This window comes from Hesperophylax consimilis, chromosome 1 (genome assembly GCF_061612785.1).
Source record: "Hesperophylax consimilis isolate HC1 chromosome 1, BYU_Hcon_1.0, whole genome shotgun sequence".
In the NCBI taxonomy this organism is placed as follows: Eukaryota; Metazoa; Arthropoda; class Insecta; order Trichoptera; family Limnephilidae; genus Hesperophylax; species Hesperophylax consimilis.
The window spans coordinates 30615496-31046357 of record NC_142836.1 but is presented as its reverse complement, the minus strand read 5'-3'; the positions used below and the strand labels follow the sequence as shown (position 1 = coordinate 31046357).

The window sequence follows — 430862 nt, the reverse complement described above, 5'->3', positions numbered from 1 at the left end:
CTCACCTTGGATTTGGCTTCCATGTCGCTCGTACAGAATCGCAATTATGCTTTGTCCAGGGTAGTATAAGTTCATGTTCACAAATTGAGGCATGGCGGCACGAGGCACCTAGAAGCAAAAATCGAGCGAAAACAACCCGAAACCAACAAAATTTTGATTAATCTTGTCGATTTCTGCAGCACGCCCAATTACCATTAATAATAATTATTATGTTGCTTTTTTTCATTATTGAAATATCCCCAGTGATATAGTTACAGTATTATCGTAGTAGTGATATTGTATCTACCAGTATATAATAATCTGTTATTATTTTTTTGTTTGTTTATTATTTGTGTTTTTTACAATAAATATACAATGTTTACAAGTCATAGTGTATTAATTTATACTACACTTCCATTAAAAGCATTTGTATGTGGATGGAAGAGGAGTGTACATTTGCGAAAAAATAATATAACTAGGTTACAAAGTAAAAAAATTCAAACAAATTATTGTATTTGGAAGGAAGAAAAATATATATTATGGAAGATAAATTGAGTATAGTAAGATAATTTGTGAGATTTTCAAGTGAAACTAGGGGAATCAGTTTTTTTGTTGACGATTTCCCTAAAATATTTTTTTTATAGTTCAATATTTGTTTTTTATCATTAATGCTTTTAATTTATTTTGGTAATTTATTGAAGAAATGTTTTCCTTGGTGGGTATAATGGTACTGGGCAAAAGAAGTGTGTAGTTTAGGGCATGTCAATATATATAAGTCTGGTTCGATTTTCAGCTATGAATGAGTATTTATCTTTTCATAAATAAGTGTTAAAATGTAGGAACTTTGAATTCTTCGAATACGTATTCAGTGGGGAAGTCTGGAGGTTTTTTTGGGGTTATTTTCATTTTGACTTTTTGAACAATTTCTATGGGGGTCAGGCTAGTTTTGTAAGCTGCTCCCCAACTGATAATGGCATATTGCAGAACAGACTGCACTAATGCATAATATATTACAGATTATAGACTTTTCATTGATAAGAAATTTCTGATTCGTAAGAATATATAAATTAATTTCCTAATTTTTTTTAGTGTATGACAGATGTGATCTTTCCATTTTAGGTTTTTATCAATTCCTATATATGTAATTTTATCAGCTGTTTTCAGAAATGAGCATGTTTGTCAACAGAGGTTAGCATCGTTTTGTGTGAGAGAATGATCATGTAGGATTATTTGAAGATTTGGAGGTATACTGTTGGTATTTATTTCAAAGGGGATGATATATATTTTTTTCACTATATAACGACAGAAGGTTATCGTCAAACCATATTTTTAGATTATTTATAGCTTCTGTGGCTTTTAAATTAATATTTTCTCATGTTTTTTCTTTAACTATAAGGACTATCATCAGCATAAGAGACAATTTTTCCATTTTATGTCATGACAAATTTGACAAATATACGAACAAATATGTCATTTACATATAAAATGAAAAGTACCGGTTCCAGAACTTTGCCTTTTGTGATACCACAATTTGACGTTTCTTGGTCGCTAGTCGTGTCATTAGTTTTAACGTATTGTGTTAAAATTAATGACAAATGTTATTATGTTGCAGCACATTCAAATGCTGCCGCCCCTGAGTTAAGTTTGCTAATCTGCCGCCGTAGGCGCTACTCTTACCTCTTTCGACCAAGTAGTGATCTTGGAATAGCATTATTCCAACATTATTTTTTAAATAATTTGGTCATACATCTTATAAAAATCTTAGGAGAGGATAAAAATTTCTAAGAGAACAAACGAAATTTTGCCATGCAGAATCTTATAAGAACTATCTATATGTATCCCTTTGAAGGACATACGTAATTTTTACGCAAAAGTACTAGAAACTACTCACAGTTATAAAAGTAATTTACCCAGTGGATAAAATTAATTGTCAAGTGGGTCAAACCTCAACAAATGATTTTCGAATTTGGACGAAACAATATATATAAATTTTTTAAAAAGACAAACATTCCCGGGTTACGAATAATCTGACAATAATTGAAAATCTCCTACTACCACCACAGTAAGCGGAAAATGTTGCTTGTGTTGTGATGGGGGACTTAGCCAGCCGATAAAATGAACAGACTACGCCTGGGTGAGACCCAAACGTGATGTCAACTCAACCACCGACCGGACAAAAGAAAAAAATCAAAAATTTGAACATATAAACTATTATAATTATAAGATCTTTGTTTTTTTTTAATAACCTAACGAGTAAAACCTCAAATTTAAATATTTAATTATTGAAGATAATATTAGCGATTCCTAAAAGAAAATGTGAAACAAAAAAATATAAAAGATAATAAATAACGCGAAATGCGCATTTTTCACTCGATATTCTGGTTTTATAAGAAAGTAGGGTTGTCCTAAATTTTCTTGTCTATGGTTTTGACAAGCTTTAAAAGCCATAAAATTTAAGGTAAGTTCTGTTGGTAACAGTGAATCTGCAAAAAGTGTGCCCAAGTGTGCTTATGGTGTGCCTTATGGTGTGCCTAATCCCATGTAATGAAAATGTACTATTGTTTTGTTTGTATTTTTTTGAATCTGTGATATGATGAGGTAGAAATTGTAAAAAACAAGGAATAATAATCAAAATTAAGAAACAAAGCAAAAGTGTTGATAAACTAACAACAAACGTAGAAACACGACACCTGACGACGCCGCGCTTTTTAAACGTATTTATTTAGTGATTTGACATTTGACCATAAATAAAACACTCTCGATTTGACGATAAATGACAGTTGCTTTAGGGCTGCCATTGTGCTATATTTATAATTCCCTTCTATATTATCGGGAAAACAATATTTGGTAAACTTGTCGACAAGTGGCTGGTTTATTTGGGGGTAAAATTCGGTTTATGGGAGTCACTCGAATAACCGAAATTGAACTTGATTTAGAATAATTTAGGGCTGGGGAATCCGAATCTGTAAGAATTAGGTGGGGGTCGGCACTATTAATTGAGTTATAGGGTTTTGAAATTTCGTACGCGATACATAGAAACCATGTTTTATTTATCAATTATGACATAAGAAAATCAAACTAATGACTATTTAATAGTCTCACATTTCAGAAGTGCCAACCAAAAAATAAAAAGTGTTGCCATATAATAATAATAGCAATGCATGGAAAATTCAGAAAATTAAGTATCATTTGCCAGATTTGTAGTTTATTATTTAAAATCTTGTAAATATTAAATTTATATATATATAACCTAACCTAACTGTGATTTTCTATAACAAAAAATTGCCCCTTTAATAACCCCTGCTCGCGTCCCCTTTAGAGTTATATTCCAGTTTTCAAGTAGTTTGTGGGCTACGCTAGGTTTGTATAGACTGGTTTGTGATTTCATTCTAATACCTTTTTTCCATGTTATTTCCTGTTACAAAAAATTGCCCCTTTAATAACGCCCACTTACGTCCCCTTTAGAGTTTTATCCCAGTTTTCAAGTAGTTTGTGGGCTACGCTAGGTTTGTATAGACTGGTTTGTGATTTAATTCTAATACCTTTTTTCCATGTTATTTCCTGTTACAAAAAATTGCCCCTTTAATAACGCCTGCTCGCGTCCCCTTTAGAGTTATATCCCAGTTTTCAAGTAGTTTGTGGGCTACGCTAGGTTTGTATAGACTGGTTTGTGATTTAATTCTAATACATTTTTCCCATGTTCTTCTGCCTACTCTAACCTAAACTAAAAACCTAACCTATTTTGTAAAAAAATATTATTATTATATGACAACACTTTTCTTTTTTTGGTTGGCACTACTGAAATTTCAAAAGCATATAGTCATTAATTTGATTTTCTTATGTCATAATTGATAAATAAAACATGGTTTCTATGTATCGCGTACGAAATTTCAAAACCCTATAACTCAGTTAATAGTGCCGACCCCCACCTAATTCTTACAGATTCGGATTCCCCAGCCCTAAATTAGTCTAAATCAAGTTCAATTTCGGTTATTCGAGTGACTCCCATAAACCGAATTTTACCCCCAAATAAACCAGCCACTTGTCGACAAGTTTACCAAATATTGTTTTCCCGATAATATAGAAGGGAATTATAAATATAGCACAATGGCAGCCCTAAAGCAACTGTCATTTATCGTCAAATCGAGAGTGTTTTATTTATGGTCAAATGTCAAATCACTAAATAAATACGTTTAAAAAGCGCGGCGTCGTCAGGTGTCGTGTTTCTACGTTTGTTGTTAGTTTATCAACACTTTTGCTTTGTTTCTTAATTTTGATTATTATTCCTTGTTTTTTACAATTTCAAATACTTTTATTGATTAAGTGCTTCGAATATTTATATTGAAATATTGTTTTAAAAAGCGAATTTTCATTTTACGTAATTCAAAATTAAAATGCTAAAATTAAAAAATTTCCAAATGCAGTCATTTTCCTTTTATAGTAATCAAGGTAAATCAAAAGGTTTTTATGATACATGCATGCATATATTTATGTTTAATTGCAGAATACTGCAGTTATATCTTGGCACGCAGATATCCCGGAGAGTATATAATGTGAAGGAGCTGAAATGAGATACCTTGTCTGCTGCAAGAGGTCACTTTATGTTAACCCTTCATTAAATATTACACTGTTACATTCCAATCTCTTGTACAAGCACCTATTTTTACTTTCACGTTTATTTACAGAAAATTGTACCGGTACCTTGGGAAATAGACAACTCTGGGTGTACAGGAAGTGCTACTAATGGGACCATCCTGACTTACTATGTATTCCGTACGTCAGAGTAAGAGGTCAGTACACTATGATACTTTACACATACAGTAGTGAGGCATTATTAATCATAATATGTCCTACTTACAACTATTCAAGAGATATTTTTTATTCCAGAATACAGCAAATGTATCATGGAAATAGACAACTCTCAGCGAATGAGTCTTGCAGGAAAGACTGTTGATTTGAACAATCTGGGTACAGAATATGTAGGAAGTCAGACGCTTTGTCTGCTGGAGGCTAGTATACATCCTTCATTTTACAGTAAAATTTTGTGTGGCATATGTTTTTTCAGAAGTATGTACATGCGCATTCTAACTTATATTTATTTATATTCCAGAATACTGACACTGTAACGATGGATAACCCACCATAGTAACTGTGTGGTGTGTGTGTGAGTGTAAAAGGAAATTCGCCAATAAAATGTCCACAGCACACAAAAGAGGGTTTTTTTTACAAATTGTTGTCAACTGGCACGCTATAATGCTCAAAACACTTATATAGCCAATGTATCAAAAAAGCCCTTCGCCATGCAATATCAAATTAACAGTTATATGTGTTACGTATGTCATGAAACATTCCAAATTTCTACTAAAAGAGTAAACACCGCCTTAATCGAAATCAGGAGTACTACCATAATAGATCTACGGGGTAAACCAGCAGGGAGCCTAACCGCTTGAGTGACGAGACAATGATAGAGCTGGTAAATTACATCAATCGGATTACCAAATACCAATCACACTATTCGAGGCAGCAAAGTAATGTTAGAAAGGAAAAGAAGAAATATGAACAATCTCTAAAGTCTGGGGCATCTGCTGATGATATGTACTGTAGTAAATTGTGGTACAACGATTTATTTAATTTCGTTCATGATCAATGCACTTCCAGGGAATCTTCATCCAACTTGGATAGTGATGACGAAAGTAGTTGTGAGGTAAGTAAAACATTAGCCGTTTTCAGCAATTTCTCAATTCAAAAGTTATAAAAATGCCCTTCATTGGCGCGTTTAATCACACACATGTAATAACAACATCCATGCTTTTATAATTAGTATAAATACATTATAGTTGAATAAACATTATTATTTACATTTTAAATTACACGAAAACTTATAACTATTTAGAACTACTTCACTCGTTTTAGCCTAATTTACATGATCATCTTGCCATGGTACTCTTGCTTCCCTCCTGATTAAAATAATTCATAAAGTTTTCTCGAACTATCTTCGCGGTGTTCAAAGTATTTTTCAAAAAATACAGTATTTTGTAGAACTCCTCCATCAGATATCCTACCATTCATACCAACATCTATGTGTACAAATTGGTATTTTGCATTAACAATTGCCATAAGAATCATACTATGATGTCCTTTATAATTATAAAAATACGATCCACTATTAGCCGGTGGAACAATTGTAATGTGCTTCCCAACAATGGCATCGAGACAATGGGGAAAGTCCCATCGTTCTTCAAACATCTTTGCTATTTCTTTCCATTCTTCTTCAGATGTAGGAAACTGAAATATAAAATTTAGCATTATAATAATAAATAAATAATAATACTTGGATGACTTGTATAGCGCCGTTTTTGTGCAAAAACACCTCAAGGGCGCACGAAAAAACCAGTTAGGAACTTATCACAGTTATTTGTTTTCAGAGAGACAACTCTCAAGATTCTTCAACTTCCAATCAACAATATTCATCTAATAATAGTGAATCATCGGACAATAACGAGACCCAATCAACATCGTCAAATAATAATTTATCTCGCCCACCAAAACCGGGTAAAGCAAAAAGGAAAGAAGAAACCATAGCTAATGAAGTATTGGAATCAGTAAGAGATCATTTTAAACGTCCTCATCCAATCTTAATAGAAGACCACTGTGACATTATTGGCAAAAATGTGGCCATGAAACTGAGGACTTTAGATAGGAAACAAATATCTATTGCAGAAGAACTTATTAACGATTTACTTTTTGAAGCAGAAATGGGACACCTCACTCTCGAGCACGCCTACATAAACATGAGAGATATTTTGAGTCGAAATCAACTTAATGTTCCTGTTCAGCAATATCGACAACAGGTTTATCAATCCTCTCCTGCTAGGACATATACCCCTGTAAGTTTTGTTTCTTCAGGAAGTCCTAGCCCACCTTACCTTCTCTTTCCCTCCAGCCAACATTCAGAGCATCTTACTCAATCATTTCAAACTAGCCATCCACTTAACAGTCCCCAAGCCAATTCATACTCTGCACAAATGCAAACACCTACAATTCAGGGAAACTAGCACGCTGAAGCGGAAGTACTTGTGTCGATTCCAGATTCTGCATCAACATTCCCCAATAATTTCAGTGTTGATAATATATAATTTGTAGGCGACAGTCACACTTTTGTAGTTTTTCAATTAAAGTTGTAATTTTCTAAATAAATACTATCCGTAACAGTGTTTTAATAACTCACCTTCAAATAATCTCTTCTCAGAATTTTATACAAGACCTCACATGTTTCAGGAATAATTTTTCCAAGCGCTTGAAGTGAAATAATTGCAGAAAATTTTAGATCCTCATAACTTCTTCCAGTTGCGAGAAATCTCAAAGTAACTGATAATCTTTCGTGCGCGGATATACTATTTCTCATAACTGTATCTTTTTTTGTATCAGTGGTGTAACCATTGCAAGTAATTTTAGGTATGTGTTCTCGTGCATTCTGAGATAGTTTTTAAAATCTTCAGGTTCAAATTTTAATTCATTTAATAAGTTTACATGACTATAAGTTTTCCTTTTTCAAATTAACGCAAGGCCTATCAACGCCAACTCGTCATCGTCTGCAATCGATGCCATCGCAAAGAGAACTGAAGACCGCTCCGGTACACCGGAATATCCCCATACACGCTACCGATGTACGGTTGACCTGCGCAGGCAGACCTTCGAAGGTAACCTCTCCGGTAGACCGTAGCGTGTATGGCTTACTTAACGCATGACATTTGATAAAATGTATAAAAGCTGATATACCAGTGACATTGGCATACTACAAGTAATTTTTTTATTAAAAAATAACTTAAGAAGGAAACCCGTACAAAAGGATTTATACAATAAATGTGATGCATTTGTTGCAAAATTGAAGTGTGCCGTAGATCTTGAAAAATAAGTTGTAAAAAATTATCATGACGATCATCTTAATTTTCAACAAATGGCATGCTATAAAATGAAATGGGACATCAATCGCGCAAAAACTGAGAACCAAATTGAAACTATATTGTAAAAGCAACAACCAACCCCGGACACACTGGGAAGATTCATTAATATGCTGCGGGTGGCCACACTGGACCGGCTGGAAGGGTAGCTAGGTTCTCTACCCTTGGTTGGCGGTCTCTTCTCGACGCAATCTCTGACGAATACGGATCTCTTGATATCACCCGCCATTTTCAAAGTGTAAAACATAAATAATACACGAACTTCCAAAAGTGTCCAAGACTTTAATTTATCGCTTTATAATATCTTTTGATGTGGAAAAGACGCTACCTCTCCCATGGATTCCATTTAACATCATTTTCTATAAAAGATAACAGGTTCTATAACATCGGCCAAAACTATTGCTGGATTCTGTTTCGATTGGCTGGAGAGAGACACTGGCAGAGGGCACGGGAGATAGGATCACGCCTTTATAAATATGTGACAATATTACACAATTATTATTGTATTCACACTCTTATGGCGGTCATAACCGTAATGTTAAATTAGTTTTAATATTTAAAGCACCAGTACAGAAAAATCCGTTTCATCAATGCATTTTTTAATTCCTGGGCATTCCTTTTTTATGAACGTCACTGATTCCAGAGATATCGAATCAGCTCTCAAAGCTCATCAGAGATTGTATATAGCTGAAGACTATATAGAAGTTATAAAAAATTGATGAGAGAAAAAAAATTTAAATTGGAAATTGGAAAATTGACAAGAAAAAAACAAAAGAGGTAGATAGCCATGTTCAAGAATGATCCAAAAAAACTCTTCTTCATCTATTAAAATACTCAGATATTTGACTAATTCCACCTTTTCAAGGTCTTGGCATTTGCATGTGTCAGGTATTTGTGTTCCAGGGGTACACGGTACACATGTCATTTAAATTAACTTTTATATTTATGTTACTGTTAGGTTTGCCTCTTTTGTTCATAGAAAAAAACACTGAATGTTTTTTGGCATTTAATATCAAGGTGTTGCATTCTAGCCATTTTGATGCTTTTACTAGACCTGTTTCAGATCCTTTGAAAAGTAAAACTGTATCATCAGCAAATGACATAATTTTCCCATTTCCTAGGTCCATTTTGCATAGTTCGTTTATATACGCAAGAAAAAGTATTGGTCTAAGGCAGGGGTGCTCAAACGGTCGATCGCGATCGACCGGTCGATCGCGAGTGCTTTTTGAGTCGATCTCGAGAAAAATTTCCCATTTTTCATGCCTTCTTTTTTATTATTTATTTGTAAATGTAGCGGACTGAGTTACTGAACGGAGTGTTCTGGAACATTGCAGATAATATCAGATATACATCTTATAGCCACAGCATCTGACACAAAATTCTGGTATTTTATATCTGAAGATAAATATCCGAATCTAAGGCAAATCGCCCTTCAGTTGACGACAATGTTTGGGTCATCTTACTTGTGCGAGTCTGCATTTTCTGAAATGAAGATAATTATGTCAAAATATCGCAATCGACTAACTGACGAACATATGTCATCGTGCTGGCGATTAGCACTCGGTAATTACGTACCATCGTATGAAAAGTATGCTGAGGACATGCAGTGCCACGCTTCAACATCCAAAGTCATTATTTAGTTAAGTTTAGAAACTAGAACTCGTTTGTTTTTTTTAAGAACCAATAAACTTGCAATTTCGAATAATTAATATAAGTTTTTTTATTGACTTTTTAGTGCAGACCTCCACCTTACTTGACTAAAAAAAATGCATAATGCGAACTAATTTCTGTCGTTCTTCCAAATTCTATGTGGATTCGTGGCCATGCAATTATGCAACGTCCCTATATATACACGTATACCTGCGCTACGATACACCCTACCTACATAGACGACAATCCTGCATCACACATACTTGCAGCTTCTCAGAGTCGATCGATCGGAATCTAATAATATTGAGGTAGATCGCCAGCAGTTCAAGTTTGAGCACCCCTGGTCTAAGGGTACTGCCCTGGGGTACTCCAAACAATTTTTTTTCTGTGTTACTTAATTTACTATTGTTCTTTACCAATTGAGTTCTTTCCGAGAGGTAGTCATCAAACCATGAAGAGATGTGCAAAATGGGTACCCAAAACCATTTGAAATGCAAAATGGAAATGGGTCAAAACTTTTCCATTTGAAAATGCAAAATGGTTTTTGGAAAAGCATTTCAAATGCAAAATACCTGTTTTCAAAATGCATTAAAAATGCAAAATGGTTTCTCAGGTCAAACAATTAAAATAATTATAGAATTTTTAAACAATTTTGTCATTTAATAATGGACATCAATGTAGAACAAACATATTACATGATGGTAAATCCAAAAACACCACGACTACAGATTATGAAACCACAAAAAATTTGCGCGGGACTAATGTTGCCAACGTAAAAACATAGAAACTACTATCTAACATTTAATATTACAGCGTCGGCCATGTTCAGTGTTTGAATCAGTATTTTTTGTAATGGTATTACTCAATTGCCAGGCCTCCTACCAGGGAGCAACTTGACTAATGTAAATTATCTCTCATAGCGGACCGACTGATATTTGGGGCTTATGAAAAAAAGATGAGTGGAGAAAGTAGGAAGAATGTTGCAAAAAAGCATTTAAAATGGAAAATGCATTGAGAAAAACATTTAAAATGCAAAATGCAAAATGGTTTTTAAAAATGCATTTAAAATGCAAAATGTAAAATACCCATTTTGCATTTTGCATTTCCATTTGAAATGGATTTATTTGAAATAAAGCACATCTCTGAAACCATGCGAGTGGGATACCTCTCACACCCATCATTTATAATTTCCTTAAGGCGATGCCATACGTAGTAATGCAAAATCATGTGTTTTTGGTTTGAAAATTTGGTCGCCTAGAAATGTTTCAGATGCTTTAATTGAATACTGCGATTAGAATACATCTTGGCCTTTGAAATAATCGAGTATTTTTTAGATAAGTCTTTTTATAAGCCCAGAAAAAAATAGTGTAAAGGCCTATGAAAACTGCTTTAAAGTTCAAAATCTCCTACTTACGAACCCATTTTTGGTTATGATTTTATTGTATAATGTGGCAAATTAAGTTATTTATAAGATGATCGGAAAAAAAATTATATTTATGCCTGAACATCCACAAAATAAAATAAAAGGCACTTTTTGGCCATGTTTTTTTCTTGCATAAATCAAAACAGGCGGATGGTGTTAAGCGGGAATTTAAACCTTATCCTCATCTACGTAAGGGCTATTATTGATAGCGGCTCAATTTAAAATATTACACGACGTAGTGCATCGCCTTAATCGATTTTTTGTGAAATTGAGTCAAACGCTTTCTGTAAATCTATCATTTTTTACCTCCGTCTAAATTCTTTGCCAGATATTCTGCCATATCTGTTATCGCATTTTCAGTAGATTTTTTCTGTTGGAACCCAAATTGTTCTGGTGAAATTAGTTTGTGCTTATTTAAGAAATTCATTAATCTTACTTTGACGAGCTTTTCCAGAATTTTAGATAGAATGCTTAATATAGAGATCGGTCTGTAATTACTAGGAGAAGACGGATCTCTTTGAATATTGAACAGATTTTGAGTAGGAATTGTAGGTAACAGAATATAAAATGCATCTTTTACTTACTGACCTACTACAAACTAAAGAATTTGGGTACAAATGATTAAATATTTCGATGAAATAATGAAGATCTGTTATGTGGTTGAAATGGTATTTTTGCTCCCGTCTCAAAGCGTTTTATCTAATTATTTGTACGGGTGATGGGGCTTCAAACATTACCAGTCTAGCGCACTGTCTAATACAGTGGTTCCCAACATGGGCTATATAATATCGTCCACAAATGGGTGATTTAACTTGCTGGGCGATCAAGAGTTATAAGCGCCACGGCTGCTATTTTATACGATTTGGTGGGCGATGTGCATACTTTGTGCACTTAATTTTTATAAACATAAAGCCTGTGACAGACCACGCTATAAGCGCGCTATATTTTCGTGGCTTGGCCTATTTCGTCATATCGCTCGCCATACATTCCCATTGGTAATACCTATATGGCGAATGATATGATGAAATTGGCTAAGCCATGATGCGTGTAGCGTAATGTGTCGCCTACCTAAACGCTGTAGATAATTCAGCCCTTTCTTGTTGAGATCATAGTCATCCAAATCGACAGAATTTCCCTGTGAAATGAAATCTAAGCATCATTTCGACCTGCTTGAGGCTAACCGCGTGACCTTATTTTTGGCACCGGAAGGGTTAGAAAATGCTTGATGTCAGTTGTACACCGACCGCCGAAGAGCGCACATTGAAATAAACAGACCCTGCGCAGAAAAGCAAAGTAAGGCAAAGGTCTGTAGCGGATTACATTGTAGGACTTTTCTACGCAGGATATGAATGTTCGTTTTTAAACAAACCGCCTGGTGTAGCGACGCAAAAAATGAGCGAGCTGGTTAAATTATAACACATTTATAAACGTGTCTAACTAAATAGTTTTGCAAAATATTCAATTCTGGAAACAAGCCCGAACTTTTGTTTACCCGATTTGGGATTTCTAAGTAAATTTTTTTACAAGGCCAACAATTTGCGCGCCATTGTAAAAAGGACTAGTAATTCGTAACCAGATTTTATTTTCGAGGACTGAATGGTGATATTACAATGCGAGTTGCCTGTACACTGTCAGATTCATTTATTGATAAATCACAGAAAGGGAGACGGTCACGCCGCCTCCCGCGCTTCACGTCAACTCGGTGGTTTGTTCCCCTTTCCCTGATTAGCTGGTCTATCAATTTGTCTGTGGTTGAGATCTTTATTGGAAGGGGGGGGGGGGGTAGATGCTGAAAAAAATATATACCTACTTGGAAAGTGGGCAATGGACCCAAAAAGGTTGACAACCTCTGGTCTAATGTCTAATAGAACTGACCTACCCCAAGTCATTGGATCGGATCGGCCATTAGCTGCAGGATGCCATAGCCATAAAATGATCATTCAGTCGTATGTATTACAAGTTGGTAAATTACAGTTGTCAGGTCGTGACTTCTTAATAATAACAAGTCATTGCGATAGAACGATAGAACCCCGAATCCACTTTTTATGTGAATACCGCACAACAGTTGGGGTATGTTATGAGGCTGAAAGTGTTGTGAAGGGGGGTGAGGGGGGAGTACCCGGCTATTCAGATCTGTTCATCAAACACGGCTAAAGCCATTTCAAACAACGTTTCAATTCTGAATGGTGGTATTCCATCAAGGCGATACTGAGAGTATCTTACGCTCTGGAACGTGCCACAAATAAACTTCAAATTATTTTAAATTAATGAATTGTGTTATAACACAATTTTATCAAATAAAATTTTCTTGTGCACGCGTGGATGCGTATTTACAAAAAACTATAACGTTTTTTATAAATTCCGTTTCAGTTGCGGCTTGTAATGACGTATATGCATGAGACGATGTATGGATGTGATTGAAACAAACAGTGTGTGCCAAGAACGAGTTATTTGGCGGTCCATCCTCTCTGCCTACCCCTGTGAAGAAATGACCTGATTGTATTATAATCCGTTACCATGATTTGGATGCATGGCACGATGTATGGATGTGATTGCAGCGAGCAGTGTGTGCCAAGAACGAGGTGTTTGGCGATCCATCCTCTGCCTACCCCTGTGAAGAAACGGCCTGATGGTATTATAGTCTGTTACCAATACTGAAGTAGTAGGCATAGACGATAGATACAACATACAACAATACATAATCTACTACTGTCATCACCGTGATTGAAACGGTAGAGAGTGAAGATGATTTAGCGCAATAAACCCTAATAATAACGTTGGCGACTGAAATGGTATAGGGTTTCTAAATGGTTTTGGAAATACGCCGCCGAGATTTGAACCCGCGACCTCCGGATTGCTCGTCTTTTTTTAATACAACACAGGGCCTATGTCATCTTTGTGGATGCTGTGTGGAGGGTCTTCTAAAGGAATGGAAGGAGAGGAAGATTTGGGAAAGTAAAAGGTATTATTATATATTGTGAATTTAGGGCTCAGTGTGTCCAGGAGTGACGGACAATTGATCTATCCCTCCCGCTGCAGCGCAAGGCGATGGGTCAAGAGACACCAGTTGAAGAGGTAAAAGGGTCTCCCCAAACCAGCCTCTTCCCTCTTGGGCAGGCGCATCCTGAACACACCTCACCCGATGAACCCGGGCACCCCTGCTAAATACCAAACGTAGCGAACCACTTGGGTGACCAATGGCAGAGGTGTTAGTTATCCAATAAATGGTTCTGGGGCGGAGGTACCCAAACCCGCCTCACAAATTGAATCTAGAGCCTTACTCCTTGACCACGGAGACCGTCACAGATTTTATATCGTGGATACAAAAAGAATTTTTGCTAATTGAAAAAATATATCATCGTACAGTTAACATGTTTTACTCCAAATATGCTCAGGAATAATATGTTAAAATCTTTCGTGGAGGTAGCTGATACATCTGTATACACGTGCCCGCACTAGGTTTCAAGTTCGTGACCCCTGGGTCCGGAGTCAAGAAGCTTTTCACTCTGCTGCGGAGTACATTTTCAGCCAGTCAAGAAAAGAAAATAAGACAAGTCAATAATAAGTCAAGAAAATATTTGACAATTGGCGAGACCATTTAATTGTCTTCAGTGAGAGTTCATGTTGCCAAGTTGGCTATGACAATAAGCGAGATGTGCTTTATTTCAAATAAATCCATTTCAAATGGAAATGCAAAATGCAAAATGGGTATTTTCCATTTTGCATTTTAAATGCTTTTCTCAATGCATTTTCCATTTTAAATGCTTTTTTGCAACATTCTTCCTACTATCTCCACTCATCTTTTTTTCATAAGCCCCAAATATCAGTCGGTCCTCAACCTCGCTATGAGAGATAATTTACATTTGTCAAGTTGCTCCCTGGTAGGAGCCCTGGCAATTGAGTGATACCATTACAAAAAAATACTGATTCAAATACTGAACATGGGGTCATGACGCTGTAATATTAAATATTAAATAGCAGTTTCTATGTTTTTACGTTGGCAACATTAGACCCGCGCAAATTTTTTGTGGTTTCATAATCTGTAGTCGTGGTGTTTTTGGAAGTACCATCATGTAATATGTTTGTTCTACATTGATGTCCATTATTAAATGACAAAATTGTTTAAAAATTTCATAATTATTTTAATTGTTTGACCTGAGAAACCATTTTGCATTTTCAATGCATTTTGAAAATAGGTATTTTGCATTTTGCATTTGAAATGCTTTTCTAAAAACCATTTTGAATTTTCAAATGGAAAAGTTTTGACCCATTTCCATTTTGCATTTCAAATGGTTTTGGGTACCCATTTTGCACATCTCTGGTAACCTGTTACCCACTTAAATCATTTTTGGAATTTAATATACCACTTTCTTATTAACTTACGACAACAGCTGTTGAGTAATTTATGTGAGTTTTCGTCAAACTCGAGAATCGACTTAATCGAGCACTGAGACCTGAGACTGGCAATGTAGTAATGTAGCGCCCATAATTATTGATCTGCAATGAAAAAAAACCAAGCCTTCTACAAATTAATTCTACATGCAGTACCAATTATGATTGTTAAAAATCTTTTTCTTATCTGCAAGCTTTTTATCTCCGTGTTTAGTTATTTTTTTAGACATAAAACAAAAGGTATATTTTATTAAAAGCGAAATGAAGTCAACTTAGAAATCCCTAAATTTAAAATGAACGCTTCTCAACACCATTATATTTATCAAGGTATAAAAATTTTTTGTGCACTCCCATATAAAATCAAATCTGTAAAAAATTATAAAGCCTTTAAATTACAAATAAAACAACTTCTTGATCAACCAAATAATAATTACAAGTTTTAATTTGATTTTTTACGTATCTTTTGATAGATTTTACGTATCGTAGGTAGTAATTGATAAAATTCAAATTTTAATGGTACATATTTAGTATATAATTAACTATTCAATTTCATAATTAATTAACAAAAAAAATTTTTTTTTCTTCTTTTACCATATCCTCTATATATCAGCATTCGAGCCACCAACAGCTTATTGTCGCAATTTATTATGTACCTTCGCTTGCAATATTATCAACTCCGTTTACTCCAAATGAATAAAATAACTCCATGTACTTATACCACCGACTACCTACTTATTAATCGAAATGTAATAATATTATTTTTATTTTACTTTTATTCTTAAATTAATGTTAAATGTAAATAAATATATTTTTAAATTTATTTACATTTACTGTGTATCTAATTTAGTAACTGCTATTGTAGTCTATTTTCATTATCTATACTTTTGTTATCATGCTATATACATTTTGTTTATTTCTTACTTTATAAAAAAAAACTTTATTTCTTTTCTTTACCCAATATAATATATTGTAATGGCACTACTCTCAAACTCAAACACGAGAAACGTTTTTCCTCTATTGAATTGGGTAGTTACGTTAAAAAGAAAACATTTTTATTGTAATTAGTTTTTTTAGTATAACATATATGTGTTTTTATATAAAAGAAATATATTTATAAATAAAAAAAAATCAATTTTACATAGTTAAAGTACCTATTACGTATATGCATATAATACGCCTTAGAACTTCTTACTAATTTCGTCTGGTATGAGAATAGTGAAGGTATCAGAATTACATAAAAAATAATAAGGAGGGAAAAAGTGCGAGGAGAGATAGAGAGAAATTTTGAAATCAAGAATGACACGATTACGAACTGTAAAAGGCTAAACCTAACGTACGTTATAATCTACGCGTTCGTGGTGTTTTTAATTATTTCATTAAAATGCATATTTTGAAAGTTATACTTTGAAATATTAAGGCGAAGCTTAATGCTAAATCACTATTTTGATTAATCTTTATAACGAATTAGTGTACATTATGAATACCATAAAATACGCTTTAGATAAATTGAAGGTTTTCCTATCGTATTGCTTGAGTAGAATACAAATAAATTAAAAAAAATTACTCAATAAAAAATATAAATGTAAACTACTAATTTTTTTTTCAATAGAAATGTATGAACGCATAAAGGAAACAACTTTAAAAAAATACAGTATTATAGCTGAGATTATCTTGAAAGTTTCACTTGATTAACTTTTTGGCTTTCTTATAAAATTATTTACAAAATAAATAAAAACCAGTTTGTGTTTGAAATTGTTATATCTCTGCTTACTAGCAGATTTCTGTGTTGGAAACTCTTGTGAAGAAGTAAAATGTTATTTACTATAATTGCATTTTATTTACGTTACAATAACTAAGTCTGGATTTAGCTACACTGTTCATTACCCCAGGGTTGGTAATTCTCTGTTTCTAGAAGCTTGAAGTCTGACAAGGATAACCCACAGGCAATTGCTACACTCTAGCGACACCTGTCGGAATCTGGAGTAAGCTTTCTGACTAGTGCCATCTATCGCTTGAATACCCAACTTATTACCATACATCACAGAAATCGAACGTTTATAGACTCCGTTTGTCAAGCGATTTTAATGTTTATTACCTACATAAAAGGTATACCAAGAATATACACATTTTTGGCTTGTAGCTTCCTCTTAATGACGAATTATTTGTACAGAAGACAACACCACTAATGCAGCAAATAATTCATCAATTAATCGCGTGATCATAACATATAGCCACTAATTAATCAAAACATATATAATACACAAATCATACCCACTAATGAATTATTACAATAATTTTTGCTTACATACAAAAGTAATTTAGTAACTAATTGGAATAAAATAACTTTGTTTTTAATACCATTTTATTATATATATTTTTACTATATAAAACCAAGCGGTTTCGGTTCACCCTGAACCTTTATTAAGGTTATATTAAAAAATATTGCTTATATAAAAACACAATATATTTTTATGTAACCCAGGTTCAGAACGAACCGAAACAGGTTGGTTTTATATATTAAAATACATACAATAAAGTGGTATATAAAACAAAGTGTTTGCTACATGTGAACATTTAATTTAGTAAATGTTTTAAAGTTATATAAATTATTTTTAAACTTTCATGGTTGTAATCTTCGGGTGCCCCGCATTTCGAATTTTTACTGATTCAAAACACATTTCTCTTTAACACATTAAGTTTTTTAGTTAAAAAAAAAAAGAATTCACTTTTAAAGATAATATCTATATCTACATTTGTACAGCCGAAACGGAAATTACATGAAATTCTCTCCATGGAAAAAAAAAATCGCAAAGTATGATCCGAAAATTATTAAAAACACAAATTGTTCTGTTATTTAATATGTCATAGGTATGAAAAAATTCACAGTGTATCTTTAAATGAAACATAAGCATTTATCGAGAGATTTTTGCTCTATTTCAAACGAGTCGTGTTTTATTAAACATTTTCACCATTTTCGCTAAATAATTACATATATTTTTTAGTATTAATATCTCCCTTTTAAACCACTTTGAACGCTTACTACGGGAGCTTAAATTAATTTTTAATTTTTTTTTGTTTTTGAATTATTTGTTTGCTCATGTACATAAGCAATTTGAATATGAATAAATAGTTTTTTACGTATAAAAACTCAATTCTTTCATGATACAAATACAGTATTGCATCGGTTATTCAATCCAATATTTCTTCTCTCTTGAAAGAATAAAATAAAATATGATAAAATTTGTCCAAATAAAAACTCAATTATTTCAAAAAAGGCATACACAGTTAATATTGTATCAGTGATGCAATCCAATATTGTATTTATATGCCTCTCTTATAATAAACTAGCTGACGTGAACCCGGCGTTGCTCGACTTTTCTGTACTTTCAATAAATATAATATCCACCACAGACATAGGAATTAATAGACGAGAAGATAATGGCGAGGGGTAAAATCAACTGTTGAAGAACGAAGGGCGTAAGGCTGACTGTGATTCGTCAATAAATCAATCTGAGAGTAAATAGGCATCTCGCATTATAATATCACCATTTACTTCTTAAAAGTAAAATCTGCTTTTGAATGAATAGACATTTTTACATGGGAGCGCAAATTACTCGCCACATCATGAACTAATTTGCGAAGTCCAAATTCGGCAAAGTAAATTTCTTCTGTTTGCAGAGTCGTAGTTAGTTTCAGAGTATTTAGTTAAGACACTTTTACAAATGTTTCATAATTTACTTACCCCAGTAAACAACGATGAGCACACTTGAGAATCGCTACATTGTTATGTGATAGTATATGTTTATAAAACTGATCCATATAATACGGTGTGAATAAGCTTAAAATAAAGTAAAATAATGCTTACTTATGGAATGTAATACGACAATTGGGTTTATTCTCTTTTTCACATCTATTTTTACAAGTTTTCATATCACAAGTCGACATTTTGCCGTGTTATTTCGTAAAATGAACCGATGATGCCTCGATCTTAGTTCGCACAAGAATGATGACGTCACGTTTTCAAATTTCACTTGAGGCCATACGCGAGCCCAGCCGGCTCCAATGGAACCGGTATGGGGAGTGGGGATAATACGCTTTTAATCACTTAGGGCAGGTCTACTAATATTCATATGTCTATGATATCCACGTATTATACATAAACCTTCCGGAAGAAATTCTCTAAATGATAGTGAAAACCCTATCAAACTCCGTTGCATAGTTTAGAAGAACTAAGCCCACAAACAGACAGACGCGGATAGTGACTTTCTTATATACTATTTAGAGATAAGAAATAATTGAGTTTGTATACGGTAAAAACTATTTATTCAAATTGCCTATGTGCGGGCAAATAATTTGTCTTTATATTTCATAGCATAACTTGCACAAAGTGACTAACTAACTAACTAACTAACCATCACGCCGTTTCCCGCAGGGGTAGGCAGAGAGGACGGACCGCCAAACAACTCGGTCTTGGCACACACTCCTTGCCTAATTCACATTCATACATCGTCTCACACATACTTTTCTATTATTCTGACTCTTGACATGGCCCGATTCAAGTATCTGATTCACTTGATCTTGCCCTGTCTTCCTCGCGCGTCCCCGACTGCTGCTACCATTCAGATTTGCATCGTATATTCTCCTTACACTCCTTTCTTCGCTCATTCGCTCTACATGCCTGTCATGCATGCATGCCCAAACCATCTAAGCATCCCTTTCTTAATTATTAATAGTTATCTTAATCATTACGCTTACACCAGCCTTGCACTCTTTGCGGATCTCCACATTCCTCATACGATCATACATGGTTTTACCGCACATACGCCTCAGGGATCTCATTTCAACAGCATTCAATCTACTTTCATCCTTTCTTTGCCAGTTCCATGCCTCACTTCCATACATCAGAGTAGGTACCAGCACTCCATTGTGGACTGCTAACTTCGCTTTTTATAAATAGATTAGAACGTCAGTTGCTTTTAACATTTCTTGAAAAATTGAGTGTAAGTACTTTAAACATGATTTATATTACTCTAAATGTTTACTAAATTTGTTTTGTGTGTTGGCAAAGAATAATTGTAATAATAAGTGTAATAGTTTTTCGTAGTGGATATATGTTTTGATTAATTGATAAGTTCTTTGCTGCATTAGTGTGTGAAGAAGCGTAGTGTGCCTGGTTTGTGCTGAAATTGAGCGACAAGCAATCCGAGCCCTTTTCTGACATCTTCGAAATGCTTCAGCCGCTCCATTGCCATTTTGGTTCACACATTGGTGTCATCCATCTTTATTGGTGTCCAAAAATGGTAGTCTTGCCTTACGATGGATTTTATAAACAAGGGATGTGATGACATGTTCTATCATTCTATCCAAAGCGGATGAAAACACTTTGTTTCTGATCTTATGAACTACTGCAAAAGAATAACCTTAGATAAATACTTTACGTTAGTAAAAGCTAAAAACCGTGCATATTGCACGTTCATCCGAGTAGGTACAATCATTGGTGATTTGATTGGTATCTGTGACTAATCTCAGTTAAGTAGGTACTACAGCACATGTTGTTCCTCGCAAGTGAGTCAAACATCCTTGAAGTTTGACATGCCGATGCAGCGAATGTTGTAACAGATAGACTTGTCTCACTCAACATTATAATAAATTACTTTTGACACTTTTTCAGAGTCAGTTGGATGTTTAACGGATGGACAAGTTGTTATAATTTTTGAAAATCCATTTTTGAATGTGATACCGCACAAGAAGGATAGAAGCAGTCTCGGAAGGTGACTCTCCTGGCCCTCCGAGCTTACAGCAGACTAACTCACATACAGAAAATCTAGATTCCGTGGAAACCATAGGTAAAGACTTGCGGGTGAAATTTTCACGCATAAAATGTCAGTATTTGTTCTAAATTTATGAATATATTGGTGAATAACTGTTTTATGGAGACCATGAAAAATAAATAAGAATCATTAGTTCATTACTGATAGTGGCTGGTGGAATTATTTCTTATTTTGGAATTTTGCGACGCTGAGCAAACGCCCATGGGGTAGAGAAAGTCGAGCTATTTCAAGTCTCTCACTAGGGCGATACTGAGATTTCTCCATCTCTAAAACAAGGCCATGAAGTGGGTGCAATTGTAGGTCTAAACTGATCCAGTAAAATAATGTTTACCTGCGCTAAAATGATTTTAGCTCTGTAGTTAAAATTGTGAATCACTCGGAAATAAAGATTGTCTATCGATCTCTAGGCAAAAAAACTCTCCCAATGCTGTGGGGTGGGAGAGCAAGGTGCAGGGCCATTTTGAGAGGGGCCCTGAGCTCATTTGGTTTGGGGGCTCTTCACTAAGCGGGCCCCCTTTGAAAGCAAGAAACACACAGGGAAACAACAAAAACACTATATATTGTTACTGTACTATGAGCTACGGGCCCCCCTCAGGCCAGGGGCCTTTGGGCTCGTGCCTCACGTGCACTTAAGGTAAATACGAAACTATGTAGAAAGGAGAAACTTGAGGAGTATCTGGTTGTTCAGATATACTCGTAGTTAGTGAACATTGAACATGGTTAACACAATTTAGTTTAAAAAAATCTGAATACAATATGGAAAGATAATTTTGAACCAATCAACCTAAATTTATAAAAATGGTAAAAATCTAATTGGATATTCTTTATTTTTTTTTCTCTTAGCTTTGGCCTTCGTGGCATTTATACACTGTTGCCAGATGTTGACAACTTGTGACAGCTGTCTGAGTTACGTAAGTATACATTATGATTATAGTGGACTTTTGCCAGGGCGATACTAAAAGCACCTTCCACTCTGGAATGAACCGCAAATATGACATTGGCAATCTAATTTGTAAAATAAAATAATATTTGCACTTCACCAAGTTTTGATTCTGCAACCTAACAATATTATTTTATATCTCGAGGATTGTGTATGTGTTTAGATAATAATATAATGGAGCATTTTCATTGGGATGTCAAAGGGTAAAAACAATTTTAATGCTAGCAAGATAATATTTGGTAGACGATCCATAGTGGAAAGTACTGCCCTGGTGAAAGACAACTACTGATAATCAAAGCGTTGCTTAATATGCGTTTAGCCGTACTTGGTGATTAGATATGAATAGCAGGTAAATCCCAACCAGCCTCTTCTCCATCTCCTTTCATCATAATTTAAAGGGGTAGGCTTGACGTGATGTGTAACGCAGGTAGGTACCACACGTAACTGCGCAATTGCATCCGAATTTTTCTCGAAACATCGCATCTACACCTACCTACGGGGTATAAAATTAATCCGCAATAGGAACCTTGAAAATAATAATAGATTCATTTTCCAGGAAAATCGGTATTGCTGGAAACTGGAAGTATGCTATTGCGATGTCCATTTACATTCATTCATTCCATCTTCATTGTTGAGCGCGTAGTTCATCTAAATGGGGAACAATAAACACTGTACCGGGCTTTGAAGTAATCTATTTAAGTGGGTGGGTTGAATTATCAAACAATAAACACGACAATGTGGATGAGAAACTTTACGGTGAAGTGATTTTCCAAATACAGCATTTGATCAAGACAATTATCATAATGATAAAATAATTCCTCTGCTCGTGCTGTTCTATTTGAGCTCTCGGCTCCCTGATAAATGATTGCCTAATAATTGAGCCTCGGATAGACGAAGTCGGCTCTCACTGGAATAAGTATGCTAATTTGTAAAGATCACAGTCACGTAGCGTAGAATCCTAAATCCCAGCGTGACGGGGAGGCGCCCTCTGAGCCAAGGAACTGGCAGGCGAAGAGGCAAGTCAAACGAAAACGACAAACAGTCCGGCCGTAATGCCCGAGCGTGACGGACGGCCGCGCGCTCCGCTCCCGCCAACAGAAACGTTCGCGTCACAAAACGCGGAAAATCGTGCTATTCGAATTCGGAATGTGAATGGACATCCCGCGGGATGCGACGATCCAACATGGCGGTCAGCTGTCAAAAGCTAAAGAACTGTCAAAGTTTAGTTCAAGTGTTATTTTTCCCGGTGTGCTCTCCGACTAGAGGTGTTTAGTGGTGACATTAGGTGAGTTGTGCCGGCAATAATACGCGAGATAACTTTCCGCCGAGGTGAGATGTCGGGAGGAATGCGATAAGCCCACAGACCACTGCTTGTTGGTGGCTGCCCCGCGCTCCTCCCCACCTCGGCCGTTAGCGATAATGTATAAAATAAAGCTACGTTTGTGTATGCCGCGCGATCTAAAAATAGATCCGCCTGCGTGTAGATAGCTACACGTTTATGGGCCTTGCTGCTTACTGCTTATATTATAATTATATACTCGATGCTTGCTGTGTCCGCTGATACACTGACTTTTGCCTCTGAATAATATTATCAAGTGAAATGACAAAACGCTGAATAGGCGCTAACCAGCGTGAATCTGCCTAGAACACTGCAGAACTCCTTCATTCGTTTACTAGTCATTATTTCTTCACTAACAATAACAACCTATGATTATAAATACATCCTATTAGGTAATGTTTATTTAAAGACTATGTTTTACTTATAACATGTTGGTGGAGGAATCCCCTTCACTTCACTTTTAAGTGCTTCAATTTTATAATAAGAATCCAATATCATTTTTAGTTTTTCTTTTTCCCGCGCAGATTTTTACAGGTGTAACAAAACCGATAAAAATATGACTTTTAATTTTTAATCTGTCTGCATATTTTCGCTTCAAATAAATTTATTATTATTTTGAGCCTCGATAATTTGTATTATTATTTATTGATACAAAATATCCCGGAGAAACTGGCGTTAAAACAATTTGTTACATGATTTTGTTTATTAAATTCATAACCTGTTTATTGTTGTGGTGATGATTGATGATAAGCGTGACCTTAAACTGAAATAATATTCCGTCAGTGTTTCGGATAACATCCCGGTGAAATGAAACGAAGCACACACACTTTGTTGAGCACACACACTTTGTTGAGCACACGTACTATAAATAAATAATAATTTTCTAAACACTATTTGATCTTGCAATACATTTGACAGAATTACATATTGATAGTTAAATTCATTACAATAAACCATAGGGTATTGTTTATATACCGATGTTACAATTTGAATTTGAAATTCGAATATAATTTGCAATCATATTTAAAGCCCCGGTGTTGCAAGTTGCAAGGTTGTTATTTATTATATTTGCACGTCTAAGGGCGGGAGTTATGCATCGTCGAGTTCTATTTAGATATTCAGTGGGAGTTCTAATGAAAACAAAGAAAAGTGTCATGATTTTCATTAACACAGTAAACACACGCGCTCTTTGGCTCTATGCATTGCGTAGTGCAGATGCCTCTCTATGTAAATAATAATTATTGTAAACAAAGCAGGTACCTCTCATCTAGCCTCGCAGCGGAGAGTACTTGCCCACATAATAAAATTATGCAGGTTTTTCTGGCGCACATTCACCGATTCCTTTTCGATCTATTTCTTACTAATTTTGATGTTAAAATTTATAATATATAATATATATTATACATTAGTTATAAATATTAGTTATTAGTTATATATACCTATATACATTAGTGCTATAATGATGCTCATTTTAATGACAAAATAAATATAATACCATTCCAAAGCCATGGAGGGGAAATTCTCACATAGAAAATGTTATCGTAGGTATCGGATTGGTCTTCTGAAATTTGTAAATTAATTCCACCAACTTTAATGCTTTTAATTTCTATTAAACAGTGTTTTGATTACTTCTTCTGACCACAAAAACATGTTATGTGTCTTTCAGTCCTAGGCGGCTATATATAAAATACATACAAGTATAGTTATAAATTAGCTAATTGTAAAATCTAATTTATATGTATTTAACTTATATGTATCAATAAAATATATAAATATGGAAATTGTATATCCAAGAACCAAATTGCTCATTAGCATTTTACTTAAAAGTGCGGGTTGTAGTTTAAAAAAAAAAAAAACTTCTCAGTGCATTTTGTTTTCATGCGAAATACGTAATCGTTTTTTTGGAAAATGTAGCAGGATGAAAAGATACCAAACCTTGATTCAGGATGAAGCTCTAAGATTTTTCATTTAAAATAATTAAACTATCAACTCCGTTAATATAATGTAGGAATAAGGAACATTTTAAAAGTTTTTCCACTGTATCTTGTATCTTCCCAATACATACAGAAATTTTTGAGACGCCAATACTTATTACGTTAACGTTTTGTTGTTTCATTTCATTTTCTCGATTTAGAAAAAGGTCTACGGTATACCTGCCGAACCGACCGAGAGTTCGGTTTCGGCCAGATTCGGCCAATAAACGATTTCGGTCGCGGTTTCGGTTACTGCCAAAAATTATCCGGAAATTCGGCTCAGCTGAAACCTGCGTTCGTGAACTGTCGGTTCACGTTCTGCTTTACTAGGGCGCTGGTAGGTATTATTTTAAAAGAAGTTTTAAATAAAAGTTGTCTTTAAGTTCAACTTTATTATATTATTTATTAGTTTCAAAGATTATCGTTTAAATAATAATTAGTTTTTGTATTGCTGTTGTCAAACAAAATCATTAAAGATGCATGGTTGTGCAATGCAATGTAGACAGTATTAATATAGCATACAAAATAAAATATGCAAAATAAGAAATGAAGGAAATCAACATTACACAAATAAAATTAAAAGAAAAAAATCAATAAATATCAAAAAAAGTTTATAAGAGGAATGATAAAAAAAAATATCATAAGTTCCTCTTATGGAGGTTTTTGACGCTTCCATTTTTTGTATTGGGGCTTTTAACCAACCGATTGCAACTTTCGACATTACAACGAACCAAAAAGCGCTAAAATAAACCAATTTAATCATTAAATTGATGTCTTATTTCACTATGCAATTTGTGAATATTTTAAAAATCAATTACCCATCACTCGTAGAATCAATTCTACGATATGAAATAGCCACTAACATTCTTGCAAAACTGATTTAAATTACCTACAATTAGTACAAAATTCTATGTTTAAATTACTAGTTTCAAAAAATATTTTTTCACGGAGACTTAACATTTCATTGTTGTATCGAAACTTAAATATCTTGACAAAATATTGATCAGCATATATCTGACTCTGAATATAAAAATAGTTAGAACATGAACACAACACTAGGTTCACAAAGAATGAAGGCATGCTTGTTTCAAAATATAACAAAAAATATGGACAGCGAACCCTAGAATATAACGTGCCCAAAATGTTCAATATGTTGCCAAGGAACATAAAAAATTGTAAATTCCCAAATAGATTAAAATATATACTGGAAATGCTCATAAATAGAAATACTTTATACTAATCATTATTACATTACATCACTATCTATCAATAGTAGTTATTTATCAGCATGTAGATTTAGTGTTATTTTAGATTATGTGTGCCAATAATAATAATCTGAATATCTTATAAGTAGTAACAATATGATGTATATTTATAATTAGTAATAATATTACGTATACATATTGCCATTGTAATTGAATATGTACATCCTCTTGACAAACTCGTTATTTGTAGTTTAACGGGATAATAATAAAAAAAAAAAATTATTGAAAAAAAAAAAAATTACCTATATTATATGATTTGTGCTTGGTAGATATATCGATAAGTACTTGCCTAATATAATTTATTGTCTAGGTGAACTACGATTATGTTTCAAAATGTTAAATTCTGCAGATCGTGTTAGTAAAGAAGAATAGTACCTTAGTTATTGTTATTAACTAACTAACCATCACGCCGTTTCCCCGCAGGGACGGACCGCCAAACAACTCGGTCTTGGTACACTCTCCTTGCCTCATTCGCATTCATATGTCGTCTCATACATACTCTTCTATTATTCTGACTCTTTACATGGCCCGACTCAAGTATCTGATTCCCCTGGTCGTGCCATGTCTTCCTCGGGCGTCCCCGACTTCTGTTATAATTGTTACATAAACAGCATTATAATATTTACCGCAGGAAACAATAAACCTTAACCATAATGGTTCTTCCTTCTTGCGCGTGGAATTTGAAATGTTAAATCCGTCTTAGAATAAATTAGACCTCATTGAAATTAAATTCAAAATATGGTAAAATAAATAGGTACTAGGTTATCGAAGAGAGCAATCACATTATGTCGGTAAAGCCCACTCATGCGTGGCAAGATGGGACGACGTCCTTGAAAGGAACGACGCTTCATTCGGCCAGCATGTGACTCGCCAATCTTTCCGACCGCCAAAACTCTGTGCGGTATATTTGCTTCTATTCTCACCAAAATTGGCAATTATTCTAAAAGAGAATGAATTTTTAATTTGTATATCTTTTGTGTATATTTTAATAATACTAAAATAATATTTTTATTATCAGAATATATAAAGACCTGTTTACTTATTTTTCACTTCCTTCGATAAAAATCAATTTCGATGTTTCACAGGCGTTTCTGCCAGGCGTCCCGTGACGGCAATTTTTTCGTTATGGTACTCTATACAGTGTGTTCAGTCAAGAGACATTAAAACATAAGCCCACGTCTAGAACTGTCAAATTACTTAATTGAGATCGAGTAAAATATTACTATTAAGATGTGCATAGTTCATTATTTATTTATACTGGTTTTCAACAGATGATCTCACTTACGTGAGAACAATCCAGTTATAAAAACTCAGTTAATATACAAATAGGTGCATCCAATTACAAAAATCTACTCGGACATGGGATGAATTAATTTGCGTACATCTAAATAAAGATTAAAAAACATAAACAAAACAAATAAAAATACTAAAAGCTCACTCAAATGACAAATAATACAAGGAGAGGCAAGAGACAAAAATACACAAACAGAGACACAATAGAGACTAATAGACGCAAGTAATTCATGATATAATTAGCATAATTTATTTTTAGCGACGAAAATGTCTACTTCAGCACACTCTTTCTTATTATATAGTTGACACATTTGGGTCTGAGGGCTAAAATACGCGATATTATTTTTAAATGCATTGAGGTGAAACGTGCTATGGCGTCTTATACAATGGGAATTGGAAACATTTATTTCAAAATCGCTAAGATCGTAGAAATAAATCAATTTTTCCCATATTTTTGGCTGCTATCTTTTTGAATGATTACAAAGTTATAAATAGTTTATTTGTAACCTAGATAGTGTCTCGGATAAGCATGTCGAACTTTTATTTATATGGGTTTTTTAATTTTAAAAGAAAGACAAACATTCTCGGGTTACAAATAGTCTGACAATATTACTAACAGTCTCTCGTGTCTAGGATGAACGAAGTATATATAAATAATGAGTTAATGATGAATGTAATCAAGTCTAAAGTAATGGTGTTTGAAAGAGAGAATGCGAAAACAGTGTGCAATATAGTTGTGAATGAGGAATACTTGGAGCAGGTGGATGAGTCTGTGTATTTAGGAAGCATGTTTACGAGAGATGGGAAGGCTGACAGAGATATTGAAAGAAGGGTTAATGCAGGTAACTCCATTAATGGAGGACTGAACGCAGTTGGCGCTAACATAAAATTGTCCAAAGAAGCGATGTTAACAGTCCACAATGGAGTGCTGGTACCTACCCTGATGTATGGAAGTTAGGCATAGAACTATCAGAGAAAGGATGAAAGTAGATTGAATGCTGTTGAAATGAGATCCCTGAGGCTTATGTGTGGTAAAACCATTTATGATCGTGTGAGAAATGTGGAGATCCGCAAAGAGTGCAAGGCTGATGTAAGCGTAATGAGTTAGTAAGAAGATTAAGAAAGGGATGCTTAGATGGTTTGGGCATGTAGAGCGAATGAGCGAAGAAAGGAGTGTAAGGAGGATATATTATGCAAATACGAATGGTAGCAGAAGTCGGGGACGCCCGAGGAAGACATGGCACGATCAAGTAAATCAGATACTCGAGTCGGGCCATGTCGAGAGTCAGAATAATAAAAGAGTATTTATGAGACGATGTATAAATGTGAATGAGGCAAGAAGTGTGTGCCAAGACCAAAACTCTCTGCCTAACCCTGCGGGGAAACGGCGTGATGGTTAGTTAGTTAGTTAGTTAGTTAGTTGTAGCTGAAAACGATTTATATATATTTTTTAATTTTCGATTTTTTGTATGAAAAATTTCAGGAAATCCGTGCGGCGCACGTCCAAACTGAAATTTCCTGAAAATCATCATACAAAAAATTTTCGAAAAAAAATAAAAAATCGTTTTCAGCTACAACGACATCAATTACGCCATTTTTATAATATTAACACTCTAGTACACCCAAAACTCACGAGCCGCCACTGCCTAAAGCCACCCCTCAATTTAATTTTTTTTTTTTGTTTTTTAATGAGTTTTATTATTCACAATGTACATTTGTTACTTATAAATTTTATTAATTAGCGACCGGTTTCGACACGTTCGTGTCATTAACTAGCTATTTTAAAACTAATTTTTTTAGTGCACAAAATATGGGGTTTTATTTAGTTTGATTCTTTGGTGGGAGGGGATTTGAGGGAGGGGGAGGGGTTGAGAAAGAAACGGAGGGAGGAGTCAACATAACGGGGAACACTGTCAATAGAGGTGATTTGCAAGGTGCGATTATTTTATTAACTATATTAATGTTTGAATGAATTTTTTTGTTGATTTCTAATATTTCTAATGCGCACAAATTAAAATATTTATTAATGTTAGAATGTTTAAACTTACTTTTATCCCGGTTGAAGCTATGGCCTGTCTCTATCAAATGATTAGCGAACTCGGAGAAATTATTATTTTTTAAGCATAGTTCGTGTTCCCTAATTCTGGTTTTGAAATTTTAAGAATTAAAATTTAAAATAATAATTTCTCCGAGTTCGCTAATCATTTGATAGAGACAGGCCATAGCTTCAACCGGGATAAAACTAAGTTTAAACATTCTAACATTATTAAATATTTTAATTTGTGCGCATTAGAAACATTAAAAATCAACAAAAAAAATAATTCAAACAAACTAAATAAAACCCCATATTTCTGCACTTAAAAATTTAGTTTTAAAATAGCTAGTTAATGACACGAGCGTGTCGAAACCGGTCGCTAATTAATAAAATTTATAAGTACATTGTGAATAATAAAACTCATTAAAAAACAAAAAAATGTCTAGAAATTGTTACATAGTGAATGCCAAAGAAATACAAAAAAAAAATTGTTTTAAAGTCATGGAGCCATTTTCGACCACCATGTTAGGCACATGCCCGTGTTGTGATGGTCGATATCGAGATTGTAATGTAACTAATGTGCAATGGCGACGTGAATGCAATTTACGCCACCATTTTCAGCTCACAATGTTATTTTCATAGTCAGCTAAAGAAAGATCGGTAAACCTAATAGAATTAGATTGTGGAGAGAGTAAGACAAGGTGCTATATATACTTATCCTTTATTAAAGTTGTTAAAAAAAGTGGGTGTGTCAAGCCTACGCAAGACAGAAGTGAAACTTCTAGTATTCCTCTCTCTCTATTTTCATTTCATCATCTCTATTTTCTCTCTTAGGTTAGTTTGAAAATTAGAGGTTAAATAATTCAACGACGAAGCATGGATTTGCTTTTTCTAATATTTTCTTATAGATGAATGACGTTCGATTAATGTATAGTTCCAAAAATTTTCAATTTATTCACAAGTATACAATATTACATAAATAACAATATTACAATTAAAAATTACAAAGAAATTACAATGACAATTTACCAATCATGTGCCATTTTCATTGTCAATTTCATGAATATCATTTCCTAATGTCGTGATAATTGGGTTATGGTAACTAAAGTGCGAGATATATACATGAGCACTTAAATCCTTAATGAATCGTGCAAAAACTGCATCGATTGTTGTCCCGTGTCGGGAGAGAACGTTCGTGAGCGGCTCCCCCACCTCAACAAGCGCATATGGTGAGAGAGGGACAGTGAACGGTGAGCGGTGGTGGGGGTACCCGCATTTTCGTGTCGATCCTGACTCGGTTTTACTCCGTCCCCGAATTACGCGCCTAAAGAAGTTTCACTTCAAAAACGCGATTACAATTGTCATTTTCTTTATTTTTTATTTGCACTAATTACAAAACGTTTAATTTTCTTCCGCTGTAGGTAATACTTCGCAAATGCCACTTTTTAGTGTTCTAATTGAACAGATATAAATTTTCTCAAAACGGCTTAGAATTGTAATAAAAAAAATTAAGAATGCGTACTCAGTTGCCCTTTAAACAATTCTGGATGTAAAAATTAATCAAAATTTAAAATAAACTGAACATATTAACTATTTAAATAATAAAATTTTAAAATCTAACTTATTTCTTCAAAGCGGTAATTATCGGATGAGGCAGTGCAAATGACAATATCCTAAAATCACTCATTAAAACTCAAAAAGCCTGAAAATTATTTATTATTGCTTCAACTCATAAATAACCACAATCGTGAGATTTAAAAAAAAAATGTAATTTTACCTCTGAATTAAAATTATTTTGATTGTATTGTGTGTGTTTAGCGTATTTTAGATGTATCATGTAATGTAGGTACTTGTAAATACCACTAAATTTTAACATACACTTAAAAACATTCCACAATCACCTCAACTTGACACTGGCTAATACATTCCTTTGGGGTGAAAAGCAGTGACGGTTCGTGACTTTTGTGTGTAAAAGAGTGCTAGTGTGACAAAAAATGGGATTATTGATGTTGTTGTAGCTGAAAACGATATTTTTTTTTCGAATACAATTCGATATTTTGTATGAAGATTTTCAGGAAATCTGTGCGGCGCACGGCCATACTCAAATTTCCTGAAAATCTTCATATAAAAAATCGAATATTCGAAAAAAAATAAAATATCGTTTTCAGCTGCAACAATATCAATAATGCCATTTTTGTCATATTAGCACTCTATTACACACAAAAGTCACGAGCCGCCACTGGTGAAAAACCGTTAAAAAAATAACGCATTCCTCCCTTTTCCCTACCTAAACACGAGAATTTCTCAATTAGGGAGGTATTGTTACCACTAATATTATATATTATATATATTGTTAATTATGTATTATATGTATATTGGTTAATAAAACGAAAAAAAAAAAATGATATTAGGTATTTTGATGCTATTTATGAGCAACCAAACCAAACCAAATTAAACATACCCCCATACTAATAAATGTGTTTTATATTTTACACAACCATCAACACGGAGAAAAATGACTATTGCTAATTTACCAAGAATGTCTTCAAATAAAAAAACGGGATTGCAGGTCTTACGAATTAATTAACAGGTTTCCTGATAAACTTTTAGTAAATTACGAATATCATGATTTCGGAACACGTGTTCATGAAAATCTGAATATTTTTGCATTACTACGAAAATTCTTGTATCGTCATGATATATTTATAAATAAAATTATTGCAAATCGATAAAATATTCTTAAATTGATGTTTTATCAATAAGGCTATATTACTAAACTACATTTTTGAAAAAAAAAATAAATTTCAACATACACAAAATAACACTAACAGACCAGTTTAGACAAGCGTACAAAGAACACATAAAAACTCCGACAGTAAATTCAAGCTTTGGACAAAGACACTATCAATACCATGCTATAAAAGCTTTCAACAGTGTAAAACTTGAAATTAAAATTGAGGAAAATAAAAATAAATTCACACACAAAATGGATTAAAGAACAAAAGAGACAATTTTACCAAAATCTCATAGCATAAAATAAAAATAAAACCCACACGTAACACATAAAACCAATATAAACACACATCACTCACAAACACACAAGATTATATTTTAAATGTATTATTTTCTCTTTAAATGTATTATGTAGATTATATTTTCATATTATAAAATGAAGGCCTCAGCACGGGCAAGCCACCCAGTGAGGCCAACATTACTGGAAAATTTTGAAATGTAAAATATATTGTACCAAATTAAAAAAGCCTGTTAATTTATCATGGGCAAAATTAGATTTCTCTCCCTGTATGTATGGTAATGGTTCTCTGTTTTTAGGAGGTTTAAAAATTAAAAAAATACCTATCTTTATTTCTATTTTTATGATATTCTCTAAAAATATATGTTTAAGGCGATGCACTACGTCGTGTAATATTTTAAATTGAGCCGCTATCAATAACAACCCTTACGTAGATGGCGATAAAATTTAAATTCCCGCTGAACACCATCCGCCTGTTTTGATTTATACAAGAAAAAAACATGGCTTAAAAGTGCCTTTTATTTTATTTTGTGGATGTTCAGGCATAAATATTTAATAATTTTTCGGTCATTTTATAAATAACTTATTTTTCCACATTATACAATAAAATCATAACCGAAAGTGGGTTCGTAAGTAGGAGATTTTGAACTTTAAAGCAATTTTCATGGGCCTTTACATAATTTTTTTCAGGGCTTATAAAAGACTTATCTAAAAAATACTCGATTATTTCAAAGGCCAAGACGTATTCTACTCGCAGTATTTAATTAAAGCATCTGAAACATTTCTAGGCGACCAAATTTTCAAACCAAAAACACGTGATTTTGCATTACTACGTATGGCATCGCCTTAAGAATTTTCTTCTTACGGATAAAATATCCTTCTTGACTACGTACAATATCTTCTTATCGCGCAGTAATTTAAAAATAATGCTATTCACTGAATTATATTATTATTCCGATCTTTGCCTGTACGTATGTACCCAATGCAAATGAAATCATGAAAAATATAAATGTCAACATATTTTTCATGACGACGATGACCTTAGGTTATTTCCGTGCTGTAATTTAATTTCACTAAGTACCTACCTATTTGTCAATGATAATATCGGAAAGGTCATAAATTTGAATTTTAGAGCTTAAAACTAATTTATATATTATTAATTAATCGTAATATATAAAACGCTTACTACGGGGCCTCAATACGAGTACATCGAAAGAGTCTGGATGTTAAATATCACCCCACACCCTGCCACTAATACTAATCTATTATTGTAGAAGCTGGGCGTGGGTCCAACCTTCTCAATGTACCTGTACCTACTGCAAGCCAAAGCTAAATAATTAAAACTATTAATAATATCTCGTTTATTGTATTGTTATTTTTCTTTATCATATAAGTACTTCTGTCATTATCCATCTATGTATTTAAATTCTGTAAATAATTAATGATGTTTGTTTGGCAAGATAAAACTACATCGCGCAATTTAAATGAATTAATGATAATAAAATATATCATTATGGAATGAATGACGTACAAGAAAATGCATTAATTTACACTATAAATATTTCCTTACTATCGGAGGGTCGTAGAAGCAAATAATAAGCTTTCACGATCCCACGCCCGAAGAAGAACATGGCACGATCAAGTAAATCAAATACTTGAGTCGGACCAAGTCACAATAACCGACGTGTATGTGTGTGACGATGTATGCATGGGAATGAAGCAAGGCATTTGTGCCAAGACCGAGTTGTTTGGCGGTCCGTCCTCTGCCTACCCCTGCGGAGAACGGTCCTCATTATTGGTTGGTTAGTAAGTAACGTCTCCCCATCAAAACGATGCATGTTATAATGATTTCTCGGCAAGACCGTATATGGATAAGAGAGGAGCAAGTAGTCATAAAAATCACGATGTATTCTACCCCTTTGTCTACCAATCTCCGTATATATATATATATGAACAGAACCTTTCTCTTCTATTTTGAGCACGGAATTGAACAACTCTATTATTAAGTGTCCTTGAGAAAGAGTCAATTGTGATACCCAGCAGTGGATTGAGAGTGTTCAAGGCCAAACATCTTTATCCTTTCTGAGAACAGCTTTATTCTGTTTCAAAACTAACAACTGCCAATGTTTTTGATACCATAATTAAAAGCTTCACGCTCACTAAATCATGACTGTGAAAATAACTTCAACTACAGCAATCTATCCGTTTCTTCAATTCTTTGTTAACTTGATCAACGAATCTATTTTTGTTTTAAACGCCGCTGTGGGTGCTAGATTTACCTTGGATTGATTTATATCTCGACTTTTGATCGAGGTAGAACGTCTAACAAAAATCAAATCGATTGCGAATAATTCATTCAACATTCGTTCTTTATTCGGCACAACGCTTAACATCTGCCCGTTTAATATTCATGGATAAGTTTATCTAGCAATCGTATGGAATATCCGATGAACGTAGCTTTATTCATGTATTCAATTAGAGGTGTAAACTAATTCTAATGCAAAAATCAAATTAGGTATTGTACCTACTTATATGTATGCATTAAAAAAATCACATGTGTTTTAAGATGTTAACAGCCATAGATAATAATAGCAAATGGAGATATGGCGTGGAAGCGTGCCGACTCTCAAATGGCGGATTCAATTAAAGTTATACGTTTGAAGTGATTTTAGAAACAAAGTATGCGTGCGTAGAGGCGATTGCAGTAGTATGGGTGATCAATATTGGTGCGCGCGGTTTCATACTAATAATGGTTCATAGCCCATCTCCCTTGTTTTAGTTATCTGAGTTCATAGCCAATAATCTGATAGGTAATATTTCCCCTCGTTTAGTTAGTTAGTTTTCGAACAGCCTAGCAAATTCTACAATGGCTCAACACTAACATCAAATTTTAAAAGTCGTTCGTAACATTATAAAATAGATCAATGAGTAGAGAGTTTGACACATCGTTCGGCTGACATCATCGTAATTGTACGGCAATAAATCAAATCAATTTAATATCTTGCAAACATGGGCAATCAAATTTACTGTCAAACTTTATGATAATGCATAAAAGAACGTAAAGTTTTATGTGGCTCAACCTCATGAATAAAAAAGCAGCATTTAACGCTCTCCGCAAGGCCGCGGATAACTTAAATTAAGTTAATTTGAATAGTGTTACACTTTATTACCCGCATAAATAAACATTGTGAAACGGCAAATAGTTTAGCCGTGGTGGAATAATACTAATAATGCACTTACGACCTCGGGGTAAAGAGATTCGTGTGGACGTGTAGCGAGATTAATCCGGGTATCTTCCAACGTGGTATACGCGAGTCAGGTGCTCGAGCCATAAAACTACCCGAAGGGTATCCGAAAGAAAAATTATGTGGTACACAATAATATACGTTTGAGCGTGGCGTAACGGTTGTACGTACATTGTACATTGCCAAATGCACGGCGCCAAGCGAGTTTTCCTTACAGGTACACACATTGCGCTGGTGGATTGCACGAACGTGGTTAAAATTGTTTATTTATAAATCTTATTTACGAGTCATACGATGGCTATATAAAACCACTTTTGTAAGATCTATCAAGATTGACAAACAACACCATAATAATAAATTGGCAGCGCCCATTTTAAGATTAATTAAAATATCTAATTCGCTGTATTTTTCAACTGTACTGGACGCAACATGTCACTGGAGGTGGACACACCCTTTCCCAACGGCTTTGCGAGGAAACGTCAGGACTCTAAATTTATTTTTAAAACGATTCTATAACCTCCAATGTCCCTGCAACATGTCAGTAAAAATATAGTTATTGTACATTGTATGAATTGAAACATGTCAGTTTGGTGATTTGGTGATGCGAGAAGAATCGAAATCGAAAGCTCTCAAACTAAATTCAAGTGCGTTGACTTTTAAAATGACTTCTGGGTATAAAGTATAGATTTAAATTGACTACAACTGATCCTTTCTTTTGTGTGTTCGTCCATGATAGAAAAAATCCAATTCCAAATATGAAACATTTCAGTGGACTTATTCTACTAGTAGTACCTATGGTGCATATTAATTGTCATGTTCTTTTTAGGCTTTCATTTGTAATGCTGTGTGTTTTAAATTAGCCCTGGCCATCGGAAAAGCTTTTGTGCCAACACCTATTAAACGTCACAATACCTATAAAAGATTTCATCGTCGATTAAAGTTCTTCGTAAACATTTTATTACCCAGTTTTATGCACCTACCAACATGTGTTTTTAATGTTCACATTAGAAAATAATATATATTTATCTGTCTTTATATCATTGTCTATGTAATTTATTTAAGTCCATGAAGTTGACTAGGTTTAATATTATATTTCTTGATATTTCTGAGATTCTACTTCTGCTCCATCGCCCTTTTGGTGTCTTTGAACGTTGACCTTCGCAACCTTCCGACGTCTCTTAGATTGGGTTAGGTTAGTTTAGTTTAGTTTAGTTTAGGTCGTCAACCCACATCAGTTTCTCTCCCCTGCCAAGGACGCCAATGATTGATTCATTGTGATTGATTTGTCTTAATTTCACCTGTTATCCACCAGCCGTGCCATAAGCCCGAAAAGTCTAACGGGGTATTTTAACAAACTATGAATACCGTAAAAACTGTGTGGATGATTTAAAATGTATTTTTATGATTATGCACTATAAACCTGTATAATATTTTCAATCCTGATTTTTTTATTTAAAAAATGATCTAAAACCGCATATTCTGAAGCGGTTCCAACTGTCTACAACGTCCTTATGGCATAGAAACTGCCACCGGCTGGTATGACGGCTGTCACCGACGTCGCCCGGCGTGACCTCAACGTCGAATAAACGAATAAAACCGATCATATCATTTCGAGAATAAAAAAATAGTGAAAATACCCTATTGCGATTTTGACACTAATACATAATCTCTTAAAAATTTTGAAGCATGTATTTTAATTTTTCATTTTCAATTTTCATCTATCTGTCTGACGTAAGTGTTTTGGCTTAAAAAATTTTTTTCAATATCAGTTTGAGGCTATATAATATTTTAAATAGAAAGATTTTAAATTTAAATTGGGTATTTCTTAAAGACGACGCCGCGACGCCTGGTTGTTCTAGCAGAAGTATAAATCCGGCTTCACTCATAATTCTCGTCCTTCACTCATAATTGTCTCCTGTTTTTCAGGCAAATGTCACGAATTTTTCGATAATATCGAGTCGAGTTAATAGCTTTCCTCCTCATTTTCGAGGACTTTTTTTGACTAACTAAAGGTATTTTTTGATTACACAAAGTGTGAATTCTATTATTCACTTAATGTAGGCGTTTGCCTTGCCTTTAAACCAGACAAAATAAACATTTAGAGTTGACGGCCATTGTGCAATGATTTCATAGGTATGCTATAACTTTTGTGCTAACATGCAAACATCTTCCAATTTTATTAGACTGAAATGAGAATTGAACAATGTTGAGGTCACTGCCGCACGGCCAGTGGCCAGTGGCCAGTCAAACCGCGCGGTTCACTCTGAAATGGTAACGGAGAGTCTATTAATATTTCAAGGTTTTTTGTGAATATAATATATTATTGTGATTAGTTAAAGCACAAACATTTTGGGGTGTTTATAAATGAGCGGATTTGAAGCATAAATATTATTAATTCGTTAGCGAGAGAAGATTTTGTTGAAATGACTTGTTAATACAAATTCGTAATAGAAACATGACCTACTCATATTATGTAGATTGAAGCTTTGTGTCTTTGATGTTAAAAAAATATTCAATAGTCAATATTCTTTATTTTAGAGGAATGGGTTGTTTGTTGTTTTTTTAGTAGATCAATATAATATAGTCAGATTTATAAGTTCTCTTTATTATTGAAATAATAGCTATGCTATGATTAAAACTCTTTTCAATATAACAGTTTAATCGTGGAATGAATAACTATGATAATATTTATAAACGAATTTCACAAAATCTTAACTCTTAATTCCGTAGTAAAAGAAAACTTTTTATGTTTATTAATAATGATGCGAAAATTTCCGGAATGAAGAAATTTTACCAAACGAAAGCGATAATATAGTATAGATATTAAATGACCTCAACTTTCAGATATTTCGTCAATTAGATCAAGAACTTTTCTTTTGAAAGATCTCATTTGTGTTTCGGTGAATTCGTTCACTTCAGGCACCAAGCTGAGAAGAAACATCCTCCGAGGTTCATCTTCGTAACAACTACTAAAACTGGTATTTTGCGTTTTGGTTTGGCTAGTTCCAGGTACAGATTCTATTATTTGAGTTTTTGAAGACTTTTTTCGTCTTCTGCTCCACTTCAAAGCTGGGACGCTTTCAACTATTTCTTGTTTGATGTCTAAGTATTTATTGGCCAGGGGGTTTGTTTCACTATCGGTCCAATCGCCACCATCTTCTGCATCATCTTCTGCAGCATCATCAATGTCTATCTCTTCATTTACAACGAATTCGGTGTGAGGTGGTGAAGAACTGTCTCTTGTAGTTGTATCTTCCACGTTGTTTTCTTCTCTTTGTTTTGGATTAGCCGGTGAACCCTTCAAGAATGGTATGAGGTATTTCATGTATTCATTCAAGTAATACGGTTTGCCTCTGATGTTTGCTTTCATTCTTTGTTTTCTGACGAATACTGATCTCATGTTTCTCCATTTTGTTTTACAGCAACTTACTGAAACAATTTCAAAAATATTATTATGACTAAATTCTGGAATCTGAAAAGCGGAGGAAATCAGAATGACCTTTTATAATAAGATCTCCCGGTAATTTTGTTTCATATTGAATGCAAATAAAAAATGCGTTTATTTTTTAAAGTGAAACAAAACACAAGTAGATAGGTATAGGTCTACTACTTAAAATTAAAACCAAAAATACAAATAAAAAAACACATACTAAATATTTGGACCGAATGCTGAAACCTGAAAAGAACATAAGTAATTCTACGTATACATACGCGAGCCGAACTGCCATACTGAAACTCAAATTATGGGAAAGGAACGAAGCAACGACAAATTGCGCGAAACGCCGCTTGCGTTTCGGTTCGCAAATGTATACGTACTTATATTATATTAACATTATATTACGCAGAAATGGGACAAGAGATTCTGTAACCTTTCAAAAAACTCTCGCTTCACGAAATTATGTTCTACTCACACCTATAACCTATAAGACATTCTCAAAAGTAATTAGAAATGCGCACATATTACTTGTAGGTACATAAAAAAAGTTTTTTTGACATCACCCGATCTCACTATTTCAATAACAATCTATTTTCTTAAAATCAAATGATATTTTGCAAAAAATTTATATTAATTTGAGTAAATCTAACTAATCAACCATCACGCTGTTTTCCCGCAGGGATAGACAGAGAGGACGGATCACCAAACAACTCTTTTTTGGCTCACACTCCTGCCCTCATTGACGTTCATACATAATCGTCTCATAATGCTCTTCTATTATTCTGACTCTTGACATGGCCCGACTCAAGTATCTGATTCACTTGTTCGTATCAAAACTTCTTCAGGCGTCCCGGATTTCTTCATGCGTCCCACATATAATTATGTACGGCCTCACCCGAACTTTTCTACTTGTGCTGCGCAAACTTAATAATTCTCCATACGATTAGGTGATGTTCTGGGGCGGTCTGAGAAAGGGGCTGTGGGAAGAGATTTTGTAACACGGGACTAGAAATAAAAATGGATTGGTTTCCCTTAAACTTTCCTTATCTGTGGTGTGTATTTGCTTCTAATAACTAACTAATAAATATAATTAATTCTGGGTTCAGATTTTAGCTATTTCTCCATTATACATTTATGCACTGAATTAAAAAATAATATTTTACATAGTTTTCAAATGCAATTATAAATCAGAGATTTTTGTTAAAAATCGGAAACAAAATCACCAATACAATCAACCGTGTGATACTGCTACGTGAAGAGTGTGCGAGGAAATGACACGCTATTGATATCCCGCTTTAGTTTGCTAAGCGGGAATGTGAGAAATCCACACGTCCGCAGTATTTTGATTTAGACCATCGATACCTCCGACCACACAGCTGTGTGTGTGCCAGCCGCCAGCCGCCAGCCAGTCGGACGCGGAACGTCGTTAGATTTGGACCCCTCGCACGTTTTTTTAGCATCTGCCGATGGTTTTTTCATGTTTCAGAAATTAAATTACAATTATTATCACTTTTGATATAAAATATAATAAACATAAGCGATTAGCTATGAATATTCATATTTTTCACATATTAAATCGCTTATTTTGAGATGTGTATTGACTACACAGCACTGGAACGCGTGGATTGTTTTAGCACAGTAAGGAAAAGGTTAAATAACGCCCCACGTAATTTCACCACTCGTTTCCATTTCGACGTTTATCGGTAACGATGAATTTTATGTATTTATTGATGCTAAAAATGTTGACAGTGGCTTATAATTACGTGATAATCGTCTCCAAAACCGCCCAACCAATTTCAATGAAATTTTGTGAATGTGTATGGTGGCCCAACCAATTCCAATGAAATTTTGTGAATGTGTATGGTGGCCCAACCAATTTCAATGAAATTTTGTGAATGTGCATGGTGGCCCAACCAATTTCAATGAAATTTTGTGAATGTGTATGGTGGCCCAACCAATTTCAATGAAATTTGGTGGCGCTGTTGTCGATCAAAAAATTTTTTTTTCAGTATTCTCTTTCAAAAATACATGTAACCACAAACTTAAACTTCAACACACTGAAGGCGGTCTGTAACAGGACAACGTCTTATATTATAAAATGCATTCCAAATGGTTGAGTTAAATTGTAACTGGTAGTCGACTAATATTGCTGAAATTTTTTAAGTTTGTTGTTATTAGTGCCAGCCATAGACATATGAATATTAGTAGACCTGCCCTAAGTGATTAAAAGCGTATTATCTCCACTCCCCATACCGGTTCCATTGGAGCCGGCTGTGCTCGCGTTTGTCTCAAGTGAAATTTGAAAACGTGACGTCATCATTCTTGTGCGAACTATGGTCGAGGCATCATCGGTTCATTTTACGAAATAACTCTGCAAAATGTTGACTTGTGATATGAAAACTTGTAAAAATAGATGTGAAAAAGAGAATAAACCCAATTGTCGTATTACATTCCATAAGTAAGCATTATTTTACTTTATTTTAAGCTTATTCACACCGTATTATAAGGATCAGTTTTAGAAACATATACTATCACATCACAATGTAGCGATTCTCAAGTGTGCTCATCGTTGTTTACTGGGGTAAGTAAATTATGAAACATTTGTAAAAGTGTCTTAACTAAATACTCTGAAACTAACTACGACTCTGCAAACAGAAGAAATTTACTTTGCCGAATTTGGACTTCGCAAATTAGTTCATAACGTGGCGAGTAATTTGCGCTCCCATGTAAAAATGTTTATTCATTCAAAAGCAGATTTTACTTTTAACAACTAAATGGTGATATTATAATGCGAGATGCCTATTTACTGTCAGATTGATTTATTGACGAATCACAGTCAGCCTTACCCCCTTCGTTCTTCAACAGTTGATTTTACCCCTCGCCATTATCTTCTCGTCTATTAATTCCTATGTCTGTGGTGCCAGCAGTGTTAGAGATTTGTAAATGGTAGAAGAAGCCGGGGAAGCCCGAGGAATACATCTCTGCACCGTAAATTCGAAGTAATGTAGTTTTTTAACAGTAACATTGTGGTATAGGTACAGTAGGGAACGGTGGAAGTAATGGGAGGCAACCGAGAAAGACATTAGCAATAGCGTAGCATAGCGGGGAATCCAATAGTAATATTATATATTCTATTAATTTCTGGTTGTGTTTAAACAAATTTTAAACATTTTTTTTAAATGTGAATACTGCACAAGAGTCCCAACTGGTCCCAACCGTCTGGAGTCAGTGAGGTTATGGCATCCCCAATTGGGTATGTTGTGAGACTGAAGGTAGCGGGGAGAAGAAGGAGATGCGGACGAGGAAGGTGGCGGAGTACCTGGCTATTCAGATCTGGTCACCAAGCACGCCCAAAGCCATTTTTTTAAAATTTTTATTTTTATTTTCTATATAATATTTACAGTGTTCACATAATTATTTATATTTGTACATGATATATTTCAAACTATAAATATGTTGTGTGTAAGGTAGGTTTGAGAAGGTGAAACTGTATGTGAGTAATATTGTATGTTTCCTGAACACCTCACTAGGAGAACCTGTGCTGAGGTGTTTACGTGGTTATGTATAGGTGTGACAAGTATTTATGTGTTGTAGAAGAAAGTTTTTATTTTTTATAAGTCTTAATTTTTGTTTTTTTTTTTGGTTTTTGTAAATTGAATATTCATAAAATTTTAATGGTTTTTGTAAATTAAATATTCATAATAAATATGTTAAAAAAATATATTAATATATATTAACATATATGTAAGTGAATATATTTGTATTGTAAGTGTGAGTATAGTTGGTAAAATCTCGAAAAACGTGTTTATTTATTATACACTTTTTATGGTTTAGTTATGTTTGGTTTGGAGTTATTATGTTTTGAAAAAAAAAATATCTTGGTTTTTGATCCAGGCTGTGATATGTTTTTTGTGAATCTTTTCGGATGTATTTGCAGTTAGTAGTTGCTTCAGAGTAATGGGCATACAATTAAACAGTTTAGTAGTTTCAAGCAAAGTTTCAATTCTGAATGGTGGTCTTACAAAAGGGCGATACTGAGAGTATCTTCCACTATGAAAGGTGCCGCAAGTATACTGTATATATTTTTAATGAATAAATTGTGAAGTAACACAACGTAATTAAATAAAATTTACTTGCGCACGCAGGGATTTGAACCCTCAACCACGGAGACCGTCCAACATAATTTTATACTGCGTCCCACCAATCTATGCGCTTGTCCGTATTGTGATGGTCGAACTTTTTACGTACAATTGTATAATGCAACAAATTACAGTTAAAAATTAGATAAATAACAGCATTTAATTAATATTAATGTTTATTTTATATTAATTACGAGATTTTGCGCATTTTTTGTGAGAAAATCGTTTCAGGTTTCCACATTTTTTTTCTTTTGAGACCCTTTTTAAAATGTTACAATACTTACCTACTAAATAATTAAATGTTGTAAAAAACATCAAAAAATTACATTTAAATTAAAATAGCAGCATTTAATTATATTATCATTGTTATTTAATTATTTTTGACAAGTATGTAGTTACCTTAGGACTAGTTTAGGACTGAACTCAGTAGGCGCTAACAAAAAATTGTCCAAACCAGCGAAGTTAGCAGTCCAAAACAGAGTGCGGAGTGGCAGAAAAAGGATGAAAGTACCTGAGGTAAACCCATGTATCATCGTGTGAGAAATGTGGAGATCCGCAAAGAGTGAAAGGCTGATATAAGCGTAATGAGTAAGATTAAGAAAGGGACGCTCGGATGGTTTGGGCATGTAGATCGAATGAACTAAGAAAGGAGTGTAGGGAGAATATATGACGAAAATGCGAATGGTAGCAGAAATCGGGGACGCCCGAGGAAGACATGGCACGAGTGAATCAGATACTTGAGTTTGGCCATGTCAAGAGTCAGAATAATAGAAGAGTATGTATGATTGTGAATAAGGCAAAAAATGTGTGCAAGACCGAGTTGTTTGGCGGTCCGTCCTCTCTGCCTACCCCCGCAGATATATAAAAAAATATATATTATATTTTTTTAAAGCAATTTTTTGGGAGGAGATTGTTTCAGGGTTAATACCAACTACCAACCAAAAAATTTTCTATTGAGGTACTTTTGAAAATTTCATAATACCCCATAATGAAATAAATATGTTAATAATTACGTTAAAAAAAAAACATTTCATTAAAAAATATTATTACGAATGCGTGACGTATTATGTAAATTGTAAAATGCACGATGGCGTCACACTGCAACGTCATGCGTTCATGACGTGTCATGTTCGATCGCATGTCGCATCCCACGAGTTGAGAGTTCCGAGTAAAACAGACAAAAACTAACTAATAATGGCTGAATTGCAACTCACTCGTTTCCTTGACTTCGTTGGCGACTTGTAACCAAGCCTTCTCCGCGCTGACTTTGCTCGTGTACTCTGAGATAGTGTAGTCGTAGAGACAAGGATGTTTATATACAGATTTAGCTAGGAGAATGTTGAATCTGGGATCGTCGCGAAACAGAACCGCTTCCCTTTGGTCGGAGCTCATCGTATCGAGCAGCGCGCGACGTAGCGGTCTCTTCGGGGGGCGACTGGCGACTGAATTCCGTACTGCCGCAGTCGCCGGTCGTGACGACGATCGATTGCAAGTAGCGCAGCGATCGTGTCGCGGCAAGACCAACAACTAGCAAGTGCTAGTCAATAGTGTAACCAAACTAGTGTCTGGAATCGAATCATTTTTTAAAAAATTATTATATTTATTTATTATTTAATACCGTATTTCTTTTTATTCTTTGTTTATTGGTTTCATCTGTAAACTAATTATTTCAAAATCATACTTTAATAAGAATATTAAATGCTTTATTATTCTTAATTCCAGAATGTGGGGATGTTAGTGAAACACAACACAAAAAAACATTACGACCATCTCGACAAGAGCATTAGTATGGTGGTCGGGAGAATTCAAATATAATACAACATGTAAAAAGTTCAATTAAAAAAATCTTACATAAAAATTAGCGTGAACAAGATGTATTAAGTGTGAGCTATTCGCAAGGATAGTTCTGAAGTAAGGACATATACGAGTCTGAAAATTACTCAATAACCTAACAATGAAACAAGATTTTTTTCTTAAGGCGATGCCATACGTAGTAATGCAAAATCATGTGTTTTTGGTTTGAAAATTTGGTCGCCTAGAAATGTTTCAGATGCTTTAATTAAATACTGCGAGTAGAATACATCTTGGCCTTTGAAATAATCGAGTATTTATTAGATAAGTCTTTTTATAAGTCCAGAAAAAAATAATGTATAAGGCCTATGAAAACTGCTTTAAAGTTCAAAATCTCCTACTCACGAACCCATTTTTGGTTATGATTTTATTGTATAATGTGGCAAATTAAGTTATTTATAAAATGATTGAAAAAAAATTTAATATTTATGCCTGAACATCATGAATTTAAACCTTATCGCCATCTACGTAAGGGTTATTATTGATGGCGGCTCAATTTAAAATATTATACGACGTAGTGCATCGCCTTAAGTTTTTTTATTTATTTTCTACATAGTCTCCTTGTAACTCTACACACTTCTCCCAGCGATGCTTCCATCTCTCTAACCCGTCAAAATAGTATTCGGCGTTTTTCTCTGCAAAATAATTGTTCACAAAGGTGATTGCCTCCTCATTTGACGAAAATCTCTTTTCTCCGAGCGCAGTTTTTAGATTAGGGAACAAAAAGAAGTCGCTTGGGGCTAGATCTGGTGAGTAAGGCGGATGGTCAAGCAGTTTAAACCGTAATTCGTGGATTTTTGTCATGGAAACCGCTGAGGTGTGAGACGGCACGTTGTCTTGGTGAAACAGGATTTTCTTTTTCTGCAAATGTGGCCGTTTTTCCGCAATTTCTGCCTTCAGCTTGTCAAGTTATGATGCGTAGTATGCTCCTGTAATAGTTTTTCCTTTTTGAAGACAATCAATTAAGATAACACCATGACTATCCCAAATAAGTAATCTGTATATTCTTATATATTATGTAAACTCTTTACTGTTATTGTATTTAAAAAACATAATTGCATTGTATGTAAAAGCCCTATGGGCGTTTAAATGAAATAAATAAATAAATAAAAATATCCTCGTATATGTCAACAAAATTTTCCACAAAGTTTCACGGTTCTGAAGCCTTGTCGCAGGTTCGAAACCGGGCCTAAACAAATAAACTTAATTTAATTTATATTAGCCTCTTTTTATTTATTTATTTGACCTCCGTGGTCTTGGGGTGAAGCCCTCAACCATGAATCCGGAGGTTACGTTTTCAAAACCTGGCGTGCGCAAGAAAATTCTATTTATTTAATTTTTTTAACAATTAATTAATTTTTAAATAATATATATCGTGTATTTGCGGCAAGTTGCAGAATGGAAGCTATTCTCACTATCCAGACGGTTGGGAGCAGACTCAGATATGTGAAACCAAAATGTCTTATACATATTTTACTCCAAATAATCCCCCGAATCACTATTTTCATTAATCTTTATAACGAATTGGTGTACATTATGGATACCAAAAATATGCTTTAGATAATTTTAGAGTATTAAGATTTCCTATCGTTTCGCTGGAGTAGAATACAAATAAAATAAAAAATTACTCAATAAAAAATATAAATGTAAACTACTAAAAAAAATATTTCAAAAGAAATGTATGAACGTGTACAGGAACTACTTTTAAAAAAAATACAGTATTATAGCTAAGATTATCTGTAACAGTATCATTTGATTAACTTTTTTGCTTTCTTTTAAAATTATTTACAAAATAAATAAAAACCAGTTTTGTGCTTGAAATCGAACGTTTCTAGACTCCGTTTGTCAAGCGATTTTAATGCCTATTACCTACAATATAAGGTATACCAAGAATATACACATTTTTGGCTTGTAGCTTCCTCTTGAGAGGAACGGCTACGTGTCCTTTTTCATACTCTTTTATAATTTTAAATTCAAGTAAATAAATAATTACACGTGCGTATTCAGTTTATTTGGAATTTAAGTTTTGTATGAATAAGGCCGTTCAGCAGTTCCTCTTCAAATCCAATCGTATTATGGGGCACACGTGGCACAGAATTATATGACTTACGACCAATATGAATAAGTACTCAGTTCTCACTTTACACGACCCACACTTGTAATTACTTATAGACCCATTCATAGCAGATCGAACCAACGATACTCGTTTGACAACAAGTCATTTTGAAATAATGTTATTATATAATGTACCTACCTACTCGATTTTTAATAGTTATTATTATGTATATTTTATTGTATCGACTATTTTTATACCGGTTTTTAATTACTTTGGAAAGTACACTATTAATAACCAATCCTTATCGTGCCGATACAGAATTCATGTTATGTACAGGGTTTTCCAATAAGAGGTGTTATTTTGATATTCAATCGTAAAAGATGAATGGTTTCGTTGCTTGTGTGGCACGTAGCGCCGTCTTGTTGAAAGTAAACCTTGTCTATATCAATACCATCCAATTCCGGCCATAAAAAATCATTAATCATCTCTCGATAACGCAATCCATTCACCGTAACTGTTGCTCCAGCCTCATTTTCGAAAAAGTAAGGTCCAAAGACTCCGCCGGACCATAAACCGCACCAAACAGTCACACGTTGAAGATAGAGAGGCTTTTCAACAATAACTCTTGGGTTTTCCGAGCCCCAGATGCGACAATTTTGCTTGTTGACGAAGCCACCGAGGTGGAAATGGGCCTCATCACTCGAGATGATTTGCATTTGATTCACTCAAGTGAATTTTAATAATTTCAATGCGTTGTTGAAGCATTTATCGTTCCATTTTTATTAATGGCATAGTTTCTACTTGTCAAATGTCAAAAAATGACAGCTTCAAAAGTAACATCTACCGAAATAGCGGGCTATTCAAAATAACACCTATTATTGGAAAACCCTGTATATAAATTTCACGTTGAAGTTATGAGAAAAAAAATTATTATGATTAACAAAATTTTATGAAGGTATCTGTGCTCGTAATATTTACGTAAACTAATCATTAATTTAATACAGAAATATTTTTTCTCACAGTATCAACACGCCAGTTCATTTGAGTAAAAAAGCCAAAATAAATAATCTTTTGGGTGGCTGCCAAAATGTTGTCTATCCACGAGTCGCCCTTGAATATTGAAGTCAGGTATTGTAGAAGATCTTTGCAGAAGAGTAAACATTCGTGTTTATTCTCGTAGTTTTATAACTAGGAAAGTTTTTTTGTTTGTTTTTATTTATTTATTCAAAAAATAGTGTATTAATACAATAAAATCATGAGCGGCTCATCTCACTACGGCATTCCTGTGTCGTGATATTTAACTTTACAATTATACAAATAAAAAAGAATGCATGCAAACTTAATTTAATATGAAAAATATAAACACATAAAAATAAATACTAAATACAGTTATTCAAACTAAAATTACAGCTGGACAGAACATTTATAGTAGATAAGCAACAATAACATTCTACTGTAAACTAAATGAGTATTGCTAAGTACCTGTGGTGGCTTATCAGCCACAACTATAGGGTGACCATACTAACACTGACAAGAGGGATAGTAAGAACTATTATTAACAAAAAATAACAATACGATAAGTTACGTATAACGTTTTAGTTACTTTTTCGCCATGATTTTCATGATACACGAGTATCTCTCACGTATTGTTCCGGACGCTATTCCATTTGATAAAACGTAATAATATTAGTACAGTTTTTAAGATACATCATTAGATTATTTTTTTTCTTATTCTGTTGATATTTCTTATCGGAGGTTGGCTATCGTCATGGCAATGTTCAGTATTCTTGCCGTTCGGAACAACTGAAGAAGTGTGGTAGCAGTCACGTAGGTTTCGAATCCATGTTCCTCTAATCTTGGATTATCAGTTGGGTATAAACACACTGAATTAATTATTGAGTAAAATAGTATGAGGGTTGATTTTAAAAGAATCAATCAAACATTGATTTAAAGTCTGCGATTATCGTTACTAAACTTGATTCTATTGGTTCCACGATAACTCTATACAATGACAATTCAACACACCTTTAAAAACACATTTTTTTCTGAATCCGAATTAGTTACCATTGATTATTTTATTTGATGTGACATGCTTAGCTAATTGTGATTGTACAACTTTTTCAAATATTTTAGATATGTTTGATAAAATACATATGGGACGGTATTTTGAGATGTCGGTTGCAATTCCTGATTTGAATATCGGGGTTATATTGTATTTCTAAATATTTTAGGACAATTCCTTGCTGTATGCTTTTATTAATCTCGGTGGCCAGCAAGTTACTAACTAGTACTTGATGTGTGTAATTGGTTTCGATAGTAATTGTCTCATTTGTTTTAATACATTAACTGTGATGTGAGCGAAACCAGGGCTTGCGGATACTCGTAAGTTCATTATTATTTTATTTTTATTTCTACTTGTATTTTTCAAAGACATATGGGCAAGTTTGTCCGGATGTAATTGTAGTATTTTTAGGGTGGTAAGAGTCAATTGTTTTAGCTAGATTATCTCCGACTTTAACGAAGTAGTTGTTAAAAATGTTTGCAATTTTAGCTGGTTCTTCTGTCTCCATTATTTCGTTATTTTATGTTATTTGTTTATTTTTATTACCTTTGCCAATCTTGTTATTGCTGTAGCCCAGAATTTTTTTATTATCTTTACCACTTTCCTCAATTAAAATTCGACAACCTTGAAATCCGTCATGTTAATTTAAAGCTCTTACCGTTTTATAATTATAATTTCGGTGCAAAAATATTTATTGTGTTCTTGTTTTGTTGCTGTTAGTTTATTTACTGACGGCGCAGTTATTATTTATTTTTACCGAAGTTAAGAAAAAGATTTTATAAAGAAACATTTTTGTAATTTGTTAATAAGAAACAACTATTATGGCTTAAAAAAAGATTTTTTAATTTATTTAGCAACGCCTTTTTTAGGGACTTTTATGTAGGAAAAGTTCATAAAATTATATGCAAGTATATTACTATTACATAGTTTTTTCTTCTTTTATATAAATAACTGAACTGGCCCTTTTGTCTTTTTTAAGGAGATGCCATACGTAGTAATGCAAAATCATGTTTTTTTTTTTGAAAATTTGGTCGCCTAGAAATGTTTCAGATGCTTTAATTAAATACTTCGAGTAGAATACATCTTGGTTTTTGAAATAATCGAGTATTTTTTAGTTAAAAGCATATAATAGGCAAGGCAGATTTCCGAAACTGCCAAAATATGTTTATTATTAAATCGCTATGTGGCAGTAAGGGTTCCTTCACCAATGTAAAATATTCAACATTATACGTGAGTTATGAAGAGACATATAGATATTCAAGTAAAAAAACAAACCAATAACAAAATGTGGCTTGTTTATGGAACTTACTATTTTGGTAGAGTATTTAGTATGATCTTTTTTACAAATGTTTCATCATTTGCTTGTTATTGTAAATCATGTTAGGTTTGAAAAGCTGACAATAGGTTTTTAAGTTCGCGATATTATGTGAAAGGAGAAAAGCAACCGTAAGCGGCGTTTTGCACCGTTAGCGGTTGCTTGGTTCCTTTCGTGGTCGCGTTTCGTTAGGGACCGAAGTGTAGGTAGTTAGGTATGTAGGTGTTAGCGCTATTCCATTATAAACGGTGTTTGGTATCTCATGGTTCAAGTAATCCATAAAATTATTATCAATAAATTTTACATGTTATTTAATGTTATCATGTTATACATTTTATTGTTACTGTATTTGTAATGTTAAAGTGTTGCTTTGCTTTATTCTCCGTAATGGCAGAGATTTAAAAAATATTTAAAATTAAAAAATCTTGTATTATTCTTCTTATATATTGACCTCGAGAAATAAAATAAAGTTTTTTTTATTTTTTATTTTTTTTTATTTGTTAAATTTTTCTGTGTTATTTAGTACAACTAAACAACAATATTTTTTAACCATGGCAGTAGCTGTCGTAGCGGCCGCAGAAAACCATATCAAAACTGCAGCGACACTCACTCTTTATTTTAATAAAACAAATATAATAATGATAGTTTATTCCATAATGTACAAAAGTAGTACAAATATTGAGAAAATAACAATGCATTCATACATAGAATGGAACAGAAAAGAAACAAAAAATATAGTATATGATAATAAATGTTCATGGGGGATATTTGACAGGCTCCCGTTTCGTTTGAAGGCCATCAGGGGGGACTCCATCCAGGCAACCATGGCAGTGATGATGGTATTCTTCTACTGGCGTAGTCTGCGCCATAAGCTTCCCCTGCGGTGGAACAAAGGTTTATTTTAATATACACAGGATGTTAAGGGACGTACTTGACTTACTTTAACCAGTGATTCCTGACATTATTTAGAGAAAAATGTTAATAAAATGTTGTTCTCCTGTGACTTTTTCAAAATGTCGCCGGAAATGTCACATCGAACATCGAAAATGTCACCGGTGTCCGAAAATTCATTTACAGTTTTTACTGCAAATAATATCAGGATTTACTGGTTAAAGTAACTCAAGTACGTCCCTCAACAGCCTGTGTATATGTTTAATACATTAAATAAAAGGAACTTCAAGGAAGGGTTAAGTTAGAAATAATTCCACTGTGCCCGCTGATAGATGAGCTCTTCAGGAAGTTATCTTAAATCGTATCAGAATCTAAAATTTGAACAATATTTACATTAGTTTCAATAACACGTAACAGATTTTTCTTGCATTTTTTAAGTTTTTCTGTTCGAATTTGTGTCGCTGCTTTTCGTTTTTTCTCCAACGCGGATATAATATACTGTGGGTCACGAATGGGCATTAATCTTTTAAATCTAGGATCTATGATTTCTGGTAATAAACAATCCATAAAGAAAGGACGTTTAAAGTTTAAAATGTTTACCACATAACACACATTTTAAATTAGAAGTAGAGTTCAAACCATTTCTATTTTCTGAGGTAAATCGTAAATGCTTTAAATTGCAGTTAAAAAGGGAATCATGTTGACTAATACATTGGAGTTGTTCAAAAAAATAATCAAATTGTACTACTCTCCGCCCTTCTATGCAAATATCATCGCTTTCTTCTATCGCCTTTTCAATAACAAGCTCTTGCTCTGATTCTTCACAGCTCCATCCTTGGTCATTGGTCACAGGTAATTTCCCCAAAAAATTGCTGTCTTTTTGGTCCTGAAAATGAAATAAAATTTTAGTAAAATACAAACCTATTATCACGATGTTGGGAACACGCGTCACAGAAATCATAAAAATTCTCGCCTTTCGACAATATACTTGATGAGGGCTAAAGCAGGTGCATGTAACAAGTGTTCCGATATATCAGGAATATAGGTAAATAGGCTATAAGAAATCGTCTTTTCAAACTTTGACACCTCATATCTCAGAACAAGTTAAGTGAAGTTAGAACCCTATCCAAATGTGGTGACGAATAGTAAATGCGAGATAATTGAAGTCAATAAGTATAAAAGTACCTTTTCGACAGTAGTGGCTGATGAACCAATAAGAATATCCTCGTGGTCTAAATCTTCCAAGTTTGGTCCTTTGTGTGCAATATTTACAGTAGACTCATTTGGTTCTATCGTATATTGGTGTTTTTGCTGTATTTTTTCCTAAATAAAAAAAATAATATATTATGATGAAAAAGTCCAGAACCCCCCCCACCCCCGTGACTCCAACGCAGTCAAATTCATTTGTTGCTCGAAGCATACCTTGTTTGGAGTATTTTTTCCGGCTGCTATGGATAAATCATGTATTGATCTACAAAGAGAAAAATAATATAATTATTTGAAACTTTACAACACACACATAGATAGAATATCTTTGATTTGACAATGTGTGAATGGTTACGTGTTTATACGCGGAAAGGCGATATTATTGTTAATTTCCTTAAAAAGTTTATTTTGTCTGTTTAATCTAAAGATAAAAATAAAAAACGGTAATAAACTTGTTTACTCCTTATATTAATACTCCATGTAAGGTCGGAACAGTGAAAAACTTGAAAAACTGTCACTTAAAAAGGCTGATTTTACCAAACTAAAAATGATCCGGCGTGAGATGGTAATTTTTGGTTTAATTACCAAACGTGGCCATATGAAAAAACGTTACTCTCACAATTTAGTCAGAGTGTAAAGACAACGAATTCTCACACACACCTGCATAGGTCAGCGCGCCAGAACATCATGAAGTTCGTGCTAACGGTTAGGAATAGAAACGCATATTGAATGTTGGATTTTACACGTTTCAAAGAATTTGACACTTGAAAATATAAAATGCGACAAATTTATACGAAAAAAGAGAATTTGTGAGTACTCACTGTTTTTGTAGCTTCCTTAGATTATTGCAATGCTTCAAGTGAGTCGGTATTCTACTTTTAGACCCATTAATGAAACATTTTGATGGCATTTTCGAAATATATACGCCGTAAAACAGGGAGCATATAGTTTCACCGCCATCACCGGGGGCTTCCATCCCGGAATAAGTAAAAAACTGTGAAATGTGTTGAAAATTTGGTGCAAGATGAAGTATTTATTTAATTTTTAATATCCACAGATAGCATAACGATAATAAGAAGCCGTACTTCTACAGATGTGTGTATTATATACATATTTTAAATTAAAAATATTGTTTAAATATTGAAGACAATATTAGTGATTTTTAAACGCAAATCTGAAACAGAAAAATCAGAAAAGGAAACGGTCACATCTGGGACACGAACCCAGGACCCTTGTCTTTCCGGGACAATGCTCTACCAGATGTGACCGTTTCCTTTTCTGATTTTTCTGTTTCAGATTTGCGTTTAAAAATCACTAATATTGTCTTTTTTTTTTAAACTTCCGATTTAGTTGTCCGGGTTAAGTCTTCCCCAAAGGAAAAACTTAACCCTTCCACTCACTTTTCCACAAATGATCAGCTAGTCAATCAACACTATGTAAGTGCATTATATAAGTAAAATAAATACAAAACAATACAAGAACAACAACACGTCAAATCACCAGATATCAAATGGGAAAAAAAATTCACCGTCTCCAGATATTTTCATATCAGAGGGTTCGGCTCGGTAGAACTTCTAACAGGGCCTATAAATCCTACTGATCCCTCAACATAAATATTTAAAAAATCTTTTGTTATCCTACATGTATTCAAAATGACCGACTTTTGCATCTTTATATATAAATTTTTTGATAGATCTAATACGCCTAAATTTTTGATTAGAGAGCTAGGTATAATGCCAGTAGCCGAAATAACGAATGGTAATATTTTTATAGTCTGAGAATGCCAAATTCTTTTTTTTTTTTTTTTTTTTTTTTTTTTTAAATATTATAATTTGAGGTTTTACTCAATAAGTTATTCCGAAAAATAATAAAAATATTGTGTAAAACCGTTATTAATGTGATTATCATGGATCGAAGTTTTAAAAGTGGGTTGTATGGTGTATCAATGTTTTTATTTTTATAGTCGAATGCCTACAACAACTACAAAAAAAATATGCAGACTGAAAAATAATAGTCCATTGATTGGTATCAAAAAATATGAAGTCTGAGAATGACATACGAAAGGTAGTATTAAGCCGTTTTAGAGAGCCGTTTTCCAGCAAATCACCATTCTGCCCTATAACCCACTCTTAAGTCTTTTTTTAAGCCCAGAAAAAAATAATGTATAAGGCCTATGAAAACTGCTTTAAAGTTCAAAATCTCCTACTTACGAACCCATTTTCGGTTATGATTTTATTGCATAATGTGGAAAATTGAGTTATTTATAAAATGATCGAAAATTTTTTAAATATTTATGCCTGAACTTCCACAAAATTAAATAAAAGGCACTTTTTGGCTGTTTTTTTCTTGCATAATTCAAAACAGGCGGATGGTGTTAAGCGGGAATTTAAACCTTATCGCCATCTACGTAAGGGTTGTTATTGATAGCGGCTCAATTTAAAATATAACACGACGTAGTGAATCGCCTTAAGTGATAAATTGAAGTTGTTCAATGACTCGACATAATTATTACCCTCCATTAGTATTATGGGCAATGAGGAGTACATCATGGTAGTTAGTCCGAGAATTTCTGCACTGAATTAAATCCCGACTTCTAGTATTACGTAATGGAATCCGAAAGCTTATCAATGCAAGCAATTTTGTATCATTCAAATGCATCGTTATTAAGAATTTTGTATATACCAAGTCTTTGAATATCGTTCTGTCTGACAATTTAAGCATATTTAAAATATAGATAATTTAAAGTGTGTTATAGATCAACAACACTGCTGGAATGACCAATTTAAATCTAAAAAAAATATTTTGAACTATTTCAATAAATTGTACACGCGTAATATTGTAATGTAATCGAGGCAGAAAAATTGTGCTCAAGTTAATTTATAACAAATGCAAAATATTATACCAGTTTAGCTTGAAATTTCTAGATAACTTATTTATTTATTTGTATATATATACGCCTAAAAAGGCTACATAAAAGTGATACATGATGCAGTGTAAATATGAGAATATCTGTATTATACAGGAGATACTGAAAGTAAATAGATATAATCCATTGTAAATTAGGTACAAAATATACAGTTGTAAAATTGTGCTTTCAAGTATAATGAGAAAATATTAAGAAATGATTTAAAAAAAAAAGAAAACTAAATAAAAAAATAAAACTAAATATGAATCAATATTGGTAAAACGTAAGAGTAACATAAAGTAAAAAAGAAATTACAAAAACACTACATGTAAGACAAATAAATCAATTTAGTTATCAATCAACTTAGTTATAAATCCCAACATTTGTGAGCCCCTCTTAAAGATTTCCGTTATGTGGTTAAACAAATAAAAGATTTGGTTGAAAAGTGATGCCAAAGTCATTAATTTGTGTTAATGCCTCAATATTGTAATTAAAAGTCAATAGATTTTTTATTCCGAAAGATCCGATTTTCGGACATTTAAGTAAAATCTGTCTTCTTTGCACCAAATTAACAATTTGTTGATATTGTACTGTAGTCCAGTCAGTGGGGGATAAAAAAGGGCTCCACCTTGCAAAAGGTTAGGTAGTAGCGATTTTCACATATGTTGGGACTCTAAAGAAAAAAAAAAGTTTTCGACCTTGGGGGGGTCGAGCTCGATCCGCCATCTTGGATTGAAGGTGCCAAAATTTGTTTTTTTCAAAATAATTATGAAGTGGTTGATTTTACAACCAAATTGTTGAAGGCAAACTTAAAGACAACTAAATTACCTACATTTTTTGTCTAAAAATTTTTTTTGTAAGTCTAATAGGTAACGAGTTACAGCGGTTGAAAGAAGAAAATTTTTACAAAAAATTGTAAAACTCCAGTTTTCTTGAAAAATTTTGTACGAACATATTACACAATATCATTTTAACATATTTCTACGTTACAATATATAGCATCATCCGTGTACTCGATGACGTTGATTTGTTATAGTGGGATCCTAGTCTACAGCTGACTTGGCAACACTGATTGAGTCCTGGTTACAGGACGTTGCCTGGATGCTCATGTCTGCAGATGTTCTTTTCGATGAAACAATGCCAGTTCAAGTTTCACAAGAACGAAGCAATTTATACAGGATGATTTTACAGTTAAGCAGGCTGAAGAAGATGCTGATGAGTTGATTGTCAATACCTACTGCGATTTCCTTGTGTTCATCATATGACGCTGTTTTCATTATTGGCGAAGACGTTGATCTCCTAGTTCTGCTGACAGCATTAGCACCACCGAAAAGTAGTATATATCTTCGCAAACCCGGGAGAGGCAAAACTTTTGAAAGACTGTGTTCCGCGAATAGTGTGAAATACAAAGAGGCGGCTGAGAATATTCTGTTTCTTCATGCCTTTAGCGGCTGCGACACAACATCGTCCTTCTTCAACCAAGGAAAAACAAAATTTTGTTCGCTTGTGCAAAACGACACAAGACTCAATGCCATGATAGGAATCTTCAAACAACATGATGCAACACCAGAAGACATAGCAGTTGCAAGAACACGCTTTCTTGTTGCTTTGTACGGGGGTGACATGGATAAGGAAACCTTGGAAGAAGTCCGCTACAAGCGTTTCGCAAAGTCGACAACAAAAAGCAAATTCAATCTTGCCTCTTTGCCACCAACGAACGACGCTGCACGGTACCATGCATTTAGAACGTACCATCAAGTCCAAAAATGGTATGGAATCCAAAAAAATCCAGAAACTGGGGCTGGAAACGTGACACCAACGTGCTTGTTCCAGTAAGAATGACAAAGAAACCAGCACCCGAGACTTTATTAAAATTTATTTCATGCAATTGTAAAAAAGGATGCGGCGTTGCATGTAGCTGCACGAAAGCTGGATTGAAGTGTTCTATTGTATGTGGGTGCTGTAATGGTCAAACATGCTGAAATTCGCTAGAGGTTCACATCGATGTCGAGGACGAAGAAGAAGAGATTTTGTCAATGAAAGCCCAGAATCTCAGTATCACAGGCAATGAGTTAGATGATGACATTGGCGACGAAGACTGTTATTAAGTAACATAATTTATAGTAACATAATTCATAGTAATGTAACATAATTTCGAAATCTACCATCGCTGGTATATCTGTGGAGTAGACCTACTGGAGATGCCACAATAAAAAAATGCGCCATGTTCTATACCTCATGGTGGTGTGGAAATGAGTTTACAAAATTATTATAATTATGTAATGAATAACCCGAAAAAATTACAAAGTTGGGAATTTCATCATTTTTTAGAAAAATATTCACATTTCCGCCACTGTAACTCGTTACCTTTATACAAAATTTATCAAGAAAACTGGAGTTTTACAATTTTTTGTCAAAATTTTCTTCTTTCAACCGCTGTAACTCGTTACCTATTAGACTTACAAAAAAAAACTTTCTACAAAAAATGTAGGTAATTTAGTTGTCTTTAAGTTTGCTTTCAACAATTTGGTTGTAAAATCAACCACTTCATAATTATTTTGAAAAAATCAAATTTTGGCACCTTCAATCCAAGATGGCGGATCGAGCTCGACCCCCCCAAGGTCGAAAACTTTTTTTTTTCCTTAGAGTCCCAATCTTAACAACATATCGCTGCCTTAGTTCTTGTATGTTCAATAAACCATTTTGCAAATTTTACAGGAGACGTTTTTTTTGTTTTTACAGGCAAATTCTAAATAATTCTCGGCTTTGGTCATTTCATTTTATACATATGTATTACAGGAAATGTTGAAACGTCTAATTTCGAAGTTTGAAGCTATAATATGCCCATATTATGACTTTAAAGGTGGATATTGAACATTGGTTGAAAATAATGTTTAATTCTTTTGGATATTGAACACATTGTTAGAATATTGAACAATTCGGCGTGCAAAACTTTGAGATATTTTATGTTCAATAAGCCAAATAGTGGTAAATTGTACGTACAGGGTGATTTTCAGATTTCAAACAATTTAATTTTATTTTGTAAGTAGTTGTTGTCCTAAATTATTACTTTGAAATATGTACACAAACAGCGGTCTTCAGGTAATTGTCAACAAAGGCGACACTTTTTAAATCATTCAAATATTATGATTAAGGTTAAATAAGTTTGAAAGCGTAACTATGTACAAAGATACGTCTTAATGATGTTTCGTATGAGTAAGCTGTGCATTATTAAACATACTAATTTCGGTTGTCGGTGCATGCGTGATGTGAAATATTCATATGTGTAACAACATAGGTAAAATTATTCAATTTTTTGTATTTCTTGGGCATTAACTATGTAACAATTTCTAGACATTTTGTTTTGAAGAGTTTTATTTTAAATGTACATTTACATTTAAAATAAAACTCTTCAAAACAAAAAAATATTCAAGTTCAAATTTCATTTTAAAATTGGAACTGATAAATATTAAATCATATCAGACAAACGAAAATGTGGGTACCAAAATTATTTTATAAATTATATAGGTACATACATATATTTGGAGGTCTTTCGCTTTGTTTTTTTTTTAAATTATGTTTGTTATTTTTCAAGTTTACTTATTTTCGAATAGTATTTTTTTCCTTTTATATGACATTATATTATAACGTGAAGACATTTTTATTTTTTTTATAAATAATAAATAACCCGTGATTTGGGTCATGGGTCCGCGCCAGAATAGTAATAACTTGTTAGTTGTGTACCTAGTTAGTTTTATTGTAGTTATTTTATAAGATTGTATTTTGTAGTAAGCGCCCCATGGTTGAATTTGGCAGCCACCTCTGGTCAGGAGCTCCAATGTACCTAAAAAAACCCCTCGACTCTGTGCAGAAACGGGCGGTCCGCTTGATAGATTCTCCCGCCTTAACAAGTGGATTGCAATCTTTAGAGCACAGGCGTCGGGTGGGAATGCTATCCTTGTTCTATCGGTATTTCAATGGAAGATGCTCCGAGTAAATAGCGTCATTGATCCTCTCCGCACCAGCGCATAGTCGGGAAACCCGCCAAACGCGCGCCCAACATATGTACACAGTTGACATTTGTCACATGAGAACGGGTCGCTTCTACGACTCTTCGTGTGTTCAACAGCTCGGCTGTGGAACGAATTGCCGGCTTCTGTGTTTCCTCCTTCCTACAACATGGGTCTCTTCAAGACCCACTTTCACTCCTTCCTCTCCTCAAAAAGACCCTCCACAGAGCATCTTCACAGATGACAAAGGCCCTGAGAGAAATTATTTTCCTCAGGGCCTCCTGTGTGGAGTTAATGTAAAAAAAAAATATTTATATTTTTTTGGTTTTTTTATCTGACTCCTCACAAGAGTGTACGGTCTCTGTACGGTGCACACCTGGCTGGGCAACGTTGTGAGGCGGGTCACAGCCCTCCGTTGTGTTTTTTTTTATTTATTTTTATTTTTATAGTGAATACCTCACAAGAGTCCCAACTGCTCCCGTCTCCCGCTCCCGTATTAAAAGAAACGATAAAGAAAAAAAGGAATAAAAATTAAAGTGAACAAATATTTTAATTATATTTTTGTTAAAAGAAACGTTAAAAGTAAAAAAGGAATAAACATAAAAGTGTACAGATATTTTAATTATATTTTTATTAAAAGAAACGTTAAAAGTAAAAAAGGAATAAAATTAAAAGTGAACAGATATTTTAATTATATTTTTATTAAAAGAAACGTTTAAAGTAAAAAAGGAACAAACATAAAAGTGAACAGATATTTTAATTATATCATTATTCATTAAAAGAAACGTTGAAAGTAAAAAAGGAATAAACATAAAAGGAAACAGATATTTTAATTAAATCATTATTCATTAAAAGAAACGTTGAAAGTAAAAAAGGAATAAACATAAAAGTGAACAAACACTAACTTTTTTTTATTAGAAGTAACATAATTTAAGTGTACCTGGAAAAGTTGACTTTTTAAAATTGTTTACTTTTTATTCCGGGGTATTCTTTTTTTTCTTGGTTTTTTATTTTCTTTTGGCTCATTTTTTTTTTGTTTTGACACTTTTATTTGTTTTTTTACGTACTTTTGTCTGGGTCTTTATAAAGATGGTCCCTGGAAGTTTCGTGTTGAGATCTTCAATATTATGTTTCACTTTTGCTATTTTTTTATGAGAATTTATAGATGTTCCCGAAATATTTAATTTATTAAAACTTTCTTAATATTGCTTGAAAATATATTTTGTCAACTTCTGGCATATATTTGTACATGCTTTTTATATCATCTATTTTCCCTTCCGATTTTTCCCTTCACATCGATGTACTCTTTACCGCTTTCTCTTTGTTTTTTTCTGACGTTTTTCGGTCATGTTTCGGGATTTCTGAGTCGCTTTCTTGTTATGTTTTTTTTTGTTCTTGCGTGATTTCCTGGATTGCGATTTGTAAGTGTAAATCTTGGAACATTGCATCGATGGAAGTATCACTAGTTGGTATACGGATTATATCATCATCTATAATAATGAATTCATTTGGATATTGAAGCTCTTCCGGATTCATTATGACGACGTCATCATCGAAAGTAAGTTTTTTATTTTATTTCTTCAATTCTGAAAAAAAAGTATAATATTAAGATAAACTAGATATGTAGATATTAAGATAAACTAGGGGGAGCTCAAATTTCTAACATCCCGCGGGATTTTAGAAATTTGAGCTCCCGCGGACATGCGTGTATATTATGAGTAGATAAAATACGACAAACAAGTTTATGGAAAGGCGGAACAGACACTGAAATAAAAAAATAAAAAAATGTGCCGAAATTATAAGCTACAAAAATTACTAGTTTCGGTGGAGGGGCCTGAGGTCGTCAGTCGTTTGAAACATTTCACGGAAAACACATAACTGAACATTTTTTGTTCAACACAATTTATTTATTGACCACATATTTAACATAATACGTTTTTAATGATAAAGTCCACAAATTGGTTAATTTTATCTTTAGAATATTTAAAACGTATTAAAATAAACAAATTACGAATAAAAATAACTAATTTATTATGACTTGTTTTACGTAAAGAACGAAAGGTGTAAAAAATAGTTTAATTAATAAATAATAAATGGAGCATCCTTTGTATATGCCTAGCAAGTTCAAAAAGTACATGTAAAATATATTGGAAATGCGTATAAATAACATAATTTTAAGACTTACCTTTCTATTTGAGCCACTGATCTAAGGTTTGTTGATTCTGGAGTCGGTGAAGTCATTTTTCACTTCAATAACAGCAGTTTATTCACAATTAAACGTATTTTAATAGAACAATGCGCAGCTCTGATGGCAGTTCGAAAACAATAAAAAACCAAGATGACCGCTAACAATCCTAAAGCCGTAACAAGCCGACTCCTGATTGGTTGAAAGTGAATATTGAACATGCAAGAACTCAAATTGCGGCACGACTAGGCAGAACGTTGAACAAATATGTATGAACTTTTTTTAAAACTATTCTATGCATAACTTTGAGTGTTTGAACGTTCAATATACAGAATATTGAACATACAAGAACTAACACATTGTTCCGTGAGTGGATATTGCCACTCGAGAAATGCTGAAAATAGCAGTTAAAAACCGAAAAAATTGTTTTTTTTTAGCTACATTAATGCGTAATAGGCTAATGAACACAATGGCATTCATAACTCAGTTTTGCTAAAAAAGGCTTATTGAACATACAAGAACTAGGACAGCGATATATCAAAATCGCTACTACCTAACCTTTTGCAAGGTAAAACTCCCCACTGACTGGACTACTGAGTATCCACCAAACGACAATATTTATTCGCCATGACGTCACACCCGACATGCTTAAGGCCGACTAGAATATAGGCCTGGGCGCGCGTTGGATTTTGAAGTGTCACGTGATCAGGTCAGTGCCATCGAGCAACGACATTTTTGCAAATGTCGGTAATTATTGTTGATACTTCTTGTTACCACTGATTTGTGTTATTTTACCGCAAGCATATTAAATAGAGTGCTTAGACTTTTAAATAGTGAAGTTTACTTAGCGACAACATGAGGTAGCAATTTGGCGGTCGGGCGCCCAGGCTTGTACTCTAGTCGGCCTTGCGACATTTGGTGCATTTGGCGGGCGTTGAAAATTTAAAACTTGAATTATTTGTGTTTTTACAATAAATATATATGTTTACAAGTCATAGTGTTTTAATTTATACTACACTTCCTTGCTTGTTGATGGAAGAGGAGTGTACATTTGCGAAAAAATAATATAACTAGGTTACAATGTAAAAACAATTACAAAATTAAAATCCAAACAAATTTTTGTATTTAGAAGGAAGAAAAAATATATATTATGGAGGACAAGTAGAGTATAGATAGTAGGATAACTTGTGAGATTTTCAAGTGAAACTAGTGGAATCAGTTTTTTTGTTAACGATTTCCCCAAAATATTTTTTTATATAGTAAGTATTCAATATTTGTTTTTTATCAAAAAAAATTATTTGTTTTTTGTTGTTGTTGGAATTTTACCATACATTTTCATTTTCATAATGATTTAATAAATGTACTGCAAAAATCGTTGAAAATGTCTTACCCTTTGGCAGATTTAGGTGTTATAAATAAGTTTAAACATAAATTTGGTGTTTGGTAACCGCAAAACCACCGAGTGTAAAATAATTTATGATAACTTTTTGCCTTTATCAAATACATGCTAAATATAATTAATTATACCAGATTATGTTAGCAACGTTTGAATCTAAAGAAAATGTGAAATGTTTATCAACAATAATTGTGCTATTTTATTGTGCTATTTCGCATATCTTTGTGTATGGATTAATTATGTATGACTAAACTGAGAACTTTGCACTTGTACGTGAACAATGCAATACGTCATTTAATAATATTATTGTTGTATGTACGGACATACCTACGTTCATAATTATAATGGAAATGTGATGAAGATAGTAAAAAAAATAGTAACATAGTTGTTTTTTTTTTTAAATTTTAACCAATAAACCTACATACATGATAATGTGTAGGATAGTGCAAATAATATATGTTGTTTGTTTTGGCGTTATGCTGAGTTAGGTAAGTTTTTGATGGTGCTGTAAATGGTTATATATTTATTTATTTAGGCATATACAGTACACTGTATCACAAAGATATTAGAAGAACGAGATATGCTATGTTGGCCGCCGGACCGTAGCCGGAGTACTACCTAATTAGGGTACTTTGAACGGTATCGGGACGTGTACGCACAGAAATCTGTTCTATGTATTAGTGCGGATACCTTAGCGCAAGCGAAGGTGTGCCGTAGTATTGGTGAACAAAACCGGCGACACTCGGCAAAACAATTCCACTCAGTACGAACTGCGCATAGCACATCTCGTTCTTCTAATATCTTTGCTGTATCACAAATGATAAGGTAGATGTACATTAGCGTGGAGCGACATTGCAAAAATCAAATCTCGGTATTGTAATAGCTGCCAAAAGATGCTTCATGTCATTCATATTCTCGTAAAAATACTTAAAAAAATCTAAACTTATGTCTTCATTCAACAACCTAGCGATTTCGTAACGTAAAAAACGTAAATTCTGCCTTTTTTCCCCAAAATCTGAGTACAGTCTCAAAAATATAAAATAATATCCATTACTTTCAATTGAATTTACCTTATTGAACATTACATGTTTTATAAAAAAAAAAAACACTGCATAAATTGCTGTTAAACTAGTGAGTTTGTGAGCGCTGTGGAGGTGGGGGGGATAATTTCGCTCCTATTGTTTCGTCGCAGAAACTAGATGCGACTTGCATCTAGTTTCGTTTCGGCTACCGCTGACCGTAGACGTGTTAGAATCCTTGTCCGATTAAATTTTAACACATATAGTTGTTGTGAAAATGAATGCAAATTACACGAGAAGCAAAATTTTAAGTCCAATATTCGGGGCACCAACTGAAATGAACTCTCAAGTGTTACCTACTGTCTCAGAAGTGATTAAACATTATTTGTTCTTACGATATGAGCGTAATCTTAACTCTACAAAAAACCGTCAGCATTCGAAATAAAAAGTGTTATATCTGCAATTGTTGAAGGAATTTGGAAGCGCGCTTCTATTCCCATTGTTTCACACAATCGAGTGATGAAACTGATCCAAGTTCATTATATCGAATACTTAAAACTTAAAAATTAGCCAAAAAAAGGGTGCATTATTATGTTAAGTTAAATTCTTATAAAATCAAAATGAATAAACTTTTCGATATTGCTTCATGCAAATGTAACAGTCTGAATATGTGTTCCTGCGAAAAGACGCGCAAGGTACCCACCAAAGAACAAGCATTCCTTCAAGACCAAAGATCCTCGAGAAAAATGATGCTGGGAGCAATAGACACCGACATAACAAAAAAATTATATCGGAAAATGAGGATGCAAGCTCGTTTATCTGAACTTGCTTCGAAGGTCAGCTCATCTACATTCTACAGCATCAGCGACAAAACCACGTCAACCCTTTTTTGATGAAAACCAATCATTTTCTTCACATTCTTCGCAACCTCCAGAAAATTCCCGTATGATGTTAAAACTCCCCACTTTGGCCAGAATCTGCGATCAGTATGGTTTGTCAGACAGGTCGGCATCAGCTGTTGCAAGTGCTACATTACAAGATTTTGGCATAGTAACCGAAGACGACTCTAAAATGGTGATTGATAGGAGCAAACTCAGACGAGCTAGACAAACGTGTCGCACTTCTTTAATAAAAACATGGCAGATGTCGTCGGAGTCAACAAAAATTCGAGGTCTATATTTCGATGAAAGGAAGGATAAAACACTGTCTCAGGAAAAAATAGGGGATAGATATCATCGGAGAACGATTTCAGAAGAACATTATTCCATTTTATCTGAGCCGGGGTCTCAATATGTTGGACATGTTACACCATCATCAGGAACTGGCAAAAACATCGCAAAGAGCATGTTACACCATTTAAAAATGAACGGTTTTAATTTAAATGATTTATCAGCAATTGGATGTGATGGGATTGCTGTCAAAACAGGCAAAAAAATGGAACTATTGGATTCATGGAATTGGAATTAGGTCATCCGTTACAATGGTTTATCTGTCAGCTGCATGCAAACGAACTTCCCCTTCGCCACTTGTTTCAACACTTAGATGGTGCTACAACAGGACCTAAAGGGTTTTCAGGACCTATTAGAAAACTTCTTTCAAGCAACTCTAAAAACACCGTTATAAATTATTCACCAATACACTTTGAGATGCACAAACTCAACGCAGAGGAATTGAAAAATTTGAGCACGGACCAAAAATACTTGTACGAAATATGTTTTGCAGTTACAACAGGTCACTGCCCACCAAATTTAGCAAACCGTCATCCAGGTAGTATTTGTCACTCACGCTGGTTGACGACAGCAAACTCAATACTTCGATTATGTATAGGAACAACTAACCCTTCAGTGAACCTAAAAATTCTTGCTGAATATGTTGTTAAAGCAAATGCTCCGACATGGTTTGAGATAAAGAGGCACCCGTCGTGTAAAGATGGGGCATTACATGTTTTTACTATAATAAAACTCACCCGATATTTGAGCACCGATCTACGAGATATAATTAATCCAGTAATTCAAAGAAACGCCTATTTTTGCCACCCGGAAAATCTGCTACTATCCATGATAATGGATGACAACCTTATTGTAAGAGAATTGGGTTTGAGACGAATATTAAAGGCGCGAGATAGATGTCCGAGTCCATCTGTTGTTAGAGACTTTATTATTTCAACAATAAACTTTTCAGCAAGTAAATATTACGATATTATCAACTGGCAGGAATGCGAAGTTACACCGCCACTGATGCTATCCGAAATCAGTAATGACGACCTAGTCAAAATGATAAATAATTTTGGTGAAGAAAAGGACAGTATTGAATTTCCCAGATTTCCCTGCCACACTCAAGCAGTCGAGAGGGGCATCAAATTAGTTACCCAGGCATCGTTGTCTACAGTTGGACCTGAAGCAAGAGATGGATTCATTCGGGCGACAATTAAATCTAGGCATATAATGCCCGAATTTCACACCAAATCTCATTTCAAAACACGATAAATATTATAAAACTTCGATAATTTTAACAAAAATTCTCTTTGTTAAAGTATTTTATTTACTAAAAAAACATGTTTCTCAAAAACACGAAAAAAAACAATAAAAAATCAATAATCCTCTTCAAAAAACCAAAAATAGACCCCGCCTAGAAACTATGGTAATTTTATTTTTATTTTCACATGTGTTTTGCACCTTATTAGCTATAAAACCCCTAATGAAATTGTATTTTTGCTATGAATATCGCTTGTTTATAATGCTTGGCAGAGTTTTCAGCGACTTTTTTCATACAATTTTTTTCTAAATTTAAATGTGCTGGTTGTTGAATAAAGGAATGTTTCGATCGAGTTGATTTTTTTAGACGAAAGAGGTGTTATATAAAGGCAACTTTTTTTTGCTATTACAGTACTGGCATCATTAAAAAAAAAGTCCCATACAACGTCACTCCACCCTAATGTACATAGGTTACCGTACCTATTATGCATGTCAATATATATATATATAAATCTCTCTAAACACTCCTGACACTAATAAAAACATACTTTGAAATGTTCGGCGATATCGGTCTACTTCCTTTTTATTTTATGCAGGCTGATTTTTCATATATATATAAACATTGTTAAAAAATGAAAAACTCTAAAAGCACAGGTATTGACAATATAAGAATGTTTGATTTAAAAAGAAATATAAAAACTCTTGGGCCAATAATTACTCATTTAATCAATACGATAATAAAGCAAGCAAAAATTCCACAAGAATTTAAATGTAGCATCACTAGACCAATATTTAAAGGTGGAAAACACATTGAACTGGGAAATTATAGGCCTATTAGTATACTACCTGCGTTAGAAAAAAATCTCGAAAATTTTTTATCAAATAAATTAAATAATTACATTGAAAAATTCGCTATCATAGATCCAAATCAATATGGCTTTCAAAGAAAAAAAAATACTGAAAAATTACTGCAAGATTTTTCAAATTACATAAATAATCAATTAAATAATAAATTACATGTTATTGTGTTATTTATCGATAAGTCTTAAGCTTTTGACACAATTAACTCTAAAAAACTGCTAGAAACCTTAGAAAAAATTGGAATAAGAGGAAATGTGTAAAATTTATTTAAAGAATATCTTAGAAATAGAAAAATATGTACCAAAATAAATAATACTTTTAGTAAAACATAGAATGTATCTGCAGGAGTTCCACAAGGTTCCATATTGGGACCTACACTATATATAATTTATGTAACTATAATGAAAAAACTTTTCTCTTTTGTTAAACGTAACATATAAACATATAACACATAAATGTAACATATTAACCGTATGGGGAAATACTACTATAACCAATCTGAAACAAGTCCAAGTTGTACAAAACGCAATTATAAAATTACTAGTCGTCCCTAATATTTTAAACAGAGACATAATACACCGTTGCTGTTTCAGAGTGCCAAAATTTTACCTGTTAAGGCTGTTCTATCTCAAAAAATCATAATTCAGTATATATTTACCCCGCAGCATAAAGAAAAATTAGAACATAAATACAGTACTAGATTCACGCGCAATGACGGATTAATAGTTCCGAAATTTAATAATAAGCACGGACAGAGAACGTTTGAATACAACATACTGAAGATATTTAATTTATTACCTGACACTATAAAGCAATGTAAGTCTATGAATAAGGTTAAATATATGGTGAAAAATTGGCTATCGGAAAAAAAAATATTTATTTTAATATGTATGAAAAATTGTATGAAAAAATTGTTGATTCTGTAGATATAAGATGTAAATTATAACTTATAAAAATGTATATGTAACTAAACTTTTGACAAGCCAATTCAATTGGCTTAGCAGGACTTGATTGTTGATATGTATTAACTATTTATTCAATAAAAAAAAAAAAGGCGATGTCATACGTAGTAATGCAAAATCATGTGTTTTTGGTTTGAAAATTTGGTCGCCTAGAAATGTTTCAGATGCTTTAATTAAATACTGCGAGTAAAATACATCTTGGCCTTTGAAATAATCGAGTATTTTTTAGATAATTCTTTTTACAAGCCCAGAAAAAAATAGTGTAAAGGCCTATGAAAACTGCTTTAAAGTTCAAAATCTCCTACTTACGAACCCATTTTCGGTTATGATTTTATTGTTTTATGTGGCAAATTAAATTATTTATAAAAAGATCGAAAAAAAAATTATGCCTGAACATCCACAAAATAAAATAAAAGGCACTTTTTGGCCATGTTTTTTTCTTACATAAATCAAAACAGGCGGATGGTGTTAAGCGGGAATTAAAACCTTATCGCCATCTACGTAAGGGTTGTTATTGATAGCGGTTCAATTTAAAATATTACACGACGTAGTGCATCGCCTTGGTTAACATTTCATTATATTTACATAGTATAGCGATATTATTATTATTAATAATAATTATCAAACTTGCTTCTTAACCATGATAAATAGAATTCTATTTATCTAGACATGTTTTTAAATTTAAATTAAAAAAATAAACAAAATGCCACCAAAACACTAGCAGAACCCGTGTACATTGAACACATATAATATATACAGATTGTCCTGCGGTAAAGTGCGCTAACTTCGGGAGGTTCTACATGATGGTATAAGTAAAAAAGATGTTTATTTTCCCACGCAAAAATATTTTTCCATTGGAGAAAATTTGTTTTCCCATACAAGTAATTCAACTTTTTAACTTAAACCTTAAAACATTAGAGTTTCAAAAAAAATGTTTATCCGGACACCATGTATTATGTTAGATTAAAAATATACATATACGAATACCGCACAAGAGTCCTAACTGCTCCTAACCGTCTGGAGGGAGAGAGACTATAGCATCTCCAATTGTGTTATTTTGCGAGGCTGAAGATAGTGGAGAGGGTAAGGAGATGGGGAATAGGAAAGTAGCTATTCAGATCTAGTCATTAAACACGGCTAAAGCCATTTCAAGCAACGTCTCAATTCTGAATCGTGGTCTTAGACCAGGGTGATACTGAGAGTATATTCCACTCATTTAAATGAATAAATTGTAAAAAAACACAACTTAATTAAACAAGATTTACTTGCGCCCGCCTTACCACTCGACCACGGAGGCCGTCATTAAAAGTAATAATATTATAATGTGCCCTGAGGGCTTAGGTAAAACGCTACAAATATACAAATACGTTCGTGGTTGATGCTGTATTACGTTAAGTGCCCGTTTTATTTCAACGACATATTAATTGCATTCTACGAAAATTTCTTCATTTATAGGGCACCATACAGACTGATTAATTTCTGAGAACACGCTAACCCAATACATGTCAAGTATATAAATGCTATTTCAACCATCGATATAGACTTGGTCGATGATTTCAACACAATGAGGTAACCCCGACCTTTATTTCAATTACCTAAAACACGCGGCGTCCTCGAAGGCAGGTAAACACACGGACCTTACACCTGTGGGAGGGTGGGAGTGCCTAACTGACTTTACCTACGTATTACTAAACTTAGACCTTAACATTGTACTATGCTAACCGAACAGCTAAAGCACCCGCATTCTCAATTTTTACCGATTTATAACATGTTTTTCTCTCTTTAAATCTGTAAGTTTTTAAGCACAAAAAAAGATATGTTCTTTTCGAAGATAATATTTATAGATTTGTTATTCCGTTAACGTTTTGTTCCGTTATTTAATATGTTATAGGTATGAAAAAAATCACAGCGTATCTTTAAATGCAATTTAAGTATTTATCGAGAGATTTTTGCTCTATTTCAAACGAGTCGTGTTTTATTAAATATTTGCACCATATACGCATAATTATTATCGGTTTTAAATAGTAGCTCGCTCCCTCTAACATTTGTATTGACATATCTCCCTTTCAAACCATCTTTGAACGCTTACTACGGGGCCTTAAATCACGTAGATTATATTTCATTTTTAAATGTATGTTTTTTTATAACTTTTTATAATTGGTTTATTTATGATGGAGGGGTAAGGCGTTAAACTAACAATCCAGAGGACGCGGGCTCAAATCCCGGCGTGCGCAAGTACAGTTTATGTAATTGATTTGTTTTATTTCACAATTTAATACATTTGCGACACATTCCAAAGTGAAAGATACTTTCAGTATCACCATTGTGTAAGGCTCATCTCCTTCTTATCCCCACTACCTTCAGCCTCACAACATACCCCGATTGGGGATGATAATAAATAAAATAGTAGAGATAATAATATATCAATAAATTGTATTCTGAAAGTAGATTTCCGATTTTCAGAGGATGCCTCTTTTTTACTTTTATCTAAACGGGAAAAGATTGATGTAATTTCTCCATAGTTTATGTGTGTTAAATTAAATCATTATCTAAATCCCTGTCTGACTAATTAGATGTTTACACGCCTGTTCAACGTTGGTGTGGTAAAGCAGGCAATGAGCCTGTATTAAGATCGATTTAACCAAACAAACGCCATGGTAATAAGTTAAGTTTTTCACTGTTCTGACCCTACACGCCGCGTAAATGTTTGTACCGCGTTTAAACTAAGATTTAAAGTTAGGGGAAACTTTATTTGCATTTTAAAATGTTCAAATTTCGTTTATTTTTTTAGTTTAAGTTAGTTATTGGGTAATAATTTAATTTACCATTTTATAAATGATAATGATCTTGAACCGTGGTGTTTTTCAACATTGAGATGATTATAAATTTCTTTGCTTTTAATCATAGACTAAAAATACATCAATGCTTTTAATCCATTCCTACAGTATCCGGAGCATGATTTTTTGCCATGGATTATTCGTAGATTTTACGAATAGCATTTTTCTTAAATCATTTTGTAATAGAACGTTCATTAAATTGTCGATAAATTTCTACTAAGGGGAAGTCGTATGGTTTTTTTAGAATGTTTTTAATAAGTTTTTTTAAATATTTAAAGTATGGTTGTAGGTAGGCATAGAATAATGAAGAAAACTAGAAGTGCCTTCCATACTAATTTGAATGGAAACATTTAGCTCAGTAGCCCAGCGTTCTATCTCACATACACTCGCGTAATATCGTAGATCTTCATCCAATCCTTGGATCACATTTCTTGTATTCTTCTTTATCCACTCGAGTGCTCGCGTCAATAACTGGAATATGAGTTGAGTGATTAGTGTTCGAATTTTTCGCCCTCATTTAAAAAAATCATATCTCTGAATTTTAATACGGAGATATATATAAACTGATTATAGTGCTATATAGCTTATGAATTCGCCTATATTTGACCGTTTATCTTATATTTTTAGGGTTTGTAAAAAATCGCAATTGCGCGAATACAAAAATGGCATATTGTGGCGTGCGATCAGTCAAGATGTTCTGCAAACTCTGCATAATATGCCGAAAATCAGTCGAGTGATTATTCCACGTAGATAGGTTTTATATGCCTCTCTCGCCACCCAATAATCCCTTTATTATTATTGTTTTCTTATGAACTAAGAACGTTCCGTAAGTTGAAGAAAATTATAATATTGATATTCTTCATCATTTCGTTCGTCGAGCCGGGGAACCGATAAGGTGCAGGCGCCTCCAGTCGTCCCTGTACTGTAATAATTTGCGGTCGCTGTACGTCGCTGATTGCAGGCTTAGTCTCTTCTATTATTTATCCTTTCCCCAGCTTAGTCTGGGGCCCCAACAGGACGACCTCCCACTGGGATACTGAGATTATAGCCAGTATTTTGGGCGAAAGACGTTGACTCATCTATGACTTTTTATAGTTTTTGTGTTTAATTCGTAGAACTCCATTAAATTTTTTTTAAATTTAATTATAATCTATTATGTTTATATTAATTATATTAATCAAGAATATGAAATCTATTGTCACAATTATTTTTATCAGTAAATTGGTTTAACCGGTAATAAATCATTTTAAATTGGGAGGGGGTAAAATAGAATCATATTAATAAGTCGTCTAAACGTGGCTAAACCACAGTTTGAAAATGGCCTTGAAAGCCGAAACAGCTGTAACAATAACAAAAACCAAAAAATACTATGTCTTTTCTATAAAGAGTAGTAATAGTTCGATCCAAGCACACTTCGGATCGTCAAATTTTCCACTTGATCCTTCTTTGTGTCCCACTCCTCGACTCCTGGGAGTCCTCGCAAATCTCTGTTTGCCATCTCTCTCAAAAGTGTTGAATTTAACAATGAAATTGTTCATTTAAACGCCCAAAGGGCTTTTACATACAATGCAGTACATATCATTTGAAAAATTACGATGAACAATTTTTCCAAGATAACTCAACAATGAAAATTCAACACACCTTTAAAAAGTTATATACGCAGTTTAGTGTCATTTCACTTCAAGTGCGCTTAACTATAACAAACTTAAAAACGGTAATTCAGTATTTGTGGTCATGTTCTTAAAATTATTCCTACAGTGTGCCTTACGCAATACAGATCTAATATTATTACACTAAATACACTGTTTATACAAAGTGATGACAAAACTTAGAATAACAATAACAGCAGGACAGGACAAAACAAGAATGTTATTTATAACTAAAACATAATATAAAACAGGAGGCAGTATGTGCCTAGAAATCTGAATCTTCTGAGCGGACATTTTAAAAAGGTACAATAAGGAGGCAACCGTCATTAAAAGCGATGAAAAAACTAACCTACAAACCTAACCTATTTAACCTTTTGTTTATCACTTTTTACATGATTTCATATAACTTTTTATTGGTGTGTTTAATTGCTATTGAGTTTTACGGCTATCGTGAGATAGACAGAGCGCTTGTTAATTGGTCAAGAACCAAAATGTCCAACAAAAGTCAGTTGCGTCATTCGTTTCCATTCAAATCTACGTGCAAGCCATTTCTAGAGTGTATCATCTATTCATCATAATAGATAATACGGGGGATAAGAATGCAAATAAAATAAGGTTAGTAGAAAACGTTTTGCGTACTGCGTATATCGGCCGTAATATGGCAGTATTAGTAGCTAGCACATTTTTAAACTGCCCGCTCCCCCAGGTATAGGAAGTATTACGATTGTATTTGACAGATTTCGTTAACAATCTGGTTGATTTAACAAATATCGATCCGTCGCCTAATAAGAAGTTAAAAAAGCATTAATACTCATTTGCAGCACTATCGGAGGGATATTTTAAATCGAAATATCGATTTACCTAAGCAAATACCGGGAGGATAATCGAATCGGCCGGATTTCGACCCAATTAAAAACAGACCGGGTCAATGACATTGCAAATATTGTATAAGAAACGTGAAGTTAGCAACAAAACCCGAAATGGGAAAATGACCGTGTTTTTGAGGTTTGGAACTAAGTGGTGCCAGTGGTGCATCTATAATATCTTCTGGTGAAGTGCACGGTTTGCGTTTGAGCTTGTTCCTAATGCCACTGGTCCTAAATTCGATCGATGCACATTGAACATGATACACATTATTATATGATATAATATTTATATTATCCTCTTCAAACGACTTTGTTTTTATGAGAAATGCATTAGAAATGTCCACTTCCAGATACTGAAGTCGTGACTTGTGTTGATCGTTAATAGCGATTGTGTCAACATTATTACGAAAATATTCCATTTGCGCTTCCAATTCAACGCGTGATAATAATCAGTGGATGACTATACAAGGTTATTGACATAATCATATATATCTCTTGCACCGGTTTTCACACTAGATTTACAGAAAATTTGTGATGTCTTATTTATAAATTTTTAATAGCTTCAATCATTGACCATGAATAACAAATTTCTCAGGAACTTGAACGAAGCAAAGCAAGCATTTCTTGTTTTTGTTTGCGATTTCACACGAATTTGAGCATAATAGGTTAGCTATCTTGATTTTCTAGTTGAATAGTTAAAATTTGAGGTCAATAAAGATAACTTATCGCTCATGTAATTATTAGAAGACACATAAACCTTTGCAGCAAATTTATTTAAACTCATGACCATAAAAATATTGAATTGAATTACGTCTCATTTTAAATTCCTCGGGCAAATATAATAAATAAGTGTATGCGTATGTGTACTATGTTCGATGAATATAATCAGAAAAACTTCAATTTATTATAATAAACCTACCTTTGAAATATTTCAGCTGATAACAATACAAAAATAGCTTTTATGGCATTTTTTTATTAATAGCTTAAGTTTTCAGGGATTCTCAACATTGCAACGCTTTTACGAGATGAGGCAGCATAAATGAAAGTAGTTACATTGTCCTGTTTTAACTCGACCGCCTGCATTTCGTCCGTCTGTAAATTTGTTTGTACTTTCCGTTTTCGATTCGAGATGGTGGCCGTTTTAATGGTTCAGGAAAGATAATTTTTTCAAATGTGAATTCAGCAGAAGAGGACAAAACTGCTCTGAAAAATCGCCACGCTGCAAATCCCGTCAACCAAAGTCAGAGTTCATTTTTCCCCAATATTATGGTACTTACCTACATGAAAAAATTAGAAAAAGAATTGTCATCAAGATGGTGATGTTTCTTTGGACAAATCGTATAATTTCTGATTTCTGATGTCTTTTTTGTTTTACATATGTATAAATATATTTTTTTTCTTTGCTTGTACATTCTAACTTTTTACGTATATGTATGTTATTGTATAATATATGCTTTATGGGATGTAACGAGTTTTTGGTTTTGATATTTTTACTATTCACAGAACTACTAGTTTTATTTTTACCAAGCAATACTGTGCCCGAATTAATGTTACAATAATTTTGTAAGCACTACATTTAGCCAACAATGCGGGGAGTATAATATTGTATATCCGACGTATATCGGTAGAAATTCAATGGCTATGACTGTAATTGTACTCATTTCCAATGTCATCCCGGTGAAAATCCCACAAATCCCCTTGTTGACTCACAGACCGAAAATACCGTGAATAAAACATAAATATGGTACGTGTGTACACCAACGAAGTATGGTATTGACTGCATTAAAAATACGATTGAACCCGTTTGAGGCACACAAACACTTGTGGATTTTGATTAATTTATATATGCTTTCATGTAATACGTTGGATTGGATGACAATCAGTCTGGCAAGTATTAATTAGGTGGACTCAGTGCTCTGTGGTATCATCTGATATCCGTAATAACGGATTTCCAACAAAAATACCATTTACAAGTATACAGGGCTTATCGGCAAGTACCCGACAAACTTTAACCAGCTATTCCTCAACACATTTGGATTAAAAAATGTTATGGGCGCGAAAAACAAAAAAAAACAAAAAAATCCACACTCCGTCACTGTCATTTGCATTGTTTCTCGTGTTCAACAGCTGTTATTAGCAAGTGTGTCAAAAAGTGTCCTCGCTCTTTCGTACACACTAAATAATAATATTTAAAAATGAGACGAATGGTGCCGTGTCATTTCGTTGTGATTGTAAAAGCGCGCCAACGTAGGTACGTACGTACATTATTCAACGAAACTCGAACAAAATATTGCCAGATGGGTTTTCAAACTTTGACAAAGGATAAAACATTGGTGACATGTGGTGAAAATATGAATAATAATTTTTTTATTAAAAAGAAATGTTATGGGCACTTTGCTCTCCGGTTAAGAAAATGTTACCGGACAGCAAAGTGCCCATAACATTTTTTACTCCAAATGTGCTAAGGAATAGCTGGTTAAAGTTTGTCGGGTACGTGTTGATACACCCTGTATATGGACATGGATTTAGAATATATGTCAATCATTATTGCACAATGCATACTATTATAATATTTAAATATCTACGGAAACCTGATTTTTATGGACGATCGTCGATAAAGGTTCAAAAATACTCAAATAATAGTCCTCAAACTTCGATTGGTAGGACTATAAATTAAATGGCTATAGCACGAGTTACATCGGGGGTAATATATTTATAAACAAGTCACGTTAACTATGATAAATAGTTAGGAGTCAAGAAGATGCGGGCGATTTCTATAGTTTTTTTGTTTGTTTATAATGTAATTAAAATTACTGTCGAAAGTGAACGATAACAAAATATGACGTATCGTCAAGATGCAGATCCTCTGTTGATGTCCAATGTTTAAGTATACGTTTTTTAAACATTAATTTATCTTTTTTCATAAAATATTTTATTGGAAATAACTGAAAAATACGTTTGCGCGGCCTTTTTCATACAAAAATTTACTTGAGGCCAAAATCCCCAAATAATCTGGATTTTTTTTATTGAAAGATACGTCAAATATCGAGTTCCGATGTGTGCTATTTTATTTATTTTGTGTTTTTAATTTTGAGAAGTATAAAATTTTACACGATTTTAGAAGCAACTTTTTTGTGAATTAATCGTAATTATTAAATTAATAATATTACCTTACTTACTGTGTTAATATAAAGAGAAATAAAATAATACATCACTGAAAATACGTTTTTGGATAATTTTTTAAATTTAATATACGTCTAATTTTTGTTCCTACGTAAGTCGGTCGTTTGTAATTTAAATTTACACCTATCAAAATCCTCTTTTTTATTTATTGTTTAATTTAAAAAAATTTAAACTTCCGATTTTATGTCCGGGTTAAATCTTCCCCATAGGAAAAACTAAACCCTTCCACACACTTTTCCTCAAATGATCATCTAGTCAATCAACATTATGCAAGTGCATTATATAAGCAAAATAAACACAAAACAATACAAGAACAACACTTCAACTCACCAGAGATCAAATGGGAAAATAATTCACCGACTCCAAATATTTTCATATCTACCGATCCCTCAACATAAATATTTAAAAAATCTTTCGTTATCCTACATGTATTCAAAATGACCGACTTTTGCATCTTTATATATAAATTTTTTGATAGATCTAATACGCCTAATTTTTTAATGAGAGAGCTAGGTATAATGCCAGTGGCCGAAATAACGAATGGTAATATTTTTATAGTCTGAGAATGCCAAATTCTTTTTATTTCGTTTCCTAAATCTGTGTATTTTCTTATATTTTCATTAACAGATTTTTGAATGTTACAGGAATTTGGAATAGCGACATCAATGATATAAGTTATTTTTTTAAATTTTGTCATGTAAAACTATATCGGGTCTATTATGACTAATCGTTCGGTATGTTAGTATAGTTTTATCATAATATATTTTATAAAATTCGTTTTCTAAAAATGAATTTGGTTCGTATTCAATATATTTAAAAAAAAATTATTTATTAAATTGAATATAAATACATTTAATACAATATAAGATATGGGTAGTCCCACAAAGCTGTGACAATCAGCTTGTCTGTAGGTTCTACCATTTAATGTTATAACATAATACACATTAGCTTAAGTAAAAAAATATTTATACCAAATATAATGTTTAGGATAGATAAACGTTTTGTTCATTTATTAACCACTCTTTTGTCAGTTTAGTTTTTTGTATTCTTCCATTTATTTTTTATTATTAAGCCAGAACGAACAACATTTTAAATGCGACCCACAGTTTTCCATTTTGTCGGTAGCTGTTTACAGTATGATAACGAATTTATTCCGGTTTATTGCCGTATGAATGTTCGTTGACAGACCGCTTACTTGTCGATGGTCGATGTCGAGGTGTAATCGGCACTCAACACTGTAAATACGTGCATTCGGCAGAAAGTGAAGAGATAACGAGGCTTTTAATACGCAAATGCACAACAAGCAACAATGCTGATAATATTAATTCCAAAGAAAACATTTGGAAATCTAATAACATTTTTTAATTCTACTTTTTCCAACTTAGTTCCAGGAGTGGATGGGTAGATATCACCATGGCTCTTTGACTACCACCGGTTTTTAGTATTCATATTTTGAACTAAAAAACGTTCCGTCTAAAATATTTACATAATACATAAAAAAATATATTTTTAACCACTTTTATATGTGATGAACTGTGATGGTTGCGATTATCCGCATCGTGTAAAATAACACTTATGTATGTATTTATGTGTAGGAAAATTTAGTAATGACAGCTCTCAGAAGAGGAAAAAATGCTCTGAAAAATCGCGATGCTACAATTCCCGTATGTTGAACACTCAGAATTCGAATTAAATCACGATAGCAATATACATATATATTATAATATCGCTGATTAAAACTTCAGATATTCTAGATTGTTTCTGTCGTTCAGACTTTTAATTTATCGAGTGGTCCAGAATAAATTGCAAAAATATATCATGCGGACCCATTTATTGTTGGAGCATTGGTGGAGTATAATGGTATCATTCCATCGGCAACTGGGTTTTGAAGCTGTCACATTTTGCTAATTTCTATAAAATAATAACACCCAATTATTACTTCATATTAATTTCTGTAAATAAAAACACCAGTAATTAGTATTCTGTTTAAACCATATTAACGAAATATTATATATCATACGAACAGCAATCAATACAATATGTATGTAGGTAGTACGTAACAACAATGAAAGTTTTGTCAAAGCTTCAGATACTGTCCGCTGCATATCCGGGCGTCGTAGGCCCGGTGCTGCGTCGCGTCGGGTTTTGCGCTAATGATTCACAGATGTCGCTGTGTGACTAATTTCGAAATATATTTTCTTTCATGTACACAATTTGAAGTATAGTAATATGTGGTGACCGGATAAATCATCACAATGATAATTCATCACATCTTTAAAAAGTTATTAAGTCATGGAAAGTGATGAAACAAAAACTTTATTAACTGAGTTAAGTAGGTTAGGTTAGGTTAGGTTTAATTTTTTTTTCATCGTTTCTAATGACTTTATATCACTTTTTAAAAGTGTGTTGAATTGTCACTGTGTTGAGTTATCATGGAACCGTAATATGTGTAGGTACCTACCTATCTTACTGAATTCTAAAAAAACATTGTATGTTCCTTGGAAGTTAGAAATCTTTAGATCAAATTATCAAAGTTTGGAGATGGAAATTTAATACGTTTAAAATATCTATCTTCGCAGATTTATTTATTATTCTCAAATTTATTAAAAACCCATACATTCCTATCCCTTCATCTATTATCGTATCTATATTCCATCGTCTGCTATTTTTCTTTTTTTGCGCTTTTAAAATAGAACTCGTTCAATGTTGAGGAAAATCTACGAAAAGTAGGTAAGTAACTACCCCGATTTCATCATGAAATGATTATAATGCTCGGTATATCGGCTTGGTTGGAATGTGGAGCTTAGCGCGGCTTGGAACATAATCAGTATATATACGAGTAGGTCGGAAGCCTAAATATTATAAATATTACACGTATTGTCTATGATTTTATTAGAGAAAAGTACTTGATTTTATATGTTGCGTGAGTGGTATATCCCACGCCATCGGGAGATCGCCAGCTTTCAAAATGTCAAATATTTTAGGCGTGCTAATTTACGAGTTGATTTTTTGATAAAGTTCCCCACTTCAATTAGCATCGTGCCATACGCAAGGATACTAATTTTAAATAGTATTTGTTTTGCTGCATTCAATGAACTATTCGTGAAATTATGACAAACACACCCCAGAAAACACCGTTCTGACGTTGAAAAATTCGTCGTATAATACCTTACCAGACTGTTTGTCTATTTTAGATTGATTATCAATTAATAACACCGACATCCCCCATCGCTCGATGAATATAACATATACGAGTATCTATACTGATAAAATTATGCGATATACGCATTTTTTTAGTGAGATTGGAGTACGTAAATACTTACGTAAGCGTCATATTTGACATTAAATTTGTTACTGCTTGCGCCTCGGTGTTTAAAGAGGGTACTATTCTGTGGCTTACCAAGGCTTTTGCGGGAGGAATGTCGAACATAGCAAGCATACGGACTGACTGATATACCGGGCCTATGACGATAAGTAGATTTTAGATACGACCTGGTTTGACATATTAATCATTGCAGGTTTGCGATTTTTTTAAAATCCATAGTTTGTTTTTGTGTTGGGCATAGAAATATATTTTATATTTTCAGTGGTATCTAACGACTCTAATCTAAACCGTATCAAGCAATGTGTACTAAAATGTGTGATTTCACTTAATTGACAATATGTAACGTCGAAAAACAACAATATTAGGTATTTTTAACCCATTATAAATCAATTTATTTAAAAATAATATTATGGACGCTTGTTTTCAGGCACGTGCTTCAATAGTTTAGTTTAATCCCGTATCGTAACGCTCCAAACTCTGACTTATCTATGAACTGTCTTTCCGATAAATCACTTGTTTGTACTTTTTGTAATCTTAATGTGTTCTGCTGTTGATCACGAGAGGCAGATAAGTGTGTATCTTTCGTGGAAAGTTACGTAGTAGCAGTATAACGCAGATAACCGTAAGTTTAATTCTCAACTATTCTGTACACAATATCCACGATAATAAAATACATCCTTTTCAATTCATTCGTTATTTGCCTAACTCTAATTGGATTGGAATCCAGGAACGTGGGTACAGTAAAAATGCATTCGTATAATCAGAGACAATTCATTACTAGACTGGTATGAGTAGATACATATAGTTTTTTTTATAATAGTAGATATTCTCACAAGACCATTCAAAATCGGAACGTTGCTTAAAATGGCTTTAGCCGTGTTTCGTGGCCAAATCTATATCGCCAGGTATTTCACCACCTTACTCTCCACATCTCCCCCCCCCCGACTCCCTTCAGCCTCCGAATCATTGAAAATACCTAGGACTCTTGGAATCTTGTGCGGTATTTATTGGAAAAAAAAAAAAATTTGGGTTTGTATAGTTTTGGATTAACATTTTTTTCGTAACTATTCATACAAGGGTGTAATTTAGATTTCACAGATAAATAAAATATAATTACATTTTAAGTCTAATTATATGCAAATTTCATTAATGCGATTTATCTGCGAAGCATTCAACGTCCTTTGCGATGTAGACATTTTCAACTGTATCTTGAAAACATATAAAATCAAACTTGCTGAATTTAACGCAAATAATTTAGGTAGGTACTTGTTTGTTTTGATTTTTTCTTTTGTTTTTGTTTTCATTGTAGAACATTCACGAAATATCGATGAGTAATTAATTATATGTAATTATTTGTTTGTATGTTTAGATAAGTAGTGAAACTCAATTGGGCTATCATATATTGATTTTACATTGTAATTATCTTCCTAAACATAGTAAAATAAAATAGTTGTTACGTTCAAACTACTTGGGTACCTACTGACTTATAATAAATGTTGTCTAATGAAAACCATATTATATATCAATTTCTATTTGATGTGTGCTGTGTACTAATTACTATAAATTACTTAGGTACCTACTGACTTATAATTACTTTAGTCTAATGAAAACCATATAAAATATCAATTTCTATTTAATGTGTACTGTGTACTAATTACTATAAATTACTTAGGTACCTACTGACTTATAATTACTTTAGTCTAATGAAAACCATATAAAATATCAATTTCTATTTAATGTGTGCTGTGTACTAATTACTATAAATTACTTAGGTACCTACTGACTTATAATTACTTTAGTCTAATGAAAACCATATAAAATATCAATTTCTATTTAATGTGTACTGTGTACTAATTACTATAAATTACTTAGGTACCTACTGACTTATAATTACTTTAGTCTAATGAAAACCATATAATATATCAATTTCTATTTGATGTGTGCTGTGTATTAATTACTATAAATTACTTACTATTATAAGGTACCTACTGACTTATAATTATTGTTGTCTAATGAAAACCATATAATATATCAATTTCTACTTGATGTGGGCTGTGTACTACTAGACATTACTTAGGTACCTACTGACTTATAATTACTGTAGTCTAATGAAAACCATATAATATATCAATTTATATTTAATCTGTGCTGTGTACTAATTGCCAATTTTTATTTATTTATAACAGTTTCTGCGGTCTAGTCGTTAACAATAAATTATTAATGATACACTCATTATCATCACCAATTATTTATATGGATTAATATATTTTGCATATTCCCTTTGTTTTTTATTTATTTTTATCTGGCCCTTAGGACATAAGTGTTTATTGTTTTTATAATTTATTGCACTGTTTGATTAATGGTAATAGAGTAATAGCGTACTTGGGTATTTTGATGACGATTCTGTAAAATCTGTAATAACAATGCAAGATATCTAATTAACTCGAACATCTTGCAAATGACCGATTTGCTTTGAAACAAAAATTTATCGTATACAAATTTTAAATTTTCTATCCACATATCTATATATATTTATTTATCATCTATATTTACACAGTAGATTGGGCAGTATTATTTTGCCCAACCTACTATGCAACCCACAACAAAATGCCAAAGTTGTCTCTAAAATCATCAAAATTTAAATTCTTCAAAGACCTACAATTTATAATTTAAAACACAAATAAATAAAGTAGCATATTTGCTTTACTTACCTTTCAATCAACAATAATTTTTCAAATATGATTTAAGATTTTCACGGCCAAAAATATTTTTGCTATTTGTTTTTGGGGTGTTATGCCGTGTTGCGCTAACTCCTTCTTTAGCCAACGTTTCGGACAGCATTGCAGTGTCCATCATCGGGGCAGATGTGTTATTTGTCACAAATAACACATCTGCCCTGATGATGGACACTGCAATGCTGTCCTAAACGTTGACTAAAGAAGGAATTAGCGCAACACGGCATAACACCCCCAAAACAAATAGCAAAAATAATTTTTCAGCTTTGTCACGTATTTTGACCTGAAATCCAAATTTAAGTTTTGTATGAAAAGGGGCCGCCCAACCGTTCCTCATAAAATAACAATTAGCAACGACGATGGAAACTTCATTCTAGTAATTCTCGCAGACCTCTAAAAAAATCACCTACTCCAGATACCTACGTAATAAAGTTGCCTTTATTTAGATTGGTTTGCATGTAGGTCCGTCTAATATGTAGATTTAATTATACATTACATGTGACGTGATATTATCCAGATAACAAGGCCAAGGATTCATATTGACTGCAAATCAGCCGATCCGATTAAATTATGCGCTGCCAACAGTTAGTACACCATATATGCTTGTTGGTATATTGTATAGTTTATGTATGGCAGACACCCTGCAGTAGGTATTCACGCATGTCTGTGTGTCTGGCTATGAGCGAGTATAAGTTGTAATCTTGTAAGCAGCATACATGGGTGATCAATACTAATCAATGTCATGACAGGCTTATTTCTCATGCATAATCTATAAGCACGCGTTTATCTATTCTATATCATAATATGTAAATATTTTAAGTTACATGCTTTATGCCGACATAGAAGCGGGTAGGTACCTACTTAATTTATGAATTTATTTTGAAAAGTTTCGACCATTTCAGTTTATTTTGTAGGTAGCTACTTAAACATAATATGCGTCCCGCCCTTATAAAAAATTCAAAGACTCCCCCGAACTGAATGGTTCGTTAGAGCAGTGTTCCGCAAAGCGTGTGCCGCGGCACACTGGTGTACCGTGGTCATCAGTTGGTGTGCCGCGGAAAAATTCAAGGTATTGTGAAGATAATAAGAAAGCAAATAGGAGCAGATGAGAGATAATATCAGTCACTTCTGTTTCATACAGAAGTACGATGGCTTTATTGCGGAAAAGTGCTATTTCGGATTTACTAGCTAAAAAAATAGTCCCAGACGTTTTTAGAGGCCCAGGGTTCAGATTTTACTTTGTATTTAAAAAAGAAGATTGGGTAGTAAAACTTGCATATCTGGCGGACATATTCGCTCATTTAAATGAGCTCAACAGAAAAATGCAAGGCAGGAATTCATATATTTTAACGTCTTCGGACAAAATTGAGAGCTTTCGCGCTAAGTTGGTATTATGGATCAGCCACGCTGTCAATGGTAGTAATGAATTGTTTCCAAATGTCAGCATGGCTGCCGATTCTGAAACAAAGTGCAGGCTTTGATAGTGAAACACTTGGAGCTATTAGCCGAAAAAATGAACTGTTATTTTCCTAAAGTGTGACCTACAACCTATGGGCTGGGTACGAAATCCACTCTCAGATAACATTTCCCTTGGACACTTGCCGATAAACGAGCAGGAAGAATTCATAGTGTTAAAAACTGATCGGACATTAAAACTAAAATTTTCCAAAGTAGAGCTAGCACATTTTTGGCTTCATATAAAAAATGAGTATCCACTGCTTTCAAAGCATGCTGTTAAAATATAAATCCATTTGCCACAACCTAATTATGCGAATTGGGCTTTTCAACTCTCACTACTATTAAATCGAAAAAAAGAGAACGCCTGGGGACGATCAATGAAGAGCTGAGAGCAGCCTTATCAACGATTGCTCCAAATGTTGATCGCCTCAGATACAGGCTCACATTTCTCACTAAACATCTTTTCATAGTAGGTATATTGATTTTAGTAATAAATAAATATTACATAAACATTCCTATTTTCTTTGGTGTAACTCTAAAATTTCTTGATTTGATAGGTGTACCTTGAACACAAAAAATTTGCGGAACACTGCGTTAGAGGGTACTTTACCATTGTATCAATATAGGGACTAACGCTGAGTTAAATTCCGTCACTAATCGACTACATACTTCAGGAAATAAGTATTAGTTATTGGTATTGGAAAGCCTATCAACTTATAAAAATATGTATGTACAATGTATGCTGTTCTTGACAGTCTTTGATATAATTTCGGGGGTTTAGGATCACAGGGGCCTAACTACAAAAACTGTTTTTTTGAGTTAATCTGTTTATTAGTGACACGAAGCTCTATCTCGTACATAAACTATGTTTTTGAAGATCCTAAACCCTCAGTTTATTGCTTCACTTGTGTCTTATTGCTATTAAGTGCATGCTCCATATTATTATTTTAATCTTATTTCTTAAAATCAATATTTAATTATCTACTTACCATGCATATAATGTAAAAACCCAAATAGGGCATGAATAAATAAATTAATAAAAAAGGTACACGGAGTAAATTGGTGCCTATTCCTAATTTACTAAGAATTTCTTCAAATTATTGGTAATCTGGTTAAAAACATAATTGCAGGCCTTACGAATGAATCAACAGGTATCCTGGTAAACTTTTGATTAATTACGAATATATTATTACGACGTTGGAATACACTTAATTTACTCAGTTTATCAGGAAACCTATTAATTCATTCGTTAAGGCCTGCAATCCCGTTTTTAACCAGATTACTAATAATTTAACGATATTCTTAATATATTATTTAAGAAGAAGATAATACTAGTAAATCTAAACAAAACATGCGACAGAACAAGAAACAGAAAATAAACATATACTTAGAATCAAAGATCATCCTAAAACCTGTACAAATAAATAATACCTAGTGTCTCTGAATTCCGTCCATTTTGACAAAGATTCAATAACGTTTAAAAAAAATTAATTTAAAGAATTTTCAATTAATATGCATTGAAAGTTCCTCCTCTGTTCTGTCATAGTGTATCTCTGTCGTTCGTTCTCTTTACCAAGCTTTCTCTTTTCCTTTTATAAAAGCCAAGAGTTTTATTATTCATTGATGAACTAATTATATTGGTTATCTTTTAGCTATGACAACTATATTTAATATGCCTGATTATATTTGTTTCGTTTTTCTTTCAGTAGATCACAAAATACATGACAAAATTATCAGTATTTTCCTCCTTAATTTAACCCATGGATTGCATTGTTAATTGTTTAGTAATCAAATAATTATCTTTGATATTATTTCTGGCATTCAGGTTAATGGTTATTTTTATCTGCCTCATTTCCCTTCAAGGCTTCCGGCGATCATTACCCAAGTGCTTCTGACGTACTTTAGAAGGGAACTTACAGATAAGAGGGAAATTATTATTTTAGGTATTTTGTAAAGGAAAAAATCACTTTCAAATGACATTAAACGCTTTTATATATTTCTCTTACCAGTAAAGTATCTTGAATATGATTTCCCAGTATGTCATGGCACGCCCCTGATACAAATTACGTTTCCGAATTTCTATAACATATTTTTTTTAACATTTTAAGTTTCTAAAAACATAAATGTTATTTTTTTTAAATAATATCTATACATTTGTAATTTCGAAACAGTGGTTACATATATCATATTCCCTCGATAGAAAAAAAAATTGCAAAGTAAGCTCCGAAAATTATTAAAAACACGTTTTGTTCAGTTATTTAATATGTTGTAGGTATGAAAAAATTCACAGTGTATCTTTAAATGCAATTTAAGATTTTTGCTCTACTTCAAACGAGTCGTGTTTTATTAAATATTTTCACCATTTTGGCATAACTATTATCGTTTTTTAATATCAGCGCGCTCCCTCTTACATTCGTATTCGTACCTTTCAAAGCATCTTTGAACGTTTACTTCGGAGCCTTAATGTCATTCTTTTACATAACTGCCGTCATTGTCTTTCAAATGCAATTGAATTAAGTGCTTTGTAGAAAAGTGCTTAGACAAAACATGTTAAAAAATAAATATTCATTTTGGAAACATTTTAATACCTAATCTATATCTTTATATACCTATCTATATATTTAAAAACCTAATCTAAATATTTAAATACCTAATAAAAATATTTAAATACCTAATCTAAATATTTAAATACCTAATCTAAATATTTAAATACCTAATCTAAATATTTAAATAATCACTTTATTCGTTTTCGAAGCATTCAAATAAACACGTTATATGTATTTTTTCATTATGGAAATGTAAAACAAAGATTTACGAAAACAGCAATTAAATGGCGACGGTGAATTGTTAACTAAAAGAACAAGCACTTCGAAAGACGAAAACATCTATTTTTGTTAGACATCACACTGTCTTTACTTGTTTATCCGAATGAACTTTGAACGTTGGGTAACGTTCCGAAAATCTTCGATTAGATACCTAGTTAGATGATTACATTTTTGTTAACTTATTTTGAGAATCAGAACGATTCAATTCTTGAAATATTAGATCATTTCGAAACAGGTATCTCAGTTATGAACATCACTATGCCCTGTACGTAAGAGAACATCACTATGCCCTGTACATCAAACATCACACACTTTATTTTCTCACGGTAAAATGTCGTGATAGGCGCCGGCCGGTCCTTCACACAAGTAGGTACATAAAATATATCCGAAGGACCTAACGAATTCTTCTTTAACCGTTGCTTACTGATCAGTTTATTCCCAATATTGATATTTTTCTGCTCATTTCAATTTTTTTTATTTATTTCAACAGCTATTTTAATAATAGAGATAGATTTAAAATCTCCGTTTCAAAGCTCCCTGATTCATATCTCTAAAGATCGCCGGTTCAAATTCTGGCGTCAGCTAATAAAATTCAATTTAATCAAGGGTTTTTTTTTAACACAACATTGAAAAAAAAATACAGAATACTTGCTCATTCCAAATTAGAAGATAATCCCCATTCAGAATCGAACGATCGCGATGCTTTTAATGTCTTCAACCTACTAGTTAAAATGTTGTTAGACTAGATCTGAATTATTATGTTTCCCAATGTTCCACAAACTGGGGACCTACTCCAGACAGTTGCTATTTTATACAGTATAATAAATCGTGAAAATATCAGAATCTTGATTTTTATCATTTTAAACCTTAAATATTTCCAAAAGTAATAAATTGCTCCTGCATGAATATTGTTATCAGATATCCCAGATAAGCGATTGCCTATTACGATTACCTATTATAAACGCATGAATGCTTTCGTTGTATTATTTGCCTTGTAGGTAGCCAGTGTTGCCATTATTGAAGAAAACTTTTAAACTATAAAATATATGCAAATTGCACCCCACGCAACCTGCAACGGCGCACAGTGTTTACATTTGGACATAAATCTGATCTTTATTTTTTCGTTTTAAATAAAATAAATAACTTTGTAAACCCTGCTCCATCAAAAAGGATCAACAGGTTTCAAAATTAATGTTTTTTTCGTCAGGATAAACGTTTTATGAAAATTAATAGATTTAAAAATTAGACAAATATGTACCTGTACCTACATACAAAAATGTTTCATTATATGTGTTCAACAAATGTAATAAAATTAAAATTATGTAAATAAATGTGTTAGTTTATAAAAGTAAATTTTTGTTTGTTTTTTCCGTTCGTAGTCGGGATTTTTTTGATTTACAGTTTCTTAGTTTTCTAAATATTTCTGTGATTGGTTTTTGACTGGACAATAACTAATTCTCCCATAGAAAATGTTTCAAAAATACATTTATGAGTGGTGTAAATATGGGGAGGCAAACTAAACTTGTTCAAACATTAAAAAAATTGAACCGTCCATAAATATATCCGTTATATTTTCTCATATATATTTTCTCATATTGTCCCATGAAGCCCTTTTAATGCATCAATATTTTAACAATTTCAAAAATTAAGATTTTTATTTATAAGGGATACCTAAAGAGTCAAGTTTTTACTCGTTTAATAATTCTAAAAAAATATTAATTATTTAAGGGTAAACGTACGTATAATCTACGCGTGTATAAATTTTTTAATTTTTTTATTTCATGAAAATACACTTTTTGCAAGTTATGCTTTAAAATATTAAAAGGAATTATTTGTTTTAATATGAATATGAACATATAGTTTTGTCCGTATGCAAACTCAATTCTTTCTAGAAAGACGTACAAAATGATATTGGATTGAATCGCCGATACAACTGCATTGGATTGAATCAGCCAAGCCAAGCCACCTTTGGTGTCAAGTTTCCCCACACACGATTAGTTTTGGCTCGGCGCGGGGCTATTTGACTAGTTAGTTTAGCTTTCCGTGCCGATCCACACCCGAATTTTTGCAGACTACTACTTAAATGATTGATACATATTTTAAACTACATTAAAAACTGTTTTTCAAGCGTAACAAGCATTAATTGTTAATTTAAATAAATCGTTAAAATTCAAGATGTCCCATACATTGTGCCGGGTGAAACACCGTGCGGCGCGGAGGGATAATCGCGGGTACTAGGTAAGTACTCGAATGTGCACTGCAATTTATCGTCGATGGACGACTGCGGCAACTTTACTCTCCTGTCTCAACAGCCGCCATACTGGATATCTACCGCACCTTCATTCTCAACTTCACGCAACGGGATAAACCATACATTTAAATACTGCTGCATCTGTTTTGACTTGCAGCTGCAGAATGTGTCCTACAACCGACCTGTTGTTATGACTCACGACAGTGGAATGCGTTTTTTGTATCAATTAGTCTGATTATATGTTATTTTGCGAACTAATTTCAAAACAACGAAGGCAGGGGAGACATTTCTCAATTTTAGCGTTAATAAACTTCGGAACTATACGAATACTCCCTGATGTTGTGTTTTGCGACGTAACAAGAGGATGCTTTAACTGCATATAACATTAATATTTTTTCGTGATTTGGAATGGCAGCATTTTAATTTGCGTAGTATTTCTGAATGCCTCTCATAACGACTTGTTTGGGAAAACCATGATTGTTAAAAGTGGAGTGATATTTTAAGGCCGACTTTGCTTCTTCGCGCCTTGTTGAGAATCACGCAGCTGGCTCGCGTGTGTGTAGTGCGGGGAGATTGCCGGTTCTCGTTGCTTTATCTGCCAGTACTGTCTCACACATCCTACGTGACTGACAAGCGTGCCGCTCTCATCTCGTCAATACATAATACATGATATATAAATCGAATCGTAAAGCCGATCGACCAGAAAGATAATTCGAACCTAGATTTGACCTGTCAGCCGGGAAACTTTCGCGCGCCATTTTCCGGCGTTTCTTTTTTCGCGCGCAAGTGCAGCTTTTGTGTTTTACCAATCCAAAGCTTCAGTGCAGAAAGTTTGTGGATATATCGATGTTCTGTTTCTTATGTTGAAGTGCTTCGTCTAATGTTTTCGTCAGTAATCTGACGTTTTCGTGGTTCATCTGAAATTCTCGTGATTCATCTGATGTTTTCGTGGTTTGTCTGAAATTTTCGTAATTCATCTGATGTTTTAGTTATTGATCTGAAGTTTTTGTGGTACACCTGATTTTATAAAAATAAATTCAGTTCTCTCTCTCTCTATGAGTGTACGATACATAAAAATAGTATTATTTGTTAAAGATAATATTTTTTTGCAAAATTGAAGCGCTGCAACTGATATAACAGCCAGAGGCAAGTTCTCGTTATTTAAATTATAGTAATATGTACACATATGTTGTTTAATTATGATTCTGCCAATAATATATGATATAATATCAACAGCGCCATGAACTCGATATGTTTATATGATACAAATATGTATTTATTATGCGTTGCTTGAATTTATTTCTTCATTGAATTAAGTGTTACTAGAATAATAACGACTTGACTCAATTATGCATGAAACTTGGCGTTATTTTCTACTTTATAAACAAGGTGTTAATTTTTCAAAAATCAAAATATGCTCAAGTGGATATCTATTATTTATTTCAAAACGTATTAATTCTTAGCCAAAATATGAACGGATTAATGCTGTTTTGGTTTTAGTTAGTTAGAAGAATACTGTACAGGTACTTTAATTATTTCTCGTAGCCATTAGTACTAAAACGTGAGGCCAATTTGTTGGGTTTTAAACCGATAATTTCTTTCGTTGAATCCATTTTCAACAACACAGATTTTGTGTTGCACCTTTGACCCAATTCCAATTTAGGGTGTTGACGATCGCACGTAAAACATATCTTGTCTTTTTTTGTTTTTATTTTCGGGGTCTCGTATTTCACAATCAACCATTTAGATGGTGGTAAATATATATAAATATAATGGTAAGTTATTGACAATTTACAAACACATACAAATAATCGGTTCAGTTTTAATTGTTAACCTTATTTCGTTTAATTACGTCTTGTTAAATTTGTTGGTCACCCCAATCTTCAACTTTCTCCAGAAGCTGGCCACCACCAAATAATAAGTGGTAGGTACTGTATATACAGGCAAATCATTTTTAAAGAGGAAACTTTTGAATGTATTTGTGCACACCGATACTATCGTAAGTTTCACAAAAGTTTTTCCATCTAGTTTGGAACAACAGTCCTCTCTTAACCCGTAAGGCGCTAGTGCGTAGTGGCGTTTATAAATTCCGTTTAAATTTAAACTCAAAGTAAAAAAACAAAAACAAAACTATTATTAAATTAAATCATTTTTTTATCCATCTAATACACCAGAGATAGAAGAGTCTCTTTAGAAATGGTTTACCTCCACAATAAACTCTGTGATTATTGTTTTTTTTTATTATTTCGAGAGCAAGTAGCTACTAAATTTAAAAATAACGTACTAGGTACTCATATAATAATAATTGGTACGCACTTAGCTTGACCGTTGTATGGCAACACCGAGTTTATGTTTGTTGAGGAGATGCCCTGAGATTTGTTTGTGTACATATTTATAAATTAGGAGCTCACGTGATTACCAGTTAGTGTTGCTTTGTTAAAGTGTACTTCAAATATGTGTTGTAATTGAAGGGGCAAGTGCGGAAAGAGGACTTGTGATATTTGATTGTATTATTAATTTAAGTCAATATAAAATATATTATTAGAACTATAATCAATATTATGTTTGAATTAGTCAATACTATAGATGCGTCTATATTTATCTACCGATCTAAAACCAATCTAATTCTTATTGACTTTATCCAAATCCATTTTTATCTAGTTTCTCTTTATTTGGTGTTTGTTGGTTTGATACCAAAATTAATTTTGACGTGTGATATAAACAATTATTTATAAATTTGTTTACAACTTGAATGGCGTCAGCGTTTCGAATATGTTTTCTTTCTATTTACTTCCTAGGTAGTTATATCAGCTGCATACTTACGTATTAACTTTCATGCTGTGTATTTAAATAAACCTATGTACAAAAAGATGTGATAATAAATTGCTAGGAACCTATCGCGCTAATCAAATAACTCGATTACGATCGAATTCTTCACTTAAAAACACTTGAGATTAATAATGTGATTCCGAACTATGAATTAACACATAATAGCTTTTTGAAATTATTTATTTTATATACCAAAAAATGGAATCCATTAGTACTTACCAAAAGTTAATTCAATCATTTTCACTACGCCATCTCCTACTGGTGATCAACGACATCCATTTTCAAGGGGCATCCAGATCCAATTTCTAAAGTTGTTGGGCTATCACAATTATTGACGTCTTCATTTCCGCGTATCTCTCCATATTTTGTTTCGTGGTTATTTAAGGGAGACAGTATTTTTCATTTTTATGATATTTTTTGTTTAGTTAAAATTTGTACAATAATTTTTTAATAACATTAAAAATTCAGGTCTAGGTCGTTATAATTGTACCTTTTATGCAATGTATTTGCAGTGACAAAAACCTTTAATTGCGTTGTAGGACGTGAAAAACATATCGATATTTAAGAAGTTATTTTATTTTATTAATTTGTACATTTAAGTTCACAAATGACTAATTAATTTGTTACATATAAATATACTATAGGTATTTTTTCTTGCTTGATGTAGCTCCTACACAACATCTTGAACTTTCCAATTTTGGCAGACTTTAGGTTTTCCGGCAGCGCATTATGGTATTTCATCCCTTTATATAGTATACTATTCTGAGTATTCGCCTTGTCCTTTTTTGGTAGCCTGATTTCATTGCACGTCCTTGTTTTATGTTTGTGTATGTCCTTTTTATGTACAATTTTATTTGAAAAATATTTGGGTAGCTGGTTGTTTACTATTATATCTGTTTCACCGTTAGCCAATTTAGTTCCTTTAACATTTTATTTACTTTTGAATATCTATTTCGTCTGAGTATTGTTCTCATTGCCCTATTTTGGAGAATTTGAAATTTATTTTGTTCTCGGTCGTTACACAGGAAAAGGATAGTTGAGCAGTAGTTAAAATGTGGAGCAATAATGGAGTTATAAATGGTGATTGCAGTTTTTCCGGACAGTTCGTGGCTCTCCCCACGGGTGAGTTCATGAACAAATTGGTGCGGCTCTCTCTACAATAAAGGAGGTTATTGCGAAGTCATCGAGAGTGAGACCCTGGTACAAATAAATTTATTTGAGACAGAATCTTGTTGTGATATATGTAACCGTTTAGTAAAAGATAAAAGAGTTTGATCAGAGCAATATCTCCACTTGTCTCTAAGGAGGGGTAATTGGTCATGCCGCGGTCATGAATTCAAGCGAAGTGACATTACCTCGTTAGTTGTGTGTTTAGGATGCTGCCAAATGTTCACTTATTAAAGACCTCCAATCTTAAAATCATTGTAGAATTTAGTTTCCGAGCTACCATTCTAAACAGCTGTAAAGAGCACAAATAGCATTTCACTGTTATCCTTGTAGCGGAAGAAACTTTTCATTTTAATGAACGTCGTCCTCGATTATTATATCGCACTCGCATTTCTAAACCCGGATTCAACTCTTCCGTAGTTGATGTAAAACCCGAGTATTTATTTGTTTTTTGTTTTACATGCTTAAATGTACTGTTTACAATAATTATTCAATTTTTAACCTTACTAGCACTAAGTCTGTATCGAGGCTAACTATTTTATAAGTTGACAAAAATAACACACAAACAAAGGCTTATAAATTTGTTCCCAAATATTTCCACAAATTCGAACGTCTCGATCGGATTATTTTTGTTGTTGTTTAGAATACCGAATCCCAACTGCTACTAACCGTCTGGAGCCAGTGAGACTATGGCATCCCCAATTGGGGTATGTTGTGAGGTTTAAGGTAGTGTGGAGAGGTAGAAGATGGGGAAGAGGAAGGTGGGAAAGTACCTGGCTATTCAGATCTAGTCACCAAACACGGATAAAACCACACCAAGTTTCAATTCTGGATGGTGGTTTTACACAAGGGCGATACTGAGCGTATCTGTAATAATATTTGAAAAATTTTCAAACACAATTAGTTAAAGAGCGGTTCGCAGGTATGAGAAATCATTATAATCCTTTGATTTGTGCACACAGATTGAATTGATTGGAAATAGTTTAGGACATCCTCCCGTAGTTCCCTCTTACCCTGCAGTAGTCCTCGATACATTACGTTTATTCAATTTGTACAAAGAAGGGTTAATGCAGGTAACTCCATTAATGGAGGACTGAACGCAGTTGGCGCTAACAAAAAATTGTCCAAAGAAGTGAAGTTATCAGTCCACAATGGAGTGCTGGTACCTAACCTGATGTATGGAAGTGAGGCATGGAACTGGAAAAGAAAGGATGAAAGTAGATTAAATGCTGTTGAAATGAGATCCCTGAGGCGAAAGGTGTGGTAAAACCATGTATGATCGTGTGAGGTATGTGGAGATCCACAAATAGTGCAAGGCGGATGTAAGCGTAATGAGTAAGATTAAGAATGGGACGCAGAGCGAACGAGCGAAGAAAGGAGTGTAAGGAGGATATATGATGCAAATGCGAATGGTAGCAGAAGTCGGGGACGCCCGAGGAAGACATGGCACGATCGAGTGAATCAGATACTCGAGTCGGGCTATGTCAAGAGTCCGAACAAGAAGAGTATGTATGAGACGATGTATGAATGTGAATGAAGAATGTGAAGTCAACGAGTACACCCCTACACAACATTTCAATTCAAAACACGATGCTATTGTGTATATGTGTGTAAATGATTTATTTTTTATGCTCAGTAATTTCCCCGATTATTTTAATATAGGTTGCAGTTGTTACACTATTGTTTATCTTACAGATGACACTGAAGACCGTGCACTTGGCAGGCTTTTGTTTTAAATTACATCTAGAGTAATTATTACTAACGATCGGTCAGTAGTCCCTCGGCAGTTGGACTCCAGATGTCCCAGATTAATATAAGAAGCACATGAAACAATTTTTTTTGTTTTTATTTACTTATCAATAATTTTTATTTTTGCCAGTTTTTTAGTGACTAGGGAATGTTTGAAAACTTATATAAATATTTTGGGATGATATTTTTGCGCTTTGTAAGTTTTATTGCATAATCTAGGTGTAGATTGTACACACAATAAAAAAATGCTTTGTAGCTATTTAGGTTTTCTTGAATCGATCGCCTCAATTGGGAAGTAGTTCTCTCGGGCGCTTCATAAATTGATTTTACAATTTGACAGATCAGAGAACAGCCGGGACAAGTGCTGACAGAAGTGTGCATATGAATATATATGGCGGGTCGTGACCGACATTATCGTCTAAAAATAATTTTAAAAATTCCCTTTTAGATAGACATGCAAATGAAGACGAAACAAATAATAATGTGACCGTGTGACGTGTACAATAGTTACTTGTAGGTATTTCTTGTTGCCGGAGAGCACAATGCGATTTGTTGGTGTTTTTATTATCCTAACACGTGTGGTTCTCATTTGAATTTGTTATTTGAATACATCTACTTACACCCACCGCACTTGTTGATACACCTATTAAATTTCTATTTATATATTTGACTTGTTAAATAAATCGATTATTATGTACCTCAAAGCCACAGATGGTACCTACATAAATATTATATTTTTAAAACTATAAATCACTAAAGTCACAGATTTTTCGTAGGAATTATATTACATTGTCATAAAATTACCATTCAGCGTCAAGTGTTGAGGTTTGACAAGGTGTTGCGGGTCGGATCGGGAGAGACTGGTTGAGGGAGACCTTTTGACCTATCGAGCCGAACTTTGTCGACCCATCGCCTTGTACCGCAGTGGAAGGGATGGATTAATAGGTAGGTCTCTCACTCCTGCCACCAGTTTTTTTAAACATTTGTAAGGTTCCCGTCAAACGCCGATTCTAGGTTTCAGATTTCTATCAAACTGTAATAAGCTGACAATCTTAACAACATGATATTTGTCCTCTTCTGCTGATCACAATTTGTTCAAAAGCTGAAGCGAACTTTCAACTGCGAAAAAAACAAATGAAAATTTGATGACTTTGTCACTTTGTGAATTTCTGCAAAACGACTAGGGCAGTGTTTTGTCTCGTATACATATACAAAGACTGACTTTTTGAATATGGTAAACTATATTTTGAGGACAATTAATTACATCAAATATTACATATTCACTAGATTCGGCTTACTCCTCATCATTACGACAGATGTATTAGAAAAGAATATTTAAATATATGGCTTTAATTTCAAATCTTATAAAATCAACTGACATTGATTTTCCAATGACCTGCAATGTCATAACATGTTGCGTGACCTCTATTAATTAGCATGTGCATTCTACTTCTTGACGTGAATTGTAAAACAAACGATTTACCAGAATGAATTAACAATAAATGTTGTTTGTAGGTACCTACCTATTTATTTGACGGCGAAACATCTCAATATTAATTTAATGACCATTTTTCACTACTCTCTCAACTCTTTTCCAATCACAAACTTTCACCTTTAAGGCGATGCCATACGTAGTAATGCAAAATCATGTGATTTTGGTTTGAAAATTTGGTCCCCTAGAAATTTTTCAGATGCTTCAATTAAATACTGCTAGTAGAATACATCTTGGCCTTTGAAATAATCGAGTAATTTTTAGACAAGTCTTTTTATAAGCCCAGAAAAAAATAATGTATAAGGCCTATGAAAACTGCTTTAAAGTTAAAAATCTCCTACTTATGAACCCATTTTCGGTTATGATTTTTTTTGTATAATGTGGCAAATTAAGTTATTTATAAAATGATCGGAAAAAAATTCAATATTTATGCCTGAACATCCACAAAATAAAATAAAAGGCACTTTTTGGCCATGTTTTTTTCTTGCATAAATCAAAACAGGCGGATGGTGTTAAGCGGGAATTTAAACCTTATCGCCATTTACGTAAGGGTTGTTATTGATAGCAGCTCAATTTAAAATATTACATGATGTAGTGCATCACCTTAAATAAATGAGATTCCTTTAAATGTAATTTAAAAAAATATATGTCTGCAATATTCTTATATAATGTAGGCAAGTCATTCAAATATTTAGTTGTTCAATGATTATATTAATATTATACTAGCTGACGTGTACCAGGCGTTGCTGAGGATTGTCCTAGGAGACATATTCCGTTGTGCACTTTTCTGTAGGTCTTTTTAAGATATTCAATTCCTTAGTGCATTATTTTGATGTATCTCATAAGGTTTAGCCAGCGTTAACAATGTAAGTGCTTGAAAATATTTTGTTTACGACTTTATTATAAAACTTCGACTTCTCTCTACTTTCTATAAATATAATATGAATGCATTATATACAGGGTGTATCGGCACGTACCCGACAAACTTTAACCAGCTATTCCTTAGCAAATTTGAAGTAAACAATCTTATGTGCACTTTGCTGTCCGGTAACGTTTTTTTTAATAAAAAATTTATTATTCATATTTTCACTACATGTCACCACTGTTTTATCCTTTGACAAAGTTTGAAAACCCATCTGGCAAATATTTTATTCGAATTCCGTTGAATAATGCACGTGTGTACCTATATTGGCGCACGTTTACAGTCACAACGAAATAGCACGGCATCATTCGTCTCATTTTTAACTATTATTATTTAGTGTGTGCGAAAGAGCGAAGACGCTTTTTGACATACTTGCTTATAACAGCTGTTTAACACGAAACGCAATGCCAATGACAGTGATGTAGTGTGGAAATTTTAATTTTTTTTGTTTTTAATTGAAAAAAAAATGCTACCGGACAGCAAAGTGCCCATAACATTTTTACTCCAAATGTGCTAAGGAATAGCTGGTTAAAGTTTGTCGGGTTAGTGCCGATACACCCTGTGTATAAACCTTCCGAAAAAAAATCTCTAAATGATATTGAAAAACCTATCAAATTCCGTTGTGTAGTTTAGAAAAAACTAAGCGCACAAAAAGACACACACGGATAGCGACTTTGTTTTGTACTATTAAGAGATTTGTACGGGTCGGTAGGTTTTTGTGCAATGTAGACATACGAGCTGTCCTTGGGTGAAGTGTTTTTTTACGATATTCCTTTTTTAAATATGAAACATAATAATAATATAACACTTGAAAGTTAATTTTATACTCGTTCCATTATGTAGGCAGAATCACCTCCCGCAAATCAATGCTCTTTACCCCAGATCTGAAATGTAAACCCAGGAATACCATTGTTCATGTTGTCCAAAAATAAATTCCCTAGCAACTCCCTGCAATGATTCGCTACTCATGACTCATGAGAAAGTCAAATTGCTTTTGATTTGCTTAAGAATGGACGGTTCCACGACAACTCAGGGTAGTGACAAATCAACACATTGTTGAAAAGTGATATAAAGTCTTTTAAAACTAGCCTAATCTAACGTAACCTTTTTTAACATTAATTCCACACTGGAGGCCCAGAGTAGAGGGAATAATTTCCCTCAGGGCCTATGTTATCTTTGGGGATGCTGTGTGGAGATATCTTTTTAAGGAGAGAAACGAGTGAACATGGGTCTCTTCAAGTAGGAGGTAGGAATTACAGAGGCTGGCAAATCGGTCCACAGCCGAGCTCATGAACTCAAGAACGATTCGTAGAAGCGTCCCGTTCTCATGTGACAATTTTCAACCGTGTACATATGTTTGACGCGCGTTTGGCGCGTTTCCCGACTGGGCACCGTGCCGAAGGGGTCAATGACGCTACTTTCTCGGAGCATCTTCCATTGTAATACCGGTAGAGCAAGGACAGCATACCTGCCTGACGTCTGTGCTCCAAGCATTGCAATCCATTTGTTAAACAGAGGGGAATCTATCAATCTGCACATACTCGAGGGTTTTTTCAGGTATTTTTATTATACCTCCAGACCAGAGGTGGCTGCTAAATTCAACAGTGGAGCGCACTTGCGCACCTATTTAAAAATGGTACTTAAAAAAGATTTTCAAAAGTGTGTTGCTTTGTCACTGACCTTGGTTGTCCGGTTACCCTGAGGAGTCCTACCCATAAAAGTCAGGTTATTTGCATCACGATTGTCGTAGAAATATCACTTATGTCGTTAAGAATCACATTTTATTTTATAAATTTGATAGGGCAAATTCAACCGCAGGTCTGTCCAATACGCCAAGGCCGAGCGTCGTATATTTTTGTCCACGGCTGCTTCACTTACGTTTTTTTACGATTCTGGCTTTATTTTAGGTTACTGTCTCGTCTCAATGTTTGTCTTTTTTTCTCCAAAATTATGGCGACTCTGGAAACCTAATTTCTGTGTTCAATACGATGGAGAAAAATATATAAATACATTGGTAATACGCCATGTTTTGAAGCTGTAGAGCAGTTATGGGTATTTGCAATACCGAAATAACTTGGAATTATACAGCTATGAATCTCAGGCCATATGGAAAACATAACTCTAAATATCATTTGAGTGGTGTGATAGTATTCTGCGGTCGGTAAAACCAGATATGTATTTAACTAGAATAATATTGTCGCTCGTCTGATGTGTTCGTGTAATATATGTACAAGCATTTAGGAAAATCACTCAACACTACCGTCGTAAGGGCAGTTAGAGAAGAGTGAAACGTTGGGTACACCGAGAACGTAAATATTTTCTGGTTTGGTTTAGAAAGATTCTGTGAATAAATGAAAATTTGACACATTTTTAAGCGGTCGAAAATAAAAATCCCAATAAGGACTCGTTCGCGTTTTCTCATGCAAACCAAGATATCTTGTGCCAAATTGCCTCTTCTACTAATCCCTTCAATATGGTCCTGCCGCTGAAAGCTTTGTTATTACCTCCCTCTTTGACACGTGTTTTTTCAGAGAGAAACGAAAATTGGATCCATTATCTAGCTAACTGTCTAACTAACGACCACGCCGTTTCCCCGCAGAGGTTTACCGCCTAACAACTCGGTCTTGGTACACACTCCTTGCCTCATTCACGTTCATATATCGCCTCATACATACTCTTCTGTTATTTCGACTATTGACATGTCCCGACTCAAGTATCTGGTTTAGTTTTCCTCGGGTGTTTCCGACTTATTCTACCATTCGAATTCGCGTCATATATCTTCCTTACACTTCTTTCTCCGTTCTTTTGCACTATATGCCCAAACCATGTAAGCGTCCCTTTCTTTATCTTGAGTTTCTTTCTTTGGTCTCGAATTCTTTGCGGATCTCCACATTTCTCACACGATCATACATCATTTTACTACAAATAAGTCTGAGGGATCGCATTTCTACAGCATTCATTCTACTTTCATCCTTGCTCTGCCTGTTCCGTGACCAAACATCAGAGTAGGTACCAGCACTTCATTATGGGCTGCTAACTTCGCTTCTTTGGACAGTTTTTTTGCTAGCGCCAACCGCGTTTAGTCCTTCATAACGCAGTTACCTACATTTACCCTCGTTTCATTATCTCTATCAGCCTTCCCACCTCTCGTTAACAGTACGCACAGTAAGTACTTCACGAATACACTGGGATTTATTAGCGGTATCCCTGTATGTATAGCCATAACGTGCCTTTTGCAATGCATTAATTGAATACAACCGAAACTTTCTTCGGAAAATGATTACCATTACGGTATTGCCAAAGGCACTTCGGCGACCTCGTAAAAAATAAAATTTGTTTTCTTCGAACTAAGTCATACCTAATCATAATATTAAGGAACAGCTGTTTTGCTTCTTATAATGTAGCTGAGCCCCATTGCCATCAGTAATCCTTGAAGAAATCAGACCATATAAATTAATTTATCATTATTGAAGTTAATATGTTTTTCGTGGATATCTCACATGTATCAATCAGTATGACTTAATTAGAGTATCTCAACCTACTTACTAACCAATTATACATATTTGAGAAAACATTTTACATTATCACTCGAACCTGTGCTGATAGCTGATAATATGTGTGAGAGTGTGAGGCAACTAAATCGATTTAAATAGATTAATTAGAATATTGTATAACGTAAATAGATTATTTTTAACAATAAATTCTCGATGATGCATCGCTGTAATAAATAATTTTATGTAGTCACGGACCAGCTTTCCTATGCATAGACCAGGTCTCCAATACATATAATTGTTCTAGAAGATTTAGTAGCTGCCCATAAAAATCATAAACAATATCAATAACTAGTCTAAATTCAACAAGCGTGTTTTTCACTCTACTATAAAAAAATAATTCCAAAATATGTTGAAAATGATAATAATATATAAGGTACGAATAGCCCCGAAAATGAAGAAATCGAATAAATAAAATGAATGAACGATTATGTAAATTGAATTCATAGGGGAAAGAGTTTCATTCGTCATATTATGTTATACCTACACAATTGTAATATTAAAAATGTTAAGAATACTGCCACTACTATTTTCTAATACACATAAAATTCATATTTTTATGCTGTATGTATCTCTATATGGAATGTGTAGGACTGCACTAACCTCCCCACATACCGGAATAAACACTTATTAAATTTATTACTTTCCGACTTTATGTCCGGGTTAAATCTTACCCACAGGAAAAACTAAACCCTTCCACACACTTTTCCACAAATGATCATCTAGTCAATCCACATTATGCAAGTGCATTATATAAGCATAATAAATACAAGATCAACAACACTTCAACTCACCAGAGATCAAATGGAAAAATAATTCACCTACTCCAGATATTTTCATATCAGGAGGGTTCGACTCGGTAGAACTCCTAACTGGACCTATAAATCCTACTGATCCGTCGATATAAATATTTAAAAAATCTTTCGTAATCTTACATGTATTTAATATGACGGATTTTTTCATTTTTATATATAAATTCTTTGATAGATCTAATACGCCTAAATTTTGAAAAAGAGAGCTAGGTATAATGCCAGTAGCCGAAATAACAAATGGTAATAGTTTTATCGTCTGAGAATCCCAAATTCTTTTTATCTCATTTCCTAAATCTGTGTATTTTCTTATTTTTCACTAACAGATTTTTGAATATTATATTATTATTATAATTCTATTCTGTTTTATGTACAATTCGTCTGTTTCTTTGTTTTTTTTATCATATCTTTATACTGTATCTCTAAATGGAATGTGTGGGTCTGTACTAACCTCCCCCCATAACAATTATTATTATTATAGTTTTATATTATAATTGTTCCAACTTACATTTATAATATAAAACTCAATAACTAACTAACCTTATAATATGGTACTAAAATCTACAGCAAAATCCCATTTTCATAAAAAAATCACAATTTTATAATATTTGTTGCTGACGGTTTCACCTCTGCCTCGCATTCGATAAAAATGTTGGCGTCCCACAGGGATCGGTACATTCTCCGATTTTATTTTTGTTGCCTTTGTTGCTTGACCTTTTGACATTTGCACCAATTCATTGTTACGCGAATGACAGTACAGACTTTGTTTAACAAGTTCCCAAAGGGCACACAGAGATTGGATGGTTACCTCGAGAGGATTTTCACTCGGGGTAAGAATAACCTCGTCGAATTTACATACCCAATCATGTCTGATTACGCCTAAAAGGGACATGAAAATCTAGTCTCCATCAACGGAAGCAATCGTCCTAACAGGCCTTCCATTTTTATGTTTGGTGTAGCTCTACGTGCCAGCTCAGGAACGGGGGATCCATCGAAGCCAGAGAAAAGAAGCTGGGCGTGCTGTACACTACAGGATCCGTAGATTCTTTAATAGTGTACAAACTGCTAACCCTGTACAAATCGCAAGTGCGCCCTAAGTTTGAAGTTAGCAGCTACCTCTAATCCGGAGCCCCAAATTACATGGGAAAACCCTCAACCCTACGCAGAAACAAGCGTTCCGTTTGATAGATTACTAAACAAACGGATTGCAATATTTAGAGCACAATATTTTAGCAGAGTATTTTACTGCCACGAAGAAGCTACGGTTGAAGCGAAACCCGCTCAGCGTTAAGCATAAAAACTAAGTGGTGTTTACTAATTGTGTTATTTTAACATATATTATTATTGACAACCTAATAAACGTGTTTTATATTTTACACAACTGATAAACAACCAGTTACGATACATTAGCGGTTGTTTATCAGATGTATAAAATTAAAAATTCATTTATTTTTAGGTCATATTCTGTTAATATTCGTAATTATTCTTGGCTAGTAAAAAGTGGTAAATAGATCAAATTAAATTCCCCAACTCATTACGCTTTCAACTGTACTTTACCAATCAATTTAGATTTTAATTCATTAATTTATCCAGAATTATTTTCTAGAATATGGTAGCTCTTAAATAATACGTGGAACTGATGTTATTTCATTATTTCTATTTTTAAATGTACATATTACATTAACACGGTCATTATTAATTCTATATCGGCTACAAGACCCCGAATTTCTTATCTCAATAAATTGATTCATAGAATGTATCGGGCTCGTGACTCGAATATAGTACATGCAAATGAATTATTTAAACGCTAGGTTTATTCGTAAGCCATTAGCTCGATTATGAGATGAAATCTTCAGAGTATAATAATGTGATTATCATACATAGTTTCTCTTTGTCCGTGCGTAGTGTGCTTAAAAGCAATAATAATATAATATTATTTTTAGTTCTACCGAGCCGAACCCTCTGATATGAAAATATATACAGGGTGTATCGGCACGTACCCGACAAACTTTAACCAGCTATTCCTTAGCATATTTGGAGTAAAAAATCTTATGTGCACTTTGCTGTCCGGTAACGTTTTTTTTAATAAAAAAATTATTATTCATATTTTCACCACATGTCACCACTGTTTTATCCTTTGTCAAAGTTTGAAAACCCATCTGGCAATATTTTATTCGAATTCCGTTGAATAATGTACGTGTGTACCTATATTGGCGCGCTTTTACAATCACAACGAAATGGCACTGCACCATTCGTCTCATTTTTAACTATTATTATTTAGTGTATGCGAAAGAGCGAAGACGCTCTTCGACATACTTGCTTATAACAGCTGTTGAACACGAAAAGCAATGCCAATGACAGTGATGTAGTGTAGAAATTTTTAATTTTTTTGTTTTTAATTGAAAAAAAATGCTACCGGACAGCAAAGTGCCCATAACATTTTTTACTCCAAATGTGCTAAGGAATAGCTGGTTAAAGTTTGTCGGGTACGTGCCGATACACTATAGTCGGTGAATTATTTTCCCATTTGATCTCTGGTGATTTGACGTGTTGTCCTTGTATTATTTTGTATTTATAATGCTTAAATAATGCACTTGCATAATGTGGATTGACTAGATTATCATTTGTGGAAAAGTGTGTGGAAGGGTTTAGTTTCATAAAGTCGGAATGTTTTTTTTTTAAATAATTTATAAAAATATATATTATAAGCAATAATTGTTAGCCTGAAACACAAATATACATTGAACAAAAACTTCTGAGAAAAAATAAATGCAGCCGACGGGAATTGAAACCGCACCTTCTGATTGGCGGTCAGGTGCACGGAACCACTTGTTATCCTTTGTACTTTGCATAAAACCTTGTCTTGTAAAGATATGTTTTCATTTAATAAAAATAATATTTTTTTATCTACTTATGCATTTATCTAGTTTTATCTTATCAAATAATAACGGGTTTGTGATTTGGATTGATTTTTCTTACGCATAATTTTATGAATTTATAATGATATCTCCTAATAACACTAATAAATCGTGCAAACGATTACCTCTGAAATATGTTACGAGGCAAGAATAAATATGTATGAAAGAAAATAAGGTTTTTTAAACTAAATTGTAAGATTATGGGAATAACGTCAATTCAATTTGTGGAATTCCAATGTAAGAATACGTTACTAATTCATACGACGTTGTTAATAAATTATTGAAGTAGGTCCATAATAAAGTAAGGGACGATTTTGTAGAGACATCGTTTTGTTTCTATGCAGTAAATAATTTATATAGATCGAAAGCGATAAATTAATGCACAAATGAAATATGAATAATTTTCTTTTTTTTTCTTTTTAATTTTCTTCGTCAGTATTGGTATCGAAATCGATGTCATCACTATTTAATTATAAAAAAATCGACATGTATCGAAACCAATGGTTTCTTCGTTACGGTTGATTTCGAAACGTGTCGATTAATTTGATTAAATAGTTGTGTTTACAATTATTTTCATTAAATAAAAATGAAGTATAAAAAATGGATAAGAATAGAATAAAGGTTATTAATGGAGCTCATTTACACGAGTTGCATAGTATCTGTCCGCTAGTTGTAGTCATCTATGAATACGTCTCTTTCTATTTAAGTGTTTTGTTTGTCAGCTGTAGGCGTTTAGTTATAGTGATTAGAGGTAATTATTTTCAGAAACATTTCTCTCACTTGATAAGGTCTTGTGGCCTGATGGTAATGGGAATTTTAATGATATTTATCTGTTTTTTTAAAAATTTATTTTTATATGAATACCGCACAAGAGTCCCAACTTCTCTCAACCGTCTGGAGTCAGTGGAGCTGACTGAAGCCATTTCAAGCCACGTTCGAATGGTGGTATTACATCAGGCCTGCGATTCTGGAGTTAAACGATCAATCGTTTTCGTATGCGCCGTCTTCGAGTGAAAAACTACTAGTCGTCGCGACTAACTTTTTCGAATGTTTCAATTTTACGTATTCTTGAGCGTCGAACGGTCGAAGTTGGTAGAAGAGATGATTATATTGGCACCCCTGTGAATATTGTCTATGTTCCTGATGTTTTTGGGATTTCTATGGTGTGTCTGTCAAACAGACAACAGTTATTCGTTATTCAAAACAGAAATGGCTGCGGGACATAATACAAATTGCCAAAAGCAACTCTTAATTGAGCTTGTAAGCTCCGATAAAGACTTAGTAAGTGGGAAATTTTCACCCACTTTTACATTTGCGGAATCATCGCGGTAAAACAAAAATTGACAGCTAGACTAGATTTTGACAGCCAATTCCATAGAAACGCCAACAACCTACCACTCGCTGCCCTGTTTCTACTGGTTATACCCAGTAGTTGTTGTGTGGAATGACTTTTGACGTTTGGTGTCGAAGTATGTACCTTCGACCAATTTCGGGAATAGCAACGACGACCAACGTACGTACTTTCGACGGCGATTACGAGCGTCCTCGATTCAGGAATAGAGCCCCAGGTCGATACTGGGAGTATTTTCCACTCTGGAACGTGCCGCAAGTGTACTATACATTATTTTTAATGAGTACATTGTGAAATAACACAAATTAATCAAATAATATTTCTCGACCTTCGAATTGCTAGTGGAGAGCCTTACTCCTCGACCACGGGGGCCGTCAATAAACAATAATGTGCATAATCAAAGTGTAGCTGAAAATTTAAATGTAATGAAAGAAAAAAATATTTATTAAAACTAATCATGTTTTTAATACGTGAAACATTGTGGGCTTTCTTGGTTCTAATGGTGCTTTAGACAGCAATTCCTATTGTAACCTTGGATTGTAAATTGTGGATTTCATATAAACAAAAAAGTACATGAAGGTGCTTGTGGTTTTTTAAGGGTCATTGATCTCTTTGACACTGATTTACAGTCAGAATACTGGTACATGCCAAACTCGTACCCAACTTTTGTGCACGGTTAACTTTTCCGCTCTAGAATGGGAAGATTCAGGGCTTAGGTCGTTTTGTTGGTTTCTTGGCTGTCATCCTTAAAAATGAATTAGGTCCAGACGTAAGCCTCACGAAGCCTGAAGAAGAATATAATACTAATATATTTAAACGTAACATGAAACAGAATTAAATATTCATTTAGACTTTTGGAAAAAGGCAATAGGTATCTCATATAAATAAAAATCAGTTATGTTTATCCTAGACACTATCTAGGTTACAAACCAATTCATTAGAAATTTGTGATCATTCAGCAAGGTAACTGCCAAAAATATGCGAACAAAATTTTTGTAAAATAATATTGTTTCTTTTGAATTTGAAATATGATATCGACAAATAATAATAATAATATTTGGATGATTTGTATACCGCCGTTTTTGTGCAAAATCACCTCAAGGGCGATACGAAGATTAATGACTAGGTCCCCTTGGGCGAGTGGTTAAGAGGCAATCCCGGTAAGACAAGAGATCCTGGGTTCAATTCCTAGATGTGACCGTTAATTTTTTAAAATTTAATTTTCTGTGACTTGTTCTGTTTCATTTTTCTTTTAGATTTATTAGTATTATCTTCTTCTTCAATGATATATTACATTGTTGGGTATAACCTTCAAAAGAAGGTAAAAAGAAAAAGTTTCATTAGTCTAAATAAATAATTAGTATATATCTGAACACGTGCTGAACGCTGAACGTAGGTGGCCTTGTCCGAATATATACAGGGTGTCCGGAAACTCGTAGTACAAGCGGGAAACTGGTGAATCTACATCACATTTGGAGTCGATTTTGTAGTATATTTTTTTTTTATTTGAGCTTTCGTTATCGAGTAAATCGAGTTTGAATTGATTTTTTTTTTTATTTTTTTTTTTTTTTTTTTTTTTTTTTTTTTTTTTTTATCAAATTCTTATAAATTATTACTGAAGATCAAAGTACCCAACTAATTAAAACTATTTGAAAGTAAAACAAATGAAGAAACTCGGATTTGAAGCATTATTTTGAAATCACCCTTCATTTAACCCGGTGTAATCATAAAATATTTCTGCTCTGCAGGGTTAAAACATCTGTTATTCAACCCTAAACACCAGAAAAAACTTTAACCCTAAAATAGCCGAAAAATATTTTTTTTTTGTTTTTTTTTTTTTTTGTGAAAATGCTCAAATCAAAAAACTTTATGTTTTTTTGGGTTCCCCATGTGGGGTAGATTCTCCAGTTTCCCGCTTGTACTACGAGTTTCCGGACACCGTGTATAATATACGAGATGCGAAAATATTATTAATTTAAAGAACACTTGATCCGTGCTTATTCCTATTCGTGCTTTACTGGTAGTTTGTTATGAAATCTATCAAATCATTCGTTATAGACTTCTAGTTCCGTTTTTTTTAATAATTATAATCGTTTATAACCTTCAAAAGTTGAAGAAAAGTTTTTCAGTATAATTATCCACCATTTTAGCGTCCTCTTTGTTAGGGTGTCAAATTATCACAAAATCGTTTAAAAACCGACATCTGAAGACAATAAATTATTATGCTAACTAACAATTACACACTTAAATAATATTTTTGTTTTTGGTGCTGCAAAATCACACCGACTTCACACGCTCGATTTGAAAAGACCAGTTTTTTTGCTGTCAAAATAAAGACACCGTCAAGCAGTGAATAATAAATTGACAAGATACATTACCACACAGGTAACAGTAGCTACTTCTGAATGAAAAATTGGGTTAGACATAGATTTATGCATTTATGACTGCAAATTGTGATTTAAGACCCGGTGTTTGTTATAGACGATATGGTACTGAAACGCGAGCCAAGCCACGAATTACGGGAAAGCAACGAAGTAAATGCAAGCGGGGCTTCGCGCCATTTGCGGTTACTTCGTTCCTTTCCCATTCTGCTCGGCTGTTCGGTTCGTGTATGTATACGTAGCATTAGATGTGTACTTCTTGTAACTAGTGTTGCCGCTTGGACTCGGGTATTTTATCGTTCAGACTAATTAGTCGTCACGCTCTGCTTGCTGCAACAACTTAATCCGATTTGATCACCAAATCAAGCTGATTGATTCAATCAATCTTGAACGGTATCTAAATGTCGCTTCTGTATTATTTCACGGAGTAAAACCGTCTAAAGCCAGTTTAACAAGTTAGTTTATGGGGTTCCCTGTTCGTTTGGACCACAACATTTTTAATGCATATAGTAAAATTCCACTTCCCGGGGTCAATGATATGTATATTTAACACTTATTTTGTTCTAACTGACGCTATTATTGGGATTATAAGGATCAAATAAAAAGGAATACTCTGTTAAGCATCCTAGGGGCTATCTATAGTAAATTCTAAAAAAAAATTCTTTGGTCCTATTGGCTAAACGGTAATGGCGACAGAGGAAGACAAATTTAAAAGGCTAAACAACGGGGGTTTCAGCTGTACTCGTGAATGGTTAACAATCAAATAATCCACTTTGTGATTTGATGTCTTCCACAAGAGCGAAACAAATTTTAACCAACCATCACGCCGTTTACCCGCAGGGGTAGGCAGAGAAGACGGACCGTCGAACAACTCAGTCTTGGCACACACTCCTTGCCTCATTCACATTCATACATCGTATCATACATACTCTTCTATTATTCTGACTCTTGACATGGCCCGACTCAAGTATCTGATTCACTTAGTCGTGCCATGTCTTCCTCGGGCGTCCCCGGCTTCTGCTACCATTTACATTTTCATCATATACTCTCCTTACACTCCTTTCTTCGCTCATTCGCACTACGTGCCGAAATCATCTAAGCGTCCATTTCTTGATCTTTCTCTTACATCAGCCTTTCACTCTTTGCGGATCTCCACATTTCTCACACGATGATACATGGTTTTACCACACATACACCTCAGGTATCTTATTTCTACACCATTCATTCTGCTTTTATCCTTACTCTGCCAGTTCCATGCCTCACTTCCATACATCAGGGTAGGTACCAGCACTCGATTGTGAAAACTTCGGTTCTTTGGACAATTTTTGGTTAGCGCCAACTGCGTTCAGTCCTCAATTAATGGAGTTACCTGCATTTACCCTTCTTTCAATATCTCTGTCAGCCTTCCTATCTCTCGTAAACATACTTCCAAAATACACAAACTCATCCACCTGCTCCAAATATTCCTCAGTTACAACTATATTGCACACTGTTTTTGTACTCTCTCTTTCAAACACCATGACTTTAGACTTACTTACATTCATCATTAACTCATTCTTCATACATTTCGTTCACCCTACACACGAGAGATTGTAGATCTTCCATTCTGTTAGCAATCAGCACCGCATCATCAGCATACAGAATAAATTTAGAAACTAAGGACGGGTTGTTTCGGAGATCTGAACAATTCATCAAATTTCAACGTTCATTTTCAAGTTCTGTGAAAGATTTTTTCAAGTTCTGTTTTTATTTCAGTTTTGTCAAGCAACTAGCCTACAATGATATAAAAACAGAACTTGAATAAGTCTTTCACAGAACCCGAAAATTAACGTTGAAATTTGATGAATTGTTCAAATTCTCCGAAACAACCCGTCCTTAGTTAACTAAGTTAAGTCTTACCAGTCAAAGCTTTTATTCTCTGCCAAACATATTGGAAGTAAACATTGATGTAGACAGCCAATTTCATCAACAAGATAAATAATATTTTGCCATGCTGCGTGTCTATTAAATTAGTTTCTTGGAATTATAAGCCAACACGCCATTCATCGGTTTACCTGAGTATGTAAATAGTGATGCTATAACCTCCGTAATGGCGTATTTTATCCCTAGAAATATATTTGATCCGAGTTTTTTTTTAATTTCCTTGGCGTACCCAGGCTCATATTTGTTGACAGTATATGGAATATGCATCGCCTATTTGGAATGCACAATATAAACTTTACATAGATAGTATAGAACGTATCCAAAAAAAATTTATAAAATATATTACCTACAGATTCAACAATAATTTTGAGTGTACTGAACTTCTGTCCCTTATTAACTTTAACATACCTTTGAGACGTACATGACATTCAGTGCTATTCCACACGCTAAATTATAAAACAAATGCAGCATCTAATTCGACTATTAACCGAGCTCTTCATACTCTAATTAATATTTGTCTTAACTCTAACATTGACATTTTTTCGGATTCACTGCCCAAATTCAAACGTGGCATCATGTCAATAATTTAAAGTATTCAATGCGCATACGTACAGACACACACACACAAACACTCACACATACATTACACACGTCACACACACACCTATAAACCACACAAGTCACTTGGTAATTAAGGAATAAACATACCACTTAGCAGATATTACAAGGAAACATATCATAGGTACACAACATGAAGTATCTTATTCATGTATATTGTTTCATCTCTGTAAATCATGTACTGTTTGTCTCTATAATATAAAATAAAAAAATAATGAAAAAAATATATATTACACTTGATTTATGTGTTATGTACAGAACTTAAATTACTGATTGTAACATTGTCAAAAGACGGACTATAGTGCGAATGGGAATGTGCGTCTAGGAAAATGAATTTTTGATATTAATAATTAATAGATATTTTACTCACTCGATCGGGATAGCTATACAAATGTATTTTTTTAATAATAGAGTTTTAATTTCTCTCTGAGTAAACCGTTAAGTTTTTTTTTTAACTTTCATACCATATTTATTATGTTGGTCTATTCCAAGTATAAGCTTTAGGACCCGATACTTCGAAAGCGTGATATAAAAAAGTAGTATTTTCATAAACGTAATAAAATTCATATAACAATAATAATATAGTTTTAAATTATTTTATACGTGTTAGCTTCGGGCCAACTTTAAGAAGATAATAGTCTACCGCGCGATATTTGGTCTACTGATAGCGCAGTGCTTCCAACACGCTCACGGAGGGGCGGAGTTCCAGCTTTTGCAGCCCTCATAAGAACCCGGTGGCAGGTTGAGAACTCCTGAAATGTCCTTATCACGAATTCCGCCAGAAACCAGATTCTATTCCACATTGAAGAAAGTTGTAGGCCCCGTCAATCTCAAATGCAAAGATCATTAATGTATTTTTTCCATGTACTTACGTAGAAAACTTACCGATATGAAATACTGTTGAATTTATTAAAAATCTGTCAAATTATTCGTTTTCCTGTTAAAAATGAGACCGCGGGCGTATCACGAATGAATTAAAAAAGTTCATAACAAAGTATCAGTCAAAAGCAAATGTTTTATGCGGACGGCGGAACACGTGTTCATAAAAATACTGATATTCATACTGACATACTTGTATTGAAGCATTCCGTCTTGATATCTGTTCTCAAAAGAAAGAGAACACTCACTTTTTTTAACAAAATCGTTTTTCTCCGTGTATGTATGTACTTTGTGGGATGTGTGGGATTGCACTAACATCCCTACATTCTGAAATAAATAAATTAGTTTTATTAATACAGATATTTTGCTTTCTTTTACAAGCAACACATAGAAGCATTGTTAAATATAAAATGATGTAATAAATGCGCAAGTCCCTAACACACGTCCCTCAGGTACCAACTACCTAAATGGAAAACGTCCCTTTTTCATCCCGATTAGACAAACTGGATGAAAAAAGGTGTCATGTAAAACGACCATAAGTAAGGCTACTGTTGATCGATGCCTAGGTATAGTAGGTACCGCTCCATTTTCTCACGTTTTCTCCCGTGCATGAAATCGATTAAGCAACTTGATTTGCTACTGCCTAAGTTGTTAAATAAACCTGAATTATGTTATAGGGCTTGAGTGGCTACTTGCTAATTGAATAGTCAGTCGTTCTACGACATTGTCTGAGAATATGATGTATTGCTGACTTCACGGAAGCGCCCCATTACTCTTGCTCTCGCATTATCAATCATAAATTTATTATTATCGCTACCGAAGAAAAAATATGTAAATATAAATAGAATTCATCAAATAATTTTAAGTACCCATACAGAAATAAATAGATCATGTGTATTAACGATGTACAGAGTTACTTAAGTGTGAATTAATATAATATCATATTTGGTCAATGGTTGCAGTACATAGTTCATTGCCCTCGTTGCACCAAAAAATTAACCGTTGAAATTAATTTTAAATCTGTTGAAACTGCAGTTTTTTTATTAAAGTTTAACGTACATCCTTGAAATATCAGTCATCATGCTCTTAATATAAATTATTATTCTCTTAAATCTTTTTAATCATTTTACTGAGATGTATGAATTCACAACTCCGTAGTGAATAAACTTTTGTTTTTATATGTATATGTTCCTTAATACATATTTAGCTTTCCGTAATCCACACTATTAATTTGAATTTACCTTAATTTAATAAAAAATCATAATTTATTGTAAACTATGTAACACAACTGTTTTAATTGTTAACTACTTTTGTAAAAGCCCATTAGGGCGTAAATAAATAAATAAATACTTTCAGACCAGGAGGGTATAACTCCGATCGAAAATTTGAACCGAAATATTTTGAAGTCATGAAGTCAAGAGGTCTTGAAGTCCAGAAGTCTTGAAGTCAAGAAGTCTTGAAGTCAAGAAGTCTTGAAGTCAAGAAGTCAAGAAGTCAAGAAGTCTTGAAGTCTTGAAGTCTTGAAGTCAAGAAGTCTTGAAGTAAAGTTTTTTTTTTTAATTTTTTTATTTAATATTTGAAAGAAATATTTTTTTTACATAGATAAATACAGGATATTTACAAGATATAAAAACAATAGAAATTAAAGTAGCCTTTCCTCACCATAAAGAGACAATGCTCTTGTGTTTGGTGAGGGAATTCTAGTTCAAATTATGTACCTACATGTTAGTATTAAGGTAAATAAACAACACAAGATTTAAACAATATTACTTCTAGATGTAAGTAGTGAACGTATTTTGGACTTATAATAGTTTAAGGTAATTTTTTAATTTTTTTAGTTAACCTAACTATATCCACTAATGAAAAACTCTGAAAGTTTTTCATTGGTGTATAGTATAATGAGTATGCTCCGAATGAGAATTTTACTGTCTTATCTAGCTTATCTTACTAGCTTATCCTATTTATTTATAATTTTACTGTCTATATATGGTTTTTAGGTCCAATTTGTTTCATACAAAAAGCCCGAAGTTATCAATCTATGGAAGTTGATTTATGCTTCAGACGTCTCGACGTCGCGTCGGCTTGGGTTAATGTTAATCTTGCATTAAACACGTGCGGCGGCTGCGTTAAATCTGTCATGTTTCTGAGACATTCGCAATATTCCGTGCAGTCGTATAATTAAATGGGTCAGGAGAAAATTGCGGTGGACGATTTTTTTTATCACTCATGTGAAATGGCTATCCTTACCCTAATTAATGTTTTCTTGTTGCAGGTGACGATAAAAATCTTTGCAGTGAGAGTTTACGTGGAAACTATCATACTCACTGATAGTCTGCAAATATCAAAGAGCTCACCGTGCGTTGGGCCTTATTTATGTATTTACAAGTGAAACGATAATTAGTGTGTCACAGATACTTGTATAAACAACAACTCCTTTGTAACGTGTGGATTTTATTCTTTTGTGTTTTAAATTCAAGAAACCAACAAAAAGTGTCATTATTTCGTAGACAAAGTTATCATAAGTGTCAATCTGAAACCAAATCTTTATCGTGCCATATAGTTGAATTACACCAGTACCAATTAATAATCATAAAACATTTTTTTGTTATCATTTTGATTTGCCATAAAAACTCATTGTTTAATAATAGACCATTGTGATAAAACTTTATGTGATTTGGATTAACCTACATAACGAATTCTTGAAGTGATATTTTTTTGCGATAACAAGGAAAGGATAAGAAGAAAAGTGTTTAATTTATAAAAAAATAACAGAATAAGGGGTCTCTTTGCTTGGACTCGGTGTTGGGTGTTTGCTGTGTTGTGGGAAGATCACCGTTGGAGTCCAAGTGCTGGATTTTGGAGTTTGGAGTTCGAGGAAGCGGTTCCTCGCCCTGGTGTATCTCGGTAACGGGTATCACCGCCAGTCATCCGCCGCGGGTGAATGCGCGTCTGTTTCGACGGCCTATGCTTCGCGTCGCAGCGCCTAGCTGAAGACGATGAAGCAGGCATGATTTCCGTAGGGACTATCCAGAACGGCCACCCGGTGGTGGAGCAGGCGCCCAAGGAGGCCATGGCCGCTCCCCCGGACCTGCAAGCCCTACAGGCCCTGCTGCAGAGCAGGGACGACCGCATCGACGAGCTGGAGAAACAGCTCCGGCTGCGCGAGGAGGAGATCCTCCAGCTGCGCTCACACCTAGACAAGTTTAAAAGTGTTTTCCCGTACCACGTGGCCCAGAGTCCCAAGCACAACATTAGACCTCGCAAGCAAAGGAACCAGGGGATATCGGCTGAGCCGCAGAGTGAGTCCACTCTGCAGGAGTTGGCTCAGCAGACCTTCCCTACTTACGACAAAAATGAAAGGTAAGACACCATTCCACTATCTCTTCATTCTTCTTCTTCAATCAGATCCAACATTTCGAATAATCGTTTTATTTTGAAATGAGAGCAATGTTAAGTTACCTTTATTTACCTTATAAACATTTTATTTAGGTACCGATTTACTCAAATGAATCATTGCTAATTTATGGCTTTGTTAGATAACTAACATTATTACCGTTAAAATACACACATCAAACGACAACAATCGACAACATAGCAATAAAAAATAATATCTATTTGCTGAAAACCGTATCACGACAATATGTGAAATACGCCGTATGAAATAACAGAAAACGAAATGACTCGAAAAGCGGACTAATTGATGTTAAACATTTATCATTTAGGTTTGAAAATTAAATGATTCTGGTTTACGCACCGTTTCATAATGTCAGTCGGCGCTTTACACCGAAAGAACGCCATCTTGCTTCATATCATATGGTGTGTATAGAATGTTACACTTTTCTCAGAAATACTCAATGTTCCGTAAGGAGAATGTAGACTTTTAAATTATTTTTAGTACAATATTAGTCATTATTTTTCCTGCGTACTCATTCGTAACTCAACATTTGTTTGTTTCACTGTGGTCTCAGATGTTCCTCGAAATAATTTGGCGAGCTGCGAGTTCAACTTGTCAACACTAACATTTAATTACATGTCATTGCCATTTGTCTGATTGACGTTTTATTTTATATTGATTTGAGAGTTGAATACGTAATTTATTATTCTAGAATAGATAATTCACAGTTTGATTTTGGATTAATGTTATTGCATTTATACCTAATGTGATAAATGTATAGTAAAAAATGAGGAGTTTTAAATTGAAATTTTCCAAATATGTACTTTAAAAATACTTGCAACTGCAATAAGTCTAGCAATTTATCGTACTTGCGTTTTGTAAAATATATTTCTTATTACAGAAAGATTGCTTTGCAAACGAAGATCATTTAATTGATAGATACTATTATTAAATATTCAATGTTTGAGAATATTCTACTCCTTGATAAAATGAATCACGAATACGTTTTAAGAATTTTACGTCACTCTATTCTTTTCTGATTCTCTTCACTGCATTAATCAAATTGTATTATAAATCACCTCTGCAAGAGGTGATTTATAATACAATTCCTCTATTTGGTTTCCAATAATAATCATTATTATTATCATAGTAATAAAGCACATCAAATTAAAATTGAGAGAGTTCAACACAAATTTTTAAGGTTCATCAATTTCAAACTATCCATACCCATTGACCAAATTAATTGTGTTAATTTAATGAAAAGACTTGATTTTACCGACTTATCTTGCAGAAGTACCATGAGCGATTTGGTAATTTTATACAAATTAGGTAATGGCTTAATGGATGCAACTGACTTAACTAAGCCAAATAGGTAATGATTTTATTGATGCAACTGACTTAACTAAGCTAAATAGATAATGGCTTAATGGATGCAACTGACATAACTCAGCTAAATAGATAATGGCTTAATGGATGCAACTGACTTAACTAAGTTAAATAGATGTTGGCTTAATGGATGAAACTGACTTAACTAAGGTAAATATGCAATGGTTTAATGGATGCAACTGACTTAACTAAGCCAAATAGGTAATGGCTTTATTGATGCAACTAACTTAACTAAGCTAAATAGATAATGGCTTAATGGATGCAACCGACATAACTCCGCTAAATAGATAATGGCTTATGGATGCAACTGACTTAACTAAGTTAAATAGATATTGGCTTAATGGATGAAACTGACTTAACTAAGGTAAATATGTAATGGTTTAATGGATGCAACTGACTTAACTAAACTAAATAAAGTTTCGAGTTCTAAATTGTAACCCGGGACTTCATGAGTTGTTTATTTATCTAAAGAAACTATTTTATCATTTCCCATAAAGGCTACACAGGCTTGGGAATAAATTAATTTTAATTGATATTTTCATTCATTTATTCCGTACTTAAATTTAAATCAGAAATGACTAACGTTTTGTTTCGTTCACATTATTATATTATAAAATCTGTAACTTATTTTTTATGTAAATATTTACCTTATACCTTACTTTTTATTTAAATGTTGATTTTTGCTATTCACACCAGGCGGGTATCAATACCCTTTCTCTCCCTTCTCTCTTATTTGTATTAATTTTTTTTACTTACGTGTATTACGTTGATTCATTTTGTTCCTATCGTATTTTTTTTAAATATTCTATTGTTTCTATTCTGCCAATATGGATAAATTGAATTGCAAATTCCGTTCATGCAGCTGGGAATAAAAATATTATCATTTTTTTATTGTGATAATTTGAATGCACTGTGTAAATGTAAAAGCTCGAAGGGCGTAAATAAATAAATCATTCTGACCAAAAACGAAAGAAATTTCGTCACATGCACTGCAAGTTGCAAGTGCAGCAGAGAAAGAAATTTCGTGCAATGCACCCGACTATATTAAAATCAGGTTTTGGAGGGAACGTTCTTCGCAGTAGGTACCGTTATTTTGCAAAGACGTTAAACAAAAGCTCCTTTAAAACTTCCTCGCGAAGCAACAACGAATTCCTTTGTGCAGGAAAAATATCTCTGAATACATCTGATGATCATTGCAATAAAAAAATATTACATTTAGTCTAAGTTTAGTTTTAAACATTTTATTCTTTTGTGTAATTACTAATTGCTAATTTTAACGAATACTTGCTAATTTCCATATAGTGTAATTTCAGTGAAATTTCACAGTTATTAAAATGTAATACCAAATAAAACTAGAAATCAATATTTCCGATTATCATGAAAGCCGTTTTAAATGTTAACATTTCTTTATATACCTTTTGAAAATCGTTTCGCAAGATATATTTTTATTTCTTAATTTTCGTATTTAGTTTAAAACACGTCTCATTTAAATTCCTACAAATTATTTCTAAAACAATAACGCTAACAAGTCTTCAGTTAGATGCGCAGAGACAGAGATGAGAACGAGAGTTGGTGGGTTATTAATTCCAATTTATATTATTCGAGTGTGTTGTAACTTGTAACAGGGAACACTTAATGACAGAATGTATTGAATGGATTATTTATAGCCCAGAATCACGGAGTGTGTGGCATCTAGTAAATTGACGACTAATAAAAACTGACCTCAAAGAGAAGCGATCGCATTAAAGTAATTATGTAAATTGTTCTAGAAATAGCTCACTCCACAGCAGCTTCTGTAACCACCATCCACCATCTCACATAGTAGAGACCTTATCTAGATTCCCTTCATGAACCTGAGGATATCAGAAACCTGTATTGAATATCGGAACGGTTTTTAATTACCTAGCAACAATTTTCTAGAAACACCAACAGTATTACATCGCACGTAAATTGGAGTGGACAAGTAACTTATTATTAAATGGTTTCGTATCGTTCTCATTGTTAAGGCAAATTATTTTAATTGCATAACTGCTCCTTTTGAAAAGTAATTGCTTTGTTATCAGGAGTAGGTATAAAGACAGCTTTATTTAGTCGATAACGTTGTCGGTAAAGAAAAACCGTCTGGTAAAGTTTAAAATGTAGATATTTATACCGGCCCGATGTGTTGATAGAAAGCAAATAGGTAGGTTGCGATTTAATCGTCATGTGTACCGGTATGTTAATAAATAATACGGTGAGCTGGGTGTTATTATTTTCTGGAAGATAGCTAAATGTGACAGCTTTATAGAACCAGTTACTGATCGACTGATACTGAATTCGTGTATACTTCAGCAAACAATTCACAAAATATATTTCGCCAATTTATTCTGGTCTACTATAATTAAGTAATAAAGATATTTTAACACTTAAGATAATTTAAAGTCTGATGTAGGATCTGTGTATATCGCTATCGTGATTTTCTTTGAATTCGGACAGGAGTGTTCGTGTTCACACAGGAGTTGCACAGTTTTTTTCCCCTTCTGAGACCTGAGACTTTAAAAATATGCTGGGACCTTTTTTGGCTCATTATTATTGAACATCGCATGCTTGACTGATGATAATAATATTGATCACAGTTATAATCGTTGTTTTATTATCACAAAAATCAAATCAAACAGACTAATTTCGGTTATGTTTGTGTCCATGAAACTCTAATTTTCTTTTATTTAAATGGCATTTTCAAAATTGGAATCAGTTGTGAGAAGAATTCAGAAAAGCGATAAAGTACCTACCTATAATATTGTATTTGATTATTTAAAAAAAATGGAACTAAGTTGTCAAGAATCAAAGAGTTCAGACTATCCCGTAATTTTCCACGGGTCTGCTAGTTAGTCACAGAAACACAAATCAGACATGTACTTATGACGTCAATGGCGCTAGTGTATAATAAACACCAGAGATTCCCAAAGTGGTCTATATGGACCCCCAGGGGTCGATATCGGCTTGCTGGGGGTCCATGTCAGCGAGAAAAAAATTTAGGGGTCCACAAGATCCAAATGGGGGTACATACGAGCCGACCCCCATTTACCTCAAGTCAACATTTAGGAGTTACGTAAATGACACAATTCACCTAACACAAATAACACAGTTTACGTAATACTAATAATAGACTGAGAAATTTCTTATTAAATATTTGTATTTTTATATTTCGTAAAGTTGTTTATTGAGGTATATAAACAGAGAAATACGAGTACGTTCTTTTTCTCGTCAGAATTAATATTTTGAAGCAAAACATTGCACATCGGAACCGGCAAATTTTCCTAGATCCCCAACTTGTTTTTGAAAAACGTCCAGGGTAACGTTTATCAACATTTAAATGTACTTCACACAGACTTAAAAACTAAGTTTGAGGACATTTTGACTATGGAAATGGAACGTCGAAGAATCGGAAATCATGTGACAAGAAGAAATGACCGTAATAAGCACTGACAAAGAACTTAAGGGGCAGTTCTGTAGGGCTAACTACAGGAAGAAATTACCGTTGCTTACCCTGCTTCATTTTCATTTGGTGTAATACTTCACAAGGGCGCCAAACAAAAAAAAAGTGTATGTAAAACAAAATGTTAGAAATTTGTAATTTTGAACCACCTTTTGTATATTGTCTCTTTTTGTGATAATTATCCAAGATTTTGACCTTCTTAAAGCCTGGCTATGTGAGGAAGGGAAAATTGAAAGAATGGTGGAAGTTTAATAAAATTTGCTTCTCAGATCTGGTCAGTTAACATGGCTAAATTATTTTCAATTCTTTTACTACCCATCAAAATGATACACACTCACTTTACACGAACAACTAATTTATGTTATATTATTCGTCGCTCACTTCTTGTATTAGGCAAATATTATTTTTAATGTCTATCGTTTGTTATTTTATTATACACATAAAGCCCTGATAAAGTTTGTGTATGTTTATGATTAAACGCCAGGCGGCAAATAAGTACATCGATAAATAAGTTCTTAATACAAATTGTGTTTTTTCAAATACCCTATTATATTAATAATACGTCCAACTCCACTAAAAAATGGCTCCGCTTTAATATTTTTTACGCATGAGCAAAAAAAGATGTAAGTACGTAGGTTACGTATTTTTTTTTTAGATCTTTGATTTATTAAAGTAAAATAAAGAATTTATCATATAAACATAAAATCTATTAAAATGTATGAAAGAAAATCAAGGCACACAACTCACGCCTCTAGGAGGAGCTAATGTAACATTTTGCCATTAGAATTTATGGGAAATGTCAGAAGTTGGAGGTATTATTAATATTATAGGGTTATTTGGTTTTATAGATTGTTTTCTACGAAGCAAAGAGATTTTTCTGGTCTCGGTGTTTAGGAGTAACGCTTTCCGATCAAACAAAAACAAGTTTTTGTTCGATAAAACCACAATATTTTGGTTCAATTTACAGACGCCCAAAAATTTGTTTTTCTTTTAAAAGTTGGTATTTTGAGTCAAGGTAAACATTTATTTAACTAATTTAATGAACTCGTGTTTTTGACCTCGCCTTATTTTTTTTCGAGATCGTGATTGGTATCATTTACATAAAAAAACGAGCTGGTATCAGAAGATTTTTTACACTGTTAGTTTTTCTACATTGTGTATTTTAATTTCGTGTTTATTTTTTAACTCTAGGATGGAGCACTGCCTCCCAGGCACCGACATGATCAAACACAATGTTTTATAATTATTAATGTTTTAATATAGCCTCTAGATGTCCCTAGCCTAATAACTCATGTATGAGCTTATATGAGAAATCAAATTTACCAATATTATACGACCAATTTTTTTTATATCACATTTTGAGAAATTTATCATTATAAAATATTGTGTACCTATCAATATACAAAGGAAAGCATCAATATGCTTTCCTTCGCGTCATTGTTTACAGTTGTTATTTTTTCAAAATTACCACAAAAATATAGTTTTTGAAATTGAAATTTGTTATATAATAATCTTTTTTAAAGTTTGTAGAAAGCACAAAAATAAGTTAAATATTTTTTTATAAAATAAAAAAAAAAAACAGTTTCTTTATTAGGGTGTTTTAAAATAAAATAATTTTTTATTAGGGTATTTAGTTTTGTTGTTTTTGCATTTTTATGCAATAATAAATTTACGTTTTACTTTACTTTTTTTATTATTAATCAATAAACAAAAAAATATTTTTTCTACTATACGTACTGTTTTTTTTTTTAAATAATAGGGTTTTCGGATGGTTTTATCAAATTGCTTTAGAAATGAGTTCTTAGATCTCATGTACGCTTGCATAACTTTTAACACCAACTAAAATTCTCTTCAATAAGATTGTAAGCGTAATAAGTAAGATTTAGAAAGGGACGCTTCAATGGTTTGGGCATGTAGAGCGAATGAGCAAAGAGAGAGTAGTGTAAGGTGTAAGGAGAATATGTGACGTGAATTTGAACAATAGAAGAAGTCGAGGACGCCCGAGGAAGACATGGCACGAACAAGTTAACCAAATATTTGGGTAGAGCCATTTCACGAGTCAGAATAACAGAAGAATATATACGAGACGATGTATGAATAATGAAGACCGAGTTGTTTGGTGGTCATGGTTAGTTAGTTAGTCTGAAAAAATTATGCTGTGAATGGACTCCACATAAACACAGTAATATTACGAGGGAAACGAATTAACCCCATTTGAAATGTTTATCTCGTAAAACATATATTGATGAAGGTTTTATCAGATTAAGGACATTGTCCTTATCCAGCGGCATTATAGATTAGCTCATTGTCTGTTCCGATAATGGTTATTTATAGCGCGGAGCCAAAATCTATTGTCAAATAATATGATGTCACCTTCCTGGGCGGCTATATCAGCTGCAAGATCTTATCACGTAAAGAGAACCAATCCAGTATCATACTAATGATTCAATACTGTATACAACTCCATTATTGCTTCATATTTTAACTACTGCTCCTTCTGCGCATTCTTTTCGTATACAGGGTTTTCCATTAAGAGGTGTTATTTTGATTAGCCCGCTATTTCGGTAGATGTTACTTTTGAAGCTGTCATTTTTTGACATTTGACAAGTAGAAATTACGCCATTAATAAAAATGGAACGATACACGCTTCAACAACGCACTGAAATTATTAAAATTCACTTGAGTGAATCAAATGCAAATCATCTTGAGTGATGAGGCCCATTTCCACCTCGGTGGCTTCGTCAACAGGCAAAATTGTCGCATCTGGGGCTCGGAAAACCCAAGAGTTATTGTTGAAAAGCCTCTCTATCCTCAACATGTGACTGTTTGGTGCGGTTTATGATCCGGCGGAGTCATTGGACTTTACTTTTTCGAAAATGAGGCTGGAGCAACAGTTACGATGAATGGATTGCGCTATCAAGAGATGATTAATGATTTTTTATGGCCGGAATTGGATGGTATTGATCTGGACAACGTTTACTTTCAACAAGACGGCGCTACGTGCCACACAAGCAACGAAACCATTAATCTTTTACGATTGAATATCAAAATAATACCTCTTATTGGAAAACCTTGTATAATGACAGAGAATAAAACAAGTTGCAAATTCTCCAAAAATAGAGCAATGAGAATATTACTTGTGCTAAATTGATTTTTAAAAGTAACTAAAATGAGATCTAAATTGCAGTGGCGGCTCGAGCACATTTTCGGTGGTGGGGACCGTCATTTTTTATGTGTAGATACTGACATTTCATTGCCAGAAAATGGGAGTACGAGATCCAATATAAATATATACACGAATAGGTTTTTTACTGCAACAAAAACACTAGCACATAACCAAGATTTTTTAGAAAACCACTCTGGATTAAAATTTAACTTTTTACGAGTTTTAACAACATGAAACTCGATTACAATGTCTCTAGGTTGGTGAGTACCTAGGCGTTTCACTTCTACTTTTTCGTCAAATGTTAACGTACTGAATTTATTTTTCAGTAAAAAGTCGACTTCATTCATTTTTTCGAATAATTTCTAACAAAAATTATTATTAGATAAGAAGATAAGTCACGCACCTAACTAGAAACACCAAATATTCATAAATATTACGTTTAATAAAAAATAACACAAGTTAATCGTAGATACTTTAGTTTAAAGCGCTTTTACCACGAGAACGGCGCTATAGAAATAAGAAATGATCCGATCAATCGATATCAATACTATTATTTTACTTAAACGTCACAAACGATTATAACACGACTAACGCATATTCTGACCCGTGCATAACTGACCTACTTCAATAATTAGAACTAAAACAAACCATCACAAGGGGATTTTCAAGTCTGTCCCCTGAGATTTCGTTAGAAGATTCAAATACGCATGCGCAAATTCATAACATTTCATACAAGAGTATTCTGTCCAAGTAGAATAATCACTTTAGTGGGAATAAATCCCTGGGGTTGTCCCCCAACTGCGCAGAACGTTCTGCGCATAACTGGACGCTAGCTAGTTCGGGCCAGTGTTGCCAATTCAGCTCTTTTAGAGCTAGATCTGGCTCTAAATCGACGTCGTCAGCTCCAAAAAAAGTCATTTAGCTTCTTAGCTCGTTTTTCAGATTTTTCAGCTCTTATTCACGTGAAATAATATTAAAAAAAATTATATTTGCAATAATATTCCAAAATAAAGAGGACTTCCCAAAAAAAGAGATTCCCCGAACTCCTGCACAAGTAAACAGTTACTAAAAATAGCGCCGTTTACAAGCACACTTCGGAGCGACCGAGTCCCGCGACACTTCAGGCCGCCGCGCAAGTCTCACAGTGAACTGCGCTGTAAACCTATCGATCTTTACTTTTCTGCAGACATCATTGCAAAAGCCGAAGTCCAATGGTTCAAGATCTCTCTAATACCCTGGAGAAGTACATCAAGCACAGTCAAGTTTTGGGCTGAGGTTCTAAAGTATCGTGATGCCGCTGGTGAAAATCCTTTCCACGAAATCAGCTCTTTCGCAGTTTCGGTACTTGCTCTGCCGTGGTCAAACGGAGAAGTGGAACGAGTTTTTAGACAGTTAAATATAGTCAAAAATAAAACTAGAAATAGACTTGGCAATGACATGGTTAATTCGATTTTAACAATTCGATCGGGGCTCAGGCGACACAAAAAATGTTGCGAGGATTATGAACTTCCCCCAGAAGTTCAAAAAAAAATTGGAACAATGGCTGTATATGAAAAAAATCCTGCTGAAGCCGGTCCTAGCAGTGCGATGGTACAGGAACTGGAACTGGATGACTGCTTAGATTTTTTTAGGGGACTAGTCGCTGCCTAGCAAAAAAAAAATTATAAAAAAAACAATAAAAATATCCTGAAGACTTCAGATATTATCAAAAATAATTGTGTTTTGAAAATTATAAAAACAAACAAGTGTATTGTTGAGTGTTTGTTATGAGTTGTTCAAAAGCAGCCAACAAGAAGGACAAAAGGTAAGTTTTTTTTGTCAAAAATTGTGTCTGCAGTCCGCCCCCGAATTTTTCTTCTCTGAAATTCTCTAATAACCCCCCCCCCCCATGCTTTATGACACTTTCAAAATTTTAGCTCCTTTTTGGCTCTTTTTTGGGTTTCGCCTAGCTCTACTTTAAAATTCGAGTTGGCAACACTGGTTCGGGCTCGTCGGTCCCGTTGGTATTTAGTGGTATTTAGTATGCTGCAAGGAACGGAGGAGGCTAGTCGCACGTTCGTCGGAAGAAACTTTTCAAATTTCGAGCTTAAAAATTACCCTAATGAATTTTTAGTTGAAATTTCTGCAACTGTTAATTACTTTCATGTAAAGAATGCATTCATTATTTTTTGCGAACTGAAAGAATTGTCATTTTTTTCTTGGTAGATTTCTGGAATATCTGTAGTGGGGACTGACCCCACGGTCCCCTTGTGAAGAACCGCCACTGCTAAATTGGCTAACAGTAAAAAAGATTCTGACGTTGAACACGATGATATTTATACATAATATATAATAAAATAATAAATAACCTATTACCGAAATTCTTTTCAAGCAAAATTTTATACAACAAGGACTTTCTGAATATAATTTTTATATTGAAAAAAACAGTGGAATTTCGAATAAAGCTATTTTCATCTTTTTTACTTCTATTATCATGTAGAATCAGCTCTCGCAGTTAGTGCACTTTACCCCCGGACAACCTGTATACAGTAATGTATTGCATCTAGCCATTTTAATCCGATGTTCTGAAAGGATCAGTTAAAATAGAAACTTTTCCACACCTTCATGAATGGAAAACTCTTCGTCCCACGGTCCTACTAAGATATCTTTATTACTTATGACATGTTTGGTAGGTATTTACTTATTAAATTATAATCAGATAATTATACAATGGGACGAAATTTCGATATGCATAACGCCTCAAATACAAGTTGATCCATGCAGTAGAAGGGGTGAGGTGACTCTAATATTATGTTCCTCTGGGTAGGTAATATAAGTACCTGCATTATATCTATTATTGGTTGAGCTCTGTGAACTTTGTGAACTTTGCAGTTTCAGATAATACCACTGTGAAAAGCCTTTGTTGTATTTGAAAAGGAAGAGTAACACAATCATAATGGTGCCGACAGACGTAGCTATAAAAGATCAAAAGATATTTGGCTTGGCGTATTTCGGCATATCGCTCGCCGTACATTTCCAATTGAAATGTATGGCGAGCGATATGCCGAAATACGCCAAGCCAAATAACTTTTGATCTTTTATAGCTACGTCTGTCGGCCCCCTAATGAATAATTGTCTTCACAAGTATTGACGGGAAGATCTGTATTATGTTATGTTATTATGTATTATGTTGACGTATTTCTTACACCCAGTGGTGAAACTGAAAAATACACATACATATTACATATATAAAATTTGAAAAATCTCTGGAATCATTGACGAAACTCTGCTAAGATTGTTACGTTAGCTGGGAAATATGTGAGATCGCTCTATTAATATGGGAATGTTAAAGAAATTTATTAGTGCTGACTTTAAATTGGTATCGTATAAAAGTGCGAATATTTCGAAAACTGGCGACTTTTTACTGAAGTCGTATTTAGATATTCGTGATTGGCGTCGAATTTTGGGACACGTTGTGGATATATATTTTTATACATGTTATTTATTGTATATTCTCGGGTTACGAATAACTTGAGAATATTTGAAAATTTCCTACTGCCGTAAACGGAAAATGTTGCTTTCTTCGTTATGAAGAACTTATCCAGCTGAGGAATTGAACTCAAGATGCCTGGGTGGGAACCATACGCCATGCCAACTCAGCCACTTACCGATTAATTCTGTTAATGCATTATTAGTATTAGGTAGGCACCTTTTTACCGTAAAGTAACTTCCGCCTGAAAGGAATTGAGAATGAGAAAAATAGATAATCATTTACGGGTTGCGAATAACTTGACAAAACTTATTATAATCTCTTACCACCGTAAACGAAAAATGTTGCTTTCTTCGTGGTGGAGGACTTATCTTACTTTACTTTTGTAATTTCTGCCCCCGGTGCAAAATTTTGTAGGTCCGCCCCTGCATCCCCATGTTATTCATGATATTATGTCCTTGTCGCAAATTTTCGAAACATAAGCCTATGATAAAATAAATGTTTAGTCCTGGAGTGTGACATAAATAGCTCCATATGACACATGAGATAAAGCCAGTATCACAGGAAATTGCGGTGTTGTATCTATCTATTATTATCTATGCCGTATGTAGGACTTAGGGCCGGTATGTCAGTTGCCGTTAATGCTCGAGTAAGTGAATCCTTGCTCAAATTTAAACGAGCTAATTCGGCTCTTAATCCCTGCTAAGCTTGGAACTAGTTCCCCTTTTTAGGTAGTGACACTTGTCACATTTCTCATTTACGTAAATAATTGCATACTTTTGTCGTACCGAAATTAACATAGATTACTTATCAGATGGATGAGGAACGTCGATGATATTAATTGATGAATGATAATATCCAATCTCAATCTAATAAACTTTAATATACCATCCAGAACGACTAGGCTTAACGACTTATTCCATATTAGCTGGACGCGCACAAATTCTGGTGTCAGGGATCCAATCAGAAGAATGTGCGAATTGTATAATAAAAACCAAAACCTGAAGGATTCTGACATATTTTTTGATGAAAGATATGGTGCTTTTGGTAGGAAATTAGAAAAAATTGCATATATTTCATTATTTAAGTACTTTTTTTTAAACAAACTCCCTTTTTCCTTATTTACATGTAAAAAATATTATTATAATAACAGTCTAAGTCAGTCTGGCAGTATAAGAGAGATTTTAAAATTTCCAATGTGAAAACAGTTTGTTTTCAACGGTCAATACCACTGATTGCAGAAAAACAAATAATTACAATTTATAATCATTAGGTTCCTCGCATATGGCGGTATGCCGTCAGTGTGGGGGACTTTATCAAAAATAAACTTGTAAATTAAACTCGTGTGAAATAAACTTCGTGATTGCAGTTTTGTTTTGCGAAGAAACACGTTCCTCTATTAAAATCATAGATAACACGTGTACTATTGGTCAAATCTATCCTTAAGACTTATGTATATAATACACATTTATATATATATATATACGGATAACATCCAAGCGAGGATAAATAGAAGCTGACATACCGGCCCTTATATTAGAGGGGCCCTGTGTATTAGGTATCATCAAATCCAAGCGAGGATAAATAGAAGCTGACATGCCGGCCCTTATATTAGAGGGGCCCTGTGTATTAGGTAGCATCAAATCCAAGCGAGGATAAATAGAAGCTGACATACCGGCCCTTATATTAGAGGGGCCCTGTGTATTAGGTATCATCAAATCCAAGCGAGGATAATAGAAGCTTACATACCGGCCCTTATATTAGAGGGGCCCTGTGTATTAGGTAGCATCAAATCCAAGCGAGGATAAATAGAAGCTGACATACCGGCCCTTATATTAGAGGGGCCCTGTGTAGTAGGTATCATCAAATCCAAGCGAGGATAAATAGAAGCTGACATACCGGCCTTTATATTGGAGGGGCCCTGTGTATTAGGTGTCATCAAATCCAAGCGAGGATAATAGAAGCTTATATACCGGCCCTTATATTAGAGGGGCCCTGCGTATTAGGAAGCATCAAATCCAAGCGAGGATAAATAGAAGCTGACATACCGGCCCTTATATTAGAGGGGCCCTGTGTATTGGGTATCATCAAATCCAAGCGAGGATAAATAGAGGCTGATATAGCGGCCCTTATATTAGAGGGGCCCTGTGTATTACGTATCATCAAATCCAAGCGAGGATAAATAGAAGCTGACATACCGGCCCTTATATTAGAGGGGCCCTGTGTATTAGGTATCATCAAATGATATTCTCGAATTTTCATACAAAAAACTCGTGTATAGATAATGCATTGTGCAAGATCCACCGCACCATCATTTCCATATAAATTGATAATGATAAGTTAATAAGTGTTAATTTTCGCTGTAAAACGTTCTTTTTACGGTTCTATGATAACTCCTCAAAATTACAATTCAACACACCAATAAAAAGTGCTAAGTGATGAAAAGTGATGAAAAAAACACAAGGTTAAATAGTTACATATGTAACCTAACCTAACCTGTTTTTTTCATCACTTTTCATAACTTTATAATACTTTTTATAGGTGTGTGTCATTTGTCAATTGTCATAAATAGTTCCTCGCGAGGTTCACACATAGTTTCCAGATGCTGTATTTCAGATAGGATTTCCTTAGAATGTTTTCTTCTCTAAATAGTATAAAACAAAGTCACTATCCTCGTCTGTCTGTTTGTGCGCTTAGTTCTTACAAACTATGCAACGAAGTTTGATAAGGTTTTCACACAGACATAGGAATTAATAGACGAGAAGATAATGGCGAGGGGTAAAATCAACTGTTGAAGAACGAAGGGAGTGAAGCTGACTGTGATTCGTCAATAAATCAATCTGACAGTAAATAGGCATCTCGCATTATAATATCACCATTTACTTCTTAAAAGTAAAATCTGCTTTTGAATGAATAGACATTTTTACATGGGAGCGCAAATTACTCGCCACGTTATGAACAAATTTGCGAAGTCCAAATTCGGCAAAAAAATTCGGTTCTATTTTCAGAGTCGAATATTTCGTTTAAGTATTTAGTTAAGACACTTTTATAAATGTTCATAATTTACTTCCCAGCAACCAACCAGCTTTGTGTTTCGCGTCCAGACGTTTCTCGATGTGATAGTATATGTTTCTAAAACTGATCTATATTATACGATGTGAATATGCTTAAAATAAAGTAAAATAATGCTTATATATGGAATGTAATACGAAAATTGGGTTTATTCTCTTTTTCACATCTATTTTTACAAGTTTTCATAGTACAAGTCAACATTTTGCCGTGTTATTTCGTAAAATGAACCGATGATGCCTCGACCATAGTTCGCACAAGAATGATGACGTCACGTTTTCAAATTTCACTTGAGGCCATACGCGAGCCCAGCCGGCTCCAATGGAACCGGTATGGGGAGTGGGGATAATACGCTTTTAATCACTTAGGGCAGGTCTACTAATATTCATATGTCTATGGGTTTTCACTATAATTTAGAGAATTTCTTCCAGAAGGTTTATATATATATATATAATACACGGATATTATATTTATTGATAGGAAAGAAAAATTAAGCAACGCCGGGTAAATATCAGCTAGTTTAAATTAATTCGTTTTTCTTTCTGTACCTACTTACTTTTTGTTTTGAAATTTAATACAGTTCGGAGAAAATCACTATAACCACAGTAAACCGAGAAGGATTTTCGACCGGCGAGGTCCAAACGTTGCATTATTACAATCGTGCTTTAATTGCTCATCATAATATATAACACTTAAAACGGGTTGTTTCGCGGTTTTTTGAACAATTCATCAAATTTAAATGTTGATTTGCATGTTCTGTGAAGGTTCTATTCAAGTTCTATTATATTATATTTATCATTACTGGCCAGTTCCTTCACAAATATGAAATCACAACAGAACTTGAATAGAACCTTCACCGAACTTCATTCACCGAATCATCTTTGAAATTTGACGAATTGTTCAGATTCTGTGAAACAACCCGTCCTTACAAATCCAAACTTGAATTTTAAATCATCCTATTGTACTTTAAAATATAACCTGTGTACCTAACGCCAAAAGGGTTTATTTAGCTTATGTAATACCATTTTTCTTATTTTTGTCTATATGCCTTGAAAATCATCTTAAATTGATATAATTACTGAAGACAACTAAATTAAACTTGGTTAAAACTAAACCATTCGTATGTTTGCTATGCGTCAACCTGATAAATTATTCGCCAATATAATGCAATATTTACCGATAAGAAGTTATTTATTATTTTTTCTGGGTCAACGTTTATCGGAGCACGGAGTAAAACGATCAATGTTTTTTGAATACTTGATGTGATAATATATCTCTAAATAGTACAAAACAAAGTCGCTATCCGCGTTTGTCTGTTTGTGCGCTTAGTTCTTCTAAATTACGCAACGAATCATTTTGTTAATTTCTTCCGGAAGAATAAAGTCGTAAAAAAATATTTTCGGTCGCTACCATTGCTAACGTTTGCTCAACCTTATGAGATCATCACAACCAAAACTTTTCCTCAAACCATTCATAAGTCTCCGAGCAAAGCCGGGTTCACGTGAGCTAGTTTATAGTAAGTGGGACTTACCGGCTAGTTTTTCCACGTTGTTGCCTGCTAATACTTGATAATAATAATATATGTTGACTAACATCGATATTCATAATGAATTGGTTATAAAGTAATGAATAATAAATAACGTGTATAAAAACATCAGTAAACCTACCAGTTTGCCCGTTAAGTAACTTGGTTGACAAATGCGTGGGGTTCCCACCCAGGTGTCGTGTGTTCAATTAATTTGCTATCCAAGTCCTCAATTTTTCGAGTAAAGTGGTAGTTGTTCAGTGGAATATTTTTAATCGAAATATCGATTTACCAAAGCAAATACAGAACGCATAATCGAATTGAATGGATTTCGATGCAATTCAAAACAGACCGGGTCAATAACACTACAAATGTCATAAGAAGAAACGTGAAGTTAGAAATGACTAAAAAAAATTTGCATGAATATTATTTCTAGCAATGATTTTAATGGTGTAAAGATTCGGACGAATGATGTTTTAAGGATTGTAAAATCGTTAATGGTCCAAAGTGTCTTCTGCAGAGCTTTAAGTGTTCATTAATGTTTGAAGCCGAATGTAGCTAAGTGTCCGGGAAAATATTTTAGTCTACTTCACAATTAAAGCATGTCTGTTATTAGTTATTAGCCACCTACTTCGTAAACGATTCTTCTATATTTGGAGACGTGGAATTGTTTGATTTATCGCCGATAAATTGACTGGTGCTATTTATCAAGTCCATCGCGTGACGTGACATTATCGGAGCCGTGATATCTGCCACTAAACTATCCGTGGTCGTGATTGGCCAGTTCTATCTGAGGGGCGTGGCTTCTGACCGTTTTATGTTTACAAATTTGAATTTATTACATGTTCTAATCAATTTTCCAACATACCCGTCAATAGATTTTTCAATGGGACGAAGTAATGGATTCTAATTTTCGCTATTTAATTTGGGGTAAATCAAACTTCGTCACGTTTGAGTGACGGTCTATTTGAGAGTCAGAGTGGTAGATATTCTCAGCATCGCTCTGGTGAAAGAATACCATTAAGAATCGAAACGTTTCATCGAATTGCTTGGCTTTAGCCGTGTTTAGTGTCCACATTCATGTATCCTTGTAGGTAGATACTTTCCAAACTTCGACATACCCTAAATAATTGGAGATTTCCAGTCCAGAGAAGTCCAGCTTTCTCCGGACAGTTAGAGCAATTCAGACTGTTGTGCTGTATTCACGTTAAAAAGCATCAACAATCAACATCAAAATATTTATAAATTTCTATCAAGCTCCGATTCTCTGCCCTTTTGAGCTTTTGATCAATTATGTTAGCATAACGGTCATGCTGTTATATTGGACAATATGCAGGAATTTGAAAGAGCCCGTATTACTTGATGAGGGTAATCATTGATTGTATATTGTATTGCCTAATATCCTGTACTTCCATATATGGCCCATATAATTCAAAAGAAACACAACTACATTTCTCATGTTTTATAAAAACCAAAGATATTAGAAGAACGAGATGTGCTATGAGCAGTTCGTACTGAGTGGAATTGTTTTGCCGAGTGTCGCCGGTTTTGTTCACCAATACTACTGCACACCTTCGCTTGCGCTAAGGTATCCGCACTAATACATATAACAGATTTCTGTGCGTACACGTCCCGATACCGTTCAAAGTACCCTAATTAGGTAGTACTCCGGCTACGGTCCGGCGGCCAACATAGCATATCTCGTTCTTCTAATATCTTTGATAAAAACGGTGAATGGAGATTGTTAATCTGAAGTTTTTTTTAACAGGTTCGCTGCCGCCTATGCACAATATAACTGATCCTTGGTGCCAAGCGGCACCACGGTTGAAAATCACTTAGCAGGTGCCGGCGGTTTCGTCCGTTTAGTCGCACTCTTTTTACTCTCTTCTTATTATTTTGATAAAACAAAAATAGACAATTTTTTTTTGTCTTTTGTTCAAATAATAACTAAAATACAAGTAGCAAATCAAATAAGATAACGAAAGTAATACACATCTCATGAAGAAAAAATATTTATAAAATTTGGTGTTACTCATTGACGCACTCAAGTTCATTTTCTAACTCCCTCTCAATGTCTTCAACTTGCAGAGATTTACGTAAGGGACGAGACTTTTTAGGACGAGATGGTCCAGTATCATCACTCATTATGACAGTAAGAAGATTTTTACACAAAAAAATTAAAAAACACAAACTTATCGTTTACTTTTTTAAATGGCCCTTTACAACAATAACCTAATTTTTTCTTGAAAACCAATTGCTATAAAATGTTGGTACAATTGTCAACAACAACGCCAGCTACAGAAACAAATATTCGCCGCGAGTGCCGGCAGGAAAATGATGTTTGTGCAGAAATACTACTCATGGCTCCGGCCGGAGCCGCCGGCACCCAGTGCCAGACGCCGAATGGCTCCGACCGGAGTCGCCGGCAGCGAACCTGTTAAATATTTATCTAAATCAAACAACTGCAATATAGTATACAATTTATTTTTTTGTGATCAATATAAACAAGTTTGTTATTTTTATAAAAAATACGTTGAAAATAATTAAATTTGTTATAATTATTGCGAAAAAACATATTTAACAAAAACGGTGAAAATAGATAAATAGCAGACATTTTTTACACAACAAATTTGGTGAAGTCACAACATGTGCCATTAACATAAATATAAAGTTAAAAGGTATAAGATATAAAGTATTAAGTATAATATACGGTATAAAACTTAAAGTTAAATATAAAGTTAAGTATAAAGTGTGAAGTATAGAGTATAATATACGGTATAAAGTTTAAGGTTAAATATAAAGTTAAGTATAAAGTATAACACACGGTATAAAGTGTCAGGTTGAATATAAAGTTAAGTTAAGTATAAAGAATAATTTCTGCGTTTTTAACTCAAAATCGCCGATTTTCGCAGATGTGGTTCTTTTGCATTACGTGGCAGTGTGACAGTATGCTATGTGGTTATAATATACCGGTACTTGGCTCTTATCGACATTTAAAAATAATTAATATCCATCCAATTAACCGTATTTTTTGAGAAAATATATCAAGACCAATTAAGTGGGTAATGGTTATGTTATAAACCCAGATTACGTGATTGCCTATCTACTAAGCCTTGCAAAACCATGAATAAAAACAATTAAAATATGCTTAATATCCAGTTTCTTATATCACAACCAATTAAGTATAATAAAAGATTAATATTTTTAAACCCAGTCCGTGATTATTACCGTCCAGTATTACCGTTTGTGTTACGACATTTATAGTTAACTGATAATTACAACTTTTCTAAAATGAAAGAGAAGAAAGTGGAGAGATGAAGAGAAGAGATTGATCAAAGGATTAGTAATTGCCGTTTAATAATAATAATAATACTTGGATGACTTGTATAGCGCCGTTTTTGTGCAAAAACACCTCAAGGGCGCTGTACAAACTTATAATACATTTCTACAGTGATCTATGTTATTACTTAACTATTTATGGAGAAAATATACAGTACAATACTTACCTGGTAGGTCACTTGAGATTAACACTTAATTAACATTATCTAATTGTTTATTGGCGAAATTTAGATACAGGATTTAGGACTTAATTGAAAAATTGAATATAACTGGACTTTCTCTTAGGATTGGTATATTTAATTTAAGGGTACGACAGCTTAAAAAGTTTGTTACTTATTTATTTATTTATTTAGAATTTACGGCACAAGTGCCATTTACATACAAAGTTTTTATTTTATTTTTTTACATATACATAGTGTAGTATTAAATTTTGATGAGAAAAATTTAAGAATTAAATTAAGTTAAAACATAACAAATAAAATAACAGTAAAGAAAGAAGCAATGACAATAGCTTGTTATGTGGTGACCTCATTAAAATTAGTGGCGTTAAAATGTGTTATTAGTGCAGCTTTATACTTTACAAGGGGAATATTAAAAGTATCTGCGATTTTAGCATAAAAGTTCCCAAGTGTGTGGAATCTATTTATAACTGAGTTATATCCTGAGACTGTGGTAAAATTGTCACAATAATACATACTAGAGGACCTTGATCTAATGGTAGGTACTTGAAACTGAATCAACATTAATATGTCAGGGCTATCCAACTGATAATTTATAATTTTGTATAAAAATATAAGATCAAAAATTTTTCTTTAATCACTTAACTTAAGCAATTTCAATGAATGTAATAATAAATCATAATCTATTGTTTCTAAAGGAATTCCAAGCCTAAAATTAATACACCTCAAAATTTGACTCTGTTACTTATAAACTATAAACTGTTGTTAAAACTAAAATTCTTTTTTTAATCGTTATCAGATAATCTTTTTTTATATTTTTTGCTAGATTTATACAAATAAGGTAGGATATATAATTATTTTAATCTGTCAGGAAGCTTTAGGTGATCTCTCACAAAAAAAAAACTCTTAACTAAACTAAAATCTCTACAAAATAAAGTACACAATATTGTTAACTCAATAGTTTTCATGTAGGTCCTACCCAAGTTTCATTTCATTTGTCCATTTCCTCCGATGGTCAATGCAGACTCGTGAAGCAGTTCAATCGGTCTGTTGATTGGCGCTTTCTGATAGTCAGAAGTCCTTGCTTTCGTAGTATAAAAAGTATACTTTGACCTCTTTCAATAATAGTTGGATTAAGTTTAGTTGCAGAGGTTAGAGTTAACATAATGTTTTCCTAAAAATATTTAGGTGTAAAAATCAAGCATTCCTGGAACAAGGATGGTTTTTCTCATATATAGGTAACGCATAAATCACTTTTGTACTTTTATATTTCTAGGATATGGTTTTACATGTGATGTGTATGTTTGTAAGTGAATCAAATAGTGTGTGCCAAGTGCTAAGACAGAGTCGTGTGGTGGTTCATTCTCCTTGCCTATCCCCGCTCGGAGAAAAATGAGTACCTCCGTTTTTTTTTTTAATCAAGATACTGTTAAAAATGTGACTGCATGATCATTTCTAAATAAAATATTAGTCATTCAGAATATATCTGAACATGTGTTTACGTTTACGCAGGTGGCCTTGTCCGAATAAATATAATGGACGAGATGCCAAAATATTATTATTTTTAGACTTCCTCATAACATATTCGTGCTTTACTTATAGTTTGTTATGAAATTTGTCTAATCATTTGTTACAGGCCTCCTTTCCCGTTTTTAACAGGAAAACGAATAATTTGACCGGATTTTTAATAAATTAACAATATTTCATATCAGTAAGTTTTTTGTCCGTGCGCGAAGAAATGGCGTGAAAGTTATATTAAATGGACCACATTCATAATTATTACTATAGCTATTACTATGGAACGAGTACGTACGACAGACGTTAGTCTGTTAATACTATAGATTTGATGGGTAACCGGATAAAACAGAACAGTGACAAAAAAGAAGATGACAATATAAAAGGTTAGGTTAGACATATTTTTTCAAAATTTTCTTCAGTGTTCTGTTTAGTCGTGGAACCGATTCGATAACCGTGGAGAATATCTGCTGTTCGCGAACGCTTCTGTTTCTCCCACGAATCCCATCGAGACAAGTGAACTCCAGACTTGCGAGGGATGTACGCTGTACGGGAGCGAGTAGGCAGTCCGTACACTCATTGCTTTAATTCTGTGATCGCTCGCCTTTTATTCGCCATAAAATCACTGATAAATGACTCGACGAATTCAAATCATTTCTATAAATACACAGCAAATTCATATTAGTCCTTAGTATCTACGAACATTTTATATTATAATATAATTAATGTTTTTGATACAAATTTCTTAATTAGCGTGTTTATATTTTTTTCCGACAATTTTAACAGTCGGAAAAAAGATTAAGTATTTAGAAAGTCATTTTTGAAGTATTTTTTAGTTGTTTTCTAGTTTTACGAAGCCTTTGGTTATATTTAAAAAAAACGTTATAAAAAAGGTACCTTGCTATTATTATTGTTTTTTTTTATCAATAATTTTTCTGGTACATACATTGGTATAATTTTACAGTAAAGGAAACACTTTTTTTTATATAAACAGTTAAAAAGTAAAGAATAATACATTTAGCAGATTAACCAAAAAATCCCAAATAGCATCGCCAGTTCGTGGGTATACTTTTGTTAATTAACAGTTTAAATTTTACTCACATACATTATCTTTGTAGAAGATTAGAAAAAAAAATTGAAAAAAAAAATCAGTGTTTACTGAATTACAATTCAAAAGACATGATTGAAAAATATAAAAAAAAAATTAAAAATGTTAAGTTACATCAGGTCAGATGTTACAGCAAGCAAATGTTATTTATCCAAGACTCAACATGATTCAAAACAGTTAAAAGGTAAAGTAAAACTCATTTAACAAAATAAGCAAAAAACCAAAGAAAAAACAAAAAAACTCACCATGTAAATTGTTTTAAAGAGATCCTTGCCTATATAGTGGCGTAATAGATGGATAACAAAATAATTAAATTGAATAATAAATTTCGTTTATGTTAGGAAGCTGAAAAATGAATTCTATCGGTGCAAATAAGTTCATTAATTATCATAGAGCTTTTATGCTAAATACTGAAAGTATTTAATGTGGGCATGCGCACAATCAATTCGTAATCAAATAAAATACAGTTTTTTTGTATACACCATTATTTAAACTAAAAAACTAATTAAGTGTAATACGAATACAATATAAAGTAACATAAATAAATGTGTGAATCATTGATGTATCTGTGAGAATGTATTAATTTTGGAAAAGCTTTGATTTTTTTTTAAATAAAGTTTAAGGACGGACATAAGTATTTCATTTGGTATGTCATACTAATGTAAAACCTTACATTCATTGTCGTGCTCTACTTTTTGGTCGGAGGTGAAAATAACCGTTAAGAGGAAGCTACAAGTCAAAAATGTGTATTTTCTTGGTATATCTTATATCGTAGGTAATAGGCATCAAAATCGCTTGACAAACGGAATCTAGAAACGTTTGATTTCAATCAAATAACTGGTTTTTATTTATTTTGTAAATAATTTTATAAGAAAGCAAAAAGTTAATCAAGTGAAACTGTCACAGATAATCTTAGCTATAATACTGTACTTTTAAAAAGTTGTTTCCTTTATGCGTTCATACATTTCTATTGAAAAAAAATTTTTTTTAGTAGTTTGCATTTACATTTTTTATTGAGTAATTTATATATTTATTTGTATTCTACTCAAGCGAAGGGATAGGAAAACCTTCAATTTATCTAAATAATATTTTTTTGTATTCATAATGTCCACCAATTCGTTATAAAGATTAATGAAAATAGTGATTTACCACTAAGCTTCGCCTTAAGAGACGTACCTGACTTATAACCAGTGATTCGATGGATTATTTGGAGTAAAAAATGTATAAGACATTCCGAATCTTTGGTTTCACATATCTGAGTCTGCTCCCAACAGTCTAGATAATGAGAATAGCTTCCATTCTGCAACATACCGCAAATACACGATATATATAATTTCATAATTAATTAATTGTGAAAAAAATTAAAACAAATTAAATAAATAAAAATTTCTTGCGCACGCCAGGGTTTGAACACGTAAATAGTAATTTAGCATTAAGCTTCGCCTAGTAATATTTTTTATTATAATTTATTGACCGTTCATTATAAATTACACAAACTACACCATTTGTCCACAATTTATTGTATTGATACAAAAAATTGTACATAAATATAAATAGAAATAAACACTTGATAGTAAGGCTACCTTACGAATGCTACTGGTAATGTCATAATATGGTTACCGTATTTAATATTTAAACAGTTGTAGATGTGATAAAATTCCAAACATATTGATTTTGTGTCGCAAGATTTTTAGGTAAAAAATAAAAACCTTTTGTAACTTTCAATGAAAATTGCCCTCGTAATATATACTTAAATACTGTTTGGTATTTATTTATTTAAGTGCCTTTTTAAAATAATTAAAATAATAGACGGCTTAGACCTTTTTAAAGTGTCTGCTCAGAAAATTCTCATTTCTGAGCATAAACGGCCTCCTGTTTTATATTATGTTTTATTATGTTGTTGCTTTGATTTGTCCTGTCCTGTTGTTATTGTTATTCTAAGTTTTGTCATCACTTTGTATAAACAGTGTATTTAATGTTATAATATTAGATCTGTATTTGGGTAAGGCACACTTTAGGAATAATTTTAAGAACCACTAATACTGAATTACCATTTTTTAAAAGTTTATTATACGAGTAGTTAAGCGCACTTGAAGTGAAATAGCACTAAACTGCGCTATATAAATGCCATGTTATTATTATTATTATATCGTTGATGATAACAATGAATATTTCTCCTATATTAAGAATCAAAAGATATAATCGAACTTTAAACCATTTCTTGCATGTTTTGTAGATATTTTTTTACGTAATTGCTTTAAAAATTGTTACACATTTTAACTTCCCTAGGTAATTCTTTATTTAAAACCTAATTTTATATTGTGATAAAATATAATTTGTCTAAACATTGCAGCGAAAACAGCTGATTAGCGCCTCGCGCGGAATATTTATTTATGAAATATGGACCGGGCGTCCATCTTTTATAAAAGATTTTTTTTATCTTTTTTTTTCTATCATGCAGAAATACTTAATGTTTTTGACTTTAGAAGGAGAAATAATAATTCTTTTCAGGTTGCCTCAAATATTTACACTGGAGTCCATTAATAAAATCCTAAAAATAGCCAAAATTAATAATTCATATTTCGCGCTGCTATCGTAACAATCGATTTAACTTTAAAAAGTATTTCTTATTTTTTATTACATGAACGAGATAAAAGTAAAGGTACAGTTTTCTTACAAATTCCCCAAACAAAACGAGCGTGTTTGCGAAACATCGAGTTTTTTCTAGGAAACGTAAAAATGTGGTTAGCGTTTTTGACAACATTTTTCACACTTGATATTAAAATTTTATTATTGAGAAATAGTAATGTTCATTTTAAATGCATACTCCGGAAATATAATTTTTTGTTTTTACGGAAAATAAAAAAATAAGATGGATATAGCGCTTATAAAATACACAGAAAACATTACAAACTGAACAAAAGTGATGAAAGTACTGAGTGTTAACAAAAAATAAATTTCAAATATCAGTATATTTTTAGGCGCTGCTCAAATTAAATTGATGCGTTAGCCATTTTCATTGCATATAATAATGTAGGTACAATAGGGTTACAAAGTAAGTGCATTTTCATTTGAATTACTAATCGTCGTAAATACTGTAATTTAACTCATTTATTTCAGCGTCTACCTTCGCAAAACTATAATAATGGAGGCCGTTAATATTAATAATTAATAGTATCTATCTTAGTAATAAATAAACGGAAATGAATCTTTAAAAATATAATGAAATAATGTAATTATCTAAAGAGTATTCCTCTCTTATTTTCTGGCATTTCATAACCTTTTACTTAATATAGTGTAGTGTACAATCATCATAATAATGTGTATTACTCGTGTATTCAAACTAGCTGAAGCCCCCGGCGTTGCCTGGGTTTTACAGTTTTTCGAAATCAGATGTAGACAGCAATTTGTAAAGTGTGCAAAATTGCATCAATGTGTAACAAAATTCTGCTTTAAGTGGTGGCGAGGGGGGTGGTTTTCGACATCTCGTTTAAGCAGTGACCTTTCTAATGTTTTGAAGGTCAAGTGTGCAAAATTTTATCAATCTCGGAATAAAAGTGTTGCTTTATTGAAAAATCAAATCCACGCCGCTCTCCCGCCACAGACATAATATATATAAATACGAGTAGGTACTTCAACGAAAACAATTTGGCTGATATTTTCGCCGAACTTAAAAAAGCAAATAACGAAATTAAAATGATACCTTTTACCGAGTTCGAAAGTCGTAGATACTCACCTTATTTTGAATTGATCACCTGATTTCAGGATTAAGTATATATGAATTGAAACATTATTGCGCGACGTATCCAGACAGAAATGAATTTCGAAGATTATGAAATGCCCGTGCGATTAACCGAATTCTTCTCAGTGTTTACTTTCACGTTTTGCAAAAGTTTATGCTTGAACTTTCTCTGTAAAAGTTGCCTCAAAGAATTGAGTAATGTCATTCTCATGAATGTAAGCTTGTAGGCACCTACACACCTAGCCACAAGTGGTGAGTCTTTTACAGGCATTGAGGTATATGCATAAGTTAACAGTATGGGCCTCAAACATCGGTTAATTGTCCGCTGTGAGATACAGTCGGTTACAAGCGCTCGTGTTGTACAAGTCGTACTGAAAAAGATAGGGAAAACAATGGTACAAGGTTTTCCAATAAGAGGTGTTATTTTGATATTCAATCGTAAAAGATCAATGGTTTCGTTGCTTGTGTGACACGTAGCGTCGTCTTGTTGAAAGTAAACGTTGTCCAGATCAATACCATCCAATTCCGGCCATAAAAAAATCATTAATCATCCCTCGATAGCGCAATCCATTCACCGTAACTGTTGCTCCAGCCTCATTTACGAAAAAGTAAGGTTCAATGACTCCGCCGGACCATAAATCGCACCAAGCAGTCACACGTTGAGGATAGAAAGGCTTTTCAACAATAACTCTTGGGTTTTCCGAGCCCCAGATGCGACAATTTTGCTTGTTGACGAAGGCACCGTGGTGGAAATGGGCCTCGTCACTCAAGATGATTTGCATTTGATTCACTCAAGTGAATTTCTATAATTTCAATGCGTTGTTGAAGCGTGTATCGTTACATTTTTATTAAGGTTAAACGCAACGCTCGTTGTATTCTACGTGTTCACAGATGGCGTTAATTAATTAATTTTGTTTAAATACGCTTTTGCAAGGTATTGCTTTACAATATTAAGACAAATCATTTGTTTGCGCCTGTATATACGCAATATGAATATGAATCAATAGTTTTGTTCGTTTAAAGACTTAATTCTTTCGAGAAAGGCACACAAATACAATATTTTACCGATGATTCAATCCAATATTGTATTTGTATGCCTTTCTCGATAGAATTGAGTTTTTATATGGACAAAACTATTTATTCATATTCATATTGCGTATATGAGGGCGCAAACAAATAATTTGTCTTAATACTGTAAAGCAATACCTTGCAAAAGCGTATTTAAACAAAATTAATTAATTAACGCCATCTGTGAACACGTAGAATACAACGAGCGTTGCGTTTAACCTTAATGGCGTAGTTTCTACTTGTCAAATGTCAAAAAATGACAGCTTCAAAAGTAACATCTACCGAAATAGCGGGCTATTCAAAATAACACCTCTTATTGGAAAACCCTGTATAATCTTTCATCGGTAAATAGGGTTTACCATAATCCGTAGTCCTGTAAATTGGCTTTTTATTGTTAAAAAACTCAAGGAGCACTTGAAGTTGGCTGCTCCGGGCCGCAGCGCGCGTCTACCGGTCACCGGCGACTCATTTCGTTCGTTCGTCCGAGCCACGAATTACGTGAAAGGAACGAAGCAACTGCAAGCGGCGTTTCGCGCCATTTGCGGTTGCTTCGTTCCTTTCCCACAAGTTGAGGTTTAGCTCGGCAGTTCACCTCGCGTATGTATAGGTAGCATAAGGATTCGGGTAACATCGACAGCCGCTACACCACACTTCCTACTTCCAGCACGGGAACAATATTTTCACACTGATTTTGCAAGGAATGTAGGCTCTATTTATTTAACTGAATGTTTAAAGGGGTGTTTTATACTAATATCATGTTTGAATGATTGCTTGGTTAGCGAAAGACCCTTTTTACGTGATATTCTAACATCTTTATGGCATCTGGTTTTTCCCATTTGTTTTTTGGGAACCTTTCCAGTTTATGTACGTCACGCCTGCTATCCGGTATCCACTCAGTTGATTGATATCGTAACATCGTAATCTGTCACTATCGTAACGCGAGCTCAAATACTAACAATAATATTGACGCTGTTCCTTGTTTACTACTATCGATTACACTTGGAATGCGTCTTTAGACCAGTGCTATATAAATCTAAAAAGAGTACCTACTTAGATAATGTATATCGATACAGATATCTGATAAAAATTCTTTAAACTTTGCCTTCATTCCTAAAATTTAGTAAGCATGTTCTGCAGCATAAGCTTTTTTTTAAGTAATATAACAATCAACATTACTGTAAGCCTAATCGTAATTCCGTGCTGTAAACAGTAAACTAATAGGTATGCGAATGAATTGAAAATATTAACATTGTTATTGTCTGTCTGCGATGGCATCATTATGTAGATAGGTGCAGTATTTTTCCAGTGTGCATTTCTTTGATGATCTAATTATTCAATTCTTAGCAACTATACAGGGTGTCCGGGGGTAAAGTACACAAACTTCGGGAGGTGATTCTACATGATGAAGTAAAAAAGACAAATAACTTTTTTTCAAAATTCCGTTGTTTTTTTCTCTTACAAAAATATTTTTCCATGGAGAGTTGCATTAAAATTACATTTTATTCAATCAACGTTCAAAATTTCTCAAATAAAACGATCCATTTGCCGCCATGTTGGATTTTTAAAAACGCATACTTTACATAATTATCCCAAACTAAGAAACTAATAACCTATTTTGTGCATGTTGATAGTTGTTTCTTGTAGTAATTATTGAAACGAAATGTATTTTTCATAGTTTGTGCCTAAGGCCATACGTACATGGAGATACTTTCAAGCGACTCGACATTCGTGCGCGTAGCATACTACGGGTGCACAACTGACAAAAGGATGTTAGGTAAGTAACTACCGAAAATATCGATAATAATATTCGAAAGCGGAAGAAGATATAGAAAAAAAATTGCGACCGAGACTCGAACATGGAACCTCCGCTGAACTATCCTCTTCCCGGGAGTAACGCATATCTCTACTATGCAATCTAAACTCTCCTCTCTCTGGGAGTAACGCATCTCTCCACTATGCAATATAAACTCTCCTCTCTCTGGGAGTAACGCATCTCTCCACTATGCAATCTAAACTCTCCTCTCTCCGAGAGTAAAGCATCTCTCCACTATGCAATATAAACTCTCCTCTCTCTGGGAGTAACGCATCTCTCCACTATGCAATATAAACTCTCCTCTCTCTGGGAGTAACGCATCTCTCCACTATGCTATATAAACTCTTCTCTCTCTGGGAGTAACGCATCTCTCCACTATGCAATAAAAACTCTCCTCTCTCTGGAAGTAACGCATCTCTCCACTATGCAATCTAAACTCTCCACTCTCCGGGAGTGACGCATCTCACCAGTGTGCAATTTTTGTATTTTCTCAATATTAAATACGTAAATCATTTTCTTCGTTGTCATTTAAACCAGCTAAACAACTTTTGTAGTTTTTCAGGTACATGTTCATTAAATAAATTCGCCCATTCAATTTTTCAGAGTGGAAGATACTCCTTACAGCTTCACAAGATACCCCAATTGGGGATGTCTCACTGGCTCCAGACGGTTGGGAGTATTGTGCGGTTTTCACATAATTTTTGTGTTTTTTCACTATTCACTATTCTCATCATTCCAATCAATAAATAATCAATAATGAAAACTTGTGAATCTTGCTAATCTAACCCTAGACAATTTATAAATCATGATGTCTGATTAATACATTGATTAATAGTTATTTGCGTTGTGTGTGTAGTGTCTACGTCCTACGTTACACTGTACTGTATAGGTATACCCAATGCAGGTGAATGGTAATTGGCATTATGTCGTTATCTTCTATTGGAGTTCTATTGATTTACAATCAGGCATGTGGAATTATAGAAAACAATCATTTCTACTTGCGTAGTTCCAATGAGAACAAATAGAAAAGCGCGCATTCTGTTCGTATCTAAACACAAGAATTTATTAAACATGTTATTGTTTGTCAACCGATATCTATTTGCTTGTTTACGAGTTGAGTTAAATTATTTACACACTATTTGCCAGTATACTCGTAAAAATCAATAAAATAAGTGCATAAGAGAACTTGATAAATAATTACTCTACGTTTTGTAGGTATTATAAGTTTATTTACTTTCCGATATTACAAATAAAAAAACGAATATTATTTTGAGATAACTTTTTTCCGTTATTTCAATGAAAAGGTAATTCAATAAAACAAAGTTTAAAAACAGAAGAATTCGGGGACGCCAGAAGAAGACATGGCACGATCAAGTGAACCAATTAGTTGAGTTAGGCCATGTTATGAGTCGGATTAACAGAAGAGTACATATATGTACCTCAGATGTCAAAGGTCGGTTGTCCAGTTTATTGTGAAAATGATTTATGTACGAGACCTTTTTAGTTTTTTCAGTATCTACACAGAGATATAAAGACGGTTGTCCCACGACAATATGAAACTAAGTTAGGTCAACATAAAAGGTCTGATGTCCCTACAATGTCCAAAAGAAAATTTTTACTATTTCCTCTCTCCTGAACAATTTAAAAAATGTGACAACCTACCTCTAAAAGTTATAATAAAAAGTTGGTACCGAATCGGACATATCAGTCTACACATTATCGTATGATGGGGTTGATTTTTATTTTTTTCATTCTCCCTGAAAAGATTTGAATGTTTGACTTACGTACTTTTATAATACCGATTAGCCTCGAAAATTCGTCAATGGGGTGGACATTCTTTATTTGAATATTGAAGGTTGTGATCATTTATAAAATGTGGAAATTCTATTCTTTTTCATTTGACGTAAATTATTATCAGCGTGATCGATTTTCTTTGTACTATGTTATTTGCACTTGGGGGTAAACGTTATATTCTACGCATTCATAGATGAATTGAATTATTTTATGAAAATACACTTTTTACAAGTAATGCTTTCTTATTATAATAATAAATTTTAATTCATATTTTAAGATAAATCTTTATAAATAAGGAAGTACCTGCTTTAGGGATATTTCACCATCCTCTAGATAAGCTGACCCTTATAATAAACTAGCTATAAGTCCCCGACAGTGACCTTCGTCTTTTTTTTTTAAATTTATTTATTTCATCAAAAAATTACAGAATATATAATATATCATTAGTAAGTTGTATAATTATATGTCAGTTAGAAACAATGAAATTGTTGAAAGAATAATGTTACAATAATACAGAAGTTTCTAAAATAAGAAAAAAGTAGATATGAATGTAAGAGTGTTATATAGAAATGGCATAATATACTATATTTTAGGTGGTGCATAACCTGCCTCCCTAGGCGAACCTGTATTAAGGCAGAATTTTTAGCTAATTATTTCTCGCATTTAGTCTATGGTTTGCATATAAATGTTTAATATGGGTTCCCATACAGCAATCCATTATTTTAGGTTACATTATTGTTTACATATAGAAAATATAAAACAATACATAATATAATAACTTACAGTGACAAGGCATTTGGTTAGTTTTCATTATTGTTTGCATTTACACAATACAAGTTTTGAAGAGTTTACTATTCGGTACTTTAACCATTGAATAATGGCTATAATAATAAATACATATGGGATAAATTAGCCGAGGATTCTACCTATGCGATTAGAGGATGGTATATTAGGTATGATATATAACGCTTCGTTTTGTATAATATGCCTAATTGAACAAAAAATCTATTGTTTGAAGAATTGAACACGTGTTTTAGCCTTTTTTGCCCCTGATTCTCTATTTATAATGTTAGGGTCAGGTTGACTGATACGACCGATACCCATTTTGGTCGAAGCCGATACCCTATCCTTGTATCCTTGTCATTTATTCTGAAGATTTATTCCATGTCTTTTATCGCATGTGACCAAGTCATTGACAATGGTAAGCACTAGGTTATTCGAAAGTAAAAATATCTTTTTTATGATCTTATAACTGAAAAACATTTGTCTGGGAGCAATAAAGTCATTATATCTATAATTCTTGCTTCGTCTAACATACAAGCTTTTCGTTTTTTTTTTTTAATCGATTTTCAGAAAATTTTTAAAATAATTTGATTTTTAATTATTATTTTTAATGTTTAATATCATATTGTAAAGTTTTCTGTATTTTTATTACCTTTTCACGCCAGAATTAAAGTTTTGCTCCGCACCATTTGCGTTTTAACTTTCTTACAAAATAGTTTTGGCTACTCTCCACTAGATGTCTCTATGCTGATTCTCTCATTTAAATTATAATGATATTATTATTACGTGTATAACTAGGTCATAAAATTACATGGGCATGCTTGAACGATTTCCAAGCAGAGCCTTTTTTGTAATTACACAATGAAATTAAATTATATTTATTAAAATAAAAATATAAAAATATCGAGTTGGTGCCTACCTATCTGATTTGCAAAGTTTTTTTGAGAGAAGTTCATTACATATTCGAATGTTGTCTTGATTATTATTTTACATTGAAGTTCGTTTTTATAGAATTGTAAATATACTTATAGACTAAGCTAGTGACGTGATTGCACTTTTTCGTTTTACTGATATTCCAGAACAGGTTTTACAGCCAGGCTTAGTGTTTATTTACATAGCCAAAAATTTTTCATATGTCTAAAAAAGTATCTATATCCATCCTGAAAAATAATCCCAAATTTCTACGCCACTGGCTTAGTTAGTAGTCCATCATGAAAAATGCTCACAATGTAATAGGTATGTCTTTTCTTGTGTGTTGTTATAATTGTGATCAAGAATTTTCCGGCATAATAGGAAATTGAAACGCCGCCAAAAATAACGAGAATATTAAAGGAAACTATTGTGTTTCGGTAAAACCTATTTTTGTTTTTTTTATATTTATTTCTCACTAGTAAAAAAAAACGTTTGATTACTTTACCAAGCATTGTTCAATCCATTACGTATTTTGCCTCATTTTTATTATTTAACTAGATGAAGTCTCCTGCGCTACCCGGGCTTTATCCAGAGTTTTTCGAAATCAGATGTAAGCAGTGATCTACCTATTGTTTTGAAGGTCAGGTGTGCAAATTTTTTTCAATCTAGGAATAAAACTGAAGATTTGTATAAATATTAAATCACGGGTGGCGCACCACGCACAGACACTTTTCTTTATATAAATAGGTAGATATGTTTTATTTTATAAACAACACGGTACAGGTGAGAAAGTTTGTGGGTTCACTCCACTTTGCACAATTTTCTCCATCGCTTCGATAAGGTATCCCTATCGTTTTTCAAAGCATTATTTAAAGTGCCACTCCCAGGCAATAAAGGTGGGCATAATGTTAACTTTTTTGCAAGATTGCGTTATTATTTTACGGTATTTGATTACAATATGTTTCGACAAAAGGGTAAATAATTTATCATTTAAATAGAAATTGGTACTTACTTGATATCTTTTTAGATTAAATTAATGGCGAGTAATAAATTTCAGTGTCTTTTTAATGGTTTTTGTGTATAGCGCTAATCTTGAATTTCCGGTGCAGCGGCCTATATATAAATATATACTCGTAGAATTCTTAGCGGAAGTAATTTGTTTAATTAGGCGGATTTGGTTATCGAAGTATTAAATTCAGTATAGTGATAGACATAATCGAGCCACCAATGTCGATATTTTCTATTATTTCGACAATGGTAATATAAACTTTCATAATACAGGTGAATTCCTAGTGTGGGGGACAATAATACATCTATTTTTATTGGAATAACTATTCTCTTAACTTTTGAAGGTTATACTCATTATTATATTATATCATTGAACAAGAAGATAATACTAATACTATTCTGGGCTCGATTTATAATAAGAAATATTTACAATCTGGGTTGAGACGGTTACCTTTTTTTTTTCTGTGCCTTCTCTGTTTTATTTAGATTTATTAGTATTAGCTTCTTCTTCAATACATAATGTATGTATTTACGTTATAATCATAAAAATTTTCGTAGTTAAAATTTTTTAAAATAACCATGTTTATAATAGATTTTTTTTATCAATATTGTTTATAAATACGTTAATACCCATTCGTTCTAGGTATGTAATTGTATACAAATACCTATGTATCTGTTTAAGTGTGCTTATGCCTTCGTATTATAGTCACTTGAAATGTTATTCTTCTTTCTCTATTTTCTATATTGTTACTTCTCGTTATATGTGTGCTTTAGTTTTATAATTGATGTTGTGAAATTGACCTGTTGACAAACTGCGTTAGTAGTTTAGCGTGTTCTTGTAAAGAAGAATAAAAAATAAATATAAATAAAATTCTTCGTAAAGTAATCGATTAATTAATGTCCACCACACAACACAGGTGATCTCCCAGGGTGGAGAACATTATATACATTCTTATCGAAATATTTTGACTAAATAATCGATCCTAAAGCGATTAAGCGAATGATAATTCACTAGACCACAACACCTAAATGTCGGAATTATGGCATCATGTTTTCTATAAACTAGTTCATCTCGATGTTCTCGATTATCATTGTGTTCCTCACGATGTTTCTATCATCATTATTTTTAGACTGTTACTATTTCTAGAATATTATGATGTTTCGATTATGCCCATCGACGATGGTTGTATTTTTTTTAATTTTTTTTTTATTGAATAAATAGTTAATACATATCAACAAACAAGTCCTGCCAAGCCAATTGAATTGGCTTGTCAACAGGTGCTTAAAGTTTAGTTTCATATACATTTTTATAAGTTATAATTTACATATTATATCTACAGAATCAACAATTTTTTCATACAATTTTTCATACATATTAAAGTAAATATTTTTTTTCCGATAACCAATTTTTCACCATATATTTAACCTTATTCATAGATTTACATTGCTTTATAGTGTCAGGTAATAAATTAAATATCTTCGGTATGTTGTATTCAAACGTTCTCTGTCCGTATTTATTATTAAATTTCGGAACTATTAACCCGTAATTGCGCGTGAATCTAGTACTGTATTTATGTTCTTATTTATTTAATGTACAAAGTGTATATGAGGTTACAGAGTGTAGATAATTCGGCAATACCTACTCGTACCTAAAACCTGGTCATATCGCAAGCACTTAAGTAACGAATAACTTATTTTATGGCCAATAAAGTTTGTCGATATGCCCCAGATTGGGGTTGAGCTAGAATATATTTTTTTAATTGGGTTTATGGTTTGTGGTAAGGATGTCTTCAGAACTCACTTCTCGAATGAATATTTTTATAGTATGTACCTACCTATTTTAAATGTTTCTTGATGGCTGATCCGCTTTTAGGCCTGAGTCAAAATTCAAATCATTAGTACCTACCTAGTGAATTTTAAATAGGTATTGCAATTTTCAGCAGTCAAAATACTGTTATTGTGCACTATAATTTTGATGTGAAACATCTTTCAGCGCGTCAGTGGGGGTAACATCTCTTGTGTAGCAAGCGTGGCAAGACGGAACGACTCTTCATTCGGCCAGACTCTTCGCCAAGCCTCGGCGCTCTCCTTTCACCAACTGTATTGTCATTTCTTCTACTACACGATCCCGCTTCATTGTGTCTATCGGAGTGGATTTAAAAATATTATTACTGAAATAATGGAAGATACAATCGACGATACAACTTAACAACATTGTATAAATGTACAATGTATAATTGTTTTATCATCAAAAATATAAAGAATTGTTTACTTTCATTTTCACTTCCTTAAATAAAAAAATAATTTTGTGTTTCACATCTGCTATGCATATCGTTTTGTAATACAATTTTTTGTTCAAATAAGAACCAATAAAATTAATACCCAGGTCTAGCAGCGCCCATGTATTAAATTATTATTTTTTTCGGAAAAGTTATCGATTAATAATTTTAATCGAAGATCTTAAATTTTCCCAATTCTTAGAAACTGTTTTTTTTTAATCGTAAATCGTTGCGGTTGCTTTCTGTGAATGTTGGCAAAACCTTTTCAAAAACTCTCTTTTTATTTTCTACATTATTCTTGTGTAAAATTTTAACCGTTGGTATAAAATTCGTATTTTGACAAAAATTTACAATTTTCAATGACCAAAAATAACTTTAATACGCTTGCCCCGGGACTGGGAATTAGCTAAGTGCCACTGTATACTAACTTTCATCGGTTGGAATCGGGTCAAGATAGAATCCATCATCACCGTACATTAATTCCAGGTGTTTTTAAAGCGGGTATCGCTGACACAGATTGGCTCATATATTTGTTGTTTCGGACTTTTCTTCCAGACCATTTCTCATTCTTTGCGACCCACCCAATGTTTCCACAGAAACGTTTTATGTGGAGGTAGAAATTGCGGACTTGGGGGTGACCTAACGCTACGTTGTAATATCTCCCTATATATTGTAAACAAAAAATGTAACAGAAGACCGGCTACAATGGACCTCTCAGTTACAAATCCATCCCTTTATCGTTTTTAAATCCGCTTATTTTAAATATGGTTAGTCAAAAGCCATTTCATAATTTCCGAGTAAGATGTTTAGCCTAATTTGAAACCCGTGTCTGTTTTGTGCAAAGAATCTTATGTGTGGAATTGGACGTTATAAATCTGATTTTATTACGTGTTATTTTTATTGATCTTGTTAAACACGAAACAGAACCGTGTCGTTAGTAAGAAAAATAATAACATCAAGCTTATTTAAGAAATTATTTAATGAGTTCAGGAAACATGAAATGATTGATAGATTGAGAATGATGGTGAACAATTTTGCTGGCCTCTATATTATATATGATTTATGTATTTCTGGTAATCTTCAAAAAATTTATACGTACATATTAATATATACAGATCTTGTTATTACAACGAGTCTCTCAGCGCCAAGACCATATTATTGGAGAGCTTTTCCAGCCCTTGTTTAAATTTTCGTGCAAACTAAACATAATTAAAATTACAAGCTTTAACTATTGTATAATTCGTTAGCCCAATGACTCTATCTCGCTTACACTCGCTTGAAATTGTAGAGCTCCAACCCATTTAAATTCCGTAAACACAGTTTTGTATTGAAAATTTAATGCACGATTGGACAAATATTTGGATCACTTGGATTTATTCTGTGGTTGCCACTGACTTAATACATTTTGGTTCTATCCCCTCTAGTGCTCGCTCTGGTTCTTTTACACTTACCTGACATCATATATCGCCATCACATTTTAATGTCATAATGATCTTGTATTGTAAACTGCCCGACTTTTGGATCAGGAAACACTCACACACCCTTGTGTTCTTTATTCTATGACAGCATTAAAAAGGAGTGTCGGAAAATATAAGTTAACAAATATCTGAAGATTATATAGCGCTTATACCTATATGCAGTTAAATCATTCTATCATTATCTTCCAACTTTCGAAACATTACTAAATAATTTCAATTCCTGGGCTCACTCGCTATTGTCATTCATTTTGGCAACATTTCTAGAGCAAATTTACGTTTCCTACCTTTACACATGTAAGCCGAACGCGGGCACTAGATAAGCCATCCACCAAAACTTTTTGTTATTTCCACCGTAGATTTGTTTTATCTATGTTCTTTTCTACGTCGTGTCTCTCCCGGCGTGAACGCGTCACCCCGAGTCTTGTAAAAAGTCACGCCGTCTGCCGCCGGCCGCAGTTTATATCTGGCCGACTCGTGCGCCGGTTCTGTGCGCTGAAAAAATTGAGAAAATTTGAAAAAGGTTTCGTTCCGTGCCGGTCGCTTGGAAACGCGCGGGAAAATAGTGGAACGAAGTGTCAAACAAGGCTATTGTGAGAATAGTTGTGCTAAAACCGACTTATATTCGTATATATTTTGTTAATGTTCATTTATTATTTACATCTCTTATTTTTAATGTTGTATTAACTATGCGAAGCTAAATGGATTATTTCATAGAGTTTAAACAATTCATCAAATTTCAAAGTTCATTTTCAAGTTCTGTGAACTAACGGGTCCTTAATGATATATAAAAATAGGGTTTTCGTAATTAACTTTTAAATTGGATGAATTGTTCAAATTCTATGAAACAACCCGGCCTAAGTTAGTTAATTGATAAACAGTCTTTAAGGTGTTATTTATTCATAGTCTCAAGCACTTTAACATTGACTCTCTTAAGGGTACTTGTTATATATTTTTCATTGAAGTGTTATTGCTTATACAGGGTTTTCCAATAAGAGGTGTTATTTTGAATAGCCCGCTATTTCGGTAGATGTTACTTTTCAAGCTGTCATTTTTTGACATTTGACAAGTAGAAACTACGCCATTAATAAAAATGGAACGATACACGCTTCAACAACGCATTGAAATTATTAAAATTCACTTGAGTGAATCAAATGCAAATCATCTTGAGTGATGAGGCCCATTTCCACCTCGGTGGCGTCAACAAGCAAAATTGTCGCATCTAGGGATCGGAAAACCCAAGAGTTATTGTTGAAAAGCCTCTCTATCCTCAACGTGTGACTGTTTGGTGCGGTTTATGGTCATTGAACCTTACTTTTTCGAAAATGAGGCTGGAGCAACAGTTACTGTGAATAGATTGCGCTATCGAGAGGTGATTAATTATTTTTTATGGCCGGAATTGGATGGTATTGATCTGGACAACGTTTACTTTCAACAAAATGGCGCTACGTGCCACACAAGCAACGAAACCATTGATCTTTTACGATTAAATATCAAAATAACACCTCTTATTGGAAAACCCTGTACATTGAAAGGTATCGTGATTTTCTTGACAGAATATCAGTTTTAATACTAAATTAATGTTGAGGGAATACATTTTTCATAGAAGTGTTATTGCGTATATATTGTTAATTGTATCACAATTTTGTTATCATAAGATCAGCTTCGCAACGATAAATTTGCCAAGGAATTAATATTGAAGGCAAATCTCTAAAATCAAAACAAAAGTTTAAGAAAATATACAATTTACAACTCCAATTTTCCGGTTAGACTTACGCAACTATTTGTTGCAAATTTAGCAAAAATTATTAGACAGTCAATGGGAACGTTTTATTGATGACGCATCATTAACAACTCTTAGTTCAATGATTTTAATGAGCTAATTCGACCTCACATATATCCGTTCTTTGAATGATTATTTTTGTCCATCTGTGCTTAACGGCTTTCTAACCATGAATTAATTCAGTACGAAATAAAATCTATTTGTCTTGCGTTACCTTCTCCAACTACCAAACTTTTGAACATAACAAACTTTTCGATTTTTCATTCGTTGTTATGCCGTGCTTTTTCCTGGTTAATTTTTCAGTATAATTTACGACAAAACTTCCTAAATCACTATTTTGATTAATCTTTATAACGAATTGGTGTAAATTATGAATACCAAAAAATATGCCTTAGATAAATTGAAGGTTTTCCCATCGTTTCTCTTGAGTAGAATACAAATAAAAAAATAAATGACTGAATAAAAAATATAAATGTAAACTACTAAAATAAATATTTTTTCAATAGGAACTTCCTAAATCACTATTTTGATTAATCTTTATAACGAATTGGTGTAAATTATGAATACCAAAAAATATGCCTTAGATAAATTGAAGGTTTTCCTATCGTTTCTCTTGAGTAGAATACAAATAAAAAAATAAATGACTGAATAAAAAATATAAATGTAAACTACTAAAATAAATATTTTTTCAATAGGAATGTATGAACGCGTAAAGGAAACAACTTAAAAAATATATATTATATAGCTAAGTTTATCTGTGACAGTTTCCCTTGATTAACTTTTTTGCTTTCTTATTAAATTATTTACAAAATAAATAAAAACCACTTTTGTGTTTGAAATCGAACGTTTCTAGACGTCAAGCGATTTTAACGCCTATTACCTACATTCATGACAATATAAGGCATACCAAGAATATACACATTTTTGGACTATTAGCAAGGTTCTCTCCTCCAAATTTTCAGATTTGTTGGTTCATACGTATAAATATTTTATCCGCGTAAAGCGGAAGAAAATAAAATGTTTTATTACTAGCTGCTAATGGTAATAAGCTATGTAATTCAACATTTTCTTTGTTTTCACTGGAAACGGTTGAAAGCCCGTTGTTTTTCAAGCATACAAAAAATAATCAGGAAATCAACAAATGTTGGAGTGTTCTCAATTAGATATATGTATGTATAACAGGATCGTTTCTCATGATACGCTTGAATCAAAGATAATACATTTTATATACATGACGTATTTAGATTGTACATTTATCTGAAAGATCGGAATGAAGTTTTCTACCATACAAGCATTGAACTGATATAATTACGAGCAGTTAAACAAATAATAATAACAATATAATTAACGAGTATTATTACGTAGTGCTCAATGTATTACTTAAAAACAAAATGTTGTATGAAAAAAAATTGAACAAAATATAATATTAACAGCAAGACAAAAGTATTTTTTGTGTTGTTTCATCAAGTCATTAAAACCATTTCGACTTTAAATACAGGTAGGCATGCGTATATTTTTTTCTGCATCTATTTCTTATCTGTTTTTTTGGGAGATATTTCGTGTGGATAATTTCAGAACCGATTAACATAATATAATGTCTCCACACTCATTATTGAATATTGATTATTTTTTATCTCTTTTTGCTGATTCTATTTTAGTGTTCTGTTATTTTTTATCGCTTTTGATATTCATTAAAATTTCTTTCTTTTGAGTGGGTCAATTTTGTTTTCGGTGAGATCATTAAAAAATATGTTCATATATCTTTAGAAATACCGTCATTACATGTTTAGTATATTTTTTATAATTTGACAAGTGATTGGTCTAAGTAGGTCAGTTTAGCATTTTTTTATCTATTTCCTCTAAGCATGGGACTGCACGTTTTACAAAAAAACATGTAAACGAACAATTAAACGATTTAATTTTCCTGCTAGATTTTGGTATATAGCAGTATGGCGCTTTAGCCATTTATCCTTTCCATCGTCGATATAAATCATATGGAATACAGGAAATGTAAATCAGAATTTCAAGTATGTATGACTTGTAACTGGAAACGTCTTGCTTGTGCGTTCATAAGAATGTACATATAATTAGATAAATATTTTCTCGTCGATTTATTTTTATCGATTGTTTTTTAAAATTCCATATGTTGTTTGCATACTTAATGGACTTGATTTGGGGCTAAGAAGAGGTCATTGACACTAATTCTTCGCTCGCTCAACAATCATTGAAGAGGTGCGTTTTCTTCAAAGTCTATGGCGCAATCGGCACAATCGTAACTCATGACGTATGATTTAAATGCTACTAATCGGGGCCTTCTAATATCGCAGGGAAACCAAATAAGGAACCTCTTGCCTTGGACCTGCTGTACACTTGTTATTTTACCTGTGCAGGTACGGTGTCATCTGATTCAGCTTTAATTGACGTTTGATATCTAATTGCAATAATTATGGTTCTGCCGTTAAGAGTTCCGTTGAAACCTCTACATCTGTTACAAGCGTCGTTTGTGAAAAAGTCTTACAATGGAGCTATGATATGAACTCATTTACCTGCACTCACACACATTTACAATGGAATAAGTCCTGCAGACGTATGATTTCCTTGTGTGATTGGTTATTGCTGTCACCTCGGAAATGCCTTCGAGTGCGAATACGAACAGAACACTATCCCTGGCAATAAAGCAGGCTCATATTCCTAGCCTCAGGCCTTCGAGTGTGTTGCTCCGCCGTGGTCGTGATGATGTATGTTGTATGTAGTTGGCTGACTGTTGGACAAGTGGAGCTCGACTCGAAGCAGAATCTGTGTCAAGGATCAAACACCGGTCGGCCGTGTCTGTTGGATAATTTTTTCGCCAGTTTATTTCACACAACGAGATCATTACGACTTACGTCCCATTAATGGACATTTGTACCATTCGAATTTAGAGTCATTCGGTTGCAGGTTTGTCCGCCACCTTTATGATCATTTGTCGATCGTTGAAAGAGGTCGTGATAAATCGACAGTGTCAGGTTTTTATGGCCGGTAAGTTTTGACATCTTCATCGGCCGTTGTTGGGATCGTGGAGAAATGTCCAAGGTAATAATGCAAAAACGCCAGCGGGGTTCGAATCAATTATTGTGCGCGTTTAAATATTCACTATTAGTTTATGTGACTAATCATTCTGTCTGACGTGTAATTACCCGACAAATTTAATGATCCGCAAATTAGGCATCACATCCATGAAAAAATCAATGATCAGAATATATCGACTGAGGCACACCCTCTTCACCTGGGTGAAACTGGTTTCTTTTTTAGAAAAGTAATGATTATTGATCACTTTGCCTAGACATCATTCCATAATATTTGTGCACGTATCTACTACGATAATCAAGTATTGTATCGATACAAAACTTATTCATAATTTTACTAAAGTATTAGAAGAAATGTTTAAATCGTTCATTCAGATTTTCAGTGTGTAATAACATTAATAAAGTTAGCAATTAAACATTTAAGTAATGTTATATCAAATAACCAGTTCTGGTATAGGTTTATTTCTCAATTGGTTATAATTATCAAAAGCATAATGTGCATGTTTTATCTGCCGTTGTATAATTTATTAACCTAGATAGACATTATTTATTGGCTAATTAGTGGATATCTTGTGCAAATTTCACATTATCAGTGACGCATGTTTATGGGCTCAACCATAACAATTTTTCAGTCATGTGTGAATATGACAATAAAATAAACGTATTCCCGAATTATTCATTTATAATGTAATGTAATCTTCCCAAACAACGACACTTATTTCCTGCTTGATTATTAAGCATATTATTTTATTTTTTATTGTTGGAATAACATTTTGAGTAAATCCTGGAATTGTAATATTTAATCATTGAAGACAATATTAGCGACTCTCAAACGAAAATTTGAAACAAAAAATGATTCGGTTGCATCTAGGAATTGAACCCAGAATCTCAGTCTTGCCGTGGCTTTATTGTTATTTCTCTGGTCGCACTACGAAGTAGGTACCCATTTCCATCCATACCTAATATTACCTGTATCACAAAAGTTAATAAACCTATTAAACCATACACTTAAAAGGATTGATTAACGCCGACGGGATTTATTTTTACTCAGGAGATAGGTATTTTCAATTTATATGGATATTTCAGGCGAGTAATTATTGCTTATAATAATTTGTTATCATTTGTGCTATGCATAAAAAACCTTGTGTATAAACATTAGTTTATCATTAAAAAATAATACACTTCAAATGTTTGCAATGCTTTAACAATGAATGTACTGTTTAAAAATTATTCAAAACTAGCTACACCCGCCACGCGTTGCTGTGGCTCAGTCTATCTGTGCAGATAGACAAACAACAGCGCGTTTTGTTTTTACGTCCAACAGAGGATGTTTCTACTTGTCAAAGGTGATATCTACACAATACAGGTAGATAAAAACACACGCGTATTCGAATGCAAAATTGTGTCAAAATTTCAAAGCAATTAGTAAAGAACTTTCGGAGATTTAAGATTTCGAACAAACGAACATTTTATGTACATAGTTTTGAAATCAAAAAGGTTAGAATAAGAATAAATTTTAAGAAAATTTTTGCATTCCGTTATGTACTAATTATCATCTTGCGATTGAATTCCACCACGATTTAGCAGTTTCCAAAATAGAAAAATCAATTACACATTCAGCCAACGTTCATACCGTATCAATGCTGGTTGTACGTTTGACTTACGAGGTACAGTCAAAAAATCTACACACTAGGTGCAACAAATGTCTCATTACTGTCAACGTACAAACATGTTGTAAGAACTTTACATCTCAAATTCAATTCTTGAACTTTACTTAATATGTTGAGATACGACATCTGGTCCCTTGTGAATTATTAATAAGAATTCGTACACATGAATGGATAATAAGTTTGCCCTCATTATTATTCGTCAGTATGTGTTCACTCTTTCAAGGCATTTGCATGACGAATGGATGTTTATTTAACCAAAAACTACAAAAGATACTAAAATACTTTTCTTCTTACGTATGTGCCCGCCAATGGATTTGGCAATAAACACATATTCTGTTGACTGTGGAGTGCGTAATTGTGTACCACTGAATAAATAAATTCAAGTCCAATTAATTATGCGTTCTCGGTGATTGTACATCTGGCTGAAAACTGAAGACTTGGCATTATGAAAACTTAGTGACACGTCCTCGAGAAGGCGGGCCTTTCCTCGCTATATTTAAAAGTCATAACCAACGGCCTCTGTAGCGTAATGATATCTACTAAAGATAATAAATATAAAGATCTATTATTTGACTTTGAGTCTAAAGGTTGAGAGTTACCGAGTTTCGATTACCGTCGCACATACGTAGATTTTAATGATTTAGACGGCCAAAAGTATTTTTTTTTAAATCAATATAATGGTAAGGTATCTATTTAATTGGCGAGTCAACAGTTCTATGTACAATATAACATCCCCTCCCCCCTCCTTGGAAGCGCGGGAGTCGACTTTGATCAGTCGGAATTCGATAGTGAACAAGTGTGTACGTGTCGGCTCTCGGCGCTCTCCTAAACTTATTACTTTCCAAACGTGCATTATTCATTTCAAGCTAATATTTCCCTTTTAACTGTGATGGATTGCGATAATACAGGTAAGAACAATTTGTTTTCGTTACAGAAAAATTTAATTAACATTCTCGGTCATTCATTTTTAAAACGACAAACATCACTCTGTCAAATTTTTTTTTTTTTAATATATTTAAATTCGAGTGCCTTTTTAGTGTACTTATGAGTCCGTCCCTGTATTAATTTTCATTATACTATATAGTGCATATATGTAACTAACTAATTCCATAAGAAATAGCCGCGCAAAATCGCGCTTTTTTGAGCTAAGCCCTTTTGAAAGGCTCTTTGTCAAATATAGGAAATATTGAGTGTGCGATATTTTGTATTAAAATAGTTTTTTATTTGTTTCAGGTCTACCTACTACCTCGGGTACTAAAGTAGTGACTCGTCAATACATATTTGACCAACTACAGAGTCAAAATTTACCAACTTTAAATGAAAAACTTGACTATTATGAGAATTTTCTCCTTATGCGCTATGGGCACAACAAAGAGGCTAAAGAAGACTTTAAAAAAATATTTTCTTATGTAAAATCACAAATTAAGCAACGATGGGTAAAGGCAAATAAACACCAAGATGTTTTCCTGAAAATAAACCAATCATGGTTAGAGGGAACATTCGAGATTCCCATTGAATCAGCCTCCTCGCAAGGTCGACCACCCAAGTCTTTTGGAGAACTAAGTGAGCGTAGTAAAAGAAGAAAAACGGAAGAAATAAGGGCCTCCGCAGGTGATGAAGTTATTGTTCACGCTGCTACATCTGTGTTGCAGACAACGGGACATAGGACCGCCTCGAAAGTGCTTAAAGATATTACGAACTCCCCAACACGGGCTAATAAATATAGAAAAGCCTACAGTAGAGTTACCAACAACGATGAGGTACCTCAATTGACGCCTCTGCAAGCACTTAAGATGTTCGTTGAAGCTGATTCTTTGTGCCTTTGCGCATTGTTTGTGGAAAAGAAGGCAGTAAAATTGTTTGGCAGAATCCAACTCCTTCTTCGTCAAGGTTTTGCCGTCCGATTCGATTCCGATTTGTAAAAGAAACAACGGACATAACTAAAGAAGAGATAAAATATGTGCAGGAGTCCATTAAGCAACTAAACAAAACAGTTGTTACGTTGAATGAAGAGGAGTTTTCGTTCGGGCACCAACTCAAAATGACTTTGATTGACGGAAAGGTGTGTAACGCAGCCACAGACACAAAGTCAACATCCCAGTGCTACATCTGTGGAGCTACTTCGAAAACCTTAAATGATCTATCGAAGAAAAATAGTGTAAACCCTCAAGCTTTGGAATTCGGCTTGTCAGTATTACACGCCCGGATCCGCATTTTCGAAAGCATTATACACCTTTCGTATAAACTGCCAGTAAAAAAATACAGGGAAAGAAAAACCGAAGAAGACAAGGCATTAGAAGCCCAAAAGAAGTTGGAAATTCAGGAGAGGTTTCGAAATGAAACCGGCTTGCTTATTGACATGCCAAAGGCCAACTTTGGCAACACCAATGATGGCAACACAAGCCGGAGGTTTTTTGAAAACCCCGAATTGGCTTCAGCCATCACAGGTATTAACTTTGAACTGATTTACAGATTCAAGGTTATTTTAGAAACTATTTCTAGTGGCCATAAAATTGATGCTGAAAAATATGATAATTATGCGTACGACACAGCAAAATTGTACGTAGAACAGTATGGTTGGCACCCAATGACGCCAACTATGCACAAGATATTGGTACATGGAAGCCAAATCATAAAAAGTTCGGGGCTCCTTCCAATTGGACAGCTATCGGAAGAAGCTGCAGAAGCCCGGAACAAGCATTTCCGATCGTACCGGCTAAACTTTGCCAGAAAGTTTTCCAGGGAAGAATGTAACTTAGATGTATATTATAGGCTTTTGTTAAGTTCAGATCCCTTCATTAGTTGCTTGAGACAAATAAGAAAACCTTCACGTAACGCATTTCTACCTGAAACGGTTAAACTTTTATTACCTGGTGACCCAAACACAGAGTCAGTAGAGACATCTGGACCTGAAGATACCGATTTTTAATGTTATTTTATATTTAAAGAAAACTTGTTAAATTCTGTTTCCATTCATTTGTATTTTTTAGTGAATTTAGCTCTGTTATATATTACTGTTCTTTATAACCTGACAAATATATGTATGTTTTTATAAATATATACCTTTTCTTTATTTTAATTGAACTTAGAACTAAAATAACCCCAAAAATAATTTTGGCCGCCTAAATCATTAAAATCTATCTATGTGCGTCGCGGTCGTAGTGCCAAAAATATACGGTTTCATCTCATGTATGAATCTTACGGTTTGAATATTGGCTCCAACAATGTTATATCATCTTTTCGATGAAGTCTTGTCTGTCAGCAAGTATGAAAGCTGGTTAAAATGTGGGTTTTATTTCTTTCTTGATTGTAAGATGAAATTGTTAAAGCTCATGCTGGAATTGACATTGCGAGCTGATCATATTTGCGTTGACCCAGCACCTATAGAACTCGGAGAAACTTTAACAAAATTTATTACACCGGAGAGAGTTCGGAAGTCTTAATTTTTTCATGCAATCAGATTTCAATGATTCATGATATAATTGGGGGTAAAAAATGCAAATGAAATTGTTGTCTACGGTGACTTGGTTGATGTTTTTTTTTTCAAAACCAACCCACAAAAAAATTTCTTCCACTTGCCATCACCGGTCACTTAGGCGAGTAACCGGCTCACCTCTCACCCCGTCTCTAACTGTCCCACCTACTGATTTCTTATGTTTTAAGTTGAAAAAAAAACCATCAAAAATGTCACCAGATACAAATATTTCGTTTAATTTTTTTACTCTAAGTAATGTCAGGAATTACTGGTTAAAGTAAGTCAAGTACGTCCCTTAACACCCTGTATAAATATTTATATCGGTCAAATCGAATACCTCTAAAATAGGGCCGGCACCATTGACTAAATACATCGATAAGCGGCACATTATAGTAAGGCCTAATTGAAATGATTTAGGGATAAATACATAGTAAAACCTTGCGCAAAATTAGTTATATGCATATGAAGGTATATACACCGGGTAAAAGCATTTTCTACGAAAAAGGTGTATATTTTTTATCAAAAAAAAATCAACTCAAGGGCGCTGTACATTTTTTTCAGGACTCTGTCCTACTTCTAACCATAGATAATCTATTAGGTAACTATATCATCAGATTGCATCCAACAGCTCATCAGTCAATAACATAAAACTGTATTATTTACAATGCATGACCAATGAGTGTGATGGTCCATTATATAATTCATTTCTTCCAATTAACTGTGTTACCAATATCAAATTAAACACACCTCCAATCGATGCAATCGAGTGGATCTCGGTTTGATATCGAAAATTATTGATTGATTTTCCAACTCGATCGATATCTAAACTATTTTTCTTATTTCATTTAATGTAAGAAGCTTATTTTAGAGGTAATTTTTATGTTTATTGGGACAAAACTAAAATTTTATTTATAATTTTTTTGAAATATCTTTTTTCTATTTCTATCAAGAGGTCCGCACTCCATCCAAAGAGGCTCTAAATTTTAATTATATTTCGGAAAATAAACTTTTATTTCACGATTATTATTTTATTGTAAATAAATATGAGTTACATTTTACAAATATATTCAAATATTTTACATCGGGCGTTCTTGGTTTTATTTTGACATGTTTTGTTGAATGAATGCACACCCTGATTACTCGGTGGTACTGATTTATTTATTTATTTATATATACGCCTAAAAAGGCTTTTACATAAAAATAAAAGTGATACATGATGCAGTGCACATAGGAGAATATCTGTATTATACAGGAGATACTGACAGTAAATAGATGTAATCCATTGTAAAGTAGGCACAAAATACATAGTTATAAAATTGTGATTACAAGTATAATGAGAAAATATTAAGAAATGAATTAAAAAAAAAAAATATATAAGTAAAAAGCAATATTAGTAAAACGTAAAAGTAACATAAAGTAAAAAAGAAATTATAACAACACTACAAATAAGACAAATCATTAAAATTAATTTACCAACACTACTCTAATTTGTAGGATTCGACAAAGTGTTGGTATAGATTATGCTTAATTCTATAAATGGATTCAATAAATAAATCAATAGCACCCCCATACTTGTTGCCCAGATCGTGCATCCTATTGGTCAGTGAGTGTGTCTGATAGTTGGTCGTGTATGTATTGCAGAAGAATATTATATTTTGTCTTGTATTCCTAGTCGGCACATAGAATTTAATAGTGGCAACGATGGCAGGATTATCAATTAAGTTGTTAATGTCTCTGTGTAACACAACCAGGTCTGAAATAATTCTCCTGTCAAGACAGTGTTATTCGATGCAATTGATTCTTCAAACTGACATAATTAATGTAATCAATAGGTAATCTGAGCTTAAAATTTATGTACTTAAGAAATTTGTGCTGAACTCTGATGTTAGTCTTGTGACATAGTAAAACAAGTATCACAACTTTGTTGAACTTGTCATGCGCCTCGTGCCTAGGCTAGACTGTGGAAATATTATGGACAGTTTTATATTTCCTCCGATGGAAAATTCCTGTGACGCAATTAACTATTCCCGCTTCATGCCGATTTTATTCGAATTCGATCACCGGCCACTCAACCATAATATCCATGCATTTATTAAATTCCCCGAAACCAAAGTTTGCCAATCAAAACAGGCTGTCACGTGCAAATCCGCTTTTAGGACGGTTTTCTTACTAAAATAAATCTCTTTGACTTTGACCAGTGGGTCTCTGGTCTCTAGCAAAGATCAAGTTCAATATTATTCTAAATTAATGCAGGTTCCTACTTCTGCACCTAAAATTATTACAATATACAATATACCCCCTGATCATAGACTAAACATCAATGCCCCTGATATAATAGCTAATAGTAACTATACCAAAACATGATTAGTTAAACTAATTCCAAAGATTAAACCAAAACATGTTTTTTAAATACAGAATAACCATATAAACACCTGACGCATGTTTCAAGTTGGTATTTTAGTGATAAGCGTGTTTTACCATGCTTAAAATATATCAGTTCAACCTACTTTATGAGAATTTTTTATCAACGAATTTAGGTAATGTGTTGATTATATTCTGAAAATACTTTCCTTTTGTCATCAATCGAAATTATCACAAATAAATCACAATTATCTTATTTGCGTGAACTTATCTTGCTTGAAATCTGTATTAATATGATACAATTATGTTGATTCAAAATATACTCATTGTTCTGATTCATTCATAATTCATCTTTGAATTGAAATCAATAAAAGCGTTCCACAAAATAAATTTGTACTTTACATTTGACCCATTTTTCGCATTCAATTTACCTGTAATTCAATACACACCTTAAAATCTTGCAATGAATTCATTACTCATGGTACCAGTATATTTACAAGTAGATATCTACTTCGTGAATTGATTTACCTTTTGGAACCACGCACCACGCCTGGCGAGCAAGGGCCACAAGTGCTTGTCGGGAATAAATTTCTCCTTGCGAAATCTTATGCTGTCGAAGATCGGTGATCATATTACGAATTTCTTACGTGACCTCAGACACTCGACAGTTTTTGTCGGCTATTTTAACCCACCAGAAGACAATGGGCGATTAAAAATTATAACGCGACGATCCAATACTAGGATTGTTGTAATTCGTATGACTTTACAAGTTTTGAAACGCAATTATGTTGTTCAACGCTCTCGCATACATATAAATATACAATACTAGGATTGTTGTAATTCGTATGACTTTACAATTTTTGAAACGCAATTATGTTGTTCAACGCTCTAGCGTACATATAAATACCCAATACTAGGATTGTTGTGTTTCGGATGACTTTACAATTTTTGAAACGCAATTTAGTTGTTCAACGCTCTAGCGTACATATAAATATCCAATACTAGGATTGTTGTATTTCGGATGACTTTACGATTTTTGAAACGCAATTTAATTGTTCAACGCTCTCGCGTACATATAAATATCCAATACTAGGATTGTTGCAATTCGTATGACTTTACAATTTTTAAAACGCAATTAAGTTGTTCAGCGCTCTAGCGTACATATAAATATCCAATACTAGGATTGTTGTAATTCGTATGACAACGCAAAAATATATTGGATATTTGAAATCTTTGGGTCAAGGGTAACTGATATTTATTACCAAAGATCGAACGCATTTAATGGACAAAGTAAAAATAATACATTATTTATTATTTTTGAATGAGCAAACAATGGCATTAGTTATAAATTTTACGATCAGAATTGTTGCTGTGGGTATCGACCTACTTTAAAATTCAAGATATCCACTGAACAGGTGTATTTTTTATAAGTGAATACTGCACAAGAGTGTGGTATTCATATAGTACAAACTGCTCCCAACCATCTGGAGCCAGTGAGACTATGGCATCACCAATTGGGGTATGTTGTGTGGCTGAAGGTAGTGGGAGGGCAAGGTGATGGGGAAGAGGATGGTTGGGAAGAACCTGGCTATAAAGATTTGCTCACCAAACACAGTTAAAGCTATTTCAAGCAAAGTTTCAATTCTGAATGGTGGTCTTACACCAGGGCGATACTGACATTATCGTCCACTCTGGAACGTGCTGCAAATATACAATATATTATTTTAAATGATAAATTGTGAAATCAACTAACTAACTAACCATCACACCGTTTCCCCGCAGGGGTAGGTAGAGAGGACCTTACTCATTACGCTTACATCAGCCTTGCACTCTTTAGAGATCTCCACATTCCTCACACGATCATACATGGTTTTACCACACATACGCCTCAGGGATCTCATTTGAACAGCATTCAATCTACTAGCATGAAATCAATCAAATAAAATTTACTTGCACACGCTGTGACTTGAACCTGCGACCTTCATATTGCTAAAATTTATTAAAATTTATTGGTGCATAGCTATGAAGATATTTGACAAAATACCAAATCAAATTTAATTATCAGAACGAAATAAAGTGAAATTAAGAAAATGTGTCATGAATTCACGCTAAGGTTTTTTTTGTTTTTTTTTTGTTTTTTTAGAAAAAAAGTAAATATTCACAAGAGATAAAAATATATTACATTTCATATCAGACATCACTTTTTTTGTTTACCCAATTTGTAGAGAAATATTCTCGCGTCAAACTGGGGAGCTAGTCTATGTGCTTATATATATAGATAATAATATGTACAGTTACAAAAATGGAAAAAAATATTTTCAAAAATACTGTAAAATACTACAAAATATTGTACAATAAGAAAATTACAAATAATTATAGAAACAGAATATCAACAAAAATCAACGAAAAATCAACAAAAATATAAGCAACAGAATGTATCTGAAAATCATCGATAAAAGTAAGTCAATCTTCTGTAAAAATACAACGAAAGTTTTTTTTTAAATTTAAAATAAAAATAATAGGTATTTCATTAAGGGTTATAAAATTAAGACATAGGACATAAGAGAAAGAAACAATATTTTTTCTTGTCTGTGATCCCAGCAGACCACCATCGCTGTAAATTGAAGCTCTGTATTCTATACGCGTATAATTAATTTGAAGAAAATCCTTTTCCAAGCACAGTTGCTTGCGCGAAGACAAGATTTGCAATGTTCCATTGACGAGGTTTATTGGAGCATCTTCAGGAATAAGCCGTTGGGAACTATCATGTATGAAAATCTCTTTGAGCGGTGTTTATAATTCCGCGAGGAACATAAATTAGTTCTCTATATTCATTGATGTCTAAATCAGAAATATTTATGCTTGAATTCGTAATCTTTTTGATCCCTTTAATCACGTGGAGCTAATGATTTTTTAATTGAACTTCAAATAAAATCATTCGTAGTGCAGAGTTTGTAATCAGGGTAGACAGTAGGAAAAACAGCGAATTAATTGACAACAAATGAAATAAACCAACATATTATGATAAATTATTTCGAAAATAAGTTGTATTAATTGACGGAAGTATCAACAGATGGCACTGATTGCCACATTCGAAGTTTGTACCAAAAGGCACGCCCTTTTTCAACACTCACACAAACGAATCGTCTCTTGAATGAGAATCGTTCTCACTTCACATGTACATTTTTGTGTCCAATGAAGACCACATTTGAATATGAATATGCGTAATTTTGCATTCTTAGTTCCTGTCTTTGTTACATTATACATCTAGTTTGGTCAGAGCGGCTCCTATTTTTGAATATGTATAATGATTTCATGCAACAAATGTATACATTTTAATATTTTTATGCAAGTAATGTAAGGTAGGCAAAGCTTATGTGCCTATATGGACTGCACGCTTTTGTTCATACTGTTACCGTGAGAGTTATTTTTTTTTATTTCGTATCTTTGAACATTAAGTGTTTCTGCATTATCTACAATAATTATAATTCTCCACGTTTATTTATTGGTAATTCTGCAAGTACTATTTTAATATGGCGCATAACTCTATTGATATACTAATCTTCTTGGAATGCTATGACAACTTCAGTCGTAGTCATCACCACGACGTGTTCAAGATACCGCATTGCAAAACAGGTCTTCTAGTACATCGTAGCTTGACAAGAGGAATGGTGCTATGACATCCAATTTTTTTAACAATTAATGTTTACAATATAGTTTCTTTTATTTTGGTTAAATTTGTACATGATTATGACTTACATGGTAATAACAGTAACTTTCTTGTATAAAACATAGTATTAAAGAATGTGTAAAAGAACAATGCGGCAATTTCATTGTTTTTCTTACTACAATTTCCTGTTCTGAGGCGGCCTGTAATAATTTTTTTATTGAATTGATTATCCAGATATCTTTACATTGTCTTCATAATGTTACTTTTATTACTCTTTAAATAATTTTAAAACTTTTTGTATTCTTCTCAAATGTTAAAATAATAACATTTGTACTTTAAATCGATGTTTAAATCGATGTTTAATTTGTCTAATTTGTTGGATTAATAAATTAAATAAAAATAAATAAAAGTCTGGAGCCAACTAGGCCAGTATGTTGGGACTTGGCAATTTGAGAATAAATCTATAAACTCTTAGTACTTACCTCAAAAATATATCAGCCAAGTGACAAGGAAAATATTTTCTGTCTTATACCAACACTGTTCAATTTAATAATCATTACAGTTTAACCAATACCTCGTGCTCTTGTTTAATTTTAATGAAAACATGACACACGTCAAGCATTACATTTACAACCCCCTAAATATGTTATTTGAAAATCGGTACGGACATTTTTTTAATATAAGATTTACACATAATACATGTGTACACCGATCGCTATAAATAATACATGTGTACACCGATCGCTATAAATAATACATGTGTACACCGATCGCTATAAATAATACATGTGTACACCGATCGCTATGAATAATACATGTGTACACCGATCGCTATAAATAATTGTAGGGGAATGCTGGCATAAATAAATTAAATTCAAAGGAACAAAATGGCGATTTTCTTTCACAACCAATTAAGATTTCACGAAGGTATTTATTAACGTTTCTTTTCTTCTCGTAGATTGTGTATGTTATTGGAAATGCTTTATTGTGTTTAGCAATGTTAAATAAAATAAAAGTAAATATTTCCGTAATAAATCAGTAAAAAAATATTATTCGAAACTGCGGTTACTGTAGTTATACATATGTACGACAGAACACAAGCCTCAGTACGCAGTGATATTATCTTCACGCTAATTACGAGAGCCTAAACCATCAAGAAACCACTCATTCATTGGGACCTATTCAAGTTCTGTGAAAGATTTTTTAAGTTCTGTTTTTATTTCAGTTTTTTCAAACAACTGGCCTACAATGATATATTAACAGAACTTGAATAGGACTTTCACAGAACCCGAAAATGAACGTTGAAATTTGATGAATTGTTCAAATTCTCCGAAACAACCCGTCCTTAGCGTCATGTTTAAGACGCCTGTCCCGGAAAGGCAAGAGATGTTGGGTTCAATTTCTAGCTGTGACCGTTACCTTTTTTTATTTTTCTGTGTCTTGTTCTGTTTCATGTTTCCTTTAGATTTATTAGTATTATCTTATTCTTCAATGATATATTACATTGAGGTGTATAACTTTCAAAATAAGTTAAAAATAAAAAAGTTGTTCCAATATATTCGTCATTCAGAATATATCCGAATAAGTATAATAGACGAGATGCGAAAATATTATTAATTTTAAGAACACTTGATCGGACTTCCTCATAAAATATTCGTGCTTTACTAAGTTTTTTATGAAATTTGTCAAATCATTCATTATAGGCCTATAGTCCCATTTTTATCAAGAAAACGAATAATTTGTTCAGACGTTTAGTAAAGTTTAGTAAAGTAAATTAACAATATTTTATATCAGTAAGTTTTCTCTGTGCGCAAGACGCAACTTTTCCCGCTGTATTTTGCACTTCCACTTCAAGACCTTGACTATGCATAAAAAAATCTTTATTCGTATTAAAAAAAAATTACATGATTTTCGACAACCTTACTAGGCACATGTCCGTATTGCATTATCAGTTCACATATTGAAACGATTTCACGCCTGGCATAATTCAAATTAAGGTTATATTGTGCAATTTGGCGAAAGATTCGAGTTCATTGCAGCACACTATACCGATTTAGAACCAAATTAATCGGGAAACTCTAGAATTTACAGCATTCGTGAAAAACCTTTAGGTACCTTGTTTAAAATTATTTTTTTACATGCTTCTTACAAAACTGAGTAATATTCCATTTGATCCTAAGAAATTTCTCATTTTTTTATACATTGGATAGTATCAGTAAGTTTTGTTTCAATTTTACTTTGGTGAGTAACTGTCAAAAGATGCACAACCATATTCACTAGCTTTCATTGACGAGTACCGCCATCTTTGCGTTGAGGTCGGAAAATTTTCAGACCACCCTAGTATGTATTCCAGTATGAATTCAAATTAGGTTTATATCTGGCAACAAAATTTTTATTTGCTGCATATTGTAGTGTATTAAAATTAGGTTGTTCGGTATGTAGTTATGCATTTATATATATATATATATATATATATATGTATATGCATCATAGATAAAAATACCTGACTTTTCTTTTGACTTTCGAAATATATGTCCCCTTTTTTTATGTCTTCACGTAATGCGATAAACATTTCAGGAATATATGCCTCTTTATTCCATCTGCGTATACATATTGTGATTTATACATTTTTAAACAGGTTTTTTGAATTCTGTGTTCCAGAACTCATCCAGCTTGTGGGGAGCACATTACATAATGAAAATATTTTTTTATAATCGTTCTTACATATTTCAAAATTTAACACTTTTATTTAACACTTGGCCTGAATGTATGCCAAAGCTACGTACCTGCGTTTCTATTTGCGTTCTAAAATATAGTAATTTCCAAAATAAATAGGCAATAACAATTTTCTTGTGATTAGTATCTACTTAGATAAACCCATAAATGGAAAAGCAATCAGGTATGTTTTAATTAAATTTTCAATTTGGTTCAAAATTGAGTGGTCTGTTAAACTGATTATTAAATCCTAACGTTTTTCAAAATCAACCGTACGTGTAATAAATATTATTTCAAATTAGATTTCGCCAGGAGCAAAATTAAATGAGTGATTTGTCATTAAAAAAGCCCACGTTACATTATTTGTATGTTGATAATAATTATTGTGCTTTTGCAATTATTCTCATTTTAGAAAGTTAGAAGAAATCGGTGATCAAAGTGCGTTAAAAAACCTTGTTCCGTAACTTTGATCTATCCATTTTTGTGGGGGAGTAGAGATTGTATTGAATGAGTCTGTTATTAGTTAGTATGAATCAATCACACTTCGGAAGAAAGCGCTCTGAAATTCATATGAACTATTGAAAAAAAATCCACATTTGTTCAGCGGCATAACGTTGGTAAATCTTTTCCACAGGGTTTTCCAATAAGAGGTGTTATTTTGATATTCAATCGTAAAAGATCAATGGTTTCGTTGCTTGTGTGGCACGTAGCGACGTCTTGTTGAAAGTAAACGTTGTCCAGATCAATACCATCCAATTCCGGCCATAAAAAATCATAAATCATTCACCGTAACTGTTGCTCAAGCCTCATTTTCGAAAAAGTAAGGTCTAATGACTCCGCCGGACCATAAACCGCACCAAACAGTCACACGTTGAGGATAGAGAGGCTTTTCAACAATAACTCCTGGGTTTTCCGAGCCCCAGATGCGACAATTTTGCTTGTTGACGAAGCCACCGAGGTGGAAATGGGCCTCATCACTCTAGATGATTTGAATTTGATTCACTCAAGTGAATTTTAATAATTTCAATGCGTTGTTGAAGCGTGTATCGTTCCATTTTTATTAATGACGTAGTTTCTACTTGTCAAATGTCAAAAAATGACAGCTTCAAAAGTAACATCTACCGAAATAGCGGCCTATTCAAAATAACACCTCTTATTGAAAAACCCTGTACATTAGAACAACTACATAATATTATAGTGATTTATTTTTGGGGTATTATGCCGTCTTGCGCTACCTCCTAGTTTAGCCAACGCCTTCGACAGCATTACAGTATCCAAAACGTTGGCTAAAGAATGAGGTAGTAATAGCTCTTTATTTATGTTAAGAGGAAACGCGGGCGGAGTTTTGTCCAAACAAAGGTATTCCTCTTTGGATCTTGACACTTGTGCAAATATATTTTTACATAGTAATATAGACATCAACTGCTGGCGTTTCCCTGTATTTTGCTTTTGTTGATAAGTGACTTCTTTTGATAGGAGTTCAAAAATCCATATAATTTGTCAATTTTTTGCCTAGAAAAAATCTTTAAAATCCAGTTTTGTAAATGAAAACAGGGGAAAAAAAACCTCGATTTCGACAATTTTCTTAAGGTACAATCAGCCTGAGGGGCAGTTGTCCCTTTCGCTCAGTATTCTGGAGAGTAAAAGCGACAATGACAGCAATAGTTTAGTAAAATACCTATCCATATTTTTCAGCGCCCGCGTTATTGAGTTTTTGTCCCAAATTAACACTGTTTTCCGGTGAAAAATCAATGCTTTCTTTATGTTGTCCAATAATTTTATGTTAAATATTTAGAATTTAGAATATTTTTAATTTTATAAAATTAGTTATTATTTAAATAAAAATTAACAACATAAAAAAATACATTTTCACTTATTTAACTAGAATGGTTTCCTAAGTAATCACATCACTATACTTTAATCAATTTGTTTATTTATTTTCGGAAGGAATATATATATATATATATAAATATATACTTTATAATGTATATTTATTTTTATCTAAACATTTTTAATATATCTAAACTCGTAGCCAAAAGATTGCCTGCCATATCGTGTTTAATGTATGTTGTCGTTTAAAGTGTAGGTATGTGTATTTGTGAAGATTAATTATAATAATAAAGCATTAGTTTATAAGCAGAACGTAGTAATTTAGCTTTTATATGGTGTCATACAACGTTGATCAGGCCAAAGGATCAATTTCTCTTTATTCACTGAATATGCATGATTTGTGTCAGTAATGCTAGAGTTACTCTTAGGAGTCGCAAATATCAAAGTAAAATCATATTTGATTGACGGAACGGGGCACTTTTAGATTCGCAGAATTCGCACGGAGAAAACAATTGCCCACAATTTAGTGACAGTTCCTTCACTCTTGATTATCGTGTGGGCTTCCCGCTTATGTCATGTAATTTGACATGGAATAATCCACAAAGACATTTGTTCAGTAGGCCGGTGAAACTTAGATATAAGTCCTCGCTCGGAGTGTTAAAAGAAATTACGTTTGGAATTACATATTGCCAAATTGCAATTACGCTCTGCTCCTCAGTATTCCTAACAACGGCCCACTGCCGTCAAAACGCGGCCCACTCCCAAAACCAAATTGTATTCTGCCCACGGCGCGTGAAATGCTCGTTGTAATAATTAGAAAAACAGCTCGTGAAAAGGATCAGCAGAGGTTTTGCATCATACTTGTGATTTCGTTGCTTATTACCCGGTTCAACCACCGAATCATCGATGTATAAAGTACAGTACAATCCATAGATCAATAAATTTTCGCCAAGCTACGACCAAACTGCACGGATTACCAACACGGGGTAGCCAATGAAATTTACGCGTTTGGTGTGTGGGTAAAAAAAAAGGCGGGGCGCCGCTGTGCTTAGATGCGTTTGTAATAGTATCGGTGAAAGTAGTTGGCACTTAGCTTACTGTTTAGGTTCGTGGCCCATCTACCTTGTTACTCTATTAACTTCGCGCCGCGCTGATGTAAAACCAATTGCAGTTTACTTTGTTTGATCTTTCATATTTTTATAGGGCAATAGAATTTCTTCTTCATCCTTTGAAGCGATGATTTGAAGCTATTATTTGTATATGTTTACTTTTCTTGGTCAAATAAACTTGTTAGTTTTAAACACCTCGTTTCGTTGCAAAAATTATGGCAAACTCAAATTTGCTGAAATAAAATGAATCGTCTGTTAAAAGAAACAAATAATTCATTATGCGATCTTAGGGATCATACGATTTTAAGAGAAAACCATTTATTTATAGGAGGGTCATCGTGCAAATATATAAAAGAAGTAAATATATATTTTATGAAATTCAAAAAATTATAATTTTCAACTATTAAAACCCTTAGTTTTAATCCGCCATTTGAAGAACATTCTCAAGCAGTAAAAAGATTTTTTTTAAATTATACCATTAACTGCCAGATAATTTTGAATTTACTTATCTGTCAAAATTTAAAATCACCTGTCCAATTATTATTTCACATGTTAAAATATAGACCGTAGTCGGTATGTAGGTTATCTCAATTGCGATTTGGAACAAATTCGCATTCGAATTGTTGAATTAAATGATTAGGTATCATTATTGCCGCAATTTCGTGTCGCTTGCTCTCTATCAAAATGCTGTCTTTTTAAAATTAGATTACCCACTCCAATACGACTTTTCCCTACTTATACGTGTTGAATTTTCAGTATGTTTGCCAAAGAGTCATTATATTCGTTCTCACTTACATTTTTGATATCCATTAGGTATGTTGAATTGATTGGTTTATTGTATAAAGTCATTTGAAAATATTTGTAGTCACCTACAAGTATGTAGTTAAGTGGCTACGTATAAGTTAAAAGGTTAAAAAAGTTTAGGGTTCCACGACCATTCAGAACATATCATATTAAATGTAGTCATTAAAATTCATAAAAAAAACCATACTAAAAACCTAACATAACCTATCTTTTCTCATCACTTTTCATTACTTTATAGGCATCTTCAAACGTGTTCTGATATGTCATTGTTCTGTTTGTTCGGTTATCATGTACACCGTACGCTTTATGCTGACGTATTGCAGATAAATAAATCTATTGCTAGGTTTTTGTGAGGACGTATATCTCTCCAAAATATATTTTTATGTTGTGAATGAATGAAATCATGACACTTTATAACAGTTAAGTCAGTTGAACGCAATTAATAAATTTATGTTGTTATCAAGTCTCAAGAAAGCTCTACTATGTAGGTAGTTATTTATAATAATTTCAATTTCTTTAATATCTTTATAATTTGTACGTTTGTAGTGTGTTATGTCTCATATTTTCTTTGTTGATGAAAACATTTTTAGGTTATTATGCCGTGTTGTTCTTCCTTGCTTGACATATGCCCTGATGATGGACACATGGCCGAATAAGGAGAAAGCCCAAATACTGCGTAATAAACCAAAAAATAATCACGATAATACTTTCAGCCGTCAAAATCACAAATCATTTCATTTATCAATTTTATGAAAAGAATATTTCATGCATTAATATAATGCTCACGCTTCGAAGATAAATTCCACCCGCTCAGTCAGTATGTTCGTCATATTAAATAGAAGTCAATAAAAGTAACTCGTACATGGGTGGTAGGAGGCCGCTGATCAATCAACAATGATTGCCTTTGACGTAATTTATTGTCTTTAAATAGCCAATGAATAAATGGAGTTCATGATCCGAGCTCTTAAGTAGCGAGGCTTCTGTAGCAACTGTAGTTCAAATAAGTATATCAATAATATCGAGTCGGTAGCGAGATCTCCAACATAATATATTTCTTCTAGTATTAAAAATATATCTGATGACTGACTGTTTGTGAAAACCTTAAAACAAGTGAAATAAAAGTGACATAAAAAAATAATGGAAAAAAATGAAATAAAAACCGAAGGACCGACCTTTAAGTTGGACTCAAATTTTAAACTGGAAGAAAAGCTGCTCGATCTGAAAGAACAACTGATGGAGAAGTCAGAAGAACTCAAAAAGAGGGATCAAATAATAACCGCTCTGGAGAGAGACATCGACAACAGGGATACAACAATCAGATTCTTGAAGAATGAACTTGAGAAGTACAAACTGGTGGTGCAGCCCTTGACCCAAAGGCTTGTGGTGAAGAAGCGAGGAAGCAATGATGATGATGATCCCCTGATGATGAGTCTCCCTGGTCTCGAAAGAACCAGAGTCAAAGCAGTAGCGGAACCAAGGTTAAAGAGGACTGCAATATCGGCCGAGCCGCTGTCCGTGTTTTCTCAGTCTGGACACGACTTGGAAATAATCAAGATAAAGAAACCGAAAACGTAAGTAAAATATTGATGACTATTTAATGGGCACTTGCAACACTTTGCCAAGTGCTGCAAGCTGAAACCAAATCAATTGATCACAGTTTTAACGTGCTAATTCAAAAATGTTGTAAAACAATTGTAAATCTGTTTTTAGTGTTATCTTTTTATTCTTATGCAACATATCCAGGGGAGTAAGTTCGGGGGGTGATTGATTGATTGATACGTGATCAATTCAAATGATATTAAAGAAAATAGTTTAGGCAACATCACAAGTTGCTACATTTGCGCACTAAGAGGTAATATTATTTAAAAAATAACTTCTCTATGGGCAATGTTCTTTTGAAGAAAGATGTTGGAAGATTGCTTTTATCTTTAATGAGGATAATGATGGCATTGTAGTTTGTATCCACTAAAGTTTAGAAGTACTTCTTTATATTTTTGTCTCCTACCCACAATTGATGGCTTTTGCAAGAAAGTCAAGAGGCGTGGAGTTCACATCTCCGTCAGGTTATAAATAGATCACACAGTCACGCCTGTCAATCTCTTTTCCTCTCACATACCTATTCTGCTTATAATATACTCAGCACTGGCTCACCTCTTCCGGCACGACAGCACAAATATACGATTGAGCTTTTCTTTAAAGCGTCGGTACTGTTGTTCCTTTCTCACCTTTTAGAAAAATTTAAACGAAATTATTAAAAATTAAAGCATCATTTAGATTTAGAACAACTATTCAATTATAAGAAATCAACTCAAACTAATTATGCAAACTTCTCTCTTAGTATTCGAGATGTACCTATTTTTTTACTTTCAATTAGTAATTTTTATTAAAATTTACAAAAAAATTTTCAACTAAAATTGAGTTTAGTAATAGCTTTCATACTGTTTTGGTTGCGTTAGCCAAAAAAACATGTTTTTTAATAATCGTAATATTTTTTTGAAGATGGTACGTTTTTTATTTATTGTTTAGGAACATTTACAGACTATAATTAAACATGAAAAAAAAATTATTAGATAAGCGCTGCAAAAAAATGTATATGTCAACAGTCCACTTAAAAATGTTCACATCATGCACAGTTTAAGTGTCATTATAAACTATGTATTGACAAAAAAATATAAACAGCAAAACGTGAGCAAAGGCAAAAAAGAGAAGAGAAGATCAAAAACAAAACATACAGATAAATATATGATCCAAAAAACAAAAGCAACAAAAATAAAATCAGTACCTTATGATTTATTATTAGTTTCGGAGGCGGGTATGAGTACCGCCGCCCGGGAATCATTCATCGGATAATCACCTCTGCCATAGGTCACCCAAAGTTGTTCAATACATTTGGTGACTTAGCAGGGGTGCCCGGGTTCATGTGAGGCGGTTATGGGTACCGCTGCCCGGGAACCATTAATTGGATAACAAAGACCTCTGTATCAGGCCATCCTAAGTGGTTCGCTACGTTTGGTGAGGTGAGGTTTGTGAGGCCGTTTGATGGAGACTATTGCACCTCCTGGGAGGATGGATTCATGTCACTCCTGAACACACTGACCCAAAGATTCTTACCCACCCCTCGTACCCTTTTCCTTCCTAGAATCTTCTCTCCTTCATTTCCTTAAAATACCCTCCAAAAGGCCCTCGCAGAAATTATTTTTCTCAAAAATAACCTAATTAATTTAAAAAAAACCTTTATGAAAAGTTCTTATTCTACTGATCAAATTTGGGTTTAATAATGTGTCGTATTGTGTTGTATAGGTACCTAAACAAAATCGGAACAATCGCTTAAACATGAAATGTGTTTGAATTACTCTGCTTTGTCAATACTATAGTTTAGTAAATGCTATTATGTTTATGCCATTATGTTTTTATACAAAATTGAATTTGAATAACGCATTTCTTTCCATTTGAACCAAAATAACCCCATCATTATCTCGTGTCCATGTTTTTTATGATTATTGTGTGTTGTATTCAACTGACTTTGATTAATGATCTGGACTATTTTAAATTGTAGTGCATGAGTAATCCCATGATATTTTAATCCGTCAATTAAGTATGGTTTAGTTTCAACTAATGAGTAGGTGCGTATAACCATTAATAACGAGTCCATCTGACAGTAGACCGCCTGCTGCTGAGAGCTCCCTTATTACCTCTCTTTCGAAAGAAGTATCAGCGGTACGCCTATAAGATGACATCACTACGCAATGTATAGTGAATTCATTATCATTATCTAATCTTTAGTTTTTGTCATTAATATTGCCTAGATGTAGGCGCTACAGTAATAATACTTTATTGACTGACAAAAATTAATTATGGTTGAAACCTGTCACATGTTTTCATTATCTATAATTTATGAATATAAACACTATTAGTTTATGATTGTTGAAGTATAATGAGTTACGATATCTGACAAATTTGTTGCAAAATACAATTATAATTAACACAATACAATAATCTCAGTGAAATCGATTTTTTAATTAATTTATTTTCTCGCCTTATAATCGATTAAACTCTGGTTGTAACTATAAAAAATTATGTGGGTGTACACTATTTTTTGTAAATTCGTTGCAAATTACACAACACTACAATGTGCTGATTTTTATTATGAATATTACAGGTAAGTACTTAGTATGTGAATTTTTAATATTTTCCTTTCTTTCGACTTTCAAAGTGATGACATTAATTTTTGGAAATAAATGTCTCAACTCGAGACTCTCGAGTTCTCAATTCACAAAAAATGGCGACGTAATAAATATTATTGTCAAATAAAATAGCAATATTTTACAGCTTTTGGCATACACTTGTGTCACGATCTGCACAATGTATTATACTAACCGTGGCTCTATTCTGCCGACTTTCTTTTGGGTATGTTCGGAATGAAACCATTTACAAATTTGTGAGGTGGATTATACCATCGCCCGTAAACTATTTATTGGATAATCAAAACATCTGCCATAGGTCATCTCAAGTGGTTCGATACATTTAGTAACTTAGCAGGGTTGTCCGGGTTTATCTAGGTCTTGGCGGCCCTTGATGTGCCTGCCCACCTACTGCGTGGTGGCCGGTTGGGGGAGACCTGTTGACCTCTCCAGCAGGACTCTCTTGACACAATTAAAAAAAAAAAGATAAACATTCCCGGGTTACGAATAACCTGACAATATTTGAAAATCTCCTACTACCACCATAGTAAGCTGAAAATTTTGCTTGTGTTGTGATGGAGGACTTAGCCAGCCGAGGAATTGAACACACTACGCCTGAGTGGGACCCAAGCGCGATGTCAACTCGGCCACCGACCGGTGAAAATCCGGTCAAAAATTTATTTACGATTTTCGGTTAGTTTTTGTGTAGCATGGAAAGACTGAAAGAATCGATTCACAGAGGAAAATGAGTAGGCATTACTAATTTATCAAGAATCTCTTCAAATTATTGGTAATTCTGTTAAACACGGGATTACAGGCCGTTTCTTGATAAACTTTTGTTAAATTCGTAATAATGTCGGAACACGTGTTCATGCACCTGCGTTGTCTTGATAATATATAATGACGAAATGCAAAAATGTTAGGATTTTTATGAACACGTGTTCCGAAGTTTTGACAGTACATTGGTATTTTACTAAAAGCTTATCAGGAGACCTATCAATTCATTCGTTAGGGGCCAGAGACTCGATTCATTCGACGAAGTCATTCCACTCGAACAGCGAGTGGTTCGACCTACTCGTTGTTCGAGTGTAATGATTGTTTACGTTTGCCGTATATAAGTATGTACCTTCGACAAGACTCAAGAATAAGAATGTCGACCAATGTAGGTATGTACTTTTGACGGCGATTGCGAGCGACCTGGATTAGAGAATCGATACCCTGCATTCCCGTTTTTAATCGGATTATAAATAATTAAAAGAGATTCTTAATAAATTAGCAATATTTTTTCTTCGTGTATCAAACGACAACCACGATCATTTTGCTTACAATCATTTGATTACGATCAACACGTCGCATGTCGGTTACCCTCGTATAGTGGTGTACTGGATCGTATGGCTAATGCGGGGTAAATCAGTTTGACTTAAGGTTTGAATACTATCGGTGTGCACACATACATTTATACGTAAGCTCTTTAAAATGATTTGCCTGAATAATTTATTAAATTCAAGTTTAAATACAAAGAGAGCTTTATTCAAATATGGTTTGATGATGGAAAAATAAAGTTCTGCGGTTAATAATAATAATACAGCTCTAACATATTCGTCATTCAGACATACTCGTACTTACAAATCATCGTCCATGCTGGGACCTACAGCAATAATTATATCTTTTCGTATCTATAATTATTTTGCAAGCCTTCCTACTTATAATTGAATAATTATTATGCGATTAAGAGTTAGATAAATTCACACTACATACTTCCATTATTATGATTGTTTTCTCAATCTGAAAAGCACATATTCGAATACCGTATTATTAAACTCCCATAGAAATATTGCAGAGAGTGCTAGAACTAATGGCGAAATATTTAAACTTATTAGAAAAGAGATTTTATGTATTTAAGATTTTGAAATTCTCCAAAGCATCGAAGTTGGAGGTCATTTTTTACCTTCGCAATCAAATCGCAAAGACATAATCTGCATCTACACGGAGAAACATGAGTATTCCTAATTTATTAGGAATCTCTTCGGATTATTGGTAATCCGGTAAAAATCCTAATATTTTCGCATTTGGGTTTGAGTACCGCCGCCCTGGGAACCATATAACCAACACCTCTGCCATGGGTCACCCCAAATTTTTTTTTTAATTTTTTTTTTATTAATATCAATAGCAAAATTTGTACATTATGTAGGTTTAAAGTATAATATAAGTATATTTTTTGTATTTTTTTCACAGTCCTCCTCACTAGGGTTTCCTGTTCTGAGGCGGCCTGTAGTTTTTCTTAAATGTTTGTATTTAGTTTTGAATTGTCTTTACATTGTCTTCATAATGTTTGTAAGTTGATTATTACTTTGATCTCTAAGCCATGTTTTGACTTTTGTTTTAAATATACTCATTTCGTTTATTTTTTTGGTTTCATTTGGTAGAGCATTGAACAATTTTATAGCATGGAATGTTCGCTACGTTTGGTGACTTAGCCAGCTCGGGAGAGGCTTGTTTGGACAGACCCTTTGACCTCTTCAACTAGTCATTCATGACCCATCCCGACTATCCTGAGGGATAGATTCAAACGTCCTTCACTACTAGAAATACTGATTCCTAGATTCCTACCCACCCCTCATACCTTTTCCTTTAAAAACCCTCCACATAGCATCCCCGAAGATGACATAGGCCCTGAGGGAAATTATTTTGCTCTGGGCCGATATACTAGGAATTTACTAAAAGTTTATCAAGAAATGGCCTGCAATCCCGTTTTTAACCGGATTACTAATAATTTGAAGAGGTTCTTAATAAATTAGCAATACTCATTTTTCTCTGTGTACTTGATGACAATTCCGTGCGAAGAGAAAATATTCATTTCTCTTGTTATTAAAAATGCATAATTCAAATGCGCCAGAAAAAAAATATTCCCGCTACCTGAATCTAACGCCAGAACTTTTACCTTATACCTATACCAAAAATCAACCCTAAGAACTAAAAATGATATGTTTTCAGAAAGCATGAAAACGTGACAAAACAGATGTGAATTGATAACCGCTGTGAGATTCAAACTTAATTATTATTCAAACTTTTAACCGACCATATTATAATATTCTGAATTACTTAATTAATTAACCAATCTGTTAATCGATTTATTCATAACTCCATCACTACACGGTATAATTATTCAGTTTTTTTTCTACACTAGACTGAGCCATCAGGATTCATTCATAAATTCATGTGTTAATAAATAAGAAATATTCCATAGCCGATAAGAAGTGTAATTTTCGTTATAAAGTTGGAGCTACTAGTTGGGCGCACAAGTTCCACCCAGCAACGACAATGCCCTATTTGCAAGTCTCCAATATTTATTACAGGAAGCCTGACATCACTTGACTCCTGAAAGTTTGCCAATTATTTTCCTCGCGTCCGTAAAAAAACAACACGGAAGAGAGATAGATGTGTCGGGTTTATAAATGTAATTTTCATTTCATTTGGGCGTTTTTAGTGAGGCACAAGGCACGATATTCCGGGAGAGTAATGGATTCGTTTAATTCAGGGCATAACAAATCTTTTCTTGTAATATCTTGTAACGAAAACTTTTCGAAAAGCCTTGCGCGACTTGTCGCACTTTTCAATAAATTTACTAATTACCAATAGATTCATTAGTAAAATGGCGTAAGTTATGAAGAGGTATCACGACAGATATCGCGTGTGCAAAATCACCGGAAATTCTCGAAAAAAAAAACTGAAAGTATGGCTAATGAACCTGTTACGTTACACTGACATGTGTATCGTTACGACTAATGCCTTTGGGTATAAAAGTTTCGAAACCACGTCTTAACGACCTCTCTTTCCTTTCATTATTTCTTCCAATATACCTACTTAATTTCGCTAACGCTGGGATTGTTATAGAACCCTGTGGGACTCCTTTCTGCGTTGAACAAATTAATAAGCCCGAGAAAAACACATTATTTTGTAATTTCCATCAGACATAATAAATAATAACGGATCTGTATTTTTTAAGCCCTGTTAGATCAACCTAATGGCTACTTTGACATATTTTTAAACATGCTTCCCACGCAACGAACATCCATTAAATAGGTCTAAATCACACGATCTATACTTGTATATTCGTAGCCGCTCCATATTCCGACGACCTGCGTTTGTAGTTTTGTAATATGTGGTAGTTACCTACAATTTTACACCATAATGTACCTTATTAAATCTTTATATCATTCAAGAAATTTTCAATGAGAAGTAAGTTATTCGCGCTTTGCTCCCTAAAGCCAAATCCTTGTTTTTTCGACTTACAACAGCCATATTTTCAATTTTAAAATTCTTGAACATTGCCTGATTCAATTTGGGTTGCCTCAATTATTTGTTTTTACATGCAAGGAGGCTCATGAATGAAGAATTTGGTTTGTTACGTTTGTTTATTGGTACGTACAAGGAGGTTCTTAAATGAAGAATATGGTAAATACAATGCTGTTGTAGATATAGACTTGGGACATCGCAGCATCCTGCTTGACATGGAAAGTTTTCTTTCCCAAAAAAGACATATGCGTAGGCCTACCCAATTACCCAATCCACCCATGATCAATCATTTTAATTATCTTTATCGTGACAAATATGATGTTTTCAAATAATCACTACGCAACTAATGCTTGCTATTAAAAACTGAGTTCATTCCACTTATAAAAAAATTCAATTATAAGATGTACTCGTCGATTAATAGATACTCGAAACTTAAACATATATATTTCTGGAATACGTACTTCGTACACAATAATGCATTTTTTTGTAATTATTATAGGATCAAACTTTTATATAAATCTTACATGAGGTGCTTTTATTTTTCTCACTTACCTATTTTATTAAAAAAAATGCATTTATTATATTTTTATAGATCTCTAAAACTATAAAAAGATGTTTATGAAACTTTTTACGTCTTTAATGTTCTGGTCCGCGAGCTTTTTTAGAAGTTATAAAAAAGTGTTTATGCATTTCCTACCCATTTATTTATGATAAAAATCATTTTTTTAATCATTGCGATGTTTGAAAAAATAGCGATGGTACATATAAACAGTAAATATAGAAACCGTCTGTCGATTTCAGATTAAAAGACGAAAAGCGGCATCAACCTACTGTTGGAAATAGTGCCACGCGTACGACGTTCGCGTACGTCGCGCGTCGGTCGCTTGCGGTAATATGTAGGCGAATGAATGAAGAACTATAGTGTCACGCGCTGAGTACGAGGACCATCGGTCCAGCTCGTCAGCGCTACGTCGTCGGTCGACAGACGATACGCTTGGCACTATTTCCAGCCTAAGGCCGCAAACAACCGTTATGTTATATTTGATAGTACACCAAAGTTACAAATATTGTTTGTCGAAAATTATGCCAGTTTTGAAAGCCATTAAATTAACCTTTGAATGTTTGATTCACAGATCGCGCGACCTGATCAAGGCCGCCATCTTGGATAATGACTTCATGAAGAACCTGGAGCTGACGCAGATCCGCGAGATAGTGGACTGCATGTACCCGGTGGAGTACGCCGCTGAGAGTCTTATCATCAAGGAAGGGGATGTCGGCAGCATCGTCTACGTCATGGAAGGTAAGACAATCATTCTTTTAACTTATATTTTGTTCGTCAAATCGAAAATATCGGATGAAAGGGTTCAATCCTTTGGGATTGTTTGAGTCTACGGCGAGCTAATGCCGGGGCCCAACAAAACCGACGTGTTGTATGTCGGTTCCAATCGGCCCTTTTATAGACGACTGAAACTAATTGTCAACTTCGTTCTGCAAATATAGGCTTTTTTCGCCAACCCCAAATGCTGATGAAGGATTACTCCTACTCGAATTAATGGCACGTTTAAAAACACGTATATTTGCTAAATGTCCTAATATAATCTTCCAACATATACTTTATTAAAAAAAAATGGTATAAATCCATCACATAATTTCGTAAATTGTTCATATTTTCTTCTAATCATATTTCCTTTGGTAATTCGCCAAATATTGCTCAGTACAAAAAAAATTCTAATAATCACATAATATTATTTTCGGTCAATATTATTCGACGCCATGCACAGATTTCTTGTTATAAACTTACCCTACCGCTTAATAGATGTCGTGAATATTACACGTTGGTCGTACTATTGAAAAAAAACACTTTGGTAAATATCTTAGCTTAGTATTATATTATTTTCAAAAGAGTTTCTGTATCATTTCTATCATTGGCACTTATTATTGCCACTGACATTGGCATTTCTATTATTGGCACTTTCAACATCATTTACCGCGTTTTCCTAAAGTGAGACATCTATTAATGAGAAGGAAAAACAATCGCTAACTCGTTTTGCGCCATCTATCGGGCAGTAGCGTCAATTTATTCACAAATGGTTTAGTTCTTCGATTTTTAAGTCGCTCCACTTTTATGGATTGAAGCTTCGATAAGTTGGACTCTTTCCGCTGAATATTATTATCTCAATATTTCCACAATATTTTAAAAGCAGTGGTTTAGACAAATTTATGTTTAGCTTAAATTCGGTGGTCCGCAGTTAAATAGAACTACGTTTTGATATTAAATATAAAACGAAACTAAATTAAAATATAGGGCATACTTTATATGGTTTAAAAATAAATAAAGTTAAAATTGTATTTTTGAGAACTTACTAAAAAAAACTACCTTTTCCAATACCTATGTTCTATAATTGAACTACCTATATAAATATACATTATATTTTAAATGTTAATTTAAAATAATACCATAACCCAGTAAACAAGACTTTTATAAAATTGGTGTTAAAGAAATCGCGTTATTATTGACACTGCTATTTTCATGTCCACTTTTATAGGAAAGCACCGAACAGATAATACATTACACACAAGAAAATCCTTCCATGTAGTTTTGCATAGAAACCAATGTCGCCACTTTTCCCGCCATTACGCCCTTTAAGGTTAAACGCAACGCTCGTTGTATTCTACGTGTTCACAGATGGCGTTAATTAATTAATTTTGTTTAAATACGCTTTCGCAAGGTATTGCTTTACAATATTAAGACAAATCATTTGTTTGCGCCCGTATATACGCAATATGAATATGAATCAATAGTTTTGTTCGTTTAAAGTCTTAATTCTTTCGAGAAAGGCACACAAATACAATATTTTGCCGATGATTCAATCCAATATTGTATTTGTATGCCTTTCTCGATAGAATTGAGTTTTTATATGGACAAAACTATTTATTCATATTCATATTGCGTATATGAGGGCGCAAACAAATAATTTGTATTAATACTGTAAAGCAATACCTTGCAAAAGCGTATTTAAACAAAATTAATTAATTAACGCCATCTGTATCTGTATCATGTGTCGATGAGGCTCGCTATCCATCACATCGCCAACCCTTCGGTGGCGCAAAGAGGAGGAAGGAACTCGAACAATGTCGAATTGGTACGTGGAATATTAGAGGAGGTATGGAAAGAAAGATGAATGAATTGTGTGACACGATGGTTAGCAAATATTTGGACATACTTTGTGTAACAGAGAGTATGAAAAAAGGGAGCGGTACAATGCAGCATAATGATAGGCTCGTCATTTGGTCTGGGAGACCAGATACAGAGAGGGCTTGTCAAGGTGTTGCAGCGCTACTGTCTCCCAGAATGATTGAATGTATGTTGCAGTATGAATGTGTAAGTCCGAGAATAATGTGGATTAGGTTCAAAATCGGTTTGACAAGGGTGTTTCTTGTTGTTTGTTATGCCCCTGTCAATTCTGAGAGTGACGAAGAGAAAGATGATTTTTGGACTGGTGTGAATGATGTGATGAGACTGAAAAATATTAATGAAAGGATTATAATGGTAGGCGATTTGAATGGGTGGGTAGGAATTAGACGTGACGGATTTGAATCGGCCTTAGGTATGTTTGGGGATAAAAGAACGAATGACAACGGGAACAGAATACTTGAAGTATGTTTAGAGTGGAACCTGTTTGTGTCCAATACTTTTTTCAATCATAAAGGTATCCACCAATATACGTGGGAAAGAGGAAATGAGAGGTCAATTATCGATTTTGTAGTAATTGACTCTAGGTTGAGAGCCGTTACCGAGGACACGAGAGTTTTCAGAGGGGCAGAGGTTGAAACTGACCACTTTCTGGTGGTGTCGAGAATAAACCTCTTTCGCGGTTGGCGCTCTAAAGTGAAAACGGTACTAACTCCAACAAGAATCAAAATAGAAAAACTACAAAACGATAATGAGAGAAGTAAGTATGTGAATTGTGCAGAGATGAGATTGAATGAGAAAAAAATGGATGGTCTAAGCATAGACGAAACATGGAACCACATAAAAGTGAGTCTTTGTGAATCTGCTAGAGAGGTGTGTGGAATAAGTACGCAAGGTAGAAAGAAAGGTGATGCATGGTGGGATGATGATATTAAAGCACTGGTCTCAGAGAAGAAGAAAGCATGGTTATGTCTGATTGCGGCTGGCAGTGCTTCCAGCGAAGAGAAGGATCGAGCGAAAGAAGTATATAAGGAATGTAAGAAAAAAGTAAGAGTTGGAGTGAAAGAACGAAAGAAACGCCTGGAAGAGGAAGAAGGAATGAAAATGACAAACCATTTCCAAGAAAACATTAAGTTGTTTTGGAAGGAAGTCAAAAGGTCCCGGTGTGGCCCTGAAACCGGAAGCATGAAAGTAATAAAATCGAAAGATGGAAAAATGTTGACGAATGAGGAAAAAATAAAAGAGAGATGGATGAAGTATTTCGAGGAAGTCTTTGAAAGCGAAGTGAGTGACAGTGATTCTAGCGGCGAATCAGATATGAACGATGATGGACTGAATGTTACCGAAATTAGCATGGATGAGATAGAAAGATCAATTAAGTGTAAGAAGAATGGTAAGGCTGTCGGTTTCGACAATATTGCTGCTGAATATTTTAAAGGAGGTAGCCGTATAATTCTCACATGGTTGTGCAATCTTTTTAACCAATGTTTAAAGGAAGGTTACACGCCTTTAGATTGGAGAAGGGCAGTGATCATGCCATTATACAAAGGTAAAGGGTCACGTATGGAATGTGGGAATCATAGGGCTATTAGCCTGCTAAGTTCAGTTGGCAAGCTGTATGGTAGAATTTTGATTGAAAGGGTAAGAAAGGAAACAAAGGATAAAATATGGGATGTGCAAGGTGCTTTTATGAGTGGAAGGGGGTGCATGGACCAGATCTTCTCATTGCGTATGCTCACCGAGAAGTTTCTGGCAAAAAACCAGAAACTTTTCTGTGCCTTTGTAGATCTACAAAAAGCATACGACCGAGTCGACAGGAAAAAGCTATGGAAGGTGTTGTCCAAGTATGGAGTGAATGCGAATCTGACTCAGGCAATTGCGTCTCTATATGAGGGAAGCGTTGCATGTGTTAGGGTGAACGGTGGTTTTACGGGGTGGTTTGATATCACAAAAGGTGTTAAACAAGGCTGCGTAATGTCACCGTGGTTATTCAATCTATACATGGATAATTGTATGCAAGAATTGAAAGATGTGGGATTGGGCGCGAATTTGAGTAATCTGAAAGTATGTTGCCTGTTGTATGCTGATGATGCGGTGCTGATTGCTAATAGTATGGATGATCTGCAGTCTCTCGTGTCTAGGATGAACGAAGTATGCGTGAAGAATGAGTTAATGATGAATGTAAGTAAGTCTAAAGTAATGGTGTTTGAAAGAGAAAGTACGAAAACAGTGTGCAATATAGTTGTGAATGAGGAATACTTGGAGCAGGTGGATGAATTTGTGTATTTAGGAAGCATGTTTACGAGAGATGGGAAGGCTGACAGAGATATTGAAAGAAGAGTAAATGCAGGTAACTCCATTAATGGAGGACTGAACGCAGTTGGCGCTAACAAAAAATTGTCCAAAGAAGCGAAGTTAGCAGTCCACAATGGAGTGCTGGTACCTACCCTGATGTATGGAAGTGAGGCATGGAACTGGCAAAGAAAGGATGAAAGTAGATTGAATGCTGTTGAAATGAGATCCCTGAGGCGTATGTGTGGTAAAACCATGTATGATCGTGTGAGGAATGTGGATATCCGCAAAGAGTGCAAGGCTGATGTAAGCGTAATGAGTAAGATCAAGAAAGGGACGCTTAGATGGTTTGGGCATGTAGAGCGAATGAGCGAAGAAAGGAGTGTAAGGAGAATATACGATGCAAATGTGAATGGTAGCAGAAGTCGGGGACGCCCGAGGAAGACATGGCACGACCAAGTGAATCAGATACTTGAGTCGGGCCATGTCAAGAGTCAGAACAATAGAAGAGTATGTATGAGACGATGTATGAATGTGAATGAGGCAAGGAGTGTGTGCCAAGACCGAGTTGTTTGGCGGTCCGTCCTCTCTGCCTACCCCTGCGGGGAAACGGCGTGATGGTTAGTTAGTTAGTTAGTTATCTGTGAACACGTAGAATACAACGAGCGTTGCGTTTAACCTTAACACGTTTTGTTGTTCAAATATTTTAATTAACTAAGTTCCTACTCGCGCAGAAGTGTATGTAGTCCTTTTGTGTTTCAGTAATAAATCAGCGAATGACGTAGAGCTACAATTAGAGGCGCTACTGCATACTAATATCTCGTCGAAACTTGTTCCACTATTAGAACGCGATAACCGTTGCGGTTAGACCGGATTCGGTAGTTTTAGTTAGAGCGTTGGGATACTTGTAAAAAAGCGGAACCTATTTTTTCGCTTCATGTCTCATCTAAATATAATACATTAATGGTGAATGATACAAAATAAATATAACTTTTGTATCCTGCTACGATCTGATAGATGAAAATGGCGCTATCATTGTTTCTTTCATCTGAAATTTAACATTCTTCAAATAATTTATTGTATTGTTGAATGTTCGATGACAACGCTTTTATTATACAAAAGCGAAATTAGGTACCTAAATACGCTATATAAATCCTATAAAACATTATTTTTATGCAATTATTCCGACAACACCTCTTTCTTTATTCCTTATTAAAGAATAATATTTGTAACAATAATAATGTTTTCTGTTACTTTTCATTTTATTTTTGAATGTGGCGTAATTTGTGATGTAAATGACTTTTTGCTAGCTGATAATTTTCACGTTTACCTAAAAATTTCGGTTCCATGATAACTCAACACAGTGACAATTCAACACACTTTCAAAAAGTGATATAAAGTCATTAGAAACGATGAAAAAAAATTAAACCTAACCTAACCTAACCTACTTAACCCAGTTAATAAAGTTTTTGTTTCATCACTTTCCATGACTTTATATAACTTTTTAAAGATGTGATGAATTATCATTTTGATGATTTATCCGGTCACCAAAAATTTCACACATAAAAAATCTGTGCAAATTTCATAACGCCGGAGCTCAACGTTGGAGATTTTTTTTCTTCTCCAGCACACAATTTAATTTTTTATAGTTAATACAACACAATCTGTGTATTACCTAATAGCTCATATACATCAATATTCTACAATGGATTGTGGTTTATATTTTTATTTATGTCATAATTTTTATTACATTAAAATTAAGCATTTTGAGTGAGTTACCACTAAATTGCGCTATACAAATGTATACAATATTCTTCTATGTTGGCTAAGATCTAACACAACTGGCTAAACTTTTGGTAGAGAACGCCATTGCAAATTGAATGACCTCCAAGACTAAAGGTAATTGAATTCAGACCACTCTGAAATATCTAATTTCATTCTGTAGTCATTTCTTAATAAATTAATAAAAAACACTAACTACATAAAACGAGTTCTACGATGATTCAGCAACAAAATAGATTTGGGTACCTAGTAACCAAAAGAGTTTTTGTTTTTTTGCCCGATTAAAGATTTCACAGAGCCCAGCCAGTTACACTATGACACTCTTAATACTGGAGAATATTATGAGTTGGAAGATTAAAGAGGTGGAGTTGGGAAGTAACGTTGTCATTTTTCTGTCCGATAATATTTTTTTTCAATTAAAAAACCAAAAAAACTTACCGAGCTTAATTTTTGAGAGCAAATTTGGAAGCCTTTTGTGGGCTGGGGTCTTAACATATTTACAAACAATAATAAATTATTATAAGCAATAAATAGTCGCCTGTAATATCAATACAAATTGAAAATATCTCCCGAGTAAAAATAAATGCCACCGAAGGAAATTGAACCCGCACCTTCTAGTGTCCGGTCAGACACTCTGGACCACTGAGCCACGTCGGCTTATTTCCAACCCGCCAAATGATTCAATATATACTAGTACTTCAATCTACAATTACTGCTTATTATATTTTTTCCATGTGTAAACAACCAGCTTTATTTTTGTAGGAAAGGCTGCGTTAGTGCTAAATTTCCCACTAGATGGCGTCGAGACATATTATATCTACATTTGTTGGTGAAATATTTTGATTTGTCATATATCATTATTTTTTCAATGATAAACTGATGTTTTTTTATGCAAAGCACAAATGATAATAAATTATTATAAGCAATAATTAGTCGTATGTAATAATACATTATTAATGCTATTACAGGCGACTAATTATTGCTTATAATGATTTATTATCCTTTGTGCTATGCATAAAATAACTTGTATTACAAACATTAGTTTTTCATTAAAAAATAATAATGTTCAAACAAATTAGTTCATCGATCATAATTTTGTAAAATTCATGATTCTTCTTTCTTTGAATCTGTTTATACAGACCCTTTCTTAACCCGCCTCACAACCGGGGGAAGTGTTGTGAGATAGGTATCACTTAAAAATGTAATCCTTTCCAAGAAACTACAAGATTATCACTCAAGTTCTATTTCCAACCCAATCTATTTAGGATCGACAAAGTCAGCCTATTTTATAACAAATGTAAGCATTTTCTTGTTAGAATACAATAAGGGGGAATACTCAATATACTCATGCAGTCATTTATATCGGGAATGTTCTTTGACCATGGGAGCGGTCATTCCCGCCATCGTCACAGGCGTCATGTCCATTCCCGCATAGGAAATACGACTAAGTAGACTTAATTCAGTCATTCATTGAGTCTGGGACGAATTTAATGCTTCTTAATGCCCCATTTAATTTATATCACTCAGTGCAATCATTGCGACGTGCTGCATTATAAATATATATCACTCAATGCAATCATTGCGACGTGCTGCATTATAAATATATATCACTCAATGCAATCATTGCGACGTACTGCATTATAAATATATATCACTCAGTGCAATCATTGCGACGTGCTGCATTATAAATATATATCACTCAATGGAATCATTGCGACGTGCTGCATTATAAATATATATCACTCAATGCAATCATTGCGACGTTCTGCATTATAAATATATATCACTCAGTGCAATCATTGCAACGTGCTGCATTATAAATATATTTCACTCAGTGCAGTCATTGCAACGTGCTGAATTATAAATATATATCACTCAGTGCAATTATTGCAACGTGCTGCATTATAAATATATATCACTCAGTGCAATCATTGCAACGTGCTGCATTATAAATATATACCTCTCAGTGCAATCATTGCAACGTGCTGCATTATAAATATATATCACTCAGTGTAAGTAATCATTGCAACGTGCTGCTTCATAAATATCGAAGTATTAGCTACAACGATCGTTTTCTTTTAATTAGTCTGACTAAATCCTCGATCATTAGGTAAATGGCATGCAGATAAAATTCTTAGATAATTAGTGACTTAATTATTGTATCCTGTTGAAAACGTCATGACAAGCCATTTTCTAATAAAATATTAGTACATTCAGAATATATGCACTTATCCTGATAAGTAGAATGACAAATTCGTCAATATTATTATTTTTATGAACACGTTTTCGGACATCTTACACATTCGTGTTTTATTGATAGTTTGATAGAATATTTTGAATAAATTAACATTATTTTATATCAGTATCTATAATTTGCGAACTATGTATCAATCATTTTATATTTGACATTATCTTTGAAGTTATCGTAAACACCGGGCCGGTCCTGTGCAGGTGCAATTGGAGCAGTCCGCTCCGGGCGCCGACTTCCCAAGGAGCCAAGGCGCTGATGATACCTATATTACCTAACACTGCGTCCTTGAGGTTCTTACTAGCAGGGCTAGCCTAACGCATCCACAATAATTACATAATGATACTGAAGCAATTGATTGATGTTTAAATTAACCTCATTAATTTCTTATACCTACAAGAGCTACTCGTTCTAAAATCCTGTTTAAGGCGATGCCATACGTAGTAATGCAAAATCATGTGTTTTTGGATTGAAAATTTGGTCGCCTAGAAATGTTTCAGATGCTTTAATTAAATACTGCAAGTAGAATACATCTTGATCTTTGAAATAAATTGAAGTCTTTTTATAAGCCCAGAAAAAAATAATGTAAAGGCCTATGAAAACTGCTTTAAAGTTCAAAATCTCCTACTTACGAACCCATTTTCGGTTATGATTTTATTGTATAATGTGGCAAATTATTTTTTTTATAAAATGATCGAAATTTTTTTTTAATATTCATGCCTGAACATCCAAAAAATAAAATTAAAGGCACTTTTTGGCCATGTTTTTTCTTGCATAAATCAAAACAGGCGGATGGTGTTTAGCGGGAATTTAAAACTTATCGCCATCTACGTAAGGGTTGTTATTGATAGCGGCTCAATTTAAAATATTACACAACGTAGTGCATCGCTTTAAATGTAACCAATTCCAGGACTGAGCATTTCAAACACTCGCTTGTACCTAGATTACAAGGGTACACAGATGTAGCCGATCTATTTAACATCTGTTTAAGGTTAAACGCAACGCTCGTTGTATTCTACGTGTTTACAGATGGCGTTAATTAATTAATTTTGTTTAAATACGCTTTCGCAAGGTATTGCTTTACAATATTAAGACAAATCATTTGTTTGCGCCCGTATATACGCAATATGAATATGAATCAATAGTTTTGTTCGTTTAAAGACTTAATTCTTTCGAGAAAGGCACACAAATACAATATTTTGCCGATGATTCAATCCAATATTGTATTTGTATGCCTTTCTCGATAGAATTGAGTTTTTATATGGACAAAACTATTTATTCATATTCATATTGCGTATATGAGGGCGCAAACAAATAATTTGTCTTAATACTGTAAAGCAATACCTTGCAAAAGCGTATTTAAACCAAATTAATTAATTAACGCCATCTGTGAACACGTAGAATACAACGAGCGTTGCGTTTAACCTTAACTAGGTACAAAAAAGCTATATTATCATATCTTTTATATCATTAGTAATTAAACCTAAGTCTAGTCATACTTGTTTATAATATTTTATATGTACTTGTATATCCTTCTAGAGCTTGTACTAATTTTATACTTTCTGTCGTCATTTTATCATTAAATGCCACCGTTAATTGTTATTTTTGCTTAAATTATTACCAGTGTTTGATTATGCTTGTATTCTGTGACATTTAATTATTATTTGTGGTATATTTATATATTAAATAAATAAATATTTCGATAAATTTATACGACTACCTACTAAAATTAGGTACTAACTATTCACGCACTTACGTATTTATTATTCATTTTAACTTCTTCACCAAATTATATCGTTTAGTCGATTCATATTTCATTGGCAGGACTGTTGTGTAGGTAGGTACATAATACCTAGTACATAATACTTAGGTAGGTACATAATACCTAGGTAGGTACATAATGCCTAGGTAGGTACATAATACCTAGGTAGGTACATAATACCTAGGTAGGTATATAATACCTAGATTCATATTTCGTTGGCAGGACTGTTGTGTAGGTAGGTACATAATACTTAGTACAAAATACCTAGTACATAATACCTAGGTAGATACATAATACCTAGGTAGGTACATAATACCTAGATTCATATTTCGTTGGCAGGACTGTTGTGTAAGTAGGTAGTACCTAGTATTTGTTCCCACAAATCGCACTAAAGTGTAGTTGGTAAATATCATACTTATTACAATTTGTCTGAACAAAGCCCATTTTTAAAAATTTAAATGTTAATGTAGGTTTCAAAATGCCCATATAATGTAAAATGGCTTTGAATGTAAAAATAAATTCATTCCATTGTTGCCATTTCAATTAAAACTACGTGTCGATTATACTCATTTTTCCTATTATAATGACTCCATCGATTTCTCTTTCAGCCAAGGCATGTGGTGCTCGCCGAATGTAGCAAAAACTTAATGAACCATTAGGCCATTTATCTAATGGATTTCATATCGTCATCGCCGTATCGTTTTTTGTTTCGCAAGATGCTGATGTTTTGAAGTATTCGTAAACTTAATTTAAAGCCACTGTCGTCTTCCTGCCTCAGGTCACCAAGAAATATTAATTATATAATCTGTCAAGTATTTGCAGATAATCTATTTATTCACGCATTAAGCTCTATCTATAATAGTAGGTCGGTAGGTACTTATAAAGGAGATCATAACTAAACTTTATTTCCTAACTAGCTAAACGTATCTACCTAAATTATTTACTAGGCCTATTTCAGCATATCATTCGACAAAAATTCCAATTGGTAGTGTATAGTGTATGGCGAGCGATATGTTGAAACAGGCTAAGCCATGATGTGTATAGCGTTATGTGTCGCCTATCTTAATTGTGGAAATTTGTATATTTTCCGCTTTTTGTGTTGTTGTTGTTAGTTTCCCAAAAAGCTTTCTCTACATGTCTAAATATGTAAAATTATTTGATCTACGTAGGTACAATGGTTATATGTATATTACCTTCCTTGGCACAGTGGGCTTCAGATAGCATTTTACTAAAACTTGACTATTAAAATTATCCCTGTGTTATACAGGTTTTCCAATAAGAGGTATTATTTTGATATTCAATCGTAAAAGATCAATGGTTTCGTTGCTTGTGTGGCACGAAGCGCCGTCTTGTTGAAAGTAAACGTTGTCCAGATCAATACCATCCAATTCCGGCCATAAAAAATCATTAATCATCTCTCGATAGCGCAATCCATTCGCCGTAACTGTTGCTCCAGCCTCATTTTCGAAAAAGTAAGGTCCAATGACTCCGCCGGACCATAAACCGCACCAAACAGTCACACGTTGAGGATAGAGAGGCTTTTCAACAATAAATCTTGGGTTTTCCGAGCCCCAGATGCGACAATTTTGCTTGTTGACGAAGCCACCGAGGTGGAAATGGGCCGCATCACTCAAGATGATTTGCATTTGATTCACTCAAGTGAATTTTAATAATTTCAATGCGTTGTTGAAGCGTGTATCTTTCCATTTTTATTAATGGTGTAATTTCTGCTTGTCAAATGTCAAAAAATGATAGCTTCAAAAGTAACATCTACCGAAATAGCGGGCTATTCAAAATAACACCTCTTATTGGAAAACCCTGTAGATACGTTTATCATTTACGTCGTAATATTATCAAACTCAAATGGCGGGCGTTTAGGTAATCAACATGCACTAAAGTTACGAAACGGTGTTTTCCAGAAGCTATATGATGGATATCGTAATACGTGTTATCTTTTAATAGATCCCTAATAGGCAATAGCTTGCTTCACATAATAATTCATAATATACTGTGATAGAAAATATTAATAAGTTCAAAAATGAATTAAGAAAATATGTCTATCTCAATTATTAATGTTTCTTTTTTTGTGACTTTATTGAAATATTTAAAGAAAGATTATGTTTGCCAAACAATGTACATGTTTATATGTTTATAAAACTATTAGCACACACGAAGATGTGAGCTAACTTAAGATTAATAAATAAATAAATAATAAATAAATAAATAAATAATTATTGATTACTAGCTGATGTGTACCAGGCGTTATTCTCAGGGGATATACATATACCATCACGGACTTTTTTGTAGGCCTTTTTAAGAAGTACAATTCCGTAGTATGTTATTTTGATGCATTTCAAAGTTTAGCCAGCGTTAACAATGTAAGCGCCCGAAAATATTTTATTTACGACTTGATTAAAAAAGGTCTTTTTTTTTCTACTTTCAATAAACATAATATGCATGTAATATATATATAAACCTTCCGGAAGAAATTCACTAAGTGATAGTGAAAACCATATCAAAATCGTTTTATTGTTTAGAAGAACTACGCGCACAAACAGACAGGCGCGGATAGCGACTTTATTTTATACTATTTAATTATTAAAGATTATTCAAATCGATTGGAGCGTCTATTCTACTAGGCGATTATGGATCATGGTGCAAGTCATAGGTCTCAGAGTCGCTCAAGGTTGTTCAAGATCCGGTCTAGTCTTACCTAACTAAGAGCATCTAATCTGCTTATTACTTTGTTCTAATTGTGGTCCAATTTGTAATGCTGACCTCAGCCGTTTTGAGAACTTTTATCTGTATTTATCTCACGCGCGTCCTCGCGTTGCTCTCAACTTTGACAGACACCTTTAGCTTTATTTATGTATGTAGGTATCTATGTTCCGTATTTGAAAGGCCGTCGAACTTAACCCAGACCTGGCAGCCAGACTTTGGCCATGTGCCCAGAGATTATGAGTTTCAAAAAATGTTAATGAAATGTATTAAATAGTTTTTCAATGGTCGTGCTTCTCTACTTATGTAGTTCCAGAGTTGAAGAAACTGTCGTGTTTACAACGCGCGTTTTTTCCGCATCCATGAACTGCAAACCCCTGGTAGTTTGGATTAATTTGGATAGTGATTGATTCTTTATTAGTCGAAAGCTTTTCTGATAACCAGCATTCACGATGTGCAGATGGGATGCGCACTGCGCATTCTGTGATGTGCACCGTATATCATTCATGGTTAGTTTGTCCCTGAAAGGAATTGAAATTCATTTAGTAACTAGAATCTCCGCTCACACGAGCGTATCTGCCTAAGCCCGACTGCATCTTTTGTGAAACTCGAACGATGCATTTCTGGTACGAACGAACCGAGATGTGTGTCAATGAATATTGATTTACACAATATTGTGGGCCGATGCGAATGGCGTGGGGTGCAGTGACATTTTTTCCAAATAATATGAGTTGTTTTTTAAATAAAACATTAACGAAAAGACAAACTAATCTAAACACATATTTTAATCCTGACGTCTTGTTAACCTACTAGTACATACTTAGTAAGCTGTCTTGGTAAAAGTTTTAGTCGAGTTGTAATTATACCCAACTAATTCGCAGACAACATCGATTTGACTAATTAATTAGTGAGTGTGCTTCCTATTTACCTAATAATAATTATTATTCACTTTTTTACCTCGTTGAAATATTTCGTTGCTAATTTGAAGGTCACAAAAATAGGTAATAAACGAATGATGACATTCAAACTGTGCGAGTTTGGATTGCATTTTAATTGCTAATTTTATATCAACATAATGTACATGTTTACTCAATGTAGTTGCTAGTCGTTGAAGTCAGGGCAATATACATGTTTACAATATACATAATATACATGTTTACAATATACATAATATACATGTTTACTCAATGTAGTTGCTAGTCGTTGAAGTCAGGGCAATATATATGTTTACAATATACATAATATACATGTTTACTCAATGTAGTTGCTAGTCGTTGAAGTCAGGGCAATAGGCATGTTTACAATATACATAATATACATAATATACATGTTTACAATATACATGTTTACTCAATGTAGTTGCTAGTCGTTGAAGTCAGGGCAGTATATATGTTTACAATATACATAATATACATGTTTACTCAATGTAGTTGCTAGTCGTTGAAGTCAGGGCAATATGCATGTTTACAATATACATGTTTACTCAATGTAGTTGCTAGTCGTTGAAGTCAGGGCAATATGCATGTTTACAATATACATAATATACATGTTTACTCAATGTAGTTGCTAGTCGTTGAAGTCAGGGCAATATACATGTTTACAACATACATAATATACATGTTTACAATATAAATGTTTACAATATACATAATATACATGTTTACAATATACATAATATACTTGTTTACTCAATGTAGTTGCTAGTCGTTGAAGTCAGGGCAATATGCATGTTTACAATATACATAATATACATATTTACTCAATGTAGTTGCTAGTCGTTGAAGTCAGGGCAATATACATGTTTACAATATACATAATATACATGTTTACTCAATGTAGTTGCTAGTCGTTGAAGTCAGGGCAAGCTTTGTTGCTGCACGGAGAAAACTTACTGATGTGAAATATTGTTAATTTATTAAAAATCTGGTCAATTTATTCGTTTTCCTGTTTAAAACAGCACTAGAGGTCTATAACAAATGATTTGACAAATATCATAACAAACTAAACTATCGGTAAAGCACGAATATGTAACGAGAAAGTCGGAACACGTGTTCTTCAAAATAATAATTGTTTCGCTTCTCGTCCGTTACATTTATTCAGACAAGGGCATCTGCTTGAACACGTGTTCAGATATATTCTGAATTATTAATATTTTATTGGGAAATGATCAGGCAGTCAAATTTGTAACAGAATCTTGATAAAAAAAGCCTTACTCATGTTTCTCCATGTTGATGATTAAATAATTTTTACTTTGTGACGAGGCCAGCTCAAATCTTCAAATTTTATACAGTGCTGCTACAAGAGATCGATCATTTGAAACAACTTCAGGATTTTGTTCTGGCTTTCACACGGAGAACAATAAGTATTGCTAATTTATTAAGAATCTCTTCAAAATATTGGTAATCCAGTAAAAAACGCTATTACAGGCCTTTAACGAATGAATTAATAGGTTTCCTGATAATTTTTTAGTAAAATACGAATATATTTCCACGATGTCGGAACACGTGTCCATAAAAATCCTAATATTTTCGCATTTCGTCATTATTTATTAGCAAGCCAAATGCAGGTGCATGAACACGTGTTCCAATTTATTAGGAATTTATTAAAAGTTTATCAGGATAAGGCCTGCAATACCGTTTTTAACCGGATTGCCAATAATTTGAAGAGATTCTAAATAAATTGGCAATACCTACTCATTTTTCTCCGTACACAAAAAATAACCGAAAATCGTAAATACAGACCATGGTAAGATATTATGTCATTATTTACGTCTTTTTTTAAATAACCATTAGTTTCCAAAACCGTAAATAATTGAACAAATAATAAAATTCCGCTTAGGAATAGGCAAGTACCTAATGTCATCTGTCTATCGAATAATACAGATTATCGTCGGATATTTCTCGCTATTTGTCAGGTAATAAATACCAACTCAAATTGCTTTACCTGACTTTACTAAGATGCCAAAATTAGTGACGGTCTCTGTGAACAGTTTATACGTGAACATTTTAAATGTTGGTCTAATACCTACCTAAAGATGACTTAATTAAGGCGAAGCTTAATGCTTTAATGCTAAATCACTATTTTGTCTAATCTTTACAACGTATTGGTGTACATTATGAATACCAAAAAATATGCTTTAAATAAATTGAAGGTTTTCCTATCGTTTCGCTTACAGTAGAATACAAATAAAAAAATAAATTACTCAATAAAAAATATAAATGTAAACTACTATATTTTTTTCAATAGAAATGTATGAACGTGTAAAGGAAACAACTTTTAAAAAATACAGTATTATAGCTAAGATTATCTGTAACAGTTTCACTCGATTAACTTTTTTGCTTTCTTATAAAATTATTTACAAAATAAATAAAAACCAGTTTTGTGCTTGAAATCGAACGTTTCTAGACTCCGTTTGTCAACCGATTTAATGCCTATTACCTACATTCGTTACAATGTAAGGCATACCAAGAATATACTCATTTTTGGCTTGTAGCTTCCTTTTAACCATATCTTGCTTATGGCATTGGAAAAATAATTTGTTTATATGTTTACCATAAAATATGTATTTTGATAAAATCACATTGTTCTCGACTAGCAAGCTGGAGGTCGAGGGTTCCATTCCCGGCCTGCGAAAGTAAATTTTATATTGATTAATTGTTTCATTTCACAAATTACCAATTAAAAATAATATACAGGGTGTATCGGCACTAACCCGACAAACTTTAACCAGCTATTCCTCAGCACATTTGGAGTAAAAAATGTTATGGGCACTTTGCTGTCCGGTAGCATTTTTTTTTCAATTAAAAACAAAAAAAAATAAAATTTCCACACTACATCACTGTCATTGGCATTGCGTTTCGTGTTAAACAGCTGTTATAAGCAAGTGTGTCAAAAAGCGTCTTCGCTCTTTCGCACACACTAAACAATAATAGTTAAAAATGAGACGAATGGTGCCGTGCTATTTCGTTGTGACTGTAAACGTGCGCCAATATAGGTACACACGTGCATTATTCAACGGAATTCGAATAAAATATTTGCCAGATGGGTTTTCAAACTTTATCAAAGGATAAAACAGTGGTGACATGTGGTGAAAATATGAATAATAATTTTTTTATTAAAAAAAAACGTTACCGGACAGCAAAGTGCACATAAGATTTTTTACTCCAAATATGCTAAGGAATAGCTGGTTAAAGTTTGTCGGGTACGTGCCGATACACCCTGTATAGTATATTTGCGGCACTTTCCGAGTGAAGATACTCTCAATATCGCCCTTGTGTAATTTCAAATTTCAGAATTGAAACATTGTCTTTGGAAGTGTTTGGTGACCAGATCTGAATAGCCAGGGACTTCCCCACCTTCACCTTCCCCATCTCCTTCCCCTCCCCATTAACTTCAGCCTCACAACATAGTCTCCTGGCTCCCGACTGCTGCGAGCAGTTGGGACTCTTGTGCAGTTTCACAAAAAATAAACAATATTTAAAAAAAATTCATAACCCCACTCTTTCAAATAGTATTTTTTTTCTTGGGACTGCAATATCTTTTTACAAGCATTAAGAAAATGTATTACGTTATGTATTATTATGCAGAAAGGAATAAATTGTTATTTCCACCTCTGAACTTATTTTCTATAGTAAATTTTTCGAGATTCCTGAGTCTGCTCAATTTATTGTAAGCCTTCCCACAACGTATTTTATACTTGAGTCAATACAATACCCTAAAATAAAGCCAGAATCATAACGGCGTAAGTGAAGCAGCCGTGCACAAAAATATGCGACGCATGGCCCTGGTGTTGGACAGACCAGCGGTTGAATTTGCCCCGTCACTGTAACTGCCACTGTCAAATAAAGTGGGAAATTTAACGACATAAAATAAAATCGGGTGCTTACCGCTAAATTTTACAGTTGAAAACGTTTTATCAAATATTCAAACCGTTTTACATGAAATATTTCAATGGTAAGGTCTTGTTTTTATTGATCTTAAATATAAATAACTTACATCCGTAGGGATCCCTCTAGAAACATTTGAGATTTTAGTAATACGTTCATCAGAAATAATAAAAATGTGAGCCTCGAGCAAACCCCCTTTCTTAGAGTATTATGTCTCCTTAATACATGGTGGACTATTTTATTTATTTATTGTACAACAGAACATTCATTCCAGTTACAGTACAATTTTACATACAGTACAATTTTACATCATATCAGCATTTAGCTAAGTGACTCTACGATAATTGTTTAAGGTCATTTAGAGAACAGTCACTTACATCCAAATTCTTTGCTAGTTCGTTCAACAGCACCACCCCTTCGTCGTGGTATGCTTTGCCAGGACGTCGGTTTTGCCTTTTGGTACTCTGAATAGGTCATGGTATCGACTTCGGCTGTAGTGGTCTGGTACATATAAATCCTAGCATCCCAAGAGGAATGGGCTATCAATAAAATTGTTCCAAATTTTGAAAGACACAATAGCTAGACTGCTTTCCGCCTAGTTTCCAGACTCACAGAATTAGTTTCCTCAAGTAAGTCGATATGGTGCATGAACCTAGGATAGGTTCCATGCGTCCGCATATAGACATACTTGAGGAATTTCTTCTGGATTTGCTCTATCATATCAATGTACTTCTGGTGGTACGGTGCCCAAACATCGCTCGCATACTCCAGCTTGCTTCTCAGTATGCCATCGAACAATGCTAGAATGCAAGAAGTAATTATTATTACTAAATAACAATTAGTAAGTAACTATTATTATCTACCATTAGTTTTCTTCTCTTACTCGAGAAACTAGGTATACCTACCTACTTACCTCATAGTAATCATTACGTATTTTATTTATATTCTGACATATTTTCCAATTTGTCACAGCTTCTGTTCAATTATTGCTCGATTGGCATGATTATTAATACAATAATTGTTTCATTATTTAAATATAATTATTAGGTAGGTCAAGTCCACCACTGGTTTAAGGACGGCCCGATTGCCCAAGACTTTTCTTTGTTCGACAGAATAAAGCCTTTTGTATTTCGTTCTGCGGTTACCTTGTGTCGTAACTTTACGCGGTTGGAATCCACCCGAGAACAAAAAAAATGCGGTAATCGGTTTGTTTGGTATTCATATCCTTTTAAAAGCGATAAAAAAACAATGACCTAACCCCGTTGTATTCGATACGCATGTTTTAAATAGATTTCTATTCTTAAATAAGATTTCGAGACGTTGATTTCGATAAGGTGTTAGAAATATTTAAATAAATTTAGAAAATAGCCTGAGATAGGTAACTTTGTGAGCAACCTGAAGTGGTGATTTGAGATTTTCACGGTATTAAAGTGATTTATATTTGGGGTGTTATCATCATCACAGTTCACATCTACCCTAATGATGGACACTGTAATGCTGTCCGAAACGTTGGATAAAGGAGATAGCGCAACACGGCATAATACCCCAAAAAATACATCACTATAAGACCCGAAGAGGATCTAAAGACGTCAATTTTCTGTTATTCTAAATATTTTCATTTGTTTACCTCGAACGAAATTGTTTTTGATTTTATGATGTACCTACGTAAAATGATCCAAATGAGAAAACCTGTGGAAAGTGTTGCACGAAACAAAATTCTCCAGGTTTTATGTTTCGTGCAACACTTTACACAGGTTTTTGCACGAAACATAATACTCGGGATTTTGCATAATCCCCCGGGTTTTATGTTTCGTGCAACACTTTACACAGGTTTTGCAGGAAACATAATACTCGGGATTTTGCACGAAACGAAATTCCGAGAATTATGTTTCGTGCAAAACCTATGTAAAGTGTTGTACGAAACATAATTCTAGGTATTTTGGCATTCGGACATAAAAAATCCCCTACGAAAGTTCCGATAATTCACTGTTCCTAATAAAGTCTAGGGATTTATTTTGTTCTGCAATCCCCAATATTCATACTGGCTGCACCATCGTATGCAAAGTCATTCGTTTCGTGTCAAGCAGTAGGTACATAGTTTTTAACTTCACGTTTTTAACTTATATTATATGCATATTAATATAGCTGCTTGCTTAAATTTTAATTGCAAATTGTATTCCATTTTTGAATATTCATCAATAACAATATCCTTGACCTGTGATACCATGGTGTTTGTTTACCACGACGCCACCATTAGGAACCCATTGTTTCGTTAAAGCATTCAAGACAAGGTAGGTAACTTATTCTGGGCCTAATTTGAAACGCTGTTAATTATTATTTCGTTATCTTATTAGAAGAATAGAAGGAATTATGAAAATAATAAGTTTTCAAACTGTATGATTGTGTAGTGTCTAGCATTGATAAGAGTCCCAAAATTGGTATGTTGATATCGAGTGTCAGTATTGGTACGATCCTAGTAAGTAGAAATACCAGCAAAAATCGTATCTACTACGTAAAAAGTAGGTACCTACCTATATATCTACATAGGAATTTTCTATGAACTGCCTAAACAGTTTCACATTTTTAAGCAATTTTATGTGACCATGTTTAGGTCACTTGTAGTTCACAGTTTCTGTGAGAAGGTCAACACAATAGTATCGTAACAGAGTGCAAAAAGACATTCCCAAATTGTAGTCTTACGTTTTCACTAAACAATTTCACGTTTTAAAGCACTTTTATGTGATCATGGTAAGGTCACTTCTAGTTCACAGTTTCTGTGGGAAGGTCAACACAATAATATTGTAACAGAGGGTAAAAAAGACATTGCCAAATTGTAGTTTTACGTTTTCACTAGTTTTTATTCCAATTCATGATGGCGTGTGTAGTACAGAAATTATTAAATCATCGTGATGGTTTTTTGTCTAAATTGTTATAATTTTAAGCTTTGCTTTATTTTGTAGGTGCATAGTGTGATTTTACCTCAGGCCCATTCGGAGATTAGAAAGGGATATATGTGATGAAAAAATGCATAGGTATACATTCCTTTAGCTGTCTTAAAATGAATGTAGGTACCTACACAAAGTGCTTTCACATTGGCAAAAAAGCTTCTTTAACGACGTGATATTATGATTAACAAACAATTTGTTTTTTAAAAGTCTTTTAAAAGCACGCTATCAATTTTATGTGTTGAGTTTTTTTTGCTAAGATTAGTGGAGAGTATTGTATATTTAATTACCGGCTTCCGTATTTTTTATCTTTTACATACATATTTTATTGATGGTTAGTCAAGTTTTTATATTATTTAAAAGGTCGGATATCTACATATAAACATCACGATCTATAAATGAAGTTTTATTGTAATGTGATAATTATTTCAGTGTCAAAAGATTATAATAATGTGAAAAATGAATGTTGAAAGTCAGGAACGTCTTGGGATAGAAATTTACAACTAACTGTTGTAATTTTTTATAATGTCATCCAATTTCATAAAAAAACGTGTAAAAAATTGCATTGTCACCGACAGCGAGTCTACTGAGTTTCAGCTCGATTGGATGTCGAGCGGGGAGTGGGGTAATTTCAATTTCCAAGATTCCACTTAATTTATTTATTCAATCAAGAAAATAAAGTCTAAATTCAAGTAGATGTATTTCAAAAAATAAAGAGGACTGCAACCAGTTCCATATAATATGTATAGTTTATTCCATAACAGAGGCATGCATCGTTTCATCATCTATGTCCACTCTGATGAGAAATAAGGAGGATTGCAACCAGTTCCATTTTATATGTATAGTTTATTCCACAACAGAGAAATGTATCGTTCCATCCTCTATGAGATGAGAAATAAAGAGGATTGCAACCAGTTCTCTATAGAATGTATAGTTTATTCTGTAACAGAGGCCTGTATCGTTCCATCCTCTATGTCTACTCTGATGAGAAATAAAGAGGATTGCAACCAGTTCCATATAATGTCTATAGTTTATTCTGTAACATAGGCGTGTATCGTTCCATCCTCTATGAGATGAGAAATAAAGAGGATTGAAACCAGTTCTCTATAGTATGTATAGTTTATTCTGTAACAGAGGCGTGTATCGTTCCATCCTCTATGTCTACTCTGATGAGAAATAAAGAGGATTGCAACCAGTTCCATATAATATCTATAGTTTATTCTGTAACAGAGGCGTTTATCGTTCCATCGTCTATGTCTACTCTGATGAGAAATAAAAAGGATTGCAACCAGTTCCATATAATATCTATAGTTTATTCTGTAACAGAGACGTTTATCGTTCCATCGTCTATGTCTACTCTGATGAGAAATAAAAAGGATTGCAACCAGTTCCATATAATATGTATAGTTTATTCTGTAACAGAGGCGTGTATCGTTCCATCATCTATATCCACTCTGATGTGAAATGGCATGATAATCTACAGCATACCGCGAAAATCTTTGACTTATTAGTTAGTTTGTAGATAATTTGAATTTGAAATTATTATTTGTAGATGTAGAGATTGTAAATCATTAGATCAACTAATTATATTTTCAAATGTTCACATGAACACGTTTGAATGTTCGTTGTACGTTTAGTTCGTGTGAAAAGAGCATGTTTACTTTTAAAAGTGAAGATTTTCTCTTAGACTTAACGTTCATTCGTATAATGCACGCAACAAAACAACAGAGTTCGAGAGATATTGTATTAATATAATACCAGCGTAAGACTAAGCAAGACAATTCGCTTTATTTATTAGTTTTACTTTGTAAAATCGTTTTTGCATTAATTAATGGTATTTTCTGTGGAAGATTGCTCTTTTTAAGCATATGGTTCTAGGTATTTACAGTAAGTGAGAGGCGCAATATGATCGTGCTAGAGGTCATTAGGTTTTACATTTAAAACATAATTATTTTATCATTGCAGTGATGTGAATTTATCTGTGTTATCTCTTTTTGTTTTACCAGACTACATCTTACATCAATTAAACATAAAAATTCTATAGTCGAGACGTTTATAATTTATGTTTCAAAAGAACTGATCAATTTTATCGAACGTCTTGTGACCTTTTATTAATTTAATATTGTAATGAATTCCTTCATAAAGGCCACCGCAATGTCCGCCCCTTCGAATTCATGACATTATAATTATTATTCTGTTCATCAGATCCTAACCGCCAGCTGTCAATATAATATTTATAATGTTTTTAGAATTTTAATAAGGTTAATTATGTTAATCAAGAGTTAAAGCATGTTATATCGTAGTTTTTCATGCATACTGATAAGTTTTAATAAGAGAAGACGCGGAAATTAGATAGATCGCTCCGTTTCATATATCTACGTTCTCTTCAGCATTCAATTATAATATAATATTGTATTTAAGAAAGCAACCACAAACAAAACTTAAATAAAATTATATTTCTCTGTGTAATGCCTTCACATTTGACATTTACCAACCAAACCACAATAATTTAAAGTAATTTTTGTAATAATACGTAACTATTGTACATTTTTTCTGAAATGTTTCAAACAGATTAACATTCTAACAGCTGCTCTGTCGACCATACAAATAAATAAGCAAATGTTTTGTTTATTAAAAAAATGGTTATTCGCCTTTAAAAGACTTTCTTTATATTGCTGCAGTCATTTTACGGTAATACTATTACCAACGCATGTAAAATATGAGTGCTTGCATGTATAGAATGTTTTCATTGGTTGTTGTTTTTTTATAGCATTGGAAAAAAAAAATTAATGAAAAATACGTTAGCCATAATTGGCTTTAGCTACACAAGTTCTTACTAGTCATGTATTTCTCAACCCTTCCCTTCCATTCTTATTCCATTCCTTATCCTCGAAACATTGTCCAAATGAAGGTATTAAAGTTTCACTGTCTGTAGGTAGTTGGGACCCTTTGTGTAGTATCAGTATCGTTGATATAAAATAGTATATAAGTAATTATTTAGAAAGATATTTAAAATATTTTTTATGAGTTTCTTAACTCTTGGAAATACAATGCATATAGATGTAGGTGTAGGCATCTATTGTATAAAATTTTAAATAAAGAAATAAATTATTTTATTATTTGGAGGATTGTGATTATCGCCAATTTAAATGGGTTGTTGGAGATTCTCCAATCCGCAGAATCCAAGGTTGCGTGATTACTCTCGGTGTGTAATAATGAGAATTCGGATATTTCCAATTTAGTTTTATTTTAACAAAACTCACGTTACAATAATTTTATGAACAAAACAGATCGCGTACGCTAGAGGAGATTTAGGGCTAAATCGACGGCTAGACTGCTGGAGACAGAATAAATCATTTGCCGCGCGAGGTATCGCGCGCAGGCTTACAATGATACCAGCCTCACAAGAATGTGGGTAAAAATAATGTTGTCATTATTTTAGGAAGATGTAAACTCCCTATAATTTACCCTACAATAATTATTGATTTTTTCTTTTGATTGAAGGTTGACTAATTTTATTTTACTTGTAGTTTTTAGGTGCTATTGCCAATTATAAAAAATAGTTTTTATTAGGGAAATAAATATTATTAAGTTGTTCTTAGTCTTCAAAGAATTTTTAAAAACAATTAATATATAAAACTACTTTTAATTTCCATTTTTGTATAAATATACCATACATTGTTGCATTGGCCGAAGTCGAAGAGAGATTATGGTAAGTTATTGGTATTGTTTATTGAATAAGAAAGCGCATTAAAGGAAAGTGAAGCGTGCGGAGAGCGGCCAGTAGCCGCCGAGTTGAGTTGACCCCGGCAGGATGACGTCTGGGCGGGGGGAGGGGGGAGGGGGGAGGGGGGTCATGGCTCGGTACTGAACCAACCTCAAGGCTGTGGCGCGGGCGGATCCTCTGGGCGGCACTCCTCAAACTTGGATCGCGTTTTATTTTATTTTCATGCATTACAAGATTCATCTGCTCAGAACCAGTCGAGCTAGGGCATTCCAATTTATTTGAGAATGTTGGGAAGTTGAATGGAAGAAGAAAAGAAAGGGGAAGGTTAAAAAGTATCTAGACTAGTAAAGGTTTTTAAAATTTAGTCATTCAGTATAACTTAATCTTAACCCATTCAAAGATTTAATTCTGACGTATAATCTTATCACGGTGATATTAAGAATGGATTGTTTCAGAAAATTTGAACAATTAATCAATTTTCAAAGTTCTGTGAAGGTTCTATTTAAGATAAATTATTATATCACGATTGGCCAGGGGCTTCTTCCAGAGTCTTTTCCTGAATTTATTAATTTATTTTATTTAAAGTACACATTTTGACTTAAGTTTTTGTTTATTTATTGTTCGAAAGTAGTTATAGAATATGGAGCGCACTTAAAACTATGTAGTTTAGGTACCTATATGTATTTTTAAGGTGGTGCCCCTTGATGCGTGCGATTGATGTGAAACTTACTTCTCACAGATATAAAAATCAAAAACCCTTTTACGAATAATACGATAAATACTAACTTTCTCAAATTTTTGTAGGTATCTATTATACCTATATTTGATTACATACAATTTAAATAGTTATTACCCAAACAAAAATAAAAGAATCGTGACGTTTGAGAGCCATGCAATGTCATGCATCCTCCTATACAGAGAAAGTATTTTATTGAAAAGTGTCAGAAACTAAACCATCTTATTAAAAAGTTAATATCATTCAGTACATCTTCATCACTTTCAATGTAAATAATATAACCTCTCTACTCCAATGTCACTTTTCAAGGTGAGAGGCTGACCTGTGGTTGCGATGATAATTTAATAGTCACGGCCAGTTTTCGTCTCTGTTCGTTAGGGTGGGCCGTTTTTTAGATATCTTCCTTTCAGGGGTTTCAAAGCTTATGCAGATAATATATATTTTTTAAATTATTATCGTATTCAATAATGCATTTGGCCCTGTACCCAGGCAGGCTGTACCTGAGTGATTTCGCGGGAAAAAAACCTTTTTATACATTTAAATAAAAATGTAAACGTTCGTTTGTTCAAAATCTTGAAAATCTTGAAGTTCTTCACCGATTACTTTGAAATTTTGACACAGCGTTGCATTCAAATACGCGTATAACGTTTTTATATACCTATAAATGTCATCTATGGCAGGTAAAAACACGCTTTTTGAAAAACAGTGCCATCTGTTGGACTTAAAAGCAACACGCGCTATTTCTTCTCTATTTCCACAAAAGGACTGAGCCACAACAACGCGCGGCGGGATAATAGTTTTTTGATATTTACAAATAATAGGTTTTCCAAATATTTTCAAAATATCTGATCAAATCTCCACCCGCCGGCTGTTATTAAAAAGGCATTCTAATTTAACTCAAAAATACATTTAACAAATACATTTTCGGTATGTGCTGATTTCGGAAGATGTTATTATATGCGATGTAGAAGAAGATGAGGAAATCATGATGTATTACCAACACAACTACCAGCTGTCCGCTTCGGGACAGGAATCTCTAGTGAGGAGGACTGTAAATAAACGATTATTTAATAGTCATTAATTACTTGTATTTAAATAGTCATTAGATAATAATAAAAAAACATGTTTTTTTAAGCTTCTAAATAATAATTGACCTTGAAGCAGTCACGAGAAATAATTATTCATTTGAAAACACTGTGAGGGACAAAGGCAATATGGCAAATTAACAAATAAAATTATTACATCAATATTCGAATGCGCAACTTTTGATACCCCTAGAATAGAGAAATTCGAAAAAAAAAATTAGGGCCCATCCTACTGTACGTAGGTACAGCTGTTTTCACTTTTGTTGCTGAAATTACTATACTAATGGCAATGACCAATGGATAATGGTTATTCCTTTCGTCGTGCGTACATGCACTTTCTTTTTCAATTATTCCTGCTAAACTATCTTCCGTAAATTATGCTTGAAAGAGTATTGCCTAGTCACCATCCATCGTCTTTTGTCTGAAACGTTCAATAGAAGGAAGTTAATATTTTTAGTTTATAAACATTTAGTCACAATTTCCGTAACAAATCGGTGCCCGTTTATAATTTTTGGCTTTTCTCAGTAATAATTTTGAGGGAATGACATGGAAAAATAGATTGCTAAACAGTTAATTGTAGAAATTACACCCAAGCAGTGGTTATTTCGTTTTTTTACTATCTGCTGAATATATTACAAAGTATAAACATTAATATTTATAATAAATTATTCCAAATGTGTTTAGTAAACTCATTTCGGGAAAGGAAATATTATACAATTTAAAGTAAATTATTTATACATGAGAATACGAATTCAAAAAAAACATTGGAAAAAGCTCTTAAAAGCTATTTCCTCAGCAGTTTTATTAATGACTGACACATTCTTTCTTTGGAACTCCAAAATAACTTCTGCTTTATTTATTTTAATGTATTTATGTTGTCTCGTCTTTAATCTAATGTTGTCTTTCCCGAAATAATACATTATAAATTTGTTATCATTTTGTAATGTATTATCTTAACTAACTAACTAACTAACTAACTAACCATCACGCCGTTTCCCCGCAGGGGTAGGCAGAGAGGACGGACCGCCAAACAACTCGGTCTTGGCACACACTCCTTGCCTCATTCACATTCATACATCGTCTCATACATACTCTTCTATTATTCTGACTCTTGACATGGCCCGACCCGAGAATGTATTATCTTATAAAATACTAATAAAAAAGGGATTTCAAAGAAGAGTGAACATAGATTTTAAAACAGACTAGACAGCCTTAACACAGTTAATTGAAAAATATTTCATAAATACATTAAGAAAGATATAAAGAAATTATAGAGTTCAAGATAGATTGTGTCACTGGTTAATAAAGCTGATAAGGAATAAATTTGAAGAACTTTTGCCAATATGTTTTTGTTTGTTACTGGAAGTTTTAGGTTACCATGTTGCGTTGTATTGCGTGTATGCGATGTATTATAAGGTGTTAATTGCAAATTTTGTCGTGTGACTAGATGACGAAAAGTGTATTTTATTTTGTAATCCGTGTTTTGTGCTGGTGTAATAATTATTGAACACGGGTGTTTAAACTATTGCCCAATCTTGTTGACCAATATTTAGATTAATTCGTTTCTCAAATAAATAAATAACAGATTTATGAAATAATTTTCCCGATGTAATACATAATTCTTAATTGATATTAAATTCGTATTTATAAACAACGTGGTAAATTGCTAAATAATATTACAATATTTAATAACATAAGGAAATAAAGATCAAAGTTTATCTCATGTTTATCGAAACTTATCTCAATATGGAATTTGTATTATTTAGTAACATGAATCTAATATCTTGTTATATCGGTAGTAATATGCTTATAGTGCTTTCAATTCTGTCCATATTCGTCACACTAATTAAATATCATTTTCATATATTATTTTTTTCTAATCGGAACAAAAAATGAACCTGACGTATTTTCATACAAAACAACAAAATTATCATATTTGGCGACAGTTTTTGTATACTATCAGAGCTAGAAGATGTGTTTTTTTCCATGATTTATTTCTGAATACTAATATTAATAGACCAGTTAGACAAGCGTACATACAAAATGTAAAAACTCCGTCGATTAGCACAAGCTTTGGACAAAGACACCATAAATACCAAGCAATGAAAGCATTCGGCAATCTTACAATCGATACATAAAAAAACATTTTTCATGCAAAATCAAGAAATAAATAGATTAAAAAAAAACGATATTACAAAATTTTGTGTCTTTTACGTAGTACATATACTATAATACTATACACATTATATACAACCGTACTTACATAATAATAATATACAATAATAATTGTAAAATGGTGCCCTCAGTACGGTAAGCAGTGAGCACCAAGTGAGGACCACATTGACAAAAAAAATTTAACGTATGAATAAAAATAAAATAATAATATAACAGCGTGAACTCAATACAATAGTACTTGCAGTATGCTTTTCGCATATATTACAGCAAATGACATTCGATATGATTCAGAATTTGAAAAACAAAGACAAAAACAAAGTCACATACCTCTAATACTCATATCGTAAGAGCTTATTTTGACTCATCCTCTTATTCCTTTCGCGCACAGTATTGTTAGGTTTCTATTTATTAATTGCTTCTCACAGAACATAAAGCTTAATTTTTCGCATAACGATCAATCTCACTAGTACTAATGGCCTGTGTAGAGTTTTTTTTTACATAAACTCCATACAAGAGGCCCTGAGGAAAATAATTTCCCTCCGGGCCTGTCATCTTTGGGGACGCTCTGTGGAGAGTCTTTTTGAGGAGAGGAAGGAGTGGACATGGGTTTTGAAAAGATTCATGTTGTAGGAAGGAGGAAACACAGAGGCCGGCAAATCATTTCACAGCCTAGCTGTTGAACTCAAAAACGAGTCGTAAAAGTGACAAATGTCAACCGTGTAGGTTTTATGCATATTAAACATTGATTGTAGGTAATCTAAATTAACCAATTAAGTACATTGTTGCTTTAATTTCAAAAATATTATCGTCTATTTTTATTTGAACAACTTTTGAAGGTTGTAATATATCATTGAAGAAGATAATACTTACATATCTAAACGAAATGTGAAACAGAACAAGACACAGGAAATAAAAAAGACAACGGTCACAACTAGGAAATGAACCCAGGATCTCGGTCTTACCGGGACAGCGTCTTTAGCCACTTGACCATTAAGACCTTATTATTAAATGTCATATTTGTCCACATAATATTTCAAATTCAGAATTAACAATGCAACTACAAAGATGTGGGGTTCGTTTCCTAGTTGTTACCGTTATATTTTTATTTTATGTGTCTTGTTCTGTATCATGTTTTGTTTGTATTATCTTTTTCTTCAATGGTTTATTTTTCTTTTGAAACACTATGTTATTAATTGATTAAAACTATTAAGTTCCGGAGCGTAATCATCCATTATTACCACGTCAATCACATATGCAATAGAAAACTATTAGCTGATTTGCAGATTCTCAGAAAATATGATAAATACCTAAGTTGCATAAATGTACCATCCGCTAAGTTATGTAATCTCACAACTTTGTTTATGAATTGGATGTGACATCATCATACTTAATTTCAAAAAATGTCAAAAACATTTTATTTTATTTTATGGCCACACCTTTTCAGTGTGGACATATTTGAACAGGGATAAATATAGGTAGGTACATACTACTCTTGTAGCATTCTTTACTTAGAACCACCTTAGAACATATTATTTGCGGTAGGCCTTCACAGATATGGCGTCTTTCCTTGTAGATAACAGACAATGAACACTGACTAGTCACTGATGTAGACTTTTTTTAATGTTTTTATTTCGAAGCTTATAGATAATACCGTTAAAACCCACAATTACTTGAATTCATATTTAACTAACTTTTCATCAGACTTTGCCAGTAATTCATATTTAACTAACTTTTCACCGGATTTTGCCAGTAATTCTTATTTAACTAAATTTTCACCAGACTTTACCAGTAATTCATATTTAACTAAATTTTCACCAGACTTTGCCAGTTATTCATATTTAACTAAATTATCACCAGACTTTTCCAGTAATTCATATTTATCTAACTTTTCATCCACATTTTTTTATTTTAATATTTGAAATAATTAAAAATATACGATAAGGCGTTTGTCTCATTTTTGGCGGTTACGATGTTACTTAAAAGTTCCATAGCTCATGGTGGAAATTATGTTGTGAGATGTACCTGTTTCATGTATTATGTTGAAGTTACGATGACCTAATTTCAGACAGAAAAGTTGTTTGTTGGAGCCAATTTCATAACACCAGAGCTCACTGTTCAATTTTATTAGTGCCCCTCTGTGGGATCCCGTGTTCAACGTACGATGTGTATTTGAATAATGCATGTATTCTGATTATATCGCGTCGCGTCATTATTCTGTTTAACGGAAGCCATTTGCATGACGTCATAAAATTAGCACCTTAATTTTGTCTGAAGCCGGTTATAATTTTGCAACGATAAGTTAAAATTATTTATCATGAATCACAACCACACTACGTTACGCGAAACTGATAAAAGTTTTTGACGTCACAATTGCGTGAACAGGTTTATATTACACATTCCTGTGAAAACGATAACCATTTCGGAGTGTCAGGATCTAAGCCTAGAATGGACTGCCTCATGATTTAAGAATGATCACAGACTCGACAGAATTTAAAGCTAAACTTAAAACTTACATTTTCTGACGGTCATATCTATAAAGTCAGAAACCTTTCACCTCCACAACACAATACATTGTAAATAACTAAATTTATAAAAAATGTTAACAACTAAGAATTTGTAAGGACGGGTTGTTTCGGAGTATTTGAACAATTCATCAAATTTCAACGTTCATTTTCAGGTTCTGTGAAAGATTTTTTCAAGTTCTGTTTTTATTTCAGTTTTGTCAAGCAACTAGCCTATAATGATACAATAACAGAACTTGAATAGGACTTACACAGAACCCGTAAATGAACGTTGAAATTTGATGAATTTTTCAAATGTTCCGAAACAACCCTTCCTAAGTGTCTTAACTCTTGACAGGCCAAGATACCAAACAAAACGTCTGTAATCAAGTGGATCTTCCGACGACCCCATGCATTTTATGTCTTAGGGGCTATTAATTACTATAGAAATCCCAATTATTCAGTCAATTATTAATGGTATCTATATATTTGCGCAAAAATACGTAAAATACTAAAATGATATGTCAAGTATTTAAGCTAATATAAGGAGGATAGTAATTTTGGGTAGGTACCTACTACCTACTTCCCCACTTGGCTGCGGGATAGTTAGATAGATAGTAATGGGGGGTAAAATAGCAAACGTAAAATAATTAATTATGTAATTTCCAGTGTTTTTAATAGTGCCCTCTGATAAAGTGTGTTTATCTGAAGTGAACTCCCAGGTAAGTATGTTTTCTATCAGTTTGTAAATAATAAAATTAACCTGGGAACTGATAATAAATTGCACAGTGCCCTTGAGGCGATTTTTACAAACAGCACTATAGAAATTTTCAAATTATTATCATCATTGCCAAAAATTTTCTTTGACTTTAGTTTATGATGTCAACCCGCTCTCAATAGGACCCTAAATACACAATGAAATGTCACATGTTTCCATTATCTTGTATTTAAAAAAGGTACGGCTAGGTAGGCACAGTAATAAATCAAAAAAACCTTATTTATGACTTCTCTTTTCAACATCAAAAGCTCTCATTGAGTGTCAAGGTCTTAAATTCTTAAGTGTTAAGTATTGTCGGACAAAGAACAGAGTGTTTGTAAATTTTCTATTCGTGTTTACTTGTTATTGCTTTTCTTGGTGTTAATTCTATGTTGTAAAGGTAGACCACCTGTTTAACTGGAAATAAACCTTATGAATAATAATTATTATCAGGCAGGTACTATGCTGTTATTATTTAGATGAGAAAAGGTGAAGAAAACGGATTTGTGAGGCAGATTAAAGCCAGGTGTTGCCGTTATTGGTGGATGCCCCACGGTCTGACTGAACATGTGTAAATGAAAAATCAAAACTAAATAACTATTAGTGGAAGTTATCCTGTCTCGTTCATGTAACGTCTATTGAATCGCCTGTGTAGTAAGTTCCATTGTGCAATTATTGAGGGGTGGATCGGGAGGTTTATGTTATATTATTGTATTCTCAAAAATGTACTATTTTTTATCAAGGCATTGAGCATTGTGCAAACGCCGTTGTTGTGACGGATGACTATGGTAACATAAGTCCTAATAAATTCCGTCTAAGTTATTACAAGTTTGTTTATTTTTCCATGAAAGCAATAATTTTTTATGTTTACATAAATACAAAACATCCGAAATGAAATGTGCGCATTTTGCTTGTTTGAGCGTTGTATTATGTCACTTAAATGTTGCAGGTTGTTTGTTGGCTAGAATGACAAGCACAACACTAGTTTTTGAAGAACGGATTTCGCCCTATTTAAACAAAATCTAAATAATAATATGTAGGTTTATAGGATAAATATGATAAATTGGTATTAATATACAAATATATCAGTAAAATCAAGAAATTGAAATAATTTTTTTTTAAATTTTCATGCTTTAAATTTTTATATTGGTTTTAAAATCCATGTAATCTCGACCAGTCTGGACGTAAAACCAAATACAATAAAAGATTCCCGGCAGCAGAACATCATTCCCATTAATCTTAATCCTAAAGCAAACCATCTCTTCATCAGCAACAGCAAAAAATCTCGGATGACTAGCGTCATGAAATTTACACTTTTTTTTTCTATCTGGAATTTCCATGTCAACACAACTAACCCACAACGTTATTTCCACCATAAAGCTGTCAAAAATAAAGATTGAAGCCGCCATGTTATTTGATCCATAGTTTCTACTGGTTTCTACATAGTTTCCACTGAAAATTTTCATTTGCGGAATCTCCAAAGGTGAAAATCCCGGCGCCGGGCCTGCCTCTGCAGCGATCAGCTGTGATATACTGTCGAGCAGTGGGTCTGGTCTGCCAGTGCCTGCACTGTCTGCCGGTCAGAGTAGAAACCTTCGCAACTTGCGGCGAATTGCTCGCAACTCGCAACTCACCGCTCACATGGACTGAGGACCGAGGCAATGCAACTGGTCTCAGACTCAGATTTGACGCCGGTTTTCTCAGTACTGGTTCGGCCGCGGAACGCAGCGGTTGTTTGGAACACGATCGCGTATCATTCAAATAAAAAATAGTAGAAAGTCGCGCGCGTTCTCTTTGTTCCGCATTTTTTCCAAAAGTACCTTTTAGGTTATGTTGTGTTTTTGACATAAGTGGTGCGTTACCTTTGTGACTAATTTTTAAGTGACAGTTGCTGTTCTTTTTTGTGAATGAAACACGTTAGTTATTCGAGTGTTGCATACTATTATATTTTATTGTCAAACAGCTTTTTTTGTTTGAGATTGCTACGCGATGCGAGATGTTTGAGTTTAAATAAGTTGTTTACTTATTTGATAAGTGGTTGGGACCTTTTATATTTAAAGGGTCTCTAGGTTAATGCTTCTGTGACTGCACGTGCCTATCTTCGTTACGCTTATTTGAATTTATATATTAATGGTTAAATTGTGTTCGTTGAATGGAATATCAGAACGTTCATAACAATATCTTGAGCGTAACAAGTGCAGAATAATAATGATTTCACTTAAATCTATATAAATAAAATTTTAAATGTTCGTTTGTTCAAAATCTTAATCTCCGAAAGTTCAGAAAAACCGATTGCTTTGAAATTTTGACACAAAGTTGCATTCGATTACGCGTATGTTTTATACAAGATAGCACCTGTAAAAACAGCACCATTTGTTGGACGTAAAAGCAAAACGCGCTATTGTTTCTCTATCTGCACAGACAGACTGATCCACAGCAACGCGTGGCGGAGTACAACTAGAATATATCCATAACTAAAAGGCAATGCCCGTATGGGTGCACCCTGTTGACTTAAAACTACCGGACCTATTTAACTGAAATTTTCAAAGATTGTTCTTATTAGTGACAAGAGTTCTTAGAGAGTGGTATGAAATGTAGAAGAAGTCGGGGATGCCCCAGGAAGACATGGCACGATCAAGTGAAACAAATAATTTTAAAAAGTAAATTATAAATTCTTTACAATAATATTATTTCCACCTTAAAAATGCACTTAATTTCAGGTACACAAGAATTCATAACCTCAAAAATTTACTCCATAATCCCGAGCAACGCCGGGTAAAAGTCAGTTAGTTTATTATACAATAAGACTTTTATTTGATTTTAGGCCTAGCTGGGCTTTTACATAATCTATACGACTTAACAAAAACAACGTATGTATTACGATTATTAATGAGTAACTACTACATTAGCACAATTGCATCAAATATTACATTGAACGCTCGTTTTGAAGTAACTAAAACAATACATACCCCCTTACTAATAAACAACCATTTTAAATAAATAATATTGGTGGTTTATCAGTTGTGTAAAACTCAAAACACGTTTATTAGTAAGTAATGTTTTGCATTATTTATAAGGTGGGTAGGTACCTACTGTAAGTGCTGTTAAGTCATAGCTCTGTTTTGTCATAATGACCATATTTCAGCATTATGTAAAAAAACTTGTCGGTGTCCATTGCAATAAACTAGTTGCCAGGGTTTACTGAGCTCACTTATATTATTTTAACCTTGGCGTTCAGTAGCAATCTATTTTCTTGTATTCAAATAACTTTTACGATGTCAATCAAAAATATTTTCGTGGATATTTTGTTTTTATTAGCATAAAACTTTATTTTAAATGTATATCAAATAATTCCCTAATGGATGAACAGATTAGAAAAATCATTTGACGTCGTATAATATATATTATGTAATGGAAAAATAATATTTTAATGATTTGCACCATATGCATACACTGGAAGAAGTATTTTAGTTTGAAACTAAACATTATATTATTACATAAACCAACTTAATATTTCGAAAGAATTTTCAAATAAAAAGTATTTCTAGTTTTTAAAAGGTATCGTGTTAAGCATCTCTCGTGGTGCTCTATAGAAAAGTCAATTATTTTCACTAATAGTACCTACCCAAGCTACCGAGCCAACTACAGCAAAAATTAGCCTTAGTTACAAAATTCATAAGTAGGTATTTTTGTAAGTACTCTAGAGGAGAGAGAGGATTTGTGACACTTGAAAAAATTCAAAATTTAAGGCGATGCCATACGTAGTAATGCAAAATCATGTGTTTTTGGTTTGAAAATTTGGTCGCCTAGAAATTTTTCAGATGCTTTAATTAAATACTGCGAGTAGAATACATCTTGGCCTTTGAAATAATCGAGTATTTTTTAGATAAGTCTTTTTATAAGCCCAGAAAAAAATAATGTAAAGGCCTATGAAAACTGCTTTAAAGTTCAAAATCTCCTACTGACGAACCCATTTTCGGTTATGATTTTATTGTATAGTGTGGCAAATTAAGTTATTTATAAAATGATCAAAAAAAAATTAAATATTTATGCCTAAACATTCACAAAATAAAATAAAAGGCACTTTTTGGCCATGTTTTTTTCTTGCATAAATCAAAACAGGCGGATGGTGTTAAGCGGGAATTTGAACCTTATCGCCATCTACGTAAGGGTTGTTATTGATAGCTGCTCAATTTAAAATATTACACGACGTAGTGCATCGCCTTAAACAAATAATGATTATTTGAATAATTATTTTTTTCACCTTGTTTATCGTTCCCACAACATATTCCAATTTTGAAAATCAGCAAAAAATCATTGGAGTTCAATGAACCCGAGTTACACCTGCACACAGATACACCACTGAAGTTTTTTTTTATTTTAAAATATGTTAAAATACCGAATTTATACTAAATCAAAGCTCTGATAGTTCAGGTTGGATGATTTGCTCAACTCAAGCACTGATCTCGACAATAAAACCACATTGCAACTTTCGAAATACTATAGATACATGCATTGCACTTCTGGGAATGCATTTATATCTCTTGATCCAGTGATTGCAGTCTGCAACTGCTTTATCTTCCCGCAACCACTATTATTAACAATCGTAAAGTCACGTTTAGTCATTTTGTGTCGTAAAGTTTTTGTTTTGTTGTCGGTACTAAAACGAAACAATCAAAATGTCATTCAGCGGACGAACTCAAGGCTCTGCAATCATCACACTCGATTACTTTAAATTTGTCATATTTTCAATTAACTGCTCATTCGTATGCCAATTTAAATCATGCAATTCAACTAGACGTTGTGGACTGCTTTAATGCACAATAATGTAACTATAGGGTGTATCGGCACGTACCTGACAAACTTTAACCAGCTATTCCTTCGCATATTTGGAGTAAAAAATCTTATGTGCACTTTGCTGTCCGGTAACGTTTTTTTTTTAATAAAAAATTTATTATTCATATTTTCACCACATGTCACCACTTTTTTATCCTTCGTCAAAGTTTGAAAACCCATCTGGCAATATTTTATTCGAATTCCGTTGAATAATGTACGTGTGTACCTATATTGGCGCGCTTTTACAATCACAACGAAATGGCACGGCACCATTCGTCTCATTTTTAACTATTATTATTTAGATTTTTCACAAAAACGGCGCTATACAAATTATCCAATTATTATTATTATTATTATTAGTGTGTACGAAAGAGCGAAGACGCTTTTCGACATACTTGCTTATAACAGCTGTTGAACACGAAAAGCAATGCCAATGACAGTGATGTAGTGTGGAAATTTTTATTTTTAATTGAAAAATAATGCTACCGGACAGCAAAGTGCCCATAACATTTTTTACTCCAAATGTGCTAAGGAATAGCTGGTTAAAGTTTGTCGGGTTAGTGTCGATACACCCTGTATATCTGTCTATATCTTCTATATAAGTAAAAATGTAAATGTTCGTTTGTTCAAAAGCTTAAATCTCCGATAGTTCTTCACTGAAAGCTTAGAAATTTTGACACAATTCGTTGCATTCGAATAAGAGTGTGTTTTTATATACCTATATTATGCAGATGTCACATGTGAGAGGTTAAAACTTTTTTTTTGAAAAACACCGTCATCTGTTGGACATAAAAGCAAAATGCGCTATTGTTTCTCTATCTGCGCAGACAGACTGAGCCATAGCAACGCGAATATGCCAACCGGTTTCGGCGAAACCGTGCATTTGTCATGGAAGATTTTTTTTCTTTTTTAATATTTATTTAGATGCATGCATGATTTCTCTTGTCTCTAGTAGGAAAGAATACATGAAATACAAAATTAAAAAAATTAAATATATGTAAATTGGCGTCCTTGACGGTCTACTTGGTTGATGGATAAGACTCTCGACTAACAATCTAAAGGTCGCGGGTTCAAATCCCGGCGTGCGTAATAAACTGTATTTGATTGATTTAGATTTTAGATTAAAAATAATATAAGGTATATTTGTTTGCCGCACGTTTCAGAGTGGAAGATACTATCAGTATCGCCCTGGTGTAAGGCCACCATTAAAAACTGCCTGAAATGGCTTTAGCCATGTTCGATGACAAGATATGAATAGCTAGTTACTCCCCCACCATCCTTTTCCCTGTCTCCTTCCCATCCCCACTACCTCCAGCCTCACAACATACCCAATATGGGGATATCGTAATCTCTCTGGCCCCAGATGGTTGGTAACAGTTGGGACTCTTGTGTGGTATTCATGTAAAAAGGCTTTTGTTAAGTTCATAAAACACGCCGTTTTGTGTGATCGTGAGTTTAGTTTCGTGAAGCCTAAAATCTCGGCAACTTCTCGTAGGGTAATTGTGAACAATTTCATGGTATATAATATTAGTTAGCCGATATTTTGGGAGCGTTTACCGAATCATGTGCATAATCTGCCGAAACCAGTTGTGATGTTCATGAAGTTATTCAATTGGTTTATAGTTTTTTTCCAAGTGATTGACAAAAAAACATTATGATCGGTAACCTACCTCAATATTATGTATACGAATTAAAAACAAATGCAAAAGTTTAGTCCATTACAATACTAGATTCTAGGTAACTAGTTAGTATCGATAGTTGATTGTATAGAAAGTTGTCATATCGAACTAAAAATGATAATAATGAAGTAGCTACCTACGAGTATCAAGCAGTTACATTAGACAGAGATATACTTCAACAGTTTCTCTAGTATAGTCTAGTATAATAATATAACGGTAGCAGTATGAAGCAACCACGTATAGAATAGGAAGCCGGGACACCGGTTTTAATTTCCGGAAAATGATTTTCACATTTTTTCTAGTTGAATTGCGACTGCAATCTTGAATAATGTAGGTAGCTAGATACACATCGATGTGGAAACCAGTATGACCACCTCTCTACTGCACCACTGAAGAGAAGTTAAATAATGCACTTGAATATTCATTTTTAGTAAAAAAATCAAGTATTTTCATTGCTGAATAAATACGTGAACGCGAAGTTTTTGTGTTTGTTTTAGCATAATTTAAATAAAATGAAAGTAGTTAACTTTGTCTAAACCACTATTTTAATAATTCATACCTAACAACAAGTTTCGAAACCAATGCTTCCTTCGTCTGTATATAATGTATTTATTATATTATCACAGAATTTCAACAATTTGAGTTCTTTATTATATCATTATGGGTCAGTTGCCTTACAAAACTGAAATAATAACAGAACTTGAATGGAACTTTCACAAACCTTAAAAATAACTTCGGAAATCGATGATTTGTTCAAATTATGTGACACAACCCGTCCTTAATTAAAAAGGCGATACAAGTGATTAAAAAAAATCAAAGAAATAATTCAAATGTTTTGCCTTTGAAATGTGATTACTTCAAAGATAAAAAGAAGCCTTGGTTTTCATTATCAGTTGCGTAACATGTAAGTTCATATTTCGAAATTGTTTAATTTTATTACCCCTTTTTATACAGCACTGTGGGAAATGACGAGAACACTTTACAAAGAATATCATTTTTAGATATTTTTGCTGTTGGTTTTAAATGTGTGTTTTCCCACAAGCATTCTTTGTTCATATTAATGCTACAGACCATATTTACATGGCTACATTATAGGTATTACCAATTATGAATATTACTAACCATTTAGTCATACAGCTTTGAAAAAATTACTTTTTTAGAAAATTTCCCAATTAATTAATCAATTAGGTAGCCAAGACTTATCTCACATATTCGCCATATTATATATCGGTAGTTAATATATTTATAACAATAATTACTGTAAAAAGGACATTGAGTTAGCGCCCTTTGTGGCAGTTGGACGCGTCATGCCACTTCCAACCGCTTTGTGTTTTTTTTTTTAGTATTTTTAAGGGAAACGAGGCAACATCCCTTTGAAATTATTTTAAAAATCAGTCAATCAACATTTTAAATTAACTTACCAATTAGTAATCAGAACTTTATAGTAATGTGATTAGAGTGCAGTGTGTTAAAAATGAATAATCGAAAATTGTGCTAAAAAATATTCTAAATTCGATGAAGTTGAACTTGGGACGAGAATCGGTAACTGTAGGTACGCCAGATGTTTTCAATGGAATTCTTGGAAGCCCTAACAAGTGCCCAGGGTAATTTATTATGACAATGCACCACTAACATAATCACCAGGAACAAGTGTACAAGGAGATGGACTTGCCGAACGTCACAGCTGTGCGGCCAAGGTTTGTTATCTATGTGAGGATATTGTGTCAGCGCTCTATTAGCAGCAGACACATACCTGGACGGATGACGAACCTCGTGCTGGTACTGTTGGTGGGCACGGTGCACTCTTTCGCTGCAGCAGCTGGTCCAGTTTCCTCACCACCTAGGATTCTTGCTGCAGAGTCTCCATCCTCTACCTTCGTCGAATGTCACAGCGGTGCTGCCAAGGTCTGGAATCCATGAGAGGACATTGTGTCAGCGCTCTATTAGCAGCAGACACATACCTGGACAGATGACAAACCTCGTGCTGGCACTGGTGGTGGACGCGGTGCACTTTCTTGCTACAGCAGCTGGTCCAGTTTCCTCACCACATAGGATTCTTGCAGCAGATTCTCCATCTTCATGTCACCTGTTTCTGTACTTCATTTTATTTAACTTAATTTCAATTTCAATTTGTAATATTTTTTTTTTTTGTAATATCTGCATTAACTGTAAAGCGCCCCTGAGGTGATATCTCACAAAAGCGGCGCTATATAAATCATCCAATAAATAAATAAATAAATAAACCGTCAAATACCGTAAGCTCCATTTGTTATCGATGCTGTGGCGAGTGGGTAATTAGCATTCTGCCATGATTCTGTTTTTACGTTCGCGGTAAACGTATCGAAGAGCCGTCGGTCAGATGTCAGGTACCGCAACCACCTCTGTTAGATTATAACCGTACACATTACGTCAAATTATTATAAATCACTTCCAATCGACACGTCCAATCATTCTAAAGAGAAAGAGGTCACTTTGACCAGGAACTCTCTTCGCCAAATATTCAAAGTCACTTGCATACGTGAAAAATCACGTAAATATTCCGTTCACTGGAATTCGACAGTGAATTTATTAAATTAGTGATATTTTCATGAAATTGTATATATTGTGATATTATTTTTTCCTAAACTTGCCTACATCACATTCTTTTCGTGAAGAAAACTGACGGCATAATTTGATAGGTAGGTTAAAAACGTTACATGTTCCTGTCTTCATTATTGGCATTTGCCTGTATTAAATTACCCCAAGGCATATTACGTTCCTTCAATCTGTTCGTGTTGCAGTTGTCTGTATTACCTACTACAACCCACACATCACACCTGCTTTCCTTTTAGTCCTGTGAAAGATCAAACCTTTTTTTGCTCTTCCAGATTTCGCATACCACTCAAGAATTGTAGGTAAATTTAAAAGAGGCTTATACCTGTTCCTACCCCGTATGGTAAATAATCTGTTTTTATCTCGTAAGCCTCAACCAATATAAGTATATTTGAAGTCTGCCGAGTGAATTCGTTTTTTTTAAGCTACGTGGTCTGTATACTGTGTATTAGTTATTCCGTTTATTCATCCGAGCTGTCAAGATGTTTTTGTCATTAGCAAAACATCTGGAGTTTTTAGGTCGTCGGCCGTCTCAGTTAATTTGGGTTTAAGCTGAAAGTGGATTTTTCTGTCGCCAAATCAGTACGGTAGTTTGGAAACCGTTCTTGGCCGGTATTCGCATTGCCAACTCTGAGCGTGTTCTAAAAATAACTACGAAAGCGAATTACTCCCCTTTAATTTAATAAACTTCTCCAAAATGATACGCCCACTCGGTGTTACAGGCGACTTTATGCAAGCTGGTTTTGTCGCCCACCCTTTTGTTGAAGGACCGAGTGAGTCACGTGCTTTATGTCTAATGAATCACAACTTATCTCTAATACTTGCAAAGTTTTATGTATTACGGGCAAAATAAAATAATAAATAAGTGTAGTAGAATTTTAGCATTGCCGATGTAAATTATGTCTTTAATCTGGTTAAGAGGAAGCTACAAGCCAAAAATGTGTCTAGAAACGTTCGATTTCAAGCAAAAAACTGGTTTTTATTTATTTTGTAAATAATTTTATAAAAAAACAAAAAAGTTAATCAAGTGAAACTGTCGCAGATAATCTAAACTATAATACTATATTTTTTTAAATTGTTTCCTCTACGCATCCATCCATTTCTATTGAGAAAATATTTTTTAGTAGTTTATATTTATATTTTTTATGAAGTAATTTACTATTTAATTTGTATTCTACTCATGCGAAACGATAGGAAAACCTTCAATTTATCTAAACATATTTTTTGGTATTCTTAATGTACACCAATTCGTTATAAAGATTAATCAAAATAGTGATTTAGCATTAAGCTTCGCCTTAATAAAGGTTGGAATTTGAAAAATACCAATTCACTGTGCATTGTTATTTTTTGTTTGTTTCGTGCTTGCATACCAGTCAATTTATCTTCTGTTCTTCAGTTTCTCAGCGATACACAAGCCAATAATCCGTTTTATTCACGATTTATTCGACGTAGGTACTCAACCTTGAGTTAACTCTCCCATTCTCTCGTGAGAAAAGAGGAGAAGATCCAGTAAGGAGTTCTGTCCATATATAACGACGATGACGCGTTGTCCTTGCAGGTCTTATTCATTATCCTTTTCCTTGATTTTATCCTAAGGGAGTTGGCGTATTATGACTAATGGCGGGACGTTCCGGAAATAACTAATTGGAACAAAGCGTTGGCTTATCTTAAGTATGAATTGTAGAATCCTTTTGCTCCCACTACTAAATATCTCTTCTTAATTGTTTGATTACATGTTCTTAAGAATTTCTAAATCTATGAAACACGGCGTAAGCTTAAAAGAAAATCAGTGCGTTTTTTGTACATACACAGATGTGTATCAGTAATTACTTTCATTTATTCAGAAGTCGATTGAGTAGAAATTTCAAGATGATAAGTTCATTCATTAGTATTCATTAATTCAAAACACTTACCATTTTTAAACCCATCCATCAAGTTCGATATCTAATATGAGTCTCTAATTAAAACATGTGTTCCTACAACCATTCAGATAAAACTTTTAGCGAGATTTTAGTAGGTACTCGAGGGCCTCCGTGATCGAGGGGTAAGGTTCTCGAATAGCAACCCGGAGGTCGCGGGTTCAAATCCCGACTTGATTAATTTGTGTTACTTCACAAATTATTAAATCAAAATTTCTAAATAGTATAAAACAAAGTCACTATCCGCGTCTGTCTGTATGTGCGCTTAGTTCTTCATCATTTAGAATATTTCTTCCCGAAGGTTTATATATATAATGCATATTATATTTACATAAAAAACGTAAACAAAAGTCTCCGAGCAACACCGGCTACACGTTAGCTAGTAATATATATTATATTTGCGGCACATTCCAGAGTGGAAGATACTCTCAGTATCGCCCTGGTTTAATACGACCATTCAGAATTCAAAGGTTTCTTGAAATTGCTCTGGTTTGGTTTGGTGACGAGATTTGAATAGCCAGGTACTTCCCCACCTTCCTCCTTTCCCCCTCCACTACCCTCAGCCTCACAATATAGACGGTTGGGAGCAGTTTGAATTCTTGTACCGTTTCCCATAAAAAAATAATGAAATATAAAGCATGTATTTTATTTATTTATTTACTAGCTGTACCCCACCACGATTTGCTGTGGTTCAGACTGTCTGTTCAGATAGAGAAACAATGGCGCGTGTTGCTTTTACGTCCAATAGATGGCGCTGGTTTTCACAAAAAGCATGTTTTAATCTGTCTTGGGCGTTACCTATATAATATAAAAAACACACGCGTATTCGAATGCAACGTTGTTTTGAAATTTCGAAGCAATCGTTGAAAAACTTTCTTTGATTTAAGATTTTGAACAAACGAACATTTCCATAATTATTTATCATATTCTTGTAGGTAATTACTACACATTACGATTTTATTTGAAATGTGTAGAACCCTTGATATATGGTTCAGAAATTGTCATAATGAAATCGCGTCTGCATAGATCTTTTCAATTAGTAATCTTCAAATAATCACTGTGAATAGCACTTCCTGGTTCGTAGGTAAGTGCCCATAGTGCCACATCCGCATAACCGCTTAAATGTCTCAATTCACGTCACTTCAATTTTTAACGAAATGATTACTACACTTTGGGCATGTCGTCATTTTCTCGTGCGTTTCCCCAACATAAAACGTTCCTTATCCCGACAGACGCGGCACAATTTATGGTTATTAATTAGGCGTCGAGTGCAACGACTTGTTGCAGTTGTCGGACCTGTCCGGCGAAAGTGCACCCTACGCCAGAGGTCGGAGGGTACACACTCCCTTTCCCGGCTGCAATAATGGCATCGATGAACCCGCAAACTGACCCCCACGTCTTCTTGCTCAGCAGACAATACAGCATTTATTTATTTGTGTTCTTGTTTTATAAATAATTCAACAAGAATTGCAGCGAAATGATAATGATGTCATAAATGTAATTTTATACCCACGACGCAACAAATATTCTCCTAGTCAAAATGAAAAATGTAATTACACGTTTCCAAGTTATTTTCTTCCATTTATTTCATGGATATGAACCAACATCCTTAAATGAAACCACCTGAAAAATTTGGGCTATCTTACGTACACGATAATGTTTTCTCGTTTTTGGCCCAAAAGTAAGCTTCTTTGTTCTAAACACAGAAGTCGCGGGTTCAATACCCATATAAATTAAATCATCTAATTATTCCTCATCGCAACATTTCATAAATGGTTATATTATAGTTTTACTGGCTCCGCGCAGAGGATAAAACATAAAACCGACATTATTTCTTGCCTGGTGTAACTAGACTCGTGACGTCATCTTGTGTACGGGGAATATTTTCTACTGACTGTACTTATTTTAAGTGACGTCATTAGTCACAGTTCCCACTGACTTGTGAGTTGCACTACTACACACTGGTTATAATAATAATAATAATTGGATGACTTGTATAGCTCCGTTTTTGTGCAAAATCACCTCAAGGGCGCTGTACAAATTTATAATACATTTCTACAGTGATCTATGTTTTAACAACTATTTAGGAAGATAATATACAGTACAATACTTACCTGGTAGGTCACTTGAGATTAACACTTAATTAACATTATCTAATTGTTTATTAGCGTAATTTAGATGCAGGATTTAGGACATAGTTGGAAAATTGAATATAACTGGACTTTCTCTCAGGAATGGTATATTTAATTTAAGGGTATGACAGCTTAAAAAGGTAAGTTTTTAGTTTAGACCTGAATTCGGTTGGACTTGTTATGGATCTTAGTTCCGGAGAGAGTTTATCCCAAGCCTTCGGCCCAGATACTCCGAAAGCGCTATCACCAAACTTAGTATTTGGCTTTCGCTTAGGTTCTATCAGTCTGCCTACAGCTGATGATGTTGCTGATCTAAGAGTTGACTGCCTCAGACTAGTGTTTTCCGGGACGCATAGTTCAGAGATGTAGGGTGGGTTATCTGCAGTAATTAATTACCAGTGTTTTCTTTACCAGCACACGTATAGCTTTAGAGACTTAATTTTGCAGGCGGCCATGATTTTATTGTATCATAAAATCTACACTTTTAACTCTATCGACTTCTAAGTTAAGTGTGTCAAACTTTTTGATCAGGATAGTTTAGTTTATCTCTCCAGTATCGTGTGTACCGTTTAGCGCTAGCTGTAGTTTGTATTTCAGTCCAAAAGCAATTAAGATCGTTCTATTCGACCTGTTCATCGGAATGCGATGATCGCGTAATGTGCTATTACGACAATTCACTCCGCTGCGCTGCTCTGGATTAATTCTACCTACAAAAGAATTAAAATAAGAAAACACAATCTTACAAAGGCCACCTGAGATAACACCGGAATTGATTTATTTGAACAGTTCTCGAGAATGATAACAATTAATGCATATCAAAGCAATGGAAAATTATAATTTTCTAATGTTATTACATTTGTTATGTAAACGTGAGTTTAATAAATACAGGGTTTTCCAATAAGAGGTGTTATTTTGACATTCAATCGTAAAAGATCAATGATTTCGTTGCTTGTGTGGCACGTAGCGCCGTCTTGTTGAAATTAAATGTTGTCCAGATCAATACCATCCAATTCCAGCCATAAAAAATCATTAATCATCTCTCGATAGCGCAATCCATTCACCGTAACTGTTGCTCCAGCCTCATTTTCGAGAAAGTAAGGTCCAATGACTCAGCCGACCATAAACTGCACCAAACAGTCACACGTTGAGGATAGAGAGGCTTTTCAACAATAATTCTTGGGTTTTCCTAGCCCCAGATGCGACAATTTTGCTTGTTGACGAAGCCACCGAGGTGGAAATGGGCCTCATCACTCAAGATGATTTGCATTTGATTCACTCAAGTGAATTTTAATAATTTCAATGCGTTGTTGAAGCGTGTATTGTTCCATGTTTATTAATGGCGTAGTTTCTACTTGTCAAATGTCAAAAAATGACAGCTTCAAAAGTAACATATACCAAAATAGCGGGCTATTCAAAATAACACCTCTTATTGGAAAACCCTGTACAATTTCCTGACAAACTTACAGGTTCGCCTTCGGATCTAAATTCAGTTCTTTGTCAGCACGATTTAGTGTCAATACTTCTCGTTTTTTCCTTTTTTAAAATTAGTTTCAATGGCATAGTTTGTACGTGATGTAGGTATAACGTATAATACGAGTAAATTAAATTCACAATTTCGTTTGTTATCGTTGTATTGTGTAGTTGCAAAATAAAAATAACTTCGATCTATTTCGACACAGATGTGTAGATTAATTCAATAAAGTGCAAACACGAGACTTTTCTTGAAGGTACTGTTGGATTTACTTGTTTAGGTTTTGGCGAAGGAAGTCAAACTGATCCCACGAATTGATGTGAATTATAAATAACTATAATTGTATTATCTTATTTATCTGTATTTTTATTCCTTTATTCTATTCAATTCTTATGAACTCCTCCATTGTTTGAACTATGTTGGTGAGGACTTAATCATTCCATGATCACGTTTCATCTGATATTTCAATGCAATTTTCAATGCCACGGATAATGAAACAAACTTCATGTTCCCAATAATATGATAACATGAAAATAACCTTCCTCAAACTCAATCATATTATGAATCAAGGTTTATAACAGTCGTAGGTTATATCTGGTCTTAATATCTTGCTTTTTATGATGTATTAATTTTAATTTATGACATGTTCACGACGTCTTGCGTTAAATCGTAAATAACATTTACATTCCCATTGTAATTTAGTAGTTCTATGTTTGAACTTCATTTGCAAGCTAGCTCTGCAAATAGGTCGTCTTGATTTAACGCTATGGATACGAGTCCAATTTAAACGGGATTCTAAATGAACACCAGTGTAAAGTCATACCTCGCGCTCTTTTTCTGCATCTCAATGCGGCATCGTTCAATACTAATTGCTGGCCAGCTTTTCAGTTTGCTTCACGATTTCTGCGAACAAATTATAAAAAACCTTCTCAACTAGAAACTATATTCTTGATTGAACGTAATATACTCTCTTGTCCTTGGCAGGTTACCGATTTGAAATCATTGACTCCCGCTGGTTTTAAAAAGATCAAATTTTTAGATTAAAATTTATCCGTCAAATAGCTTTTGAAATCGGGTTGATATAGCACGCAATAGGAAATACCAAGAGAGACAGCCATGCTGATTTCGGATAGTTTGACTTGTGTAACTTCCTTTGTACATTTATTTACATTATCACAATTCTAAACTAAAAGCGAATACCCTTAACCAGACTTTTTAAAGAACTCCTGCAGTATCGATTGATCCGGTTCTCACGTGAGTTCTAAGAAACAGATTATGGAAAAACTGAAGAAATATAGTTTATGCTTCGAAGCGTAGAATAAGGTAGTACAATGGAAGGTAAATGTAGATAGCCGACGAATGTAATTCGTAGCTTCCATACATAAATTATTTTATCTGTGGTGAGTGTTCCACAAATTAGTTATGGGATACGAACAATACAATACAGCCCGAGAGCCGTGAGAGTATGTTAATAGTAAATCATTCGTAAAGTTTAATACTAATAGGAACGAGAAAGAATGGACGCTTGTGAATCAAAGGTATGTCATCATTTACCTGTTCATTGTTCTCTGCCGGACAACCCCACCCCTCCCCTGACTCCAGCTCTCCCAGGTGAGAAACACGTCAAATACCGGTCAAATAACTCACTCTTTGTCGGCAGTGCAGTCACATACTTGGCGTATATCCCTTTTCTATCTATCCATTCCCTATTAGTACCGAAGTCTACATAGAGTAAAGTAAAGACTTAACATCACTTGTTACAAAATAAAAACAAAAAATAAATATTTATGAAATACCACTCACTTCTTAAAAAATGTTAATTTTATGAATCATTTTGTACAAATCACGAATTTTTTGCGATTCTTAAGAAGTGAGTGTTTATTTTGAATATTGTGTCAAACCTCAAAGTTATTCCTTTCTACGGAATTAATTTCGCAATTATAATTTTTGTGGCGTATCTCTAGATTATTATAGAGTTCATAAATATGAAAGTGATTGTGCTTTAAATACTCTTTTCGTAAATAAATAATGCAGTACGAGTTGAAAAGACAGACATGTTAATTCATTAGGAGGAAAAACAATCATGAAGATTAAACAGTTCCCTGGAAAGGCGATCATGGACGATCCTTGGATGGCCATGGGAGATAGAACCATGGAGATGGTGTACGCCGCCAACTGGGTAGACACGCACCGCCACCTCGCGGGCAGCACGCCCCCCGGCTCCTGGGAGCCCGAGGACGACCACCTCCCTGTCACTCCTAATTACACCAAATCAGCTCGCAACAGTTCTATTGCGAGGAGCAAATCCTGTCGAGATGTAGCCAGACCTTCGTTGAAAGACTTTGAAGCTAATGAATCAGACTATGCGGGAGAAACTAGATTAAGCGGAGATTTCGATGATATGAAAATATCCCAACTAGCCAAATACCAAAATCACATAGAAGAACAAACCAGAGCAAGCAACGAAATTATCTCTAGTCAAAGGAAACTACAGCCTAGCTTCAGTTTTAAGGGCTTCAACGGATACAAACCCTCGACCCTTAGAAGAATTAAACGCAGGCAATATAAAGAGTGGGATGTTGATGAAAATAATGGGTCACCCCCTGAGGCTCCCGCAACCCCCCAGAGGAGAGATTCCAAAAAATACCTTCAAAGACAGAGAAAACATGACGCGTATGATACCCCTAACCCGCCCGACATGACTAAACATTTATACAGCGTTATCGAACCCGATCCCAATACGGAAAGCTATTACGACTACTATTCCAGACTGAGTCAACAGGAAGCGTCTCCGCCGAAGTACGGAGGGTTCTCGTATGGGAAGAAAAGCTTGCCCCTGATGAATCACAGTGACAGAAAGCCGCCCACCCCCGCGCCTAGAACCACCGCCCCCAGCAGGGAGTCCAGGAACGGCTTCCCTTCATCCTCCTCCAGCGGCCACTCGAGCGCCTCCTCGTCGCCCCCCCTCCCGCCGCCCCGCTCCACACACAGAGACGAGGTCGCCGAGCATCACAAGGCATACTCTCCCACGGACAATGACGTCGATTATCGAAAGTCGATCGTCAGTTACAATGCGGTTAAGTCGAATGGAAATTTGAATGGATTTCATAACATAACGCCGCGTTATGGCGGTCACTACGGAGACAACTCGGAGTCCGACGAACATTTACCTACCGCTTGTGATGATCCGCTCGATGCGTACGAGAGGCGTGTGCTCGCTGACAAAGCCGATAATGAACCGTTCTCTCGTGGGAAAAGTTATTTAGATACTAGATTGTTCGTGTCGGAGAAAAAGGTGAACGGGAACTTTGCGGGCAAACCGGCGAACCGTTCCAAGTCACTGCGACTGAAGAGCGACAGTAGGCCCCTAGCGTTCAGTGGCAACGGCGACGGACAATTCATCTACGATGACGTAGGCGGCCCCATGGCGCACGGAGTCACCGTGACTCAACCCAAAAGGACGATCTCTCCCATCGAGCAAGTGAACTTGATGCAGTCTCGATACTCTGCTGAGTCTACTGGCGACTACACGGAGATAAACGGGCTTCATCGGGATACGTTCAGTGACAAGTTAATCAACAGTTTCCACGCACCGCAGCGAACAAATGGAATAACGGAGAAAGTCGTTTCTGCTCTTCGGAAGAAAAGTAAGAATCCTGTTCTGCAGAAATACAACACCGTGCGAGTGAAAAGTTATATGGACGACCGGCCGAATGAACAGATAGGCAAATACGATTTCAACCCTCGGGGCAGTGAGAACGGCGTGGTTGTTAACGGGGACGCGGGGAAGCCGAGGAGCTCCTCGAGTGGAGGCGACTCGGACTCTGACTTCTCCATCCCCCGGCCCAAGCTGATAGTGCCGGTGCACACGTACGGCATCAGGAAGCGCCGGACGGGGAACTTGACGCAGGCCCCCGAGTCCCCCGCTCCGACGCTCCCCGCGCCGCCCCCGCCCCCACCCCAGCAGCCCGCGCCCAGAGTGCCCGACCACCACAACGGATATGCAGAGAACAAAACAGGTATTGGAAATGTCATGAAACTTTTATTTGTATCTTATCTTCCGAGGATATTTAAATGTTTCCAACGATTTCAGGATGTTTATTTTATAACTTTGATTATATTATCGAATCGTTGGTTTCGCAATCTTGTTGGTATTTTTAATCCTTTGCTAAAACAAGAATAACCCAATTTATGCAGAAACCGGAATATTGCTCTGAATCACTCAAGATTGAATTTTTCGTTGTATTGTGAATTTTTGATCCTCTTAAATTTTATTCTGCCCTGTATTTTTAGTATTAAAACAACATGCGGCTAAATAATGTTTACTTGATGATGGTTTTTATTAATATTGGTTATGCACATTTATTTATTGTTTAAAATATTTACGGATTGTTAACAATGATTAATTTAATGAAATTTCCATTCGGATGTGTATATGTATTAACATTCCGACTAAAACAGCATGAGTAAATCAAAGTTTAGTTCTTATTAGGTGGAGATTCTGCTAGTGAAATAACATAAATAAAAATTAGCATAATAAAACATAGTAAGTTTAAGTACAGAGAATGAGAAGAAAAAAAGAAAATAAAGCACAACAAATTTTTTAGTTCAAATACTTATTTTTACCATGACATCATATTAGCTTATAGCCAATAAAATAAGCAAAAGTTTTTAAAAATATACGAAGCTATTTATAAACATGTCTATATCGTTAAATTCTACGGCATTATACAAGGTACACATTCGAGACATTCGATTGAAATAGGCAATATTTTTATTAAATACTTAAGATGAAATGTTTTATGACTCCTCAAACAACGTCTATTAGGAAATTTAATGCGAATATTACTTCGACAATGAGTGGTTTCAAGCGTATTGTCAACAATTTTGTACAAACATATTTAGTCAGTAGATTCTCTTATTTTTTCTAATGTAAAAATTATGTAATGAAATTATGCACACCAATTACCGGCATTATTTGTAACGTCGAGGTCGTGCATTCGGTAGTTCCGAGTAGGTAGATATATGATCTCAACCTGAGCTGGTCGCTTAAGCGATTCGAATGGAGAAATCCTTGAAACTTTTGACTTCGTTGTGCATAAAGGAGTTACCAACTACCTCATTATGCATTAAGGAAGTAAAAGTAGAATGCCTGTTTGTTGCTTTGATTAATCTAAATATTACATTTTATTAATTTATTAACAAAAGAGAAATTAAATAACGAAGCAAGAAGCATGCGTATCTAAATGATTCATATTTTCACTCTAATGTATTCATGGAATCCAACGTTTACGTCATTTTCTATCGTGATATACATCTATCGCAGTACTCCATTTGTTTAATTACGTTTTTTCTTCGTCTTCATATTTTCTAATGATCAGTTATGTAGGTTCCTTGAGAATTTTAATTAATAATTTCTGGTCTATTGAATAAAACGTTGCTTCTTTAAATAGTATAAATCTTTGATTAGAATGTGTGGTTATTTATGTTCTATTAGCGGTAAGAGGAACGGCTTCCTTGACTTTTTCATACAAAACTTAAATTTTGATTTGTGGCCAAATTACTTAACCAAAACTGATAAATATTTTTTTCAATCAAAAGTATTGCAAATATCTAGTACGGATATATGGTACTTTATTTACGTGTATTACAAATTATGAAATAAAGGCCATTAAAGAATACGATTTATGTTTAGAGGTGTTGTGTTCGTACAAACAGGTCTCCAACTCGTCTTGGAAGAAGTTTATAAATAAATGGTTTTTTTAATATTAATCAGGGATTTATTAATACTCCGCGTAATATAATGGTGACTCGATAGTCGACCTAACTAGAAGCTGGCTAATTGGAATCTGAAATAGTAAGTTTCTCTGGGAGCCTTCCCACTGGCCCTGGCGACTACTAGCCACTGCCTCCATCTTGCGGACTTCCACGCAAGCTCTATGCACTGCCATCTGTGCGTGCATCTATGAAGCTCTTACTTCCCAACAAGAGGCAACTTAGTGTGCGCTAACGATAATTTAAAAAATGATCCTACCTTCTCTGTAAATATGATTAAATTTCTTAATTTAACATAAAAATTATTAAAAAAAGCATTTAGATGCGCTTAAATTCAACTAATACAAATGTCCGATTTACTTGGGAACACTAAATTTGTAGAATATGACTATAAAATTTTGACACAAAAACAACTTTTTCATAATTTTTTAAAAATTTTATATTTTATTTTATTAGTATAAAAGATTGGGCAAAATTACTTTTTAATAATAATTAATATAAACTCACAAAAAATTGGTAAAGTTGCCTCCAAAATCACGAAAAAATTAATTATTTAATAGTAATGTTTCATAATTTAAAACGCAAATAAATCAAGCAGCACATATCAGTTCTAAATATTTGCTACACCTTTTGAACATTTAGTTTGGTTAAGTATTTTAGCCTCAAATCCAAATTTAAGTTTCGTGTGAAAAAAGCCGTGCTACCGATCCTCTTAAGTAACTGTAGGAAAATTGCAAATTAATATGACAGCCTGCATGGAAACAGTCTTGGTAGCGAAATGGCTCAACATTTAGCTTGGAGTTGGGAGAGTCAATATATATATTTTTAATATGGCTTTAATTTTGCATTCCACTGCCAATCCTCTACAAAATTATCATTTTATGCAGTAATTGGCGCCTTTCTTCTGCTTTTGCATGTGTTTTTGTAATTAAAATCAATAGTCTTTATGGATATTACGTAGATACTAAATATCTAGTAGTTCTGTGAAAAGTAGACCTTGCTTCCAAAAAAGGTTGCTTCTAATTATTATTTTCTCTTATTCGAAACCAAAATTTCAGTTGAAATCATAAGATTTGTAAGTAGGTACTTAAATAACCTACCTACTTAATAACAAACCATGTATTTTGTTTAATGTAACTTAAAAAAATTCAAATAAATTATTATACAATTGTTTCAATGAAAATTCTTTTTTTAAACTTTCTTCGGGCAGGTAGGCACCATAATATTGAAAAGCTCAGACAAAGTTAGCCAGCTAGTCAAAGTTAGCCATCTACTCAAAAGTAAGGTTTGCTTGAATGATAATGTGGATGCAGCAGATTTACCAGATAGATGAAATACCAAACGGTCGAAATAAAAACAGGGCTTCGGCAGTAGATTATTAATCCAACAATCCTTAGGTAGGTAGGAAGGTAGGTGCTAGGTGCTTGGCTTATAGGCGCCGGTATAATTGGCTGCCTACAAACATTCTTGCAGCATTAGAGACCTCGTTTGAATGTGGCCCTGTACGTATCGGAAATATTTTTGTATAATTATTATTTGTGTTGTACCAATCATGTTTAATGATTATACAATTTTAATTTCCGGCATAGTTCGGCACCTTTGATGTAGCATTTAAGTATTTAGCAACGGGGTATTATCACAAACTATGAATACCGTTAAAAATGAGTGGAAGATCTAAATCTCACTTTTCTGTATCTGTTAATTGTTATAAAATGTGCAATCATTAATAATTATTGATTTTAAAAACCGCACATTCCGGAACTGTTCCAACTGGCTACAGTGTCATTATGGCATAAAAACTGTCACTGGCTGGTAAGACGGCTGTCACCAACGTTGCCCGGCGTGACGTCAATGGTAAAAAATAATGGTGAAAATACTTTATTGACTAGATATAGAAATGGTTTATAGTTTATAGACATAAAAACTAAGCTCCTGAGTAAAATATATCCTTTTAGCTTGCTCCTTAGTGAAACGTTTGTAATAGTCGGTAGTACAGCAGTGTTCAAATCCAATAATAAACACGGCAATGTCAGTATTAGTAGGTACAACCACACGTTGCAAAATAAAGCTTACCCGTTAGAATTACTCCGAAAGGTTAAAGTTGTTTCGTTAGGTTTTATAGACACAATAGTTCGCCGGGGCAAATTCAACAAATTAGTTTTGGATTAACCGCACACCCAATTTAATATGTTTGATTTTAAGCTGTTATAAAGTTAATAGAAAGTGGACTTTGCAAGCGACTATTGTTGCTCTACTAAATTATTATTCTACTTCTGCAGTATTAATATTTCAGGTCATGGTTGAGTTTCTCGCTTAGCCGCCCGTTGCTATCACACGACTTGAGTCTTCGTTACAGAAGGCTCGAAGTTAAAAGTACTAGATGGGGCAAAAGTAATGTAATAATGTGAAAGGACCATAATTTTTTCAATTGGCGTCAAATGTCATTGTGCTTTGACATTTATGCTGTAGACAGATAGAGAATTAGTTGACAACAAGCAATGAAGCGGTACACACCTAAAGAAAGCGGAATTATTGTTACTGCTTATTTGACCAATTTCCGGTCTGTTGTTTAAACGCAGTGTGAATTTCGTCGTACTGTACCATGTGATATCATTTTTTCAACTTAACTAATTTTACACCTTCAATTAAACGTGAAAACAGAGACCATTTTTTTAATTTCTAACAAAATGGTAGCCAATTCATATTATGACATTACTTTTGCCCCCAGATGTTGCGCGAGAAATAATTCAAAATGCCGTAAAACAAGCACAAATGTGCATCAATTCTGGAGGTGGGTCATTTGACCGATATCATTTTTTCAACTTAATGTCATCAATTTTACACTTTCAAATAAATAGAGCCCATTTTTTTATTCTTTAACAAAACTGCAGCCAATTCACATTATGACATTACTTTTGCCCCGCCTTGTATAAATAACAAAGTCTAGACTAAAAGCTTTTCCATTCTCTAGTAGAAGAATATCGGATATAAAAGGAAAGGTAACCATGGTAAATGAGAATATAAGCATAGCTGATAAAACGTTCGGTTGCAATCATATTATTTATTTCATACAATAATTTTACATATTTTAAAAGATTATTTGATAATGTGGGCCTCACTTGGTGATTTACAAGTGCTGAGGCCCCATTTTACAATACAATAAAAATAATAATAGAATAATAAATTGAAATAAAACTGAGAATAAATAAAAAAAGTGGGTGTGTCAAGCCTACGCAAGACAGAAGTGAAACTTCTAGTTTCAGCTGATGCTTGGCGTGGCGCAGTTCGCTGGTGTCTGAGAGAGAGGAAAGAAGAGAAGAGAGAGAACGTTCGTGAGCGGCTCCCCCACCTCAACAAGGTTTCACTTCAAAAATGCCACAGCCGAGAATCGAACCTCGCTTAACTGATTGAAAGCCAACCACGCTGAGCACCAACTGTAAGCAAAGCCGCATAAATTGATTATATTATGTAGGTTCTGAAAATATGAGAGCTTGTTATGTTTTATAATGTTACCTACATCACACCCAAAATATAATATATTTTTAAAAATAATGTACAATGTACAGAAATAGAATCCCACACAAGATCGCGTAGTGCGCTCTAGCGAACGGATATTTTATCAGAGGGAGATAGTTTTAATTTTTTTTTCTGTAAATTATTACATATTATCAAAATAAATAAATTAATTAAATAAATGTAATACAATTATCATAATATACGGATTAGATAATAATTTTAATCCAACACAATAACGCAAAGCGCGCTCTAGCGGAGTAATGTTTTATCACAGTGAGATAAGTGTTTTTATTATTTTGCAATATTATTTTCTTTTAAAAAATGTTCTGACCTACTAAAAAATAAGATATTGAATGAAAAAGGCGTTAAAAACAAAAAAATAATGTGCGATGGCCGAGAATCGAACTCGGATCAACTGCTTGGAAGGCAACTATGCTGACCATTACACCACCAACGCCAGTTGTCGGGATGAGCTAAGAAGCATTTATATGTTACTTCAAAACTTTGACTAGATCAAATGAACTTTAATCGGTGGTGGGGGTACCCGCATTTTCGTTTCGGTCATGAGTCGGTTTTACTCCGGTCCTCGAAATTGCATGACGCGCGTAAAGAAGTTTCACTTCAATAAAGGCGGTAATGAAAAAAAAACGGCAAACATGATGAGGTACGTATATGTAATATAATGAAGTATTGTAATGGTATTGTGTAGGTATTACGTATATATGTTTTATTATTTTACCTATTTGTTTGTTATATTGCTTTTTTTTAAATTCTTTAATCCAACTTTTCATTTTTTATCTGAAATGTTTTTTATTTCCCCCATTTTTCGTATAGAGTTAAAGGTTGTTATCATTAGATATGCACTTTAATTTTAATGCCTCTTTAATCAGTAGGTATATACAAGTTTAACCGTTAAAATTTTGTAATTGTACGTTTGGTGTTGACAATGCGTTAGCAAATTCCACAATGTATGCGAGCTGTTACCCCATTTAATAATTTCTTACATTTTACCTACATCAATGACAAAGTGCTGCCTAACCTATAAAAATATACGATAAAATAACCCATTAAAGTTTTTGATTTATATTCTAAGTGTATTTTCAAACTGAACTTTAGAATTCTTCATCAAACAAACAAATACTTTGCTTTCTCTACATCCATTAGAAAAGAATACCGTGTCCAATTCAAGTCTATTTTTAAGCCGTGAATCACCCACGATAGATTTAGCCAACCGCTGCGATCCTTCGTGATGTGTATAATATTATACGTCTGCTTCGAATGGCATTAGTAGTATGGGAGCTGCCCCAAACATTAGTGCAGGTAGATGTTCACCTGGTACCTGTATCAATACTGGATACAGTCGGACACGCTGTCTCAAGGTGAACAGCCTGCTTCTCGCTTAGACCTTTTTTCTAAGAACCGGCCCGGTCGAGGGCACCGGGTAACAGGGCGACTCATCCTTGCATCACTTAATGTCAAAGAATTAACACATAATCCTTTCAAATCTATCAGGATTCTGTTACACTGTGGTTTTTGTTTGAATGAAATCGTAAATCCTATGATTTAACCATGAACATTCTGCTTATGTTTAAACAAATATTTTTGTTGGAAATTCTCCCTCTTTCACGTAAATGGCAATGGCATAATACATTAAATATATATAATACATTCGACTACCATCATACGGACATGTGTCTAGTGTGGTAGTCGAAAAGCATGTAAAAAACCTGTATCCAAATATATTTTTATGAATAAAGAAAAAAAAAAAACATGGTGCAAAAATCATCACTCAATCGGAAGATGCTCTCATTTTTGCAAATATTAGTATTATGTCATCACGAGAGATTTGTGATGTAAACAGAAGCAGAATACGCGTTAACTAACCATGGGTCACTGTATTCCTTAAAAACGCGGAATAATTGTATTAAAATATTTTTTTTTTATTTACATAGTTACTCCCTTTGGAAATAGAGTGCCGATTTTTCGCCACCTTGCAGTATTATTCTTTTATTTATTTACTGTACTTACCTACCTATTTTTTTTTTAAATTTTGTTTAGTTCAGTTTACGAAGTAAAATGACTATTGATGATTTAAAAAAATCCCGTTAAAAACGTATGGCAGGCCATTTCCTAACAACATATTAAATAGTACATTCAAAATATATCGATGCAGCTACGCTTATTCTGCTACATATAATGACGAAATGCGAAAATATTAGAATTTTTATGAACACGTGTTCCGAAATCTTCATAACACATTCCTGTGTTACTGATTTGTTAAGAAATCTGTTCATTCATTCTTTAAAGGCCTGCAGTCCCGTTTTTAACAGGAATACGAATAATTGGACCAGATTTTTAATAAATTATCAGTAAGTTTTCTCAGTGTAGGTAGTTATTATGGCAATGTCCACCACATGTATTGTGCAGGACATACATTTTCACTTAGTCACCTTTTATGACTGTGTAAATCGATCTCGATAGATCCTTCCAACTACCATTCTAGCTTCCTACCCATGAAGATATCGATAACCTGTATAAATTTTCAAAATGAGCTTTGTCAATAATTTTAACTCAATTTTAAATTAATTATATTTTCAGCATTATAATCTCAGATATGAAATAATAATTATATATGTAGGTAGGCAGGTATATCTTCTATGTGAATTCTTCTCATTATGAAATTGTTTTTCAGCCACTTAACTAGGTATATAATTAGAGGGCTGGTATCCAAAATCAGCTAGTTGCTCTTCGTTCACATAGAAATAAAACAAGAAATATCAAACAATTGTTCGTTTCTATGTTATTATTACGAGTGGGTTTTCTTTACAAACTTACAGCCACTCGAGCGATTCCATACACATTTAACATATTATTTATTTAATACCGTTCTTCAAAATATTACTAAGGAAACATGAACGACTTACTGCGGTTTAAAGCCAATTAATCCACCTACATTTTGCTGTTTATTCCATATTTTTAACTAACTAACTAACCATCACGCCGTTTCTCCACAGGGGTAGGCAGAGAGGACGGACCGCCAAACAACTCGGTCTTGGCACACACTCCTTGCCTCATTCACATTCATACATCGTCTCATACATACTCTTCTATTGTTCTGACTATTGACATGGCCCGACTCAAGTATCTGATTCACTTGGTCATGCTATGTCTTCTTCTCATATTTTTACATTCTATAAATTTGGCGCATTATGACAAGCGATCGCTCAAAACATTTTTTTAAACTTGCCTTAAGGCAATGCACTACGTCGTGTAATATTTTAAATTGAGCCTCTATCATTAATAACCCTTACGCAGATGGCGATAAGGTTTAAATTTCCGCTTAGCCACCATCCGCCTGTTTTGATTTATGCAAGAAAAAAACATGGCCAAAAAGTGCCTTTTATTTTATTTTGCAGGCATAAATATTTAATTTTTTTCCGAATATTTTATAAATAACTTAATTTGCCACATTATACAATAAAATCATAACCGAAAATGGGTTCGTAAGTAGGAGATTTTGAACTTTAAAGCAGTTTTCATATGCCCATACATTATTTTTTTCTGGGCTTGTAAAAAGACTTATCTAAAAAATACTCGATTGTTTCAAAGGCCAAGATGTATTCTACTCGCAGTATTTAATTAAAGCATCTGAAACATTTCTAGGCGACCAAATTTTCAAACCAAAAACACAAGATTTTGCATCACTACGTATGGCATCGCTTTAATATGCCAAAAATCGCTCGAACTGTTCATAAATTCACACAAAGAAACAGCCTAAATATGCGAAGAATTCTCAGGTAAGAGCGTATCGGTAAAGACCGTTGAATTTTAACGAAATATTTCCTTTATGAGTTTGAAATTTCAATCCATTATTGGCTTATTTTATTACCAATAAAATTGTCTATTTGACTTAACTCTATAAATACAATTCGATACCATGTTTCTACCCACAAATAACGAAGCCAGCTCCATCTGAAAAATAATCCAACTTATCAATACATTTATGGATACTTATTTAATGTCTACGGATTTTATTGGCTTATGCGACATTTTATACACATAATGACGTCATAAAATGCCGTATTATATACATTCGAATACATTTTTGATAAAGGCTTATATTACTACATAATAATTATATGTAGGTATACCTGTACCTATATGCGACATTATACAGCCTTACTCTGAATAGGAGTATAATGGGTGTTATTGAAATGTTCATAATTAATTTTTGTCATCCTGATTACAATTTTATGGTAATGGTAGGAGTGTATACAACAACTGGAGGCTTAAGTTATTTAAGTAAATTTTCATTTTAAAAATAAGTACATATTTTTTATAACAAATAGTAATGCATTTTAACATCTTAGAAATTTCATGTGCTTGAAAATGAAGAGCCGTGTATTCTCCAAATATAAACGTCAAACTAAAATAGAGTTTTAAGAAAAAAGCGATTAAAAGCTTCGCTTCGGAACTTTTGACTAAGGTTCGAATGGGGCTTATTTACCTATATGACTATCTCGATGGCTTAGAGTTAAATTGTTGTATCTCCAATTTTGGACGAAAATGAGTTAAGTACTGAAATGTACCAAAGACGGCCTATATTTTAATGGGTTAAAATATTGCATCTACTAAATCTACCGTCCCCAAGATATAAATATTCAAATACAGGGTTTTCCAATAAGAGGTGTTATTTTGAATAGCCCGCTATTTCGGTAGATGTTACTTTTGAAGCTCTCATTTTTTGATATTTGACAAGTAGAAACTACGCCATTAATAAAAATGGAACGATACACGCTTCAACAACGCATTGAAATTATTAAAATTCACTTGAGTGAATCAAATGCAAATCATCTTGAGTGATGAGGCCCATTTCCACCTCGGTGGCTTCGTCAACATGCAAAATTGTCGCATCTGGGGCTCGGAAAACCCAAGAGTTATTGTTGAAAAGCCTCTCTATCCTCAACGTGTGACTGTTTGGAGCGGTTTATGGTCCGGCGGAGTCATTGAACCTTACTTTTTCGAAAATGAGGCTGGAGCAACAGTTACGGTGAATGGATTGCGCTATCGTGAGATGATTAATGATTTTTTATGGCCGGAATTGGATGGTATTGATCTGGACAACATTTACTTTCAACAAGACTGCGCGGGCGCTACGTGCTACACAAGCAACGAAACCATTGATATTTTATGATTGAATATCAAAATAACACCTCTTATTGGAAAACCCTGTAGTTGTGCCAAAAAAAATTCCATGCCAAAATATTGTATTTACGTAAGATATAGATACTGTAATATGTAACCAAAAAAATGTTTTTATATCAAAAATTTAATATTTCCAGGTTTACAGATCTTCAAACTCAGTTTTCTCATTATTATGTTTCATGGAGATAAAATATTTTAACTCTAAGCCATCGAATCTATGCAGTCTATTTTGTAAACATACTTTTTTTCATCGTAAACTCTAATGTTATCTATTGATGTTTTAATGACCGGTTGCAAAAAGTTTTTTTTTAATATTTTTCCATATTATTAATTGGATTAAATATGCTAGTGAATCCTGCTCATGGGTTGAAGTTTCAATTGATTATTAGAAAATAAATTTAATTTTAGATTTCATATGTTGTTAGTGACAACGTAGGTAGGTATACACGCCTAGGAAATGCACGGTTCTATATCCTTTATAAGTATAAGTCGGATGGCAATGTAATTTAATTGACATCTTTTGACCGTTAGAACTACGCTAGAAATATGTTGGTAACTCGTAGGTTGTAAACAAAAACATAGTGTGTGCTGGTTTTTAATTGCTTTCCTCTCCCAACTTGTCGCAGGAAACTGCGATGCCATAACACAGTTGTTTTTTTTTTACTAGTGGAATCATGAATTGGAATATTCACAAGTTATGTTTCCTCTTGCGGAGGCGATGTTTATTAGGTACCTGCTTACTAACACATGTACAAACAACATAATACAGAATACTTAAATAATTTACAAGAACGTTTTATTTTTACACTAAACCTGAGTATTCCGCGCAATATTATTTAGATAATTGAATTTCATGCGTTAGGCGTTGTATACATTGCCGAATGCTATCTTTGTTAATTCTTTTTCGGTTTTAACTTTTTACTGGTTTTTCCTAGGTAACGTAAGTATAATACGAACCGATTTCAATACTTTGCCAACTCGCGGGCAGATATTGTACATAACGTTGAAATGCAAAGAAGTATTTTTTTTTACTTTTTTGTTGACTTAGGCATTTTCTTGAATATCCGATTACATGCATTACCTGTTACCATTCGCTACGTTATCAAACAAATTAATATATTTAAAACAAAAGTAAAAACATGACAGAGAGAACACAGTGATATTCCACTTACAAACATTATAAAGACGATGTAAAGACAACTTGAAACTAAATACAAAAGTTTAAAAACTAAACTAGAGGACTGTGAAAAAAATTGAATTTATACTTATACTATAATACCTACACCATGTACAAACTTTGCAATTGAAACTATTACTATTATATGAAACTAAAATATTGTATTACTCTAGTAACATTTAAAACTTAAATAAACCTAGTCTACATGTGTGTATTCTAAGGTAATAAAGTGTTACAAAAATGGTGATCACGTCAACTCCTTTTTTGTACTAGGTTGTAAGATTAAGCTTTGTTCTATTATATTTGATACCAAGCCTTCAACCCAATTATCCATCACGACATATTGTTATTTTTATGCCACGAAATGAATACTTAAAGCCTTTATGACCTTACATTAATATCACTGACAATCTGTGACAATGGCGACGTGGGCGTAAGCAATAAGAGCATGTTGGTATTATGGCTATTGTTCATTGTAAAACAGTATGTCTGGTGTACTTAAGAAAGGGAGAGACTTATCGACAATAATGGCTGTGCCAATGTATAGATTATACGGACTGCCATATCGGGAACACCCAATTTGTATTATCTTTAACCTCAATTACTTATATTCATTTTTGGTTCAATATAATATACTTGTATCTAATAGTATTATAATGATTATCTGCGGTACAAATATTGATGTTTACATATTCGCTACACTTATTACTCATTCTCATTACAGTCATTACCCGAAAAACGACATCAAATAATTGTTATTATTACATTATAATGTTCCAATATTAACCTAGTTATTAACCATATAACTTTGGATATTTTTGGTATGTAATTTATGGTTATTATTTTCTAAATACCACAAACTAGGCAAATGCCCGTATCGTGGTGGTAACACAATACAAATAAAAACGTATAACATGCATAATAATACAACGATGTAGATACTAGATACATGTAGTAAATCTAATAATAATTATATAATAGCAATAGTATATTAAAAAAAAAAACAAAATAATATTAAAAAAATAAATAACGGATTTTGGTGCCTCGGGATTTTGGTAGGCAAATCTGGACTTAGACTCTAAAATCTACTTCTCCGGTCCTCAAGTCCTGTTCTGTCCAGTTCAGTCCAGTCATAATTATTACACAAATGCAATGATTAGGTTATAATAATGAACTAACGATAACATATATATGCCTAATATAATTTAGATAATTTATTACTTTAGGTTTAAAGCTTACTAGTTTTGAACACAACCTTACATTCTTCTGACAGTATTAAAACAAACAAAAATACGTATTCTAAATAATTTAAAAATTAAATTATTATTTCATATTTTATTATTTTTTTGCATTGTCATGTTATTTATTATTATGTAAGTACAAATTAAATCTGTCGTGTCAGGATTTCAGGTGAAAGAAAGTTGGGCAAAAGTAAAGAAAGAGATGTAGATAATTCATGAAGGAAAGGAGAACATAAATACTTAATTTTTTGCGGACTTGTCTCATTTGATTTTCGCAAGCGAAAAATTATTTTACGTGTAAAAAAATTACATGATGTGTAAACTTTCTCTTAAAATGACAATAATTACCGAAATATATTTGTCAGTTACAAGTTATAACAGAGCACACATTGTGGTAGGTAAGTACCTACAAATCTACTTTATATATTCTTATTTGGTTGTGTTATTATTTTTTCAAAGTTGTCATAGATTCTAGTAATTACAAGAATAGTAGACCTGGCGACTAAAATAGCAGGTTTCTAATTTTCTCTTATTCAGGTACCTACTTAATTATAAATCATATTATTATATGTAACTTCAAATTTAAATTAACAACAAAAATTCAAATTAGGAATTATACAATTTGTCCAAAGAAACGTCACCATCTCAGTGACAATTCTTTTTTTCAAACATTCTTCTAGCAGGTAGGTACCATAATATTGAGAAACTCAGTTAAAGTTAGCCATATAGTCAAAGTAAGGATTGCTTGAATAATAGAGTGAATGCAGTCCATTTTGCAAAACGAAAAAGGAACATACAAACAATAAGTTTTCTGACATGTGAAATGCCAAACGGTCGAGTTAAAACAGGATATCGATACGCTTAGTCAACGAGGCTCAAAGAGTAGGACACTCAAAAACCTATTCGTCTAAAAATATATTTTTTTTTATTTAGGTCAATACCACACGCTAAATAACTGCTTTCGATTTCGTGGTTCAAGAAGATTTATAGGTTCTTCTTTTAAATCTTCCTAATTAGATTGTCGTCAGCGTGCGCTTAGGCATTAAGTGAGAACTCCATATTTTATTATGCCTATCGATGGGATTTATATATCTGCTAGTAGGTTATCTTGATAAGCTGGTTCTCTATTGATAAGTCGTCTTACATTGACCAAATGCTCGCCATTAAATAGTTGCTTCTGAGTAACGACTTAGCTGGATACTAAATATAGGGAGATCTGAAATAGAAAATATACTGATATCAAACACAGACTAAAACCGAATCTACTAAACTGAACTATACAAAAAAACACTATCTTACTTATTTTAAAATTATTAAAAAAAAATATACTACATGATATATGTTTATAATTAAATTCATATGTTACTTTGTTGTAAAATTAATTTCTTATAATTAAATTATAATATGTAAATGAAATCCTCAGCACGGGAGATCCCAGTGAGGATATCATTATCTCTATATGTTACTAAGAAAAGAAGACAATAAATCATTATTAGGGGAGACCGAGGGGAGTTGAAACAATTTTCACATTTTGTTTCATACACCAAATACTATAGACAGAAATCGTATGATATTAGTACCAATCGATAGGACATTCTTTACCCTTGCGAATGACTAACATAAAGAAATTGTAAGCGTTAAATATTGTGGTTAAAAATCGACTTAACCGTAACAAGTCAACTTGTTTCAACTCCCCTCATACCGAGGTAAGATGAAACAGGGGTCGAGGAGAGTTGAAACAAATGATTTTTGAGAAGTATTAAGGGCTGTAAAATAAAAATGATGATATAATTTAAAGGTATTTATTAAAATTAAACTTTTCAAGTACAAAACAAACTAACAGAAATAAAAATATTATGAAAATAAAAAACGTCAGTCTGAAAAGCAGTTGTGGCAAACATAAGAAAGTTCCCCACTAGTGCAAGCTTCATGAGCCCAGTTGCTGCATTCCAGACATTACATCCACTTTTCTTTGGCTCTGCTATTTAAATATGGCTCTAAACAACAAAGGCAAAAGGATTCTTCTTCTTCTGCACTGTCTTCGTTTCTTGACAACCTTGACCTTTTCAATTTTAGTGCCTGGTTTTGATCTTTTTGTTTCTTTAAAGCTAGGTTTTTTCACCTTTTTCTTACCCGTTCTAGCTGCTTCGATTGCAAATAGTTCATCCTTTACGGAGGTATCAGTTAAGACAGCGGATTTCACTTTGCGTCTGTTTGTTTGATTTCCTTTCCTTGGTGGAGCTTTTGGCAAGGGTCTACGAGTTTCAGGTGAGAATGGAATTGCTGTCACAGTAACTGAAGTATCTCGTGATGTAGATGCTACAGGTATTATATCTTCAGTGGTTGAAGGCATCGTGATAGTATTAAGCATTACTTGAGATATCGCCAGATCAGGTGAATTCTTATCAGAGTTTTCTGCAGACTTGGGTACGTCTTTTGTTTTCTAGCTGTTTTGAGGAGGAGTAGCCGGTAAATTGAAGATTTAAAAAACGGTATTTTCGGGATATCCAACCGTTGGAGCAGTCGCCATTTCCTTAGCTTCATATGCAGTTTTTTTTTAATATACCTGTAGAGGGAGGTATGGTTCAGGTTGTAACTCGAAGCCGCGTCACGGAGACTTTTCTGTCGCAAAGTTAGTTCTTCTGCTGCGAGATCATATATTTCGAGACTCATCATACCTCTGTCAGTCTTTCTTTTATAAAAAGTAGGCATTCTGAAAAAAATTAAATCAACAAACAAAAACATTTTATTTTGTGCCCGTAAAATAATAAACAATTAAAATTGAAAACGAGGAGAGTTGAAACAGTCTGTTTCAACTCTCCTCAGTACGAAAAAACCTCCCATTTTTTAGTTAATCCACAATCAAGAAGCAAATACACAAAAATCAATTGTACCAAACATATGTAATAAATTGTTAGTTAATGAGCTTTCGAAACACATATAACTTAAACCAAAATACAAAACCATTATCAAAATATAGGCATCGTAAAAAAACGTTAAAAACTTACTTTTGACGATTTTTGAGACACGGCACGCACAACTCCACAACCGTTCGACTCGCGGCACCGAAGCGAACTGACGAGCCAGCAGACGGAGGTAAACGGTTGAAAAGCGACGTTGCCAATTTGCCAAAGGTTTTAAGTTCGAAGAAATCGGTACTGTTTCAACTCACCTTTGTTTCAAAACCCCTCGGTCTCCCCTATAATATTGCTAATGTTAAACGTGCGTCTAAACGTACCCTATCAAAGATAAGAGAAACAGAGGAGATGGGCCATGAACCATTATTAGTGTAAAACTGCGCGCATAAAAGTGTCGCCAACATTGCCCACCACTCTACTGTATATTGCCTATAGCGGCTCAACTCTACCTACAAGTCGAAAGCATAGCTTTGATAGTCCGTTTAGTTTGCCCGTAGCTCAGCGACAGTCGGAACGCTTCCACGCTAAATCCCCCTTTGTTTCTATTGTCTATGATCTAAACGTCTTAAGAGCCAGCCTTCCGTGTAAAGAATTTCGATTTGGGTAACACCCACAAAATAAACAATATTTAATTTTACCCTTAAATGCATGATTTATTAATTTTTCTGGAGAAAAATATATTTTGTAGATATTTACATGCATATGCAAGGAAATATAAAGAATTTATTTTTTTGGTAATTTTTTAATGATATTTGATTAAAAAAAATTGTTGCAGATTTACAACACCATGTATTTAATAAAAAATAATATGAACAATTTACGTATGAAAAAAAAAATAAAAAAACCAAATTTTTTTTCTCAAAACTAATAAGTGTACCGGAAAAATACGAGTTATTACATATAAGTATTGTATTATTGTATCTACATACCTAAGAAAATCAAAATAATAACATCAAAACCAAACTGTAATTCTAACCTCCAACCAATTTTCGAGAATCTTCACTTTGTTAAAGAAAAAGTGACATTTGACATTCGCGAAAGAAAAAAAAAGGTGATGCCACTCGATAAAATATATTACCGTGAACTTGATAATTCTAAAACGGCATGCATTAAGTATACACCAAAGAGTTAAAGGTGATTTGAACGGTATGTTGCCGTTTTGCAACAGTATGCATTTAAGGGTTAAAAAGAGTTGGCGAATGAAGTTTTTCAAAGAAAGATATGTTAATCTTCAAGTCGGAGCGAGCGTGCTATAATAAATATGATTTAAAAGCAATAGGCGTAAGCGACAGTTGTGAAAATATTTAATTAAACACGACTTATTTACACTAGAGCAAAAATTTCTTTAAAAACACCTTAAGTAGCATTTAAAGAAGCAATGTGAATTTTTTCATACATGTAACTTGTAATATAACAGAAACAAACGTGAAAATAATAATTTTTCTAGCATACTTTGCAATTTTTTTCTATCGAGGGAATTTTATGTAATTAACGTTTCGGCTCTAAAAGTCTTCAGATAATATCTTGAAAAATAGCATTTTTTTAAGAAGTTAGAATCTTAAAGTGTTCAAGGGAAATATGATATAAATCGGTAGAAAATCGGAATTCCGCCCCCTAACATACTGTGGTACACTAATTTCATTAAACTTGCTGAAATATCTCGGAGAAACCTTCATTTTGCACGATTAACTCAACAGATATGTTCGACGACCAGGAATGCATATATTTTGCTTATCTTCAGAACCGTGAAGTTCAGCGATTGAATGTATTTAGATAACAACATACTGTGGTACACTAATTTCATTAAACTTGCTGAAATATCTCGGAGAAACCTTCATTTTGCACGATTAACTCAACAGATATGTTCGACGACCAGGAATGCATATATTTTGCTTATCTTCAGAACCGTGAAGTTCAGCGATTGAATGTATTTAGATAACTTTAACAAATAGTTGTCATCCGTCACGTATCAGTGAAGATAAATTCCCTTTATACACGCGAATCTATTTATTATTTACCTCCTGACATACAACTATACATTACAAATATTGCTATCTCCGTGATATCGTTAATATCTAATAGCTTGTACAGAAAGGCCATAAGTTCTACCTGGTGTGGTCCAAATAAAATATTGTGTTTACTTTTTTTAAATTCATAGTTTTTTGTATACATAAAATCTACTCCAGCGACTGCAAATTTAACCCTTCAGTACATTCATTCACAGATTGCAATGTTTTCTGTGTATTTCAAAAGCGCTATATACAACTTTTTTTTTTTAATTTTCCGTAAAAACAAATACTGTTTAAACTAGATAAAATTGTCTTTCCTGTGTATGCATTTAAAATAAACATGACTATTTCTAAATAATAAAATTTTAGTGTCAAACGTGAAAAATTTTGTCAAAAACGCCAAACACATTTTTTACTCCAATCATAGAAAAATTGAGAAAACTCGATATTTCGAAAAAACTTTCGTTTTGTTTGGGGATTTAATAAGAAAAGTGTACCTTCACTTTTATCTCGTTCATATAATAAAATATAAGAAATATTTTTTTAAGTTAAACCGATTGTTACTATCGCGGCGCGAAATGTGAATTATTCATTTTGGATATTTTTATTATTTTTTTAATGGATTCAATTATAAATATTTGAGACAAACTGGAAAGAATTGTTATTTCTCTTTTTAACGTCAGCAAAAATATATATTTTCGCATGATAAAAAAAATAAATATACTTTTATAAAATGTGGACGCTCGGTTAAATATGACCCTCAAGCGCTGTACATCTGTAACATCGTGTTCTGTGAATAATACATACTTTGTCTGAAATGACCAGCCAAGTAAGTATGTTTTTTCTGTATCTGTTTGTAAATAATATGTACCTATGTTTTTTCTGAATATGTTTGTAAATAATAAAATTAGATAGAGACTAAGAATTTGTAACACATTGTACAGCGCCATTGAGGCGATTTTTCACAAAAACGGCGCTATCCTACAAGTTATCCAATTTTTATTATTTTATAATGGGGCAGTAGGTATAATATTTGCGATATTCGCTATTTGCGCGAGTTTTTCGCTGTTGCGGCAAAGTACTATTTACAAATGAATCTGTTTACAAACACAGCGCAGGAAATGATATACGTAATAGTTTTACTGCCTCACGATTCAGTCAGGGAATCGGGTTTTTACATTTCTCAGAGTTCAAATATGCCCCACCTGAGGCCCTGAGAACGGAAGCGGTATTTCCTTCCAAGTAAAAACATTCCTGTTTTCTTTAGAAGTAATCACCTAAAGGTATACCGCTGATAACTCTTTTGTAACCTATCCTTCTTTCTCGTAAATGGCGCATGCAACAGAAAGAGAGATCCCACCCAGCTCTCAGCAGCAGGTACCTACGTATTCTCGAAGTGCTAATTACTAGATACCTACTAGTACTTACTTAAAATGTTTCCCGCTCAAACTGATTGATTTTGCCGCTTCTAATAATGACAAGTAAATTTATGTATTAAAAGCTTCCATGAAAACTCGGCATAAATAAAATATAGGTTTAATTCTTCGTGGGAAACGTCAGGCGCATCATTTTAGTGGTAATGACTTATCTTTTATCTAGAGTAAATTATCTTTATTTTAACAGAAAGCACATATCACGGTCTGTATTTAATTTCACCGATCGCAATGTTAATCGTTAATTTGAGATATTGCTCACAGTAATTATCTTCCTGCTAATGTCACATGATCAGATTTGCACGCCATACCACCTGCCCATTAAAATGAAATCGAAAATTTAGAAAATTATGTTTGTTCCATTCACTTATTATTATTAATCCATTTGAAAAGAATCATCAAGTGTCTGATATAAATATAGATTTTTGGTAATACGGGGAATAACAATACGTAGGTTAGGTAAGTACCCGACAGCGATTCCTGAGCTTACCTTTAGTACAACATTTTTTTTAGTTAAAAACAAAGAAACCAAAAATCTTTCACATGTTGCACTGGTTAGAACTTTAGGCCAGCCCACTAATCGTCCTAATGGGAAATTCACACCCCCACCCCCACTCCAACCCTTACTGTTGGACTATAATGTCAGCGAATACCAGAATGACATATTATTTTTTTAAATACATTATTTGAATTTCAATTTTGCTTTCGGAGATGAATGAATGCAAATCTTGGAAGCGGAAAATAAACCCACTTCCCGACATCCGATCGAGCTGAAACTCGACATATAGACTCGTTGTCGATGACGATGCATTCTATTAACAACAATATTTGTTGGCGATCATGTACACGCCCGTGGTCATATACGCATTTCTCTGTAATCGGATGACATTACAGCAATTAACATACAAAAAAAATGTCGGTCCAACTCTGGACTGAACTGGAGTTCCTGTATAGGAAAGTACAATCCGAAGTCAAACCAAAAATATATTTATTTTTAAAGTTGTTTTAAAATTATATGTAGATATTATTGTAAAAAAACTTTGTTTTTTACTGGTTGATTTTTTCTTCCAAAAGCTGAAGAATATATGGTTAACATCTTGTATATACAGGGTTTTCCAATAAGAGGTGTTATTTTGATATTCAATCGTAAAAGATCAATGATTTTGTTACTTGTGTGGCACGTAGCGCCGTCTTGTTGAAAGTAAACGTTGTCCAGATCAATACCATCCAATTCCGGCCATAAAAAATCATTAATCATCTCTCGATAGCGCAATCCATTCACCGTAACTGTTGCTCCAGCCTCATTTTCGAAAAAGTAAGGTCTAATAAACCGCACCAAAAAGTCACTCGTTGAGGATAGAGAGGCTTTTCAACAATAACTCTTGGGTTTTCCGAGCCCCAGATGCGACAATATTGCTTGTTGACGAAGCCACCGAGGTGGAAATGGTTCTCATCACTCAAGATGATTTGCATTTGATTCACTCAAGTGAATTTTAATAATTTAAATGCGTTGTTGAAGCGTGTATCGTTCAATTTTTATTAATGGCGTAATTTCTACTTTTCAAATGTCAAAAAATAACAGCTTCAAAAGTAACATCTACCGAAATACCGGGTTATTCAAAATAACACCTCTTATTGGAAAACTCTGTATTATTCACTTTTGTAGGACAAAGTTAGGTAGCTTGCTACAGGTAATTGAACAAAACCATTTTTAACATGTTTTTTTCAACATGGGTAATGAGCCTCACAAGGCCTGTCTAACTTCTAATCTTTACGATTATTATTGCATGCATAACCTTACTTCTGTATTACTTACTGCCTTGCAGTATTATTTCACATTGCGGCTTACACGACTTCTTGCTAAACATCCGTCTAATGGCGTAACAATACAACACGTCTCAATAGTTTTATTAAGAGCTATTCTAGTTGAGAAATCGTTGCAATAAATTAATCAAGCGATAAAAATATAACAAAAACATTGACAATCGATGAATTGATACAATTATATGATTTAGACATCTTTTAAAAATAAAATAAAATATATAAAAAATTTATATCCGTTTTCAACTTCAATGCCAATTTAGGTCAAGCAGATGTTTAATATCTATCATTCTAAGTATAAAGAGTAAATGTCGAAAACACCAACTTTTCGAGAGAGCAAATTTAAAATTTATATTGTGATTACTTTTATTAAGTGATTAAATAAAACAAATTACTTCATTAGATTGTTGACTTGTACTTCTAATACCAATCGAAAAAATCTCTTTGTTACTATAAATTTTTTAATATTTTAAATTGAAATCCATTTTTTAAATTTTTTAATTTTGATACCACATGAAGATTTTGTCTCAGAGATTGAAAAAAAAGAAATAAACTGAAATGTATTTTTTTTTACTTATACTCAGTACTTAATACCATTAAAATTACGTAGACTTACACACATTACAACTAACGTCCGTCGAAAACTTATTTTGAAAAAATTACATGTTTTCTCGATCACAATCTAATACAGTATAGCATTATTGGATTTATTCTTTGTTGGAAGAAACAAACTTCTTGAGAATCTTGGAGTTCGCCTAGTTTTTGTTAGAAATGCTTTTCCCTTAGTTTTGAATCCAAACCAATATCGTCACTTACTTAGTACCTTCTGGTACTAAGTTTTCTCCTTAATTTAGCAAGCGATCTGTCTTTCTTACACTTTATTGACATCGTGTCGACATCCCATTTGATCGAAATGAAAATTTAAATACAGATTGGTCACACTTTTGGATCATGAAACACTCCCACATCGCTTCTCCTGTGTTTTTCTTTATTCTATGTTGGCAGAGTCAATTTTTCGATATTTTGTTGCTTTTACCTGACAAATAATCAGTTACGTTTGTACTTGTCATGTCTCCATCTGCTTGTCGTGTTGTCTTGTGTGCATGAATTCGTGCGTCACCTTGCTTCGGGTAATCGGGCAGACGTATCACAATTTCACCACTCTACGCCAACCAACAGGCTGGTAGACTTCCCGGCCTGTTCAGTGTTCGTGTCGTACTGCCCAACGTATCTGCAAGAACATGCAGCAACCATTATACATTATTTAGAAACCGATCGTGAAGTTAATCCATTATGTGATTACAAATCGTCAGCTTTCGAATGAGAAAGATAAAATCATTTTTAATATTGCACTGCTAACAAAAATTGTATATTTGCAAGTTTGTATTGTTTCCTGCCCAATGGTGTAGCGCTTGTTCAGGTAGTCAGGGCAGCTGCCTGGGGCCCAGTTTAACCCGCAACAGGACATCAAATTTCCATTTCCAGCTCTAGCATTATGTTTTTAATTCGTTTGATTTTTATAATACCTATGTTGAAAGAGTGGATTTACTTACTAGAATTAGGTTATAGATATCGGAACGTGACTTCTGCCTGCGATGCTAATTTTTGCTTACTTTTCATTTCACCTAGTCCCTATTAATAATGAACTAGCTAACTCACTCTGCTCTTTGACTGACTTGCATCATCTTTTTTAAAAATCTTTTTTTCTCCGTGTAATATGTTGTGTTTATACTTATGTGTATTAAAATCAAATGTGTAAAATGTTATCCTCAATACAGGCTATTAATAATAATAATATTTGGCTAATTTATATAGCGCCGTTTTCGTGAGAAATCACCTCAAGGGCAAAATATATAAATGTACAAATATATTTCTTAAATAGTTAACACTAGAACTACTGACTTAAAACTAGTGACTTACGTCTGAGACTTATATCTAGAGACTTACGACTAAGGCCTATAACTACTATCTAAAATATGTATTTACATAATATGTAGAAACTTATAACTAAAATTAACATTTACAATCTAATTTTACATGCGCCAGAAGGAGGAAGTTTTATTATATTGGGGTGTTTATAAAATTAGTTTTTATTATTAGCTGGAAATATATCTTAAATGGATGAATGAAATTAACCGTCGATCTTTAACGCATTTAAATGATTCATCTGCCAACAATTAAACCGATTGACGTATTATGTTACCGCTGATATTATCAATTGTCCATTGGTAGGCAAGTCAATAGCATTTTGACTTTATCATAAGTAGTTTATTAGTGCTAGTGTGGTCAATTATTATGTGAAATATTAGGTTTTGTGTTCTGTGAGAAGCAATAAATAAATAAATCAATCAAGGTTTCTTTTTCTTTCCACTTTTATTTTTGATTGTCTTCGTGTTAGGATTTGTCGCTACGCCACTGATCCTCCCGTTCGCTTACCCCCGAGGAACATTAATCATCCGAGTTGTTTGACAGATATTTTATCGCTTGTTTATGTTGCCTTTGAGCAGCTGCGGAGAATTAATTTTGATCAAAAGTATTGATTGCAAGCAATTGTTTTATATTATCTTGACACAGAATTAATGCAACGCTCTTCGACTTCGTAATATATATAATAATAGATAACTCAGTCGCTGCTCTCAAGTTCTTATTATTGTGTTACTTGTTATTCTTAGATAAAACCGTATAGAAAAGGTCTAGCCCCTTGACGTCCGAAAAAAATACCCCATGCATCACGTCGCTACGCAATTTTACCAAGTAGTGTAACAGCACGTCTCATTTTTAAAAGGTAATATGACACGGTTATAAATAATATAACGAGCAAAAATTGTAGTTAACAACAATCATAATCGTTTTATTATGCGTTTAGTACCGTAAGTTAATCCAATTCATACCGTTCGTAAACAATAATCCATAACGCACGCACACGCGTCTACATTATAATTGACGCTCGGCAATTGTTAGATATTGGCCTACCGCTGAAAGCTACGCTCTAACCTCTCTTTCTGAAGCACTAGTCGTTTATGAGAAGGATGGAGAGAATACAACGGGCCTTTCGGCAGTAGTTCCTATTGTGACCCGGATAGCTAAGTACTGTTTGGCTTGATGGGCTGTTGATTATAGCTAACTGTTACTTCCTAATCTGGGACCTTCCTGCAGAGAAATGGCTCTGCCCGCCTTGTTGGCCTGCTGACAGGCCACCTGACATCCGCTATCTTTTGGAGGTGGCCTATTTCTTCCTATTTACATTACATAAGTCAGCTGGCAATGTTTGTCAACTTCTTAATTTTTGGTTTTAAGGTATCTACCAACTTAGAAAGTGACCTACACGCAAGAAAAAATGAGTACGGATGATTTATTGACATTCTGTTAAAAATGTGATTGCAATCAATTTCCTAATAAAATATTAGTCTATTCAGAATATATCGGAACACTTGTTCATGCAGCTGTGCGTTTCCTAATAAATATAATGACGAAATGCGACAATATAAACATTTTTATAAACACGTGTTCCGACATCCCTATAAAATATATTTTGTTTTACCGACAGTTAGGAAACCTGTCAATTCATTCGTTAAATGCCTGCAGTCTCGTTTTTAACAGGAACTCGAATAATTTGAACATATTTTTAATAAATTAGCATATTTTATATCAGTAAGTTTTCTCGGTGAATTTTGGTAACATAATAATATCGATCGGATTTACGTTATTTTTGATGTATTAATAATAATAATAATTGGATGACTTGCATAGCGCCGTTTTTGTGCAAAATCACCTCAAGGGCGCTGTACAAACCTATAATACATCTCTACAGTGATCTATGTTATTACTTAACTATTTATGGAGATAATATACAGTAAAATACTTACCTGGTAGGTCACTTGAGATTAACATTATCTAATTGTTTATTAGCGAAATTTAGATACAGGATTTAGGACTTAATTGGAAAATTAAATATAACTGGACTTTCTCTTGAGAATGGTATATTTAATTTAAGGGTACGACAGCTTAAAAAGGTAAGTTTTTAGTTTAGACCTGAATTCTGTTGGACTTGTTAGGGATCTTAGTTCCGGAGGGAGTTTATTCGAAGCCTTCGGCCCAGATACTCCGAAAGCGCTATCACCAAACTTAGTATTTGGCTTGCGCTTAGGTTCCATCAGTCTGCCTACAGCTGATGATGTTGCTGATCTAAGAGTTGACTGCCTCAACCAGTGTTTTTTTTGTATGGACTCGTAGTTTCATTTAACCTTATCTATAATTTTTTTATTTCTTTTAAATGGTATTTTTTAGAAACTAGATGAACACTCAATATGTCGAATATCTAGAAGTTAACCACAGAAGAATTAAAATGTGCACCTTTAAGAAATCGATGGTTCTAAACGCAATAAAAAAAATTAACACTCGAGAATTTTTTATGAAACATCTAAAAATTGAGGCGCCGAGAATGTTTGTAATACACTTATCTAAAAATGCGTGTTTTTTAATACATTTTTTGGTTACCAGTAATTTTATAAATAAAATTTTGTAAAGTGAAATTTTTTAACATATATACGTAAGCGTATTTTATCACCTTTCAAAAGCAGTTTTTAGTTTTTTCGATACGTTTAGAAATATTCCATTCATTTGGATTATATTGCAAAGCCGAAATACTTCAACATGCCCGAAGAGTTAAATGTGCTTATTTTATTTTATTCACCTTTCTATCAGCTAACTTACTTGAGACTTATGAAAGCTGTCGGTAGGTAGGTATGTACAACCAGTACCTAAATCCATTCCAGATAATAATTGGTAGACTTCTTCCGCGAATAGCAATGCGCTCAACTTTGAACTGCAGATTACAACAATTAAATTGCATTTAGCAGTCAAAGAACCAGCGCATGAAATGAAGTTGGTATTTCACTGAGTGCATAGCGCTGTGGTAAGTGTGGGCAATAGAAAGTTAGTTAATAATCATGAATAATTATGATTATGCCGGTAACTACTTACGAGTATAACAACTGAGATTGTATGTCGATCGTTGTGGTTTTGCGCGTACGCTTGTCATCGATGATCCGACGAGTGTTCCTTGATCACTGGCCTGGATTCAATGATTTTCTACAATTATCTCAGTAAGGCGAGACACTGAAAACCAGACGATTTAGAAAATCGTGTTATACTTAGCAAGTTAACCTAATTTTATAGATCTTTTTGATTTGTCATATTTTACATACGTAAGTTAAGCAAATATAAAACAATACATAATAACGAACAGAAATAACAAGCACATTTTAAATATATATTTTAACGTTTATAACGTAATTAATTGTCTAGGTCTGATACAACACTTTATTTTAATATAATGGATTTGTTTTCAATTATCTTCTTATATTAATTTTGATATTGTTACAAAATTTATTTATTATATTTGAGATGCGTTATGAAGATTGTAGAAAGGGATCCGAAAATAAAATTGTATAAAATTTTTAAGCAACAGGTAATTTTATACTGAGAAATAACTATCCTCAAGATTTAATTTATCGTTAGAATTAAATAGCTGCTGATTTCCGAGACATAACTTTCTATTAAAGATAAAAAATCAGTCCATTATAAATCTTGTATAGCCAAAGTCATCAATGCGTCTAACGATTTTAGAAGCTAGTTTCTAGATACTAAAACAATATAAATCAACATGTGGAAATGCTGGAAGTCTGAGTCATTTGCTAATATAAAATGATGTGTATTCTTTCAACCCCAATTAACTTTTGATTGCCAAGACCTTGATGTTTATATAAGTGAAATCTATGGATTATTATATTACTTAACAAAATTTGTCAAAATAATAATTACTGCCTCATTCTTTACTAGTCAATAATTACATTTTATTGATCGAGATTACTGATTTGTAAATTAAATCTAAATTCGACAGATTTTCTCTTCTCTATTATACAAAAATAATGTCGCTATCAGCGTCTGTCTGTTTGTGCGCTTAGTTCTAAACTACGCAACGGATTTTGATAAGGTTTTCATTATCATTTAGAGAATTTCTTCCTGAAGGTTTATATATAAAATACTTGCATATTGTATTGATAGAAAACAGAGAAAAGTCTATCAACGCCGGGTAAACGTAAGCTAGTTAATTCTAAATAGGTTTGTAAAATAATTCAACAGTGGGCAACTATTACGAGACTTTATTAGTCATTTGTTGAAACCGCGGCTAGTGCAATGGAAGTGTCATGCTGTGGCTCACTTGGCCTTCGCGAGGCGGTTGGTACTCACTATGGGCGTTGGTGTTTGCTTTCACTCGTTCTTTGTGCTGTACAGGGTACACTGTAAACTATCGTTATTATTTGTGGCATGACAGAAGTCAAGGCTTTTATGGAGTGGAAATATTCCCCAGATACGGTCTCCACTCGAGCCGCATCGCGAATGCATTTAAAAACTGCATATTTTATCTTTGCGGCGTGCACTTAATGTACACTTGAACTCCACATTTTACTGCCCATAAGTTATGTTATGAGGTTGTAAGTTGCAAAAATTCCAACTTGCCTTGGAATGTTGTGAAATTAGATTTTTATGGTTTTCTACTCAGGGAATGCCACTTAATTGGAGCACTTAATACTAACTGTTACGTGAGTTCCTACATATTATGTTAATTTTTATTGAAACTCCAATATATAAGCGGTCACTGACACTTTTATTCATATCGTAATGTATTCATTATGTTAATGAAATATCATATATGTATACATAATCGATTGAATCATTCTGGTTTTAGTTGATAAGAATTAGGTAGCCTGGTTTATTTGATCGTTTTGGCTTACCCCTGTAAGTTTTAACGATAATGATTTCCTGAAAATTATAAAATTATCTTTAATTAACGTGGGAAAATTCTAAAAACGGAGGTTCGTTCTTAATTATAAATTGTTTTACTACCTGTTCTTTTTCATGGATAGACTGTAATTAATACTTCAGTCAAAGCAAGAATTAATTTGTAAAACCGTCTAACATTTGCCGTTTATCGCACAGGCACCAAATGCTGAGATTATGTCTCAAGGTCGTAGGTATGCACATTCTAAATCGCCCACACAACTGTCTGTTTATCCTTAGGTATTACTCATTGATTTATAGGTAACTACTATTAATTGTTGTATGCTTACAAACTAAAATAATACTTAAGATCTCACAACAATTATCATTGTGTGATGCATCGATGTATGTAGCCGAGCCACAATTATCATTGTGTGATGCATCGATGTACGTAGTCGAGCCACAATTATTGTTGTGTGATGCATCAATGTATGTAGCCGAGTCACAATTATTGTTGTGTGATGCATCAATGTATGTAGCCGAGTCACAATTATTGTTGTGTGATGCATCAATGTATGTAGCCGAGCCACAATTATCATTGTGTGATGCATCGATGTACGTAGTCGAGCCACAATTATTGTTGTGTGATGCATCAATGTATGTAGCCGAGCCACAATTATCATTGTGTGATGCATCGATGTACGTAGTCGAGCCACAATTATTGTTGTGTGATGCATCAATGTATGTAGCCGAGTCACAATTATCATTGTGTGATGCATCGATGTACGTAGTCGAGCCACAATTATTGTTGTGTGATGCATCAATGTATGTAGCCGAGCCACAATTATTGTTGTGTGATGCATCGATGTATGTAGCCGAGCCACAATTATTGTTGTGTGATGCATCGATGTACGTAGTCGAGCCACAATTATTGTTGTGTGATGCATCGATGTACGTAGTCGAGCCACAATTATTGTTGTGTGATGCATCAATGTATGTAGCCGAGCCACAATTATCATTGTTCGATGCATCGATGTATGAAGCCGAACCAAAATTCGGTAACTTTGAAGGACAAATCGGTTGTTTTTTCTAACAACCCTGAAATTCTCGCCAAAATAAAATTTTACGTACCGACTAGAAATACGAGGCAAAGTGCTACATTTTGATGTGACAATTTTAAAACCAACTATGAAGCTCATACACCGATAAATAGACTACAGTGAAACCTCTATCTATTGGTTTTAAAGGGACCTATTGAAATAAACGATGAATGCGGGAAAACAATGAATGCGGGATTAAGAGGACAAAACACAAGGAGATACGATCCAGTAAAGATACCGTCTTCCCAATCTGCATAACCGTTGGTAGATTAAAATTATAAGAAGAAAATAAGTTTTAGATGTAAATAAATGTATTTATTAAAAAAAATACAAAGCTAAACAGAACCAAATTTTTTAAAAGTTTATTGCATTGTAAATACATAATTTTTCATCGACATTTGTTTTTTTACAGTTTTATTTCCGCAAGTCAACAGTATATTTTCAGCTTTGCAAATGATATTATTTTCGGGATCAATTATTGAGTGTGGTAGTAGAAAGTTTTCAATCTTTCAAAGAGTGTTCATGCTTCTGAAAATGAAGGTACAGGCAGCGGCTCCTCTTCATCAATATCGACCTCTTTTGTTGTCTCCGTCAATCTTGCGTCACACAAGCTTTCGATAGTTTCTATCCCACAAGTTGGAATAATGTCGTCGAAAGTAACAAAATTGTTAAAATTTGTCAAATTTGGTACCAAGAGATAAGAATTTTCTCCAGTTCGCTAAACTTTGATTCTTTACTGGTTTTTCTAGTTTTCGAAGATTTTCCGCACTTTTGAATTTGCTCCCGAATTTCGTTTTTTTTTTCAAGAAAATAGAATTTAACGTGGATGCCGCGATTCCTAAACGCTTGGCTATATCGACGCGTTTTTCAGCGGCGTTTTTTTCCACCTCTTCGATAATTTTCAATCTTTCTTGAAGAGTACGTACTTTTTTCATCGAACGGCTCATTTCGAAGATAGTTTAAAAGCTCAAAAAATGGATAACTGTAAACACTCCACTAAGTTCGGGTATCTAGCGACAACTGACGACAACTGTTATTCTTTCTCTTTCTCTCTCAAAAGTTTCGCGCATCGTAACGAGTGCCGTCTGGCGCCGTTTTAACACAGACAAAATATATCAAATACATGACGTAATTCCTACGATGAATGCGGGAAAATGGTGGACATAGAAACGATCGATGCGATCTATTTTTGTATGAAGTGAATTCGGACTAGAAGAAATAAATGATACATCCGGGAAAACGATTATTCGAGGAACGATAGATAGAGGTTTCACTGTACATCATTTTGGCAATAAATTTGGGAATATTGTAGACATGCTTAAAGATTCCGTATTAGTTATAAAACGAAATCTTTTTAATCATTTTACTGAGATATATGAATTCACAACTCCGTAGTGAATACACTTTTGTTTTTATATTTATATATGTTCCTTAATACATATTTAGCTTTCCGTAATCCACACTATTCATTTGAATTTACCTTAATTTAATCAAAAATCATAATCCATTGTAAACTATGTAACACAACTGTATTACTTGTTAACTACTTTTGTAAAAACCCATTAGGGCGTAAATAAATAAATAAATAAATATCAGAACATCATTATGAATTTCTTTATACAAAAATGTAGTCAGTAAAGTTGTACCCATTACATTATTCATTAGGTTATTAAAGTTTGTATGGTTTTATTATTTATGTAAGCATTATTCGTTGTGAATTGAATTTTTTATTATCAAATACTGTAAATTGTCAACTTCCTGCGTCCTACTTAAATTTGTTTAATTTTATTACGTGTTTGGCAAAATTTTTAAAACACAAATTCCGTTAGTTACCCGCATCTTCACCGTCACTGTTTTATTTATTTAAATCACCTCTATTCTACCTACTACTAGAACACGCTTAAGAGTGGTCAAATTCTAATGAACTTTTTTTGTTGTTTTTCTCTTTTTTTCATTTTGTAATATAAATTATTGTGTTGTTAGGAAAGGGTTTTACTCCATGGACAAAACTTAATATTACTGGCCTTGTTCGAAGCAGCTTGAAATGTGGGAGGTTGCCTCCTATTGTTGGCTTCTGTGTATCTACATCTTCCGAGATGTCTAGTCTATTTAACACTCGGGAAATAAGTAAAGCGTAAAGTGGTATGCAATGCGTTAAGTGGAACAATCAGCTTGATTGAAACCATCTTGTTTGATGACAGCGCTATTTCAACAACGATATGCGCTAGATTTTAGTGATTTATCTCTAATTTTGGACTTAACGACGGTAACCAGTAAAAGGCGTTTTCATAAAATAATAAATTAATTGCAAAGAAAAAAAATTGCAACTTAAAAAGTTACATTTATGGTGCGTTCAACTGAAACGATCAATCATCATCGTTGAATCATCAAATCATGAATATTTTTGACGATGCTTGGTTGAATTTGGCGATCAGTTCAAATTATAGTAGACATCGTAAATTAGGTTATTCGTCATTTCAACTTTTCGAATTACTCATGACTCATTTTGAAGTTCAAGTTCAAGATGTCTAGAATTACGTCTAAAACGCTCTTAAAGTGATATTTCACAAGAATGAAAAAAAGTGATTAATATCTCCTGCTCCCTATTTTCAGTTTCGGGTTTGATTCTGTGCCACTTCATCCCAAACCAAATAACCATTAATGATTGTTATTTCAGGCTTGTTGAAAGACAAATATTTGAATCTTCATTGCTTATTTAATAAACTCTTTCCCGTGGTTTTTTTCCTGTAACATATCAAAAAAACTTAAAAAAAAAGATTTTTTCCAAGGTTTAATATTACTGTGTTTGTTTTAAATTTTAAGAAGGCACGAAAGAATCATATTTCAAAACCGGTAAGGTTGTTCGTTCCGAATGAAAATTGCAATAACGTTAATTTCTTAACATATTATTTTAGCACACTTGCGTTGTTTGGAACCTTTTTCTTCTTTTAAATTCGAACTTGCATAATTTTTATGTGTTTCAAAATTTTGTATTGTGTACCCGGACATACAATGCGTTCATTGTATCAACACAGCTGTCCAAAATAAAACAGTAATATTTCACGTATTCAATTCACATTTTCCATATTAAATGTTACGACATCTTGTATTATGTATTGCATGAACGTAAAATAAATCGCTTTAAGCTCTGCTGACCATCCTGCTTTCGAAATTCGCAAATCAGATTAAAAGAAAAAGTGCATTTTTTCATCATCATCTTACTTATTTATTTATTTATTCATTTTATTTATTTATTCATTTTTTGGGAAATCAACAGTTTATATTTTTACAGATTATACATAAGTGAAATAGCCAAAATAAAACCAATTACGGATTTCCTCCTTGTGACTTTACGTAAGACAGCATTAGAAGAAATAATTAAATTTATGAGAAATGTGAAGTTATAATTATATAAAATAAAAGAACTGTATAAAATAATAGAACAAAATAATACAACAAAAATAAAGGGGAAAAAAAAAAAAAAACTAAAATTTATATAAAATAAAGGATTATCGATACATTGGTAACCATAAGAATACAAACAATATTGTGCATATAAATCATATCATAACCATAACCATAAGAAGACAATGTTGTGCATATAAATTATACCATAACAGGATTATAAATATATAAATACTAGAAACATAAACATCAGAAACATCAATTCAAGAAATACTCTTTTAAGGTCATTTTATATTTAGTAAATTCGCAATTGAAGATGTCGATATTGAAAGTTAGTTGATGGAAATATTGTATGTTTTTAGTTTTTCTAGATCATTATAATTATTTATGCAATGGTGATTTGTGTTTTCATTAAGTCTTACATAAATTTTACAATTTTTGATCCAACAGAATTTGAATTTATTAATTTTGGTAAACTCTCTGACCTTTTTGTAGAGTACTTTGTTTTTATGAGTTAAATGTTCATTTATATAGATCCGTTGTTTTCCATTAAAGTTAATATCCTCTGCTGTTAGGCCCCTTCTTGTCCGGATTGCTGCTATGATTTCGTCTTTCTGATTCCTGCCCTTTAGTTTTACTATAATATTCCGCGGTCTTCCTTCAATCTTCTCCTTGGGGGTGACTCGGGTGGCGTATTCAATGTCGTCGCTTACTATATTTAATTCTGAATAGATCCTTTTGATAATCTCCGTCAGGTTCTCTTGTTTTTTTTCTGGTATCCCAATGATCTCTATGTTATTAATGCGTGCGTGTTGTTCGTTAGCATCCAATTGTTTTTGTAATTCTTTAAATTCACTTTGTATTACGGCGTTTTGTTCCAGAGTTTTTTCAAGGTTGTTGTTTTTTTTCGTATCAATTTTTTTTTCTAGAGTTAATATTTTATTTTTTAATTCCTCGATTTCTTCTTTATACTCGTTTCTGATGATTTCCAGAAATTGTACCTTAAATTCTTCAAACTTTTTGTCAAGAAGTTGGAGGAGTTGGGTGTCCGTAGTATTTAGTGTTTTTGCAGTTGCTCGTGTAGTCATTTTGGCACGAAATATTAATTAGTATAACTTCACTTCACTATTAAAGCTATTAAAATATAGATATTTAGATTTTAGCTAGAATTTTTTATTTTATTTTGAGATATTTCAAGAGTGAAATAAAAACAAGACAGCTGTCATTGAATGTTATTGTTGTATACTTACCAACAAACCATGGTGCTGTTTCAAACTGTTTAAATTCTACGCTTTTCTTTTCTGTGATTTTGTAAAAAGTGTTAAATATTTTGGTTACACTCTAAATTAGTTAGAATTAAACACTCTTTTGATACGCATTTGATTTTGTTTTTTCGACATAAATAATTGTTCTGTTCACAGAATCACGCATTTAGTTGCCGCTCCATTTGCTTTGACTTACAAGAGCAAAAAACCTCTCAAACCACGCGTGAAAATACAATTCCCCTTTCGCAGGGAGCTATGAAAAACCTGATTGAATGTACAGATTTCACATAGGTTTAACATATAATATTGCATTGTCCAATATAGTGTTTGCGCTCTCCATAGAGTTAATCTTAGTAATACAATATAGATTTTGAATACAAGTGTTACGCAAGCGTCTGGTTCTAGACGGGTCCCTGCCTGGGTAAAGTCCGGCGGACCGCGACGGAAAATGTCATTCGCCTTTTCATTTGCATTTGTACCAAATGATTACATAACCAAATAGTGAATGTATAAGTACTGCATCTTATGATGTATTGACCAAGAGCGTACACTCTGAAACAAATACCAAAATAAAAGTCTTATTGGGGATTACACCATATTATAATAATGCTATTTGAATTCCTTGGAATTCTTAATGAATATTTATTGGGCGAATATAAGAACGCTGATCATGTGTATCGTCTTTTATTCCATATCACAATAGATGCAGGTAATTTTTCAGATAATCAAAGATCAGATCATACACTTCCTGTGTCAGAGTAGTACAGGCTATCAGTCTCTCGACTGTTGGGTGAAGAACCGCTACTAAATCGTTATCAATCTTCTAAGATCTTACATTCACTTAGCGGTAATTTAAAAATATATTCAATTCAGTCAATTTACGATTTTCAATTTTTTTTAAATGTTTGCGGATGTAATAAGTGTCGGAACAAACCAAAAGCATATTTTCAATGACGAAAAGAACACGTTATTGTACATTGGTTCAAATATTGTTACAATATACTGTCAAATTACCCATCTGGTAACACATCTAATACTCATTTTTTCTTTAATTTTGAAATATTTTGTGTTTTTATGTAAAATTACTTTATGTTTGTGATACTCTTATGTTTGCTTCACTCATATGTAAATTGTTAACCTCGATACAGGCTTAGTCCTAGTGAGGTTGATTTTTATGTGAAAAAAAGTGTTTTATGTATAGTGAGATGCAATAAATAAATAAATAAATTGGGGATTAATTTAATATGCAGATGAAGTCTAGGTACGCTGAATCTATTTAATATGCAGATGAATTCTAGATATAGGTGAATATATTTAATGTGCAGATGAAGTCTAGGTACAAATGAATCTATTTAATATGCAGATGAAGTCTAGGTACAAGTAAATCTATTGACATAGAACCTACAGATTCAGATGGTTAAACTTTTAAATACATAAACATTTTTGCATTCCTTTACCACTACTGAGAAAATAGATATTAATTTTTCGAATGCTGCTTTAAAAATTGATAATGATGACATTCGTGCTAATGTGTCAACTTCTAAATCAAAACTTTTTCACGTTATTCTTAAACTAACCCAATATTATATAACCTTCAACGGCGTATCTTCTATTCTCTATTAGTCCATTGAAACAAGACTTGGCCTTTTCATTTGAAGTCCCACCATTCTCTTTTCCGAGCCTTGCATCATCCTCTACATCTTCCAATGATTTTTTTTTCATTTAATCATAAACGATCTTATGATTTATCGATTGTTAAAACAAATAAATAGCTGTCGGCTTGGCTTGATTTATCGAATACAAAACTAGGTTTTTTGAACGAGATCAAGTTTTGGTTTAGTTAATCTGGGCAGATCAGTTGAGTTATAATCTTTGATCACGGCATAGATAGTTGCGGTATTTTCAATAATAATAACATTTTAATAAGTATTTTTTTAATTTGTAAATACGTCTGTATTTCGATTTTTTTTCGTGAATGAATTAATACAATTATTGGAAGAGGAAATTAACCCACTTCCCGACAGCCGATCGAGCTGACACTAGGCAGATAGACTCGTTGTCGATGGCGATGCTTTCTATCAACTTTTGGTAACAAACATATGACATGACATAGGTATACGCATTTATCTGAAATATACGCTGAAATATGCAAAATAAATGTTCGGTACTACCCAATCGTCATTTGGCTCAGTTGTTAGCGCTGTTGACTCAAGTAAAAAGGTTCAATCCTCAGTCAAACCAATTATTGTCATTATTTATTAAAAGACATTTGAAAAGTTCACAGCGATTAAGAGCCAGTCCCTGTGGAGGAAGGTTCAATCATCTGCCGAATAAAAAAATGTAAAAATAAAAGTATTTTTGAATACATTTATCAAAAAAAATAGAAGTAAGTATTATAAATTTATAAAAAAATTTTAACGTGTTTATTTTTGTAATCGTTATATAATCTTTATCTATTTATTAACTATTTTATGAAGACGTTTAAATTCATACGTGATAGATATTTAGCCTTATGAAGGTATCATCAATATCAACGATTCGAATAAAATCTCTTTACGAACATTTAAATCAAAATACGCCGTTACATAATTTTGCTCTCGTGTCCTAATAACTAAGTTAACATTGATGGTAAATCAATTCGGTGTTCTTCTATATCAATCTCGTTGTTTTCAAACTAACTTATTTATATCTTCAATGTTTTTTTAATGGTAATTTACTCAGGTTATGATCAAAAAAGAGGTAGTCCAGCGAAACTATCAGACGGCTGCTTGTCTGCTGGTTCTACCTTAATATTTTGTCTAATGACTTGTTTTGTTGGTTACATGGTGACATGCATAGGTACGGAATGTGTCTGTTTTTAATACGAATACTACAGGGTTTTCCAATAAGAGGTGTTATTTTGAATACCCCGCTATTTCGGTAGATGTTACTTTTGAAGCTGTCATTTTTTGACATTTGACAAGTAAAAACTACGCCATTAATAAAAATGGAACGATACACGCTTCAACAACCCATTGAAATTATTAAAATTCACTTGAGTCAATCAAATGAAAATCATCTTGAGTGATGAGGCCCATTTCCAGCTCGGTGGCTTCGTCAACAAGCAAAATTGTCGCATCTGGGGCTCGGAAAACCCAAGAGTTATTGTTGAAAAGCCTTTCTATCCTCAACGTGTGACTGTTTGGTGCGGTTTATGGTCCGGCGGAGTCATTGGACCTTACTTTTTCGAAAATGAGGCTGGAGCAACAGTTACGGTGAATGGGTTGCGCTATCAAGAGATGATTAATGATTTTTTATGGCCAGAATTGGATGGCATTGGTCTGGACAACGTTTACTTTCAACAAGACGGCACTACGTGCCACACAAGCAACGAAACCATTGATCTTTTATGATTGAATATCAAAATAACACATCTTATTGGAAAACCCTGTATAATCACGTGTCAAATGGTAATATAAATAATACAATTTCACGCTGAATAATCGTTGCATTGCAAATATAATTTTATTTGGTTGATTGATTATTTGGTGGTTGCATTTTATAAGTTGTTATAAGCCATAATAACCAAAAATTTTAAAATATGTAATGTTCTATTTCTTGTAAAATATTATTATTATGGTTCTGCACATTTAAATAGCATTCATTGCAAACCGCCATCGAAGTGGTTTTCGCAAGAACGACCCTATAACATGTTAATTGTAATAATAAGATAATAATAATTGTATGACATCAGTTCAATATTTATTCAGATGATTAAATATCGGTGACACGTCAGAACTAAATGGCCTTGAAAACCTCGAATGACGGTTATGGCCTTCGGGGGTCTTTATAGAGCTGCTTCAGGTATTGTATCAGAATAAATAATAAAGAAACAGACATCCTGCATAAACGCCTAAACATACTAGAAAAAGTCCTATAACATATTTTGGACTGTATTATACACTTGCTAATTCCATAATAAGTACGCCACGTCAATAAATATTGTGCCCTATTTTATGCAGAAAACTTACTGATATAAAATATTTCTATTTTATTAAGCATCTTTTCATATTATTCGTATTCTTGTTAAAATATGGACTGCAGGCATTTAATTGACAGGTTTCCTAAAAAACTGTCGGTAAAACACGAATATGTTATTAGGGTGTCGGAACACGTGTTCATAATAATTCTAGTTTTGTAGCATTTCGTCATTATATTTATTAGGAAAAGCACACCGATATATTTCTGAATAGACTTATATTTTATTAGGAAATGTATTACAATCACGTATCACGATTTCAATAAATCAGCCATACTCATTTTTCTCCGTGTTCGTTTGATGCAACTTTATTTTATCTGTCATAATAACATAATAATTGGATTATTTGTATAGCGCCGTTTTTTGAAAAATCACCTCAAAGGCGCTGTACAAATACATAATATATTTCTATAATGCTCTGTATTTTTGCTAACTATAGACAGATTATTATAACAACTTTTAGCAATCGGATTGCATCCACCGGTTCGTCGATCACTAATACAAAACTGTATGCTATACAAAGCATTTGACCAATGGACGTGATGATGCGTTAATAATAATATAATAATAAGGTATTGGATATAATAATATAGGCAGATAATATATTGGACCATACTTCCAGGCAAGTCATTTGAAATTAACACTGTTTATTGCTTATTAAAGAAATTTAGATACATTTCGCACACAGTGGTCTACAAACCAAACAAACCAGTGAATATTTTCATTTTTATATCTACAGAAACTATTGAAAGTTTTAAACTGTTCTCCCAAGATATATATTTTTGTGTATCTATGTATATAAAACCCAGTGACATGCTATTGGTCCAAAAATATAGAGATGGCTCTAGAGAGGCGGATCGCCCAGATGTCATTATAAAAACCTGATCTATTTGATTTCAAAATGAAAATACAGTATTGCTCTCATTATTTTCACATTAGAGTATCTTATTCGACATGCTTCGTTTATTCTTGAGATTATTATGTCAATAACTATAATACTGAAATCAGTAATGTCGGCTACATCTTGAAATGACATTGCAGAAGGCACAAAGCGAAACTCTTTCAGTATCTCCGCCATTATGTTCACATTATCTTATTTTATTACGTTATTTAGTTATCTTATTTGACTAGATTACTTCCGTATTTTAAATAGCCTTACTTATTATTTTTATTGATAACGCGGGCTCAAAATGCTTTTCAAAAGCAGTATTTTCTTCCCAATGATGTGTTAAAATTCGATTTGAGGACTCATCTGTAGGCGCAATTCAAGGAAAACCACTCTCTTGTTCCAACTCATCCTCTTTATTAACTCTTTATTCCTAGATACAGTTTTTTTATTTGACTAGATTGCTTCTGTGTATCAGTTTCAAATATCCTTACTTATTATTCTTATTATCAAAGCGGGTACTATTGGAATATATTAATATTTCTAAGAACTAATGAGTTCATTGTTGTGTGTTACATACCAACATTTTTCGAGGGCTTACACAATTGAATTTCTTCAAAAATGAGATCATTAACTTATGAATTTAACAAATTGTTTTTGCTCAACGTCTTGTTTAAAAATTAGACCGCAATAATATAACTGTAATCACGAACTCTCGAACAGTGAGATCTGGCGTCATAAAATTAGTTTAGCATTTTCTATTTTGAATGTAAAAATCAAAGAAACTGTTTTCAGCCTGAAGAATCATTTCCATCACAAGCTATGGCTCAATATCAATTTTAGTAATTTTACAATATAAAATAAGACAAGGCGGTATATTATTTGTTCCATATTTTCGATTGCTTGTTACATAAAATGAAACTCGGGAGAACTGGTAGCAACTACTAATTGTTTATAACCTCACTTTTATATCAATTATTGTTTACGTAAAACCGAACCTAAATCAAAGTGATAATAACATAATGACCATCCATTGGCGTCCCTAGAGTTTATTTTTTCATTTACTAAAAATTTTCTGTTAGGTTTAGCCGTCAAGCCTTATTTTTAAAAGTGTACCAAGTTACTTCTAAACGTGTGTTTTTTTAGTTTTAACAACATCAATAACTTGCTCTGTAAAATTGCCACAAACTTTTTTTGAAGTCCCGAGACGTTTGTGAATGATAGTGGTTTTATTCACATATAATTTTATTCATGAGTAATTTATTTGAGCCGTACTAAATGTATGGCAAAGCCTATTGCCCAGATACAGTATCCATATATAATTAAACTTGATCTCTTATTATTTAAATTACGATGCGAGTATTATCGACAGGAAAAAGCACCAACCACTTTCTCCGGTGCTTGCTTGATAACGTCACTTCAGGAACTGGTTTGGAGAACAACATCGCCGCTCCGAGATCAAAAACACTTATTTATGTATTCATTGGATGCCGTGTGTTTTTTAGCAATTTTTTAAAGTGCCATTTTTGTGAAATTTCATCTCAATAGCTTACAAATACTTAGCTTTCAGCGGATTTAGGCGTTAAAAATATGTAAAAACTGTAATTTGAAGTTATTAAAAGGTGATGTGAAAGATTGCAGATTTGTTAGCTGCCAAGAATTAAAATGTGAAGATTAAAAGATTAAAAGATCGATATAAAATATGTATGTACAGTGAATTGATAAATGTGTGTAAATATCATACCAAATGCAGGTAGTACACTATCTCATCTAATTAGGACCCTACACCAAAAAGACACCCGCTGGTGTAACTTCATGGTAAGGTTAAAACAATTCATATCGCGTAGGAACTTAGTAAATACTCATATTTTTACCGATGTGAAAATGTTTGAAAAATAATATGTAGGTAGTTCTACATATTAATCACAAGCACAATAAATAAATCATACCTGCTGTCAACGTGTGCTCCTCCTCAATTTAATTGAATATTTATCATTTATAATACCTATCATCATTAATAATTAATTAAAATAAATTCATTAATAATACCTAATATCATTAACCTCGATACAGGCTTAGTCCTAGTGAGGTTATTTTTTGTGTGAAAAATACGTGTTTTATGTATAGTGAGATGCAATAAATAAATAAATAATAACAAAAATACTACAGCAAACATACATTTATGTAAAAAGAATTATTTAAGTACTAACTAACAACAACATTTATGTACACTCCCCTTCCATACACAAGCAAATGCTTTCAATGGAAGAGTAGTAAAAAAATACAAGATGTAAAATGAATTATGTACCATGTAAACTTATTATTAAAAATTAAAAATAATTACAAAAAAAAAAAAAAAAAAAAATGGAGAGGATACTAAAAAACTAATATATTTTCATTACCCAACAGTACAACTTATAGAGCATTCTCGTTGTGCCGTTAATGCGTTATGCAAATGACGATGCAGTGTTGCCATCATCAAAAAACCTTCGATAACTTTGTATCATAACGAACGGCACTTACAACTTTCTTAGGTCTACCTTCACTTTAACACCTCCTGCCTGAAGCTGTTGAGGAAAACGCCGCGGGTGCAATAATGAATATAATGGTTTAACTACCAAACCACACTAGCGCCACATTCGGGATGCTAATAAAGCGGTTCTACTGGAAATGACACTGACATTCAACAAGTGTGTAATCTCTTTTCGTTTCATATCAACTATGCAAGAATCGTTTGGCCAAAAGCTTTCTAGTCAGTCCAGTCTCAGTTGCTTTTAGAATGCTTATTATTTTTCAATAATGTATCACCAAGCGTATAGATTACTGCTGCTGCTACCAGAAAATCTATTTGCTTAAGTCAGCAAAAACTACCGAACGGTGCGCTCTGGTGTCTTGAAACTTGCACAGCCTTATCTGTGTGAAATTCCTAGGTCAACGCAACTAGTTACAGCTTGCCACGTCATTTACATCGCGTAATAACCATTTAATTATCCAAAAATAATATGAGCCACCATCTTCTTTTTTCCATATTTTTTAAATCTCTTGCGATTCCTTGTAGTAGAGCTGTATGTATTATTATAAAATCAAGTTTTGTATTATGTATACCCATCTTCAACCGGTACAAAATAATCCCATGATCTGAAGTGTAAATCCCTGGTGTTGCACATTTCCAGTCTCGTGTGTGCCCGGGGTCCCTGAGCTGTGGCACGGGTAAGGTTCTCCAATCCCGTGCCGCACCGGGTGTCGAGCAGTCAGGAACTGAAACGTGATGCCCCAGGCCCATGTCAGTGAACCTGGCACTAAACTCGCCGCTGGAGACTGCCGTTTGTTTAAACTTTTTGTTTTGAGCGCTTCTGGTTTTCTGGCCGCAGAGCGAGGGACGAGTTTTTCGTCCGACTGGCCAAGAAATAATGTGAGGTGCTCTTACGTATCTATCTACAATAATATGTATGCATCAGGGTGGGCCGTATGTATAGAGCTTATTATTAGATACCGTTCTCTTGGGGGTCTCCAAAGTTGCGCATGACTATTTCGATTATATCCTCATTTTTTTAATATTCAGATTCGATAATACCTAGGTACCTTCTTTTGATCCTATACCTAACCTTGAAATGTGATAATTACCTACAGTGATTTAGCAAAAAAATACGAATTAGTAACGTAATTTATTAACTGTTCAGCAACAGCAAATATGTGGAAAAGTTCGACACAACACACATTGTTGTTACGAATTTTTGCACATATTTTCCAAGGTTCCACCTAAAAGTCTGTATTTTTGCATTTTGCTATCAAAACACACTTAAAAATGCTTCCGAATGTACTGAAACATATTTAAAACAACTTAAATTGTAGGTGTTTGCTGTTTGTGGAGAATGTTAAATAAGTTACCTTGCACCTGACCGGCAATCAGAAGGTGCGGGTTCAATTCCCGTCGGCGGCATTTATTTTTTCTCGGAAGATTTTTTCAATTTATATTTGTGTTTGAGGCTAATAATTATTCCTTATAATAATTTGTTATCCTTTGTGATTTGCATAAAAACCTTGTCTACTTAAAAAAGTTTGTTTTGATAAGATTTTTGTTTAAGTTTACCTTTAATAATAAATAATAAAATTATTACTTTGAAAAGCATAGCCTTCGGCACAGAGTGGGAAGTAATATGGATCATTTAAAAAACTCTAACATTGTTAGAATTCGAATGCATAGTTATGAAAAGAGTTTGACGAACCACCCTTATATACACATCCATATATTACCTACAACCTAAAAATATGTTTTTCACCACGGTGGTGCGATTTGTACGAAGAGAGCTGCAGATCTTATAGACTGACAATTTATCACTTATAATGCCAGTAAATGCTAAAAGGAATAACTTATTATACATAACCACTCTGTCTCTGTCCGGGTATGAAAGTAAATTGCACAAAATAACACTATTATAATATTCCGTCTCGTCATGTTGAATAAATATTTTGGAGGGCTCAATAGTACGTACATAATATACAGGCTCTGCAAAACACTCTTTAAAATAGTACATACAGGCTTTGCAAAACACTCTGTTAAATAGTACCTACGTACATAATATACAGGCTCTGCAAAACACTCTGTTAAATAGTACGTACATAATATACAGGCTCTGCAAAACACTCTGTTAAATAGTACGTACATAATATACAGGCTCTGCAAAACACTTTGTTAAATAATACGTACATAATATACAGGCTCTGCAAAACACTGTTATCGGAACCTTTATTTCAGAGGTAGCAGTAACCAGAGCAAAATGAATTCTAATCAAATCGCCGCGCTGTGCTATACCGCCTATTATAATATTTTTCTTTCCTTGAAACAAACAAAAAAAATGTAAATAATTTAAATACCTGGATTTAAAACAAACATCTCCATTCTCCAATAACAAGCTCACCTCTTCGTTTAAAAGCTCTTCACAAACAGTTCACGAGTAGCGCAGAAAGCAAAAAAAAAAGTTTTCACTTCATTGTAACGAGTTTTCGTTTACAAAAGCTTCGCTAAGTTTAGCTAGTTAGCTTTTCCTGTATTTCGATAGGTACCTAGTCGATTATTATGTCCTTTATAAAGCTCACTCTTGTCTACCTAATCTATTATTATGTCCTTTTTAAAGCTCACTCTTGTCAAAAGCCTTGTGATAAATTGACTCCACTCCTCATCACGCATTCTGGAAATGCATATAATTTCCAATTGAATTACATTATGAACGTTATTTCAACAGTGGTATCTGATGTGTCCACGATCAATAATGGGCAAAGATCTCACTTTTATTTTAATGATCCATGTGATTTGCATTGTTCGCTGAAAGCGTGGCGAATAATGCATAGCATCTCGGCAAAACATACATTTTTTGTAATTATCCGTATAACAACAACAAAAAATAACAATTACACAAACTCGCTCTGTGGATGAGATGTCTCGGCGATAAGTCCGCCTGAATATATATTTTCTTGATTTAATAACCTTGCACAAAGAGTGTAAGTCATGAGCGCTTTCCCACATTTTATTTGTTTACGCTGCGATGTTTAATTTGCATTTTTATTACTTTCGAAACTCTCATCACACTTCATTACTATGTAATTATTCAATTTGAACTGACATGTAAGAACCAGATTTAATTTACTCTATTAACTTTCACGCTTATTAAAGCAATCTGTCATTTTTTACTAAGAAAGTGTCGCTGACGGTCAGGAGGTTCGTTCGTTTGCTAGGCCTGCTAATACGACAGGTGAACACTTGGAATTGTAATATTATTGACTAAATTAATTATTAATTACTAATAATATTGGTATACCGTCTACCTACGGTATAATTTGGTGCAAGTAAAAAAACTCGCACAGAAAGTATTTGAAACGTACCTACTTCCTACCTATTTGAGCAACTTTTAAACCTGAATTATTATTGAGCAGTTTTAAAATCACGTATCTGAATGATTTTTTTTTGTAAATAAATATTTTTTATAGATCTAGAATTTAGATTATACGTACTTTACAGACAAGCGGATGCAATTAACAATTATAATAACAGTTATTATTATTAATTACGACTACACTCAAAATTCACTTTCTTATCCGATCATTAGTTCCCTTAAGGTCCGTCTACACGCAGTTACTTGCACGCGTATTCAGTTTGTGTAAAATTTTGCCAATAAACACTGCGCACTTTGCGGTGTCTACACGACAGCGACTTGTATGCGCGAACAGTCTGTGCAAAGTCGCAATTATTTGAAGTGTGGAAGCCAATTGCGCAATATTCAGTTTCGCCGTCTTAAGGCGATGCCATACGTAGTAATGCAAAATCACGTGTTTTTGGTTTGAAAATTTGGTCGCCTAGAAATGTTTCCGATGCTTTAATTAAATTCTTCGAGTAGAATACATCTTAACCTTTGAGACAATCGCGTATTTTTTATATAAGTCTTTTTATAAGCCCAGAAAAAAAAAATTATAGGCCTATGAAAAGTGCTTTAAAGTTCAAAATCTCCTACTTGCGAACCCATTTTCGGTTATGATTTTATTGTATAATGTGGAAAATTAAGTTATTTATAAAATGATCGGAAAAAAATTAAATATTTATGCCTGAACATCCACTAAATAAAATAAAAGGCACTTTTTGGCCATGTTTTTTTCTTGCATAAATCAAAACAGGCGGATGGTGTTAAGCGAGAATTTAAACCTTATCGCCATCTACGTAAGGGTTGTTATTGATAGCGGCTCAATTTTAAATATTACACGACGTAGTGCATCGCCTTAACGTATTTTCTTACTTGTGCAAATTAGAGCAAATGAACGTTCGTGAAAGCCGTTTGCGCGGTATACCGTTTTGCCGTCTTGTCCAAATTAGATTTTGTGAACGTATAGACCAAGGCTACCCAACCTTTTTAACAGTTGGGCGAAATTGACGATTTTGAATCACTGGCGGGCCACTGATTACCTGACGGTTCCTATTTCCAAGGGGGGGGGGAGTTGTTAGAGAATTTCTATAAAAAATAATTCCCCACAAAAAAAATTCAAAATGAGTGCTCCCCACAAAATATTTGAAATCCATGGGGGGGGGGTTGTTACGGAACTTCGCTGAGAAAAAATTCCGCGCACCATAAACATCATATGTGATTCCCCACGACAATTTTTCGAATTCCATGGGGGGGGGGGGTGGCTACAAGATTCCATTTCGGACGCGGGCCCACGAAACTTTTTCAAATTGGTGGATTGGCGGGTTTTTTGAAAATGGTTCACGCGGGCCACTTATAATTCGTTCGCGGGCCACATTGTGGCCCGCGGGCCTGGGGTTGGGCAGCCTTGGTATAGACGGACCTTAATAAGGTTCAAATAAAAGAGAAATACTGGTTTTTAACTGGTGCTTCATTTTAAATATTATAATACCCGTATTGTAAGTTTACTTACTTTTAAAGTGTTTTTTTTATCATGATAATCGGTTCACAAGTTAAATTATTTTCAATAGACATACCAATACAAAGACGCGAATGAAACATTTAATCATTAATGTGCACATAATTTTCTATGAAAGAAATCAATAAATGCAAGAAAGAATATTCACGGTCGTTAAGATTACTACTATTGTTTTTTATTATAATATTAGTATTAGAGTTATAATACGTCGAGTTCCCATGAATATAATGCATTGTGTTCATCCATTTTATTTTTAAATTGCTGACTTGGAGGCACTGACTCGTCTCTAATATAGACGTTTTTATTTATGAGATCACTAACATTTTATCTGGGCACAGATAGGTAGGTAAACTTGTTAATTTGTTACTATGCGGGTACATTCAGATTTAGACTAGCCCTCATGTAATCCTGTACTCCGATCGTATTACATAATTCTATGCATCCAATCGAAGATTGAGCAGAAGAACCGATGCACCTAGATCCCGTTAAAATTGACATAACCTCATAATATTGAAAATTAAAATATAGCAACTGTTAACTTATACTTTTGTAGAAAGTATGTATGCTAATTCATTCAAATTTGACTGTCCTAAAACGGGAATTCTAAGTAGTTGGATAGTCAAAACATTTTACAATAAATATGCACCTACCGTGGGTCTCTTTAAATTTTGTCCCCAAACTATCTCCTTTCTTTCTCTTTGCTATACAGACGGAGTAGGTAAACACTATCATTTCTGACGTATGCTTAGTATCACTAGCTAAAAGTCTTGGTTGTAAATCACTAGACATTAATCTTAGTTATAAATCACTAGCTATTATACTTATTAATAAGCCACAAGTAATAAGTTATAAGTCTAAGTGATAGGAATAGATTAAATGAGTAAATTACGCTGTTAAGCGCCCTTGAGGTAATTTTCTCACGAAAACGGCGCTATACAAATAATCCAATCATTATTAATATCTATATCCTGTACTAAAAAAAAAAACAAAAAAATTATGTTATCTGAGTATTTTTTGTATTTATTGTTATCAAGAGTCTCTCGTGTCTAGGATAAACGAAGTATGCATGAAGAATGAGTTAATGATGAATGTAAGTAAGTCTAAAGTAATGGTGTTTGAAAGAGAGAGTACGAAAACAGTGTGCAATATAATTGTGAATGGGGAATACTTGGAGCAGGTGGATGAGTTTGTGTATTTAGGAAGTATGTTTACGAGAGATGGGAAGGCTGACAGAGATATCGAAAGAAGGGTAAATGCAGGTAATTCCGTTAATGGAGGACTAAACGCCGTAGGCGCTAACAAAAAATTGTCCAAAGAAGCGAAGTTAGCAGTCCACAACGGAGTGCTGGTACCTACCTTGATGTATGGAAGTGAGGCATGGAACTGGCAAAGAAAGGATGAAAGTAGATTAAATGCTGTTGAAATGAGATCCCTGAGGCGTATGTGTGGTAAAACCATGTTTGATCGTGTGAGGAATGTGGAGATCCGCAAAGAGTGCAAGGCTGATGTAAGCGTAATGAGTAAGATTAAGAAAGGGACGCTTAGATGGTTTGGGCATGTAGAGCGAATGAGCGAAGATAGGAGTGTAAGGAGGATATATGATGCAAATGTGAATGGTAGCAGAAGTCGGGGACGCCCGAGGAAGACATGGCACGATCAAGTGAATCAGATACTCGAGTCGGGCCATGTCAAGAGTCAGAATAATAGAAGAGTATGTATGAGACGATGTATGAATGTGAATGAGGCAAGGAGTGTGTGCCAAGACCGAGTTGTTTGGCGGTCCGTCCTCTCTGCCTACCCCTGCGGGGAAACGGCGTGATGGTTAGTTAGTTAGTTAGTTAAGATTCATTTTTAGAACTCCAAGTTTTTATTTTATATATTCAATAATTCATGAACAAGTTATTAAACATTATCAAACTGTTTGACTTATCAATGCCATTGACAAAACCATAGTTTGATAATTCCTTCAGAAGGCGAAATAGCTGTCGCGTATAGTGATAATAATGACATAGCAGAACTTTTTTTATTTAATTAAAAAAAAATACTTAATAATTTGACGTTGATACGGAATACAGTTTTGCATTAATGCGTTTAACAAACAAGTATAATATTATTTTTCTATAATATATGATTTGAAACCATTTCGGAGTTCTGAATTTAATGTGGTATAAAATACTTAGAACTTACAAAAATATTAATGGTAAGTACCTAATCAGAATTGTGTTTTCGTAATCATCTCTATGAGTCAATGAAGGCGTTGTTTACAAGTTTAGTAAGAATAGCCGCAGTTGATAAATAATACTGACCGCTTGCAGTTGGGCACTTGAATTCCCATTCTGTAATGGTGGAAAGTGAAAGGGGACACTGTCCGGTCACTTTTTATATGACGTAATTGGCCGGTCATATCACGAGACACTTCTCCCGGAGAATGTGGCCACTACTGTACAAGTACAGTCGCTTCTTGTAGGTAGGTACCCTGTATTCAAAGCTTACCTTTCATTACACTGGAATATGATAGTATAGAACGTATCCAAACAAATTTATAAAATATTTTACCTCCAAATTCAACAATAACTTCTAATGTATATTTCAAACTTTTCAGCAAAGACGAGTCAGCTGACTTACCGTATCGACTGTACCGAACTTCTGTTCCTTATTGATTTTAACACACCTTTGAGACGTACACGGCACACAGTGCTATTCCACACGCTTAATTATAAAACAAATGTAGCATCTAATTCGCCAATCAACCGAACTCTTCATACTCTAAAGAAAGGGTTGTTTTAGAGAATTTTAACAATTCTTCAAATTTCAAAGTTAATTTTTAAGTTCTGTGTAAGATTTGATGAATTTTTCAAATTCTGTGAAACAACCCGTCTTTAATGATATTTGTCTAAACTCAAACATTGACATTTTTTTCGGATCACTGCCCAAATTCAAGCGTGGCATCATGTCAATAATATAAACTGTTCAATCCTCATACATATACACACAGACACTCACACATACATTACACACAAAGACACCTATATACATCACCTTGAATGAAATATCTAATTCCTGTATACTGTTTCATCACTGTAACTCATGTACTGTTTGTTTCTATAATATCAAATAAATAAAAATAAAATAAATAAATTACCCGCATCATTGAATGTGGCCACTACTGTATAAGTATGGTCACTTCTTGTAGGTAGGTACCCTGTATTCATCGCTTACCTTTCATTACTCGCATTATTACATCAATGAAAGGCCATTCTTCTACTTCTACCCTTTTTCTTTTGCCTTTTTATCCGTCCGCTGCGGTCAGGAAGATGTAATTTAACCAATGTTTTTTATACTTTTTATTCAGACGTTGATGTTAAGAAATCAACACAGTCGAAAATTTCCTTTTGTGCAGGTTTAAATGGCCTACATTTTCTTGAAGATTTTTTGTATGTTTTATCAAAAAGCATTGTGATAATATTACACGAAATGAGGAGCTTTTTCACAAACAGAAATAACTACAAAAACTTTTTTTCATGGGACAGTTTTAAGTAAATACTCGGGGTCAATAGTTAACTGTTAGAAATGATGAATAATAAGAAAACTCAATTCTCGGGGTCAATAGTTAACTGTTAGACATGATGAATAATAAGAAAACTCAATTATCGGGCTCAATAGTTTATTGTTAAACATGATGAATAATAATAAAACTCAATTATTGGGGTCAATAGTTAACTATTAAACATGATGAATAATAAGAAAACTCAATTCGTTTGTGAAAAGCCATATTTATTTAAGAAAATTGCGAATTTCGACAAAAGAGAAAAATATCTACATGTTTGGAAAAAAAGGTTTCACAAACCGAAAATTACTGTTTTTTTATAAATATATTAAAAAAAGTTTGCTTTATCTTTCTAAATATCTACCTACACCTAAAAAAATAATTATAAAAGTTCCGAAAATAAATTTTTAAACATAATAGGTACGTCAAACAAATTGATAGGGAATAAGTTATTATTATATATTTTTTATGTATCTAGACTCGGATACATTGAAATAAGATAATAATGGATATTTAACTTTTTTACTTATCTAGTTTTTCTTTTGAATTTCTTAAATTTTATGAAATTACAATTTTGGTAATTTTTTCAACTACCATACTAGGTTCATGTAAGAATGACAAAATAATATTTTGTAGAACAAATAATAAAACATAAGGAAAAAGAATATGTTATTTCACTTTTACATGGAAAGCAGATAAATATGACAATCTGAATTCGTCACTTCGTAGACACCTGTATAGAATAATAATAACATGGCATTTATATAGCGCAGTTTAGTATCATTTCACTTCAAGTGCGCTTAACTACTCGTATAACTAACTTTAAAAAAAAATGGTAATTCAGTATATTAGTGGTTCTTAAAATTATTCCTACAGTGTGTCTTACCCAAATACAGATCTAATATTATAACATTAAATACACTGTTTATACAAAGTGATGACAAAACTTAGAATAACAATAACAGCAGGATAGGACAAAACACGAATATTAAAACTAAAACATAATATAAAACAGGAGGCAGTTTATGCTCAGAAATGAGAATTTTCTGAGCAGACACTTTAAAAAGGTACAATAAGAAGACAACAAAAACCAAACAATTACCGGAAGTTTTAGAATATGGCTTATTATAAAATATTGAATAGAGAATTAGAAACTAAAAAAAAAAGTTTTGGGTAGATATTTCTCACCGTGCTTCACTGAGACACTGTATTCTACACTATACGGCACCTTAACTAATTGCTCAAATTAGATAATATAAAAATATTCTGATGGATTTTCTGATTGAAACAAATTTATATTTTTTAGTACAAAACTCAATTTATATATCGATGGCTTAAAGTTAAAATACTGCATCTCTATAAAACATAATATTGATTAAATTCAGTTTGAAGATTTGCAAATATGAAAACATTAGATTTGTGATAAAAACAAGTTTTTAGTTACATCTTACAGTTTCCGTATCTTATATAGATACAATATTTTGGCATGGAATTTCGTTTATCATAAAAATAATTTTGTTTAGCCTATTCAATATACTCATAAACACGTTGCTTGGAGGATTTACAATATATTTTAATATGTTTATATCTTTTGGGCGGTAGGTTTAAGAGATGCAATATTTGAACCCATAAAAGTATAGGCTGCTCTTGGCTGTTTTTCAGTACTTAACTCATTTCAGATCAAAATCGAAGATACAATATTTTAACTCTAAGCCATAGATACTTTCAGTTAGGATGAATTAACTTATCGTGAAAACATTTAAATATTTTGTTACTAAATTATCATTATTAGAACCGTATTTTATATCTTTGACAAATTGGAAAATGGAGATAGGTAACCAATACAATTGTACATGTACTAATGTGTCTCTCTGTGTCTAATATCTCCGGTTTCTCCACATCAATTTGTTTGTGGTATTCCCATTTAAGATGCATGTCTCTTACATCAGGTCTTTGATAACCCCATTCCTCCGCCTTTTATGTCGCCTTCCAACACAATCACCCGAGACGTCTTTTGTATTGCCTACCACCCACCTGATTGTACTCTTTGTTAGTGACACTTTTCTCCTCAGAGCCGACGAAAAATACCGTCACCATTCAAGCTATTTTTAGAGGATTCTCCAAACCATCTCACTCCCATGGATTCATTGTAAATATTTTTTTCTCTTTTGAAAGTGAGGGATATTTTAAATCATTAGTTGATGCGAGTTGAGTGACATTTCAAATGATCACTCACTAAGCTGTCCATAAAAAGAATATCATTAACAGATATCCATTAGAAAGAATCATTATCTTGGAAGACGATCATTGCCTAGTGCCTAATGGCGGCAAATTAATACCAACTCACCTATGTTTGAAAAGATATTTAAAAGTATCATGTCCAATGTTGCCAAATGGAGGACACACATACGTGATGTATTTTTGTTTTTAAATTTACCTATGGCTACTGAATAGTTTAATGAAAATTAGATCGTCTAGTTTTTGTGGTTCAATCTTGACCATAAGTGTATTTTTCAAGTTATGTTTAGAAATTATCTCCCCTTTAGACTTGTACTTTCGATGGTGTGTTGATTATATGTTTTATGTATGAAGTGGACCACTATGGTTGATTCTTGAGGCGCATGTGTCTGTTTAATTTCACTTACAGAATCTGTTTTATCTATGTTGTATAAACACTCTGGTGGGTTATGGTATGGTAGTTATGTATACATTGATTGATATGTGTGTAATGCGTATGGTTACACAAGTGCTCTATTTATAGTCACAAAGATATCGTTGATGGGCGAAGTGTGGTTCTATCTCGAGGACTGACAGATTTCACATAGGCAGTAGACAAAATAGATAAGCATGAACTGTGTTAATATATGTTTTGATAAGTGCGTCATTCTTTCAAAGTAATGTATGTATTTAGATTTGGAATACCGATGAAGGATGATTATTTAAAAAACATTTTAAATGCATTAATATTTTTACCGTATGTCTGCAAAAACAAAGTATTTTGATTGTTTCGATGGGGGCAATTTGTACGCCACAGTGAACATCGTGAACGGAAATCTTCAATTTGTCCCGCCAGGTAAACATTGACCAATACCAATGTCTGCAATGTGCCTGCCCGTTGGATGTAATATATATGGCTGTACTCTCCTTAGTTTATGGGACGTGCATGTTGTTAGTGGGGTATCGGATATAATGTACTTTATATAATTAGAGGATACATTTACCATGTCTATGCAAAATTCCGCGTAGATAATGGATTTGAAAGGTATTCCAGCTTCCAGCCCTGCATGCTGAATAACTCGCATGTTACATGTTATACCGACTCGTATCTCTATCTAAATCTGTTCAATAATATCATACGCCATTAAAACATGTTTGCTTTATTACAGCAGGTGTGTGTTCAATGCGAGTCTGTTCACCGATTGCCATGACAATGTACGGATTCAATGTCAACCACCGGTTATAGTAATCAAATCACCCACCGCATCCAACAGGAACTAAAAACAACGAACCTTTTCAATTTCGTCGACAATTATTTGATGCATCTGATTGTGCCTCTCACGCTGCTACTGTCCGTGTCCATACATCAGCTCGTTTGCTCGTCATCGCTTTTATTGTTCGGATATTTGCAAGGCTACCCTCCGATGGTTTTGAATTACTTTGACCCGACCATATTGTTGAATAATGATCTCTGGGTTATGTACAGGTACACCATGCACCGAGTTGATTAAACAGCAGTTATTGCCGGTTGCTATGCAAATCTTTGTACACAGATAGATCAAGCATTGTACAAACTAATTTATTTACTTTATTCAGCTGTCTTTACTATCTGACGTCACACACACATACTCGTGCATCAATAATATCGGTATGCTGAAATAACAACGAACAAATAACAAATTTTCAATGAATATTTTCTTGGCATATAATTTTTGATTTTCACTGTCAATGTCGGATGGCAGATGTACAAACTCTAACAAAATAATATTGCTCTTATCTGCCGAGAGATATTCTGGTGAATTGGCGCTATTAATTCACCAGAAGAAGCAATCAACCAAAGAGCATTTGTTTGTCTCATAAAACAACAATATTATGTTTTTGTTTGGAATGAAACTGGCACACGTAATAAAATAATCTTTGTGTTTATTAAACTTCCGCGTCTTTTCAGCGATCAATTTATTCGGTCAATCGTTCGAAAGTTCAACGTTCGGTCTCCTCCGTTAACAGTGGAGATGAAGATACCGAGCTATTGGCCACACAGTATACTGGCTGGCTACGGTGGCCGTGGTACATTAGCCGGCCGGCTATATGCAATGAAGGCGATCTGTGTCAGCAGCGGTCGACCACTTTGTCTATTCGCCATGGGCTATTCCGTCTCCAGTTATGCTAGATCTCCACAACTTCCCAAATGCCAAATAAACGCCATAAACTTCGATAACTGAAGCGGATATTAAGGCTGGCCCACTTGCGTCGGGAATACTGTTGTTATAATAGCAAGGCTGCTATTATGTATATCAGCAATTACATAAGCGACCCACTATCAAAATAAACTGCCTTTATGCCACTAACTTATTATGATGAGCGAACCGATGGAACGAATCATCAACCATCATTCTATTTCTTAATCTTGGAATGTTTTTATTGGTATTTGGACAATTTGAAAAAAAAATCAAATACGTACGCATTATGAGTATTTTTCCTTTATTGAATGATAACGGCGATTTGAACCATTTCGTTGGCAATAATGTCATTGCCAGGCATTCCGATCGTTTCTTGCGTAGAGTGCTAATAATTAACAAACTATCTAACCATTTCTCCAAAGCGGTATGCAGATAGAATTCAACGCAATTCAACTCCGTCTTGGCACATACGCTTCTTTTACATATTATACCAACAGTCGACATGACCCGATCAAGCATTTGATTCAATTGATTGTGCCATGTTTTTCTAGGCATCCCCAACTTCTGCTGCCACCGTTTTCTCTGTACATCCGTTCCGCTTATCAAGCCATCTAAGCTTCCCTCTCTTCATGACATCTCATCTCATTTCTATTGAACTAATTCTTATTTCGTTCTTACTCTGTACAATCCCATGGCAAACTGCCATACCTTAAGTTTGGTATCGGGACTCCGCAGTGGAATGCTAGTACTGAATAGATAATACACACCTTCAAACAGAAATAGCTTCCATGTACATTTTAATGAAACCAATGTCGCCACTGACTTGCTTACTTTTTGATTTTAAATCGAGACAGCCAATCAACATTGCGTATTTTGTCTCTCTTAGACGAATTCGCCATTTCATTTGATTTGAAATTTGTACTGAGAGACAGTATTTCTGAATTTGAAATTTAAGCGAAAAAGTCAGACCTTTGAATCATGAAATACGCCCACTTTGCTTTTTTGAGTTCTTATGTATTCTATGGATGCTAGCCTAACTTCCTTTGACAACTTCCTCTCAGTGACTACTGCATAGTCCTCTGTGAATTGTATTCCCTGCATCCACCTTTGCCTCACTATCTTTATCAGCCTTCTCATCTTTCGCGAACATATCCCCTTAGTATACTTTATCTTTCACAGACCCCCAGGGATTTTATTTCTTCTGAACTTAGTCTTGTGACGCTATTTACCTAGCAGTTCCGCAGAACACGATATTAATGTATTTATCTCCTTCCTTCTTAGAGGGCCGAGTGGAGGTGTCCCGCGATGGCAAGTACCTCAGCACGATGGCGCCGAGGAAGGTGTTCGGCGAGCTGGCCATCCTGTACAACTGCAAGAGGACGGCCACCATCAAGGCGGCCACGGACTGCAAGCTGTGGGCCATCGAGCGCCAGTGCTTCCAGACCATCATGATGAGGACCGGTCTCATCAGGCAGGCCGAGTACACCGACTTCCTCAAGAGGTAAGAACTCAAACTATCCGTAAAGCGTACAGCTGATAACTTTGTTAACCTCTCGCTCTTCACATAAACGATACATGTAAGAGAAAAAGGATAACAGCGGAAAGATCATGGATGTCATTGATTTTCATTAACCCAATATTTTTAAACTTTTTTGCACATTCATAGTCAGATTCCTTAGCTTTAATTTCCTCTTGATACAGACTTGAAGTTTTAAGAATGCCTTCAAAATATAATATAAGATTCTGGTGAGATACTTGATTTGTATGAGAATTCAATTATAACCCCGAAATAAGAAATTTTCTTTGAGAGTGTAATCTGAATCATTGGTCGTCAACGACGTTACTAGATTGGGAAACTGGGACTTCACGCAAGAAGCCTTTAAGTTTCCCTATATCATATTTGGAGATTCTTTATATACGAGTATAAGAGTATTTGTATGAGTCGTAAAAATTAACCGCTATCAAAAACCATTTCAAACTTAACAGTGAGGAATTCTTGCGATTTGTACTGAGGGTCCGTACCTGATTTATTGTAAATACTCGATTGTTTGTATATAAGTACATTTACTATACTATTTAATTGATATCATTCCACAATATATTAATATGGAAACAAATGAACTGCTTACTGCGGTTTAAAGCCAATGAAGCCAGCCAAATTTCGCCGTTTATTCCATATGTTTAGGGTTTATAAATTTGATTGCTTAAAACTTTTTTAGACATCTCTCTAAAATTTAAACAAAAGAAATACGCATTTCAAATATACAATTATTATAACTGATAAAAATAAGTACCTACTTTATCGCTTGTCTGAACAAACGGTTCCAATTTTGAAAATTAAAATCGAGGCAAATCCCGTTTTATTTTATTCAACCAGAGTTACCGACAGCCAGACGGATTTACAACTGAAATAAGTATTTTTTACTATTTTGACGCAGTACCCTGTATAAAATTTCAAACCTTATTCATCAGGCAATACGGTTATGAGTGGATGCAGTGTACATTGTACAGGCATTGTAATGCCAACTGCCAGCATTCAATAAACCTGTAAGAAGATACCCATCAAGGACCATCCGTCTACCATTCACATTAACAGCTGCATCGTGTACATTTTATTTTCATTCATAACATCGGTTAGTGATAAATCGTAATAAATAACATGCTTCAGAATAGAACAGACGTTTGAATGGTTTGATAGCTGGATTCATATAAAGGATTCTTCACTTATTATTTGGCTTGCTTAAGTAAAGTGAATCTCATGAAGTGTGGAAATAAACAAGGATGCACTCATATATGGCTATCTCACTCCCGGTATGGGTATTTTTACTTGTTGACACCATCGTGGCTATTTTAAGTTTGGAGGCAGTAGGTATAAGTATAGAAAATGGAGTCAGAGTGGTACCTACTACAACAGCTGCAATAACTCCTGCTCCACACTCTCAGCGAGACTATCTGAGTGAGCCTCGCCATTATTCGCTTGTTTTTCGTTTGTCGTAGTACCTACTGATAATAGACTAACATCGCCTCAAACAGTCATTTATGATCAAAGTAACTACTGCGCGATACAAGAGTGAAGTTGTAGCACTTTGGCTCCCTCGTCTCGAAAAAAGTCTGGCTGAATGTCTCGACTTTTTTACCTATCGGTACTTCGCTTTCTTTAAATATTATCTTGAACAACTGTATTATGCATAGTTACTTAGATATCATTCTTCTTTATTTATGGTCAAAGTACATTTTATCGTTATTTATTTTATCAAAAACCATTTCGAACTTAATAGTGAGGAATTCTTGCGATTTGTATAGGATCCGTACCTGATTTATTGTAAATACTCGATTGGTTGTATATAATTACATTTACCATATACTATTTAACTGATATAATTCCTCAAAATATTAAAATGGAAACATATGAACTGCTTACTGCGATTTAAAGCCAATGAATCCATCCAGATTTCGCCGTGTATCCCATATTTTTAGGTTCTATAAATTTGGTACATTATGACAAGCGATGGCTCAAAACGTTTCTGCAAACTTGCCACAATATGCCAAAAATCGCTCGAGTGGATAGTATATTTACTACATAATAATGTATTATACTATATACTACAAATATTTAAAATATTATAATATGAATATAATCTTAGAATGTGAATATAATGTTTAAAATATTATAATATTTAAAATATTGTAATATTTTTTAAATAATATAATGTTAATATAACATTTAAAATATATCTATATAATTCTTCTTTATTTATGGTCAAAGTATATTTTATCGTTATTTATTTTATTTTATCGATTACTATCAATTTTAAAAGTGTTCGGAGAAATTCTCTTACATCACGGGTTTACGGTGTATCTGCATAATCTCCAAAAATACGACTCTTACTTATTACTTCTATGTAAACAAAAAAGTATTTAAGGCGTTGCACTACGTCGTGTAATATTTTGAATCTAGCCACATTATACAATAAAACCATAACCGAAAATGGGTTCGCAAATAGGAAATTTTTAACTTTAAAGCAGTTTTCATAGGCCTTTATATTATTTTTTTTCTGGGCTTATAAAAAGACTTATTTAAAAAATACTCAATTATTTCAAAGGCCAAGGTGTATTATACTCGCGGTATTTATTTAAAGCATCTGAAACATTTCTAGGCGACCAAATTTTCAAACCAAAAACACATGATTTTGCATTACTACGTAGTGCATCGCCTTAGGAGAACATTACCTGATCTCTGACTTAGATACGATGTTATGCACTAACAAATCTTCGGTAATCTTTCACATTTAACGTTTTGTGGGTTTAAGGCGGGAAAGGGAAAACCCATACATAAAAAAACCCACCGAGAGGAATCTAAGAATAAATTATTTTCGTAACGCTGATTTCGAATGTATGACCTTGTATATAAATTTGAGTAATAACGCCGGTTATAAATTAGTATGCACTCTCGTGAATCTAATTATTGCGACTCTCACTAATCGTCAATTCACAATACAAGGATGTTTCACTCGATTGCACTGTCCAGGAAACCAAATCGTATTAATAAATAATTATACTTAGCACTGACAACGGAAATATTAATAAATCCAATGTCCTTGGGTTTTTTTTGCTATTAAATGGGCATTGCTAAGTGCTGGGTAAAAAAATCCGATCTCACAAATAAAGTTGTTTGCGAAATTTTGCACGCATTGTTTACAACACGCGATGTTTTTCATTCTTGTTGAAAAGTTACATACGGCTATTATACTTTTTATTTACACATTTGTGTTTACTGTTTAGTTATCCATGCGGATTAGTTGATTAGTTAAGTGTGTAATTATCAATGTGTGTACAATGCTTATCATAGATTCACCTAAAATTCTAACTATCAGATACCAATTACAAATATCATTGATCAAATGGTCAATAAAGATTTTTACAAAAATCTGAATGTTATTTAGAATTTGTACACGGTTGGAATTTTGTTTATGAGAATGGTCGTTTTTACGACTCTGATATGCTCAGCTTAGCAATGTGGAATGATGGCCGACTCTTGTGTTTCATCCCTCGAACATTTCGAATGTTCACAACTTTCCTCAAAAAAGCCTCCCCTGAAGGTAAATACAAACAAGTAATAGTAACTAATGTTAAAATTCCTTTAAGAACTTGCGGCATTATATAAGTACTGAGATATTATCTAATCACAAGTTTATTCACATTTTAATAGGCAGATTAGGTTAGGTTAGGTTAGGTTAGGTTAGGTTAGGTTAGGTTAGGTTAGGTTAGGTTAGGTTAGGTTAGGTTAGGTTAGGTTAGGTTAGGTTAGGTTAGGTTAGGTTAGGTTAGGTTAGGTTAGGTTAGGTTAGGTTAGGTTAGGTTAGGTTAGGTTAGGTTAGGTTAGATTAGATTAGGTTAGGTTAGGTTAGGTTAGGTTAGGTTAGTTTAGTTTAGTTTAGTTTAGTTCAGTTCAGTTTAATTGTGCGATACCGAAATTATCTTTTGAACCGATAAATCTGCAATAATTAGTTTTTATGCGTTCCAACTGTGGAAGGTTAATTATCGTTAGAATGTTATGGCGCTCGTATAACTTTAATTTGCCAGACGGCTGTAAGAGGACAAAGCCAGCATTCCCGGTATGAACTTTCTGTGCCATCGAAACAAAGTGCAATTTGTTCCTTCATATTTCTGTGAAAGGCTCGCCCGTTATTCGGAGTAAAATGGCTTTGAACTGATCAATAAGGCATTCTTGGGTCACAATAATACCACGCAAAATGTGTCCAAGTCACACATTGGATGTAAGAACTTTCGAGGATACAAATACGTTTTTGTACATTACAAATTATGAAAAAACAATTATTGTTTAGTGAAGCAAAGTTTTTAACCCCTGTGGTATTGTGCTACAAAACAAATTCACTTGTTAACTAAAGTATTGCCTAACCATAGACATTCAATGACATAGATGCAAAATATTAAGATGGTCATTTCTCAAGTAGATTAAAATAATTGAAATATTTGAAACTGTGCCTTATTTCACCACGTATATAGGTAATAGGCATAAAAATCGCCTGGTAAACTTTCTAGAAACGGTCAATTTTAGGTTTTTATTTATTTGGTGATTAAAATAATCTTTCTTAATTCTTTCTTATAAAATATAAGAAAGAAAAAAATAATAATCAAGGGAAACTGCCACAGATAATCTTGGTCATAAAAAACTGTATTTAAAAAAGTTGTTTCTTATACCCGTTCATACATTTTCAATGAAAAACATTTATCAGTAGTTTAAAATAGAATACGCATATATTTTATAAAAAGAAATTAACATTTTTTTTAATTCTACTCAAGCGACACTTTAGGAAAAGCATCAATTTATTCAAAGCATATTTTTTAGTGTACAGATAATATAATGTAAACCGATTCGTAGCAAATATTAATTGAAAATAGTTGTCTTAGTATATCATCGTCCTTATCAGCGCTACAATCCTTGGAGATTCCTTTGTCGCTTCTAGAAAACGCCTCCATTCCTACCCCAATCCCCTGCTGTCCTCTAGTACATTAGGAAATGCCCCCGTTCCAACCGATCTCCTGCTGTCCTCTAGTCCTAGTCCATTAGGAAACGCCCCCGTTCCAACCGATCTCCTGCTGTCCTCTAGTCCTAGTCCATTAGGAAACGCCCCCGTTCCAACCGATCTCCTGCTGTCCTCTAGTCCTAGTCCATTAGGAAACGCCCCCGTTCCAACCGATCTCCTGCTGTCCTCTAGTCCTAGTCCATTAGGAAACGCCCCCGTTCCAACCGATCTCCTGCTGTCCTCTAGTCCTAGTCCATTAGGAAACGCCCCCGTTCCAACCGATCTCCTGCTGTCCTCTAGTCCTAGTCCATTAGGAAACGCCCCCGTTCCAACCGATCTCCTGCTGTCCTCTAGTCCTAGTCCATTAGGAAACGCCCCCGTTCCAACCGATCTCCTGCTGTCCTCTAGTCCTAGTCCATTAGGAAACGCCCCCGTTCCAACCGATCTCCTGCTGTCCTCTAGTCCTAGTCCATTAGGAAACGCCCCCGTTCCAACCGATCTCCTGCTGTCCTCTAGTCCTAGTCCATTAGGAAACGCCCCCGTTCCAACCGATCTCCTGCTGTCCTTTAGTCCATTTTCCTAAAGAAATATGGTGATCGCTTCCACATTAGTCAATGCTTCCACGCCAATTTATGGTCTCCCAACGCTCCTTACTGCAGGCCTATTATAAAGGATCGTCTTTGGTGGTCGACTATCTTGCACCCTTACCACGTGACCTTCCTATCAGACCTGTCCCAGTTTAATAAATATTACTTATGACGTCTTATCAAACATTATTTTGTAGAGCAAATAGGTAAACAAATCATGTGTTATAATTTTTTACATTTACAAGAGTTCAAAATACCAGCCTTTCCGAATTCCAGAGAATTCTGAAAAGGTAAATGTGTAGAGCCGCCATCTTGGATCAATAGATAGTTCTTATCCATATAATTTACCAGAGTTCAAAATACCAGCGTTTCCGTCTTCCAGAGAATTCTGAAAATTTAAATGTGTAGAGCCGCCATCTTGGATCAATAGATAGTTCTTATTCCACGCTTTCATCCAAATACTGCATAAGCTTCATTTGTATAATTCATGTCCAGGGAAGTATTCGCTCCGTGGCCTAGTTCCCCGCTAGACTATTGTCACGATGCTCGGTAGCCACGAGCCACGAGTGGAGCACGCGAACGTGAAATATGATAGCAATGGTGGCCGTTCGACAGTTTCTCGTGATCTACAATTACCACCTAGGATTTAGAACTATGTTAATGTCTACGGTTAATAGGTCTTCTAAGACCACATGCATTAACAATTTAACTCCTGCAAAAGATCGGTGAATTACCGTTTCGTATTGATAATTTACTCGTTGTTATTTTTTTACTATTCCTCTTTGGATATATTTAATCATTTTATATTGAGGTTTTTCATTTTATGCGGAAACTTTACTGGTTCATGCAACCACGCAACCATGGAACATGTAATTATTTCAATAAAAAATGTATAACTGTTTGTTTTCCTAACTAAAAGTAAAATTTAAAAAACTTTATAACTCGATTTGTTCATTGATTGTCATCATACCAAAAGAATATTTTAAAATAAAAAGAAAGTTCCAAACCATATTATAGGATTTAAACGTTTACTTTATTTTTTGCGCATTCTCTATCCAACAATATGTCTTATCATTGAGATATGCATAACAATAAAATTGAATTACTAATGCCAACATTTGTGTTATGTTTTCCAATTCTTTGATTTGTTACAATCGTTAAAAAGATTGTTTGCGACTCATATTTCTTCACATAAAATTTTAATAGGTTTCAATTAACCTGTAAACCTTTCAACAAAGGTTGCGTCATCGAATAAATCACGTGCACCTCATCTATGTTATTCCGCAAAAAATGCAGAATCTCTCTAATCCGTAATGGGTACCTAAGTCGTACACGGAACTTCCAATATGAAATCAACTGTTGTAGCCATTGCACCACGGAGCATAATCACTCCACCATGTCCGTTCTGTAGACATTGATTGGCATATTAATTCGCTACCAATATGCTACGAATGGATACCTATTTTAGACAATATGCTAAGAATACATACATTGAAGTAAATACGTACCAGTGGCGGTTGGGGCAGGAGAGGCTTTGCCTCACCTAAAAAAATAAAAGGTAAAAAATACCCATATCCATACATCCAAAATATTGTGAACTTTAATTTAAATTTTGCATTTTTAAAAATTATGTAAGGGGTAAAGGTACTTTAATTTAAATATTACCCACTAATATGTTCGTGTTTTCCTAGGACTGATTCTCTTTATATTATGTAAGTCATCACGCCAGTATAATGCGGCCGGTAATTCCGCTCTACACAATGCAGAACAATAATAAACTAGGGAGGCAGAGATATGGTCCGCCTCAGAGAGCCGCTGATTTCATGTGGGCGGAGAGGAGTGGGAAAGTCACATGGAATCGAAAAAACGGTATTCGACATAGTTGCGCGGTGTTTAGTTTGCGGCGCGCCTCAAAAAACGAACACTTCCGTAGTAGAACCGATCATTTACGACTAGCTCTAGCGCTTTAGGGACCCAATTATTGTTTGGTTTTGTGATTATTTACTACAGATATACCTAGATTACAGCTATTTGGATTATTTTTGCAGGGCGAATTTGCAGTTGACGGTTTGTCTTGTATTTATGTGTCTAGTAATTAACGTGATTATGTTTGCGCGTTATTATTATTACTATATTTTGACGTAGGTAATAATTACATTGTTAAGTATAGGTATACATAATATTACTTTAAAAATGATTGTGCCTCCCCATTTTTTAACTTTTCACACATTTATCAAACCCGGAACCTTAGATACAAACACACGTTTAGTAACAACTAAACTACGGAGTGTTACCACTTCACCATTTCATTGGTTGGCATATGAATCTACAACATATTGTATATTATGATACTATCACATACCTAAAGTGAACTTGGTACATAATTTTATTATACCTATGAAAATATTATAGTGAAACCCGGAACCTTCGATACCAAGACAAGTGATAACTAAGCCACTACGGAGAAACTCTACCATATCATTTGGTTTATAGGCATTGGTTGGCGTATGAATCCGCTACGCATATAATAATGCCACTAGCACATATGTATTATATATGATTTTGATATATCATCCATGATAGGTTGGTCACTCGACCTCTTTCCCAGTATTATTGCATAACGGAAGCGACGGCCATAAGACGAGCCGCATTGTTCCACGCATGACAATCGCTTGTGATATAATAACACCAAACAACACTCTTCCTTATGATCGCATCGTGACATTGCCAACGTACCGTTCCGCAATAAATCAGTCTTTAATTTATATATGTCCTACTATAAAAAAAAACAAATTTAATAAAGTTGGTGCTCCACAAAAACCAAACATCAGCAGTTTACCTAGGTAGGTGTATAGTGAATACCTATTCTAGTATGTGGGTACCCACTTAACCCGTTAGAAAGTCTCGAAAACCAAACTGAAATCTTTTATTTCTTTTGTAGAATATACGAATAAAATCGCTGATCCCAAGTTTGACCTAAAGATCCGCCTCGGTGAAAATCGTTGATAGGTTTCAACTTGCGATTGATTAGTAGGTATTTGTTTGTGCTATCATCAAATAATGATTAGAGATTACATTTACAATGTACAGGTAAACCATTTTAGAGAGACCCGTGTACTGATGTACTGGATGTAAAAAAAAATAATTATATTAATTTTGCGTTTTTTAGGAAGCTAAAGAATGTAACAAAAAAAACATAAAAAAAACATTTAAACGGAATTGATAAAAGTCGCTACACACCCAGTATATAGATAATAGGGGACTGCTGGTGGGTGTTACAGTTGGGTTTCCTCCATCACGACACAAGCCACATTTTCCGACTTACTGCGGTGCGCTAGTAGGAGATTTTTAAATTATTGTTAGGTTATTCGTAACGTTTGTCTTTCATTCTAGAAAAAAAGTTTGAAAACCTTAAAAACCTAACTTTCGATAGTATCGAAGTGAAAAAATACATTCAAACGTAGCAGTGGTTAGCAATCCATAAGGACTGAAAATCTATGCCTATAATGTTTCAACATCAACGAATCTGTATATGATAAACGAAAAAGTAAAAGGTTGAAAAAGGCTCGTGAAATGCAGAATTAACAATTTCCCGGTTTATGAATTGTTTGCATAGATAAACACTTATAAAATTTGTTGGAAGTGCGAGTCTGTTGACTCTTCGATTGTCCGAGCTCACACAGATGGCACGAATAACGTGAACATATCAAATATGTACGTGATTTATGCACAGCTGTGCAAACCAAAATATAAACACCTTTGACAGTTTCATTTTTATGACTGTAAATCTATGACGCAAATTAATTTTATGACGAAAGAGGTTCATATATCGATGAGGAGAAAATCATAGAAAAGAGCAATACTTTATAAAAATCACTTTTTTATATTAAAAATCAAAACTATCAAGGAAAAAAAATCAACCCGTAAAAAACAATTTTTTTTTACTAAAATAGATGTTTTTTTTGTTTGACTGAGGATTGAACCTTCCTCCCCAAGGAACCAAGTCAACCGCGCTACTAATGAAGCCAATTCCCGTTTTCGTAGGACCGACATTTGTTTCGTATATTAACTCATGTAATTTCATGTAATTTCATGCAATTTCAGAGAAATGCGTATAAGTCCGCGTGTGTATATGCGTGATTGCCACCAAAATTTGATAGAATGCATTGTCATCGACAACGAGTCTATCTGCTGAGTTTCAGCTCAAACGGAAGTCGGGAAGAGGATTAATAACCACTTCCAAGATTTGCAGTTATTAATTCATAAATACAAAATTGAAGTTTAAATAGATGTATGTAATAATATAAGTTTGATGGTAGGTATCCGGTTTTATTTTATAGGAAATCATTAATAACCGTTGTAGGAAAGATCTAATGAATATTAATGCATTAAACTCTAATATATTTGGCCGTTAGTTATTCATTCGTTAACATAATGTGTGCATATTAGAATAGTTAAATATAATTATATTATTGTACATTCTACATTTTTTGCATATTCACCGGCTTTTATACGAGTATTATCCGCATACAAACCGTTCGATAACGTTCGCAAGGCGCACTGCATTTTCAATGGTTTCAACCGAATTTGGTATTCAAAACACACTTTGACAGTTCAATAGACTATCCAAGTGTAAGAACAAGATAACGGAACACTCTTCGTGAGGAATAGAGAAAAATAAAGACACCATAAATCTATTCCTGAATTAGCATAAATCACAAAGAAGTGTTTGGAAGGTTCACGTTCATTAACGATGGGAATCTATTGACGATGCTACAACAGATAATGCAATAGGAACCTGACCTCTTCTGCATTTGGACCACAAAAGAGTTACTTGAAATGAAACGTACAAAATGTACACCATTTTCCAAAAGTAATAAATTTAGTAAAGATTTCAATCAGCTCAGGTACCTACTTCATAGAAATAAGAAAGATACTTCAAAGAAGAAAGAAATAACCTTTGAAATTTACTATGTGACCTAATAGAAATGGTAAACTTGCAAAATAAGCGTAATTTCAATAAAACTGTAGAATAATAATAATATTTGGATGATTTGTATAGTGCCATTGTGCAAAATGACCACAAGGGCGCTAAACAAATATATAATACATTTCTACAGTGATCTTTTTTATTACTAACCATACAGAGTGTCCGGAGGTAAAGTGCGTTAACTTCTAGAGGTGATTCTACAGGATTCTTTTTTCGAAATTCCGATGTTTATTTTCCCATAGAAGAATATTTATTTTCCCAGACAAAAAATTCAACTTTTTTACCTTAAAACGTTGGAATTTCGATAAAAGTTATTTATATTTTTTATTGTACTATCATGTAGAATCACCCCCCGAAGTTAGCGCACTTTACCCCTGGACACCCTGCATATAATGTATAGAAAAGCTTTGAGAATCAAAGACGAACGCAGTCCCAAAAACCGTGTAAGTTTCAGAAAGTAAAAACAGTCACATCATTGCAATAATTGGCCGATTTCTAAATTTGATTGATCCCACACCACATAAGAACAATGCTAGTTTTAATGTTCGATCATAATTTCATTTTCAATTAAAGATGTTACTAGCAGAACGATAGTTACTTTTCTCACGAGAGTGGTTTATGTTCTAACCGTTTTTTTTAGAATTGATCACTTATTTCATATATCATCTATTCGTCGATGGGTAAATATAAAATGTCTATGTTTCCCATCGTCAGGGAAGATGATATAAAAAAAAACAGGCATTTAGCGAAGTTTCTCTGCTCCATAATGCGAGTCGTGCATCTTCGGATTATCGCGTGGTTTTAAATTGTTCAAAAGCAATTTGTTCGCTAATTTATTTACCATTTCTCAGTAAGATCTTCTCAACTGGAAAGTTAATCACGTATCCATCATCTTCAAATCTTGAAGACTTTAAACTTCAATCTGAAATAGAAAAAAATCACTTTCTCTGTAGCTTTTGTTGTGGTTATAATTGTATTTGATTACTTTATTATGTCGAAGTACCCGTCGAAGCGTATATAGGAGTGTTAAAATACGTAAAAATTATAAGTATCTTTAGTTCCAATTCTGCTATAGAGAAAGGTTTTCTAACGATCTGTTTCTCCACTTATAGAAGACGTAATCATTACCAAATTTCCCGAACAGGTCATCACCATTAATATTCTAACACCTTTATAGAATTCGTATGAATGATGGCGTCAAATATCCCATAACCGTTACTTGCATGGGCATCTTCGTGGTTATTAATAAAATAAATTCATTATATCAACTAAATTGGGCTCTGATGAATATAAAAATAATGATTGTGAATTATATGACCAACCTTTCGTACGTAACTACATGAAATCATGTAGGCACTTACCTACATAAATATTAAGAATAATATACAGGGTGTCTGGGTAAAGTGCGCTGACTTCGGGATGTTATTCTACATTGAGGTGATTTTTCACAAAAACGGCGCTCTACAAATTATCCAATTATTATTATTATTATTATTATTATTACATGATAAAAACCATAAAAAACTTTTTTAGAAATACCAATGTTAATTTAAAATTGCTAATTTATCATTTTTCTAATTTCACTTGCGCGGCAACATTCCCTGATCCTTTTCCTCCCCCATCCCCCCACAACGCCAAAACCTGTTTCCCGCTCCCACATCCACCTGTATACTTAAAAACACATATATTCTTCTATAATGCGTTATATAGGTTTATTACATTTGTTCTACTTCAATTTTATACTTGTTGCTTAGTTTGTCTTTAAAATTTGTTACTTAGTCCTGCTTTTTATATTTTAGTCTACATGCACTAAATACTTAGTTTTATATTACCAAATCAACCATCTGTGAACATTTTTTTATTATTTTTTTTTTTATTTATTTTTTTTTTATTTATTTTTTTTTTTTAAAGAAAGACAAACATTCCCGGGTTACGAATAACCCAACAATGTTTGAAAATCTCCTACTACCACCACAGAAAACCGAAAATGTTGCTTGTGTTGTGATGGAGGACTTAGCCAGCCGAGGAATCGAACACGCGACGCTCGGGTGAGACCCAAGCGCTATGCCCACTCAACCATTGACCGGTTATCGTGATTTATAATTGGTTGGTTTCTTTTGCATCCTCCTTTGTATATTAAATTAATATTAAGACTGTTTATGTTCCTTAAAACAAATAAATAAATAAATAAATTAGAATTTTGAAAAATTATTTATATTTTTTTACTTCTAAAATTATATGGAATCATCCCCCGAAGTTAGCGCATTTTACCCCCGGATACCCTGTATATACATAAATAATAATTTTAGTACATTTTTTCACAATTCTGTACATTCTACGTTATCGTTATTAGTATCATTTGGCGTTGTTTGCAATCATTTCTATGTGGAGGTCTGTCGCCATATGATGTCGTATTAAAACATACAACAAAGTTAATTAGCAGCACTGTTTATTTTGAAATTTAATTATCATATTCACTTCTTTAAACGAAATATATCGTAATTTAACAGCTGTAAAACTTAAATGCTGAACAAATAATAAAAAATGTGAATTTGAAGTGAATTATTACCACTTTTGCAGTCGGAAACTTTCCCATATTAATGCACCCACTTCAGAGGAACGGCTGCGTGGCGTTTTTCATACGAAACATAAGTTTGGTTTTGAGGCCAAGTACTTGACGAAACGCAATAATATTTTTTTAACAAACAATTTCGGAAAATATCGACTGCGTTATGGTATAACCCTTCAAGCCACAAAATGAAATGAATGAACATTTTACTGGATTTTGGCTTTCACCCATTAAGGGTGATTTTTGCAATACAAAATAAACTTTTTTTTTAAAACTAGTTACATATTTTTTAAAACAAAACTATGAAATTGAGAAAAATTAATACGGAATATACATTTGTTTTTCAAAATTTGGGTGTAAAATATTGCAAATCTTTGTATAAATATTAGATATTTGAGGGTTACTTGATTTCATATACAATTTTTTTGAGTTAATTGTAATTATTAAAAAAATGATCTGGTCCAACATACTATTTAAATAGAATGAAATATAAAATGAAAAAATAAAACATCGTAAAAAAAAGCGTTTAAATGGTCAAATTTTTTATTTTATATGTGACAAATTGGTGCTCCAACGTACAAACGTTTTTTTTTAAATTTAAGCCCATCAAAATGCTTTTTTATATATATATTTTTTAAATTTTACATTTCATTATATATAGTAGTAGGTAAGATAAAATCTTTTTTTAATAAATAGGTACCATTAACGCACCAATAATTGCCAAAGTTGTCTTAAAAATCGTGAAAAATCGATTTCTTTACTAGCCTTTATTTTATTATTTGAAGCACATAATAAATAAAGTAGTATATATCCGTACTAGATATTGGCTACACTTTTTGATAAAAAATATTTATTCAGTTTGGTTGGGTAATTTGGACTCAAATCCAAATTTAAGTTTTTTATGAAAAAGACCGCGCAGCCGTTCCTCTTAATCACATTCTGTGCTTGTTTCTGCACACATAATTTGATTAATTATTAAAAAAATAATTATTGGGATGTTCGTACACTTGCAAGAATGGTTCCAATCGTTAAAAAATATACCCATATCGGCAAAGAACTATTTCACATTTTTAACAATGTAATGAATTGTGGTATATAATTTGACGATATGCATTCAAGTGTTAGCTCCTGATAATCGATAAGAAATATTCACCCTCCTTGCCCGATTGCCAAAATAACTTCATGTCGTCATCGCGTTATTTCGCTAGTTACCTGATAATGACACGGCTATAATGAGTGTTCAAAGGCTTCATTCTCTACCGACAAACCCAGTTCACTTTGTCGAAACCAGCTATTACAGAATTACTTCAAAATTATTACAATCTCTCATCGGATACCATGCCATGAAATTCATAGTCTATTTCGTGACGGTTGGTTTAAACGGAAACTCGCCGAGTACAGAAAAAATGCAAAGTCTATTATAGAAAAGTTGTGGCTGTAAATGAAAAATAGATTCGCTTCTTATTTTTGATGTAATATTATTGATAAATTTAACACAGTTTGTGTTGGTCGTGCAAATTGGACTTTCATCTTACCCGGAAATAATATTGGGTTTTTTTTTATTTTTTAGTGTGCCGATTTTCAAGAACCTCCCTGGAGACACCCTTTCCAAGATATCCGATGTCTTGGAGGAGACGTTCTACCAACAAGGAGACTACATCGTCCGGCAGGGGGCTAGGGGTGACACGTTCTTCATCATATCCAAGGGACAGGTTAGTAACAAGTTGTGATGCATTATGCTAGACTACATCGTCCGGCAGGGGGCTAGGGGTGACATTTCTTCATCATATCCAAGGGACATGTTAGTAGCAAGTTGTGATGCATTATGCTAGAGTACATCGTCCTGGTAGGGGACTAGGGGTAACACGTTCTTCATCATATCCAAGGGACAGGTTAGTAACAAGTTGTAATGCATTACGCTAGACTACATCGTCCGGCAGGGGGCTAGGGGTGACACGTTCTTCATCATATCCAATGGACAGGTTAATATTAAGTTGCAATGCATTATCCAGACCACATTCCTACCCCGACTTACGTTTCCCGGGGACTTCGTGATGCCGCTTGCCTATCTTCTTTCGCCCAGGGCACCTCGATTATGTTTGCATCAAACAAATCATCTAAACATGCTAAAATCGTTAAATTACTGTTATTTGTAGGCACAAATTATTTTGTTGATATTGATTTTACAATGGAACCTCGAAACCACAATTGGCCGCACTATTAATATGTCGTTTCTTTAACTTAAACAGTGCGATGATTAATATTGGGTTAAGGCCATCTTAAAGTAAAAAAGAAACGTATATACATACATATTTAATTAAAATCGCAAAAAAATTGTAGATTAGAACTAATTAAAAATATCGTAATATTTTTTGTGACCGACCGGACGAGAAGTTGTTCTGTCATTTCGCACATTCACCCGCTACAAAAAAGCGTGTCATGTTTTTATGTTCACAATATTAAAGGAGATTATTTTTTTGAAACTGTATAATTTATATTTTTAATGTAATAATTGTGTGAAAATAGGTATAATCTCGTCGATACTCGTAGTTGCGTGCTTCGAGCTATTTTCTTTGTAGGGCGATTGGCGAATTACCCAACAACATTCTTGTAATCATGCAAATATTTCTCTGCTGGGTGTTGAGGTAAAAACTTGATCGACCAAGGCTCTTGGATTAGTTTTCTTATGTTACTTTCGTGTTTCAAGGTTTTTCATTAACTGGTGAGTTAATGGTCAAAAACATTTACAGTGAACGAGCCGGAACTCTTGAGTGATATTATTTTATTTCACTTTTGAGGTTACTTGTTTTTTGTTTCGTGTAATAAAATGTATAATTTTTTTTTTTAAATTTGGGAAATCAGCAGTTGATATTTTTTTACATTATACTAAAATTAAAACCAATTATAGATTTCTTCATGGAGTTAATAAATGAACAGAATTATATAAAACAAGCATAGTAATGTTTTAATATAATAAAAAGACAGGGTGTACATAAATCAAATTAAAATCATAGCAGAATTATATAAACAACAACAGAAGAGTTTCCATGTCACGTCAGAAATAACACATTAATGAACTTTTTATTCAGCTCCCAATTAAAAATATCCAATATTTACTTTTTTTATTTTTTGGCCCGTTATTCTAGGGGTGTCCCTTGATTTGTATGTTGTTTTTTCTTACATCTCAGAATTTAAAAAGTTTATAAATAATAAGTTATAAGTTATGTCCCCTGATAACATTAATGAAAATCCCAAAATGATTACGCAGATTTGCCGTTCATTCATTCATTCAGGAATGTATTGCAAAAAAGCACAACAACTTTCAACAAGTAGGTAGGTACCTATTGGTGTTAAAAAATATCTGTCACTAGGTCGCTACGGAACATCACAAACCGGGTCTGTCTCTTGTCTTGTTTGCTAATTCATTAATTTGGTAGAGTGATTCTGATGATCAAATACATAAAAAATGTGACCAAATTAATCTGCGCGCTTTTCTCGATAAGTTTTGTACTCTGGTTTAATCTTAGCGACAACAATGCGTGTAAGTTTTTTTCATGTGCGTTTTATTAATTGCATATGATTTTGAGTCTAGAGTTTGATTTATAAATTGAGTTATGTTAAAGTATTATTTTATGTTGTCAATTCTGTAAATATTTATTCGTTTTTTCTTCCGCATGGAATTGAAGATTTATGATAAGATTATAAATATTTACTGTAATAATAATAATGTATGTTTAACATGTATTATATAAACGTACGTAGTCGTATAATATAACATTAGCAATACGGTAAAAATATAGTTTTTGTAGCCACACAGTTATTGGTAGTTTTTTTTGCCGGAATATTTTTTGTATAGCTTGTATAGCTAATTATTTTTTTGTATAGCTTCTTACAGCTATCTTATTAACATAAATGTTAATCAAAGCATGCCATGTATTATAATATTTTAAACATAGATGGATATAGAATAGTAAATTTAAAATTATTTTTAAAACTTAAAAAATTACACAATGATCGTGTAATTTTAAGTTCTCTATTATGTTTGTACGTTTAGCTAACGAATGTGCCTACTTATATTTTCGACATGTTATTATATTTGTTATTTTTTATTTTATTTAAAAAATTACACTATTATCGTGTAATTTTAAGTTCTCTGTTATATTTGTACGTTTAACTAACGAATGTGCCTACTTATATTTTCGACATGTTATCATTTTTGTTATTTTTTTCGTTTATTGAAATATAATTCTTACATTTTCATACAAAAAAGAGATTAACATGATTAGAAGTTACCATAAGTAATTATCAACGAATAGGTTATATAAAAAGAAATAAAATAATATAAAATAAAAATGCAAGATATATAAGCAATGTAAAAAAAAACAAGTTCTAAGCTGTTAATTTATTTAATTAACACCTCCCTAATTGGGAATAAGTCGTGTTTAGAGAGGGAAGATTGTAAAACATAATTAATTATGTTTATTTCAATAAAATATTTGACGTATTTGACTTACTTTAACCAGTGATTCCTGACATTGTTTGGAGTAAAAAATGTAAGTTAAATTTTGACTTTTGTTTTTTATTAAACTTCAAGTACTGGACAGTCAGGGGTTGGGTGGTTACTAGGCTGAATGACCGGTGATAACATGTAAAAGAATTGTTTTGTTTGTTTGGTTTTGAAGAAAAAAAACTTAGAAAAAAAAAACATCTAAAAGTCACCGGAGACCGAAATTTCATTTACATTTTTACTTCAAATAATATCGGGAATCAGTTGTTAAAGTCAAGTACGTCATTCAACGCCCTGTATATGTGAAATCAAAATCAATTCATCACACTTAAGCAGGTAATGATTCATTGATTGGATTTTTTACCCGCAATGATTTCAATCATAACATCTATTTGTTTAATATTGATGATTATTATTCTTAGTTTAAACAATGGAATGATATTTTAAAAATATTAATTATTTTTGTTTGTCGATTTATCATAATATTATGTTGCGTTAAAACTTGAATGCGAAATGCAACGCGTTACATCTCATAACTTTATTTAGCAGGGCTCCTCAAACTTTGGCAGAACTGTGACTTTTCAGAAAATCAAACTTTCGTAACCTACCTTGCTTTCAGTGAACATTGTAGATAATCTTGTTTTTTTAGTGTTTTGTCTAGTACATTTTTCTTCATTATGGTTTTCAATTTTGAAAAACAATCTGATTTGGAATGTATACAGAATTGGGAAGAACTCGCGAAAATTGTAAAAATCTCATCTTTTTTCTGTGATCTGCCTAAAATCGTTTTAAATCCACATTTGAGAAACTCTGCCCTTTATGTCAATCATTTTGTGTGTGTTAAATGGTTCTTTAAATAAATAAGGTGTTAAAAACACTTGTTTTTGATAGAATTGAAAATTTTCTTGAATCATCCTTATTTTGATAAGTAATTTATAACTGAGTTAACTAGGACAGAATTTAAATAATTTATTATAATGTATGCAAATAACAGTATGATTAGGTATAAAATAAAAATGCATCAAAAAGCCATTTAAAAACACATTTACAAACATAATTTATTTGTTATTCTGTGTATTCATTTTTAAAATATATTATTTCAATACCTACTTCACATTTTAATTGCAGTTAATCAAGTATTTTTTTCTATTTATAAAATTAAATAGAAAATATATCAACAATTTTGTAATGAGGTCAAGCTGTTATTTTTTTGTCTTATAATTAATTAATGTGAACATAACTTTTCAGGTGAAAGTGACGATCAAACAGCCCAACACGCATGATGAGAAATTCATACGGATTCTTGAGAAGGGAGACTTTTTCGGCGAAAAGGCGTTACAAGGGTGTGTACACTACATTTCTGATAAATATATTTATATTATTTTTTGAAATAACTTAGTGAGTAAAACCTCAAATTATAATATTTTAATTATTGAAGACAATACGAGAGATTTATAAAAGAAAATTTGAAACAGAAAAATTAGAAAAGGATACGGTCACATCTAGGACTCGAACCCAGAACCCTTGCCTTGCCGGGGCACCGCTCTACCCAAAGATATTAGAAGAACGAGATATGCTATGTTGGCCGCCGGACCGTAGGTGGAGTACTACCTAATTACGGTACTTTGAACGGTATCGGGACGTGTACGCACAGAAATCTGTTATATGTATTAGTGCGGATACCTTAGCGCAAGCGAAGGTGTGCAGTAGTATTGGTGAACAAAACCGGCGACACTCGGCAAAACAATTCCACACAGTATGAACTGCTCATAGCACATCTTGTTCTTCTAATATCTTTGGCTCTACCACTGAGCTAATGGGACCCTATCTCCTTCGGTCATATTTAACTGTATCATACTTCGAATAAGAACTATCAACATTGTCTTTATTTTCTCACCACACATCTTTATTGGCATCTATCTTTATGTATGATCGCTAGATTCAACCCGAACTAAGTACAATCTAGACCAAGGCTGCCCAACCTTTTTAACAGTTGGGCCAAATTGACGATTTTGAATCACTGGCGGGCCACTGAATACCTGACGGTTCCTATTTCCATGGGGGGGGGGGGGGGGGGTTGTTAGAGAATTTCTATAAAACATAATTCCTCACAAAAAAAAATCTAAATGAAATCCATGGGGTGGGGGGTTGTTACGGAACTGAGAAAAAATTCCGCGCACCCAAAAACATCATATGTGATTCCCCACAACAATTTTTTGAATTCCATGGGGGGGGGAGGGGGTGGCTACAAGATTCCATTTCGGACGCAAAAAATACTATATCAAAACCGGTGTATTTTTGTATAAAAAGTAAGTTCAACAGGTTAGATTTTTTCGTCGCTGATTCTCTAGCCCAAATAGCGATACTTTTTCAAATTGGCGGATTGGCGGGTTTTTTGAAAATGGTTCACGCGGGCCACTTATAATTCGTTCGCGGGCCTGGGGTTGGGCAGCCTTGATCTAGACAGTGTCTATTAGATAAACATATCTTCTTTTTTTTTAAAGTTTGAATAAAAGATGTGTTAAATAATGGGGTGAGAAAAATGAAGACAATGTTGGTAGTTCTTATTCGAAGTATGATACTGTTAAATATGACCGAAGGAGATAGGGTCCCATTAGCTCAGTGGTAGAGCAATGATGGCAAGGCAAGGGTCCTGGGTTCGAATCCTAGATGTGACCGCATCCTTTTCTAATTTTTCTGTTTCAGATTTTAGTTTAGGAATCGCTAATATTGTCTTCAATAACTAAAAAATATATTTATATTTTATCGTTTGTTTTAGTTCTCGTTGTTAGATTTGCCATCGTTCCACTAGCTCCGGGTAGTAATTTACCATTCACTCTGTATAATTTATTTATTTAATTAAAATAATATCCATTATTAAATCAATATTGATTGTTAATTTAATATTGATTATTAATTTAACATTGATCATTAATTTAATATTGATTATTAATTTCATATTGATTCTCCTCCCTCTCACTGCGGTGCAAGGTGTTGGGTCGAGAGAGTCCGGCTGGAGAGGTCAAAGGGTCTCCCTCAACTGATCTCTCCCGATCCAGCCCGCCACGCTGCTGTGAGCAGACGTATCCGTCACCAAGAACTAGACAAACCTCACACCTATGCAGGGAGACTATTCGTGAGCTAGGAGTGTAATATTGAAAAATACAACACTATTGCTGTTGTTGCTGAAAACATTTTTTTTTTCAAATTTAAAAATTTGAAATTTTGAAAAAAAAAAACGTTTTCAGCCACAACAATATCAATAATGTCATAGTTTTTAATCTTACCACTCTAGCTCACTGAAACGTCACGGACAGCCACTGCTGCCAAGTCACCAAACGTAGCAAACCACTTGGGGTGACCTGTGGCAGGGTGTTGATTATACGCGTCCCAAATTATTAGTTTAGTATTAATTATGAATTTAATATTTATTTATTTTATTTATTTATTTAACGCTCAGAGGGCTTTTACATGGTTGGTAGTATAATTTCAATTTGACAGATACTTTGAAACATAAAAAATAAGAATAAAATTACATTTGATAAAAGCTATGCAACAAGTCATACAAACACAAGAAAGAAAAACAGAAAATTACAGCTATTTGTAGGTTTACATGATGTGTTTAGGAGTATTGTTGAAATAAATGTTTTAAATGATCCACAAAACTTGCCAACTTCGTATTGAATATGTCAACATCACCCAAGTAATGATTTCCCATGGTGTGAAGTCGTTGTATCGGAGAGTGGGCAATGTAGTTACGCTTATGTGTGCTGCTATAGAATATTGTATTTTGTCGTGTTGTTACTGTGGGTGTATGTATGTTTATACAGGAGTTCACAACAGTCGAATTTAGAGTTAAGTATTTTGAATAAGAACGTTAAATCGTTTATTTTACGTCTATCTTCTACTGTATGTATTTTTAGAGTATTTAATAAGAAATTGTATTTTAAGTCTAAGTCTCTTTAATATTGTAATTATGTAATTTCCAGTGATGACCTGAGAACGGCCAACATAATCTGTGACTCTCCCGATGGAGTGACCTGCCTGGTCATCGACCGGGAGACCTTCAACCAGCTCATCTCCAACCTGGATGAAATCAGAACCAAGTACAAGGACGAAGGAGACACCAGAAGAAGGTATATTGATGAACGTTTACATTATTCATTCTACTCGCTACAGAAAGTCACTATTTTGTGTGCTTCAAAATTTATCTTGTTAATAATATCAATTGAGGACTAAGATATTATTCAAATTTCATTGATTACTAACCAACTTGTTTTCTTTTTTCTGCTTAATTCAAACGGAAAAGTTATCAGAGAAAAGGTAAATTAACCAATATTTATGTCATATTTTTATGTTGTAATTATTTATTATTCATGTATTAATAATAATTACTGTGCCTTGTTCAATTTCAAATATTTAGTAAGAACCAATTAGTAAGAGTGATGTAATTCTAATGAACTAGATTAAGAATGGAACAATGGCTTATACAGTTTTTAAACCATAATAATATTGTATTACGTGCGTAGATTACTATCTCAAATATGCGGCATAGGTGAATGAATATCTTTTGGACGTCTCAGGAAGACACGACACGACCAAGTGAACCAAATACTTGATTCGATATGTTGAAAACAGATGATATTTTGTTAAAATTTTGGTAAAATAGTTTAATTTTATAAGGATTTTGTTTCTGATAAAAATAATTATTAGTCACTTAAGAGTCACTTTAAAGATAAATAATTGGTGTCAAATTATCAATTCTACAAATATATTATGCTTGCATTGTGTCGAAACTCAATTGTGCTGACAATAGATTACATATTTACATCAATGTAAGTTGATCGATGGTTATTTAGAATTTAGGCATAGTGTTCTGGCTCATTTGAAAGATTTAAGTGAAGTGATTAACCTTCCTCTTACCATCTCCCTCTCCTCCCAACTACTGTCAACCTCACAGCAAACCCCAATTGGGATGCACATAGTTCTACTGGTTCCAGGAGGTTGGGAGTAGTTGGGACCAGTTGATACTCTGTGTAGTTGTACCTATATAATATAAGAGTTAAGAAAATGAATATGTAATTATTTTATTTATATTTCCAGGCTGAACGAAGAATTCGCCCACCTGAGATTGTCTGATCTCCGCATCATCGCCACGCTGGGCGTGGGCGGGTTCGGGCGAGTGGAGTTGGTGCAGCTGCAAGGCGAGCCCAGTCGCTCCTTCGCGCTGAAGCAGATGAAGAAGTCGCAGATCGTGGAGACACGCCAGCAGCAGCACATCATGAGCGAGAAGGAGATCATGGGCGAGGCCAATTGCGAGTTCATTGTGAAGCTCTACAAGACCTTCAAGGACAGGAAGTACCTGTATATGCTGATGGAGAGTTGCCTCGGAGGAGAGCTGTGGACTATACTGAGAGACAGAGGTGAGGAAAATATAGATATTGTTGTATTATTATCTACTATTCTACTTCACGGATATCAAGGTATTATTTTACACAGCAATGTCTTGCAATAACGGGCTTTACAAAGAGCTATTGAGTTCTTTAACGCATTAAATTACCGTGTTAGATGGAAACTTGTGACCCAAGGGGTCGTATTGTAAAGACTTTGGTATTTCTTTCTTCTTACCTCTACCAACCTGCATTATTGTAATGTGTATGTGATAGGAAGCATTGGATGACTCAAAATAAACTCTTACTAAATGTATGCTCTCAATATGTTGTCCATGCCATATTTTTCAGAATGTGAATCTTTTCATAATATAATTGTATTTTTTTTACTTCAACGAAAGCGTAAAATCATGTATATTTTGTAATTTTTTTCCATGTGAGATAACAGTGTCACCAAGAGGAGATTTTAAGTACCTATCTCAAAACTAGAGATTTTTACTTATCTCGTTTCTCTTTTTATTCGCAAATACGTTTTCGTATTTTTTTGAGACTTTGATATTTTTTATTTTATAACCATACTTTAATACAGATATTTTATTAAGTATCTGAATCATAAGCAAAAGGTTTAAATTATAGTCTTAATTTCTAAGACAGTGAGTTTTTGTGAAGTGTTTAAATGAGTGAGATTTTTTGACTTCAAAAATTTTACAATTGAATCCTATGTGCATTGAAACATTTAAGAAGTTTTCTAAGGGACCGGACAAATAAAATGTGCGATCCAAATTTGGCATTTAAAAAAATAAAGTTTATTCTAGAATTGTGCACCTAGTTATTTGTCCTATTACGTGAAATGTGTATTTAAAATCCACAAGTAAAATTAATTAAAAATATTTTATTGTTTCTGGCTATAACAACGAAGTAACGGTAGGTAAATATCGGTAATGAAAAATTCACGACGTTCGTATATTGTATAGCATTTTTGTATTCTCTTTATTTCGAAAATTGCCCAAAAATAGCTGTCCAATATCTCGATTTCGTGCGTAAAGTGACTTGAATGCACACTGGCTCATTCCGAAATTCGCATGGTTAATTACGCGACCTATAATTTTTTTATTTTAATTTCTTTATAGCAAGTATTGTCCAGTAAAAAAATCAACAAAAAAACTGGTGCTACAATAACAATTCCGAAATGAACAATTGCAATTCTGAATACCTAAATGATATATTATGTACAGTGTCTTTGTTTGAAAAAATCCCAAGGTAGGTAGGTACCTATGTTTCTTGCAATGTTTAGGATATCCACTGATGTCGTATACATGCCATTCAAATCGTAAATTATCAGGAGATCTAAAAGCATTCTACATTTTAACTTCTTTAAATCTGTTTTATTGTTAGTTTTTACACTTCTGATGGTATAAACGGTAATTAGTATAGAATAATATTATCAAGTTTTTATTTTTTTATTGTTTTAGATCTAATTTCAAGTACCTTCCATATTGTAGTAATTTTTAAAGTCTCAGATAATTTGCTTCAGTGAAGTCCTACATTTTACTTAGATAATTTGCTTCAGTGAAGTCCTACATTTTATGACTGTTGAAAAAAGGGTTCATTTCAGGTACCTAGATGTTTTGACACTGCTTTTGGTTTATGATAGTTTTACTGCCAAACTCGTAAAACCTCTTAAATGGGATGCAGATAATAATAACAAAGTCATAAATTTTATGACTTTGGGAAAAACAGCACATTTTCAAGTATATTTCACCACAACTTTTAGTTTGTGGTGGATTTACAACTATAAAAACTTCTTAAGTGAGAAGCATTTTTAGCTGCAAAAATTCTTATCTTAAAATCGTGTTTTTCGCAGTTTTTCGGCTGGAATTTTCAAGGGACTGAAAAACAAAACATCTTAAGCGTGAAAACTTCTTAAGCGGGAACTTCTTAATCATAAAAATCAAACTTTGTTAAAAAAATGTGTATTAAATATCAAAATAACTGAATTTTCAACTGTTAATAATAAAAAAAATACTTAATAGTAGTATTAAAAAGAAATATTATTAATATGAGGATTTCTACAAACACCGCCGTACGGTGAACGTCCCACTCCTTTATGCATATTTTTTTTGGACGTGTGCAGTACGGCCATACTTGCCTAAAGGTTAACAGCAGTAAAAAGCTCAAAAACAATCCTGTCTTATGTCACATATTGTTATCTGATTAATATCTAGTTTATTTGTACCTCTGTAAATAATTAACAGTGTTGCAAAGTTTTGATATTTTTGCTTGTTTTTATAGGAAACTTCGACGATTCTACAACGAGGTTCTACACAGCTTGTGTCGTCGAGGCCTTCGATTACCTGCATTCGAGAAATATTATTTACAGGTTTGTTTCTCACACATAACAATTTAAAAGTATTATTCAATATCCATAGGTACCTATTTATGTTTTAATATTTTGTGTATTTGATATTTTTATAAATTAAATGTGACATTTTCTGTTGTTGTTTTCAGAGATCTGAAGCCTGAAAATCTCCTATTAGATAGTCAGGGTTATGTAAAACTCGTTGATTTTGGCTTTGCTAAGAGACTGAATACTGGAAGAAAGACCTGGACCTTCTGTGGAACTCCTGAATATGTTGCTCCGGAGGTCATCCTCAACAGAGGTCATGACATTAGTGCAGATTACTGGTCGTTAGGTGTGTAAAATACCATTATTATTTGCTAAGAAAATCATTGCTCTAATTTTAAAGATATAGATACTGCGACATTGAACGAAAAACGAAAAACGACACTAAAGCAACATTTGTAGAATGAGTGATGAAATAAGGAATGGAAGTCAAATTTAATAAATATATATATATAGAGTTCACGTTCTAACTTATATCATATTCATGGTTAAAATTATTTTCAATGTTTGCATTTTTCAAAGCTCGCCAAAACGATTGACATCTAATGGAGTATGCGTGACATCATACGTACCTCGGTTTTGTTGGTTAACTGTAAGGTCAGTCCCACTGGGGTCGATATGAAATCAACAAATTCCAATTTGAATATTTAACAAGATTTCCAAAAAATATGACTTCTTTTGAAATAATTTGTATGCCACAGTGGTAACCCATGTGCCTGTATATGCAGTGCAACTTTGAACAAAATTGTGCGCGTTCTAATGCACGCGGCCGACCAACCCGTTAGTAGTGTATGATCTGTCACAACCCGCCGACCAATCACAGCGTGTTTATGTCTCTTATGGTTTTAATCGTTTTTAAATGACAATTTATTAATTGTATATAATAAAACTTAAATATTCAGAATCATCATTCGTTGATCTATTTGAATACATGTTTTGGTTGTTTGAGGTTGCTGTGTTCATGCTGATTCAAGGTAGTTTGTGTTTAGAAGACAATTACATAACCTAATTGCACTGAATTTGATTCCAGGAGTGTTAATGTTCGAGCTCCTCACCGGTACACCGCCGTTCACCGGAACCGACCCCATGAAGACGTACAACATAATTCTCAAGGGAATAGATGCCATAGAGTTCCCCAGGAACATCACCAGAAATGCTACAGCCCTCATCAAGAAACTGTGCAGGGACAATCCTGCTGAGCGACTAGGTTACCAGAAGGGAGGCATCTCTGAAATACAAAAGCACAAGTAAGATCCTTTTTTTATCCAACGTTACCGTGTTAATTTATCGATTCAACTATCTGTCAATTTTCAATTCCTTTCTCAATTTTCCCATCCATTCTTAGGCGAAGCTTAATGTTAAATCACTATATTGATTAATCTTTATAACGAATCGGTGTACATTATGAATACCAAAAATATGCTTTAGATAAATTCAACGTTTTCCTATCGTTTCGCTTGAATAGAATACAAATAAAAAAGTAAAATACTCAATAAAAAATATAAATGTAAACTACTAAAAAAAAAAAATTTTTCAATAGAAATGTATGAACGCGTAAGGAAACAACTTTTAAAAAATACAGTATTATAGCTCAGATTATCTGTGACACCTTCACTTGATTACATTTTTTGATTTCTTATAAAATTATTTACAAAACAAATAAAAACCAGTTTTGTGCTTGAAATTGAACGTTTCTAGACTCCGTTTGTCAAGCGATTTTAATGCCTATTACCTACAAGGTACCACGAATATACACATTTTTGGCTTGTAGCTTCCTCTTAACATTATCAAATCTTCTTCTTGTCTGCCTCTTTTTTTTACATTAGCTCCACACAGGAGGCCCTCAGGAAAATAATTTCCCTCCTTTTTCATTCAATCTTTCCTTCCAAGAGGATCCTGGCTAATATGTCCATATAGCAAATCTCTTATGTATTATGTTACCAAAAGTTGTCTGACCAAGATATTCTATTTTTCTTGGTTTGAATGGGTCACCATTTTCGCTTTGCTTCTTTTCATTTTCAACACTTTGTCACTTCTGGGGAACAAGTTTTCTTGTTCTTGGTAAATAATATACAAGTTATAACAAGACCTCGCCTTATCTTAAATATAAATTCTTTTGGCACATTTCGGTGTTGCACTTGTTTTGCTCATTATCTTATTCCTATGTATATTTTTATAGATGGTTTGACGGCTTCAACTGGGAAGGACTAACTCAGCGGACATTGTCTCCGCCCATTACTCCTGTCATCACCTCATCAGCCGATATGAGAAACTTCGATGAGTATCCTCCTGACACCGACGGACCACCTCCAGATGACCTGTCGGGCTGGGACAATGACTTCTAACCTGATATTGCCAACATTATTTTAACATATTAAAAATTAGGAGAATTATAACTGAATAACTTTATTTATATTAACAGAATATTATGTTAACGATAAACCTACACAAGTTTGACATTTGATTAATATTTGTGAATTAAATTAACTTTTGCATATTATGCCATTCAATGTTCACAAAGCGAGCAATTTTTTAAGCAAAACGCTACCTACCTGCTTGTTACTGCTGCAAACTTATGTAACTCATATCAGATGGTCCGTGCTAAGCTTATATGTTTATAATATTTCTTATTCAATAGAAATCATTGACAATTTTTCAAGATTGATAGTAATAATAAGAATATTGTTTACCTCAGAATTTTTCGAATGATTTTCAGTTGGTTGAATTATTTCCCCACACTCTTGACAATGTTACAAATATTTGTGAAATTACTAATATATTTGTGATTTTTTCCTGAGATAATTTTGAAGAATAATAAGGTTACAACTCTTTATCTGACTTCAATAAGTTTATAATTTTTTTCAAAAATTCATTTAATGTTTTCTTTTTTGCAAGTTTGATGAATAATCAAAAAATCATGTATTTATATCCCAATTTACTTGAATCCAGTTGATAATTTAAGTGGATTGCTACATATATGTTTTGTATTTAGTTATTGGTATACTCATGATTGATTTTATACCCAATAATCTATAGTCAAGCCTTAAAACATTGTAATATCTTATATGGACACAAAATACCATGTGAAGTTTATTAAATCTGAGGTATCAATAAGTTAAATGTATTTCATTTTTTCCTTATTGCCACGCTATATGTGTAATATACTATTTGCTTTGTTCGTAAGTAGTAACTCAAAAATAATTTTGATTTGTATGAATTTTTAGGTGCTATATGTATAATAAATAATTAAAGTGTATAATACGAGAGAATGTCAATAATAAATGCGTAAATTTATTATTTTATAATAAAACAGTCATAATCTCTAATAAGTACATTTAAATGTGAATGTATAAGAATAACATATAATTAGTTAGATAGGAACCATTAAGTTTTTAAAGTTGCTTTGCGTTGCTGCAATTTGTGAATTATTTCATTAGCCTGTAACTTTTAACAGACAACAGATATTATTTCTCTTACATTAACACGATTAAATCACATTAACTACCTTCTTGTAATGAATCAGTAATACATATCTAATCCTTTTCGTAAAATTGTTTAATTTCCAATGCCTTTAAAAGCATCTCTTGCCCAACAAAAAAATAACCTTGCCAGTTTAATGCTGATTATTATTAAATGATATATTTCACGTTATCCTCAAAAGGATATAATATTATATTCTTTAGGAAAGTTATCTTGCTTGTTACATTTATGTATATTTTCACCTTCATGCATTATATTTCATTTCCATCAGCTGTTCTTGAGGTTAGGTTTCAATCAACTCTTTTCGCTTTGTACATAAATATAGTTTATAAATAACGCAAGTACATTATATATATTCTCATTTTTTTGTGTACTCAAATATTAATTTCAATATTGTTATTAATTTCACTTCACTTAACTAGTAATGTGAGTTATTTTTAGTTTATTGTGCAATTTTTTTGTTTTGTTATTTGCTGTGAAAGACAATATACGTAATTTAGTCAACCAATTAAAGTGCCTACTTGAAAAGGGTACAGCAATTTTTATTTTATTATTATGTTATAATATTTTTATTAATATTTCTAACAAGTCAAGTAGCTTCACTATTTTTTAATTTTATTTTAGGAAAATTGTTTATATTTACCAGTTATAAACTGTAAATAAGGATAAAAATTATTTTATTTGCCTATTTACAAGAATCTATTTACACACAAGAATAATATTTTTATTACATATTGTCGCAAGAAAGCAATTCTAATGAATCCGCGAAAAAGACTTCACTGCTTTTATCTATGACATGGTTCTGTAAAGATTTTATTTAGAATTTTATTTTAAATTCTGATTAGTTTTTTGGCTAGTGTAAAATGACAGTTTTTGCTGATTCTTTTGCCGATATTGCTTTCCTCTGGCAATATTCTTTATGTAAAGTATTCATGTTTACCCTTCTAAATTAAAAGGAAGTAGGTAATGTGATATTTGATACAACTGGATTTCATGTTGATATTGTACATAACACATATTTTCATATATTGAATGAAAAATTAAAAAAAAAGATATACAAAAACACTAGTTTATTATTCTCCTTATACGTTAATAATGCTCCAAGCTACAAATTCATGGTATCCGGAAACTTGTGGTACACTCAGGAAACTGGTGAATCTACAACACATTTGAAGTCGATCTTATATGAAAGCACTTTGTGAGGTAAAGGACGCTCCAAGCTACAAATACTTGGTGTCCGGAAACTTGTGGTACAAGCAGGAAACTGGTGAATCTGCAACACATTTGAAGTCGATCTTATATGAAAGCACTTTGTGAGGTAAAGGACGCTCCAAGCTACAAATACTTGGTGTCCGGAAACTTGTGGTACAAGCAGGAAACTGGTGAATCTACAACACATTTGAAGTCGATCTTATATGAAAGCACTTTATGAGGTAAAGGACGCTCCAAGCTACAAATACTTGGTGTCCGGAAACTTGTGGTACAAGCAGAAACTGGTGAATCTGCAACACATTTGAAGTCGATCTTATATGAAAGCACTTTGTGAGGTAAAGGACGCTCCAAGCTACAAATACTTGGTGTCCGGAAATTTGTGGTACAAGCAGGAAACTGGTGAATCTACAATACATTTGAAGTCGATTTTGTGGCATAAATTTTTTTATTTTAAGCTTTTGTTTTCGATTAACCTTAAGTGTACCAGCTAAAATGCTGAGCGGTCCACCATTATTTTTGTAAAAGCTTGCTTATTTTTGCAAAATTATGTTTTGTAAAGTGTACTTACTGTCTTACCAGATATGTACTATGTTTACATATTATTTCCTCGTAAAGAGAATAAAATTTATATTGGTATGCTCGGAGCATTTTTTAAGGTTCAAAATACTAGAAAATCGAGGAAAGTGCGGCGAGTTAACAGCATATCGTTAGTAGTTTTCAATTGTGACTTTTGGAATCAGGCTGCTAACAATAACACTCCTTATGTAGATGGCGATAAGATTTAAATTTCTGCTTAGGAACAGCCGCCTCTTTTGGTTTATGCAAGAAAAAAGAGTTGCCAAAAAGTGTTTTAATTTGCTTATTTTTCTAAAGAACTTAATTTGGTGTACTATACAATAAAACCATAACCTAAAAATGGGATCGTAGTTGGAGATTTCGAACCTTAAAGAAGTTTTTATAGGCCTGATACGTTTTTTGGGCTCTAAAAAAGTCTCGTCAAAAAAAAACTTTATTTCAAAGGCCAAGATGTGTTCTACTCGCATATTTAATTAAAGCATCTTAAATATTTCTAGGCAATAACATTTTCTAATCAAAAACACATGATTTTGCTTTACTTTGCTTTAAACCGAGTTCGAAGAAGGAATTTTTTGGAGTCTATCAGCTGTTTATTGCCTTTTAAAATACATCTAAATATTGAACCTGTTAAGAAATAGAAAATGTGAACACATATTTTAAAGATAAATCTTTATTAATTATCGGAAATTTATACATTAGAACTTTTAGAATATTTAAAATAGATCGCATTAATTATATAAAAATAATTTTCATTGATAAATAAGGTAAGTAGTTGAATTTATAATAATATCAGATTTCTAGTAGTTATCCAATAATTGAACTATCAAAAAGATGAGGCGCAATGGTTGCAGGTTCCTGGACATGGTTATTCGTAAGAGCATGAACATGGGCAAGACGGAGGTGGCGGGAGTGGAGCACACGGTGGTGGAGACGGTGCGCAGGGACAAAGTGGAGCTGGTTCCTCACATTGTGGTTGCGGTGGTGAAGGGCAAGAGCATGGTGGTGGAGCAGGTCCCGCACATGGTGGTGGTGGAGGTGAAGGGCAAGGGCATGGTGGAGGAGCAGGCGCCTCACATGGTGGTGGCGGTGGTGGAGGGCAAGGACATGGTGGCGGTGCAGGCGCCTCACATGATGGTGGCGGTAGTGGAGGGCAAGGGCGTGGTGGCGGAGCAGGCGCCTTACATTGTGGTGGCGGTGGGGGAGGGCAAGGGCATGGTGGAGGAGCAGGCGCCTCACATGGTGGTGGCGGTGGTGGAGGGCAAGGGCGTGGTGGCGGAGCAGGCGCCTCACATGGTGGTGGCGGTGGTGGAGGGCAAGGGCGTGGTGACGGAGCAGGCACCTCACATGGTGGTGGCGGTGGTGGAGGGCAAGGGCATGGTGGAGGAGCAGGCGCCTCACATGGTGGTGGCGGTGGTGGAGGGCAAGGGCGTGGTGGCGGAGCAGGCGCCTCACATGGTGGTGGCGGTGGTGGAGGGCAAGGGCGTGGTGGCGGAGCAGGCGCCTCACACGGTGGTGGCGGTGGTGGAGGGCAAGGGCATGGTGGAGGAGCAGGCGCCTCACATGGTGGTGGCGGTGGGGGAGGGCAAGGGAATGGCGGAGGAGCAGGCGCCTCACATGGTGGTGGCGGTGGTGGAGAGCAAGGGCGTGGTGACGGAGCAGGCACCTCACATGGTGGTGGCGGTGGTGGAGGGCAAGGGCGTGGTGACGGAGCAGGCACCTCACATGGTGGTGGCGGTGGTGGAGGGCAAGGGCATGGTGGAGGAGCAGGGCGTGGTGGCGGAGCAGGCGCCTCACATGGTGGTGGCGGTGGTGGAGGGCAAGGGCGTGGTGACGGAGCAGGCACCTCACATGGTGGTGGCGGTGGTGGAGGGCAAGGGCATGGTGGAGGAGCAGGGCGTGGTGGCGGAGCAGGCGCCTCACATGGTGGTGGCGGTGGTGGAGGGCAAGGGCGTGGTGGCGGAGCAGGCGCCTCACACGGTGGTGGCGGTGGTGGAGGGCAAGGGCATGGTGGAGGAGCAGGCGCCTCACATGGTGGTGGCGGTGGTGGAGGGCAAGGGCGTGGTGGCGGAGCAGGCGCCTCACATGATGGTGGCGGTGGTGGAGGGCAAGGGCGTGGTGGCGGAGCAGGCGCCTCACACGGTGGTGGCGGAGGTGGATCGCACTGGCATGGTGGTGGAGCAGGCACCTCATATGATGGTGAAAGATGTGGCCAGATGTATTGCATTGCTGGTGATCGCTGGATGATATTGTGGCGATCAGGCGTGTAGCAACGTCTACATGGAGACGAATAGGCTCCCTAAAAATAGAAACAATACATTAGTAGGTATGAATAATTGATATTTTCCTAGTAAATATACGACCTGAGAGCTCAAAAGATTTTTGTTGTATTATATTTACCTGCACAGCCAAGAAGAAAATAACGCAAAATATCCCCAGATTTCTTTTGCAAGCCATCTTGTCTTGGAAACTTGATCACTTCAACTGAATACCAATCTCATTTTAACATCCCCTTTTATACAATAAGATTATGAATACATCGTGATAGATAAATATTAGAAAATTGCATGAAATAATACGTGATACATTGAAGAATTTCACTTGATCAAAATATCTAACATCGGCTTTTTTTTACCATGGATTTTCCTGAAATGTGTTAAAAGGGTGTTAAAAGAATCATATATTATTATCATCTACTACCAATCTTCTGAGCTCACGCAATTCAACCTGAGAATGATAACAATATGAATTATTACATGCTGACACGTTAGAAATAATGCGTGCTGAAAACAAGTTGATCGAAATAATAAAAAAACGTGTAATACGTGTTATAATAATAATAATAATTGGATGACTTGTATAGCGCCGTTTTTGTGCAAAATAACCTAAAAGGCGCTGTACAAACTTATAATACATTTCTACAGTGATCTATGTTATTACTTAACTATTTATGGAGAAAATATACAGTACAATACTTACCTGGTAGGTCACTTGAGATTAACACTTAATTAACATTATCTAATTGTTTATTGGCGAAATTTAGATACATGATTTAGGACTTAATTGAAAAATTGAATATAACTGGACTTTCTCTTAGGAATGGTATACCTATTTAATTTAAGGGTACGACAGTTTAAAAAGGTAAGTTTTTAGTTTGGACCTGAATTCTGTTGGACTTGTTATGGATCTTAGTTCCGGAGGGAGTTTATTCCAAGCCTTCGGCCCAGATACTCCGAAAGCGCTATCACCAAACTTAGTATTTGGCTTGCGCTTAGGTTCTATCAGTCTGCCTACAGCTGATGATGTTGCTGATCTAAGAGTTGACTGCCTCAGACCAGTGTTTTCCGGGACGCATAGTTCAGAGATGTAGGGTGGGGCCATTTCATTGATGAATTTAAACACCATCCAGCACAGTTTGTACTGGATTCTTTCAGGGCACTTGAGCCAATGAAGGTTACGAAGGTGTTCTGAAATGTGCGAATATTTTGAAACCCCGGTTATGAGCCGTGCTGCTGCATTAAACACTGATTGAAGTTTGTCAATTTGATATTTTGGAAGGCTGGCATAAATGCCGTTGCAGTAATCGAGACGTGAGACTACGTAAGAGTTGATAAGTAGTTTTGTTGATTCTGTAGGAAGGTTTCTTCGGACAGACTTGAGTTGTCTTAGGTGAAAAAACCGGTGCTTACAGTCCTATTTATTTGACTTTTAAACGAAAAGTCTGAATCTAAATTGACACCGAGAAGTTTGACTGTTGTTTTTGGGATGATATCGCTGCCGGAAATAGTAATAGGTGAATTGTCTATGAAATGTTGACGTTTGGTTGTGGCTGCCCAGAGAAACTCAGTCTTAGATGGATTGAGCTTCAGCTTGTTTGAAGAGATCCAACGAGTTATTGCTTCTAGACATTCAGTTATACGGATCTTGAGACTATTGATTTCATTTGGAGCGCAGTAAAAATAAACTTGCTGATCGGCAGCGTAGCAGTGAGACAAGAGATCAAATGACTCGATTATTTTGGCGACATCATTTGTAAAAAGGATGAAGAGAAGTGGACCCAAAACGGATCCCTGGGGTACCCCTGAAGAAAGTGTTACGAAGTTGGACAATTTATTTCCAACCCTCACGGCTTGTGAGCGATTGGATATATAGGATACCAGCCAATTTTTTATGTCGGAATTCAAACCAAATGTTTCCTCTAATCTCCTAATGAGGAATTCATGATCAATCGTGTCAAACGCTGCACTCATGTCTAGGAGTGAGATGAGTGATAACTTACCTGACTCTACGGCAAGAGTTATAGGTTAGGTATGTAAGAACTGCATGTCTGTCCTGCGAGTATTAATTACTTCCTTACAAACTTAACGCTCGTCGCGTGTTTCTCTATTAATTTCATTTTGATGTTTTGATTAATATTTACAATAAAGCAGAAAATCTGTGTTTTTGAAACTTAAAAAAATCGATTAATTACTACATCATTATAAAGTTATGGAGCTCATCAGCTAAACTCATAAAAAGTCATCAGTTATGGAGCTTCGGAATAATTTCGTTAGTTATTATTATTTTCATATTTCATTATTTTTCAGTTTGACCTCAAACGAATTAATTATTTTAAGAAAAAAAGATCATTAGAATGGTCAATAACTCTTAACATTGAAAATTATTGCAACAATAATTTGGAGCTGTCTAATATATTAGTGAATTTTTCACGAGATAATTTTGACGAATAATAAGGTTACATCTCTTTATCTGACTTCAATAAGTTTACGAAATTTATAAATTTTTTCAAAAATTCATTTAATGTTTTCTTCTTTGCAAGTTTGATGAATAATCAAAAAATCATGTATTTATATCCCAATTTACTTGAATCCAGTTGATAATTTAAGTGGATTGCTACATATATGTTTTGTATTTAGTTATTGGTATACTCATGATTGATTTTATACCCAATAATCAATCAATCAATCTTAAAACATTGTAATATCTTATATGGACACAAAATATCATGTGAAGTTTATTAAATCTGAGGTATCAATAAGTTAAATGTATTTCATTTTATCCTTATTGCCACGCTATATGTGTAATATACTATTTGCTTTGTTCGTAAGTAGTAACTCAAAAATAATTTTGATTTGTATGAATTTTTAGGTGCTATATGTATAATAAATAATTAAAGTGTATAATACGAGAGAATGTCAATAATAAATGCGTAAATTTATTATTTTATAATAAAACAGTCATAATCTCTAATAAGTCCATTTAAATGTGAATGTATAAGAATAACATATAATTAGTTAGATAGGAACCATTAAGTTTTTAAAGTTGCTTTGCGTTGCTGCAATTTGTGACTTATTTCATTAGCCTGTAACTTTTAACAGACAACAGATATTATTTATCTTACATTAACACGATTAAATCACATTAACTACCTTCTTGTAATGAATCAGTAATACATATCTAATCCTTTTCGTAAAATTGTTTAATTTCCAATGCCTTTAAAAGCATCTCTTGCCCAACAAAAAAATAACCTTGCCAGTTTAATGCTGATTATTATTAAATGATATATTTCACGTTATCCTCAAAAGGATATAATATTATATTCTTTAATAGGAAAGTTATCTTGCTTGTTACATTTATGTATATTTTCACCATCATTTCATTTCTATCATCTGTTCTCGAGGTTAGGTTTCTATCAACCCTTTTCGCTTTGTACATAAAATATAGTTTATAAATAACGCAAGTACATCATATATATTCTAATTTTTTTGTGTACTCAAATATTAATTTCAATATTGTTATTAATTTCACTTCACTTAACTAGTAATGTGAGTTATTTTTAGTTTATTGTGCAATTTTTTTTGTTTTGTTATTTGCTGTGAAAGACAATATACGTAATTTAGTCAACCAATTAAAGTGCCTACTTGAAAAGGGTACAGCAATTTTTATTTTATTATTATGTTATAATATTTTTATTAATATTTCTAACAAGTCAAGTAGCTTCACTATTTTTTAATTTTATTTTAGGAAAATTGTTTATATTTACCAGTTATAAACTAATGTAAATAAGGAAAAAAATTATTTTATTTGCCTATTTACAAGAATCTATTTACACACAAGAATAATATTTTTATTACATATTGTCGCAAGAAAGCAATTCTAATGAATCCGCGAAAAAGACTTCACTGCTTTTATCTATGAAATGGTTCTGTAAAGATTTTATTTAGAATTTTATTTTAAATTCTGATTAGTTTTTTGGCTAATGTAAAATGACAGTTTTTGCTGATTCTTTTGCTGATATTGCTTTCCTCTGGCAATATTCTTTATGTAAAGTATTCATGTTTACCCTTCTAAATTAAAAGGAAGTAGGTAATGTGATATTTGATACAACTGGATTTCATGTTGATATTGTACATAACACATATTTTCATATATTGAATGAAAAATAAAAAAAAAGATATACAAAAACACTAGTTTATTATTCTCCTTATACGTTAATAATGCTCCAAGCTACAAATTCATGGTATCCGGAAACTTGTGATACACTCAAGAAACTGGTGAATCTACAACACATTTGAAGTCGATCTTATATGAAAGCACTTTGTGAGGTTAAAGGACGCTCCAAGCTACAAATACTTGGTGTCCGGAAACTTGTGGTACAAGCAGGAAACTGGTGAATCTGCAACACATTTGAAGTCGATTTTGTGGTATAACTTTTTTTATTTTAAGCTTTTGTTTTCGATTAACCTTAAGTGTACCAGCTAAAATGCTGAGCGGTCCACCATTATTTTTGTAATAGCTTGCTTATTTTTGCAAAATTATGTTTTGTAAAGTGTACTTACTGTGTTACCAGATATGTACTATGTTTATATATTATTTCCTTGCCAAGCGAATAAAATTTATATTAGTATGCTCGGAGCATTTTTTAAGGTTCAAAATACTAGAAAATCGAGGAAAGTGCGGCGAGTTAACAGCATATCGTTAGTAGTTTTCAATTGTGACTTTTGGAATCAGGCTGCTAACAATAACACTCCTTATGTAGATGGCGATAAGATTTAAATTTCTGCTTAGCACCAGCCGCCTGTTTTGGTTTATGTAAGAAAAAAGCGTTGCCAAAAAGTGTTTAATTTTAATTTGCTTATTTTTCTAAAGAACTTAATTTGGCATACTATACAATAAAACCAAAACCTCAAAATGGGATCGTAAGTTGGAGATTTCGAACCTTAAAGCAGTTTTTATAGGCCTGATACTTTTTTTTGGGCGTTAACAAGACTCGTAAAAAGTGCTTGATTATTGCAAAGGCCAAGATGTGTTCTACTCGCATATTTAATTAAAGCATCTTAAATATATCTATGCGATAAAATTTTCTAATCAAAAACACATGATTTTGCTTTACTTTCCTTTAAACCGAGTTCGAAGAACGAATTTTTTAAGAACGTCTTTCAGCTGCTTATTGCCTTTTAAAATACATCTAAATATTGAACCTGTTAAGAAATAGAAAGAGTGAATACATATTTTGAAGATTAATCTTTATTAATTATCGGAAATTTATTTTATTTTTATTTTTTTTTTTAAAAGATAAACATTCCCGGGTTAATTATATAAAAATAATTTTCATTGATGAATGAGGTAATTTTTTATAATAATATTAGATTTCTGGTAGTTATCCACTAATTGAACTATCAAAAAGATGAGGCGCAATGGTTGCAGGTTCCTGGACATGGTTATTCGTAAGAGCATGAACATGGGCAAGACGGAGGTGGCGGGAGTGGAGCACACGGTGGTGGAGACGGTGCGCAGGGACAAAGTGGTGCAAGTGGAGCTGGTTCCTCACATTGTGGTTGCGGTGGTGAAGGGCAAGAGCATGGTGGTGGAGCAGGTGCCTCGCATGGTGGTGGCGGAGGTGGAGGGCAAGGGCATGGTAGTGGGGCAGGCGTTTCACATGGTGGTGGCGGTGGTGGAGCGCAAGGGCATGGTGGCGGAGCAGGCGCCTCACATGGTGGTGGCGGTGGTGGAGGGCAAGGGCGTGGTGGCGGAGCAGGCGCCTCACATGGTGGTGGCGGTGGTGGAGGGCAAGGGCATGGTGGCGGAGCAGGCGCTTCACATGGTGGTGGCGGAGGTGGAGAGCAAGGGCATGGAAGCGGAGCAGGCGCCTCACATGGTGGTGGCGGTGGTGGAGGGCAAGGGCATGGTGGCGGAGCAGGCGCTTCACATGGTGGTGGCGGAGGTGGAGAGCAAGGGCATGGAAGCGGAGCAGGCGCCTCACATGGTGGTGGCGGTGGTTGAGGGCAAGGGCATGGTGGCGGAGCAGGCGCTTCACATGGTGGTGGGGGAGGTGGAGAGCAAGGGCATGGTGGCGGAGCAGGCGCCTCACATGGTGGTGGCGGTGGTGGAGGAGGGCATGGTGGTGGCGGTGGTGGAGGACAAGGGCATGGTGGCGGAGCAGGCGCCTCACATGGTGGTGGCGGTGGTGGAGGGCAAGGGCATGGTGGTGGAGCAGGCGCCTCACATGGCGGCGGTGGTGGTGAAGGGCAAGGGCATGGTGGTGGAGCAGGCACCTCATTTGATGATGAAAGATGTGGCCAGATGTATTGCATTGCTGGTGATCGCTGGATGATATTGTGGCGATCAGGCGTGTAGCAACGTCTACATGGAGACGAATAGGCTCCCTAAAAATAGAAACAATACATTAGTAGGTATGAATAATTGATATTTTCCTAGTAAATATACGACCCGAGAGTTCAAAAGATTTTTTGTTGTATTATATTTACCTGCACAGCCAAGAAGAAAATAACGCAAAATATCCCCAGATTTCTCTTGCAAGCCATCTTGTCTTGGAAACTTGATCACTTCAACTGAATACCAATCTCATTTTAACATCCCCTTTTATACAATAAGATTATGAATACATCGTGATAGATAAATATTAGAAAATTGCATGAAATAATACGTGATACATTGAAGAATTTCACTTGATCAAAATATCTAACATCGGCATTTTTTTCACCATGGATTTTCCTGAAATGTGTTAAAAGGGTGTTAAATGAATCATATATTATTATCATCTACTATCGATCTTCGGAGCTCACGCAATTCAACCTGTGAAAGATAACAATATGAATTATTACATGCTGACATGTTAGAAATAATGCTTGCTGAAAACAAGCGAAGTTCATCGAAATAATAAAAAAAACGTGTAGTACGTGTCATAGGTTAGGTATGTAAGAACTGCATGTCTGTCCTGCGAGTATTAATTACTTCCTTACAAACTTAACGCTCGCCGCGTGTTTCTCTATTAATTTCATTGATGTTTTGATTAATATTTACAATAAAGCAGAAAATCTGTGTGTTTGAAACTTTAAAAAAAATCGAATAATTAATACATCATTATTAAGTTTGCACATCGTTTTTAGTTTAAAATTTCTAGCAACTCATCAGCTATGGAGCTTCGGAATAATTTTGTTTGTTCATTGTTTTTCAGTTTAACATCAAACGAATTAATTATTTTAAGAAAATAAGATCATTAGAATGGTTATTTACTCTTATCTTTGGAAATTATTGCAACAATAATTTGGAGCTGTCACCGCTTCATTTTCTTTATATTTGCTCATTAACTATACAGGGTGTCCGGGGGTAAAGTGCAGTAACTTCGTGGGGGGATTCTACATGATCGTAGGAGTAAAAAAGATAAATAACTTTTTCCGAAATTCCAATTTTTTATTTTTCATACAAAAAGACATACCTGTTAAAAAGCCATAGTGTAGGTGCAAACTTACTCGATAAATTCGCAAGTGTGAACGTGGCAACGTTGCATATTTGTGAGTGGCGCGTATCCATGGAAACCGCATGTGAATTGTAAACAATAACAACACAGAGTTCGCCGTATGTTTTGATATTTTACCAAATTCAAAAAGAGAACTGCACTAAAATCACGTTACACTTTTTATTATAAAAAATATTAATAACTCATTGAACACTAAGACTTAACTAATTTCATCGCTTTTTACTAATAGGCCACTTGCATCATATTTTTTCATTTTTTTTTCCGGTTAAGTAAAATATTCTAAGACATTCTGTATTATTATTATTTTTTTAATCGTATTTTTGAAACCCTGGGGATTTTTTGAAAATTTCAATCCGAAAAATCAGACCTTTTTTTATAAACCGGAAAGACGGGACATAATTTTTTAGGTGAGAAAAAACAATGATTACATAGCCGAAAATCATTTAAAAAAAAAGAACGTTTTCCACACGAATGACACAGCAGAATAACGAGGCATACCAAAAATATTACATCTCATAAATATTTTTTTCCTTGATCCATCTTATTGATCATAAATCATCATAATGTACAACGTCTATATTAATAAATCCAATGTAATATACTTGTACTTGTAAATTATAATAATAATAAGAATATTATAAAATTTGATTTTGATAAAATCAGCACCATAACCATTATACCTCTAAAACACGTACCGACATCTAAATTGTACGGGGTTCTCTTCACATCTGTCAAAAATTCAAACCAAATGAAAAGTTCGCAGAGAACAAACAATAAATCTAGTGAACGGATTCAAAAATTCTTAGATAAATTAAATTTTCCAAGTTGTTTACTCCGCCCGTCAAATTTTGTGACACATTACATTCAAAGCACGATTTACTAATAGCGGGGGGTGCAGGAGGGGGTGCGGGGGACAGTTTACCAGCTGACCGACTGAATTCGGGTGCTGGGGGTAGCGGGGATTAGTTACCGAGGGGGCGCGGGATGTAGATTTGGCAACGACGAAAAAAATAATGCCGTCTAGGCACGTCGGAGAAATTTTTCGTTATTAGCTTAAAAGTACATCTAAAAGTTGGAATTTCAGAAAAAGTTATTTATCTTTTTTACTCCTACGATCACGTAGAATAACCTCCCAAAGTTACTGCACTTTACCACCGGACACCCTGTATAGTTTAAATTAAGTAGGTACTTTCGGTGCTCAGAAATGTTAGTGTTTTGTGCTGTTTCAGGTTTGTTAGTGTTTCGTGCTTTTTCGTACTGTTTCAGGAATGTTGGTTTTTTGTGCTGTTTTGCACTGTTTCAGGAATCATCTCTGATATCTTGAGGCTGAACCAACAAATTAATATAATCTTTAATCTTATAACTCTGTTATTTATTATATTGGCGTGTCAGCACAACATTTTAAGAAAATGAACTGTCACCGGACCGGACCTTCCACTAACTTATCAGACCTTTCCCACTACCCCGATGAAATGATTAGTAGATTGATGATAGGATTAGAAAATGAAATATTGACATAAATAACTAACCATCACGCCGTTTCCCGCAAGGGTAGGCAGAGAGGACGGAGCGCCAAATAACTTGGACCTGGCACACACTCTTTGCCTCATTCACATTCATACATCGTCTCATACATACTTGTCTATTATTCTGACTCTTGAGATAGCCCGACTCAAGAATCTGATTCACTTGGTTGTGCCATGTGTTCCTCGGGCGTCCCCGACTTCTTCTACCATTAATATTTGCATCGTATATTCTCCTTACACACCTATCTTCGCTCATTCGTGTCCCTTTCTTGATCTTACTCATTACGCTTACATCAGCCTTGCACTCTTTGCGGATCTCCACATTTCTCACACGATCATACACGTTTTTACTACGCATACGCCTCAGGGATCTCATTTCTACAGAATTCAGTCTACTTTCATCCTTTCTCTGCTAGTTCCTTGCCTCACTTCCGTACATCAGGGTAGGTACAACACATTTGAAGTCGATCTTACATGAAAGCACTTTATGAGGTAAAGGACGCTCCAAGATACAAATAATACTTGGTGTCCGTAAACTTATGGTACAAGCAGGAAACTGGTGAATCTACAATACATTTAAAGTCGATTTTGAGGTATAACTTTTTTTATATTAAGCTATTGTTTTTTTTTTTTATTTCCTTTATTTATACATTTGACATTACAGTTTTATAATAATAAGAAAGGAAACCCACTAAGGCGCAGCCTGTGTGTGGGTAATATAAGTGTATAGATTATATTTTTGTACCTAAATTGTAAGCATATTAAGAAAAACGGTAGGATTATAATTAAAGTTAGTCTAAAAGATTGTGCAAGAGGTGCATATTAAAAATAAATCAAAGTAAAAATAAAGATTGTAAGATAATACATGTGAAGTAAGAGAACACAAAATAAAATAATAATAAATATACAGAAATAAATAGAAAAGGAGAAAAAAGTAAAAATTAAATGAATAATGCTTCAACGATTGCATTGTTCAGCCACAACTTTGATTCTTTTTGGTATTGCGCTAGTTTAGTTGTTACTTGAATTTTTTTTGGAGATAGATTAAAAGTGCGAGGTCCAATAAAGCTACTGTGAGTTTGCATTAGTTTGGTATTGGTTTGTGGGGTATAAAATACAAGATTTCTTCTAAAGTTGATTTTGGGTTCATATTTTTGAAATTTGTTTTGGTTTTTCAAGACATATTTCAGGCTTTGAAGCAAAAATAGTTTACGGAGATTGAATATAGTTGAGATTCCTTGTAAAATTGATCAGTCGGAAATGTCCTCTTTTTATTATACACGGTGTCCGGAAACTCGTAGTACAAGCGGGAAACTGGAGAATCTACACCACATGGGGAACCCAAAAAAACATAAAGTTTTTTTATTTGAGCATTTTCAAAAAAAAAAAAAAAAAACCAAAAAAAAATATTTTTCGACTATTTTAGGGTTAAAGTTTTTTCTGGTATTTAGGGTTGAATGACAGATGTTTTAACCCTGCAGAGCAGAAATATTTTATGATTACACCGGGTTAAATGAAGGGTGATTTCAAAATAATGCTTCAAATCCGAGTTTCTTCATTTGTTTTACCATCAAATAGTTTTATTTAGTTGGGTACTTTGATCTTCAGTAATAATTTATAAGAATTTGATTAAAAAAAAAAAAAAAAAATCAACTTCAAACTCGATTTACTCGATAACGAAGCTCAAATAAAAAAAATATATACTACAAAATCGACTCCAAATGTGACGTAGATTCACCAGTTTCCCGCTTGTACTACGAGTTTCCGGACACCCTGTATATAACCTTGATAATATGATTTTGTACTATTTGTAGTGGTTTTATAAATGTATCTAGTGCGCTACCCCATCCTAATATACCGTACATAATTGAGGATTGCACTAGAGAAAAATAAATCATTTTCAATTTGTCAACATTGAGTACTTCCTTAAGTCTATAAAATATGTACGTCAGATATCTTAATTTAGAAACGGCGTTATTGATTTGTGGTTGCTAGTTTAAATTTGTCAATATATATACCCAAATATTTGATCTTTTCAATTTTTCCAAGTTCAAAGCAAGAGGTGCATGTAACTTTATTACAGTTAGCATTATGTAATCTAATTTTAAGGTTATTAGGAGGTTTGTTTTTACTGTTTTTATGAAAAGTTAGGTAAAATGTTTTACTATAGTTTAAGAAAAGTCTATTACAAGTTAGCCATGATAAGACATATGAAATACATTTTGTTTCATTTAAAAAAGTTTCAGGCCAGGATTTTCCATTTACTATTATTGCTGTATCATCCTAAAATTTTACCAGGGATTACAACATTACATAAATCATTAATATATATTAGAAACAGAATTGGGCCAAGCACAGTCCCCTGTGGTACTCCATTTTTTATCACTGTTTCTGTGCTATAAAAATTCCTTATTTTTGTTTTTTGTAATCTGTCTTTGAGATGGTTAGTGAGAATTTTTAGTGTATCTTTTTTGAAACCTATTTGATTAATTTTGTTTATTTTAGATTGTGATTTACAGTATCAAACGTTTTTCTTGAGTCTAAAAATATAAGTAGACTTTTTTATTTTGATCAACAGATGTGTATAATTTTTTTGTCAGATCGAATATTGCATCTTCAGTGCTTAATTTACTTCTTAAGCCATATTGATTTTCGGACAGAATATTGTTTTGTTCTCGGTATTTCATTACTCTATTTTTGATACATTTTTCAAATATTGAAACTAAGGAGATAGGTCTGTAATTGTCTAATTTGTGCGTGTCACCCGATTTGTGAATTGGTATTACAGTGGAGATTTTAAATTGTTCTGGGAAATACCCCTCTTTTAGGGATATATTATAAATATGTCGCAAAGGAGTTAAAATATATTGTTTTATTTTTTTAGTGTATTACCTGATAAATTATCAATTCCTGAAGAATAAGTTGGTTTTAGGCTGTCAATGTGTTTTTCAATTTCATTTGTTGTGATAGGTGTAAAATATTCTAATGAGTTAATTGAATTGTTTGTTGGTACCAAAAGCAGAGATGAGTCAACGGTCGCTGTATTAGCAATCTTACTGGATGATTCAAGTACTTGGTCTACTACATTTGTGAAGAAGTTGTTAAAGTTATTTGCAATGTCAGATTTGTCAGTTATAGTATTGTTATTTATTTTAATCTCCTTCACTTCAGTTGATGCTATTCTTTTTTTATTCGTTATTTCGTTAAAAATATTCCACGTTTTCTTGGTATCATTATTTGCATTATCAATTTGTTCACCATTGTTTTTTCTTTTACAACTTCTTATTAACCTATTTAGTAAATTTTATACATAAATATTTTGTTCTCATGAAGGACATTGTTTTTTTGACAGGCTCTTTGATAATTTAGCATCTCTCTATATAGTTTCTCCTTTTGTTTAATGGAGACTATTATTCCTACAGTTATCCTAGGTTTAATTTTTTTATATTTTCTCTTAGATATAACAATTTTATTTGTACTTTTTGAAATATATTCTTGAAGAGTTTTATAAAACGATTCTAATGCTGAATGTGGGTTTGATATTGATAGAATTTGGTCCCAATTTTCCACAAGAAGTAGATTATTTAATGTAAGGTAATTAATATTATTTTTTTCAACTGTTTAAGAATTTTCTTTTAAATTTGCAGTTAAGATGTTGTGTCCGTAAAATGTTGGGTAATGATCAGTAACGTTTGTTATTAGAGTTGAAGATGTTGTTTTAACGTGTTTGTGTGATTTAACAAATATGTGATCTAGAGTCGTGGAGTTATTCAGATTTTCTCTAGTTGGTGAGGTTATGTATGACTGATATCCAGCACACGACAAACAATCTAAGTACTCATTTATACAGTTTGCAGCACACGACAAACAATCTAAGTATTTATTTATAAAGTTTTCGATTAACCTTAAGTGTAACAGCTAAAATGCTGAGCAGATCACCATTATTTTTGTAATAGCTTGCTTATTTTGCAAAATTATGTTTTGTAAAGTGTACTTACTGTGTTACCAGATATGTACTATGTTTATATATTATTTCCTTGCCAAGCGAATAAAATTTATATTAGTAAGCTAGGAGCATTTTTTAAGATTGAAAATTCTAGAAAATCGAGGAAAGGGCGGCGAGTTAATAGCATATCTATGGTAGTTTTCAATTGTGACATTTGGAATCGGACCGCTAACAATAACACTCCTTATGTAGATGGCGATAAGATTTAAATTTCTGCTTAGCACCAGCCGCCTGTTTTGGTTTATGCAAGTAAAAGGCGTTGCCAAAAAGTGTTCAATTTTAATTTGCTTATTTTTCTAAAGAACTTAATTTGGCATATTATACAATAAAACCATAACCTAAAAATGGGATCGTAAGTTGGAGATTTCCAATCTTAAAGCAGTTTTTATAGGCCTGATACTTTTTTTGGGCTGTTAAAAAGACTTGATTATGTCAGAAAATGCTTGATTATTTCAAAGGCCATGATGTGTTCTACTCGCATATTTAATTAAAGCATATTAAATATTTCTAGGCGATAAAATTTTCTATTGAACCTGTTAAGAAATAGAAAGAGTGAACATATATTTTAAAGATTAATCTTTATTAATTATCGGAAATTTATACATTAGATTTTTTAGAATATTAGAAATAGATCGCATCAATTATATAAAAATAATTTTCATTGATGAATGAGGTAATTTAATTTATAATAATATTAGATTTCTGGTAGTTATCCACTAATTGAACTATCAAAAAGATGAGGCGCAATGGTTGCAGGTTCCTGGACATGGTTATTGGTAAGAGCGTGAACATGGGCAAGACGGAGGTGGCGGGAGTGGAGCACACGGTGGTGGAGACGGTGCGCAGGGACAAAGTGGTGCAAGTGGAGCTGGTTCCTCACATTGTGGGTGCGGTGGTGAAGGGCAAGAGCATGGTGGTGGAGCAGGTCCCGCACATGGTGGTGGTGGAGGTGGAGGGCAAGGGCATGGTAGTGGGGCAGGCGCTTCACATGGTGGTGGCGGTGGTGGAGGGCAGGGGCATGGTGGCGGAGCAGGCGCCTCACATGGCGGCGGTGGTGGTGGAGGATAAGGGCATGGTAGCGGAGCAGGCGCTTCACATGGCGGCGGTGGTGGTGGAGGGCAAGGGCATGGTGGTGGAGCCGGCGCCTCACATGGCGGCGGTGGTGGTGGAGGGCAAGGGCATGGTGGTGGAGCAGGCGCCTCACATGGCGGCGGTGGTGGTGGAGGGCAAGGGCATGGTGGTGGAGCCGGCGCCTCACATGGCGGCGGTGGTGGTGGAGGGCAAGGGCATGGTGGTGGAGCCGGCGCCTCACATGGCGGCGGTGGTGGTGGAGGGCAATGGCATGGTGGTGGAGCAGGCGCCTCACATGGCGGCGGTGGTGGTGGAGGGCAAGGGCATGGTGGTGGAGCAGGCGCCTCACATGGCGGCGGTGGTGGTGGAGGGCAAGGGCATGGTGGTGGAGCCGGCGCCTCACATGGCGGCGGTGGTGGTGGAGGGCAAGGGCATGGTGGTGGAGCAGGCGCCTCACATGGCGGCGGTGGTGGTGGAGGGCAAGGGCATGGTGGTGGAGCCGGCGCCTCACATGGCGGCGGTGGTGGTGGAGGGCAAGGGCATGGTGGTGGAGCCGGCGCCTCACATGGCGGCGGTGGTGGTGGAGGGCAATGGCATGGTGGTGGAGCAGGCGCCTCACATGGCGGCGGTGGTGGTGGAGGGCAAGGGCATGGTGGTGGAGCAGGCGCCTCACATGGCGGCGGTGGTGGTGGAGGGCAAGGGCATGGTGGTGGAGCAGGCGCCTCACATGGCGGCGGTGGTGGTGGAGGACAAGGACATGGTGGCGGAGCAGGCGCCTCACATGGCGGCGGCGGTGGTGGAGGGCAAGGGCATGGTGGTGGAGCAGGCACCTCATATGATGGTGAAAGATGTGGCCAGATGTATTGCATTGCTGGTGATCGCTGGATGATATTGTGGCGATCAGGCGTGTAGCAACGTCTACATGGAGACGAATAGGCTCCCTAAAAATAGAAACAATAAATTAGTGGGTATGAATAATTGTTCATTTTCTAATAAATAAACGACGTGAGAGCTCAAAATATTTTTTCTTGTATTATATTTACCTGCACAGCCAAGAAGAAAATAACCCAAAACATCCCCAGATTTCTCTTGCAAGCCATCTTGTCTTGGAAACTTGATCACTTCAACTGAATACCAATCTCATTTTTCCATCCCCTTTTATACAATAAGATTATGAATACATCGTTATAGATAAACATTAGAAAATTGCAAGAAATAATACGTGACACATTGAAGAATTATAATTGATCAAAATATCTAACATCGACATTTTTTCAACCATGGATTTTCCTGAAATGTGTTAAAAGGGTGTTATAAGAATCATATAGTATATCATCTACTATCGATCTTCGGAGCTCACGCAATTCAAGCTGAGAATGATAACAACATGATTTATTACTTGCTGACACGTTAGAAATAATGCTTGCTGAAAACAAGTTGATCGAAATAATAATAAAAACGTGTAATACGTGTCATAGGCTAGGTATGTAAGAACTGCATGTCTGTCCTACGAGTATTAATTACATTAAAGTTTGAATCCAAGTCTGAAATTAGTACCCATAAAAAAAATGATTTTTCCAGAAATAAAACTTAATGCAGATTTTGTGACTGATTTCATTTTGGACCATTATTCTTATCACTATTCCAAAATTTTAGCCCGTTTGGTACCATAGAGCCTGCAAAAAAGGCTTCTCAAGTTCGAACCCAAGTCTGAAAATAAATGTCTAAAAATACTACTAAATGCAGATTTCTTGACTGATTTCGTTTTTGACTATGATTATTATCACTATTCCAAAATTTTAGCCCGATTGGTATCATAGAACCTGAAAAAATGACTTTTATAGTTCGAACCCAAGTCTGAAATTAGTGCCCATAGGAATGGTGATTTTTCTAAAAATACAATTTTATGCAAATTTTGTTACTGATTTCGTTTTGGACCATGATTCTTATAATCATTCCATAATTTTAGCCCGTTTGGAACCCTAGAACCCGATAAAATGAGTTTTATAGTTAGATGTAATATTGGGAAATATTGAAATTAAAGAATCCGTTATGGTACTTGGGGATACGACCATAAACTTATTAAATTATCAGGAACCAATTGTAATGCAATATGAAAACATTATGGCTAAATTTGGATTTTTAAAATGTATTAATGACGTGACCCGTGAAGCCATACTGACTAACTATGTAACGGCTACATGTCTAGATCATATCTATGTAAGAGAGAGAGAGAGACAAATGAAATCAGCTCATGTGTATGTGAAACTATAATAGCGGATCACTACCTTATTGCAACAACGATGCGTTTCTCTACCTATGAGGCAGGTACCACCAATAAATCGCACCATACGAAATATACTGTAAAATCGGAAAAAAAGTCGACCTACTTATTGAAATCACTGATTGGAATGAAATACTAAACATAACGGAACCTAACTTAATATATGAAGAAATTAAATCGAAATTCAAATATATTTACGGAAAAAGTACTGAAAAAAAATCAAATACAAATAAACAGCGTAATAACCAAAAGGGCTGGATAAATTAGAATCTCATTGAAAATATACAACTACGTGACACATTATGGAGAAAATGGAAAAACACGCCTAACAATAAAATATATGAAATCGAATTCAAGAAATACAGAAATAAACTAAATAAAAAAATATTAAACACAAAATATACTATAATAACAAATTTAAACACTGTTTAAAGGACATTAAAAAACATGGAATGAAGTAAATCAAGTATTGGGTAGGAAAATAAATCCGATTGTAATGAAATCATATCTAAATATTTCTTAAATTCCCAAACTGCGGATGTGGTGGCAGAAAACTTGTTAAGTAGGTTTTGGACTCAGAAGATCATACCAAAACAGAGGAGTATGTTCTCTACCATACTTCACTATTAGTTATACAAATATTTTGTTACATAAACTTTGTTCAATTAGAACGCGCCAATCTAGGTAGTATCAAATTTCTAGAATGTCTATGCACAAATAAACTCAGGGGTGAAAGTTCGCAACCAGGTCGCGTGTCAGTATCATGATAGTTTTTTTAGGATGGGTATCTCATTGTACATAAATAAAAGGCGGGGCATGGATTGATATTACATGTATTGGATACCTTTTGGACATTTTGCTGATGAGCCCTAGCTCGACAGATCAACAGTATTATACAATTTTGACTTACCCCAAAGACCGACCAGTTTTTTAGCTATCTGTATCTAAACTACGGGAGCCGAACATTGCGTTTTCTAGTGCCGAACACTGCTTTACTTGATGGGAGAAGCGACGGAACGTCCCGCACCCCCATTCGGCGGCTGACGTAACTCCATAGAAGCGTGATCCGTCTTCTGGAAAAGTGGATATACTTCTCCCGGCCGCATCCATAAACCGTAGCTATCTATAAGCGCCTAGCCGTTCCTGGGGATGCTGCAACCCATACAAAGGGCTCTTTCTCGGCCCGCCGAACACGTGCGATGTCGGGATTCAAACTCCAAAAATCAAGAAGAACGAGGTTCCCGCTTGACAGCCATGCGTGGCACGAAATATTAATTGTGTATGATCCAATCCTACGCAGGATTGACCGTTACTTTACGGATTCCCGTTCAATCGAATAACGCCGGTCGCGTGGTTCGTCCGTAACAACTTCCGTCCAGCGAAATCACTATTACCCACTTTGGGAATGGTTAATTTTCGGTCACAAAACGTTTCCCGCCGTGCCCGTAAGCAAACTCGCACTCATCGGCGACAAAAAAGGGAATTACATTCCGTACAATTAATTATTCAAAAACGAAAAGCACCGCGACCATCATCTGTACAGTCCACGAACCCACACGTTGACTGTCCAGACAAGAAGTGGTTTCTTATTTCCGCCCGGTTCAGATGTCGCTCTCAGCGACCATACGCGAAATTTAACCAAAACCAATACCAGCGACAATCGCCCAGTTTCTAACTAGGTTAGAGAATCGGCGGGGATAAATGTGATGATGCAGAACAAATTAATGAATAAAATATTAAAACAAAAGGAATCTAGCCCTGCATCATAACAAACTTTGCAAAATTCTTTGACGAGGGTGTAAATCAGTTATTGCACGAATGCAATGTTCGAGCGTCTGAGTTGAAGCAAGAACATTTGCAACATTCAATGTACCTACCAAGAGCTAATGCAGAACAAACTGAATGCATTATCGGAAGAATGAAAAATTCAAAGACACCGGGCGTGGATCTAATTCGCATGTATGATTTAAAAAACATGTTAAATTATTTGGTCCTATAATTACTCACCTAATTAACAGAATTATTGACACAAGTCACATTCCAGCTGAACTAAAATGCAGCATCATAAGGCCCATTTTTAAAAATGGAGATCACACCGTACTAAATAATTATATGCCTATTTCCTTATTACCCGCATTAGAAAAAATATTAAAAATATATATCTATAAATTTTGATAAATATTTAAATAATTTGGGCATTATTGATGAATGTCAATATGGCTTCCAAAAACAAAAAAGCTGTGATAATGATATTTTCCAACTATATAAATTCAGAGCTTAACTCAAAAAAACATCTACTAGTATTATTTCTTGATTTCTCAAAAGCTTTTGATACACTCAGCCATACACAATTAATCAAGGTACTCGAAATCATAGGAATCCGTGGTAAACATCTATCATTTTTCAAAAACTATTTAAAAAATAGAAAAATGAATGTAAAGATTTTTAATGTAATGAGTAATTTTAGATTTATTAAATCAGGAGTGCCACAAGGGTCAATTTTAGGACCAAAATTATACATTATATATGTAATTGCCATGTCTAAACTTTTTTAAATAGCCCGTAGATTCATTTTTGCTGATGATACTGCACTAGTTGTCTCTAATGAAAACCCTGAAATCAGAGGCGGATTTGCCCTTAGGCCTATGTAAGCCCGGGCCTAGGGCGGCCAGATATTAGGGGCGGCCAATCGTGACAAAAAGTCACAGATGATAACAAGAAATTACTTCCTAAGTACCTAAATATTCTACGTACGAAATAGCGATATGCAAGAGCGTGTTCACACACAGCACACAGCACGCCCCCACGCCCCGCAGCCGCTCTCGCCACACCTATCATGCTCCGTCGCTCGCCCGCTCGCGTATTTCCAATCCCTACCGTGATTCAGTTGCGCTAGTGACTGAACCGCGTTAGGTATTGTTATGCATAATAGCTAAAAGTTGTCAATAAAGTAAATTCATTATGTAGTCTATGGTCTATATCAGGGGTCTCCAAACAACGGCCCGCCAATGTCATCAATCCGGCCTTTTTTTAATATTAACTCCACACAGGAGGCCCTGAAGAAAATAATTTCCCTCAGGGCCTATGTCATCTTTGGGGATGCTGTGTGGAGGTCTTTTTGTGGAGAGGAAGGAGTGAACATGGGTCTTGAAGAGTCCCATGTTGTAGGAGGGAGGAAACACAGAGGCCGGCAGTTCGTTCCACAGCCGAGCTGTTGAACTTAAGAACGAATCGTAGAAGCGACCCGTTCTCATGTGACAAATGTCAACTGTGTACAAATGTTGGGCGCGCGTTTGGCGTGTATCCCGACTACGCACCGGTGCCGAAGGGATCAATGACGCTAGTTCCTCAGAGCATCTTCCATTGTAATACCGATAGAACAGGGAAAGCATACCTACCTGACGCCTGTGCTCTAAAGATTACAGTCCGTTTGTTAAGATTGGGGAATCCATCAAACGGACCGCCCGTTTCTGCACAGAGTCAAGGGTTTTTTTCAGGTATTTAGGGGCTCCGGACCAGAGATGGCTGCCAAATTCGACAGTAGGGCGCACTTGCGATTTGTACAGGGTCAGCAGTTGTGTACAGTTGTGTTACAGTTACAGTTGTGGCCTGCGACAATCGACAATAAGGAAGTTGAGTCCATTTTTTTTATTTTTTTTTATCAATGTTCGCATTCAAACTTAAATACTGGTATTTTTTTTTTTTTAAAGTTTGTTTTCATAATTAAATTAATTCTCAAAGTTTAAATTTTACTAAGCCCGCCAAAACGAGCGGAATCCGAGCGGTAAGAGGCGGGGTGTGGTGTGACGTCATTCGAACTGTGAAAACCACGTCGCTTAAGCATTTTGTATGGAAAATTTTTTAATTCTTCAACAAGGAATTCCAGTAATTTTTTTACCAATGTTAACCGTCTATTAGAATTGATGTTATAAAAAAAAAGAAAATTGATTAAGATTTCATAGTTAAATTAATATTTTAAGTTAGAATATTTGCTTTTCCCGCCCGGTACGGTACATGTACGGTATTGCCGTCGCTACTTGTTGACGTTCCCCGCGCGAATTCAGGACCACCGCGCAGAAAAGTAAAGACCAACAGTAAAATAACGGTTTACAGCCCAGTTCACTGTGAGACTTTTCTGGGCGGCCTGAAGTGTATCACATGCTATGTGACATGTATAATAATAAAAACTTCTAAGTTATGCAATAAACAACATATTATTATAAAGCACTATACGAATATGTATTTTTATCCATTTCATATAATAATAACAACAAATACGTACATATATTTGACAAACCCAAATAAACCTTTGGCCTATACACCTCTCTCATCTAAACCTCATTTTCTCTCTCTCATCTAAATCTCTTCATTTCTATTCCGGTAAGGTCTTTCAATCTCATCATATGTGCAGTATACATACCTCCTGCCTCACAACCTACGGTCTATGATACGTTCTCCGAAAACCTGGAATCTGTATATTCATCACAACCAAATAATACTTTTTGTGTACTAGGAGATATGAATCTACCAACTCTGACTTGGTCATTTTCCGAAGACAGCAGTCAAGGTCTCGCCTCCTCAAATACGGCTGCATCGAAAACTTTGCTTCAAGCAATGTCATTGATGGACTTACTCCAATATAACTGTATACCAAACCATAATGAAAAATACTTAGACCTCGTATTCTACAGTCGCGAAACAAATGTTAAACGTAGCAACAACCCTCTCCTCTCAGAGAATAGACACCACCCAGCCCTTGAATTTGATATATCCTTCGTAATTCAACCAAAAATCAAAAACAAAATACAGCGTAGGCGCAATTTCAGGAAAGCTAATTATGCTCAGATTAATGAGGACATTAATTGTATTGATTGGTTATCTGAAATCGCAAATTTACCAGCCGAAAAAGCAGTAGATCGATTCTATTTAAAAATAAACAGTGTAATTGATAAGCTTATTCCAGTATTGGCACGACGAAATGACAAATTCCCCATATGGTTTACTCCAGAACTTATTAGGTTATCAAGGAAAAAAGATAAAGTCTGGCTCAAATGGAAGACATATAAAGGTCTTTCTGACTATCGTGAATTTTCCTTCTTACGTGCTACATACAAAAAATTGACTTATGAAACCCGAAGGTTATTTTTTGACAACATCGAAAGTTCATTGCAAAATAATATCAAAAGCTTTTGGTCATACATATCCTCATTAAAATCGTCTGATGGATACCCTGCTGCAATGTCCTTCGAAGGGCGCAAATCTAACGATGCCCAGGAAATTTGTGATATGTTCTCTGAATTCTTTAAATCAACATTTGAACCTTCCTCTATCAATGACCCAATTATTAACATTGACCAACTCGAGGAAGTTCAGGACTCTGGACTTGCGCACATTCACACAATTAAACTAACGGAAAAAGAAGTGCAATCGAGTTTAAAATCGATAGACATAAACAAGGGTGCGGGTCACGGTGGAATACCGGCGTTTTTCCTTAGATCTGCTGCGTCGTCACTGTGTGTGCCGCTTACCATAATATTTAATAAATGCCTGAGTGATGGGGTTTTCCCTGATAGGTGGAAGTTGGCCTATATTATACCGGTCCACAAGGGTGACTCGCGTCAAAGAGTGGAAAACTATAGGCCAATATCCATTCTCTCGGCGATCCCTAAACTATTGGAAAGACTTGTCCACGACAATATATATCCCCAGCTTGCTGCCAAAATTACTGAACAACAACACGGGTTTGTAAAAGGCAAATCTACCACGAGTAATTTACTTATTTACTCAAATTTCTTATTTACTAGCATGGATCGAGGCCACCAGGTAGATGCAATATATTGCGATTTCAAAAAAGCTTTCGACAAGGTTGACCACCTTATTCTTATTAAAAAAATTATGTACAACGGAATTAGAGGAAATTTATTACGTTGGTTTATCTCATATTTAACAAAAAGACAACAAGCCGTATCATTACGAGGACAGACTTCTACATGGGAACCAGTTACTTCTGGCGTGCCACAGGGGTCAATCCTGGGTCCGCTGTTGTTTATTCTTTTTATTAACACTGTTACTAAATGTTTCATGCATTGTTTATATCTTTTGTACGCTGACGACATAAAAATATTTGCCATTGTTCGAAATTTAAACGATTGTCTTCTCATACAAAGCGACTTAGTAAGGTTCGAAACGTTTTGCAATGAAAACAAAATTTACCTAAGTTACAATAAATGTAAACAAATAAGTTTTACTAAAAATCACAACGCTATCAAACACAATTATTGTATTGGTAATTATTTACTCGAGCGCGTTTACTGTATAAGAGATCTAGGCGTACTTTTTGATTCCAAACTCCACTTCGATGCGCACATAGATAATATTGTGAATAAAGCTTACAGCATGCTAGGATTTGTCATCAGAAACAGCCGTAAATTTCGAAAACCTGAAACATATCTTCTTCTTTACCACACTCTGGTCCGTTCTCAACTTGAATACTGCACCTCCATATGGAATCCACTTTACGATATCTATAAAGAAAATATTGAAAATATTCAAAAGAAATTTCTGCGATGCCTCAATTACAGAATGAGCGCACCCAAACGTGGGTACATAAATATGCTCTCGAGTTATAACGTCTCCACTCTATCTAACCGGCGAACATACCTTGATCTCATGACTCTGTATAAAATCTGTAACAACGTTATTGACTGTCCCGACTTACTGAAATTGATAAAATTCAAAGTACCACCCAGAGTAACAAGGCTTAACGACTTATTCCACATTAGCAGGACGCGTACAAATGCTGGTGTCAGGGATCCAATCAGAAGAATGTGCGAATCACTTAATCAGAATCAAAACCTCAGGGACTCTGACTTATTTTTTGATACACGCACTACTTTTAGTAGAAAAATAAAGACTGTTTTCCTACAAAGTTCAAAGTAAACAACTTAGACATACTTCGTTTAAATATATTTATATATTTTTTACTTTCTGTTTAACATTGTTTATCTATTTATATATATATATTTTTTTGTTTTACCCTCTAAATTTTTTCAAAAATTATTTGTAAATTCTTAAAAGGATATTGCGCATTTCTTTCATATCTCTATTTGTAAAATAATATTCTTATGTATATATTTTTCCCCTATTTATAAGTGAAAATGTTTGTAAAAGTTTTCTGCTGTTTAAGTTAATTCGTGAGAAATAGTTTGGATGCAGGTGAATTCTCTAGTTGATGTTTCGTATATATTTTTGTCAATTGATATCTGTATCTGTTTTTTCTCCTTAATAAAAAAAAAAATAAAAAAAAATAAAAAAAATAAACCGACCATCTCTCATGTAATAGAAAGAGATGCACCATAGGTGATCCGTTGTACGTACAAGTCACGACACATGTGACGTCAGAATTCTTTCGACCAATCGTGGAGCGTATACAGTCTATTGCTATTGAATGCTTTTTCAAGAACGTTTAACTAATTCTAAGAATAATAATATAGAAATATATTTATATATTTAGAATCGATATTTTTTGATCTACATGAACATATTTTTTTTAAGTCAAAATATTTTTCACTCAACTTCCTTATTATACAGTAATTGAACTAGCGAATTTAGCAAGCGTATTTTTTGCATTAATTCCACACAGGAGGCTTTGAGGAAAATATTTTCCCTCACGACCTATGTCATCTTAGGTGATGCTGTGTGGAGGGTCTTTTTAAGGAAGGGAAGGATATGAAGTTCTGAAAAGGAAAATGTATGAGGGGTGGGTAGGAATCTGGGGATTAGTGTGTCCAGGAGTGACATACGTATGAATACATCCCTCCAACTGCGGTGCAAGGCGATGGGTCAAGATAGTCCGGCTGGAAAGGTCAAAAGGCCTCCCTCACCCAGTCTCTCTCGATCCGGCCCGCCACGCAGCAGGTGGGCAGACGTATCCGCCGCCAAGACCTGGACAAATCTCACCCCATGAACCATGAATGATAATGGCAAGAAAATTAAAACGGTTTTGACCCTAGGAACTTACTGAAAAGTTTGGATACTCCTGGTCAATATGATGGGTACTGAGAAAGGGGCGGTTACATGGTCTGGGGCCTAGGGCGGCCAAGACTGCAAATCCGCCTCTGCCTGAAATAGCTATTCAAGAATTACAAATTGACTTTAACGAGCTACTTAAATGGTCTCATAATGTAGGACTAATTATTAATGTCAAAAAAACTAAATGCATGTATATAAGATCACCGAGCTTGAAAATGTGGAACTTACCTAAAATAACTGCACATAATTTTGAATGTATACATAAAAAAATGGATAATATTTGCTGCTGTGAAAAAATTGATTTTACAAACGAATATACTTACCTTGGCATAATCGTAGACAATAACTTTAAATGGGACAAAAGTGTGACTAAAATTTGTAACCAGCTCCGATGTTTGGCGAGTAATTTTTATAAATTAAAATTTGTATTGCCTCGATGTACTCTCAAACTTATATATCATTCTATGGTCGAATCAATACTTAGATATGTAATTCGAACTTGGGGACACTCGAGTAATATTAATATTAAATACATTCAAAATCTACAAACTGCTACTATTAAAAAAATTGTTAAACCTAGCATTTACAAACAAAGAAACAACTTAAAATTACTGTATGGCTCTGAGGGCCTACTCCCAAAAAGGGCTTCTCTGGTTTATTATAATTATGGATAATGCGGGAGAAAATGCGTACAAAAAGTCATTGGTGCATAGTCACAAAACAACATTTACTGAAAAAAAGGCCTAAAAATTCCACTAATATCAAATATGTATGGTAGCAGAACACTTGACTATTTGATACCTGTGATTTATAACAAATTTAACGAAAACTTTAACTTAAAAAATAATGAGGAACCCTGCCCTAAGCTGACAAAAAAGTGGTTAATAAATGAACAAAACGTTTATCTATCCTAAACATTATATTTGGTATTAATATTTAAACTTAAGCTAATGTGTATTATGTTATAAGACAAGCTGATTGTCACAGCTTTGTGAGACTACCCATATCTTATATTGTATTAAATGTAATTATATTCAATTTAATATATAAATAAATAAAAACTCAAGTTTGAAATAAGTGCCCATAGGAATGATAATTTTCCAGAAATAAAACTTTATGCAGATTTTGTGACTGATTTCATTTTTAACCATTATTCTTATCACTATTCTAAAATTTTAGACCGTTTGGTGTCATACAACCTGAAAAAATGACTTTTATAGTTCGAACCCAAGTCTGAAATTAGTGCCCATAGGAATGGTGATATTTCTAAAAATACAAATTTATGAAGATTTTGTGACTGATTTTATTTTGGACCATGATTTTCATCACGATTCCAAAAATTCAGGCCGTTTGGTACCATAGAACCTGAAAAAATGAATTTAAAGTTCGAACCCATGTCTGAAATTAGTGCAGGAAAGGGACATTTCTAATCAATAAGATCTTCACTCAAGGTTGTTTTCCAAATGTATTAAAGCAAGGTATTATCAATCCAATTTTTAAAGGTGGAAAAAAACTGAAATTACCAATTTGTGTTCTAAGTGCACTCTCAAAAATTGTTGAAGGACTACTAAGAGATCAACTGACTCCTTACGTTGACTCTCGTAAAATATTATCAGCAAACCAGTTTGGTTTTCGCAAAAACTTATCAACCTCAGATGCCATCGCCAACGTTACAGACTTCATAATAAGTAATGTAGACAGAGGAAATAAATGTTTAGCAATTTTCCTAGATCTTGCAAAGGCGTTTGACACTGTTAATCATAAAATACTTTCAGATAAATTTAAGAGGATATGATAATCAGACTCAGCCCTGCAATTATTTTGTATTTATCTAACAGATCGAACGCATTGCGTTTAAATAAACAGTTCCCATAGTCGTCCTCAATAAACGGTCTGTGGCGTCCCAAATGGTTACATGTTAGGACCCTTATTATTCTTAGTATATATTTATGATCTACGCAACCTACAAATTTGTGGACAAATCACAACTTTTGCCGATGATACTGTTTTGCTATTTAACGCTAAATCTTGAGATGAAGTCTATAAAACGGCAGAAAATGGCCTTTGTATGTTAAAAATTGGCTTGATGCTCACAAATTAACCCTGAATACAGAACAAAACAAAAATTTCAACATTTCGAATATCAAATAATCTCTTTCCGTCTCAACAAAGCCTCAAACTGCAGTGCTGCAACTCCGTAATAACCCCATGTACTTGTCCTTCTATAAGTAGAGTTAATAGTATTAAATATCTTAGTATTAAAATAGACGATCTTCTTAAATGGAATGTACATGTTGCAAACCTAACGACAAAACTGAGGAAATTCATCTATTTCTTCAAAATGTTAGGGATATTTTAAATAGAAAACAACTGTAACAAGGTTACTGTGCTCTTGTACAATCGTCTCTTGAATGTGGTATTATCAGTTGGGGTAGTTCCACACATACTTGGCTGGAGCCTTTAGCAAAGATTAAAAAAATAATTCTGAAGGTTATTCTAAAAGTCCCGTTAAGAACGAGTAGTGATTTTATTTTTAAGACACTAAGGACGGGTTGTTTCGGAGAATTTGAACAATTCTTCAAATTTAAATGTTAATTTTCAAGTTCTGTGAAAGATTTTTTCAAGTTCTGTTGTTGTATCAGTTCTGTCATGCAACTTAGCCTATGGTGATATAATAACAAAACTTGAATATAACTTTCACAGAACCCGGAATTGAACATTGAAATTTGATAAATTGTTCGAATTCTCCGAAACAACCCGTCCTAAGTGTTCCTAACCTGAAAAAAATATAGGTATTAAAAAAATATCCTGCTTCATCAATTTAAAAATACCTATATGTATGAAGAACGAGTAAGCACTAGAGCCTTGAGACATTCACATGAAAAATCTTTTAATATTCCAGTTTGTAAAACCTCCTATGGACAAAAAAGTTTTAAATACAATGCTATTAAGCTATTCAACTCTCTACCTACTACATTATAAACACACAAACCACAACTTTCTTTAAAATAAAAAAAAATCGTTGATTACCTCCAATAAAAATAAACATTAGAAGTATTTCATAACATTTAAAAAAAATTGTGCCATCTGTGTATATATATGTATACTATGCATTTTGGTCAAACTGAAATTTTATTAATTAATTACTTAAAATTATTCTCGTTTCGTCTTCATTCTTGAATTGTATAATTTAAAAATAAAATAAAATACTGATTTTATTTTATCTGGCTATTTCATAATATTGTGTAAACAAAAACCTAGTTAACAACCACTCTGTAAGTGTATGAAGCCGGGAAATAGGTACATGTATCTTGTTTACACTATTTTTCCAAAACCTATTTACTCCAAACCAAACATAATAATTAATTTAGTATTTAAAGTTTTCAATTAATTGTAACATAACTTCTGTATTGCTTTTTTTCCCTTTTCAGCTTAACTGCTCACTGCTCATTAATTTCACTTCATGTATATTTCTAACTTTTCTTTTCATTACTCATATATAATATTATGAAGTTTAAATCATATTCTACATTTGTACAATGTATCTGTACTCTTAAACTACAGTGTATCTACAACATTTTAATATGTGACTTACCTCAAATTACTACATTGTGTCTATATAATATTATGATGAACATGTTAATACAGAGTCTAACTTCTAACCTAATAATGTAAAATACTGCCACCATGGGTGGAACTACGGTGGAGACTCCCAATGAGGATATTGTGTTTCCACCTATAAATACAGAATAGCACCTTTGCAAACACCTCGGCACAGGTTCTCCTAGTGAGGTGTTCACAGAACATTACTACCTAAGCTATAATCATGTATATACAGTTGCATATCATATTTCGTTGTACTACAATGTTTTATACATGGGACATCTATCTGTATTACTTGCACCCAATGTCAATATACCTATAAACTGTATGTATAAGTGAAAAGATAAATAAATAAAGTTGGTCCCAAAATTATTGTTTCAGAATTCTATATTTTGCCTGGTTGCTCAAGTGCGGGAGTTCACAATAGTTCAGAGTGAAAAATTTGAACAAGATACGTTAGTAGTTTCTGTTTCATCTGATTTCTAGGGAATGTATTTCAAGTTTATTTAGTAAGAACGTATAGTTTATATGTCGAATAGTTAAATATAGTTTGAAGTCAATAAAAAGTAAAAAAAATGTGCTGCACACTTTAAATATATTTTTAATGAATTATGTACATTTATATTGCACGAATAAATAAATAAATTTATGAAGGTGTGTAATTAGTTTTATTTCGTGAAAATATATACTCGTATTATGGAGGTTGTAAAGTGTAGAGCTAAGAACATCACAAGGAAAATAATTACAAACATAGTATTTGTGAAACTAAAGACGTAAGTAGTATTATTAGATTAGAATATTAGGTAGTAAGTAGTGAGTTCTAAGCACATGCTCTTGGACACGGCTGCGTGCAAGGGGATTGGCATGGAGGGGGTGGCGGTGGTAGAGCACAAGGCGCTGGCGGGCATGCAGGTGGTGGTGGTACACAGGGACACAGTGGTGCAGGTGGAGCTGGATTGCAAGGAGGTCGCGGTGGGGGAGGGCAAGGACATGGTTGTGGAGCCGGTGCCTCACATGGCTGTGGCGGGGGTGGATCACAAGGGAATGGTGATGGAGCAGGCGCATCACATGGTGGTGGCGGTGGCGGAGGCGAAGGGCAAGGGCATGGTGGTGGAGCCGGTGCCTCACACGACTTTGGCGGGGGTGGATCACAAAAGAACGGTGGTGGAGCGGGCGCATCACATGGTGGTGACGGAGGCGGAGGACAAGAGCATGGTAGTGGAGCCGGTGCCTCACATGGCTGTGGCGGTGGTGGAGCACAAGGGCAAGGTGGTGGAGCAGGCGCCTCACATGACGGTGGAACACAAGAGAACGGTTGTGGAGCAGGACTCTCATACGTTGGTGGAGGAATATAAGGCATTATGTACTGCAGTGGGGATGATCGCTGGACGATAATGTGCCGAGCAGGCGTGCGGCAACGATGTCCGCATGGAGAAGAATAGACTCCCTAAAAATAGAAACAATTAATTAGTATAAATATTTATTAATTCCATAATTTACGATCCCAAGATTTTTCATCGTATTATATTTACCTGCACAGCCAGGCAGAAAATAAAGTAAAATATTCCAAGATTTTCTTTGTAAGCCATCTTCTCTTGGGGACTTGATCACTTCAACTGAATACCAATCTCACTTATTACTACCCCTTTTATACACTAAAAATTTTGACGACAGCGTCAAGTTGAAACCAAGCAATTTTTTGGAAACGTGATTTAAATTCAAAATGTATATCTCACGAAATGCAACATGATTTGGATTATTGTCATGATTATTTTGAATGCTGACATATTAGAAAATAATGAATGCTGAAACGACAATAAGTAGATAGAAAAAGATTTAAAATGAGCCATACGTAATGTAACAAACTAGACGTTTCGTTTTTCTTGGAGTACCTAAGTACAGCTTTTCAGCGTTTATAGACTGCACGTACCTACACGTACATACCTCGACCATGTTATTATGAGGTCGAGGAAGAATCGGAACTTTATTAAACTTAACTGACGAAGAAATCCTTGTGTTAATCTATGCCGCCTCTCCAACTTAGTGTCTAATTTACAATGAGTTTCTCTTTTCTAGTAAAACTTCTCATGCCTTTTTTTCTTACTAAATGTGTATCCATCTTAATCAGGGCCGTATTTGGGTAGCAAGCCGCCCTAGACAAAAAATTCCCACCCCCATTTTTGAACAAACATTGTAGGTACCTACTCACGTCAAAACAATATGCAACCAAACAATATACATACATTGCCAGACAGATTTTACAAATTAACACTGCAAAAACACATTTCCCAAATCTAAAGTACAGGAGATACTGTGTTTTCAGTTGGGAAATGTGTTTTACAGGTTTTATTTACTGTGGTAATTTTTTTCTTATATTTACTACTATTGACGTCGTCTCTCATGAAACACTGCGAAGAATTGTGAAGAAGACTGTGAGGATCCCTAGTGAGGAGGACTGTGAGGATCTCTAGTGAGGAGGACTTGAGGATTCCTAGAGAGGACGACTGTGGGGATCCCTAGTGAAGAAGACTGTGAAGATCCCTAGTGAGAAGGACTGCGAGGATCCCTACTGAGGAGGAATTGAGGATCCCTAGTGAGGAGGACTGTGAGGATCTCTAGTGTGGAGGACTTGAGGATCCCTAGTGAGGAGGACTTGAGGATCCCTAGTGAGGAGGACTGTGAGGATCCCTAGTGAGGAGGACTGTTAGGATCCCTAGTGAGGATGACTGTGAAAAAAATTGAGTTATATATTATACTTTCTACCTACATAATGTACAAACTTTTCCATTAAAACTAATTTAAAAATATATATTTACTGTTTCTTTAAAATATTTTTTTACATCTTTTGTTTCGGCGAAATGCCGCCCCCCTAAGAAATGCCGCCCTAGGCAGCTGCCTAAGTTGCCTAGGCCTAAATACGGCATTGGTCTCGATGCTTCAATTATGTTGTGGTTTTGACTATCCTAATGCAGTAGATCTAATATCAGGAGACAAAGGAAATCTTTTTGTATTTAAGGGAAGTGTGGCGGCAAACTCAAAAGCATTCCAAAATCAGTCTTTTCCGCAGTTTACGAAATTATAAGAGAAGAGTAAGAATGAAACATTGATGTATGAACATTATATGTTATAAAACACTCTTAATATTATTTGATGTGTATAATATATGTACTTGTGCAGAGGTATAGTCGTGGGAGTTATATCCTCTGTGCCCACCAATGATTTATTTAATTTTATTTATGATGTTTATTCTTTTGCGAAATAATCACACCTTGCACCTACTTCATATGTTGATTAGGTTTATCTATATATTTATGTAAATGTTCGTTTGTTCAAAATCTTAAATTTCTGAAAGTTCATCTCGGAATGCTTTGAAATTTTGACACAACGTTGAATTCCAATACGCTTAAGTTTTTTTAAACCTTTATTATATAGATGTCACCTGTGACAAGTAAAAACATGTTTTTTTTTAAATCTTTTTTTTTAAACTGCGCCATCTGTTGGACGTAAAAACAATTTGTGCTATTGTGCTGTTGTTTCTCTATCTGCACAGACAGACTGAGCCACAGAAACGCGTGGCGGGAAACAGCTAGTATAATAATAAATACACAACGGTGTTATATGAAATTTCTTTAATCCAGTATTCGGGTACATTATTTACAATTTAACGGTAATAATTGCGGAGATTTCTTTCATTTAGTCGTAAACGAATACTTCTATCTTCACTGAATGGACTTAGCTCCCACTGAAGGGGTATTCTCAACACCCCCGGAACTAGTTACTATGTATTTTCTTCTAGAAACCCACGTCAAGTACAATGTAACATTTATAACAATTGTAACAAATTTCTAAATTATAAGCACAAATCACAGGAATATTCTTACATATTTCAAATAAAAATCTAATATCCAAGACAATAAATATAAGTACATTACTTTTAAGTACAAATGAAATACGTTGTTGGTTTTACCGATAGCAGAGTGTAAATCCTACCATAAGAGTATTTCTGTCAGCGATCTTATTAAAGTCATAACATCACTTTACGAGAATAGAATGAATTCTGAATCCCAGTGAATTCTGGACATAACCTACATCAAGAATAGAATGAATTCTGAATCCCAGTGAATTCTGGATATAACCTGCATCAAGAATAGAATGAACTCTGAATCCCAGTGAATTCTGGACATAACCTACATCAAGAATAGAATGAATTCTGAATCCCAGTGAATTCTGGATATAACCTGCATCAAGAATAGAATGAACTCTGAATCCCAGTGAATTCTGGACATAACCTACATCAAGAATAGAATGAATTCTGAATCCCAGTGAATTCTCGATATAACCTACATCAAGAATAGAATGAACTCTGAATCCCAGTGAATTTTGGATACAACCTACATCAAGAATATCAATAGAACAATGCAAACAATTCATCGGATTATCTGAGTCATTTCCAGTGAGAATCCTTTGAGAACAATCTATTCCCGTTTTGTGGCGTTATGACAAATAAATCGGTAAGAAAAACATCTAAAATTTTCACGGTTTCGTGGAAAAATATCTGCAGTTGACGCATCTGACATTTTGTAATTTTACTGACTAGATGCTTGTCCAATACTATTTTAGTTAATTATTATAATATCAAGTGAGACATCTAGTGGAATTAAATCAATGTCCTGTACAACTAATTTGCTTTTAAATTAATACTGATTGGGTTGGTACCCCACTGAAAAACTGCGAAGGAAGGGCGAGATTATTTCAGTCCACTCTGCAATCATTTATATTAGATTTATAAATAGGCAGGGAGTAATTATTATTTTTAATAATATTAATTGGTTTAATCGAGGGCACTAAAATGTTTATTCGCATTTTACTGCGCACCCTTCCTATGTTAGCAAACTTTTGTAACTGTCAAAGAAGTTCCTACACGGAGTAAAGAAGAGATAGGGTTAATTTATTATTTCCCTTTGGAAAACTTTTCTACCGTAATACTTAAATCAATATAAATAAAATTATTAATATCTCTACAGAATATTTAATACCATTTTTTTATAAATATGTGAATAGGTTATAAAGGGTGTGTAATCACAATAAATAATATTTTTTAAATACAAATTTAGAGGTACAAATGTAGTTTCCGATAGGTAATACCTAATGAGTACAAACTATAAACATAACACCTACAAAATAATATAATGTATTGCACTTCTCTGTAGACTGTTTGGCTTCTTGGCCACCAGTCTACCTGATTTAAACACCTGTTCAACTGACCACCTGAACACATGACCAGGCACCTGATTTAACCACCTGTTCAATGACCACCTCCCCAGACCACCTGAACACATGACAAGCTAACGAAGCTCTGACTTGGTAACAGTTGATACTTGTTTATATTCTATATTCCTCTTTGAGTAACAAAACGAAACCCATTGAAACATAGGACCGAGTAACAGTCTATGATAAATGGTTTTTTGTAATAATTGTAATTTATTGTTCATTTAACCATAAATTAAAAATATTTTAAATGAGAATTATGTTCGAATCGATGTAAGAATGTGAAAGAAGTAATGACTGTGTGCCAAGATCGAGTTGTTTGGCGGTTCATCCTCTCTCACTACCCAAGCAAGAAACAGCGTGATGGTTAGTTAGTAAAAACCATCCACTAGAGACTAGCGAATATCGCACAACCGTATTACACATAGGGCTCTGTGCAGACCATTTATTGCCAAATTCAGAGCTAACTCTTTGGATTTCCAAAAGATGTACGTACATTGTATATTTTCATACGGAGGATGATTTATTTCGTGGAATTTGTTCAATTTATCAATGCTGTTGTGAGTAGAGACCCAATAACTAGCAAACTGAATGTAATATTAAGGTTATTGATTGATTTCTCACTTTGCCAATGGTAAACAAAATACATCGAAACATTTTTCTCGATATCAAAGTTAATCGGATTTTAAATAATACGAGATTTCTGAGACTGCGAACTACGAGCTTTTGTAGCGAAGTCAACGCGAATCATGTGTTTAGTCATAATAAATACGTGACATCATGCTGAAACGATCACAGAAATTACGCTACATATACGGATAAATCATTTTAAAGAGGACAAGTTTGAGTGTACTTGTGCACAAAGATAGTATAGAAAATTTAAAAAAAAACTTTTTTTTAACTAATTTTGGAACACCACCCGTAGTCCCCTCTTACCCTGCAGATTCCCAAAAATACTGGGTGCGTAGAAGTTTATCAATTCCATTTAAATTTATTTATTCTTCAAAATAAAATGATTATAAAAAATATTTTTAAATACATCTTTTTGAATTTTACATTGTTTTTCGCGAATTAATGCAAATCTTGGAAGTCGAAATTAACTCACTTCTAGACATCCGCTTGAGCTGAAACTGGCAGATATACTCGTTGTCAATGACAATCAACTATATTTTGGTGGCAATCGCTTGCACACGCGGATATATTGGCATTTCTCTGAAATTCTATGACATTACAGCAGTAACAAAATAAATGTCTTATCCAATCGGGATTTGTTTCGGTTGTTAGAGTTTTTGACTCAAGTTCCTGTGTAGGAAGGTTTAAACCCCAGTCAAACCATTTTTTTTTTAGTTTTAAAAGACATTTGAAAATAGACACAAGTATAATAGTAATCAAACTTTGTTTTTTTATACTGTTTTTTTATCCATCCAATACACCACCAAAAAAGCAAGGGTCTCTTTAAGATGATTTACCTGTACATCGTGTCTGTCGTGTACATTGAATATGCAAAATTCGAAATTTAAAAAACTTTAATACCTATTTCATTATTGTTGTCTTTTTGTATAATGCATAGCTTCCTATATTATTCGTAAGAGATGATTGCCTTTCAAATCATAGTTGCCTAAACTGAAGACCTACTCGAAAGTACTTTATCATTATAGGCGAGATTACATTAATTAACAGTAATGGCATTTATTTGACTATATCTAGCATTTACATAAATCATTTACAAATTACGTCACTTTAATATAAACCCTTTCTAATGCTCGTATTACGAAACCGGTGCATAAATTTAGTTTTTACCACAGAACTTTTACACTAATATTCCTAATGAGTAGGTATATTAATGAGTAATAATTGGTAGAACATTTTGTAAAAAATAAGCGTTTAATACATATTAATGTAGAAATAATAACTAATTGATTTTATCTCTCAAAAGAAATTCTGTACCTACCTAATTCGTTTTTGGATAGGTAATATTCTTTTTCAAAACCCAAGTACCTATTAGTATTAATGAAGGCAGCAAGTATATCTTAGTAAAATTAAGGAGTTTTTAATTTTAGTACTAAAATAGCATTAAAATGTTCAAAATGGAAATTATAACCGATCAATTTGTTACATTTAAATGTGAATAATTCTGAAATTAATGTGGACATCAGGGTATCTAGCACGGTAGATCGATAAAACCTTAATACAATATTGATGAAATCCGTCATTTATGGTCAGTTCGCGATATTTGCGAGCACAGTCAGATTATGATTCTGACAGTCGGTAGGCTGCTTTTAGCACGGCCACCAAGGTGTCAGATAAGCTGACAATATGCACAATTTTTTGGATAGTGTCGATCGTTATGCAACATCACTAGCTTATTAATGATGGGGGTGAACTAACTAAGCTCTTAGAACTGAAATAAATCGTATACACGATCCATAAACCTAATTAATTCAACTAATTAGTAATCATAGCTAACAAAAGTTGTTAGTTATGATTAAATATCTCATGAACTAATTAACTCCCTTCTTTGTGTCAAAAAGTACATGGGGACTGCGAATGTATGTTAAAGTTATTATTTAGATTCGACATTGCCAATTTATTAGTATTTTTTACTTTTACGTAGCTGACTGACGTTTAGGAATGTCAATGCATTGATAGATGCGCCAGTGTTGCCAGCGAATGTCGATTTATTATTAATTGCCTTATCAATATCAGTCTGGCTATCAACCGCGCGAACGTACTCTGGAAATCGGTATAAAATCATCGGTAGTTGGTGTCGATCCGATATTCGAAAGTCATCAATTTCACTGTGCTAGACCCTCAGATGTTATGTGAAATGTTTTTTAACCTCTTTTTTATGACACATAATAATATGTACATTATTTATTATATTTAAAAAAAATGCTACCTGCCGCCCGTGGATGAAAGATAGGTACCTACTCACAGGATATTCTAACGATAGTAACGTAGATTTTTAGCAATGCTTGGTATTGAAGTATGAAAATTGATTCAATAGTGGTATAAAATTTTAATTGAGATTTTCTAAGTAAGTTTACGAAGGTTATCTGGCTTTTTCAATGCGACATGTAAAAATATGAACTTGTCGAATATGCTGATCAAGATTATTGATGATTATTTTGCTCTTTTTAGTCTTTGAAAAAGAATCTCTCAATTTTATTTACGCACCACCCTGTTGTATAATGTATACAGAGTTAACCTAACCTGGTTAAGTCGTTCAGTCGTTCTGAGTATTTTTTTTAATTCTCAAAACTTTTCTAAATAATTGATTGAACTCCCTTTCCAATATATAATATTGTTATAATTACATCAATACTCGGTTGACTAGGGTGTGGTGTAGATGCCATTGTACAATAATTATTACAACCTCCCATGCAGCACGTGTAATGCATTCCAGGCATCTCGAAAAATTGCCTGAGAGGTCTCAGACCTCTGTGAGGTCTTGCTATTAACTGTGCTGTATGCAATACAGCAAATAGTCCTCCCAAGCACCTTGACAGGCACATTAAATGCGCGTAGATTCTAGTCTATCCAAAGTGCCTGTTGTGATCTTTGGTAGGTATCCGGAACAATCCGTGTGTGGGGGGTTGTTATTTCATTTATTCTATAATGTAATATTATTTAGGTATGTAAAAAGACGGCACTGTCAATAATTTGAGAAAACCATAAGGCATACAGTTCATGTAGCAGTCACTAGCGCTGCGGGTGGCCCGCGAGCAGGAGGCGTACCACGGTCACCTCCGTGCGTCAAGCCGCACTCCCAACGGCGGGCTGCGCGCACATAGTGCTGGCCATGCTGTGATTCCCCATGGAGTTGCTCATGGGCGGGCCTAAGGGGGTACTCATGCCGTTGTTCATAGAGTTGCCCATCGCGTTGCTCATGGTGTTCCCCATGCCATTACCCATACTATTACCCATGCTGTTATTCATGCCCATCGGCGCCTGTCCGCAGTTGGCAGAGGCACCGCACGCCTTCAACTCCGTGAAGATCTCCGTGAAGAAGCCGGGCTCGGAGTTGATGCGAAGCATGCTGGAAGAGAGGCGCTCAACTATGAGCAGGCAGCGGTCCCAGAAGCGCTCCTTGGAGTCCTCCACGAGGAAGGGCTTGAGCGGATAAGAGATCTCGTTGCCCATGTAGGAGTAGGAGAGATATAGACAGGTGAGCACGACGGCCTGTAGCTCCTGCTCTCGGCCGATGGTCTCTCCGTCCACCAACTCCCTCACCAGCATGTACACGAACACAACGTTGGCGGGGTTGATGAAGGCCACGTCCTGCAACCATACAAACAAGCACATGTCAATACTCCATACGACGTTGTTCATTTTACAATTCGATTCAATTTCGAATATTTTGTTCGAAGTCATAAAAAGGAAATTTTAATGGGAAACCCCACTATACAACATACAAGGCGGATGAACAGGGTGGGCAGGTATAAGGTGGATAGGGCGTGCAGGGTTGTAGGGCATAAAATTATAAAAATTGATGTATTTGACTTAGAAATTGCAATAAGTGATATTACACCCTTGTGTGTTTTACTATATAATCTCTTAGTCAATAAATAGCTTTTTTATTATTTGTATATTCACCCCGGTGCGATAGGAATATGCTAGGATGTTATTTATTTTTAAAAATAATTTTACGTAAACATTTTTCAAAAGGTTTGAAAAATAAATTTTTATTTAGATACGTGAAATGACATTTTTTCAGTAATATTTCAAACCCCTTTTAATTCCACCAACGAAACCGCGATGCTACGAATTCAATCAAAGGTAAGGTCGATATATTTCATCGCCTAACTTTAAATAGAATCAGGGCGTTTTATCCTATAAGCAATAAATAATCATTTAATAAGGTCTTTAAACTTTCCTATGAAGATAATTAAATAGTTTTTAATTTGTTAATATTTTGCATAAGGGTGTGAATGTGCACTCCCGAGTGGCAAATACTTTCACTACCGCCTTGGTGAATGACCATTCAAATAATTAAACTACGATGTGACTTCTCTTTTATCAATATGCATCGCTTATGAGAAATAGGGAGAGCAATCAGCGGTATGCCTTCACTAGGTCACGAAGCACCTGAGGGATACATACCCCCTGCCCTACATATATGTATCTACCAATACGATGTATATATTATATTATGTACTTCTGATAATGTAGCTTCACATATGTGCGTGTTTGTCGGCTTGTATATTTATATTTCTAATCCGTCGAACACGTGACCATATGATTAGTCAATGACGTGTACAGTGAACATGAGAAGGTATGAAGTTTTCAGAGTGCTGCTGAACATTGCACATGTTTTACAGCTAAGTACATGGTATGTGCACGCTCATTATAGCTCATGTGCACGTGCTGTTATGATTCAATTATTACACGTTCGTATTAAGAATCCTGATCCAGGGATAACATATACCCACAGCAAAGAAGCTCAGAGCCTAAAAGGCTGTAGTTACAAACGTTTTCTATGATTATGTGTTACCCCACAGCAGGAGCTAGTGAAAATGAGTAATGAATGATTTATTGAAATCTCGTTCATCATCATTTCCTAATAAAATATTAGTCCATTCAGAATATATCGAAAAACCTGTTCATGCAGCTATGCTTTTACTGATAAATATAAAACATGTTTCGACATCCTAATAACATATTCGTGTTGTACCGACAGTTTGTTAGGAAACCTGTCAATTCGTTCGTTAAGGGCTCGCAGTCCCGTTTTCGACAGGAATACGAATTATTTGACCAGATTTTTAATAAATTAGCAATATTTTATATCAGTACGTTTTCTCCGCGTGGTATTCAAATTTTTACAAATGTGAGGCTGAAGGAAAATGATGGCCACTAAACATAGCTAAAGCCATTTAAATCATAATTCGATTCTAAATGGCGGTCTCACTCACCAGGGAGATACTGGGAGTATCTTCCTCTATAACTACACATTTAAATAAAATAAATAATATAAGTTCCACATTATTTTTGTGTTTATTTTTTAGTTTTAGCAAAACTAGAAACGTTTCAGAAAACAATGACCAAAAGTTTCACGATAAAGGAAATAATTTACATATTGAATGATCCCGAAACATAGAACCTGGAAAAGGGGTTGAAAATAACCCTATCCGCCCCTCTCACCCTCCCCCAAATAACTTGCATAAACCGAGTAGTATTAAGTGGAAGCTACAAGCCAAAAATGTGTATATTCTTAGTATACCTTATATTGTAGGTAATAGGCATTAAATCGCTTGACAAACGGAGTCTAGAAACGTTCGATTTCAAGCAAAAAACTGGTTTTTATTTTTTGTAAATAATTTTATAAGAAAGCAAAAAAGTTAATCAAGTGAAACTGTCACAGATAATCTTGGCTATAAAACTGTATTTTTGAAAAGTTGTTTCCATTATGCGTTCATACATTTCTATTGAAAAAATATTTTTATAGTAGTTTGCATTTATATTTTTTATTGAGTAATTTATTTTTTTATTTGTAATCTAATCAAGACCTTCAATTTATCGAAAACACAATTTTTTTTGGTATTCATAATGTACACCAATTCGTTATAAAGATTAATCAAAATAGTGATTTGGCATTAAGCTTCGCCTTAAAGTTAAAACATGAAAGCTCTTGTACCATATCTCGAAATTATACGGATTTTCGTCCACACAACCCTCTACCTAGATATTGATTCATAAATAATGTTGTATAATAGTTACGATGAATAAACACAAGAAAATGTAGGAAATATTATTATTATGATCATCTGAACAACTGTGAAATTTCCTATTTTTTTTAAATATAATATTTTAACAACTTTAATGGAGATCGAGAATATTCGTTACCAATAAAATCCCAAGAGTTCCATTTAATATTACTTAATAATGTTGTAATCGAATTCGTTGTTGTGCGCTCTACGCCAACAACGTAACATAACGATTGATCGCTGGTCGCTATCTACATAATCTAAAGCACGCAAGTGGGAAAGCTTGCTTTTCAAACAAAACTGTTTATAATGGTACATTGCACACTATATAAGAATAATAATAACAATTTTGGCAGCATTTCGGCTAGGCAGGTACGTAATCCAAAATCACCAACGATTTTGCCCCGAAAATCGAATTAGGTACGTAGTTGACCTTTTGATGGACCAAATAATAAAAACACAAAGGAATCTCGGTAGATCAATTTCTACGATATGGTGTTTTGAAGATTCTTTTCTTATTTTTATAAAAATCAATAAAGTATTTGATATCATTGTTGATATTTATCTCGTTCTCATTTGTTTATTAAGGACCTAATTTGGTAACCTATTTATTATTTTGTCTCTATTGTCCTACCGACAAGCTACCTTTAGTAGCTGGACAGGTGAAATGTATTTTCTGTAGGAAAATATTCGGAAAATGTAATCCGGATTTGTATTTTATTTTAGAACAGTGGATCCTTGTCCGAGCAAGGCTTCAAGTAATAATGAATCTGACATCTGACACCTGACACAGGTAAGAAACTAAGGGAGTACTGACCTGCCAGCCCTGCAGCAGGAGGCTCCGGTCCACGGTGCGCAGCCACATGACGGCGTCGCCCGCCTGGAAGTCGCGCAGGCGGTGACAGCGCTCGTGTAGGAAGAGGCCCAAGCAGCGCAGTAGCTCCGAGGTGGAGGCCTGGATGACGGTCTTACGGGGGCCCGGGGGTGCCACTCGGGGCGGTGCGGCCGCGGGCGGGGCTGACGCGGGAGGTGCCCGCAGCGCCTCCGCCGGGAAGTAGCACGGGGCCACCCGAGGGGCTCGCTCCACATTCTTATTCTTGTCAGTTATTATAGGGTGGTTGTTATCAGTCAATGGCTGCCTAAACACTGCTAGGTTTTTGTTTTTGTTGTCTAATTTCTTCTTATTATTGTTAGCGGTCGAAAACCTTTTCCACGATAACGCGTTGATGAACAAGGAATGCTTCTTGAGGTTCTTCTCCAAAGCGTTCTTTTCGGAAATGATTTTGGCGTTGTCATTGTTCCGGCTGTGGTTGAGGCCCAGCGTGGGGCAGTGCGCCAGCGGAGGCAGGCTGTCCCGGGAGGAAGCCAGCGCGCTGCCGCCCAGCGCCTTGTTCTCGCGGTTCTTGACATTGTTCAGCTGCTCGTAGGAGAAGCTGTCCAGGCTGAAGTCTGGCGGGGCGGGGCCTCCGGGCCTCCGCTCCCGCGGGCTGAAGCTCAGCACGGTGCCCATTCCTCCTAGAGGGGCTGCGGCATCTCGCTTCACTCCCACTAGCGACCGGCAGTCGAGCAGTCGAGCGACCGAGCAGTCAAGGCAGGCGCCCGTCCCAGCAGTCACAGTCACTGTCACAATCACGACACAAACACGGTTGGTTTGCTTGCTATTCCAGGTGCGATGCTCCGCGAGAGCCGCGATCCATGGAGAGAGGTGGAGGGGCGAGGCACGTCCCCCGCTGCAGGGTCACGCAGAGCTGAGAGCTGGAGTCACAGCGGCCATGGGGGCGGCCGCAGACAGGGGCACGGACTACTCCACCAGAATCCCTTGTTTAGCTCCGCGAGCAGAACAGTCGCCACTAGTGGCGGGCGGTCGATGCTTTGGCGCATGCCCTCGCGCGTCAATCGATACCCGCGCGTCACGTGACCCACCCGCCCGCGCCCCCCCCGGCCCATCGTGGGGTGGCGGGCGGCGATTATAGTCCTGTACGGGGAGCTCTGCTTTGCGGTATGTTTACATCATAAAGATAAATAGGTATTATGACATGATTTTGTAATGGTATGTCATTGTTCGAATTTGACAAAGCAATGAAAAAAAAACCTTATTATAATACCATTAATTCTGTTTACATACGTTAGGGTTACTACTATTTTACTGTTATTGTAGGTAACTAGTAAGAATAATAACTAAATATTGTCATTTTATATTATTAGCAATTACATTTAGAAAAATATTTTGTTTATTCGTAAACCTTAATAATTGTTGGTTTATATTTCCAAGCGTTTAAACTGTATTGGTAACATTGATAACTATCGGTTACTAATTTAAACGGTTTCAATATCGATTATTGGAATATTTTTATGTCTATTTCAAGTTAATTGTAGGTTCCTACTCCAGCAGCCTCGTGCAAAGGAAATTAGCTGGCGTGAATAACTGTTAATCGATATTTTACATTATTTAACCGCGTATTGATTTGAGCAATACCTACCGATTATTAAAGAAAGCTTTGCATTATTTCCATTGCAATCTAGATCCTAAATGCGCATACGTAGATTCAAAGACTTCTTTCACAAAGTTTTCTAGGTAAAATCATTTTGTTTGGTGGTTAGTAATTAGAACTCCATTGTAGTGCTCGACTAAATTATTATCTTTTTGAGTATAGGGAAATTTGAAATATAGGGTAACTGAATGGTATTTACAGGGTTTTCCAATAAGAGGTGTTATTTTGATATTCAATCGTAAAAGATTCATTTAAACTTGGATTAAATGCCTCAATCAAATTTTAAGAACGACTACTAAACTTCAAATTTACAACATTGGAAAAAAGAAGACAATTTGCGGACTTAATATGTTTATATAAAATTATTCATGATAAACTTCTTACCACCTGAGCAATATTCATATTAAAGTTCCTAATAGACATAATTTAAGGAGCCAAAATATATTCCATATTGAAATATTTAATAACAATATTGCATATTTCAAGACCACTGTCTCGAATGTGTCGTCTGTACAATACAGTTGAATGCGACCTTATAGATATATTCGCAAACAGTCTCAAATATTTTAAAAAACAAATTAACAATCTTCTACCATGATATGTTATGGAGAACAGTTAAAAGATATAATTGCTTTATTATTTTCTTTACTTTTTTCCATATCCTTTCTCTGTACATTTACTATATTTTATATTTAATATTCATGTTTTACATTTCTTTTTATTTTTATTATTTATGTTTTTTTTTTCTTTCACTACTAGCATCTCCACCTAATATCAACTAAACCTTGTTTACGCATGCTGTGAACATTTTTAATTGGGGTGTTAATATCTGTGCACATTCCCACGCAAATAATATAAATGTAATAATTGTTAACACTCTGTAAATGTTTCAAACAATAAATAAATCAATGGTTTCGTTGCTTGTGTGGCACGTAGCACCGTCTTGTTGAAAGTAAACGTTGTCCAGATCAATACCATCCAATTCCGGCTATTAATCATCACCATAAAAAATCATTAATCATCTCTCGATGGCGCAATCCATTCACCGTAACTGTTGCTCCAGCCTCATTTTCGAAAAAGTAAGGTCAAATGCCTCCGCCTGACCATAAACCGCACCAAACAGTCACACGTTGAGGATAGAGAGACTTTTCAACAATAATTCTTGGGTTTACCGAGCCCCAGATGCGAAAATTTTTATTGTTGACGAAGCCACCGAGGTGGAAATGGGCCTCATCACTCAAGATGATTTGCATTTGATTCACTCAAGTGAATTTTAATAATTTCAATGTGAGACAATATAAAAAGGTTAAAGAAAATAAATACGGAAATATGTTATTTTATGTAAGTCACCGTCAACTTATGTTTGACAAGCTGGGAGAGATTATTATGGACTTATTTACAGTATTTACGCTAGTAAATTACATTTTAAACTTCCTATTTTATGTCGTTAAATTTTCGTTTTCGGGTTAAATCTTCCCCATAGAAAAAACTAAACCATTCCACACACTTTTCCACAAATGATCATCTAGTCAATCAACATTATGCAAGTGCATAATATAAGCAAAATAAATACAAAACAATACAAGAACAACACGTCAACTCACCAGAGATCAAATGGGAAAATAATTTACCGACTCCAGATATTTTCATATCAGAGGGTTCGCTCCTAACAGGGCCTATAAATCCTACTGATCCCTCAACATAAATATTTAAAAAATGTTTCGTTATCCTACATGTATTTAAAATATGTATTTAAAATGATATATATGTATTTAAAATGACTGATTTTTGCATTTTTATATATAATTTTTTGATACATCTAATACGCCTAAATTTTGAATGAGAGAGCTAGGTATAATGCCAGTAGCCGAAATAACAAATGGTAATATTTTTATAGTCTGAGAATATAATTTTTATATTATTATTATTAGACAGTGTTATCTATGTTATATTTACCGACTTTATGTCCGGGTTAAATCTTGCCCGCAGGAAAAACAAAGCCCTTCCACACACTTTTCCACAAATTATCATCTAGTCAATCCACATTATGCAAGAGCGATATTTACAGTGTATTAATTAATTCATTTCCATTTTATTATTATTATTAGACAGTATTTTCAATGTTATTATTATTGTTAGGCAGTGTTATCCATCATTATCAATATTATTAGACAGTGTTATATATGTTATTATTTTAAAAATAGGCATATTACATGACCATATAATATGGTGCCGACTTGCCAGGGTGTCAAGGAGCCAAGGAACAAAGGCGCTGATGATAACCTAACCTAACACAGTCAATCAAGTATTTAGGAAGCGCTGATGATAACCTAACCTAACACAGTCAATCAAGTATTTGGGAGGCGCTGATGATAACCTAACCTAACACAGTCAATCAAGTATTTGGGAGTGGGTTTGGGTACCGCCGCCCCGGGAACCATTTATTGGATTACCAACACCTCTGCCATAGGTCACCCAAAGTGGTTGAAGATTTAGCGGGGTTGCCCTGGTTCATCGGGTGAGGTGTGTTCAGGATGCCCCTGCCCACCAGTTGCGTGGCGTGCCATCTTCATTCGCAGAACATCCTCTACATTCTTTAAAAAAAGACCCTCCTCACAGCATCCCAAAAGATGACATAGGCCCTGAAGGAAATAATTTTCCCCAGGGCCTCCTGTGTGGGGTTAGTGTTTATGCATCCTTGCATCATACATGCATCCTTGATATTTTTACCAGCGCCAGGCGACGTTTGGCTCAGGGCCAGCCCTGATCGCAATTATGCATTATAAAATCTTGAATTAAAGCCTTTATTGCACAAATCAAATTTAATAATCTGAATAACATAAGTATTGTATGATACGACATATGAATTCAAATGAAGCAAGGAGTGTGTGGCGATCTATCCCGTGTGCTCACCCCAGCGGGAAATTCGTGATTGTTAGTTATAAAAGCATATTAAATTTTTTTTCCATGGAAATAGTGGTCTTATTGCTATCAAAAACAATGCCCTTGTAAAAATATAATTTCCTGGCGCGCGTCGGTACTTTTTTGATTTACTGGATTCTTATTTTCCATGAAGTGGGAATCAATCTAATTAACTGAATTTTACTCTATTTTTTCTTTAAATAAATAGAACAGCGTCATTTTTACAATTTTTATCTCTTTAAACGGGTAAATATTATTACTATAGTTTTAGCTATTTAGTTTTAGAGCTCTTGTTTTTCTTGGTAGGAAAAACATTGTTTCAAAAACCCTAAGCTTACCGGAACGTACAATAATAAATAGGTCGTTGTTTTCGAAATTAGAATCATTGTAATTGAAATAAAACAGTAATTTTGTTTGTTACCACGATTTATTTATTTAAAAAAAAAATATCGACCGGTTTCGCTTAACACAAGCATCTTCAGGGTATAAAATTAAACTGAGTTAACAAAGTTAAAGAGTTTTTTTTTTCAATTACTAGCCACGAGCGAAAACGATCTTGTGATGGCAGCACTGCACTTCTGGCAGGGACCTATTTACAAGCGATGGAGCCAAATCCTGATGTCATAGATATAAAAAAAAATATATATTCATGTACATATATATATATATATATATATATATATTTTTTTTTTTTTAAATATTTTTTCCTTTTAAAAAACTTTAATCTCATTATGTTTTTTGTATTATTATTATTATTGTCTTTTGTTTTCGTTTATTTTGTATGTATTATCTTACAATATTTTTTATATTTACTTTATATATATTCTATGTATACCTAATATGGAGCTCGTGGGATTGCACTACCCTCCCCGAGATCTGGAATAAAATTTTTTTAAAAAGTTATTGTTTTATTACAATAAATGTGTCAAACCACAAGTGACCAGATAACTATAAATAAAACATTGTCATAACGTGATTTTTCAACACATACTTATTGCTCACATACATATTCATCGTATGATAATTAAATACGGTAATAAATACGAACGGTTATGATTAAAAACGATCGTAACTAAGAATAGTGATTTTTAACCCGTATGTGCTCAACTTTATTTTTTTTGATTTTTCTTATTATATGTCCATTTTAGTATTCGATTAGACTTTAATAATGATGTAGTATACAATTTTTTGTTAAAATTTTATTTTTTATAGAGAAATCGACCGCCCCAAAAATGGGGCGCTGGGCGCATTACCGAGCATAAAAAAATGTTAGGAAGTTGAGAATAAAAATGGGATTATAGTATAAAATGAATAAAAAATATGTATAAAAAAGTATAATAATGACAAAATCTTACAACTAAGCACAACATTCTATAAACTCTAAGTATGAAAATTGACAAAACAGTTTGTGTGACAACCAACATCACACTTCCTGCACTTCTTAGTCGTATTTTTGTGGCACTCGGCATAACGAATTTGTGTAAGACTTGATACTATCAAGTGCTCTACACCATCCAGCCTGACTCCATCTGGGACTCTTCGTCTTTTTGTCGTTTGCTTCAGTGGTCTACCGATAGAACATGCTGATGAATATCGACCAAGGTAAGTTCGGGTAACTTCTCGTATAAATGCCAGGTATTCTAAATATCCTTTTGCCTGACCGGCTGGAGACAATTTGTAGAGCTGGTATGCATTGTTCATGGATGCATTCAAAGGTCACATCAAAAGTTGCCAGTACCATTTTTTGCGATTGATACTTATCCTATAGCAACCGATGTTTTGGTCAAGTCGATCCACTCCGCCCATATACTTGTTATATTGTAGAAAGCACGACGGCTGTTGGATTGCAACTCTTCTCTTTTCACTGCTAGACCATCGCTGAGCCGAGCCCAACGGGCTGACTCCTTCGCAGGTGGATGCTACAGTTACCACATTGTTGTCGTTGTATTGAACCAAGGAGATACCTGATATTTTATCAGTCAGTTGATAGTAACTGCCGCGCGCTTGCTTTTTCATTTGTGCAGTATCTTTCAGAGCGGCCTTTTCAACACGATTCATACGAATGGTACCTGTAGCTTGATCGCCTACTTCTTTGAGGTGGGTAAGCAGTCGGAGAGGCGTAAAAAAATTGTCAATATAAACATGGACTTTTTGTCCTGCCGGTAACTTTACAATAAGGTTAGTTACCACAGAACCTCCAACGCCTAACTCGGGATTAGTGTTTCCTGTACTAGCGCCTTGGTAAGGTTCAGCTTGTATAAGGTAACCCAGCTTATATTTCTACTTCTCGGCGGAAGACTATTGTTTGATGTCGATGCCATCTTCGACAGAGGTATGTCGCCATCGCTGTCAGTCTCGTCACTAATAACAGCCTGTTCTATTATTTCGGACTGCAAGCCACCTCCGTTTTTCCTGGTTATTTCCAGTTGTGCTTCCGCTCTAAGTTGATTGCCAGACAACCGATTCAAATCATCTACAAGGGCGTCTTCTTCATCACTGTCCTCATCACTGAGCAAATGGTTACTCGGCGGACAAGTGTATATCGTCCCTTCTATGATGTCGTCATTCTGCTCTAGTATATCGCATATATCGGCCACCGTCAAGCTGAAAAAACAATTTAGGGACAATTATAGTATGCTGTTATGATATTATTTTTAACAATATTTGATAATCTTTATGTACAACTGTGGAATATCGAAAGAAACACTTCTAAAATGTGTACACTGCCGCGCTCACCGCCCCTAAAATGGGGCGCACAACAAAACTGTCTAGATTGATATCGGAATATAGCCTAATTAAACTATTTATATTATTATTTTATAGTATACATATAATACAATAACATAATGTCGAATTTGCAGCAAAACTATGGAAATAAATTACATTTACTTACTTTTTTCTCCGCGACATTGCTACAAGGACCACTATGACACTTTTGACGTGAATAATGAAAAACAAAATGGCGTCTCGCGCGTAAAAAATATATTTTAGTGTTGCAAGGAATCATAATAAATAAATTATTAGTCATAAAAAAAAAACAAAAGCATGTGATATTGTTTTAATCGGAAATTACTAACCGTTTTAAAAATGGGGCGTTTGACACGTACGGGCATGGCATTGCACTCCTCCATGAGGTTTTTCAAAGACAATACAAAACTTGATTATTGATAGGGGTTGGCAATTAATCGAGTGATACAACGATAGGGGTTCCCAACTTCTTTCTTTCACAAAAACCAAGTGAAGAAAGGTGGGAATTTTTTCTTGTGCTGGAGATTCTGAACAATTTTTTAATTACTTATACTTTAATTATTTCTAATTGATTAGAAAATTACATTATAAATTGTGTTGCAAATCACTTTATTTTTATTTGGTGTATTGAAGACAGTATCCTAATAATTATTCTTGACCACACTCAAATGCTGTCCGTTAAATTTAATGGTTTAGATATGAGTAGACAAATAATTCTATGCATTATTTAAGATTGGAGAGAAAATACTCAAGTCTTGGCTTTTTACTTTTTCTCTCCAGCCTACCCCAAAATAATAAGTTCGCCGTATTCAATCAATATTCCAATCTCGTTTGAATACGACGGGAGTCGACATATTTTTTGTTTGTTTTTCTGCTGGTTTGGAATAAAGCTAGGGATTCCTAGCCACAACCTCTGCAGAACAGATAATTTTTATGTGTATCTATTTAGATGTTAAAACAGTGAAAGCTTAGATATTGAAAGAAATAATAAAGAGTCAATTAAAATTCTTACAAAAAGGAAATAAAAAATATATGTTAGAGAAAACTAGGCAATAATTATAATCAGAAGAATTTTTTTAATAATATTTCCGAATCTGTCTTGCCTAAGTCTTAATAACCATTTAGTTATTAAGACCGAAAAATAACAAGTTTCAGTTGTGAAGGGATTTTATAATGATTGTATTATATATTTTTGGTCCGAGGAACGAGCATAGGTACTTTTGGATATATCGCTGTGTGTTGTTGAAACATAAAGGCCATGTCTGTTCCTTAAATTTTAATCCGGTTTTATGATTTTTGAAATTTTTGAAAAACAACTTTATCTTTCCGGAATTAAAACTTTCTACAAATAAATTTTAAAATGTTTTTTTTTTACATTTTTTTCACTGCAGACCGTTACCTAGTATGCAGGGTCTTGCAGCATTGGGTTTATGTCAATTACTTACCAATCCGTGGGACAACGGGCTTATAGTTGCACAGTTCGTATTCCAAGTAAAATCATTTACACAGTTTTTAGAGTGAGTTAATATGTTACCTACATTTTAGAAAATATTCATTTGACCTGTGAGGGATATAAAAACTGTATAACCAACTACTCACTACATATTAGGTACTGTAGCACATGCCCCATTCCCGGCTGATATGCTACAACTGTGTGTTCTCTCATACTTCTCCACCTACATACAACGAAATCTTTCATTCCAATTGGAATCTAAGATAATAATTATACGGTTATTGATAACGCGAATTTTACAACATTTACATACGTGAATTTTGTCCTTTTCACACAAATAACGCGAAATGCGCATTTTTCACGCGATTTTCTGGTATTATAAGAAAGTAGGTACGTTCTAAATATTTATTGTGTATGGTTTTGACAAGCTTGAACAGCCATAAAATGGAAGGCAACTTTTAGCGCGAGTCTATTGGTAACAGTGAATCTGCAAAAATTGTGCTGAATCCCGTTTGATGAAAATGTACTATTATCTATTATGAGTTTGTATTGTTCTGAATCTGTGATATGATATGCTATGTCTGTGTTGAGTTATCATGTGATGAATCATCATGTGTTGAATAAATTTGTTCTGAAAATTCATATGATGAATTCTCATATTTTGAGTTAGCATGGAACCCAAACAGATAGTTGATTTATGACCCAAACCACAAAGTGACTTCTTTTTACCAAAATAGAATCATTGTTTTGTACATCACTATTTTTTTATATATGGCAACGCGACATCTATGGTTTATTTCTTCTGTCAATTTTTATCTGTCAACAATAGTTTTGGAGCGAAAGTAAAATCTTCCTGTCAGTTGTCGTTTCCAATGTTTTATTGAATGAATTTAGGTTATTATGTGCCGCAGTGTTTAATTATTTAATTTTTCATTTACTAACGAGTTTACTATTACGCTTAATATGTCAGACTATCCAGATCCTGATGAAGAGTACGAGTTAATGTATGGTGATGACTTGGACGTATTACGAGAACATGAAGGTACAAATTAATTGTTTTACTATTGTAATATTACAGTTCAGGATTTCGTGCCAGAGTAAACATTTAAAAAAACATAATAATTAACGAACCCAACAGGAAAACATCTCTATGTATGTCAGTATCCTTTAATAAATAGGTGACACCATGCCATTGTTTATTTGGCATAAAACATACCTTAAAATTTCTATATATTGTGCAATGTCAATTAATACGTTATAGTAATATATTGTGGTGTAAAACACTAGATTTTTTAAAAATTATTTTTTTGTTGCTGACAATTTGATAGCCAGTGATGTTGTTTAAAAAATATAGAATATATTTATGTTAATTATCAAACTTACAATTCGGTTGTATCTCAATATCTGTGCTTCGGTATTGTTCTGAAGTTTGGCGGTCTTTTGACATTGTAAAATTTTTCTTTTTACATAATGTTCAACTTCCCTGATTATACGAAAATTGATTCAGTCTTGTATTGTTTCATAGTGCTTTTACACAAATGGAGAATTGAATTCTGTGATTCTGAATATTAATTTAGGGTGCACAGTATACACACACGCTGTGCAAGTGGGTTCCCTACAGAGCAGGGCGCTGGGCCATCCCAAAGTCTTAAAGCACCCCTTAGAAGTTTGACATATCAGAAATTATTATTGGAAATATTTCCTAAACCTTTAAACACTAAGCGGACATGCTTTATTAGTAAAACACTAATTGCTTCTCAGTCTCTATTGAATTGTAATGATTGGTTTCTGTGTTTAATTTGTCAATCTCCATGTTATTCTTTGTTTGTCAAATTAGTTCCTATCTTTATTTTACAGAACCAGACCATCATCCAGAACCAGAAAACTTTGCTAAAAGTAGAAGGTCCTTAGACTTCTCAAGTCCTGCTATTCGCAAAACCTTTGGGAATTCACCCTCAGAATCCACCTCTCTCCCAAAGGTCAACACAATAGTTTCCCCTACAAATGCGTGTGAAAAGCATCAGGATGAAAGTGGAATACTTTCTCTGGAGGCTTCAGGCCTCGAGGCATCCAGTCTGGATATATCTGGTGTTGGGACATGTGACTTGGATGCAACTATTACTGATGCAGCCACCTTGGAAGTTAATGGGGTGGGCGGTCAAAAGAGAACCCTAGAAGACCTGTTTGGAGACATTGATGATCTGGAAGAAGACGCGTTGTACCAAGAGAGCAAGCGACACAGGGGTGAGGAGGTATCAGAGGAGCAGAGAGACCGGGAGTTAATGGAGAAAATAGTTGAACTGAGACGGTTGAGACGCTTGGAAGGACTCGGGGCCCCATTACGCTCTGTGCTTCCTGCTCCTGCACCAGTTACCACACATAACCTGTCTTTCGATGTACCCAGGTAATACCGATATTTTTTATTAGAAGACAAAAATCCCTGTTTTTTCAAATTTACTTTATTACAGTATCTAGTATACTAATGGTATACTTCAATAGTTTTGCAATAGAATCCTTAGTGATAAAATCTAAAATCAATATGAGCTTCATGTTTCTGCTGTCAATATAATTTAAATTCAAATATTTCCATTCTAACTTAGTATTATGGACATATATTTCAGGTGGCCATTTTTGCCTCTGACCCGAAGTGATGGAGAGAAGGTATACGTGCGCATGCACAATGAAGAGTTCATGGACCGGGACATTGATGAGTTAACCAATTGCAACAAGGGGTACAAAAACCTTCTTGGAAACTCATTCAAAGCTATCTGGGATGAAGCAAAGGCATATGTAAGTATCAATCATTTGTCACTACCTTTTTTTACCACTATGTTACATTCAACAAATAAAAGGTGTGTTATTGAAATATTAAGAATTTGTCCTAGATATGCTGTTTCTCACTAAAATAGAGTGAGTCAAATGAAGAATATCAACTTCGTAGAATAATAAATCATGTACAAAGCTAATTAAAAATTGGTTATCAATTGATGCATATTATGTGAGATAATTTTCTAAGTCCATTACTGAAAACTCGTGATACAGACAACACATTGAGAGAGTGGTTCCTTAAAGTCGTTTAAACAACTTTCAGTTGGAGAGCAAAACTCATCCCATAGTGACTGCACTTGAGGATATGGAGAATGTTGCGGTGGGAGATGTAGAGGGAGAATTGTGGGTTCAGCGCTACCGCCCGCGCAGCTACTGCGAACTGCTGTCCGATGAGGCTACTAACAGGACCCTGCTGCACTGGATTAAGTTGTGGGATAAGGTAACTACTAACACCACCCTGCTACAATGATTTATGTTGTGGTAAAAGTCACTAACAAGACACTGCTGCGCTGGATTGATTTGGGGGACAAGGTAACTACTAACAGGACCCTCCATCATTGGCTTAAGTTGTGGGACGAACCCGTCAATAGGACACTGCTGCTTTGGATTGAATTGTGGGACAAGGTAACAAATAACAGGACACTGCTACACTGGCTTATATCTTGGGACAAGGTAGGTGTCAAGTTTCAATCAGGTGTCAAGAGGTTATGAACAAGACACTACTGCACTGGTTGAAACATTATGACTTCCGTACTGTTTGTTATATTAATTTTTTCACCGTGATCAACTTTTTTCCTTATCGCCAGCTTGTGGTAACACAGCTATGTAGTTGTGATTTTATCAAACGTAGATTCTTTAAACCAATACGTCTTTACTGAAACTGCAAGAAAAGAAAGTTATCCTTTGATCTAGATCACTACAGCCACCCTTTGCCACGTATTAACTTATCTCACTAAGTCTTCAACATTGGTTCGGTAATTTTGTTTCTTCTGTAAACTGATACAGGTATCTTTATTGCATTTTTAAATGTAATTGAACCCATCCATAGGTGGTGTTCAACCGAGAAGTGAAACTCAGGAAGCCTGAGGTGAAGAATAGCTTCAACAAGCGCTCGGGCAAGTTTGAGTTTGGGCGGGACGGGAAGGCAGGAGTGGCAGAGGCAGAGCTAGATGACCACGGCCGCCCCACGCGAGCCCTAGCGCTCCTATGTGGTCCCCCGGGCTGCGGCAAAACCACCCTGGCGCATCTGCTAGCCCGCCATGCAGGTATTAAATTGTTATTGTAAAAAATGTTGTGAAGAGTATTCCTTTTCCATGGGACATGATTGCTTCTCGCCTGCTGCTAACTTTTGTGTTGTTGATTTCAATGTCTTGGTAAACTAGACTTAATGGAAATATGTAGTTAGAAATTTATCTAAATGTGGAGTTTTTGTTACATAATATTTTAATGAGACTTGATTATCTCTTAGCTCTGGGCCTCTAACAGCTTCCTTATTCAGCCCGAAGAATGCAATATAAAGATATGTGTGTAATGTCTGTATAACATTATTTATGTGGACTACTTGTACCCAATTCATATTGGGAAATATGTATAACATTTTGTAATTAACGCAATGTATTATCTTGAGTGCCGAGACATTGGACAACTATTCACACTCTTTGATAATCCTTTCTTCTCGCTTTACCATGCTATCTCTTTCATACTAGACGTCAGTCACACTGTCGTTAACACAAGCAAGTAAAGACTTCACAAGAGGCTTGCTTATGAATGTAATATATTTTCTTCTCCTGCAGGATACAATGTTGTGGAGGTGAATGCATCAGATGACCGCAATGTGGAGTCTTTCAAAGCCTCTCTAGAAAACTCAACGCAGATGAAATCCGTGCTTGACGCTGAGAAAAGACCCAACTGTTTGGTGTTGGGTAAAGATCTCTTTTCTCTATATTTTTGACACATGACTTTTAATAGTTGAACTTGAAAGCATTATGCATACAGTGATACCCACTTGATTTGAGGAGAAGCAATTAATTTATTATATACAGTGAAACCTACTTAAGAAATTCCCACATGAAGTTTTCATGATTAAGAAGGTTTGTTTTCGGTTCCTTGAAGCATGAAATTAAAAAATGGCCTAATTTATCCCACATATAAGGATTACCCACGTAATAACTATATCCGATCTCTTAGAAACCCTTATAAGAGAGAGACTCACTAAAATTAACAAACACACTTTTTAAAATATCAGAAAGCAAATTGTTTAGAAACAATGGTGCCAAGAGCTCAAGCTCAACCAATGGTGAGGAGTGACAGAGCCGTGATTGAGGAGTCTAAAATGTTGCAGATGAAATAGACGGAGCCCCCCTGCCGGCCATAGAGTTCCTGGTGAAGTTCATGTCTAATGCGCCCCCGGGGGGCAAGGGCAAGAAGGGCAAGGGCCACGTGGTGCGGCGCCCCGTCATCTGCATCTGCAACGACCCCTACACCCCTTCCTTGCGACCCCTGAGGTGAGTGCCCTGATAACTAATAATATAACTGATAATATGGTTCTGTCGCCGAGAGCTCTTTTGTAATCTCTCTTTCTGATACATGCATTGTTTGTGAGAGAGAGAGGCTATAACTGAGCTGATGGTTTCTAATCACAGGTATCATTTTTTTCAGTTATTTATACATTTAAGTTTAAAAATTACTAATTTTAACTTTTTACCGTACTAAATTTTCTCGTGTTTAATGTGAATCCTACAATCTATTTTGAATTTACTAATTGGTGGTTTCTGATAGTGCATTATAATATTTCACCCCTTTGTAGAATAAACTGTTTTTCGTATTGTCTTTGTCCTTTTTTGGTAATTTCTTTTATTTAAAGAAAACAAAAATTTCCAGTTTACGAATAACATGTTCAACCTGCTCACACATAATGCAAAAAAAACCAACATATGTCTTATTCTCCTTAAAGAAAATTCCTAATCAGAAAGTTAGTTTTATAATCCACAATGAAAAGTGTGATAATGTAAACTGTAAACAACACAATCCTATTTGTACTGTAATCAACTCTTCTTCTGAAGTTAAATATCTCGGTGTGATCATTGATCAAAACCTGAAGTGGAACAGCCACATTACAGAGCTTGTAAAAAGAATCAGGAAATGTATATATATTTGTTAGGTTAAGAAATATTTTAAATGTGAAAACAATCAAAAATGTGTACTATGCCCTTGTCCACCCTTTGATTATCTACGGAATCATAGGCTGGGGAGGATCCTATAAAACAATCTTAACTCTGTAAAAGTTTCACAAAGAATCATCATAAAAGTAATACTAAAAAAAATTCTACCTTCTCAACAGAGTTACTATTTAAATTGTTTCCAGTACCAAATGTCAATGACATATTTAAGCAAGTTTCCACTGTAAAAAATGTGCAAAGAAAAAAATAACAAAGAATACCAAGAATTTTACAAACTAATGAGAAATAGCAATTTATTACACAATGCAAAACCATTATATTTACCAAGCCATAAAAAAACTACAATAATCTCCCATCTGAACTGCGCTGTATTGTCAACCAATCAGAACAAATAAATTAAATAATTTTTTTTTTTCAAAAAAAGCTTTAATTAAACATTACACTGAAAAATCTATATTCTATACAAAAATATTATTACAACATAAAACCTATGTAAGAATCGTGGCTCCCTTATCAGACACAAGAACTGTAATATTGTTAAATATTTATGTATCTATATTCCTTATATTACAATAAAAAATAAATTTAAAAAAATTGAAAATCTCCTAACACCACAGTAAGCGGAAAATGTTGCTTGTGTTGTGATGGAGGACTTAGCCAGCCGAGGAATTGAACACATGACGCCTGGGTGGGACCCAAACGCGATGCCCACTCAGCCACCGACCGGTCGGACCGGTAATCTGATATCATTGCATGTCCTAGCATTATGTCTGTAAATGTCCTTGTTGTATATAATTTTATTTGAAAATCTTCTGATTCTGCACAGTATTTCTGTTCGACACTTGGCATGACCCGACTCAAGTATTTGATTCGCTTGGTAGTGCCATGTCTGCATTTCCTAAAGAGCTGTTATCGTATGTCAGTAGTATGTTATCTTATTGTTGAGAATACATATTTTCACTGCAAGAACTGAAAAAAATCATAAAATTGATGTTAAATTTTTTAATATTATTGTACTCATAAACGTAAACTGAAAATTCAACCCCAGGCAGGTGGCCCTGGTGCTGGTGGTGCCCCCGGCCTTGCCCGTTCGGTTGGGAGAGCGAGTGACGGAGGTGGCTCTGCGCGAGGGCTTCTGCGCCCCCGACGCCCCCCTGCTGCAGGCCCTCGCACTACGCACCAACAATGACATCCGTGCCTGCCTCACTGTGCTGCACTTCTGCAAGACTAAGGGGAAGATGGTAATTCATCTTAATACTTAGTCATCTTGAACTATAATAAAACATTAATATGATATTTTCATCCAATAGTAAATACTGTTAACCTCTCCAGTCTTTGAGGGTCATATATAACCGAGCGTCCATATTTTATAAAAGTATTTTTTTCTATCATGCGGAATCCATTAATAAATTCCGAAAAATAGCCAAAATGAATAATTCATATTTTGCGCCGCTATCGTGACAGTTGGTTTAACTTTAAAAATTATTTATTATTTTTGATTATTTGAACTAGATACAAGTGAAGGTACAGTTTTCTTACAAATTCCCCTAACAAAACGAATGTGTTTTCAAAATATCGAGTTATCTCAATTTTTTTTATGATTGGAGTAAAAATTTAAGTAAAAATGTGGTTATCGTTTTTGACAACATTTTTCACATTTGATATTAAAATTTTATTATTTAGAAATAGTAATGTTTATTTTGAATGCATACACCGGAAAGATAATTTTATCTAGTTTCTAAAACAGTATTTTTTTTTACACATTTGAAATACACAGAAAACATTGCAAACTGTACAAAAGTGATGAAGAAAGTACTGAAAGGGTAACAATTATTTTACAAGCAATAATTATTCGCCTGAAACACTCATCCACCTTGAAAAATCTCCTGATAATTATTGCTTGTAAAATAAAAGTACTGAAGGGTTAATATGACTGATGATTGTTTCAGGTCGATGCATCTGACCTTGTCTCTGACATTGACTAACCCAGAGGTCACAGGTTCGAAACCAGGCCTGAACATTGATTTACTAACTTATTTCACATTGTTTAAATAAAAAAAATCATAGTTTGTTTACAACTTGTTCCAGAGTTGAAGATACTCTCAGTGTAAATGGTGAATTGGCCATTCTGAATCAAAATGTTGTTTAGGTGTAGCCATAGTTATGTTCTGTGTCTATCCTTCAGTATCTTCTTCCCCTTACTTCAGCCTTACAACATTCCCTAAATGTGTTTATAACAACCCCAATAGCTCTCCTTATTTCAGGCTTACAACATTCCCTCAACGTCTTTATAACAACCCCAATAGCTCCCCTTACTTCAGCCTTACAACATTCCCTAAACGTGTTTATAACAACCCCAATAGCTCTCCTTATTTCAGCCTTACAACATTCCCTAAACGTGTTTATAACAACCCCAATAGCTCTCCTTATTTCAGGCTTACAACATTCCCTCAACGTCTTTATAACAACCCCAATAGCTCCCCTTACTTCAGCCTTACAACATTCCCTAAACGTGTTTATAACAACCCCAATAGCTCTCCTTATTTCAGCCTTACAACATTCCCTAAACGTGTTTATAACAACCCCAATAGCTCCTGGGCAGTTGAAAAACTTAACTTAAAAATTTTATGCATATGTGTACAATATTGTCTATTTATATTATTTTAACTTTTTATCTTGCTCCCACCAATAAGGCGGTTATCATGAAGAACTGAGGTAACTATTTATATGTTGTATTTGGTAAATCTGTGATGTCAAGCTGTAAATCTCCTCTTCATTTTTGATATAAATCTACGGTCCCGAAGAACAATGTCGGATGTGCGAAATTGTAATTTTGCAGTAGAGCTGTTTACGGTTTCGTTTCTGCATTTTTACCGTTTTTGATAATATATATCTGCAATTAAATAAATAGAGGTTAAGGCAAAATATCAAACAACACTGTGTATGTATATTTCTTGTTCTCAAAAACAGTAAAAATTCAGAAACGAATTTTTAAACAGCTCTTCTGCAAAACTAAAAATTTGCACATCTGAACATTCTTCTTTAGGACCGTCGATATATTAGTTCAAAAGTCTATTTTTGAAGTGGATGCCTTGAACAAACATGGACTATATTTATAAAAATTTCTGTTATTTGTGTTTATGTGAATCAAATCATTTTTACAGCTTTTTTACTGCGTGAATGGTTTCCAGTCCTTTGTACCACTTTTAACATGCTACATATATTGTTTGTATGGTCATCAGAATTTATTACTACAGTGAAACTCGCTTAGCCCTTAGTCTGCCAGCTAAAATTTTGAGTGACCCGGCATGCTCTGGCTGAGACTATTTTCGTAATAATTAATAATAATTTTGTTAATATTATTTATACATATTTCTTCACTAAACGGAATTTGCGATGCGCACAGATTAAAAATTTATGTTTGCAAGTGACGAAATGACAAGCTATACTAATATTCAGATACATTATTTTCGTGCCAAGCAAACAAATTTTAGTATGCTAGGGGCATTTTACAAACCTTTAACCTTAAAATTGAGACAAGTGCCGTGAGTTACTTGCAAATCCATGGTGGCTCTCTTGGCACACTAGAGTTTAAGTTTTCTTGCTTAGAGTTTGGTTTTTCGCTCCTGTCTCGTCTTTGAAGACTGAATTTGAAAAATAGCCCAATTTATCCCATATTATAAGGTTTTTCCGTTCCCTTGGAAAACTTCTTAAGAGATTTTCACTGTATTATTTCATCTTTTCCATGTGAATTTCAGCTCAAATTGGCCGACATCAACAAGATAAACATCGGACTGAAGGACATGTCCAAGAGCCTGTTTGAGGTGTGGAGGGAGGTGTTCCAAGTGCAGCCGGTGCCCCTGGCCGAGGCAGCTCGGGAGGGGGAGGAGGGGCCGGCGGGGGCGCTAAGAGGGCGCGCCCGGAGACTGATGCGCACCGTGTATTCTGCCGGAGATTACGAACGGTAAATATTTCACCAAATCGTTCCAAAAAGGTTAAATTTATCTAAAGTTTATAAGGCCTTTTTTATTTTTTATTATTGTTAAAAACTAAAAACTAACGTCCAAACTAAAAACTCACTTTTTCAGACACTCATTTCCATAATCCGTCATTCTTTGACGGCCGGCATAGTCCAGTGGTAACGCATTGGACTGCCATTCCGAAGGTCGCGGGTTCGAACCCGGCGTGCGCAAATAAATTTTATTTGATTAATTTGTGTTATTTCACAATTAATTAATTAAAATAATATATAGTATATTTGCGGCACGTTCCAGAGTGGAAGATACTACCAGTATCGCCCTGGTGTAAGACCACCATTCAGAATTGAAACGTTGCTCCAAATGGCTTTAGCCATGTTTAGTGACTAGATCTGAATAGCCAGGTACTTCCCCACCTTCCTCTTTCCCTTCCCCACTTACCTTCAGCCTCACAACATCCCCCAATTGGGGATGCCATAGTCTCACTGGCTCCAGACGGGAGCAGTTGGGACTCTTGTGAGGTATTCACTATAAAAAAAATTCTATCCAAATATTTCTTTTTTTTTTCTTTTTTTTATATCGTAATTGTTACATTATCTAGCGATTCCGTTCATTCAATTTTGCTATTGACTTGCCTACCAATGGACAATGGACAATATCAGCGGGAACACAACAAGTCAATCGGTTTAATTGTTGGCATATGAATCATCTAGATGCGTTTAAGATTGACGATTGATTTTATTCATTCATTTAACATATATATCCAGCTAACAATAAAAACACCCTAATATAATAGAACTTCCTTCTTCTGGCGTTAGTAAGATTAGATTGTTAATATTAATTTTGGTGGTAAGTTGCTAAATATGTAAATACTCGTATATATGTCGTTAAGATAGTAGTTATAGGCCTTAGTCGTAAGTCACTAGATATAAGTCTTAAAAATAAGTCAGTAGTTCTAGTATTAACTATAAGAAATATATTTGTACAGCACCCTTGAGGTGATTTCTCACGAAAACGGCGCTATATAAATTAGCCAAATATTATTAAAAATATTCTGAAATTCATTTTTATTTTCATGAACTCCTCAGGCCAATTTGTCCGGTTTTGAGAACGAACAGCTATTACCCGTTGAGTCAATTTGATCACTTTTCGGCATAGCTCTTACGATCTCATAGAAATCGATGTGTCTATATGAAACGACAAAAAAGTGAGGTTGCAGTAATATTTATAATACATTAATAATAATATAAAATATTTTTGTATTTCAATATCAGTAATTTTAGGTCAGTTTTTAGACGAAAAACGTAAGGTGAGACATTTTTTAAACTTTTTTATGTTTTATTTCAAAATATTAATATTTCGAAAATTATGTCTAACACGGTAGATAGTTTGTTATATTATTAGAAACTTACAGAGGAAGTATGAAAGTAGAATGCTGTAGATATGAGGTTCCTGAGGAAAATTTCCAAGCAAGCAATAATTGCACGCTAATAAAAATGTCAACAATTATTATTAATAGTCACAAATGATTTCATACACTTTATTGTGCCATTTTCGTGGCTTAATTATTTATTTGCTAGTTGGAAATGTGTGTTTTGAATTGTTTGGGATGCTGGATGATAATATTGGCAATAATATTAATTGTCTCTTGGAAATTTTACAAATCTGAAGATCCGGCAAGGCTGTGGCTGAAGAAAGTGCAGTGAATGGGATGCTTATATGGTATGAACATGTAGAGCGGATGAACAGAGAAAGGAGTATAAGAAGGAATATGCCCGAGGAAGATATGCACAACCAAATGAATCTAATACTTGAGCTGCATCAAGTCAAAGTCAGAATAACAGAAGAGGATGTATGAGAAGATGCTCGAATGTAGCAAAGTGTGTTTTACAGATTAACATAATTATATCTGAGGAAATTTCAAATTAACAAAAATAACTACTTTATAATCCATATATTTTTCAACAGACTCTCAGCCGGCGTATTTGAGAACTACCTGGAGCGGGGGGGCAGCGGCGGGGGTCTGGGCGGGGCGGTGCAAGCCCTGGAGTGGTTCATCGCCAATGACCATCTATCCACACAGATCGCCTCCACGCAGAACTACTCCCTCTATCCGTACCTGCCCTACGCTTTCCTCTGCTGGCACTTTCTCTTCGCTAGGCTCAGCTGGACCAATATCAAGTACCCCAAGACTGGGTTCGAGGTATGCAAGCCCCAAGTTCTATTCTTGTTTTGTAACTTTTCTTTTTTTGTATCTATTCTTGTTTCGCATCCATTCTTGTTTGGTTTTTATTTTTAATTCGTATCTATTCTTTTTTTGTATATTTTCTTGTTTCGTATCTTTTCTTGTTTCATATCTATTCTTGTTTCTTATCTATTCTTGTTTTGTCTCTAAAAATCTCTCACTAAAAATTCTCAAACTTTGGCTTTGACATTTTGCACAGATTTTTTCTCTCTGGAATTTCTAAATGCAACTACATATTTAACCACTCGAGTACTTGCGTCAATAACTGGAATATGACGTGAGTGATTGGCGTTCGAATTTCTCGCCCTCATTTAAAAAAAAAAAACTGATTATAGTGCTATATAGCCAACAAATTTCCCTATATTCTACCACTTATCCTATACTTAAAAAATATATAAAAAAATCATAAATGCGCGAATTCTGCGAAAAATGGCATATTATGGTGTACGATCACTCGAGTGGTTATAAGTCGCCGCTATGGAGCTTTGATACTATTGTTATTAAAAATTCTGAATAGTGGCCTAAACTCACCTGATTCATATGCTGTCAAGATCAAACCGACAAAGCGATTTTTTCATTACACATGCAGAACCAACATTTAAAAAAAATTCCCCGTGTATGTGTGCAGTATATATAGTCCCAGTGAGAGATTGTATGTGACGTCAGCGTTCTAGTATATTATGTCTTTTCATTTTCAATCAAGGCTCGTGAGAAGGACGAGGACGAACGTCAATGACGTCCGTACGAGCTTTCACTGGGACTAGCTTAACACAAAATTTCACATAATAGACATTCTTAGCAACAAACTTCAGAAATATTGAACAGAAGTAATACATACAGTCAAAAATTAATACTCGAGTGCGGAATGTATCGGGATCATCTCCTATCCTTATCCTATATTCCTCTTCCTTTCCCTTTTACCTAATAGTAGAATTTTAAAACATAATAAAATTCGGAGTTACTTTAGACATAACTTTATTTGTAAATAGCTGTACCCCGCCACGCGTTGCTGTGGCTCAGCCTGTCTGTGCAGATAGAGAAACAATACCGCGTGTTGCTTTTACGTCCAACAGATGGTGCTGTTTTTTTTAAAAAAGCCTGTTTTTACCTGTCTGTCCTAGGTGTATAAAAACACACGCGTATTCGAATGCAACATTGTGTCAAAAATTCAAAGCAATCTGTGAAGAACTTTCGGAGATTTAAGATTTTGAACAAATGAACATTTACATTTCTATTTATATAGATAGATCTTTGTATTTATATAAGCGGTTTGTTTCTTACAAATAAATATGAAAAGATAAATAAATTACCATTTAATTGTTAAAAAATAATAATAAGATATGTTATCATTTGTTCTATATTTTTAGTTATTTCATAAAAAATAACATTTTGAAACAACATTATTGAAACTCGCGCCAAATTGGGTAGTTAAACTAGTTATAGCAAATACTAGACTGCAAGCAAAACAAGGTGCGCAGACACAAGTCTCTTGCCATGCATAGAAAGTGATTTATTAGTAGTTTGCTAGCGTTCATTGTTCATTTGCCATGTTGCACTTGTCTCCTGCACCGCTCTTTTTTATGGACGATGCTAGCGAATGGCCTCTTGTTTTGGTTGAACTGTACTCATAAATAAGTATTTATTCCAGATGTTCCAGAAGCAGACTGCTGTGACTAGCGTAGTGTCGGGGGTGCAGCGAGGAGTCAGTCCGCAGGTGAAGCCCTACTGCTCGCGGCGCTCCTTGCTGCTGGACCTGCTGCCTCTGCTGCCCCACATTATCAGCCCCGCCCTGCGCCCTGTAAACCTACAGGTATGTGTATACATTTAGGCACACTTTAGTAAACAGGCTAGTTTATTAAAATAATCTCTTCTCGACTGATTTCTCACAATATAATGTGCTTTTGGCCTGACTGTGATAATGGCGTACCTCTAAAGCGCTTGATTAGTAAGATTCTACAATCAAGTGTCGAATCGACCATTAATAGAACACCTTCTCTATCTTCATATCCTACAACTAGATTCACGGTAAGTTGTGGAGGTGAGTCCTGTGAGTACTTTCCGATATTGGGTACAATGAGTACACATACAAAAAAATACCTGGTAAAAATACCCGGTACAAAATACTTCCAAATATTTTATACCTACTTTGAGTATCTGGATACTGGGGACGGAGAGTGACGGGGACCTGAGGCGTGCAGAGGTACAAAATATTATTAAATATTTTATACCTACTTTGAGTATCTGGATACTGGGGACGGAGAGTGACGGGGACCTGAGGCGTGCAGAGGTACAAAATATTCTTAAATATTTTATACCTACTTTGAGTATCTGGATACTGGGGACGGAGAGTGACGGGGACCTGAGGCGTGCTGAGGTACAAAATATTCTTAAATATTGTATACCTACCATGGGTATCTGGGGACGGTGAGTCACGGGGACCTTAGGCGTGCTGGGCACTGAGAAGGGAAGTTGAGGGGAGGAACAAGAAGGAATAATATTACTTACAGGTGTTCAAAATAAATAATGTTTGAGAGTTATTTTATATGATTTTTATTTTTTGTACATTCGTAGCGTAATGTTGTAAGGCGTATTACACTGCCTAGAATTTTTTTAAGCATGAAACAGTAACATCATTTTAACAAAACATATATTATATAGTCATGAAATTAAATTAACACGTTTTCCTACATTGCTGTCTGTAATATCATCTCTACAGGTAACTTACTGTTAACTCAAAACCTGTTTAAAACGCCTCGACATCGGCAGCAGAATTTGGATTTTCTGGTTCATTCCAATCAATGCTAATACTCATTCCTATTCTTCCTGAAAGCATTAAAGCAGTGGATTAATATATTTATTGGTTTTGCCAATGTTTTCGTTTCAATTGATCGATATGAATATGACACTTTTTCAACACAGTCATTTGGCCGGTGACATTGTTGATGAATTACATGTAAAATAACAAGTCTTCTCTTCTACTAACCATTTTGCGTTGCCCTGAATACATCTTCGTATAGATGGTAGACTCTGGAGTGGGATTTGATCAGAGTAAGTGCGCAAAAGTAGTCAGCAATATCTAGGAAATTACCAGAATTTTTTAACATATATGATACCTCACAAAGATCTGTATTTTATTTTTAAGACATAAGATTCTTTTTATTGAATGTTTATATTGATTTTTTACCTGATAAATTCAATGCAGGAGCCTTTCCGTCACCTCTACCGCCGTATTATTCCTGGAATACTACGGAAGGTTCATTAAAAGTCAACTATTTCGTGACTTTATCTTCGAATGCGCTGAAAGCAAACCGTAATCGGCGAAGTATTTTTCAATAGTGGAGTTCGGCCACCCTCCACTATCTTGTAGCGGATGTGGAAGATCCCAGTGGTACAAAGCCATCTCGCTAATATTGGATAAACAATTTATTAAAATCTAACAATAAAATCTCCACAACGGCGCAGTAACTACACAAAGTTCAGGATGTAAAGATGTCAAACACCATAAATAAACCATTCTATCAAACACCATGCCATAGACACTCAGCTGTCAACAGTTTCACCATAGACATTCACCATCAGACAATGGAGATTACCGAAGCTAAATACTCATAACTGTCCTTTTTCCTCGTACACCTTTCTATTAGGAAAGAGCGAAAAGGCATCTGTATTTTACAGTGACGAAAGCAAAAATATTTCTTTGTCCCTTTTCCTCATATAACTTTCTAACCGACGAGAGTGAGAAGTCAGTAATATTTTAAAGTACGAAGTACTTTAAGACCTGTGATACAAATATTAAACCAAGTATTTTGGAACCAGGTATTTTGGAGATTTGTCACAAGTACAAAGTACGGCATGAATATACCCGGTACTTTTACTGGGTACGATAAATACGCCTCTCCTCTAGTAAGTTGTAATTACTAACAACTTTTGTTGTTTGTATATATTTTTATTTGCAAAAGATTAAACATTTGGGAGTCAATTCATTAATTTGGTGCGTTTTCCTGTGCAGCTGTATACTGAGCGGGAGCGCCTGTCCCTGGCTTCGCTGGTTGGGGTTATGCTGGACTACAACCTGCAGTACACGCAGCAGCGCCTGCCCGATGGCAACTACCACTACTTGTTGGACCCCGACATTGCCACTGTGGGAATATTCGGTAAGCTCTACGTAATTCAATTACGCATTATTAAACCAAAATAATTTGTAACATTACTTTTATCTTAACATTACTTTATTCTTCCAATTAGTTAGAATCATAGAATAATGAATAGCACATAATGTGCCTTTTGGGCGTGTTTCAAATATTATGCCTAATCGAGGCTTAAATTTCTAATACAAAACAGTGTTTACGTAATTCAAATGGGATGAAGGTTTGCGATGTCAGGCGAGTGTAAATAAGACAGAGTGCTGGGCTATTGGGCTAAATGGAACATTTATATCCATTCAAATTTGAATGAAAGGCACTTATAGAAGTGCACTCCAATGTTAGAAAACACCTATTACGGGAAGGATAATATACTATTGAATCTGTTTTTACATTCTACATACAGAATAGTGTGCAAAAAAAGGGTAAAAAAATGTGTTAAAAATGCGGAATACAACATACAGTAGGAAAGTGGGAAAAAGGTGCTATTGTATGAAAACCACCCCAGAGTCTCAAAACATAAAAAGTATTATTGTTTTTTCCTTCACTATTATTTGGAGGTGTAAAAAAAAATCTTACCATTACACTTGATTATATTTGCATTACTTCAAAATCATTTAAAAAAAAACTGCAAAATCAGAATTGACTATGTATGTGTCACGAAAGCATTATGTATAGATGTATGTATTGTTTAACATATTTAATTTTAGCAATAATATATACACGGTGTCCGGAAACTCGTAGTACAAGCGGGAAACTGGAGAATCTACACCACATGGGGAACCCAAAAAAACATAAAGTTTTTTGATTTGAGCATTTTCAAAAAAAAAAAAAAACCAAAAAAAAATATTTTTCGGCTATTTTAGGGTTAAAGTTTTTTCTGGTGTTTAGGGTTGAATAACAGATGTTTTAACCCTGCAGAGCAGAAATATTTTATGATTACACCGGGTTAAATGAAGGGTGATTTCAAAATAATGCTTCAAATCCGAGTTTCTTCATTTGTTTTACTTTCAAATAGTTTTAATTAGTTGGGTACTTTGATCTTCAGTAATAATTTATAAGAATTTGATTAAAAAAAAAAAAAAAAAAATAAAAAAAATCAACTTCAAACTCGATTTACTCGATAACGAAAGCTCAAATAAAAAAAAAATATACTACAAAATCGACTCCAAATGTGATGTAGATTCAACAGTTTCCCGCTTGTACTACGAGTTTCCGGACACCCTGTATACACGGTGTCCGGAAACTCGTAGTACAAGCGGGAAACTGGAGAATCTACACCACATGGGGAACCCAAAAAAACATAAAGTTTTTTGATTTGAGCATTTTCAAAAAAAAAAAAAAACCAAAAAAATATATTTTTCGGCTATTTTAGGGTTAAAGTTTTTTCTGGTGTTTAGGGTTGAATAACAGATGTTTTAACCCTGCAGAGCAGAAATATTTTATGATTACACCTGGTTAAATGAAGGGTGATTTCAAAATAATGCTTCAAATCCGAGTTTCTTCATTTGTTTTACTTTCAAATAGTTTTAATTAGTTGGGTACTTTGATCTTCAGTAATAATTTATAAGAATTTGATTAAAAAAAAAAAAAAAAAAAAATCAACTTCAAACTCGATTTACTCGATAACGAAAGCTCAAATAAAAAAAATATATACTACAAAATCGACTCCAAATGTGATGTAGATTCACCAGTTTCCCGCTTGTACTACGAGTTTCCGGACACCCTGTATAGAACAAAGTATAATAATAGCGCCAATCAACAGAGCGACTCCATTGCTTAACGATTCTGCATTGACCATCGACATTTTAACAGTTTGTGTGCTGGGCCTATTTTCATAATATATACTAAATTTGCTTGTTAAAAAACAGGGAAAAAATTATTACAATCCTTGTTGAACGTATTTTTGCTGTGAAATCACGACTCGCAATTCACTGTTTCTGTAATTGAAATAAGCGTTTTTTTTTTTTAAATAACGCACACCACACGCACTACCACGCACGCTAAACTCTCAACGTGCACTGAAGAAGCGAAAATCGTCAAAATATCGACGATACGCATTCACACAGTTAAAGATCACTTACAGACAGTTGACAAAACATGTCACAAAATAGTCAAACTACGCCCATGACCTTTTATACTTGCATGTACCTCAATTTGTATACTTCTCCCTAATGTATTGGCGTCTAACCAATCCATGGAGAAATAAATTATATTTTATAATAAAAATGAGTGGTGACAGAAGTTAAGGCGATGCACTACGTCGTGTAATATTTTAAATTGAGCCGCTATCAATAACTAACCCTTACATAGATGGCGATAAGGTTTAAATTCCCGCTTAACACCATCCGCCTGTTTTGATTTATGCAAGAAAAAAACATGGCCAAAAATTGCCTTTTATGTTATTTTGTGGATGTTCAGGAATAAATATTAAAAAAATTTTCGATCATTTTATAAATAACTTAATTTGCCACATTATACAATAAAATCATAACCGAAAATGGGTTCTTAAGTAGGAGATTTTGAACTTTAAATCAGTTTTCATAGGCCTTTACATTATTTTTTTCTGGGCTTATAAAAAGACTTATCTAAAAAATACTCGATTATTTCAAAGGCCAAATGTATTCTACTCGCAGTATTTAATTAAATCATCTGAAACATTTCCAGGCGACCAAATATTCAAACCAAAAACACATGATTTTGCATTACTACGTATGGCATCGCCTTAATTCAAAAAGATGAACCTGATATTGGATAAACAAGAAACAACCAAAAATATATCCAAAAAATAATAAATCGCCTTTTTTATCAGATGAAAAAACTGCCGCTGTGCGAAACCTCACCTATGCCATGAAGCAGATGATTGCTCGTGAGGTGGAGCAGGAGAAGATCCATAGGCTGGAGGAGAGTACAGGATCCCTGCGTCGCCCCGCAGTCCGTTCTGCCCCCGCAGCCCCCGTCACCACCCCTGCCTCCAGTGCTTTGACAGACCCCCAGGAAGCCCTCCAGGCAGCCCCTTCCGCCGTAGCCCCTAAAGTTTCACATGAAGTTCCTGTGAGCTCATTACCCAATCATTTGCAGCGGCTGGAGCCTAAGAAAATGCGAACCGATGTACCACTGGTAAGTTTTATATTTGAAATGTTCCTTAGAGTAAGTAAACTGTAGAGGCGGCATATTTAGATACATAATATCATAATTTATTTATTATTTTATTCATTTTACTCCCTTAGTGCATTTACACAAGTATATTTGTAATTTGGGAGCCGGGTTTGGATATCGACGCCCCGGGAACCATTTATGTATTGGATAATCAACACCCATGATGTATCATACTAGATTTGCCCTCTCTAGTTGGCGAAGTTTAATGCTAAATCACTATTTTTGATTAATCATTATACATAATGAATTGATTTACATTATGAATACAAAAACACGTGCTTTAGATAAATTGAAGGCTTTCCTATCGTTTTCCTTGGGTAGAATATGACTAAAAAATATAAATGTACACTACTAATAAAAATATTTTTTCAATATATGTATGAACGCATAAAAGAAACAACTTAAAAAATACAGCATTATAGAGATTATCTGTGACAGTTTCCCTTGATTAACTTTTATGCTTTCTTATAAAATTGTATTCAAAATAATAAAATCATCTTTGTGCTTGAAATCAAGCGTTTCTAGGCTCCGTTTGCCAAGCGATTTTAATGCATATTACCTATATTTGTGACGATATAAGGCACACCAAGAATATACACATTTTTGGCTTGTAGCTTCCTCTTAATTTCAATTTTAAAACAACCCCACCTAATAGTAATTTCACAATACAAATCTCCATCGAATTCAGCCGCCTCGCTTAGAAAGCCTAGATATTATAAATACATATTCCCTACAGTATAAAACGGAACACAATGTTATTCCTCAAATCCAGGGCTTTTTTTTTTAAAAAAAAGGTGCCGGAACTCACTTCATGTCAAGCTTTTTACTAAATAAAATTATATTCAAATGTCACTTAAATGAAATTTAAAGGAGCAATGCCACGAAGCGAACAAAAAAAGGTTGATTTTTACGATAATTTTTTATTTTAGTCAAGACTAAGCTACAGAAACAATAAAATACATACATTATATTTGAAATATATTGTACAAATAAGACTAAATTTAAAATATAATTGTAAATACACATATGTAATGTATTTATTTATGAACTTGAATAAAAGTTTAGAGTGATTTCCAAAGTTTTTTCCAATTCTCGTCTGATACATCATCTCGATTCCTTTTCTTAGTGTTAGAGTCTAAGGCCGAATGTCTTCCTTTAAGTAACCACCTATCAACATATTTTGAAGGATCGAAAAGTGTCAAGGGTGGTCCCACGAGTTTGATGAACAAGAGTGCCGAAACTGTTTTAGTGTTTAACGAAGCTCTTGTTGGGGTAATAATAAGATTCATTTGCGAAAACCCCCGTTCACATTCACTTGAAGAAATGGGAATAGAATTCAGAGCATATACCAAACGCAAGAGTTTTTCAGAATATGTCTTTTCGAGAATGTATTCGCGAAATCCACGAATCATTTCTCGTTCATCTAGTTGTAGCCTGATCGAAATGTTTCTAATTTCCATCTCTCCAAATGTCAACCGATTATCAAGTCTTCAGGCCAATATTTTTGGTCAAGTACGCGAGCCCAAAGTGCAAACTCGACATCTTTATTATCTAGCAGCCTTTTTTCAATTGACGTTTTCAACGTGGAATAAAATATTTTCGGATCAATAGGAGGATCATTTTTAGAAACTTTTTCGTGAAGTAAAACTCCACGAAAATGCAGATTGCTTATAGCAGCTGCAGCACATTTATAATAGGGTCCAAAATTCTGTTTTCTTTCTTCAAAAACTTGAACGAGTTCATTTATTTTTCGATTTGCAATGTAAAGGTTCACATTGCGATTTTGTAGGTCCAAACTAAGTTCCGACAATTCTTGGAGAGCGTCGCACATCAATGCTAGATCCAATAAAAATGCTGTTGATGTTATTTTGTTCTTTAAGCCACTGTAAGTACACTTGTAATTTTTATCTCTTGTAGGGTCATTCATCGCTTCTTCAAAATGACGCACAAGGGATTCATAATTATTCCACACAGCCGAAACTGAACGAAAACTAGATGCCACCCATCGGGTACTCAAAACTCTTCCGATTTTCAGTACCTCAACGCCTAGTGATTCTGCACATAAATGCAACTCTCTATTATTTTTCGGCGACGCATGGTATAAAACATAAAGTTTATCAATAAATGATTTGAATCTATTGATCCCTGAAATTTTCTTTACAACATCACTTACTGATAATTCTAATCTGTGATTAGCACAATGCCAAACTATAATTGAAGGAAATTTTTCTGTCAGCAATTTTTTCACTCCATTTTTAGAACCTAACATTACAGCAGCGCCGTCGCATGCAACCGAAACTAAATATTTTTTTAAATATTCTTCTGTCATCCCATATAAATCAAGAGATTGGAGTAATGATTCAAATATTCCTTTTGCCGTTACGTCTTTAAGTTCAATCAAATCCAAAAACAAATTAATTGGTGAATTCATTCCAACACTTTCGACACAGCATCGAACATACACAATGAGGGTGGTTTTTTGGCTTATGGTGGTAGACTCATCAATTATCAAAGAAATTATATTTTTCGATTGAACAATTTCTTTGAAAACATTTTTTCTCATTTCATCACATATATGATTTACAATGTTGATACATGCGTTAGTGGAATGGAGAATATGACCCATTTCGATCCCATTTAGCTCTTGGAGATTAATTTCACTTTCAAACATATTGAATGATTGATTTTCCTTAGCTACTTTATATGCAGTTCGAAAAATGTTTGCAGTTATTACTTTTTCGCGAGATAACGATTTTAAAAAAGTATTTTCAATCCGCTTATTTTTGGCTTCAGAAATGATTTTTAACGCTGCTTTGTGTGCAATAGATCCTCTGTGATCGAAAATTTTTTTTCGAAGTGACCCCAATTGTAGCTTCCTCTCTTTCCCAGAATACGTAATTTCATTATTGGCCCATTCTTTGGATATTTTCATTCCCATTGTCGTTTCAGTTCCAAGAGTTCCAACGTTTCTGCAAATTGTGCAGCTAAGTTTCATTTTGTGTACGTTCAACCATTCGTTTTTTGAGCAAAAATCGTTTTTTTGATCTAATGACCAGCAGTCTGGCCAATCGTTTTGAGTTCGACCTTGATCCCCGAGATCAGCTCGAGATAATTCAGGAACATCTACATGTACCGATAATTCAATATCTTCTGTCATCGTTTCTGTTACTGTTTTGAGCTTTTTATTTACGGAATCGGCGCCGCTGCCGGTCGTTGAGAAGTAATAGGAAATTTTTTTCATACTTAAACTTGGAGTTGCACTAAATAATATATAAAATAGTTGCACAACACGTAATCGTAACACAAACTGACTAAACAAACGTAAATAACAATATACGCAGATGCCGCCATGCGATAAACGTCAAACTGTCAAAATCATAATACGCAAAGACATACGTATGAAGCTAGTTACATACGCAGGTTTGCTATTTAAACTATACGGTTACTTCACTAACACTAACACGCCAACATTCAAAATGGCTTCCACCTGTACCTTATTTTGTCATTTTAACGAATTATTATTGTAATTACTGCGCAAATATTTTTTCGTTTGATTGATTTTCAAATAAAACTGTGAAAAAAGGTGCCGGAACGCCGTTCCACCGCGTTAAATGGAAAAAAAAGCACTGCTCAAATCCCATAATGTATTATCAGCCAATAAGAAAGCACAAACAGCTTGCGTCACAAGATATGGATATGAACTTAACAATCCAACTTAAACAGCGTAAACTTGTTGTAAAAGCGTTTAAAGTCGTAAGTGAAACCACATGTTTTTTTTGACAGGTAAAAGGTAGGTTATAATATGGATACAAAGCCCTTACCAAACCAATACTTGCGGAAAAGAATCAATAAATAATGCAAAAATAATTTAAATTTTTTTTAGTTTTTGAATTCTGTAAAGTTAATTGCTATAGAACCATAAACCAGAAACGTATCAATTTTTTTTACAGTGCATAGGTTTTTTTTTTTAATTTACGAAGGTATTGGAATGGTATATAATTATTAAAGAAAGCAATCACTTTGTGACTTGACATTATCATGAAAAGTTATTTTGTTTTTAACCACTTTGTTAGAATTAATACATTGTGTCAACTAGTTTCGGTTATAAATCAACCTTCTTCAGGATAGCATTATTGAAAACTAACCTACTTTACATTAAATATTTTTTTTATTTTGTATAAATACAGTAAATACAGGATAATTTTTTTTATACATGAAATTCATTGAACATTTCAATTACCCAGTTAGTAGAGAAATCTCGGGTCCAACTGGGAGCTAATCTATTTACTAATTAAATACATAATATTTATAAATAGTTAAGGTGGTCATAAATAGTAGGCATGTTATTACAACAAAAATACAGTATCTAAGTATTAAAAAACAAAAGTAAAAAAAATACAATACATAAATAAATTGCAACAGTGTATATCTGAAAATCATCGATAATTGTGTAGGTTTTTTGTAAAAAAAAAGTAATGTCAGTTGTTTTTAAATATAATATAAGATTAATATAAAGAGAGATAAATCATATATTGTTGCGTATACACACTAGAGCCAAACTGCCAGAACCACGACTTATGGGAAAGGAACGAAACAACCGCAAATGGCGCGAGACGCCGCAAAGGAATGCTTTGTTCATTTCCCACAATTAGTGGCTCGACTCGCGTTTCGGTTCGGAAATGTGTAGTCAACAATATTGAGGACAGACCTCGGAGAGGGTATGGGTGAGGGGTAAGGGATGGTGGGGGTTACATTACATTTACGCCCGTTAAACAGGCTTTTACGTATTACATACATTTATGTAGCTCATACAATAAATCCATAAAAATATACAAGAAAGAAAGTAAAAAAGAACATGCCATGGAACGGACTATATTGGAATGCTTGGATTAAGTAGATCAGACCGGCTCAAGTATCGGGGTTATTGAGTATCAACAAATTGGGCATCTTGTATAGGAAGATTCTTCAATAGTAACCAGTTGCTAACCCTATACAAATCTCAAGTACGCCCAAAAATTGAATTTTGGAGCGCCCCTTGGCTGGAGCCCACAATACTTGATAAACCTACTTGATTCTGTGCAAAGGAGGATGGTCCATCTGATTGACAATCCATTGTTAACACACCGATTGCCATCTCTAATAGGCAGACGCAATGTGGGCATGCTGAGTCTGTTCTGCAGGTATTTTAATGGAGCCTGCTCTAAGCAGCTAGCATTGCAGATCCCCGGTGCAACTCAACGTGCACCAACGGAACACCTACGCACATCGGTTGTAGCAATTCTGGTAGAAAAGCCGGCTTTTCGATTACAGTGGAAGTTTCAGCAGAATCGAGAACCAGTCCTGAGGAGAAAAAATGACGATATCGCTCTTCGACCATCCGATATCAGCCTGAAAACAATGACATTATCAATTGAAATCTAATCAATCCATGATAAACTTTTTACACAAAAAAATCAAACAAAATAATTATACATTACACATTTAGGCATTTTAAAGTGTACTTATGTTAATAATAATTATAGGCGACCATGTGCGAACACAAAACACAAGAAGTCATTATGAGTAATTAATGTATGTATTGTGTTTGCCCTTGATATATGTATTGGTTGACAGTTATTATTATTATTTATTAGTTGACATTACGTCATTATCGGTATTGGTGGGTTCACTGGTGGGTGGGTCATTTATAACGTCCAAAACTTTGCTTGAAATAAAAGCATCTCGTTGAACTTTTCACATGTGTTAATACGTCGTCTCAAACTATCTATGTATAAGGTTTATGTTTTTTTTTTGTATTCTGATAACATATTTATTACATTTTCAAAAATAAAGTCCGTGATACCTTCTAAAATATTTATAAATAGGTTATTTTTGTGATTGAAAAAAATTAATTTGCTTAGCTTGACTAGGAGACTAATTGGCTCCACTCTAGTCCAACAAAAGGCAAAACACAATGGACAGTGCCCTCTTTGCACTGCAATACTATGCGCGCGCTTTTCATAAATGTGCATGTGAACCAAATCAAAATTGGTTTGGGGTTATTTCAATGTCAATAGGCCGTGTCTAGTCTTATTTAGTCAATGCCAACACCTCATAGATTTGTAAGTAGGTACTTAAATACCTACCTGCTTAAGTATGCCATACATTTTTAAAATTTCGAATAAATAATTATACAATTTGTCCAAAGAAACGAAATCTTAATGATAATTCTTTTTTCAAACATTCTTCAGGCTGGTAAATACCTATACCTACCTTAACCCATTGGCCTCAAACGACGCCGTCCCGGCGTGTGTACGGCGATGTGTCTTAAAATCAAACGACGCCGTCCCGGCAGGTCTAATGTCTGTCGGCTTAAAAACGAAAAAGGGATACATTATTGACATCTGTGTTTAAAATTTTAAATGCCAATCGCTCTGTAGATAATTAAGCATTTATTTCGTAGTAATTGGCAGGACTCCGTTGATACAATTTTTTCCTGGTATTTACGATTGAAAGTTTGTTATATTTCAGCGTCATTGAATTTTTTCAAAATGGCGTGTGGTTCGGGAATTGACAAGCTTGTTCGTAAAACGCATTGTGGGCGGCTAACAAGAGCCCAAATGGCAAAAAATATATATTATGGTAATAAGTATGATTAATGTACAACTTTTCTTAGTCAAATTATAAAAAAATGAAGAAAAAAAATTAGTTTTGGAAAAAAAAAAATTTCATATCCTCTTTTAATCATATTATTATTTTTTTTAAACAATGCATACATTTTTTACATACCTTGATTCAATGCACAAGTAAATTAAAAAAGATTGTTTCGTTTGCATGTTTAGTTTAAAAGTTATGTAAGATTTAGTACACCACTGCACTTAAAACTTTTGGTACAAAATTAATTCGGATGTGAAGGACAATTTTTTAGCCAAACAATTCGGAGGCCAATGGGTTAATATTGAAAAAAAAAATGCTTATAAGAAAAAGTCCAAATAAACAAAAGATTTTGCATTTAAAAAATAATCTTTACTGAACCAATGAAACAGCCTCCATCTTGAAACGGAAACGGAAAGAGTTCAATTTGGTGGGAGTTTTTTGGGTACCGCTGCACCGGTTACCATTTATTGGATAACCAGCACCTCTGCCATAGGTCACCCCAAGTGGTTCGTTACATTTGGTGATTTAGCAGGGGTGCCCGAGTTCATCGAATGAGGTGTGTTCAGGATGCGCCTGCCCACCAGCTGCGTGGCGTGCCGGATCGGGAGAGGCTGGTTTGGGAAGGCCCTCTGACCTCTCCAACTGGTCTCTCGACCCATCGCCTTGCGCCACAGTGGGAGGGATATATTCATATGTCCGTCACTCCAGGACACACTGATTCCTAGATTCCTACCCAACCCTTTACCTTCCTCTCTTTCTTTTCCTTAAAAAAGACCCTCCACACAGCATCCCAAAAGATGATGTTGGCCCTGAGAGAAATAATTTTCCTCAGAGCGTCCTGTGTGGGGTTAATCTGAAAAAAGAACGCTGTCCATTATGTACGTTTAATTCTTTTCTTACACAATGTATAGGAAAATGGGAGATAGGATCTATTGTATGAAAATCACTCTAGGATGTCAAAAAATTTATTAAAATTATTATTTTTTTCTATTTTATTTGAGTGCTGCACAAGAGTCCCAAATGCTCCCGGGTCTGCCAGGCTGCTGGTCGGCAGACCAAGAAATTCTTTAATGCGATGATCTAGACTATAAAGGGTCCGCCAAATAATTTTTTTTTGAAAATGCTATAAAAACATCGAGTGTAGCTTCGGCTGTGTGGCACGTAGCGCCGTCCTGTTGAAACCAAATGTTGCCAATATCCTCCTCTTCAATTTTTGTGAACAAAAATTCGTTCAACATGGCCCGATAACGATCGCCATTGACTGTAACGGCCACTCCTTGCTCATTTCCGAAGAAAAATGGCCCAATTATGTCTCTGGACCAAAATCCGCACCAAACAGTGACTTGTTTTGGGTATATCGGCTTTTCAATGTATGCGTGCGGGTTTTCTGTGCCCCAAATGCGACAATTTTGCTTATTTACATACCCGCCAAGATCAAAATGAGCTTCATCGGAAAAGATGATTTTTTTGGCAAAATCGGCATCTTCTGTAAGTCGATCGCAGGCCCACTCAGCGAAGCGAAAACGCATTGGATGGTCAGTTGGCTTCAACTCCTGAACCAATTGGACTTTGTATGACGTCATACCAAGTTCTTTATGCAAAATTCGTCTCAATGATGTCTCCGAAATGTTCAATTGTTGAGAACGACGGTGAATTGATGTTGATGGCGCTTCACGCATACTTTCTGCCACACCAGCAATATTCTCGGCTGTACGCACTGTTTTTGGCTTTTCACGTTTTGGTTTATCGATGAGGATGCCAGTTTCTTTCACTTTTTTCACAAGATAACAAACATACGGAGCTGACGGTGCTTCTCTTCTTCCAAAATCCGTACGCAATTTTCGCACACATTCTGCAACATTACCATGATTTTCAAAGTAATGTCGCAATATTTCCCAGCGTTGTTCAACCACAACCATATTCGTTCAGCGGAAGGATAACACTAATTATCTTTCAAATCAGACATGAGCTAAGTGTTACCATCCACGAAATAAGCACTAGTTGAAAAAAAAAACGTTAGATGGCAGACCCTTTAGTTATTCTTGGTTTCATTAATGCATTCGATACAGTCGATGTGGCTGGGCACGCGAAAGCTATACGGAACTGACGGGGTTTGGAATTTTCCGTTGTTTTCCGGTCAAACGCAGCTCTTACGACAGCTGCGTTGTAACCGCCGCGTCGTAACCGAAGCGCCGGTTCCAACTTCCAACCACTATAAACGATATTATTATAAAGTATTCATATGATAATATAGGCACGCGACAGCTGTGAAGTGCACCGCGGCCGGGCTCGCCCGTCCGATCGTGACACTTGGAACACTCAAATTATTTTTTATTATCATAATCACTTTTTTTTTAAAACAATAATAAAGATAATGAAAACAATTCAATAACCAAAAAAAAAATCAATTGCAAAACAGCTAGGCTGCTGGTCGGCAGACTAAGAATGAATAATTCTTCTAAAGAATGATCTAGACTACAATTATACGTTGGATTTCATTTGTGTACTCGATGACGTAAATTTTACAATTTTTTTTCATGTTTCAATCCTGCTGCCTGCGAATGCTCCAAGCTGCTGATTAGCAGACATGTTTTTTTTCATCTACTAATCGATCCCTATCACAAGAAATCATTCCCGTCCATTTACCTTATGACGTAATTTTTACAAAAATATTCTTTCACTATTTGCATGACTGCGCGGAATCTTCCAAGAGACGCACCGGCAGACCAACTTTTTTTAAGGCTTACTAAATGTCTATTCTCACTACAAAGTAGTTTAATTTGTGTACTCGATGACGTAGGGTTTGTTGCATTGGGATCCTAGGCTATTAGAAAGTATCACTAGTAGTTCTGTGGTTCGCGTCCAAAAAAGTATGTTTCTATTTTTCTCTTATTTAATAAATCAAAACCAAATTTTTCTCTCAAATCATAAGATTTGTAAGTAGGTACTTAAATATATAAACCATATATTTTATGTAACTTTTTTTTTTTTAATTTAAAATTAGCAATTATACATTTTTCTCCAAAGAAACGTCACTAGCTCAATGACAATTATTTTTTCGAACTTTCTTCAGGCATATAGGTAGGTTCCATAATATTGAAAAAAAAAATGGGATAAGAAAGTGCAAATAATCACGACAATTTCACATTTGGATTTTTTTAAAACGGCCATCGTATTGAACCGGAAACGGAGCGTACAAACAAATATATAACAAGCGAAATGCAAAACGGTCGAATTAAAACAGGACTTCGCTATGCCCAATCAATTAATTCTGATTCTGTAATACAGTACCTACGCAGGTAACTAGTTGTCATAATTTCGCGTGTCGAAAATAAGTGTTGAATCGTCATCGTCACGGAAAATATAGAGAGCTGTACAGAAACAACCTCTAAAGTATTTTCTACCGAGGAAACGTCTGTCACCGGAGTGTTACATATAAATGATTGATTCACTAAAAATACTAATCATGCAAAGAATATTCATGTATTGCCAAAAAACAATACGATTTTGTCAAGTAAGATTATGTGCAAATCTATAATTTTTGTATTTTTATGTCTGGTTCGAGAGTTCAACGTTCGGTATGTATATTAGCAGGCTGGCAAATATGAAAGAGGGTGTAGCCTTTCCCATGCAGACCTGTAGGTGTGTAAGCTTTAACCGAGGCTATTTGAACCTCGATTCAAGAAAGTGCTGAAAACGACACAACACTTTAAAAAGTCCAACGAATAAAAAAATAGTAACCATTAGCGGAGTTATAAATCTACTTCTGAAGACTGTCCAAATCGACCAAATCATTGGACACGAAATACACATCACCGCAAAATACACATCACTGCAAACTTAAGACAACAACGGATTTGTCAGTTTGCGTAGTTATGAATCTACTTCTCCAAGTGCACAAAATTCAAGGATGTTCAGATCGTTGGACACGAAATACATATCACCGCAAAATACAAATCACTGCAAACTTCAGCCAACAACGGATTTGTCAGTTTGCGTAGTTATGAATCTACTTCTCAAAGTGCATAAAATTCAAGGATGTCCAGATCGTTGGACACGAAATACACATCACCGCAAAAAACAGATCACTGCAAACAAAGGATTTGTAATAAGTTTGCGGAGTTATGAATCTAAACAGGCACAACTGTGTCTGTCGCAACTGAATATGTGCAGGAACATTATACTTGTATAGTAGCTGCTTGCCACGAGGCCTTAAAGCACATAAATAAGTGGTGCGAGCCGCCGCATGCCACGCCGCTCCTCCACTTGACTGCATTATGCAGAGGCAATTACAGGAGCCGCCCTTCCCACAGGGCGGGGGCGGGGGAGGGACACTGCACAAGGGGTACTGTTGGATACACGCGGGGTACAGTTGTTCCTTGTACACGCCTTGTTCCCTCACTTGGAGGCAATACAGATAGTTTAGATTGGCACGGAGACAACACCCCGCGAATTGAAATCACAAGTGTGTACTTACGCTTTCCTGTCTTTCACTTCAGCCACGAAGTGTGAATAGCCACACTTAAAAACGTAATCGTGATGACGATGATTTCCCTCGTTTAACTGCTTTCGCAATCTAGATGTTATAATATGGTATTTTCACTGTTTTTTTTTTATTCTCGAAAAAAATCACGATAGTCAAGGTATTTTTATGTCGACGAATAAATTCTCTATAACGGTTTAAAATGTGCCATTTTCAATTTACCGCCAAAACGACATGTTCTTTTATATTCATGAATTATAATAGAATTAGATAGAATATAATTATATTATATTCTATTCTGTTGATAGCCGCCTTCCTAGACATTGGCGTTTTCTATGTCATAATGACGATGTAGCCAGTTGGATCCGTTTCGGAATATGCGATTTTAGATTGTTTTTAAAATCAATAATTATGAATGAAAATATTAAAATTACTCATTTTTGTACAATGGTCAGAAACGGAAAAAATAATTTTAAATATTCCACACATTTTTACGGTATTCATATATGTTTGTGAAAATTTTCCCCTTTGAGCTACTTTTCTAATATTGACTGAGTGTAGCAAAGTATTGTTTTAACTCATTTTGCATTTCGTCTGTTTCCAAATTTATTTGTACTTTCCGTTTCCAGTTCAAGATGGTGGCCGTTTTACTGGTTCACTGAAGATAATTTTTCGAAATGTAAAAGAGTCGTGTTTATTTGGACTTTCTCAATCGCATTTTAAATACAGTTTCTTTGGACGAATTGTAAAGTTCCTTATTTGAAATAAACAACAACGAAAAAGTTACGATAAATTTATTGTTTATAATTAAGTATGTAGATATTTAATCACCTATTTACAAATCTTATGATTCCAGAATAAAATTTGGTTTTGATTTATTATAAGAGAAAATTAGAAGCATATTTTTTTGGACGCGAGGTTTATTATTCACAGAACTACTAGACCCACCTACACATTTCTATCCAATAGTAGGTAAATTCAAATTTCTATGCATTAGGAAATTATCTTGTTTTACCTATGAATGCAGTGAGATGGGTAATAGGTCAACACCGATATCAAATGTACATTTTACATATATAACGTTAGACGTTAACTTGCCGAAGAAATATAGCAGATTCGGTAATGTTATTTCAAATTACACATAACTTAATCGATAGTCCTGATCTTCTTCAACGTCTATTATTCCATCTCCCTCGTTGCAAGACCAATTCCAAACAAAACTCATTTATCTACAGATCCACACATTCATTTAACTTAAATTATTACCATATTGACATTTTTAACTCGACTTTACGCGACATAAAACAAAAACTCACTAATCAACTTAACTCAAACTAGAAGTTCATTCCCTATATATTCCCGTCCTTTGCCTCATAATCCTAATCCTATGTTCTCTCCTCCTCCCCCCCTTTATTTTCATATTTTGTAACTAAAAAAGAAATTAATTTAAGAAAACACCTCTATGACATTGTACACCTTACCATTAACTATTGGCATAATTAATTATATTATTATTGTATTGTTGTATAATTACAGATTTGCTGTCAAATTTTCCTAAAATATATAAATAAATAACTACGTAAAAAAATCTTAACTCAAAAACTGCCTGCCACTGCAAAGTTTTAAGCGATTCAAATTAATTATGTTGAATTTTGAATCATTATTACAGAGAATTCAAGCTTACGCCATGTAAATTTATATCCAATAGTAGATAACAAAATAATAATATAGGTACATAATTCTACAGCCTTTTTATGAAAATCACCTCAAGTGGTCGGTGGTTTATTATTTTTAAAGTTAATATTCGTTAATGTACATTAAAACAAGGAATTCTTTTAAATTTAATGATACCTACGAAATAGATGAGCTTCTTCACCGCGTCTTTATGGGTATACAGTATTAAGCGCCAAGTTCCGAAACTCCGTTACGTCATCTTTTTATATGAAGAAGAATGTTACCAATAAAGTAAGAGGATCGCCTTCCGGCATTATTAAATGGATTTTATCCTTTCGGCGCGCGCGTGTGTGTGTGCGCCCTCCGCCATTAATCACTGCCTACCCTGGAGGGGAGGTACCGCGGGGGGTGGCTGCAGACACCGCGAGAAGAATGATTTACGAAGCAAATAAATTCCGCATCCCCCACTCTCCCATCCGCCTGCACCCCTTCTCTTCTTTGGCTTGGTGCCTGGTGCCTGGTGCCTGGTGCCCGGTGCCTGGTGCCAGTGCCTGGTGGCTGCTCCAATCCACCGTATTGATAAACCGCGGTTTATTATGTCGCAAACCTAACATATGAGGGAAGATTAAACAAACCGGGTTACTCGTAAAATATTTTGGTGTGTATTGTCCTGACGCTGAGAACACATTTCTAAACCTTCTTTCAGATGCATGCGTCGTTTGTGAGACACAGATATATGTTACAACAAAGCATTCATCAGTATGTTTTTAACTGCACACAGTTTCAAGTTTTTTTCATAGTTTCAGTGTTTTCACGGACCTCGTGCCCGATCAGCAAGATTTTCTTGCTTCCGTCCTCGGAATATATAATAATATCGTTTTGTAGTCCATTGTTCTCGAGCCGTTGATAAATAAAATTGAAGTACGACTTCCCTAGTGAAATTTTCAACATTTTCATAGTGTTTTCCACATTGTTTTGAAAATACCCTTATAGAGGAAATTTTAGCCTTTTCTTGCTATATTACGTATTAGGTAATATGCATGTGAAATGTTGTTGCCTTTTTTCATAATAATAGGTAACAATCTAAATAAGATAGCAGGTGAAATTTTTTTCCTTTTTGTTTGCTTTCTTCATATTAGGTAACGAAAATATTCTGAATATAATAACAGATGAAAATTTCGCATTTTTCTTGCTTTCTTCGTGTTATGTAACGAAAATATCCTAAATAAGATAACAGGTGAAATTTTGCCTTCTTCATTCGTTAGTAACGAAAATATCCTAAATAAGATGGCAGGTGAAATTTTGCCTTCTTCATTCGTTAGTAACGAAAATATCCTAAATAAGATGGCAGGTGAAAATTTTGCCTTTTTGTTTACCTTCTTCATGTTACGAGTAGCTAACGAAAATATTCTGAATAAAATAACAGATGAAAATTTCGCCTTTTTCTTGCTTTCTTCGTGTTAGGTAATGAAAATATCCTAAATAATATAACAGATGAAAATTTCGTCTTTTTCTTACTCTCTTCGTGGTTAGGTAACGAAAATATCCTAAATAAGATAACCAGTGAAATTTTTGTCTTTTATTGCTCTTTTCATGTTAGGTAACAAACATATCCTAAATAAGAAAACAAATGAATTTTTTTCCGTTTTCTTGCTTTCTTCGTGTTAGATAACGAAAATATCCTAAATAAGATAACAGATGAAATTTTCGCAGTTTTCGTGCTTTCTTCGTGTTATGTAACGAAAATGTCCTAAATAAGATAACAGATGAAAATTTCGCCTTTTTCTTGCTCTCTTCGTGGTTAGGTAACGAAAATATCCTAAATAAGATAACCAGTGAAATTTTTGTCTTTTATTGCTCTTTTAATGTTAGGTAACAAACATATCCTAAATAAGAAAATAGATGAAATTTTCGATTTTTTCTTGCTTTCTTCGTGTTAGATAACGAAAATATCCTAAATAAGATAACAGATGAAGTTTTCGCCTTTTCTTGCTCTTTTCATATTCGGAAGCGATGACTAGTGGGCCAGAGACTTCAAAGGCTAGAGACGGCCCTGCTCACAGCGTACGTATGTGTATTCCAACAATTTCCTAATGAAACGGGGAAACATGTTAGCGTTATTACTCGGCGCGGTAAGCATTTAAGAGCCATAATCGCTTAGGAGATTTAGTGTCCGGAGTGAGAAGTTAACTCGAACGGGCCGTACATCTTCGGGAGAATAACGTCCTAACGGGATAGTGGGGGCGTGCCGCTACCAGCTACTATATCCCCAACCCGCGAGGATTTACCCCCGAGGAATCTATTTCACGTCGTAGACTTACATTTACAGAACATTACGCTTTCTAACCTACAGTCTGTTTTATAGCCTGTTATCTATGGAGATTCTGAATAATGTGTGTAATATTATACCAGATATGCACAGAAAGGATCACGCTGAAGTAATGTCCGTTGGCCCCGCTGTACAGGGAGGCAGATTGAAGAGCGTAATGGAGGAAGATGTGTGGCATGACTTTAAATCTTAGAGTTTTTTTTTCCTTATTAACTAAATTGCCTCATGATAAAAAAATCATAGTGAGCGTTGGACCTTCTTTGAATTTTTTTTATTGATTTATCTACATAAAGCATGATGATAATTTTTTTTTCGATGCCTTTCTCACTAGAAAATACCTGCGTCCAAACAAACGTACGGGGTACATAAATAAATCCATACATGCATAAATAATAGTATATAAATACGTTTTTACATAATTTCTTTAAAGAATAATTATTTAAAAATATGAAAATGTAGGTTAATCCTATAAATGAAAGTAATATTACAAATCTGGAAAAAAAGATCAAATAAAATAGATAACTCTGTATTAACAATCAAAAATGATCGACCAAAAAAAAACAATCGTTTCTTCGTCAGGATAAACATGTAATGATAATGAACTTATTATTTAAATAAAATTGTTAATTCTCAGTACACGTTTATTCAATTGACTTGTCAAATATTATTATTTTTTAATGATAAACTAATGTTTATAAGAAAAGTTTTTTTAATTATTTTATTTATTAATTTTACTTTAGTAATTTGTACATTTAATTGTTACATGCATATATGCTATATTTTCTCGTTCAAATTATTATTTAAAATTATTGCTTATAATAATTTGTTATCATTTGTGCTATGCATAAAAAACCTCGTCTTATAAACATTAGTTTATCGTTAAAAATTATAATATTTAACAAGTCAAAATATTTCACCAACTGTTTTATATAAAATGTAGGGTGACCGGATAAATCATCAAAATGATAATTCGTCACATTTTAAAACAGTTATATAAAGTCATGGAAAGTCATAAAACAAAAACTTTTTTAACTGGGTTAAGTAGGTTAGGTTAGGTTAAAAAAAAATTTTCATCGTTTTTAATGACTTTATATCACTTTTTAAATGTGTGTTGAATAATCACTGTGTTGAGTTATCATGGAACCAAAATGTAGATATAATATGTCTCGACGCCATCTAGTGGGAAATTTAGCACTAACAAAGCCTTTCCTACAAAATAAAGTTGGTTATTTACAGGTGAAAAATATATAATAAGCAGTAATTGTTGATTGAAGTACTAGTACATATTGAATTATTCGGCGTATTGGAAATAAGGCGACGTAGCTCGGAGGTCCAGAGCACCTGAGCGGACATCAGAAGGTGCGGGTTTAATTCCCGTCGGCGGCATTTATTTTTACTCGGGAGATATTTTCAGGCGACTAATTATTGCTAATAATAAGAAACCATTAGTTTTGAAACATATCGATCCTTTTTGAAACAGTGATGAATACTAAGTTATTTAATTTTTATTGGTATAACCTTTCTTTTTTCTTTGGAAGGCTATAACTCATCAATATAATCTATCAATAAAGAGAATATAATACTAATAAATATAAACGTAACACGAAACGGGACAAGACACAGAATAAATAAAAAAAAATCGGTCTCAACTGGAAATCGAACCCAGGATCTCTGTCTTAGCGGAATTTATTTTAGTATTATAGGTTACAAGCAATACCTTTAGAACTTTGTAATCATTCAAAAATATAGCAGCCAAAATATGGGAAAAATTAGTTGGGGATAATATTCTGAATTTGAAATTTGAGATTAACAAAAATAACATTGCATAAGGGTCTCAATGACCGTAATAGGCCGAGTGGTTAGAGGCGTTATCCCTTTAAGACAGGGATCCTGAGTTCGATTCCCAGTTCAGACCGTTACCTTTTTATTTCTGTGTCTTATTCTGTTTCGTGTTTCGTTTACATTTTTTTAGTATTATCTTCTTCTTCGAATATATATTTCAAAAAGTTATTTATTTTATTTTTGGTTTTGCAATTATTGAAGAAGGTATAATAATATTTATGGAAGTAAATTTTGAGGAGATTATACTATCCACTTACCAAAAATATGACATTTACCAAATTATTTAATTAATATCATTCCTCAAAATATTAATATGGAAACATAACTGTTTACTGCAGTTAAAAGCCAATAAATCCATCTAGATTTCACCTTTTATCCCATATCTTTAGGTTCTGTAAATTTGGCACATTATGACAAGCGATCGCACAAAACGTTTTGCAAACATGACATAAAATGCCAAAAATCGCTCGAGTGGCTAATAGAAACATAGTTAATATTAAAATCAACATCTAAAAATATATACCCTGAACTGTAAGGCCCTTCTTCCATAGGGATACGTTAGTATCCGATACTCCACGATTCCAGTAGCTTAGCGACTACCGCCATATGTCTGCACGAAGGTTCGTACACGGGCACACACTGCCGACGTTTTCAAACTCGTCGGCGACGCCAGTCTCTCGCAACTGCAAAGTTGCTCCTACTCATGTCTGCAAGTCTTTAAACATTGTGACACTTGTGTCAGACATTTTGTAACAATGCGTGTGTTTCAAATCAATGCTAGAAACGAAACAGTCAACACAGAATGACAGGATATAAAATGACAGCTACCTCAACTGTTTGGTTGTTAGTGAGGCTTTGAAAGCAGTGACGCGTACGGAGTGTGCGCGACAAGTGCTTGCGATGTGAGTACACGACATGAGTATCGGAAACTTGCGTATCCCTGTGAAAGAAAGGCCTAAACTAAACAAAACATATATATGAAATCTTAACATAGGGCAAAGAAACGAAGTGGAAGGACAGCCCTGCTGACCAATTCTCGCTTCCCTAACAGCTATGTGGGAGTAGGTAGAATTAATATTCTGTTATTTATCTTAATTTTTGACGTATCTTTAGTTTAGCTCCTTCAATATCGTGTTTTAACCAATTTAAATAATAAAACATACATTTATCAGATGAATACGAAACAAATGAAATCGTAACGAAGTTAATTATGTATTTATCTACTCGCTGCCTCTGCTATGTATTGTGGAAAAGCTTGTGGAACCCAAGCGGAATATTCCGCTGTATTCTACTATCGTGCATTACTGACTTATTTACCTTAAGTTATTATTTTCCATTTTTTTATACTCTTTTTAATGTGAAATAAGCAATCGATGTAAAATAGCTGAAATTTCACCGATCAACATAAGTACTGAAGTATTATAGTAACCACATGGTATTTATTGAACTTTGTTATGCCTACAATATTTCTTGGGCATTTACGATATAACGATTTCAAGACATTTTGAAGAATTTATTTAAAATCACCATTATTTGCTGCTTATTTGAGATTTCCACGACCAAAAATATTATAGTCTTTATTATGGATTATTATGCCGTGTTGCACTTCCTCCTTTATGGCAACGTTTCGGACATCGTTGCAGTGTCCATCATCAGGGATGATCTAATAATAATAATAATATTTGGATGATTTATGTAGCGCCTTTTTTGTGCAAAATCACCTCAAGGGCGCTGAAATCACTTCAAGGGCTTTATATATTAATAGAATTAGCTTCTTAAAATAAAAATCTTCATATAAAAAAGTTACGGCAGAGGTATTAGGCTTGGATGAAGTTATTTAACCTGCTTGATATCGTGTAGGTTTAGGTTTGGTAGATAGGTGCGGTGTGGGGTGTTAGGTGTTGTCGGGCAGAGTGGCGGCGGCGGTCGGGTGGAGCGACCGTATCCGGTACGCAGTTGGAAAAATGCGAAAATTGGAGTTTACTAAATAAAATAAATAAATGTAATGACGTCACGGGGGAAAACGCTTCAAATGGCCTAAATAGCCGGAAGCTTTTAGAGCTCTTTCCCTCTACCAGCCAGGCAGGGCAGGCCAACCTGGACCCGCCAATATCTGCCACAATGCTATTCAAAGTTCGATGTGATGGCTAATACTAACATTCTCAAGATGATGGGTAATTAAAACTTCTAGAAGAGTTTCTATTCAAATGTATATTATGTTTTAAGATAAAACATAATATATATTTGTGGCAAATGGTAAACATAATAGTTGACATCGCGCTTGGGTCCCACTCGGGCGTAGTGTGTTCAATTCCTCGGCTGGCTAAGTCCTCCATCACAACACAAGCAACATTTTCAGCTTACTGTGGTGGTAGTAGGAGATTTTCAAATATTGTCAGGTTATTCGTAACCCGGGAATGTTTATATTTCTTTAAAAAATATATATGTATGTATAGCCGCAACGATAATTACATGAAATTCCCTCCATAGAAAAAAATCGCAATTGCTCTGAAAATTATTAAAAACATATTTTGTTCTGTTATTTAACATGTTACAGATATGAAAAAAATAACAGTGTATCTTTAATTACTACTTACTTTTATGTTGAATGATTCGTGTTTTATTAAATATTTTCACAATTTTCACTTAATTATTATCGTTTCTTTTATATAAGCGCGCTCCCTCTACCATTCCTATTTACATATCTCCCTTTCAAACCATCTTCTTCTTCCTTTTGATCGCTTACTACGGAACCTTAAGCATGAGCTTTAAGCATTAGGTTTAATAATAAGCTTTAAGCACATGAACTTTAAGCTTGAGTTTTAAGCATGAGCTTAAAGCTAAAGCAAGCGTAAATACTAATTGACAGTTGCTTTCTCTGCCATCTTAGCCGGTCAATTTTTTAAAATGTTTAAATGGTGAAATTTCAGATGAAAGACGCTTTCATAAATGCGTATTATCACGAGTTATTTTTTTAATTATTGAAGACAATATTAGCGATTTCTAAACGAAAATCTGAAACAGAAAAATCAGAAAAGGATACGGTCACATCTAGGACAGTGTCCCGGAAAGACAAGGGTCCTGGGTTCGTGTCCTAGATGTGACCGTATCCTTTTCTGATTTTTCTGTTTCAGATTTTCGTTTAGAAATCGCTAATATTGTCTTCAATAATTAAATATTACAATTTGAGGTTTTACTCAATAAAGTTATTCCGAAAAAAAAAAAAGTTATTTTTTTATTACTGTATCAAATTCCTAGCTTCCCGGAGTATTTCCAATATGGGAAATGTTATGGAGGCGTAAAGAATGCTGGTCAGTGAAGATTGTAGTAGTACAACCTTGTAGCCTGATTCACCGACCGGCTCTTGAGCGCCCCTGGTAGTACGGGATGGAGATGGATATAGCCTATTAACACGTGATTTAGTGAGGGCTCTATTACCCTTACAATCTTTTAACGTTTCCTCCATCTCCACACAGAATTACACTGCTTATATTTCACGCGATGTTCTCAATTAACAAAATGGTCTATAACCAACCAGCCTCCGATTTATTCGGGCGCATTTATTAAGTAACGCAGGGGTTATTCTTCTGCTTTATATTATAAGGGAAGATTCATTATGAGAGCAAATAAAAATAATATTACAAATGTAATCCACTCGATTTTAACAGCGAATAGAGAACTTTATTTCGATCAGTAAAATAATTTATGTTGATTATATTAAATAAATAATCATACTCATTTTGTTTCTCGGTGCATGGATGCGTCATTTGAAAATGTGTTGCTGCGTAATGTGTGAAATTATTCAATTTCAAAGAACTTTTAATTTTAAAGATATAACTGATAAGTATAATTCGGTTATATGTAAAATCATCGTAAATAAAATTATCGTATACAAAATGATCGTAATCAAATTATCGTTATCAAATTATTGTGATCAAATTATTGCAATCAAATGTTCGTTGTCAAATGATCGTAATCAAATGATCGTAGTCAAATGATTGTAATCAAATTAACGTAATCAAATGATTGTAATCAAATGCTCGTAATGAATTAATCTTAATCAAATGATCTTAATCAAATTATAGTTATCAAATTATTGTGATCAAATGATTGTTATCAGATGATCGTAGTCAAATATTTGCAGCCAAATTATTGTAATCGTACGATCTTAATCAAATGTTCGTTATCAATTGATCTTAATCAAATGATCTTAATCAAATGATAGTAATCAAATGATTGTAATCAAATGATTGTAATCAAATGATCGTAATCAAATAAATAAAAAATTGCTCTTATTCAAATGATCTTAATCAGATGATAGTAATCAAATGATTGTAATCAAATGATCGTAATCAAATGATCGTAATCAAATGATCGTAATCAAATTATCGTATTCAAATTATCGTAATAAAATTATCGTATTCAAATTATCGTAATCAAATGATCGTTGGCAATGATTTTAATCAAATAATAGTATCTATGTTGTTTACATATTAAATGCTTCTTTTACAAAATTTATATTACGCAAATCTAAATAACAGTTATAACTATAAATATATTTAATATATGTAAATAAAATAATGTACGTATAGTATATAAACAGTCTTTTAATTTGTTCAATGAATGAATGAATGAATGAATGGGCTATTCCACGCAAATAGTCAATAATATCATCGTCTTATATATTATTATTATCTTCACGCCAGGTTTTCACAATAATTTTTCAGCGCTGCCTTTGTAATTCTGTTTTGGAGGAGGCCCAGATTTAGGATTAAATGCGCTTATGATCAAATGATAAAAACTTTTTTTTTCGCTTACGATCTTTTGATTACGATAAAAACTTGTATGTCAAAAATTATTTTATTTATTAACAATTATCTGTGTGAAATGTGTATTTGTTTTGTTTAAATGTTCGACATATTTATGCGATATATTTCGTAACTTTTAAGCTTACTAAAGTTTTACGAAAACTTATACTAAAGATTTTTCGGGTAACGTCTGGAATTTGTTTTTTTAATTTTAAAGGTTTTCAGTGAGTGTAGGAAAAAACGTCTTAAAATTAATTTGTTAAATATTAAATTTATTAAATTTATTGCATTATTTTTTAAATCATATCTGTAAATTTACGCACTTAACTTTTATATCTTTCGCAATAAGAAAAAAAAATCGATTTAACTTAACCTTATCACAACTTTAAAATAGATTTTAGGAAAAGACCGATAAGTACTTGTGTATTAAAATGCATCTATCTTTGCTAGCAAATGTGTAATAATAACGTAATGCCATTACGGTAATGGATATAGATACTCACATAAAATAGATTTTAGGAAAATACCAATATTTGCTCATTAAAATATATCTATCTTTGCGAACAAACGAACAAAGGTGTAATAATAACGTAATGCCATTACTGTAATGGATATAAATACATACATAAAATAGATTTTTAGGAAAATACTAATATTTTCATTAAAATGTATCTATCTTTGCGATCAAACGAACAAAGGTGTAATAATAACGTAATGCCATTACTGTAATGGATATAATTAGGTACATACACAAAATACATTTTAGAAAAACACCAATACTTGCGCTTTAAAATTTATCTATCTTTGCGAACAAACAAATAAAGATGAACTAATATCGTAATGCCATTACGGTAATGGATATAAATACATACACAAAATACATTTTAGAAAAAAAAACACAAATATTGCGCATTAAAATGTATATATCTTAGCAAACAAACAAATAAAAATGTACTAATAGCGTAATCCCATTACGGTAATGGATATAAATGCATATACAAATTAGATTTTAGGAAAACATCAATTCTTGTACATTAAAATGAATCTATCTTAGCGAACAAAGGTGTACTAATAACGTAATGCCATTACGGTAATCGATGTAAATACGTACACAAAATCGAGTCGTGGATTCAATAGCTATTGCACAAACAAATTAGTCTAACCTAACAATGATTTACTCTCAGAATTAATAGAATGATAAGCTTACAAATAATTAGGAAAGTCGCGATTCAATTTTTAAACGTTTTATATTAAAAAATAGCTGGTATACCAGGTGCATTAGCACGTACCCGAAGAATTTTAACCAGCGATTCTTGAGCATATTTTGAATAAAATAAAAAAAAATGTTTTCCCATCCCACTCGCCATTGGATAGTTGTGTACAGCCTAGCGGGCCACATGATACACACTCCGTCTCGTTTCAGCAGCACATCAACAGAACAGACAGCGTGCATAGTGCGTAGCAATGTGAACAATTGCGACGTGATAGATTTTTTTTGTTTTTAATTCATTAAAAAATATCATCGCACAGTAAAATGATACTTACATTTTTTACTCCAGAATTTCTCAGGAATAGTTGGATAAAATCCCTTGTGTGCGTGCTGTGCAGGGTGTAAACCCTGTATAGTACGTTTAATTTACTGGAAAAGATATTGTCGATAGTAGATTATAAACATTTTTTAATGTTATTTTTATGTTTATCAAATGTAAAATTCAATAAAGATGTTGGTACCGTACGCGAAAACACATCAATTTAAAGGGAGATAGTAACTACGGCTAGATTTCACTACGTCTACGACGCTACGAATCTTCGACAACACGTTAATAAATAATTTAATGTAATACATATTATGTTCTAAAACCTATGTTTTTCAGATTACTACTTATTTTAATATTTAAAACAATTCATTATGTGAAAAACAATAGAGACTTACCGTAGGTACGCGAAAAGACATATAACATTTTAAAAAGATACTAGCATTAAACTTCGGGTAATAGATTTTACTACGTCTACGACGCTAGGAAACTTCGACAAAATGTTAATAAGGCGGTAGGGTAAGTTCTTTCTAGTTGCTTGCTAAATCTCCCGGAATGTCCCATAAGCTACGCCACGTAGCGGAATTGAGTTCATGCATATTGGAAAGCATTTGATGTAATGATTATAGCTTTTCCACACAAAGGTCCCCCACAGCTAGTTAATGGGGCATATTGCGCCGCGTGGCGCTAGGGGCGCTAGGGGCGCTCTGCACTCGAGACGGCTCCCAACAATGCGCTTACACAAACACCGATAATAACCAAGCACCGATAATGCTTAACAACCCTGTTACCAGTTGGTGTTGTCGAGTGATATGATGGTGGTTGAACTGTGATAAAGTTATCGCTTGATTTTTAATGTCGTAATCGGTTGATTAGGTGAATAAATTCAATCGATTTAAAAAAATTAACAGATACATGGATTATTTGATGGTTAGTTTAATTATTTTCACAAATAATGTTTTTTTTCTGGTAATTTTTTTAAAACAGCAAAATATGTTTTATGTAGGTATAAGTAACTGAATTTTAATATTAATAAATAATAATGTTTCGTACAATAACCCTCCGATGAGAGGTACTAACATATTAAAAGGGTATTCCACTCATTTGAGCAAAATAATACAAATTAACATTTTACTAAGTAGAGATTTTGAAGGAAAAAGGAAAACACATAATTAATGAATAAATAAATTTCGTGTGACCTTTTATCGTTAGCTATGTTCTGTAAAACATCCAATCGGACGTAGTAAAGGTTTGCTAATTACAAATATGCTTTGCAAAAAACTGTTTGTTTATTTTTATAATAATATCAACAAAGTTACACATTACTCTGTAACTTTCACAGCAGATATATTCTTAAGTAATTCTTTTGTACTCTTGTTATTATGCACACTATTGAAGTCCTTTACAGACAATGAAACTTACATACTTGTATTGTACCTACTTACCTTTCATACTCTGTTATGCTTGTACTCTACACTTACCTATTATTAAACCCTTTTTTACAACTTACTTATAATAACGTATACATGTCCTTCAAGGAGTGAATAAATAATTATTGACCACATTAACAAATATCAACAAAGTTACACATTACTCTGTAACTTTCACAGCAGATATATTCTTAAGTAATTCTTTTGTACTCTTGTTATTATGCACACTATTGAAGTCCTTTACAGACAATGAAACTTACATACTTGTATTGTACCTACTTACCTTTCATACTCTGTTTGTTATGCTTGTACTCTACACTTACCTATTATGAAACCCCTTTTTACAACTTACTTATAATAACGTATGATATTGTATATTGTATTATTATTTATATAATATTGTCCTTCAAGGAGTGAATAAATAATTATTGACCACATTAACAAATATCAACAAAGTTACACATTACTCTGTAACTTTCATAGCATATACCTACTGAAGTAATTTTTTGTCCTCTATTTTAACACTCTATTGTATTATACAATTCACCATTTTTAATTAAAAAAAAATTATTTTATTTTTATTTACCTTTCATACTCAGTTTGTTACGTTTGTGCTATACACTTATTATTATACTCCTTTGTACAACTTACCTATAATACTCTATACATGTAAAAGCCTCCAAGGAGTGAATAAATAAATTCTTGACCACAATACCTAAGCATAATCCGACAAATTGATTAGGTACACACATGAAGGTGAGAGGGAATGCAATTTATTATAATATATATTTTTAAAGTTTCCTATATTTCTCAGTTTAATTTTCTTAGATGTGGTTTATTGTGCTTTTAAGTTATTAATGATCAATGTTATGAATGTAGTTAGGTATCTTTAAGACTCCTTGATTGATGTTATGAATGTGGTTAGGTATCTTTAAGACTCCTTGATAGATGTTATGAATGTGGTTAGGTATAATTATTTTATTTTTATTTACCTTTCATACTCAGTTTGTTACGTTTGTGCTATACACTTATTATTATACTCCTTTGTACAACTTACCTATAATACTCTATACATGTAAAAGCCTCCAAGGAGTGAATAAATAAATTCTTGACCACAATACCTAAGCATAATCCGACAAATTGATTAGGTACACACATGAAGGTGAGAGGGAATGCAATTTATTATAATATATATTTTTAAAGTTTCCTATATTTCTCAGTTTAATTTTCTTAGATGTGGTTTATTGTGCTTTTAAGTTATTAATGATCAATGTTATGAATGTAGTTAGGTATCTTTAAGACTCCTTGATTGATGTTATGAATGTGGTTAGGTATCTTTAAGACTCCTTGATAGATGTTATGAATGTGGTTAGGTATCTTTAAGAGTCCTTGATTGATGTTATGAATGTAGTTAGGTATCTTTAAGACTCCTTGATCGATGTTATGAATGTGGTTAGGTATCTTTAAGACTCCTTGATCGATGTTATGAATGTGGTTAGGTATCTTTAAGACTCCTTGATTGATGTGTGTCGGTGTAAGAGTAGTTGTAATAGATCATTATAGAAAATTGATGGATTGATTTTGCTCACCGCTTTAATAGCGGCTAGTACGATGGGAAATTTACCAATTTATTTAGCTCAAAGTTATGATCATAGATAAGAATAAATCTCTTCAGACAGTTCGCGCTCCGTTGGCCTCTGGTTAGTTGGTTCGGTTGATTCACTCGCATGGCCGCTGCCTAGTCTCCCTGCCGCTAGCTGGTAGCTGGTAGCTGGTATCTGGTAGCTTCTACAATGGCTGCTAAGGCCTAACGCGGTGTCGGGCCCGTCCGAGTGTGCAGTATAAATATGGGATAAATCACACCCGCCACCTCCGCCGGAAGGTTTATCCTTGCGCTGTATTTTAAATGCTTCCTCCCCCACACACCCTACTTCAACGTCCGCTAATACATACATTCGAACGTTTCTTGCTTCTATTTACTCAAATAATACCAAATATAATACACTCTGCAAGATAAATGAAAAACATGCTCACCCAATGAGCAAATATACTAAATGGTTTTTTGCTGACTGTATTAGAATGAAGCATCCCCTGGTTACCACAAACACAAAAGCTGGTTTTGTTTCACCGTCTTTATGACTATTTTCATTAAATTGAACTCCCAACATTTGATAATCGTGAAAGTTTTCTCCGAACTCCCGAATGCCTACAGAGAATCGCGAAGGCGGGCGTCGGAATACACGGGCGGACGTCTTTAGTAGGAACTGTAATAGCTTTCTTCCTTCCGGACACTCGGAGGGCGGGGACTCCTTAATGGATGCTTCCTGTATCCCGCTTCCTCCAAATATTTTCACAGAAATCAGCTTCCTTCGTAAAGAGATTAAACATCGTAATGCGAGTCGCTAAGAAGTAAGCAGTAATATTAATAAGGTTAAGCGTGTAGTTTGGATCGCGCTTGCCAGCTTCATATCCCTCAAACCAAACAAGCGAACAAATCTCATAGTTGAATTAACTCGGTAGATAGTAGATAGACCCCGTCCATATTTGCGGAACGAATCGTAGATTTATTTTCCATCATAGTCGCTGTTTACTATTCAAGGGGAGAAGGGGGCACCCGGTCCCCTACTTCGACAACCTCCTACCGCATTTACGACATTGTACATCGGAGCATTATGAAGCTTGTATCAGATTTGTCTCACCAGAAGTGAATTCTGCTCGGTGTTGGTTGTGTGTATGTTTGTTGAGTGTTCTTGCAAGGTAGGATAGAGCCGCGTAATGGTCTCCACTTGGGGCGAGGGTTCATGCTGCTTTGCTCGCATCCACCTTCACGCCGTTAGCTCATTAGAGCAGCACCTACCGGCCCTAAGAGGAAGTGTTATTTTTAACGAGATCTCCAGCAAGCGCGTGGTACTTAACCCCGCCCGGTGCCACTACAACACCTGCAATACCTGCATATCTAGTGCAGTACTTAGCTGTAATAAGCACGTAATACTCAGTCAGACGTTTGTACTTATTCTTCTTACGGGTGTAAATATTGGATGACGATGGCAATATGCAAACATTACTATACCGCGGTAGCTTGATTTATACTGCTGTCGTAGTATCTACCTGGAGGCATCTAATTAAAAAAAAATCGCTATATTCTTTAGATCTATTAACGTCAGAATGGGTATTACAAGGGAATGTGTCAATTATGATTATCTTCCATGTCAACTAAATTTATTCAATTTATCCGAACCAATTCAACATATTTAAAAAAAGCGATTTAAAGTAATTAAAAGCGATGGAAAAAACTAACATTTAAACCGTAACCTATTTAACCTTGTTTTTGTTTCATCACTTTTCATGGCCTTATATCACTTTTTAAAGGTGTATTGAGTTGTCATTTTGATGAGTTATCCGGTCACTTGCTATTTCGCAGTAGATAGTTACATTAGTTTAGCAGCGCAGTTTTTATTTATGTTTTATTAATTTTATATAATGGCCTGTAGGTTTTATTTCCAACGTAATATTATTTATAGTCTATAATATGTCTTGTCTAGCATTGACACATTTGATTTTATTTATTTTTACTATATTCGATGATGTATATATTCCTTGTTTGATCAGTAAAGAGGCAATCATAATATTATGATAGGTGTCTTCAGTGAAGTGAGTACCCGCCGTGTTACTTCAGTAAAATGAGTACCCGCCGTGTTTCTTTAAGTAGGTAATAAGTATTCCGCCCCTTTACCAAACTGGCAGTAAATGAAATATAAAGTTGACAAGCAATGAAATAGATCGCGCGCACGGTACAAATATTTCCCCAGGCGGGTATAGACGAGAAAACAGATTGTTATTTGGCATCCGATAATCTCTCCCCGAGTGGAAACACAATTTTATTTCCATTTGGACTTTTCCAATATGTGAAAGTTCTGGCGGCGTCGCACCAAAACTAATTTCGAAGCGATCAGAGAGATATTGTATCCACGTACCCAGTACCTACCCTGTTACGAACTTTCTTCTATTTGTTATTCAATCTTATAGCATTTCTCTTGGTCTCGGGAATGTTCAATTATTCGAGTGTTTTATTTCTTGATGGGAAGCGATCTCTTTGTTTGCGCATGCAATAACTCTTCGTATGCCGGAATCCGGAATACTCACTGCTGCCATGACTTTCCGGTGAATGGATAAAAAAATTATTGAAATGCTGTATACGGAGGAATTTCTAGTTTCTATCTCCCGGGTGATTCCCGTAATACCCGGCCTATCCCTTCCCGGCAATCTCCCCAATCCGAACTGAATAAAGCCAACCAATTTCTTTGCGGTCATTTTTCATGGTTCCGTGTAATCCCACCCTCCCCGTGCAGTACGCGCCGGGCTACAGGCTAGGTACACCTACAACTGGCGCTAGGCATATATACTGCGCTCCTTTATTTACCCTTTTTGGCTCCTTTACCGAATTCGTTGTACGTACGATCGTTATTCTTAAACACTAGCGCAAAATCGCGGGATATTTAAATTGTAGGATTGATCATGTTGAACCTTTAAAACTCACGAAATCAGACTTTACCTGATAAACCCAAAGAAATTAAAAAAAATAAATACACATTTCAAATAACGAATTAAATTAGTGAAAATTATTATATAGGTAGGTACTTTATCGCTTTACTGAATTGTTGTCAAAATTATCAGCAACTTTGAAAATGACATTTAAATTCAAAACAAATCAGTTGAGAATTATAAAAGCCCTCAAAAGAACTATTAGCTATAATTAGGTTCTTAGATATTCGCCAGTTATTTACTCAAGTTTGAGCTGCATGCGGAAAAAATAACCTGCTGATGGTTCCACAACATCAGGTTCACGTCCGTTTTTCATCAAACCTGGATACCTTGTCACTAAAATTAGACTCACATTCGCTCAGCGATAATTATTCTGGTTCATCGCTCCTAAAATATACGCTGTTTTCCAATAAGAGGTGTTATTTTGATATTCAATCGTAAAAGATCAATGGTTTCATTGCTTGTGTGGCACGTAGCGTCGTCTTGTTGAAAGTAAACGCTGTCCAGATCAATACCATCCAAATCCGGCCATAAAAAATCATTAATCATCTCTCGATAGTGCAATCCATTCACCGTAACTGTTGCTCCAGCCTCATTTTCGAAAAAGTAAGGTCCAATGACTCCGCCGGACCATAAACCGCACCAAACAGTCACACGTTGAGGATAGAGAGGCTTTTCAACAATAACTCTTGGGTTTTCCGAGCCCCAGATGCGACAATTTTGCTTGTTGACGAAGCCACCGAGGTGGAAATGGGCCTCATCTCTCAAGATGATTTGCATTTGATTCACTCAAGTGAATTTTAATAATTTAAATGCGTTGTTGAAGCGTGTATCGTTACATATTTATTAATGGCGTAGTTTCTACTTGTCAAATGTCAAAAATGACAGCTTCAAAAGTAACATCTACCGAAATAGCGGGCTATTCAAAATTACACCTCTTATTGGAAAACCCTGTACAATGCATTTAACACCGATATAAAGTCAATCAATTCTATATCCCTTTTTACTATCCGTGTTCAAAATTGTATATTTGAAAGGGGACCTGGTTTTTTTACGAATACACGAGTTCCTAATAAAAATAAAAATAAACTAATCTGTAACTCCATTATATCTTTTTCAAGTTATTAAATTCAAATGTAACAATGTGACCATTAACATTTCTAGATTTGCGTAAAATTTTTGCCTTGTATAAAATAATTGGTAAAATTTTAATCTTACTTTTTAATATGTTGATTTCTTTTCTTTTACTTTAAAATACCGTTTTTATCATTCAGTTTAATTTTATTTTCCATTATGGTTTATGTTTTTTTTCTGAATTATTTTTTCTCTTATGTATTATTTTTTTCTACAAAATATTATTATATTAGTTCTTTCATTATAATTTAAATCATTTACGACTAAATTTATTAATTAAAAAAATACGAGTTCATTGACCCGGAATTTCAAAATTATTTACATTATCATGGAACACTATTATGGATTGTCTTTATCTTCATAAATTTGGTACGATTCTTTCTGATTTCCGTTCTTTTGTAATAGCTCAGCTTCTTTTCAGGTGATGAAGGACTTCTTTGGACGCTCTGTCACTTGCTCTCCGGCCACCACTGCTAGGAAAGGTAATGATTTTTCCATTATTATAAAGTTAATTTCTTCAATTGCTCTCCGGCCACCACTGCTGGGAAAGGTACTGGTTTTGTTATTATTATACTGTTCATTTCTTTTGTCACTTGCTCTTCGGCCACGACTGCTAGGAAAGGTAATGATTTTTCCATTATTATAAAGTTAATATCTTCAATTGCTCTCCGGCCACCATTGGTAGGAAATGTAATGATTTTTCCATTATTATAAAGTTAATTTCTTCAATTGCTCTCCGGCCACCACTGCTAGGAAAGGTACTGGTTTTGTTATTATTATACTGTTCATTTCTTTTGTCACTTGCTCTTCGGCCACGACTGCTAGGAAAGGTAATGATTTTTCCATTATTATAAAGTTAATATCTTCAATTGCTCTCCGGCCACCACTGCTAGGAAATGTAATGATTTTTCCATTATTATAATGTTAATTTCTTCAATTGTTTTTAGTTCCTCTTTGTTAGATAATATAATTTCTTTATCATTGTTATACAAGGAATCTCAAAATTTAATAGTTAATTTGAAATCGAGATATAATTAATTACTCGCTGGCTAAACATGGCATTAAACTTTCCTGGTAAATTAGACATTCCTCCACTAATGGTGACGCTGGATTCGGATGATGGCAATTGTTGGACCAATTACACTGAGCAAATTTGTCTTGTGTTTCATGTTAACCCCGCCACTGCAGGGTGGCTCCGAGGGGTGGTGGGTAGGGGTGGGAGTGTTTACATACCCCCGGAACAGTTGCCGTCACCCGAAATAGTAATTACAGATAATACAATCCGTTTAACATCAGCTCTCGGTGTATTAACTGCGGATGAATAGATTTCTGCGAAATCTAATGATTGTTTTCATTGTAATTTATATGAAATTTGCAATTAACTCGTTTTTATTCTTTGTAATCTTACTTATTCACACCATGTTATTTATATGAAATTTGCAACTAACTCGTATTTATTCTTTGTAATCTTATATATTCACACCACGTTATTTGTATGAAATTTGCAATTAACTCGTTTTTATTCTTTGTAATCTCACGTATTCACACCATGTTATTTATATGAAATTTGAAATTAACTCGTTTTTATTCTTTGTAATCTTACGTATTCACACCACATAATTTACGCAGAGTAATTATGCCGTATTGCTCTTCCTCCTTCTTTAGCCAATGTTTCGGACAGCGTTACGTTGTCCATAATGCCCCGATGTTGGACACTAACGCTGTCCATAAATTTTTCCTAAAGAATTAGCTGAGTCGGTAATGCTATTTTAAATCGTTGATTTAGTTAATAGTCCTGATCTTCTTCAACTCTTATCACACCGTATTCGCAGAAAATCACTCACTTGTCATCTCTCTCTTTGCCAGACCAATTCTATACCGAACTATCTAGATCCATAAATTCATTTAAGGCGATGCACTACGTCGTGTAATATTTTAAATTGAGCCGCTATCAATAACAACCCTTACGTAGATGGCGATAAGGCTTAAATTTCCGCTTAACACCATCCGCCTGTTTTGATTTATGCAAGAAAAAAAACATGGTCAAAAATTGCCTTTTATTTTATTTTGTGGATGTTCAGGCATAAATATTAAAAAAAATTTCCGATCATTTTATAACTAACTTAATATGCCACATTATACAATAAAATCATAACCGAAAATGGGTTCGTAAGTAGGAGATTTTGAACTTCAAAGCAGTTTTCATACGCCTATACATTAAGGCCAAGATGTATTCTACTCGCAGTATGTATTTAATTAAAGCATCTGAAACATTTCTAGGCGACAAAATTTTCAAACCAAAAACACATGATTTTGCATTGCTATGTTGTGCATCGCCTTAACTTAAATTATTACCACATTGACATTTTTAACTCTAACTTTACCGGACATGATTCTAAAATACATTACACAATCTCCATCATACTAGATCACTCAATCTGCATGTCCATTTCCTACCATCCTTCGCCCTTTATCCTAATCACGTCAAGAGTCAGAATAATGAAGAGTATGTATGAGACGATGTATGAATCTGAATGAGGCAAGGAGTGTGTGCCAAGACCGAATTGTTTGGCGGTCCGTCCTCTCTGCCTACCCCTGCGGGGAAACGGCGTGATGGTTTGTTAGTTAGTTAGTACATATTCCCTACTAAGTGCATTGCACCTGTGAGATTTGTCAACAATGGTGATAGAATCAACAGTTTTTTTTCTGTTATTATCGTGTTTTCCGTTTTTTTACAATTACTGACGAGGTTACTTTTCTAAATTAAAAATGAACAGTTTTTCACGTTAATTGTAATTTGTAAATTTAAAACTATTTTAAAATAGGTACATATTATATTATCAACAAAAATAATTATAACACACTATAAATAATACGAGACAAGAGAAAAGTCCCAACAAACTATTTTTTACAATGAGAGCTTTTAACTTGAAAACATTTTTTTATTTAGTTTAAGGGAGATACGTAAATGTATGTATATATAACTTATATGTAAATTTACTTACACATTGTACAATGTATACAAATTCATAATCGCATACACATACATGCACATTATAAAATAATAATAATATTAACACAGTGATAAAAAATATTAAAACATCTCAATAGTTATAGTACTCGTATCTAACAACAATAAACACCATATGTATATAAAATGTAAGTTATATATTAAAAAATCTCTTATTGAAAAAATAAGAAAATACACGGATTTAGGAAATGAGATAAAAAGAATTTGGCATTCTCAGACTATAAAAATATTACCATTTGTTATTTCGGCTAGTGGCATTATACCTAGCTCTCTCATTAAAAATTTAGGCGTATTAGATCTATCAAAAAATTATATATAAAAATGGAAAAATCAGTCATTTTAAATACATGTAGAATAACGAAAGATTTTTTAAATATTTATGTTGAGGGATCAGTAGGATTTATAGGCCTTGTTAGGAGTTCTACCGAGCCGAACCCTATATGAAAATATCTAGAGTCGGTGAATTATTTTCCCATTTGATCTCTGGTGAGTTGACGTGTTGTTCTTGTATTGTTTTGTATTTATTTTGCTTATATAATGCACTTGCATAATGTTGATTGACTAGATGATCATTTGTGGAAAAGTGTGTGGAAGGATTTAGTTTTTCCTATGAAATATAAAATCGGCAGATAGATTCACTGTCGTCGCTTGTTTCGGCAATCACGTACGCGGACACATACGCATTTATTTGAAATCCGCTGAAATTACAGCAGTCGGTCCCACCTGATCGACATTTTGCGAGGTTGGTATTGTTGTCAACTCCAGTTCGGGGGTAGAAAGGTTCAATCCTCATTCAAACGCAAAAATACACCTTTATTTTTAAAGTTTCAAAATACTTAAAAAAATATATTTATTTTAGTAAAAAATAGTTCTTTGCGGGTTGATTTTAATTAATTGATTTAAATTTTAACCTAATCTACGACAGCCGAATTGTACATTAAAATAATAATAAAATCATTGATGCGACGAAATACCTTTAAATTTAGGAAAAATATAATTCAATATGGAAAAGATCAACGTTGGTTTTTTTTTCATAAATCTCATGGATTTTTTTCTCCCTTTTTAGTATCCGATTAAACTCCCAATGAGATTGGCCACGAACCTCCACTGCTCTTAACACCTGTATGTTGAAGGTGTCACTAATAATGTACCTTTCAGTTGGCAAGGACTCAATGAGTTGATTTCATAAGTTAAGTGAATAGTTGAAATAAATTAATATAGTGTGCGTTGAATGTTGAATTATTTTAATTATGGATGTTGGGAATGATATCGTATTAATAATTTTAATTATATTTGATGTCATCATTAATGTTGTTGTGGGTAGGTACTTTTCAGGCACTCATTATAAACTGATTCCGTTTTAATTAAGTGAAAAATGATTTGTTTTGGGTACTTTTTGAACTTGGGTGAGGAATGATTTTTTTTTTTTCAAATATACTCAGGTGGCCCCGAAGAAAATAATGCACCTCAAGGCTTATCATCTTTGGGGATACTGTGTGGAGGGTCTTTTTAAGTCAGGATAGAGGAAAAATGTGTGAGTGGTAGGTGGGAATCTGGGGGTCAGTGTGTCTAAGAGTGACCCATCCATATGAATCCATCTCTCCTACTGCGGTGCAAAGCGTTGGGTCCATATAGTCCTGCTGGACAGGTCAGAGGGTCTCTCTCAACCGCCATCTCTGCGGTTAGCAAACCTATCCGCCACCAAGACCTGGACCAACCTCACCCCATGAAACCGGGCACCCTCGCTAAGTCATCAAACGGAGCGAACACCATTGGATGACCTATGGAGGCGTTGATTATTATATGAATGATTCCCGTAGCGGCGGTACACGTACCTGCCTCCCAAATTATTTGATCATCTTAATCAAAAGTATAAACTAGATTGTGTGTCGAATATTAAGTTATTTGTGTTATGGTAGTTGTTGTATGTACAAATATATATTTTTATTTTATTTATTTAGTACGAAAAACATACCTACTCAAAATCACGTAGAGTCTGATTCTAAATTAAAATAATTTTCTGGTAAAAATATTATATTATAGGTGGGTAACAGAATTCTCCGAAAAAACACCTCCAATTTAAAATTATTCTTAAATTCAAAGCAAAAGTTCTAGAGTTCATTGAACCGGAACAGACATACTAAACACAATTGAAATTAGTTTTTTTTAAATTATTATCACTTTCCAACTACGAAGATTTCCGTTTTAGGACGTGTCAATATTGTACTATATTATTTTGTTTTTTCTTCTACTATAATAATGTGGATTATGTCTGAAATGCTAATTAATGGTGTTGTACCTTCCAGTGGGCAAGATAGACGACATCGTTAAGAGTCCCGTGTGGTACCACTACAAGGAGGGCTTCAACAATGCCGTCAGGAAAGACGTGAAGATCAGTGATCTCTTGTGATCTTGTTTATAGATGTAAATATATGTAATACTCGTGTAAAATTGTAATTTAGCATTTAAGTAAACTAATTTTTTATATCACTGTAGTTTCATTATTTTATCTGTATTTTTTTTATGTGATACCTACTGTTTTACTGAGTTCCATTTATTTGAAGAGTTACTCAACTGTTCTCAACTGTCCGGAAATATTGGGATTATGGCATACCCGCTCGGAGTATGTTGCGATGCTGAAGTGAGTGGGGAATGGGAGGAGATATGGAAGAGAACGGTTGGAAAGACCCTGTCTATTCAGATCTAGCCATCAAAAACCTTTTCCAGGCAACGTTTTGATCATGAATGGTGGCATTTAACCAGGGCGATACTGAGAATATAATATATTTAGTTTTGTAAGGCTGAGAAGGGTGGGAGCCAGTAAGAGATGGAAAGAAGAAGGTACGGAAGAATCAGGCTAGGTGATATATTTTTATTATTTTTTTATGCGTGAAAATCCCCTTAAAATTAATCTTTTATTTATTTATTTTCCCACACACGGAGAAAAATGAATATTGCTGATTTATTAAAAATCTCTAAATTTTTGGTAATCCGGTTAGAAACGGGACAGCAGGCCGCTTCCTGATATTTTTTTAGTATAACGGAACTCGTGTTCATGCACCTGCGTTTGTCTTTATAGTGACGAAATGCGAAAATGTTAGAACTTTTACGTGTTCCGACATCGTGACAAAACATTGGTATTTTACTAAAAGTTTATCAGGATACCTATCAATTAATTTATTTTTTAATGGCCTGAAATCCCGTTTTAACCCAATTAAGAATAATTTGAAGAGATTCTTAATAAATTAGCAATATTTTTAAGATTAAATTTTCTCAATGCACTACCAGAATATGAAGACTTAACCATAAATATAGTAAATTTAAACATCTTCCTTGCATCAAGTTATGATTATTATTATTAAAGTTTTAATTTTTTAATGGGGGGTTAATTAAAAAAAATGTTTACGATTTGTGAGCTTTTTCAGTTTTTTTTTGCCATTTTCGACCCCAAACCCTATTTTAAACCAGACTAAATTTGTTATAATTTACAATCCAAATGGTTTCTGTGAACTAAATAATGTTCGAGATACAGCTATTCAAAATTACCCATATTTTATCATTTAAGCAATTTTACCGGTTTTAACTTGGAAACCTGTGAAATACCTACCGGAAAATTCAACCCAAACCTGGGGTCAAAAGTGCCCCCCTTCCTCTCACCCGATCATCGTTTTTGAAAATTTGAGAAATATATTGAATGTGAATAGTAAAGAACATTGTACACAAGATTAGTGTATTAGAAACTTTCTATTGTTTCATTGAATTATGTTTATAATTTTCATTAACCCTGTTAATATGCAAATGAAAACAATTTGTAAATTTTCACTAAGTCTGAATCTGATGATGCCATAAGCGAAACTGCAGTAATAAAAAATTTAAGTATCTGTGCATTTTGATTATTATCCATAAAATGATATTATATACCTCCGTATATATTTAAAAAAATGTTATTACTTGATTGTTTGAATATTTTTACCAAACCCCTCATGTTTGAAAATTTACATCTTATGGATAATGATTAAAATAAACAAATAATTTGTTTTTATAATTTCAAACAGGGTACCTAATATATCTGTA

The 430862-nt window shown here is 34.0% G+C and overlaps 4 protein-coding genes and 1 long non-coding RNA gene across 8 annotated transcripts; 3 read left to right on the top strand and 2 right to left on the bottom strand.

Annotated features, from left to right (window-relative positions):
* The first annotated feature begins 3936 nt into the window (after positions 1 to 3936).
* On the top strand, positions 3937 to 7223 carry LOC149426629 (uncharacterized). 2 transcript variants are annotated; one of them, XR_016302870.1, is made up of 5 exons: positions 3937 to 4428; positions 4665 to 4769; positions 4867 to 4988; positions 5090 to 5683; positions 6405 to 7223. It is a non-coding gene; the product is annotated as an uncharacterized LOC149426629 (long non-coding RNA). The 2 variants fall into 2 exon arrangements; XR_016302872.1 differs by having other exon boundaries at positions 6391 to 7223.
* A 16009-nt stretch (positions 7224 to 23232) lies between these two features.
* Positions 23233 to 320270, top strand: for (cGMP-dependent protein kinase for). Of its 3 annotated transcripts, none has more exons than XM_089632252.1 (12): positions 23233 to 23461; positions 115116 to 116203; positions 185438 to 185604; positions 290946 to 291165; positions 305929 to 306070; positions 310114 to 310208; positions 312855 to 313001; positions 313969 to 314288; positions 316548 to 316635; positions 316764 to 316948; positions 317690 to 317906; positions 318839 to 320270. In XM_089632252.1, the coding sequence occupies exons 2-12, from the start codon at positions 115785 to 115787 to the stop codon at positions 319002 to 319004; spliced, it is 2166 nt and encodes a 721-aa protein (XP_089488378.1). In that variant the 5' UTR covers positions 23233 to 23461; positions 115116 to 115784; the 3' UTR covers positions 319005 to 320270. The 3 variants fall into 3 exon arrangements, with proteins under 3 accessions (XP_089488378.1, XP_089488373.1, XP_089488367.1); XM_089632247.1 differs by lacking the exons at positions 23233 to 23461; positions 115116 to 116203 and adding exons at positions 153850 to 153938; positions 176889 to 177398; XM_089632241.1 differs by lacking the exons at positions 23233 to 23461; positions 115116 to 116203; positions 185438 to 185604 and adding exons at positions 218784 to 219027; positions 233705 to 235759.
* Positions 39015 to 45355, bottom strand: LOC149426628 (uncharacterized). The gene is made up of 2 exons (XM_089637743.1): positions 45147 to 45355; positions 39015 to 39786 (listed from the first exon to the last, which is right to left on the bottom strand). The coding sequence occupies exons 1-2, from the start codon at positions 45322 to 45324 to the stop codon at positions 39191 to 39193; spliced, it is 774 nt and encodes a 257-aa protein (XP_089493869.1). The 5' UTR covers positions 45325 to 45355; the 3' UTR covers positions 39015 to 39190.
* A 35568-nt stretch (positions 320271 to 355838) lies between the features above and the next one.
* On the bottom strand, positions 355839 to 366056 carry Cdk5alpha (Cdk5 activator-like protein). Its single transcript, XM_089632233.1, has 2 exons — positions 365016 to 366056; positions 355839 to 361775 (listed from the first exon to the last, which is right to left on the bottom strand). Exons 1-2 carry the CDS (start codon positions 365706 to 365708, stop codon positions 361251 to 361253), a joined length of 1218 nt encoding a protein of 405 aa, XP_089488359.1. The 5' UTR covers positions 365709 to 366056; the 3' UTR covers positions 355839 to 361250.
* Positions 366057 to 374637: 8581 nt separating this feature from the next.
* Positions 374638 to 429244, top strand: cutlet (chromosome transmission fidelity protein 18 homolog). The gene is made up of 15 exons (XM_089637733.1): positions 374638 to 374855; positions 375671 to 376217; positions 376435 to 376603; positions 376905 to 377081; positions 377691 to 377907; positions 378436 to 378564; positions 378984 to 379146; positions 380870 to 381062; positions 383580 to 383785; positions 385767 to 386001; positions 387692 to 387853; positions 390053 to 390197; positions 392998 to 393305; positions 424179 to 424239; positions 429095 to 429244. Exons 1-15 carry the CDS (start codon positions 374777 to 374779, stop codon positions 429196 to 429198), a joined length of 2895 nt encoding a protein of 964 aa, XP_089493859.1. The 5' UTR covers positions 374638 to 374776; the 3' UTR covers positions 429199 to 429244.
* Positions 429245 to 430862: the final 1618 nt, after the last annotated feature.

Coding starts and splice junctions, on each gene's coding strand:
- for (XM_089632241.1), top strand. CDS start 233,824: ATGAAGATTAAACAGTTCCCTGGAAAGGCGATCATGGACGATCCTTGG. Junction 291,166..305,928: donor TACACCGACTTCCTCAAGAG/GTAAGAACTCAA, acceptor TTTATTTTTTAG/TGTGCCGATTTTCAAGAACC. Junction 316,949..317,689: donor TGCAGATTACTGGTCGTTAG/GTGTGTAAAATA, acceptor ATTTGATTCCAG/GAGTGTTAATGTTCGAGCTC.
- cutlet (XM_089637733.1), top strand. CDS start 374,777: ATGTCAGACTATCCAGATCCTGATGAAGAGTACGAGTTAATGTATGGT. Junction 387,854..390,052: donor TGCGCCCTGTAAACCTACAG/GTATGTGTATAC, acceptor TTTCCTGTGCAG/CTGTATACTGAGCGGGAGCG. Junction 390,198..392,997: donor TGCCACTGTGGGAATATTCG/GTAAGCTCTACG, acceptor CTTTTTTATCAG/ATGAAAAAACTGCCGCTGTG.
- LOC149426628 (XM_089637743.1), bottom strand. CDS start 45,324: ATGAGCTCCGACCAAAGGGAAGCGGTTCTGTTTCGCGACGATCCCAGA. Junction 39,787..45,146: donor CAACGAAGTCAAGGAAACGA/GTGAGTTGCAAT, acceptor AAATTGTTTCAG/TAAGTTGCTGTAAAACAAAA.
- Cdk5alpha (XM_089632233.1), bottom strand. CDS start 365,708: ATGGGCACCGTGCTGAGCTTCAGCCCGCGGGAGCGGAGGCCCGGAGGC. Junction 361,776..365,015: donor TCCTGCTGCAGGGCTGGCAG/GTCAGTACTCCC, acceptor GTATGGTTGCAG/GACGTGGCCTTCATCAACCC.